Genomic DNA, 498,053 nt, shown 5'->3' on the forward strand with positions numbered 1-498,053 from the left:
ACAGATGTGAGCCACCATGCCTGGCCTGTCATGTTGTTTTATACATATACATGTTGATATGTATGTGCATTTGTCTTGTATATACATACTTTTTGCTCTGTGATATGTTTCATTCTAGCCTCTTTTTATTTCTCTCTTAGTGTAACTTTTAGTATTTAGGAAGTTTGTAATTTTGTTCTAAGAGTTTATCATTTTGGGATTATATTTTTAGAATCATAATGAATTCACAGCTTAATATGCAAATGACTGATTTATTTACAATACAGAGTCCTCCCATCTACAGTAATCACATATCTGTTTATTCGTGTCTTCTTTCAAGTCTTTCAGCAAAGTTTTATATTTTCTTTAAGCTCCTGATATGGACATTACTTAAAACAAGGCATTTGACAGTTAGCCAAGGACCTGCTAATGTCTGAAGTATGTAGACTCTATTATGAATCTACTTTTAAATTCTTAAATAAAATACAATGCATGATTCACATATTACCTGCTCACCAAAAGATCATCGTGCTCAGGAATGATTGGAGAACTCTCTAATGGTTGTCAGATTCCTATTCATTCCAGTAGACAAATACCTTTTGCAACCATAAATGCTCAATAGGAAGCTAAAAATACTGCTTTCATATTCACTTGGTGGGCATGTTTCATATTCTGACGGCTGCCTTTCTTTCTCAAAAATGACATACTAACAACACATGCTAAGTGTATTGAGATGTGAATGGAATATATAACATTTGTACTGAATTCATTATGTCTCCAGATGCTTTCGTTTAGAAGGAAAAGTACAAGTGTATTACTATTCATTTTAGACATGTATTTGGTATATTTATATTAAAAAGAGAAATTAACATAAATTAAGTAATCAAATCTAAAAGAGTGCCATTTGGTTGGAACCTCTGAAGAGCTTCCATTTTACCCATCATCCCCATTTTGCAGACATCAATTTCAGTATGACAACATAGTAACTAAACAAGAATGAATATTCTTTTTATATTTTCCACTATAAGAAATTTCACAGGATAATCACTTTAGAAATAAATGAAGACAAAATCTTATTTCAATTATACTTACAATGTCCCGACATTTGTGTGTATTTAGACTTACTTTAATAAAGTACATAATAAGATTTTTTACAAGAATGTAACCAACTCTGCATGCTCCTGTATCCTCCCTGCATAGATTTTTAAAAATTAAATATAGAGAATCAGAACCTATATGTATCTAACAATTAATCTTATATATGTAATCATTTTTTTCATGGGCTCAGATTTTATCAACAAAATACAAATTACATGTTTGATCAATAGTATGTGCATATTCACAAATGCCTGGTCCTCAAGAGAGTGTAAGGATATAAGATAATAATATAAAGATGATTTGCCCATCCTACATAAAATACTTAAAATGCTTTCAAAATTATGAAAGTTTACTTTAATCTTCAGTCATACTACATTTTCTATAATTTCTGGTTCATTGTTGTTTAATAGAAACACAATATGAGGCACAAAAGTAATTTTAATTTTTTAATATTCATTTTCAAAAGTTTAAAAGAAATATAAAAAATATTCCAATAACATACTTTTATTAATCCAATATATTAAAAATATTTTAACATTTAATAAATATTCAAAAATTATCACTGAGACTTTTTGTATCATATTTGTCATGCTTGCTCACTGAAATCTGGTGTGTATTTTACACATTCAACATATGTCAATTCAGACTAGCCCGTTTCTCTTACCAGTAGCCACATGTGGCTAGTGGGTACTATACTGGATAACTCTAGATGAGGCAGGTCATTATGCATTACACAGACTATGAATAAGTTCGGCAAATTATAAGATACAGAAGGTGCCAATATTTTCTCAAAAATAAACTGCACACAGTACGTCACCTTGTAGTAAGGTATACAGTTTTACTGAATATAAGTCAGCTTAGAAATCAGCAAAGTATATTCAAGCACAAACCACCAAAACAAAAATTGCCTGACATTTGGTGCCACCCTTAGAATCATACCTTCAGCCATAATTTAATTTGTCCACAAAGACATAGAAGTTATGGAAAGAAAAGTTATATTTGAAAATAATTCAAATTGTTCAAATATTAAAAGTTGTTTTTTAAAAGCCTGTTTCAAAAGTAAGCAGGGTTTGGCAAATTTTTTTTTTGTAAAGAGCCATATATTAAATATTTTAGGGTTTTTTTTTTGGCCATAGAATCTCCATCACAACCACTCAACTCTGCAGTAGGAGTGGGAAATAAGCCATTGACAATATGTAAACAAATACATGTACCTGTGTTCATATGAAACTTTATTTACAAAAAATAGATAATGGGGCCATAGTTTATCATCTCTGGTTTAGACTACCTTCCTTGCAATTAAAAGAGCTCAAACTTGTTGCATATTTATTGGAATCAGCAGGAAAAAATAATCTTAGTCCAGATGTTCAGAAGATGTTATCAGGAACCTATTTTCTCTCTACTTCTTGGCCATTTGCCTCTCCAGGTTGAATGCTGTTATGACACATGATCTCAGAAGGTGAGAGAAAAACTCTCTGTCCTCTAGCAACTATATCAGTTCTTGAAAGGAAATTGAGGCCTTGCTTAAGCCATTTTCCTATCCTTGGATCAATCAACATTCCAGGCCACTCACTGCTCAGCCCTGCTCACAGGCCCACCTCTATAAAAGAAGGAGGGGCATTTGATTGCTGGACTAGCTAGATGAGAGAGAAGCAATTAACAAAAGGCAAAAAAATCCACATAATTTATGAGAAAAAAGGAAAGTATAGGGCGGGGATAAATTACAGTGTTCACTATGATGGTTTTGTGTATCTTCAACCTTAGATTGAAGGTAATTGCTAAAGACAACATTGCTCAAAAGCCTAATATTTTGCAATGAAAGTCTTTAATAAATATACATATTATATTAATGATATATTAACGACAGATTGGAAGCACTCACCAATATCATCGTATCTCAGGACATTCTCGTTACTGACCCTTAACTCCAGTAGAAACAAAGGAATACTAAGAGGAACCAAGACTTTTTCATCTAAAAGCATCAGACACTCAAGTGAGATACAGGACAAACCCAGATTTTAGGTATAATAGCCTCCTGATAAGCAAAAGACTAATGTACAGAGTATAGCAACAGATACCCAGTGGTACATAATGGAGGAAAATCACCAGAGTGGAAATTTCTAACAGGTTGGTCAAGAAATAAGTCATATGATCTAGATCAAGGGAATGTATCCTGAATCGGGTCACTGGCAATTGCAAGAATGGAATTCTAGCCTTACAGCATTTGGGTTGCTATTGAGATTCTAAAACATGGTTTCAGATACCAGAGACAGAAAGAAGAATGAATATTGGGTTTCAGAATAAAAAGCACAATGGTGTCAAGTGCTGCTGAAGGTAATGCTAGCAAATAATACCTGGCTATCATTCTGGAGTTCCTTTTTTCTCTTCCATCCAAGGTTAAGATTTTCCTAAAGCATAAGACGAGGCTGTGCCTAAAATGAATGACTGATTCTTCAATGAGGGAAGAAAACACAGAAGCTAAAAACAAGGTAGAGTCTTAAGACTAGAGGATATTTTTAAAGATTGTAAATAAAGTTTCTACTCTTGGAAATAGTTGCCTTTTAATTTTTAATGATAATTTAAGTTCTACAGGCAATAAATAGAAATTTGATAGTGTTTTGAAGCTTACCTGTAAAAGTAATATTTAATTGTTTTCCATGACATATTTCTAGGTTTTATCCTGATACATAATAGAAATGGAAATATTTTCTATGGTCCAAGGCTGAGAAAACAAAGCTTCAATATCATAGAAAATAGTTTCCATTTCAACCATGTACTAACTAGGGCATCACCTGAATTGCTGTAATAAAGGGACCCCAAAATATAGTGGCTTAAATATGACAGGATGTGTTTTTTCTCTAAAGTAATCCAGAGTAGGGTGGTCTGGCCACCAAGTTTCTGCAAGTTTCCAGGCTGTCAGGAGAGCTCAGCCAACGTCAACATTCATTTCCATCACTAAGTCCAAGGAAACTGTCAATTGCCACCTGTTTTCAGTCTGTGAGAAGCAGAAAAGATGAAAGAAATTAAGAACAAGCAGTTTCTCAATAAGGAAGTCGCAAGGAAGAAGCATCACACATCTTGTCCAGTTATATCTCATGATGAGAGCTTTGTCATAGGACCTTCCCTAGCGGGGTAGCTACAGAGAGGTTGAAGTGGGTTGGGGTTCTATTAAATAAGAAGAAAGACTGGATGTTGGAGCTTGATTAGCAATATATGCTACCAATTATTCATGCCTTTAGCATGCATTTAATAAGTAGTTAATGGGGTCGATTACCACTCAAAACATTTAAAAATGATTTTAAAGAAATAGAATATAGCCCTTGCTCTTGAGAAACACGTGGTATAGTGAAGATGTCCATGGAAACAATTTTAGCAAAGTAACTGTATTTTTTTGGAGTATGTATATGAGGTTCTCTCAGAACGGAGGATAAAGCACTATTGTCCACATGGGAAACCCAAGAAAAGATTCCTTGTGGAAGTAGTGTAGTTGAACTGAATCTTTCAAAATGATTAAAAGTTTACTAGGTAAAGTAAGAAAGGGTGCTTTGATCAGCAAAGGCTAAACAGAACACTGGCTTTGGGGAGCGGGATAGATCTATTTCAGTGTGTGTGTGCGTGTGTGTGTGTGTGTGCACGTGCGTGCGTGTGCACACTCATGTACATGCGTGCACATGGATATGTGTTTGTGTTAAAGCAGAGAAGTCAAGTGGGGGGAATGATAAATGAGAGAATATGAGTCAAAAGGTATTCAAGGACAAGAGTATGAGTAGCCTCGTGAGGAATTTGGAGTGGATTATGAAGCCATTGCAGGATTTTTAAGCAACAGAGTGATGTGGTTCATTCACATTTCAGAAATTTCATTTTGGTTGAAGTTGTCTCTTACAATGGCTGCGAGGGAAGAAATATTCTTCATTTTGATGTAATTCAACAAATATTTATTGAACACTGTCTTTGTGCCAGCCCTATTTCCTCCTTGTTACCCTAGAAAAAGCCCATTTTCAGTGAAATCAAAAGACAGAGGAATTAAATTTGTTGTCTGAAGACATTTGTCTGAAGATAAATTCTCTCTTGGGACACCCTAGTCTTTAGAGGACAGAAAGGGTGGGAGAGAGTGGATCCTGAGTAAAATATAATCTTTCACTTATACTGGTCTCCAGTTTCAACCCCACTGAGTTATCATAGCAGACTCATCAGGTTCTTATGTAAACAAACAAATAAAAACAAAACAAAATCTTCCAGCAGGTATACCCCTCTAGGTTTCAGACATGACCTGAATTCCAAGGGTAAGCAAACTTGAGAGGGAATCAATAAAAGCATCATATCTTTTCAGGAAGTTGGTCTATCACCCACGAGAGTAGTTCTGAATTTCATGACTGGATATCATTTTATTTATTGTGGCTACAGAAGAAATGATAGTATCAGATGCTAGGAAATTACTACTATCAGTTACTTAAGAAGAGAACCAGCTCCACGGTTTTGCATAATCTGTCACCACTCTTTATGGGTGAAAAGAACTTGAATTGGAAATTTTGTCACTGTATAATTAGATCTGGCTAGATATATTCCAAACTATTTATTTCCATCTTTTGTGTAAAATCTTTATTCTACTTTCTAATGACTTCAGTCAACTCATTAAAAACTATTACAGTATGGAAGATATTAGCATACAAAAAAATGAAATAAACAAATTCTGGAAATATCCTTCAGAATATTTATTTTCACCACCAGATGGCATTATTTAGTTTTTTTAAGGTTAAAGAAAAACTAGCATAATACCGTCAGCAATAGTTTAATATGAATGAACTATCTTGTCTCAAACAAACAAAAAAAAATCATCAAAGAAATGAATTAATGTGTGTCCTTTGTTCCAGCGCCATCCATCTGTACATAATGTTGCTTCCCTTGAAATCAGTTGAAGATTAAATATGTATAAGGTACACACTAGGTGGTACTGAGATAGGAAAATAGGGCCACACGTGCCCATGTTTGGAAACAGATGGTTTGAAAGTGAATAAAGGTAATTAATAACAATGATTTCTTGCCTGCATGAAGCAGCTGTCCTCCTCAGAACTCAAGAGCTTCTTTCATCACTCATTTATCCTCCCAACACCTAGTCATAACATCAAAAATGGAATGGACGCATCTATTTGTTTTGTTTGGTTTTTGGAGTTGTTTTTTTTTTTTTTTAACCTCCATACAGTAATAACCCTTTCTTACACAACAGACCTACATCGTTAGATGGTTACAATCGCAACATATGTAAATACCTTGCAGGTTGTTCTAAATAATGGAACTAAAACTTTCATACCACAAATACATAAAATTGCTCGAGCTTGTGGGGAAGGAAGGTAGAATAACTCAGAAATATTGGTTATAGAAATTCAGACCCAAGAGTACTATTTTATGTGACAGATAGCTTTTTTAAATGTGGATTGAGATTGAGATGTGTTATTCATATAAGATTTGAACTAGAATATAAGATATCTGATTACTAAATTAGATAATATTTTTGTTTGATTTTTCCCCACTCAACTATACTACTTCCTTTCCAGAATCCCAAGTCTTGTGAATATTAAGGGACCTACAACCTTCTTTTCTAAGAAACATTAGAACTTGAAATCATAATTGCTTACACATTAATCTAAAGAGAGTTTGAATTTTTTAAACATCTATTTACTGATAAGTTGTTATCTGATAAGAGTATACCAGCTCGGGAGGCAATAATTTTTTTAAAGGTAAATTTAAATTGTCAGTACTTCAGAAGAAATTAACTTAAAACTTGTGTCCCATTATGTGCTAAAACAGTGTCTCAAAAAGTAGAAGCTACAAGTGTTAGGATCCTAACAGAAAAGAGTGGAGTAGGTCCCAAACTCCTTTTTAAAAAATGCTAGCTAGATCGTTTGATCTATAACCTTTTCTATTATCCAGTGGGCTGCTTCCAACTTTTCACTCCAGCCCCATTTTCTCCTTCTCCCAAACCTGCAAATGTCCCCAGCTGATGAGAACAGCCATCAATTACTGTGTGTTTTTTTCTCCTTTATTGAATAGAGATCATAGGATGCCTCAAAGGGAATAAAAACCTTCAGAATCAATGTCCAAGAGATACAGCCCTCTTCCCTTAGGCAAAGCCCTTGAAGTTATTACTAGTTCTGACAAACATTTAATCCATTATTTTGAAATGGTATTATGATTTCTTTTTCTGATTCTGTAGATCCCTGCAAGAGAAGCAGTATTTTTCCATAAATCACAGTATCTATTACTTCCCTTTAACTCTCTTCCCTTTAATAGTTGCCAATTCTGAATACACCTCTACAGCTTGTATGACATTATTGGGATGTGAATGACCTGCATCAAAGAAACCTGAAGAGACATTGGGATTTCTGGGTCATGAAATCAGTGCCAGTTTAACAAGTAATGTCAAAGAAACCCAAATCATCCCAAGGTCTGCATGAGATTTGGGCTATTTCTTTGGCTAACTGCTGGTCTAATGAATCTTTGGAATGACCCAGCAGTCCAGAACACTTTTGTAAGCTCTTACTAGTTCTGAGAGTGTCACGTTTGAATCCACAGTCATTATTTACTTTATATCTCTTGAATAGTTATAGGCTCTACTTCCCCCATACAATCCCAAATCTTTACCCCAGCCAACGCATGAAATTCTTTATCATTCAAAACCCTTTTACTAATGTTATACTACGTTGCAGACACTGTAGCCTATATATAAAACATAATAAAAAGAATAAAACAGATTCTCAAGCACTTAGATTCTAATGACTTTTGGGGAAATATCAGAGAGAATTGTCAGGCAAGAAAAGTGTCAAGTAACCTGGATATGAGAACGAGTTCTATAGAGCTCCAATCTATTCCTTTTTAAAGCTGTTTAATTTTCTACTTCAAATTCAGAGCCGATAGATGCTAAAGGAAACAGTGTGTTGTCAGATGAGTTCAAATTCCAAGATTTATACTTACTCTTGTGTGACTTGGGTAAGCTATTTTAATTCTCTCAGCTTTCCTTTTCTCATCAAGTGCATGAAGACAAATGATGACTACCTCGCCAGATGGCTAGGAGGATTAAATGAGATGGTATCTGGAAAACACTTAACAGTATGCTTGGCATTCTACCAAATGTCCACTAAGGACATTTTAGGGTTAGCATTTATTGATCAGCATTTTTCTAGACCAGGATCTTCGTCAGGTAATTGTTCATCTACTAGCTCACTATTTCTACACATCAGCTTGGAGGTAAACCTTATTATTCTCGTACCAAAAGGAGATTCAGAAAGGAGGCTTGTATAATGTTACACAGCTAGCAAGTTGTGGGGCTAGAGTCAAAATCGTGCCTTTTCATTTCAAGCTCAGGGTTTTTCCTTTATACATTTTCAAGGTATACAACATTGTCTTGGAAAAGACATTCCCCAGAGGACTTTCACGGGTGCTCAGAGTTATTTAGTCCAGTTCTGCAACCCAACAGGTCAAGGCTGTGCTGCTGAAGCGTGCCCTTGTCAGGTTTATGTAGGGAAGATAGAATAAAGCCTCTTCCCTTGAGGTGAAGCAGAGAGCATTTATGCTTTTCCCCACAGAGCATATGTTGCCACAGTCTGCAGAATAAGAAAGAAAGAATTGAGTTGATTGTTCTTTGTGCAGTAATGAGATGGGTGGATTCCCAAAGTTATTAGTACCCCAAATGTGATGGAGCGATCGGCATAGCCAGATACATAGAAGTGTTTCTCTATGCCTGCTCTTTAGAACAAACCCTCAAAGGAGACAAAAGCTTCAGCATGAAAGGCATGAGAGCAAGCAACAAATGCCAGAAGCCTATCAAAGGACTTGGAAACCTTGAAGATCAACTCTTAGCTCTGAACTAAGCTGTTCTCTGATCTAAAGCTGTTCTCTGAAATAAGGCCAGCATTCTACCTGAATTTGCCTTTAGAGATGAATCACATGATGAAAGGCAGATGTGTCCATGTATCATTAATGAACTCAGAATTTGGTACTTGTATTAGTAAATGTCTTGATTCAAAACAGTATTGGAAGCAGAATGTCTAATGGGTGAATTATCAGTTGGATTTATTTTAGCACTGTAAATTCACCATCCATCATTCATGTGCCAAGAGCTACCTGGTAACAGTTTTCATTCATCCACTTTAGTGGGTTGGAGAATACTAATTGCTCTATTTTGTTCTCACTTTTACTCAGCATCCTTTTTCTCAACTCTTATCTATCATTGATAAGATTTTTAATTTACTAGACAGAAAATTTGATTCTAAATTCACTGTAATACTTTGCACATACATTAGCAATATATAATATTCTTTGGAGCTGAACAAATAGTTAAATTTTAAAAATATTTTTACATGCCTAGTTTGAAATCAATGTCCTTAAATATTAACAATTAAATAGTGAGATGTTGTGCTGCTCTTCCGAATTTTAACTTTACTTTCAATTTTTTAAATAGAATTTGCGGCATTGCTGATTGGTTTGTGTGTTTGTGTGTACATGTATATAGCAGGGTTCATAAAGCATTAGATCCCCCAATATTTCTAGAAAAGAAAATTACGTCTTGAGTATATATTTGTTTACTCCCAACTCATTGTTTCTACAATGGTGTTCTCAACTACTCTTGACCCAGATTTTTTACCTCAGTTGCCTCCCTTGAATACTCCCACATCACACCGTACATATTTCACTTCAACCCTTTTTAAACTCAAAACTTGAACTGTCACAATTTTCCATTCCCAGTGCCATTTGGGAGTCATGGAGGAACGCCTTCTCTTGGCTTCTCATTTCTAAAGGTTCCAATGCCTTCCAAAGGTGCCACTTTGGCATACCTCCGTCATAAACATCTGTCAATTACCTTCATAATGACAATGCTACCTTCATTTGTAACTTCCAGAAACTTCTCCCACCTTTCTAGATAGCGTGGTACTGAACACACATATTTCTTCCCAACCTCCTTCATTTGTCATCATTCTAAGTAACAAAAAATGTATTTATGAATTCTGAGCCGCCTCAATATCATGCTATTCATGCCCCTCCTTTCATCAATGACACGCATCTACCTCTATCTCTGGATATTTACATTGCAGAGGGATCACATTATCTAAAAGCACTACACTACAACCAAGATATCAAGTTCACTGCACTTTTTCTTGACCACAGCCTCTTTCTCCTCACAACTGATAGAACTCCTCCCTCTCATGCTTTGCAGTCACTCAAACCTCTACACTTTACTCCACTCTTGATGCCCTTTTGGCTTTACTTGGTCCTTTCGTCTACTGAATTTGTGGGTTAACTTTTGTAGAGATTCTCTCTCTCTTACTTAAACTATCCAACAATATGCTAAGATCCACAAAGAGCAGAAAAATGTGGTATGTAATCCTTATTCATAAGCAGTTTACAGCTTAAGAGAGGAGTTAAAAAATTCATGTGTGGATGTTTCTACTTATTTGTTTTTCAAAGTAATGACAGTAACTTTTGCCTTAATTTCCCTCAGCGTTAACACAGTCTTCTTTCCAGTCATCTGGCTTCTTAACTATAAACTCCATCTTCACATTTGAAAATACTTATGCCTGAAGTATAGAGAACTAAAGAAAAATGACTTCAGTTTGCTCTCTTTTCTTAGAGAGATTTTATAAAATGTTCTTGCATCCATCTGGAAAGTACTTTTCCTTAATGATTTTGAATACTGTCTTTAAATTTTGTGGCAATTAAAATTAAGAACTGGTTAGCCACTTTTGATGGTTAATTTTATGTGCAAACTAGTTTAGGTAGTCGTGCCCAAATTTTTGGTCAAACACCAGTCTATACATTGACATGAAAATATATTTTAGGTATGATTAACATTTAAATTGGCGGACTTGGAGTAAAGTCTATCACTCTCCATAATGTGGGTTGGTCTCATCTAATCAGTTAAAGGCCATAAGAGAAAACACTGAGGTCTATCAAGGAAGGAGGAATTCTACCAGCAGACTGCCTTCAGACTGGAGCCACAACATCAATTCTTCCCTGGATTTCCAGCCTGCCATCCCGCCATGCAGATTTTAGAATTGCCAACCCCCATGATCATATGAGCCAGTTACTCAAAATAAAGCTCTTGAAATATTACATGTGTGTATATAAATATATCAAGATTATATACACATATCAAGATAATATATAGATATATAAAGATAATATATAGAGATATATATCTCAAGATGTTATAATATATAATATCAAGATAATATATAGACACATAGATCTTATTTGTTCTGGAGAAACTTAACTAATACACCACGTACTGTGTGAGCAGCTTATGATAAAATAATGTTCTTTGATACAGAAATCTTTCTTGTAATGAAATCATCAAGAAATTCTGCTACTTGTTTCACAAACCAAACAGCATAATTCTCATTATTAAAATTCTGTTAAAAACAGAAAAATCTAATTGTGGCATTAATAATCAAATATTTGGCAAAATTCAATGTGTTGGTTTCATTTAAATAAACTGAATTAACTGCTGATTCTCCTTGGGTAATGGGATTATCAAGATAATTACAGAATTTCAAATATGGCAGAAAGTGACTTACAAATAGCACACAAAAATTCACATCAATCTCTCACATATACATTAGTTCACCAGTGAATTATAAATATCTATTTTTTCAACAAATATTGTAGTTTCTGTTTTGAGTTTATGAGGCAAAAAGCACCAGAGCACCATTAGCACATAAAGTAGAGAAGATATTTTTCACTGCTTACTTAGTGCCAGTCACCTTCAGAATAAGGAAGACAAGGATTTGCTAGACTAAGGGAAAACATGGCTCTAACCCAATATGATTCATTTCTCAGGGTTGGAAGGACAAAGAAGACGTTGTGTCTTGGATGTCTTTTTGTTGTTGTTATTGTTATAGCACAATAGAAAACTAATCACAGCTAATACTAAAAAAAATCATGCTAGTAAAATGAACTGTAATTGGAAACAGAACAGATCTCATAGAAGATAGAAGGGCAAGAAATCAAGCCACAATAGGAGGAGACCTGGGAGGAACTTAATGAGTTCAAGTCTGCAGTGCCTGATTATTTTCATAATGAGGTGTTTATGAAATTAACAGAGACCTTTTGGGTCAAATAGCTGTTGTGTTTGAGAACGTGAACAAGATTGGACAGGTTTAAGAAGATTCAAAAGAACCTTCAGCTTCTGCTTCAAAAAGGAAAATGCAGTAATAACCTAGAAAATTATAAAGTCAAAAACTTAGCTGGAAAGAAGAGTGAGAGGAAATCAAGGCAAAAATGATTGGCAAGACCCTTATAAAATCAGGGCAATGGGTGATTATCTGCTTGTTTTCTTAAATAATAAACTTAAAATAATAGTTTAATTAATGACAAGGTATTGGTCCTGGTATACTTGAGCAGAGATACAGATTTTAGTCTCTTAAAAATTTACTTAAGATTCTGCATGATATTCTCCATCAATATTACAGGAAAATAAGTTTCTGCAGGACAGCTATAGTATCTGCTAATTTATCAAACATAATTGGAAAACGAGGTCTATTCTCCTTCTTTTCCTCAGTGAAATTTTTAGAGGAGTTAGGAAAAGAGGTGTTGAAATGTCTATAGAGAGATATTATGACACAATTACGTGTGCAGAATTGCTATTCAAACATCTTAAGTTTAAATCCTCATTCTGTTTCTTACAAGGAATGCGATCATGGGCAATTTGCAAAATCTCCCCAAGATTCACTTTTCTTATCTGCAAAATGGGAATAATAATAGTATCAACTAATGAAAAATTAATGGGATTATACAAGTAGAAGATTTGACAGAGTGACTGCTCAATTAATGATAGCACTAGGTAATTTAATATTAATCCACCTATTTCCCACTAAACTGTGAGTCCCTCAAGAGCAAGGATTACACATTGCTCTTCCATATGCCCACTGCATATGGAATAAGATGTCTAACAAACTACCGGCCTGGTATAAATTCAAGATTTCATATATAGTGCTCACATTTCATACTTAATATTTTGTATGAGGCAGATACTCCAAGTTAATAATAACAGGACACAAGAACAGTGTGTACTGGACATGAGACAGTCTGGGAGAGGCAGGAAGGGAAAGTATGTGCTGCAGGAGGCAGGAAGGGAAGGGATATGCCTGACTGGAGGGAAGAGCCGATCAGTTCTTCATTGACCAAGACAAGTAAGCGTCATACATCAAGGCAGGTAGGTTAATAAAATGACAACAGAAACATGAATGCAGGCATGAGTTTCATTCTCGACCCAAGCACCTTCTACCCTAGCCCCTTTTATAATTCCTATTGAAATCATAGATATTTTTAAGATGAAACTGCTACCTACTGATCGACCGAAACACTATGGTTGTATGTGGATTTTATGACTAAGAAAGATATATACTAGCTGGGGCCACATGTGTGATTTTATACTTAGAAGAACTGAAAGGAAAATCAGATAACCATCTAACAATTTCTTCAACAAATTCTGTGGAATGCTTATTATGCACTAGGTACTAAGGACACAAGTATACATGAAACTGCCTGCTTTCTATCTGTTTATTGGAAATATCTGTTAACAGGCAGATATGTAAACAAAAAAGTACAGCAATGTTAGAGAAGAACCATTGAAACACATGCAAAACTCTGTCAGTGCACTGAGAATGAAAGTCTTAAAATGAACTTGACAGAGGAAGTGCTGTCTGAGGGGGTCTGTGTCCAGGGCGTGTAGGCTATTCAAGACTAAAAGTATCAGCTACCAATCTGAGGCTACACAACACCAAGACTTAACACTGACTTGTGGCAGCTCCATGCTGTGACCTGGCATTTACAATCATTACAGCTTTTATGATAGCTATCTTACTCATGCTCACAGTTTTTTCACTTTCAGTTTTCAACTGTTAGGTAGTCGAGGTGGCTAGGAGTCTTCCCTTATTGTGTTATATGGGTTAATAAATGGTTGGAGTGTCTGAGGGAGCAGCTATCAGTTAAGTCATTAACGACTATATTAGTTCATTTTCACACTGCTGATAAAGACATACACAAGATTGGGCAACTTACTGAAGAAAGAGGTTTCATTGGACTTATAGTTCCATGTGGCTGGGGAAGCCTCACAATCATGGCAGAAGGCAAGGAGGAGCAAGTCACATCTCATGTGGATGGCAGCAGGCAAAAAGAGGAGCTTGTGCATGGAAACTCTTGTGTTTTTGTTTGTTTGTTCACTTGTTTGTTTTGAGATGGTGTCTCACTCTGTTGCCCAGGCTAAAGTGCAGTTGTGTGATCTCAGTTCTCTGCAACCTCTGACACCCAGGTTCAAGCAATTCCCCTGCCTCGGCCTCCTGAGTAGCTGGGATTACAGGTGTCTGCCACCATGCCTGGCTAATTTTTGTACTTTTAGTAGAGACAGGGTTTCACCATTTTGGCCAGGCTGTTCTTGAACTCCTGACCTTGTGATCCACCCGCCTCAGCTGGAAACTCCTGTTTTTAAGCCCATCAGATCCCATGAGACGCATTCACTAACACAAGAACAGCACAGGAAAGACCTGCCCCCATAATTCAATCACCTCCCACCGAGTTCCTCCCATGACACATGGGAATTGTGGGAATTACAATTTAAGATGAGATTTGGGTGGGGACACAGAGCCAAATTATATCATTCTGCCCCTGGCTCCACCAAATCTCATGTCCTCACATTTCAAAACCAATCATGCTTTCCCAACAGTCCCTCAAAGTCTTAACTCATTTAAGCATTAACCCAAAAGTGCACAGTCCAAAGTCTCATCTGAGACAAGGCAAGTTCCTTCCGCCTATGAGTCTGTAAAATCAAAAGCAAGCTAGTTACTTCGTAGATATAATGAGGCTACAGGTATTGGGTAAATGCAGCCATTCCATATGGGAGAAATTGGCCAAAACAAAATGGTTACAGGGCCCATGCAAGTCCAAAATCCAGCGGGGCAGTCAAATTTTAAAGCTCCATAATTATTTCCTTTGACTTGAAGTCTCACATCCAAGTCACACTGATGCAAGAGGTGGGCTCCCATGGTCTTGGGCAGCTCTGCCCCTGTGGCTTTTCAGGGTACAGCCTCCCTTTTGGCTGCTTTCATGGGATGGTGTTGAGTGTCTGTGGATTTCCCAGGTGAACAATGCAAGTTGTCAGTGGATCTACCATTCTGGGGTCTGAAGGACAGTGGCCCTCTTCTCACAGCTCCATTAGACAGTGCCCCAGTAGGGACTCTGTGTGGGTGCTCTGACCCCACATTTCCCTTCTGCACTGCCTGAGCAGAGGTTCTCCATGAAGGTCCAGCTCTTGCACCAAACTTCTCCCTGGGCGTCGAGGCATTTCCATTCATTTTCTGAAATCTAAGCAGAGGTTCCCAAAACCCAATTATTGACTTCTGTGCACTTGCTCAACACCATGTGGAAGCTGACAAGGCTTGGGGCTTGCACCCTCTGAAATCATGGCCTGAGCTCTACATTGGCCCCTTTCAGACACAGCTGGAGTGGCTAGGACACAGGGCACCAAGTCCCTGGGCTTCATACAGCACAGGGACCCTGGGCCCAGCCCATAAAACCATTTCCTCTTAGACCTCCAGGCCTGTGATGGGAGGGGATGCTGTGAAGACCTCTGACAGGCCCTGGAGACATTATCCCCATTGTGTTGGGGATTAACATTTGACTCCTCGTTACGTATGCGACTTTCTGCAGCAGGTTTGACTTTCTCCTCAGAAAATAGGTTTTTCTGTTTTACCTCATTGTGAAGCTGCAAATTTTCTGAACTTTTATGCTCTGCTTTCCATATAAAACTGAATGCCTTTAACAGCACCCAAGTCACATCTTGAATGCTTTGCTGCTTAGAAATTTCTTCCACCAGATGCCCTAAATCATCTCTCTCAAGTAGAAAAGTTCCACAAATCCTTAGTGCAGGAGCAAAATGCTGCAAACCTCTTTGCTAAAACATAACAAGAGTAACCTTTGCTCCAGTTCCCAACAATTACCTCATCTTCATCTGAGACCACCTAAGCCTGGACCTTATTGTCCATATCACTATCAGCCTTTTGATAAAAGCCATTCAACAAGTTTCTAGGAGGTTCCAAACTTTCCCATATTTTCTTGTCTTATTCTGATCCCTCCAAACTGTTCCAACCTCTGCCTGTTACCCAGTTCCAAAGTTGCTCCCACATTTTCTGGTATCTAATCATAAACATCCCACTCCTTGTACCAATTTACTGTATTAGTCCATTTTCACACTGCTGTTAAAGACATACCCAAGACTGCGCAATTTACTAAAGAAAGAAGTTTAATTGGACTTAGAGTTCCATATGGCTGGGGAAGCCTCACAATCATGACAGATGGCAAGGAGGAGCAAGTCACATCTTACATGGATGGCAGTAGGCAAAGGGAGGAGCTTAAGCATGGAAACTCCTGTTTTAAAACGCATTAGATCTCATAAGCCTCATTCACTAACATGAGAACAGTGCAGGAAAGACCCGCCCCCATAATTCAATCACCTACCACTGAGTTACTCCCATGACAGGTGGGAATTGTGGGAGTTACATGTCATGATGAGATTTGAGTGGGGACATAGAACTATACCATATCAACAACCTTGGGAGAATATCCAGGAATAGTTCATTGTGACTGATACTATGGTAAAAAATCCTTGCATTTTTCTTTGACTTGAATATTGGGAAGCAGTTATGCTTACAGAATCTATAGGTTAAAGAAAGCCCAGAGGACTGATTTACAATCATGATGAAATCAGACTACTGATTAGAATAAACTTGACTAGGTAAGTAAGGACAAATACTAGCAGACTTAGGCAGAAATTTCAAAATTAAGGAAAAGAATGTAGACTTAACTGTGTATTTAAAAATATGGTGGAAAATATATTAGAGCAATAGTATATAATAATTGTCCTATATGCTATGAATTGTTAAAAGATTTCTTGAACTTGGCCAAAAAACGATCATATTACTGAAAGAACTTGAACTAGAGAGTAATTAGTGGAATGCCATAAAAATGTGTCATAGCTCAATGCTCTTCAACTTCTCCTATCTTATTTCCCATAAACTAGTCACTTCAAATGTCCAACTCCAACCATAATGGAAATACTAAGCACACTCTTTTCAATTACTTTTATAAGTTTGTAGATGTTCTGTTCTGTTAATGCCCAGTAATTGTTAGGAAAACACAATGTCCCACTTAAACTAGTGTTTCTCCATCCATCTGTGGCAATGGCCCAATTTTTATTTCTAATCCAGCAAAGATCAGTGTATTTATAAAACATTATAGAAAAGAATTTCTAAGTAAATAAAATTACATAATTAGACATATAAAACCACAAGTCCGAATTGTTTATTGTTACATTCAACAGACATAAATTATTCTGTCAAATTGCGTCTAAGAGTTTCTAAATACTTTCAATGTCTTTACTTATCTCATCATTGATCAGTAACAGTCATGAGTCAACACAGATCCAAGAATTACACTTAGAGTAGCACTAACTTAGGTCCTGGTGTATACATATCTCTACTGGGGAAAAAATGTCTGGGGGAAAAGGCAGAAAAATATAATGAAATGATGTTAAAAGCCCAGGACCAGAAGTGAGAAGCCTTGTGCTCCCTCCATACCAGTTCTTTCACTAACTAAAACTCCCTAGTCCTGTGTTTTTTTGCCTGGGAAATTATGGATTAGTCTAGAAGATTTTAGCAGTCCTGTCTGACTATTAAATGCCATGTTTCTATGAAATGAAGTCTTCTGAAGAAAAAAAATCGGCTAGGTTTTTACCTTGGAGAAAAGAAAGTAGTAAAAATTGTTAATTACGTTGTTACTTTATTTGCATGAATGCAGTTCTTTCTCTTCTTCATGACCCACACAAAATCACATGTGGATATAGGCATAGTGATTTTGCCATCCGAAGGACCACCTTTAACCATCTACAAATAATTGGAAAGACTGCAGTAAACTTTAGACACATCTAAATCTTCTATTGACATCTCCCTAATAATTATAATTTTGGTGCTGGTGCCAGTTGTCATGTAAATGAAGTTTTATTATACTGAGAACCAGGATCACAAGTCCCACATCCATTAAGCTTAGAACAAAAGGGCATAGACTTCAATTTTACTGTCAGTTATTTATATACATAATGTTATTTTCTGTTTAAAGCAAGTGTTGCTCAGCTCTGGAATACTTTACCCGCAAAGGTTATGTACTTTCCTTTTTTGGAGATCATTAAAAAGAAGGCACTTTTTCCTTCCTGAAATGGCTTGGTAATGACTAATGTAAAAGCAGAACAGTGAACAAAAGAGACTCTAGCACTGTGACTTGTTGTATTGTTATGTAAGCCTTAACTTAAGAAAATATTAGCTGATAATAAGATTTAGCTTAATTCACCTGGAAATAAGGATATTTCTACTCTTCAGCTCCAGTGTCTTTATTTCAGACCCAGGTTAGCTTTTCAAGTTCTCTGTTTGTACCAGCAAGTGTGTCCTGGAAGTTTCTCTCTTGTGCTCCACTTCCATCCTGACTTTAGAGTACTTCTTCTTTAGGTACATTCTATCAGAAATTAGTTTTAAAAATATAGACAAAGGCATGAGAACAAGTAACTTTTTCTGGATCACTGAATATTCTGCCCAGTGGAGAAATTATTCCAGCCTGGCCTTTCTTAACAATGACACATCATGCCCATCAGGGTTCAGAGGTTAAAAACTGTCTACATGTGCTGACTCCAAAACCTTCTGAAAAGATGAACTCTTATTCCTCAGCTACAAATAGAAAACTGGAAAATTTTTGCCCAAATCGTCCATCTTAACTAAATGGTCCGTACTACCTAAAATATTCATCCTACCAAGTTCTAAACAGTAGAAGTAAAAAATTTGCCTTTACTTGCACCAAATGAAAATGTTGTATGGGAAAAGTTCTATATAAGGATTGAAGAAATTCACTGAGCCCAACAAGTCAGTTAATTTCATTTCAACACTCTATAGCCACTTGGAATTAGAGTTTCCAATTACTGACTCTGTACTTGAACACGTGGTGTATTGAGTTACTGCTATCTGACTTAGATGAAATGGTGTTCCAAAAGTTCATTCAATTCAATTCAACAGTATGTGTCCTAGCACCTATTAAGAGCAATCCACTTGTGTGGAGTAGTGTCAGTCACTACACCCCAGAAATTCCAATCTAGATGAGTAGGAAGGCACACATACATAGATTACTCTAACAAAGGTCAAACTTTGATTAACTGCCATGAAAGAGGCTCGAGACGCCTAAAGAGTCAAGGGAGAAATTGATTCAGTATGCAGGTTTCTTAGATGCTAGGGCCTCAAGAATGAGTAAAAATATTTTTAAAAATATAGTTTCTACTATAAAATAATACAACTTCACAGTGAAAAATAAAATAAAAAATAAAAGTCATATACAATCCCACCAGCTGAAAATAATTACTTTTAACACTTATGCTAACATTTTTATCTGTACATATGTCAACACAAATATTCTTTAAAGAAAATTTAATAGTCATCCGTGTTCAGAGGTGTACTCTCTGGTAATCTGCCTTTTCCCCTTAACAATACATAATGAACATTTTTCTATGTCATTAGCTATTCTTATGCAATAGGTATGGCTCATAAGTTTCATGTTTTCTTTTATTTCTTCTCTTGATTATGGCTGCTTAGAATTTGACATTAACAGGGTCCTGAGACCATGTTTTAGTTAAGTGAGAAGAAATCTATTTACCATGTTTCCACAGGTTCAGGTTAACGATGCCATGCTACAAATACCAACTATTGGCTGACTCGCTTCTATATCTCTATTAACACCAGATATTATTCTATCAAATAATTGCAAATAAATTTTAACCAATTCTATGTTTTGGGGCATTTAGGTTGTTTTCTATCCCTGCTACACATAACTCTATGATGAATCTCCTTATGCATATATACTTCCTCATTTGTATAATTACATTGTAATTAGATTAGATTTATAGCCTAGTTGGCTATCAAATTCTAGATTGAAGATCTATGTATCTCTATGTACATTGAAAATATTCCATTGCATTCTGTAATCTATTAGTTTAAATTTTGTTTCTCATTTTATTATGGGGTAAAAAAAAAATCTTTCTAGGATTGCTATGCTGAATTGGAATATATGCAAAATTCTAAACATTTTTTAAAAGTGTTGCTAAATTATGGTGCCAAAAAAATTATGCCCATTTAAAAACCTTGCAATTGTACATGAATGCACTAATTTCCTTGTTTCTTTTCCTATATGAACACTATGTTTTCTTTTTAAGTATCTGCTCACCAATTTGACCTGGAACATGATCAATTTTATCAGTATTTTAAGCAGTTCACAAGTGTAAGCAAGTGCAGGGAGTGAAGAAGTGCTCCAGGTGTCCCAGGCCCAGTGAGAAATCACAACAGTGAAAAGGACACTCTCTTAGGGCTCCTGGAAGACATGGGGCACAAAAAAATTTCTGCTATATACTATTATTAACGTTTCATCTATTACATCAGAAGTTACAAACTTCTCATAGAATATCTTTAAATCTCTCACTCTAGTTGTGGGCCTGTCCACTTGTCTTTCTAATTCTGTCAATTTTGGCTTTATATGAGACTATACAGTGAACAAAAAACAGTTATGATTATTATATCTTCGTGATGGACTGTCCATTGTATTATTTTGTAGTATCACTGTCTCTATTCATACCTTTTGCTTTAAATTATAGTTTCTTTAAATTGCTATACAACTTATTTATAAGTACTATAAAGCAGGAATTTAAAAAATTTAATCTAACCATCATTCTTTAACAGGTGAATTTAATCAATTTATGCTATTACAATTTCAGATGTATGTGGACTTATTTCTAACATCTTTATTTTGTGTTTTCTGTTAACTACCTCTACTTGTTTCTTTTCTTTTTAATCTCTTGCCTTTGGTTGATTTGCTAAAGTATTCTATATTTTCTACTTAAATCTGTGCTAGTTTTAAAATCTTAGATCTTCATCTTAACATGTATAATTAGCCATATATTATTCTAACAAAGGTATTATTCCACATTCTGATCATCCTCCCAACATAGCAGTCTTTAACATCACCACACCCTATCATATTATTTTGTTTAAAATAATAGTATATAGAATTTTTTTAACAGCAGGTTTTTTTAACTGTTACATAACTAAATTTACCAATACATTATCAGTTTCTATGTTTGCTGTTGTTTCTTGCATCCTTTGCCTTCATTCATGTTTCATCTTGCAAAGTTAACTGGAATCTATAGATCATAAACTCTTTATGACTTACAATGTCTAAAAATGTCTTACCTTCGCTGACATCATAAATTTATAGCTTAGTTGGCTATCAAATTTTAGACTGAAGATCTATGTATCTCTATGTACACTGAAAATATTCCATTGTATTCTGCAATCTATTAGTTTAAATTTTATTTCTCATTTTATTATGAAGTAAATATCCAGTGGCTTTAAACAGTATTTTTTAAATTTTTGACACTTTGCAGTTTGACTATGGCTTTCTAGGCATGGATGTATCATTATTTATTTTGTTACTCAGAGTTACTTTGATGTTAGGGCTCATTATTTTCTTCAGTTTGGGAAAATGTTTAGCAACAATCTCACTAAATATTGCTTCTTTGTCATTCTCTCAACTATTCTTTCTATCAATCCCCTCTCAACTGCCCATTCATTTTATTTATTTATTTATTTATTTATTTATGCTGTTTTCTGGGTCATTCCTTCCAATTTTTAATTTTTCTTATAGAGTTTATTCAGTCTATTGCAGCAGAGGACTGTGTTTCCAAAGATAAACACAGCACTGTCTCCCATCCCACGTGCTTTTTGCAATGAAACTTTACCAATCCCACCAGGGAGAGATTGAGTCTGTGTTCCTTCGCCATGAACCTAGGTCAGTCCTATATGCAGCTGACCAATAGACTGTGGCAGAGTGACACGGTGCCCATGCCGGTTCTTCAAGAGGCCTTGCATTTTTTGCTTTCATATTCTCCTCAGTAAACCAGCTACCGTGTTTTAACGAAGCATAAGCTAGATTACTGAATGATGAAACACAAGATAGAGAGAAAAAAGCAACGTGGTGAAAGCCTGAGACTTGTGAATGAAGGATTTCTGGGACCTTCTAGCACAGTCCAGGCACCGTCTGACAGTAGCTAAATAAGGCACCCCAGCCAATGTTCCTAATTGAGCACTCCCCCAAGGTCCCAAACTAGAATCATGAGAAGACTTGCTCTAAGCCACTAAATTTTGGGGTAGTCTCTTAAACTGTAATGAATAACTGAAGTAATTACATTGTTATTTCAATGACTATATATTTTTTTATTTCTAAGAAGTATGATCAATTATATTTAATATCTACCAGTTTCATTTTTGTCTGTGTTAATAAATAATTTGGTGTCTTTTAAAAGTGGAAAGCATGCCTCACTCATCTGTTTGAACACCCAAAGCATACTTAATTCAAATCTTTTTCATCTGGATTAATTTCTTGCTTTGATTCCTGATTTTGTTTGTGTCTCTTCTGACATTAGATTTCTTTATGACTTGGGCAGGAGCAGGGATTGAAATACATTGTGAGTAATAAGCTTTTTCTTTTCCTTTTTAAACCTCCTCTTCTATATCTCTCCCAGTCTACTGATTTTGCAGTTACCTCATGAGGAGGTATAATGTATATTAGAGGAAAAATTAACCTATATACTACTCTATTCCATTTCAAGAGACTGATAAGACTGACACTAAGAAGTGAGCCAAAGGGATGGAAATCTACACGACTTAGAATAAGAGGATAATTAACATATGAGAATGGTCTTTCAGGCAAAAGAACCCTCAGGTAAATGGGAGGAAGTTAGAGTCCACAGAGAAATTTTCCAGGCTTATTTGCCTGAATGCAAAACCTTTAGATTGACCCAAATCTTCAGAAAAGTCTACCACCATGAAAATGTCTTCCCTGTGTGGTTCAGGGAAAGGGGGCCAAGGTCTACATCTTGATTTGTGTAGAGCAGAAGTAAGAGGACCATTTGGTTAAGGAGGTGAAATGCAAATGAAATGAACTATTGAGAAAGTTAAAAACTTGTAACCAGAAAGGACCACAAGAATGTCAATCCCCAGGATTAAAAGTTATTTTAAAAGGACCTGGGGCTTCCCATGGAACAGGAGCTTGAACCAATTTTGTTGGAACCTCAAAGAAAAAATAATAGCCTTCCCTGAAATTTGAGTCACAGTTTAAGACTGTTTTCTGTCCTGGCAGAATAACAGAATCATCTGGGGGCCTGTTAATAAAAACTCCAAATACTCAGGCTGTACTTCAGAATAATTAATTCAGAACCTTTCGGGATAGTACCCAGGCATCATTAGTATTTCAACATTTCCCAGGTGATTCTAACGTACAACCAAAGCTGAGAACCACTGGTTTAAGTCACGGAAGTGTCTTTAAGGAAGTCTTCTAACTTTTGAACAAAGGGCACTGGAAGAGAAGCGAGTAAATCAGATGGAAGAAAAAAAAACACTGAATCAAAGATACGGAGAAGATGTTTCAACTTTGCAATAAAACTGAGTGTATGGAACATAGAGGAGCCCTTCAAATTTGACTAACATGAAGGCATCATTTTGCTGTGTAAAGTGATTTGAGAAAACAGTGGGGACAAAATTTGGACTACAAAGTTTCGAAATAGAAAAGAGGAAACAGAAGTAAATGTTGACTACTTTTTCAAGATATTCAAAAGGATGATGAGACCATGACATTGAAAAAGCACTGAAATAACTAGGAAGCACAGATGCCAAAAGGAGGCTTTTATAAATCAAAACCAAATTTGAATAGTGGGAACATTCTGACTATTCCTGACAGCACACTTTTTTTTATAGTCATAAGTGAGAGCTGGGCATCATGTTTATATAAGAATTAAAAACACTCCTTTGCTTTTCCCCACAGGAGGAAGAATAGAGAGCACATATTAATTACAGCACAAAATAGACGTAGCTGTAATTTAATCAACTCAATTATTATTTATAGGTGTCAGTGGTTTACTCTTCTGTTTAATCTACCACCCATTTGTATAGGTTTCATAATGTAGAATTCCAGAGAGTAATAACTTATTGAATTCAAGTAAGCAATTTATACCGATGTATGAATGACGTGAGTTTCTAGACCCCTTAGAGAGATTTGCCTTCTGAAATGTAGAAAGCATATTAATATAAATGAAGGTGTATTCGGCTATCTGAAAAAGAAATTTACAGCAGAAGACTTGCAGCAGAAGGCCTGCAGCCAAATCTGTGCTCCAGCTGGAAAGGAGTTTTTCTTTGAAGTCAGCTTCTGAAAACTGGCCCTAGTTATTTGCTGCCTCCACTTCTGAACCCCAGGTTACTTAAGAATGCCACTTCCCCCTTTATTGGGTCTCAGAATGATTCTCTTCCCAAAAGAGATGATGAGAGGAAAGCAGGAATGATAGTAGCTATTCTCATATGTGAATCAGTGGAACATACAACTAGATTCAGAATATCAATCAAGAAATTGTTCCAGGTGCTTTGCAAGAAAAATAAATTAAATATTATTTTTTAACTTTTATTTGAGGTTCAGGAGTACAAGTGCAGGTTTGTTGCACAGGTAAGCTCGTGACATGGGAATTTGTTATACAGATCCAAGTTCTAAGCCCAGTACCCAATAGTTACTTTTTCTGCTCCTCTTCCTTCTCCCAGCCTCCACCCTCAAGCAGGCTCCAGTGTTTGTTGTTCCCCTTTGTGTCCACAAGTTCTCATCATTTAGCTCCCACTTATAAGTTAGATCATGTGGTGTTTGGTTTTCTCTTCCTGCATTAGTTTGCTAAGGATAATGGCCTCCGGTTCCATCCATGTTCCCACAAATGACATGATCTTGTTTTTTTTTATGGCTGCATAGTATTCCATGGTGTATATGTACCACATTTTCTTTATTCAATCTGTCATTGATGAGCATTTAGGTTGATTCCATCTCTTTAATATTGTGAATAGTGCTGCAATGAACATTCATGTGCACATGTCTTTATGGTGGAATGATGGATATTCTTCTAGGTATATACCCAGTAATGGGATTGCTGGATCAAATAGCAGTTCTGTTCTTAGCTCTTTGAGGAATCGCCACAGTTTTCCATAATGGATCACTATTTTACACTCTCACCAACAGTGTGTAAGTGTCCCCTTTTCTCCACAACCTTGTCAGCATCTGTTATTTTTCCACTTTTTAGTAATAGCCATTTTGATTGCTGTGAGATGGCATCTCGTTCTGGTTTTGATTTGCATTTCTCTAACGATCAATTATATTGAGGTTTTTTTCATATGTTTGTTAGCTGAATGAGTGTCTTCTTTTAAAAAGTGTCTGCTCATATCCTTTGCCCACTTTTTAATGGGGTTGTGGGTTTTTTCTTGTAAATTTGTTTAAGTTCCTTATAAATACCGGGTATTAGACTTTTGTCAGCTGTGTAGTTTGCAAAAATTTTCTCCCATTCTGTAGGTCGTGTGTTTACTCTGTTGATGGTCTCTTTTGCTATGCAAAAGTTATTACATTTATTTATATCTCATTTGCCAATTTTTGCTTTTGTTCCAATTGCTTTTGGTGTCTTCATCATGAAATCTTTGTTCATTCTTATATCCACAATTATGGTATTGCCTAGGTTACCTTCCAGGGTTTTTATAGTTTTGGGTTTTACATTTAAGTCTTTAACCCACCTTGAGTTGATTTTTTTAATATAATGTAAGGAAGGAGTCCAATTTCAATCTTCTGCATATGGCTAGCCAGTTATCCCAGAACTATTTACTGAATAGGGATTATTTTCCCTGTTGCTTATTTTTGTCAGCTCTGTCGAAGATCGGTTGGCTGTAGATGTGCAGCCTTATTTCTAGCCTCTCTATTCTGTTCCATTTTTCTATGTCTGTTTTTGTACCAGTATCATTCTGTTTTAGTTACTGTAACCCTGTAGCATAATTTACAGTCAGATAACATGATGTCTCCAGTTTTGTTCATTTTGCTTAGGATTGCCTTGGTGATTCAGGCTCCTTTTTAGTTTCATATGAATTTTTAAATAGTTTTTTCTAGTTCTGTGAAGAATGTCATTGGTAGTTTGATAAGAATAACATTGAATCTGTAAATTGCTTGGGGCAGTATGGCCATTTTAATGATATTGATTCTTCCTATCCATGAGTATGGAATGTTTTTCTGCTTTTTTGTGTCACCTCTAATTTCTTTCAGCACTGTTTCACAACTCTCATTGTAGAGATCTTTCACCTCCCTGATTAGCTGTATTCCTAGGTATTTTATTCTTTTTTGTAGCAATTGTGAATGAAATTGCATTCCTGATTTGGCCCTCAGCTTGGCTGTTGTTGATGTACGGAAATACTAGTGATTTTCATACATTGGTTTTATATCCTGAAACTTGCTGAAGTTGTATATCAGCTGAAGGAGCTTTGGGGCCACAACTATGGGGTTTTCTAGATATAGAATCATTTTGTCTGCAAACAGGGATAATTGGACTTCCTCTCTTCCTATTTGGATGCTCTTTATTTCTTTCTCTTGTTTGATTGTCCCGGCAAGAACTTCCAATACTATGTTGAATAGGAGTGGTAAGGGAGGGCATCCTTGTCTTGTGTCAGTTTTCAAGGGGAATCCTTTCAGCTTTTTCCCACAAAACAATATTCTTACAAATCATGTGACATGCTTGTATATTATTATTTTCTTATCTCCAAACCGCCCTTCAGAACAATCTCTGCCATCCAGACCACCTGGATCCTGCCTACGCAGAGACTTTTCTGCTTTCCTCTTGAATGCACACATCTTTCTGGATAAAAGGAAAAAAGGTATCATTGGATTTTCAGTTTCTCACTGTTCCCTCTCTAGAGTTTTATGGAGAAAAATGAAAAGAGCCTTTGGAGAGAACAACTATTTCCACATATCCTGGAGAAAGGACACTCAGGATTTTCCAGAGGAAGTACTGAGATGTGCTCAGTGAATAGCTGCAGCAAGCCTTTGTCTAGGGGTTATGAGATTTCCTGGTCTACGAAGTCACATGTGAACTGTGAACAATCTCTCAGGATAGAAGTGTGGCAGAGACCTTTCAGTTACATAATTAATTAAGGGATCTTACTTGAAGATCAATTATCAAAAGTAAAGTAATTTGAGATTTGATGGGGCCACTCTTGAATAAAATTTAAATAGAATTTCAGAATAGAACTAATTCCACAATACCAGAGATCATGTTTTCATGATGCCAATGTGTCTCTAGACTCTAGAATGGCCTCTGTTTCTGATATTTACACTACTTTGCTGTCTTTGTTTTGTTATAATTCACCATTTATTGAATAATTTTCATATGTGGGGTACTTATACATAACTTGTCTTATTTAATCTCCACACATAACATTATAAGTGAATATTTTTGTCCCTGTCTACAGATGAGTAAATAGAAGAAGCTCATACGTATTGAGTGGTTTAGTAAAGGTCACAAAGCAAACTAGTAACAAAGCTAAAATTTTGATATCAGATTTATTTGGCTCTAATATTCACCTTTCATTATATAAATTATATTAATTCTGTATATGTTTAAAGGAGTTTCATAACTACATAAGATGGGACATTATAAATCCTCTGTTCCAGTAGAATTTCAATTCAGTGCTACACAAAGCAGCAAGCTTACTGGATAGGTTAAAGGAAAGCTGAAGTAAGTTACTGGTAAAATAGAGTTACATAGAGAATAAGCAACATTGTTTCTTAGCCATAAAGGTGTCCTTCTGGAGAGATAGAGCATGCCATTATTCTGGCTTGAGATTAACAGGTCAGCCCAGGTGCAGTGACTCACTCCTATAATCCCAGCACTTTGAGAGGCTGAGGCAGGTGGATTATCTGAGTTCAGGAGTTCGAGACCAGCCTTGCCAACACAGAGAAACCCCATCTCCACAAAAAAATACAAAATTAGCCAGGTATGGTGGCACATGCCTGTAATACCAGCTACTCGGGAGGCTGAGGCAAGAATAATGCTTAAATCTGTGAGGTGGAGGTTGCGGTGAGCCAAGATCTCACCATTGCACTTCAGTCTGGGCAACAAGAGCAAAACTCCATCTCTAAATAAATAAATATACAAAAAATTAGCCTGGCGTGGTGGGAGGCGCCTGTAATCCCAGCTATTCAGGAGGCTGAGACAGGAGAATCACTTGAACCCAGGAAGTGGAGGTTGCAGTGAGCCAAGATCCTGCCCTGGATTCCAGCCTGGGCAACAAGAGCGAAATTCCATCTCAAAAATACAAAGCAAACCAAAACAAAACACAGAGTAACAAGTCATACATAACACCCTAGCTTTGATTTAAGGAATAATTTTAGGAATGTTAGGCTGAATTTATGTGGTTGACATGGAGGCTCAACATAATAAGATTGATTTTACTGGCTGACATCAGAAATGGGGAAAAAATTCTGTTATTTTCATCTTGCTATCCTTGGGAGAAAGTGGTAGCAGTTTAAGATTTTGAAACGGTTGTAAGATGAGGAAAATAATAAATTGGAAAACTTAGTAGGGTAAGTGGATTGTGACCAAAAAAATTCCTCATTTTGCACAAATTACTAATGAATTCTATTTGTGTGGTTAGCACTGCCAGGTGCTGTGTTAGGTGGACAAGCACAATACTTCCTTTCCAAGAGCTTATAATATGATTAGGAAGCAAGGCATAAATACAACAAGATATAGTTTAGTGTCAAAGTAAAAGGTACTGATAATAAATCTATAAAATTCAGAGAAGAAATAAAGAAATGAGGACTAGAGTGCTCAGTCAGTCAACTAATGTGTTTATTAAATACCTCCTATGAGCCAAGCAATATAAGATAATCAACTCTAGGGCTAACCAGTAGAGGCCTTTTACACGTGAGAGGTTTGAGATAAACTTGAAAAGACTAAATATTTAGTTAGGCCAGTAAAAAAAAAAAAAAAAAAAAAAAGTGTGGTGGGGGGCGGGCACGGTGGCTCACACCTGTAATCCCAGCACTTTGGGAGGCCGAAACGGGTGGATCACGAGGTCAGGAAATCGAGACCATCCTGGTTAACATGGTGAAACCCTATCTCTACAAAAAATTAGCCAGGTGTGGTGGCTGGTGCCTGTAGTCCCAGCTACTCGGGAGGCTGAGGCAGGAGAATGGCGTGAATCTGGGAGGAGGAGCTTGCAGTGAGCTGAGATCGCGCCATTGCACTCTAGCCTGGGCAACACAGCGAGACTCCATCTCAAAAAAAAAAAAAAAAGGTTTAGGGGGGAAAGTGACTTTCTAAATGAGTGAAGATTTTAAAAGCAGCAAACTTATTACAGCTTTAAGCACTTTACATATATGAACTCATTTAATCATCGGAAGAATTCAATGACATAGGTACAATTAGCGTTCCCATTTTACAGATGAGGACCCTAGGCTCAAAAAGGTTAAGCAATTTACTTCCTAAGACACGTAAGTAGAAAGTGCTATAGCCAGCATTCAAATGCATAGAATAAAAGTTTTCGTTGCTTTTATTTACAGCCTCTTAGATTCCGTGTTAGGAAGGACCTGGCTGTACAAAGAACACAATGTTAGCATGCCTTAGTAGGTTTATCACCAGAAGTCTGGATAGCATTGAGCATTAGAGCTTGGTAGTTCTGATTAATTTTTAAGGTAGTGGTCCTCAAACTTCATGGTACAGCAGATCACCTGGAGGACTTCTTAAAACACTGGTAGTTGAACTCCATCGCAGACTTTTCAATTAATTAGGTGTGGCCTGGGTCCCAAAATTTGCATTTCCACAAAGTCCCCAGTGGTGCTGATGTTGCTGGCCTGAAGATCACACTTTGAGAACCACTAATTAAGAAAACAAGTTCCCAACCTTCCTCACAAATCTTATTCCTCGGGGCCTTTTGTCACTGAGCATAGAGGATCTGTATCAGACCTCTCTATTTCCACATCCCAGAAATGTCAAACAATAAACCTAGAATTGAAATCACTCTCTTCTCACTGAAAATATGCTCTTGTGTTTTTGCCCTCTTAAGCAATGGCACAAGTTAACTTCATACTTTTGAAGTATCCTTGACCTTCCTATCTACCAACATCATCAGGTTGATTTTCCTCTTAAATACTTCTTTCAACAAATATTTATTAAGCACTGCCATGAGTTTCATAAATATTTCAGGATGGATTTAGACCGAAAGATGTTGAATACTTCCAAATATCATGACCAGATAGCCTCCTCACTGTAGTAAGAGAGAACACCCCCTTGACAGTCTTAGCAATGTTGTACAAAACAAGGTATTTAGGGATTTGGAGGTCTAACTCAGGTAGCGTAAAAGGGCCCTTCGAAGTAGAAAATGGATTAAGATGCAGCAGGGGTCAGGACATAATAGCTTCATATTGGTCATCGGAGCAAGATGAGGGTTTTAATGAATAAATTGCTTTTGATAAGTGAGCTATTTGCCTAGTCAAGCAGAGTGTTATCTCAGATAAATTGATTTGCAGGAATCACCTGATGCAAAAAGTGCAAACTATTTATTGTTTACCGTCTTATCTTTCTTGGACAAATGTTTCATGGAAAAAAATACTAACTCACGTTGACACAAGTGGTCTCTGTTCTTAGTCCTGATAGCTATGTCATGCTGATGTAGGTGATCGCAGTTCTCAAAGACTCTGTGCCCTAGATTTAAGGAACTTACATTCCTGGGAGCAGGCCAATAGGGTTCCAAAAAAACTCTTCCTTGAATTAAAATTAACGTATTTGTAAGGTAGAAAGTGTCCACAAAAGAAGAAATATCTGAATCTTCTCATGGAAGTCTTCACAGTGGAGGTAGCACAGACTTTGAATAAATCGGGAATGAGGTCATTACAGTATGCAGAGGAAGAGGAATACAGAAAAGCCCCAGAGACGTGGGATATCATGGCATCATCTCTTCTTTACCCGCACTCATAAGCTTTGGGTCAGGCCCTCCTTTTTTTCCTAATTATTTTTAAAGTCTTTGAACTGATTCTGCTGTCCCTAGTCTTGTACATGGACATCCCAATTGACCCTGTGCTCTACAGCCTGCGATACATCTATCTGTAACCCCGGCACCTTCTCTTAAGCCCGTGGAGGGAACGATATGTCGTGTTCCTCTAGGGAGGGGACAAGATAGGGAAGCAAACATTCTGCTTCCTTCTCTGGCTGGGTGAGGTCCACAAGGGGCCTCCTTTGTTGCCCAATCTCTCATTATAAAAGTGTACATGACTGCTATTCCAGGATGGGATGGTGGTATTTTCCCTTTTTCTGACTAATGAACTCAAATGTACGGGATTCCAAAGAAGACCCAAACAGGTCTTTACTTAACGTTTCAGATGATAAAACACAGATTGTATAGAGTGGTGGAGTGAGGTTAGAACAGACTACAAGTGGCTTTGCATCCCTTATTTTACCTAACCCTCATTCTTGTAAATGATCCCTAAGGCTTCACTTCCTAGACTCCCAGCACGTTTCCACACGGATTTCCCTCCAGTGGCAGGGTCACCCCATAGACTCTTTCTTCATTCTCCCCGGTGCTATTCTCTTCTTGCATCCCCAGTGCTTGGAGATTTTAATCCTTTTCCTCTTCTCTTCTTGGATAGTAGATCTTCTCCCAGCAATTATCAAACCTTTGGCCTCTTTTGGGGTCTTGAAAAACTTTATGGTCTCCCACTTGTATGCTGAGGCTTGCTGGGTTAAGGTGTGAGTCAGTCACAGCTATTCTCTTCCCATCTGCTTCCAGTGCTGATTAAGGGGAGACAGGGAATTTCCAATTCTGAGAAGAGGAGAGAAAGGATATTGGGTCTGATTGTCCACTTTGTACTGCAGCTTAATTTTATTTTTCTGTTTTTCTTTAGTGATATCTTTTTTAAAAATTCAGGTATCTTCTCCCGCAAGAGTTAATTTCCAACCAATAATAGTTACCATATCTATATATGAAATTCTCATCCCCTCTTCTAGAGGAATGTTTAACTTTGCCTTTTAAAAAAAAAAAATATCTTTCTCTAACCAACATGAATCACATTATGTACCCTTCTTCCATTAACTTAGCTTTGGGTGGTGTCATATCCAATTACCCCTTCTCAACTCCTGGCCTCCTCCTCCTCAACTATAGTGAAAAAACACAAGGAGAGTCCTATGACATAGCTCACCACATAACCAATCTACTTAAAACCCTCCAAGTTTTCTCACTGCCCATGAAGAGAGCACATGCTCCTGTGAAGAGGCAGACACTACTTATCTCCAATCAATAGCTGCCATGAGAAAATGCAGATTAATTGTGGCAAATTTTTAAGAGAAGCCAAAAATCACGGAGTTTAAAGGCAATATCCCATTTTTAAACCTTGGATAAAATAAATGAAAATAAAGCAAAGCTGAAACAAAACAACTCATCACAAAAAAATGTATATATTCACTCTCTGTCCTAAAAGATCAAGTTCAAACCTCTTGTCAGGGCAAAGGCTCCTAATAAACTGGCCCCTGCCGCTTCCCCAGCCTCATGTCTCATTACTTCTCAGTAACTAATGAATGCAACAGCAATATTAAACTGTTACCAGGTTTTAGAGCTCCTGCCTCCTCTGCCTTTGAAAATGTCTTCTTTGCCTGAAGTCTATTTATAAATATTAACTACCTAGCACATTTCTATTCCTGTATCAATACCCTTTGGACACATAATCTCCTCTTACAAGTCTTCCTGGATCAACTTCCCAAAATCATTCTCAATGGCATATTACTTCTGTACCCAATACATATTTTTATTATTGTTGTTAGCTTCTATTTATTGAATGCCTATTTTGTGCCAAAAATGATAAAAACAAAGGTAGGAAAGAATGAAGTAGCTTATGTAAAAACACAGAGTTAGAGCACGAGCAAGAGCTCAGAGCTCTGTTAATTAAGTAATTAAGTTCTGTCTGTCTCCAAAGTCTACTATGCATCATCCACTACCACATTCTAGTGCCTATTTTTTACATGTATTATTGTTTAGATCAATTCTCTCATCGCTTCACTGAGATTAAGTGACAAGAATAATGTTTTATTCATCATTTTATCATTAGTACCTAGGATATAATATGCATTCAATAAACGTTTGTTGAACTGAGCAGAACTGTTTTAAATGCAGATCATATCAGTTTTTAGTATTACTCTAACTTTTTTATTGATTAATCCTTGATATTTATCTAAACTTAACTTCTTCATTTTGAATCATTAAAAAGAGGCTCAATGTGATGTTTTGAAAAGTTATTACCTTACAAAAGGTAGAATTTTAATTATTTTAATAATAATACACTTAATTCAAGTAACCATTTTCTGGGCATTGTTTAAGAAGCAGAATATTAGCTTGTCAGTACCCAAATTTCAAATTTTGAGTTAGCATAAAAAGGTCAAATTTGGAGAATGAATTTTAATTATTGATTTCAGGCAAACATACTTAACCTCTAGTTGACGTGTCCTCTCTGTATCCTGAAGAATTTTTACAGAATGGATCAAACTGTAATTGTGTCTTCCTGGATAAGGTGTTGATGACTCATATGTGTCTTATGTATGGCAAGATGATCTGGCTTACCCACAGTTGATAAGGCATATAGACATCTTTTCAGCAAGGAGGAGCCATTCATGCTCAACCTTTTAACTGTCTCCCCAAGTTGCTCACAAGAGCAAAATACATGGGCTAAGGAAAAGAGAGAAACTGACTTGACAAAAACCTTCAGCAAATGGGATCTATGAACATAATCTTACCTCATCAGGCTCAAATTCAGTATTTAATTACCTTTTCCCTTCCCCAGCATCCACAAGGAATCTAACATATTCTCATCTGTAAGGCTAGAACTCTCAGTGTGGGAGGAAAGAGGAATTGGGGAAAAGGGAGAATCTCACCCAACAGGTCATTCAGAATATCAGGAGGATATATGGAGTTTCTCCTTATGTGATTCTGATCAAGCAACCTCGTGATGGGCTGACTCCCAGCTTCCTTTTTGGACTGTTCCTGTCACAGGGAGAGGATTTATTCTAGCAGAGGATTTGGGTACAGAGTACTCATTGAGACATTCATTCTGAGATTGAATTGATATGGATGTGGATAGATTACTTCTAGGAGATTTAGTTTGATATATGATGAGAGTAACTGTCCTGAGATGCTAAAAATACTTCAGCCTTAACACTTTGTAAAAAGAGGTAAAGGTAATTATTCCAATTCAAAAATAATGCCCTTTATTTCTTTCCCTTGCCTGATTGCCCTGGCCAGAACTTCCAATGCTATGATGAACAGGAGTGGTGAGAGAGGGCATCCTTGTCTTGTGCTGGTTTCCCAGGGGAATGCTTCCAGCTTTTGCCCATTCACTATGATGTTGGCTGTGGGTTTATGACATGTGGTTCTAATTATTTTGAGGTATGTTCCTCCAATACCTAGTTTATTGAGAGTTTTTAACATGAAGCGATACCGAATTTTATGAAAAGCCATTTCTGCATCTATTGAAATAACCATGTGGTTTTTGTCTTTAGTTCTGTTTATGTGATGAATCATATTTGTTGATTTGCATATGTTGAACCAATCTTGCATCCCAGGGATGAAGCTTACTTGATCGTGATGGATAAGATTTTTGACATGCTGCTGGATTTAGTTTGTCAGTATATAGCTAAGGATTTTTGCATCAATGTTCATCAAGGGTATTGGCTTGAAGTTTTCTTTTTTTGTGGTATCTCTGCCAGGTTTTAATATCAGGATGATACTGGCCTCATAGAAGGAGTTGGAGAGGAGTCCCTCCTCCTCAATTTTTTGGAATAGTGTCTGCCGGAATGGTACCAGCTCTTTTTTGTACATCTGCTCAAATTCAGCTGTGAATCTGTCTGATCCTGGGCTTTTTTTGGTTGGTAGGCTATTTATTACTGCCTCAATTTCGGCACTTGTTATTGGTCTGTTCAGGGATTCCATTTCTTTTTTTTTCTTTTTTTATTATACTTTACGTTCTGGGGCACATGTGCAGAACATACAGATTAGTTATGTAGGTATACACGTGCCACGATGGTTTGCTGCAGGGATTCAATTTCTTCCTGGTTTAGTCTTGAAAGGGTGTATGTGTCAGGAATCTACCCATTTCTAGTAGATTTTCTCATTTATGTACATAGAGGTGTTTGTAATATTCTCTATTATTTGTATTTCTGTGGGGTCAGTGGTGATATCTTCCTTGTTATTTCTGATTGTGTTTATTTGAATCTTCTCTCTTTTCTTCTTTATTAATCTATCTAGCAATCTATTTTATTAATTTTTTCAAATAACCAGCTCCTGGATTCATTGATCTTTTGAATGATTTTTTTGTGACTCAGTCTCCCTCAGTTCAACTCTGATTTGGGGTATTTCTTGTCTTCTGCTACCTTTGGACTTCGTTTGTTCTTGGTGCTCCAGTTCTTTCAATTGTGACATTAGGTTGCTAACTTGAGATCTTTCTAACTTTTTGATGTAGGCCTTTAGTGCTATAAATTTCCCTCTTAACACTACCTTAGCTATGTTCCAGAGATTCTGGTATGTTGTATCTTTGTTCTCAATAGTTTCAAAGAACTTCTTGATTTCTACCTTAATTTTCATATTTATCCAAAAGTCATTCAGGAGCAGGTTATTCAATTTCCATGTAATTGTATGGTGTTGAGTGAATGTCTTAGTCTTGAGTTCTAATTTGATTACACTGTGGTCTGAGAGACTGTTTATTATTATTTCAGTTATTTTGCATTTGCTGAGGAGTCTTTTACTTCTCATTATGTGATCAATTTTAGAATAAGAGCCTGCAGCAATGAGCTACTGTTATGTTTTGGCTGTGTCCCCACGCAAATCTCATCTTGAATTGTAGTTGTGATAATCCCCATGTGTCATGGGAGGGACCTCGTGGGAGGTAATTGAATCATGGGGGTGGTTATCCTCATGCTGTTCTCATGACTGTGACTGAGTTCTGACAACATTGGATGGTTTTACAAGGAGTTTCCCCACTTCACTCACTCTTGTTCCTGCTGACATGTGAAGAAGGATGTGTTTGCTTCCCCTTCTGCCATGATTGTAAGTTTTCTGAGGCCCCCCCCAAGCCCTATAGGCTTGTGAGTAAATTAAACCTCTTTGCTTTGTAAATTACTGAGTCTCAGGAAGTTCTTTATACCAGCATGAGAATGGACTAATACAGAAGTACTTTCTGTTGTTTTCGGGTGGAGAGTTTTGTGAATGTCTATCAGGTCCATTTGATCTAGAGCTGAATTCAGGTCCTGAGTATCTTTGTTAATTTTCTGTCTTCACGATCTGTCAGTGGGACGTTAAAGTCTCCCACTATTATTGTGTAGGAGTCTAAGTCTCTTTGAAAGTCTCTAAGAACTTGCTTTTTGAATCTAGGTATTCCTGTGTTGGGTGTGTATATATTTCAGATAGGTTAGGTCTTCTTATTGAATTGAACACTTTACCATTGTGTAACGCCCTTCTTTGTTTTTTTGATCTTTGTTGGTTTAAAGTCTGTTTTGTCAGAAACTAGGATTGCAACCTCTGCTTTTTTCCATTTTCCATTTGCTTGGTAAATCTTCCTCCATCTCCTTATTTTGAGTCTATATGTGTCTTTGCATGTGAGATGGGTCTCTTGAAGACAGTGTAGCAATGGGTCTTGGTTCTTTATCCAGCTTGCCATTCTGTGTCTTTTAATTGAGGCATTTAGCCTATTTACATTTAAGGTTAATATTGATATTTGTAGATTATGATCTTACCAACACGATGTTAGTTGGTTATTTTGCAGACTTGCTTATGTGGTTGCTTTATAGTGTCACTGTTTTGTGTACTTAAGTGTGTTTTTGTAGTGGCTGGTCACGGTCTTTTCTTTCTATATTTAGTGCGTCCTTCAGGAGCTCTTATAAGGCTCATCTGGTGGTCACGAATTCCCTCAGCATTTGCTTGTCTGAAAAGGATCCAGAAAAATGGGATACATTGGAGGTGTTTTAAGTATAACTATTCTCTTAAAACATTACAGCCAAATGACTTCCTTCCTTTCCTTTATTTATATGGTCCACGTAAGGTAAGAGTTTGTCCCCCAGCTCAGCCATTTAATCATCCATATTGGTGAGAAGAACATATCACTCAGCCTTTTGTCTTCTTATGCCTTTTTGGGAGTTCATGAAATTTGCTAAGTGTGAGAAACTACTTTAAAGGCATATCTCCTCACTATTACTTACTCCTGGAGCTACTCATCTAGTATCTTTTTAGCACAGGAGCAGAGGGGCTAGAGATCCTGATAATACAATTATTTCACATCCCCTTATTCTCCTTCCCAATCATACAAGTGTTGCTAAGGTCCTTGATGTGACAGGTCAAACACTACCAGGGTTTGCTGCTGAGTCTAGCCTACCCTGACAGATCATTTCTTTGAACAAAGGAATATTTCTCCCAAGAGCACAATAGCATCCCTAAAGATTATATGACAGCTAAGAAGGCTTTGCCCGTTCACAGCACAAAGAAAAACAAAACAAAAATTATCTCTGGGATAGGAGCTAAGGAAATGGGTTTTGTCAAATCACACACAAATAATATTGATGAGTCTCAACACTGACACAACCAGAATGCCAAGTTAAAGGGTACAATAAATATTTAGAAAGGAAATACCATATGTGAATATGCTAGGTTTTGTTTGACTTTGAAAACTGTATTGCATTTCATTTGCTGGGATGAAAAATTTTTTACAGAAAGAGAAAATATGAAAATAATAAGATGCCAAGAAAGAACTCACCATGTTTCTAAATTTTTCTTTCCGTAAAGGCACACAGTGGAAGCAATGTATTCAAAATAACACAGGAGGCCTGCAACCTCAGGAATGTTGACTATTGATATCAAAGATTTGGAGGGCTTCTTTGAGAGTAGGCATCGGATAATCATGGGAAAGACGAAGCAAGAAAACAATCCACTCTGAGTGAAGGGAAGACCATACAAAGATTGAAATTGGGTCACCATGGAGAATTTCAGTTCTTACATGCAATTTAATGACAAAGTTATTGCTAGTCATTTTCTAAAAGTTAATCTCCATTACAATAACCTCATAATCAGCTTCAAAGATGCTAACAGACACATCCTATTATTTTGTCTCTATCAAGTTTCTAAAAGAACGTGGAGGGAATCCGCCAAGTTAAACAATATTTGTCACAACCAGTCACCTGGCGAATATGTAAATTTCAGTATTGGCTTAAAAGTTAAAACAGCAAGGATATAAGCTTTAACTATGTGTTCCTCCAGCAGAGTTCTGGGTACGCATTTGGGGCATAATAAGTAACAAAAAGGTAAATTAATATTATTCAATGTTTATTGAAATATTGATATGTATATATATAAATTTAAGTCTTTTAGAGGTAGAAGTTTTCCAAATTTGCCCCACTCGGTCTTTCATCAAATCTCTTTTCTTGAGTGTTTGCTCCATTCTTTTCTACATTGCATAATGCGTCTCTAAAATCTTTCAGGGTTTATTTCCTTTTCCATGAAAAAACATTTTGTTACATTAAATCGATTGAGAAAAGCAATGAGATTTCTTATAGCACATGAAGGTAGAGTCTATGGCCTAAGCATATGCAGTCTGTTTTTATTAGCACAATAATTTGATTATTTGGGATATAGGAATGACTAAAATTTGCATAATTCACACAAATAAGGCAAAGATAGTCAATCAGGATACACAAATTATTTTCCTAGAGTTCAATGTTTTAAAAAAAACAACCACAACAGCTAAATCAACAGCTAATGATCAGACGACAGGATAAACCATAAATATATCTATAAATATATGCTGGATATCACTACAGCTTTCAAGATGTGGTCTTCCTCTTTTTATTTTTTTTCTATCTTTTTGATGACATGCGAGGGTAGACCTACACAAACTTTCCTTCTAAAATATACATCACTTCCAGTATTTCAGTGTCCCCTGAATCTCAGACTCATTTTACAGGAGTAGCAATTTCATATGCTGTAGAAAATAAAGAATAGGAAAGGGGAACACAGGAAAAATGTGTAAGTCATAGAAATGTCTTATGATGTGTCAATAAATTAGTATGGAAACCCACTTGTTAATCCTATTCATCCCCCCAAAAATATTGCATAGGACCTATAATTAGGACCTATTATTATACACTGGTTTAATATATATTGGGCTCCTACTTACCAGAGATGGTGGGACATTTATTATAAAATGTCAAAGTTCAGAATTCTTCAGAAAGTACTTTCTACTTAAAATGCATTTGTCATTGAAGAAAAACATCTTACAAAGGAAGTTTAAAAGAGAACCCAGATGAATATTTTTTCAGATGGACCACAAATTAGTTCTGATTTCAACATGTTCTACAACTCCCCAGAGCTGAGAAGCTAAAGACAGTTCTACAATATCATATTCCAAAGGCATCACAAGGCTTTGCTACTAATGCAATAAAGTGGCTTTTGTCTTGGAAGCAAGCAACATCATGAATAACATTGTCATCAAGAAACAATGAGCCAATAAGCACCATTTTGTGTTGTAATGAAGCAGGCTTGCTTGATTGTGAATGCAGATTTGCCTACTTCACTTAAGTTGACATTTTGTACAGACTAGAAGAAATGTGTGGTATGAGATCAATAAAGAAATAACTACGCCGGGCGCGGTGGCTCAAGCCTGTAATCCCAGCACTTTGGGAGGCCGAGACGGGCGGATCACAAGGTCAGGAGATCGAGACCATCCTGGCTAACCCTGTGAAACCCCGTCTCTACTAAAAAATACAAAAAACTAGCCGGGCGAGGTGGCAGGCGCCTGTAGTCCCAGCTACTCCGGAGGCTGAGGCAGGAGAATGGCGTGAACCCGGGAGGCGGAGCTGAAATCCGGCCACTGCACTCCAGCCTGGGTGACAGAGCGAGACTCCGTCTCAAAAAAAAAAAAAAAAAAAAGAGAAAAAGAAATAACTAGAAGTAAAAGGCTCTTAATGATTGTAAATGAAGCTGAGAACAAAAACTTAGATCTCAATAACCTAGAGTTATGACTCTAGGGCTATGGTCTGTTAACATCTGCTTCTTGGGTAGGAATGTTTTTCTTTCAAAATAACACTGCTACATGAATCAACAGCTTCCAAAGGAACTATTTCATGCCATCCAACCTTAGGTCTCAGACCTGAGAAAGCTCATTGATCTTTGGTAAAGTCTCAGTTACATAAGTAGGAAGTTATTTTTAAAGCCATACCAGATGCTACAGTTCCTCCTCATTGCTCCCACATGGATGTGCACTGTTTACTCAGAACTGAGCCAAAAGCCCTGAAATAAGAAAGTTAAGTATGATTCCCTGACAAACCAAGAGAACAGAGTTGCACGCAATGGATCTGTAAATATTTCTTTTAGTTTTATTATTTGGCTGATGGCTTTTGAGCTGGCCACACTTGCATACACACATACACACACACACACACACACACACACACACACACACTCAGAGATTTTCCTTAGGAGGCTCATGGTTTTCCTTCTGCAACTGACAGGAGAATTTCTTCCTAATTTAAATCATTTTTGTAGCCTCCTAAGTGAGAACTAAAACATTTACAGATAAACTACAACCCTACCTCATCATTTTGCCAGGAGAAATGTAGACCAGTCCATGTTCTTCTGTCAGAAATAATCTTGGTAATATAAAAATGGTAATTAATTTAGTCAAATTGGAACTTATGTTAAAAGGAATTGTTATTATCATGCCTTATCCATGATTTGAAGAGTTTTTTATTATGTATTTTTTTTTTCTGTAACTTGGGATTCAAATTTGATCTCTAGTAAAAGAAGCTAAAGAAATGTTCAATTACCAGATCTCACTGAGAAGGTAAGACTCTGATTGTATTTGGAGTTGTCAAAGATAAAATGTCAAAACTACATAGCTTTGTCTTACATTTCTCCAGAGAATGTATTTATTTGCTATTGTATCCTTAGTATCAAGAACAGTAGCTAGACAGTATTCAATAAATGAGTGAATAAAGGATTCATCCTCAGATATCAAAACAATCCCAATTTTTTTTTTTTTTTTTTTTTTTTTGAGACGGAGTCTCACGCTGTTGCCCAGGCTAGAGTGCAGTGGCGCGATCTCGGCTCTCTGCAAGCTCCGCCTCCCGGGTTCCCGCCATTCTCCTGCCTCAGCCTCCTGAGTAGCTGGGACTACAGGCGCCCGCCACCGCGCCCGGCTAATTTTTTGTATTTTTAGTAGAGACGGGGTTTCACTGTGGTCTCGATCTCCTGACCTTGTGATCCGCCCGCCTCGGTCTCCCAAAGTGCTGGGATTACAGGCTTGAGCCACCGCACCCGGCCAACAATCCCAAGTTTTAAAGCCATAATTATTTATTTTTTATTTCCTAATAAGTCAGGTGGTGAGTATTGTTGCTTGTGTAAATCGTCGGTATTATCTCCCACTATACAGTTTTATGTTATCTCACCTCTTATTGCCTGGCATACACTTTATTATTAATAAACACTATCTAGTACTGTTATTTACCATTTCCATGTAGAACTACCAATATTATCATTTAGCATATTTTCATGTAGAATTACCATTGTATTTATAAATAAGGTTGAAGAACTCCTTTGCTTAAAATTTCCTGGAAATACCTGTACAATGCTTAGAACAAACATCAACCTCTTTGCCAAGGCTTAAGAAGCCATACACGATTAAGCTTTTTTGTTTGTTTGTTTGTTTTTGTATTTTGAACCTTATCACCTACCATTCTTGGTCTACATACTGAAGCACATTTTCACTTTAGGAATTCTGGCTTTCAATAAAGGCAAAGTAGCTTATATCAGACTAACTCTCCTGCTGATAACAATTAGAAAGTTGAGTGGGAAAAAAAACTACTATTCGAAGCCACTAAACAGTGACAAAATTGTCATAAACTAAAGAGGAATCAGTCTTTGGTAGAAGGAAACTCCACTGATGGAGATAAACACTTATATGTCTTTCCCTTGATACATACAGCTCAGGATAGCTAGAACTCAAACAATACATTATTACTGGAAAAATCAGATGAGAGATCTGGGGGCTGCCCGAGTGGCTGGATATTGAGAGGCAGAAATTCTGGAAAGGAGGGTGTTACAGAAAGGAAAACCCCAAAATCTATGTATAACCCCCATTCAAACTAAACTGCCGACATTAAGGGTGAGACTCGAAGGAGCTTGCAGGAAGGCAGCAGTAAACATTGACTTTAGTGGATGAACACTATAGGAGACTCAAGATTTGGGAATTAGAGTTATATCAAGTTTGGCTGGCTTATGAAGTACATCAGGATTTATATTAAAATCCCAGAAGAGGCTGGGTGTGGTGGCTCACGCCTGTAGTCCCAGCACTTTGGGAGGCCGAGGCAGGCAGATCACAAGGTTAGGAGATCGAGACCATCCGGACTAACACACAGTGAAACCCGTCTCTACTAAAATTACAAAAAATTAGCCAGGCGTGGTGGCACGCGGCTGTAGTCCCAGCTACTGGGGAGGTTTAGGCACAAAAATCGCCTGAACTCGGGAGGCAGAGGTTGCAGTGAGCCAAGATCATGCCACTGCTCTCCAGCCTGGGTGACAGGGTGAGACTCCATCTCAAAAAGAAAAAAGAAAAAAAATCCCAGAAGAACCACACTTTAGGATTAAAGACTACAACCCGAGACTAAGTGATTGAACAACTTAACTGCCTGACAGAAAAAAACAATTGAATCCAGAGTCTCTATTGTATCAATACAATATCCAGTATGTAATCAAAAATGACTAGACATATGAACAATTAGAGAAATATATGACCCACAGTCAAGAGAGAAAGAATAGTTAATATACTAAAACAAACCAGATCTTAGTATTAATAAACAACTTTAAGGTAACCCTAACAAAAAAGCAAGAGAATCTGAAGGAAAAGTTGAATATAATGAGATTAGGAAATTTCAGGACATATGTGAAAACTGTTAAAAAATGAACAAATAAGAAGTTTAAAACTGAAAAATTATATAACCAAAGTAAAAAATATATACATTGAATAAGATTCATACTGGATTGGATACAAGAAAACATTAGTAAACTTGAAGATATTCAAAATAAATTACACATACTGAAGCACAAAGGGAGGCATGACTGAAAAACAGTAATGAGCAGAGCCTCTCATGAACTTGGGAGAGCAGTATGCCAAGATGTATGCTGAGAGCAGTTGGTTAACCTCATGGCAGAAGGAAAGGACAAGGGTCCTCTGATTTTTAGGATGACAGCCCTTGTCTTCCTGAAAGCAACTAACTCTTCTGGCACTCACAACTAAAGCTTCTGTGTACTGGAACTCAAGTCTGTTATGGGCAGAACAGAGGCTGGCTAGACTTCATCTCAATTCCCACTCCTACTGACCCTTCTTTCAGTCCATAGTTCCATTGGCTTGACATCTGCTTCTGCTGCTATGACAGATATCTGGCTCAACTTGTTTTCATGCTACACTGAAATCCTAAACTTCACAGCCTCCTTCCTGAGCACTGAGCAGTTTCATTGGCATGGCCTGGCCTAGAAAATGATACAGTTGCAACCAGAAGGGTGACCACTTTTCAGAATCACAAATGGGGAATAAGACAATACCTTCTCTTTGCCCGCCATCCCTTCCTACTGCTTTCACTCTTAATACCACAGGTACTCTATAACTAGTATGGAGAAAGGAAATCTGTCTTGTTTTCTCTGTGATCTCTAACAAAATTACCAGGCCAAGAAATAATATGTTTATATCCTGTATCTCTTCTCCTCTCCTTTCTGCCATTAAGATTTATTCTGTGGCTTCATTGTCAAAGGCGGAAGGGGAAACTCCTCTATTCTACAAAAGAATGTTGCAAGTTTAACACCTAAGCTACTAAAAGCAAAAGGAGGATAGAGGACATTGGGAAATCCTATCTTAAGACAGTTGACTGGCTATTGTGTTACTTTATAATCTTATTTAGCAAGGAAGAATCTGACTGTATTGGTTCATTCTCAAGCTACTATTAATAGTAAAGACATACCCAAGTCTGGGTAATTTATAAAGGAAAGAGGTTTAATTGACCTGCACTTCTGCATGGCTGAGGAGGCCTCAGGAAACTTACAATCATGGTGGAAGAAGATGCAAACATGTCCTTCTTCACACGGCAGCAGGAAGCAGAAGTGCAGAGGGAAGCAGGGAAATCCCCTGATAAAACCATCAGCTCTCATGAGAACTCACTCACTGTCATGAGAACAGCATGGTGGGGCTGCCTCCATGATCTAATCACCTCCCATGAGGTCCCTCCCCCAACACATGGGAATTACAACTCAGATTACAATTCAAGATGAGATTTGGGTGGGGACATAGAGCCAGACCATATCACTATTATCTGCCTTTGTACTCCTTTTTCAGCAAATTCTGCTGTCTCTCTAGACAGAGGGACTGTCAAAGATTACTAGCACAAAGGTGGAGGGGGGTGGGAAGAATAAGGGGAAGTAAAATAATTCTTTTCTTTTCTTTTTTTTTTTTTTTTTTTTGAGGCAGAGTCTCGCTCTGTCGCCCAGGCTGGAGTGCAGTGGCCGGATCTCAGGTCACTGCAAGCTCCGCCTCCCGGGTTCCCGCCATTCTCCTGCCTCAGCCTCCCAAGTAGCTGGGACTACAGGCGCCGCCACCTCGCCCGGCTAGTTTTTTGTATTTTTAGTAGAGATGGGGTTTCACCATGTTAGCCAGGATGGTCTCGATCTCCTGACCTCGTGATCTGCCCGCCTCAATATTTTGTTTTATTTATGACTATGCAATATGAACAGAGCTGTAATTTTTTTGTTTTATTATATTACTATTATTATTATTATTATTAAGATGGAGTTTGACTCTGTCACCCAGGCTGGAGTGCAGTGGCACGATCTCGGCTCATTGCAAGCTCCGCTTCCCAGGTTCACGTCATTCTTCTGCCTCAGTCTCCCTAGTAGCTGAGACCACAGGCGTGTGCCACCATGCCTGGCTAATTTTTTTGTATTTTTAGTGGAGACGGGGTTTCACCATGTTGGCCAGGATGGTCTCGATCTCCTGACCTCGTGATTCACCCACCTTGGCCAGAATTGTAATTTATAAATCCATTTCAGGATAACTTTAATGGTCATATGAGTCTTGAAGTCCCTTGCATTTACAAAGCTCATTATCACAGGATGCTGTTACTGGGGAAGGGGACAGCTATGGTCATGAACCTTATGATATTGCTTTATAAAAGTGACTCCTCTTTTTCCCCAACTCTGAATCTCTGTCGCCATATCAAATGTAAGTTTCTCAGGATGAAATTGAGAGTAATTTTCAGCCCTGAAATTTCCTAGTAGATTCTTTTCTCCAACTTTAATTGTCACCTCCTGTGGACCATTATAAACTGTATCAGATTTCATTCATATCAAGCATTGAATTATGGATCAAATGATCACACTAAATTATGATTATTTTTAATTCCCAGGCATGTGTTTATTATTGAAGGAATTCTCACTCTTCTTTTCAAAACACATTCTCAAGTCAATCTAGTGATAAATTTACAAATTTATTTATGGTAATCAGAAAAGAAGATTTAGCATAATGATTGATGGCATACTCATTTAGAGACAGATGTTCAGGGGATTTAATTCAAACAAAGAAAGTTTTTAAACTTCTCCATTTTGACACACTCTCTCTCTCTGTCTACATATATATGTGAGTATGGGTGATATATATATCGCAGAACAATTCCCTCAGGAGCAATGAATTTCAGATGTGTTGTCTCTGCTGTTTTATTAATGACACTATCTGGTGGGCATCAATGAGTCACACAAGGGCTGCAACAGACTTCTGTCTTTTCTTAAATGTCTTGTTCTGGTTTCTATCAATATAGCAAGATAAAAAACAACTCATGCGCATAAACCTTAGGCTGATGTAGCAGCTGAGTTTTATGTGTGTAACTAGAATTCTAAATATTTAATGTATAGGGTTCTTTCTAATTTCAGAAGAAATATGAAGGCAGTGCTCCTGAAATCCTACATGCTAGTCTATCATTTAAATCCAAAAGTGAAGGATTATGGTTCAAATGACTTCAAGTTGGCATTTGATGGTTTAGAGGCAATGGAGCCATTTCAGAGAAACCCGCACATTTTCTAAAAAGAGAAGAAATTTTTAGCTGTGTATTTTATTTTCTGAATAGTAGCCATGATATTTCCCGTGATCAGAAAAGCATAACATAAAGCTGAACAGCACTGTGAAAAACAAAGTTATTCCTCAGAAACAAGGTATAATATCTATAATTGGAAAAAATAGAACTACAAAAAATATGGAAAATATTTTCTATAATAAAAATATTAATTTCATAATATTGTGAAAGCATCACTACTCTCTTCCTTAAGCTTCGTCTATGACAATGTGTAGTCTATATATTTGCCTTAATGGTAACAGAGTGTGAAAAATAAAATATTCACTGATCAAATACAGTAGGAATAGCTGTAAAAATTGTCTAGGTCAAAAAAGAAAAGCAGGATGAGTTCGAACCTCACCGAAATAACTGTCTCTAGATCTCTGTCTCTCTCTTTCTCCTTGGTTTTTTCACTGTTTCTACCTGGAAAACCAAAAGCCTCAGAGGTTACATGAAAAAATATTTTAAACCTCATTCAAATTATTTAATAAGAAAATCCATACCTCCTCAAGGTAACAGGGATGGGTCTATCAGGCATAAAAAGTGCTAGAAGATAACCAGCTTCCTCCTCCTAGAAAGATGATCACAGTACTGGGCCTGAGGGATCTTTGATTAATACATACAAAATGAAGATTTATTTAGGTAGCATCAAGACTATATATTCAGATAATACCAGGGTATTTGGGCAGGACAAGCAGTAACATTCCTGTGTTTTAAAAAAGGAAATACCTTTTACATCATTAGAAGCGTACATCTCACAAGCAGTTCAGGAACCAGTTTTTCCACATTTATCTTAAATCACATTTGAGGTACTGAATCCTACAAATAAGTATAATTAACATAAAAGGAACACATTTAATGACACTTTAAATAAAAAACAGCATTGAAATCTGAGGCTTAGCCAGTTACCTACTTAAAATTGACTAAACTGTTTCAAACGCTGTGTCTTTAAATTAATTTATGTTGAACACAGTGGGTACCAGAGTCAGTTCTGGTTACTATGACAACAGACACTGAAACTTTAAAGATCCAGCACCAGGCTCAATTCCCTGCAAAGAGGGTTATTTTACATTAAAATTACATACCACTGCAACAGTTTCAATGAAACATGTTAAACAGATATACACGCAAGTCATCTTTTAAAAAGACAATTTAATTAGTGTATATGAGACACAATGCTTATCATTTTAACTTAAATTTCCTCCTAGCTAGATTTAAAGAGTGAATTAGAATCTAAATTTCAGACAGCAAGCAACTAATTATCAAAATGCTACACTAGGGAAGAAGAAAAGATATCTAAACTAATCATGTAATAAATACACCATAGACTATCAGTCTACACTATTTGTTTTGCAAATCTATCCTTGGCTAGTGGGCCAGTTTCATAAGATGGAAACCTAACAGAACAACCACAACAATAGAAGAGGGAACATGCATTCATATGAACACATTGAATTTTTTAGATTAATAAAATGCATAATGATTTCTCTAAAGAGTTTTTTAATAGGCTGTAAAATTACTGGATTTGAAAATGATTGTGTTTTGTATTATTCCAATACAGTTTTTATGGGTCAAGGCTCATCAACTGTACCAAATAAATATACTGACTCATGTAACCCAAAAAACAGTCACCCTGTGTATGCAAACCGAGTGAAGGGAAACAAGATGTGAGGGACTGTCAATCAGTGCATGCCAAAGAGGAGAGAAAGATAGAGGCCTCCTGAAGTGGCGCTCCTCCCTGTCTCTCCTTCCATTCAAGCACGAAAGGCAAGAGAAATGCCTGCTTGGTTCTGACTGAATGCACATCATGATAGCCCAGTTTCCCAATCAGTCTTTAAAAACTCTCACGTGCACATGCTTTCAGAACAGGCCATTTTCCTGTTGTTTAGTCTGCTAAAGTGTGACATCAGTCTTGATCTGGTTCATCTTGAGATATTGATTAAAATCGGTGCCCTCTATTATGTCTCTGATATATGTCTCTGAATAAGGTTAACTTCATTCAAAATGGAGATATTTCCTTTTTGTATTCATCTCATAATTCTCAAATTAGATTCTCGAACCAAATTTCATTTTTACAAACCCTTGTTTGAAAGCAAAATGAGAGGTAGGGAAGACTAGAAAGGAAAGAACTATTTTCCTCTCCATAAGTAGGTCCCCAATACTAAAAATTTTCCTAACACACAAGAATTAAGTCTAAGAAAGATCTCAAGCATCTAAGGGATTTTATTCAGTTCGTTGACTACTTTCAACGTTTACAAGGATGCTTAAATATTCCACTTTCTTATCTCAATTTTGCTACTCCATAAAGACAAGAATTAAAAAGAAAGAAAACACTATTGGTCTCCAGAATATACGTGTCCTTGGAATATAGACTGAAGACAAAAATCAATGCGAATGTCCACATTTCAAATACATTTCAGAGATGGAAAATCAAACTATTTTAATATGTGAAATCCAATATTGCTTCTCCACTCTGAAATTATAGGACATCAATTATGTTGAAAACATGTTCATCATCAGAATAAATTACTCATGATGTTTCAGAAGAAGAAAAATTTTCTATTCAGAAAAAAAATGGCTCAAAAATCTTCATTCATGTTATGTAAGCTTTCATTTGTTTCTTTTCAAGTGGTTTGAAAATATAAAGAAGCTGCTAAAATCCAGTGGGTAGAGAACTATAAACAAGATACTAATTTGTATTTTTAAAACTGTGTGTTCATGTAATCTAAATGGAACAGTTTGTTCTATTAAAACCATCCTTCAGTTTGCAAGAGTCCTCTTTAGGTATTTATAGGCCTTGAGATAGGCTCCAACTGTTATAGTTTACAATGACTTTTCACACATTCCTGTTTAACTTATCAGCAACAACATTTATGGATGTGTTACATGGCATAAGAAATTATTTTTATTTAATTTGTATCTCTTAAAAATAATTCAGTGACCATATAGAGTAAATAATACACATCTGTTTAACATTACTAATTAAGCATTACAGTCTAATGTATATATAGCCTCCCTTTACCCAGTCAAATTTTTAAAAATATATTCAATAACCATCATGAGCAAGGCACTGTAAAAAAATATATATATATAGTCTCATAGAACAGATAAGACTCTCCCGATAAGGACCATGCAAATGATGCTGAGAGGAGGTAGTAAAAATGCTCTTTACCTGAATGGGTCAGGAAAAACTTTTTGGAAGAGGTAGGTTTGTTCTAAAGCTTGAATTTGCAGAGTTTAGGAGCCTATACAGATGGGAAAGGAAGGACTTTCCAAGAAGTAGGGCCAATACAAACAAAGACACAAAGGGAGGATGTGTATGCTCTTCCAAAGATCCTAAAAAGACCCGTTGGTGGATTGAAGCTCTATCCAAGAAAATTTGAAATTCCAGTCTAAAGAATGTGGAATTTGTTATTTAGGCAAGAAGATTTTGGAGCAATGAAATGGCAAGGGGTGAGGTGTTCAGTAAAATCCACGTGGCAGAAAAAAAAATGTAGATGGACTGGAGTGGCAAGCCATGAACTGAAGACACAGTGTAAAAGATTTAGTCCAAGTGAGGCTGAAAGGTCTGGACTAGGGCAATAGCAGGATAACTATGACAAAGAGAGTTTAGAAATATTGCAGAGTGCTGGGCACAGTGGCTCATGACTATAATCCCAGGACTTTGGGAGGCTGAGGTGGGAGGATCTCTTGAGCCCAAGTGGTTGAGACTGTGGTGAGCTACGATTGCATGCCACATTATTGCCCTCCAGCCTGGGGAAAAGAGAGAGACCCGGTTGAAAGGAAGGAAGGAAAAGAAATACTGCAGAGGTAGAATGAAGAGAATCTGGTAAAGGCCAGATTGAGGTCCCCATATTTAGCCATTAAGAGACTTGATGTGCTGAAGAATATGACTATATCAGAGTAGATACTATTAAATCACACTGCATTTTGGAATTGCAGAGCAAATAGTAATGTCTTCATTTCGTGCTAACTACCGTGATCTTCCTTTTGATTCTTTATACCCACTCCTCTGCTAACTAAGTGGGTAAAAAAATGAACTAAGTAGCCAATTGTTTAAAGCTTAATAAAATGCAATGAGTAAAATAATCCGTTTAGGTGGTGCTTAGTCTCTATAAGATAAAAATGTTCTTTTTCTTAGATAATCTCACCTTCCCTCTTCTTTGCTCTGCAAGTGGTGAATGGGTATATGAGTGAAGAGATATGGGGAACTTCTTATTGGACCTCATGGTGCTGAGGAACTATAAGGTCCTTATGCTATCTTTCATCCTCTGACCCTTGGGTGATGCCCTTGGCTATCTCATTCCTTGGGGTCCTGTGGACCTCCAGGACAGAAGCACAGGAACTTTGAAGTTTTTTTTTGTTTGTTTGTTTGTTTTGTTTTTGTTTTTAACGTTTTGATATTCTTGGCTCAAGTGATGCTCCTAGTATGGCTCCTGGCTATCCTGAGTGCACCTAAGCTTCTCCCACAGGCCTTTAGGAGGTCTGCCTTAAACGCCACTGAGCCCCAGCTCAGGCTGTCCATTCAGCAGCCCTTGCTGAGAAGCCACCTTTCCCCACTGCACAAAACCCCTCTGGAAAGCTTTCAAATTAGACTCTTTTCTACACCACAAGGAAAGCAAGAACAGGCTGGGAAAACTAACCACCAGGATCTGAGTGATGAATCATGCTGGAGACCATCAAATTTATTTGACTGTAAATGCAATCTAGATCAGTACAGGGCAGTCTGTTAGATGATGTGGGAAGCAGGTGTCCTCTGCTATCCCTATAGTATCCTCACTAATATACATGTCCCTCTCCAGACCAATTCCAAATAAGTGAAAATCTGAGCAGACATCTACATGTCTCTGCTCCCGGACCTTTTCTCTTACTCATCTCATAGCATTTAAAGGTGAGGAAGAGGCAGCTTTTCATTTATATCTTTTTTATCATAGTCTCCTTCCAGGTTCCATCTGAGCCCCATGAGAGGCAAAGGCTGAGACCTCCAGCTTGACTGTTAATATAGCTTATTGACGACATGGTGCAAGAAATTCTGTTGTTAATATGGCAACTGAGGGAACCAAAAAAAATTAGAAAATCCTTCCTCAAGACAATAGTCTGGCTTGTAAGAATATTAACTTGCTGTACAATCCTATGTTGCATACCAAAAGCTTAATATTACCTAAATATCTTAATTTCCCAGAGGCAGGGATGCCTCCGGTAAACTAGTTGAAAGACCTCTTATGAGGAAAAATACTGAAAAAGCACATTAATATGTTTCAAAATATTATCCATTTTACAAATGGATCTACACAATTAGCATTACATAGTTTTTCCAAAATGAATAATTATGGAGACTTCAAAAATGTTCACAATTAATATAATATATGCTACTCAAAAGTGGATGATCTTTTAAGACTAAACAACATTTATGTCTATTCAATACAAAAATTGAATAAGCACAATGATGCTGTATCTAACGCTAGGTGTGAGAGCAAGAATCGAGGGCTTGGTATTTCAGTCAACAGGTTAAATAATTTAGTAAATTTCAATAGTCAATGAATTGATTGACTCTCTGATATACAAACTGAAGTTACTAAAGCACAAGGAAAAGGTTAGAAATAGAAACATTTAACTTATGTTGATAACACTTGCCTCTGCACCAGTTACTGGTCTTAGATGTAGCCATCAACCAATGACAAATGAGAAACTTGTGGACAACACACCTCAACTTCACTAGCTCTCAGGTGCACCATCTACACGGCAGCTCAGTTTTCTAGTGAAAATGACTGCCAGTTTAGCCACAGTAGTGACTTGCTTGATCACAAACTCTTTTCCGACTTCCTTTTCTTTGCTGTCTAACTCGCCCACTCCCTAGCTGCTGTTTCTTGGGATGACCTGGAATAAACCACTTACTCTTGCATCTGTGTCTCGCAAAATGCTTCACAGGGAAACAAAATAAAGGCCAGAGCTCTTGACCATGGCTTGCCTTCTTTGTCTGCTTGAGAGGAATCTCTGAAGCCTGGGAGCCTAAATCATACAGTAATTCATGTCTGAAGTATTCTCATGTCTCCTTTTTTAATCCTTCAATTAAAACCAGAATGACATATTTCCCGTTAATAGGCCAGAGTGGGTGTTTTTTCCCCTGATGATCCCCTCTTCCAGTAGTGCAGCTGACGCAGAGATGTCTCAAGCCTCTTTGAGAAGGTTAGTGAGCTCTGACTCAGCCCTGTCCTCCCAGATTTATACTTGGAGCTAGCAGGTTCTTCAGCCCAAACCCGTTTTTACATAGAATAAAAAAGTCAGCTAAGTAACTTAAAATCTTCACTGTCTAAGAGTCAAAGGATTTTAAAAGTACCAAGTTCCCAGGAGTCATTTTTCCAAACTTCATGTTGTCTTCATATTTCTACAAAAAGAGTATCACCAAGTCTCTTTTTAATCAATAAAACACAAACACTCACTCAAAGTGTTTGTTTGAGTGTTCATTTAAACCGGAAATCACACGTCAAACTATGGATTTCAAATCCCAGCTACAATTTTTGCTGGCAATGACATCAAGCATAATACTTAACCCCCTAGGCCTTCATTTCTTCTTCCCCAAGTTAGAAATGATAAAATACTTAAATTTTACAGTGGCCTTTAAGAACAAATGAAATAATTTGTAAAGTCTAACACATAGTAAACGTTTATGTTAATTTCCTTTTAAAACATCTGGTAATACTTCCTTCATTCAATGAACATTTATTAAGTATCTGTTTGTTGCTAGACCCTGTGATGAATAAAACACAATCTTTCTCCTACCCTCCAAGAGCTTATGATCTATTGGGGAGAAAAATATGTGTTTTAAATTTAATAATTAAAACGTATATAATATATTATATTATGCTCAATATATTATTGCACACATATGTATTAAAGTGAATAATTATAATAAAAAATGAATACAACAGTAAAAGTGCTATCTAAAATTTCTAGGCCACAGTAGTGTTCAGATACTTGTGTCTACTTATCCTATATATAGCAGATTACATTTTATAACTTTGTAAATCTTAAGAACCATTCTCTTGTCATTACCAGAGTGTTAATGTTTGGATGGTTGATACTGAAGAAAATGAGAATGAAAGTGCTGTTCAAGCCCTGGGTCATGGTAAATGTGAGGAGAAAATTGTGTCCATGTAAGGCTTTGTAGTGGTCTAAGAGATATGAATTGCTTTTCACCTTATCATGTCACTTCACTAAAATTACCATCAGTGTCATAAACTGATATCAATTAGCTAAGTGCTTAGGGGTCTGGGAAGTTTAAGATTCTCCTGACAAAAATACCTAGTAACATGTTTTGTTGATCACTGCAGCAAAAAGCTCACCCTGCTTCCTGTCCTACACATTTCTAACATGTTTTGTTCTTGTCTAAGAGAGCATTTTGTGTATGTCTGTCATGTCCTTGACCCAGCTTACTCCAAACCTGTTAATTTCCGTAGCTGATCTTCACATACCATTCCTTACATGGGGAGTACACAGCACACACACACACCCTCCCAGACACCCTCAGGGACGAACAGGGTGCCATTGGCCTGGATCATTCACAAGAGGATGAGCCTGTTGATAAAGTGACTCAAGCTCTACCCGCAGATTTGGTGAGGTGTCTAATTAAGGCAAGCAGAGACATAGCTGACACTCACAACTCAACCATAAAGCATTTATCACCTTAATGCCTAGGTCTCAGACCTGATTTTTAAACTGTTCCTAATACCCTATGAGATCATCACCAATATTCTTACAGGAGTGATAAAAAGATGTCTCTCCACATGTGGAAGGCCAATCAAGGCTTCATCCTAACCTGGTCCTCTCATCCATGTAAAAGCAAGTGCTTAATTTTATAAGAACAATTTGTTTACAAGACATGCACTTCTCATAATTATTCTTACTTCTGGAACATTTTCAACCTCCTTAATCTTAATTCTTCAGATATCAGATATATCTTTTGTAAGGTCAAACATAACTTTATTTATGCTATTGAAAAAGCATTATATTTTCTTTTATGAAAAAATATCAATTCTGCAATTAAACCTCAAGCTGACCACTTTTATTTTTTAATTCTAGAAAAAGCTTTTTGTTTTCCCATAGGTTATTGAGGTACAGGTGGTATTTGGTTACATGAGTAAGTTCTTTAGTGGTGATTTGTGAGATTTTGGTGCATCCATTACTAGAGCAGTATACACTGCACCCAATTTTATCCCTTGTTTCCCTTCCACCCTTCCCGTAAGTCCTCAAAGTTAATTGTATCTTTCGTATGCCTTTGGGTTCTCATAGCTTAGCTCCCACATATCAGTGAGAACATACGATGTTTGGTTTTCCATTCCTGAGTTACTTCATTTAGAATAATAGTTGGCAGTCTTATCCAGGTCACTGTAAATGCCAATGATTCATTCCTTTTTATGGCTGAGTAGTATTCCATCATACCTATCTACCTATCTATGCATATCTCTGTATATCTATAGATAGATAGATAGATAGATAGATAGATAGATAGATAGATAGATATCACAGTTTCTTTATCCACTCATTGATTGATGGGCATTTGGGTTGGTTCCACAATTTTTCCATTGCAAATTGTGCTGCTATAAATATGCATGTGTAAGTATCTTTTATGTATAACGACTTCTTTTCCTCTGGGTAGATACCCAGTAGTGGGATTGCTGGATCAAATGGTAGATCTACTTTTAGTTCTTTAAGAAATCTCCACACTGCTCATAGTGGTTGTACTAGTTTACATTCCCACCAGCAGCGTAGAAGTGTTCCCTGCTCACTACATCCATGCCAACATCTACTGTTTTTTGCTTTTTTGATTGTGGTCATTCTTTCAGGAGTAAGGTGGTATTGCATTGCAGTTTTGCTTTGCATTTCCCTGATCATTAGAGATATTGTGCATTTTTCATATGTTTATTGGCCTATTGGCCATTTGTATATCTTTTTTGAGAAATGTCTATTCATGTCCTTAGCCCACTTTTTGATAGGATTGTTTGTTTTTTTCTTGCTCATTAAATTACCTGCTCCTGAAAGATCATTGGGTCAAAAATGAAATCAAGACGGAAATTAAAAAATTCTTTGAACTGAATGACAATAGTGACACAATCTATCAAAACCTCTGGGATATAGCAAAAGGTAGTGCTAAGAGGAAAGTTCATAGCCCTAAATGCCTACATCAAAAAGACTGAAAGGGAACAAACTGACAATCTAAGGTCACACCTCAAGGAACTAGAGAAACAAAAACAAATCAAACTCAAACCCTGCAGAAGAAAGGAAACAACCAAGATCAGGGCAGAACTAAATGCAATTGAAACAAAAAAATACAAAAGATAAATGAAACAAAAAGCTTGTTCTTTCAAAAGATAATAAAATTGATAGTCCATTAGCAAGATTAACCCAGAAAAGAAAGGAGAAAATGCAAATAAGAAATGAATCGAGACATATTACAACTGACACCACAGAAATACAAAAGATCATTCAAGGCTAGTATGAACATCTTATGTGCATAAACTAGAAAATCTCGAAGAGATGGATAAATTCCTGGAAAGATACAATTCTTCTAGCTTAAATCAGGAAAAATTAGGTATCCTCAACAGACCAATAACAAGCAGTGAGATTGAAATGATAATTAAAAAATTACCAGCAAAAAAATGTACAAGACCAGATGGATTCACAGCAGAATTCTACCAAACATTCAAAGAAGAATTGTTATCAATCCTATTGACATTATTCCACAAAAACAGAGAAAGTGGGAACCCTCCCTAATTTATTCTACGAAGCCAGCATCATCCTAATACCAAAACCGGGGAAGGACATATCCAAAAAAGAAAACTACAGACCGATATCCCTGATATCCTGTTGTTAAGGATGCTAAAATCCTTAACAAAATACTAGCTAACTGAATCCAATAACATATCGAAAGGATAATTGACCATGATCAAGTGGGTTTCATACCAAGGAGACAGGGCTGGTTTAATGTATGCCAGTCAACAAATGTGATATACCACATAAACAGAATTAAAAATAAAAATCACATGATCATATCAATACATGCAGAGAAAGCATTTGACAAAATCCAGCATCCTTTATGATTAAAACTCTGCAAAATCGGCATAAAAGGGACATATTGCAATGTAATAAAAGTCATCTACGGCAAACCCGCAACAAACATAATACTGAACAGGGAAAAGTTGAAAGCATTTCCTCTGAAAACTGGAACAAGACAAAGATGCCCACTCCTTTGCCCATGACATGATCATTTTCCTCACAAACCCTAAAGACTCCTCCAGAAAGCTCCTAGAACTGATGAAAGAATTCAGCAATTTTCTGCATGTGAAATTAATGTACACAAATCACTAGCTCTTCTATACACCAACAGTGACCAAGAGGAGAATCAAATCAAGTACTCAACCCCTTTTACATCTGCAATAAATAAATAAATAAATAAATAAATAAATAAATGACATACTTAGGAATATACCTAACCAAGGAGGTGAAAGACGTCTACAAGAAAAACTACAAAATGCTGCTGAAAGAAATAATAGATGACACAAATGGAAATACATCCCATTCTCATGAATGGGTAAAATCAATATTGTGAAAATGACCATACTGCCAAAAGCAATCTACAAAGTCAATGCAATTCCCATCAAAGTACCACCATCATTCTTCACAAAGTTAGAAAAAACAATTCTAAAATTCATATGGAACCAAGAAAGAGCCTGCATAGGCCAAGGAAGACTAAGCAAAAATAACAAATCTGGAGGCATCATATTACCTGATTTCAAGCTATACTATAAGGCCATAGTCACCAAAACAGCACGATATTGTTATAAAAATAGGCATGTAGACCAAAGGAACAGAATAGAGAACCCGGAAATAAACCCAAATACTTACAGCCAACTGATCTTTGACAAAGCAAACAAAAACATAAAGTGGAAGGTTGGGTGAGGTGGCTCACGCCTGTAATCCCAGCACTCTAGGAGGCCAGGGCAGGCAGATTACTTGAAGTCAGAAGTTCAAAACCAGCCTGGGCAGCAGGGTGAAGGTCCATCTCCACCAAAAAAAAAATACAAAAATTAGCTGAGGGTGGTGGCATGTGCCTTTAGTCCCAGCTACTCGGGAGGTTGAGGCAAGAGAATTGATTGAACCCAGAAGGCAGAGGTTGCAGTGAGCTGAGATCACCCCATTGCAATTCAGCCTGGGTGACAGAGGAAGACTCGTCTCAAAAATAAAACAAAACAACAACAAAAAAAACCCCACAACAACAACAACATAAAGTGGGGAAAGAACACCCTTTTCAACAAATGATTCTGGGATTATTGGCTAGCCACATGTAAGAGAATGAAACTAGATCCTCATCTCTCACCTTATACAACTCAAAATGGATTAATGACTTAAATCTAAGACCGGAAACTATAAAAATTCTAGAAGATGACATTGGAAAAACCCTTCTAGGCATTGGCTTAAGCAAGGATTTCCATGACCAAGAACCCCAAAGCAAATGCAATAAATTAAAGATAAATAGCTGGGACTTAATTAAACTAAAGAGCTTTTGCACAGCAAAAGGAACAGTCAGCAGAGTAAACAGACAACCCACAGAGTGGGAGAAAAATCTTCATAATCTATACATTTAATAAAGGACTAATATCCAGAATCTACAACAAACTCAAACGAATCAGGTAGAAAAAGCTTCTCTTTAATTATTTTGGGAGAAATTCTTTATGCTCATAAAAAGAAAAAACCTTAGGAATTACCTTTTCCAGTATAACTGACTCTTTTCTATCGTAAATTCAACCGGTCATTTATTGGCATGAAGAAATGTCAAAAGATCAGAAAGAGGTGGTAAGAGCCCAGGAACCAACACCACTGTTTTGAGTTGTATGTTGTTTTCGTTGTTGTTGTCATTTGGTGTAATTCACAAGGGAGTTAAGAAAACAAGCAGAGTCCTGAGCAAATAAGAGCCAGGAACTTACCATTTGGAGAACTTCCGGGATGTTCTCCATGGAATCATCTGTGATGCTTCTTCTCACATGTAATTTTCACAGGGTAGTGAAGGAGGGTGAGATACACAATGGATTATCCTAGTTCACTGGTATGGAGACAATGTGGAATACACCTGGAAAGCTGAGTCACATACACAGAGGAAACATGATTAACTGAATAATTGAGAGTTATTACTAACAACTCAATTGTAGATTGATAACCTGTGAGAGGCAGCACTGGAAAAAGAAGGCAGGTCATAGAGACTGAGGAAGAGGCTTTTTACTGGTTTTTTTGAAAAGTATATCCCCGTATCTACTATGACCCAATAGTGGTACCTGCATCGCTTAAACTTGAGAGCTACCTATGCAGTACCAGCCCTTCATTTTACAAATTAGAAAATGGAGGCTCAAAGATCTCTCCTAAGATCAACCCACTGTTTAATGACAGATCTTGATTCAAATGTAAATTTTCTGCCTCTTGTCTCGGTTCTCTTTTTACTCTGCCTTGGTTAAAATATATCCAGAATCTTAATAGTTTTATCATAATCAAGAATAATTACCCTTTCTTATTTAAGTACGTTATGTTTCAGGCACTATAAAAGGAGCTTTATCTAGAATATCCCATTTAATTTTGCAATGGTTTAAATGAGATAGATACTGTTCTATCTATATTGCATGAATAAAACAAAGCTTGATGATATTGAATTATGAGCAGCATAAAATCATATGACTAGTAAATGGTAAAACCACCATTTGGATCTATGCCTGTCTAAATTCCACTAGAAGTAAGGGGCAAGTCGTGAAGATTAACTGTGACCCAAAGATCGACACCTTTACTCTCTCTTCATCTCCATTACTATGGCCTTAGTTGAGGGTTTTATCCTTGCTTAGACTATTGCAATAGTTTTCTAACCAATCTATTTTCATTTCTTCCTTGCCAGTCCATCTTCTACACCTAAAACAGAATTATATTTTTAAAATCCATAATTCATTATCAAATTATCCTGTTATTTCTTAGTTCATATAGTTAAGAAACATCAGAGTAAGAACCAGAGACCCTGGACTTTCTTTTAGTTTACTTAGATCTAGGGTTCTTTTCCCTAAACCTCATTAATTAATAAAAATATAATAATTATTAACAACATAATCATGAAATATAATCACCCTTTATAACACATTAACCCTAAAGATAGTTCCTGAAATGTTATATAGTTATTAGAAGACGAAGTTATAAGTTTTTTCTGTTGTTGTTGTTGTTGTTGTTTTTGTAGAGATGGAGTCTTGCTCTGTCGCCCAGGCTGGAGTGCAGTGATGCGATCTCCGCCCACTGCAAGCTCAACCTCCCAGGTTCATGCTATTCTCCCACCTCAGCCTCCTGAGTAGCTGGGACTACAGGCGCCCGCCACCACGCCTGGCTAATTTTTTGTATTTTTAGTCGAGACAGGGTTTGACCGTGTTAGCCAGGATGGTCTCAGTCTCCTGACCTCTTGATCCGCCTGCCTGGGCCTCCCAAAGTGCTGGGATTACTGGCCTAAGCCACCGCGCCTGGCCGAAGTTATAAGTTTAATCTTATTACATGTGACATTAATCCACTGCAAATGCCTGGAGAAAAATCAGTGATTAATAGAAAATCCAAATAAGAACAGTACAATCGACAAGTTATGGGATAATCTCATTTATAAAAATGGACATATAAATATTAGCAACTTGGAATAAAAAAATACTTGTGACTAAACTAGGCTTATTCTACAAACGCAAGGATGGTTTAAATTAGAACACCTAGTATTGTAATTGAGCACATTAACAAATTAAAGAAGCAAAACCCTCTGGTTATCTGAATAGATGAAGAAAAAAAAGTTTTATTAAATTCAACACTTAAGATAAAAATTTTGAGCAAACTTGGACTGGAATAGGGTTAATGTCTTGGGGTTCAATCCTAGAAACCAGACTAAATAAATTAGTAGTGGCTAAAACACTAGGTAGCGGTCTGGAGGAAGTTACACAGTGAGCATTTTGTTCATGCTCTAAGTAGCCTGTAAAAGGCACTCTAACCTGGTAACAAAAGATTAAGAAGGAGGTGAACTTTTTTGGTATTTTCAAATCACCCACTACATTAAACAAATTAATAAATATTATTGTGTACCCCAGCCCAAGTTTTGTCACCCTGTGAATCTGTACCTTTTTTTTAAAGTTCTACTGCCCTTTATAAGGCAGTTTTAAACCTCCAATGCTTCAGTTTCATATGAATAAACCTGGGGCCACAAAAAAAAGAGGAGGAAAAGAAATGAGGAAAGCCAATTTATACACACACACACGCACGAGATCATACCAAATACTCCTAATGGGGCAGAGTTACACAAACTACTTTTTGTCACTGCTTACTCATTATTTCAACAGCAACAACAACTCAAATCATATAGTTTAATCTTTACTTTTGCCTTCTAACTAATAAATTCCAACATAAAGACCACATCAAAAACCTCAGAAATGTAGAAAGAAGAAAACACCCCACCTGTTTATAGTTACAGAATTATAAACCTAATTGCTAAAAAATACTTAGGAAATTATGTAGGGAACCATGACAAGATTGATTTAATCTGGGAGATGAAGCACTCATAGTAATTTCTTCATTTTGTTTATGACCAAATTGTTTACAGAGTCTTTGCCATGTTATATGATTATGGTGACAAGTAGTGGCAACGTCCTAGGTCTTTAAGAATTACACATTAACAGTGTTTGCCTTTAAGGGACAAGTGATTTGAGGCTATAATTGGAATGAATCATTAAAATGTTCTCTTTTCCCTTCAAGGAACAGTGAAATACAAATAGAATCAGCCCTGAATAATCCAAAACAAATGAAAGAAGTCATGACACAAATAGTCCAAAGGCAGGAGGAAAGAAAATAACTGGTACTTAGCTTTGGAATGTACTATATATGGTTCCCAGTGTGGACAATCGATTTTTGTGGCAGCCCTATTTATAGAGCACCTGTGGCCAAGCCCTTGGACGAGGAAGTATCTAAGTCAAAATGCAGAGACAAATCTCTAAATTTAAAACATTTTATTTGGGAGGCAAGAATTCCATTTTCGGACATGCACACAAACCAGGTGGTCTTCAGTATGTCTAAAGAAAAAAGAGGTTTGAGAGTTTTATTAGAAGAAGAAAGTTGGATGTTACATACTGTTTTGAAGGAAAGCTCATTGGCACTCAAGAAGCTTTGGGAACTGGCAAGCTCTGGTTGGTGAGTGACTGTAATAAATAAAACCAGCCTTAGAGTCACAGCAGGTCATTTCAGCAGCTACTAGGTAAGACTCGTCTTAGGGTTATGGAAGGCCGTTTCAGCAGCTAGATTTGGAGAAAATTTAATTCTTAGAGCAGGTGCTATGTGCCCTGAGTGCTTTTATTCCTTCTGGACCCTCAACTCTGATTTAGTTGGCTATGATAAGAATGACCCAATTTGTGTAATTAACTTTCACCGAGATAATACTGATGCCAGTTCAGGCAGAATTGTCTTAAGTAGAAAGGTATCCAACGTGCCATTTAAATTGTTTGGTATATTTTAAAAAGAACAACTAGATTATAGTTTTAAAGAACAATTAGATCATAGGCAGGGCAGAGGCAATAATTTATATATGTATTAATTGAGCTTACTTAAGCACACCAATAAAATATATCTGGCACCACTTTTAACGTTCCACCAAAAGTACTCAAAAAAAGTTGGGGGAGAATAAACTAAGCAAAGTAATCTCTCACATTAAGGAGGGTATTTCTCATATGAAAGGCACTGTGCTAAGCAACAACACTCTTATATGTAGACCCACCAATTACAGAGAGTCGGGCACTTTTGTAAGAAATTTATATGTATCCCTTCATTTAATCCTTGTGTAAATCCTATGAAACAGCTACTATTATCATGCCCATTTGGCAGGTGAGGAAACAGGGGCATAAAGGGATAGTTTTATTATTATTATTATTATACTTTAAGTTCTGGGGTACATATGCACAACCTGCAGGTTTGTTACATATGTATACATGTGCCACGTTGGTGGCTGCACCCATTAACTCGTCATTTACATTAGGTATATGTCCTATTGCTATCCCTCCTCCCTCCCCCAACCCCATGACAGGCCCCAGTGTGTGATGTTCCCCATCCTGTGTCCAAGTGTTCTCATTGTTCAATTCCCACCTATGAGTGAGAACATGCGGTATTTGGTTTTCTGTCCTTATGATAGTTTGCTGAGAATGATGGTGTCTAGATTCATCCATGTCCCTACAAAGGACATGAACTCATCCTTTTTTATGGCTGCATAGTATTCCATAGTATATATTGCCACATTTTCTTAATCCAGCCTATCATTGATGGATATTTGGGTTGGTTCCAAGTCTTTGCTATTGTGAATAGTGCCACAATAAACATACGTGTGCATGTGTCTTTATAGTAGCACGATTTATAATCCTTTGGGTATATACCCAGTAATGGGATCGCTGGGTCAAATTATATTTCTATTTCTAGATCCTTGAGGAATCGCCACACTGTCTTCCATAACGGTTGAACTACTTTAGCGTCCCACCAACAGTGTAAAAGCATTCCTATTTCTCCAAATCCTCTCCAGCACCTGTTGTTTCCTGACTTTTTAATGATCGCCATTCTAACTGGTGTGAAACGGTATCTCATTGTGGTTTTGATTTGCATTTCTCTGATGGCCAATGATGATGAGCATTTTTTCATGTGTCTGTTGGCTGCATAAATGTCTTCTTTTGAGAAGTGTCTGTTCATATCCTTTGCCCACTTTTTGATGAGGTTGTTTGATATTTTTTCTTGTAAATTTGTTTAAGTTCTTTGTAGATTCCTGATATTAGCCCTTTGTCAGATGAGTAGATTGTAAAAATTTTCTCCCATTCTGTAGGTTAACCACATAGTTGGAAGTAAAGCACTCCTCAGCAAACGTAAAAGAACAGAAATTATAACAAAGGGATAAGTTTACCTAAACAGTCAGAGCTGGGGAGTGACAGAGTAAAACTCTAGGCATTTCCCCATCTAGTGGGTTTTTTTAACCACTACCACTGTAATGACTCCTGATGTGAACAAGAGGCAAAGTGCCTGCATTTTATGTTCATTAGATGGTAGTTTGTTAGAAATAGTAATTTTGGGGAATAAGGGTCGACCTAACACTTTCTGACCACAGAGTAGATGCGCTTCTGGTTCCTTGAGCAAACATTGGCCCACACATCTCTGATACGTATTTTCACATATCTCTAGGAATATTTTGTCTCTTATGTGTGTCCCTTAGAAAGCAGGATGTTCAAAAAGAGAATTGTCATCACTCCCTAACAGGCTTCTGACCTGGAACAATACATTTTATTTAATGTATTTCTTAGGCCTACAAGAGGAAGTGGGTGGAGGGGGTGGAGAAACATAGAGCATAGAAGCCTACAATGTTTGTCCCCCTAGCAGGAACACCAAATTTTAACACCTATCTACATATAGAAAAGCGCCATCACAAAAATCATAAATCAGGTGAGCTATCATAGTACCTGGTTTTAACTTCATATTGCTGAAGCAGGCATTGAAGAGGGTAGTAGAGACAGTCTTGAATTGCCAACACCACCCCTTCCCCAACCCCCAGAAGCAGACATGCAGCATGGAGACGGGGTTGTGTTCTTGTGAGAGGGAACGTGCGTGAGTGCATGACTGGGGGACTTTACATTGAATACAGTGCTACCCTGTCATAGCAGAGAACAAAGCCAGCCTGGGCCCAACTAGCACCTGCCCATAGAGGGAACATTTGGACTAGATGAAGCCAGAGGGGAACTGTCCATCCCACCCATCTGAACTTGAGTTTCTTGGCAAGCCTTGCCACCACAAGTCAAAGTGCTCTGGAGTCCTGGGTAAACTTGAAAGGTAGTCTAGGACACAAGGTCTGCAATTCCTAGGCAACTTCTAGTGCAGCGGTGGGCTTAAAGCCAGTGGACCAGGATGGCACATGACTTAGAGAGGTACCAGCAGAGGGATTAAGGGGGTGCTTGAGGCCCCCTTTCCAGGCCTAGCTCATGGATGACATGTGTAGATATATCCTGGGCCAAAAGAGAAGCCATTGCCTTGAAGGGGAGGATCCAGTCCTGGCAGGATTCATCACTTGCTGACTAAAGACCCTTGGACCCTGAATAACCAGCAGCAATACCTAGATGGTACACTATGGGTCTTGGGCTTGGAGATGTGTTGGCTTCAGATATGACCCAGCACATTACCAGCTATAGTGGCTATGGTGAAAACCTTTTTCTGTTTGAGAAAAACAGAGGAAAAAGTAAAGGAAACTTTGTCTTGTAGCTTAAGTACCAGCTCATCCATAGTGTGGTAGAGCAACAAGCAGTCTTTTGGAGTCCCTGAGTGTAGGCCTAGGCTCTTGGACAGCATTTCTGGACCTGCCCTGAGCCAGAGGAGAGTCCATTGCCCTGAAAGATGAGTTCAAGGCCTGGTTGCATTTGCCAAAACCTGACTGAAGAGGTCTTTGGCTTTAAATGAACATCAGCAATAGTCTCGCAGAAACCCCCACAGGCCATTGGTGGTGGTGGCCACAGGGAGAGGCTCCACTGGCTATGGAAAGGGGAGGGAAGAGCAGGAAGGACTTTATATTGTGGTATGAGTGCAAGCTTACCTACAGTAGAATAAAACATCAGGTAAAATTCTAAGGGTTTTGACTCTGATCCCTGGCTCTCAGACAGCATCTCTGTGCCCACCAGGGGCCTAGGGAAATTCACCATCCTAAAGAGATAGACACAAATCTGGCTGGTTTTGCCACTTGCTGACCACAGAACCCTAGTGACGTGAGTGAGTATAGGTTGTAGCCAGGTTGTGGTGGTTACAACAGGCCTTGGGTGAGACCCCATTTTGTGCTGGTGCTTGCATCACCACACCTCTAGTTCCAGAATGCTCAGCACAGACAGAGAGACTCCATTCATTTGGGAGAAAGTAAGGGGAAAGAAAAAAAAGAATCTCTGCCTGGTAATCCAGAAAATTCTTCCAGATCTCCTCCAAGACTGCCAAGGCAGTCCTTTATGACTCTGCAAAAACCACAGTGTTATTGGGCTTGGGACCCAAGTCCCTTTGAATACATGGGAAGCCTCCCCAAGAAGGACAAGGACAAACACCCAACTGTGAAGACTACAATAAGTATGTAATTCTTCAAAACTCAGATGCCGATGGATATCTACAAGCATCAGGACCATTCAGGAAAATAGGAGCTTACCAAACACACTAAATTAGTCACCAGGGACCAATCAGGAAGAAACAGAGGCATGTGATCTTTCAGACATAACTCAAACTAGCTGCTTTGAAGAAATTCAATCTAACACAGATAAGAAATTCAAAATGCTACCATTTAAATTTAACAATAAGATTGAAATAAATAATTAAAAAGAATCAAGCAGATATTCTAGAGCTGAAAAATGCAATTGACATACTGAAGAATTCAGTAGAGTCTCTTAATAGCAGAATAGATCCAGCAGAAGAAAGAATTAGTTAGCTTAAAGATAGGCTATTTGCCTAAAAGAAAAAAAGAATGAAGAAGAATGATGCACCCCCACAAGATCTAGAAAATAAACTAAAAAGGGCAAATGTAAGAGTTATTGACCTTAAAAAGAAGGCAGAGAAAAAAAAAGGGGTAGAAAGTTTGTTCACAGTGATAACACAAATCTCCAAAGCTAGAAAAAGATATCATTTCCAAGTACAAGAAGATTATAGAACACCAAGCAGATTTAACCAGAAGTAGATTGTCTCAAGGCATTTAGTAATCAAACTCCCAAAGATCAAGGATTAAGAAAGAATCCGAAAAGCAGCAGAAGAAAAGAAACGAATAACAGATAATGGATCTCCAATACATCTGGCAGCAGACTTTTCAGTGGAAACCTCACAGCAGAGGAGAGAATGACATGATATATTTAAAGTGCTGAAGGAAAAAATCTTTTACCCTATAGTAGTATATTCAGTGAAAATATCAAGCATGAAGGAAAAATAAATAATTTCCCAGACCAAAGCTAAGGGTCATCAACACCAGAACTCTCCTACTAGAATGCTCCTCCTATCTTTAGCATTTCTAGTGGAGTTTTATTAGTTTTCTTTTTGTTTGTTTACACAAGCAGCGTTAAGTTGTTATCAGGTTAAAATAATGGGTTATCAAATAGTATTTGCAAGATGCATGGTAATCTCAAATAAAAAAAAAACACACAATGGATACACAAAAAATAAAAATCAATAAATTAAATCATACCACCAGAGACAATCACGTTCACTAAAAAGAAGACAGAAAGGAAAGAAAAAAGAAAGAAAAATCACAAAACAAACAAAAAGCAAATAACAAAATGGCAGGTGTGAACCCCTACTGATCAATAATAACATTGAATGGAAACACTACAATGAAACAACAGAGTAGTTGGATAGATTTAAAAAAAAAAATCAAAACCAATGATCTGTTGCCTACAAGAAACACACTTCACTTATAAAGATACATATAGACAGTAAATAAAAGGATGAACAACGATATCTTTCCCTTTATTTACTGTGTATATGTATCTTTATAAGTGAAGCGTAATGTGATATAATAAAAAACAAAAAAAAACCCAAAAGTCACTCTTTTTATTCCATTACATAATTCAACATAACAAAAATCAAAAAAGAGCAGGAGTATATAAGTATATACATATGTAAGTATATATATATATACATATATAAAAAGTATGTAAGTATATACATATATACATATATAAAGAGTATATAAGTATATACATGTATATATTTATGTATATATTTACTTATATCAGACAAAATAGATTTCAAGATAAAAGCTGTAAGAAGTGACAAAGAAGGTCACTATATAATTATAAAGAGGCCAATTCAGCAAGAGGATATGATGATTTAAAATATATATGCATCCAACACTGGAACACCCAGATTTATAAAGCAAATGTTTTAGAGGGTAAGAGCGAAATAGAACTCAATAAAATAATTGCTGGTGACTTCAACATCCTACTTTCAGCATGGGAAAAATCTCTCAGACAGAAAATCAACAAAGAAACATCAAATTTAATTTGCACTGCAGAACAAATAGATCTAATAGAAATTCACAGGACCTTTCATCCGATAGCTGCAGAATACACATTCCTTTTCTCAACACACAGATCATTCCCAAGGCTAGACTAAATGTTAGGTCACAAAACAAGTCTTAAAACATTTTTTTAAAAAAATTTAAAGCATATCAAGAATCTTCTCTGACCACAATGGAATAAAAGTAGATATCAATAACAAGAGAAATTTTGGAAACTACACAAACACATGGAAATTAAACAATGTGCTCCTAAATGACCTGTGGGTCAATGAAGAAATTAAAAAAGGAATTGAAAAATTCTTGAAACAAATGATAATGGAAACAACATACCAAAATTTATGGGATACAGCAATAGCAGTACTTAGAGAGAAATCTATAGCTACAAGTGCCTACATCAGAAAAGAAGAAAACCTTTGAATAAATAACCTAACCATGAATCTTAAAGAACTAGAAAAGCAAGAGCGAATCAAACTCAAATTAGTGAAAGAAAAGAAATAATAAAAAAGCATAGCAGAAATTAATGAATTTGAAATGTAAAAAAAAATACAAAAGATCAATGAAACAAAAAGATGGGTTTTTTGAAAAGATAAACAAAATTGACAAACCTTTTGCCAGACTGATAAAAAAGGAGAAGATCCCAATAAATGAAATCAGAATGACTCCTATGAGCAAATAAATGTCAATAAATTGGAAAATTTAGAGGAAATGGATAAATACTTGAAAATATAAAATCTACCACGGTTGACTCAAAGAAATCCACCACATAACCAGACCAATAGCAAGTGATGAGATTGAAGCTGTAATAAAAAGTCTCACAGTAAAGAAAAGCTTGGGATCCTATGGCTTCGCTGCTGAATTCTACCAAAAACTTAAAGAAGAACTAATACTAATCTTACTCAAACTACTCTGAAAAATAGAGGAGGAGAGAATACTTACAAACTCATTTTATGAGACCAGTATTACCCTGATACCAAAACCAGACAAAGAAACATGAAAAAAGAAAACTACATGCCAGTATCTCTTATGAACATTGATGCAAAACAAAAATCCTCAACAAAATACTAGCAAGCAGAATTCAACAACAAATTTAAAAGATCCTTCATTATGACCAAGTGGAAGTTATCCCAGGGATGCAAGGATGGTTCAATATATGTAAATCAATGAATGTGATATATCAACAGAATGAAAATAAAATCTATATGATCATTTTAATTGATGTGAAAAAGCATTTGACAAAATGTGGCATCCCTTCATGATAAAAACCCTTAAAAATTGGTATAGAAAGACCATACCTTAACATAATTTAAAAAACCATATATGACAGACCCACAGCTAGTATCAAACCAAATGGGGAAAAACTGAAAGCATTTCCTCTAAAACCTAGAACATGACAACGATGCCCATTTTCACCACTGTTATTCAATGTAATATTAGAAGTCCTAGCTACAGCAATCAGACAAGAGGAAGATATAAAGGAAATCCAAACTAGAAAAAAAGTAGTCAAATTATCCCTGTTTGCAGAGGATATAATCTTAGTTGGACAAACCTAAAGACACCACAAGAAAACTATTAGAACTGATCAACGAATTCAGTAATGTTGCAGAATACAAAATCAACATACAAGAATCAGTAGTATTTCTATATGCCAACAATGAACAAACTGAAAAAGTAATCAAAAAAGTAGTTTCATTTATAGTAGTGACAAATAAAATAAATATCTAGGAATTAACTTAATCAAAGAAGTGGAAATTTTCTACAATAACAACTATAAGACAGTGATGAAAGAAATTGAAGAGGACACCAATAAATAGAAAGAAATTCCATGTTCATGATTGGAAGATTCAATATTGTTAAAATGTCCATACTACCCAAAGCAATCTAAAGATTCAATGTGATCCCTATAAAAATATCAGTGACAGTCTTCAGATAATATGGAACCATAAAATACCCAGAATAGCCAAAGCCATCCTAAGAAAAAAGAACAAAATTGGGAGAATCATATTACTTGACTTCAAATTATACTACAGAGCTATAGTAATCAGAACAGCATGGTACTGGGATAAAAACAGACACATAGACCAATAGAACAGAATAGAGAATCCAAAAACAAATCCACTCATTTACAGTGAACTCATTTTCAACAAAGATGCCAAGAATATACACTGGGGAAACAACAGTCTCTTCAATAAATGGTGCTGGGAAAACTGGATATTCATATGCAGAAGAATGAAATGAGGCCCCTATCTCTCACCATATACAAAAATCAAATCAAAATGGATTGAAGACTTAAATCTAAAATCTCAAACTGTGGAACTTCTACAAGAAAATATTGGGAAAACTCTCCAGGACATTGGTATGGGCAAAGATTTCTTGAGTAATACCCTCTTAAGCACAGACGACCAAATCAAGAATGGACAAATAGGACCACATCAAGTTATAAAGCTTCTGCACAGCAAAGAAAACAATCAATAAAGTGAAGAGACAATCCACAGAATGGAAGAAAATATTTTCAAACTACCTATCTAACAAAAGATTAACAATCAGAATATGTAAGGAGCTCAAACAACTCTATAGGAAAAAAATGTAATAATCCAATTAAAAATGGGCAAAAGGGCTGGGTACGGTGGCTCATGCCTCTAATACCAGCACATTGGGAGGCCAAGACAGGTGGATCTCTTGAGGTCAGGAGTTTGAGAGCAGCCTGGCCAACATGGTGAAACCCTGTCTCTACTAAAAATACAAAATAGCAGTGTGTGGTGGCACGCACCTGTAATCCCAGCTACTCGGGAGGCTGAGGCAGGAGAATCACTTAAACCTGGGAGGTGGAGGTTGCAGTGAGCTGAGATCGAGCCACTACACTCCAACCTGGGCGACAGAGTAAGACAAGGAAAGAAAAACATGGGCAAAAGATTTGAATACACATTTTTCAAAAGAAGACACACAAATGGCAAACAGGCATATGAAAAGGTGCTCAGCATCACTCATCATCAGAGAAATGCAAATCAAAACTACAATGAGATATCATCTCACCCTTGTTATTAAAATGGCTTATATCCAAAAGACAAGCAATAACAAATGCTGGCAAACATGTGGAGAAAAGGAAACCCTTAGACACTGTTGGTGGAAATGCAAATTAGTACAACCACTATGGAGAACAGTTTAGAGGTTCCTCAAAAAACTAAAAATAGAGGTACCATATGATCCAGCAATCTCACTGCTGGATCCCACCAAAGAGAAAAAAAGAGACATCTGTAGTATGTTTATTGCAGCTCTGTTCACAATAGCCAAGATTGGCAAGCAGCCTAAGTGTCCATCAATAGGTGAATGGATAAAGAGAATGTGGTACTTATACACCATGGAATACCGTTCATCTACAAAAAAGAACAAGATTCAGTCACTTGCCACAACATAAATGGAAGTGGAGTTCATTATGTGAAGAGAAATAAGCCAGTCACAGAAAGACAAACATCATATATTCTCACTTATTTATGTCATCTAAAAATCAAAACAATTGAACTCATGGACACAGAGAGTGGAAGGACAGTTATCAGAGACTGGGAAGGGTAGTGGGAGGGTGAAGGGGAGGTGGAGATGGCTGATGGACAGGATAGTATTTGATAACACCACAGGATGACTACAGTCAATAACAATTTAATTGTACATTTCAAAATAATTAAAAGAGTATAATTGGATTATTTGTAACACAAAGGATAAATGCTTGAGGGGATGGATACCTTGTTTCACATGATGTGATTATTATGCATTGCACAACTGTATCAAAATATCTCATGTACCCCATAAATACATATACCTACTATGTACCCACAAAACATAAAAATACAAAATTTTTTAAAAAAGATAGATGAATGTGATTTCAATCCCTAAAGATATTGACGTCGGGATTCTATCCACAAGTTTTGTCCAGGCAAATAATAGAAGGTGCTTTAACATCTGTCGGTTATGAACACTTTCATCTACCAGTAACAGAAATTGCAACTGACAGAAATATAAACTAATTGGGATTATTTTTCCACCACTAAGACATTCAGAGTTTGTATGGTCTGGAACTGTTAGTGCTGCTTGGGGATGCTCTTAGGGATCCAGGCTTCTCCTTTCCTTGGGCCCTCCATCTCAAGGGTGTTGGTGTCTAGCAACCTTGTGACCTCATGATCTCAACATGGCCGCCAGTGTTTCATACCATGCTGTGTACCAGATAGAAAGAAGAAGGAAAGCAGTTTGTGCAAACTGCATCTAGCCCTTTTATCAGCAGACTTTAAATTCATCTTTTTAGCCACCTCTAGCCAAAAGGAGTATTTGAGTTTCCAGCTTCTGAGAGGTGAACAATGGAGATGGAGGTTGGAAATGTGGGTGGTGTAGGCCAACCAAATGTCTGCCACAGAAACGAAGATGTGACTTGGGATCTCCTGGTTGATGTGAAATCCATCCTTTCCCTCCACACTGAAGTCTGGGAAAGCAGGGAATAGGGATGGAATCTGTATTCTCCATATTCTTAGATACACAACTTTTCTTCCTCACTGCAACCCGGTATGACACTGGTCATAGAGAGAAATGTTCACCAAATATTTTTACTGTTTTCTTCAGCTCCATAGTGAACGTACACTTCTTTCTCCCTTTTCCTCCTCCCCCAACAACCTAAGAAGCTTCAGACTTGAAAATCCTTATTAAAAAGCATTATTAATATATTGATAAGTGCATGAGGAAAGTGTGAAAGAATACATACAAACACATATACAAGTATATACAGATGTATATAGATATATAATATGGCACCAATATTGGTGGGTGTTGCTGGGAGATGAGAGGAGTCCTTCACTCTGTGCATATACGTTACTATATCACTTGAATTTTTTATACAAGCATATATTACCTTTGTAACCTATAAAAGCAATGAAGATACAAGCAGACAATAAATTTCTCACTAGTTTTTCATGCTTCATGCAGAATTAACCCAGTTTAAATTAATCTTCCTGAAGGTCTTATTTTCTAACCAACTTTGTGGTTTATCCCTGAACCTTCACCAAGTTCTTCAGAAATTCTTTAGTCATGAGAAAGTTGGCACAACTTAATCCACTCACAAGTCAGATTATAGAATGCTAAAACATTCATATGCATTCCTCCCTTCTGGAAATTAAATTTAATAGGTTGCCCTCTGAAGAAGTGCCTATGTGTCCCAGAACATGCTGGCCTTTCACAAATTTTGCTTGTATTTTAACTGTCAGGTTACTACAGCTTCTGACTTGTAAAAAGTGATTTTAGTTTAACAGGCTTCAGTATAAAGCTGGTGTGTTCTGCAGGGAAATGTCCTAAATCCTGACCATCAAGCTGGACATATTTATTTTGATTGATAAGCCTGGTAATTTGTCCTAGAGCTTTTCATTTCAGTGAATTACATAATGGTATACTCACTAGCTTTTGTCTTCATGTGATAGAAACAACTGCAAATTTTGCCTAATTCTCTCTTCCTAGGGACATGGTGTGGCAGGCTCATGGAGTCAGACTGACGAATAGGTGAGGGCAGGGAAGGATAATGCCATTGAGCACAAAATTGAGTTGTGGTTTATGTATTCACCTGTAAATTTACAAGGGTCACAGGGATCATAACCAAAAAAAATGCCGTGGCTTTGTTCAGAAAGCTGTTCTCAAATTCATCAGGATCCTCTTTTTCTTTACTATTCATGAAAAGATGACTCTAAGGTTTCTTGCTTATATGCCTATTATGATGATGGATAAATATTTATTCATTGATAAGGTGAATACAGGAGAAAAGGAATGTTGATGAGAAAGGGAAGTATCTCTCCAACTTGCCAAGAAAAGAAGTTAAACAATTTCCATCTTATACATTCTTTTTTATTCTATATAGAGATAATATTTTCTTGTCCTTTTCACTACAATCTGTAGTCAATTTCTTGTATTTTTTGCCAAATATTTGATATTTTATGACAGCCATGTGAAATATGTGCACAGAAATATTGTAGTAATACATTTCCAGGCCTGGCATGGGGATTCACACCTGAAATTCCAGCACTTTGGGAGACTGAGGTGGAAGGATCGTTTGAGCCCAGGAATTCAAGATCAGCCTGGGCAAGATAGCAGGATTCTGTCGATAGAAAAAAATTTTAAAAATTGCTGGGGATGTGGTGGCCTGTAACCCCAGCTATTCAGGAGGCTGAGGTGGGAGGATTGCTTAGGCAATCCTCAAATGAGCCATGATAGTGCCACTGCACTCCAGCCTAGGTGACAGGGCAAGACCCTGTCTCAAAAAAAATAAATAAATAAATAAAATAAGATAAAATAAAATAAAATAAAAATAATATATTTCCAGTAATTTTAACTATCCTAAATATTTGAGAAATATAAATTAGCAAAAATGCTTTCTGAGTGCCCAAAATATACCTATGTTTCCTGAACAACACCTTTTTGTTCACTCAGAAGCTTTTACTCTGCCTTGGCACTGACTTCTAACAATCTTTGTCAGTAGTGATAATAATGATGATAAAGATGCTGATGATAGCTATATATCTTAGGTACTGTGATAGGAATGTTACATTATCTATAATAATCCTGGCAACCATTTTACCTATCCTAAGAGCTGACATTATTTACTCTCATTTTATAGATAAGAAACTGAGATTGAGAAGTTAAGTAATTCACCCAAGCTACTAGAGACAAAGTCAGGCTTCAACAGGGATATCTCTATTATACCACACTACCTTCCTGAACAAAACTATTTATGTTCCTCAGCGTGGCATCCTTGACCTTCTGCTTTTCGAATGTAACATTTACTCATAGGATGAGTCATCTCATCCAAATTTACGGATGCAACCACCATCTGGGAGCTAATGACTCCTAGAATTATCTTACAGTTCAGCTTTCTTTCCTGAGTTCTAGATCTATGTATCTTACTGCTTCTAGAACACCCCTATTTCAATATGCAACAGTTTCCTCAAAGTCAACATCTCCCAAATTAATGCTTTACCTTCTCTATCACCTCCTCGTATCTGTTCTTCCTCTTCTAGCTCTTACCTTACCAACGGGCAATATCATACACCTAATTGCTCAAGCTAAGAGATATCCTTGACAATTCCCTCTCCTTCTGCCCTCATATCCAAATGAAAATGGAATATTATTGATTCTACCTCCTTAATGGTTCTTGAACCCCCAAATCTGTTGTCTCGTCTCCTCCTCCATTACCAGTGCCTTATAACTTCTGATAATATTTTGCCTGGTTTATTGCAACAGACTCCAAGATTCTACTCCTAATGCCAGTCTGAATTCATTCTGTGCTTTATAAAAATTTGTTTAATTGCTCAGATAAATGTCTCCATCTTTTAAAACCTGAAAGTACTGTAGCACAAGTAAATTTTCGAACTTGGCTTTTCAAGTTGAATATAGTAAATATAATATAACTGAACAATTATTAAATGGCTGCAGGTTTTCATAAATGGAATTTTTACATTCTTTTCTTTTCTCTGTTATTTTTCACCATGTACATGTGGTCAAAGTAGTTTAATGTTTTATTTCTTACATTAGCAGGTCTCTTGTCTTACCTGCTTAAAAGCCTATGTTACCAACAGCTGCCAGAAAGATCTTTTTCTAAAATATAAATCTGATTCTCTCATGGTCTTGCTTAAAATTTTATGTGGCTCCTTACTGCCTCCAAGACGAAAATCTGAAATCTTTGATTGACATAAAAGGAGCAGTCTGAGGCTATTTTCTGGAAAGACAACTGCCCACCAGCCCTACATAATAGCCCCTGAGGACATTACTGGATGATGTTCAAAACAATGACCTAAAAATCATCCAATAAATGTTATTCACCGTATTGAACTTAAGAAGTAAAGAAGATTGCATTTAGATAGATTTGTTGCAGAAATGTTTTATATATGTGAGTGCGTAAATAAGTAAATGCCAGTAAGATAGAAAATTATGTCACTGCATTTTCAGATTTTTATGAGATGGAAACATTTGCATAAGAAATTAAAGGAATTATTAAAAATATGGGATTAGTATGGAGTGGCATGAGGGGTTGAATGTAAGTCATAAGTGAAATTAAACACTAACAGAGTTAGACCGTGCTTACATAATTCAGGAAAAATTGATAAAATTAAGAAACTGAAAATTCCCCAGTCATTCCCTAATCTAGAGGTCACAACTGTAGGCTGCAGGTCAGATTTTGCCACAAGGTAGGTTTTATCTCATCTACACATATTTTTTTTTAAACTTCCACAGTTTAATGTCCTCAGCTCTTTCTAAATTTCATCCACCCACTTGTGTCAGTTCCATGAACAGTTATTGGTCCACAAGATAACTCTAAAAATTGAGTATAAGCTTTTAGAAGCTTTTGTAGCAATTTAGCAATGTAATCACATGTCTATTGAATCCAAATGTAAGAAATTGAGTCATATTTCTTATGTCTTTGGTTTTTATTTTATTTTTCTTGGTAATTCATTTTTATTATATTTCCCAAAAGTATCAGTTCACACCAATTGGAATTTAAAAAAATTAAACTATGATAACATAGATAGTTTGAAATGTGTTGCTCTGGCTTACCCCAAACCCCACCATTCCCCATTATTATTTGAGGTCAATTTCACTCAAATGCTAGGCCCCTGATGGCTTTTGATTTGAGACTTCCTTGCTCATTCAATTAAATTCATCTTCAGATGAGGCTGGAGGGCAACAGTAGCTAGGGTAAGTATCTTGCCAAAGTCTCAAGGAACCTCACATCTCTACACACATTAACCCAGTAACACCTGCATAGTGACTTAAAATTTCAAAGCCCCTCAAAAGACCTGCAGCAAAACAAATGTCTAATTGAAATGTGTTTTCAGCACTTCATGGCTAGACTTAGACAAGCTATCATGTGCTACTTTCAGGCAGACAGTGACACCAGAATTCATGAAGGAGCAAAGAAGCCTAGAGAGGACTAGAAGCAAGTTCAAACAGTTGGGGGATGTTATGGCCAGTGAGTAGAAGTTCAGAAACATTCTAAACATTCTATCCCTTTCTTCCTTGATTTATACATCCTTCAAATCAATATGATCATCTGATACCAGGTGCCAAGCGCTTGGTTCCCTGTTACAGTTTTCTTTACAATTTCAGCTTACCGAAGCATATCATATCAGAGAATACCCTGATCTTCCAGAGCAATTACCTCACCAGTACCCAAGGCACATCCCTTACTTACCTAGAAGCAAAGCTGGGAGTAGAAACCTCCCCTAATGATTTCCAAGTCTTTCCGGCTGTGTTAAATACAAACTTAATCATTTGGTTTTTCTCCCTTATCTATCATCATCATAATTTTAAAAGGCCTCTCCTCCACTCACTGAATTTATCTCCAGCTTATTGCAAGTAATGAGAATTTGGAGTTGAGATTCACAATTGTCCATATGTTAGTTGGAAGAAGAAAATCGAGACTAAGAGAGAGCGGAAATGTAGCTGGAAAGCTAATACTTCAAGCTGAATCCCAAACTTAAACCCACAAATGTTTTGAAGATGGGTTATAAATTTTAATCACAGACAAACAGCGTTACAGAAAAGTTGGGTTCTTAATTTAAAATGAAGCCAAAAAGGGTGAGTTTTCAAACATGATACTTCTCAATATCCTAACACATAGGAGCCACATGAAAAATATTTATTTAGTGAATTAATTGATGATGCAATCAATGAAATTGCTGTAAGACTCCCTTGAAAAATCCCTCTTGAGGTTTTTTTTGTTTGTTTGTTTGTTTGTTTTCCTAAACTATCTTTTCCTTCTCAAGCCCAGACTTTGTAAGTGCCCACCCCACTTCTACCATACCAGACATTTGCTGTCAGTCCACCATCAGTTCCCAGAGTACCTGCAGTGGAGCACCATAGGTCTGCTGCATTGAGGGTAAATGGGACTCTGTTGTGGCTGGCAGGGAGCCCTGCCTGGGAGCTGACAATTACATGAAATTGACTGACAAGCTCTGCAAGCAGATACAGAGTTAATGAGCAAACATTACTCAACCTTGCAATGTAGAGAGGGGATATGGCTAGTTTAAAAATGACCAAACAGAGACTTTCCATATCTGGGTTTAAGTTATTTACGTTCTCCAAACAAAGGTCTGCCTCCAAAGAGACATTTTATATGAAAAGTTAATTTTATTTCCACCAATCACCATGACACCCACACCTTAAACTAATTCCAGACCAGACAAATTTAAGAGTTACATAAACTAAAAAATTGGTTGGATCAACCCTGGCAATCAAAAGGGTAGCAGATGTTGTGACCAGGCTGCCCTCATCCACTGCCAGAAAATTAAGTCATGATTCTAGACACATTGTAACATTTTCTACAACATCCTTAATGGAACCATTCTTAGCTTAATAACTAATACTGCAGAGTTACTCACAAAAAAGTTATTTTACAGAGAGAACGAAGAGTTCCAATACAGCCTACATATCCTGAAAGACCAGGAATTTTCTGCTGGACCCAAAGAATAAAACCACAGTGTATTCACAGCTACACGTGATTTCTACAATATCAATACACCTCTGCAGGTTGGTAACAAATAACCACAGGGAAGAAGGCAAAGCATTTGTTACCAGCTTCTATTAGATGGTTTTTTTTATTATTATTATTACAAAGTCACTGGTAAGTGGTGATAAAAGAAAAATTTCAGCTGAATTAAATTTAAAGGAGTTTAATTGAGCAATGAACCATTAGCGAATCCGGCAGCCCCCAGAATAAGAGCAGATTCACAGAGACCCAGGGGTGCCTTGTGCTCAGAAAAAAATTCTAGACAAAAAAGGTAAAGTGACGTGCAGGAATCAGAAGTGAAGTGCAGAAACAGTGAGATTGGTTACAACTTGGCATTTGCCTTATTTTGAAGGCAGTTTGAACATTCAGCAGTCTATGAGTTGTTGAAGTATGGCTGTTGGGATTGGCTAACATTCAGCTATTGTTACAGGTGCACACTACTAAGTTAGGTTTCCAATTTTGCCTGACTGTTAAGCTAGGTTACAGTTCATCCGCAAGGACTCAAATATAGAAGTATGGAGACCTTCTCAGGCCTATTTAGTTTGCTTTAACAGTGGTGAGATTTTTACTGAATAACATTGTTTGCAGACAGCATGGAATGTCTGATGAAGGCAGTAGGTAGACTCTCCATCGTCCTCACTTTATACAGAATTTAGAAAACTCACCTACACAAGATACTGCCCAGGGCACTGAGCAAAGTGATTCACATTCTCTGGCTTCCTCCCCTAACTCCTCCTGGATGAGGCCAGCCTCATCCATGGCTAGGAGTCTTCTACAAAGTGAGGTGAAGCTTTCGAGATTTCTCCTACAACGTAGTCGTAGATACCTAGAAATCTAAAATTTGTTATTTTGTGTATTGCATGTATATTTCAGAATAATCAGAGGTTTTAAGCCATGACCTACTATAAAAACCAGTAAACAGGAAATAAATAGCCTTCCTTATCAGTTATAACTCAGACTTCATAAATTACCAGATTCTTATCTATGAGTTGGTCTTAATGGCCTGAGATGAAGAAAAGACCCTGAGATTACTGGTCACCAAATTGGATATCAGCCACAAAAAGAGGGAGCTGGGATGCCAAAGATAAAACAACCTGCCTGCCTTGGGTTCACTGTGTCCCTAGTAAAGACAAATAGCCCGAATCCCAGTATCCAAGACCTGCTACCATGGATTCACCGGAACCCTGTGCACAAAAAACACTTCAAGTAAATGAATTCTTAATTACCAGCTAAGATTATAGTCCCAAACCATTGGGTTATCTTCTATCTTGGGGGACCCAGTGGAGCTTTGAGGCTTCTTATTGGCCCTCCAGGTACACAGTCAGGTCCAAGCTATATTACCTGGGTTCTAATAAGTTTCCCATTGCAAAAGAGGGAAGATCCCAAGCCAGGACAGTGTTGTACCATCTGACTGTACCTTGTAGGAAGGAAGAGGGAGAAAAGAGTTGAAAGAGATATTCAGAAACTTGAACAAAAGGGAGACCTGGAAAAGAGACAGCGTTTAACGTCTTGTCTCTTCCTCCCAATAAATGTCTTGCTTGACACGTTAGAATTCATACTCCTTGGAGTTGGTGGAGACAGAGGTGAGGGAACCTGGTGGAGAAGCTGTGAAAGAGTGGAGACTGGAACCTGGAGCTCACTATAAAGGTTAGTGTGTCACTACCGCTTTGAATTACATCTACATTATAGAAAACACATATAGAAACAGTAGACGGAACTCTGGTTTACTCTTCTCTCTGCTGGTCCACTTTTACAGATTTGAGAGCAAATATTCCACACTAGGCTTGCCATTGAGCAAAACTAGTGTATTTTCCTCAACAATGCCAGGGGACAGAGCAGAACTGGTTTAAAACAGACTATAAAGTGTATTGAATTAATTTGTTAATTAGTGAAGCATTTCCCAAATAACTCTAAGCACAATTTCTTCATCTGTAAAAGAGGGGTGGGTTGGAAAAGTTTCTAAGAGCACTTTTTCTTAACTTCCCAATTCATAATTCCCATAATTTATAAATTGCTAATTTATTTAATAATTTGCCTTTTGTAAGTATATGTAAAATAATTTTAATTTTTTGTTTTTTGAGACAGGGTCTCACTCCCATACCCCAGGCTGGAATACAGTGGCACAGTCTCCACTCACTGCAGCCTCAACTTCCCGGACTCAGATGATTCTCCCACCTCAATCTCCTGAATAGCTGGGAGCTCAGGCGTGCACCACCATGCCTGGTTAATTTTTTGTATTTAGTATTAATAGCCATTTTGTCTTTAATAGTCATTCCACAATTTATAAATTTTTAAGTTTCTCAAATGCGTAATTCTGCGATATCTTGCATCTAAACTTTAGTTTTAGGACTATAGAAAGATTTATGTGAAGAAAACTTTAGTTTTCCATTACTTTCCACATAAATCCTTCCAGGTAGTTCCTGCCTTATCTATCTCTTAACCCTAGTTTAGTTAATGTCTCTTCTATATTGGATCTTATTAGGAAAAGGTCTTCAATAAATGCAAAACTTTTAAAAATCATGATATGCTTTCAAACTTTCCAGTGAGTATTTGGATGATTATTTTACAGTCTAAAGCATGAGACATAGGCAGCTGGGGTGGCTCATGCCTGTAATCTCAGCACTTTAGGAGGCCGAGGCAGGCAAATTGCTTGAGCCCAGGAGATCCAGACCACCCTGGACAACATGGCAAAACCCAGTCTCTACTAAATACCAAAAAATAGCCAGGCATGGTGGCCCATGTCTGTGGTTCCAGCTACTCAGGAGGCTGAGGTGGGAGAATCACCTGAGCCCGGGAAGTCGAGGCTGCAATGAGCAGAGATAGCGCCACTGCACTCCAGCCTGGGCAATGGGAGTGATTTTGTAAAAAAAAAAAAAAAACTACAAAAATAAATAAAGTATGAAAAATAGTTATGAGGTCTAAAGAGGAAGACATTGCTTCATTGCTTTTGCCTATCAATTGCCTGATCTCTGGACAGCTATATGTAAGCTATTTGTAAAATCTTCCTAAATCTGCCCGTGTTTCATGATCCAGCTTTTAGGGTAACAAGAGGAGCAAGAAATTTTAACAAAATTGTTTCACCGCTGTTCTCTGAAAGGCTATTTGAAAGAACCAGGAACATAAAAAAAATATTGAGCATTGCTAATCTCACATTTTAGGCTGTGTCTACAAGGATTCTCATGCTATAAAATAAATAATATGTGGATGAGGACAAAGACCGTAGGGTAAGCAATAGCTACATAAGGACTCCCCCTCTCCTAAGGCAATAGCTGTCATGAGAACTCTATAATCATACAGCATAGTTACAGATTAACTGTGTAAAAACTCCAGGTGTGAGCTTAGCTCAAATACTGCTGACCTTTAACTTCAAACACTCTGCAGTGGCACATTCCCACCTACATACTTTCATAATCTTAATGTGACATGATCCCATTTTATGGATGGATACATAGAGAGATTGATAGATATTAAAAACTCTTAAAAATTACACCCTCAGCATGGTATATGTTCCACGAATTAAAATAATACTAAGAAGATTTTCAATTTTGTAGAAATTTTTGTTATGTAAGTATGATTAGAGGAGGAGGGTTTTTTTCATGTATTTTTTGCTCTGCTTTTACATCATTTGTAAATGCTATTGCTTTGGCCAACTTTGTTTTTATTTTCAGTCACTTGCTTCTTCTCCAGGTTTTGCTTAAATGTGGTGTCTGAGTTAGGAAGCTAAAAGCCTCAGAGTGTTGCTGTCCCCCACGTAGGGACCAGCAGGTGTTAAAAGGGAGCAGGTCTCTGTGATGCAACTGAATGCTAAATTCATTTGCGATGCAAATTTGATCAGATATAAGGTGAGAAAATCATTCTAGTCTTGTTCATAGCAGCAGCATAATTTCATATCATCACACTCACCCTATCGCCACTGGTAGCCTTTGATAACAAGGCACGGGCACTACAATTGTGCAAGGTTTTGGTGATAAGATATGATTATTGAACATAACACAAATTTTTATCTTTACGACCCAGATTTACTTTCATTAAAGGAGTACTTTCGTCAAATGTTGAAAAATTCAGTCACAACATTGGCTGGTTATTAAACAATTAGTGTGGCGATGTGAACAGAACATTGTCCTGAACTCTTTCCTTCTATTTATATTTAATTAATACTTATTGAATGCCTATCATGTACCAGTGACAATGTTAAACACTTAACATGCAGCCTTTTTAAAAAATTCTCACATCAGCCCTATGATGTCAGTAGTGTTATCATCTTATTTTACAGATGAGGAAACTGAGGTCCAAGGTTATACAACAACAAAGTTGTGGTGCCAGGATTCTGCCTCCCCGATTTAGTTTCTTGCTGTTCTAATCTGCTTCCCAGTATCTCCCACTGTTTCCCAAAGGAGAGTTTGGTGCAGTGTCCGGCACTGAGCTTTGGATGGGCCATTTTATCCCATTTTAGCTATAACTATAAAAGGATTTGTTCACCTCCATCTGTTCACATTTCTCATGACCTGAGAAAATTGGGATGTTTCAGATACAACAGTAAACTTGGGCTATTCCATCAAGAGCCCAGCAGTCTAAGTTAATCCTGCCAAGGAAAAATAGAAAGATTTTTGTGAAGCTTAATCTTCAGGGCCCTTTACTTTCGTGACCCTGAGAGGTCTTAGGGAGATGTTCATATGATGATTTGCAAATTTTCAAATTAAGTTATTTTAACTGCAAACAATTAAGACTATCATCCCTTTCCACTCCAACTTCCTCTCCATCATACTTCCTTATATGTGGTGACACGGAAGCAGCTATGGGCATTTTAAGATCCAGCTAAGGGAAAGTTGAGATGTAAATTCACTTAACATGGGTTTACTGTGGCTTCCAGTGACTTCTGTATATACATATGTTTGTGCTTTGCTAATGATTCTGGTGCAGGAATGGCTGCCACGAAGGACAGAATGACGGTTCATCTGCAGGAAGGTACAAGGCCAAAGGTTTTATTGTGCTTTAAGTATAAGAGTAGTGGAGAAATTAGGTTTGAAAATTTGGAGCCAGAAACTAGTCAATGGAAAAATTTGTAATTATCAGACATGTAGAACTGTAATAAGAAGAACTAATTTTCATCAATGACTAATCAAAGCTGAAGTGTTCTCCTGTCATAAACATACTCAATAATACAGCATGTACAATTATAAATGAACATTTTTATGGACTAGGGCAAAAAAAGAATTCATGAAAATCTCTGTATTTTTAAGGTGCAAACCTGAAGCAGTACTACAAAAAATACATATAACTGTATGTGAAGTGATATGTTTTTATACATTCCAATGTATTACGTCAAATCCTAGTATACATGATACACTCTCCTGATGAAAACCAGAGGTTCCAGATGAAATGACAAGAAAAAATGCTACTAATACAACAAAAACACCCTGAAGAGACAAGTGTTTCTATGACCAATTTCCTGCATATAATTTGTTCAATACATGTTGATATGGGAGGGGGGCAGGGAAGTGTTGGGTAGAGAAGGGTGGGTCCTTGGCTGGGGCTCCACCCCCAGGACTGTACCCACGGACTTAGGTGAGGACAGGCATTTCTGTCTTTGTGCCCAAATGTTGCATTTTCCAAGGCCACCCTGGCCTGCCGTGCCCCAATCCTGTGCCTATAAAACCCCTGAGATCCTAGCAGGCAGAGACACAAGCAGCTGGACGTAAAGAGGAACACACCAGTGAAAGAGCACACTGACAGGCACCGGCAGATGCCAGCAGGCCCCGACCAGCGGAATAATGCATAGTTTGGCTGGGGATGGTCAGAGGAGAACCCGGTTGCTGGGTGGCCTGACTCCAGGGGAAAGCCACCTTCCCACTCTATCCGGCTTCTGGCTTCCCTGTCCACCTCGCTGAGAGCTACTACCGCTCAATAAAAACCCTTGTACTCACTCTCCAAGCCCATGTGTGATCTGATTTTTCCGGTACGCTAAGGCAAGAACCCAGGATCTGTAAAGCCCTCTGTCCTTGCGATAAGGGAGAGGGTCTAATTGAGCTGACAAACACAAGCCTCCTACAGACGGTTAAACTCAAAAAGCACTCTGTAACACACACCCACTGGGGCCTCAGGAGCTGGAAACACCCAATCCCAGACAGGGTCAGGTCCCCACGACCTGCTCGTCTGCATGCACACCCCTAGAGGTTTGAGCAGCGGGGCACCGAAGAAGCCAGCCACACCCCCATCGCACACTCTGTGAAGGGGCTAAGGGAACTTTTCCCGTTTCAATGTTATGTGAGAGTAGTTTGATTATGTACTTATGTAGCCCATTACGTTGTATGTAATGAATTCTAAAATATGTTTTCCCCCTCTTTTGTGCTTTTTCGCTTCAAATTAGTTTTATTTTTTTCTCAGAATTATTGGGCATTCCAATATTCAAATCCATTAGAAATAAAGTCACCTGATAAAAGCCAAAAACATAAACCAAAAGAAAATATTTGTGATATTCACATTAGCTGTTGTTTTTCTAGTTTATTGAAATTTCTTTTATCATTCTAAATAAATATTTGTTTCTCAGATTTAATTTTCTATTTTTAATGTTATATTCTTTTTCTTTTAGAGGGTCCTGCCAAATTAAGTTTTAGGCCACACAAAACCTGGATCTGGCGCTGAATGAAACCAGCTCCAAAAACTACCTCCTACCGGAGCCTAAGAAAACAAAATTGGGGCTAAATGGCCTCCTTTTGGTTTTGTCTTCTATAAAGGGTGTATCAAAGTTATGATTCTTCTTTAATATCTTGGGGAGTTTTTAGTAAAATATTTCCTTCTGTTTTTATTTATAGCTTCTCTCTCTTTACCCCAAACGTCCCCATCATCTATTCAGACACATTGAACCAATTACAATATTGTACTCAAAATTGCTCCTCCCTTTGGCCAATTATTTAGTTTTGTGAATCTGATTCTCTCTTCTGTTAGGATGGAATATGGGTGATATTCAGCTAGTATGAACCATTATGATCATGCAGTTGATTAACTATGGAAACAATCTTAGCAGGTTGCAGATAGCTGCTGTCCTATCACCTTGTGTGGCTCCTCCCACCTCTCCAGTCAATCTGGCCCTGCTTTTTGTAAATGTATGCATTCTCCTAACCTCTGACCTCAAAACCTTTCTGGTAATGTTTTACTTAGCTAGTCAGCTTTTGCTTTACAAAATTTTGTATTGGCATTGCTGGAAGTTCTTATGGAATCTCTAGTCTTTTCTAGAAATCTGACTCACTTTATTTTCTTCTAGGTTAATTTTTTTTTTCTGCCTACATAACTAGCATATATTGTCCTTGCCCTCGTTCTTCACAATTTGTAATAAAGTACTTTTCCATTCCACCTGAGACTCAAAGTGTTCTTCCCCAAGATCTATATTATATGGCCATATTCTAATCTTACAATCATCTGTCTTCTGGAAAGACTATGGTTCTGATTTATAGAATTAACTAATTTGCTCAAGTCTCTTTGCTTTCTTTCCTGTATAGTTATCCTGAAACACATTTGCCAATTGGCTATCCACCAACATTTAAACTACCCCTGGCACAGCATTGTATTATTGCTGGGCAATATTTCCCATCCCCTTTTGCATCTCAGTGAGGCTGTATGATTACTTCTTGTCAATGCAGTGTCAACAGAAGTAGTAAGTATGACTTCTGGGACAAGTGGCATAAGAAGGAGGTACACCTTTTCCATGATCTTTTACCTCCTTTCACTAGCTGAGTCAGAAATCTCTGAGGTCCCTACTGAACTTTTACTGATGGTAGAGTCACCCCGTGGAAGGAGCCTTGCTCTCTGACCCATTACGTAGAGGAAAATCTCATGCCTACCTGAAATACCTGTAATGGATTGTTACAAGGAAGAAAAATAAATTTCTATTGTGTTAAGCACTGAAATGTAAGAATTTACTTGTAATAGCTACTAACTTTATCTAAATTCATTGTTGAGGCCTATTCTAAACTTTACCTTTTGTTTTAGCCAATATTTGGGCATGGTTTCATTAACAGTTGTGTGTCATGGATGCTGGACATAATTACCTCAACAGCCTTATGTCTAGTCCTAGACAATTTTCATCTCTTATTTTGAAACCTTTATTCTATTTTACCTTATTTCAAGCTGTATTTCCAATGTCAGATTGTTTTAAGGATAGAAGGACTTGACATTTGAAATATCTATGATCAATCAAGTCCTTTCTGCTTTCAATTTTTATTTCATCACCTGTTCCACTTATTCTTCAAGAGATGCCTGCCATAAATGATCCCATACCAGGAGAGTGATCTTTTACCATATTAAAACACCTTCAAACCACAGTAGCAACAACAGACTTAATTTTCATTAAGAGCCAAAGAGAGTCTCTCCCTTACCTTTAGTAATTTGAATATTTGGCAGTAACTCAGCTGTTTAGATATTCAGCATAGCCCTTTGTCTTCTGATGGTTATAAGAAGCTATAATTAATGCCCCAAAGGTATTAACACTACACTTGTCCCTTTCTGCAAACCAGTCCAATCCAGATATGTGAGACAGAAGAGGACTGCCTGAACAGGTTAATCACCAAAAAGGTTATCTTCACCTACATAACTCACAGAGCAAAGTGTAATACTGGCTTCATCTCTCAGGCGTGGCCATGTTCCAATACCTTACTCTTGGAAATCTGGTCTCACCATTTGATACCAAAATTGGTGTACAGGTGGTGCTAATGGAATTTTCCTACCAGCCAACTGTGCCTTTAAGGGAGAAAGGATTGAAGTGAGATCTTACAAGTTTTCATTATTATCCAGTGCTTGTGTCACATAGCTGCCCTTCCCTAATTCTCAGCCCTCCAGAAGGCACAATGGCTTCCATCAGGCAAAAGTGACACCACAACATTTATTATAGGAAGTAAGAGACATTCATCACTGGAATATTTTAGCAAATGAATCACAACAGACTGATGGCATAACTCACGTTCTAAGGCCAAGAACAAGAATTGCATAGTTTATTTTAAGACAGCAGAAGAGTAAAAAACAGATTGAAAAACATATGATACCCTCTCCAGCTCAAAGCTCTACAAACAGCAGTGGCATTTGCAAAGTTCTATGTGTCTTCTCAAATGTGGTTTCAGTTTTAACGTGTGTTGACATCTTTGTGTGCAGAATTAACTGGAGGAACAACAGTTTGTGCTTTTTTTTCCCTTTTTGCTACGAGGGTGAGAACAGGGAAAGAACCCAACGATCTGTGTTTACTTTGAGCAGCCATACAGTGTGCACGGACACTAAGATATGGTTTTCCTTCAATTCTTCCAAATTAGTATGATGAAAACATGCTTATCCCTTAAGCCACTGGATGAGTATAACGCAGAAGAGATGCAATCATGGAGTTGCCTTATATGCTCCTCTGAAGCAGAAGCAAGTGAAATAGACAAGACGACTGGAAAAACTTTGACTTTCTAAAACAAATAAACAGTAAATGAACTGATTGAGTGCAAAACTTCCCTGAACCACACAAAGAACTGGAGCTTCCCACTGTAACTTTAAAAAATAGTAGAGTGAAAAATTAAGGGGTTCCAACATGAAACAAATTTAGGAAGAAAGAGAAAGCAACAGCATGCCAAGAACTATACTGATTAGGAAGTAGGCAATTTAATTTCTTCAGGAGAGTAAATCTCCAACATGAATTAATTTGCTTCACGCTGAGTCCTGCTGGTTTTTCTTCTTCCCTCAATCACTGTTTATTTCACAAAATCAGCACTCACCTATCTTCTTTGATTATTTAATTTCAGGAGGATTTTCCTTTCACAAAGCAGTTAGCACAGCTAAACTCGGCTCTCCATGTAATGTGTAAACATATTACAATGCCCTCCCTAAGTGTGAGGATTATTTCTTTCCTCTTGGAGACAACATTGTTTCGATGCTCTACTTCCCCTCCAGTAAAATCTCTCAGTGACAATCCTGAATCTACTTCCCACTGTGTGCATCTTTCATTGACATTTACCAAATGCACAGGCTCTGATACAAAATCAGGAATGCAGTATCCAAACCATGACATAAACTCCTATTTTTAAAGGAGAGTTGGGTCATGGGCTATAGCTGATGGAACTAGTAAATAATGCACAAAATGGCATTTTAAAATGAAAACTGGTATGGATTCCTTCATTACTAACATCTCTGTGGATGCCTATGCTTTTCTGAGTTTTCATTGTATGCATAAGGGTCAGCATAAAAATGAAGGTTTATTCGGATTCAAGGCCACGACATTTTAAAAAATGAGGCTGGTATCTCAACGGATATCTCTGGGCAGAATATTTAAATAAAGATAATTTGAAATGTGGTACAAACATTTTGAAATAAACAACTAAAGATCCTCTAAAAACGGCCACACTGTTTTTCACTTTGCTTTAAGGACAAGCATGATGCATATAACCTTCTCCTTTTATCTTTCAGCTTCTTACTGCTTCTGATTAGTGACCTCAGTTGAGACTCATTGCTCATCGCAAAGACTGCTAATGGATTGTTTGAGCCTGAATGTGTTAAGATGGAATATTTCTTCTTCTCAGATTGAAGGCCAGTTTTTTTCCACCCCGAGTCCATTCTGCCCAGAGTTCTAGATGATGATGGTCAGGTTATTCAAGATAATGATTGTGTTTTCCAGATGATTTAAAATGAAGTTCAACTTTTATTATCTTCCCTATAATGATATTTGTAGTCTTTATGTTCAATAACAAGCTGTCAGGCTGCCTCAATTTAAGCCAAGGCATTTTCTTATCAAAACCCATCATAGAAAAAGATACAATCATGAAACCACAGATTCTTGTAGCTCTTCACAGTGAACTTTAACTACGAATAACCTCTTGGAGTATTAGCCTACTGCGATTACATTTATATTATTTGCTCACATGCTTTGTCACTTTGGAGCCTTGAAAGCCCTGCTCTTTGTTGCTAGGAGTTGGGTGGCTATGGCAACAGTGTGGGTCAGAGCCAGATGGAATGCCTAAAGCATAATCAGGTTTAGGCTCTTTTTTGATCTCCAAATGACTCCATGGCAGTCCTGAGCACGGAAGCCCCAAATCACTGCCTCTTCAGCTTGTTTCAAAAGATATGCCACATGGTTTCTCCTCACACATCAGCTTTCCCCATTAACAAGTGCTTAACTAGACACCAAGAGTTGTCTGAAAAAGAAAAAGCTGGATAACAAGGGGGATTATCACTATTTAACTGTGTTTTCATACTGTTATTAATTTAGTTCAGATCTAGAGCCATATGCTTCCCTTCATCATTCCACTGAACTCCTAGTGACTTTCATGGAAGTTCCACGCAAAGAGTGAGGGCGACATATGGTTCTAATAGTGGTTTGTTCATTCCTCTAGATTGATGGGTATTTTAAAGACATCATTGTATCATTGTGTTTAAGACACCCTTTCATTTCTTCAGAAGGCCGGATCTTCACTGATTTATAGGAGTCCTTACCACGCAGCCATACTTACTTTCCTTTTCTTTTAAAACTTGGCATAAAGAGAAAAAGGTTGGCATGCTCCTCTTATAAAAAGGAAAAATGTGACAAATTAAAGTTATAAATAATAAAAGGAATTTATCTATTATTCTAAAAATAATTTGTTTATTGGACCCCAAAAGTCCTAAGCAATGTATTCATCATTTTCATTGTGTCTTTCTTCCTCAAGAAATTCCCCCTCTTACCTACATCAAATCCAAACCCCGGGCCTTGTCATCCTCCACCTGGACCCCATCAATCCAGCCAGCATAATTTATTCCCCTATACAAACCTTTCCTCTGATCAGATCAGAAGAATTATCTCATTACCTCTGCCTTCCTAGTCTCACCCCTTGCAACTATTCCCTCACACAGATTATCTCTATTTCTGGGTCTTTGCTCCTGCCATGTCCTAAAATGCCTTTTCCGTCTTGAATACTCATGTCGGTTCAAATATTTATCAGGTACCCTCTAGGTACCTGGCCCCTGTGCTAGGTGCTAGTACCTAAGGACAGCATAACGAGAGCTCCACACTATCCACCAATGGTAATGGATTCATAAAAATTAACAATAGATGTTGTTTTTGAAGTCACTTCTTTACTACATGTCAGACTCATTTAGACACTATTCCTTATTTACTGCTCATAATAACTCTATGTTGTTATTATCATTCACAACTAACAGATGAAGGCACTCAGGCTCAGAGTGTAAAGGACTTGCCCAAGGTCAAAGAGCACAGTAGCAGCAAAATGAGACTGGAACCAAGGTCTGTCTTTCTTCAAAAATGATACCAATTACTCTGTTGTTGATGAGATATTTCAATCATGTAAATGTGTATTATTCCAGGCTAGAAGCCACTAAGGGAGACAGTGATCATCTCCATTTGGGAGGGTCAGGGAGGAGTTCCTAGGGACAAGGAAGAAGTTAACCTATAAATAAGGAGTTTGACAGTGAACATAGTAGAAAAAGGACATTTTAGGACAGAAGATAAATGATAAACTTAGAACTGAAAGCCATTTTTAGCTTCTTTTGATATCAGTCCTCTCCATTCTCCCATTTTCCTTTCTCAAAGTGCAAGTCAACATCCACCACTTCCATAATGCTGCTAATCTGCACATTAACCCTCGTTCATCTCTTTCTCTTCTAGACCCTGACGCCACTTGTTTTGCAGCAGCCCCGTACACCTTTATCAGATACTGTCTTGTGCTGCTCTCAGTTTTCTGGACCATATATACACGGAGGGCAAGGGTCACACCTTTGACCTATTTTGTATCTTCCAAAGCTGTGTCAGAAACATAGTAGATGATCCATGCATGCCACTTCTTGGTCATAACTCTTCACATCTGTATTTTGCTTTATCGTTTGTAAATTCTTTCATTTACGTAGTCTTCTTAGATCCTCAAGATAACCCAGTGAAGTGTGCTTGCTTGCTGTTTTTAGTCTCAATTTAACAGATTTAAGGAAATGGTAATTGAATAGGTAATTGCAAAACCCAGGGTCACCCAGGTGATAAATGATACATCCAGGAAAAGAATGTGTTCTCTCCCCCATGCAAACGATTGATAGGTGGATTGACTTCCATGTTTTAGCAGATGTATCAAGTTTCACATCTGCATTAACACTTCTCTAATCCTGTAATGTAATTCTGTCTTTTTATAGATATCAAACTGGTTTTATCTCAGAAAAGGGAACTGCAAAATACTTTACTTATGCTATTAAACCATTTTGATAGTTGAACCTTGAGCAAAAAACCAGATTTTGAAATTGTGTGTAAAGTAGCATGGTGGCTAGTCTCATTCACATGAGATTCCTGGAAGAACCAGATTAACAAGCTTCACACTGACTGTAAACAGCAGGTGGGTATTTCTCAGCCATCTGCTGACTTATCCAGTTGAGAGCCCTTGAGAAAGTCACTAACATGATCATGAATGGCATGAATGGTCCTGTGCATTAATCAAAGACTGCAGGGAAGGAGCCAAATTAGGCTCTCCCTACTGAAAGCAGGGTGCACTGTCAAAGCCCAGAGGGAGGGTACAACATAGGATAAAATGTCTCCTTTATTCAATGCAAAATTTGCTTTTCCTGAAGTGAAAATGACTCACAGCTAGTGGTCCTAAGACTAACCACTAGCTGTAGTGTGTGTTCACAAACACACTTCCTGAGTGAAGACAGAAGTCCTAAGAAAGACCTTTACAGGGCCTTCTTGGTAAAACACTGTTTTATACCACTAGAAGTGAAACCTGAAATTTCCTTGACATCTTTAACTAGTGAGTCAGCAGGTAAACATGTTATAAAGCATACCCTGAGTCTCAGAGGGCTTCTTGGATCTTCCATCTAGCCCTCTCTTCTGCCCCTGATCCAGAGGCAATTCTCCAACACTGACCACTGGGACAGAATTCAAAGGAGGTATATAAGTTCCACTCACCTGTGATTCTGTTTAGCAGTGTGCCTGCATTTAACACTTTCTGCTCCCATTCCCTTCCTTCTCTGTTCACATTATTCTTCACCTGCTGTTCTATCTAGCCAATATATCAGTTTTAGAGAAGGAATTTGTTGTGGGCATTCTTTTTTTTTTTTTTTTTTTTTTTTGAGACTGAGTCTCACACTGTCACCTGGACTGGAGTGCAGTGGTGAGATCTCGGTTCACTGCAACCTCCACCTCTCAGGTTCAAGCGATTCTTCTGCCTCAGCCTCCCGAGTAGCTGGGATTACAGGAGCCAGCCACCACACCCAGGTAATTTTTTGTATTTTTAGTAGAGACGGCGTTTCACTATGTTGACCAGGCTGGTCTCAAACTCCTGACCTTGTGATTCACCTGCTTCGGCCTCGGAAAGTGTTGGGATTACAGGCATGAGCCACAGTGCCCAGCCCAGGCCTTTTGTTTTAATCTCCCTACCCCCCCCCTCCAGAATCTTGGTGCACTACTTTACGTATAATATATGTTTATAATATTACATAAATAATATTACTAAAGGTAAGACTGTATTTAATTGAGGGAAAAGAAAAATAAAATTAATTAAAATTGGTTTTTAAAAGTATGAAAAATATCCAAACTCACTAGTAGACGACAAAAAAAGTAATCTCCTTTTACAGTAGACAAAAAAGTTATATACAACTTTTTCCCTATATACTTGGCAAAGACTTTTAAATTTCTTTTTTCTTTCTTTTTAAGTTTATTTTTTATTTTGTAATGTGACTTCTCAGTAGTACATGCAAGCGTACCATGACCCAGGACTGCAAAAGTCCCTTTATAAGTAAATTGCCAGAAGTTATTCAATCTTGATCAAATTCTTTTTTTTTTTTTTTTTTTTTTTTTTTGTATTTTTTAGTAGAGACGGGGTTTCACGGTGTTCGCCAGGATGGTCTCGATCTCCTGACTTCGTGATCCACCCGTCTCGGCCTCCCAAAGTGCTGGGATTACAGGCTCAATCTTGATCAAATTCTTAACGGCATGCTCTTCTTGGTTTCATGACCAGATACCTGCCCCAGAGATCTCACTTCTTATCCTCGACTTTGTCACAACAGCTTTCTAATTTTCATCTGTTCCAATCTCTTTTGATTCTGGTGGTGATTTATTCCTCTCCACTGGAGTTCTCAGCCATCTAGTCCATACAAACTGCACCAAAACACAAGAGTTCAGAGCCCCGCTTTGTAACATGGCCCGCTCCCCACTCATTCCAGTTTCCTGACCTCTACTGGCCATGACGGTCATCACAATGCCCTCCTCATTCCTAACTTTTAATAGACTTGAGACTGCCCGATTAATCTTGCACTAAGAAAAAGCTCACATAAAATGTTTTTGATTCTTGAAAAGTACCGGAACAATTATTTTTTCAACCAATGCAACTCAGGTGTGGGATATTTGGGGGGTGGGGGTGGCAGGGAGAGGAGGGGCGAAAATCCTCCTGTATCCGCAAATAAGTTATTGGCAGAAAGGCATTAACATGCCTTACAAAGACTTCAATTAGTTCTCAAAATACCTCTTTCTTACACTGCCTTCTCTGCAATTTTTTTCCATGAAGAATACTTTTGTTCTTCCTTGAAAGGCCACAGCAGCAAGAAATGAGATGAAAGCCACACACATAGTGTGCATCCATGTTACCTTGGAAATTATTGAATGTGCTCCTCCCCGATTTCCTTTCCTTTGAGTTTCAAGCTGTTATAAGTGTTACTTTCCATAGACTACTAAAGATCTCTTTCAAGTGGCCTGTCCATTTTCAAATCATCAAACCTATTTTTTAAAGATGACAGGAATATTTTGTCACAGCATTTAAAAATGCATATTGGTAGAACTATTACAGTAGCATGGATGGATGAGTTTTATAAATTGCATTCTGCAAGTCTCATTTTTATTTATATCAAATTGAAACTACAAATCCTAAATGTAAATGAAACTTCTGTAGTCTGAATGTTTGTGTCTTTCCAACACTCGTAAGTTGAAATTCTAACCCCCAACGTGATGGGCATTAGAAGGTAGGGATTTTATAAGGAATTACTGTCCTTATAAAAAGAGAGCCCAGAGAGATCCCTTGCCCCTTTCACCATGTGAGGACACAGTGAGAAGGCACCATCTGTGGACCAGAAAGCTCTCCCTCACCAGACAGTGAATCTGCAGGCACCTTCATTTTGGACATCTCAGGATCCAGAACAACGAGAAATGAATTTCTATTGTTTATAAGCCACCCCAGTCTGTGGTAATTTGTTATAGCAGCTCAAATGAACTAAGATAGAACCCTTAAAAACCCAACTATTACATTACATACTTGTTACAAATTGTTTCTCCATTGCCATCATATACAAAGACAGATTAATCTCTGAGTAAATTTCTGTAACCTTTCATTTTCCTATCCAATCACTGTTCACAATAATTATAAGCAAAGGGGATTACCTAAGGGCAGATAACCAGAGGAAAAACAGGCAATCAAAAAGAGTGTATAATCTTCATATTACATTGAATAATTTACTGTTAACAATATATTTTGTATTGTGTTTGTAGGTTAACATTTTTATCTGATAAAAAGTTAACCAATAATCCACTCTAAAATATATAGCTACAGGAAGTACATTTTAAATTAGTAAGATTTATTACTATTATTCACATTGATTTAGTATAGCTTAATGATTTTGGAGAAATAATCACTTTGTATTGTAAATTTTTTTGAAAATATTACACAAAAATGGTCTTTATAGCACAAAAATGAGGTTTCAAACTGGTTTTTGTTCATAAAGATGGCTCAGTTTTTATAAAAACAAGTTGGTGTATTGGTTGACCTGAACAAGATTTGGTTTTGATTCCCTTCACTATAGTTCTTAGGCATTTTTACCTTTGAGAGATCCAAGATGGTCTATGTATTTTCTAAGAAAATGAGGTTGGCAAATAAGTCACTAACTCAGTTTGCGCACTGCAAGTTGATAGAAACGTAACAGTTTCTATTTATCACCTAATTTTCTCTTTATTTCTCAGTAAAATGAAAAAGTGAGCAGATTCATTCAGCAAAAGATTAAAATACATTTCCAAGTAGACCTACAGGAAAATCTAATTCACAGAAAATACAACATTAGCCTCTTTAATTCTTAAAAGACTAGCCATAATTTCAAATAGTCAGTCCACTGATGTATACAAATTTTTGGCTCAGGATATATTACTCCACTCACATAATTGTGTGGCTTGGCTTTGGTTGGCTTACTTTCAATCGAAGCAGAAACATTAATATCCAGAAGTTAGTTGGAGAGAAACATATGCCAACTAGGTATGAGGCAGATCGTCAATAATCTTGTAACTTTCCACAATATAACCTCATCATTCTTTTATATTGACAGTTTTTGATTACAGAAATGAATTGAAATTTTTTTCTGAAGGCAGTTCATCTTGGTTCTGCATACTGAAAACCAGCAAGGTAATGTGGTGCAAAGTTACATGCCACTTCATGATTAAAGGAGTTCAATTCAAAATGTCCAAAGCAAACTTTTAATAGCACAAACAAAACAATATGTTCAAATGTCATAGAATTTGACAACTTTTCTCTCCACCGAGCCAAGATAACGGACTTTGAAGCCACAGAGACATGGCTCCATCATTTGCTAAGTGTGGGATCTTTGTGAAACTTACTTAACCTCCAGAACTTCGTTTCCTCGCTGGTAAAGTGGGGGTGAAGAGTTCACAGAATTACTGGCAACTTTAAAATGAGCTAAAGAGATGTGGGGAGGCCTGAACCATTGCATGGCATACATAGACGCCCAGTAAATGTCAGTTTCACTTTCCTCATCTCCAAAACACTTTAGTAACATGCCTTTAATTGTAATTTTGACCTTGCATTCTACATAAACCCCTAAGTCTGTGGTACTTTTACAATTTGGATACCAATATTTCCAATAAAGTTGACTGCTATCTCTTCCGTGTAATTTCCACAGCAACAGAAAGTCCCCCGACTTTAAAAGCATTTCTGTTTGCTCTGCTCATGCCTAAAGCTTCTTTGACCAAGAACAAAGGCATTTATTCTATAATTATAGATACACCAAAAACATAAATTCCCTGTAGAGAGATAACACCACGACTTAAATTCACACCAGCTTCTAGAGGACTGATAACAGAGAGTTTTCTTTGATTAATGGGGCAGAGCAGAGGCAAGCATGCAGGAGAAGTGCAATGTGGTAACCTGGGCCCGAAGAGAGTCCACAGAGGGAGGAAAATGATTTCAAAATAACGACAAAGTCAAAGACAATTTTCAACAACCACACAAGTTTTTTCTCCAGACCAGACCATGCAAAAGGAGACATGATTGATATCACAATGGCTTTTTCAGAAAACAACTTTTTCTCTGATAGTGGTAGAGAATCCAGTTTAAATTACAGGTGTACGTTACTGATCAGACCAAGGCATATATATGATTGGAGATGGTATCATTAGACGTATGTCCACAGTGGGATAGACTCTGCCCACGGGCGCTGCTGGTAGGTAGAGCGGTGTGTGTCTTTAACATTTACATGGTGTTATCATCACTTGATGTTTCCAGACCTGATTTCCCCATGGTTTGAGGAATAAGTAAACTATTGAGTGGAACTTAAAGAGAAGCCACAGATAGTATTAACTACCAAGGTTTTCAAACCAATCGGTGTTTCTAACCCCTTACCCTATGGAATGGGTAGGTGTTCCACTGGATGTTCTAAAATTATTCTGGACACACCAAGCAGTCGTCAACAACAACAACAACAAAGAAACAAAGTGAGGAAGAGGATTTTTTCTGTTTCCAGCCCAACATCAATGGCTCTTTGTCATGCTTCAGCCCAAGACACATAACCCACTGCTTTTGTCAGGTCCATAGCCGAGTGGGAAAATATCAGGTGATTTAAGCAAATTCTGAGAGCACCAAACTGTCAGACTTGAGTATTTATGGTCTTTGATTTCAAATTTACAAAGAACAAAGACCATGTATATATTCTGAACCAGCATCCTATGCATACACAAGGAATATTAAACAATAGCATTTTATTGTAGAAGGCATTTAAATGTCCTCTCTGACTGTCAGACTAAGCTACTTAAACTGTAATGCACATTTTGTCTTCATTATTAAGTCAGTGCCTTCTTGGTGGTAAAATATTCTTCCTCATACCTCTCTCCCTGAAGTTAATACAACCTTAGTAGTCCTGTAGTACGAGGTTAAATACAATTTCTTCTTAAAGCCTTTCTCTGGTTATTCTGAGCAACACTTAAAGTTTTTTTATAATTAAAGACAGTATGATGAGTTAGTACTTTACATTCTCATTTTTTTTTTCTTACGTTAGTCTCGATTTTAGAACCATTTTGTGTTAGTCTTGATTTTAGAACCATTTTTTTCAGCTGTGTTGTCAGTTCACATGGTGAGGACCATGCCTTATCATTCTGATACCAAGCCCATTTCCATTTATTCTTATCCCATGGTATATGATTTTTAAAATTCGTTTGATTAATCGAAACTTAGTTAGATTATTAAAATCCACACGTCACCCTTTGTTAGAGACACAATATTGTGTCCCCCCAAAATTCATATTTTGAATTTCTAACCCGCCAGTGGGACTGCATTCGGAGACAAGGCATGTGAGGAGCTAGGAAAAGTTAAATGAAGTTGTAAGGGTGAGACCCTTATCTGATAGGACTGATGTCCTTATAAATGGAAAAAACACTGGAGCGCTTCCTCTTCATTATATGTGAGAAGGTGGCCATCTGCAAGTCAGAAAGAAAACCTTCACCAGAAACAGACCCTGTTGATCCTTGATGTGGGAACTTTTAGTCTTCAGAACTGTCAGAAAATAAATCTCTGTTTTTTAAGCTACTTAGGCTCTAGTCTATGATATTTTGTTGTGGTAGCCCAAGCCTACTAATACATCACTAAAATCTTAAAAAAAAAAAAAAAAAAAAAAAAAAAAAGGCCTGATTCAAGGAAGCAATATGCAAATCCAATAAACATGTTTTCAATTTAGAGAACGAATTGTGTTCAAAGCCATAAGAAGTCAATTTTTTGTTTTAATAGTGCAAAGAATTAAAATGTGCACAATTCTAGTGGAAACTTTTGTGATGCACTTTTGGCAATGTAGTGGCAATCTTAGAAAAAGACCATAAAAAGAACTAAATAAATTCCTTATACATTTAGAATGAAAAACGAAGTCAAAATAAATATTTTAAAAACAAAACCACTAATCGTAAAGTAATAAAAATCACTACATAATAGTTACTTTGCTTAAAAGCAACTTTATAGTAAAGCTCCTGTAAGCAGTGCCTCTCAGATGCTGGCATTAATTAACAACAACAAAAAAAAAGTCTAAGATTGCACTGGAGCCCCAGCCTAACAGTTTTTGGTCACCAGTAGGGGGCAGCAAGGCACACCAGATCCCTCAGTGACACTTAAGGGAGGCTTGCCAGGTTAGCTAGGAAGTGTCTAGGAGACAAGACAGCATCAGACATGCAGAAAAAGATATCCATACATTAGGATGAGGCACTAGTAGGAGGAGATAGTGAGAATACACAGGTCAAAATTTCATTCACGCCAATGGAAAGCGTGGAGTGGAACTGAGATGTTTATGCTTCTAGAAATAGTATGTGCCAGCATCACTTAATTCTCCTACTAAATTTGCCAAAACCACCCATAATCTTTCGAATTCTTCTGTCCTGATTTCTCACAGTTAAAACTGAGTACTTTTTCTTTTCCTTCTATTCAATGCCTTTAAGCCTGCATGGAAAGTAGCTCCACAGCATCTTAAAGAGTACAGTGGCCTATAATAAAGGGTAGGTTGACAGGTTTTCTCCCAGGAAAAGAGAAGAAGAATTTTCAGTGTTCCATAACTGCAGAAAAATACTTTGGTCCAAAAGTAGACTAGTCTTGCCTATCAGAATGTGCCCAGAGAGCTAGGCACTGAAAGAAATTAAAGCTAGTTCTAAAAGATCTTGAGCAATAAGAAAATTGGAATTGTTTAATTGTTTATTTCCTTACTATATATTATATTGATATGCCTTTAGAGTTACTATACATTTGATAAATATAGAAAAAGTTGGTAACTATTTTGCTAATTAGTCAAAAATGTATGGGCTAATAGATTGATTTCCTCACTCCAGCCACAAAGTAAAGAACTTCCAGCCTTCCCAATTTACAGAGCAAACTTTAGATTGTTTCTGTGCAGAATGTTTTACAGAGAGCGATAACGAAAAGGAGCTCAGAACTTATTTTCTGCAGGAGGTATGTACCGCTCTGACTCAGACCTAAGTATGGAATAGAACACTCCTTGCTTTCTCCACTGAGCAAAGTCCAAATGTTGATGATGTTAGAAGAATCAACTTCTTCTAATGTAGGTGGGCACCATCCAATCTAATCTGTTAAGAATGAGAATTAGCAAAATGGCAGAGGAAGGGCAAATGTACTCTCTCTCCTTAAACTGGGGCATCCATTTTCTCCTGCCCTCAGACATCAGTGCTCCTGGGTTTTGGATCTTCAGACTCAAACTGGGACTTATACCATTGGCTCCCCTGGTTCTGAGGTCTCTGGTTTTGGACCAGACCTGTAACACTGACTTTCTTGGCCTCCAGCTTACAGACAAGACAGCAGATTCAGGAGCTTAGGCTCCATAGTTATGTGAGCCAATTCCTCACAATAAATCTTTTTCTGTTTGTCTATCTGTGTACCTATCCTAGTATTTGTTTCTCTGGAGACCCCTGAATAATACAAATATGCTACCTTTTCTGATTTCTGACCATCTTAAGTCTCAGGAACATGAGCAAACTCTTCTGTTGGGATTAAGAAAAAATATTTCCCTTCAAGACTTGATTTTAGCCTAGAGTGAAGTTTTATGACCAAGTTATTAACCCCTGAAAAATGGCATATATAATGGAAACACTGATAGACTCTTAATGGTAGCTGTGCTGGCAGGCACCTATATATCAGCCTTAATAGTGTCAAATTGTGAAACTAAAGTGATTGAAAACCTACTAACTTACACTTAAGGAATCCCTGCTTCAACAGGTTTTGATATCTCCCTCATTTGAATGATATTTCAGGCTGTTTTAAAGACTAGTATCCTGTACTTGTGAGAATGAAAGTTACAATATTACAGGATTTTGTGAACATCATAAACTTAGAACAGCATATTTATGCCTGAGTGGCTCAAGACTTGGTGCTTTTTTTTTTTCCTATATAGGCAACTTACCTACATAACAATCTTGAGTTATCCAGCCATAAATTCTATAGCCTGAAGTCTTTCTTCTTTACCTCCCATTTTTATACATTTTATTCATTTTTCTAGTGGCTCATTGAACAGCTGAAGGGGATAACAATGTAATTTCATGAACAGTGACCAAAAAGAGAAGAAAATATTCTTCGACTTGGGCAGATAAGTGGACTCTTCACATTGTAATATTACAGCTGGAACCCAGACTTTCACCGGCTTGATCTCATTACGTAACCTATTCCCTGCAACTGTCTTCTGTTATGGCTTCTTTATGCGACCTGACAGCCCATATACAGATGTAGCAGTAAGTACATGCTGCCAATGCTTAAACAAAAAAATCCCCTATCATCGAGTTCATCAGGATAAATGTATTGCCAGATACTTTCTTCCTCAGTTGATATTAACAGAGCATGGCAAATGTCATCTCTCTTTCCTCAAGGGGTTCTTCTGAAGCCCTCATTTAGCATTTGAAAACATTGAACATGGTTGGATAGACCCAGACGCATTCTCTAACAGAACTTATAGAAACATGGAGAATAGCTTCATCCTATCAAGTATTATATTATTTTAAGGTTATTTCTACATGAGGTAGAAAAATCAAAATACTTTTGCCCTGAACCAATTGTCATACATAGCACAACAAGAAAAACTAAATTAGTCATTACAGAAAATTTGGAAATCCCCTGCTTAAGAGCCTTGGGGACACGGGAAGCCATTTGTCACTGATTGTTGTGTTTTTCAAGAGCAATTAGAGCAAAATCATATAAACATCATAGATTGAGAAATATAATCCTGGTCCTTATTTCAGATGTATGGTTTAAAAATCACACACAACATATACAGAAAATAGCAATAGTACCAGGATGCAAGAAGTATGTTTGTGCAGCTCCATTACAAATACTATCCTAAACAGAATTGGCATGGATGGAGTTTTCCCATATCCTTTATAAGCTACTAGGAACAATGCAAGAATTTCAAGTAACCACCCAGCTTTCCATTTTCCATCACTGAAAAGCTTTACTCTTTGTATATAAACCTCTAGCTGTGGCTGACGGCTGTAAGCCCATTATATTTCAACTGTCATCTGGCAGCGGAGATTCAATCCATTGCTTCAGTCACAGTGGCCTGTCTTCTTTAGCTCTGGGAATTACACTAAAGTGCATGATTTAAATGTCTTCGCTGTCAAATTGTTGTTTAGTTAATCAAGATAGATTTTTAAAACTCATGGGAAAAACATGCCCTAAATAGTATTATTTGTTGTAGGAAAGTAAAGTATTTCAAAATCAACAGTTGCTCAGAGGTCTCAAATTAGTTTTATTCATAATGCTAGGGTTTCCTAAGTGTGAGGTAACAGAATAATAGTTACCAAATAAGCCAAATGCTTAATATGTAAAAGGCCTATTTCAAATATTTTGGTAGGAAAACATAGTGTTTTGAATAATTGGAAGTTTATCAACTCTTTGCCTGTTAGTTCATTGCCCTCTCAAGATCATTTCTCATTCATTTTGTACTACATGTGTTGGGCAAGTGCTCTGCACCAGACATTGTGCAAGGCAGTGGGAACAAGATAAATAAGACAGAGTCTTTGCCTTCTAGGAACTAGTAAAAGTAAGAGAACAGCCTTTGATTTATGACACTGTAAGTCATTATTTCTTTGTCACAAAAAGAAAACACAGCTACATGACGGTGGGGAACCAGGAAAAACATGGCAGCCAATTTTGTACAATCATGCCAGGTTTCTTTTAGGTTTCCCTATGCCCCACAGCATACACCCCCAGAGAATGCCTACAGTTGCTCTCAACCTTTTATTTACCCAGATATGCCTGAGGGGTGTGACATACTCCCATCAGTAATTGCAACTCATTTTGGCAGTAACTTTTAAGGCAGGGAAGTGTGCACAAGTGGGCAATGGGAAAGCATCAGAGGACTTAGAAAATTCTGTGTTTGGGAAAGACCCAGAGCTGGTTTATATTGTGCCCTTCATCTCCCTTAAGAACCACTAGGAGGTCTACCATGCAGAATCAAGCTGTGCAAGTGGGATGACTTTCCATGTGTGCCCTGTATAATTAAGAAAGGTGATTAAGAAGCAAACTATGAAGCATAAATACAAATCGATCCACTTACCCTCTCCACTCCAGGGAACCCATGCTTTCTATTTGAGAAGAGCAAATTTCCTCTTATCTCCTCATATGACTCTTTTACCTAAGTTTTTTGGCTCTAGCATTTTCCTGGGCTTTACTAAGAACAATGCAGACAATTTTCAGATTTGAGATTTGGGAATTCCACTTCTGGAAGCACTCCAGCAGAATATCTGACAAAGCCCAGACGTTTACATAAGCCAGATCTCTAGGGCTAGTGAGAGAATGAGACTCACCTAGACATAACTACAAAATGGAAGTTCGAATACAATTGAGTAGACATACAGATGAAGGACTGAAAAAAGTATAGAAGAAGGGGCTGAAGCTATCATAAGTTACTGCATTTAGTTATTAAATTCTCATCTTCCCATTGGGTTGTAGATACAAAAAGCAAGGAGAAAAAAGAAAGGAGAAATACGAGTGAATTAAAAGCTTCCACAAAGGATGTTGGTTAAAAGGGCATTAGGGCACATTCAGTCGTCTCACTGAGGTGCCCCGCTGCACCTTTGTGCAGCGTTCTTCCTTTCAAATACACTTTCTTTCTTCAAACCTATACTGTCGTCGGTAAATTCTTTTTACCAACCCACAAGTTGACAACTTTCAAATGCCAGGGCTCTGACGCCTCGCCTGGCATCTTGGTGGCCCATATGGGGACTTTACTGGGATTTCTTCCCTCAGTGGTCTGGATCTTTTTTTTTTTTTTTTTGAGACGGAGTCGGAATCTCGCTCTGTCGCCCAGGCTGGAGTGCGGTGGCGCGATCTCAGCTCACTGCAAGCTCCGCCTCCCGGGTTCACGCCATTCTCCTGCCTCAGCCTCCCGAATAGCTGGGACTACAGGCGCCCGCCACCACGCCCGGCTAATTTTTTGTGTTTTTAATAGAGACGGGGTTTCACCGTGTTAGTCAGGCTGGTCTCAAACGCCTGACCTCGTGATCTGCCCGCCTTGGCCTCCCACAGTGCTGGGATTACAGGCGTGGTGGTCTGGTTCTTTACTCGTGGGAATTGAAGGTCCCTGACTGAGGCCACTCTTTGGTGGGATCCTGAAACCCTGGAGAAGGGATACCTGTCTGTCGCTGGTCTTAGACGTGAGAGATTAGCCAGGGTTCTTTTCTATTTTCGGACTGCCAGTGAGCCAGCTTGAGTACTCTTTGGCAGTTGAGGGTTTCTGACAGAGGGCACTCCCCGGTGTTACCTGAAGGCCAAGACAAAAGAGCGAATTTGCTATTGCCTGGCAGGGTGTCAAGTCCACTTTCGCTCTAACGCTCTATAAACCATGCCTTGGAAACGAGCAGCAGTGATCTCAACTCTGCACAGACACACTCCACTGGTTGTGGACCCACTTTTGGATTCAATTTCATCACAGGCAACACATCCTAAGCTACGGTGAGTTGTCGTTTACATTAGGTTTGAGCTGACCGCTGATACCAGGTCCCACCTGATCTAGTCATCCAGGTAAGGGCAGCAGGCCCTCTGTCCATGATGGGACGCCCCTGAATAGAGTGCCCCAAAGGGAAAGGTGAGGTCCAAATTCCCCAGGGACTCCTCATGAATCTTGTAGTCCCTTACCTAAACCTAACATGGGTTCAATTCATTCCTGCTCACCCTTGGGTTGCGTTATGAAAAAAATGGTCCTATTTTGATTTACAGACTCTCAAAAAGAAGTGTATAATTTTGGCTTGTATTCAGAGCTCTCTTGTTGTTCTGGTCTTTTGGGCTTTATCCCAAAACCCAAAGTTATGTAAAAATTGTCATGTATGCTTCCAAGGAACTTCCTCTCTCCCCGATTCTGATGTCTTAGATGATCCTTCCTTTTACCTGTCACAGTCTCCTCAGCCTGCTCTCGCTTCACCTACACCCACTCCATCTGCTCCATCATCCCCCAATCAACCTCCCTGTCCAGATACTTTACCTCCCTCACATACTCACACAGGAGTCACATATGCCAGTAGTAGTACAGAGTTCTCAGAAAATCCCAAAAATGTTTTGCCTCTTCTCAAGGTGGCAAATGGGCATTTGGGAACAATTCGAGTTCATGTCCATTTTCCAATGTCTGATATTTTGCAAATTCAATCCAAACTGGGTTCTTTTGGCCAGGATCCCTCTAAGATCGTTCAAGAATTTCGGGCTTTAACTATTGGCTTTGATTTAATCTGGCAAGACATATTCATGGTATTAATTACTTGCTGTTCCCATGAAGAAAAATCATGCACATGGTCTTTAGCTTGAGCTTGGGCAGACAAAGCTCATGCTCGTAATCCCAACGATAATAGAGCCGGGGCAGAAGCCGTGCCCTACACAGAACCCAACTGGAAATACCAGGCTACCAATGCCTGCCCAGAGGCAGGAGCAGGCAAGATTATATGATAACTTGCTTGTTGAAAGAAGTGAAAAAGGCTGTAACAAAACCTGTTAACTTTTCTAAATTACGAGAAATCATCCAGGAGCCATCTGATAATCCTGCCCTTTTCCAACCTAGACTGGTGGAAGTCATGCACAAATATACAGATTTAGACCCTGAAAGCTCTGAAGGCCAATCCACTCTGGCCATACATTTTATAAGTCAGGTTTCCCCAGATATTAGACAAGAAAACCCCAAATTAGATCAAGGCCCACAAACTCCCTTTTCTACTTTATTAAATATGGCCTTTAAGGTTTTCCATAACCTAGAAGAAACACCAAAAATAAAAAAAGCTCAATGGGAGGAGGAAAAATGCCGTCGCCAGCTAATTGCATGGCAGCAGCATTGACACATTCTTTTTTGTTAGCTAGTAACCCCAAGGCTAGGCCCCATAATACTAACAGAAGGAAGGTCTGTCATCACTCCAGAAATCCAGGGTGCTGGAGTAGAGAATGTCCCAAACTTCCAGGTTACAAGATGCCCCAGGGACTCTGTCCTCATCACAAACAAGAGGATCATTTGAAGAGCAAGTGTCCCTCTCTCCCTCATGGCAGAGGGGGCGCCACTTCTTTCTGGGCTGTCACAGTCACAACTTTCTCAACCTACCCAACAAGGGGGTCCTGCAGAATGAGGACAAGGGTGAGGGCAAGGGCAAGGACAAGCACCTCTAACTCTATTCCTGGATTATGAGTAAGCCTCTAAAAGTCATCCTCTAGATGAGTGATGGGGCTTTGAAGTCATCTAGGCCCCATCTTTTCCATCCGTATAGATGAGCCTCAGGTAAATCTGATTGTGGCTTAACAAGAGATAATGTTCCTTACAGATACAGGGTTCAGCTTTAAATGTTTATTATGGCCCAATGTGCCAGTCCTCCATTTTCCTCACCGGTATTGATGGAAAACCCCAATGAGGCTTTTTCACACCACTGCTCCCTTGGGAAATGGATGGTTATTCCTTTACCCACTGTTTTTAGTCCTGCCAAGCTGTCCTGTTCCATTATTAGGTCATGACTTACTCACAAAATTACAAGCTAAATTACAGCTAAGGCTTCACCTTCTAGCCATATAAATTTTCTCTCTTTCTTTTTTCTTTAAGAAGGAGTCTCGCTCTGTCACCGAGGCTGGAGTGCAGAGGCACGATCTCGGCTCACTGCAGGCTCCACCACCCAGGTTCACGCCATTCTCCTGCCTCAGCCTTTGTATTTTCAGTAGAGATGGAGTTTCACCGTGTTAGCCAGGATGGTCTCAATCTCCCGACCTTGTGATCTGCCCGCCTCAGCCTCCCAAAGTGCTAGGATTACAGGCATGAGCCACCGCGCCCGGCTGCAGTATAAATTTTCAAACAAGCCAAATGGCTACACACACTTTTCCAAAGTAATCAAGACAGGACCAAAACTTTTACTGAGTGGTTTTCAAAAATCACTTGACTTCTCCCATTCCTTGAGCCTTTGTTCCTTGTCATTCTTCTTTTAAAATTCAGTCCCTGCCTTTTTAACACCCTCATTAAATTTATATCTTCCAGATTACAAAGATGCCACCTACAGAGGGCTATGCCACCTACGGAGGGCTATGCAATCCCAATGCCAACCTGCAACAGCAACTTCCACTTACATGGCCTCTTGAAGGAATCCGGTCTCCCCTCCATGAATAGGGTTTCAAGACCCTTCATTCGCTTTATGACAGAGAGCAAGAAAGGGAAAAACACAACCTGTCCCTTCAGTACCCACTTTCAGAAGGAAGTAGCCAGACAGACTCAATGCCCCTTTTCATTGTGGACGTTTTCTCTTGCTTGAGAACCTAATAGGCAGCAGGTAGACATGAGCATGGGGGACATAAAGGGTCAAAGATTTGACCAAAATATTTGTCAGGGGGAAAATGAGGAGGGCAAAAATCACCTGGTAAGCATTGAACAGTCCCTGGAGACAGAAACTCCTTCTCTGAGGAATTTAGAAGGGAGCAAAGACCACCTCACTGGCATCTGATTCCAGGCCTCTTTCAACTTTTCTAAGTAACTAACTTTTCTATACATCTCTGGAATGCCATTGTGAAACTCATTTTACAACCGTAAGCTCCCAGCTTAAGGTGCATAAATGCCCCTAAGGAAAAATCCACAGCGGCACCCGCAGTCCTCTCGCTGAGGTGCCCCCACTGCACTCTTCTGCAACCTTCTTCCTGTCTAATAAACTTTCCCTTTTCAAGCCTAATGATAATAATAGAAGGGCATTAAAGAGATGAATTTTGTTCCCTTCTCCTCTCCATTTTTCACTGTGGAGCTACATGGAGGGCTGACTGTTTCAGTCATTCTTAGTCTTTTTAGAGTTCCCATTATCTACACAATGACAGCCAACTAACCAGACTATTCAATGGAGGCCAGGGGCATAGCAGTCCAAGCCCTGAACACTATCTGCCTGCTCTGGTCACATCTCTGCCCCATGTCCATCTGCATCTAGCAAAGTCCAACTTCTGACACCATGTACCCCCCTCACCTCCCGTGCCCATGCTGCATTCTGCCTCCATGCTTTTGCTTTTGCTGTTCCATCTGATGGTAGCAGCACCTTTTTCATGTTCCTTGACCTGGATGGTTCTTACCTACCCATCAAGGCTAACTACGTGTCATCTTTTCTAGGAAGCACCCCTGTGTTTCCAGGCTGGTTTAAGGCTTCCTTCTTTATTTACCACAGCACCCCAGATACAACTGTGTTTTACCTCTTACCATATTTATATTAAAATTATCTGTTTGTGCATTTGTTTCTTCCTCTAGACTTTAAGCTCTTCAAGGCTAATAAGGTGAGTACAATGCCTAGGACGTAATAGACGTCAAATAAGTTTTGCTTGTTTACTAACTGGAAAAGCAAATATTGAGAGAAAATTTTGTTTTAATATCTGGGTAAAAGTTGTGGGTAAGTTCATGTTGAACATAATAATGATAGTCTATAGATTTACATTTCTAGACATCACAAAAGTACAAAACCAAATATCAAAACTGGATTCCCAAACTTGTACCCCTCACACCCATGTCTGGTGTCATAAGGAGGAGTGGCCTTGACTAGGGGTTGAGAGAAGCTCTGGAGACTGCTCCACTGACATCCCTGCTCCACCAATGCTAACTGAATAGCCCTGAGCAAGTTACTGAGCCACTTTTGCCTCAGTTCTTTATTAAAATGGGGGCAATAAGGTCAGGTATGGTGGCTTACGCCTATAATCTTAGCACTTTGGGAGGCCAAGGCAGGAGGATCACTTGAGATCAGAAGTTCGAGACCCACCTAGCCAACATGGTGAAACCTTGTCTCTACTAAAACTACAAAAATTAGCCAGGTGTGGTGGTGCACGTCTGTAATTCCAGGTACTCAGGAGTCTGAGGTGAGAGAATCACTTGAACCAGGAAGGCAGAGGTTGTAGTGAGCCAAGATTCACGCCACTGCACTCCAGCCTGGGTGACAGAGCAAGACTCTGCCTAAAAAAAAAATTAAAAATAAAAAATTAAAATTAAAATGGGGCAATAATTGAGATATTCTGGAGTTTAAACAAGACAATACATGTAAAATCCTCATTAAAGCTTACTAATATCACTATTGCTGCCTTTATTTTTTCTTACCACATTGTTTTCTCTGTGTTATTTTCATCCATTGTAGCAACCACCTATTGAGTATTAAAGCACACTGTATAAATGACTACTAACCCCCACAACCCTGTAATAGAGGTATTGTTAGCTGACACTTTATAGATGATGCCATTGGAGCTCAAAGAGATTAAGTATATTCCCCACAGTCACACCACTAATAATTGATGGAGCCAGAAAATAAACTCAAAGGTGGCCAGTTCCAATTCCAGTACTTTTTCACAACACCAAGATGCTTTCCAACTCCCTAGAAAAAATAAAATTGTACCTGTTTTATAAGCTCTATGTTCTCCTAGAATGTGGCTATATTATTTCAACACCTAGAAATTTCTCCAACCAAATCTAGAAAATTATCCTACCCAAATCAACACTTCTCTAACTTCCTAAAGCTTATAGCCATTAAGGAGGCAATAACATACTTAGCTCCACAATAAGAAATGAAAAAAAAAGAGCAACTATTCCTAAGAAGTAACACATGAGTGTTCATACTAAAACGTTAATGACAAATATGAAGTTCTTTCATGACAGCAACTTTAGTAGAAAGTATAAAAGGAAAATGGGAAATTTACAAAGTTACTTTACTGTTAAAGACATAAAAGTGAAAGGCATTTAAAAAATACCAAAAAAGTTGTTTTCATCTCCTTTTTTTTTTTTTTGGATTATTTCTAATGATTTGCTGAAAGCTGTGAAAGGAAGTATGCTCAACAGAACACATAGCCATTCATTCCAACTTCTGAATGTCTTATCAGGGGATTCACAATTCATGAAGCCCAACCTAGATTTCAGCCTAAGGGTCCCTGACTTGGGGTCAATTACAGATTTTGCATCAGATACCAATATGGGGAAAGGAAGGATTAAAAAATATAAAGGAGGCCAATTCAAGCTGTTTCCATAGTTCATAATCCTACCACATTTGTTACAGACTCTTTTTCTCCTAATTTTAAATGCCCCAGACTTTTCTACATGATCCTCAGGTTAAGAACTAATTACCTGAAACAAATAATATGTACTTCCCATAACCCTTAAAAATCGTGTCTTTATTATCTGAAATGCAGGATAAAATTTTCTCTAACCAAAGCTTTCTTGACCACATGTAATGTTCTGTTGAAGCTAAAGAAAGGGAGTATAGCATTGGACTTTGGGGATTCTATGAACATTGGTTGTCTTGAAAATGTGAGAGATGCCTGGGGGTTTCCTCTGTTACATATGATGTAGTCCATTTCCTCTCACCATGATATTTTCCCACTTCAGCCCCAGACTCAGACTGCACCTGCTACAGTACCACCATCCATTATGGATCCGTAACTCACTCTTCTGCACTTGTCCATTCACTATGAATTCTAAGATAAAGCTCTATTTATTCATTTATTTCATTGGACAACCCGGGCTCATATAACATTAGAAATTGCTGTGGGCCGGATGTGGTGGCTCACGCCTGTAATTTCACTTTGGGAGGCCAAGGCAGGCAGATAACTTGAGGTCAGGAGTTCGAGACCAGCCTGACCAAAATGGTGAAACCCCATCTCTACTAAAAATACAAAAATTAGCCAGGCATGGTGGCAGGCACTTGTAATCCCAGCTACTCAGGAGGCTGAATCAAGAGAATCGTTTGAATCCAGGAGGCGGAGGTTGCAGTGAGCTGAGATCCTGCCACTGCACTCTAGCCTGGGTGACAGTCCGTCTCAAAAAAAAAAAAAAAAAAAAAGACAGAAAGAAAGAAAAAGAAAAAAGAAATTGCTGTGAATGTCTTTCCATATGCTTTTCGAGATTTCAAAGCTAAATAGATTGAGAAACTTCTTATCCTTTAAGCTTGTCATGGTGCTTGTTTACTGATCACCATTGAGGGTTATAAAAAAGCCACTGATTCCAAAGACTTTTCACAGGGCATTGCTACCTGTCCTTAATTTGGCTACCAAGAACTGTGTATCAAATCACAGTAACTGCATGTCATGCAGTTGATAAAAGAATACTAATCATATGGTGACTCTGGTTGCAGAACAATTTTGCAATCTTGAAATCATAATAAATAGGGTTGTTCCACTTGTGTTAAGTATTTGTGACTTTGCTCTGAACCAAAAGAGAGATGGGCAAGAATGGCAGAAACAATGCAGCCATTTAGTAAGTGAAAAGGCATAAAAGCATGTGCTAGAATTTTGCATTTTGCTTGTGAAGAACATTTAGATAATGCACTTACAATGTCACAAAATAATGCCCCCAACATTTTTTAAATCACAGTTTAAAAAGCTGTAGTAGCCTGTCAATGAAAGAAGTAATGAGCAGATGTTTTCCTTATTTTCAAATATATTTAGAATTCTGAGGGAAAGTCATAAAGAGCATTTTTATTATGCACCTGTCATGATCAACATCTGGCAGCAGCTCTTGCCAATACATCAGTCTCATGACTTGGTATCTCCTTCTAGCTCACACAGAGACTGTAAATAAACCCTCAGTGCAAAGCACTCATTTCCTTTTTTGTTTTTTTCTTTCTTTTCTTTTTTGTTTTGATTTTTCAATAGTAAGAATGAAGCAGCACAACAAAACCCAGAAAAAGTATATTTGTGCCATGTATAGACTATATAGTATCTGTGCCTTCCAAAGAAGAAACACAAATGCAATTAGAGGTCATAGAATGAGAGGATTTAAATTATTTTTAAGAGAAAATGAGTTGTCTAGGATCTGCCAATCTTCCAGTCATTCATTAATTTAACAAGTATTTTTTACTAGCTACTAGAAGTACATAGTGTGATAGTACCTCTAGCCCCACAAATAAAATATGCACAATCCTTGCTTTCATACAAAACAGTGCATGCACTTAAAGAGCTGTTATAAAAGTCTGTAAATAAGAGGTCAAGACCTGCTGCTGATCTCATTTATGAGACTTTCACTTCCATAAACTGGGAGGAACATTTTCAGGTCCCAACACAGGAAATAAGGAAAAACTTTCTACTCATCACTCCACGGAAAGAGAGATAGATCAAATTCCCTTACAAAGAGCATAGTTATCATCTAATGTTTTTGTTAGTTTTGGAATTTGGATAAGTGAGTCATTGGCTGAAGATCAGAAGTTTGTTTTATGAGAGAAAAAAATATTTTGTTAGCACACTTGTTATACTGGATTTCCTTGCACAGCAGAGATTTTAAGTCACTTTTTCTTGATTATCCAAAATCTGATTTGAAATTTCAAGTAAGTAAAGAGACTAGAATCACTTTAACCAATCATGTTCCCACTTGGGGGAATTTACTTGTACACACCCGTGAATACACACACATACACACACACACACAATTTCTAAATAGCAATTCAGGATGTGTATTAGGACTTAATTTCAAGTGAAGAAGCTCAGTTTGAACTAACTTGGGCAGAAATGGAGACATCATTAACTCACAAAGGAGAGGACAATGGTAGCTGGAACAAGGGGCTCATATGCCATCTTTTGCTCTCTCGTCGCTGCTTCTTTCTATATGTTGTCTATCACTTTGTTTCTCTGAGGACAAGTTCCATACTGTTGAATACTTGAATACTGGCAGCTGGCTCTGGGTTCAGATCAACCTAGAGTTACCACCAGAAGGAAAAAATTCTATTTCACCATTCTTGATTCTCTCTCATCCCAACCTTAGTTTAAAACCTCCCCCAAACGGACAATTCATGTATTTGCCTCTGCCTTATTACTAAAGTCAGGGAGGAAGTGCCACCTAGGAATAAGGGAAGCTCCAATTTAGACCACGTGGTGATAGCTTTAGTGGGACTCAGAAGGGTGAGAGTAAGAGAGAGTTTTTCAAAGGTAGGAAGAGCTGGTCCTCCAAAGATAGAGATGTTACACAGACAAGATAATAAATGTCCTCAAATGTGGCTCTGATACCTTAAAATATTTAATGCTATTGTGTTGTTTTTATCAGAGCTTTATCATTTCTGTATACAATATATCTTCATTTGTCATTAATAAAGGAGTTCTGATTTTCTTTTACTCTGCTGTTTTAGCACAAAGTAGATTATTGAATTGTAATTGGAAATGGTGGAACCTCATCAGGGTTATTATTAGATTCTTTGCATTTTATAACATTTTATGTATGCTTATTTTGTCCTGAATGACAATATTAAAATACATTTCACATTGTTAGCTATCATAGTGATAGTTGTGTAATCACTAAAAAAAAGTGTGCTAATTAAAAACAACATATTAGAGATTTGGGGTATTTCTAGTACAGCCTATTTCTTTAAACATTTACAGTGAAACTAGATAAGAAAATGTGTTTCTAATAAATTTAGACAGACCTCTTCTTATCATGCAATTTCTTTCTGTATTGTTATAATCAAAACATCTTGCTCAAACTGCACTTACTACCATGATTTAGGGGAAAAAACTTATTTATAGATCATTTTAGCTTTCTAAGTGGCAATTCTTATTCAAATACAAATTTGAATTGACTCAAATGGGTGAAAATCAGTCCTATTATTTTCCTTTCTACAGTGCAGTTCACTCCTATTTTTTAATACCATGAAGTATTCATTCCCTATTTTCTTCACTTTTATTTCAAGTGGATTTATATACATAACTTCGAATTTCCCAGATCTATGATTTTTAATTTCATAAGGTCGAGATTAGGTTTTAAAATGTGAACCTTGTAGCATAAAAATCTACAAGTGGATCAGATAGCTGAATTAATTAAGATTGATTGGCTGATTCAACAATAAAAACAGAAGCCAGATAAAGTGTTGGTGGTTGGGCCAAGCAAATAAAAAATAACCAAATTACCTATTAGCTTGAATAAAACCCTCGAATTTTGAAAGACTGAAGACTTATGACACAACAAACTCCCAAGTAGGGCAAGAGCATCCATTAAAATGTACTACAATGTGTTCTTCTGGGGCTCAATAAGATATAATATGCCTGCTAGGAAGATCTGGCAGACATGCAATCGCAAATAATAAACTCAAACCTACTACACATTTTGTAGGGATTGTAGGACATTCCAGCATAACTACAGTGCTTGTGGGTCTCAGAATCACGTATACCAGAGTTTTCATGAAACCTTCATTAACTGTGCATACTACTGGTGGTCATGAGATACATGTGCATACTACTGGTGGTCATGAGATAATTTTACATGGCACACAAAGTATTTTTCTTTTAACATATCTACTTTAAACATTAAAATTGTGTATTAAAAATAACATGTCATGCCCATATTATAATTGATATTTTGTTAAGATTAAGATTGAAGTAGATATATAAGGTTAAAAAGGGATCAATTTGAAGAAAAATATTTGATAGTCATTCTACAAGTATTAAGCAGGTGGTCAGCACTGGTTTCTTTGAGAAGGTGAGATTTGAGCAGATTTGGAGAAGTTGAGAGAGAGCAAAGTAGATATCTGGGAAGAGTATTCCATGCAGAGGATAGAATTAGAGCAGAAGTCCCAGGCAGGAATGCCTGTTGTGTGGAAGGAACAATAAGGTGACCAGAGTAGCAGAGAAAGGAAAGAAAAAGGCCAGAGAGATTATGGGGAACCAGGTCATGTAGGGCCTTCTAAGTGGATGACCATACAACTCAACAAACAGTCTGCAACACTTATTAGAATAAGATAGGACACATTTAATAATCACACCAAAACAGCATGCATAAACCAGGGCTGTCCCTGAAAACTGGAACACAGAGTCACTCTATTTGTAGGACAATGTAGGGACTGTAGCTTTTACTCTGAGTAAAATGGAGAGTCATTGCAGATCTTTTAAAGGATCATCCTTGCTGCTATGATGAGAATAGACTATAGTAGAGCAGGTGTAAAAACAGACAGAAGGTGATAATACAGGTCACATGAGCAAGTGACCAAGTCTAGAAAGTACTGTTCTAACACATGTGACACTATTAATCCTCTCAATTCCGGATAATTCTGTCAGGCTCTGAGAATAGGTGATGCCAGGAGAAGTCTAAAGAATTTGTTCCACACCCAACAAATTGCTGCTCACCTTTTACAGCACTGGACCAGGTTATAGAAATATAAAATTTGAGACCATACACCTGAACTCAAGAAATTCTGCTGGGGGGGTCATTCAAGTGACAGTAACAAGCCTCCAAAGATTATGATCTGGCAATACCACCATGCTGGTGTAGTGATTCTCCTCCTGAAGTTAGGGGAGAAGGGAGAAGACATTCTGGGAAGACGCTACCAGTTTATCTATCTCAAAGTCATATCCCATTTCACTTCTGCCTTCTAAAGCTTCTGATAAACTGCCCAAAAGAGTGAGTCTAGTTTGAAAGCTTAAAAAAGCTTCCTAGGTGATTCTAATATTAACCTGTAGAATGATAACCACTCAACATAGTGACAGCAAATTGAATTATCAGATATTCTTTGTTTTATATTTATGTTTTTTATTTTGGACTTAAAAATCCATATGAGATTACACTTCACTGTGAGGCACTAAATATAGAAAAAATGGGAAGAGAGTAGGCAAAGAAAATTGGTTGAGTAAAATTTTCAATTGTGTAAGAAAATGTTGCCATACATATATATATAGAAAGATGTTATAGCCTAAAAGTGTCCACAAAATTCATGTGTTGATAACTTAAACCCCAGTGCAACAGTGTTGGGAGGCGAGGCCTAATGGGAATTGTTTAGGTCATGAGGGCAAAGTCTTCATGAATGGGTTAATTCTGCACCACCATCCCCTGGCACAGTGCCTAACAAAATAGGTGGTCGTAACGGGATTTGAACTGAGTCCTACTACCTCAGGGGACACTCCTCCTCTCCAACTTGTTCAGGTTCCTAAACCAGTAAGCCTCCATTATCTTCTCGCTCCATCTCTAAAGAGGGCGGAAGCAGCCCTCCAGGAGGATTCATTCACTCCCTCTCTCCTTGTTATTTATTTTCCTGTTGTATATATCACCTTTGTTGACAGTAGATTATTCTTTATTTTTTAGAAAAAGGGCTTGCAGGAGTGGGTTTGCTCTTTTGCCATGTAAGGAAACAGTCCCCTTTTACCTTCCTCCTTCTGTCATACGAGGATGCAGCAAGAAGGCTCTCACCAGATGCTAGTGCCTTGGTCTTAGACTTCCCGGTGTCTAGAACTGTGAGAAATACATTTTCATTCTTTATAAATGTCTTCATTTGTGGTATTCTGTTATAGCAGCAAAAAATGGGCTAAGACAAGAAACATAGATAGATAGGGATGTATAGATGTATTAGTCTACTGAGACTGCCTAACAAGATACCATAGATGGGGAGGCCTAAACAACAGACATTTATTTTCTCACAGTTCTGGAACCTAGAAGTCCTAAACCAAGGTACCATCGGGTTGGTTTCTGGTGGAAGGTTCTCCTTCTTGCTTACAGACATCTGACTTCTTGCTGTGTCCTCACACAGCCTCTTCTTTGTGCACAAGTGAAAAGAGAGAGAGCTGTCTGGTGTCTCTTTCTCTTCTTATAAGGTCACCAGTCCTATCAGATTAAGGCCCCACCCTCATGACCTCATTTAATTACTTTGATAAAGTTCCTATCTCTATATTCACATTGGGGGTTAGGACTCCAATATATAAATTTAGGGGAACAAAATTCTGTTTCTAAAAACATGTCTATACATCTACATATATATATATATATAAAATTTATGTTTATATCTATCTACCTTTCTATATAGATATTGAATTTACTGAATTGCTGGTACAGGTGATCCAGTAGTCAAATAAATGTTTTCAATTGTTAGGTCTAAGCTAATTGTTGCAGCTTTTCTGCTAGGCAGCAGGCCTGTCACTCTTAAGACAGAATTGATTTCACTTTGGCTGTATTTAATTAACCCAAACCCAGAAGAAATAAATCTTTTGTGTGTGTTTATCCAAGAGCTAATTTTGGGAAAAGAGCTCTGACTCAGAATGGCTGCCAAGTTATACACAGCTTGGGTGTACCTCGGAAGGGAGAGTCAAGCAAAATCCTTATCTGTCTCAGAAGCCTTACCAGTTCCAGACAAGCGTGTGATGTCTAACAGATCCACCAATAGTAATTCTTGAAAGTGTAAATGCACCTCTCCTTACCTTTCTCTAGCACACGGTGATAGTTTCAGTGGTCTCTGTCTTAGTCACCAAACCCTCTTCCTGATTAATGTGCTGGATGATGGTACAGCTCATCACCTTTTACCCAGTTTGGGTCTTAGCTCCCAGATTAATTAGTTTACCTTTTACTAGAATGAACTGAAGTTGCCACCTTTGCACTCTTACTTTAAATTGACATAAACCCTTTTTCATTTTACATGCTATACCTCTTTATTTCTTCCAAGTGAATCTTACAAATTGAGTATCATTTACATACTGGAAGGAAGAGTTTCAGTGTCTCTCTTTGTAGCTCTTCTGTCTCGTAGAAAACAACGATTTTAAAATGTGTTTATGATAAATCATCCTTTGAAATGAATTCAGAGAATTTTGGGGTTGAAAGGTGCATTAAATGTAGAGTATAAACTCTTCATTTTACAGATGCGGAAACTGTGGTCAGTAGATCCACGGTCCGCTCAGAATTATCCAGTTAATCAATGTCAGAGCAAAAACTGGAACTCAGGGAACTTAACACCAGGTCAAAACAATATTATACTAAGAAAAAGTTATACTTAAATTATTTAGGAGACAATTATTCACTTCTTGCATTAGAAATCTAGAGACTTATGTTCCATTCCCATTAATATATCACCCTGAGAAATCATATTTTTACACATTTCTTTATTTGTAAAGTGAAAGAAATAGTCTTCTCAGCCACCTAAAAGGTATATAAAGATTCACAGTACAAATATTGTGAACCAGTGGTAGTTACAAATGGTATTTTGCGATTTTTGTTGTTGTTGTTGGTATGCATCTCCCAAGAGAGACTCAGTGGACACAAACTTTATATTATATACTTTTAAAGTGGAATGCACCGTCAAACAAATAGAAAAGTCATTCAGACGAATAGCAATGCAAGACATACTAATAGATGATATCCTGGCCAAAAAAGTCAATTTATAAGTAAATGCTTAAAAATTGAGGTATCAGTGGATTTAAGTCTCCAATTCTGTGATCTGATTATTGTAAATGAGTAACATGAAAATAGTGATGATAATATGGAGATGGAAATAACAAATACTCATATGGTACAATATAACAGGTACCATTTCAAGCATTTTACACTTATTAGGCCCTCAGAAAAGTCATATGATACATGTATCAGATATCGTTATTGTCCTTTTTTTTAAATTTTTTCCATAAAAGTCTTGGGAGTGATAGAGGGCAAGTTGAATTTATGAGACCAATGAAAAAGAGAAAGGCTAAGAGGAGTAGCCTTAAAGAGGAAGCCTATCTTTGGTACATGTAAGAGTAGGGACTCTTGGCCACATGAGAACAAAACCCAGCTCAAACTGACTTAATCAAAATGGAAATTTGTTGGCTTATATAATACAAAACCTGGATCCAGGGGCTCAAATTATGTCTTCAGCACTTGGTCTCTCTCCATCTTATGGGTCTGTTTTTTTCTATGATAGTTTCATTCATGCCAGCTCTTCTAAGAGGTTTAAAGAGAGTCAACCACAGCTCCAGGCTTCGATTGTGTCACTTTAGCAATCCTACCAAAGACAGAATTTTTTTATTCCTATCATCAAAATACTATTATCATGTTGGAGTCTCACTGGAGCAAACTGGATCTCTTGCCAATCACTGTGGCCACGGAACTTGAATATAATTCAACAGAACTGGATCACATGCCTAAATCCTAATGCTAGCCCTCCTCCAAAGAAAAATCAGTTTCTGCTATGAATGAAGAGAGAATAACATTAACAAAACAAAAGCCAAAATTGCCCACCACAGCATAGAAAGTGGTGTATAAATAAGCAGAATTAGATAGAAATTATAAAATATGAGTGAGGGGAGATCAGGTCAAAATGTTAGGTTAGGAGGTGCAGAAAGTACGTAAGAGGAAAAAGTATGTAAGAGGAAAATTGCAGTATGGTATAAAGGGTGTTCTTGCCATGACACATGTTAAAAAGTCATAGTGAGGTTTAATAGAAACGTTATGACTTTTATCCTGAATTGGGCTTTGCACTGATTCCTGGCTCTGTGGAAAGTAAAACACTACATTCTATTGGCTTCTGCATTAAATAAGCTGATAGAATGTAGCCTGCACTCTCAATTCAACCCAACACAACTACCAAACTCTCTGTGAAATATCCTGTTAGGTAGTAACTGATTCATGAAAAAGACAGATTCATAACCAACTATAATTCAAAATAGAACGTGAGATAGCCAGGAACAGTGCTTCACACCTGTAATCCTGGAACTTTGAGAGGCTAAGGTGGGAAGATCACTTGAGTCCAGGACCTCGAGACCAGCCTAAGCTACATAATGGAACATTGTCTCTACATAAAAAATCATAAAATTAGCCAGGCATAGTAGTGCATACCTATAGTCCCACAGTTACTCTGCAGGCTAAGCTTGAGTCCAGGAGTTAGAGGCTGCAGTGAGCCATGTTCCCACCAATGCACTAAAGCCTGAGTGACAGAGCATGACCTTGTCTCTCTCTCTCTCTCTCTATATATATATATATATGTCATGTTAAGTACAGTAACAGAAACATTGATACAGTTCCAAGGTCATGGAGGAGGGATTTGGACAGGGGATTAAAGAGGAACAGAAAGTCACAGAGGAAGTCTTCATGGAAGAAGTGGCATCTGAACTAGGCTTTGATGGATGGGGATCATCTTGACAGGAGAGATTACGGGGACGGTGTTTATGGTAAAAGAACAAAGACAAAGAGGATAAAATTGGTGGATAGTGGCTTGAGAGTAAGATGCTTGAAAGAATTATAAAAGATGAGGCTGTAAATGTAGTTGGTGAATAGAGTATGGATGACAAGCTGGGAGTTTCAAATTCTTCGGGCAAAAGGGAACAATTGAAGAAGACCTTCAAGCCTCCGCAGAGGTCATGATCAGAGTTGTCCTACAGAAATAATATCTCGGCAGTAGTGTGAAAGATAGGTTGGAAGAAACAAGCAAGAAGCAAATAATCTCACTGGGAGTTTATGATAAAATTCTGAGTATGATAGAAATGGAACTAAATAAAGTAATAAAGGAAATAAATGAGAAACTGGAAGCAGGAAACAATTTGGTGATATAATTCCTAGCACTTGTCAATAATCGGTTGTGAGAATTGAAAGATAACATTCTTGGGACTGGGTACTTAGGAGAATGATTATGCCATTGATGAAGCAGAAGAGAGTCAGGTTCGTAGGAGGATGCCTGTTTTGTGTGTATTAGTGGAAAGAGATATGGCTAAAGGGTGAGTTAAGACCCCACTTACAGCACAGATGAAGTAAGTGGTGGATGATGGGAAATTACTGTGGGAGGAAGTTGAAAAAGATAACTTTCTGTGAGGTATGAATGTTGGGATACAATTTACAGAATATTTAGACTTTAAAAAATGTTGTTTATATTTTCTAGTTACTAACTGATATGGTTCGGCTGTGTCCCCACCCAAATCTCATCTTGAATTACAGCTCCCACAATTCCCAGGTGTTGTGGGAATGGCCCAGTGGGATGTAGTTGAATCATGGAGGCAGGCCTTCCCCATACTGTTCTTGTAACAATGAATCAGTCTCATGATATCTGATGGTTTTATAAAGGGGAGTTCCCCTGCACAAGTTCTCCTATCTTGTCTGCCACCATGTGAGGTATGACTTTCACCTTCTGCCATGATTGTGAGGCTTCCCCAGCCATGTGGAACTATAAGTCCATTAAACCACTTTCTTTTGTAAATTGCCCAGTCTTGGGTATGCCTTCATCAGCAGCATGAAAATGGACTAATACATAACTCTGTATTAGACTCAAACAAAATGAAAGTTCAAAAAATACCAACTAAATCTGATTTTATTTCCCTAACTGTATCTTATTATTATTTTGTTTTTATTTAACTCTTATTTTAAGTTCAGGGGTATGGGTGCAGGTTTGTTGTGTAGGTAAACTTGTGTCATGGGGGTTTGTTGTACAGATTATTTCATCGCCCAGGTATTAAGCCTAATACCCATTATTTGTTTTTCCCACATCTTCTTAATAGTCTTGGACCTTTGCAATTTAGAACTGCTGCTTTTTTCATGTTAAATAAGCCTAAGCTTTTAGAATCAATTTTTAAATCTGTACAAAGTTTAGTTCATTTTCTGTCATTTCTAGAAAACTGATTCTTGACTTGTGCCATCTCTTTCTTTTCTCTAAAGGCATTGGAGAAGTAAATATTTGGTGAACATGCCTTTATCATTTAATGCAAGTTCTGCAGTGTGGTTTTAAAACACTCTGCCATTTCTTTAATCCTAGAACTAGTCAGGGGAGAGGAAGAAGCTGGAAGTGATCACTAGAAATTGAACATCATTTTTTCCAAAAATGTCAAGCACCTATTTTGAGTGAGATTCTGACTAGACAGATAAAGAATGCAAAGAACCTGGCAGCGGCATTCTTAGGGATGATTTCAGTGTTTATAATGCCCTACTAATCTATTTCTTGTGGCCTCTATATTCTCAAATCAGGAATATTCCTTGAAGAACTCATCCCAGAGTTAACATGATAAACAGCAGGCACTGAGATGAGAATACATCAGGGAGCCTGAAATGACTCCAGGTTAACTATCAAAGCTAGGAATCCTCATTAAAGCTGTAACTTCCTTCCTCTAATTCAAGACGTTGGGGTATTAACTGAAGACTCAGTGGACATGCGCACAACAGCAAAGACAAATCAACCAAGAAAGGAACAAAGAGATCTGGGGCTAAGGGAAAAGATAGATAAAGGGCCAGAGAAAGATGAACATTGGCCTTAAAGATAAAGTAGTCACATTAAAGAAGAAGTAATTATTCCACACATAGCAGACTATGCTGATCATTGTCTCAATTTCCTCTTCTTTCTTTGTTATTGTTCATGAAACACTGATTTTTCCAGGTATCCACTCCTTCTCATATGACTGGCAGTTATATCTTAAGTTTACCAATGTCAAAAAAAATCCCATTATGTTCTTCACCGTAATTAGATTAAGATGAATATATGATACGATTCTAGTCAATTAGGTGAGGAGAAATCAGGTGAGTAGCTTCTGGGTGAAGTTTACTTGGTGTTAAGAAGAGGAGACAAAGGGTCATCTATAATCCCTCATATTCTTTTAGATGGTGTCTAGTCTGTATGTGATGGGCAGCATCATTTCACTACCATTAGGTGTTCCAGCCAAGGACAGAGTCAGATGGCAGAAAAGAAACTAGGGACACTTGTGTTCTTGAAGATTTCATTTAATTACTGAATCAACCAATCTTGAGGCCACCTGTTATGACGATTATAATTTACTTTAAAATACTTCAACATATACACTGTGATCTTATGTGTACTTAGCTTGGCATGAGCTGTCACCCAGAGGCCGTAGGCATTCTACTCAAAGATTCCCTGTCCAGGAGTGGTTAACGAACACAGGAGTAGCCTGCTGGCATGCTCATCAAGAAGTCAATACTCCAGAAGAGCTATTACAAGCACTTCTGTTACCTGAATCTTACTCAATAACCTACACTTTGCTAATTAGCATACTAAATGTCAGAAAAGGGCTTTTAGTGATAAAAATAGCAGACTGTTGACTAGTATGATGAATGTTAAAATCGGGCTCTCACTGGCAAAATTAAAGGTATCCAACTTGTGTGAATTAGCTAAAATTATTTTATGGTCACCCCTACTCTTGCATGAATAGAGAATAAGAACCTATCAGGTCAAAAACCTGTACTCCTTGGGATTTTGCCCCAGGCTAAACTCCTAAACATGCTAGTCTCTAGCCATGGGATCTAGAATTCTGATTGCCTGAGATCAGCTGTAAAGATGGCAGGATCCTGCTTCGAGAATCTTGGCAATTGCTTTCACCAGTTCACCAGTTATCTCTGCAATTCATGTTGTAGTTTGAGGACCATATGTTATACGAAAGGCTTTTTACTCAATCAAATGTGTAGTAGAAGAAAAAGCCATAGGATGCGAAATCATGAGATAAACTCTGAGACTCAACCCTGTGACAGCTTTGGATACATAATTCAACCTCTTTAAGGCTTGAGTGGCAGCCAAAGTAGCATAATAAAAAAAGCGTGGCCAGGCTCGGTGGCTCAACCTGCAATCCCAGCCCTTTGGGAGGCTGAGGTGGGCAGATCACGATGTCAGGAGATGGAGACCATTCTGACTAACACGGTGAAACCCCGTCTCTACTAAAAACACAAATATTAGCCGGGCGTGGTGGTGGGCGCCTGTAGTCCCAGCTACTCGAGAGGCTGAGGCAGGAGAATGGCGTGAACCCGGGAGGCAGGGCTTGCAGTGAGCCGAGATCGTGCCACTACACTCCAGCCTGGGTGACAGAATGAGACTTTGTCTCAAAAAACAAAACAAAACAAAACAAAACAAAACAAAAAAAACAGTGCTGGCTGTCAAGCCAGAGGGCCCAGGTTTAATCCTAGCTTTATCACTTACTAGCTGTGTGACCTCTCTATGCCTCAATTTTCTTATCTATAAAATGGGTTAATACCTACTTAGAGCATTGTTATGAGGATTAAATGAGATATGCCATGTTCAACTCTTAGCACAATACCTGGCATGATAAATACTAAATAAATATAGTCATTAGAATCTCCAAGATAAGAGGATCAGTCTAAACGGTCACTGCACCCCTCTGCTTTCTAAAATTGCCATTTTATTCTCAGAGAGAATACTCTCCAGAGAGAACGATAGTGGAGAAAAGTCTTCTAAATTCAGTGTCAATCCTTGTGTTAGGCCATTCGCTCCTTTATACAGTCATTCCCATTTGATGTCATTCACTTCTTTATTTATATAGTCAAGCATTTATTGAGTGCCCACTTTAAATGAAACACTGTGGATACACAGTAGGATATCTCTGAGAAACTCTCTGTCTTGTGGCGCAACAAGGAATACCCAATTTTCTCAAAAACTGAAATTTCTGTCCACCCCAGTCATCCACAACTATTACAATAGTTCTTTCTCAAAATACATCTTTGATAGAAATTTGTGTTCCATGTTATACAAATCCATGTTCCAATATTGAGCCCTTCACTCAACATGGAGATTAACTTGTGTCCCTTTGCCAGTGATGAGGGGACAATAGCTATGACCAATGAACATTTTTGCAGAGAATTTAAGGAACAGGGATGCTTAGCAATGGCAAAGGCTTTAGTGTTATTGTCCATAATCATGGTAGCTTGTGACCTAAAACAGCGTATCAGGGAGACCTCCAGTACTGAAGAAATAAAGTGCCAAAAAAGAGGATCTGGAACAAACAACTCCTTTAAAATTAGTAACTCTTTTCCCCTCACTTCTCCATAGGGGCTCCGTTTAAACTTTTCTCCTTAGCCAACAAAGCCAATATTTTTCCCTGTAATCATAAAACACTGCTAATAAATTGATCTCTTTTATCAAATGCATTATACTACATGTGAGAGCACAGTGAGTTTGGCAACCCCAACACAGTCCCCATGTGTTTGGAACCCGCTGTATTGTACACACTTGAAACACCATCTGTAGGCAGTCTTTTTCTCTCCAAGTTGTCAGGGTGAGCGGCAGGAGAGATTCATGCTCTGAGATGCATCGTTAACTGTCAGCGACTCTGCCAGTGCGAAGGAAACATCTGTATCAGCCAAACCTGGTGAAAATTAAACAGTTAACTGAGTTTTAAACACATATGCAAGTGAGAATACCAATGGGCAGAAAACAAAACCTATGTCTCGAAAACCCCGATTGATGTTTCTATATCTTAGCATTCACTGCAAGTGCTGGGGTCATTTGAGGGTAGTTTACATCTGTGGCTGCATTTCAGAGATGATTTTTAGTTCTTTAGATTGTTGGTGTCAAAGATCAGTGTGGGAGGAAACTAGAATCAGTGAGCCTTGTCCTTGTCTTGAACTTTCTTCACCTTTCTCCGTGGAGAGGAAACAACGAATTTTCTCAGTAGGGGCCGTATTTTGAAATCTTCCCTGGAAATAATCACTAAGGAAAAAAATGTTTATGGTAGGATGTTTCATGAATCACAAGTAAGTTCTTTTAAAACCAATCAAAATCTTTTACTTCTACAAAAATTAGAACAGGTTGTTCCTCTCAGTGTGGTTTCTGAATTTAGTTTGTTGGAAAGGAAGGTTGAAAAATTCTGAAGTGAAGTTATATACATATCCAGGACAAATTGAATACGTGGAATGGTAACTAGCCCAGTGAACCTTGGGGACATGATCTGTGTAAGTTTAACCATGATGCATGCTAGGGAAATGGGGTGAGGGAAGGGATTACAGGAAGGACTATGGCTCATGGCTCAAAGAGTGACCAATGCTCTAAACGATGATTGCCAAAGTACTAGAGTCTAGAAAGACCAGAATTAACACTAGAACAAATGGCATGAAGGACAGGAGTTTTAGGCTGTGGGTGACAATTCTGGTTAAAGAGGGAGATCTGGGCCAGTAACCATAGGTGCAAGAAGCCAGAGCTTTAAGATAATCAAGACATTTAGGCTTCAAATAAATAAGCTGGTGTTAGGGCTCTATTCCAGGTGGGTATATGCAGAGGAAACAGAACATCTAATAGGCTGAGCATATCACTTTGTGAGTTGAGAAGAAAGTTGCATATGATGATCAGGTAGACACTAAAGAGCTCGTGGCAGGTACCTCCAACTTATAGTAGCAAGATAAATTCTAAACCTCACTTGTGGGAAGCAGAAATATTCAAATATCTGTGTGTGTGTGTGTGTGTGTGTGTATAAATACACATACATGCACACATTCAGCTTAGCTGGTATTGAACCAAGAACTAAGTGGTTTGAAGCTATCTGCAGCCTTCAGTGAATGCTGAACAAGATATGGAAAGGCAAAAACTGGCATGTGGCAAAACTGTGTCCTGAATCTCTCCACATCCACAAGCATATTGCCCTTGGCCTAGGTTTTTATCTCCTCATTCTCAATATTTGACCATCATCCTACAAGTCAAAATGGATTCCATATTTTAATTTGAGAGTCCTGACTGCATCTGCACGACATCTACTAAGACTGTCCTTATAAGGTTCTCCATCATCCCAATCCCAGATATTAGCTCATAATTATATTAACCTCACCCTAAGCATGAATATACCCTAAGCATGAATAAAAGCACTGATTACAGTAACACGCAGCCACTGAACTAACGTAATTATCAGTAAATTGGAATACATTAGAGTGAGGTCTTGCTTTAAGATGTCATAATCAACATTTTCTTCTTAAGCAATTAGAAAAAATATAAAAATCTGGAGATAAAAACAATAGATTGAATAACATTTCCATGAGTCATGATATACCTCTAAAAATGTCCCATAATAATAAGATTCGAGCTCTAGAAATGTTCATCTATTTAGCAACTGTTGGATAAACATCTGGGATGAGGTCAATTCTCTGTAAGTATATCACTCCTGTGCCATGTGATGTGTTGATGATTTAATGCAAGCTTGTTTCACGCACAGCCCAACACAAATTCATAAGCTTTCTTAAAACAGTATGAGTTCTTTTGCTATCTTTTTTTTTTTTTTTTTAGCTCATCAGCTATCATTAGTGCTAGTGTATTTGATATGTGGCCCAAGATAATTCTTCTAATGTAGCCCAGGGAAGTCAGGGAAGATTGGACACCCCTGATAATGTGTTTAACAGGGTAGGTAGTAAGAAAAATACTTATTGATCTTAGCCTGTAGTTCTTTCACAAGTATTCATAAAAAGCAGAATATGGTGATCCTAAAACCTCATTCAAGAGAGACTATATTGATTATATACTCATGAGGAGAGAAGAAGGGAAGGAAGTTGTAAAAAAGGAAGCTATAGGAGAAAGGTTTCCTGGGTTTAGGGAAATAGCAGATATTGCACCCAGGGTAGCTGCCAGGACCTGAAAAATGATTTAGAATCTTCTGCATCCCCTCCCACTACTGCCACCCCTGCAAAACCTGAAAACTAGGCCGAGACTGACAATCTCAATCACAAATCGCATGTACAAGCAGAGGCAGCAAAAAGCCGAGCACCCACGGAGGCTTGGTTAGTGAAGGTCTCCTCATTGACCGATGGTGGGAAGCAAAAGTGGAGAATATCTTCTGTCTTCTTCTGGTCTGCTTCAAATCCTCTCACTTTAGCCTGCTCTGAAGGCAAAGGAGTTACATTCATTTCAGTGAATTAATTTCTAGCCAGCCCTGAAGAATGGGAGGTTTACAGTAACATATGGTTTTGAAAAATTAAGGATCGGCCGGGCGCGGTGGCTCAAGCCTGTAATCCCAGCATTTTGGGAGGCCGAGACGGGCGGATCATGAGGTCAGGAGATCGAGACCATCCTGGCTAACCCAGTGAAACCCCGTCTCTACTAAAAAATACAAAAAATTAGCCGGGCGAGGTGGCGGGCGCCTGTAGTCCCAGCTACGCGGGAGGCTGAGGCAGGAGAATGGCGTGAACCCGGGAGGCGGAGCTTGCAGTGAGCTGAGATCCGGCCACTGTACTCCAGCCTGGGTGACAGAGCGAGACTCCGTCTCAAAAAAATAAAATAAAATAAAATAAAAATTAAGGATCGTACCATTTTTTTCATCCCAGTTGTGAAAATTTATACCCACGCCCATGTTACAACCAAGAATATTGTTCAAATTTGTGTTTGTAAGAAGAAAGAAGGACACAACTACAGCTCCCTAATAGATCGTAGAAAAGAGTTTGGAGCAAAAGAAGAATTAGAAAATGTGGTGGAATGACTCCTTCATGGCGCCCTGGTAACTTTGCACATATCCACCCAAACCACACAGATGAAGGCATGAACCACAACCTGTACAAGTCTTGGCAGGAGGCATTGAGATCCTCCCAGAATATGGGAGGATGGGAGACTGGTGAGGTGCTACTTTGAGGAAATCTCCAACTCTCCTTTCTATGTCCTCTAGGAAACTGACGGTTTCTCTCATTGCCTTTGGGGTTTTAATGATACAGAAGGATTTTCATCCCTCACCTCTCAGGGTATAGAGGCAAACTGTAAAACTGCCCAGCTGCTCTCTAGAATCATCTGCCCAGCAATGGACATTGTTGCATTATCATTGCAGTCCCTGGACTCCTTTGATTTCAGTGTTGTCGTTTTTGGCCCATGGAAAAGGACCCAGTAGATAGCACTTTCAGTTTTCCTTTTGCTGTCTTCTTTTTGCTGTCTACATAAGTAATAAACTCTCTAAACCTAAAATGGAATAGTATATTTACCTGTCAAATCAGTCAGGTTGTGGCCTTGGCCTTGTATTGTCCTGTGAGCTTGTCGGGAGAAAAAAAGGTAGAAAGGACTTCCAATGTCTAGCAAAGAAGAAGAATGGAAAGCTCTGCATGAAAATTCATTGTTCTTCTTTCCAGACGTTGAGGTAAATGTAGTAAAGGAAATGGTCTTTGTTTTTAACTCCCACAGTGTCTACAAGCCCAAAATACATAAGCCACCTCTCTCTCAGCGAACATTATAATGTGTTACCTCAAGTCAGCTGATGCGGTACAATGCCCTAATAGAAGCACACTTAGTGTTCTGCCTATTTTAATTTTTTTAATTATTGGCATTTCTATTTTAATATTGAATGCAATGAGATAAAGGCAGATTTTATTAAAAGGAAAGTTGCTTTTGCTTTCTTATTTTTGTATTTCACTTGAAGTAATGAAGATTGAGATAATGACAAGAGAAGATGTTAAACCAGGGCAAAATAGAAGTTTATAAAACTGCGCTTTTTCCCTGCTGGCATAAACAGAGCCAACCCTCAAGAAAATGCCTTGGATTCATTTTTAGTATTCTCTCTACAGAAAACACTGAACCATGGAGTAGGCACAATAACAGTGAAGGGGTAGAAGTAAAATTACAAGCTATTAATATCTACTGAACTCTTACCACGTGGCAGACCTTGTGTTACATGCTTTTCCAAAATCAAAACAAACAAAATTAATTTAATCCTTATAGGATATCCTACCTTATAGGATAGTTATTAGCTAAGGCTCTCACCACATTTATTCATATCTATTTAGTTTTGCAGATGGCAAAGGCTTAAAGAAGAAAACTAGAAATTTGGAAAGAGAGACCCTAAAGTGTACACACACAAACACACACACACACACACACACTCACATATGTAAACATAAATTTTAGCATTTATCTCAAAGAATGAGAAGTGAGAGTGTTAATACATTTGAGAAAATACCTCAGATAACATTGTCAATTAAAGAACATGTTAGTTTGCTTCCATAAAATATATCTTTAAAAAGAAAAACTATATAACTATACATGCACTTCCTTTCCATAGGAAATGCTATTTTCTCTTGAGAAGCACAGTCCCCCTGCTTTCTTACATTGACTATGACCGAGAGTGGACTTGTTTTACACTTTTATTATTCCTTTAGAAACATTAAGCTGTTTATCACTCAGTAAGTGTTTGTAGCAAGTTCACATTAGCCTGTACTGAGAAGCTAGCCAAGAGTCAACCCCAACAGTAACGGATATACGTTATTACGAAGTAAATGGGAGCAAAAGGAAATGGGGCAGAAGAAAGCTTACACACATGATTTTTTTTTAGTCTGCCTCTGGCACCTAACCTCAATTAAATGCTCTGACATGGAGATAAGGGATAAAAATAGCACATCTGCTATTAAATTGTTAAGAAATGTATTTAGTTTTAAATCAAATGTCTTAGACAAAGAAGAATATTTATTCACTTATTCATTCACCAGCAAAGATTTATTGAGCCACAATTACACAACAAGCTCAGCCAAATCGAAAATCTAGGGACTACTCCTGAGCTAGGGTTACTGACAACAGTTCTAACAGCATAAAAACTAGCCTAAGAAATTAGAAAATTTCCCTAGAAAGCTGAACTCTTCACTCTTAAATCCAGTGAATGTTTAAGAAAACAACTGTGGCTCTAGAAGAAAAACTTCCCTTGTTAGTTTCTTAATGGAATTTCCACCATTTTCCATTTGTCATTAGGTGAAGGAAAGGCAACTTAACTTCATTACCGAGTCAGCTGTTTGAAACACTTAAGTATTCTTAAATAAGACAAAGGACACATGACAGAGAGAGATCATTTGTGTTCCAAAGGATGGCTAAGCATACTTTTGGTGATACTTCAGATTTCAGAAGTGAAGGGAATGTACAGTTCTAAAATTTATTAACAATAAAAGTTAAACAATAGAAGTCATTGTAGTCATTGTCTAGGTATCAGTCACTGTGGAAAAAGTGCTTTGCTTAATAGTTCTTAGTCTTGTAGAAACAGGTAAGGTATCTCCTTGGCTCTGCACAATATGGGCATAGCATATTTTTACTAGGAGTCTAGATTTATCTATTGCTTTATTGAGACTTTATAACAGCACGGCGAAGATGTATAAGACCAGAATTATCTTACACATGTGGCTAAAGAGATGCAGGCCCAAGAAGATGTCACCTACACATTTGGCAACAGAATCACTCAAATATAAATCATTATCAAATCAATCAACTAGAGCCGTGATTCTTGACCAAGGGTAATTTTGCTCCCAGGGGGGCATTTGGCAGTGTCTGCAGACACTTTTAATTATCACAACTGGCTTAGTACTTCTGATACCTTGTTGGTAAAGGTTACTGATGCTGCTGAATATTTTGCTATACACAGTACATTCCCCAACAACTGGCCCTGCTATGGTTTGGAAACTTTCAAAAGAAAAGAAAGACATGTTCCTGCCACCAAGGAGTTAATTGCCCTCACCTGTGCTATATATTATAGTGTACTCATGTAAGAAAAAAAGCTGAAACTGCCAGTAACATTCAATTAAAGGCAGTTTCTTGGCTGCTAGTTAGTAAGATGAGAATAATTATTAAAACCTCCAATGTAGCATGATTATATCACAAACTTTGAGGTTATTAAAGATTTGACTCAAGCTTGACACTTCTCTTTGTCTAATCTGGCTGCTGTAACAAAATACCTTACACTGGGTAAATTATAAGTAGTAGAAATTTGTTTTTCACAGTTCTGGAGGCTGGAAAGTCCAAGATCAAGGCAACAAGCAAATTCTGTGTCTAGTGAAGGCTCACGCTCTGCTTCATAGATGGTGCCTTGTTGCTGTGTTTCCACATGGCAGAAGAGGCCAACATTGTGTCCTCACATGGCAGAAGGAGCAGGAGGGGCAAGTAAGCTCCCTCAAGCTCTTTTATGAGGGTATTAATTCCATTCATAAGAGTGGAGCCCTCATGACCTCATCATCTCCCATACGCCTCTCCTCTCAGTAATGTTAAGAGAGGATTAAATTCTAACATATGAATGTTGGAAGCATACCAACATTCAGGCAATAGCCACTCATAATAAGATCCTTTTCTTTGTTTAAAATCTAGGGCCCTTTTTTCCCCTTGACAATATTGAGGAGAGGTGACATTTTGAATTGGACCTGGCAGATTTGAAAACACACACACACAAACCTGGAACTATTGTCATTTTTCAGCATACTGCTTACATACTATACTAGTGTCCTCCTTCTGACACCCCATTTTAGAATGTTATATACATTTTCGTTCTCTAACTTCAGCACTTTACAACTGAGGAGTAATGAGATAATTTGTATTCTTTCTTTTTTATTATTTGGAAGTAGAGGGGAAGATCATAATTCCATTTTACTTGTGATTTTGAAGATTCCCAAAGAATATGAAAACAGTTTCTTAAGGTTACTTAAGAAAACCATAAAAAAGAGGACTCTATTGTCCTTGGAATATTGGTATCCTCAACTTGGAGAGACTATACAATTCTTCGTGTTATTCCTTAGAAAGGAATTCACTACCATTTGAAAGGAACCCACCACATTTGAATGTTAAGCCAAGGATCAAATTTGTTTCTGAACTGCAATTAAGGATTAAATGTGAGGTATTGCCAGACATCATATTTTATTTTTGTTCTGGGTAAGCTATTTAATATAATCTTAAAGATTAAGAAAGATAAGAATCACGTTATGTGTACCAGAAACTGAAGATATACTAAGAAGAGATAAAATATTAATAACTTGTTACAGAAATATGATTGCTTTAATCATCTTTTCAGATACTAGCATATGCAAATTGCATACATACTTAACAAATATTTAAACAAATATTCAGCCAATATGAACCAATGTTTACTAAAAAGGATTATCATTCTTTGCTAAGTCTGTTAAATGATCCAGCTAACTAAATGAGTAATTTTTCAGGATATTTATATATGTGAAATCTAGTATATAACACATGCAGTACAGTACATTAATTCTCTAAAGTATCTCCATAGGTCAATGGAATAATAATAAACCCCAGTCATGCATTATAAAGATGGAATGCTGATGTGACTTTTCTGTTACTCTAAACTGTATGACTTTTACTCTGAAAATATTGAATGATTTACACTTCAAAGATAAATTATCAACACAGAGATTATGCTTCTCAGTGTTGGGAAATGTGAGATAACAATAAGCAACGGTCAGAAGACCATATTACTCTGACTGTATTATGTTATAGACATGAAAATAAACCTTAGGATTTAAAGAGAAATTCGAACAGCTTTATAGCAATTATACCTATGTCTCCTTTTTGTTCTAGCTTATTTGATTTTCACGAGACCCTGTTTACAAGACATTCTGAAAGCCTTTGCTGTAGAGTGCCTTTTGTTCCTTGATCTAGTAACATGAAAAGTGAATGATAGGGAGGGGGAGAAGAAATGCCATTTATTCAAGATATAAAAGGTCTTGCTCTAACAAATTACATAATTTATGATTTTTGAAACTAATTCCAGTATTAAACAAAACCTTTAGGGACTCATAGAAAAAGAAAATGCCTGGTTGCTTAACTTGTCAGCATTTATCACAAACCCAAGGTTCTGACGATAATGGCTGAAATGTTTTTAATTCTACAAAGGGAGAAAAAATAACTTAAACTTCCTCTAACATAGCCCCAAAAACATTAGTATGAAGCAAAGTGAAAAAAACAATACAAACACATCTTAATATCATGAAAATTAAGTAGATTTTAAAATCACAGCACATAATTGTATATATATTACATCATTTTAACATGCATTTTATGGTAATAATCACCAGTTAATCAACATTCCTTCCACAAACATTTATTGAACACCTATTATGTGCCAGACAAATTGCTAGCCTAGGAAAGCTTCCTGTGCCCTCCATGGCCTATCTCTAACCTAAAACTTTTCTTACCTTACAGGAACGATTAGCTCTCTTATCTGTTTTCTTCACTAGACATATTCCTTGCAGGTAGAATCACTGTCAGCAGAGTCCTTGCCAGGAACAACTTCCCAGTGAAGGAGACAATGGAAATTTGGACAACATTTTCAAAACCCCTAAGAGTAACAAAGTGTTAATAATAATTAAAACATTAAGATGAAGAAGACAAAGAAGGAGAAATATGAAGGGATTGCTAATTGCTGGTGTTCTGCATTTATTTTCTTATTTAATCCTCATCATAACCTTATGAGGTAGTAACAATTTGGACCCCGTTTTACAAGTTAGTAGGTCACAATGCAAAGGTGTTAGGTAACTTGATCAAAGTCATCCTAGAAATAGAATCGAGTGGTTAGAGAGAGGCAGAGGAGAGAGAACTGTGTTCCAGGCAGGAGAATGAAGGCGTGAGCCAATCACACATACCTTCCAACCATTTGGGTGGGCTGGACCAGCATTATTAGTTCAAGTAGAGTGTGATATGTTATGGCTCAGGATTGTCATTAATGCCATCTACATATGTGGTTATTGAGGATTTACCATGTAATTGAGACAGGACTGTGATCATTGCTTTATAAGAATTATTTCATTTTTTTCTCACCATACCCTGTGAGAGATTTATTATTTTTATGTGATTTTATGGATGAAAGAACTATTTTAGACAGGCTAAGTAACTTGCCCAAAGTGAGAAAGTTAATAATTCAAACGAGGTCTGGTCAATTCCAAAATCCATGATCTAAACCCATCTCTGTTACCTGACCACTTCAGAATGAGGCTGAAGACATAGGTAAGGCCAGAGTATGAGAAGCCTCACAGGCTAACCCCAAAAGTAGGAATTTTATTCTAAAATCTATTTGGAAGCACAAAGAAAATGTAGGCAGGGTAATAACACAGTTACACTTAGAATAATAATCATTTTAACAATGCTTTGAAGAAGGAGTTGAAGGGAACTGATATTAGAGACAGTAGACTAGTTAGGAGACTATTATAATAAATCTGGTAAAAATATTTGTAGTGCTAGTGACAGTGGGAATGGTTAGGAGGCAAAATGATGAGAAAAAGATAATAGGAAATGCCTAAATGATGACTACAATAAAGGAGAATTCCTCAGGTTACTCCTGTGTCTCTGGCTTGAGTAACTAGTTGGATGATCATGCTATTCACTTATGGGAAATACAGGAGACATAAAATTTGGAGATTGAATTTTGAGCATGTGAGAGGTGTCTGTGGTATGTTCATCACAAGGTTATTTGGATATGTATATTTGGATCTTAGAAACCAGGGGGTTGGGTTGTGGACATAGATTTAAGAGTCCTTGACTTATAGATAGTGATCAGATGCTTGAACATACATCATAAGGACAACAAAGAAGAAGATGGAGTAGAAAAGTTAAAGAATACCAAAGGAAGAGCAGCATGAAAATAGCCAAAGGAGGAAATGGTTTCAAGAAAGAGTAGTTGAAGTGTCAAATTCTACAGGATCGATTAAGTAGGATGAAGAAGGGAAGTATACAATCATTTGATAACTAGGGGGCTATCTGCGTGATGGAACTTGCCCCAAGCTCAGAGCTGTGGAAAGAAAAACTGGAGACATGGAATAAAACCTCTTCTTTTAAGAATCTCGGCTATAAAGGAAATGCTATAGAAGTAGGGGCAATGTAGGATAAAGAGAAGACATTTTATAAGATGACAGATCTGTAAATATATGTATGCACTACGGTAACTTAAAAACTCTCAATACAAAGAGCTTTAAGATGGGGAAGGAAGGTTGCTAATGCAGGGGGTTGGCAATCATGGGGTCCAGAGAAAAGGTGGAGAAATTATAAAGAGCTGAAGACCCTGCAAAGAAGAACTTTTAAATTAAATGTGGATGAGTCACACCATAGGAAACTTGATTGAACAAACACACTAGAAAAGAACATTTGTTCTTCATATTACAAACAGCTACTCTCCCAAAATGTACCAGAATCCATAAACTCAATAAAAATATGAATAACAATTAATAAAAATAGGCATAGGTTATGAATAGACAGTTCACAAGAAAAAAATATAGCTAGTTCTTAAACCAATATACAAAAAGATATATAACCTCACTCATAACAAGAGAAATGCAAATGACATATATACTGAGATATTGGTTTTCACACAACAGATTGGCCAAAATGCAAATGTTTGAAAATTTTGAAATCCTATGTTACTGTTAAAACCTTAAAGAAGCAAATTTTGCAATATAAAATATTACAAGTTTATTTACCCTTTGAACCAGCAATCCCACTTCTGGGGGTTTATCCTATCTTGAGCCCCAAAAGGGCTTGAGCTATCAGAATTATTTTATTTTATTTTATTTTCAGATTTTCAACTTCTTGGAGTCAAAAACCCATGGCATTTGAATCACTTCCTGTTTTTTAATAAGAAAATATTTATATCACATACAAAATAAAATATATACAAAGTTATTTATTGTATCATTGATTATAATAGCAAAATATTAGAATTATCTCTTGCCTTCAATATTGGACTGATTAGCTTATAGTATAAACTATGTTACAGTAAAATACTGCTGCACTGATACATCAATGTATGATATAGAAAGTATTCTAGAATAGAAAGTATTCTAGAATAGAGTGTTGAATTTAAGAATCACAACAATGAATATATTAGTCTTCATTTGTGAAAAAGGGAAAAGTAAGAATATACATTTGTATACATTTGTACCTAAAGAAATACAAGTAAGAAACTCAAGACAGATGCTCACTAACAGGAACAAGAAAGGAAAAGAGTTAATGAGAATGGAATTGGAAAGGAAACTTCTCAATATATATGTTTTATATCACTCTGATTTTTGAATAATATAACTGTGTTAGCTTTTAGAAAGGAGCATTGAAAGAAAAAGGAATGAAACTACTGCTTTTACTCTTAACCTTTTTCATTATCAAATCAGTGAACGCTGCAGAAAAGCTGTACTAAGTTATAATACTCTATTTGTCTCTATCAAATAGCAAGGATTCTTTATTATAAAATATCAAGGATATTTTATATATCTTTTATATATTTTTATATATTTTATAATATCCTTGATATTTTAAATGATATTGAAAATGATTTCTTAAAATAAATTATAATAAAGCCAATTCCCCCCCCACACACACACACATTTTCATGCACTTAATATCTATTGTGCTTTCTCGAGTAGGAGAGAAAGAGGAGCAGTTACAACTGCTTACTAGGAATTTGGAAGTGCCATACTTTCAGCCTCTATTGGCTATAGGGCAGTCCATAAGCTGAATGCACCTTGGGAATGTGACTGATACATGAATATTATGGTCACATTTATAGCAGAAGGGAACAAGTTTAGAAAATGTGCTCTAGTGTTCTCAAAAAGATGTTCAGTCTACAATTTCTAATTTGTTTATATTACACTGTATAAAATTTGAGAGACAAATCCTAGAAATTTCTGCTATAGAAACAGGAAGTACACGGGCTCACCAACACATTAACCCAAGAAGGACCTCAACTGTTCACATCCCTTTTGTTTGGGACATGAACTTAGACACAAAAGCCCAGGTCTTTGAAAACATATTTTACTTTTTAGTAAGAAGAAGGATATTTGCATTTGAAACTGTAAAGCACCACAAGCCAAGTAACTTTTTTTAGCCTCATGTCCAAATAAATTCTGAGGTAGAGAAAATCATTTTTGCACAGAAGTCATTTGTATATCAGTCCCAGACAACATAAGTGCTTTTGACTCTGTTGTGTATAACTCTCAGCTAGTGAAATTCCTGCAGTAGACATTTTCCTCTGGAAAGTGCAAAATAAATAAGCCAAACCTGCCTCAGTATATATCTGACGCCTTGATTTCATTCTAGGCAGTGGCCTTAATTTAGAGGTACAAATTAGTTGAGTTCTGTGTGTCCAAAAACTTAAAGAAAATAACCAATAAATAAGTGAGAATTTACCTCAAAATTGTAAACACTGTTCTACAGCACCAGTTCTGATACGGTTACTTAAATCTGTAAAATTAAAGATTTGGGATTAGATTAATTTTATAGCTCTCACTAGCTTAAACCTTCTATGATTCCCCTTCCTCCTGGCTGGGCTAGGAAACAAAACTGCATTTCTTCTGACCCTGGAAGGTCCTTACTTACGAGACCAACATCTCAAATCATGCTACTCATAACAGTAGACAGAAAATATGTGGCCTTAAGCTGTACTTCCTGCTAAGAAGGCTTTTCAGAAACATATTCCTGAACATAGGGGAGCCTTCCACAATGCAGAGCTTTGAGAATTGAGAATCTTATTTTTTATTTCTGGAATTCAGAAGCACTATCATTGTTTCACAGCCTAACTGAGCAAGGTAAGGCTTCATTTCACAATCCAAGTGGAGAAATACCATTAAGACAAGGAAAAATAATTCAGAGTATTCTAACAGTGTTCCTCTAAGGTGGTCTGCAACTTTTGCTCTTTCTTAATTGGATATTGAAAAATCTGAAAAAAACCACAGCTAGAAGAAAATAAGTTTTATCTTTTTGTTGACTTCAGGTGTTTCTCCCAGGAAAAGAGAGAAATTGTTGGCAGACAATAATGAAAACACAAGGACTTGTGCTGTGTGCTGAAAGAATTGCTCCTGAAATGATAAAGGTGAAATGCAGATAAGGACCATCAAGATGCAGCCTTTTTTTTTTTTTTTAATTATTTCAATTCCATTCTTATCCATCCCGGCTATGAAGCGACTGTCAACCCAAACATCTGGAAACTTGTTAAATAATGTACACTTAATTACTTTGGTGTCCTTTAGGTATCTAATGCATGCCATAGATGATTGCACTGTCATTTTAACACTGGGAAGTACAAAATAATAGGTCCATTTTCAAAAGACGTGGCCTTAACAGAACTAGTATTTTTACTTTTAGTATCCAAAGTACTGGAATAAAGGAAATTGCTAAATGTAACGTAAAGTGGAAATGCATATACATTTAGTCATTGCAAGCACTATGTCATATAAAACTTAGTTAAATGCTGCATTTTAGCAGATTAGCCTTTCCTACCTGAAATGGTGTCTTAGTTCCTTTGTGTGGCTATAACAGAATAACACCAATGAAGTAATTTATGAAGAACTAAAATCTGTCTCTCATAGTTCTGAAGGCTAGGAAGTCTAAGATCAAGGTGTCAGCATCTTGCATGGGCTTTCTTGCTGCATCCTCACAGGCAGAAAAGGCAGAAGGGCAAGAAAGGAAAAGTTCTATCCTCACATGGCAGAAAAGTAGATGAGAGCAAACCCACTCCCGTAAGCCCTTTTCCTAGTGGCATTAATTTATTCATGAGGAGTTTACCCTGAAGACCTAAACACTTTCCAGAATGTCCTACCTCTCAACACTGTATGTTGCATTGAAGATTAAGTTTCCAACACATGAAATTTGGAGGGAACACATTCAAATAATAGCAAATAGGAACTTTGTAGTGGTCATACTTTTAATAGAAAATGATGGAACTTCTTGAGGATCTCTGTGCTATGTAGTTCACTGGAAAAAAAATCAAATATTTCATCTAAGACACACATTTTATCACATTTTTAAACGCACTGTGGCTCACACTTTTAATCCCAGCACTTTGAGAAGCTGAGGCCGGAGGATCCCTTGAGCCCAGGAGTTTGAGACTGGCCTGGGCAAGATGGTGAGCACCTTTCTCTACAAAAACTTTAAAAATCAGCCAGGCATGGTGGCATACACCTCCAGTGCCAGGCTACTCAAAAGGCAGAGGCAGGAGGATCCCTTGAGCCCAGAAGTTCCAGGTGCAGTGACTTTGTCACACCACTGCACTCCCGCCTGTGTGACAAAGCAAGACCCCATCTCTTAAAAGAAATCCATCAAGGTGGAATGCATTTTGCACTAGGTAGTGAATTAGTTTAATCGGCAGTGCTTTCCTTTTTCTTATTTATCGGGACATAAAATAACGGTACATCTTTGAGATCATAAAGTGTGGTCTTGCATGGTAAGATGTTTTTGTTGTCTTCTATGGTAAGAGCCATTCATAAGACCACATTACTTATTTTAGGGAACGGGTCAAAAAGACAAAGAATTAAACTCAGTGTAGTTTTCTCCTAGTACTAAGGGATACTAATAGCAAAACTCACAGTTGAGATCACAATATTCCTTGTTAGTCTAAATAACAGCTTCCCAAAGATGTTCACATTCTAATGCCGAAGATCTGCGATTATGTTACCTTACATAGCAAAAGGGACTTTGCAAGTGTGATTAAGCTAAGGACCCTGAGATAGGAAGATTATCCTGAATTATCTGTGTGGGAACTATCAAATCACTGGGGTCCTTATAACAGGGAGGCAGGAAGATCAGAATTAGAGAGAAGAGATTTAAGAACGGAAGCAAAGGCTGGAGTAATACATTTTGAAGGTGGAGGAAGGGGCCATGAGCCAAGGAATGAAGGAGTCGTTTTAGAAGCTGGGAAAGGTAAGGAAAAAGATTCTCATCTAAAGCCTCCAAAAGGAACACATCTCTGCTGACATCTTGATTTTAGCTTATAAGACCTATTTCAAATTTCTGACCTCCAGAACTGTAAGATAGATAAATTTGTATTGTTTTGACCCACTAAGTTTGTAGTAATTTTTTACAGTAGCAATAGGAATCTAATACAACCCTTTATAGGAATATTTGTTGAATAATATAAAATACTTTTTACAGTCCTTCTGGTTAATGTCAAAATAATTGTGCATAATGGTAATTATATTCCTATGTTATGAAATGATGCAGAGAATCAAGAAAAATAAGATGCAATGATGGAAGAATAGAAAGATGGACACATATATATCTATAAATAAATATATACTGATGTAATTTATATATAATCAATATATATAATAAAGTAAAAATAGCAATATGCTAATTGTAGAATCTGAGCAATAGGTATATGTGTGTTCACTGTATATTATTTCTTTAAATTTGTCTATATTTTTTAAACATTTTATAATAAGGTATTGGGAAGCAGGGAGATGAATGTATACTTGACACTTTTAAAATAGAGATGCTGCCATTCTTGGAAAAAAAAAAAAAAACTTTTAGCCAGGTGACTCTCCAAAAGCATAAGCCTCTGTCATGGATATTTCTGTATAAATTAAGTTAAATCACAATTTTGTATTAGTCCTAATATTCAATCATAATGGTTTTTAGTATATAAAATAAAAAACTTTAATGAAAAACTGATTCTTTTTCTCCATTAACAATAATTTGATTGTATATTTCAAGGTAGTTAGAAGGGAATAATTCAAATGTTTCTGGCAGAAAGAAAAGACAAATATTTAAGGTAACAAATATCCCAATCATACTGATTTTATCTTTACAAATTATAAGAATGTATTAAATTATTACATGTACCCTGAAAAAATGTATGCCTATTGTGTATCTATAAAGAAATAATTTTTAAAGAATAATTTGATACTAAAGAATGAATTTTTAAGTGTAAAGAGAGATTCTAACAATGTATACTAAAGGATGTGCTTCCTGACATTCTTATGTTAGCAAAATAATTACAAAAGAACCTTCATATTTCCCAATCCTAGGAAAATATGCGAAGTAGAAATTTACTTTTGATACACTAACACTTTTTCCACCAGTACCCACTCTCTTGATTTTTCTCTTTCCAAAGGGATTTGCTGTACACTGGAGTTGGAAAATGAACATGCAATTTTTCCTCACACCAGGTTGTTCTTTACCAAGATAGTTTCATTTTAACAGGCTTCTCTTTAAAATTCTGGTGCTGTCAGTACTTACAGGGAATGAAGGAATAATGGCAGAAATCCAGGTCCTATGGCATGCCACAAAGCATCTCTGAATCTCCGAAACATGAATCCTGGTTTGCTTACAAAATCGATTTATAAGGTCAGCAGTAGAGCCTATATATGGCCTATAGCTCCTGCTACCTGGTTAATAAGTGAAACCACACAGAAAATGTAAAGTAGGCTATTGTTTTCTGACTATTTCCATGTCTATTTATTCCCACTTATGTTCACATTCCACAGCAATGCTTCAAAAAGTTTAGAAAAAGCAAAACACAATAGGAACAAAAAGGTATAAAACTTTCATCCCACCTTTAAATTCAATAGCTAATTTTAATTATCATCCTTACATCTCAATGGGTTAATTGTATTTCATTTTTTTCACAACCCTGCTACTGGTTTCATTATATTTATTATTCCCTTGAAATTGCCTATAACCCACAGTAGAGTATCTTCAGAAATTAGTCAATTAAACAAAGGCACAGACCATTAAGCAACTTAATTGTTTGTTCAATGGACTTTGCTAGTTTATTTTAGATTATCCTACTTTAAAACATCACTTAAATGTATGGCCAACATGTAACCTCCTTCTGCCTAATCTAAACTGAAAACCATACTCTCTTATTATACCTCTTCAACATCATCCTTGATTACTGGTGATAACAGTTTCCTCCTTTTTGGTTTTAAACTGAGCACTTCTTGAAAAGTCTCCCTTATATCTTCACTGTTTTTATCAGTAAAGTAAAGAATACTTTCTACTTTCTCTCTGGATCTCTTTCTTTTTTTAAATTCATTGAATCATATTCCTCAGTTGGGCCCCAAGTGCGACTCAGCAATTCTTTTATTTAACTCTAATTGATTCCCTATTGCACTTGCCACAGCAACTGTTTGAAAATGCATCTCAAGGCACTTAACTCACACCTGTCATGCTTAGTCTCAGTAAATAACTTTGCCATACACCTAAATTACAAAGAAGGCCAAAGCCTTCTGAAGCAAATTCGTATTCTGGTATTCATTTGTCATTCCAGATTTTCTCAGAAACATATTCTCTTTAATTCCTCTGTGATCTTAAGGAAGGGATATCATTCTATTCCAAGATGAATTTTTCCAGCACATAAGAAGTAAGATTGCTTCACCTGTAACATTTACTCTGCATAAACAAGCAAGTCTTCCCTTTATACCTCATAGCACACCAGAAACAAAGTCAAAATATTTAAACCTGACTTTACCGAAGGCTAGGGGATAACAAAAGGGAAAAATTCCAAAGAGGTATGTGTAATTGGAGAATCTGATTTGCAATATAGTTGATTCATCTTCAGTTTATGGCCCACTACGGGGTCCCATCTTCTTGGGTTCTTGGACTCTGCACAGAAACCAACAGCATTCAGGAGCATACATCTGAATATGTGCCCTCCTCATGAATAGACCAAGGCACTGTGCATTAGCCCATTCTCACGATTCTAATAAGACATACTCGAGACTAGGGAATTTATAGAGGAAAGAGGTTTAATTGATTTGCAGTTCAGCACGGCTGGGGAGGCCTCAGGAAACTTAAAATCATGGCAGAAAGGGAAGCAAGCAAGTCCTTCTTCACATGGCAGCAACAAGGAGAAGTGCCAAGGAAATGGGGGGAAAGCTCCCTATAAAACCATCAGATCTTGTGAGAACTCACTCACTATCATGAGAACAGCAGCCTGGGGGGAGCTGCCCCCATGATTCTATTACGTCCCACCAGGTTCTTCCCACCACACGTAGAAATTATTGGAACTACAATTCAAGGTGTGATTTGGGTGGGGACACAGCCAAACCATATCACAGTGGGATTCAGAGAGAAGTGATTCCTCTCTTACCTTCCCAGGGGTCAACTTCAGAGTTTTCTTTCTTCTCAGGTCTGACACCAGTAATGTCCACTCTACCATAACAGTCAATATGTGTTCTAGCCGCATGATTTTCTTTTTTTTTTTTTTTTTTTTGGCCTAAGTTTTATAAATACCTTTCTTATCCTGATTTATGTCTTTCATTCTTCCAGGACCGTATTTCCTCTGCTTCTTCTGTTAAAGGTCTACAGTTTCCTAATGTGTTAAGCACATTTTCAACTTTCCTTTTCTCCATGTGACCTTCCCAGGACCTTTCTATTCTCTAATTGCACTTATTTGTTCTTCTTCTAATGAAGGTGACTCTTGGTTTAGAAGATACTAGTTAGCTTGGTATTTGACTGCCCCTGTCATTAGATGGAACTCTTGGATAGTAAGTACTCTGTCTTTATGATAATGAGTAACATCAACAATTTGTAACTTACTACTAGAGTTTATAATTCTTGGACATCTACGTACCAGACAGTATGCTAAGCACTTACAATACATTATCTCATCTAATCTTTACCACAACCACAAGAAATAAGTTCTATTATTAGCACTGTTTTACAAATAAGAAAATAGAGGACTAGAAAGATTCACTAACATGCTCAAATTCTCAAAGATAGTAAGGATGGAGCCAGGCTTTGCACATAGTCATCTAATTATATTGCTCTTGCTCTTGTCCCCTTCATGAATCGTCACAGCAATTTGCACTTGCAAACACTCCCTAAATGTTGACTGGTATTGGAATTGCATTGGCCCATCTATCCTTGGCCCAAAACAAAGTAGGTTTTATCTTACAGGCATATTCCAAAAGAAAGAAAGGATGCTACTTTAAGAAGAAAGTACATTAAAAAGCCCACTGCAAATCCAAGACCCCAACCAATGCAATTTACAGGAAGAAACATGTTTTTGGTTCATTTGGAACATCAATATAAGGATTATTGACATTTTGGTTTAAAAGATTTTTTGAAAAAATTAATAAATAAAAACTTAGAAATCGCACAAGGTCATTTACGCTTGCATTATACACACTTACACACAAATAAGTTATGTTAACAAGTCTCCAATGGAACAGAATATGTTACCATAACATGTCACCATTTTATTTAACCTTATCAGTAAATCGTATTTTCCTTTTCAAGCTCTTAGGTTAATTCAGAGTGACATCTTGGAAATAAATAATCTCTTATGTGGTATTCTCGATGAATGTCTTAACATTTTGACCAATACAATGTAAACTTGAATTATTATAATAAAAACAAAGAATGATTTATCTTTCTGATGGACAATATGTGAAAAAAGAAAGCAGACCCAGGAAGGAGGAAGTTGCTAATGAAGCTCAAAATCATCTGTGAACATAAAGATCCTAGAACCAATTAAACTCTTTGTCTAAGTGAAAGTATTTTTCTTTTCTCAAATAATTAGAGAAGAGTATAGTATCAGAACAATAGCTCTCAGGTCTATCTGCTTGAATGGAGTTTATGAGACAAAAATATAAAAATAAATATTGACAAGAGGCAGAAAGAAGAGCATTTAGTTAGATGGGCAATTATAACTCTGTATCAAATGCTTTTTTTTTTAATCTCATTTTCCAACCATTTCCATATATTTGCTTCAGTTTTCCATTGAGTGCATTTTAAAACAAAATTGGAATTCTGAGAACTGCCATATTAACCGCTTCACAGAAAAAAAAAATATTGTTCTTATTGTTTATGGTAGATACAGATGAGAAGCATGGAGTGTTTGCAAGCGCAAATTGCTGTGAAGATTCATGAAGGGACAAGAGCAAGAGCAATAGAATTAGATGACAATGTGCAAAGTCTGGCTCCATCCTTACTATCCTTGAGAATTTGAGCATGTTAGTGAGCATTGCACCTTCTTCTACTCGACTTTATCTGCAGTGCCTGTTTGTGCGGATACAAAAATGTATATCGAATACAGAAATCCTAAACGCTGCTTTAGAATTCATATAGTTGGTATTTTATTAACTTTTTAAATCAATTTGTTCCTCTCTTTGATATTAGAAGCTCAGCACATCAATTTAAAAGAACTGTGTCCTGATGGATGGAGAGTTTGGATCTCAGCAGGATTCTCTTTCTACTAAAAGCAATGAAACTTAGGATGAGCTATTAGGATTGGGGGCTGAGGTGGGCAAAGGATGGGAGGCAAGTGTGAGGGATTGCCAGAGAAATATCCTGAAGGGTTCTTAAGCCTGCAGGAATTTGTGGGATAATTTCCATCCTTAAATGAGATCTTTAAAGATTCTCACGCTTTCTTGTTGCCAGCGGGGTCTTCTGTTGAAATAAGATAATTTCTGTATTTGCGTACCTCCAAAGAGTTAAGAGAAAAAATAGTCACATTGACACATTCCTTCTTAGATACCAAACAGAATGACAGTCTGTGGCAAGCTTTGCACATGCCAGGGACTCTGAATCCTCTCATCTATTCAGTTATGTGGATGGTATTTATATGCTTAAAACAAGTATCTGTATAAAACAATCACATAAGACACAATAAAGGTAACCCAGGTTTACTGGCAAAGTACCTAAGAAAGCATAATTTCTTTAAAAAATTCTGAGTCAGAAGTAATTTGTCAATTACATGAGGAATGGGATGCATAGGTCTAAAAATATTCCAAATCTTCCTAAAATGAACAGTGTCTATTTATTTCTGAGGAAACAACAAAGTGGAAGGGCCAAAAAAGCAGGGTGTGGGATGGTACTGATGCTAACTAGTTTCATGAAATAAAAAGCTTTAAGCTCATATTAGGCACTAAAATGGCTAAGCGCAGAGGCTCACGCCTGTAATCCTAGCACTTTGGGAGGCCAAGGCAGGTGGATTGCCTGAGGTCAGGAATTTGAGACCAGCCTGGCCAACATGGTGAAACCCCGTCTCTACTAAAAATACAAACATTAGCTGAGCACGGTGGCGCATGCCTGTAATCCCGCTACTCGGAAGGCTGAGGCACGAAAATCACTTGAACCCAGGAGGCAGAAGTTGCAGTGAGCAGAGATCTCACCACTGCACTGTAGCCTAGGTGACAGAGGGAAACTCAGTCTCAAAACAAGATAAGCTATATAAATTTTATATATCTATATAAAAAATACATATATATATCACACACACACAGGTTTCATTATCCAACCCTCCACACATGATACAATTCCCTTTAAAATGCATTTCTTGTTGAGTTTATTATCCAGATTTATATCCCCATGGGGTTTAATCTAGTTTATAAAACTAGAAAGTTTTATAAATGCTTGAAATATGGCTTATCTCACTGCAGTGACTTGAGTGCCAAAAGAAAAGAAGAAAGAACCAGACACTTCATTTTTCATGGAATATTGAAATAGAGATTATCTAGTAAATCCAGTTTTTCCCCCAGGAGTTTATGGAAAGTGATTCATATGTATCTGATAGTGATCTGACCATTCTTCATTGTGTGTGTGTGTGTCTGTGTGTTCGTGTGTGTCTGTGTTTGTTTACATGCACATATATTTGAAACAAAAATGCTACCCTGCTCTCAATATTCTGGGCCTCCTGGCAAACTGACCACAGTCCCTCCACCAGACATCACTCAGCAGGCCATGGAAAGCATGGTGACTTGCCAAATGAAGGGTAGCCGTCTATGACCATATTCTTGTTTCCCCTCTCCCCTGTTGTCTTTGGTGTCTTTTCATGCCATTCATTTGAAAATTCTGGGTTTATTCTTTCAGGAATTCTACAGATTTTAGCCATCTTCCTCTCCAACAGTGAACACCTGCTCACCTACTTTCTTGAAATGGAGAGAGTGCCTCCGAGTTGTCTCATAAGCCTGTCACCCTGACAACCTTTGGTGTTTTCCCTATTTCCTCCCAGTTATGTATACGTCCTCAGCTGCTGGATGTAGAGTGAGGCATGAGTCTTTCGTGACGTATGCATTTCAGTGTAGTTCTAGTTAGAATACACAAATTAGGGGAGATAAAAGAGAAGTTCTCAAAATTTTTGTCTGTGAATCCCTTTATTCTCTTAAAAATTATTGAGAACCACAGAGAGCCTTTGTTTATGTGAACAACATCTATTGATATCTATTGTATGAGAAAGCAAAACTGATAAATTTTTAAACATTTATTTAATTCACTTAAAATATCAATCATAAACTCAGTACATGGTCACTCTCATAATGTATTTATGGGAGAAAAACTACATTTTCTACAATGAAAGAAAGTTAGTGAGAAAAGTGTCATTATTTTACATTTTGGAAAATGTCTTTAATGCTTGACTTAATAGCCAGAATTTAAGTTTAATTCTGGCTTCTCCTACTGCTTCTGCAGTTAATCTCTTGTGATATCACATGTCATGTGGTCTCCGGAAAAGTCCATTGTACACTGTGAGAGAGTGATAAGAGCAAATAAATGTCTTGTTATAGTTTAACCTCACTGATTCTCGGGTCTTTCATAATTTCTGTGACATAATCCAGAAGGGGTCTTGGCATTACATTTTGAGGATCCCCGGATTACATTTTGAGAATCTCTGGAATAAAGAAAACTGAGAAAGGAACTGTCGAGAGTATAGTGCGGTGCCTCCTAAAGGCGCATAAGGAATGGAATCCCTTTGGAGTAAAAATACTTTCATGGATTCTCCAACGATTACTTAAATTATCTCTAATATAAGTATAAACTACAACTAGCTAGAAATCACATTGCATAAGCACTGGGACAAATATTAAACTGAATATAAGCTTATTAAACTGAATAAAGTTAAAAAGTATACATACACAAAATTATAAACCTAATGTCATTCAAATTCTTACCATTAGCTTAATGCAACAGATGATGTTTTGCTGAAACGAAATTGGTCCTTCTAACAAGAATATAATACTCACTGCTCTAGCAGCCAGGTTTGTCAACATGTATGTAATAATATGTGCCATGTGTAACACATCTTCTTTTCTTTCTCTGTCTCTCATTGAGATTTGGGTACATCAAATTGGATAAATCATAGTCCTTAGTTCAGGACACATTCTCATCATTGATCAATTCATGGGCCTCTTTTATTTAGTGTTCACTTATTTATTTATTAAGTTAATTAGGTTTTATGGTTTTTATGTTATAAACAACAGAAAATCCACTGCTCAAAATAAAACTGAGGACCCAACAATAATTTACATCTAATGATACGTGTCTCCCATTCCATTCCCTGGGCTTTTCCTATCCACAGAAATCATAATCCTAAATACTTTGTGTATCATGCTTTTTGTTTTTAAAAGATGTAGTTTTATATCATATACATAATTTCATGTATTTGTTTAACTACTTACATATTCCAAAAAAGTATATATTTTATTGCATTATCTTCATAGAAAAAGAAATACATATATATTTATTGTGTTATCTTCATAGAAAGAGATTTTATATATATATATATATGTGTGTATGTATAAATACGTCTTTCTTTGGAGGCCTGTTTTTTTTCGCTTAATATTTTATCGCTAAAATCCATCCATATAATGTTGCCACATGGTGCTGCACTTCACCCATTTTAACTACTGTATAATATTCTATAATATGGATATGCGGCAGTTAATTCATCCACTTTCTTGTGAGTGGGTACTGGATTGTTCACTATTATGAACAGTGCTGCTCTGAATATTCTCATTTACATTTCCTCTTGTACATGTGTAAAATAGGTTATTTCTTCTACCATTTTTCTCTATTCAAACTACAGCAAAACCTATAGCATACCTGATGTTACATGCCCTTCACTTGACTCAAACACATTATTTATGAATATGAATAGACAATCATAATGAATATTTATTATATGGCAGACAATATTCCAAGAGCTCTCCACATATCAACTCCTTTAATTTTCACACCAATCCTATATGATTGCTGCTATCATTTTTATTTCATATTGCACAGACAAAGAGCTGATAATTGAAGGTAGAATAAGTTGCAAGAGGTATTGCCAGGATTCAGATCCAGGCAGTCAGATTCCAAATCCAGGCAGTCAGGTTCCAGAGTCTGTACTCTAACTATAACCACCATTTATTTATTTTTGGTTCACAAAATGATGTGATGAACACAAGTGATGAAATCACACGGCAGTCTGTCCTCAATTAATGAGGGAATCATCCAGATTAATCAGACTATTTTTACATTAATTAATTTAAGTTACAATTGAAAGGAACATGCTTAAATTAATATACAGTTTTCTTGACACCTTACGAAGAGGTCTGTAGGTCACAGTTTGAGAAATAATGTTATCATGAAATGATTAGTTGGAATGTCTCTATAGTCTAGGACTTAAATCACATTTCAGGTAGAAAGTTAGCCAAGACTCTTAGGATTGTAAGTGGCAGAAATCCAATTGAAACTGTCATAACAATGAGATAAATTATTGGCTCACAGATTTGTGGAGATTACTGAGAAGAAATAAAAGAAGGAAGGGAGGAAAGGAGGAAGGAAGGGAGGGAGGGAAGGAGCGAGGAAGAAAGGAAGGAAGGAAGGAGGGAAGGAAGGAAGGAAGGAGGGAAGGAAGGAAGGAAGGAGCGAGGGAGGGAGAAAGAAAGGAAGGAAGGAGGGAAGGAAGGAAGGAGGGACGGAGGGAGGGAGGAGAAATAGAAAAATCCACAAAATCAGAGTTGGAGACTTCATCACATCTCTCTCAATAATGGATAGAACGACTAGAAAAAAATCAGCAAGAATATAGAAGAATTCAACAGCACTATCTATCAACAGGATCTAATAGACATTTATAAAACACTTCACACAACAATAGCAGACTACAAGCTCTTTTCAAGTACCCATGGAACAGATGCCAAGATAGGTTATATACTGGGCATAAAACAAACCTCAACAAATTTAAGAGAATTGAAACCATACAAGACATGTTCTCTGACCATGCTTGTGGATTAAAAGACTCAACATAGCAAAGAAGTTACTTATCCCCAAATTTACAGACTTAATCAATCCCTATCAAAATCCAAGCAAAATTTTTTAGAAGTCACAATTAGTAATAAAAAATACACAAATAATAGTCAAAATTAAATAGTAAACTATCTCAAAATTCAATAGTAAAAAAGTAAACAATCCAATTACAAAATAGGCAAAAGAAATGAAGAGACATTTCACTGAAGATGATATGCAAATGGCAAATAAGCACATGAAAAGGTGTTCAATATCTTTAGCCATTAGAAAAATGCAAATTAAAACCACAATGACTATCTTTACACACCCATCAGAATGTCTAAAATGAAAAATAGCGACAACACCAAATGCTGGCAAAAAAATACATGGAAACTGGATCACTCACACATTGCTAGGTGGAATGTAATGAAAAACAGTTTGTAAATTTCTTTTAAAAACTAAACATGCAAAACCATACAACCCAGCAATTGTGCCCTTTGGCATCTACCCCAGAGAAATGAAGACATATGTTCACACAAATTCCATGAATGTTTACAGCAGCTTTATTTGTAATAGTCAAACCCTGGAATCAACTCAGATGTCTTTCAACGGGTGAATGGTTAAACAAACTGTGGTATATCCATAGCATGGAATACTCAACAGTTAAAAAGAATAAACTATTAATACATACAGCAACTTGAATGAATCTCCAGATAACTATACTGAGTGTAAAGAGCTAGTCCCAAAATGCTACATACTGTATGGTTCTATTTACATAATATGAAGAATAGATTAGTGGTTAGCAAGGCTTAAGGAGAATGTGGGATGGGAGGAAAGTGGGTGTGCCTATAAATAAATACATGCAGAATCTCTGTGGTGATGGAAATATTCTGTATTTTCACTGCATCGAAGTCAATATTCTCATTATGATAGTATACTGTAGTTTTACAACATGTTGCCATCAGGGAAAGTGGGTAAGAGGTGCATTGGTACTGCTTTATTTCTTACAACTGTATGTAAACCAATATAATAAATAAATAATGAAAAGTTAAATTTTAAGACTGGGCGTGGTGGCTCACGCCTGTAATCCCAGCACTTTGGGAGGCTAAGGCAGAGGGATCACAAGGTCAGGAGTTCAAGACCAGCCCGGCCAATATGGTGAAACTCCGTCTCTACTAAAGATACAAAAATTAGCCAGACGTAGTGGCGGGCACCTGTAGTTCCAGCTTCTTGGGAGGCTGAGGCAGGAGAATTGCTGGAATCTGGGAGATGGAAGTTACCGTGAGCTGAGATTGGGCCACTGCACTCCAGCCTGAGCAACAGAGCAAGACTCCATCTCAAAAAAAAAAAAAAAAAAAAGATCACTAAGAGTTCTTGTTTGTATACATTATATCTGTTAATATTTATCATATTGGAAATTATTACAGAAAAAATTTGGGGTGCATTGGAACTATCTTATTTCTCACAACTATACGTGAACCAATATAATAAATAATAAAAAGTTTAATTAAAAAGTTTTAAGTTGACTCCACTAAGAGTTCTCATTTATATACATTATATCTATTAATATTTATCATATTGGAAGTTATTACAGAAAAATTTAAAACTTTCACCACATCTTTAAAATTAGCAATGATAAACCCATTACACGTTAACATACATTTCATGTTTTATGAAAAAAGTATTTTTTAGAACAAAAAATTTAGTAAGAAGAGTGGCATTGTTTCATATATTTGCGAATCTCTTTCACGTGGTTTAATAGAGATGGGTGGATTCTCCTATTTGCTTCTGTACTCAGTTTCTCAAGATATCTAGTTTTGGTAGAAGAATAAAAGAAAATGTGGTCTTACATGGATGTATAGTTGAAAAAGGGTAGGTTATTTTAATAGTCATTTTAGTTAACTGCTGATATTCTTTTTTGATACTGTACCAAAACTCAACAAGTAGCTTCCTAAAGATTTGTGACATTATGAGATCACAAATAACATCAATGAGTATTTTGTACTCTTTAGTTAAAATCAGTTGGTTCATCTTGCCTTTTTTTGAAACGGAGTCTCCCTCTGTCACCCAGGCTGGAGTGCAGTGGTGCAGTCTCACTGCAAGCTCTGCCTTTCACCCAAGAGTTACTTTGTAACATCGTGAATAGTAATTTGAAAAATATTTGTTCACCGAGTTATTTTATGCAAATCTTCCCATGTTGACACCTTCCATTATAGAATATTAAAAAAAAGTTTGTTAATATCATCACTGACTTTATAAAAGTTGTCTTTAAGCATTGGCAAATACAAGCTTTCCCAAATTATGTTTTTTGTTTCAAATTTGGTATTTATCATTGACAATAAATACTACTATTTTCCTTGAAATCACAGGCCCACATTGTTCATTAGCTAGAAAACATCTGCCAGATACCCAGTCTAAATAACTATTTTTTTCTGTCGGTAATTTTTTTTCAAGTAAAAATGGTGCAGCATAGAAAAGTGGCTATTTAAGCTTACAACTCAAATAATCACACAAGTGCTTTTCCTCAAGACAATAATTAGTTGTACTTCGTGTGCAGAAGAAGTGCTTCACGAATACTTCGCATTTTGTCACACAGAACATGAAAAAATGGTATTCACATGTCAAATGTAATAAAACTAGTTTAACTGCTACATCTATGATATCCATAAGTTAAAATGGCATTAATTTTTTAAATGCCAGTGTACAGCTATAAAAATGGCAATGATTACTAACACAGTTTGGTGCCACGACCTGATTCTTGTTAAGGCACCAGCAGTTTTACTCATCATTTCTTCTGTATCATCATTGAAATGGCAACACAGTGAAAGAGCAAGTAATGTCATAATATATTATTTGAAAGTTTTGACTTCACAGACACCCTGAAAGTATATGAGACCCCTAGGGCCCTAGGGATCACATTTTGACAGCCCACTGCTCTGTTATAACAAACCTTTTGCTTCTTTAGTTCCAATCTTGTTTACCATCTCCTAGAGCAGTAAGTAGCACATGGTAGGTGCCCAATAAATATTTGTTGAATAAAGTATGAATTAATGACCTGGGTGTGGTGATGTGCTTCTGTAGTCCTAGCTACTCAGGAAGCTAACGAGGGCAGATTGCTCGAGCCCAGAAGTTCAAGGCTGTAATGAGCTATGATAGTGCCACCGCACTCTAGCCTGGGTGACAGAGTGACAGAACCAGATCCCACCTCTAAAAAAAAAAAAAAAAAAAAGAAAAAATAATTTAGTCCCATGGACACTTGATTGAAATTTCTTTACCATTCCAGAAATGTACAAAGACAAATATTTCAAAAAAGAAAACAATAAGAATAGTTCTAGTTTGAGGTTTAGTATATAAAAGCAGATGCAAATAAAGAAGTAAACATATTATGGATATAAGACAGAGATATTCATAAGGCACCATAGAAACCATAGGTTCTTTCTTATCTCAAATGTCCATGGAAGTCCAAAGGGAAATGGCAGTAACCCTTTCATTAAGATGAATCAGATGATAAATTCATTATAAAAATATGGGCTTTATGATTACTTTAGAAAAGTCTGTTAAACTAGATTATTCTGAGAGAAAAAAGTGTCTAAAACAGTATCCTTTAGCATTATTACGCAAACATCTAATATACTTATTATGATTACTTTTATTTTTGTTACAGATTTAATGTGAGTAGATGACACTGTTCAATTTTATTCTTTACTAAACTGTACATATATATTTTTTCTAAAACATGCCACTTCTTCCCCTAAGACACAGAGAGAGTTATACAATGTAGTTATTTGAATAAAAAGCAAGATTCAAAACCTGCTTTTTTGAATAACACACATGCCATTCATAGGCAACAATAAATAGTAAATAGAATTTGGGGTTAAAAGAAACAAAATCAGGGTTGGGATCCTTGTTCTGCTCTTTTCAGATCTGTAAGTGCCTGGATGAGTTTAATTTATCTAATCCTGAGTTCCCTCTTGTATGAAAGGAAAAGAATAAAATTAATTTCATTTCATAGAATTTCTGTGAGTTTCCAGTGAAGTAAGGTATGCGAAAGTGGTTTACAAATTGTAATAAAAATTCAGTTGATAGTTATATTTATTACCATTTTCCAATTCAAATTAAGTTTGGTTACACCTAAAGTCCTCTTAAGGCATACTAATATTGGGAAAACAGTCTTAATTACAAATACTAAAAATAAAGGAAAATGCCTTTTATTTTTGAAAAAAAGAGTAGTGGAGATTTAGATAATCATTTTGTATCTCCAAACTAATGAGCTGTAAAAATCATGCATGTTCTAAGGCTCACAATAAAAACAGAAAAAAAAATTAAGATCTAAGATCAGAGATGAAGAAAGGATTAATTGCAACTTACGAACCACTCAAAAAACATCTTATTGGGCACTTAATGTCCTCGTTGAAGTAATATATTTTGTCCTACATTTAAAATATTTTTTGCACATAAATTATGTCTATCCCTCATGCAGTCAATTATCTCTCACAGCATGAGACCATTCCCAATACATGCACATGAGGGAAAAAATACACTATACTCTTTGTTTGCAAGTAAGAGGTACACTAGCATATTCTACCATCTCAACATACCTTTAATATCCCAGTGTTAAAAAAGGCTTTTCACAATTATAAACTAGCAATAGTGTATGAATGAGTCAGTAAAGAGTACTGATTCAATTACTTAAAATGATAAATCCATTGGGAAATGTCTTTATTTTCATTTTATTTTTCTCACAAATGCAGGGAGAGAAAAGCTATAGGATCATTTCTTGTCTTAGTCTGAGCACCCCTGTGGAGAAGATCCAAGCATGAAGCTTCCTTTGAAGTGAATGGAATCTCCACACTCAGATCAGCTCTGAGGGTATGTAGAGGAGAACAAGAAACTGGCCGCATGAAAACAGATATTAGCATTTAAATGAGGCTAGGCTTAAAAGAAAATTTATGCATCAAAAAATACTAAGATTTGAAAATGAAGAGACAATTTTTTCAATAATCCTAGGCCATGCCATCTTGCATTAGAATTAGATATTTCTTAGGTCTAACAAAGAAAGCAACAATAGAAAATGTTCAAAGAGCTTAAAGATTAGGTCAGAAATAGGAAACCTATATCATATTGAAATATCACAGATGCCAGGTATTCCTACTGTGGGAACACATAGAAGTCTGGCAACATCCATGGATTGTATGTACCCCAAATCCTGATCATTTATTCTGTATTTTATACTGGTGTGCTGAAAAAGTAAAGAAAAAATAAACAAAATAAAATAAAAATAATCATCACAAAACAATATTCCAGTTAAGAATTCAAGCATAAATCTTGCTGAAGAGGGTAAATTCAGCATAGAGAAGATAACCTTCTTTGAATGCAAAATGGATCTGCTATCTACAGAACCAAAATAGAAACACAGATCAGAGTTATTTCAGCAGTATCAATCATGTGTCAATCAAGAGCTAGTCTTTAAATAACATCACTGTTGTAGTCACTGTGCTAGGCTGAGTTTAAGTGATAGTTCCTGATTTTCAGGTTTACACATACAATATAAGGCAATATATGAGAGGCACCAATAATTTTATGAGAGAAGAGCATCATAGTAAAGTAAAGTGGTCTGGAAATGCTTCTTAAGTGATTCTCGCAGGATGGAGAGCACTTCACTCAGCAGGGTGTGGTGTTGATGTCCCTGATGTAGAGGGAGGTGCCCAAGCAGAAACCCAAAAAAAGGCAGAACAATGTCTCTGGAAGACAGGAAGCAGATCAGTTGGACTAGAACAAATGGTCCTGGCAGTGCCTGATGACCGATAAAGGAGGAAGGGAAGGCTGAGATCAGAATGTGGAGGGCTTTCCATGCCACATCTCTTGTGATTCTGAATCACACATTACAGACAACAGTGGTGATTAACAGGTCCAAGCCACTAGGTTACCTGTGATTCCTTCTTCAAGCACCCATGACAAATTGTCACCCAGTCTCTGCTTGAAGAAAGGCATATAACTGATGGCTATATTGTTCTGAAGCAAACTCCTTACTTTTCTTAAGTCCCTCATATTTTCTCCTTGCATACACCAGGAATTCATATAACATGAACTCTCAAATTTGGGTTTAAAGAATAACATACACTTGGTGCTGGGAGACTTCAGGGGAAGCAGATGGAAATAGCCAGGGGTGGTATCACAGAAAAAGAGGACATCAATGAGGTTTTGAATCATGAGTAGTATTTAAGTGCAGAGAGGAAAGGGAAGGTTTCTAGGCAAGGAGATTTTATGAGCTTGAAGCTTGAAGACAATAAAAAATATGGATTAAAGGATAAAAACCTACAAAGATCAGTCTATTAGCACGAAATTTTTGAGAATAGTGAATGTGAATACCCTTGAAAAATATTAAGAGTTTGGATTTCTTGATGGAGACAAAGGGTCCCCAACCACTGGGCTACAGAGTGGTACTGGTCTGTGGTCTGTTAAGAGCCAGGCCACTCAGCAGGAGGTAAGCAGCAGGCAACCAATGAAACTTCATCTGTATTTATAGTGCTCCTTGTCACTTGTCACTTGCATTACCGCCCTCTTCATCAGTCACATTACCGCCTGAGCTCCACCTCCTGTCAGATTAGCTGCAGCATTAGATTCTCATAGCAGTGTAAACCCTAATGTGAACTGTGCATTTGAGGGATCTAAGTTGCATGCTCCTTAAGAGAATCAAATGTCTGATGATCTGTCACTGTCGCCCATCACCCCTAGATGGGACTGTCAAGTTGCAGGAAAACAATCTCAGGGCCCCCACTACTTCTACATTTTGATGAGTTGTATAATTATTTCATTATATGTTACAATGCAATAATAATAGAAATAAATTGCATAATGTAATGTGCTTGAATCATCCCCAAACCATTCCCCCTTCCCTCACCTCCTGCTCTGTGGAAAAATGGTCTTCTATAAAACCAGTCCCTGATGCCAAAAAGGTCGGGGATCGCTGATGTAGGGAGTAAGTTGTTATAGTGGGTTCTTGAGTAAAACTCGAATTTAGGATGTGAGGAAAACATATTCTGAAAACAACATTTTAGGAAGACTAGACTAATGGTAGTGGACAAGGTAGACTAATTTGGAGAAAAACTGAAGGCGGAAAGACGAGTTAAGAGCCTTTTCAATTAGAAAAGTAATACGGATGAAATTAGCAACCTCTTTACAAAAACAATTTGGCATTACCTGGTAAAGTTGCACAAGCACATATGCTACGGCCCAGCAATTCCGTACCTTGGTACACTCCTAAAGAAACTCTTCATATATGCCCCAGAAAACATGTATCAGTAGAAACCTGGAAATACCCAAATATTCATTAAGAGTAGAATAAATAAATTGCAGTGTATGCACACAGACCAATGAAAATAAGTAACTACAGCTACACCAACATCTAAGAACCACCAAAACATGTTGACTGAAAAAAAAATTCACAAGAGAATTATATATATTAATTATGTTGTTAATTATCTGTGTGTGTACACATATATAAACTTCCTTGCAAATTGTATTGATTGCATGTTTTTGAATTTTAAAAACATAGAATGACTATATTTTGTTTAGGAATACAAACAAATGTGGAAACCCTATAGGGGAATGATAATAAAGTTCAGAATGTCATTTACCTCTGAGGAAAGGAGGAGTGCATGACTAAGAAGTGACAGGGTCTTTTGAAGTTCTAGCAATATTCCATTTCTTAAGCTGGAGGTTTTTATAAGAATTCACTTTTTGACTTATATACTATATTAAATATATTATATATGTTTAATACAATATAGTATTTTATATTATATTTAACATATACTATATTTAAAATGAATATACATAATATATACTATATATTTATCACATATATTTATATAATACAGGTACTTCTATATACTCTTTAGTAGTTGTGATATATTTCACCAGTTAAAATGTTTAAAACAAATAACAGGGACTTGACCTAGAAAGATAATTGTTGACAGGTAAGGGAATGCATGGGTGGTCAGATGCATGTTTCAATCATTTGGATAAGATTATTGCAAGAGTCAATTTTGTAGTGGCAATACTAGTGCAGAGGATAAACGCTCCAAATCAATTATGCTCTAAAACTATTACTTGGATTTGGAATGAAAGAGTAACCATTCTAATAATCTTTTCTTAGGCTTTTTGGCAAAGGGTGGTCAGGTAGATAGATAACAGGCACGAACTATTAAGTCATGCTAGTGTTTATTTGTCCACTCAGAAGTATAATGCAGTAAGTTTCTCAAAATATGAGCTGCAATGTGGTGGTCTTCCATCCTACTCCTCTGCCCCACTAATTCCATACCTGGTGTTGATTCCCTGACTACTTATAGAATTTCTCTTTCACTTTTCCAAAAATATTTACAGAAAATGAAGGCCTATGGTTTTTCTCGTCTCTCCTGCCCTCTGTTTTTACCTTCCTTTCTCCTCCAGTGTTGACTGTGCACAAACTAAATGTGAGTCCTGTATAAGCTACCGAGAGCCAAAGGTGAAGAGGCATGGGTCTTAGCTTTCATACTAGATGTAGTGGGTATACTACTTTTCCATTGTTGCTTTAACAAATAACATAACTAGCACCTTAGAACAATACAAACTTTGTAACTTAAGTTCGGTAGATCTGAACTCCAAAGTGTGTGTCTCCAGGCGAAAATCAAAATGTTGGTGAGCTGTCTTCTCTTCTGGAGGTTCTAGAGGTGCATCCATATCCTTTCTCACTTAGGTTGCTGGCAGACTTGTTTCTTCCAGTTGTAGAACTAAGGAAGCTGTTTCCTTTTTAGCTGTTGGCCTGGAGTTATTCTCAGTTTCTAAACCCACCTGCAATTCTTGGCTCGTGGTCCTCTTTATTTTCAAAGCCAGAAATAGTCTGGTCCACCTCATGTCTCATCTCTCCAACTTCTTTTCCATCTTTGAATCTCTTTGGCCAACTCTTCTGCCTTCTTTTTCTACTTTGAAGGACCCATGTGATTAGACTTGGCCCACCTGGATAATAGAGGATAATCTTTCCATTTCAAAGTCCTTAACCTTAATCACATCTGCAAACTCCCTTTCGTTTGGTGATGAAATGTAATGTATTTACAGGTTCCAAGGATTAGAACATGGACATCTTTGGAGGCCATTAATCTACTGCTACAATGGATTAAAAAAAAACGAAAATGGAAAATAAAAGCTTCATGCTTATTAATGTGCAGCCATGGAGCATTGATTAATGGAGCAACCATGCCAAGAATGAATGAAACCTGCCATTTGATTTAGTGTATTTCTCCAAGTTCTTTTTTCTGGAAAGAAAGTTGCAATAAGTGAGGGGCATAGCACAATAAGCATTCAACAAGACACATAGTAGGCATTCAACAAATAGAAGATCTCCTGTAACCGAAATGCCCTCACTAGTACCACCCTCCAGTGTTTTCCCTTTAATACTCACACAGTAATCCAATCTTCCACCTAGTTAGATTGATAGGAAGACCTGCCTTTTATCACGTTCCCCTTCCCAGGCAATTCACAAAGATCATGATATATTCCACAAGTTAGTTATGGTGTTCTTTCTTGCTTCTCCCTCTGCACTGCTACCCCAGGCTCTTCTGTAAGTCAGATCATGTCACCAACATTTCCCTACTGCCATGGCTGTTAACAAATAGCTCTTATATCTCTTCCCCAAGGACTGACCCACACCTTTCTTTGTGTTCTTCTAAGCTCAGCAAAGACCAGTATACAGGAATGAGAAAAAGAATACAATGCAGGTAGGGAAAGTAAACTTGGATGTTCATTATTGCTGTCCACAGTCATTCATCCATACCCCCACACAATGATTCCCCTACTGACCATCTCTCTTTTATCTCTGCTGCTGGGACCAACCTGGCTGCCAATGGCCAGAGTACACTTTCACCATTCCCTTCCTATAACTGCTTCAAATACAAAAGCATCCAATTTATCTGGTGTCCTTTCCTGGGGAGGCTGTGACCCTTATCTTTGAAGAGTAAAACTGTTGGTGAAAAATCTCCAGGCACAACAACCTCCGGCAACAGGCAACAGCATCATGGCTGGTGGGTCAGGCATTAAGAAAACGCCGGCATTTAAAAATAGTTGTTTCTTTTAGCCATCAATCTTTCTGAAACACAGAGCTCTAATCTCAAGGCATTTCCTTGCATTAATTTTTGTGTTATTTTTCTCATAGAATAATTGCATGCTAAAAGAAACTTGCAGTCCTCTAGACCAACACCTCAATGTATGATGAACCAACGGACACCCAGAGAGAAGTAATGTATATGTCACATAGCTTAATACCAATAAATGTACAATAATGAGAAGCAGGTATTCTGACTTCCTGTGGGCTAATTTGAAAAGCTTTTTTCTATTTGTGATAAAACCAAAAAATTTCAATACCCTTATGTGGTTTTCTGTTGCTGCTAAATATGACTGGAAAATCTATGTCATTCTTTATACATCTGGGGTTTTTTTCCTGTTGAAAACAAATCTCCAATGCTATCCCATTAAGAATCTAAAATAGAGACACAAATCTACTGCTGCAAAATAAAAAAGAATACAAATATGACAAGCAAGAAAGCTATTTGTGTAGTTTTATATTTGTGTAGCAAATATACTTCATTTTCAGTTTTCACGTTATTGAAAAGAAACAGATTATGACAAAGGAGGCAGATTATGCCCTTTGAAAATAAAATTCATCATTTTTTTCCAATAGTAAATGTATTACATGCTTATTTGGGAAAATCCAGAAAAGTATAATGCATTTCCTAAATTTGACAAAATTGAGACCACTCAAATAATTTAAAGGAATCTATCAATCCTTCCAATTTAATTTATATACATGAATACCTTTTTGTACATTTTTCACTTGAAAAATATGAGGGATTTCTTCCCTTTTATTAGGAAATTAAATTCATCCATCTGGTGAAAAACTAAATAAATTTCTTATAAAAAAAAATCAAAGCTTTTGGAACCTTGAGTGTCATAGACATTGATTTCCAGAAACTTCAAGTGATTCCATGATTATTCTAGCTTCCATCACCATCATACCAATTTCTTAGGCTGCTAGTAATCTCTTCATATCAGCCAGTAGAGAAAACAGTATTTACTTAGACTTTACTTGACCTTGTAATCTCTACTGTCCAGTCAAATAACATTAGCCTATTCAATTTCTCCAGTGTTTCCATTTTCTATCAACACATTTTCCCCTTGTATCTTCCTACTTCACCTCATTCCACCTTATCTCACCATACAAAACTGTGTATGGACAAAGTTTTTATGGTTTATATTATCTTATTTATATAAACTATCATGTATTCTCTTTGTATTAGGCTATTTTCATTCCACAAGCATACTGAATGTATTAACTACTTATGTGAAACTGCCAGCAGCATTTTAACACTCCTTTTTCAGAATCAAATATTTGGTTCTTTGTTAGTGCTGAATCTACATAAAATTGATGACCCTGGTTGTCCCTGTAATTATTTTGTTTCTAGACCTTGGACTTTATAGAAAGAATTAATTATAGCATGTATCTGTTTTTTAACTGCGAAATTGGATAATGGCTTAATAGCTAAAGGGGATTACTTGTGGGAATTTAAGACCTGTAAGATTCAATTTCCCCCATGTCTCTTTTCCTACAGTGATCTATGGCTTTGATTCCAGTCACAGATCCACCAAAATGAGGGTAGGTCATGGATATGTTGCTGTCTCTTTTTTGAGATGTCATGGATTTTCCTTGTGAACCAGCCTTGCTAGCACAGCCAGAAACCTGAGGTAGGTAGAGACGACATAACTTGGCATGGAGAACCTACCTTGTCAAATCAAATTAACTTTTTTAATTAAAAAAATTGTTTAACTGCATCTAATAGGTAGTTCATATTTAATAGTATATTAACAAAGAATAGTTTTATTTGCTAAGTGTTTATACTCTACAGATGGTTGCCCTGAATATACATAAAAACCACCTAGGGAATTAAATAAACACCTATCCTCAGGCCCCACCCCCAGAGATTTTTGTTTATTCAGTCTGAGGCCAGTCTGAGGCAGGGCTGAGGTGGCAGGATTTTTAAAGCTCCCCAGGTGATTCTAATATGTAGACAAGATTGAGAATCACTACGTCTAGCCAGTAGCACTGAAAAGTATTTTTCTCCTCTGAATAACAGCATTGTATGAAGTTAGAGGGGCCAATTTCTGGGGAACGTGGGATATATGAATCATAATTAGGCCCTCTAAGTGTCAACCACAGTCTGGGCAGGGAACACCTGTGGAGCAAGGAATTAAAAATGAATGATACCCTTTGTACCATAATGATAATACATTCTACTCTCTGCGAAGCTATTAAAATATTCCCCTTAAGATTTTTTTTTCAAATCTATTTTAAAGTGTCACAAGATAAAGTAATATGGGATATTCAAGAAGGCTTTGTATACTTAACCTGGCAGAGCTTTCTGCAAAATATTTTGTTGTTTTATTTATGTGTGCAGCATGCAGTGATAGAGGGGAGAATGCGAGTCGTCCTGAGAAAAGAAAGAAAGAGGTTTCACATTTGCATTACATCAAGGAAGTTCAACTTGGTCTAACTACCTCTTATTCCACTTTTCAAATCTTGAGATCTGTTTGATACATACATTTCATAAATGTTCACCTCATTTAAATGATAATTTATGTCCTCAGAATACCATTTCTAACTTTGTTCTTCTGCACACCCCTGGAGCTGATCAGAGTGTAGTGATCCCTTTGTTTTCAAAGGAAACTTTATGTTCACGCTCCCGCTGCAGAGGTTAGCAGAGTAAGACGAAAAAATAGTCCCATAGTGTTTCTGCCAGCTAATGAGGAAAATTTTTCCTCCTATATATATCATGATAGGTAATTGAATTAGTACTCCAGTAGGAAAGGGTTTGCTGTTTCATACTTCTATAGTCTTTTCTTAACACCATGAAATTAAAGACATGCCAGCATGCAGCTGCCTATTCCTGATCAATTTCAAATAAGCAATGTAGTATATTATTGCTTTTATGTGCCTTTATAGCACAAGCTGTGCAAGATAATTGACTCCATGACAGATGTCTATATTTCAGAGGAAAATTTATTTGTTAATGAAAAAACATGTATTACTTTAACATGGGGCTATTCATTATACGGCCCACAAGGTGCTTTTTGATGACTTCTTAATTGAAATTAATATTTTCTCTTGTCGTTCTGAATATGCATAAGCAAATTTGACTGTTTGATATAACCATTTTGAAGCTTATTCTGCTACTTCAACGTAACCTTCTGTACTCTTAGATCATGTTTGAAGTGCTGTGAAATGAGAAAGGGTGCATTTTTGAAAACTTTTCAAAGAAGCCTGTAGGCCTGAACAATTGCCAAGTTGTTCAGAGTAAGTTCTGTCCATCAGATCCATCTTTACATAAAATGACTATGAGAAAAGTCTAAAAATAAAGGGTACAGGAAATATTTTCTATGAATCCTCCTTTACTCTCTCACTTCTGCTTGAAATGTCGCTCTCTTTCAAGGCAAACACTAGTAGGAAGTAGAATCTGAAGTCTCTAACACTTGTGTGTGAGGTAAATTGGCTTGGAGAACTGGCAGTATTAGGTGGACAAGGCTGCTATGAAAGAAAACTGAAAAAAGAGGGAGGTTTACAAAGGAATGTCCATCTCCATCTACTTTGTAACACTGCCGGAGACCAATTCTCCTGTCTGTAAATCAACCTTCCCCTTCTTTTAGCTGTCAGAATTTCTCCAGGAAGAAACTAGACCCTTTATCTTCATCAGCTGACTGGTCACCTTTTGCAATAAGATCGTACCATTAACGTAAAATTAAAATAACTAATCAATACCAAGGGATTGCCATATTCAGAAAGGATGTAAGTTTAATAAGGTTCTTTCAAGGACTATTTTTCTTTTGATGAGAAGAAAAGGAGAAATTTCTACCCTTTTGAACTTTCAGTGGCCTAGCCTTTTGAGCATTAGGGGGAACAAGCAGAGGGGGGGAAAGAGATTTTTTAATTAAATTGGATGTAGTATTTTTGAAAGTAAAACTGGGACACTAAGGACTAGTTTTGTAATGACACAGAGTGCAGAGACAACCTCAGGTGGGGTGGAGCCCTGAGGAGAGTGAAAAGGGAGGCTTCTCCCTACCTAAGTGGAGGTGGTTGGCTCCACTGCCCAAGCTGGCCTGCACACAGGATGGAATGCCCTGAGGCTGTAAGTCTGAGGCTCTGAGGCGGGGTGCACTACTGGGTGTCTGACAGCACAGCTAAAATTGGCTGTGCCAACCAGGATCTTGAGGGTGTGAGAGGTTACCATCAGGTTACATTTAGAAGCGTTGTCCCAACTACCCTCCCATATTTTTTAAGGCAAAAATATAGTCACCACTAAACAAGAAAATCATCTTGGCACAACAGTGTACTGAATTGAACTAAGAAAGAAAAAGAAAGAAAGAAGGAAAGAAAGAAAGAAAGAAAGAAAGAAAGAAAGAAAGAAAGAAAGAAAGAAGGAAAGAAACCACAAAACACCATAGCCTAGAACTCTTGCCTCTCCACATTTTCTCTCTCTCTCTCACCACACACACACACGCACACACACAGAGAGAGAGAGAGAGAGAGAGAGAGAGAGAGAGAGAGAGAGGACATATTTGAGGGAGGGTCTCAAGTGCTTGCTTTCCTTAGTAACCCAGACCAGCAGGAAGACATAAAGTGACTTAGGAGATGTCTAAAGATGAAGAACAGCCCGGGGATCCATAAACAGACTCAGCTCCGTGTCTTCTCACACCTTGTCAGAATCAGTTTCCAGAACGAGGGTCATCCGCCTACCTTGGAATTTGGGTTGGGAAGTGAATGGAGTTCGTGGACGCATGCTCTAGGCCCTGACCAGTCTCGCCACTGCTCGCTAGGGATTCTGTAGGGATTTTCCAATCGGTCTACAGCGAGCATTGGTGGTTTCCCTATGAAGAAACTGATTTTCTTTCTGGGAATCCACCTAGAGCCTGAAGGCTTTACCTCGTTTCCCACAGCTCCTCTTCCACGTACCCCTTCGGTTCGCACATTCCTACCTTCTTCCCAGTCCACTGGCTTCTCCTTCTTTATTTTCCTCAGTGTCCCTTCTCCCAACCTCCCGGCTACGACACCAGGTTCTGAAGGGGAGGAGTTGTCTGGAAAGACCAGAGCTGGGTGCCGGGGATCTGGAGCAGCTCGGGACCCGCGCTGCAGGGAGCTGGGATGGGAGAGCGTGAGGGAGAGGAGGATGGGACTCTGGGAGAAAGAGAGGCGGCTGGGCTGGCGCTGGGGATGGAAGAGGCACGGTGAACGCACTCAGGCGGTTATCTGCAGATGGGGAGAGACCCTGGCAAATACCTGCCCTCAATTAAACGCGTATCAATTTGTGTGTGGGGTCAGTACTGCACATCATCAAGCCTCTTGGGTATAAAAGCTTCCTACAGGAACTCTCCAGCCCCGCCCCCACCACCCCACGCGCGGCTCCCTGCTTTCTCCTGCTTTGGGGTGAGGCTGGGGATGTGGATGGCTCCAGAGCTCCCTGCCCGCAGTTTAGGGGCGAAGTGATCGGTGTGTGAGCGCTGGGCACTCTGCAGGTTAAAAAGGTTTCGCAGAAAGGGATACCGATGGAGGCGGGAAGCCAGGCTAAGAAAGGGATACCCACCTCCCTCCTCCGGTCGGAGGTGCGAACTGGGAAGCACTGCGCAGACCTGAGCAAGGTGGCCTGAATCCAGGGGCCGGGCAAGGGGGTTGTGTGAATAGAAATCGCACATTTCCCACGCGTTCAGCCCCGGTGCTCTGCCGTCCCTTCCAGTTCCATGCACTCAGCCAGGTATCCAGGCTGGAGCAAGGGCTGGGGGTCAACGGGTCCTTCCTTCTCTCCGGAAACGTTCTCCTGGCCCGAGGCTGGGCGGAGGGAGAGTCGGACATTTTCCTCTGCCTGTCTCCGGGCAGCTGTCGTGGCCACCTCGCAGGGCTGCTTCTAGGGACACGAGACTCGGGAGGGTCAGAGACTTTCAGGCCGGGCCTTCACTCCCCTCCCCGGGGCACTTGGGCAAGAGTTACAGCTCTTGGCTACCTCTGGCCCGCACGTGAGTTCTGACACTCAGCACACGCGACCCTCGCAGGGAAACCCCGGGAAGCTGCGGGCAGTCGCTGGGGACTCGCTGGGGACTCGCTGGGGCTCCAGTTCCCAAGCCCCGCGGCCCCTCCGCCCAAAGAGGCAGGGCAGAGCAGAGGCAGCCGGCGTGGAGGAGGCGAGCGCGGGGCTGGCCCGGGAGTCGCCCCTGGGGAGGGACTGAGAGCTGCCCCTGGAGTCGAGGGCGAGCGGCAGACCCGGCTGGGCCTCGCGCGCGCCGAAGGGAGGGAGCCCCCGCCACCGCCGCTGCCGCCGCGTGCTCAGCCTGTCCCCGCCCAGGGAGCCGGAGCCTCCAACTAACTCCGCCCGCCGCTCCGCCGCCCGCAGGCTCCGGCTTCCGTCCCGGACAGAGCCCGTGGCCGCGCAGGTTGGTGTTGCTGCCGCTGCCGCCACTGCGAGGCGGGCAGGGCAAGGGTGAGGGTGGGGGTGCGAAAGGGGGCCCAGGCTCGGGATCCTGCTGCCACCAATTCCTGGTGCCCCAGGAGGTTGTTGCTTTTTCTCTCGGGCTGCCCGGGTCGGGGGTGGGGGGATGGGGCGGGGATCCAGCGCTGTGGCCAGGGAGGATTTTGGGGACTGAGCCATTCTCGCATTTCCCCAACCTCTCTCACCACACTTCACCATCATTATTAAGTCCCTGGTCAGTTTGTGAGGGGTCGTCCTCCCCTCCTGTCCTTCTCACCTCCGCACTTCTCCTTGTGCCCTCACCCTAGGGGGTACAATTTGTTCATTCGCCTTTTCTGCCCCCAACTTGGAGAACTCTCCGTGACGCCTAGAAAGCCTCCTTGGTCCTCTGCCCGCCCTTGAGTCTAGTTTGGGGAAGTAGAGGCCGCCGCGGAGTAGCAACCTGGGGTGTGGAGTGGGGGCGAGTGCCGGGAAGCAGTGGAAATTCCCTCCCCTCTTTCTTTCCCGTCCTGGCCCAGCTTTGCTCTCTTCCTGCCGTTTTACCAGCCTCGGAGTGTAATACGAGGGCGAAGCGCGATCGCCCAGGCAGAATGGGAAGTATCCACCACTTGGGATACTAGTTAAGTCTAGGTTCAGTCACCTTCCCAGCTGTGTGGCCTTGGGACCCGCCCCATCGGAACCTCTGTATTGTCATTTGCAAAATATGCGTCAGCTCTGCCCGCAGCTGAGGGTAGTTGTGGGGCTCCCTTGGGGTGACTTAGGGTATTACGTGATTTTGAGCACGGTCTCTTGTCTCGTGCAGCTGCCTGATGGCAGGTCCTGTGTTCTGATCGTCTGAGTTCGTGTCCTTTGGCTGAGATGTGATTATCTCTCTGGGAGATTTGGTCAGTAGCTTTGCGGGGCTGAAAGGCATGTGTTCCTGGAGCTGGTTATCAGGGTTCAGAGTTGAAATCGTCTCTTCCCCACCAATCCCTGTGTACCAAGCTATGGACCTTACATCCTGTGCCTTTGCGGTCATATAAATTTAAATAGAAGGAAGATCTTATTGGACTTTGTTTGCTTCAGATGTTTTACATTATTTACAATCTCTTTTCTATTCTAGGTGCAAACTTAAATTTACTGCTAATTCTAATAATCCAGGAAGGATGCCTTCATTTTGGCAAAATCAGACATTTAGCTCAAATAACATGTGACATATTGTTTGTAAATTTTCAGTTTATAATCACAGGCACAAAAAAGCATAGTTCTTGCCATTCTAGTTACTTTATGAAGCAAGTAAATGGCCTAAAAAAAAAAATCAGCTTTATAGGAAGTCAGAGCTGCAGTGAACTGTGTTTATACCACTGCACTCCAGCCTGGGTGACACAGCGAGACCCTGCCTCAAAAATAAATAATCAGTTTTAGAATTGATATTAAATGGTAAGCCCTGTCGTTCCTGCATTCCTGACTTGATAGGCATTTTCATGTGCGATGCACTCTGCTACATGCTTTAAAGATATAAAGATATAGAGTATGTTCCTTGTCCTAAAGGGCCTTCCAATGTAACTTAAAGACTATATCGTTTTATTTCATATTTTTATATGAACAGTCTTCTAATGACTATACATGGCAAGTAGAATGAGGTCAAGAATGCATTATCAAAGGCCCTTTAAGATCATCATTTGGCCGGGTGCGGTGGTTCACGTCTGTAATCCCAGCACATTGGGAGGCCCAGGCTGGCAAATCACAAGGTCAGAAGTTCGAGACCAGCCTGGCCGACATGGTGAAATCCCATCTCTACTAAAAATACAAAAAACTACCTGGGCATAGTGGTGGGCGCCTGTAATCCCAGCTACTTGGGAGGCTGAGGCAGGAGAATCGCTTGAACCTGGGAGGTGGAGGTTTCAGTGAGCTGAAATCACTACATGCACTCCAGCCCTGGTGACAGAGTGAGACTCTGTCTCAAAATATAAAAACACAAAAAATAATAAATAAATACATAAATAAATAATAATTTGGTGTGTTTACATAATAGATTGGAAGAAATAACAAGTTTGCTAAGACATTGCTTTTGAAAATAAAATGCCATGTGCTTCTACTTCATCAAGGTGCACTTGGAAATAAAATGAATTCTGTGTTTTTAGAATGAAAGCTTAGGAAAGCATTCTACACATGTATGATGTGCTAATCATATGTTAAAAGCTATAGACATTTTAATTCTAACTTCATTCAACACGTCAATAAAATTGTGGTGCCCACATACAGTTTTTTTCTCAACTCCTTCAGGAAGGAAATTATAATGCCTAGAAAAATATACAGATATTTAATGTAATATTTTTAATAAGCTGGAACTTGAACACTTAAAGGCCTGGTGGGTCCTGAAGTCTCTCTGGAAATTTGAGTTTAAAAGTTACAAGACTTGGTGAGACTAAGTGTGATGACTCATGCCTGTAATCCCAACACTTTGAGAGGCTGAGTCGGAAGTATTGCTTGAGTTCAGGAGTTTGAACCAGTAACATAGTGAGACCTTCTCTCTACAAAAAATATTAAAAGAAAAAAAAAAAGCCAGGTGTGGTAGTGCACGCCAGCAGTCCCAGCTACTCAAGAGGCTGAAGAGGGAGGATCTCTTGAACCTGGGAGGATAAGGCTGCAGTGAGCTGTGATCATGCCACCACACTCCAACTTGGGCCACAGACAGACACCCTGTCTCAAAAAACAAAACAAAACAAAACAAAACAAAACAAAACAAAAAAACAACCTCTTAGAATTTAGCTTCTTTTTAAAACTTTCTGTGTGTGTGTGTGTGTGTTTTGGGGCAAAGAATGAGCAAGAATTCCACCTGGAAAAGACTGACCAGAGATCTTGACTTTCTGCCTAGGTTGTACTTTTTGTGACTCAGTGACATCTCTGATTCTTTTTTCCCCCTAGGAAGAATTTATTTATCTGCTATGTGCAGAATTTATTAGGCTTTACATGCCGCGCTTTGATGGCTTTGGACTGTCACATTAAGGCATGGCAGGCTGGGGGACAGCCTGAGGGACATAACGTTAACTTTACACTTGGCCTTATTGCTTCATACCTTTGTTTTTCTATTTGTGAAATGAGATTAAAGATTCTTGTTACTGCCCTGGAAGCTGTGTCATTTGGTATAATAGCCACGAAAGCTTCTTGTGTGTATAAGTACTCTCTTTACCATTTGAATGTGAAAGCTAATTATTAAAACCATACAAATAGCTCAAAAGACGGGCTGTGAATAAAGTTGCTGTTGGTGTCATGTGCTCTCAGGTCTCCTGGCAGAAATTTAAGTCATCATGCATCCCTACAATTTACTGTAGTGTTGTGAAGAATAAGGCCTTCATCTTATCCAGGGTTGAATGGTTTAACTCTCCAAAATGGGAATAATGAAGTACTAACCTGAAAGGACTGTTGTCAGCATTAAATGAACTAACCCACATGTGGTTCTTAGCACATTGCCAGTATATAGCTATTGCACTACGACTCAAGTAGTTATTTTAGTTTCTCTAGGGTAGGGGGAGAGGGGGAAGGAATGGAATTTCGGTGGTCCACATTTTAAAAATAAATACATATATAAAAATATAAATACACTCTTCCCCAGTATTTTGAAGTAGCCTTTCCTCAGCTAACTTGTTTCATTCATTTATGCAACAAGTGTTTATTCAGCCCACACTATATGTTTGGCTTTTTCCTAGGCACTGACATCCAATAGTATACAAGACAGTTGTAGTCACTTTCTTATGACTTGAAGGCGTAGACAGGGATGCAGATCTATAAACAGAGACTTATAAATTTAGAAACAAAATTTAAAATAATTATAATGCCATGTGATTCATGTCATGATAAGGGCAGTGCAGAGAACCTCGGAAGATATGATGGGATGGCAGGGTCCTGGATAGGTGAATGTCACACAGTGCATCATTTCATCCTAATTGGGTTGGTGGTGGTGAAGGAAAACTTCCTAGTGGCACGAATACACGAAGACCTGAAGCATGAGTGGTAGTTAGCAGCTGAAGAAGTGGGAAGATTGAAAGAGACCAAAGGGAGCATGATGCCTTAGAATGGAAGTAAGGCAGAAAATGTAAAACAATACATAGGTTAAGAGCAGGAGGGAGACGCGTGGCAATCTGGAGAATCCAGACTGTCTAAAGGGAGAAGTAGATACTCAGTTTCAGCCAAGTATTGTCAGGTTGGGATGCAGGCCAAGTGTTACCAGATGCCTTGATTTCTAAAGAGGAGCTTAAAATTCATATTTTATAAATATGAAATCTCCCAAATATGAAATAGCCCAAATGTTTTAAAAACTGTTCTATGGGCCAAACCAGACAAATATGTAGTTGGAATTCAACGTAGGGCTCCCACTTTATGACCTCTACATGTAAGAACATGAGAGGAGTTTAATGTGACTAAAGGCATAAACCTTAAACGGACAAGCAAGGGAAGTGCTGGCTTTGTGGAACTTGCTAAGGAGGGGTGGCCTAATCCTAAGGACAGTGGGTGACATTGAAGACTGAAACAAGATGAGATTTGTGTTACAAGATGCAGTCTAGCTACTGTATAGAGAATGAGTGGGAGGAGGCAGTGGTGGAAGAAGGATAACCATTTGGAAGCTTACCATGCTCATAGGAAGAAGTGTGGCTAAAAGCAAGGTATTCAAGCAGGAGGGAGATGAGTGGACTTCAGAGATATGTATGATACCCCTATGTTGGGATTCAGTTCTCCATTAGTCACTCAGACTTTTGCATGTCTTATGAGCAAAGGCATTTCCTGCTTTCATCCCAGACTCTTTTCTCAAAGATATTTGTATAGTAGATAGTTTTAGAAGATAGAGGTATTCTTTCCCTCCGAAGCAAAGCGGAGGTAGGTTTTACTGTCCAGTTTAAAATATTCAAGACCCTAAGCTCAGGGTTCCCCTCTGACAATGCATTGAGTATCCGCTTCACATCACACGGGGGGAACCGAGTTTCAGGAGATTGGCACAACTATGCTGATACTACTGCTGCTGATATTTTTGTGAGTAGTATAGTCCTTTGTTTCTGACCCTAGAATTTTCTGTCTTCTTCCAGCATCGTCATGAAACTGTGGCACATTAATTTCGTTAGCCTGCAAGTAGGGTAAAAATCTCAGACCCTTAATTATTGAGAGCAATCTAGCCATATTGTCTGTTTACATTTAAGTATAAATTAATTAAAAATGGAATAAAATTTTAAAAACCCATTCCTCCATTGCACTAGCCACATTTCAAATGCTTAATAGCACATATGAAGCTAGTTGCTATGGTACTGGGCGGAGAAGATATCGAAAATTTCCATTGTTGCAGAAAGTTCTATTGGACATTGCTGGTTTAAAGCTACAAATTTTGTTTGTGTTGGTAGATGAGTAGGGACAGTAGAAGTTGTTGATTTTGACAGCATAAAAATGATGTTTGGCTTCATGTTAGATTCATAGGAGCCCCTTTAATACAAAGAAAATATTTCTGTTTGGATAACCTATACAGTACTTAGTTCAGGCCTCTTGGGCAAAAGAAGTGGAAAAGTATCTACACTGTCAATTTGGAGACTAGGCAGACTGGGAACATGTGGCAGCAGAAGTTCTACATATAAATGGCATTACTCAAATCATGTGTGACTGTGAGATTAGGATCTGTGCCCAAAGGAGCTTGAACTTCTGAACACTGTCTTGAGCTTCATCTGCTAACCATGCTTAACACAAAAGGACAAGAGTTGCATATTAACAGTGAGAGTTGATGGGTGCAGCTCACCAGCATGGCACAAGTATCCATATGTAACAAACCTGCACGTTGTGCACATGTACCCTAGAACTTAAAGTATAATAAAAACAAAACAAAACAAATGAACAGAAAAAACAGTGAGGGTCTGGAGCATAGCCAGTCCAGCAGCACCTAGGCAGTGACTGCTGCAACCCAGCTATGCTGGCATGTACTCACAGAAAGGATGGAGGACAGGAACAAGATTTCCAGATGGCTCTTGTTCAGGAGTTTAAAAGGACAGCTTCAAGAAAGGAGGGAACTGGACTCAAAAAATAGAAAACATAATACTTTAAAATACAACTTTAAATGATACCGCAGAATTAGGGGGAAATGCCAAGAAACAATCAAAGCAGCAGATCTGCTTCCCTCTCAGATAGGAGAAGCTCATTTTGTGGAGAGTGTGGACCACAAGTACTGGGAAGCAAATGCACAAAGAATGTGCCAACAGTTGCAGTAAAAAGGACAGTTTTTACCTGCATTGAGTGTACAGTTCACTGCTGCATGTACAACATAAGCAAAACAAAAACAGTGGTAGAAATAAATAAAAGTAAAGTCTGAGGCCCTTATGGAAGAATCATACTACTACCTGCTTTTTCCGTGGCTAAAAATGCCTTATCATAAATTTCATATATTGAGAATTTCACTTATTTATGCCAAAGTAAGTTTGTTTTAAAATAGTACTCATTTGCAGTGCAGTAAAATTTTACTTATATAAAGATTAATTCAAGCTTTTAAAAGTCTCAAGTTTAGAATATTTTAAAGATTGAATTTATTATTTTTAAGCACTTATATACATAGCACCCAGAACCTGCCAAGGTTGTTACCTTTTAGAACTCTTTTGGAGGGAACTTTTATGAAGATATTAATTTTGAATAACATGATCATTGTTGCATGTAATTGGAGGCTTCTATAGTGTTGAAAGAAAACTTTTTTAGGTTATATGTATACCTGTTATTTACATAATTCCATCAACAAAGCCTTATTTTCATAGACATTCCTTTCAAATTCAGTAAATTCTGGGAGAGTCAAAGTCATGTGCTATTAGGTTTTGTGTAAAGGTAGAGTCCCTTGCATAAAGCAGGCATTTGTTAACTAGTGAGATTTTTCTCCATTTAGTTTAAAACCATTACTCTGTTAAATGTCTTTTTCTTTTAATTGTGAATTTTGAAATCTTATTTCTGTAGGGGTAGAAAAGGCTGGTTGTCTCCCCCAAATCCCCCTTCCTCAGCCCCTCTAAATCTGGTAAAGTCACTTGTTCAGTGTGCTTTCATTCTTCCTTTCTCTTTTATTTGCCACAGTTCTTACCTGTGCTTCAGGCTAGTCTTGCCTTGTGCCTCCATTCTCTTCATATAAACAGCATGAAATTGGAAATACTTGTTGTCTATTGTATTTCTGAAGATCAGAATTTTCCCCAGTTTCATGCTGTCCTTTCTCAGGCAGGGTGTGGTAAGTCATCTTTTGAAAACTGTTTCCAGTAAAACTGGAGTATGCTGTTGAAACTGTCAGTGTGCCCTCTTCAGAAACAAAACCAGGAGACTTGCTGTTTACTGCATGAGTCACTGATGGGTTTCAATGAATGGAAGCAATATTAGATTTTTTTTTTTCGTGCTCATCAATGCTACATCTTATTTTAAAAGAAGTCTGAGCCGGGCGCGGTGGCTCAAGCCTGTAATCCCAGCACTTTGGGAGGCCGAGACGGGCGGATCACGAGGTCAGGAGATCGAGACCATCCTGGCTAACAAGGTGAAACCCCATCTCAACTAAAAAATACAAAAAATAACTAGCCGGGCGAGGTGGCGGGCGCCTGTAGTCCCAGCTACTCGGGAGGCTGAGGCAGGAGAATGGCGTGAACCCGGGAGGCGGAGCTTGCAGTGAGCTGAGATCCGGCCACTGCATCCCAGCCTGGGCGACAGAGCGAGACTCCCTCTCAAAAAAAAAAAAAAAAAAGTCTGAAATAAGGAAATAAAAGTAAACTAATAAACTCCTTCTTTCCCTGGGGAGAATTTAGAATTATATTGGTTCTCGTATTTTCGGAATAAAGCAGTAACAATGAGGCTTAAAAAAATTAGGCCTTGTCCTTTAACCCGTGATACCCTGTAGTGCTCAGAGCTTTCTAGTGGGTACGTTTTCTCAAGCTGCACATGAGTAACTTTAATCAGGAGCGAAGTGGTTCTTTCTATTATATGCCATTTCCTCTGTGGCCCCTGCCTCACTTAGCTATTACTGTATGCCTAATCGACCACAGTGAAATGTCTTTAAAACATTTTCCAGGGAACTAAGGACTTTTTGCAGAATTTTTATAATAGAAAATGCCAAGGAAAGTTTTAATGGTTTCTCTGCACAGATAAATGTTTCCAGAGCAGACTGATGATGAGTCAAGGAGCTGTTAATAGGATATGTAAATATAACCTTTCACCTAGTTACTGTCACTACCTAAGTCATAACTACCTGGTGTCAGTAAATTGTTTGAACTAGTTCTTGTCTAGTTCCCTAATTAAACAGACTCTCTTGGTCCCATTATTATCCAGTAGATAGTTAGCACTGTTACAGTTTGCATTGCCCTGGGTTCCTCCCCTCTCCTTCTGTTTTAATAATAGCTCTAAGTCCTATTACAGATTTTCACTAATATCGTTGCCTTCAGCTTTACCTCAGTATTAGTGGAAAAATTTTTTATCTGTGTATTTGACAGTGACGTCTAGCTCTTGGGTTTCACTTATTCAACAAATATTCATTCAGTGTCAGCCATGTACCTAGCACTATTCTTGACCCCAGAGATCCAATAATGAGCAAAAAATTCCTGGTCTGCATTATCATGGAGTGAAGAGTATAGGAGGAAGGCAATCACTAATAAAATATACACACGACAGCAACAACAAATAATTATGTATAATTACAAGCAGAGGTAAATGCTCTGAATAGAACAGTACAATTTTGTGGGCTTATATAATAGGAACCTGAGGAAGTGACACTTGATTGATATCTGAAGTGTGAGTAGGAGAATGTGAGATAGGGTAGGAAGAAAAGTGTTCCAGAAAGCAGAGAGAACTGCCATTTGTGCAGAGGCCCTTTACAGAAGGGAACAGAATGAAATCAAGTAACTGAGGAGGGTCAAGGGGAGAGAAGAGCTACTGAGGCTGGACCCCTTGGCTGGGGCCAGTCCACACAGGGTCTTGCTGGCCACGTGAAGAATTTGGTATTCCTCATAAGAACAATGGAGAGTGTTTTAGGTAGGAGCTGGGGACTTCATGTGATTTGTGTTTTGGTGAGATCATCTGTGGGGTTGTGAGTTGGATTGGGGTGTGAGTGTCAGTGGGGAGAAGTTGGATAGCTCTTGCGTGAATTTAATTTGACATGACAGTGTGTACCACTCTGGTGGTGGATACTGGGAAGCGGCAGTGAAGATGGATTGAAAGTGTTTTGGGGGGAATACCATTAATTGAACTCAGGAACAAGTTGGGATTTTCTTTTATTTGTTCAACAAATATTTAGTGACTCCCTACTTTATGCTAATCTCTGTGCCAGGCTCTAGAAATAAAACTCTGAACAGTATATAAAATGTCCTTGGACTCATGGAGCTTAATTATTAATGGGAGTGACAGATAATCATTAAGTGTAATATACATAATAAAAACATATATATAATAAATACATATATATATATATATATTATCAAGTACTAATAAGTCCTGTAAAGAAAAATTAGGCAAATAAGGGAATGGAGAATGATAGCAGAGGGTCCTCTTACATAGGATGGTCAACAAAACCTCTTGAAGAGGTAGCATTTGAGCAAAAACACAGATGAAGTCAGGGAGCTAACTACTAAGCAGAGGTAACAGGTATAAGATATTGAGGCTGGAACAAAGGAACTCTGCCTCTACACCTCCACCACCAAGGAATACCAAGATGACCAGTTTGTCCAGAAATACAGGGGGTGAGGGAAGAAAAGTGTCAAGAATGTCTTGCTGGTAGCTAAAACTTAAAGCGTCTATATGGGGTCATTATCTTCAGCCCTAATCAGTTTTTCAAAGTCCCTTACTATATCGATTACAATCCCAGGTTGCTCTGCCACTAAACTGATTTTAACACAGCTACTAGAACAGCTTCCTTTACCACAGCAAATCCTGCTCAAAAACTGTCAGTGGTAACTGTTTGTCTATCCTGTCAATGACAACCCCTTCATCAGCCCAGCTAAAAGTCCCCAATCTTACTTCAACCCCGCATGCTGTTACAACCCTTTCTGTACTTCTTATTCAGTTGAAGGCTTCCCTTTAACGTTTGTTTAGGCTTTCCACATAATTTATCCTTTTCTTTTTTGCCATTCTTTTTATTCATCATGAAGCCTGTTTTCTTTCTATTGGCCTATTTCCATCACTTCCTTCAAGAGTTACTTTTTCTACCTGTTTCTTCTGATTTATTCCAGCTTACCTGGATCACAGAACCCCTCGGCCTACTCAGTCTATGTGATGTTATTTTTGTCCTTCCTTGAGTCACTTGAAGAAGAACTACTTCTAAAGTGCCACCATTGTTCCAAGTTAAAATATTCATGATTGCATTCATTTTTCCTAGAAAAGATTTGGTACCAGTACTTGCTCTGCCATGTATACATGTGACGTTGGCCCAAACAGTCAACGTTCAGGTTCCTTGTCAATAAGATGAAGATACCGAGGCTCCCTTCTTTCATTCAGTGTAGTTGTGAAGAAAAAGTGAAGTACAACATGTACAAAGTGTTTTAAGCAAATGTATGACACTATTTTTAGTATTTTAGGTGGGTGTAGTCCATATCCTCATCTAAATTGCAGGTTCTTCACACCATTTCACACAGTGTAGAGTCATGTATGTGTGTGCTGCTGGAACTCTGAGGATTCTTAAGCTTCCAGCCACACTTTGCAATCTTGGGCCAACTTCATCTACAACCTGCATATTAGTTTCCTGGGGCTGCTGTAACAAAGTACCACAAACCAGGTGGCTTAAACCCCAGAAATGTATTGTATCAGAGTTCTAAGGCTAGAAGTCCAACATCAGTATATTGGCAGGATTGGTTCTTTCAGAAGGCTGTGAGAGAGAACCTGTCCCATTCCCTCTCTCGTGTTCTGATAACCTCAGATGTTCCTTGGCCTATACATGGTTCCTTGTGTCTTCACATCATCTTTCCTGTCTTCCTCTTTGTGTGTCTGTCTCTGTGTCTAAGTTTCTCCTTTTTATAAGGACGCAGTAATATTGGATTATGGTCTACCCCAATGACCTCATCTTAACTAGATCATCTGCAAAGACCCTATTTCCAAATCGTCACATTCACAGGTACTGGAAGTTAAGACTTGAACATCTTTTGTTTTTATGGGGACACAACTCAGCCCATATCGGCATGATACAATACACATACAAGAAAGGGTAACCACAAATGTGATGGATTTGTTCTGTGTTACTAAAATGGTAAATTAGGTGTGGAGCTAGTTTCCCATATGATACAAGGCAGCAGCCCATCACCTTTTTGGCACCAAGACTGGTTTCATGGAAGACAGTTTTTCCACAGACTGGGATGGAGAATGGTTTTGGGATGATTCAAGTGCATTATATTTATTGTGCACTTTATTGCTATTATTATTCCGTTGTAATATATAATGAAATAATTATACAACTCACCATAATGTAGAATCAGTGGGAACCCAGGCTTGCTTTCCTGCATCTTGACTGTCCCATCTGGGGGTGATGGGAAACAGTGACAGATCATCAGGCATTAGATTCTTATAAGGAGCTTGCAACCTAGATCCCTCTCACATACGGTTGATGTTAGGGTTCCTGCTTCTATGACACTCTAATGCCCCAGCTGATCTGACAGGAGGTGGAGCTCAGGTGATAATGTGAGCGATGGGGAGTGGCTGTAAATACAGATGAAGTTTGGCTTGCTTACCCACTGCTCACCTCTTTGCTGTGCAACCCTATTCCCAACAGACCAAGGCCAGTATCAGTTTGTTGCCAGGGGGCTGGGGACACCTGACATAAGGAAAAATAAATGAAATACTTGATAAACGTTGCATGTGAAATTCTGAACATTCACATAAACTTATTTTATAATTCAACAATTCCTGTCAATTTTAACTTGCTGTACTTTCATTAAATTGCTTCATTATTATTGCTGCATCAAGATTTTCACTAAAGGAAAAACAGCCATAGATTGTTTATTTCTGCTTATTATTTTTTGTAGGAAAAAATTAAGGAAAAAGACATATTAGATTTCATTGCTGTTGTAGAAATAAGTTTCCTCTTGGTGTCCTCTCATGTAGATGTTGGAAAACGAGGCTCACAGAGGTTAAAGTAGTTTGTCCAAGGTCATATAGGTTCTAAGTGCTGGGACCAGGATTTGAATCCACAGACTCTGGCTTGGGGGCCTGTGTCACTCTGGCAAGCTTGTCATGTGGGGATTAATAAGCTCATCCATGTAATGCACTTAGAATGGAGACCAGCACACAGCAAGCACTCAGTCCACTACTGTGATGACAATGACAAACTACTGCTAGTTCTATAATTACTATAATGGTGTTAACTACTGTTACTGCCATTAATATTATCCACTCTGATTCATACCTAATCATGTCTTTTAAATTTTTTTTTCTAAATTGTTTTAATTTTTAATTTTTATGGGTACCTAGTAGGTGTATATATTTATGGGGCATATGAGATATTTTGATACAGGCATACAATATGTAGTAATCACATCAGAGTAAAATGGGTATCCATTACTTCAGACACTTTTTGTGTGTTACAACCTAATTATACATTTTTAGTTATTTTAAAATGTATAATTATATTCTTATTGACTGTAGTCACCCTGTTGTGCTATCACATACTAGATCTTACTTATTCTTTCCATTTTTTATGCCCATTAACCATCCCCACTCTCCCTCCAACCTCTCCACTTCCCTTCCCAGTCTCTGGTAACCATCGTTCTACTATCTCCATGCGTTCAATTGTTTTTATTTTTAGTTCCCACAAATAAGTGAGAACATGCAAAGTTTGTCTTTCTGTGCCTGGCTTATTACACTGAACATAATGACCTCCAGTTACATTCATGTTGTTGCAAATGACAGAATCTCATTCTCTTTTATGGCTAAATAGTACTCCATTCTGTATATGTACCACATTTTCTCTGTCCATTGATCTGTTGATGGATACTTAGGTTGTTTCCAAATCTTGGCTATTGTGAACAGTGCTGTGGTAAACAAAGTGCAGATATCTCTTCAATATGCTGATTTCATTTCTTTTGGGTGTATACCTAGCAGTGAGACATATATATCCCAAAGAAAGGAAATTACTGAATCTTATGGTAGCTCTATGTTTAGTTTTTTGAGGAACCTCCAAACTGTTCTCCGTAGTGATTGAACTCATTTACATTCCCACCAACAGTGTTCAAAGGTTCCCTTTGTTCTACATCCTCACCAGCATTTGTTACTGCATGTCTTTTGGAGAAAAGCCATTTTAACTGGGGTGAGATGACATTGTAATTTTTATTTGCATTTATCTGATGATAAATGATGTTAAGTGCCTTTTCATATACCTATTTGCCATTTATATGTCTTTTGAGAATATGTCTATTCAGATCTTTTGCCCATTTTTTAACTGAATTATCAGATTTTTTTTTCCAGTAAAGTTGTTGGAGCTCCTTATGTATTCTGGTTACTAATCCTTTGTCAGATGGATAGTGTGCAAATGTTATCTCCCATTCTGTGGATTGTCTCTTCACTTTGTTCATTGTTTCCTTTGCTGTGCAGAAGCTTTTTGACTTGATGTGGTCCTATTTGTCCATTCTTGCTTTGGTGGCCTGTGTTTATGGGGTATTACTCAAGAAATCTTTGCTCATACCAATGTTCTGGAGAGTTTTCCCAATGTTTTCTTGTAGAAGTTTCGTAGTTTGAGGTCTTAGATTTACGTCTTTAATCCATTTTGATTTGATTTTTGTATATGGTAAGAGATACGGGTCTAGTTTCATTCTTCTCCATATGAGTATCCAGTTTTCCCAGCACCATTTATTGAAGAGACTGTCCTTTCCCCAATGTTTGTTCTGAGCAACTTTGTTGAAAATGAGTTCATTTAGATGTTTGAATTAGTTTTTGGGTTCTCTGTTCTGTTCCATCTGTCTATGTGTCTGTGTTTATGCCAGTACCATGCTGCTTTGGTTACTATAGCTGTGTGGTATAATTTGAAGTCAGTTAATGTGATTCCTCTGGTTTTGTTCTTTTTGCTCAGGATAGCTTTGGCTATTCTGGGTCTTTTGTGAATACGTATAAATCTCAGGATTTTTTTCCCACTTCTATGGAGAATTTCACTGGTATTTTGATAGGGATTGTATTGAATCTGTAGATTGCTTTGGGTGGTATAGACATTTTACCGATGCTGATTCTTCCAATCCATGACCATAGGATATCTTTCCATTTTATGTATGTGTGTGTCCTCTTCAATTTCTTTCATCAATGTTTTATAGTCTTCATTATAGAGATCTTTCACATCTTTGATTAATTCATAGGTAGTGAATTTTATTTGTGACTTTTGTTAATAGGATTTTAAAAAATTTCTTCTTCAGATTGTTTGGCTGTTGGTATATAGAAATGCTACTGATTTTTGTATGTTGGTCTTTTGTATGTTGATTTGTGTTCTGCAACTTTACTGATTTTGTTTATTAGTTCTATTACTTTTTGGGTGGAGTCTTTAGGTTTTTCCAAATACAAGGTCATATCATCTGCAAACAAGGATAATTTGACTTCTTTTTTTTCAATTTGGACGCCCTTTATTTCTGCCTCTTGTCTGATTGTTCTAGTTAGGACTTCCAGTATTATGTTGAATAACAATAGTGACAGTGGGCAACCTTGTCATAAAGATCTTAGAGGAAAGGCTTTCAGTTTTTTCCCATCCAGTAAGATGCTAGCTGTGGGTCTGTCACATATGGCTTTTATTATGTTGAAGTGTGTTCCTTCTAGACCCAGTTTTCTGTGAGTTTTTATCATGAAAATACGTTGAATTTTATCATATGCTTTTCCAGCATCAATTGTGATGATCATATGATTTCTGTCCTTCATTCTGTTGAGATGATATATTACATTGATTGATTTGTGTATGTTAAACCTTTTGTGCATCCCTAGAATAAATCCCACTTGGTCATGATGAATGATCTTTATAATGTGTTAATTGCATTCTATTTGCTATTGTTTTGTTGAGGATTTTTGTATCAATGTTCATCAGGGATACTGGCCTATAGTTTTCTTTTTTTAATGTATCTTTGGTTGTGGTATCAGGGTAATGTTGGCATCATATAATGAGTTCGAAACTGTGTTTTAATAATAATTAATAATTTCCCCCAAATACTCTCTGTAGTCTGTGAAAAATAGCTTTAATTGTGTCTGTAAGTTTTTCGTTTGTTTCTTTTAAGGTGATAAGAGCTGTATTGATCCCTGAAGGGGTTTATATTTGTTTTTAAACCTGCTGTTACAGCATGTTATATAATATTTTGTCCAGTGGCACCATTTGAATATTGCAGGTGTGTAGAGGAAAAAAAAGCCAGTTTTGGTTAAGCATTTTGGGAGTTATACACTCCTACTGGCCATTTTAGATTCTCTTCAGACAAGTTGAGAGAGGTCAGTATTGTAAATTTAAAACCTTTATTTTTCATTACAATATATACTCGATTCCAGAGCATGGAGTTTAAGGGTGGTTGGGAACTATGTCACCTAATAACCTTTTTGGTTTCCATTGCTAAACATTCTATAGTTCTGTTATAGTAATCATTTTGGTTGTCTTTTCTTTTTCTTTTTTTTTTTTTTTTTTTTGAGACGGAGTCTCGCGCTGTCGCCCAGGCTGGAGTGCAGTGGCCGGATCTCAACTCACTGCAAGCTCCGCCTCCCGGGTTCACGCCATTCTCCTGCCTCAGCCTCCCAAGTAGCTGGGACTACAGGCGCCCGCCACTTCGCCCGGCTATTTTTTGTATTTTTTAGTAGAGATGGGGTTTCACTGTGTTCGCCAGGATGGTCTCGATCTCCTGACCTCGTGATCCGCCCGTCTCGGCCTCCCAAAATGCTGGGATTACAGGCTTGAGCCACCGCGCCCGGCATGGTTGTCTTTTCAAAGTGAAAACAAACCCATTTGCCAAGGGGGAATGCAATTGAAGTTTATTGTTAGGGCTGCATTCTAAACAGGGGAAACATAGAAGATAGAAAGAAAGTAGTCTTAGTTTTGAAAATACAGCCCTCCTGGTATTCAAGCTACCAACTTTGCAGTGTTTACTAAGTAGTTTTTCATCTGTACAACAACCTTGGTGAAGATGTGTCTGGCTCCTTCGCCTAAATACTTTGTCTTCATGTCTGGTGGCTTGGTCTAGCATTTTCAACTACAGGATCACAAAGGAAGGAAACTGGGGGAGTGACCTTTCAAATTATTGAGAGGAGGAAATGGATGTTTACACTGTTGTTGGCTAGAATTTTGAAGCCTTTCAAAAATAAAGTTGCTCCGTATGTCCCAGATTTTATATAGAGAAGTCTAGTGCCAACTTGAAAATAATGTTTTGGAATAGTTTGTCACCCCAGCAGCTTGGATCCCCCTGCCACCCACCTGCCCCTAGAGGGGCTGTGGTATGCTAGAAGGGCTGTGACTGGGTTTAAAAGAAGAAATATTTCTGTTTTCTTGTCCTAGTAAACTGTAGACATCAGAATCATAATTGTTCCCATTTGTTGAGGTCGTTTTGTAGAGTGGAGAAGAAAACCAGCTTCCTTCTGTCGTTAGATATTTGCGTCGTCTTAACTCTGCCTCTTGACCTTGGGCAAATTACTGAACAACCCTCTGAGTGCCTAAGCTTTATCCTTTTTGAAACAGGGATGTATTGGTGTCACTTCATACAGTGTGGTGGTTGTAATTATTCTTTGAGATTGATGCACATAAAATGCATAGAAAATGCCTGGCAAAGGGTTAACTGCTTAATAAATGTTGGATATCATTATTATTATATGTTATATACTTTCTCTACAGTACCTCTAATGTTTTCTATAACCCTGCAGTGTAAGCCTTCATCCCTATTTTACAGAGGAGAAAATTGAGGCTCATCAAGGTAATTGTTTTGTTTTGCATGTGAGGGTGTTTGAATATGGCCTGTTTTGTGCTGTCTTCCTCATCCTGATTCTTGCCCTCTGTGGTTCCCCACCAACACCGAGCTTGTGAAGTAGAGCAAAAGGGGATTGCATTTTGTGTTTTCTCAAGCTTATGTGCTAGGATGCTTGTGCAATTCAAGAGATAGGCACATGGTTCTCAAATAAGTAAACTATACAGGTCCCTTTCAAAGGAAAACACCCTTACTTCCAGTTTGACTTCATTATATTTGTCATACAGAGTGTTACTTAAATATATTCAAAGTTGGAGTAAATGTCTTAGTTTATAGCACTTATACAGCTGTAAAATAAAACACATTTACAAATTAAATGCCAACAAAACTATAAAACAGTTACAATTTGAGAAATTACATTAATTTATGTGACAGATGTTGGTATTTTGCTGAAAGTAAACTTCTATTTTGGGTTCATCCATACTTAGGATAGATTTTATGTTCAAACTGTGTCTACCTTTTAATTTCATGATTTTAATGTATCACGAATTTTCAAATATCTGGGGTTTCATATGATTCAACCTATCAAAACAATGTATTTTTTTTTTTTTTTTTGAGACGGAGTCTCGCTGTGTCGCCCAGGCTGGAGTGCAGTGGCTGGATCTCAGCTCACTGCAAGCTCCGCCTCCCAGGTTTACGCCATTCTCCTGCCTCAGCCTCCTGAGTAGCTGGGACTACAGGCGCCCGCCACTACGCCCGGCTAGTTTTTGTATTTTTAGTAGAGACGTGGTTTCACCGTGTTAGCCAGGATGGTCTCGATCTCCTGACCTCGTGATCCGCCCGTCTTGGCCTCCCAAAGTGCTGGGATTACAGGCTTGAGCCACCGCGCCCGGCCAAAACAATGTATTTTGAAATAAATATGTCATGTACCTTGGTAGTAATCATATCAAGGTGTTGGCAGTTCAGAGTAATAGGACTTCAGGAATGCCAATTTTAATGGGTGTTACTTGACAAATGTGGAAAACTGTTTTACTTCCTTGGGAGTCAAGACATTGGCTCAATATTTAAGTGCAGACCTCATGCTAGACCGAGCCCTGAGCTTAGGAGGCCTAGAGTCAGACTTCCTGGGTTCACAGTGCTACAATGTTTTTGCATACAAATTCCTATGAAATTTACATTTTATTGTGATAAACTAAAATTACTGGGTATACAAGTATGAAGATACATAGTTGTTGCTTTGTATTGTATTTGATTGCCATTTACAGTGCAGTGACAACGTAGAAGAGTTCACAGTTCACCATATCCTGTATTAGGAGTTAGCATACCTTTTCTGTAAAGGGCCAGATGGTAAATATTTTAGGCTTTGTAGGCCACGTGTGATCTCTGTTGCAACTACTCAACCCTTTTATTATAGCACAAAAGCAACAATAGACAATACATAAAATTTTATTTAGGGAGATTGAAATTAAATTTCATATGATTTTTATGTGTCACAAAATATTGCTGTTTTTAAAATTTGCTTTCAACAATTAAAAAATGTAAACAAGGCCGGGCGCGGTGGCTCAAGCCTGTAATCCCAGCACTTTGGGAGGCCGAGACGGGCGGATCACGAGGTCAGGAGATCGAGACCATCCTGGCGAACACCGTGAAACCCCGTCTCTACTAAAAAATACAAAAAACTAGCCGGGCGAGGTGGCGGGCGCCTGTAGTCCCAGCTACTGGGGAGGCTGAGGCAGGAGAATGGCGTAAACCTGGGAGGCGGAGCTTGCAGTGAGCTGAGATCCGGCCACTGCACTCCAGCCCGGGCTACAGAGCGAGACTCCGTCTCAAAAAAAAAAAAAAAAAAAAAAAAAAAATGTAAACAAACATTCATTCTTAGCTTGCAGGCAGTGCAGGAACAGTGAGCCGGGCATTTGGCTTGTGGACCTAGTTATGGAGTCCTGGCCTAGACAACATTCAATACAGTAAAAAGGTTTCTCCTTTTTATTTTTAATTCATTAGTTAATTAACTTATTTACTTTTTATTAATTTTTATTTTAGGTTTGGGGTACATGTGAAGGTGTGTTACATAGGTAATCTCGTGTCACGGAGGTTTGTTGTACAGATTTTTTATCACCCAGTATTAAGCCCAGTACACAATAGTTATTGTTTCTCTTCCTCTCCCTCCTCCCACCTTCCTCACTCAAGTAGACCCCAGTGTCTGTTGTTTCATTCTTTGTGTTCATAGTTCTTATCATTTAGCCCCCACTTATAAGTGAGAATATGGGGTATTTGGTTTTCTGTTCCTGCGTTAGTTTGGTAAGGTTAAAACCTCCGGCTCCACCCATGTTCCTACAAAAGACATGATCTCATTCTGTTTTTGTGGCTGCGTAGTATTCCATGATGTATCTGACCACGTTTTCTTTATCCAGTCTGATTGATGAACAGTTAGGTTGATTCCATGTCTTTGCTATTGTGAATAGTGCTGCAGTGAACATCGATGTGCATGTGCCTTTATGAGAGAATGATCTATATTCCTCTGAGTATATACCCAGTAATTGGATTGCTGGATCAAATGGTAGTTCTGCTTTTAGCTCATTGAGGAATTGCCATACTGCTTCTGCTTTCCACAATGGTTGAACTAATTTACACTCCCACCAAAACTGTGTAAGTGTTCCCTTATTTTTATTTAGGCAGCAGTATAGTGTGGGGAGTAAGACAGCCACTCCAAAGTGAGACTACCTTGCCTTGGAATGTGACCTTTCCATGTCAGTTTTTTCATCTGGAAAATAGCAAAAAATTTAGTTTCTACCTAAAACAGTTGTGGGAGGATGGAATTAGAAAGCAGATAGAAAGCAGACGTGCAACAGTTAAAGCTATGTATGATATGGAGTAAGAAGTCTGTACATAAATATTGCTATTTCTTTAATTACTATTGAGATGGTACAGTTTTTCATGTACTTATTGAACATCTTAATTTTTTTATTCTTTTGTGACTTCTGTATTCGTATCTGTTATTTGTTCTTTACATATTGATAAGTGCAAACTATTTATAAAGATTATCAACCCATTGTCAGATATTTTGCAATTCATTTTGTCTCCTTGTTGGCCTTTTGGTTTTATACATGGTGGATTATTTTTTAACATACTTAATGTTTTAATTTTTGTGTAATTCAATTATTAAAGATAATTATTTCAGTTAGTGAAGATAAATTCAATATCTTCTCCTTTTTATTTCTTTTATTTCCCTCTATTCTTTTTATTTTTATAAAAATATTCTTGCTGCGAGGTCAGATAATAGTTACCTATAGTTTTTTTTCTAGTTGTATTGTAATTTCACATTTTAGGCTTAACTACTTAATTCTGGAATTTAATTTTGTATATGTTATGATATATTATCTATATATTTTTTCCATGGATTTTACAAATTGATTCAACATCATTAATTGAATAATTATTTCTTCCCTATTGATTTAAAATGCTACTTTTGTTGTACTTTAGATTTGGTTAAATGGAATATGGCCTGAAAAAAAATTTTAAAGCAAGGTTGTCAATATAACGCTATTCTTTGGTCTGCAGTGTGGGTACTTTGGTGTAATACGAATAATTTTGTGTTACTTTAAGAATTTCTGTCTATTTTTAGAACTTCATTTTTTAAATTTTATTTTATTTTATTTTAAGTTCTGAGATACATGTGCAGGACGTGCAGGTTTGTTGCATAGGTACATGTGTGCCATGGTGGTTTGCTGCAACTGTCAACCTATCACCTAGGTATTAAGCCCCACATGCATTAGCTATTTATCCTGATGCTCTTCCTCCCCACCACACCCCGAAAGGCTCCAGTGTGTGTTATTCCCCTCCCTGTGTCCATGCATTCTCATTGTTCAGCTCCCACTTATGAGTGAGAACATGTAGTGTTTGGTTTTCTGTTCCTGTGTTATTTGCTGAGGATAATGGCTTCCAGCTCCATCCATGTCCCTGCAAAGGGCATGATCTTATTCCTTTTTATGGCTACATGATAGTCCGTGGTATATATGTACCACATTTTCTTTATTCAGTCTATCATTGATAGGCATTTGGGTTGATTCCGTGTCTTTGCTATTGTGAATAGTGCTACAATAAACGTATGTGTGCATATATCTTTATGATAGAATGATTTTTATTCCTTTGGATATATATCCAGTAATGGGATTGCTGAGACAAATGGCATTTCTGGTTATAGATCCTTGAGGAATTATCAAACTGTCTTCCACAATGGTTGACCTAATTTACGTCCCCACTAACAGTGTAAAAGCATTCCTATTTCTCCACAGCCTTGCCAGCATCTGTTGTTTCTTGACTTTTTAATAATCACCATTCTGACTGCCGTGATACAGTATCTCATTGTGGTTTTGATTTGCATTTCTCTAATGATCGGTGATGTTGAGCTGTTTTCATGTTTCTTTGGCCACATAAATCTCTTTTTGAGAAGTGTCTGTTCATGTCTTGTGCCCACTTTTTGATGGGGTTGTGTTTTTTTGTTTTGTTTTGTTTTGTTTTTTTTCCCGTAAATTTCTTTAAGTTCCTCGTAGATTCTGGATATCAAGCTTTGTCAAGTGGATAGACTGGAAAACTGTTCTCTCATTCTGTAGATTATCTTTTCACTCTTGAGATAGTTTATTTTGCTTTGTAGAAGCTCTTTAATTTAATTAGGTTGCGTTTGTCAATTTTTTGCTTTTGTTGCAATTGCTTTTGATGTTTTTGTCATGAAATCTTTTCCCATGCCTATGTTCTGAATGGTATTGTCTAGATTTTCTTCTAGGGTTTTTATAGTTTTGGGTTTTACATTTAAGTCTTTAATCCATCTTGAGTTAATTTTTATATGAGGTGTGAGGAAGGAATCCAGTTTCAATTTTCTGCATATGGCTAGCTAGTTTTCCCAGAACCATTTATTAAATACGGAATACTTTCCCCATTGTTGTTTTTGTCAGATTTGTCTATTTTTAGAACTTCAAAAAATTGTGGTAAAGAAACAGATAAAATTACTCTCTTAACCATTTTAGAATGTACAGTTCGTTAGTATTAAGTATCTTCACATTGTTCTGTAAAATATCTCTGGAACCATTTTCATAGTACTATGATACTAGCCAACAATATGTATTTCACATTGTTGTGTAACTATAACTGCATTTATAGTTCTCAGAAAAATTTCATTTTCCCTTTGTATGTCACATATTTCTTATTAGGGTTATTTCTTCATATTTAGTGGTGTTTTGGGGGTTTTGTTTTTAAATTTTGTGAATGGGTGCTTCATCCCCCCTGCTTCCTTGTATTTTCTGATTTGTTTTAGGAAGTATGCAGAAAAGTTTTTTATTCTAATTGTTTTATAATTTCACATTTTTACTCCTAACTACTTAATACTGGAATTCAGGGCTATTTGTATTGTAGGGCAATTTTCTGAACTTGGGACTTTATCTTACATGAAATGGATCTTTTTCAAAATCACCATGTAGCATTAAAAGTGGGTAATATAAATATGGGAAAAGTGAAGCAACATTATGAATGGATATAATCTAGAGAGAAAGGGGAGTTTTTTTTAAGGAACTGAAGACTTCAAATCTCATTGTTACTCATTGAGCTCTACCTTGACTATGCTGTTTAAAATTGCAAACATTCACTTCTACTACTTGATTGTTTTGCCCTGCTCTCCTTTTCCCCCATAAACCTTGTTATTATCTAACATATAATTTACTCCCCCAGCCCTATTATCTGTTCCCACTAGAATTGAAGCTCCTTAGGCTAGGATTTTCACAACAGTTTCCTGGGACATACCAGGTGCTCTATAAATATTAGTTAAATGAATAAAACTTTCTAGTAAAATCAAGTATTTAAGTGGGAGTTTCTGGAACAAAAATGACCTAATTGTCTAAGAGAGGGATTCTACTAGAGAATTTAAAAATTAGCCCAAATGAGGCCCTTTCTTCCCAGAAGGAATCTGTAGGTAAAATTCACGTTAAGAAAACAGCCCTTCAGCTAAGAGGTAAGTGATTTATACTTGAACATGTGAGGAACAGGGAATGTCACCATTCATTCCCCAGCCTGTTTTCCTCTGTGGAAGTATTTTATTTTCCCCCAGAAATAGAGAGCATATTGGCTTAAGCCCTTTTTAATTTTCCCTACAAAGCAGAGGTCATTTAAGCTATTGTTCTCTATTTTTATGGATTATAAAAAGAGAGAAAGTTGGTTTGCTAGATTAGCGATTAACATGGGATGGTTCTATGTATTTTTGTTCTGTGATGCCGTAAATGAAAGGTCACCTGCCATATTTCGGTTTGCCCTTGAGAGACCTGCATCATTTCTTCTGCAGGCAGAATTGTGTTACTTGTGACTTACCACTTGAATGGCATTGTGCCGTCTTGAGGTTAGCCTGCTGGAGATCAAGTAAGCACCTCTTGGACCCCTAATAGATGGAACAAAAAATTAAAGGAGAAAACCCGCATCATAGAGAATTTAAAAGGAGGTGGGAGAGTTGCCTTTCTGCTCTCTCCCCACGTGTCTTTTTTTAAAGAGTTGATTTGTGTTCCCCTGTAATACTTGCATTTGCACTTCTGCATGCTCCTTGATTTTGCCCTATACTTGTATTTATATGTTTATATTTGTTCTGTCTTCCCTATTTGATGGTAACATTGTAAAAGGCAAACAATTTGTCTTTACTTTAAAATTCCCCAGAGCATTCTATATAGTATTTTAGACAAGGAGCATTCAATTAATGTTTACCTGACAAGTAAACAAGAGGGAAAATTAAGACTGCTGGAAGGAGATTGTAACATTACCAAAAATCATATTAAGGATTCAGATTAATCAAAACTGGCATTTGGTCTCCCTGGCATTTAGAATGAAATAAAAACTAGACCCCATATGATGGATAAAATGAATCATGGGACTGCTCAAGTAGTTACTATTATTGTTTTCCTTCCAAAACCTGGTCTGTGGCATTTTGTTCCAGAGGAAACTTGAAACCTGTGGTGATTAAATCTTACCAAATTAGAAACCTCTGAAATGAGTCATTCTTATTTTCATTCACTTCGTTTTTACATGGAAGATTGCATAGACAAACAACCAAGTGAAAGCAGCTTAGTTTTCTGGTGGGTTGGTGGTGACAGTTTTCTCGGTTTGTCGTTGTCATGGTTCCCATGGTAATATTTTATATGTAGATGCTGTACAGGTCAGGTTTCTCTTGTTTATGTTTTTGGAGGGAATACTTGGTGTACATTTGAATCAGGCAGTTCTTAATTCTCAGAGATCTACTGATAGTATGAATATAAGATCAGAGTAGAATAGAATTACCTGTTGTGGAAAACTCCTTGGATTTGCCTTCAGAAAAGCTGATGGGTTTCTCTCTGTGCCTCTAACTTGTCTTCTGCAAAGTGAAGGAATTGAGTGAGGTACTTTATAATGCAAAGTTTCTCAACCCTATTGGATCCAGTGTCTGCTTTTTTATAGCATATGTTTTGCAGTGCCCTCTTTATTACCAAGAATTGAAACTTATGTGTAATATAATCTGCCTAAATGTGCAATTCAAAAATATGCATATATATATTTCCTAACTTTAATATAAAAGAGCAATGCAGGAATAAGTAATTTATAATAAGATAACATGTATTTCCTTCAATATGTAAATGTTTAGTTATGATTATGCCATAAGACCTAATGAAGTGTTCAAAAGATTGAGCCTCTATGTAGAATAACAGTATGTGTGACAGCTACAAATGCAGATTGATGTCTTTTTATATTGACCACTCAAATAAAGTAGTCCCTTATCTGTGGTTTCATTTACTGTGATGGTTAACACATGTGTCAACTTGATTGAATTGAAGGATGCAAAGTATTCTTCCTGGGTGTTCCTGTGAGGGTGTTGCCAAAGGAGATTAACATTTGAGTCAGTGGACTGGGGAAGGCCGACCCACCCTTAATCTGGTTGCCAACGAATATAAATCAGCTGCCAACGAATATAAAGCAGGCAGAAAAGTGTGAAGAGGCGAGACTGGCCTAGCCTCCCAGCCTACATTTTTCTCCCATGCTGGATGCTTCCTGCCCTCAAACATCAGACTCCAAGTTCTTCAATTTTGAGACTTGGATTGGCTCTCCTTGCTCCTCAAGCTTACAGACGGCCTGTTGTGGGACCTCGTGATCATGTAAGTTAATGCTTAATAAACTCCCCTTTATATACACACACACACACACACACACACACACACATACACACACATATAAAAAATATAATAGGCTATATATATCCTTTTATATATGTATATGTGTATATATATCCTATTATACATATGTATATATATCCTATATCCATATGTATTCTATATACATATAATAGGATATGTGTGTGTATACCCTATTATACATATGTGTGTGTATATATATCCTATTAGTTCTGACCCTCTAGGGAATCCTAATATAGTTACCCTTGGTCAACTATGGCCCAAAAATATTAAATGGAAAGTTCCAGAAACAAACAATTTATAAGTTTTTAATTGTACACCATTCTGAATAATATGATGAAAATGTGTGCCCCCTGCTCCATCCAATCCAGGATGTGAATTATTTCTTTGTCCACTGTATCCACATTACATATGCTACCCACCTGTTAGACATCTGGGTTATCAAATTTTAAAAGAACATAGCATATATAGGATTCTGCACTATCCACAGTTTCAAGCATTTACTGGGAGTGTTGGAAAATATGTCCCGAGGATAAAGGAAGACTACTGTACCACAATTGACATTGTTGTTGGTGATGTGATTTTTCCAAAATGATGAGCAATTTTTGGCAAAATTCTAAATAAAAGTAAATATTGTGTTTCTTGATTCATGTAGTAACTTCATTTATAAACATAAGGGATTTTAAACCATGTAAAAAATACTTGTGTTTTATGTGAAATGGATTTGGGTCATAAGCTTAGCTCATCATAAAGACATTTATTACCTATGTGATTTGTAGGACATTTGAGAGTTTAGTAGGATGTGGTGCAGTACTTCATTAAGAAAAGGTCGTGCACATTGCATGATGTACCTCTGGACTGAACTGCCTACTCTTGCTGGCAGCTCTCCCCACACCAGCCCTGACAATCAGATTTCTGAATCTCACACTAGGAGGCAGTACTGCATCCCATGAAAAATCATTGCTCTAAGGCAGATTTCTCAACCTCAGCACTTTCCTTCCCTTCCTCCCCTCCCTCCCCTCCCCTCCTCTCCCCTCCCCACCCTTTCCCTCCCTCTCTCCCTCCTCTCCCCTCCCCACCCCTTCCCTCCCTCTCTCCCTCCTTCCTTCCTTCCCTCCCTCTCTCCCTCCCTCCCTCCCTCCCTCCCCCTTCCTTCCTTCCTTCCTTCCTTCCTTCCTTCCTTCCTTCCTTCCTTCCTTCCTTCCTTCCTTCCTTCCTTCTTTCCTTCCTTTTCTTTCTTTCTCATTTTGGGTCAGGTAATTCTTTGTTGTGGAGGGCTGTCCCGTGCATTGGAGGCTGCTTAGCAGCATCTCTGGCTTCTACCCCCTGGATGTCAGTGTACTCCTCGAGTTGTGATAACCAAAAATGACTCCAGACATTGCCAAATGTCTCCTGGAGGGTAAAATTGCCCCAGGTTTAGAAGCACTACTCTGAGATCTCTATCACCTCCAAAAATCTATCATGAGAATGATACAATATTCATTAATATGGATGAAAACATTGCATACAGTACTTATAGATATTGTTAAATTTTTTGTGCCAGATGAAGCCAGTAAGAAAAGCTTTAATAATTCCTCATTCTTGTGTGTGTGTGTGGTTTTTTTTTTGTTTTTTTTTTTTTTTTTTTTTTTTGTAATTTAACACTGGGACTTTATTATTACCTGGCTTTAGAAGGGTTGAAATTATGTGCAGTATAAGGTGATAAATTTTGTAATATGAAAGCATAGAGAACTAGAATTTCAAGAAAGACTATTCCAAGAAGATCCTTTGGCAAGTAAGAGTTCATTGAATTCCTTTCGGACAAGTTTGACATTCATGTTAAAGGTTACAAAATCAGAATTTTAGTTTTGTAAGAAATTCAGTGGGTACCATCTCATTTTACAAGTGAGTAAAAACCTAAATGCTAAAGTGCAGTTCACAGCTTAGTTGTGAATCAGGACTTTAATTCATGGTTTTGGTATCCCCTGTGCTGTTCCTTTTACCACATTACAGTGCTGCTCAGCCAGGCTATATTTATAAAATATTTTTAGCTTTCTGCAAGCTCTAAGTCTTGATAGGAAATAAAAAGCAAAATAACATTTCTCTTTAAGACCTTGATCTTTAGAATGCATGCCAGGAAAAATAAGTGAGAAGGTCAGCTATTATATACAGGGACTTGCATTCATAGATTAAGCCCAGAAATATTTTTAATACTAATATAATAACAACAATTTACATGGTGCTTCTTGTGGATTAGCTATATTCTTCTAAGAACTATACGTTTTTAAGGCTTATAACAACCTTACGAAAATAGATACTGTTATAATCATCTTCCTCATGTAAATGAGGCATCAGCAACTTATAAAACTTGCCCAAGGTTGTAAGGATAAGTGACTGGTCTGCGATCTGAAGACAGCCAGTCTGCAGTCCACATCCATGTTCTTGTTCACTACTTACTCCAGCCTGAAACATTGAACTGAATAAGAATGGATTGGTTTTGTATCCTTGCTTGTGAAACGGATATTCCTAGGAGCTCAACATTTGGAGAATTTCAAACCTGAACACTTTCGAACACATTATATTTTCTTCAAAGAGTAAATCATTCTTCACACTTCTCCAACATTGACACTAAAGGTGAATTTGCTCTTTATAGGATATAAGAGCTTCTTTCATCTTGTCCATATCTGAAGAACTTAAAGCAGGACTCTGGTATGAAGTTCATAGCAGGAACGAATCCGGATCTGAAATGAAAGGATTATTTAAAGTCATCTTCCTTGTTTGTTTCACCCTTTGTTTTTCCCCCAGAGGAAGGAGAGAAGGTTTTGAAATCCTTTATTGCAAAATGAGTTTGAAATAGATACAAATAATAAATATGACTGACAGCTATAGAGGAGAAGGAAAAAACTTGGCTCTTGTTTTAGAGAGAGACTTGAAAGAGAAACATCTATATTTATTGAGAAGTGAGAAGTAGACGCAAATCTTTCAAACAAAATATTTAAAAGTGAAAATCACGTCATAGGATTTAGAGGTATTCCCAAAGTCAATATTTGGTTTTTAAGTTCCAGGTAGTGGAAAAGTCAGAATTAGTTAAATTCCCAGAGTGCTATCTCCCTCCCTTTCTCTCCCTCTCTCTCTCTGTGTGTGTGTAATTTTATTTATTACTGGTGAAACTGCTACAGGCAACATGTTGGCTTTTTTCGTCAATCAGTTTTTTGGGTTTTTTTTTTTTTTGAGAAATTATGCTTTTGTGAAAAATCTGCCTTTTCAAAGTTTTCTTTCCTTCTATTTTACTCCCCATATTTTTGGTGTATCTGAGATGCTAATGGGCCTTCATTTTCAAGTTTTTATTTCCCTTTTGGCAGTACCACTTTTACACTTTGAAGATGGAAACTTGGCAGGAAAATTGTATGGCAGGGTGTATTTCTGTGTGGGGTTGCAAGGGCAGGAAAGAAAAAAAGCTCAAATAAAAGGTATTTTCTTTGAATATGATCTCAGCTGGTGTCGTGTATAATTACCCAGTTATTTCTCTTATTAAATAAATGTTTATATTTGTTGTCATGACCAAGCTCAGTTACATAGTTTGTGGGACCCAGTTCAAAATGAAAATGTGGGTGTATTGCCAGATTTAGCAAAAAAATAGAGATGCCCGGTTACATTTAAATTTCAAATAAATAACAAATAATTTCGATTATGTCCAAAATATCCTGGGACAAATACTATTCAATGTTCTATCACCACAATTTAGTTTAAATGACCATTGCTTAGATCTGTCTTCAATTTCAGTGAAAGCAAAGGTTAAAACTCATCTGAGTTGCAACAGAAGGTGTTGCCTAGAACCACTGATTTTTTCAGCATCAACACCAGTATTTGGAATCATCCCTTTATTTGCTCCCACCTGAAGTTTTCCCACCATGAGACAAGCTTCATAGTAAAACTAAGCCTGAAGGCCTGGGTGGGAGAAAATAATTTGCAGATTCCAAATTCCGTCTCAGTACAATTTGAGGAAAGAATATAAATGAAGACCAAAGATCTAGAAAGTAATTCTCGTTAAACTACCTCTCTGCCAGTTTGCACACTGGAATGTCCTTGGGTATCCCTTGGGATGTGCATTCAGCAGTATGAGGGCCACTCGACTAGGATGAAAAAGGGGAAGGTGAATAGAGCCCAGCGTCTGCCATCAGGGAGCATACCAGCTGGAGGGTGATAGCCTCAGGAAGACCTAATTGTAGAACACTTGGATGGTTTCCCTCTCCTCTTGGATCAAATTCAAAATTCCTCATGATCTACCCCCATCTTTCTCTCTATTCTTACCTGGTGCTCCTCTTCTCCCTGTGTAACCTCTAAGCTCCAATCATACCAACCTTTCTGTCCCTAGCACACCTAAGCTGCTTCTGCCTATGTGCTATTGGGTCAAGCTGTTTTGGTGGCCTAGAATGCACTTTTCAGTTTCCCCTCTTGCACCCACACACCTCAGGTTTCAGGTTTTCTTGGCAGCCTAAGCTTGGACAAATTTAGGTATCACTGTTTTAAGCTCTCATAGGACCCTGTCCTCCTCCTTGCACAGTACTTATTACAAAAGTCACTAACGTTTGGTATTCATTAGCTTAAACTCTGATTACTATTGTGTTTTTCACTTTCTGAGGACAGGTCCCATCTCTGTCTTATCTAACCAGACATTCCCAGCAGAGAATATAGTCTCTTCCATATAAAGGGTGAGCCATACATATTTGTAGAATTGAATTAAAAATGTATCAACGTATTTGTTGAATTGAATTGATGTGAAACATGACTTTGTGTCAGTCACTGGTGGGCGTTTACCATATATTATCTCACTTAATTCTCACAAAATCATTCAGGAATACATGCTTTTAGATAGGCAAACTTTGCTTTTTTTTTATTCAATTGATTAGGAATTTTTTATCAAAGCAAGTGCATAAATACCGGATGAATGGTCTTAAATGCCATGTTAAGGATTTGGAACTTCTTACTAAACACCAGTGATTCTCCATATTTTGGAAAGCAGAATCACCTGGAGGATTAAAAACAAAAACAAAAAGCAATGCCTGCATGTAATTGGTTTAGGATTCAGCAAGTCATTTTATAAAACTTCCCCAAACAGTTTTTTTTGTTTGTTTGTTTTTGTTTTTTTATACTTTAAGTTCTGGGATTCATGTGCAGAACATGCAGGTTTGTTACATAGGTATCCCAAGTAGTTTTAATGCACAGCACTGATCAGGACACTAAAAAGCAGTGTTGCTAGCCTAGCAGCATTAACACCACCCATGAACTTGTAGGAAATGCAGATATCTGTGCCCTATCCCGGTTTTACTTAATAAGAAAAAGGAGGGGGAGTCCCCAGCAATCTGTATTTTAGCAAGCCTTTCAAGTGAATCTCATACCCTTTAAAGTTTGAGAGCCTCTGTTATAAACAATTGGAAACTTGAAAAGCTTTATACTTTTGTGTTTTACAAAATAACTTTGGTAGATATGTGGGAGACTGAATAAATAAGGGACAAACCAGAGGGTAAGGCAACCTGTTAGAGCTGTTACCTTTAGAAGTATCATGTGGAGGTAAGAAGATGGCACTAAGAACTAGAGTGGTGGTTATAGGAAGGAAGGGAGGTGGTGGGATCAGGAGATGTTTCAAAAACAGAAATGGTGAAATATGGTGACTAATTGACTTGAAGAGGTTGAGGGAGAGAATGAGGTCAAAGAAAATGTAGTTTCTTTCTGAGTTAGTTAAGTGACATAATGAAACAAGGCAGAAATATGTTTAGAAAGTGTAAGTTGGGGGAAACCATAAAAGTATTGAATATAAGGTGTCTTCAAGCATCTAGTAAGAGATGTTTTTGCCTCGTTGGAAATTTGGTTTCTGGAACTTTGGAAACAAATGGGGAGTAAGGTGTGGTGTTGGGAGTCCTCACCATTGTATTTAAATTTTTAAAAATCATTCATTCAAGTGGTGTTGATGTACTAAATTATTTTTTTAACATGTTCGTTTTATTTCAAATTGAGCCAGAGATGTTGAACTTTACACAAACTATAATCTCTTACATTTGATCATTTATATGAAGTTATTTTTAGTAATTATTAGAATTTATGGAATATGTTAGCAGAATTATGGTAAAGCAAAATTTGCATTTTGTAAATTTACTGTTCCATTCTTGGGTCAAGTGCACAGTGAACACATTCATTTTCAGAGAAAGAACTGAGAGGACACAAGCAAGAATACAGTTCACATTTCAGCTGTTAAAGGAGGCAGTTTTGTGTCATGTAAGCTCACAGATCCTGGAGCCATACTGAGCTCTGTCCACATGTAGAAGGTGTGACTTTGAACAGGCATTACTTACACTCTCAGTACCTTCATTTCCTAATATGCAAAATGGAGAAATTAGTATTATTCATCTCAGGCTTTTTGTAGGCATTGAATGAGTTAAAACCTGTAAAAGTACTTTGAATAGTGCCTAGAATTTAATTCACAATCATTAATGTAAACTCTTATTAGTATCTTTTTTTATTCTCTACTTAGTCTTATTTTCCAAATTGTTGCTATTAACTTTTTCTGAGTTTTTAAATGTAGTTTCAGTTAGTTTTATGAACTGCTGAACATCATAGGGAATGATTATAAACTAGTGATTTCGAGAAATTAAATTTTGAACCATTCATGGAGAAAATGGAGAGAGGCATCAAAAATGTAGTATAATTTCTAAATAAATAGCAATTAAAAAGTACTTTCCAAGTTAGACACATGCCATTTTTTAGCTCAAAGTTGCGGGTCAGAAAGGTACTGGGCTCCAAATTCTTCACAGCTTTAAATCTTACTTCATTCATCATTCTGAGCATAGTCAGTAGCAAATCAATAATTTACTCTGTAAAGAAACAAGTAACTTACTACTCTTTTCATATGTGGTATAGAGGTCAAGAATATATCTTAAAAACTCTACACCAAAAATTATAAATAAGATAACTACCAAGCAAAGAGTGATTATAGTTAGTAATAATAATGATACATCCCAGCAGATATATTTGACCCCTGTAATGAGAAGGCAACACCTCTGGAAGCAGAAAAAAATCTTACTCTTCCATCTGAGATTTGTAAATTAAGGCTGTTCATTACTGCTGTCGAATTATAATGATCTGAGTTTCACTTAAAATCTCTTAATTTAGAAATCATTATGCTGGCGGAAAGGCCAAGGAGAAATGCTTCATCCTTAGCATTTTATTTATCCTCCTCAAAATAGTTTTACCATCCTTATTTTTCAATCTATTTCAAGTGGGGTTGGGAGCTGGCAGAAGAAGAATAGATGTAGTTCTTGGTATTTGCATCTCTAGGTCCCGCCAGACCCACACAGCTCTTCTGACTTGAGCATGTTCCAGCCATGTTCTAAATGTAGCTACCATTATCTTGTGCTGTCTAGAGTTCTCATGTTCTGGGACCTGAGACATATTTTCTGTACCTTTCACTAAGCCCAGGAAATCTATCCCAACTGTGGGGACAAAACTGCCTCCTTTAACAGCTAAAATGTGAATGTAAATTTCTATACCTTTCACTAAGTCCAGGAAATCTGTGCCCAACTATGGGGACAGATTTCCTGGGCTTAGTGAAAGGTACAGAAAATAGGCTACTGTATGGTCCAAATGCCTAAACTCAGCTTGAACAAGACCCCAGTCAGCTTCACTCCTGGAAGAGAACTATTATGCAGCTCTCAGCAAGGAAATGTATATTTGATACTTCCTAGGGGACCCGTAGTTCCTTACGAATCCCTTGGTGAGTGAATGGAAAATCCAACCAATTGTAGAGCATTTCAGAGAAAAACAATGTTGGCTATTTTCGGAAAATGTTGGTGGGTATTTCCAGTATTCATATCTCCCATCTATGGAACTGGAGTTCTCTAAACCAGAATAGTGAGTCTCTGCCTTGGGATTTATTAAATTATTCATGTATGATAGATATTTCCAGGTTGCTGCTATCATTATTGGCAGATTTGGCAAAATAGATCAATTTGCTTTTGATTTAAGAACTAAAATAGTATCATATCTGTGAAAAATCCTTTGCTATTCCTCACTGTAAAAATACTTGAGGAAAGTCCTATTTCAGTTCACACAGCTCCAATTTACTTCACTACAACTCACTGGAATCTAGTAACAGAAATCATCTTATATTTGATATCTGGGATGAGAAATGAACAGATCTGAAGTAATTTTCTTTTATAATTTAATCACAGCCTGATTTGAATTGTTTAACAAGGTATGATAATTTATATATTTAAAATAAACATTTATGATAAGAAACTGCCCACATACTTTATTTGAAGGGTAATTACCCTTCATATACTCCATAACTCACCAGCTTTGATGAAGGTGGCAGTGAGTTATTATGGTCTTTGTCAGAAAGACTTTAATGGCTTCATCATACCACTGGTGTCATAAAGTTATGGATTGTATGCAAGACATAAGTCTATTTATTTTTGATAGAAACTACATTTCTCTCCTCAACTGGTCAGTAATTCACCTTTAAGAATTTTTAAATGGTTGCTTTGTATCTCTAGATTATATTTCCACTCACAATAGAGATGAAATGCCTTACCTATTTTTATATAATTTTAAAAAGCACAAAGGATCCTCACAAATTAATTATTGTTAAGTATAGTGGAATCCTTTTTTGACACCACTGAGTAACAGATCATAACATCTGTATTATGGGCCAATGGTGCTACATCTGGATTTTGATGGTATGAAGTTAAATATTATGCTGGAGGAAGGTCATCCTTTTACCTGAGACATATTGCATTGTTCTTATTCCATTTGGCTGGAATTCTGCCTATTAAGTAACTATTATTTTATTAGCAAAGTTGTGAGTGTTGTGGTGGCATTATTAAAATACATATGTGTTATCCGGAAGTGGGAGATAGAATGTGTTCATTGTCAGGGGAACATGTCAGATGCAGTGATAGAAATTTGGTGGCTCAGTGCTCTGTTGGTTGACACTAATGGTCAGAGGCTGGGTGTGAAGAAACTGGAAGAGTATTTCTGGATGATATTACCAAAGAGTGATGGACTTTGATAGAGAAAAGTTAGCTAATGCTGACATTATTGGGAGTTACACCTTACATCATAGGTATCAGCAGTACTTTTGTTTTTTAACTTGGGTTTTAAAAGCATACAGTGAAAGAGAATGAAATAGATCCTTGGCTGTTAAAAATTCAGTATAGAGACTGAATTTGATGATAATTTATTTTTTAAAAATCAGAAGACATGTTTACTGGAAGTTGGAGTTTTAAAAGCAAAACTTATCTAGCAATTCGATTTCTGGATGTGCACCCAAAAGAATTGAATGCAGAGACTCGAATAGACATTTGTATGCCGATGTTTATTATAGCATTATTCAGAATAGACTAAAGGTGGAAACATCCTAAGTGGTTGTCAGCAGATGAATGGATAAACAAAATGTGGAATATGCATATGATATAATATCATTCAGCATTAAAAGGGAATAAAATTCTGACTCATGCTACAACATGGATGATCCTTGAAGACATTATGCTAGGTAAAATAAGCCAAACACAAAAGGACAAATGTGGTTTGATTCCACTTACTTGAAGTACCTAGAGTAGTCAGATTCAAGACAGAAGTTAGAATGCTAGTTGCAAGGGGCTGAGAGGAAGAGAGAATGTGGAATTACTATTTAATGGGTACAGAGGTTCAGTTTGGGAAGATAAAAAAGTTCTTGGAGATGGATAGTGGTAATGGTTGTGCAACAGTTTGACTGTAATTAATATGACTGAACTGTATACCTAAAAATGGTTTAAGTGGCTAATTCTATTTTATGTATACTTTCCCACAATAAAAAAACAAAACTTGCTAAAATGGCATTATAAAGGAACAAAATGCTTCCAGTTCTTTAGAGAAGAAACTAACAAGATAAATGTAAGGGTTAGGCAATTATTCGTATTCATAAATATTCAGTAGTTATCATTAAACTAAATTTTTGAAAAATACAATTTTCTTAACTTGTATGTGATCTGGGGAATGATTTGCCCATATTTTAAAAATATTTTATTTCAGTACTTGACATAATTCTTGGAACATGGAAGATGCTCAGTAAATATTTGCTGATTGTTATTTGTTCATTCAGGAAATTATAGTCATAGCTTCGTGTGCAAAATAATCAGCTTAACTGCACCTCTTAAAGTCTGCTTTCAGTGAACAGATAGAAAACACAGCATTTAAAATACAGATAATCAAAACATGTCCTGTCCAATACAGTAGATTATGGAAACGAATGTGTCCTAGCTATGCCACAAATTTTTGTTGTTGATATAAAAAACAATAACTTTATCTGAGAATGGGCAATTAGTTTAGCTGAAAGACTGCCTCTAGGATCGATAGTGCTATTATTCCCATTGTATAGATGCACAAAGAGGTTTAGAGATATACAGCAGAGCTTGTAGCCATCTTACTGCTTATTTCACAATGACAGTAGCTTTCACTAAGCCTGTGGTTTTTATGAGGATGATTTGACTATTATCCTGGAAATAGATCTAAGTGATAAGATGAGAAACCTGTCCTAATAGTGTGATATTAGGTTAGATAGAGCTTCTTCATATGGTATTAGGTTAGACAGAGGTCCTTTTGCCATGTAGAGAAGCGATGCCTCTCTCTTCATTTCTGTGGGCATAGAATCAATTTTAGCCTCTTACAGAAACACTATTTTCATTATTCTCAGCAGTGCTATTCTGGTTATCAGAAACAGCATCAGATATAAGAAGTCACATAATTTTATTTTTCTGAGCAATCATATTTCCCCCCATTGTTTTCTTGAATTATACTTGTTCATTATGAAAAATTGTCAACTGCAAAAAAACATAAGCACAAAGAAGACAGTATTTTTAATTACCCATTATTTTACTACCCAGAAATAAGCACTGATATCATTTGTTTGTGTTTCGGCCATTCTGCTGTTCATGCATATATGCACATATACAAACAGAGATACAAAACCGTAAGACATAAACTTAAGATAACTGAGCAATATTTTTCACTGAGCATTAGATAGTGAACATTTTCTCATGTCACTAAATGTTCTTTTACAGCTGCATCTAAGTAGCTGCATTGCATTTTATTTTATGCCTCTATCAGTCCTCTGTTACTGGGATCTTAGAAATTTGTTTTTGCTGTTATAAATGACACTCTGATGAAAATACTTTTAGATTAATTTTTTCCTATCCCTACTTTCTTAAAATAAATTCCTAGAAGTAAAATTAAGTAAAAGGGTGTGGATATTTTTGTGTTTGATAAATATATGCCAAATTGTTCTTTTAAAAAGCCATGTGACAGTTGATATTTCTGTGGCAGTCTGTATGAGAACACCCATTTCCCAACCTGAATATAATTTTCTTTCTTTTAACTGCCAATTTGAGAATACATTATAATTTGGATGGATAACTCAAACATTTTTTATATTATTTTTGAACATTTTTATATTATTTTTACTTCTACATGTACTCTGTTGATGTTTTCCTCTTTTATTTTTGTAAGACTTATTTATGTGTTAAAGCAAAACTTATCTAGCAATTCGATTTCTGGATATGTACTGAAAAGAATTGAATGCAGAGACTCGAATAGACATTTGTATGCTGATGTTTATTGTAGCATTATTCGTAATAGCCAAAAGGTGGAAACCACCTAAGTGGTCATCAGCAGATGAATGGATAAACAAAATGTGGAATATGCAAATGATGAAATATCATACCCAGTCGTATGTTATTTCTTTTGCAACTACTTTTTCTCCAGCAGATTCTCCTGTTTTCAACATTTTGCTCAGTGTTACTGAAGAAAAAATAAATAAAATTTAAAACCAAACCAAAAAACTTCTTTAGATAACTAACTTTACTTGGGGTTTGTTTCTGAATGCAAGATAGGCATACTGTAGTAAATTCCCTTCTTTCAACCCTGGCTTGAAATCCTGCCAATTAATTAGTTGTATTTAGTCTTACAATAGATAAAGCAGGTAGTTTCACATAGCTTGTTTCTAGGGTTTTATCTAGGACATCATAGGAGTTTCTTGAAGGGAAGTATAGCCATAGGGAACATTTTAATTTGGATCTGCTTCATTACTCCAAATATTGTTGAAACAACACCAGTTGTCAGCTCTACTGGGCAATATACAAACATTTAGAGAAGTTGTACCTATACTAATAAGGGTGAAAATAAAAAATGGACTATGGCTTAGATTTGTGTTCTTTACAGCAAAGTGTTTGAGCAACTCTTTGATCCTTTTCTTCACTAATGGAGATTAGAGCCATTTATTGTTTGGGGGTTGTAATTTGTGTTTAAATGTGGTATGTATGGAATTTAGAAAATTCACCCTAGACATATGAAGGTTAACATTAATGTGTGTGTATATGTGCGTTTGTGTATATGCTGGAGGGAATAGGAAGTGACAAAAGTAATCTAAAATCATAATGTTGAGAAAAATATTAAAGGTAAATGAAATCTGTATTGTCATAAACTGCTCTCCAATCCAGTACTGATAAACGACATGGGAAAAGACTGTGGAGGTTACTTTCAAAACAAACATTTACCATGTTCCCGGAAATGCATGTATTTGTATAAAAAGCAGATAGCAATCACATAAACCTTTTTCTTCTTTATCTATTTACCAAGCAATCGACTGTTAAGGTCTTTTTGGTTGCCTTTGGGCACTTTGTGTGCATTCTTTTGAGCTTTCAAAAACATAATGCATGGTAGCCCATTTGCCACTGACTGGCATTGTGAAGGGTTGGAATGGGGCAGTGTAATAACATGAAAGGCTGATGACAAAAGTAGTATTTGTAATTTGGAATCTATTTTCAGTACATTAGAAGTCTTCCCTATTTAAATGAACCCTGCAAACCATCATTTTATCAAGTGAAGAGTTTGTAACACATGATTACCGTTGGTTTTCTTACAAATCAGAATACAACTTCAGTTTTTGAGGCTCCTACCACAGTTATCATGGTGGTCTCTTACTGGCTGACACTTTGATTATGAGCAGGAAATGTGCTTTCTGCAGCCACACACACACACAAGGTGACACAGAAGTATTAGGTCATGCAGTAGCACCTAAGTTCAGAGTGCCTCCTAGTGGAGTCTAATGTTGATCAAGTACAATTGAAATAATTTTTTCGTTCCTCTAAAAATCTCCCCTTTGGCATCACGGTTGGTTACGAATCTTGGGCCTCATAGGAGGCACTAAAATAATGTTTTACTCATACTTTTTCCTTTCTCCCTTTAAAAATTATGTAAGATACCTTCTCTGAATGTGTGAATTTTTTATAGAACACCTAAGATTCTTTGCATTTAAAATTCCTTCCATATCAATTAAGTCCAAGGTGTCTCGGCTTTTCCATTTCTAATGTTTAAATCAAAGACTTCATGTAAATAGGCTGGGTGCAGTGGCTCATGCCTGTGACCCCTGCACTTTGGCAGGTTCGGAGGATCCCTTGAGCCCAGGAGTTTGGGAGCAGTCTGTGCAACATAGGGAGACCCCTGTCTCAAAAATATATATTAAAATATAGCTGAGCATGGTGGCACACACCTGTGGTCCCAGCTACTTGGGAGGCTGAGGTGGGAGGATTGCCTGAGCCTGGGAGGTAGAGGCTGCAGTGAGCCTGATCGCACCACTGCTCTCCAGCCTGGGTGACAGAGTGAGACGCTGTCTCAAAACAAAACAAGAACAACCAAAAACACTTGTCAGTGAAAATGTTTGAAATTTTGGAACTATTAGAATGTATTTAAATAAAACAGCTATTGCTTAAATGCAACATTTTAAGTACTAGTTTTGTTTCAAAGTTCAGACAAGCAGCAATGTAGAAATATCCCTGGTCTCACGAGGTCAGGAGATCGAGACCATCCTGGCTAACATGGTGAAATGCCGTCTCTACTAAAAATACAAAAAACTAGCCGGGCGAGGTGGCGGGCGCCTGTAGACCCAGCTACTCGGGAGGCTGAGGCAGGAGAATGGCGTGAACCTGGGAGGCGGAGCTTGCAGTGAGCTGAGATCCGGCCACTGCACTCTAGCCTGGGTGACAAAGCGAGACTCCGTCTCAAAAAAAAAAAAAAAAAAAAAAGAAAAAGAAATATCCCTGGTCATTTAAGAAACTGAGCCAGTAACAGATTTTAAAGCAATTTTGAAAATATTAAATGCTTAACGTAATTATATCAAGTATTTTATCCTAAGTTTACATACACAGTTAATTTATCAATTTGTAGTGATTACAGTAAGAGAAGATTACTTTTATACTTAGAATAAAAAAGTTTAAAATCTGCAATATGTGAAATATGTATTGAATATATTATGCTATATTTATCTGAGTATTTTTGGTTTAACAAATTAAACACATATTTTTTCTTTTTGAAAAATGTATTGACCATATTTATATAACTACTGATCTTTTTATTTGGTAAATTTAAGTAAAATTTATTACTTATTTAACACTTTTGAATTTATATTATACTTGAGGTGGTTTATTTATCCTTGGCCAGCTACCCCCTTGAGACTCTGGCTTTCTATTTTATAGAACTATTTGAATGATACTTTAAACATGAATACTTGTTACTGGTTATCTTCTGTTCCCCTTATCTTGGGAGTTCAGCATAATGCTGTACGGATCAGGATAACAGGGTCCCACTGAGGTGAAGGAGGGAGGCCGGGAATGGCCACAGTCTGGAGTGGAGGTATCATTTTGGCAGGTGGAAAGTTGTTTTCCTGAAAGGAATTGGCAGAAGTAGATTCTCACTGATTTAGATACGTTTTCCACCAACTGAAGGAAGGAATTATTAAAGTCAATGGTGAACAAAGCATTTTAAGCATTTTATAAGAAGTGACTAGATGAGGAAGATTTTTTCATTCCTTTTTTAATCAGCAAGAAGAAATTAGTATTATTGAATTAGCAGATTCTTCCTATTCTATATTAAGAAAGATTTAATTTTTGTACCAAGGAAGGTTAGGTGAAGAAAAAGATTTATTTTTTGTAGAAAACTGAAGATATTTTGATTCAATATGAAACAGTGATATTTATATTTTATGCTGATTCTACCACCAAAAAATTATTACATGTACAAATTAAATAGAGATTATTAGCTTAAAAAATATAGAACATTTACATGTGGCTATGAACATTCTGATGCTAATTTTTTTGTTTGATGACTATGTACTTTAAAATCTGGCATTGTCTTTCATGAGATTCTCAAGTCCTGCGTCCATTGTGTTGTTTACTTAGGTTATTTAGCTTTCTTCAAACTTAAACAAGCATTAGCTGATTGCTCCAAAGAGTAACAAAAGAAGATTCAGGAAAATGCTTGGGGCCAGGCGCCGGTGGCTCACACCTGTAATCCTAGCACTCTGGCACACTGAGGCGGGCAGATCACTTGTGCCCAGGAGTTGGAGACCAGCCTGGTCAAGATAGGGAAACCTCATCTCTACAAAAAATACAAAAATTAGCTAGGAGTTGGTGGTGTGCTCTGATAGTCCCAGCTACTTGTGGGGCTGAAGCAGGAGAATCACTTGAGCCTGGGAAGTTGAGGCCATAGTGAGTCATGATGGTACTACTGCACTCCAGCCAGGGTGACAAAGTGAGACAATGTCTAAAAAAAACAAAAAAAAAACAAAAAAAAAGAAAGAAAGGAAAAGAAAAGTGCTTGGAATGGGAGATAGTTATCCTGAGTTATCCTGCTCTGATACTTCTTGTTTCCTCTTTCTGCTGCTGTCTTCCACTGCACATCCTTAGGTAAAACTCAAAAATTATCATTGAGATTTTTGCAGGAACCAAATGAGACAGGAAGAAATGCTTTAAACTGCTGTCTAACCTCTAATACTGGTGATGCCATTTTTGGAGTACCACTAACAGTTTAAAAGTGCTTATCAGAGCAACTAATGCTGCTTTAATTTGTGTGCACAGATTGCTGTTAGTGTTGTTACTATCTGTTTTGTATCAGGCTAGCTAATTTCCTAGTTTATTAACTAAATGACTTTCTTAATGGCTACCCTTTTGACAAATGAAGAAATCTTGGCTGCTATGAGAGGGAAAACCAAAATTAAAAATTCACATGGAAAGGGATGAGGAACGTACATATTTGTGCTGCTGCCGTGTTGTTGGTATGAGAGAATATCTGGTGATTGACCTTGATCCCTGACTGAAAGTCACAAAAATATGTATAATTTGGTCTTCAGCCATAAAATAAATGGCAAGTCTCTTCAGTTAAAGCAGGGATTTACATTCCTTTGTTTTGGGTGCATAAAAGGGAATCTTTTCCAACCTTATTATCAGAGAGTTTAGTGCATTTTTTTCCTGAAATGTTTTACAATTTCCATTTTGTCAGACACGTTTTTTTGGGGTTCATAGTTTATTAACCATGAGTTATTTTGTTTAGTTTATACTTGAAGATTTAGAGGCCTGTCATATTTTGTTTAAAGGCTTCTAAATGATCCAAACAAATCTGAATACCCACCAGCCTCAGCAAAAACTCCTATGATCTGTTGACAGATTTTTGGATCTGGGCCCTTGGAAGAGGTACTGGACATTTGTATCAGGAGCTAATTTGAGATCTTTTGCAAACCGGTTTTTATTTGTTCAAGTTAATGAGGGCAACACCAGTAGAGCTGGACCCTCTGTAGCTAATAGTCTGAACTCCGCAGGCCCCTCATGAAGTCAGTCTCCAAAGGTCACCCGCAATCCTCCTTAGGAACCAGGCTTATTGGTGAATAGTCTAGGACTCACAGATTGATCTGTGCCTCTGCAACCAGGGAATCTGACATGGTACCAACATGTTTATTTATTTCCCAGATGTCATCCCAGAGTTTGGGCAATGAGATTGGATATTTGCAGTTCCGCACAGTGGAAATTCACCTTTTAAATAGGGCAAGAAATACTGATCCTCCTAGTGTCTGGTAGGAGTCATCTTTGCTCTTGCCAATTAGTTACAATTGTTTCACCTGTTTATTGTCATGTTTTTAAGCACCACAGTCAGCCAAATAAGATTTGAGAAAATTGTGAAAGAGAAAGCATTTCTTTCAATTCAGTCCTTTCATTCAACTCTCTTTGTACTTTGCCTCCTTCACTTTCTTTCTTTTGTTTGCTCATCACATTCAGAAGTTCACATTCCCTTATCTTACATGAGTGAAGCTATAAATTTTTGAAATAGTCATCTGCTATCTATATAACTATGAGCAAGCTACTTAACCTCTTTGTACCTTGGTTTTCTTATTTGTAAAATGGCAATAGATATTACCTGTGTCATAAAGTTGTTACATGGATTGAATGCATTAAGGTGTCTCTAACACTTAACTCAGTACCTGGTTGTACAAAGTGCTAAATGACCATTTATCTAATAATTGGTAATGGAACCTAATAATAGAATAATGATAGAGAGCTGTATGCTTCATTGTTGAGTTTCAAAATGCTAAACAAAAATGAGTTGTGAATTATTTTGAATGTGCAACAGCACAAGGGCTGGTGTTTTGCTTCTTCTGTGCAAACAGACTTAAAGAATATCTTTAAAATACCAAAGGACTGTTGGGTCATTCTTCAGAAGACTACTGGCAGAACAGAGATTGTCCTAGGAATCCCAGGAATAATAATGAGTCTCTTATTTTTATCGGAAAAGGAGACAACAACAGCCATATAGTATTGAACTGGTTGATTATTTTATGTATCTTCTGTAACTTGCATTTCTCTCATAATAGACATGGTGCTTTTAAAAATCCAATGTGAATGCTCTAAATCATATGACCATTATTAAATATTATTTTAAAATTAATATGTCATGGTGAGTGTATTTCTGAGCCATCGCATTCATAAACATTTAGAATATAACCTCATCCATTTTGCTTTGAGAATACCTTATGCAAAATGATTTTGAAGGACATTTTGTTTCCTAGTATGTGTTTTCAGCAGGTGGCTAATGGCTTTTGACCTGCTGTAGCAGGATACAGAACTGAATGTCAGGCAGAATATTTTTTAAAGCTGCATTTCCATTTTGCATAATGAAGCACAGTAATTTTTTGAGATTGTCTTGAATATTTTTCCAAATAATTATTGATAGAGATAAGTCAATGTGGTAGGAAAGAGAAGAGAAAATTGGCAATGTTCCAGCATTTAGGTTTTAAGAATATTTAAGTATAATCAGATTACTAAATACAAATATTTTTAAAAATAGCATCAGGTCAAATGTATTTACGTGTTAGAAGCCATGTAAAGTACACGGTGTTAGCCTTCCACCTTTCCTGTATGGTTAGGCCATTGTTACTACTACTACTACTACTAACACACTTCAACCCACTCACTTTTCTCTTTGGTAATTTCCATTTTCTCTTGAAATTCATACAGTATATTCCATGGCCTATTTTTATACAAACTTTAAGAATTATACATACTAAAAAATAATTTTCCAATTTTGTGTAAAAATAGACCATGGCATATACTATATATAATGACAGAGATTGCTTAGGGCCCCAGGATTAACAATTTCAGATCATTGCCAATGTTAGTTTCAAATTAAGTGTTGGCACAAGTTCTTTTTATAGAACCACAGTCTTTGTCATTATGTATCACATTGAATAACACTCAAGTTTGAACTCAGTGGAATTTTTGAGATAAAGATGTGCATGCAGCTAGATCAGTGCCCAAAGTACCTTGTCGTATGGGTGATGTGAGACAATGACAATGTAAAGAGTTCTGTTTCTCATACTGTACATATTACACCTGGCATTTTGCCACTGAACTATATGATGAGGGAGGAATATTGTTTGTGAGCTTTGCTTTTAAAGAATAATTTCTGAAGTTGAGTTCTAATTTTATTTATTCCCTTAGGTAATTACTGGTTTTCAGCTTGCAAAGGAGCTATATTATTGAATTTTTTTAATGGTTAAACTTGTATAGTAGATGTCTTTTCTTTAAATTTAGGCACTAAAAATTCTCCCACATCAAAGTAGCTTGTGATTTTCATTTGTGGCTAGATAGTTAATCATCTTTCAATAATGCTTTGAAGTTAACTTTACTTCTTTTTTTCTTCACCCAGCATGGCTTCATGAATAAAACTAACCACTGATAGATATAGTGTATTATTGTTCTTGCCTATGGCTCTTGCTAATAAAAATTCCAATTCTGGTTAGTTTGCTGGAATCGAATCAATGTAGTATAGGCATACATTTTTTTCTGTTATAAAGCCCTCTCACAGAAAATAGGTAGGAAGGAAACTCTGGTGGGTGAAGGGAAAAGAAGGTAATTCTGGATTTAAAATATTTTAGCTTTTCTGTCTGTTTCATGTTTTGTATATAACTTGTGTGACTTTTTACTTCTCACTGTCCTAGAATCCTTGAAATTAAAAATTTTATTGTTTAGGATGAAATTACTAAAAGTTCCTATAAATTAATGTATATGAATCTGCTGTTGTGTGGATGAAGTAACATAGCAATGTCAATCACTTCCTTTGAGAAAATGTGTATGTTTGTTTTTAGAAGCAGCTAGATAAGAAGCCATCAACTGAAGAATAGGGTAGGTGATGCAACCATTGCTAAAATAACCTGGAATTCTGACAGTTTCTAAAATTATGTCAGCTTGCTTACAAGATTACTTAATCACTAAATCACATCGGATTTGGCATTTTAACAAATAGGATGCTTTGCACTAACATCATCAGCACAGAAAAGAATGGTGCCTGGATGCCTGCTTCACAATGCAACGTGTGTATTTAGAAACCAGAGAACATGCCAGACTGAGTGATGATTGTACAAGACATTCCATACTCCATCCAGATGTACCAGGCTCAAGTGAAAAGACCCTTAAACTGTGGTTAGGGGGAGACAAAAAATGGAGCTTATTTTTGCAAATTTTCATGCATAACACATTGGGTGGGAACATGGTCTCCAGAGTTGGATACACCCAATCAGTTTTAACTATTTGAAGGCTGATCCCTTTGGGCAAGTAAGTTATGCTATTTCAGCAACATATTTCTTAACTATAGCATAGGTGTAGTAATGGTATCGAATTTATACTATTATTTTGAGAAAGAAGTACCAAAATGAAACTGGTAACGAACAAAAACTGCCAGTTCCAGAGCCTTAGAAATCTTTAGCATTTATAATATTTTGCATGTAAGGGAACTCACTGTTATACAGGCTCCTACATGACCTCAGGATCCATCTCGACATAGAACACCAGGAAGTCCCTGCTATTTCATAGAAGTTGGCATTGAACATGAAATGTATTTGTGCTCCCTGAGCTAATTCAACTCTACTCATCTTTTCTCTTCTTTCTCTTTTGTTGACAGCCTCCTTAATGAAAATATCAATTTGGGTACTTGGAAAGGTGAGGATGGAGAGATTGGTTATCCACAGCAATGTTTGGGGACTGTGTTGAATACTTTACAGAGATTTGTGTTAAGTAGGTGAATCCCAAATTTACATTTCCAGCCTTATCCTCTACCACAAGCTCCATTCATGCATTCATTAATTGCCTGGATCCTTCATTTCATTGTCTAATGGGTATCTAAACTTATTGTACTCACTATTCACTGTCCTCCAGTCACACTGGGCTTCCTTATGTTCCTTAAACATTCTAAGCTCATTTCTGTCTTGGGACCTTTGTTCTTGCTGCTTTCAATGCCTGGAAGCCTCTATCCTTCGATTTTTATGCATCATGCTCCTTCCCTTTATTCAGGTGTCATTTCTTCTGACACTGAGGTTTCTCTCTGCCAATGGTATCTCAATCATCCCCCCATCCAGTCAGTCTCTTATCCAATCACTCTGTGTTACGGTTCTTCAGAGCCCTTTTGCATGTATACAAAATTGTAATTTATTTCTTTAATTGTTCCTTGTTTTACCTCTCACTCTAAAATACAAGTTCTCTAAGAGCAGTGGCCTTACCTGGCTCTTAGACGTGCTCTCAGCAACCTTTAAAGGTGTCATTCTTTTTCCTTCATCTTATAGGTGACAAAAGTGAGGCCCAGGGAGGTTAAGTAGCTTGCTCAAGATCGCAGAGATTGGAAGTGGCAGAGCTGGGATTTAGGTCCCATGCTGTGCTCTAAAAAACTGTGCAACATTGCTTCCTTTTTCATAAATGAAGGTCAGGGACATTAATGGGAGGGAGGGGGCTATGCTGAGTTCTTGGAACTCCCTTCAAGTCTCTGGGCTGGCAGTTATTGTTTGAGTCCCTGGTCTGGACATAGACAGACAAGAGCTGGTCCTGATCACTTTCTACTCTAGCATCCTGGGCTTATCTTCTGTTCCCTTTTCCTTTTAGACTTAGTGCCCAAGACACGTGTAATTAATATTTTACAAGAATGCATTAAATCCCCTACTGCTTGGGAAAAACAATGAAACATCAGATTTTAAAGAAACTCCCAAAGGGCTAGAATCCAGTTTTGAACCCAGATGGAATTTTCCACATGGCTTGGAAAATATATAAGTATATATATTTTTATATACTTGCTGTTTTCTGAGCATTTCTTACTTGACAATGGTTACATACAGCTGTAGCTTTCTTTTTGTGAGCTTGCGTTAATAACATTGCTTTGGTTTTAACTTGCTTACTATAACAAGTTAGTATATTTAACATAGTCCTTATTGACTGGAGGATTCCACCTCACCTCACCATGTGATACTGAAACTGAGCTATGTATATTGTTTTAACTAGACATAGTATAAAATAAAACAGGTTTTCTTATAATTTATATCATTAAAACATATAAATTGTCTTTCAGCTTTTAGGAAAAAAAAAATCAGGGCATTCGATTCAAATAGGATAATTCACACCCCACAGATTATAGGGGAGTGATTACTGATTCTTTTTGTTGTAGGACATTTGGTATATCTGGCTGCAATTGACCTTTTAGAAGCTATTGACATCATTTGGGAACTGCCAGTAAACCTGCCTTAATCAGTTAAACAGAAGGAATCGTAGCACTGTGGAACTGACTGGTTGATTAGTTTAAATCCAGGCACAGTCCTGCCTGAATGCCCTTTGTGAAACCCTTGCACAAAAAAACTTGCTTCCTTCAGAAGCATTATAACCTACATCCTGCTGTCAGATCTTTTCGGCTCTGCTGGTCTTCTTAGGCTGCAGGCATCCTCCTTAACCCCGCTTATGCTTCCTTTCATTTCATGAAAACAATATCTATGGTTAGAGTCACAAAAATGCTCTACATTTCCCTCAAAGTTCCTTATTTGTATCCTAGGGAAAAGGTATTTTAAACTCCACTAATTGAGAGACGAAAATGGGAACTTATCTTAAAGTAGCTTCTTTAGAAAAAAAATATATTAGAACTTAATCCAGCTCTTCCTCTGGGACTTATAATCAAAATTAAAATCTTGAAATGTTGAAGGGAGTTTTTGGTATTAGAGTAAGCCATCATGTATAATTCCTTTGATTTTTAGATTCAAAACATTGAAGGCTTTATAATTTGTGTTTAGTTTGGGGAAAATATTAAAGTTAATCGACTCTTGGGTGAGTTCAGAGCTAGTATAAAGATGTAGTTCTGGACCTTTAAATGAAAGTGAAATTAAAATTCTTTAAGGATAAAGCTTTGCGTAGCTTCAGTCTATTACATAGACTGAGAAAAGGACCCATACAATGGGCACTCTGCTGGGATTGGTTGCAGAAGAGGGCAGATATTTATGCGGGAGAGGTCAAAGAATTGCCGTAGAACACTTTCACAGCATATGGCGTGTTGTATTGGAGCAGACCAACATGCTCATTTTAAATATTAAAAAAACTGAGGCCCCACTTAATTACTCAAACTCTTAAGGGCCCTACTTGGCCAATTTCTATTTCTACATCACCCCGTTACAGTACTGTTCCAGAATACAGATGAAGCCTCTCAAAGAAGGTGGTGCCATCCTATCATCTGTGGTTTTGCTTATTATTATTAATTATGATAACTACTGTTTATGGAGTGCTTGTGATGTGCCAGTACTTTATGCGTTATCTTTATCTTCATAACTACAGCATGAAGTGGTACTCTTGTTCTTCCCTTTTTGAAAATGAGGAAGTGATATTTAGGAAAGTCATGGAGGCTAGCCTCAGCAACATAGCGAGACCCCACCTCTACACACACAAAAAATTTAAAAATTGCTGGGTGTGGTGGTGCATGCCAGTAGTCCCAACTACTCGAGAGTCTAAAGTGGGAGGATTGCTTGATCCCAGGAGATTGAGACTGCACTGAGCTGTGATAGTACCATTGCACTCCAGCCTGGGCAACAGAGAGAGATTCTGTGTCCAAAAAAAAAAAAGACAGAAAGAAAAGAAAAGTAATGCATTCGACTTGAATCACCAAAGCAGTCAGAGGAGGATAAGATGCTTTGTCTTTGAGTAGGATAAGATGGTAGCTAGAGAAATGGGTAACAAGAGATGTTTCTCTCATCCCTCATAAGTTGCCTGGAGAATGTTAGGATGAGGTGAGTAATGATGCCATAGGACATGAGTAAGGAAGAAAAATTAAGGCCATTCCAGCCTTAATTCTTTAGACACAGTGGATTCACTATGAGGGAATGGGAGCACACATGCTCTCTGGCTGCAATGAGAAGCAGTAGAGGTCCAAGTAAGGAGCAGATTGCGGCATCAGGGATTCTAGAAGCCATGAGACACAGGAGGAACCACGGAATCATTTTGAGCCTCTGTTTTGTTTTTCATTTCTAAAAGTGAAATTTTGATTTCTACCTTTCCCTACCACACTGTGTTCTTTAAAAGATTGAAAAAATTGAATTTTAAGCACCATGGAAAAATAGGATATAATAAATTTTGTGTTTGTTTATTGAATAAGTATTTATTGAGGGAATGCCAAATGCAAGGCACAGTGCTATGTATAGAATAAGAGGTGAACATTGACTTTGTGTCTACCTTTCAGAAGATTAAAGAAAGTAGGAAATTAGGCAACTTGATAAATAACTATGCGAAAGTATGTTTTAAGTGCAGTTCTCAAGGTTAAGAACACTGACAATTCTGAGAGGGAATTGACTTCTAATGATGGGTCTTGAAGAGCTGATAGGGTTTGGATTGGTAGGGAGGAGAAACAGGAGAAGTATGAGGGTTGCAGCGGGGATGGGGAGATAGATGTGGAATTCCAGGGGGAAGAAACAGTAAGAGCACAGGCCTGGAGGAGGGAAAGTATGGGGACATATTTGTGCATCAGATTGTCTAATTAGTTGTTGCTTAAAGTATCAGGAGGTCTGTCTGGTAAAGATGGGCTTATGCTGAAACAGTGAAATGTGCACTTGATTTAGAGGCTCACAGGGGAGCCTTTTAGAGTTTTGGAGTTTGGTGGTCACCTGGTCAAGGCAATGTTTTATAAAGATGCATCAAGGACAAAGTGATGAATAGAATTATTAAAGGAGCGAGACACTGAAGTCACGGAAGCCAGAACATTATAAGATGCCTGATAAAGAAGACCTAAGCTAGAGGGGCAGTAGTGGGAATGGAACAGGAAGAGATGGATCAGGGAAAGTTGGCTGCTAACTGGATTTAAGGGTGATGGGGAGTCACAACGCTTTTGTCATTAGAAGTTCTTGGACTACTTTTTCATTAAGTCAGTATGAATTAGTTTTAATTAACATATTGAAATCCAAATGCTCATAATAAAGTCCCACATCCCACTGTCACTTTTCAGTCCTTGGAACATCTTAACTGGATTTAGAAAAAAAAATGTTCTATCGAGATCAGAGGAACCATGACTGTTGCTTGTCTGGACTAGGAGGAAGTTCAACCTAGATTATGAGGCTAAGCTGGGTCAGGATTAAGGGTGTTTTGCCTTATCCTCAGAAAAGTGACTTGAAGGAACTAGCAGAATGGCCACTGTAGCTGACAGTCAGGGCTTTAGAAATCCTGCCCAAATGTCCCCTCATAGGTGGGACTTTAACCCCCATTTGCTTCTGAATTGGCACTTGCCATGATGAATTCACTTAGTTTAAGAAATAAGTAAGTTTCAGGGTCTTGCTCAACTCTAAACATCAGTTTAAGGTGGTTAACTGGGAGAGAGATGAGATTTATAATACTTTTGAAAATTGATAGGGTTATTTCTTTAGGAAATACTGCTGGTTTGTTTGTTTCTTATGAAAAGGCATTTCCATTTTTTTTTGTTTGTTTTTGAGACGGAGTCTCTCTCTGTCGGCCAGGCTGCTGGAGTGCAGTGGTGTGCTTTCCGCCTCCTGGGTTTAAGTGATTCTCCTGCCTCAGCCTGCCGAGTAGGTGGGACTACAGTCATGTGCCACCACACCTGGCTAATTTTTGTATTTTTAGTAGAGACGAGGTTTCACCATATTGGCCAGGCTGGTCTTGAACTCTTGACCTCATGATCCGCCTGCCTCGGCCTTTCAACATGCTGTGATTACAGGCATGAATCACCATACTCAGCCCCTCATTTTCCTTCTAACTGTTCTTTTCTTTCAGTTAGAGAACTTACACTATCGTTTAGATGTCTTTGAAGTCTTAGGATCCTCTTGGGAAAGAAGTGTTTTTTTCTGAATAAAAGAAGGTATACTGTTATCCAGCAAGAACATGTCAGAGCTCGATGGGGCCAGTGTTGCTATTGGGTAGGTTTTGCCCCTGCTCCAGGTCTGCTTCTAACCTCTGGACCTCATACTTCTGTGGGTGTGTACTTCACAAGGTCTGTCTCTTGCTGTCCTTGAGAATCAAAAGAAGAGGTAATTTTTGTGGGAAGTTATCAATTCAAGAAACAGTTTATGATCTTCTCTAATAAGGTGGTGAGATCATGCTGACCAAAATATTTAGTGAAGTGGTGGGAGGAAATAGAACACTAGTACAAGACACCGTGACAGTTTTGTAGATTTAAGAGGAAAATAAAAACTAAATGAGGCCTGGAATTAGGGAATGGAGGTTGGAGAAATTAGGCCTCTTTTCTCTAATGCAAGCATCTCTAACAGGCCCCATAATCTGGCCACGTGGGATCGTTTTTCTCACTCACACTTGATTTTTGTTTCTGCTGGTGGTCTTCCATATTTCCTTCAGCCATTCATAATGTCAGAGACCTGTTGGTTTGGTCTTATTTTTGGATGTGCTCTTTTTAAAATGGTACCTTTTAAAAGTAAATCTAACAAACCAGCTTTACTGTTGGACTGTTCTGTATGATTGCTACATCTCTGGAAAAGTCAAAACAAGTGCTCCCTTTTTGTGTGTGTATTGCCTAGATAACCTTTATTTACTTTTTACACCCTAATTCTGTGTAGACAGGTGGGTCATCTCCTCCTAAGAGTTGTTTGAAACAACCTTGAAATAGTCTGGCTAGCCTGTTAGGACCTAGACCACTGAAGCTGTCATTGGCCTTCTGTGAGGGCAGGTAAGCCAGGATTGCAAGCTCAGAACGCAGTTCAATGAATTTCCATTGTTTGAATTACAATAGTAACTCATATTCATAGTTAAATAAAGACCTTTTAAAAGCATATAATATGAAAATTGGAAGACTCTCCTTCAAACCTAGTCTGCAATTGACACTGCTAGAAGCAACACTCCTGGCAATGGGGTGTGTGTCTTCTGGGCATTTTTCAGTGCATATTCAGATGAATACATGTATTTATTTTAAAATTTGAATATATGTGTGATACACACACACACAGAGTTTTGTACTGTTAATTTATAGTAAACTTTGCGGTTTTGCTTCTAACACTCAGGATCTCAAGAAGAACAAATGAAAGGATAGCAGTAATTCCATTTTGTTGGAAAGCTTTTTCACTTTACCTGAATTTAGAAAAATCTGAATTACTGTATGTTTTTGTGAGGGTTGACTTTGCTATTTTGCTTTCAGAATTTTTTCTAATCTGTATGGGAATGAAAAGCCCAACTTATCAATTAAGTTAAAATTTTCTACATATTCCAGATTGTAAATTGGTGCTATTGTAATCCATTTTACTGTTTTTGTACGCAGTATTATTGTTATACATTTGCACACTATTTACTTACAAGGGAAACATTAAAAGGTAGGCTTAGCTTCATCTAAATTGAAGTAGAGATAATAATAGTTTCTTTGAACTAGCTGAGATCTAAATATACAGTACAGAATGACAACCTTCATTTTTTTTTGTGATATGAATATCTTAAAATCTGGTAAGTTACTTGCTTATCTGTACAATTACAGTATTTGCAGTAGCAAAATTAGATGGCAGTATTGTTTAAAAACATGTCAATCTAATATTCATGGAGAAGAAAACAATAGCTTCCATAGTACAGATGATAAATTATATACTTATTAAAGTGTTGCATCTGATCAAATAAATGTGGTATTTCATTATAGACTTGGTTTGATGTTGAAACATTGTTATTTTAAGCAATTACTTTAAACTGGATATTTTAAAGAGAGGCTGTATTTCTCTGAATGTGGGTGACAGAGGCAGGGAAGGACAAATAGTTCAAAGAGAGATTTAAATTATGTGTAGTTTGGAGGATTGTTAGAAGTGGAAGTAATTCTGCCTGTGATGGAAGAGACTTAACCAGAAAACCGTGGCAGCAGTCAACAGATATCTTCTGATTTTGTCTGGGTGTCGTAATTAGGCATTTCGCTGGAGGTGTTTTCTGGATAAGTGATGTATTGGCAAGGATTTAGAAGATAAATAGAATGGGCAGCTGCCGCCTCATGGAGAAGTAAATAGAGAGTCAGTTTTCATTGTTAGCAGTAAGCTGACCTCCAGAGGCACAGATGTGAGCTTTCTTTTCAAAGGGAATGAAGTATTCACCATTAAGTATAAGGATGTTTGTAATGTGACAATGTTAATGCTAGTTAAATGAGAAAACCATATATGAATACTTAGACTGTTGCTACCTGGGAGCATTATTTATTGACCTGTGCCTTCGTCAGAGCTTCAGATGTGAGAGGAATGATGCTAACAGAATCGTGTAAAGATATTTGTCATTAAAAAGTCACATCGCAATTAATAGATTCAGAATTCATCGAGTCCTCTTGCTTTGTGTCACACCCGCTGCCTCTGTGACAACCTTCATTTCCTACTTAGCAAATCCAAGCCTGGTAGCTGGAACCCCAGGAAGTTGTTAAAGCAATTAAAGGCTTCTGTCTCCCAGCACATTGCTTGGTTACCATAGTATCCTCTGCCTCCAAGTCTCTCCTGATGATGTCAGTATGCATACAGGGGTTGTTCAGAGCATCTACGTGGGGATGATTCACCCCGCAATAAAGCCCCTCTGTCTCGTTGCTCGCTTTCCAGTGAGCAGATTTCAGACATCTGTAGCAATGGAAGGTAAGTGCCTTGTTTTGCATATTGAAGAATTACTAAATGTTTCTATTATTCTGTTTCTGGTTTCTTGCTTTCTAAGATATGCTACTGACTGAAATCACAGTGAATGGGAGCATTTCAGTCAATTACTTAGAACAGATTTGTAGTTTGTACTTAAAGTGTGTGTGTGTATGTGCGTAGGTGTGTGTGGGCAGGCACATGTGGGGTAGGCTTATAAAGAAAACTGAATGCACAGTATAATGTCTGCTACTGTCCCTGGTAAACAGCAATAGGTTTTTATTTCAAACTATTCGAAATATATAACTTCCTTAAAATATTTTGACAAGTGTCACAGGGCAAGTAGGGCTACTTTTTTAAAAGTGTGTAAGTATATTGTATTGGCATTTTAAACGATATTGGCAGTTTAAATGTATTAACATGTGAAATATCTAAGATGGTATGGGAAGATATTAGAAAGAAGAGCCATGTTAAGTTGAGAATTTGTATGTTATAGAAATTAAAACATGTAGGACAAAGATTTAGTTGGTGAAAGGGAGATGTATGGAGTTCAGAGTATAGTAATAATCACCATTCCATAGTTATGCCACACTTTTATTGCTTTTCAATATCTCACACAATTTGATTGTAAAAATAATGCTTATATTATTGTGATGAATGCAATTAGTGCTTCATGAAAGTTTTCTTTAAATACTTATCCATCCTTCTTAAAGATAATCCAGCTATGTTCAGCTTTACAGAAAGAATATAGTAGAACCACTTATAACATTCAGATAGAACAGTGATACATGAATATTTGCCTCGAGAAGTTAGTGCTGTTTCAGTTTTTCTCTGACAGTATGCCTTATCAACAAACAATAAATAATGAGACACACAACCAGTTCCTCTCTATCAGCCTCCTTCTGAATCTCTTCCTTCTGAGAGTTCTGCCCATAAGGTTAGTTTTGCATTTATTTCTTCTTCTTGATTCCCAAGGGATGATTCAGTAGTACATTCTGTGAAGAATGTAATACTTGGCCAGGCACGGTGGCTCACGCCTCTAATCCCAGCACTTGAAGAGGCTGAGGTGAGAGGATCGCTTGAGCCCAGGAGACCAGCCTGAGCAATAAAGCAAGCAAGACCTGTCTCTACCAAAAACAACAAACACACAAACAAACAAAACTGAATTTTAATGGAAGTGGTAGATAACAGCAGTTTCTAATTAATTAATAGATAGCTTTGCAGAGAAAAAAGAACAAGAGTGCAGTGGATGGGCTGGGACGGCTCCCATTACTTTATATAGTTGAATGTTTATTCTGTGTGGAAGGCAGCCAGATGGCTTTGCTGATAGGTAGGTAAATGGTTTAGACTGTCCGTCTCTAGAGAAATGTCTAAAATTTGCATTTGTTTCTTGTCTTTTTGAAGCCTTTTGAAATATACCCTGCTGTCTAACTTGCTTTATTTCTGCATGAGATGATTCACCTTTTTACAAAGAATCAGTGAGAAGTATAGTTGTGAGAGGGTGAAACGTTGCTTAAAAATTTAAATTTAATTGCTTGTAAGCAAAGGATATGTCTTATCTTAAATATCATAATGCTTAGTCTTTGAATTTCTTTCTGCCTTGAAAATAGGCTAAATGCTTTGACTGAATTTCTTCACTATTTTGAATACTTAATCTTGTTTGTGTTTGAAAATTTACTTGGTAATTACTATCAGAAAAAGTTTCTAAAAAGTAGGAAAAATTAAGTTACTCCCTAATTTAGATTATAATAGGTTAAATATTGAAGAAAGTAAGTCAATCTAAACTGCTTCCATACTGTTTAAAACCTTTTCATTAAAACACTCACCTAATATTTATGTTGGAAACAAGAATAATATATTCTAAGCTAAATTATATTAGGTTTTTGTTCTTTGCCATGTTAATGTGTGGGGTGACATAGTTTAATTTCTTCAATAACTCTTTGTAGTAATAATTTAAAAAATATTTCTGCAGTTTTGAACCCTTAAAATATCCATGAAAATACACTTTTGCTGACCTGATTGATATGAGCAGCACTATAAAGAGTGTATTATAAAGATTACAGTTTCCTTCATGCTTGAATCAGGAAGTAGTTCCAAGTAGTTTTAGGCTGTGATTTTTAAAATTGGTTTAGGAAAGTTTTTACTTTATTTTTATGCTCTAATAAGGATGTTTTAAATTTTACAGATACTTAAACTTGTTTTTGCTGAAATGTGGAAATGTCGGGTCTGTAGACTTTTCCAGCATGAGATGAATGAAATATAGCAGAAAAGGATCACCTTGGCTCTCACTAGAAAGATAAGAAGTTGCCGGGCGCGGTGGCTCAAGCCTGTAATCCCAGCACTTTGGGAGGCCGAGACGGGCGGATCACGAGGTCAGGAGATCGAGACCATCCTGGCTAACACGGTGAAACCCCGTCTCTACTAAAAAATACAGAAAACTAGCCGGGCGAAGTGGCGGGTGCCTGTAGTCCCAGCTACTCGGGAGGCTGAGGCAGGAGAATGGCGTGAACCCGAGAGGAGGAGCTTGCAGTGAGCTGAGATCCGGCCACTGTACTCCAGCCTGGGTGACAGAGCAAGACTCCGTCTCAAAAAAAAAAAAGAAAGATAAGAAGTTAAGGCTGGGCGTGGTGGCTCACGCCTGCATTCCCAGCACTTTGGGAGGCTGAGGCAGGCAGATCACCCTGAGGTTGGGAGTTCGAGACCAGCCTGACCAATATGGAGAAACCCTGTCTCTACTAAAAATACAAAATTAGCCAGGCGTGGTCGCGCGTGCCTGTAATCCCAGCTACTCAGGAGGCTGAGACAGGAGAATTGCTTGAACCCGGGAGGTGGAGGTTGCGGTGAGCCGAGATCGCGCCATTGCATTCCAGCCTGGGCAACAAGAGCAAAACTCCATCTCAAAAAAAGAAAAAAAAAGAAGTTAAATCAAACCAGTATCCAAAAGAATTAGAAAAACTTATATGGGGAACATGGATTTGGGAAAATAAACATTGTGTCCAGTGGTAGGAGAAGCTCAGGTTGTGAGGGACTCGTTAAGTGCTTTACTCGGTTTTCTGTGTTCACTCAGTGGCAGAGCCAGGGCTGATTGGAACTGGTGCCCACCCTTCTACAGGCCAGTTTTCATTTTCATGGCAGCATACTCTCTAGTTGCAGTTGAGTACTTTTTCCTAACCAACTTTTAAACTTATTTTCTCCCATTACAAGAGTGATGAAAGTAGCATAATCACTATTAGTTTTCTATTGTTGGCTATAACAAATTGCCACCAACTTGGTGGCTTTAAAAGTACGAATTTATTATCTTACAGTTCTCTTGGTTACAAGTCTGACACCGGTCTCAGTGCACTGAAACATCAAGGTGTCGGCAGGGCTACATCTACCTTCAGGAGGCTCTAGGGGAGAATTCATTTCCTTGTCTTTTCCAGCTTCTAGGGCTGTCTGCATTCCGTGGCTCCTGGCGACCTCCTTCCATCTTTACAGCTTGCAAGTACAGACTGAATCTTCACTTTGCCATCTCTCTGGTTCTCTGCAGCCAGGAAATTTATCCTCTTTAGAAGAGTCATGTCATTAGATTGGGCCCACTTGGATAATCCAGGAGAATCTCCCCATTTTAAGATCCTTAATCTTGAGCACATCTGCAAAGTCCTTTTGGCCATGTAAGTTAACATATTCACAGGCTCTGGGAATTAAGACATGAATATCTTCGGGGGCCATTATTCTACCCGCCATAGAAGGATAACAAAATGCATGGCTGACTTAATCAACATTAAATTCACACATGCGATATTTTTACTGAAAAATCATAAATTAAACCAATGATTGCCAATAGAGACTATGAAACTTTGACCTAATTCAGTGAATGTAATCATCCCCAAGGATATTAAAATGCCTCAAGATAATTAATGTGAGAAAATCAGATTAGAAAGAAATGTTTCACCAACTCAAATGTTCAAAACTCTTAGGTACAGATGGGAGCCTCATAAAGTGACACTATTCTCAGTTTAATATTTTTATTGAGAGGCTCACATCAGATGAAGTTAATTAAACCAAACTGATTTGGGACTGCAAAATTTCCATTAGTTAACTCCTATGTGAATCAGCCGGGGTTTCTTTAGAAACAGAAGGGTAATACCTGGGCCACTAGAGAGCCAAATGCGAGATCTAGTAACCCTGAGTTTTGAATAACACTGTCATTTATGGCTCTGGCATTAAGCCATATGAGTCACAAGACCTAGCAGATGAATCTAGCAGGTATACCTGATACAGTTTCCTAGGAAAGGTACAATATATTACATTAATCAATAACTTTAAACATGAGGGCAACAGCTGCAAAAATAGTTTCTTTTATTGTTCACATCCTGTGTTAATCATACATTTAAGCCAAATGATAGCACAAGGGTCCATCCACACGAAGCATAAGATAATTTATATCTAGTAGCTGTATTTTAACTTTTGCTAAACACTAGTGGTAAAGATGCAGAAGAGAAACTACTGTAATATGTTAGTTTTGGACAGAAAGCCTAAATTTACATTTTTCTGTGGTTCTCTGAAGAAAAGGAGATGGAAAGAAAACCAACTGTTTTCCTACTCATATTCTTTTTTATTTTTGGAATCATTTTCTGGAGAAAAACTAAATAGTACCTTAGGATCCTTGCTTAGACAATGGCTTGTGAAAAGCACATTTCTTTTCAGGAAGTAATTATTTTGACACTGATTCTTTTTGATACGACAGTGTAAGCAACCTTAGGATTCTATATGTAAAAAATCTGATTTTATGCCATTATGAGATTGATTTGTTAATCAAACTACCATCATTAAAGGAAAGATATTATTTGACAATGAAGTTAAAAATTAAAATCAGTTGACTATGTAATTTAATAAATAATGAAATAGCAATCTATCAAAAGTATCTCCATAAATAAAATATACATTTGGTTATTTATTTATGTACATAGTAAGCTCACTTCAATGTTTCGTTTCTTTTATCTATCAATAGTATATACTCATGCAAGTGCTCATGTAAATAAAAACAGAACCCAAATACCTTTAAACAATTGATTATTTTTAAAAAGTATACAGAATATTCCATTTACTATGTATTTGATCCTACTACAGTAAATTAGAGAAGAGATGAAATCTATTTTGCTTATTTGAAAAAAAAAATCTCACGTAGCTGTTGCCTTCTCTGTGATAGAAGAGAGACCGTTTAATCTTTAAATCATTTTGAACTGGCTCAGTTGCTTTACTAATCCTTTTACTTTGTTAAAAATTATCTTAAAAGTTTATCTTTGAGAGAAATCAGAGATAAAGGAACTAATCGAGATGAGAGTTTTGAGGTTTTGAATCGTACTTGGTCATTGGGCATGGATGAAATAGAAGCAGACCTCAAAATCAAAAACTTCGAAGATGTTGATTTCTCACCAACTACACTGAAAACCAGTACAGAGTTTTATTTCCAGGGGGAATTTTTTCCCAGTGATGGGAGTAAAGTCATGCAGCAAGTAAGCGATGGAACTAGGAAGTTATCCTACGTCGTAACTACTCCAAAGATGTTGTAGATCAGGGAACCATTGCAAGCTCTCATTTTTCTCACTGATCTTTCTCACTTAATCTCACTGATTCAGCTGTTTTTCTTTAATTTATTGTTGCTCTAATTTTACTTCCATCTTTAAATGAGGGTGAAACTTTCAGAAAGACATGCAATTATTGAAACTTTTTATGAAGAGAGTTCTTTTACTTTAATTTGTGGAATGCCCCATTTCTGCCAATGTCTGCTATGGAAATGAGATTCTATAACTGGAACAATTTTTCCATTAACTCCTCTCAAACAGTCTGCTTTGGAGTGAGGATTAATGGAAATAAAGGGTACTCTTTCTGCAGGCAAAATCTTGGGACCTGGGGCAAATAGGGAGAAAAAAGGTTAAGCAGCAATACCTTAAAGGGCATGAAGCCATAGGAACAGATGTTAGCCATCTTCTGTGGGGGATGACCCGCAGTGCACTGGGGACTAGCCGGGTTAAAAAGCTTAGAGAGGACTGTGCCTCATACCTGTTGCTTACTGTCTGTCGTAGATGATTTTACAAAAATTAAGGAGTCTGTGGTAGGGGTAGGAGACTGATTCCTGGATGTAGCCCCAGTAATGCTTAGAAATAGAACTATTCCAATGTGCTTTTCTTTTATGCCAAGGGTGCATGAGGGGGCGGCAACTGGAGATCATCAGGTCTCCTTTAATATTTATAAGCAAGGAAATGAGCTCACTAATGAAAAGATTTTAATATATTCAAACCTTCCAATAAGAAATTTATGCTGCAATTTAAGTTCAAAACTTCCCAAGAGTCTCAGCAGAGAAAATGACAGAGAAATATGATTTGCCAATTGTATTATTGGAGTACAAGCGTCAGGTGGCATTGTTTACCTTATTGCCAAAGGCCAGTTCTGTCTTCTTCCATCAGAATACAATCCAAGTAATTGCTATTGAATGCCCTCACGTGTGTGATGGTGCACTAAGTACAATTCTGAATTAATCAAAGGACAGTGTGACCTCAGATCTCAAGTAGTTTAAGCTGAAAGCATCTCTCTCTCTCTGTCTCTATATACATATATTTATATACACATATATTTATATACACATGTATTTATAGACATATTTATATATACATATATTTTTACACACATATATTTATATACACATATATTTATATACACATATATTTATAGACATATTTATATATACATATATTTATATATACATATATTTATATACACATATATTTATAGACATATTTATATATACATATATTTTTACACACATATATTTATATATACATATATTTATATACACATATATTTATAGACATATTTATATATACATATATTTTTACACACATATATTTATATATACATATATTTATATACACATATATTTATATATACATATATTTATATACACATATATTTATAGACATATTTATATATACATATATTTTTACACACATATATTTATATATACATATATTTATATACACATATATTTATAGACATATTTATATATACATATATTTTTACACACATATATTTATATATACATATATTTATATATACATATATACTTATATGTATATGGGGGATAACTTTCATATTACTTAATAATATTATTGTTTTATTTTCATGGTAAATTTTGCCAAGCAGCAGATTGCAGTTGGGATTTAATAAATTCATTTTATTTGCGTTCAGTGAAAGAGTATGTTTTTCTTAAAATTCGAAATTGCTGTATTTTGGCAGATCTGCAGTTATTCCATTAAGCTTTTTATCTCTGTCCTATGCTTTCCCAATCCCCGTCCCACTTGCCTGACTGTAAAACTCACATATCTTTCTTTTGTGTTCTTTTATGATAGAAAGTGTTTTCCCCTCTTTCTTATGCAAACCTGTGTGTGCAGCACACATGCACACACACACACCCCATACACACAGTTACTTTACAATGAGCTCTTTCAAACCTAGTCCTTCTCTTTACTTTTGTTCCTCTATCTTCCTTTAGTCTCCCTATAACTTGTATTTTAAACAACCAACTCCTATTTATTACACCCTCACTGAGTGTAAAACACCATGGTACACACTGGGGCCTCCCCATCATTTCCCCACTACAGATCCTTGCTTCTACAGTTAACAGTATTTCCTTCTGTTGGGGAGAAGGTAGGTAAAATAAAGGAGAGAGTGGGCAGAAGGAAAGGACATTGTTGGTTATAGAGCGAAGAAAGTAAAGATAGAAACCAGGGGAAAGGGAACTGAAACAGAGCACCGAGATTGTGTTGGGATTTTGGAATTGTGTTAGGGCAATAGGAGGAGGTAAAGCAGCAGCAGAATGTTTTTGAGTGTTTTATCAGGCATTTTATGGTGAATAAAATAGATTACTATATTTACACATTGAACTTTCTGCATTAAATTACTAGTTTATCCTTTTCAACTAGCTAGAATCCAAGTTTAAACACCCCTAAACCTTACTTACATTTATTTGACATCACTGTAGCTATTCCAGTATCCTGCCCATCCTCTGGCCCCCACTTCTCCATCTCTCTTGCTTAACTTTTAAAATGAAGTCCCTATGTAGAAATAACTTGTACTTCCTAAATGAAACCTAAAGAGGAAGTTGTTCTTATGCCCAAAATCAGTGTATATCTGACTTGATTGTTATCTAGAGTTACCTCCTAACATGTTAGCTCCATGAGGATTTTCTGATTAGGCTGAACCATTGTTGAAAGACTGGTTGTACAGAAGCAATAAGCTGGCATTTGTCCAAACTTAGTAAAGTGTTGAAAGTTGGAAGAGCAACTGATTTTTCTAGTCATTGTAATTTTCATTATAACAATCTCCTTTATAGAGTTGGTTTGCAGCCTATATATTTTTGTATCATAGCAGATATTGCACTGGCTATCAAGTCTAAAGTTTCAGTATTTGGGATTTTTTCATCTTTTCAATAATGTCAAAGAAATGTTGGGTTTAGAGGTTTTTAAACTTGGGATCTGGAAAAAAGAAAAAGATCATTCTTGATGAAAGGTTTCAGTGAGTCATCCAGAAATTTATACTTATGCCTCCTGACAGCCGGTAATTATTGGATTGCAGTTATTTTTCAGAGGTGTTTACTCTGAGTTGAGGTTTTATGTTATTGATGATCTGAATCATGAGTTTAACTCTCATGTTAATCCAATAGTTTAAGTCATCTGCCAGCCTGTGTAAAATTACTGTTTTACCACTGGACACACATTTTAATTCTTTGCCACAAGAGCAGTATTGGGCTCAGAGAATTAAGGCATTCTCTGCCTCAAGGAACTTACATTATAGGAGGAGAGAGAAGATGAGAACACGAGGACTATGATGCCACAGTGGTACAAATGCCCTGTTTCTTTGTTCCCCTTCATAGCAAAACTGCTCAAGTACAGTCTGGGCATGTTGTTTCCATTTCTTTTTCTCTTGGTAGCTCTTGAACCCACTTTTGAGAACCCTTCTGTCCTTCAAAGCCACTCACTTTAGGATCACGGGTGGCTTCAGGTCAAGAGAGTGGTCAGTGCTCTGTCCTCTTCTGACTTGACTTTTCAGCATCGTTTGGGACAGGTAGTTTTTCTGTACTCCAGAAAGTGCCACATTCATCTGGTTTTCCTTCACCCTAACTCACTGTTCTTCCCAGTCTCATTTGCTCATCATCTTCCTGACTCTAAAAGTTGGAGTATCCTAAAGTTTAGTCCTACTTTCTTCTCTATTAACACCCACTCTCTTCATGATCTTATTCTCTTATTAAAGTCTCATGGCCTTAAATTCCATCTGTATGCTGACAGTTTTCAAATTCATATTGCTGATTTGAACCTGTCTCATGAGCTCTAGACAATATATTTATGCTTGGGGTATCTAATAATCATCCTACAAATAATATGTCCCAAACTCCTGACCATTTCCCTCTACCAAACTTGCTCTTTCTGTTTCCTATCTCAGTTATCGCAGAAATCATCAATATTAACATGTTGGTATGTATTTGTCCAGGCTCCTATGGGGATGCATGTTTATTTCTTACTCTCACTCATGAGATCATACTGTGTATGCTGTTTTCTTCCTCTTTTTCCCTCATTTACTGTGAACATGTTTTATATACTCTTAAATATTATTTGAAACCTAGCTTTTAGTAGTTACTTAGTTGTACCACAATTTATTAACTAATCCCTTGTTCAACGTTAGATTGCTACCCTTGACTTACTATTATAATTAAAATTTAAAAATAAAAAGAAATACTTCATCACTCTAGTTTTGTACTATCTCAGTATGGTAGCCACTTGCTACATGTGGCTGTTAAGTAATTAAATATGGCTAGTCCCAATTAAAATATGCTCCAAATGTGAATACACACCAGATTTCAAAGATGTATTTGGAAAAAGAAGGTACAATATTTTATTAATAATTTTTATATTGATTACTTACTGAAATAATATTTTGGTTATATTAAGTTAAATGTGATATATTTTTTAAAGTGGTTTCATTTTTGCCTTTTTGCTTTTGAAAAAAGCAAAATTACTATCAGAAAATTAAAAATTAAATGTATGGTTCACATGATATTTTTATTAGATGGCACTATCGTTAGTTCTTGCTTAGATTTTTGTAACAGTCCTTTAACTTGTCTCCTGACTCCTGCGGTCTAATGTCAATAGAGTGGCCACAGTGATTCTTCCAAAACATGTATCCGATCATGTCTCTCCTCTTCTCAAAACGCTCCAGAGGCTTCTCATCTTATTTTTTAGTAAACCAAGTCCTCAGAAACCACACCTTGGAAAGCTGGTCTCTGTCTACCTTTTGACTTTATTTCTCCCTATCACAAGCCAAACATGTTTCTAGGTTGGGCCTTTTTAATTGCTCCTCCCCCTTCCTGGAGTGCAGTTCCTCCAGGTATCTGCAGGGCCTCTGCAGTCGCCTCTTTCAGGTCTTTTCTTCTTTGTAAAACCTTTACCGAAAACCTACCTCAACTTGTTTTTTCTAAAAAAGAAAAGATCTATTTACAATTATGGCCTTTCCCTGCCCGACTGCTCCCAATAACCCCTAACTCTTTTTCTTGCTTTTAAAAAAATAGTCTTAGCACTTATCAAATCTAACATAACATATCGTTTTCTTATTAATTACATTTATTTTCTGCTTTTCTCCACCAGAACATAAGTTGCATAAGGGCAGGAGGTTTTGCTTTATTCACTTGATTCAATGTAGCAACATAACAAAGAGTATAATGAATTATATTCTACTCCAAATTTAGTAAGTTAGCCTAGTAAATAACCTGTTACATAGAGAACACACAGTTCCTTTCAAAAACAATTGTGAGATGTGGCCTCTAGTCTTATGAAAATTAACAGTTGGAAAAAAATAAAAGGAAAAGGTAGCATACCAGCTATGTAACTGTCAAATGGTTAAACCTATTCTGCCCTTTACAGACCTTATCCCAGTGACTTCTTGGTGGCATATGACACTGTGGATCACCATTCCCAAGAAATGAGTAGGCGTGAGGAAGCCTCATGACCTATCAAGTGTCTTTGCTCAGGAGTTCCTTTGTCCAGTGTGCCCTTCCCTCTGCCTCATGTGTTCCAGAGAAAGCCTACTTCTCTCTCTGATAAGGAGGGTCTCCCCAAGCCCCAGCAAGATGACTTCTCCCCTCCTTTGTGCCACCAGTCATGCAAGGTCTTGTTATATGTATGTGTGGCCTTTTTTTACGTTCAGTTATGTGCTAGACTCAGATCCTTCAGGGCAGGTGTCATCTTTATTTACTTTAATGTTCCAAATCTCAATATGTAATAAGCACTTGATAAATGCTTCTTAAATGAATCAATTTCTTTTGTTATGAATGCACATTTAGAGTTTGGAAATCTTTTCATTATATTTGTGCACACATACCTCTTCTTAAACTTAAAAGCATAACAAACTTGAGATTGATATGAATCTCTGAATTTGCTCTTTAATTCTTGATGCCAAAATATTCGATGGTAGTGAGAGGGTGAAAGAGAATAACTGAGAATGGGAGGATACAAAATAGAAGGACAAAGGAGAGCTGTTTCTCTTTAATCTCTCCTTATATTCTTTGAAGCTTCCTTGCACTTTGCAGTCAAACAGATCCTGAAACCCTCCAGAGTGGAAGTGCAAACCTTATGTTATAACTGTGCTTGCACATTTTCTGTTCACAAAAATGGTGAGTTCTAGAATAAATTCATTTATGAGAATAATAGCAAACAGAAAAGCAAAATAGAACAACAATGAAACAACCTACCATTATTTTGGAGAAAATGAGCAGGGTGTCACTTGCTAGAAAAGTTTTGAAAGTGCTGGTATGATCATACGAACATATTCACAAATATACATATAATAATATAAATTTGCATTTATATATTTATATATATATTTATAAATTTGTAAATTTTCTCACCTTATTGAATTTTAGTGGGGTGACTCTTAGATATCCAAAATATTTGTGTATAATATTTTATTTTTCAGGTATTGCCTCTTCACTTTAATTCTTTCACAGACATTAGCATTGCCTTAAAAGAAACAATGTAAACCATTGCACTGCAGTAAAATAGAAATATTTTTGAGAGGACAGTCATACTTACCACAGATTTTGTTCTTAATCAACAGTGCTCATATTTTTGTTTTTTGGCCAGTACTATATATAGGGATTTCTCCTTTCATTTACGAAAGAAAGTACATGGTATGTCTCGTACTCTGAAAATGTGCAGTTCTGGCAGTTACCCTGGATGGTTATGCTATCATAATTAAAACACAGATGGAGCTCATTTCTTTCCCAAGTGTTTGATTGGCAGACACTCTGTGATCAACACTCCTCTCTGCTGAACACATCAGCACCATCTGCCTTCAGTCTGCCTAGAGAGGGTGGTCGCAGTAGAATTTCCCCGTCATCACTTGATACTTTAAATAGAGTATATTCCGTTAGCTGAAGCCATCAAATAATTTTTGAAAAAAAAGTATATTTTTATGACTGTTAGTTTGCAATTTAATGAAATGTTTATTAAGAAATGTGTTTTTTAAAAAATTCATGACTCCTTTTCTCCAATTAAAATATTTAGAACATAGCATAAAATCACCACATCTTGGAAAAGTTAAAGTTTCCAAATAAATAGAGCTGATGGGGCATTTTGTTTTTAGTGAGATTGTTAGAGATGATTTCAAATCAGGGTCCTGTGTGTTGAACCATTCATGCAAGAGCTACTTACAAATGGAAATACTTCAATATGCTGACTCTTAAGCCTAACATTAAAATAGTTTCAAGAGAATATGCTCATTTTAAAATTTTTATGACTGTTAGATTATGATAAATGGTACTTCTTGGATGTCACGATAAGAAATGGATAGAAATTTATGCTCACCCAATTTTAATGCGGATAAGTGAATGTGGGTTGATAATTATGTAGAAAAAGATACATTTAAGATATTGGAAGCACAGGAAAAATGTTATTTTTAAGAAGAAGAAAAAGATAATTATTTCATTGTCCTAGAAACATTTTGTAATATATGGTACTTGTACAAACATATAGTCTAGATTAGTGAGGAATAACATGTATTCTGTATATAATGAAATAATAATGAAAAACTGGTTTGAATTCTTCCTTCCCCATCCACATGGATAAGTAATTATAATTGACAAGATGAAAACATGCTATGTAGTACTTATGGGAAAAACGGAGTGAATTAAAGTTTATTCCGCAGAATGTTAGAACAAAGAATAAAGGAATTAAATTTACGAACATTCTGAAGAAGTCTGGAATACACTCATTGCTATGGTTCCCGTGGAAACCCACTCACAAGAAAGGGCAAGAGTGACTTGGACTTGGGTAAGAATTTGAGGATTGGATTGGTAAAGCTAATCACTTCACAGCTAGAGTGAGAAGATGAGTTTTGGAGGTGAGCCAACAGAAAAGAAGGAACACAGTGTGAATATATAGAAATTTATCATCTTCTATACCTTTCAAGATGAACCAACAGAAAAGAAGGAACACAGTGTGAATATATAAAAATTTATCGTCTTCTATACCTTTCAAGATGAAGCAACAGGAAAGAAGGAACACAGTGTGAATATATAGAAATTTATTATCTTCTAAACCTTTCAAGATGAACCAACAGAAAAGAAGGAACATAGTGTGAATATATAGAAATTTATCATCTTCTATACCTTTCAAGATCAACTAAGAGGAAAGAAGGAACACAGTGTGAATATATAGAAATTTATCATCTTCTAAACCTTTCAAGATGAGCCAACAGAAAAGAAGGAACACAGTGTGAATATATAGAAATTTATCATCTTCTATGCCTTTCAAGATGAACCAACTGGAAAGAAGGAACACAGTGTGAATACATAGAAATTTATTATCTTCTAAACCTTTCAAGATGAACCAACAGAAAAGAAGGAACATAGTGTGAATATATAGAAATGTATCATCTTCTATACCTTTCAAGATCAACTAAGAGGAAAGAAGGAACATAGTGTGAATATATAGAATTTTATCATCTTCTGTACCTTTAAAGATTAACCAACAGAAGTAAAGCAACATAATGTGAATATATAGAAATTTATCATCTTCTATACCTTTCAAGATAAACTCTGAATTAGATTTTCATTTTGTTTGCCTGTATAATCACCTCTATTCAAGCTTGGAATTTTTCAAGGTAAGGATTGGAGATGGGAAGGGAGAAAGAAGAGTTTTAACTTTATTTAAGAGACATTTTAGCTTATATAAAAGCCATTTATCCTGAGGAGCTTACTTGCTCATGAGAGAAAGAATGAGGATAATTTTGATATGAAGGATTGAAATAAGTGTTATGAAGAAAGTGGAAGTTCAGAGAAAGGAGAAGAGTCCCAATTCAGAGGTATGTCTACGAACACCTGAACACAGACTTTCTCAAGTCCTCTTTCTCCAACTGGTGCTGTCTTCCTTCCCAAACTATTTCTTTCTGGGCCAGTTTTATTTTGTGTTGACATTTTCTATATAGTTTACATTTACAAATACCCACTTCCACAAATACCCCTTATTATGATTATACATATAATATGACTCTCCAGAGAACTTTATTAAATGTCATTTGGTTAATAACCAACATTTATTGAGTACCTACTGTGTGTCAGACACTTTTCTAAGCACCTTTTCATTTTACTCTCACAGCAAACCTATGAAGAAAGTACATTATAATTACCTTATTTTGCAATGAAGAAACTGCCTAAAATGGCCCAGTTAATCCAGTAGAGAGATTGGGATTACTTGGACAGACTGACTCCAGATTACCATACAGTAGATCCCCATAGGTTCTTGGAAAAACTGTTACTTTAAGTGAAATAACATATAATGAAACCAATTTTACCATAAGCGAATTAAAGTTAAGTTTCTACTGCATATTTCTGGTCACAAAAACGATATCAAACTTCTAAATAAAAACCTAAAATGCTTCTCAGACTAAACATTGAAATAAGTGTGAGTTATACATACGTTTAAGGAAGACTAATACAAACAAGTAAGATAATTATTTACCCAATTTTGGGGGGATTCAGTCAGTGATGATAGTTGTAATGGTGATGGGTTAAATCCAGGGATAAATGTCTTCAAAAAGAAAATTGTCAGGCACAGCTCCTACTACCACACAGATCAAAGCCAAATAATAACCAATATGGCAGACTCTCTGAGCACTTTCATATTGCATCATTTATTGTTGTACATTTGTATGATTATCATCTACTTTACACATTTTTGTTTGACAATGATTTGTATTCATTTGCTCATTCATCTATTTATTTTCCAACTTGCTTATTCTAATTTAGAGTCACAGGTGGCCAACGCCTATCCTGGCATCTCAGGGTACAAGGCAGGAACCCACCCCGGACAGGATGGCATCCCACCGACAAGCGCACACACACACACGCACACTCCTGCTAATTCCAAGCGAGACCATTTAGCCAAACCAGTTTATCTAACATGCACAGCTTTGGAATGTGGGAGGAAACCAGAGTACCTGAGAAAACTCACATAGACATGAGGACAATGTTCAAACTCCACACAGACAGTGCCCTAGGCAGGAATTGATTTTTTTTTTTTGCTCCTCAACCTTACAATGAAATGAAGTTGAAAGAAACATTATTTGAGGTCCTGCTATACTCTGGTGTTATTAAAATAGACCCAGTTCCCAGAACTGCCCTAAATGTGAAGAGTAATGCCTCCCCAGGATTAAACCCGAGGAAGGGGCAGCAGGGAAAAATGAGAAGATATACCCTTAGAAAGAGCAATTAAATCAAATGGAGGAAAGAGGGATGAGAAGAGAAATTATCATTGGGAGATCCTGGGTGAGGAAGCCGACTTTGTAGAGCAGAGGCACCTGCCCTGGCACACACTCATCTTGACCCATACACGGACTCCTGCTAAATGTGCCCACCTGGATTCCTCCCCGCTTATCCCAGTCCGTGGCCCTCCCCCACCCTCTATGGCCAGTCTAAAGGACTGATGTGCAACCAAGAAACAAAGTGAGGACGAGCACTCCTTTAGTGGAAAAGAAGTTTTATTTCGTTTTTTTCCCCCAGTTGAAAGAGATTTCTGAGAAGCTGAGCTAGGTATTGAGTGGGATGTGGAAAACTAAATATCTGGCCTTCAACCATGATAGTAGAAAGTGCACTGGACTGAGGGAGCCTGAATCCCCTTGTCTTAGTCTGAGAGTTTAGCTAACACTTCAGAATTAGATTCCTCATGTTTGTATATTTTGTCACCAAAGCTGAGAGTTTGAATACTATCAAAAGTTGTTACAGAACAGAGTAAAATCACAATGTTTACTTAACAACACTGAGTTGAAATAGAGTCATAAGTTACTATAAAAATTTTGCTAAACTTTAGGGAAGAACTTTAAAAAAAATAAGTAAAAATTAATGGTAAACCCCTACTTTTAAAAAAATCAAAGCTTAAAAGTTTTTTCTCCTTAAAGTAGTTCAAGTATGTGACCATCACATATAACTTTGGTGTGGGAAATAATTAGACATGAAAGACTGAATAACTGGGTGATTCAGACTTTCCTACATCTGTGACTTGATTCCTGAAAGGAACACTGGAACAGATGTCAAACTACAATCAGAGTGAGCAATTAAAACCAAGTAACCTTAGAACATACTTAACTAGAAATGAGAGTTATGGATCTTCTTTTATTCTGTGGGTGTTTTCTTCTAAGAGTGGGCATTAAGAAAGAAACTGAAACATGACCTGGAATTAAGCTCTAAACTCCAGTAGTCCTGAGTTTATGTACTGTAAACACTTATAATCTATACTCATAAGTGAACTTTTCATAGTCCTGTTCTCATGTACACTTCATAGAGCAGAGTCTGAACTTGTTACATGCAAGTCACACAAAGGGAACTAACTGTGTCTCAAATAGACCCTGACCATGAAAAAGATACCAGTTCTGCCCTCTTCTTCGTTTAGGAGAAAAATACTTAAAGTTTCATTATGTAATCTTTTCTTTGTGTGTTTATTAAACATTAATTCAGCTTATTTATTATTGTTTTAAAGAAAAGCAGAAATGGAAACATGTAAGATGACGTTTGGTTTATTAAAGCCCTACAAAACTAGCAGATGGTTTAGGGAAGCAGCATTAAAGATGCTATTGATCCTTAATTCAAGACCTTGCTTAATGCTGCATCTGGAAGAAGACCTATTGCAAGAAAAAGACTGTTGAGTTCGAGACTATGTGATTCATAAATCTTTAAGAAAATAAGAGGCAAGTGTTCATGAGCATAGTATACGGAACTAAATTCCATGGCAAGGAGGGTTCTGAGAACATTTCTAAATCTGTAATATTTATTCATCTCACATTTTAATAAACCTATGAAGAATACAATGTTATGAAATCAGCCAAAACTTTATAGCTACATTGCTTTATCTTAGTCATTCTTTGTACAAATGGAAGGTGTAATATGTAATAGTCACTGGGATAGTCATTTTGTATTTAAACTTCCTTATACCAAATGCAGGATCTCCAAGTTTTTGTCTTTAAATATTTTCCCAACACTTGCAATTTATTTGATAGTGATTAAAAAGCTGAGTATAATTAATTGTTGCCATGTATAACTGTGATAGCTGGCATCTGGTTACTTTTCCTGTTACTCATATTACTCTGTTTTGCTATAACCACTCTATTTGTGAAAGTTTTTATGCTGCCTGCTCAATACATGCTAAATGTTGCTTTAAGTGAGAAAAATGAGATTTCAAAGCAATATTAAATACAGGTGACAGTGTTTCCTAATTAGTTTTACGGACATAGAAACAAATCACTTAAAAAATTCACAAGCTCTGGAAATGTAAATTTTCTAGAATAAGGACTCACTCTAAATAAACTTTTATATATTATAAACCACATAGTTAGCATATTATTGCCAGATCTAAAAACCTATCTGTAGATGCCAAATTACGCTTTAGAGACGCTGCAAGATTTTGAAATGGTCAGGAAGTGGGAAATAACCCACCGCTGACACAGGTATTGATGACAGACTTGTGCTGGCTTCCTAAGATCCAAGAAACTGAATAGCTAAGGAGAAAGCACCTTTCTTACCTGAGCACTGATGTTATGGTACCCTTGTAGGCTCCTGACCTGCAACATTTCAGCCTCTTGTGTAAGTTAACAGAAAAGGAAAAATCTAATTTAAGTCATTTTCAAATATACAAATTAAATGGCTAATATTTTTATTTTAAAAATAAAACGTTTTCTTTCAGAGCTTCAAAGAAAACTTTGATAATGGATCTCTCTAGATCCATCCAGGTAGTTTTAGATTCTGTAATACCTTTACTTCAACATTGCTGGCTTTCAATCTAAAACTAAAACATTGGTCTTTGGTGAGAAATTAAATATTGTCCAAATCAAATATATTCTTAATAGTCCAGGAGAATAAACTCAGAAGAGAAGCAAAGGTAATCTTAGAAGGAACCCAGTTGCTTACTGTTTGCGTATGTATAAGATCAAATATCAAATGCCAGATTTTAATGTCAACATGCGACGCTGGAAAGAACATTTAATGTGGAGTTGTGAGAAACGGACCTGGAGTTCAAGCTCCAGGAGTACAGGTTGTGCGAACTTGGCCAAGTCATGGAACCTCTTTGATCCTCAGTTTCAATATAGAGAATAAGAGTCATGAAAATACTACTACAATCCTGGACAACATAGTGAGATTCTATCTCTACAAAAATGAAAAACAGCCAGGTTTGGTGGCGTGTACCTCTAGTCTAGCTACTTGAGAGACTGAGACAGTAGGATTGCTTGAGCCCAGAAGTTAAAGGCTACAAGTGAGCTATGATTGTACCACTGCACTCCAGCCTGGCCAACAGATCGATACCCCATCTCTAAAAAAAAAAAAAGAAAAAGAAAAAGAAAAAGAAAATAATACTGCTTTCTAGAGTTAGAGTATTATGAGAAATAAATGAGATTGTTCATGAAACTGACTTGTGCTGTGTAAAACCTGGGTTTTATTTCTAACTCTACCATTTTCCAGCTTTGGATACATTACTTAACAAAATAAAGCCTTATTTTTCACAACTTTAAAATGAGGATAATAAGAATACGGTGTATGCAAACTGATTGTCAACAAAGTATGAGTTCAAATCTTAGTTACTATTACTAATTTTACTAAATCTTTACCAATGTATTTAATGTTATCTAGAGATTTAAAATGTTATAATACAATTTTATTTTTTGAACTTACTTAAAACTTCAGTATTTATTTTTATTTGAAAATTTGTTACTCCATATACTTTCTTATAAATAACTTTTAATCTATGAATTTATGTGGAATGAGACATTTTCTCCCTAAACAGATAGTGTTTGCTCTGTGTGTACTTTTTGAGCTTTATGATTCGAGGGACTTGAGTAGAAATGGATATCTAGGGTCCTTTCATTGTTTGTAATTTGCCATCGCTAATAACAATTTAAATAGAATTTGTTTTGTTGGTGGATTTGGTATAAAACAACCAAGGACCTTGTAAGACTTTGTAGACATAGGGTAGATTTTTTTAAATTTTGAGAGGAAAAAACATTCGAGGACACTAAAAGCTGCTGGTGCCCTATCTAGAGAAGGTATTTGAGAGGCACCAGAGATCCCCTACCTCTTACAATCCATTTAGAGAGTCAGCTGCAAACCTTTCCTCGGGTAATGGGATTAGCACTCTGTTGTAACTGCATTCCTTAAGGATACAAATTTGTTTCTGAATGTTGTAGCTAGTAATCTTATGCTCCTTGACAGGTCTTACAATGTAACTGCCACTCTTGGAATGGAAAATGTAGACCTCAGACCTCTCTCTGTCTGCTAGGTTAGGAAGTTCAAAGACTATAACAGGAAGTATTCAGTCTTGAGGAAGTACAAATTAGCTGCTCCCCATCTTTACTTTTCAATGATATTATTGAAGGAATGTGATGAGTCACCTAAATTTAGAATACATATAGATGCTTTTATAAGACAATTTTTCCCTGTAGTACCCTTAATTTTTAGTACTTTTAAAGAAAAGAATGCTAAGAAATATTTCCAGTTTAAGTATATTTGTTGATATTTAAAAACCTTCTGAACAAGTTAGTTTGTTTGGAATTAAGTATTAAAGGAATAAAAGTCAAGAACTGTTTGTGGTTCTTCTCTTTGCTATCCTCTTTCTGTGAGTCAGCTCTGTTTCCCTGGATGGACAATATACATTGAGCATTCCTAATCCGGAAATCTGAAATCTTCCAAAATGTTAAACTTTTTGAGTACTGACGGCTCAAAGGAGGAGCATTTCTGATTTCAGATTTTCAGATTAGTGATGGGCAACTAAATATAATGGAACATATTACGAAATCCAAAAAAAAATCCAAACCCTGAAACCCTTCTGATCCCAAGCATTTTGGATAAAGGATATTCAATCCATATACATATGCTGAGCCATTATGATCCTAGGAAAATAAAACAAGATAACATTTTAGTAAATTTTTTACACACCTTCCTGATATATTCTAATATTTTCTTCTATTTTAAATTTTATCCTCATAATACAAATGATTATTGAATATTATAAACAATATTCTTACTTTAAGAAAATGTCTATAAATTTGAAATATACCAAGTCTGTTTTCATGAAGCGTAATTTTTAATAGCTAGGATTCCAGTGGAATGTAAAATAAAAATTACAATATCTTTTGAGGCTTACTATGATTTTAGCATTAAAAAATCACTTTTGGACTTCACTGAGTAATTTACATAAAAACAAATGTTAATGTAGTGTAAAACTATCTGATATTTATTTTAATTTTTCCTTTTGAAACTATTCTCAATTGTTTCTTAAATGTTCCATTCATGGCCGTGCACAGTGGCTGATGCCTATCATCTCAGCACTTTGGGAGGCAGAGGCCAGCGGATTGCTTGAGCTCTGGAGTTCAAGACCAGACTGGGCAACATAGCGAGACCCCCTGTCTACTACAAATACAAAAGAAAAAAAATAGCCAAGTGTGGTGGTGTGCATCTGTGGTCCCAGCTTCTCAGGAGGCTGAGGTGGGAGGATTGATTGAGCTTAGAAGGTAGAGGTTGCAATGAGCCTGAGATCTTGCTGCTGCACTCCAGCCTAGGTGACAGGGTGAGACTCTGTCTCAAAAAAAAAAAAAAAAAGTTATATTCATGTCCTGTTCTTGGATATACTATATTGACTATACATTTACCTCATCTTGATGACTTCTGGTCCTAACTCTGAATATTGGCTGTGTCTGTGCGAAAAGGACCACGTGGTGTGCTCTAGGGAACACTAGCTACAGCATCAGAGCCCTTAACTGCTGTGCTCTGATTGGCCTAGTGTAGGTTACTTACCCTCTCTTGCTTCTCTAATCTATAAAATGGGGCTAATAATATACATCTAGGGCAGTAGTGAGGGTTACATGAAATTGCATTGCAACTAACAGTCTCTGGCATGTAGAAGGTGCCCAATAAAGTTTAGTTTCATAGATCATGGCAGATAGAAATGTAAATGTCAATGTAGGAGTGTTGGAACCGAACTGTCGATTCCCTCCTGGGCAGGGGTCGCCGCGAAGGATCACCGACATGAGATTCACAGCAGAGAGTTGTTTATTACTAGCGCGCTAGGGTCCCAAGCTCTAAGTTGGCCCTGGGACCCCGAGTGCTTGTTACAGGTTGTTTATATAGGCAAACACAAGTTCAAACACAGCTTAGGGCGCGAAATTCAAACAAAGCTTTAGGCGCGTGGTAATTGGGTCTGTCTATGGCCTGAGCAAGGTATCTTGTTCTGATTGGTTGGGGCGGGACTTTAGGAGGTTCTTTCCTGGAATTGCTGATTCCGGGAACATCGGGGACATTGAGTCAGGGTGGGACCCCATGAGGTTATCAGGGTGGGACCTCATGAGGTTATCAGGGTGGGACCCCATGAGGCTATTTCCCGGAATTGTCTTTCTGTTTGGGTTCTGGGAACATCGGGGGGCTATCCGTGGCCATCTGGGGTTTACGTTTCATGATGGCCAAGCTTTCTAAATTTTATGAGGCTTAGGAATTATGAGGCCTAGTTTCAGGAGATTTAGGATTAGAGCTAATGTAGCTGTGGCCTTGGTAAGAGTTGGTTGTTGGCTTGGTTTACTTTTTATTTTACAAAACAGATGAAACTATATAATCTCCAAAGTAGTAGAATACAGCTCTCAGCCTAGGCTGAAAATATATATGACTTAATCAATTGCATTTGCATAAGAAATTCCTACCTCAGGGTTTATTTTTCTTTTTTGAGACAGAGTCTTACTATATTCCCTAGGCTGGTCTCAAATTCTTGCACTAGAGCAATCCTCACCTCAGCCTCCCAGGTAGCTGGGACTACAGTCGTAGGGTTATTTTAAAGACTTAAAGATACATAACAATTCAAAGAGCTTAGCACTTGCTAAACACTCAGTAAATGGTCATTAACATAAAGATACAGCCTTCTCAGTAAATGATTATTAACATAAAGATGCAACCCTTGGGATAGAGGTTGGGTCCTCTAAATTTTGACTGAAAGTCATATGTACAAAACGTTTTCTGGGTACACCAATTTTAAATGGTTATAATAAAGTAGCTAAAGTTTGAAAATATGTTCATATAAATAACTACTTTTTTTTGGATATTTAGTATGTAGTCTTTAAATAAGAGAGCTGAAGATGAGCAAATGGGAGGTTTTTGTTTGTTTGTTTTTGTTTTTTGTTGTTGAGACGGAGTCTCTCTCTGTCGCCCAGACTGGAGTGCAGTGGCGCGATCTCAGCTCACTGCAAGCTCTGCCTCCTGGGTTCACGCCATTCTCCTGCCTCAGCCTCCCGAGTAGCTGGGACTACAGGCGCCCGCCACCACGCCCAGCTAATTTTTGGTATTTTTAGTAGAGACGGGTTTCACCGTGTTAGCCAGGATGGTCTGGATCTCCTGACCTCGTGATCCGCCCACCTCGTCCTCCCAAAGTGCTGGGATTACAGGCGTGAGCCATCTCATGCGGCCGCAAATGGGAGTTTTTTTGTGGTTAGAAAATTGTATTTGTGAGAAATAATTCTGCAAATACCTTTTATCAACTTTATACAAATTGTCTCTGTATATTATCTTAAAAAATCTCAGAATCTAGAAATAATACTTAGTTTATCTTTCTGGGCCTTTAGAATCATACCAGATTGATGGGTCAATATTATACAGATCTTGGAGTCTGAGAATTCTGCCGATACCTTTTATCAAATTTATACAAACTGCCTCTGTATATGACCTTTAAAAAATTTCAGAATCTAGAAAGAATACATAATTTATTTTCTGGGCCCTAGAGTCATACCAGGTAGGAGGGTCAATATTACACAGATCTAGCAACACGTAGATTTTTTTGCAGGGTCTACCTGCTCTAGGTAAATATTTCTGTCTGTACTGGGGCTTACGCGCAGCTGCCACGCACTGGTGTGACAACTGGTTGCAAGGCTGGCATTCATTCTGATTAATCACCAATGAATATTACCTAGAAATGTTTATATCTATACCTGCATCGCATCCCCATTTTCTCATTTAAGAGTAGCATAATTGTTTTTTTTCTTTGTCTTTCACTGCAGGAAGATTGAAGTCATTAAGGGGGATGGTTTCTACCCGTTGATTAGACTTTTCTACAGAACTATGGTATCTGCTAGATTGTGGCTTATTTCATCACTGCACTGAATCTCACTACTTTATACAGGGCAGGGCACCTCACCACTGAAATGTATCGTTGAGTGCCTTTATCATTGGTTATTGAGCTTTTTATAGGGATTTTCAATATAGAACTCATAACTGGTTGTTCATTCTTCTCAATGATTCTCCTCTTACTACACCCTCAGCTCAGTTCCTTTAATGAGAAGATATTCTAGGAAGTTGTGGGTATTAAGCTGGAGTGGTGGAGGTCTTTCAAGGAGGTTTGATATTAGAAATCAGATTCCCTTTCATAAGGAGCATTTAAATCATTTTAGCCAATAGCCAATTAACACCTTAACATGTGATTTAACACCATCAAATCCCCAAGTTGCCAAGAATGTGGCCCATGCCTATTTGCCCTGGTATGCTGTCTAGATTGCAGAATAATGTTTGTCTTCTATTAATGAAGAATTCTGTACTTGGCAAATTAAGCATGTTGGCAAATTAAGCATGTTGGCCTAAACAAGTCTCACAAATGTGATAGGAACATTAGACTTCTGACTGAATTTTGGATTGTTGTTGTTTTGTTTTGTTTTGTTTTGCTATCTGAGAATCTGAGTTGCAAGGTAGCTCAGAAACCACAAACCAGCTCTCTCAATTAATAGTCAGGATATGAAGTTTGTAGTAGTTACTAACCCAAAAACAGATAAGTTTTAATCTCTATTTCAGCTTTGTTCAGTGGGGATTTTGGTCACTTGGAGGCCATAAATTTGACAATCTTCAATAAAATCAAAGTCAAGTAGTTAGTTTTTGGCACAGCCTGGACTAGAACCTGGTTCTTTTGATTTCTAGTCTCACTTTCATTTTTTCCTAGTCATTTTATTATAACGTTCATGGAAACCGTTACATGAATACATTTTTATAACCTTGTAATCCATTATGTAGGCATGAAAAATTAAGACTTTTGACATTTTTATTATATGCAAAGAAAGTAAAAATTATCTTGTTAAAAATATCATCCTTATTATTCAACTTTGAAAACATAGAAAAAATGTGTGAAAGAGAAATGTAGCTTCATATGCATATCTTTTAAGTGTGACCCTTCATTATTGAGCCCCCCCTTTTTTTTTTTTTACAAAGTATGCCATCAGTTTTTTTAAGGACACATCTTTACATAGATTAAATCTTTGAGGAATTAGCTTGAATTATTTATAGGTAACTGCCAAAACATGCATATATCCATGTGTGTGAAATATAAATATGTTTATCAATAGCTGAGAGTAACTGTTTGTGTCATGATGTTAGGAATAATATAGCTATATTTCATGTAGTTTTTAAAGCCCGGTTGGTGTAGTTTGTATATTTCCCTGGCTAACATCGTTGGCACACAGTAAATTTCTAACAATGATGATTACTCTGTCTCCATACAGTATTCACTTTGACTAGAAAAAAATTTACTACTATGCTAATGTGGTACAATTTTTGAAGCATGTTAAGATGCTAAGTAAATGTTATGGCATTCTGTTACAGTATTATCATTTTTTATGGGAACTAATCTCTCTCTCTCTCTCTCTCTCTCTCTCTCTCTCTCTCTCTCTCTCTCCCCCTCCCCCCGCCGCCCCTCTGCCCCTGTCTCATACATGTACTACATCAGTCATTCATCTTTCCTATGCCACACTCATGTTTTCACCTTACTGACTTAGTAACTAGTGGTATCAAAGTTTTACCTTCCATTGAAATCCAGCCTTTAAGGATTGTCTCAGAGCCATTCCCTTCACTTCTACTGTGCAATGGTTCTTCAGAATCTGAAAATTCAGAAATGTCCAAATTATGATTACAAGTAGCCAAACTTTTAAGTGTGTCATGGTATTTGAGTCATACTTTGTATCTAAGCAGTGTCAATTATTTGGGGTCGCACAGTGATTCCTGTTTTAATGAAATGAATACTATAATATTATTGGAGCTAGCATCCTTTTAAGGCAGATTTGACATTGATCGTACCCATAACTGTGACAAAGCCAAGCTGGTCATTGTAGTTTCAGGGGGCATGCATGTCCACTTCCTCCCAATTAATATCCCTATTTTCTTTGATTCCTATATACAGTAGTTCCCCCTTATCCACAGAAGATACCAAGACACCCCACTAGATGCCTGGAACCATAATAGAGCTGACTCCTAAATATATTATGTTTTTCTCTACAAATACATACCTATGATAAAGTTTAATTTATAAATTGGGAATGTATAAGATTAGCAACAATAGCTAATAATAAAATAGAACAATTATAACAATATACTATAATAAAAGTTATGTGAATATGGCACCTCTCCCTAAGTATCTTATTGTGCTGTACTATGAGTAATTGAAACTCAGAAGGTGAAACCTCAGAAAAGCAGGGATTGCTGTACTGCCCGTTATTTTGCAATAATATATATAACTTTCCTGAAAGAACTAGTTGGAGAAATAAGTCCCAGGAAACGTATTCACATGAAATGTAATAAACCACACAACCTGTGCACAGAACCAATGCTGGATGAAATAAGAGAGCAGAACAGCTAAGTGACTAGGAGCACAGGCTTTGAAGCAGACAGTCCTGGTTTGAAATCTTTTCTTAGAGACTTTCTGTCACCTTGAACCAATTAAAATCAAGAGTGTTTGACTTCACTTAGACCAGTGTTTTCTTATCTGTAAAATGGAGATAATACTGTTCATGAACTGTATTATTAGAAAGATTAAAAGGAAAATGTTTAAAAATTGAGCAATTTGCCTGACATTTAGTCAATGCCTGTGAATCTCAATTAATATAAAAACAAAATAGCAATACATAGTACAACTGAAAAGAGAGAAAAAGTGAATAAATGAGAAACTGAGGACCCTAAGGGCAAATTTTGTGCACATCATATCTTTGCCAGTAGTTCTTCCTGTTTACCTTCTATTGGTTGGGGAAATTTAGAGGTCATGGCCGATAATGTTGTGTCAGTGCCTGAGCTCTGCTTTGTTATTTATAAATATTTTTGTTTATTTTTCTTGGATGATGCTATAAACAGTGATTCATCCTCCTTAAATGGAGTCTTTATTAATTGAAGATTCCTGGTTTCAAGGGTCTCTTTTTAGAAACAATAAGGATATACAGGAAACAGTTAAAATATAAAATTATTACATGAAGGTCATCAGGACTACAGAATAATGTGGAAGGGAAAGAACACGTTGCGGGGATCAGATTCCATGTAAATGACAGCTCCACTTTTCTATTTCGATGTGGACATTGACATAAAATGGCATAAAAGTATGTTTGACCCCAGGGCTCAATAAGCATAATCCTGAAACAGTTAATGTAAAAATAATCTTTTTGGCAGATCTTGTTTGTAAGTTTTTAATTTCTTAGAAAAAAAATCGGCATTTTAAAAAAGTATTTGGTCCATCCTCACAAATACTTGAAAGACAGCTAGAGACTTAGTTTCTTCACGTTCCAATACATGGATTCCAGAATTACCAAAGAGGACAATGTTGCATTCCTTACCCCTGTCCTCAGGCAGCCACATTTTCTGAGAAGAGATCCTACATTGGGCTATTTTTGATTTTCCAATAAGCTGTTATAGTGTAATGGCCAATACACAAACATTATGTGTTTGTGGAAGCAAAATGGAGAGATATTAGAATCTTATTCTTGTTTTAGTGGTAATCTTGATTTCATATAGAGGAGAATCAAAGGCATATATAATTGATTTAATTTTTTGGATTTTAAAATTTCAATCAAAGATGGGTTCAAAATGTGTTCTTTAATCCTCCATTGATATTTGGTCACATAAAAGGTTTTATGAATATGTTGGAACTTGCCTGAATTTAATGCCAGTTTACTGATAGTCATGTTTTTGTTTATTTTGTTTTGTGATTTTTTAAAAAAAGAAAAATCATACTATTGTTCCTCATTGTGTGTAATCTTTCCCCCTTCTTTTCAGAAAATTTAACTTGAGCTTGAGTACAGAACTCAACAGAGTTTATAATATTATAGTTCATAGGTAGCTTGTCCATGCCAGAGTTGTATATCGATTAATTTAACAAATATTTGTTTATGATCTTCTATATTTCAGGCACTGTGCTAGGTACTGGTGGTACAGAGAAGTCAACAAAACATATAAAAATCCCTCCTCTCGTAGAGTGTTCAGTCAGAAATTAAAGTGATAAGAAAAACAAGTCATATTGTAATGGGACTCAATACTTTAGAGCAATAGAAGGGGAGTTGGGATGCCAGGAGCTTGGGGAAGGGTTACACTTTTAAATAATGAGATCAAGGAAGATTCACTGAGAAAGTGACAGTTGAGCAAAGATCTGAAGGGCAGTAAGAGAGAAAGCCACATGGATACATTGGGTGAGCATGTTCTTGGCAGAGGAAACAGCAAGTGCAAAGATGCTGAAGTAGGAGCTTGCCTGTGAAAAGTAAAGGAGGCCATTGTGCTGTGAGAACTACCAGGAAGGGAAGGGTGGAGGGAAGAGATCCCTGGGATGGGATAAGGGTGGAAAGGTAGGTTCTGTAGGGCCTTTTGATTGCTGTGTGTTGAGAACAGATTGTAAGGTACCAATGGCAAATCAGGGGGATGAGTCAGGAGGCAGTTACAGTAACCTGGACACAAAGATGGTGTCTACCTACCTACTGTGCATTTAATGCTGCATATATTGTATGTAGAGACCAAGTACAAAGAGGTCCTTTCTGTTGATTTTTCAGTCTGAATTCTTTTCCCCTTGTGGTTCAAATCTTACATGGAAGGGAAGGAAAAGTAAATTACATGTTTCACAATTTTTAGTCATGTCTGGTAATAATAATAATAATATGAATCTTGCATGTATATAGCATTTCGTAGTTTTCAAGGCATTCTTACATATATTTTCATGCCTGACCCTCAAAATAGCCTACACTGAATGGGTAACAGCTCTGAGGTTTATAAGATGTACCCAGAGTCATGTATTGATCCCTTCTCTTTTCAAGATATTGACTTCAGTGAATCTATGCAAACTAAATAATAATCAATAACCATCTATTTGTGGAGGAAAGGTTTGGGGTATACTTAAAGTATACTTAGCCAAAGACTCATTAAGAGTATGTCTGACATTGGTGGTGGCTGGGTTGTAAGCTGTGAAAATTTAATTGTTATTGGTTCTTTAAAAACAGAAACACTTAAAAACAGGAACATTTTCTCCTCTTAAATTCACCTTTTCTCTTTGTAGGAGTCACATATCTAAAGATGAAATAGAAAAAAAGTGTACAAAAACTGGAAGAACCCCATAAGTGTGAGGGGAATTATAATACCAAAATATACTTAATTTTTGCTGAGCAGTAATACTAGATACAGGGTTGCCTTATACATGTCAAAACATTTCAGGCAAAACAGATTTCACTATGAAATTTAAATAATGAGGCTCATGATATTTTACTTTTAACCTACAAGACAGCATGGAATACAATGAACATATTCAAGTTATGTCAAAGAAAATAGCATAAATAAAATTTATGTATGATTTGATTTAAATTTAAAGTATCTTTTACATGTTTCAGGGAAAGGAGGGAGAGATTGCAGAAATTGCTATATATTATAGTAGTTGAGAAAGTAGGATGTGGTATTTTGTATTCAGAAATATATCATGTAACAGCTGTTGCAAAATTTGAATTAAAAAAACTTGAATGGGCAAATATACCTTTCTAGTCAAAGGGAATAATGTATCACTTGAATTGCATTCTTGAATTGCCATTTGTCTGGGAGATTGAATTTTTGAACATAGTAGCAGTAAAATGCAAAAAAGGCAGATAAATGTAGTGATGTTTGTGAAAAAATTTAAGTGCTCAGGATAGGAATTTGAACTTATGGTTCACACAAGAGCAATCCATTCTCTCTTACAAATATGATTGTTGAAAAGATTAATATTTTATGTTGAAAAATCTACTTATTTGAATGTTTCAATTATAATATTCCCTGCTAAAGATATATATATATATTTTCACTTTTCAGTTGAAATAACAGTGTGTGTAATATGCAACTGATGTTCTGGCTATCAGTCTGACGAACTCTTGCAATATGTAGACTATGTGGTAGGCATAGTCCTTTTGAAACATTCCTTTTTGTTTCTCAGTTTTGTTTGTAGAGGTGGGGTATCACTGTATTGCCCAGGCTAGTCTCGAACTCCTGGTCTGAAGCAATCCTCCTACCTTGCCCTCCCAAAATGCTGAGATTACAGATGTGAACCACTGAGTCCAGACGAAACATTGTTTTGAACTTCTCGGTAGGGAATGGTTTTGAGGTAGCTGAGGGATTGATGCCATGGGTGACATCTGAGACAGGAGTTTATGGTTCTCTGTTCCTCTCCTTTTTTTAGGTGAACTACTGTTTACATCCTTCTTATTTCCTCCCTCCTTTAAATAATCCATTCGACAATATTATCTAGTGCCACCTATATGCCATGGCATTATTCTAGGGGCTAGAAATACAGCTCTCTGCTCTCTTGAAACTTGTTTCTTGTGATGGACAATAAACAATGTAAACAAATGAAAATATTCATTATGCATGGACCAAGAAAGAATGAAGCCTGAAATGATAAGAGCTAGCTGTTTCTCTTCTCCTGCCCTTTTTCTTAAAGTAGCCCACAGATTCCTAATAGCTTTGCTGCATTCACCACTTTCCATCTGCCCAGAGTTGAAGTCAATGGCATGCTTTACCTCTTCTCCCTTCCTTAGGGATATGCCAAAGATAGTGAGATTGTCATTGTCTAATATGCCTCCCTTTTCTTACTTCCCATTAAGAATACAGTAATTATAATGTATTTCAGAGGCTTTCCTGAGCCTTACACCAGCCTCCTGCTTCATCATCTTAGTACCCCACAACATATTGTATTTGCTTCAGTTATAGGCCTTCTCACATTGCCTTGCAATACTTGTCTTCTGTCCCCTTCCAAAATGCCACAGCCCACCAGCCCTCAATAAAATCCAGGTAGGAATAAATAATTTCTATTCACCTTTGTTTTACCAGAGACTAACACAGTATCTAAAGCCAATTAGTTTCAATAACTGTGTTGTATTTTTTAACCAAATCAATAAGTTGTTTAAACTTACAGTTCATGCTTTCATAGTAACTTCAACCCACAAATATTTCCTCTCCTTTCTGATACCTAAATGATGAAATGGAAAAATAAAATCTGATATAAGGGATTAATTTAAGTAACTTAATGCATTCTTGTCAATTAAGTAAAATTTAAAAAGTACGTTAATCACTAGTTTCCCCTCTTTCACTATTTATATTTTTCTCAACCTAAGAGAGCAGGATGCTGAACCATACTTAGAATTAATCAGGAGAAACATGGGAAACATGCAGAAAAACAACATAATTATATGTGCACTTTTAAGCTGCAAAGTGAAATTAGGTAAGTCATTTGAAGATCTGTATGATTCATTATAATGCAATCAATTATGTGGCTCACTTTAAATTATAATGTAACTTTGAGGAAAATACCACAGCCTTAAAAAATATTTTATGTGGATGATGGCATGATACATGTGCAGAAACCAGTATAGATATTTATAATTTTTCACAGCAAAAGTTTTAAACATTTTAACATAGCATTTAAAGAGAAATTTACATTTCAAATATTTAGTTGCACATGGTTTTATTTGTTTGCTTATCTGTAATATGGAAAGAAATTTATTATAGTTCATTCTTTTAGCTTTAGAACTGTTGCCATTTTCCCTTTGTTAATTTTTAAAAATGTAAGTAAGTATCATCAATTTGTAGATTAGCAGTCATTGCCTCCAAATATCATGGCATTTTTTTCTCTAATTTTTGATAGAGTGTTTTAAGTCTGCATGTGATTTCATCTTTGTTAATAATACCAGTCTTAAAGAATGGCCATCATGTTCTTTGGACGTTGATTACTCCAGAAAAAGGCGGAAAATACAAACAACACCAATGCCCAAGTTTGTTTGTTGTGAAAATAACCACTCTTAAAGTCTATTTTTATACTGTTCTTTTAAAACATCAATTATTATACAGTAAAAGATAAATTCAACTGAATATGTGGGGAGAAGGGAAGGAAAGATTTGAAGATTATTTAATAATGTTTTAACTTTTATGTTCTTCATGTATGGCATAAAAACTTGTTTAAACTCCTGAGGTTTTAGTTGAGTGTTTTAAATAAATATTATTATTTAAGAAAAACATAGTATCATGTAACTGTACTCTCAACGTAGATGCCTTTTTTTGTTTTGTTTTTGCTTTACTGTGATTTCAGAGGGAATAGTTGTTTCATAATAAGTTTCTGTTCATGAGCAGTAAATAAAAATAAGAAGGAAACAGTGAGGAGAAGGCAGAGTTAGTTTCTCTTCATGTTCTAATCCATTAGTGACACATATATCATGAATGTCTAATTCTTCATTAAAATCTTGATTAAGATGGAAGAGTTTCTGGTTTTTCACCTTTAAATATTCTTTAATATGGAGAGTTGACAGTGATGGATTAACTAATATGTAATAAATACAGAATCAGAGATCTGGAAATAATCCTTGAGACATCACTTCCAATTCCCTGAATCTCGGGAGAAGTACACCTAAGTGTTGGAGTTCCTGGAAATCTTTAAAGAAAATTTCATTACTTTTTTATTGTGAGATATATCATACATACATACAGATGCATGTATAAAGCTTAGACAGCTTAAAGAATAGCTGCAAACTCCTGTACAGAACCACCACCCAGGTCAAGAAATAGAACATTACTAATATCCCAGGAGCCCTCTCCATGTAAAATTTCATTTACTTTCTATCAAAACAAGCTCTGGGTATTTTCAAAGTTTATATTCAAGGATTCCATGTAGAATCATTATTTCTTTTTCCCAAAATGTCAGGAATTTGTTACTGGAAAGAGTTAAACTCTATGGAAATTGTCTTTAAGCTAGAAGTATTTCTATTCCTGGTACTTTTGAAATGCATTTAGAGGCCGAAAGTGAATGTGTATCATTTAGATAATTGTGCCAGTTGGCCAGGCATGGTGGTATGTGACTGTAATCCCAGCTACTCAGGAGGCTGAGACATGAGAATCACGGGAGCCCAGGAGGTAGAGGTTGCAGTGAGCCGAGATCGCTTCACTGCACTCCAGCCTGGGTGACAGAGCAAGGCTCAGTCTCAAAAAGAGAATAAAATAAAATAAAAAATTGTGCCAGTTACATTTGAATAAGGTGTGTAGAGCATCCTTCTTTCTGTCTTTAAATCACAGAGGCTTCAAAGGAAGTGTTATACAGACTTGGATGAAAACTAAATCCAGCTATGTATTTAAAACATGTATCATAGCCAAAGAAATTTTATCCAGTGCAGTGAGTTAGAGTAGCCTAATATCAGAAAATCTGTCAAGGTCCTTTCCCACATTAAAAATAACTTTACAGATGAACATAAATGAAGAGTTACAAAAATATAGAGCACCCCTAAAAGTATTTATAAATTTTGTCATAATCAAAATCTCACCAAGACTTTTTCTTGAACTTGAAAATATAGATTCATTAATTTATTTTGAAAAAGAAGCTGGAGATAATAGTAAGCAACAAAATACTGACAAATAAGACAAAGGGAACATGAATATTCGGATGTCAAAAAGTACTTATTACCAAGTTAAAACCTGACAACAAAATGGATAGTTAGATCAGTGAAGATGCATAAACATCTGAAAAATATGCTTAAATTTATAGGTAAATAGCATGTGGCAAGTCTATCTAGATAGAATTTCATATGGCTGTACACAAAAATTGAGTAACTGTGAAAAATGAAAGGTTCTTCCTATTGCATATCATACAAAAAATGTATTTCAGATGGATCCAAACATTATTGACAAAAATGAATTAGAACCGTAATTGTGATTCTGTAAGTCCTAATCTCCAGATGGGAGAAGGACTTACAAAAGGAAAACACAAAGAACACAAAGAAAAAATATCAATAATTTAACTTTACAAAAATACAACCTACACACACACACACACACACACACACACGCACATATATATCCACATATGTGTAAATGCATAGGAAAGAGACTGAAGAATATTAATATGATTTGGCTGTGTCCCCACCCAAATTTCATCTTAAATTCCCACGTGTTGTGGGAGGGAACTGGTGGGAAGTAATTGAATTATGGGAGCAGGTCCTTCCTGTGTTGTTCTCATGATAGCAAATACGTCTCATGAGATCTGATGGTTTCATAAGGGGAAGTTTCCCTGCACAAGCTCTGTCTTTGCCTGCCACCATCTATGCAAGACGTGACTTGCTCTTCCTTGCTTTCCACCATGATCGTGAGGACTCCCCACCCATGTGGAACTTTAAGTCCATTATACCTCTTTCTTTTGTAAATTGCCCAGTCTTGGGTATGTCTTTAACACCAGCGTGAGAATAGACTAACACAAATATGTACAACATTGTTAAGAGAAGTTACCTTTATGTGGGGAATGGGTGTTGTATGAGTCTTTGACAGTTTACTCAAGTACTGCTGTTTAATTTGAAGCCTGAAACAACAACAGTGTAATGAGTTAATGTATCATTTATTGAACCAAAACAATTAGGAATGGGAGAAAAAGCAAAGAATTAATGAACAGTCTATATTGAATAGTTTTTATGAGCCATACTTTGAGAGAAACATAACTTCTCCATTTGATGTATACAACAGTGATAGGATTTGGTAAATTTGCCATAATCTAGAGACATTCTTATCCCACCATCAGGAACTATTCCAAGGGAAGAGGCAGAGGAGAAAAATGTGGTTCTAAGAAGCAAAGTTCTAACATGGCTCTAAGAAGCAAGTCAGCCCACTAGGTGAAAAGAAAGAGCTCTGCAGCTTGATCATTGGTACTGTTGTACAGTGTTCTAACCTAAAACCTAATTATGTTTTAAATAAACCACTAGAGCCTAAGGACTTGACCCATGAGTAAATGTACCACTAAATGTGACCTATATGGTAAAACACTTTAATGTTACTGGAATTGTGGTTTCTTACATTGACTATGTATATTTAGTGTAATGACTCTCTTTTTATTCCTCCCTGCAAAGTTACTCTTAAATTGAAACTACATCTTAAAACTGATGGTCCAAGAAAATATATAAAAAAAAAATGACAACTTCAACCCAGTCTCAGCTTACACAAAAACGAACACAAAATGGATCACAGAGTTGAATGTAAAAAATAAAACTATAAGGAAAAAATAGGAGAAAATTCTTTAGGACCTAGGGCCGGATAAAAAGTTCTTACACGTGACGCTGAATTCCATAAAAAGAAAAACTAATAACTTGGAGTTCATCAAAGCTAAAAACATCTTCTCTATAAGATCCCTTGTGAAGAGGATGTAAAGACAAGCTACAGAGTGGGAGAAAATATTTGCAAACCACAAATCTGAGAAAGACCTTATGCCTACGATATACAACAAGCTCTCAGAATTGAGCACAGTAAAAAGAAATCAATCCAAATAGAAAATGGGCAAAGGACATGAATAGACATTTCCCTGAGAAAGATCTACAGATGACACATAAGCCATCTATAGATGCTCAAGAACATCATTACCCATTAGGGAAATACAAATTAAAAGCGCAATGAGGAATCATTAACACTTATCACATGGGTTAAAATTTTAAAATAGTAATAACATAAAATGCTGACAAAGATACAGAGAAGTGGTTCACTCATACATTGCTAGTGGGAATCTAAAATGGTACAGCAATGTTGGAAAAAAGAGCAATTGCATTCTTGAACATTTATCCCAGAGAAATGAAAATTTATGTTCACACAAAATCCTGTATATACATGTTCATAGCAGCTCTATTTGTAGAAGCTAAAAACTAGAAACAACCAAAATGTCCTTCAAAAGATGAACAGTTAAACTGTAGTACATCTATACTATGTAAGGAGGCTCAGCAGTAAAAAGGAATGAACCATTGATACATGCAACAACTTGGATGGATCTCAAGGGATGATGCAGAGTGCAAAAAGCCAATCTCAGATTACCCACTATATGATTCTGTTTATATAACATTCTTGAAACAATAAGCTTTTTGAGATGGAGAACAGATTTCCTAATTGTGCTATTGTACTATGATCATTCAAGATGTTACCATAGAGGGAAACTGAATGAAGGGCATGTGGGATCTCTCTGTACTATTTCTTCCAACTACATGTGAGTCTACAATGATCTAAAACATGCCTGTAATTCCAGCCATTTGAGAGGCCGAGGCATGAGGATTGCTTGAGGCCAGGAGTTTGAGACCAGCTTGGGCAACATAGTGAGACCCCCATCTCTACAAAAAATTAAAAAATTAGCTGGGCATAGTGGCTCATGCCTATAGTCCAGCTACTGGGGAGTCTGTGGTCAGAGGATCTTTGAGCCCAGGAGTTCGAAGCTGCAGTGAGCTATGATCACACCACTGCATTCCAATCTGGACAACAGAGCAAGACTCTGTCTTTCTAAAAATATAATATTAATATATATAAAAACAAAAAATGAATGGGCTCTTAAACACAAGGGAAAAGTAACACAAAACTCAACGGTATGATTAAGTAACTTGTCCAGCGTTCCACAGCTTATGAGTAGCAGAGCTTAGATATGAACTCAGGACCTTTAAAATTTGTCTATGTTTCACAATCCATGCCACCTTTCTGGAATGCTCTACTCTTGAAGTAAACAGGAGTAGTTTTTACATACAAGACGTGGGAGCCATTTCTCCAGACTAGCAGATAAAATTGAGATCAGATTGTAGGTTGTAGTCAAATTCCTCTCAACCTGTGTTATCTAAACTATCTGGTAGTGCTTCTCAAACATCACAAGATCACCTGGGAATCTTGATAAAATACAGTTCCTCATTCAGTCTTGAGTGGGCCTAAGCCACTGCATTTTTACAATAAGCTCCCAGGTAATATGAAAGCTGCAGTCCGTGGGCCATGCATTGAGTGGCTGTTTGTAACTAAGGTGACTTTTAAAATGGTTTATAACAAACAGCGTTTCAGATGTGGTTAGGATGCTGCACTCCAGGGGCACATGAAAAGAGAGACAAAGAAAGCATTGTCAGGGTATAGTTTAAGTATGGGGATCTAGCCATAAGGGAAAACAGGATATGCTTTATTTAAATACCTAGATAAGTGAAGTGGAGACAATTGACAGGCATTTTGAGTGTGGAAAGAGAAAACAAGAGTCAAAGCATAATGTTAAAGTGATGCTGTGTGGGCAGTTGCTAGAATATCAGCTTTTGCTATAAATGTAATGTTCGCTTTCTACATTCATGTGTAAGGAAAATTACTGATAAGGTGGGAAGTTTATTTTTTCTACAGCCTAGACTGTCATAAAATATGATGGCTCCATTTTCATTCATTTAAATATTTGGGGATTCGATTTGTCCTGTTATCTAAACTAATTAAGGTCAGAACATCCAATACTTCCATTTATTCAGGGGTACAAATGTTTTCTTTTTGTGTTACCGAATAGCATGAAAACATTGTGTCTAAGAGTTTTAGATGCCCTATGTTCAAAGTCATTCTTTAATTATTAATGCTTTTATCAGGCCTTATGCAAGGTACCAGGTTTCCTGAAGTAACTAAGACTTGATATGGCTTTATGTTATGATGGGAAATTAATAAATGAGGATGAGAACTGGGGAAATGAAGTGTGAAATTATGTGGTATTTCAAAGTGTAAGCTTCCTTTGTGATCTATATTTTATCATATACTAGTTCACATTTGGTGGTGCATTTGCTCATGGGTCAACAAGCCCTTAGGCTGTAGTAGTTTCTTTAAAACATCAGGCCTGAAGTGTATACTAACTATACCACTAACCAAGCTTCCCAACTTGTGTTTCATGGGGTGTTGAATTGTGCTGAATTACTTCTTAGAACCAAGTTGATGCTTTTTTTTTTTCCTTTTCTTCCTCCCTTAAAATACTCTCTGATGGTGAAAATAACAATGAAATATACAGCTACCCTTGAGAAGTTCACATTCTTACTGGACACCTGCCTCCAGTCTTGCCCCCAACCTCCATTTCAGCCTCCACATCATTGCCAGAATGAGCCTGTAAAACACACATATGATCTTCTCACCTATAGGATAAAGATAAATCCCTAGGCATGGATCATGAGGTCCTTTGTTCATCAGCTCCTGCCCTTTGTTCTGGTCTTATTTCCCATCCCTCTGTGTGTTCTGGTTGTACTTAACTACTTGTAGTTTTAAAAACCCAACTTGCTGTCTCCTGCCTCAAGGTTGATCTAGAAGCGGTTTCCTCTATTTTGGATGCTTTTTCTCCACTGTTACCTGGTAAACATCTGGTGCTTAGCTCAGATACAGCTTTCTCTTTGAAGCTGCCTGTCTCAGTCAGACTGTTAGGTTTCAAGGAGTAGAAACTCACAAATAAAAAGTGTTTACACAAGTGAAAGAGCAGGCCACTTCATGGACATCCCAGAATAAGGCAGGATATAATACAAGGACTTTGGGTATGGAAGAGGACAGTCAAGAACGAAAGTTGGTCACGTGCTGTCTTATGGCATTGCTTGATCTCTATGTCTTTTCTTTCTGTGCCTGCTCCCTTCTCTTGATTTGCAAAGTGATGTTCTGGCTTCTCAATTCTTCTGTCACTTCAGCTTGCTAATAGCTTTGCTTTGGCTTACTCTAATGTCAAGTTGGCCCTGATTCCACATGAATTTTCAAATCAACTGACATCCCCTTTTCTTCTTTTCAAATTACCAGGGAGAGATATTTGGATGGTTAAGTCAAGTGCCCTATTAGCTATGGCTGAAGAGGGTGGTCATATCTTACATGGGTCACACCTTTCAAGGCTGGGAGAGTGTGGTTAGTGCTGCTGCTTTGATTCTACCACTTAGAAGTAGACCATCTTGTTTCTTTCTCCCAAGTCCCATTTTACGAAGCTCCTAAGCACTCATTTTTCCTTATCCTTCACTCAGAGGGTCTAAGGTACTCAGATTTCAGGACGCAGCATCTTGCCCTGTATTAAGAAACCCTTCTGCTGGATCACCTGAGGTCAGGAGTTCAAGACCAGCCTGGCCAACATGGTGAAACCCCGTCTCTACTAAAAATACAAAAACTAGCCAGGCATGGTGGCGCACACCTGTAGTCCCAGCTACTTGGGAGGCTGAGGCAGAAGAATCTCTTGAATCCGGGGGTTGGAGGTTGCAATGAGCTGAGATCATGCCACTGCACTCCAAGCCTGGGTGACAAGAGCGAAACTCCATCTCAAAAGGTTTTTGTGCCAAGTAAGAAGACAACTTCAGTTTTTTGAGTGGGCATGGTTTCATGGGGATCATTATAAAATATTTGCTTTGGTTGATGCAGTGAATGCAACTCTTTATTTGGGAAACAATTTTTTTAGTAAAATTTAAAAGAAAATTTGATATTTTAAATTCCTTGTGCTATGAAAATTTATCTACTTGAGTGAGCTAAAGATAGTAAAATTACATTTAGGTTAATATCATTCCGCTCTCTAAACTACTTCCTAAGACTATTCCAGTGAGAGTACTTCAGATGATAAGGGGCAAAATTTTCTAGGAAAACTTACTTAGGTGGAAATATCCTAAAGAAACTCAATTAAAACTGAAATCAGTCAGAGAATTATGAAGTTTTATCTTTAAATACATAATACATCCTACAAATTCTTCCATTGTGCCCTATTTTGAGAATTTATCTTATAAAACATTAGTTCTATTATAGCGAGAATAAGAACATGGTGAAAATATTATTGATTATTGCCAATGAAAAACTGGTTTTTGAGGATTCTGTTCCAAATAGGCTGCATGATCCTCCTGACAAAACTGTTCTTCATGCTGGGATTTGCAGAATATATAGAATGATCTTCTGTGGGTGTCAGAAGGAGGAAATGCCTACGGAAAAGAATTCTGTAAAATTTATTTGGATTACCAAATATCTTCTGTTTCTCTTTCTTCATGTCCTTCTCTTTCTCCCTTTTTTTTCTTTAAGCAGAAGTCATAGAACTTAATTGTTCTTTACTTTTCCCAGTTATAAGAAGAGAATATTGATACCTGTTTTGCTTTGTCCTTCTGATTATTTTGGGGAATCTTGTGAATATACCTTATAAACTGTTGCATTTTAAAAATACGAGATACTGTCGGTGCCTACTGTACACAGCAAAGGGAACAAAGATGACTAACACATGGCCCTTACATGAAAGGGTTAACCCTTCAGCAGATGGATGGATTCTTCCCTGGAGAACTGAAAAGCCTCACTGTGGAAAGGGGAACCCTACATATACTGACTTATGAGTGTCCCACAAAGAAAAGATCAACTTGATGCTCAGGCCTCCTCCAGAGCAGCACCAGACAGCTTGTTAGTGTCTCACTCTGAAATGCAAATACACAGTCACGAACCATCAGACTTTTTAGGGAGGTGTCTGGAGAAAGGGAGAATTTTGAAAAAGAGAGAGAGAGAAAAGAACTCAGCTGGAACAAACAGTGTAGGGAGGAACAGACAGTAGAACTGAAATTAGAAAATGGAGAGAGTTGATAGGTAAAGTAAAGGAAATCTGAAAACAAAGAGACAGTGGAAAAGAAATGCCAGGAAATTTTGAGGATCATTCAAGCACATCCAACATCTAAATATAGGAGTTTTAAAGAAGATGATAGGGAAAAATAGGGAACAGAAATTGTCAAAGAACATGTAACAATATTTATCAGAATCAGTATCTTAAGTCTTCAGATTAGAATGGCCTAGCAAGATGAATGAGAAAAGACCCATATGAGGGTACATCAATAAAAGTTCAGAACAAAAAGTCAAGGAGAAAACTTTAAAAACCTCCAGAAAATGGAGAGAGAAAGAGATTGAGATATCACAAATAAATTATAAAAAATCAAAATGGCATCTGAATTCTCAACAGGATTATATTGTTAAAGATAGTAAAATTATCTTTTTGTTTACCTTTTTACTATCTTGTTAAAGATAGTAAAATTACATGCAGGTTAGTATCATTCCGCTCTCTAAACTACTTCCTAAGACTATTCCAGTGAGAGTACTTCAGATGATAAGGGGCAAAATTTTCTAGGAAAACTTACTTAGGTGGAAATATCCTAAAGAAACTCAATTAAAACTGGAATCAGTCAGTTTTAACAATAGGATTATAAGTAAGAAGACAGAGGGACAATATCCTTAAAATTCTTAGAGGAAATGATTGTCATTATATAAACCCCTATCCATCCAAACACAATCGTGGATATAGCTAAAATAAAGATATTCTCAACATGGATCTGGAACCATGCTCCAGTTCCTGAACTCTGGTAAAAAGAAAAAGGGGGCCGGGCACGGTGGCTCCTGCCTGTAATCCCAGCACTTTGGGAGGTCAAGGCAGGTGGATCACGAGGTCAGGAGATCGAGGCCATCCTGGCTAACATGGTGAAACCCTGTCTCTACTAAAAATAAAAAAATTAGCCAGGCATGGTGGTGCACACCTGTAGTCCCAGCTACTTGGGAGGCTGAGGCAGGAGAATCGCTTGAACCCGGGAGGCAGAGGTTGCAGTGAGCTGAGATCACACCACTGCACTCTAGCCTGGGTGACAGAGCAAGACTCTGTCTCAATTAAAAAAAAAAAAAAAAAAAAAAAAAAAGACAGAAAAAGGTGCACAAGTAAAGGTAACAATCATGGGACACTACTTGGTTCAGTGGAGAACATTAGTTATGTAGTTTAACAACTTAAATATTAATTTAACCAAAAATTGTGATGTGAGTCTATTGGAATGCTGGTGGGATGCGATAGGAGAACTTAAATTCTCATCTTCCAAAGAAGTCAATAGATAATTAATGGAACTGTGAAATTGATAAATTAGAACATCAACATATTCAGGAAAATGAATGTCAGTACCAGAATACCCTGCTAAAAGAATAGAAAATAGTTGCATCTCAGGAGCAGGATTTGGAGTAGCTGGGCAAGGGAATGCTGTTTTCATTGTAGGTTTTTAGTAGTATTTGACTTTTAACGATGTGTGTATATTAATCTCATTTTAAAAATCATTTAAACATTTATTTTCTATTTCAAAACTTGATATGTATCCAAATTTGGTATGCACCATTTTCCCTAAACATTACTATGAGATTCTGAAGAACTGTGTCATGTATTTCTTTATATTATTCCTTGTTCCATTCATTCACTTAACATTTACTAAGTATGTCAATGTGTTGTTGTGTGCTAGGTGTGGGGATATAACAGTGGAATGTGCAGGATGAGGCTTGATGTTCGCTGGGTTAAAAAAAGACAAATGATCCGCCCGCCTCGGCTAACACGGTGAAACCCCGTCTCTACTAAAAATACAAAAAACTAGCCGGGCGCGGTGGCGGGCGCCTGTAGTCCCAGCTACTCGGGAGGCTGAGGCAGGAGAATGGCGTAAACCCGGGAGGCGGAGCTTGCAGTGAGCTGAGATGCGGCCACTGCACTCCAGCCTGGGTGACAGAGCAAGACTCCGTCTCAAAAAAAAAAAAAAAAAAAAGACAAATGAGCTTTCTTCTGAACTGAGCATGTTTTATAAGCCCTTAGGAAACATTGAGTAGAAGTAAGCATGGATGAAAGTATTGAAATTCATATTCTGTCTTCTCTGTAACTGATACAAACTTCTTCATAAACCCCCATCCTGCTGAGTAGTTGGAAAATAATTAAATTTGCTCCTTAGAGTTATCCGGCTCGTCTGCTTTAATATTCTTTTTTCTTGTAAATATTTGAGTAATTTCTAAATTTAAGTCTCTATAAGACGCTTGCCCTCTATCAGAGGTAAACTTGCCCTCTATCATTTTGTGTGAGTAGGGAGTTAGAAGAGCCTCCCTGTGAGCATCACTGATCACTGGCAGAGGGAAAAGGAGTGTGATGAATTACACACTGGCTTTTAAAACTTCAGCGTCGACACAGTTCACTTCTGTTCCTCCTTATTGGCTAAAGGAGGTCACATGGCCACTTGGTGGCCAGTACTTGACTTCCCCACCAAGCGCGGGTGGGTGGGTGAGTGCTGTGGTGCTTTAAGCTGCACAGTTGTGGGGAGCGGAGCCATGTCTTCTTTACAGCACATACAACGCCCTGCAAAAAATCAGGTATCTGGGAAATTCTGATGTGAAGAATCTAGAAGAAAGAAATGTAGAGGTAGAAAGAAGAGCAGGACTAACTACCGACTACCATTTGGTCTCAAATTCAAATTAATTAATTGGTGGGACAAATATGGGGCGACAGGAAACTCTCATTGGTAGGTTCTATTTTGGGAAGACAAAAAGCAGATTGGTTTATTGATTGAATCTGCTGGAACAGGAGGAAAGAGGGATTGGGGAAACCTAAAACTGACTGAGGAGAACTCTGCTCAGTAATCAGATGCACGATTAGTTTAGAAAATATTATTTTATGTGCATAAAAGTGGGATTGCTTTCCCTTAGAATTTTTCTATAATTTTATTACTATTGACTTTCTCCTTAGGAGAAAAATTTAAATACAAAAGATTCAGGAATGTGAGTAAATACTTAGGTTGTGTATATATGTATTTTGATTATATATTGGAACACATTGCGTAATTAAACTTAAATATTTTAATGGTATGTCATTTGCTATATCCTTGGAGGATAATTGGAACTCGATAAAGAATATCCCCTCTAGTGTGTTTTTATTTTACCTACAAAGGCAGCCTTAATGAGCCTTTGTCTCGTTACAATGTAATACTAATAGTGATTTAAATATAAAAATGAAAGGAAAAATTTATCATAAATTTTATTGTCTTTTAGGCAAATAATACTGCTTAACTCACTCATTTTTCTGATTCTAAAATCAGCATTTAATTAAGATAAAGCTTACTGATAAAAGATGTTGACCTTTTTGATAGCCAGCAAATTTTTGGCATTTTGTGAAAAGATAAGGAGACAATTACAAAGTTTAAGGAACAAGGAAAACAGGCCATTTTAACATATTAATTTGGCTAATTCAGAATGAAACAATTAATAGTATTGTTTTAATATCCTGAAATAACTGTAGCCTTGACTTCAAAAGAAATACAGCACGTTAGTGCTATGTTATTATTCATGGAGAAAGGACTTCCACCTTGTGTTTTTCTCCTTAGCCTTGTTTTAATTGATCAAATAATTTAAAGTGTGTTTTCTCATTATATTTGAATGCATTAATATTTATTAATATCATTGTTTCATCTCTGTCATTCAACTTATGTTTTCTATTTAACCATAGATGAAGATATTGTGGAACAAAATACAAATTCTACTATGCCAAAAAAGCAGTACTCTGTACAACATATTCTTATTTTCCTAGATGTATACCCAGCATAACCAATGTGGAAGCTGCTTTCCCCATTGGTATCTATCCCTGAATCAATGATGCAGTCATCTGCACCAGCTATTATGATGGTGGAAATGACTGGCCAGTCTAGCGTTGACCATTAATTTTGAATACATCCTTGAAAATCATATTGAAAAATAAAATGGTCAGCTTCTTTTAAGTATCTGATATACCTCTGAACTGATCATGGGGACTACTGATTATTTTAAAGCTTTATTTTGTCAATGGAATTTTACAAGTTTTGACAATGACCTCAATGTGTTTTTAAATAAGAATAAATATGATCTTTACTAAATGTGTACATTGTGTATCTTTATGAATAGTTTATTTAAAAGCATAATGCTCTGTTTTTTTTCCATTAGGTTTCTATTTTTTTCAAATCTTTAAAAACATAACCTTTCAAAAGGGATAACAGTTTTTGGTTGGGATTATTCGAAGTACATTTCTTTATCCAGAGTTTTACATAATGGTATGAGTTGGTCGTATCAGGATCAAAGAAGTTTTTTTTTTAATTTGTATGATTTCTTCACTATTTTAAGGAGAGACGTAATTTTATGATAATAGAAATTAATGGCCGGGCGCGGTGGCTCAAGCCTGTAATCCCAGCACTTTGGGAGGCCGAGACGGGCGAATCACGAGGTCAGGAGATCGAGACCATCCTGGTTAACACGGTGAAACCTCGTCTCTACTAAAAAAATACAAAAAACTAGCCCGGCGAGGTGGCGGGCGCCTGTAGTCCCAGCTACTCGGGAGACTGAGTCAGGAGAATGGCGTAAACCTGGGAGGCGGAGCTTGCAGTGAGCTGAGATCCGGCCACTGTACTCCAACCTGGGCGGCAGAGCGAGACTCCGTCTCAAAAAAAAAAAAAAAAAAAAAAAAAAAAAAAAAAAAAATAATATGGATCATAATGGGAAGCAAATTTAAAATATAAAATAAAATTTGTGCATATATGCTGACTTTTAAAACTCCACTTCAGAGGAACCACCTCCCAGCAAGATAATTCACATAAGCCCTTTAATTAGGAATAAATACTAAATTAGATAGAATTAAGTAAAAAATAGTAAACTTGATTACACATATAACATTTAGTATTCCTATAGCACTTAGTCATATAGTACATTTGATCTTTTAAAATGCTTTAGCAACAATAAGGTACATTTCTTGTCCGTATTCCTCTGAGGAAATAAGCAAGTATTACTAAGAATCTATTTGTGTAATTTAAATACTAAGCACCTAGTTAAGCACACCATTTTATATTTCATTTGTTCCAGAAACATCCAGCTACTTTTGGAATATAAATGTGCATAATTGACCTCCACTGCTGATTTCTTTGGGCAGTTGGTTCTGCAAGACTGCCTCTGTATAGTTTTCTTAAGTCATGCAACACAAACTTAAGGCTAAGATATATAGTACCTGTCAGTGCCAGTATCTAATAAATGTTTCCTAATAATCCTGACATAACGTTGATTATTTCCTTGGAATACAAATTGTCATTCCTGATTAGTGAAGCATATTTCAAATGATTTAGGTTGAGATTTTAGTTACATTTTTGCTAAATTATGGAGTTACCATTTTTGTTTTTATTTTTAGTGTTAGGAAGAGTATTTGAATTTGGGTTTTTAGCTCTGTTTTGTCCCTGACTCTTCAAAGATAATCTGAAGATGTTCTAGTACTCTGAAATAATAAAGATGAGATATAAATAGGTTCAGAATAAACAGTGTAAATTTAGAAAAATAAAATAAAGATTTTATATTTTATCCATTGAGAAAGCTAAATCTGAAACACTAATAACAACTTATGATCTCTCTGGTGCTTTACTCTTTTTAGAATTTGCTCAGATTATTTTTGTTTCTCACAGTAGCCATTTGGTAGAGCATTTATCAATACCATCTATTTAGACAGGGGGAACCACAGTTTAGAAATGTGAAGAGAATCCCTTCAGGACATAGAACTATCACTTCTGACTTTAAGTCTGCGCCCTCATTTTACACCAGTGGTTTTCATTCATTGGCTCAGACTCCACGGGGGAGGCAGAGTTAGGGTGAAACCCAGAGTCCACTGCTGGGAAATGAGCATTGTGGGATATGAAACAAATAACACTTCTCACACTTATGTGTACTATTGGTTTGAATTATGTGTGACATAAGGTACAAATTTATTTAAAAGCATTACTGATTCAGTAATGATTCAGCTTAGCCTTTATGTATTTTCCTAATAAATACCAGAAGTACAGCCTCTATCAAGTTGGTAGATCCTGCCTTGAATGCAGCCAAAGTTGCGTTTCAATCCCTGCCCCGCTACTTCTGGCAACATGATGGCCAACACGTTCCTTGACTTCTGTGCCTCTGTTTGCTCATCTGTAAAATGTAGATAATACTTAGACATAGCTTATACGATTTCATGAGCATTAAATGAAATTATACATGGAAAGTATTTAAAAGGCTGCCTGGCATATAGCAACTACTCAAAAACTATTAATATTGTTTTAATTATTAATAGTGTCATTATAATGTATAGTTCCATGAAATGTCCTCCTTTTAAAAAGGGATTTTTATACTTCAAAGATGGGAATGACTTCTCTATATTATACTGCCCGGGGGGGGCTCCTTATTTTGGTTTAAATTGGCAAATGTTGGGTATTTCACATTTTTCTGTGACTTAAAAACTCAACTTTTAGTTATGATATAACTCAAGCTTAGGGCATGTAGCCTCAACAATGGAGAGAGAAAGCCAATAAGATCAACTGGATGTGCTTGGGCCTCACTTCCTTGATACTCCTGGAAGTCCACCTGGGATGTGTCTCAGGCCTGGAGGATGACCTCATCTTTTTTCAGCTCTCCTCTTCCATTCCAGGGTGCATATTGCTAGTCACTGTGGGAAACCTTGTAAAAATCATTAAAAATTGGCAAAGAACAAGCCACTCTGTGAGCACCTTGTTAAAATAAACCACTTCTTCCTAAGCTCAAGACAGCAAGAAACAGTTTAATAGCAACGAGATAAACTCACCACCTGTTTGTGCAGCAGCATCAAAGGATTCTAACAAACATAAGAATGCTTTGATCATTTTCAGCCAGAAGAAAATTATGAAGCTCTTCATTGATAGTTCACGGGGAATTTGGGGACGCTGATCAAAGAGAGCTGTTAGTACTATAGACTAGAAATTAAAATATCTGCGTATAAGCTACTTCAGTACATTGTACTTCTTTCAGTGGTGAATTGCATATTTAAAAATTCAAATGGTTGTCTTACGATTAAGCTAAATTTTATTTTAGCCTCTGTGCCCTAAAATAAAAGACATTAAAATGTTGTTTGAGCAGTTTTGTTCTTTTGTTAATGACTTCCAAATTATCTAGTTGAGATGAATTGAGAGGGCAGTATGCAGTTTACACTTTGCAGAATCCCTCTAAGGGATTCTAAACCCAACTGAGCAGAATTATTCAAATGAGAGAATGTTTTGACATTCTTTGATGATCTTTAAGAAAAATTTCCATATGTTTTTCAATTCTATAATAGGGTTATATGATTATAGATTTCACTTTTTAGTACTGTAATAATACAGCTGAGTGGCTTGAAGAAAAGGATAGCAAAACTTTTGTAATAGGAAAGGGTGTGTTTATGGGCATTTTGTTGTACAAATTTGAACATTTGAAGTGGAAAACTTAAGAATCATTTGAAAATACGACTGTGCTATGGGAGAAAACACTTCTGTATGAATAGCACCAGAAACAGAAGATAAAGGTCACTGTTGTTTTTAAGTGAAAATCTAGACATTTCCTATAGACTTTTAAAGAAAGAGAATACTTATTTTGTAACTTCATGGTCTGGGTCTGAGCTGGTTTTCATGTGTAGTTAATACCTCCTGCCTCTGAAGTCATTGGAAAGCATTTAACAAAATATATATTAAAATGCTTCAGGAATAACTAGTATGCCTAAGGATGTGGAATCACAAACAGGAAAAAACGTCACAAACATCTCATTAAAAATGTGTTGATTGATAGCAAGAAAAGCAGAAGGAAAGGCAGATCCCCACCTTCAGACCCCATTCACTGAAGCCCGGTAAACTAAATATTTGCCCTTACATGCGGTTACCCTCCTTCCATTCTATGCCAACTTCCTCCTAAAAATAAAAGAAACTAGTAACACAAAGACCTACAAAAGAAGCACTACAAAGCATTAATGCGAAAGATCTTTCAATACCTAAATCAGTGGATCATTCTATGATTGACACTTTTTTTGAAAAAATCATCCAAGATTTGAAATGTAGTGAGGTCTTTGACATTACTTGCAAACTAGTTCCTGAAAAATTTTACCAAAGAGGAACAAAGTTCATTAATTTCTGAAATGGCATATTATGGACATAGTCTCTGAGTCTAGGTTCTGCTGACTGACTTGCTTCATGAGTTAAGGCAGAGCTCATGGAGGGTTGTCCACCAAATAGCTCTGCAAAACCAGCCCAAAGGTCTGTTCCCCTGACTCAACAACATTTCAAGGAGAAAGTAGGTGATAGCTGAAAAGGCGTTTTGTGCTCTTGTGAAACTAAACTTTATGTGACGTCCTGAGTTTATAAATAAATAAGGTACTTGGTGGGCAAGTGAGTAGGATACAAAGAAGTGGTCCACCTCTCTGGCATCATCTGTAATGGTTAATGCTTTCCTCTGCAGTTCACCCATCTCTTGAGCACTTGCCAGTTCAGTCTTTAGAGTAAAAAGATGTGTGGTGTTTGGAAGACAGGGATCTGTTTTATTTTACAGTAAAATATGCCAGCATTGAATTTGATACATGTGTTAGGAAGTAACATTTGTATTAGTCAAAGCTGAGAAATTTAATTAAGAATTATGTGTCTTGTTATTTTCCCCATGGAAGTATTTACAGGGCTGAGCGATTTGATGACTAATGGACATATTTAAAGGGCATCTGTTACTGATCATGGAAACAAAGAATAAAATAAAATAAATTTTTTTACTTTTGGCAAGTTCTTATTGCAGTAGGATCATATGCTGAATGGTACCCCTGAGATATTTTTTCAGCATGTATGTTCTAATAGGTACCCAGCCAATTTTGACTTGCAAGGGAAAGATACTTCAAATTGGCTGCATGTTAGAAGACATGAGTCCCCAAAAAATCTGTGTGCAGAAAATACCATTCAATTTGCTATGTTTTGCTAATGAAGAGAGCCTTAAAAAACAAACCATCAACAACAAAAAATACCCCAGCAACTTAGTACACCTAAGTGTGGTAAACCCTATGTTCCACCTAGGGTGAAGTTTACCTTCCTAGAGCAAGGGTGTCCCTCAGTGATCACAACACAGATGATTTTAAGGTGTTGGCTGGTAATGTTAATGAGAAAAGCCGGCCAGGTATGAAAAAATACAAAAGACAAAAAACAAATGGACAAATAACTGCACTTGAGAGCTGAGCAGCAGTTTAAACAACCACTACTAGCCTCAGAGACTGAGAACAGATAGGGAGCAGTGGGGACAGTGGCAGTCTGCGGATTGCTGGCCACGTCAAAAAGGGAGTCACTACTTGGCTCAGCTAATTGTTGCTGTGTGGAAATGTGAGTCCAGTGATGCCAGATTTTTATGGCTCTTCAAGAGAGTGGAAATCTGGGTTTTATGTGAAATCTTTCATTTTGAAATGTTTATACAGAGCTCAAATGTAGGGGAGGAGTTGGGAAAAAACCCTTGCAGGCCAAACAAAATCTTCTTTTGGATCAATTTGAATCATAAGCATAGGACTTCGATTTGTTACCTTCTGAATTAGCTAAATGAGTAATGTTTATAAAGTTGAAGAGGGAATGCTTCCTAGTATATGAAAGGAAAAAAGACTAGGTGCGTAGTTAAGAGCTTCAACCATGGCGTCAGATTGCCTGTGTTTATGTCCTGGCTGGGTACCATGGGCATGTTACCAATTCACTTTTTGTCTAGTTGCCACTTCAGTAAAATAGGAATGATAATGGAACAAATTTCATACAGTTGCTGTGAGGATTCAGAAGAGCTAGTTTATATAAACTGCTTAGTACAATGCCTGGAATATAGTAATTGCTCAATAAACATGAGCTATTATTATTTTGCAAGAAAATGGTATTCAAAGGATTTACCTATTTGTTATACCTGAAGAAAATATCCCCTATGAATGTGGAGGGTCCGTTTTGTGTTGAGGAGTATGGATTAAGAGCATGGATTCTGGAGTCAGCAGGCTAGGATTTGAATTCTTGCTGCTTTATCACGATATAACCAGAAGAAGTTAATTTTTCTGAGCTTTAGATTCCTCATCTATAAAACAGGATTAATAACCCACATTTCAAAGTCATAAGAATTCAGCAAGATAGTACATGCAAAGTCAGTGTTGGCATATAAGTCAGTAAGTGTTACCTGTTGTTATGATTATTCTGTTAGGATATTTTCCCCCATTATTTGGAAGTTCCATTTTTGCAAACACTTTTTTAACTTATTTATTTCTTATTATATGTATTTAAAGAAAATGGCATTGCATTTGATTTACAAGTTAAGCTTCATCTTAATGAGCCACATTATAACAGTGGTTCTCAACCAGGTGATTTTACCCTTCAGAAAACATTTGGCAATATCTGGAGACATTTTTGGTTGCCATAACTGAGGGGAATGCTACTGGCATCTAATGGGTGGAGGCCAAGGGTGCTGCTGAACACCCTGTAATACACAGGACAGCCCCCACAACAAAGAATGGTTCAGCCCAAAATGTTGATAGTGCTGAGTTTAAGAAACTCTGCATTGCAGCTATATAGCCACCATGACATTTAGTTTGCAATGTTCTTGCTAAGCAGAGGAAGAATTTTTCTTTTATCAAAACATTACCTAACTTTCAGATAGCAGTTAACGTGTAAATTGAAATCTATAGAACCATATTTAATAAAATATTTTTAAATGCATATATTCCTGTTTTCTTCTAGTTACAAAAGTAATACAAGCCAGTGAAAATTAAAAGACTACAAAAGCATACAAGTAGACAGTGAACTCCACCTTTTCCCCAACCATCTCCATAGAAAATCTCTGGAAATGCAACAGTTTAAGTTACATTACTTCAGACTTTTAAATACAGTCACATGCCTCATAACGATGCTTTAGTCAATGTCAGAACACATATGTGATGGTGGTCCCATAAGATTATAATAGAGCTGAAAAATTCCTATCACCTAGTAACACCGTAGTCATCATAATGTCAACGCATTACTCATGTGTTTGTGGTGATGCTGGTGTTAACAAACCTACTGCCCTGCCAGTCACATAAAAGTTTGGCACATACGATTATGTGCAGTACATAATACTTGATAATGATAATAAACGACTGTATGATTGGTTTATGCATTTACAATACTATACTTTTTAATCTTTATTTTAGAGTGCACTCCTTCTACTTAACAAAAAAAAAGTTAACTGTAAAACAGCCTGAGGCAGGGTTTTCAGGAGGCATTTCAAAAGGCATTGTTATCATAGGAGATGACTGTTCCGTGTGCTATTGCCCAGAAAGACCTTCTGGTGGGACAAGATGTGGAGGTGAAAAACTAATATTGATCATCCTGATCTTGTGTAGGCCTAGGCTAATGTGTGTGTGTGTGTGTGTGTGTGTGTGTGTGTGTGTGTGTGTGTCTTCACTTTTAACGAAAAAGCTTAAAAAGTTTAAAAAATATTTTTTTAAAAAGGCTTATAGAATAAAGATATAAAGAAAGAAAATATTCTATATAATTATACAACACATTTGCTTTTTAAGCTAAATTTTATTGCAAAAGAGTTAAAGTTAAACAATTTTTAAAAGTTTATAAAGTAAAAAGCTACACTACACTAAGATTAATCTATTATTGAAGAAAGATTTTTAAAATAAATTTAGTATAGCTTAAAGGAAACTGCATAAAATCTCCTGTACAGTGTTATAAAGTCTATAGTAGTGTACAGTAATGTCCTAGGCCTCTCACTCACCACTTACTCACTGACTCACCCAGAGCAACTTCCAGTCCTGAAGCTCCATTTATAAGTGCCGTATACAAATGTACCATTTCTTATACACCATATTTGTACTGTACCTTTTCTATGTTTAGATACACAGATACTTAGCATTGTGTTAGAGTTGTTTCCAGTAATCACTATAGTAACATGTTGTACAGGTTTGTAGCCTAGGAGCAATAGACTATATAGGGCCTAGGTGTGTCATAGGCTATACCATCTAGGTTTATGTAAGTACACTCAATGATGTTCACACAAGAATGAAATGGCCTAACATAACAATACATTTTTCGGGACGTAACCCCATTGTTAAGTGACACACGACTCTCTATATGTATGCTGTTCTATAATAAGCTGTTTAAAAATTTAAGTCTTTTTTCTTCCTGACCAGTTCAGTCCTAAAGCAACTATCTAGGGCAAAGCAGGGTAGATATTGAGGAAGGGTTGCCTGGCATGGGGCAATAGAGCCCATATTAGGTAGGGAGGCATCCATGTGATGGGGTTGGTGACCTGGCATGGAGTGTCAGAGCCCAAACAGGGTGAGGATGTGTGCACAGCCTGGTATAAGGTGTTCACAAAGGGCAGGTGAAATAAAGAGCACAAAGAGGAAGTTCTGGTGCAGGGCTTTGAGCCCAGGTGGGAAAAGGGGCAGAAAGCAAGGAAATGTTCAAAGGATGATAGGAATATGTCAAAGGCCAGCACTTAGGAAGGGCGAGGTAGGCGAATAGCTTGAGTCCAGGAGTTCGGGACCAGCCTGGGAAACATGGTGAAACCCTATCTCTACAAAAAAAAAACATTAGCCAGGTGTGGTGGTGCACACCTGTGGTCCCAGCTATTTGGGAGGCTGAGGTAGAAGGATCGCCTGAGCCCTGGAGGTGGAGGTTGCAGTGAGCTAAGATCATGCCACTACACTCCAGCCTGGGCAACAGAGCGCAAGACCCTGTCTCAAAATGATGATGATAATAATAATAATAATAATAAAATAACCTTCACCAAAGCATATTAATTATAAAGGGAAAAAATAGTTAACAGTATGGTGGAAACAGCTGGAAGACATCAACTTAATCAAATGGTCAAAGTTAATATTGTCAGTAATGAGACAAGTCACAATCATGGCCACTTAATAAAATGCTGTGGTAGGCAGCTTCCAAGCGATGGTCCTCCGTGGGTGGTCTTCTCCTTCAGTGGGTGGGGCTGACCTGTATAGCCGGCAGGGTGTTAGAGAAATGATGGTGTGTGGCTTCTGATGCTACATAATAAAAGACCGCTCCCTCTGGGGGAAGCCCAGTGCCATGTTGTGAAGACACTCAAGTAGCCTGACAGAGAGGCCACATACTGAGGACATGTTTTTTTCTGCCAACAACCAGCACTCACTTGCCAGCCATGTGAGCAAGCTACCTTGCAAGCAAATCTTCCAGTTCTAGTCAAGCCTTCAGATGACTGCAGTTCTGGTTCACATCTAAACCACAACCTCGTAAGAGAACCTCCCAGCTTAGCTTTTCCTGATGCACAGAAACTATGAAAGATAATGCTTATTGTTTTCACTTACTATGTTTTGGGGTAATTAGATATGCAGCAATGGACAATTAATACAGATGTAGTGAGAAGAACACACCATCATTTCTGTCATACTCCTGCCAAAGATGCATAACCTGAATCTGGTCCTAATGAAACATAAAATAAACACTAATTGAGAGGCATTCTGCAAAATAACTAGCCTGTAATCGTCCATAGAGGCAAGGTCATAAAAGCTAAAGACAGACTGAGAAACTGTCTGGAGTGAAGCAGACTGGAGACATGACAACTTTCCTTGGAACACCTGATTCTGAACTGGATGATTTTGCTAATAAAAGACATTATTGGGACAGTGGGCAAAGTTTGGAACCTGAGGATTAGATGTTAGTAATGTATTCACGTGAATTTTTTTATTTTGATGGTTTTATTGAGATTATGTAGCAGAATGTATTCGTTTTTAGGAAGTCACACTAAAGTGTTTAGGGATGATGGAGCACCAGGTCAGTAACTCTAAAATGATTATGGAAAAAAGTTATTTGTAGTATACTTGCAGCATTTCTATAATTTTCAGGTTCTTTAAAAATTTGTAAGCTATGCAAAAAAAATATGTTATAGGATATGCCTTTGGAGGCCAGATGTGGTGGCTCATGCCTGTAATCTCAGCACTTTAGGAGGCTGAGACAGACAGATCATGTGACCTCAGGAGTTCGAGACCAGCCTGGGAAACTTGGCAAAAACTTGTCTCTACAAAAAATACAAATATTGTCAGGGCATGATGGTGTATGTCTGTAGTCCCAGCTACTCGGGAGGCTGAGGCAGGAGGATTGCTTGAGTCTGGGAGGCAGAGGTTGGAGTGAGCCAAAATCGTGCCACTGCACTCCAGCCTGGGCTACAGAGTAAGACCCCGTCTCAAAAAATAAAAAAAATTTTAAAAAATGCCCTTGGCTTTAAAAATAGACACATAGTGTCTTTTTGTTTTGTTTTGTTTTTAAGGGATGCATAGTATTCTGGTTTTTATAACTCTAAGTTTTTTTTCCACAAATCTCCTATTGAAGGACATTTAAATTGCTTTCAGTTCTTTTGCCATTATAAACATCCAGGTCTCTGTTATTACGAACAATACTAATAAACATTTTTATAAACATAGTTGTGCCTTGTGCCTTGTTCAGTTTTTGCCTAAGAATTAATCCTCAGAAGTCAAATTGCTACGTGAATGGATATGCACCCTTTAGTCAGTTTAATCATAAGTCATTCAAGGAAACTGCATAAAATCTCCTTAAAAGAAAATGAAATTTACAGTTTGGTAGTCATTTTTGTTTGTTTTTCTCCAGCAGAAAGTAATTCCTATAAGAGTGGGAACTTTATCTGTCTTGATTATCGCCATCCCCAGCATTCAGAGTCTCAGGCATTCAATATATATTTGTTGCAGCAACAATAATAGGGAGCATTTATTATGTGTCCAGCACTGTTCTAAGGGTACTAATTTAGTTTTTCCTGGCAACAGCCCAATGAGGTAGATAATATGATTATGCCCATTTTGCAGATGAAGAAACTGAAGCTAGAGAGGTTAGGTACTTGTCTAGTTTCACACAGCTAATACATAGTGGACCCAGGAATCAGGCAGTTTTCCTTCAGTTTACAGTTACCCACTATGCTGTACTGGGTCTCTTATTAATGAATACACGAATGAATGGTCAAAATGGCCATCATATTTATTTGGCTCTTTGACCAGCAATAAATGCCAGCTATTTTTTTTTTTTTTTTTTTTTTTTTTTTATGAAAATTGGAAGGAATGGGCTGCCTACTTTGTAAGATCCATATTAGTTTTATGGTCCTCTGGACTAAGCTGTACTTAACTACTACTAATACTCCTCCCGGAATTGATACCCATATAGGTATAGGTTATAAATCATTCTTACCTGAAGATTTTATGAATATGTAAACAGAACATTTGCTTTGTATTACAAATAAAATAGTAAATCTGGGCCTGCAGCTTGAGTCTAGGAGGCAGAACTTTTATTACTTTATGAACATACTCTGTTCCCCAGCTGGGCTCCTTTGCTCCTGCCATTTCCCTGTACCTGTAATGCTCACTGTCGACCTCCCACAGTGGAAACTCCAACTGTCCTCCAAGGCTTGCTCGATAGCCACCCCTTCCACTGAATACTGCTTTACTCTTCTTTTTTCTTGCCCTCCTTTTGAAGATGTTTTCCTTCTTCAAAATTCTGAGTCTCTTTTTATAGTACTCATATAGAATACTACATTCTAAATATACCTTATGTTACTGTGTAAAGTTCTCATCTCCCTTAATAGACTATATTCTTTTTTAGTTTTATTCATTTTATAAAACTCCAGTATGTATTACAATCTTTTGTATAAAGTTCTGAAACTAAGGGTTTTTTTTTTTTTTTGACGAGTGAAGGAATTATCTCAGCAAAATATATTTAAAATTTTTAAATCTTAAGAATACTAATAAAATGTGATTATTATATGTTCTACATTATCCAGAATTATAAAAAAAAAAAGGGTGGACTTTTTTTTTTTTCATATGAGGATTTGTATTTTGTCTTTAGCTTGCAAGTCATCCAGAAACAAGAAGCATAATTAGCTTTCATTTTTATAAGACCTTTTGTTCTATTCATGGCTACAAATACTAACTTTGCTTCTACCCACAACTTTAATTCCCTTTTCTTTAAGTGGGTGGTTTAGGGACATCAAAGGTAATAAAATCAAAGAGATAAGTGGAATATTTTTTTCAAAGGCTAGTACTTAAGGGTGTGTTCCTGTTAGAGAATTTTAATACTTAATTTGTTTTCAAGTGTTTGTGTAATACCAAATCTCCTTGCCAACTGGAAGAGGGACTGTCCTTGAATCCTGTTCTGAATGAAATATTAAAATATAACCCCTTCTTCATATATATATATATATAAGTATATATATATTTAAAAAAAAGAACTTAAGGGAATGTGAAGTATTGTCATTTGATAGGATTATACTTTGTTGCTAGCAAAGGCAATAGCATAGCCTTCAGGCCAATTGTTTCTCTTCCTTCATAAGGAGTTCTTTCCTTTACCCACAGGATAAGGATAAAACTGAAGGTTTTTGTTTCTGAAAGCTCAAACAGCAAGCCAAAGAGAAAGTTCAAACAAATATTATCAGTCTTTTAAAAATGTCATTGCTTATGTAAATTAGCTGGTCTTTGCTGGTGAGCCTCAAGCATCCTTGAATTGGTTGGATGTTAAGTCAGGTTTTATTTATATTTGGTATATGGTATGTTTCTTCTATCTATAAAACACTGATCATGAAGAATCTCACTTCATTTAAGGTTAGTGCTTTTTTATTTGTTTTGGTTCTAGGTTTTTGTTTTGTTTCGTTTTGTTTTAGATTAGCTTCACTATCTTGTGATTTCCAGAGGCTGATGTATTACTGTGAAGCATTTCAATATGATTTTTCCTTATTTTTTCTTTTTACTGTTACACATCTTCCCATCGAATTCATTTGAGATTCTTGGAACCATGTTTATAGTTACTGATTAAAATAAAACTTTAATCTCTTTCTTTGGAAGTACAGTATTTTTATATTGTGAATTATACAGTTTTAATTTATGCCTTCAGACTAAAATTTGCAGGTTTGATACATAGTCTTAAATATATTCAGTCAAAATGTGAATATTTTCAAGTTTAGCCTAGTTGAGTCCTCTTATAACACATTGAGCTATAACACTGGTTCTTCAGGCCTCTCATTTGTGTTAATGTGATGTTCTTCATCGTAACCTTTGTCGATAAAATTCATCTGGGGGGCAGCTTAGAGTCTCCCTACTCTTTCTAATTATGTTGTAAAACTCCAGACTTTGGAAAGGATATCTTTTGGAAGGCATGCCTTCTAAGTACAAAATTATTATTTTGCATATGAGATGCAGGATTTTTAAATGGGCATTTACATCTCGTGTATCATGGTAGCTGTAGAGTTTTGGTTTGTTTTAAAATAATTCTGAGAACTTGGGCAATTCTGTGATGATCCTTGGGAGTTCTTGGTAGGAGGTATCTTTTCCTCTTGGATCTCTAGCTCTGTGATGCATGTATAAACATGCCTTTGTTCTCAAAGTCTTTTCCTATCTGATTACTGTGGTATCCAAGTGCTTTGTCTTTGCATCTCTTCGTTTTGTTTTGTTTTGTTTCCTTGTGCCTTAGCCGGTCATTTGTATGATGTTTACATTCAGCAAAGAGGTATTAAGAGCATTTTTGCTGAGAGAAAACAGTGATAGAGGAAGTAAGCAGAAATTCAGAGTGGGGTGGCTGTGAGGGATAAAGGGGGGAAGAAGTAGGAAAAGAAAACAGGAGTGGGTCCGAGGGAGGAAGAGCAAGCAAAGACAGAACACCGGCTCTACTCTGGGTTCGTGAAATCTTGGGGGCTGGCTGTGGGGGAGGGAGCTCAATAGACCAGCATTTTCCCCAGGCTTGGGCGCAAGCTTGTGAAACTACTAATCTATTAAAGAACCTCAACTGGGATTTGCTGAGGACAAATGCTGTAACGTGTTAGTCATCCATTATCTGCTTCTATTTTTGCAGGTTCTGAATGATGACTGACGCGGGTTTGGGTGATACCCCTCACAGTCCCTGTCATTCCGGAGTGATAAGGCATCCGCGCGTCTAGCCCCAGCGCCAGGGCACGCTAGCGGCGCTGGAGGGAGGAAAGCTTCCGCCTGCGGGCCGGACAAAAGTCCCGCCTGCCCACGGCTTTCTGCCCGCCGCTCGTGACCGAGACGCCTCGCTGCGGCCAGCTCGCTGCTCTCGCGGGCGGATGGTGTGTGGCCGCCGCAGGACGCCCGCCGCGCCCGGGCCATGAAGTAGCGGTTGCTGGCGGCGCCGCTGCCCCACCGCCGGCCCCAGCCCCGCGCTGCGCTGCCCGGTCCTCTCCCGGCGGGGCCGGAGCGGCGTGGACATGGCTGGCCGCGTCCCCAGCCTGCTAGTTCTCCTCCTTGTTTTTCCAAGCAGCTGTTTGGCTTTCCGAAGCCCACTTTCTGTCTTTAAGAGGTGGGTGTTCGTTGTTCGGGTGCTTTCTGTGCATGCTGTTGAGAAATGTAATCACTTTTATGAACCTGAGTGTTGGCAAAAAAGACGAGGTTGATGTTCTTTGCTGGAATGACTTGGAATTTTAGCACAGTAACTTCTTGTGAAGTCCCCCGTGCAGAAGAAGCCCACTGTATTGTAGCCAAGCAGTTCTGGCTTTCAAAACTCCAATTAGAAGTTGTGATTTCCAATACTAATCACTCCCTCTTGGGGAGGTATTTCAGGAACTACAATATAGTCGCTTAGACTTGAATACCTTCTTGTTTATAACAGCTTGAAGAATAAAATATAAAGATACATCAGTGTCGAGGAGAAGCAGATCATAGACTGTAATAGCTCACAAGGAAACACTGAGCTGTATACAAACGCCTTATAATTACCTTATTAAATATTTATGTACTTGTACATTTGTAATTCACATCGCAGTCTTTTATTTCTTCCTCCTAACAGCTCTGCCTCCTAGCAAGATTATGGTTGACTTTCTTGTTTCTAGCTAGTAATTCTGGACACCGAAAATAGTTACAAAAATTTTTACTGGGTTATGGTTAATATTTCTGCCATTTGAAAATTGGCATGCCTGTGATAATTTGTAATGTATTAATACTGTATCTTCATTAACTTGAAACAAATATATATTTTGACATACATATTTTTATATGACATAATTTTTAAATAAATTTTCAGTAAAAACATGTAAGTTTTTATTGAATGGAGTTTTAGATATAGCCTGGTTGATTGCATTGGTTATATTTTGTTTACAAATTAGGTATATATTGTTATTGGATTATAAAATGAAAATCTGAGTATGTTTAAGAAAATTATGTAGTCATCACATCTTTAGAGTTTTCATTGGGTTTAAATCAATCATCTTTAAGGTCACAGAATTCCTTTCTTTCGCTTTCTCGTGTTGAGTTTAGATCCCATTATGTTCAAAAATATTGAAATTGCCCTCTTTTTTAAGGTTTAAAGAAACTACCAGACCATTTTCCAATGAATGTCTTGGTACCACCAGACCGGTAATTCCTATTGATTCAACAGATTTTGCATTGGATATTCGCATGCCTGGGGTTATACCTAAACAGGTGAGAGGAATTCTTTCTTTCTTATTCACTTGTTCTGGATACAATCTGTAGTTAAAGTAAGGAAACTGCATTTACAGCTGTAGTAACTTCTTTAAACGTAGGCATTTGCTTTCAAGAATCCAGCTAAGGCTAGAATAATTGAGTATTATAAAGAGGGTTAAGTCTTTCAAGGTGAATCTTTCACTTAAATTTTGTTTTTAAAATTTTACTTATATTGTCATATGTGGTTTGAAATGGATTGTCGAAAATTTACATTTTGAGATTCTCTGTGGAGTAGTTAACCTCTGTAATGCAGCATGCAAGTATGCATTAAAATATGAAAAATTATTCTAATAAAGGAAAATGATATTGAGCAGCTGCATTGAGCTACTTTGTTTAAGTATCCTTTTATTGCAACCACAAGTAAAGAAATAAAAACGCTTTTACTGCTAAGAATTTGAAAAACAAAACATTCCACACTTTTAAAAGTTAAGAAAACTGTTCATACAGGTGGCTGATTGTGAGTTTTCTTTAGCCTGACTTGCTTGATATAAGAGATGTATTCTGAAATAATGGCAAAGCTCATATAAATCTGACTTATAGAGCATTTTGAGTAGAACTAGGTTGTTGCTAAGGCTTTCCCTCTTTTAGGTACACACAAGAAGCTCAAGCCCACTGCTGTCATGTGTGCAAGGTGTTTCATTAAGCATAAAAAGGCTACAATTAATTATGCTTTGCAGCCAGGCAGTGCAGGGATTTATGTGTGTCATTAAAAGATAGTCCTCTTCTTTTGAAGGGCTGCAGAGACAGGGAAAGACCTGGATGTTGTAGAGCTGCAGTGGCAGATGACTCATTGTTGCAGATAACATTCCATTTTTCTTTTCTTTTTTATTTTATTTTCAGTACTAGGAAAATAAAGGTATTTGTATTCTACTTATTGGGCAGAATTCCCTTTGCAATTGACATCCAAAAGCTCTAGAGAATACGCATGGGCCTTTTTTCGGGACTAAGAATTGGCATTCATTTATTTGAAGAACTGTGTATGATTGTCTATAAATAACCACCACTGTAAAAATGACTTTCACTCCCTCCTCATCCCCGAATGACCATGCAGATGACTTTTTCAGTTGTTACTGTGCTAGCTTTTAATTTCATAAGCTTTTTATTTAGTATTTAACCACAAGAAGTGTGATGAGATTGAGACTAGGAGAGAAGAACAACAGTTGCTCACTTATGAAGTGTGCCTCTTTTCTCACTTTTAAAAGTGGGTTTTCTCCCTATATTTGCTTGAACTGAATGTGTTTCTTTAAAAATATCCACTAATTGGGTTTTCAAGCACTCTTTTCCCACAAGAATATTATTTTATCAAATAGTCTTTTATTGTGGTTCATTATTATTGTTATTCTTTCTTCTCATTATTTAAGATTAATAACATTTAAATTACTTAATGGGCAATTGCGGTGGGGTCAGTAATCTCAGAAAGAGGTCTTAGAGGAATTGATTATAAAAGGACATAGAGGAGTTCCATTTTCATAAAGTAAAATGTGTTCATTCATTTTTATAATCTACAGTTATCAAAATAACTCCATGGGGAAAGAACATACATTGTTTAAATAATTGCTTTTTATTTTGCGCTGTCTGTATTCACCTTTGCCTCATGCAGTGCACATTTGCTGGTTGCCTTTCCAGACAAATAGCTGGTTGCCTCCTTGCTCCTTCTCTGAGACCATGTGATTCCCAAGAGCTTCCTACCCAGGCTCCAGAGATGGAACACATGGACCATGATTGATAATTGACTGTATCCCACCTCCCTTTCCACAATGATTGGTTCAAAAGAAAGTGTGTGATTTAGACTATTCAAATCTTAGGACTTTTGCTGATAATGTATTTTTCTGTTGCATGTAAGCAGTAGGCTTGTATGCTAGGGTCTGCTGAGTTCATGAGGGAGCCATGCCTAGAATAAAACTAACACCATAGAGGGCAATGCAGAGAGATTGAAAGAATGTAGATACTTGGTGACATCACTAATTACGCAGTGTTCAGTTACGTTAGCCTTTCTTGTTTCAATAAAGTTGAGTTGAGTTTTGTCTTACTTGCAACTGAAACTCCTGGGTAAGTGATTCAGTTGCTCTGCCTGACAGCTCAGAACTGCTTGTTGAGTATTTCTTCCATTTTTTCTCCATCACTCTATTGACCATGTGCCATGAGTATGTAACTTGGTTCAGCTGACATTCAGATCTTATACTTTGTAAACTCTTATGAGAAATGGTAGACCCTCCATTGAATATGCCCAGGAAGAGGTAGATACAGAACCTTCAGAACCTCTTTCCTTCTGAATTTGGTGTTCCACTGAGGAAGACCAAGAGCTCTGATGCCATAAGTACTTTTGAAGAAAGTATTATTTTCTTAAAATGAAGGTAAAACCAAAGTTTTACACAAGTCCTTAAGAAGACTAGAGGTGAAAAAGCAAGAAAGAATAATGAAAAAGTATTAGAGGGAAGAAACAAAAGGTAGAAGGGAAATAAGAAGAACTGACCAAAAAACAAAATGAAAAAAAGGTCCAAGAAAATAGAATCATCCAGAACAAAAATAAAAGGAAAAAAATTCAGGAATAACTAGACTATGAAGATAGAATGTTTAAAAATCCTGAAAGAAAAGAGGATGAAGGAAAATGTAAAAACAAGGAAAGACATTGAGTTAAATGGTAGAGGATTTTTTTTTTTTTGGATGGGAGACAATCAAGAAGAGCAACAAACTCTAAAAGAAAGAAGGAACAGAGAAACAAGAACTTGAGTTGGGAATTGAGAGACATCATGTTAATTAAAGAAATGTATTCATTCCACAAGATTTTTTTAAAATAAAGTACATCTTAAGTTTTGGCAATAATGAAAGCTACATCAGTATGTCTGATGTGTATCCTTTCTTTGGAAAACTTGAGATTGTTAGGTAGGCTTAGATAGAGAAACAAGCAGATGTAGAACAGAGGTGGAAATCACCTTAGACATAATACAGATAGTGCAACTAACTAATTTTACAGTTGGAATACAAGCCTAGATTAGTGTCTTATCAAGGATATCCAGTCATGTCAGGCCTCTGAGTTGCCAGTCTGCCATACCACAGGACTTTAAAGTGGCAATTAAACATTTCTCCTATTAAACTAGATCCAGTGAGTCCGGAAAAAGTGGTTTATTGTCTGTTGCAATATCAGTTTTATAATCAAATTGAGCTCATTCTGTCTCTTCTCTGACTTAAAAAATTTGAAAATAGTTTCCATCTTTTTGTAGAAATGGATAATCAGTGTTTAATCTCTGTTAATTGGTGTTTTTCCAGCCTTTGGGAAGATTAGAGAGAAGAGTAGACAGCTTTTAAATAGCCTATCATAGAGATAAAGTCAGGATCTGGTGTTCCGTGGCACTGGCTTCAAATCCAGCAGAGACGTGAAGTGGTGATATCTTGAGACTTCTCTTTTAGCACTGTTTCTTACTTTATTCCCTTTCTCACCCAGGACCCTCTGGACTTTTGCTGTCACCAACTCTCATATCAAAAAACAAAAGAATTTGATAAACTGCCAGTTCATGGTCATAATACGGTGATATCAATTTGACATGTTAACTATCCCTTGGGTGTTTGATTTTAAAATAAATAAAGGTAGAATTGCAATGATTTTCCATAAAGTTTATTGCCTAAATCTAACTCAAATCCAGTGGTTAGAACAGAGGTATTGGGGCCGGGCTGACAGCATCTGGCCTCAGCTCTTGCAGTCTCAACTCAGATTTGTTTCTTAACCAGCTAGTTCTGTTCCTTCTTCTGTAGAAAGGATAACAATAGTTTATTATCCTACACTACCAAGGTTGTTCTGAAGATTGAGTGACATGATGTTCAGTTGCCTTGCACATGGTAAGATCTCAGAAAATGTATACTAATATTATTATTATGTGTGTTCAGGGAAATGTGAATACACCTTGACATTAGAAAGAAATTGCTAACCCTTAGGCTTTCAGCAATGGCTTCATGGAGAAGCTAACACATTGCAGTAATTGTGAAGGAGACGAAAGTGAACCAAACGAAGAAAATAGAAAATACAAACCTAGGCAAGAGAAACCTTGGATAAAGGATAAAGTACGCAAAGAAGTAAATCTTTCAGTATCTTTAAGTATTGGTTGTTTTCATTAAAAATGGCCCTATCATAAGAAAATGAAAGGAACACTGAGAATGTATATGCTTTTCTCAGAAATTATTATACATCTTTATATTGCTTGGAGAAGTTATTAAAAGAAGTCTCATCGGTTTGAAATCTTTTGTTTTATATATATATGTGTGTGTATATATATATATGAAAGAAGATATTTAATTTTGTAAAATCATGTTTTTTTTTGCAAATTTGTTTGCGCTTGTAAGTTCTTAAGCTATATAAGACAATCAGAGGTAATATACAACTTAAATATAGAATTGTTCTTATTAAATTCAGAATGCCAATTAAATTAGACTTTGTATGTTACTTAGTTGTTCAGAAGCTTGGCTTTTGTCTAGTTTTGAGGCTACGATAACGTTAGGTTATTTTTAAATTCCATCATTGTGTTAAAAAGATGTGCGTATCCTCAGTCAGTGCTGAAAACTCAGAGTACAATTAGCAACGGGGCCTACTTGAGGGTGGAGGGTGGAAAGAGGGAGAGGATTAAAAAACTAACTACAGCCTACTATGCTTTTACCTGGGTGATGGAATAATCTGTACACCAAACCCCCATGACACACAATTTACCTGTATAGCAAACCTGCACATGTACTTCTGAACCTAAAATAAAAGTTACAAAAAAGAAAAAATTAGGACGGAATCCAGAAAAAAAAATGAGACTTTACTGGAATAGTTTTTAGTACTTTAGGGGTTGTGATTTCCTTATCTTCTCTCTGGTTATTAGTACATAATATTTGTATTCTTTTGAAATTAAAATTTCAAGCTTTCTCTTGGACATGAGAATAAAAAGAAGGGAGACACCCCACACCACCATTTTTCTGTTTCCTCTCATAGGCTAGCTTGACTTTCAGTTTAAACCTCACTGCAGAAGGGGAGAAAACCAATAGCTTTCGGGCACCAGCTGGTAGGATATCTCTTATACCTCTTTTGTAGTAAATGGATCCAAGCTCTTCACGAAGCAGCTGTGCGGTTGTTGGGAAGCACCTAAACAAGATCACCATCCAACTCCAGGAGCCCCACGGATTTCCTTATCACCTCTGTGTGGTCAGCAGCCATGGTCCAGCCTACCTTCCCTAGTGCTGTGATCTGTCCACCACTATAGGTCCCACCCTCATCCAATTAAATCTGTACAGTAGAAGAGACATAGCAAATGAGGGTTACTTTTTGAGCCAAATACATTTGATTGGGAAGAGCTACCTGGAAAGTCTTAAGAATTATGAGATCACATTGGGGCTTGATGGGAAAGGGTGCAGTGACCCGTAAGTGACATCTACCATGAATGTGAAAGATAAAAGTCACTCCGGTGGCCAGTCTCTAGAAAGAACAACCCTGGGTGAAGATTGATTGCATTAAGTCTTTGTCTTAAAATGAATATGAGTCGTGGCTTTTAGTGTTTCTTTTTCTATTTATTTTCTCCTTTCACGGAAAATAAAACTAGCATGGTGGTCTTCCTATCGAAGGAAGCATATTGAGAAACATCCTAGTTCTAGACTAGCATTTACTTTTTATTTAGAAAGACTTATGCAATGTGTGTAAAATTACAAGATTTATGAATAGAGCAACAAAATAAAATGAAATGCTGTATCTCCTCCCTCCCCAAATTGAGAAACTAATATTATCTCCATTTTGCCAAAGGGAAAGCTAATAGCAAAGAAAGTAGCATGATTATTAGAAAGGATGACCACAAAGCCCTTTTTTTGTTTATTTAACTGCCACACATTCATTCTTTTTTCCCTTTCTATTTTGGAAGCTCAGGACTGATGTCATTTAAAACAATACACATCAAAATCTTAGATTAGATATATTTGTATATTTACTTTGCTTTATTGGCATGCGTCAATTATATGAATTAAGTAGATTACAAAAATGCTAAATGGCTTTCGTAAATGACAAATTAAAGTCACATGTCATTCACTGTCAATTGTTTAAGTTTAAATTATGATGCCTCCTCTTTGTTTTTACTGAAACTTATTTAATGTCCACCTAGGGAAGATACGATTGAACTATTAACAATGATTTTTTCTGTGAGGATAATAGAAACATGCCACATATGTGGGTTCAGAACTGCAAGTATGATTATACCTTGACCATTTTTTTTCCTTTCTTTATAAAAAATGAGAAACAGAAAAGAGTATTTGTTTTCAATCAATTTTGAGTATGTTTGAATTAACACGATGCTTGAGAATATTTTAAAATTAGCTACAGTGTAAAAGACTCCTCATGATCACCTATTTTCTCAATAAGGTTCAGAGTCCTTTTGTTTTTTAATTTTATTTTTCTAGTAAATATTTTAAAGGAGAAGATATACTGAGTTTTCATTATGTAACACTACTAAATTGGGCACTTTACATACATTGTCTCATTAATTCCCATAAAAAGTCTGTGTTCAAGGCATTATTATCCCCACTTTTTATATTAAAAATCGAAACCAGAAGAGATTAATAACCTGTTCATAGCAAATAACCAGTAAATAGGAGAACAAGGATTTAAATATAGATTTACTTGAATCTGAAACCCATGGCTCATTTTATAATTCTGTGCTGCCAATCTGTTAATGATCTGTCTCCCACAGAATTTTACTATATGTGTTTTTATTTATGCAGGTATGTGTATATATATACACACACACATATATTTTATTCTACATATATTGTAAAATATAAGCTCTCTTTTATTAAACAAAATATACATTACTGGTTTCATCCTAAATTGTTATTATTATTATTTGAGGTAGGATCTCACTGTGTCACCCAGGCTGAATGCAATGATACAATCAAAGCTCACTGCTACCTCAACCTCCTGGGCTCAAAGGATCCTCCCATCTTAGCCTCCTGAGTAGCTGGACCTGCAGGCACACACCACCATACCCAGCTTAATTTTTTAATTTCTTTTAGAGATAGGGTTTTGCTGTGTTTCCCAGGCTGGTCTCAAACTCCTGAGCTCAAGTGATCCTCCTGCCTCGGTCTCCCAAAGTGCTGGGATTACAGGTATGGGCCACTGTGCACAGCCCATCCTCAATCCTGGAATAACTTTTTCTTATATCTTCTAATGCCTATGCAGAAAGACATGCTACTAATCTGAATACTGGTCTGAATGCCTAAGATATTCTTGGTCACTTGGCTGTTAAAAGTTACTGCAAAGACTCACTTTGCAATCAAGAATTTTTTTTTTTTTTGGTTATTCTTATCTAAATCTAAACTAGAGGTTAGCAGATTCTTTCTTAAAGAAGTATCATATAGTAAGTATTTTCAACTTGTGAGCCATATAGGTTCTGTTTTGACTGTTGTAGTTAGAAAGCAGCTATAGATACTATGTAAATGAATGGCTTGGCTTTGTTTCAATGGAAAACTGTGTTTACTAGAATAGGCAGCCAGCCCGCAGGCTGTAGTTTCCCAATCCCTGATAGAAACAAGTGCATATGCCATTTAGGCTAATAAATGAATTTAACCTTTGGCATCTCATGAACGGTGTCTTCTGACTTAGAGAACATAAAGAATAAAAATAGCAATGCAAAGTTAACAGTGCTTTGATCTTTGTTCCTTAGTTACCTATTCAGTTTTCATGAGTAAATGATTATAAACAAGAATTCTCTTATTTGGAATATTGTATTTCAGAGCTCTCCACCTTACTAGATGGCAATTCCTGTGTTATAATTTCTCTTGGCCAAATACACTAGAGTCTTTATTTATGGTTCTTTTCTCCCTCGTAGCCTGTAAACAATATGCTAGTAAATCCTGTTCATCTTATCTTCCAAATATATCCAAATTCCAGCCTTTTCTCACGACAACCATCTTTTCAACTCTAGCCCAAGCACCATCCTCTCTTACCTGGATTACTACAATATCCCTCCTAACTGACCCACCTTGTACCCGTGCACCCCTGCAATCTGTGGTCCACTCAGCAGCCACAAAGATTCTATTAAAACAGAAGTCAGAGCACATTACTCTTCTACTAATACCCTTGAAGAGTTTCCTGCACCACTCACATGTAAAGCCCAAGACTATATACCTCCTTCCAAAGCCCTGCATCTTTCCTGGCCTCCTTTCCCACTTTTGTGTCTCTCATCCCTCATTTCTGTGTTATAAATAGTGCCAAAGATAAACAAAGCTGGACATTCCTAAAGTGGTAGGGACAGATTTTAATCAACGATGGATTTGTACAGAAATAACTGGGCATTTTAAAGGGAGAATTAGGGAGTAGGAAAAAGTAGTAAGTGGGGGCTCAGTAGAGTTGGGGAAGTGAAACATTACAAAGGGTTAGTTGGCGTACACCCGATTGGGGCAGCTGTGTTTGCTAGCTGGAAATTATTGAAACTATGATTCCATCCCACCACAGAGACTGGAAGACAGAGGCTCTATTCTCAGGTATTGGCTGGAGCAAACAGTAGATTTTTTTGGCAGCCTTGAGTTTTATCAAGCAAGCACTTTAAGCGGAGCTAGAGTCATCTTAGGGATATGACATTGAGCTGTTAGAAACTGTTAGTGTTTGTTCAAGTCTTTATAAGCCAAGGTGAAGGCCTAGTCAAGAAGAGGGCTTGGAGGAGCCTGGCTGGGGTTTAGTCAAGGAGATAATATTTGTCAGTCATTATAGATACAAAACAAATCAAAACTCTGTCCAACCACTTGCTGGCTGCAAGACCTTAGGCAAGATACTAAACCATAATGTGCTTTAGTTTTCTCATCTGTAAAATTGGGATAATAATAGTTCCTATCTGATAGGATTGCAGTTAAGTAAATTAATATGTGTAAAGCCCAGTAAATGCTCAGTAAATTTAGTTATTAATATTTCTGTCCTGAACTACATTACAATGGATTAGTTAAGAAATGTTATCAAGTAGCTAATGCAAGGCCCTATATGATAAATACATTAGAATACTTGAAATAAAGAATTACCGAGGATCAACTTGCTAATAAAGAGAGTAATTGCAACAATATTTTAGTCAGGACTGCAAGCATAATTTTCTAGAGCTCATTATGGAAACGGGTTAGAATCTACATTTCTCTCTTGCTTTATTCAGAAAATATTTGTGGAGGCAGTAGGATTTGAAGAATGTAGTTCAAGAGGTAGGGAGAAAGACTTGGAAACAAAAGTTTAGAATTCCTGTAAAGCTACCATTCTAGAAATAGGACTATAAACAGATGTTTTCCGAACCTTTACCTTTATAATTTTTCTTTAAAAGAAACGAGTAATTATTAAAGGCACAATTTGCTAAGAAAGAGAAAAATTTATACACTATAGTCATAAGATACCATCACTGTCAAACATTTAAAATAAAAATTCAAAGTGGGCTACATGCAGTGGCTCACACCTGTAATCAACACTGTGGGAGACTGAGGCAGGAGGATTGCTTGAGGCCAGGAGTTTGAGATCAGCCTTGGCAACATGGAGAGACCCCCATCTCTACAAAAAATGTAAAACAATTAGCTGGGTGTGGTGGTGTGTGTCTGTAGTCCTAGCTACTCAGGAGGCTGTGACAGGAGGCTCACTTGAGCCCAGGGAGTTGAAGCTGCAGTGAACTATGATTGTGTCATTGCATTCCAGCCTATATGACAGAGTGAGACCCTTTCTCAAAAAAAAAAGAAAAAAATTCAGTGAAGTTGGTTAAAATCTCTATATATAGTTATAAAGGAATAATCCCTCTATAATTATTAATACATAAATATCCCTCTGTAGGATATTTGGTGTATCAAATAGATCTCAAAAGGCAAATACATAGTATTTGAATATTTCAGTCAATAGAATAATTTTATATATACAGTCATGTTCTTCATAATGATGTTTCAATCAAATGGACTGAAGATTATAATGAAGCTGAAAAAGTCCTGTCACCTAGTAATGTAGCTTTCATGACTTCATCATGCACATTTTTGTGGTGATGCTGGTGTTAACAAACCTGCTGTACTGCCAGTTATATAAAAGTATAGCACATACAATTCTGTTTAGTACATAATACTTGATAATGATGATGAACAACTATGTTACTGGCTTATGTATTTACTATACTATACTTTTTATCATTATTTCAGAGTGTACTACTTCTACTTCTTAAAAAAAAAAAAAGGTTTATTGTAAAAGAGCCTCCAGCAGGTCCTTCGGGAGATATTTCAGAAGAAGGCATTGTTGTAGGAGATGACAGCTCCATGCACGTTATTGCCCCTGAACACCTTCCAGGAGGACAGGATGTGGAGGTGGAAGATAGTGATATTAAATAATCTTGACCTGTGCAGACCTGAGCTAAAGTGTGTGTTTGTGTCTTAGTTTTTAACAAAAATGTTTAAAGTAAAAAAAAAAATAGAAAAATGCTTATAGAATAAAGACATAAAGAAAATATTTTAATACAATTATGCAATGTTTGTTTTTTAAGCTAAATTTTATATGAGTCAAAAAGCTTAAAAATTAGTAAGTTTATAAAGTAAAAAGTTACAGTAAGCTAAGGTTAATTTATTATTGAACAAAGAAAATTCTTTTTTTTTTTTTTTTTTTTGAGATGGAGTCTCGCTCTGTCGCCCAGGCTGGAGTGCAGTGGAGTGATCTTGGCTCGCTGCAAGCTCCGCCTACCAGGTTGAAGCCATTCTCCTGCCTCAGCCTCCCCAGTAGCTGGGATTACAGGTGCCCCGCCTGCCACCACGCCCTGCTAATTTTTTGTATTTTTTAGTAGAGACGGGGTTTCACCGTATTAGCCAGGATGATCTCAATCTCCTGACCTTGTGATCCGCCCACTTTGGCCTCCCAGAATGTTGGGATTACAGGCGTGAGCCACCATGCCCTGCCAGAAAATTCTTAAATAAATTTGTTGTAGCCTAATGTACAGTGTTTCTAAAGTCTACAGTAGTGTATAGTAATGTCCTAGGCCTTCACATTCTTTCACCGACTCACCCAGAGAAACTTCCAGTCCTTCAAGTTCCATTCATAGTAAGTACCTGAAATGGTTTGGATTTGTATCCCTGCCTAAGTCTCATGTCAAATTGTAATCCCCAGTGTTGAAGGAAGGCCTGGTAGGAGGTGATTTGATCATGGGGTCTTGGGGGCAGATTTCTCGCTTGCTGTTCTAGTGATAGTAAGTGAGTTCTCATGAAATTTAGTTGTTTAAAAGTGTGTAGCACCTCTCCCTTTGCTCTGTTCTCCTTCTCTGGTCATGTAAGATGTGCCTGCTCCCCTTTTGCCATCTGCCATGATTGTAAATTTCCTGAGGTCTCCCCAGCCATGCTTCCTGTGCAGCCTGCAGAACCGTAAGCCAATTAAACCTCTTTTCTTTATAAATTACCTAGTCTCAGATAGTTCTTTATAGCAGTGTGAGAGCAGTGTAATACAGTATCCTATATAAGTTTACCATTTTTATCTTATGTACCATATTTTTACTGTACCTTTTCTATGTTTAGATATGTCTATATATACAAATTTCATTGTGTTACAGTTGCTTCCAATATTTAGTGTAGTATCATGCTATACAGGCTTGTAGCCTAGAAGTAATAGGCCATACCATATAATCTAGGTGTGTAGTAGATTATATCATCCAGGTTTGTGTGAGTACAGTCTATGATGTTTGCACAATGACAAAATTGCCTGACACATTTCTCAGAACACATCCCCATTGTTAAGTGGCCTGTGACTGACTGGGTGCTGTGGCTCATATCTATAGTCCCAGCACTTTTGGAAGCTGAGGAAGATGGATCATTTGAGCCCATGAGTTTAAGACTAGCCTGGGCAACATAACAAAATTTCATCTCTACAAAAAATACAAAAATTAGCTGGGCATGGTGGTGTATGCCTGCATTCCCAGCTACTTGGGAGGCTCAGGTGGGAGGATCCCTTAAGCGTGGGAGGTGGAGGTTGCAGTGAGCAAAGATTGTGCCGCTGCACTCCAGCCTGGGCAACTGAGTGAGAATCTGTCTCAAGGCAAAAAAAAAAAAAAAAAAAACGGTGACATATGACTGCATTTAACACATAGTAAATATAATCTAACATATGCATGTAGATAAAATTTATATTTGGGGAAGAGAATATAAATTGTTTCCCAATATGTAGAGAATATTTATAAAAATTACATAGCAGAATATTAACAGATTTTAATTGACTATAATAATTAGAATTTTTATACTCAATGTCCACTCATAATTCAGTAAAACTAGAAATAGATCAAGAAATGATGTCATGGAGGACTTAGCTACTTAGAAATTAAGGACCATTTTTCTGCACAATCCCTGAAACAAGGAGAAGATCAAATCTGAAATTTTAAATTGTCTGGAGAGTAATTACTCTTTAGTGTATCCAGGAAGGAAAATACTGGATAATAAAACCCATGAGACCCAGCTAATGAAGTACTCAGAGAAAAAATAATAGCCTTAAATTCCTTTAAATGAAAAATAGAATAAAGTAAAATACAAACATAGTCAACTTAAGAAATGAAGATAAAAAAATCAATTAAAAAATGAATAATGATAACTAAAAATAATAAATAGGTTTAAAAATGGAAAACATCAACAAAATAAATTATTTCTTTGAAATGTCCTTTAAAATAAACTCATGGCAAGCCCAAGCATTTCTTAAATGCCAAAAATTATGCATTATTAGGAATTAGGATAAAAGGAATTTTTAGACACTGTTATGTGCAACTGTGTGTCAGTATATTTTATAATCTTGAGGAAATGGATGATTTTCTAGAAAAATAACTGATATTTACATAAAAAGATATTTAAAAACTTAACAGACCACTAACTGTAGAAGAGACTGGAAAATTGAAAAATAATTTTTATACATACACACACACACACACACACACACACACACACACACACTTCAAAAGATGAGAATTATTTAACCAAAAACACTGAGAAAAATTAAACACGCAAATGGCAGAAAAAGATTAAAATACCAGGTATATAAAGAGTTCCTATAGATTTTGGAGAAGACAAGCAGCCCGAAAGAAAAATAAATTAAGAATATGAATGTAACAGAATGACAAAAATTCAATTGTGTGAATAATCAGATAAATTAAGGGAAAAAAGTTACTGTATTTTTTTACCCATTAATTTTGCAAATATTCAAAAGAGCTATGATAAACAGAGCTTTTAAGGATGGGAAGACCCATAGGATGGGACCGTTTCATACATTGCTGGTGGGAGGGTGCACCGCTACAAGCTTTTTAGGAAAGTTATCTAGAGTTATCTTCTAAAGTAAAACTACTCATATCCTTAAAGGAGATCATTCTATAGAATTTTATGAAATAAATGAAGGTCTGAGTTAGAACTATATCTTTTGCCCTAGAAATATTGCCATTGTATATTAAGTGAGAAAAACAAACCTCAGAGTCATGTGCAAAAGTGTGATCCTATCTTTTTTTTTTTTTTTTTAATTTCAGAAGTTTTGGGGGAACATTTGGTGTTTCTTTGGTTACATGAATAAGTTTTTTAGTGGTGATTTCTGAGATTTACGTGTACCTATCACCTGAGCAGTGTACACTGTACCCAGTGTGTAGTCTTTTATCCCTCATCCCCTTCCCACCTTTTCCCCCAAAGTCCGTTGTATCGTTCTTATGCCTATGCATCCTCATAGCTTAACTCCCACTTATGAGTGAGAACATACATTGTTTGGTTTTCCATTCCCGAGTTACTTCACTAGGAATAAAGGTCTCTGGTTCCATCCAGGTTGCTGTGAATGCCATTATTTCATTCCTTTTTATGGCTGAGTAGTGTTCCATCGTGGAGTATATACCACATTTTCTTTATCCACTCATTGTTGGATGGGCAGTTGGGCTGGTTCCATATTTTTGCAGTTGTGAAGTGTGCAAGTATCTTTTTTGTATAATGACTTCATTCCCCTGGGTAGATACCCAGTAGTGGGATTGCTGGCTCAAATGGTAATCCTACTTTTAGTTCTTTAAGGAATCTCCACACTGTTTTCCATAGTGGTTGTACTAGTTTATATTTCCACCAAGCAGTGTAAAAGTGTTCCCTTTTTACCACATCCACACCAACATCTATTATTTTATAGATTTTTTTTATTGTGGCCATTCTTGCAGGAGAAAGGTGGTGTCACATTGTGGTATTGATTTGCATTTCCCTGATTATTAGGGATGTTGAGCATTTTTTCATGTTTGTCGTCCATTTGTATATCTTCTTTTGAGAATTGTCTAGTCATGTCTTTAGCCACTTTTTAATGGGATTGTTTTGTTTTGTTTTTCTTTCTGATTTGTTTGAGTTCCTTGTAGTTTCTGGAAATTAGTCCTTTGTCAAATGTATAGATTGTAAAGATTTTCTCCCATTCTGTGGGTTGTCCGTTTACTCTGCTGATTACTTCTTTTGCTGTGCAGAAGCCTTTTAGCTTAATTAAGTCCCACCTATTTATCTTTGTTTTTGTTGCAGTTGCTTTTGGGTTCTTAGTCATAAAGTCTTTGCCTAAGCCAGTGTCTAGAAGGGTTTTTTCGACGTTATCTTCTAGAATTTTTATGGTTTCAGGTCTTAGGTTTAAGTATTTGATCCATCTTGAGTTGATTTTTGTATAGGGTGAGAGATGAGGTTCCAGTTTTGATCTTCTACATGCACCTTGGCAATTATCCCAGTACCATTTGTTGAATAGGGTCTTTTCCCCACTTTATTTATTTATTTATTTATTTTTTGCTTTGTCGAAGATCAGTTGACTGTAAGTGTTTGGCTTTATTTCTGGGTTCTGATTTTGTTCCATTGGTCTATGTGCCTATGTTTATAGTGGTACCATGCTGTTTTGGTGAGTATGGCCTCATAGCGTAGTTTGAAGTCAGGTGATGTAGTGTCTCCAGATTTGTTCTTTTTGCATAGTCTTGTTTTGGCCATGCGGGCTCTTTTTTGGTTCCGTATGAGTTTTAGGATTGTTTTTTCTGGTTCTGTGAGCAATGATAGTGGTGTTCTGATGGGAATTGCATTGAATTTGTAAATTGACAATATGGTCATTTTCACAATATTGATTCTACCCATCCATGAGCATGGGCTGTGTTTTCATTTGTTTGTGTCATCTATGATTTCTTTTAGCAATGTTTTGTATTTTACTTCTAGACGTCTTTAACCTCCTTGGTTAAATATGTTCCTAAGCATTTTATTTTTTTTTCAGAGCTATTGTAAGTGGGGTTGAGTCCTTGATTTGATTCTCAGCTTGATCACTGTTGATGTATAGTAGAGCTACTGATTTGTGTACATTAATTTTGTATCCTGAAACTTTGCTGAATTAATTTACCAGGTCTGGGAACTTTTTGGATGAATCTTTAGGATTTTCTAGGTAAATGATCATTTCATCAGCAAACAGTGACAGTTTGACTTCCTGATTACCAATTTGAATGCCCTTGATTTTTTTTTTTTTTTTGAGACGGAGTCTCGCTCTGTCGCCTGGGCTAGAGTGCAGTGGCCGGATCTCAGCTCACTGCAAGCTCCACCTCCCGGGTTCACGCCATTCTCCTGCCTCAGACTCCCGAGTAGCTGGGACTACAGGCGCCCGCCACCTCGCCCGGCTAGTTTTTTGTATTTTTTAGTAGAGACGGGGTTTCACCATGTTAGCCCGGATGGTCTCGATCTCCTGACCTCGTGATCCGCCCATCTCAGCCTCCCAAAGTGCTAGGATTACAGGCTTGAGCCACCGCGCCCGGCCTTGTAGTTTTCTTTTCTTTTCTTTTCTTTTCTTTTCTTTTCTTTTCTTTTCTTTTCTTTTTTTCTGTTATTTCCTTTGCCAGTTTTGGTATTAAGGGGATACTGGCTTCATAGAATGATTTAGGGAGGACTTCCTCTTTATCTTTTGGAACAGTGTCAATAACATTGGTACCAGTTGTCTGAATGTCTGATAGAATTCAGCTGTGAATCCATCTGGTCCTGGACCTTTTTTTGTTGTTATTGGCAATTTTTTTCTTACAATTTCAATCTTGCTGCTTGTTATTGGTTGTTCAGAGTTTCTATTTTTTTCCTGGTTTAATCTAGGTTGTATGTTTCCAGAAATTTATCCATCTCCTCTAGGTTTTCTAGTTTATGTTCATAAAGATGTTCAGAGTAGCCTTGAATGATCTTTTGTATTTCTGTGGTGTCACTTGTCATATCTCCCATTTCGTTTCTAATTGTACTTACTTGGATCTTCTTCCTTCTTGGTTAATCTCGCTAGTGGTCTATCAACTTTATTTATCTGTTGAAAGAACTAGCTTTTTGTCTCATTTATCTTTTGTATGTTATTTTGGTTTCAGTTTCATTTAGTTCTGCTCTAGTCTTTGTTATTTCTTTTCTTCTGCTGGGTTTGGGTTTGTTCTTGTTTCTCTAGCTCCTTGAGGTGTGACCTTAGATTGTCTATTTGTGCTCTTTCAGATTTTTTGATGTAGGCATTTAATGCTGTGAACTTTCCTCTTAGCATTGCCTTTGCTGTATCCCAGAGGTTTTGATAGAATGTGTCACTATTATCGTTCAGTTCAAAGAATTTTTAAATTTCCATGTTGATTTTACTGTTGACCCAGTGATAATTCAGGAGCGAGTTATTTAATTTCCGTATACTTGCATGATTTGATGGTTCCTTTTGGAGTTTCCAATTTTATTCCACTGTGGTCTGAGAGAGTACTTGATATCATTTTGATTTTCTTAATTTGTTGAGATTTGTTTTGTTGTCTATCATATGATCTGTCTTGGAGAATGTTCCATGTGCTGATGAATAAAATGTATATTCTGTAGTTGTTGGATATAATGTTCTGAACATATCTGTTAAGTCCATTTGCTGTAGGGTATAGTTTAAGCTCATTGTTTCTTTGTTGAGTTTCTGTCTTGATGACCTGTCTAGTGCTGTCAGTGGAGTATTGAAATCCCCCACTATTATTGTGTTGCTGTCTATCTCATTTCTTAGATCTAGTAGTAATTGTTTTATAAACTTGAGAGCTCCAGTGTTAGGTGCATATATATCTAGTATTGTGATATTTTCCTGTTAGACTAGTCCTTTTATCATTTTATAATATCCCTCTTTGTCTTTTTTATCTGCTGTTGCTTTAAAGTTTGTTTTGTCTGATATAAGAATATATATTAGTTCTGCTCGTTTTTGGTGTCCATTTGGTTTTTGGTATGGATTATCTTTTTCCATCCCTTTACCTTAAGTTATGTGAGTCCTTATGTGTCAGGTCACTTGGTTGGTGAGTTGTATCCATTCTGCCATTCTGTATCTTTTAAGTGGAGCATTTAGGCTATTCACATTCAATGTTAGTATTGAGATATGATGTGTGATTCTATTCATCATGCTGTTTGTTGCCTGAATATCCTGTTTTTGTTTTTCTTCATTGTGTTATTGTTTTACAGGTCTTGTGAGATTTATGCTTTAAGGAGATTCTATTTTCACGTATTTTGAGGATTTGTTTCAAGATTTACAGTTCTTCTTAGCAGTTCTTGTAGTGCTAACTTGGTAGTGGCAAATTCTCTCAGCATTTATTTGTCTGAAAAAGACTGTATCTTTACTTCATTTGTGAAGACTAGTTTCTATGGATATAACATTTTTGGCTCAAAATTGTTTTGTTTAAGGAGGCTAAAGATAGGTCCCCAATCCCTTCTAGTTTGTAGAGTTTCTGCTGAGAAGTACACTGTTAATCTGATAGGTTTTCCTTTATAGGTTACCTGATGCTTTTGCCTCACAGCTCTTAAGATTCTTTCCTTCGTCTTGACTTTAGATAACCTGACGACTGTGTGCCTAGGTGATGATTTTTTTGCACTGAATTTTCCAGATGTTCTTTGAGCTTCTTGCGTTTGGATGTCTAGATCTCTAGCAAGGCTGGGGAAATTTTCCTCGATTATTCCTTAAATAAGTTTTTCGAACTTTTAGGTTTCTCTTCTTCCTCAGGAGCACCAATTATTCTTAGGTTTTGTCATTTAACATAATTCTTGGAGGCTTCATTCATTTTTAAAAATTCTTTTTTCTTTGTCTTTGTCAGGCTGGGTTAATTTGAAAACTTTGTCTTCACGTTTTGAAGTTCTTTCTGTTACTTGTTTGATTCTGTTGCTAAGACTTTCCAGTGCATTTTATGTTTTTCTGTGTCCTTGATTTCCAGAAGTTGTGATTTTTAAAAAATTTGTTAGCTATAAGGATAAATTGAGATTTTTCCATTCATATCCTGTATCATTTTTTAAGCTGGAATTTACCTTTCTCTGGTGCCTCCTTGATTGGCTTAATAAACGACCTGAACTCTTTTTCTGGCAATTCAGAGATTTTGTCTTGGTTTGAATCCATTGCTGGTGAGCTAGTGTGATCTTTCGGGGTTGTTAAATAAACCTGTTTTGTCATATTACCAGAATAGTTTTTCTGGTTCTTTCTCATTTGGGTGGACTATGTTGAGGGAAGATCTGGGGCTCAAGGCTGCTGTTCAGATTCTTTTGTCCCATGGAGGTGCTCCCTTGATGTGGTGCTCCCTCCTTTCCCCTAGGGATAGGGCTCCTGAGAGCCAAACTGCAGTGATTGTCATTTCTCTTCTGGATTTAGCTACCCAGCAGAGCTACCCGGCTCTAGGCTGGTATCGGCAAGTGTCTGCAAAGAGTCTTGTGGTGTGATCCATCTTCAGGCCTCTTAGCCCCGGATATCAGCACCTGTTCCAATGGAAGTAGCAGGGGAGTGAAGTAGACTCTGTGAGGGTCCTTGGTTGTATTTTTGTTAAGTGCACTGGTTTTGTGTTGGTTGGGCTCCAACCAGGACGTGGCACTTTCAAGAACGTACCATTTGGGGTACTGTAGGGAAGATACAAATTTGCCGAAGGGTCAGGCGGTGGGCAGGACCATAGAGTTCCCAATAGATTATGTCATTTGTCTTCCCCTGTCAGGGCAGGTAGAGAGAGACCATCATGTGGGGGCATTGTTAGGCCTGTCAGAGCTCAGATTCTTCTTGGGTAGGCTAGCTGTGGCTGCTGTTGGGGATAGGAGTGTGGTTCCTAGGCCAGTGGAGTTATGTTCCCAGGGGGATTATGGCTGCCTATGCTGCATCACACAAGTCACCAGGAAAGTAGGGCAAAGGTGGCAGTCACAGGCCTTGCCTAGCTCCCATGCAGCCTGCAGCGTGAAAGGCTGGTCTCGCTCCCACCACCGCTGCCCCCCAACAGCACAGAGTTTATTTCCAGGCAGCTGGTGAGCCAGACTGAGAACTTGCCCCAGGCTGCAAGCCTCCCAACTGAGAAAGCAAGCCAACTCACAGTGCCTAGGCTGTCCCAGGAAGGCTGCAGCGGCAATCCACCTCTTTCAAAGAGTCTGTGGGTTCTCTTGGTCTTTCTGGTATGTTCCTGCAGTAGTTCTTGGAACAGAAGTTCACAGTGTACGTGTCTGCATGCTGCTCTGTCTGTCCAAGTGGGAGCTGCAAGTTAATCTTGCCTCCTATCTGCCATTTTCCTCATTTCTGTGTGATCCTATATTAATAAAAATAAATAATAACAAAAATTCCAATATACATGTGTCTGTTTGGTTATATATTTTTAAACTAGTATGGAAGAAGTTGTAAAGAGTCACATCAGCCTGTAAACACTGGTTCCCTTGGAGAGGTAACAATGGAGGAGGATAACAGAAAATTTGGGGAATATATATCTAAGTTATTTTATCATTGAAAAGATCATTTATTATTTTATAGTTGTTAAAAATTAATAAAGAAATAGGCTAGTCGCGGTGGCTCATGCCTGTAATCCCAGCACTTTGGGAGGCCGAGGCGGGTGGATCATGAGGTCAGGAGTTCAAGACCAGCCTGGCCAAGATGGTGAAACCCCGTCTCTACTAAAAATATAAAAAAATTAGCCAGGCGTGGTGGCACGCGCCTGTAATCCCAGCTACTCCGGAGGCTGAGGCCGAGAATTGCTTAAACCTGGAGGGGTGGAGGTTGCAGTGAGCCGAGATCGCGCCACTGCACTCCAGCCTGGGCGACAGAGCGAGACTCCATCTCAAAAAAAAGAAAAGAAATAAACAATATCGCCAACCAAAAGGATACAGATAGATAGCATGTGTTTTGATGTAAGTCCCTATCTCTAGAGGGGTTTTCCAAACACAGCCTCTAACTGATAAATTTTTAATTCCTATTCCCCTGCTTTGCAACGGTGCTATTAAAAGAGACTGATTAATTAAATAATTTAAGAAATTTGGTACACGTTTGGAAACAAATAGATCCAGATTTGTAGAAGGTTATTCTTCTATTATAGTCAGTCTAAAGATATTTGTGGAAGGCAACCATGCATATCTTTTCCACATTAGCAAGAAAAGTGATTCTCTTTGCACGTATTAGCCACCAGAAAAATTCTCTTTGTTTCACTTATTTTCAGATTTATGTAGTCTGAATTAATATTTCAATAACCCTCTTCAAGAAAAGCATTTGGAACTATTCCACATGAATGTTGCATTCTTTAAGCAAAAGTGCAGAACATACTTTTTCAAGGCGTAGATTGCTTTTCATAATGTCTTCTCCTTAATCATGTATAAAGGGACAAATCTGATGTACATATTAGAGAAATAGCTCGGTCTTAGCAGGCAAAAGTCACCTCATTCAGCAAAGCTCACAGCAGTTTTAAAGAGGAGGGTATATAAAAATAGCAAGTACATATCTTTGTACAATGTGTCATACTCCCACCCTCAGCTAATCCAGTATTAAATGAAAACATTTGCCATGGCAACATCGATTTACAAAGGGCAAATGATGTTTCTGAGAGATTGGAGTATTTCCTTTTATAGATTTCAGAAGCACACACAGTTAACACTTTAGCAACCTTGTTTAATAACTAGATAGACAGATAGATAGATAGATAGATAGATACATAGATAGATAGATACATAGATACATAGATAGATAGATAACTGAAAAAGCTTTACTTGATTATTTTTAAGTATTGTAATTTGGAGATAAAATCCAAAACAAAACAACAAACTCCTAACAAAAACTGACATCAAAATAGATTCAAGCAGAAAAAAAATATCACTAGAACATTTTAGCCTTCATTTTTTATGGGAATAACAATTATTTCATGTGGTAAACTGTGCTAAATTAAATCTCTGAATGATCACTTTGCTGTGAAAATGAAAATTCTGTTTAGCTTACTATTTCTATAGTTGATGTTATCAGTTATAATATTTAGCCTCCTCATTTTGGACATGTTTAAAATATTTTATCTTTATGTATTTTTCATAAATACTAAGGCAGTATTCACAGATTATAGTTGTGGTTTCATCTGTTTAACTCAGATTATGAAGGCAGACACAGTAGATGTAAGCAATAAGATAGATTGGTAGCCTGAGTAAATGCAAGTATTGAAGAGGTGACCCTAGTGGGGTCAGACAAGTTTAGAAGTTAACAAATAGTCTCTATATTGTTTCTCTGCTTGTCATAACCACTCCATAATACAAAATGGAGAAAATTGTGCTCTGGGGTGAGGAAATTAAGTTCCTGCCCTAAATAGTTTATAGTCAAGAGTAAAAAATTTGTTCTACCCAATGTGAATTCTTTGACTCTGCCAGAGGTGAATACTGTTGTATCTTCTATCTGTCCTTGATTTAACCAGCACAGTAAGCTGGGGTCTAGAAGCTCATGGCTTCTGAGTGTAAGGGAACTTCTAGTCCTTCAGTCAATTATGGCAGGAGTCAGTTGAAATGAATAAGGTGTTTCATACAGTTACCACCCACAGCATTCACCAGTGAAGCAAACAAAAGCCAAATCTAGCACTGTTTTAATGTCTTCAGGTCTACTATTGTTTGAAGACTGCAAGTTCTTTGGAAGACCTTGTATCGTTTATTTTCTCACTTGCCTCTTTCTTGAACATGCACTCCCCACGATTCAAAAATACCAACTGTCAAGAAGTTCACAAATGTATAAATCTGAGATAGTTGCCTTGCGTTTTCAAAATAAGTCCTCCAGAAGATATTTATCATGATTAAGAATTTATAGAGAATAGAGATTTAGCCAACCTGTGATTTGCTGTCCTGTTTACGTTTATTATGAAGGAGAACATTAAGAATGATCTTATCTCTTCATTGTGGAAGTCAGTTCCAGAAATTATTGAGAATGAGCTTTTTCTGCAAGATAAGTTCAAACCTTCTAGCAAATCCCAGATATTATAATGTACATATGAGTATTAATAGAGTTAATTCAGGCATATATAATATTTTATAGTAATTTTGCAGAGTATTGAAATGTTAACAAGACTGAAATGATTTTCCACACCTTCTTTTTTTAAATATCAGTCTGCCAGACCATTTTTCTTCTTAGGCTTTTATGTTGCCGTTGTTCTTTACATTCCTTTTTCAGTATTTAAATATCAGTCACTATAATGTTACAGAATATGTATTCTTTTTCTGTGAACCTACCTGACTCTCTCACACTGATCTGATCTGAGCACCCTAAGTTGTATCACTCTTATAGAACCCTTCATTATATTGTCACTAATTATAGTGATTAATTTTTATGTTCTAAATATCTCGCACTAAAAGGTCTCTGAAACCAATGACTGTATCTTACTCATCTTTGTGCATATTTTTGGTCAGTGTATACGCAAACTTAGCAAACATCACAGTCTGTATTTACAAGAAGCCAGCTTCTGTCTGTCCTGTGGGAAAGATGTTGTTTGCACAGTATTCTGTATTGTGCCTTGCACATAGAAGGTACTCAGTGAGTATCTGTTCGTTAACCAATCTCCCTTGAATCTACACCTAGTTGTTTCTTCTGTTCTTCAGTACAGGTAGGAAAGTAAGTTGGATGATGACCCATGTGGTATCATAAAGATTGGCTATCTAGTTAGTGCTATATTCCCAGTGCCTTGCAGAGTGCCTGGTACTTAGTAGACATTAACCAATATTTGTTAGGGATTGATATTTAATGGTTATTGCTATGGCTTGGATATGGTTTGTCCCCACCAGAACTCATGTTAAAAGTTGATTCCCAATGTGGCACTGTTGGGAGATGGGGTCTAGTTAGAGATGTTTGGGCCATGGAGGCAGATCTCTCATGAATAGATTAATGCCCTCACATGAGAGTGAGTGAGAATGGATTAGTTTTCAGGAGAATGGGTTGTTAAAAAATTGTGCCTCCCTTCGTTTCTCTCTCTTGCCTCCTCTCTTACCATGTGATTTTTGTTCAAGCTTTTTCTCCATTCTGCTTTTATTCATGAGTTGAAGCAGCCTAAGGCCCTTACCAGATGCAGCTACCCAATCTTGATCTTTCCAGCCACCAGAATCATGAGCCAACCTCTTTTCTTTGTAAACTACTCAGCCTCAGGTATTCTGTTATAGCAACACAAAATGGATGAAGACAATTGTGTTCTTCAGTCAAAGCACAGAGCACTTTAGCAAGTAAAGCTTGTTTAGGCAGTTAGACTTCAAAGAAATTTATAGTGCAGTAAATATTTCATCTTCTTGGTTAACATGGTTGGAACTACATTTGACTGTTTACCTCTTTAATGTTCTGAATTCTAGGTGTCTACAATTACTTTAATTTTTTCTCTCAAAATGTCTTTAAATTTTTTCCTTTTTCCTCTCTGTTCCAGCTATACTGGTTTCTTTGACTTCCTTGTACTTACTACATTTCCTCTCAAGTCTGTGCCCATGTTGTCTTCTTGCTAAGTTTACTCTTCCCTCACTGTTTAACCTGGTAAATACCTTCCCATCTTTCAGATCTCAGCCTGGGCATCACTTTCTCAAAGAAGCTTTTCCTGACCACCTCCCATTCCCCCTATTCCTCCTGTTCCCCCATCCTCCACCTTTTAGAGTGCTATGGTAGCTCTCCTAGCACCCAATGCCTCTTTTTCAGGGTAACCTTCACAAATGCAGTTTCATATTTGTTAACATCATTATTCAATTCATGCCTCTATTTCTTCACCAGACTGCAGACTATGGAGGGCAGGAAGCACAGCAGGTTTTGCTCATCATTGTATCTCATCAGTCTATTCCAGTGTGTGGCAGTAGCCAACTCAATATGTATTTGAGTGATAAACAGACATATGGGGCATATGGGTGGATGAATGGACGAATTTCCACTGCTACTCTCCAATTATAGACAATCCAGATAGCAACACTTCCTGGTCTGTTCCAGCTCCATTGCTTCCCCCTGCCCATTGTATCCTTGCCCATTCTCAGTTCCATCAGTGTGTCTCCTAAAGGACTGCACCTGTAATTCCATGCCCCATACCCTACTCATTCAGCATGACTGACATCACGTTTAAACACATCTAAATTCTAATTTAAATCAAATTAATATTCTCTAAATTAGACAACATTATCAAATCAAATCTAAATTCTCCTTATCTCCCAAGGCCTTTTATTATCTGGTTTTATTCAGTCTATTCAATCTCCTTTATCAGAACTCCCTAAAATGTCACCTCTGTACCTAGTAGTCCAGTTACCAGACTGTCCCTGCCTCTACCACACTTACTCCCATCTCAGGGTTTGGTTCAGGCTGTATTTTGAGGTCTCCCAGATGTCTTCCTCTTAACTTTGTTTATCTGAATTCCTCCCTTCCTGTGTGAAAACTTAATGTCTCTTTTCTGAGTCTCTCTAATGCTGAGAGAAGTCTTGGTTACCTCCTTTTGTTTCATTTTTTTTTCTTTAAAATAATGCTTTTATTTAAAATACCTTTTTTACAAATATTAACATTTTATTGAATATGCTAAAATCACATGAACACTTGGCACCATTTGAAATGTAATCCTATCTATGGAATAGAATGCAAACATTAAATGTAAAGGGGAGACAGATTTAGGACTTTAGGAACATGTTTTAAAATAAAAGTTTTTAATAAATTTCAGTACTCCTTTTGTTTTTGAGGTTTCCACTTTATAATTTTTAAAATACTAGAACTGCCAAAGAGAAGTATAAAAACAGGGATGTATTTTATGTGCTGGATATTCGCCACTGGCCTCTCCAGATGTCCTTCCCACCCTTCTTCAGCCTGCTCCACGCTCCAGGAGGCTGACCTTTATGGACTACATTAATGGGCACCCTTGCTCTCTGGCTTTCAGTGGCTTTAGTCTGTGGGAGGAACTGGCAGAAGACTGGGCAGCAGGAGGAGACGGAGGTCAGGGTATTTATTTCCTTGGTTCCTTTTCTGCTGGGCAGCAGGTTGGCAGTAACTGGGTTTCTCTAGTGATACCATAGCTCCTATCATCTCTCATGGTTATGAGAGTTTCTAGTTTTGGTAACTCTTCCTCTTCTTGGCTCTTAGGTTTTTGGGTGGTAACAGTTTGCTGCTTGATAAATCCCTGGGGTGTTTTAACATTCCTGCATGCCTCCCTTAACCTAGCCATATTTGTCCTTGGTTCCTTGGTTAACATTCTTCTGAATTGCCCCCTTTATTTGTGTCTTCTCTTCTTTTAATGGACCATTGACTGATATCATTTAAGTATTAACTATAGCAAATTAATGCTTTCATTATAGAAGTGATGCAGTGTGATACACAGTCCCATTCACAAGATAATTACAAGATTTGCAAAATATATTAATTCTTTATGCTTTACAAGTGGTGAGGTCTGAACACAAGTGGGAAGTTATGGAATGAATATCATCTTTTTTCATTCCTATCTTGTGCCTCTGACTCTGCATGATCTTGTTAGGGGAAAAGGTCTGGCTAGGTGGCCCTCCTCCTTGGCCCCCTTATTGGGCCCGTCTAGGACCAAGCCAGCACTCTGGTCTCCCCCTTCTCAGAATTCCTACTAGTTTTTTAGTCCTTACAACAAGGCCTAACACTTTACCATTTCCTAATGGCAGACTTTGTCTCATCCATTAGATTCTAAAGTTTCTGAGAGAAAAGAGTATTTTTATGTCTATGTGTATGCCCCTGGAACAATGCATACATAGCATAAAAAGATCTTAAAGACCCTTTTCTCTCCTTTCCCTTGTGATGTATTTATGAAGAAATCAGGGTATTTGTTCTATAGAGTATCATACATTTTAGATTTTGCTGATTGCATCACTAGAGTATCATTTAACATGTTCCTGTGTTCTTTTTTCTTTTTTGTACTGGTGCATCTAGAAGCTAGATCAGATTTAGATTAGAGTTTGGTGCAAGAATATTTCATAGATGGTGGTATGTATTACCAGCAGAAGGTAATCTGATTGTCTCTCTTCTTGTAATGTTAATACTACCCATTATTGAGGAAATGTAAGGTTGATAATCCATTATAAAGTCTTGTCAGCTTTTTATCTATTGCTTTTGGTTGCCATGAATGATCATCATTGCCTTGGTTAATTAGAAGTTGCATATGATAAGTGTTCTAATTCTTTCATTCCTTCTGAATTTGTCAATGGAAATACATCTACACAAGGAAACTTTCCCTCATAAGCTATTTGATCACCTTTAAATACACTTTATATTGCTTACATCATTTTTGTTCTGTAATTGCTAGATATAAAACTTTTCTTATAACACCTACTAATGGTCATTGGACTATAAAAACCTAATTATATATTGATGATAATTTAGAATTGTTTAATTTAATTGTACTTATCATGATGTGTGGATTTGTGCATGTGTATGTGTAAGCCTGAGAAAAACGTAAGAAAATAAAGCTGATTTTAAAGCATTGTAATTTTGTTGTTGAATATTAGGAATTTTCCGAGGAAGTTTAGGGAAGAATACAATGTACTAAAATGTAGTATTTATGTTTCTAACGTAAAATTAACTTATGACAAGTAAAAACATATCTGGAAAATGGGCATTTGCAGTTTCTACAGCTATTTGGTTCGTATACTAATAACCCCATTAACTGTCTGACAAGTGTCCACTTGGAGTTTAGAAGACAACCTTTGTAGAGTTCTTCCTTTTCTTGAATTATTAATATTATCTTTGAATGGACATTGCAAAATTACAGTGGGATAAATTTAGTTTGATAGACTTAAAAAGTATAAATAAAATGCTGAAAGGAAAAAATGACTCAGTGTTCTAGAGCTATTTTTGTAGGATCAAATCCTTTATAAAATGTTTTTATTCATGAAACACAACAAAATTCAACAAACTCATTCAACTAACATTCACTGCATACCCAGTTCCTATGTCAGGTAGTCTTTGGGAATGCAATAAATCAAGGCTTCACGCCTTAAAACACAATACAATAGCACGACTAGCAAAAAAGGAGCTTTGTTGTAATTGCCTAATACTGAAATAGAAATGTTTATGACATGAAAAGGAAAATCCAAGAGTAGGCCAAAGAATGTTTTTATATTTGGTTTTATAGTTCCTCTTAAAAGTTCAAGGCTAAGGATGCAAATCTGTTGAAATGTTTCTTTTATGAGTTAGAAGTTTAAGGGGAATGAATAGGTCACAGAATCACTATGAGGGAGGTAGGAAGAAGCAGAATAACTTTGCCTTTGACCGTTATGGTTAAATATATGACTCCATCACTAAACATAAGTACCCCACGTCTGTTTCACTTCTCCTTTGAAAGGGAAAAAGTATAATTTTTCAGAAGGCACGATTTCTTCATGTTAACTTAGAATTTTAGAATTGAATTGGCTTTCCATCTCTTACTTCCATCAACATTATCAGGCTTGCTAAACTGGGAATTGGCATTTTATCATTCTGTCTTCTTATATCTTAGTAGCTAGTTATGAGACTCATTGGAACCTGCCTAGATGAGTATATTTAATGAATGGTAGATGAAAAGACAAGGATTTCAAAAATTCTGAAGAGGTCAATACATTGAAATGGGCCTGGTTACCTGAAAATTATCTACTGATGAATAAACTTAGAATGCTGTCAGGACCTATTGTTTGCCTATTTTGCAGACTTCTCCTGTTCTTTCTTACCTAAGAGAAATCCCCTTTTGTCCCATTACTGGCTTTCCCTTTCCTGATTAGACTAAGTCAATTCTGGTCATTCCTTTTCTCTTGCTAATGATTGCTTTAGAGTTGGGTATGTGGTATAATTCTGGCCATTTAGTTGTGAGGTGAAGTCTTTTGGAGCTGAAGTGCTTCTGGGAAAGTGTCATTCTTGAAAAGGACCTTAAGGAAGAGACTTTCCCTCCCCTAGCCTTTGGAAATTGCATTGGGCATTGTGACAATGTCATAGTCAAGCTACTGCAACCATCTTGTGATCAGGAAGGGAGGCGAATCCATGAAATAAAGGCAACATGCTGACTATGACAAAGCTGAAAGATGGAAAGAACCTGATTACTTGATGATGTTGTTTAGTTGCTGGATGAAATAATCATTCTTGCATTTGTTCTACTTCTGGACTTCTCATTATGTGAGAGACTACATCTCTATTGGTTTAAGTCATTTTGAATTGGTCTTCTGCAATTTGCAGCCAAATGCATTCTTAGTGATGATAAACATCTTCTTAGACCTCTTACATGTGACTGAGATATCATGTATTTAATTTAGTGTGATCTTTGTGATATGTCCTGGTGACTGTATGCACGCTAATTCCAAAAAAGAAAAGAGCTATTTCTGATAAACACTTTCATAGCCCCAACAGTGCATTGCCCTTTTGCTTTTTTAAAATCACTGTACCAATTTTAAGTGTCACCAGCAGTGAAATAAAATTTTAAGCATCTTTCAAGTTGAAAATTCTGCTAATAGTTGCCATGAGTACATACATTTATTTGAGCTTTACAAGATTATTTGCATATTTTACATCCTGTCTTCAATAGGAACCCTTTCAGGCAATGTTACACTGTGCTGATACCAGTCATCAATGTGTAACAAATAGTAAAAGTGCAAATAATACATGAACAAATTAATTTTCAAATTGTCCTTTGCTTATATATGTAGCAGAGTCTCACAGTTTATAGACTATTCTTCAAGTAGGCAAAAATAAATAAATATTTTACCTTAAAAAAATGATCTAATTTAGCTTATTACACCCGTGACCTCTGGGTATCAAGGGAAGAACACCTTCAAAGTATCAGTTAAAGGTATCTCACTTTCTTCTGGTTCAAGACAGTCATCTCAACTTTTTAGTAAGCTATACCTCCTCTTCCCTGTTTTATTTGTCAGTACAGTATTTGGTGGTCTTACATGAATGGCCTTGAGCAGTGGAAGACGTCTTAAATGAATGGGATTCGTTGCCTCTGTTTCCTTAATTGGTGTCAATTTCAATAACTGTGATTATGAAATTAACCTCCATTTGGCCAGAGGAATTTCTTTTACTTCTTCCTTTTATTTAGAAAGGTACTCCCCTATGTCATGCTTTCTCCGTTTCCCAGCTTAGCTTTAGCCCTGCCCACCTCCTTGGAGCCATAACAAAATGCTTGCTGGGGAACCAAATATGATTTATGTGGGAGAGGAATGTGAATACATTCAAAATACTAGTATTACAAATCTGTACATCCTGAAAACCCAAAACCTTGCACAGAACTGTAACATTGATAAATATGCTGAAGTCTGTTGGGTTGTTGCTAAAAGTCATCTACTTTAACATTGTAATTCTTATTTTTTCTTCTTACTCTTTCATGTGAAAAGTATCCACTTTTGTAGTATATCACTTCACTAGTCCCCAGTGCATCATAAGAAGTTAAAAGTACTGTGTGCCGAAAGGGTAAATTAGGTGTTCAGGTTCCTAGGTTTGTGTTGGTATTACTAGTCTATGGAACAGGAATGGTTTCCTGGGTTGGAACTCAACAAGCAGCCACTGAAATTCTCTACTTGGTGGCGTATTCTCTGCTGGAGTCTATATAATACCAATATTGCTTTAAATAATTTTCCGTACTTATTTTGAGTATTTGAGATTTTTGAATTAACCTATTGACTCATCCCTTTTTCTTTAGCTTTCTCAAGCTCTTTGGTTGTTTTGCTGTTTTTATTATTTGTTTTTCCCTTGATGTTTTGTCTTTCCTGTTTCTCAATCTGCCTTAGTCCCTGTGATCAACACCAAAGGAACTGGTGGGAAAACTTTGTTGTGACTGCTGTGTACCATTGCTGCAGGCATTTCTCGAATGGGGTCAGGGTAGATGACAGTACTAGAGATCCCGGGGGTAAATACCATGGACAGCAAGTGTGGCTAGAACTTCACATAGTCTTGGGAAAAGCTTGAACCACGAGAAGAGTACCCACAGGGTCTCAGTCCTTCTAGGGGGAGTCACAGAGAAAAACTGGGTTCTTTAAAATATTAGTAAGTTAGGGATATTCACACAAAGGTAGATGTCTAGATATTAATATTGTATTATAGACATGCCTATGAGAACACAGCTTACTTACGGATTTTGATTAGTCACATTGTCAACTACTCTCTCCTTGAAACATTCTCTTCCTTTGGCTTCCAAGGCATGTGGCTCCCCTGGTTTTTCTCTGAACTCCTTGGTCACTGTTACTTGGCCAGCCAGTTCACAGCTCTGTCATTTCTCTTTCCATTTTTCTCTCTACTCTCACTAAGCAGCCTTCTCTACACACATTGCCCAATTACTACCCAATTTTTATGTTTCCTAAATGTATATCTTTAGGCCAGGCCTCACCTCTGAACTCCAGATCTTGACCCAACTGCCCCTTTGACATTTACATGTGGATTTTTCAAAAGCTGCTCAAATCCAACATGTTCAGTGCCAAATACATTATCTTCTTCAAACCTGGTCATCTGTGTTTTATGTCTCAGTGAATGATACCACCAATACATTCAGTTATGCAAGCCAGAAATCCAGGAGTTATTCTCAACACTGTCTCCTTACCTTCCTTTGAAATCTACTCCCCAGTCATGTCTATTTTACCTTTAAAATGTCTCCAGAATCTGTCCTCTTTTCTCCTTCTCTACTGTCATCACCTAGTTTTAAGCTACTGTTTTTCTGAATAACTACATGCCATCTTCACTAGCCTTGTCTGGTTAATTTCCATGTCATTTTCCTTAAAAAATGAAAATGTCTGTGGCTTTCTGTGGCTGTCATGAAAAACAAAACAACCAAAATTCTTAAATGAACTACAGGCCCTGCATTGTGTGCCACATCTACATGCCTAGTCCAATTTAAAACACATTCCTCTGTGCGTACTGGCTTTTGTTTTTTCTGTCACACCAAGTTCTGTCCAATTACACGGCCTTTGAAAATACTATTTCTTATGCTGAAACATTGCCAACCCCCTTGACCTAAATTATTTCCTCTGAATTATTAGCTTTTGTAGCAACCTGTATTTCTTCTTTGTAGCACTTAAAACAGTAAAAATTTAACATTTATGTGTGACTATTTCTTTCCTAAACTAGTAGACTGTAAGTTCTATGAGGGCAGAGACCATGTATACTTTTGCTCACAGTTTTACAAGTGTAGAACAGTGTCTGGTTCCTGGGAATCGCTCATCATATATATTTGCTAAGTGAATGAATGGATGGGTAGAAGAATGACTTTCTGTGCAGCCACTGAAAGAGATTTAAAGGTAGGCAAGTATTAATGAGATGACTATGGCAAGATATATTAGAATTAGAATAGGCCCCGGGAGCGGGGGAAATACGGAAATTGAGAAGACCACTTTGTTTTCTGATGGTTCATTATAAATTTCAAGAGAGGCCGGGCGCGGTGGCTCACGCCTGTAATCCCAGCACTTTGGGAGGCCGAGACGGGCGGATCACGAGGTCAGGAGATCGAAACCATCCGGGCTAACACGGTGAAACCCCGTCTTTACTAAAAAAAAAAAGTACAAAAAACTAGCCGGGCGAGGTGGCAGGCGCCTGTAGTCCCAAGCTACTCGGGAGGCTGAGGCAGGAGAATGGCGTAAACCCCGGAGGCGGAGCTTGCAGTGAGCTGAGATCCGGCCACTGCCCTCCAGTCTGGGCGACAGAGCGAGACTCCGTCTCAAAAAATAAAATAAAATAAAATAAATTTCAAGAGAATAGAACACAACTTTGGCAGTAAAATATTGGACAGACCCATTCAAGTCTAGAGCTTCTCTCCTATGAAGCTATATTATCTCAGTATCAAATATAAGCCACTTAGCATAGAAATATGGTGTTTGGGGTGGTGATTGAGGAGTCTTTCCTGTTCTGAAGTGTCCACAAACAGATTTCATACGTACAGTTAGTTTCTAATCATTTGTGTTAAAGGAGAGGAATATCATTGTGAATAAATGTTGGCACCAGGTTCAGAAGATTGACTGATTCCATGTTCAGGGGAACCTGATGAAAAGCATGAACCACTAGCTTAAGGTTGGGAAAGGTGAGTAGTGGAAATGGTCAGCAATCCCTGTTCAGAATAGCACAGTTTCCTTCATGTTAACTCCCCAGTCCCCATCACAGGCAATCCAAGGAGGTTTCTACCGCTATCGCCACCCTGCTGTATGATAGGCAGTTAATGATAGTAGATTATTAGTATGTTCCTTTTTGTTTACTCATAAGTGAAAGTATGTGAAAGCTCTAAGACAGCTGTTCCCTCACCAAAATATTTTTCCCTCATCGTTTGCTCGTACATATTTGTAATTCCCATAGAAGAGCGCTTGCCAAGAGAGTCACTTCCATTTGAACTACTTGGCGTTGAGAATCTTCTCATCATCAGCCACAGTGTGATTATAGTTTAAAAATGCAAATGGGATTCTGGGATGAATCAACTGAAGGATAAAATTCATATGAAAAAGTGATGCTGTATAAAACCCTAATTAGGCAGCATCTATAATACAGCCTTAAACTGTGAGTTTATTGCCACCAAAATAAGTAGATATGTGCAAAATTCAGCAACCATTTCTAGAGCTCCCAGTATGTGTCAGATATTATTCTAAATGCCTAGAATGCTAGACATACACTGTTACAAGATTACATGCTAGGTTGGGAAAAATGTTGATAGGGGATGGAACTAGTATAGTGGTAAGGACAAAAGTGAAGCGTTTTGGAGAATCATTTGGGAACATTTTAACATACAATCTTCACTATGACTATGTCTTCCACAGCCTAAGAAATATAATAACATCTTTAAAAAATTAAATGGTAAGAAAAAGACAACAGGGAAAGGAAAACAAGGATAGACTACATATAATAGTGATAGTTTAAGGAATTTTATGTTATTAAGTGTTTTATGTTATTAATTCTGGCTTCAGAGAGATGGATTATTTAAACTTGAGTTTTTTGCTTCAGAAAATCTTTTATGCTTTGGGATAATTTTCCTTTGCTCTAGCATCCTTTTATGCTAGGATGAGGTGGACAGTACAAATACCACTGAGTTAGTGTGAGCCTACTATGCATGCATTAAAAACACTTTGGGAGACAACAATTTGATTCTGTTACATAGTTGGATCAATTAAAGTAAAACTTTGAAAAATAATTTTCCAATTGTTTTCTTTTTCTCATAATCGAAATCCTGGCCAAAGGGGCTTGATCACTTTCCATACATTTTCCTTGTTGGATAGACAGAACTACCAACAGTCTTGAGATTTCCATTAGTTTTTCCCAAAACGCAAGTTATTCAAACGCTAAATGAGTAATATGTGGAAATGTAGGACTTTAGGGGTCCTTATCATTTTGTCTGGGTTGGATTTAAAATGTACACAATCAGGGGTTGGTATAGAGACTATTGCCAACTTTCTGATCAGCTATTCTGAGGCACACAGTCACAGTTGCCACCACAAGATGGTTCCACTGGTTCTGGGTTTTGATTACTCCTATTGCATATATTTAAGGTGTACATCGTGCTGTTTTAATATTCATATTCATAGTGAAATTATTACTATAGTTAAGCAAATTAATCTCTCCATCATCTTTCATAGTTACTTTTACTTTTATTGTTTGGTGTTTTGGTTATTAAATAAGTGATGACTTAGAAAAGTTACCAGAGACCATACTATACACAATATAATATTTCTATGACTTATGGCCTATTTACGAGGAACAACCAATTTACAAATAGCCACAGAAATAAGCAAAAGGGCCATAACCAGATGAAACTGCCTTATGTTCTTATTTGTACACCTCTTTGTGTCATCACATTGAATAGTCTTTAAGAAAGGTATTCTGGGAGGATTCTGTACAATAAAAGGTTATTACCCAATCAGGATCAAATCATAGTATTCAACACTAGAATCTGAATGGTACCTTTGGTTTCCCCAAATAAAAATTACTGGTTTATGTGAACAATTTTCATATGTAATAATATACAGAGATTTTGTTTGTCTCATAATAATTTAAATAAGCAGTTGATTTTATTAACTTCCTTTTCCATAGAAACCACTACATCTCTGTCTTGCAAACGACTAAATCAAAATAAAGAATGCTATGAGAGAACTCTTGGTTAAAAATGGGTAGTAATAGGATGTTATAGGAGTGTTATAGTAATAAAGGCCTTTTTATTTCTAGCACACTATCTTCTTTTGTTAGAAAAATGTGCTTTTCTTGGATAGTTCCCAGTGGCATCAGTAAAGAAGCATCAGCAATATCATATCCCTCTTGATTCAGATTCGGCTGATGTGCCAAAACAGATAGCACTGGGCACCGTGGCTATGTAGATTCATATTATTTCTCCCTTTTTGTATATCTGAGCCTTATGTTAGCAGTTTGAATCTGTAGTATTTTACAGACAGTCCCCTGGCACCAAGCTCAGATACAATGTTCTTTCCACAGAGAAAAAAAGAGGATTCATGATGATGATAAATGGAAAATTGTGAAGGGTTGTGCTGGTAGTTTGGGTTGAATTATAGAAGCATCCTTACTAGGACAGTGTGTTCGTAGGAAAAGACTATTATAATGGGCAATAAGGTGCTGTCTTTGTCTCTTCAGAATGTGTTTCAGAGAAACATTGATCTGAATTATGTGTATATTTTCAAATAACTTTGCAGAAACAAAATAGTGACAAAATTAAATAGCTGTGGCTCTAATCTAGTTCATTGCAGTTTGACAACAAGCTTTTATGAAATGTTCTCAGGTGCTATTGAAAATTTAGAGTACTTGGACTAAAACTTCCTGTTAAATTTTATGTTACTTTGATTCCCTTATTTCTCCTATTAATCAAGTAAACAACTGAAATTGTGCCTAAGAACTGACAACATTTTTCTAGAGAGGTTTGAAAAATAACCTTTTAATAGCTATCTTTCCATAGTGGAAAGAGAAGTGCTTTAATAACCTGGGTACAAATTCCATTTCACCAATTTCTAGATTGTTTTTTAACTGCAAACAAATTACTTACCATCTGTAGCTTCATTTTTGCCATGTGTAAAATGGTGTCTGTAATACCTACCAAATAGTGTTATCATGGAAAATAACTATGATAGAAACTTCTAGTTGTGTATGATAGTTGTCTCCTGCAGAGGGTCTCCTTCCCACCTCCCCTCCCCTCCCCTCCCCTTTCCTCCTCTCCTCTCCTCTCCTCTCCTCTCCTCTCCTCTCCTCTCCTCGCCTCTCCTCTCCTTTCCTCTCCGCTCCCGTCCCTTTCCCCCACCTGTCTCTTTCTTCAACTGGCTTTAACAACTTAGGAAAGAAATAGCTGAAATCTGAACGGATTCTCAGTATTAGATAAGTTATAAGCCAAAAAATAGAAATTGCTAGATGAAAGACATTTTCAAATTATTCTCATTTTAAATTGGGCAGCTGATGGTAAAAAATAATAATTATAGTATGGATCTGTTGAATTATAAGTATAAATAACAGGTTCCTTTATTCTCTGTATTTTATGTAACCATCATTGTACTTAATTTTTTTAAATTGAGAACCAACTTGCTAAATTTGATATATCTATGTATGCCTGTAACTTCCCTATTCCATAAGCGATGAAATGACTTACAATAAAATCAAAGATAGAGTAAAATCAAAACCTGTTAGTCCAAATTAAAAAGAAGTTCTGTTTCCTTTTCATTTCATCATAACCTTTTGATCCTTTTTCATTGTAAATATATGCTTAGGTGCTTTAAATTTACTTTTGTATTTGCTTTTAAGTCATTATTTGTCACATTGCTTGGAATGATCTTGAATATATTAGTATAATGCATAGAGTGCCTATGTTCAGATCCCAGCTCCTGCACTTGTTGGTGTCCAAGATAAATAAGCCAACACCACTTAAAGTGGTAAGAATAGATTTTATTCAGTAGTAACTATTGCAGTAGGGAAGTGGGTCCAGTGTGAAGTGAACCTAACTTTGCCAAAACAAAAGGGAGGAGACCTTTTAGAAGCTGGGGTGTGCTGAGGGAAAGGCACTGAAGGATGTGAAAGAGAGCTGGTCCATGTGGCTGGGCCATCTGGGTTTGTTATTTGGGAGAAGAAGCAAACTCATTATGTCTTTATGACAGGAGGCAGTGGTGTCAATTAGAACAAGGTGCCTACTGGACTTGAGAGCTGTGCAGTTATCTCCCTGAATGTAAGAAGACGTTTTTAGGTGGTAGAAGATTTACATCTCAAAGGAACAGAGAAAGGATTTATAGTTGCAAGCTTTCTGAAGTAACTGCTCTAAGAGAGGGTTCAGAGGTTTATGCTTGTTACCAGGTTTTGGCTAGAACAAATAGTAAAATCTTCTGGAAGCATTGAACTTTCTTGGGTGGGCACCTTAAAGGGTGATGGGGTCACATGAGGGGTGCAGCTGTGAGCTGTTAGAAACTATGCTAATGTGTTTCTTCATGTCTCTTAATGTGTGTGTGTGCGTGTGTGTATGTATTGCGAGGAGAGGGTAGACAAAATCAGCACGTTTCCTTATTGGCAAAATAAAGTTGAATCTAAATTATAAAGACTTCTAAGAAATGAAACTATGCTGAAATGAGAAGAAAATGGCATATATAAAAGTAGTAACTAAGAATAAATCACATTTCAGTAATTTTTCAAGTTTTAAGATATTTGTTTGATGTGTACTTGAACCTCCTTGTTTTTTTAACACAGAAGTAGAAACATAGGTACAAAATTCACAATTTTTTGGTGCTAGTTATTAGGTTTAGAAATACCAAATGATTTCTGTCCATGTTAGTGAAATCTGATTATTCCAGCTCTGTGCAGTAATAATCGAGGAAGCATGACTTATTAAATGAGTGCAACCTATATTTGTATTGGGCATATTATTAACCATAGCACACAGTTAATTGTGTATGGATTTCCATTAAGGAAGTGGAATACATTGAATCTTATTCTCCTTAAACTGTAATTTTTATCACTAAAAATTCTTGATATTAACATATTTGATAGTGAAAAACTGACCATTTAGATGAGACCAATAACTAGAAAAGAAACAATAGCTTGAGTTAATGTTGGTTTCTTCAATGTATTACATAAAATAAAATTAAGGGAGAGCAACCAAAAATAATCAATTTTAAGATCAACTTTTATTCATTGTACTTCTCTAATATTTGAGGCATTTGTAAAATGATTCAGGAAATTAAATATTTAATTTTGCAAATGGCAAAGATGGTCAAAACTAACTTCTACCATTTTAAAAGCAAGTGCATTAAATTGTTCTACTCTTTTTATAAAAGCATCTAAAATTTTGCCTTTTAACTTAGACAGTATTAGAAATACCACTCATGATAATTGGTTTTATAAATAGAATCTAAAGTTGTTTAGGAAAGAGTCTTAGACAAACTTTTAGGGTATCTAAGTTCTGGACTTAGCCCTTCCACTAACCTGCCACTCAGCCCTCAGCAGGAAACCTACCCTCACTGAGTACTTTTTACAGTCATAGAAGCCACTTTTTAATAGTTATTGTTTCTTCCTTACTAGCAAGAGTTTAATTTGGATTTTTTTAATCTTTTTTTTTAATAGTCTGATACATACTTCTGCATGTCGATGCGATTACCAGTGGATGAGGAAGCCTTCGTGAGTAAGTATTAATTGGATTGGGGGAGTAGCAGTTGAATGAAGGGCAGTGATTTGAAATCAGTGAAAGGTTCTCTTTGAGGGTTATGAGCATATTAATCTTTTACTGTCAGTTTCTAAAATGCATTTATCATGCCTAATGCAGAAACAAACTAGAGAGAGCCTCTGAGAGGAAAGATTACAAACTGTATCTGGAGAGATTCGTGAGTAATAGTAGTTAAGGAGTTGCATGCAGATGTCGATGGCCGCCAATCCTGTGTGGTCCCATTTGTATAGTATTGGCTTTCTGTCTGTGGCAAGATGCTTAATTCCGCTCCACTCAACAGACAGCTTATTTACCTGCTGGTTCATGCTATAAATCGACTGCACTTAGAATCAACATTGGTGAATGTAAGATTTTACCTGTCAGACAGGTAGATGGATAGGGAGGGAAGGAAAGAGGGAGGGAGGGAGTAAGGGATGAGAAGGGAAAGGAGAGCCAGAAAAGAAAAGAAATGGAAGAAAGCACATTTATCTTGTTGTTTGTATTATAGAATAAGAGAACGCTTAAATGACAGATTCTTCCCCAACTGAACCTTTAAATCAGAGAGGAAAAGTGACAAAGCACCATCTGTTTCCATCTAGGTTGTTTCCATTTAAACATCCCTTATGACAGACATTTAACTGTTTAGGGAAGGGCTGTGATTGGCAAATTACTCATGTATTTGGCTTTTCTCTGCTTCATTTTAAAACATTTGAGATGTTGATTTTGGAGAGAAAGTGATGGTAGTAGTACTTTGGTCCCTTGAGACTAATCTTCAAGTGGGCTGTCTGAAATGGCCATTATGTGAATTGTGAAATGTGTACAGTAGCCTTGGGGCAGTCTGAGGATGAATTTTTATGAGGTGTTTCCCACAGGAATGGACATTATAGACCTGCAAAGCCAGAGCAATGTGCATTTTTTTATTCACATACGTTGGTGGCAATCACAACAGAAAATACAACCTTTAGTAACACTCTCAACAAAATTTGCTGCATAGCTAATTCCTAAGAACGAAAGACCATACAAAGTTGAACACTGATGAGGTTGTTTTGTATAATATTTGGACATTACCGAGAAAAAGTTAGGAAGCCAAGTGCTCCCATATCCTGAACTATCTTTAAAGACAAAAATAATTTAAGTTTCTAATTGTAGTGCTTTGAGTAACACTAAATATTATTTAGGACATAAATTCATAATTAAAATCCTAGCCATAAAGCTTTCCTTCATTTCATATTCACATACTTGGTGATCTAGGAGAACATAATATTCACTCACAAAAGGAATTTTACATGAATTTTTCTTTCCTAATTTATATTTTCTTTGTCCAACCCTGAAGGGGTTGTTTTGAGTCCTGTTTTCACACCAGGTATGAAGAAAAGGCCACCCTACACCCCTGTGTAAATATGGTAGTCTTGTGTTACAGCAGTATTACATGTCTCACATTAATAGGTTTGTTTCTGGAGATTGGTGGTAGTATATGATTTTTGAACCGGTGACTGTAAGGACTATAAGTATATATCCTGTGTGTTATTGCTCTCCTACTATAAATGTGTTTACATTCACATAATTTAAAATGAAAAAATACAAGTGAGTATATTCAGTCAAGTAAAATATTCACAGGAAACACATAAAGGTCTATATTAGAACCAGAGTGCTAAATGTTTTCATACTTTCTTAGGCACTTTTCTTCTAAGATTAAACTGTTCCAAGTTCTAAGGTCCTTAAAAGGTCTTCTAAGATTAATAACTATTTTCAGTATTTCTTCCTTTCTTTATTACTTGGAGGATTGCATGAATACTGAAACTTTTTGTTCCCTATTCACAATGGGTTGTTTCATCTTCTGTGTGAGTCCTTTAATGAACTATGCCCAGGTGGTTTGTGGTTACTGTTGTTTACATAATTCAGCAACCACAGAAGTTTAAGTCTAGACAAATTAGAACTGGAAAATGGAAAACTAGGGACAATTAGCAAATAATCATTTATATAAAAGAGTAAGTAAAGGAAATTCTGCATGTATTATCTCATTAATTCTTAGGACAATCCTGTATAGATAGTCTCATTTCATAGCTTGAGAAACAGAGACAGAAACATCTCTATCTGTGATTTAATCAGGTGCCAAGATACTAGTTTGTATGGCATTCTCATTTATGTAATGTCTAGACCATGACCATCATCACTACCTGCCGTTGTTTACTAAGGGCCTGCCAGACACTGAGATACTGAAAGCTAAACATATCTAAGCCAGTTTTCAGAAAAGGAAACAGAAAGTCAGAGAGGTTAAGGAATCTGCCCAAGCTTTTTACTAGCTGTGTATTAACCTAGTCGTACTTCAGATTTGGGTGTGGGGATAGTGATACAAAGGAAGAAATGAGCAAAGTTATCAGTTGCATAGGTGGAGCTGAAATATAGCAAGAGCAGCACCGTTCTTCCTTCCTCACATCAAATACAATTATTCTTTCATTCCTTTACCTTCACTCCCTACTGGATACACTCTGTCCAATTTTGCCAAAGGAAAAGTAAACCTCAAACCATCTTACAAAACAAATAACAAGTACACGTGGAGATTTAAAGATTTGTAGAAGGAAAGGGGCTTGGATATATAGTTATATGTTGGGAGAGTGACCGTACATAGCTTTTCCAGACTCCCAGAGTGAAAGTTTTGCCTAAAGGGTAACCTAGGCTTTTTCCATTCTAACGGATTCTGATGGCATCTGGTGACTAACAGAAGCTATAGCCTTTTTGTGAATTGTCCCAAATTCCTGATCTCAGGATGCCTTATCCTGAGATTAGACATGGTTGCAAATGAAGAGCTGTAAAAACGCATAATACTTTGTTCGTTCTTTTCTGTTTTAAATTATTTTTTATTTCTCATAGTCATTCTGTTTGTTTATTCTTTCCTTTAGACATTTAATGATTTTATACCTTCTGTTTTCATTATCTGTGCCTCTTTAAACTTTTGTATTCCAACAGGATATGGCACTGACTCAATAATTGCTTGCTGAATACATGAGTGAACACTAAAAAGGGATTTTGTTTGGCCATTTTCTGACTCAACATTTCAAATAGTAGATAATTTACCTTTTTACCTTGAATTATATTCTAATATAAGGAATCATTGTTTTGCTTGTGTTTATGAAAAGCCATTGTGCATTAATTCAGCAAACTTAAAATTCTGCTGCATGTGAGTTATTGGGTAATAGGGATATGAAGTATGTTGCGTGTTTAAGGAAGTCACAGGCTAGTAGAATTGTAGACAAGAATAAAAGTGTTAAAACATATAAAAAGGACTTTCTCCTTGAACTTTTCTAATTTCTGAAGAAAATTACAAAAATCAATACAATTTACATTGTTTATTAGAACTAGGACAGACTCTCTTGATGGTGTTAAAAGTCAAAATTGGATTTGAATAACTCACTTTTTGGCTTTATGTTTATATGCTAGTTATATAACCCATCTTAAACATACTTCTAAATTTTCAGCAAATACCATCACAGTCATCATGGAACTCATATGTATATATGCCTGTTATATTTACATATGAACATATAGCATGTATGATGTGTTTATATATCTGTATTTAACTATTGAATGTGAATTACAGTAGGTGTTTAGAGAAATGCAGTGATGAAGATAAAAATATGTTTTATATTTTGAACGAAATTATAGCTTTCCCTAGGGCATTGTTTTTGTTTGTTGTTTTAATAAGAAACCATAGAATTTGAATGGGTGAAAGTATAATAATATCTGCATTTGACCACTGAACTGTGGTGCTGTCTAAAAGGTGTTTTACAGACACTCGGAGGAATTGGCTCTGACAGCAGCCCACTCAGCCAAGAAATTTGACTGTCATCTTCATCCACTTGCTTTCCCTCACATGGATGACCTGTAAATAATTGTGTCTTTTCCTTAGTGAATGATGACAGGTCCCTATCTATCAAATTGCACTACACAAATGAGCTAGAAGCCATTGAATTTAGAAACAGATAAAATTAATCTAATGATTCATTGTTTTTCATTTTCTTGGGCTTTTCTCTTGAATGTAGAACAGTTTCTGTTGCAGAATTGCACAGTTAGATTTGAGTAGTTCCAAATATGACATTTCTTAAACAAAGCACATGATCAAATGATGTTCGGATACTTCAAGAACTGCATGAACAATTCAATTTTGATCATGCTTGTGGGTCACTAGATAGTCTGACATAAAGACCGAGGTCTGGGCAGAGTACATTGCTCGTATATCCATGTTTTATGGCTTTGGCAGCAGCAAATAGAGGGGAGTAGCTTATGCATATGTGTGTGTACATGTGTGTGAGTCCTCATCCCCATGCAATCATTCTGTTACCTTTCTGCTTCCAGTTAGTTGACTAAGTATCCTTTCTCTTCTGTCTTCAACTAGGACTTCTTTCCGACATAAATAATGAGTAATCTCTGTCTCACAGATGATCACTGAGTATTTTTCACCAATCACCCTGAAAAACGCTTAGTTTCTTAGTGAAAGCTACTTGGAAAGAGCTATGATGAAGAACACAAATAAGATATATATAGTAGAGGTCTTTGATGAGTAGATAAAGCCCATTTTTCTTGGTCATAATCATGTAGGAGAAGTTGTTGCTATATACCTTGTCTCAGACTCTCAGAGTATTTCTTAAATGTCTTCTATCCTTTGGTCACCCAAATACACATGGTTCCAAATTGACAACACCCAACATCTCCTCAGCTTTTCTCAAGTAATAAAAAAACAGTGAGAGATGAATAGGAACCATTTCTAATGTCTTCAATTAGGTACATCTAATGATCACCAGAAATTAATTGACATGTTGATATAGCTATTTTAATGCAGAAATGTTAAAATGCTACATTTCCCCCACCTACCACCTCCTCAGCAGGAACTACTTTAGTAGTCAACCCTTAAAAGATCACTATGAGTTGGTCTAGTCAGAGAAAATTTCATGATGAAGGTACGCAGGATTTCATCTGGACCTCTGAAGATGACCTATTTGAATATGCGAAGGGGTGAATATTTTAGTGGCCCACAGTATGAGCCCAAACACACTGGGCACAAGTATGAGAGACAGTATCATATAGTGACAAAAATAGCAAGCTCTGAGCCAGAACACTCCACATTCAGATCCCAGCCTCACAACTTTCTAGCTATACTACTAGGGGACAAATTACTTCGCCTCTCTTTCCTGAAGGCTCACCTATTTGGCAGGACAAAGAACCAGACTCATAGGGTCTTTGAGAAGCAAATGAGTGCCTGGCACCTGGAAAGCCCTCAGTAAATGTTAGTAGTTGTGATTATTAAGTGAGGGGGCTGCCTGATGAGAATGAGGAGAGGATGTAAAGGTTGCCATATTGGAAATGTAGTGAGCTAGAGGACTGGCACAGTGTTATGCATGGCCCTGAAAGGCTAGAAGAAGGGTATGGGCTTGATTCTGTAGGAAATTAATAGTGGACTATTATAGGAATGACATTACAAAAACAGGGCTTAGTGAAGCTTATGCTGTTTAATCTTGCATAAGCTTGGTTGATGAAGTCTATTTATTGATTCCTTGGTATATATCATAGAGTTTAACTTTAAAAGATATATCATTTAGAAATTTAGTTTTTTTGTGTGTGTTGAAATTTCTTTATTCAGAGGTGAGGATTGTTTTATTTGAAATTGATGTTCAATATATAGGCTTGCTCAGGTGTCTTATTTCTTAGATAATTTGGTGGCAGCAGCTTTAAGTCCTCATAAACCACCATAAGCATTCTTTTTTTTTTTTTTTTTTTTTTTTTGAGACAGAGTCTCGCTCTGTCGCCCAGGCTGGAGTGCAGTGGCCAGATCTCAGCTCACTGCAAGCTCCGCCTCCCGGGTTCGGGCCATTCTCCTGTCTCAGCCTCCTGAATAGCTGGGACTACAGGCGCCCGCCACCTCGCCCGGCTAGTTTTTTGTATTTTTTAGTAGAGACGGGGTTTCACCGTGTTAGCCAGGATGGTCTCGATCTCCTGACCTAGTGATCCGCCCGTCTCGGCCTCCCAAAGTGCTGGGATTACAGGCTTGAGCCACCGCGCCCGGCCAGCATTCTTTACCAATGGTGCATCATTGTCCATACTAGCAGTAGTTAATGACAATTTCACTATTAAGCTTTCTGGTTAAAAATGTTCAAGGAAAAGGTCTTTATTTTAGTACAGAATTACTTCATGGTTATGGGGAAAGCTTGCGGGAGATAATGTAATATGCCATTGTGGTGGGTTTTTAACATGCTGGAAAATAGACTATGGTGCTGTGAGCTTTACATTTGTCTGTACCTTTTTGGCTAAACTGCAAGATTATGAACCGTAAGGTTGATTGTATCCTAAACTCAATGTTGATAGTAAGATTTTAGGGCTTATGTTTTTTTTTAAATCATGACATATCTTTTTTATTATATATTCTTGAACCTCACACCTTCCCAATTCTCTCAATATTAAATATGGCTTGAAATCACAAACAGTCTTAGATTACTGACTCTTTATCATTGATAGGAACACAATTGCTAGAGAATTCCTATGCCTGCCTCAGATCTCAGCACTAAAATGATTTTGGGTGATACAGCTAAAATTACATAATATAATACAGAGTTTCAGTGGTCTCCTTGAATAAAGTAATTCTAAAATATCAACTAATTTTTATCTTTAGAAATTCTTTATGAATTTATTTTAAAAGAAACCTTTTACTGTTTGTCCTGTACATTTAAAGGAGCAGTACAATCCCAATTTAACTAAGATGAGTTGATAAACTCAGACTATGCTCACATAATAGAGTATATTCCATCACTATAAATGGGAACTATAGTCAGAATTACTGGTGATTCACTTGTGAAACCTTTAAATGATATACTTACCTGGGAATAAGTGCTGGAGATTTGACTGAGATGTTGATGGGGGAGGCAAGGAGGGACTGGTCTAGATTGACTGTAGGCACTTGTATTTTTACCAAGTTCCACAGGTTATAATTTAAAGCCCAGGCTAAAAATGGCTGCTTAAGAAAATTGTTTAATAACATGTAAAAATACCCATGGTATGCAAACTAAGCTATTTACAGTGTATAACATGATTACATTGGGAGGAAAAAAGAAAGTTAACAATGGTTATCCCTAATATATATATAGGCAACAATTCTAGATTGCCAAAGTTCTTCAGATCCAAACTTGCAAGTCAGTTCTTTTTTTTTTTTTTTAGTAGGTTAATTATCTGTGGTCTTATTTTTCCTCTACTGAATACTTTAGCTAAAAAGAATTGTTCCTGCCATTTCCAATGGTAATTTGGAGCTGGTTATATATACAAGAATATCTCCAATATTGCTGGTTTCTCTACTTGGTTATGTGTGTTCTTCAGAATCTTTCCATGTCCTAAGTCTGGCAGAAGAATCAAAATTTGACATGCAGACTTGGATATCCGCTTGGAAGGGAAAAATGGAGAACTAAATGACATTCTCCCCTAGGTCACGTTCTTAGAGAATTTCGTGGCCGTGATTATAGTCTGATGTTACTTAAAAGAGCCCATAAATCCCAAACAACCCCATGCAGTGTGGAGAAATTTTGCTTAGAACTCCGGAATTTAGACCTAGACATCTCTCTTTTCAACATGTCATCCACACACATAGTTTCAGGTCTTTCATTTCAGATGACATTATCCTTTGAGAAATCCTCCGACCTGTGTGCTTTCAGTGTCATCAGATTTCCTTTAATTACTGTGTGTGAGTCACTTTTTTGGAGTCTTAGTCCTTCAAAGATACTTCATTCCCAGGACTTACTCGCCTATAAAATGTTCCCTGATCTCATACATCAGGCAATCTGAACTGTTAGCTCCCATTGAGACTGAAGTACCATTTCCACTTAAGCAACTGTCATCGTAATATTGAGTTAGAAGAGTCAGTGGCACTTTTAATCTTATCGGATATAATATTCCTTTGCATTCTCTTGAGGCTGTGTTTTGCACTGTTTCTCACCATCCCAAGGCTGTCTTTGTTTATTCTGCCTGTCAGAATCGCACACTGAAATGCAGTTGTTTCCATTATTATCCTCTAGCTCTCTTCCCCTTGGATCCTTTATTTCTTTGGTGTATAATGGGTGAAAAAGAAAAGAGACATTTCTTTTTAAGATGTCATTCTACAGTATTTTTCCATATTCTATTTTGTGTTCTGTTGACATCTCCTGCATAGTCTTATGTGTGTCTCGTGCCCAGCAGACCTAGAATTCACTAGGGGTGGGGTCTTATTTTGCAAAGCCAGGCATAATCAGCAGGAATGTAGCAAACCCCTGAAATGAACCTGTCAGACTAATCTTTTCCCAGCCTGCCGCTCCCCACCACTGGCAGCAGCCCTTCAGTGAAATTGTCCAAGCGCTGCTTTATTTTAAGGCATCTACTGTTTATTTTAGATTTACATTTTGATTTGACATTCCTTTTGCTGGAGGTAGTTTTCATTTCAACTTGCAATGAATTGTACTTTGAGCTATAATTATATAAATATTTAGATATTTTACTTTTTCTTTAGGATATGATAAAAGATGGTTAGTTGCTTGTTTTTGCTGTGTACTTCTAATATACTTAGCATTTAAATTAGATCTGGAGTTTCTGGAGGAATATGTGAGTCAGTGAGAATATGTTTTTGTGAAAGGAAACTCTGAAGAATTTTCTTTTTCTACTACTTAAAGACAGAGTTGTTTCTCATTTTAGAAGCAAAAATTAAACACATACCTAGAGTTCAAAGTAGAGCAAATAAATAAGTGGTACTTAAAATGTATGTCAGAAAAAATGTATGTCAGAAGGAGAAAAAAATCAGAAAATGTTTAGAGAAGTTATACTTTGATTAATTAAGATTTGCCCCCTTTACAAAGGACAGTTAGAAGAGTCTCTTATATAAGCAAGGGCCCAGGCAAACTATTTTCTTTCTTTCCTCATGGAAAGCTAGAGATTATATGTTGTTGTTTTTATGATCTATCCCTTTATCAACAGCTCTCTTCCCTGCCCTTACCTGAATCTTTTGCTTATTAATATTTCATTTTTTAAAATTACTAATAGCTCCTTATTTTTCCAGAAATGTCTTTGCCTTGTTTCACAGCAGCATACACATTGCATTAGTATAAAAACGATACTGTTGGTGTCTCCTAAACAGACCCTGACAGCCCTGGGCTTTCTCCAAACTGTCTTGAGCCTTCTGTGTGATTCCTGCTACCCTTTCTGGTACTTTCATCCATCCTCACAGCCTCAGGGTTCAATTTTTTAATGCTTCCCAAATATGTAATTCTCTGACCTCTTTCTTGAACAAGAGTCACAGAATTCTGACTCTCTGCTGGATACTTCCACCTGAATTTTTAGCGGGTGCTTGAAACATTGTTTTGCATCCAACCATTTAATTCTTGGAATGAACTGCACTTGGCCATGTTGGCTTATTACCAAAATTCTAAGAATGATTCAGTCGTAGGAAATTTATCCACCCGTAATAAGATCTTCCGAGGGGAAGAAATCATGTAGTCATCTACACAGGTTCTGAAAAAGCAGAGGGGTCAGATAACCTCTCAAGGATTGGCAGAGGGAATATTTTTTTAAAAAGGTAGGAGGAGGAGGAGGAGGATACAATTAGACAACAGTTATAGATGTTCATAAAGTAATATAAGCAGTTTAATAAAAATGAATATAAGATTAAAAATTGTATCATATACCAAAATAAAATCAAGGTGAATAAAAGACCAGTACTCCTACCTCAGGACTTTTTCCATTTTCTTTCTGCCCCAGGAAAGATCCCTGGTAGGATTCTGGAAGGGAAGAAGGAAATCCTGTAGTGAACTTGACAGTGGTCTATAGATATAGAATCCTTCTTATTTCTTCTGTTTCTCTTGCTAACAAACTTCAGCTTCGTGACAATAGGGACTTTCTATGAATTGTGAATGGTTGTAACTTCCAAGTGATTCTTTCCTTCCAAAGCATCTTCTTTCATCTCTTAGGCTTACTATATTCTTTGGTAATAGAAAACCAAGCCTCAAGTTATAGCAAGTCCATTTTCCAGCCATTCTCTCTTCATTAATATTTTAAATGATGGTATAAAAACTTCAAGATTTAATTTTTAGGCTTCAAGTTCTTATTTTCATTGCAGTAAAAGAAAGGTTTATTTGTCTCCTCTGAAACTGGTAAGCCAAGATGGCATACAGTAGGTTTGGCACATAGCGCTATGTTTTCTATCAGACACACTTTGCCAGTCATGGTGCTATAGTTTGATGTAGAACTTTTTTGCTGTTGTTTTGTTTTATAAGTACTAATGTCTCACATACACCTTCTAGCAATAAGTTATGTTTTCTTAATTTTATCAAACAGACCAAAATAGCTGAAAGATGCATTTTTGCACACACCTGAGATTCAAGATCAGTTTGGAGCTATTTAATATTGTATGTGCAAAGGTGACTCATGAACTGCTACTGCATACTGGACAGCATTTTGATGAGAATGAAAAGGGATGAGCCAAACCCACACTAGGAAAGGGAGTTCATAGATAATAATATAATTTATTTTTAATTTTTTCTCTTTCGATTATGCATTTGTTTATTTTAATGTCTTTCAACAACTATTATTGGGAGAAAACGAGAAATGTCATTGTATAACTTCTGATATCTTTTAACAAGTATACCATGCTTATTCAGGACAGTAATTTTATGTCTTTTGTATTTTTGTAAAGATACTTTTTCTACTTTTCTTTTTCTTTCCTGGTAAATTGCTTCTTCATATATATCCCAGTGACTATAGTACTGTTGTTATTCTAAGATGGTCATAAATTTCTGTTATGAATTTTTGTGTTCATATTTTGACCACTCACTGTGGTTTCTGTTTCACTACAATGGTGTGCAGTGTTTTATGATATTCAGCAATCTACTGAAGTCTGAAAGGAAATATATTGTGAATACATAGGCTGCAGATTTCATTTAATACCCATATAATGCCCTCACTACTTTAAAAGAGGTCTTCCATTTAAAAAATATGTATGTGTGTGTGTGTGTGTGTATGTGGGTGTGATATTCAGCCTACTATTTTTCCTTTTTATTCTTCTAATCATATTATCAAGTCATGCTTATCTTTAATAAGATAATTTATACAAACAGGGCACTTGATCCCAAGAGCATCAAAACATCTTTGTTATACAGGTATTTGAACTGTTCAAATATATATTTTGTGACTTTGGTGCACAGAAGTGTAACTTATATTCACATACCTGTATTATTTTCTCATAACAGTTGACTTCAAGCCTCGAGCCAGCATGGATACTGTCCATCATATGTTACTTTTTGGATGCAATATGCCTTCATCCACTGGAAGTTACTGGTAAGGATAATGGCTTTACAGTATAGAAGGGTGTAGAAAATGTGTTTTACAGGTACAAAGTGTATCTGTGCAAGTATTTCACAACTGGTTAATAAATAGGCAGAACATTTTAAGAGAAAGAACTTTGTTCATTAGCATTACGTGGTTATCATGGTTTATCACAGTTATTTGGTCTGCTATGGAGCATATCTATCAGCCTTTGTCACTGACTTAATAAATATATGTCTCATGGACATAAAGATGGAAACAGTAGAAACTAGGACCCCAAAAGGGGCTGGGAGAGAAGGGAGCCAGAGCTGAAAAACTACCAATTGGATACTACGTTAACTATTTGAGTGATGGGTTCAATATGCCCAAACTCCAGCATTACACAATATACCATGTAACATGTTCCCCTTGAATCTAAAATAAAACATCTTAGATTAAATATATGTATATTATATTAATATAATACATTAAATATATGTATATTGTTATACAGTAGTATGTCCAGGTGCATAAGGCTTGTAAAGAAAGTCTGAAAATTTAGATTATTGATACTCTGACATTAATTTTTAATTAATGTTCTTTGGCATTCTTGAAGATCACCAAACTCTGAAAATAGCCACAGGTTTTAAGCTTCTTATTTTTCAAGTAGACCCAGAATCACTGTTACACGTTTAATAGTCCAGAATGACTGGTGTGCTTTGCTTTGCGTTGAGGAATCTGTTTTGAGGTCCTGTCCCTACATAATCATGTAGACTGATGAACTTTTCTGTACGCATCCTAATATTCATTAGCCTGATGCGAGTCAAGCAGCAACTGCTCTCTTGTCATTTTTATAATAACAATATAATGTGAATTTGGAACTGTTAAAAGCACAGGGCAATTAGTGGAAATCTCCATGGACCAAGTACCATCAAAGCATTTGTTAATAGGCTTAAGTTATTTGATGAAAGGAACATACCACATAGGAACCCAACTTACGTGACTGGGTTTATGTCAAAACGGAGTCAGCAAATCACAGTTAATACCCTTCAATATCAACATTCCCGTTTATGCTCTTCAGTAAATTTTTGTAAATAAAATTCTGGGATTAAAAGATTATTCTGTGACAGTTTTTCCTGAATCTTATTCAGTAAATCACATCCTTTGGTTTTTATGCTTTAAAACTATTTCTTCTGAAATTACCAATATTTACCTTTGAGTTAGACTCATTCAAAATAGCTAGAAGGATTTAAAGTCTGCTTTTGCTGCACCTTGGTTTAAGGGAATGAGGGAGAAAATAAAACGACACTTAAATGCTATTCCAATTCTAATTGTTAGGAAAAATTATCTAAAATGAGCCAAGCATAGCTCATTGTTCTCATGTTAAGGGAATACAACAAACATCTCATTTTGGCCCCTTTAAAATATTTATTAATATTCTTAAATAAACTATTTTGAAATTAAATATATAAGATATATTGACCAAAAATCTTCCACATTGGGGAATGAGAAGTTTCAAAGAAAAATATAAATGAAAGTGAAAACAGAAATTTTGAGTAGAGTAATTGTTACATATATTATTTTGCTAAAATTATTACTTGAAAGTCAACATAGTAGAATGAAAAAGCAGTGAACTAACTTGCTGGATTCCCTGGGTGGATTATTCAGCCCATCTGGAATGGAGTTCTTGTCTTCATTTCAGCAAAAGACTTATACTAGGCCATTTATAAAGCCTCTCTATGCTCTAAAATTCCATAATTCTATGAATATAAATTGCATGCAAATGATGAGTCTGATTGGAAAGGCAGTATTTCTAGGAGTTGGAAGTGTGTGCACTGCTTGACTCACCTCAAGCAAGCAGCTCACCGTGTTTTGCCAGTCAGTTGCATCATTGAGTAATTACAATTCTTAATAACACTATACCCATATCATTTTAAATGGATTTTAAAATATTTGCCTTGTATCCCATAGTCCCACTTAATCTGTAAGTTTGTTATAATTGAATTTATAATCATAAAACAAGGACAATTGGTACTGTTATTCAGCATCTTTTAACCAAGCCCAAAGTGTTTTAAGTCTAACATTTAAAAGTAGGATCTTTTCAATGAGTGAACTAGAAGACATACATTAAGTAAAACTGTTCTAATGACTCTGACTTCCACAATCAGACCTTTTTAATATATATTCTTTTACATATATATAAATATATTTGTATGTATATTTATATATAATATATATAAAATATATATTTTATATTCTTTTTTTTTTTTTTTTGAGACAGAGTCTCACTCAGTCACCCGGGTTCTAGTGCAGTGGTGCGATCTCAGCTAACTGCAACCTCCACCTCCTGGGTTCAAGCAATTCTCCTGCCTCAGCCTCCTCAGTAGTTGAGACTACAGGCACGTGCCACCATGCCCAGCTAATGTTTGTATTTAGTAGAGATGGGGTTTTGCCATGTTGGCCAGGCTGGTCTTGAGCCCCTGACCTCAAGTGATCCACCCACCTTGGCCTCCCAAAGTGATGGGATTATAGGTATGAGCCACCACGCCCAGCTATAGGACTTATATTCTTATTTAAAGATAGTATACATTATTTATCTTCCAATATTTGGCAAAATCTATACTTTAAAGAATTAGAGCTCACAGGATATTTCACAGCCAGAACTTTCAGTTGCTTCACAGAAACATCTTCCACTCCCCACCCCCAGCCTCACAGGCTCAGCCCTGAAGATAGTCGGTGGATATTTTCCAGCTGTTTAACATCTTATCCTGTCATCTGAATTATAGTACTCACAACAAATATCTATTAGTGTCAAAAGTCTTGCATTATTTTTCTAAAATTTTTGAGTCATGGAATTGATCACACTCATTTTATAGTTGCAAATCTATTCAATTATTGTAAGATATAGACAGCACTTAAATGAAGACTCCTGAACTTTCACATATATTTTGGGTATGATACCTATAACAGTTTTTGATGCTTAAAAATAACCAGAAGTCATTCACACTCTAGGGAAACTTATAAGGAAATACAAAGCTGTTTCAAGGAAAGAAGAAAAAACTATTTTAACATCAAAATGTCAAACTCGGATTTCCTCTTTTCTGTTTGTTAGCTAGGATTTCCTCCTGTTTTCACTTTCGTGTTCCATTTTCATTGTGAGCAGGTTGGCAAATAGGTGTCTTTAATATAGGAAACATGTTTCCCCTGAAATTATGAAGTTATAATTCACCCTCTGTCTTCAGGCAGCATTTTTAATATGAAGGCAAAGAGCTATTCTGATGATATTTCACTGTTGTGCTGCCCTCCTTTGCTCTTTGTAATTGCCTCTTTCTGCTGTTCATTAAAATATATTTACAGTTATATTAAGTTTACATGAAAATAGTAGACACAGCATGAAGCAGTTTTCATTATGTAGTCATTTTAATTTTAAAGTTTTTTTCATCTGCACACATTCTAGCCTTTTGTGACTCATTCCAAATTAGCAACTCACACTGGCAATGTGTCTAGTTAATTATATGCATGTGCATTTAAATTGCGTACATAGATTTGAACCTTTTAATATTCTGTAGGGTGGTCCCTTTATAGTTAGAGTGGGCCTAGTGCTCAATTCCAAATTAACATACCTCTAGAGGATGCAAATAAGGACCAGCTGATGGAAAAGAAGCAGCTCTGCTGACCCATGCAAAGAAGGCGATAGTACCTGTCGGATGTAACCCAGATGCCTTCTTCCCAGGCGTTTGGAGGCGGAAAACAGTTAACCCCATCTAGGGACCAAAAGAAAATAATAGCACCAAGATTAGAGCAAGCATATCAATAGCATGATTTGTTGCACTTTATTTGTGTTCTATAGACTTAATTCAAAGCATGACAATCATAAGTTCCCCAGATTTATTAGCTGAATATGAGCCTAAACTAAGCTCTAAGTGAGTAGATGCTCTTTTGAAGTTGTTAGTCAGTAATGAAATGAAGGTGCTGAAAACTGGGTAATTTAAATATAAAAATTTACTTGAATAGTAAATTTTGAGGATATCTTGGAAATTCAAATATTGTGTTCATCTAGTCTATGAATTACTTCATTCTGTTTTTACTCTTAATAATTTTTTTAAATAAATGTAAGCTACTTACAGTTTCAGTCTTTGAAAATCATATTTTGTTTATGCAAATTGTGTTGGCATTTGGGGTAATTCTGGAGTGCTCTCTTTTTTTAAATATGAGATTGTAGGCTAGTGCATTTTTTATTCTGCTGAGCACAGGATGTAGGGTTTAAAACAATTTGGAAGTGCAAACCCCACAATTTTGTGTTTAAAATATTGGATGATTAAAGCTAGTGGGCTTCTTAAGTATCTAGTCTTATACTTTGGTGTGATCTTCTATGCATAGCTAAAATTATTTTTAGTTCTTCTTATTAATATTTGATTTTAAAGCTAGTTCTAATGACACTTAGGACCAACTAATCTTAACGAACCAAAGATGGCTTCTACAGGTTGTTTGATGTTTTTTGATGAAAAAAAAGCCCAGCTGGTTAAATGAGGCTATTTCCAGCTGTTCTAACTGGGAATCATTCTCAAGCTAAAGCAGTAGTGCTTTACCATCTTATGAAGCTTTAGCTTAAATCCCTTTCAACTGTTTCTATTTATTAACCACCTGCTGTGTCTTTTTAAATGCCACTATCTCCACAGGGTTACAGCTGCTGATGAGGAGAAAAAAAAAAGGAAATAAAACATGTGTGTGTGTGTGTATATATATATATGTATATAGAAGCCTATATAAGAGACACCCTGCTTGGGTACTCATTTAAACGTCTATTTTTTAAAGGTGATGTTATTTTCCAAATAAGGCCACAGCTTTGTTGCCTCCCTCCCAGTGATAATGATTCTTTGGTTGAGAACAGCATTTGCATATGCTGTCTTTATGCTCCCATTCCATATCCTGGCCCCTGTCATCCATACACTATATACAGCAGGATTCACTGTGTCTTCTGCAATCCCCTTTTTGTTTTTTTCTGCCATAGGAAACTTCTAAAGTTAAATATGTGTAACATCCTTGTCAGTATAAATAAAAATAACAGAATCTCCCAAATCTACACTGTCTCTTGTTTTAAGCACTGTAAAATGTGGCATTGAGTGCAGTAGCAGTGTTTAGACATAAATTACTGATAGGCTAAAATTAATAGTATCCATTCTCTTTTTCCACTTTAATATTATAATAGATTCCTATCATATTGCATATTGGGATAGTATAATGGATCAATTTTTAAAACACAGTTGGTCTCTGGTTCTAACTTCTAGTCACCAATGATTATGTTCCTTAGCTAATAATATTAAGGTACTTGGATTAAAGGTGTTAACAGGAGTTCCTTAGCAATTGCCCAATTCTTAGTAGACTAGTGTCAACTTTAATAAAATAGAATGTTATAGTTGGAACCCTTTTGACTGTTTCTACAGAAACAAATGCATTTTTTCCTCACAAGACTAGTACTTTATGTTAAATAGAGTAGCAATATTATAATGCAGCATTGTATTTAGCACAGATCCAGAACTGTGAAATCAGAATATCTTGGTTTCAAATCTCAGCTCTGCTACTTGGTAGTGGTAATAAACATTGGTTAAATGATGTTAGCTGTATTGGTCTGTTTCCTCATCTGTAAAATTGGGCCACTAATCATTGGCAGCTTGATTGGGCCATCATGAAGGGTAGATGAGGTAATATAAGTAATGTGTTTCGTGTAGTGTCTGACATGTAGAAGGGATAGCTATTATTTTAATTCATTTATTAATAAAATATGTATTAATCATTCACTATGTGCCAAGCACTTTGTTGGGCATGGAGAATTTGGTATGAACAAAACAGACACACACTCTACTTTTATGGACTTACTGCCTGTCTAGCCTTATTGGAGCAAAGGAACAGTGGGTAGTTTCTGTGATGCTATTTATCAGGCTGGTATTTCTTAATCACCATTCTAATTTGCTTTTTCCTTATGTATCCTTCTAATGACTATGTTAGTGTCTATCCATTGCATTGAAATTCACATAGGATTGTCTGAATTTGGGAAAATATTCTATGGGTTTATAGAGCAGTTAATAGTACTTGAATATCTGACTCATACTGAATGCATTTTGAAAGGTAAGGACCATCCCCTCATGCAATTGATTTTGTGTTGTGTTTCTTTAAAAAACTTTCTAACTTTAGATCAATTTTCCTGGTTGTGGTTCTGTTAGATATGTAATGCATTAAAATTGGAATTTAAGGCTATACAGATTTAACTTGAGGGCATGACTGTTATTATTATTATTTTACTCAAAAGAAGAAATGAGTTATCAGTTCTGATCTTCCCTGAGTAACCTTGGCTTTTAAATAGCCTTTAACAGATACAACCAGAGAGTACTTTAACAGTCAGTCATGCTGTCTTTGGATAATTCAAAATGACAAGCTACCACTTTTCAGTGCTTGGCACAGTCAGAAAATATTCATACTATCTGAATGGCTTCCCCGTGGATTAGATGTGAAAAGGATTCTATATGAAAGGTCCAAGAATCCAGACTAGTTTTATTTTCAAATGTTAATTCTCATCATTTTTACTATGAATGCTAAGAAACCACAAGGGAGCTATGTGAACCTTTTCACAATTTAATCGACTTAGTCTAGAGGAGCCTTTAGGAGAAGCTGCTAGAATGATAAGAAAAAGAAACCTGGTTGATGAGGCCTGAAATTACAACAGCCATTGATCAAGAGTTACATTGCTTCCCAGCCTTAAGGCCCTCTTTACTAGTAAGAATAGTGCAAATCCCCTCTACTTCCATAGGTCCTTTTTTGGGAAGCCAAAATATACTCTACCATCTTTCTCTTTTTGGTCATTTTACATGGAGAAAATATGCCATTTTCATTTAAAATGGGAAATGGAAATGTTTACCACTATGATATGTTATCAGTTATAGAATTCAGTTCTCTCACCCTCTTGTTTTTCCTCTTAGTCCTCCCACTGAGTTTCAGGATTAGTTTCAATGCCCCGGTGTCCTCCAGTGAGTCATTCTTTACTCAGTCTTGAGTTTAATATATTTTTATTGTAAAACAGGGTTTTAAAAATTAAACCAATGTTTGCCTTGAAGCTCTTATTTACCAGACCTGATAAGAGAATAAAATATTAAATCATTGTCTCTTTGTGCATATGTCACGAACAATTTATTTCATCTCAAATTTGATTTTAGAATTGCATGCGCAAATTTCAACTTAGTTCAAGGATGACGGTAGTAATCAAAGCTTATCGCCACATAATATTCTCTGCCCATAATCAGTGTCAAGAATTGAGATAGAAGGGACTGTGGCAGCCAGAGCTTTGAGTCATGGTTTAGCTGTTTGACCTTTGGAAGTTACTTAAACTCTCTGAGCTTATTTAGCTTTAAATTACAGCCTGCTGGCAGTGTTGTTATATAAGCTGATTTGTTTAAAAAAACAAAACAAACAAACAAAAAAACAACTAGGCAAACAATAATTCAAATTTATTGGTGTTTATATTTTAAATTTTTAATCTAATTTTTAAAATAAAGTATTATAACATGAAGTTGAGAGTGCAATACAATTTAAGCTAATTCAGCTCTTTAAGTGTCTGTACATGGAAATTTGAAAACTCACCTAGAGGTAAGTTTCACCAGACATTTGTTTCATGACAGGACTTCAGCATGAAGATATTATCCTACATACTTGTACTCGACGTCCTCACAATCTGGGTGGAGAGAGAGAAGTAAGCTGACACTTAGGATGAGGAGTGCTGTAGTTAAGGAATGAAAGGTGGGTGGGGGTCGGAGAACACTTTCCTGAGGAGGAAGGCTTGAACTGAATCTTGAAGGAGAAAGTGAATACAAGTTTTTCAGGCAGAGAGCTGGGATGGGATATTTCAGGCAAAGAGAGCAATGGGAATAAGGAAGACTGGAAACCAGAAGCAACTTGACAGGACTAAAAAGGGGCTGTTGTCTGGAGATAGCATCTAGATCATGACAGGTCTTACGTGTTATGCTACAAGATTTGGATCTTATTTTGATTTCATTTTGGGAAGCACTTGAACGATTTTGAGCCAACAAATGACATAATCAAATGTGTAACTTAGAAAAAGTTACTAAACCAGTTTTCTCTGTTATATTTCAATCTGGTTCTTTCTAGTCATCCATTGAAAATCAACTTCCATATCAGAGGAAACAATTATCTTGTTTAACCTAAGACTGTCATCACATGGGTGTTAGGCATTTGTAATGTTTAAGATCTTTGTTGAAAGCTATGAAAATTGCCACCCAAATCTTTAAATCTTAGTAGCTCACAGCAGTGAGATACAAAGTTCATCACATTTGACAATATCATTTCTTTATTATAGCTGAGGCCAGGAAGGAAAATTTTGCTTTTGGGCATCATCCAACATCCTGAGCCTTTTAACACACTTGGCGTAAGGATGTCACAGACATTTCTTCCAAGGTACAATTCTTACATGATAATGATCTGTCATCATAAGTGTATTGTGTTTGACAGTGAACAGTAAGAAACCACTGGTTGATGTCTTTTATATTACACATTACACAATCTCTTTCTACAGCCTGGTTTATAGAAGCAAGATCATTTTGCTAAGCATAACCTTATCAAGACCTCCTGGTTCTGAGTTCCTCACCCCTTTTCAGACAGGCAACACAGTTGTCTGCACTCATTGCCTATCCTCCAACGTCATTTCTGGCTAGAAGCAGAAAACAGAGCAGAGTCCCTGCCTCTGAGTCTGAATGAACGTCTTACTAGTGGTTTTCATATGTGCAACATGGGTGCTTTCTGTGTTTCTGGCTTCAGTTTCTAACTTATTTAGGAATCTATCACAGTCTGCCTTTGTTTCCCATCCAGGTCAGGGGCAGTGTACATTTTTTTTTTTTTTTTTGTGAGCCAACCTCCATCCCAAGAAGCTGTATTTGTCCTTGTCCTTTACAGTCTTCAAGCTTTTCAGATCTGCCTACACGCCTGACTCACCTTTTTTGGTCCCAGTTTTCAAAACACAAATAAATAAAAGCAACACAAAAATGCAGCCTAACAATGTTTGGATTAAATCCAATTTAATAATAGAAAAAGCTAAGAGATATATTATAATGGGAAAAAAATGTGTGGCTTGGAGTCAGACATACTACCATCTATTAACATGGATCTACCAAACATCCGAGCTACCGCACTGAGTGCCTTATACACATCACCACAGCAGCCCTATCACAGAGGTTTCCATATAGGAACTGGGCCTTTGAGGGCTTATAAATACACCCAAGATACAGAGCTGCTAAGGGGTGGTTCTAGAATTGAACTCCAGATATGTCTTTCTGCCTGGGTGCTCTTTTCACCCTGCGACACTCTCTCTCAACAATGAATCTTCAGATAAAGTGAATGTTTTGTTAAATAATGCATTGCCCTAGAATAGTACTTTGAAGTTTATAAAGTCTCATTTGATTTACAGAATAACTCTGTGATGTAAGTTTAATTATCCCTGTTTTCCATGAGAGAAAACTAAAGCGTGGTGAGATTATGTAACTTTAAAAAAAGTTAAGTAACTTGCACAGTACAACTTATTAATGCATTCCAGTATTCATAAACTTGATCATGCATATATAAGATCAAGAATCCTTAAGAGAGGCTGGGTGCAGTAGCTCACACCTGTAATCCCGGTACTTTGAGAGGCCGAGGTGGGTGGATCATCTGAGATCGGGAGTTCAAGACTAGCCTGGCCAACATGGTGAAACCCCACCCATCTGTATTAAAAATACAAAAAATTAGCTTGGCGTGGTGGTGGGCACCTGTAATCCCAGCTACTCAGGAGGCTGAGGCAGGAGAATCACTTGAACCCAGGAGGTGGAGGTTGCAGTTAGCCAAGATCGTGCCATTGCACTCCAGCCTGGGCAACAAGAGGGAAAGTCTGTCTCAAAAAATAAAAAAGAAAATAAACAAATAACTCTTTAAGAGAGACACACTTGTATTGTTCACCCTACTGATGGTAGGCACTGTTTGTTGCTTTGGGCAGATTTGTTGACAACAGTGATCGCCAAAGGGGAAATGTGTATGACTTTTTTTTTAGTCCATGTTTCTGCGGCATTAACTTTGGTTTATACAGACCGTCTATGTAATGCTTGTTTTTCTACCTGATTACATAAAGTACATTCCATGTATGAACATATCAAGGAAAAATTATATATCTCCCTCACAGGATTGTTTCACATCAGGCAAAAAAATGTCTCCCCTTTTATGGCTTTTTATTCACACAGGAATAATTGTTTGCCCCACTCTTTATTAGGATCTTAAAGCTAATATCATACAATGATGATACATCGATGTACTTTGGTTTCAAATACGTTCCCCTGTCACCTCCCACCATGGGGAGCAATTTATGCATTTTACTTCTATTTAAATCTTCATTTATACTACTTTTTATTTTCTTCAGGTTTTGTGATGAAGGAACCTGTACAGATAAAGCCAATATTCTGTATGCCTGGGCAAGAAATGCTCCCCCTACCCGGCTCCCCAAAGGTATGTAAGAGGCCTCTTGGGTGGTCGTATGTTCAGCTGCCTAATTTCTGTTTCCAAAGTCCTTTTTATTATAATCCTTTCTAACCAGTGATGACAGTGTTCTGTATTGCTGCTTCACAGTAAAAGTGCTTGCATTACCTGCTTTGTATTGAAAATGTTTCATTTAGGTAGTTACTCTTTCTCTGCCTCTCTTTGGTAAGTAGTTTGCCCACACAACAGTTTAGATAAAATTAGAAAATAACCAAGGATAGATACCTCAAGCCACCTTTGACCTAAGGCACATTGGTTCTTGACAGCAGACACATTTCATGAGCCAAGAGAGCTAGGAATTAAATAAATTGCTGTTTCAGCAGAGATTTTTTTACAATCTTGGAACCTAGGTATTTAATATGGTGCCAGACCTCAGATGGCTTTCTGACTGCACCTCTAAATTGTACATAGCTTCCAACGTGTGAATGTATTACCAGATTCTGTTTTATTAACTGAATATTTCATAATATTAAAGGGTGTGTGTGGTTCTGTTACAGAATAGGTCTGTCCTGGTTCGTGGATGATCTTGTGGTACACATGCACCTCTCTTTCCTCCCTTACTCATTGCCAGCATCGTTAAATGATGTCTGATTTCTTGCACTTCAAATGAGCCTCAGAATTCTCTCCATATGAGGCAGCTGCAACCAAACAAGTTTGAAACTAACAGGGAGGTCTGTCATAGATTTGTTGACAGATTTGGATACATTACTAGAGGAGATCTGTAAAAAAGAGATTTGTAAAAAAAAAAAAAAAAAAAAAAAAAGTATACTTCTGCCGGTAAATATTTTCTCTGTGAATTTTTTAAAGCTCACTAGCAAGCTTTATTAACAGTAAGACTATTGGCGGGGCACAGTGGCTCAAGCCTGTAATCCTAGCACTTTGGGAGGCCGAGACGGGCGGATCACAAGGTCAGGAGATCGAGACCATCCTGGCTAACACAGTGAAACCCCGTCTCTACTAAAAATACAAAAAACTAGCCGGGGGAGGCGGCGGGCACCTGTAGTCCCAGCTACTCGGGAGGCTGAGGCAGGAGAATGGCATAAACCCGGGAGGCGGAGCTTGCAGTGAGCTGAGATCCGACCACTGCACTCCAGCCTGGGTGACAGAGCGAGACTCCGTCTCAAAAAAAAAAAAAACCAGTAAGACTATTAACAATATTCGAATTCCAAAAATTCACTGACATAATGGCCTTTAGTAATCTAGTTGGCAACTAGTTTCCTCAAAGCCATTTTTGTAGATACCTCTTTTCACAGCGGAAGACAAGTAATGCCACTTAAATGCTCCTAAGAAGTCTATTTCCTATATTCAATCATAAAATAAATATGAATATATACAAAGCAAAATGGGAGAATGGGTTTATGTATGTCTTTTAAATAATCAATAGAGACAGGATTTTGTTTTGTTTGTTGTGTTTCTTTCAAAATGAGTGAACTGTCCTCTTAAAGTGTGATTACTCTAGTTCTGAAGTGGGAACTATGAATAGAATTTCATCATAGTTTTGAGGAGATTATAATGACAGATTATATTAGAAATTCTCAGTCAATGTCTGGTTTATTTCAGTTTTCATATAATATAATTTTATATGTTATATGTTATTTTATTTCCCTCTGGATTTCATAGATCAGCAATTTGAGAGTAACTCCATTTTAGATGCTCATTTCTAATATATTAACTTTTTTGTAAATCTTTAGGTGTTGGATTCAGAGTTGGAGGAGAGACTGGAAGTAAATACTTTGTACTACAGGTACACTATGGGGATATTAGTGCTTTTAGAGGTAAGTTTTGAAATGTTGGAACTAAGCAAAACTTCCAGTACTATATTGCTTAAAATACATGCACAAACTATTATCTACATCTTAAAAAGAATTGCCCACACCCTCTGCCCACTAAGGAACAACAGCTTTTGTTTCCTTTAATTTGGAACTGTTGAAGGAATGAATTTTATTTTAGAAGTCATTTCTGTTAGGCACCTGTGCATGCTACTGTGTTTTCTTTTATGCTGACTTTATAGAACTCTCTTGCCTTCTAGTGTATTGTTTTATCAGCCTGCTCCTGCTCTTATTAGGAGTTCTGATCATTCCAAGCAACACTGTTGGAAAGCATAGGAAGGTACTGGTTGTTTATATTTATGTTGCTCTGAGCAAGCCACTGAAAGCCTATAGGTTCTGCAATACCAAAGAGGTTCTCAAACACTCAGGCTCATGTCGATTCCTTATCTATCCATACCTGGCACTTCATGAACTCACCCACTGTCCACTACTGTAAGGCACAGACCCCAGCCACCCTTTAGGTAATGCCGAATACTCCCCTAGACACATGTTACTCTACCTGTGATCTCTATGCACTTTATTTAAATGCCCCTTTCCTTATTATAGATCGTTGGTATGAGGAAGGGGCCTTGTTCCCAAGGCAACCAAGGTCAATGCTTGTTAATCCTGCTGCTGCATTTAGTCAAACTCCAACTGCATTCGGGTTCACATGGGACTGTAAATATTAAGTAGATTTCTCCTTGTCTTTATTGCTTTTCTACTATGTCTTGCTGACTTATATATATTCTCCTGAATTCTCTAATTTAACATTATGTTTCTAACTAACCTGATACATTTCCCTTTCCAAACACATTAGATATCTCTCCAGCAACTAAATTTGGAAGTAGATGACCATCTCTGCCTATGAAATACCTTTTAGGACCTTTGCTAAGAAAGCCCCATGGGGTAGAAAGGGCCATAGATTGTCCGCATTCAGAACGAGGACAGTAAATGCAGTCTCCCTGTGGAAAAGGGTGTTGAAAGAATGATTTTTATGTCATTGAAAACATTCTACAATCAAATATATTATGAAATAATACATTTATTAATATATTAATAAATATGTATATATAAATATATTATTTCATAATATATTCCGGCCTATGAACCTCAGTTAGAAATAAAACCTATTTTTAGATTAAAAATTTGTTTTGAATTATACACAAATAACTTTTCATTTTTTGGAATAGAACATAAACTGTTAACTCTCTGTAATACTGAGAGAAGGTTTTGCTGAAAACAAACAAATAAATAAGGTTTGTGTTTGGGGAACAAAGACAGAGATTATCTGCTCTAAAAATTGACCATGCTGATTTCAGTAGAACAGATGACTAAGACTGCTGACTTCCAAAGTATTGACAAGGCTTTAATTTCCTCAAAAAAGGCTAGCAGGCCTTCCCAGATCACCACAACTAAAGTAGCTCATCATACTGGCACATGTTCTCTCAAACCCTAATCTCTACCCTCTATAAAACCCTGGACTTAACTTTTCAATCTAATTCCCCTCAGTTTTGTAAGGATCCCTAACAGATACTGCACTGGTACTCCAGAGAAAACACATGATATATGCTTGTTTTTAAAAATATTTAATTTAACTTCTTATAAGGAGTTAATTTTGTTTTATAATTTATGTTTAATCTAGGGATAGTAAAAGTACTGATATTTTAATATGTAAACATCTAATTATTCTTTGCTGTAAGAGACAGATGAGAAACTTTAACTTCTCAATAGTAATTTTTTATTTTCTCTTAAGAACAGTTTTTCTAAAAGAAAAGATATATGAGGTAAAGAGATTACTAGTGCTATAATTCATGTAACTTATTGTAATATTATAAAAATGTAAGCAAAAACTTCACTCATGTAATTCATCCAGTAGATACTATCAGGTCCCTAAAGCTTTATTTAGAGTAGTAAATAAATATATGGGAAAATATCAAATTTCACTAAAATAATGAGATATCATTTTACATTTATTAATTGGGGGGGATGGATATTAAATTGTCCAGTGTTTAGATGAATCTGATGCAGTTTAGGAGGCTTTATAAATTTAGTATGATGTTTTGGATAGCATTTTTACCATTTCATGTAGGTTTAGTATATAGTATTAAAATCTTGTACTAGGCTTTTGTCCTAAAGAAAGATTTTTTTTTCTTAAAAATGCACCTCTATCTACCCAGTTATTCATGCACATGAAAAACTGGAAAGTTCACAAACGGCCCTCACTAGGACATTGGTTACATAAATGGTATAACAACAAAAATAGCCAACAATAAGATCAAATACAGACTATATAAAATTGATGTATGCTTACCAGGATTGTAAGGCCCAAGAAAAAAAGGAAATGGTTGATGAATAAGAAAGGCAGGATTGGATGATTTTTTTTCCTTTAAAATGTTATAACATTGTCTTTTTAATTACATGTTTAAATTCCACAAATAGAAGCATTTCGTTAACTCCTTCAATACATTCCAGTTAGTGTACTGCACTCCCACTCACACCTCATGCCAAAAAGAGTTAGTATGAATATCTATATGCCTGATTTACTATAGGAATGTCTTCTGCTTTTAGCAGCTTCTGTATTGTGATCTCATACTTATCTCCAGATGCACCTAGAAGTGGAAAATAATTATATCATTATATCTTCTAATTATCAAAAATGCATTAAATATATATGTTAAGTACATATATATACAAACAAACACACCATTATACACACATATATATAATCACAGCACTGCTTTTGGTGCGAATGTCAGGGAAGATTTGTATTTTCATGGTTTTAAAACTATTGGTGATATTTTAAAGTATATAAATTGTAAATCTGAAGCAGAGTAACACTACTAGGAAATTATTATAGTCTACTGAAAAGTGGGGAAATATTTGGCTTAAGGGTATGAATATTTTTCCACACAGGGAATGTTTTAGAGAATTGAGAAACTCAGGACCTTTCTTTAATAAAGCACCAGAAATGAAGGCAAAATATCTTCTAGAAGTTGTGGGAATGTGGGAGCGTATCAGAGAGAGCATAACCTGAAGCCATACCTGGGCATGTTTTAGATCAAGCTTGTCCAAGCTGCAAGCCACAGGACAGCTTTGAATGCAGCCCAACACAAATTCATAAACTTTCTTAAAATATTGTGAGATTTTTGGTTTTTTTTTTTTTTTTAAGCTCATCAGCTATTGTTAGTGTTAGTGTATTTTATGTGTGACCCAAGACAATTCTTCCAATGTGGCCCAAGAAAGCCAAAAGATTGGAGCATCCCTGTTTTAGACTGTGGTCTTCCTTAGTAGGAAAAGATTGGCTGTGATTTTAGAGTGAGTCTATGGGATTACATAAAATGTTTGCTTTACTATTTTTGTTTGTTTGGCGTTTTAGAAATTACACAGAATGTGAGGCTGTAAAATAATCCTTTAAAAGCAATCAACTATATTAAATGCCATATCAATCATAGTGTCAAGCCTATACTAGTGCTGGGTATACTAATCTTCCTGCCTGTAGGAGTTTAATGTATTTTAGTAGGTGAGACAAGCACAAAAGGAGTGTGTTCATAGGCAATAGTAATAATGCATACTGGATCTGAAGTCTGCAGAGAGACAGGAGCATACAAGTCTACCTGAAAGTGGAGAGGTATGAAGTCTGGAAAAGGCTTTCCAGAAGTTGGACCCAGAGCAGGGTATGGAAGGGTGATCAGGAGCTCCCAGGTCAGAGTAGGAGGGAAGACAGGTTCCAGACAAAGGTAAAAGCAGATGCAGAGATACGAGAGTGAAACAGCATCTTAGACACAAAGAACTTTGGGTCATCTGACATTACTGTAATGTGAAATGCATAGGGAAAAGTGGCAAGAAATTAGAAGAGAGGTGAAAGGTGGGGAGCAAGCCATAAAGATCCTTGCTAGGACTTGATTCCTAAAGCACTCAGAATGCTCTTCAGTCAAGCAGTAACCTGATTGGATTTTCATTTCCTAATGCTGCTCAGTCTTGGGCTTGAGTGCATGGAAAAGCTACTAGCCTTATGAAGAAAGTATGGGGCTGTAGGTGGCCAGAGTGAGCTAGGATTGCAGCTTAGGAAGGCCAGAATGATTTTTTAATGTATAGACTTTTAAATTTTCTAAAACTTAATATTCCATAGGAAATAGAATGTATTCTAATTGGAAATGAATGTCCCATGTAGGTGACAGTATGGTACCAAGTTTGGTGACCAAACTTTAAGTCCAGGCAGACTGGTAATGGCACATCCTAGTTTGATTACCCTCACTGAGCTTCTAAACCTCTCTTTGCTCTCCTTATCTGTAAAATGGTATCATAGTGGTATCATAAATGTACCATACCATTATATAAATAAAGGTACCTGGTTAAGTAGTCAATAAATGTTAGCTATTATCATTATAGTCCGCATGAAAGGATAAATTTCCCTAAATACAATCTTTTTTCTCGTTACCCATAATATGAAAAGGATGTGGTTACTTTTCAAAGATATTGTAGTTTCTCATTATTTTTAGACACAGAACTGTTTGAGTGTGTCACGTTGCCAGTAGAAGTTTCCTAGTTAAGCTGTGTTTCGTGTTCTCCACAGCAGTTTTTATTATTCATAGTTCAGCTATACAAAGATAAACTGGAAGACCAACTTCCTGCCCTTAAGGAAGTCAGAATAGTGAGAACTGGGGATTCCTCCAGGTTTCACTCTCCCTATTTTTTTTTTTTTTTTTTTTTGACCAGTTTTTTCAGCAAAGTCTTGTTCCGAAGCGAAAATTATCCTGAGATTGTTGCTGAATGCTGCCGCATTTCTTCTAGATGTTTTGGCCTAGGAGAATCTTAAGAAAACTCTCCTCTCATTTTCAGAATTTCTGGCATTAGCTTACTAGTCTCCACCAATAACTCATTTCTCAAATTGAAGATCCTGTGCACTAACCTATTGAAGTTGGAACTGATATTCTTAGAATGAAGGTCAGGGTCTCTTCCCAAATGTATAGCCATGATTGTCTTTGGATTGGCAAGATTTCCAAACTATACTCCACTTACTGTCATTAAGCTCTTGGGTGCATATGGGAAAGCTAGCAGATGTTATTAACAACAAACCACACACACACACACACACACACACTCTCTCTCTCTCTCTCTCTCTGTCTCTCTCTCTCTCTCTCTCTCTCTCTCTCTCTCTCTCTCTCTCTGTCTCTCTCTGGGCTTGTTTCCATGCCTTCCTCACAGCCCTGTATGTACACCTGCATTTTGTATATTGCTAAATGTTCCTGGAAGTATAGCCAAAAGTTTCACTTTCCTTAGAGTGGGTGTTTAATATTTACATTCTAAATTAAATGAATACAGCCTGGAGATCCTATTTTCAACTTTCCTTTATGTAAGCTCTAAGAAGTTTAGTCTCCCAACTTTGGGGATTATATTAGTAAAATCAGATCATAAAGTTCTAGTTAGAACCTTCAGAGGATGATTGTTTTCAATAGCCACATTTTCCAGAATGCTAAGGTGTTAACCCTTTAAGTACTATAATGGTAAAACATCTTGGATAGAAATCATTTTAGAATATATTATGTGTCTTTGCTGGTCACAGTGGCTCACGCCTGTAATCTCAGCACTTTGGGAGACCGAAGCAGGCAGATCACCGGAGGTCAGGAGTTCAAGACTAGCCTGGCCAACATGGTGAAACCCCGTCTCTACTAAAAGTATAAAAATTAGCCAGCTGTCGTGGTGTGTGCCTGTAATCCCAGCTACTAGAGAGACAGAGGCAGGAAAATCGCTTGAACCCGGGAGGCAGAGGTTGCAGTGAGCCATCACACGACTGCAGTCTAGCCTGGGTGATAGAGTAAGACTCCATCTCAAATAAATAAATAAATAAATAAATAAATAAATAAATAATAGAGTATTTATGTGTCTTAGGAAGTTAAATTAGATGGTATATGTTAAATACCTACAGCTGTGCCTGACACAGCAGATTGGCAATGAATGTTAGTTCTCCTTATCCCCTTCTCCCTTTTCTTCATAACTTTGAGATATCCTAGTGAATATTAACAATTGTGCTACGATTTCTTTCCAGTTTTTAGGAGTACGTAGAGTTTTTCTATGTAACTGGGCTTATTTCCATCTCCTATCTGCTCTTCTATATTTTCTGTAGCTCCCTTTGTTGTCAAGCTACCATTGCAACTCATTTCAATTCACATGATGCACTACATGGAGGAAAATATGAGTAAGAACAAAAGTCTGCCCTCATAGAGTTCCCTGTCCAGTAAGCATAAGTATACTTAAAACAATAACTGTAATAATGTGAGCCAGTCACTATTCACAATAGTAAAGACTTGGAATCAACCCAAATGTCCATCAGTGACAGACTGGATTAAGAAAATGTGGCACATATACACCATGGAATACTATGCAGCCATAAAAAAGGATGAGTTCGTGTCCTTTGTAGGGACACAGATGCAGCTGAAACCATCATTCTCAGCAAACTATTGCAAGAACAGAAAACTAAGCACTGCATGTTCTCACTCATAGGTGGGAATTGAACAGTGAGAGCACTTGGACTCTGGAAGGGGAACATCACACACCGGGGCCTATTATGGGGAGGGGGGAGGGGGGAGGGATGGCATTGGGAGTTATACCTGATGTAAATGACAAGTTGATGAGTGCTGACGAGTTGATAGGTGCAGCACACCAACATGGCACAAGTATACATATGTAACAAACCTGCACGTTGTGCACATGTACTGTAGAACTTAAAGTATAATTAAAAAAAAAAAGAAAAAAATAATAATAATGTGAGCCAGTACAAAGTAAGTGCCATGAGAGGGGATTGGAAAGCAGGCAAGATCACACCTAGTGTAGATGTTTCAAGTTACCAGATTGATATCATATAAGCACCCTTCTTCCTGTTCTAAATTTATGTGTTAGATATGGAATCTAGATGAGTTTCATATTATCAGTGAGCATAAATAGACTTTGGCTTGCAGCCCTTATGGGGAACTTTTTAAATAAAAACATGATCATCTGGAAAATGGGGATTAAAAAATAAAATAAAAACATGGGAACACTGCAGCCTGGACTTTGTGACCATCAGATTTGATTTTTCCTTGCCCTCTTGCATTATTCCATGCTGGCTGTGGTCCACTCGGGTGTGGTTTCTGTATAGCTTAGATCCAGACAGGTGGATGTTCCTGAACAAAGGGTGTGCATCTGTATTCACACAAATACACATATACACCCACAAAAGGTTCCTATTTAACTACAACTGAAAGAGTAGTAGAGTGAAGAGGCAGGAATGGTAATCATGGCAGGAGGAAGAGAAAACAGAGGACTCCAGAGGAATTCTGATTCCTCTGTGACTCCAGCTGTATCTCTACCTCTTAGAAGACTACTGCCAGGAAGCTATTAGGAAAAGCTTTGAAATTGTGAGCGCAGGAAAAATCCCTTGCTAATGCATTTTGAACAAGATGGAGCAGAGATCAGTGGCAAGGTAACTGTGCTTAAAATTATTTCATTCCACTATAAAGCGGGTTGTTCTGACTTCAGTGTAAGCATTACAGTGCTCCTGACTTCCTGATACCTAATTGGAGAGAGAGTGGGAAACTGGGTCAAAGATTGCTCCCTGTTGCTTTCCCTGTTGTCTTCTCTCAATCTGCGCAAGTAGCTTCATCCTACATGCTTTCCAGTGAAATACATTAATCCTGCTTTTACTCACTCTACTGCAAAGTGCACAATGCTATGGGCCAGATTATTTAAGCCTATGCATATTAAAGTATTTCGGATTACCTTCCATATTTAAGAATCTCCTTTGAAATTGCAAATATGGGAGGGAGGGTATGGTTACTGCTTCTCCAACCTCAGCTTACATAGACACCCCAAAGCCACTGGGTCTCTGCACTAGAAGGGAGACATAAATAGCACCATCCAAGCACTCATCCTGGCCTTCCCTGAATAGGACCCTGGCATGTACATCATCCATCAATCTGATTCCCCTTTCCAGAATAGACCTTAATGTTAGTTCTTTTCATGATCTTTCATTCCAGAACACATATCGTGTTTCCAAGTTCTCAGTTCCAGGGATAGCAGCCCTGCTGAAACAAGCCTCATCCCTGGTAGATCCAGAAATGTGTCAGAAATATGGTTCCAGGAAGGGTACACTTTTACCTCAGTTTTCCTTCTTTATACTCAAGGCTCTGGTACTCATGTCATCTGCCAACTCTCCTTTCTTCTCTCCCTAACTCCCATTTCCATTTTCTCTAGTGTGCCTTGATGGGGATAGGGACACAAACCTTTATCCAAATGCTTGGGGGCAGATGTGGTCTGGAATTAGGAGGTTTTAACATTTTTGAAAGGTATTAAACTGAATAAGTCATGTACTCTATCACCTTTGTGAATCTGGGGTACCATCCCTAATTAGATACACTAATGTTTCCATAACAAACGTTTAAATATTCACACAAAAAAGAATAAAACATAAATATCATCACATTCATTCAAGTCAGATTTTGCTGCCAAAACTTTATGAAAAAACTTTAGGCTTCCAAAGCTGTTTAGACTTCAGAATTGCAATAAATTCTGGTATTAAAACAAAGAAATTATTTCTTCATATTTGAGTTTTCAGTTAAAATACTAAAAGGGATTGGAGGACTCTGGATATATCTGCACATTTTCCCTTTAAAAGAATCTTCTCTTCTGAACTTTATTTTTCCTCTTTTGGAAAATATAGAAAATTATTAAAAAGAAAAGTTGAAAATCATTTGTAATACCCCTACTATTGGAAAAAAAAGATAAAACCCTCTTCAATCACACCTCCCTTTCTCACCTAACTCCTCCCCACCCCAACTCCAGGTAGCTATTGCTTATATCTGCCAACTTTTCATTAGCTTATCTCAGCATTTCCATATGTGGATGATAAACTAATGTATCAGATATGTGTATATGTACTTTTTTCTTTTTTTTGGACAAGAATTAGATCACATTTCCCACAGATCTGCATCTGTTGTTGTTGCTTTTCACTTAACAGTGTACCCTGGACATATTTCTAAGGCAGCACATGTAAATCTCTTCCATGATTTATAAAGGCTGCCTAGTATTCTTTTTTGTAGATATACTCTAATGTATGTATCTTATTGTCTATTAAAGATGCTGCGAGTTTTTTGCTATTATAAGCAATGTTAGAAATGTTTTAGGTAACCATGTATTGCTACTGCAGGGTAGATACCTAGAAATGAGATTTTGGGGTCATGGAGTGTTTAAACCCTAACAGATTCCACCAAATTGCTTTATAGTTTTTCCAATTTACAATCCACAGTGAATGAGCAAGTCCCATAACCTTGCCTGCACTAGATGTTTTCACACTTAAAAAATTTTCCTCAGTGTTTACTTAAACAAACAGACTCCTTATAATGTTTCATTTAAAAGATAAGAATTAACTGGAAGATCTTAGTATTATTAGAATTACCTCTAAAGTTATATAGTCTAGATCAGGATTTCTCAAAATCTAATCAGAGGACTGTCTGCACCAGACTGTCCTTGGGCTACTTTTTAAAATGAAAGTTCCTAGTTCAAACTAGGCCTACTGAATCAGATGCACAGAAGGTAGAGCATAGGCAGCCTGAGCTGGCTCAGATAGGCTCACAAGAGCCAATTGGTAATTTGCAGTGTTTTTGTAAGCTGATTGTTAAATATAGCGATCATTAAAAATAAAGGCAAGAAATACTCAGAAATCTTTATTTCCTAATTATTTTACTATATTTTACTATTATCTGTGCTCTTGAGGGTATTTGCACCTGTTGTATCTGTGTGGTAGAAATACTACAAAGTGTTATTTTACTGCTAATTTCTTCCTAAAGCAGTGATGTCATGTTGGTAGTTTGAAATTGACTGTGGTGGGAAAATTTACATTGAAATCAGCTGTGGTGGAAAAATTTACACCATGGAAATTCACAAATAGTGCAAGTCTAAGTTCTATCTATTATTTTGCTGGCTGTCTAGATCTGAGAAAATGATGGAGAGGATGTTGGCAATGTAGATTACTGTGAATGCCCCCCAAAATTTAGGACATACTCTTCCAGGATTTGCACACTATTATCCATTACACCAAAGATTTTGCTGACATCCTTAATGTGCAAGTGCAGTTCCAACATATGTCTTTGTTGTTTCACTAAACAAAAATATTAACAAGAATTCTTGTCTGAACTACTTCATGGCAATTACAACCATCAGTGGGCGATTACAACCATCTAAAAAGTAGAGCAAAAGTCAAGAAAAGAATTGTGTGAGAGTCAACTGCTTATACGAAGTTAATAATGAAAAGTATTGTATATTTTATTATTATTTATAAATTGTTTGCTGCACATTTTTGCCAGTAAAAACTGTAATAAACATATATACACACGAGTAGTGTGTATTATTTTTCACAGAGCTAGTGTATTACTAGAATATCACTGGGCCCAGGATTCTGAAATTTTAACAAGCTGCCTCATTGATTTTTATGCAAACTAAACTTTGACAACTGGCACTCAGATTTTCCTAGTAAGGATTAGAGTCACTCCTGCATTTTTTTTCCTATACAACAGGTATGTCAGGGCAATCTCCTGGGGCCTAGGACATGAGCAGAATAATTTGCATTTACCAAAATAAGTTCAATTAAATCTCAATTCTCTTAAGAAAAGGGGAGCTTTGAAAGAAGAAAATGCATTTAATTACTGTCTAGTTCTTCTAGCACTGTATTTCATTTAGAAATTCGAAGAGGAGTTTATTTTCTTAACTTTTTCACAAAATTTGGCATTTGGATTTTAAAATTCTTTAATAGAAGCTACTTACAATGCATATATGACATTCTTAGAGATTCCCCTCCCCATATACAGGGGCAAAAATGTTCCTTCTTCACACTTGATCTAGATATATATTTTTGAAGAATGGGCCAAAATAATTTATATTCCTTCATTTTTCTACATTTTTATTTTTAAGTGGGATATATGTGGTGACAGACACTAGAAAGGGAAAGGAAGAGGTCGATGAAACCAACTCTGAAAAGAGAAATGATTGGCAAGAAGGTAGCATTCAACCTGCACGAAACGCCATGGCCTTTTCAGTTAAGGAGAAGAGGTTGAAATGGGCTGAGAAGGCACTGTGGAACAGGAAAGCATGACTTTTTGTTTTCTTCTTCTGAAAAGGATGTTATGTGTCATGTACTAATTTGTTTATAAAGCACTTGTTTTTAAAATCAGAGACAGAGAACAGAGTTCAGGGTGACAGAATGAGAACAGTCTAACTAAAAGGGATCATCAGGCCTCACCCTTCCGTTTTACAGAAATGAAGATTGATGCTCAGAAAGGTTGCATGACTTGCCTAAGGTAGTCCAGTGCTATTTAAAACCAAAACAATTTAATTCGTATTGGATTTCTAGTTTGTGTATGTAACAAAGTTCATGCTCTAACTATATAAAACCAGTAATAGAGTCACTGTTTTTAAAAGTCTTTTGAGCCATAGTTATGAAGTGGAATGAACTGGTGCTCAGTAAAATTAATATTAATAAAGATCAGAGTGGTTTACTTCATCTCATTTATGCCTTTTCATTTTCATGTCTGAAGTAATCCATTTCCTTTATCATGTAGAGATATTTCTAAATCAGGCTGCTTGATAATCCCACTGATTTCAGAATTGTAATCGGATATTCTTCATGTTCTTCTCTAACCTTCATTATACACAAGCAGCTTGATGTGAGTCATGTGAATGATTTCAGGACTATTTAATACCTCCCAAATGATCTAAAGGAAGCCTATTATCCTGCAATACTTTTTTCTCTTGCCAGTCTCTTCACATAACTGTGAGCTCTCTGATTCTCTAGCTTGCTGCATTTCAACTTTGTTAATCATCTTTAGTATGGAAGACAAATGATCCTTAGTCATCTCATTGATTCCATGGGACACCTGTTTATTTTAATACCTAAATATGGCCATTATGTATCAGAAATTACATTTTCATTCATTTGGTTATGAGAAGATATGTAAAGCACTGCAGTTATACTTCTTTTTTAAAGAATATATTCAGAAGGTTTTTTATCCCTTAAAATATGGATTTTTTAAAAAGTAATTCAACATTGAACAATATAGTATTTAGCGTAAGTGATGTCTTTTTTGGGAAAAGAAAAGCTTTCCTACATGCAATTTAGCTTTTCAGATTTACATTTCGTTCTTCTAGTTTTTTGAGAAATCCTTATGCTTTATCTTTATTGATGCCTTTGCAACTCATGTTTTTTTAATCACTCATAATTATTAACTCATTTTTAAAAGCTGGTCAGAGCTACATAGTCATCATCTAATTAATTCCATTTGAATTAATGGCAAATAGCTTTAAATTTTTAACCCAATTAAATTAAGAGGAGAAATAAAAAAGTCACTTGCCCACTGGCACAGACTAAAATTAGGAGCTACATAATTCTGTTTCAGTGAAATTTAGTTCAGGGTGCTCACAACAGTAGCGGAGGTTGGTTTTTCACTGATCACTCCCACTCCCATAGGCTTCCTGCCTTTCACGTTGTTCCCCACTGCTCTCTTCATGGCCCTGACATGTTTGTTTAGTATGTTCTAGGAATTCTGGGAAAAGAAGGAAGTCATTAGAGAGAAGTGCTAGGACTTGCACATTCCATTTCCCGTTTAGTACTAATTCCTTTTATGTTAATTAACTGTTTTTACTTGTAAAACGGAAAGGATACCCTAAACAGATACATTACCTAAAAAAGTATTTGATGAAAACCATTCAAATATGTTTAATAATATTGATAGAATATTCTATTAGCAAAATAAAATCAAACATTCCCTAGACGCAGAAGAGAACCTTCTAGCCTTTCTATTTCTATTTCTCCCAATAGAAACGTTATTCTTTTCATCCAGTTTGTAAACCCTTCACCTGATCTCCATTTCTTCTCATTACATATTAATTATTCTTTTTTCATCTTTAAAAACTTTCAAAACTCTTTCTTCTTGTGGGACCATCTATCCTCCCTCACACTTTTTGAGTCTCATTTCTTTGCAAGTACGTCTTATCCTTGTTTCACAATTTAACTGCGACGTACCCCAAATAATAACTGAAAGTAAAGTAAAATCTGGTCAGTAGCCACAGACCCTTCTTATGCTGACGCTTTGTATTATAGTATAAAGTCTTGCAAAATTCTAAGGGAATGTTGAGAGATAATTCAGGTCACTGAAGGGTTTCAGTATTTTTTTCATTAACATAATAATCATACTTAGCATTTATATACTACTTTTCGATTTAGAAGTGCCTTATAAATGTTACTTTTTTAATCCTCATGCTACATTACTACATAAACATATTGAATGATGGAAAAATTAATACTAAATCAAATGTATGAGGTATAATGTTCAAAGTGTATTCCCTAATTAATACCAGGGACTACATGCATACATAATTATATGTAAATTAGATATTTTGGATTTATTTTTTCACCAAAGAACCAAAACGCAATACAGAATAGTATTTTAAGTAGATTAAGATGATTGGGTTGAAAATGTAGATACTGATTTTAGGTTGACCTTAAAAAATATATTTATGCCAATTAAATTATAGCTTTTGCAGAATATAAACTTTCTGTGTTCCCAACAAAATGGGTTAGTTTTCCTGCCAGGTTACCCTTCCTTGGTTTATCATGAGTCTTTAGAGGTTTAAGTAAAACAAAAGAGGGACTACACATTGTTGCACAAAATAGTTGAGAATTCCAATGGGAATGAAAGGAAACCTTTTATATATGTATATACACACACATATATATGAAAACACCCTCAAGACTATCAAAAATTTGTAATAATTTTATATGAGAAATAGTTTTCAGCTTTATATTTTAAATTGTATTTAAAAGGACTTTTAAAAATCAAAGCTCTTCAATCCCTTTTCATTACATGGTTTATTTTAACTAGTACTTTGTTTATGGTTTCTAGACTTTTGCAGCTACATTCTGGACTCGGGGAAAAACAGATAATAATTGGGACAATGCAAGAGGAAATTGAGATTATCATTTAAAGTGTGTGTGTGTGTGTGTGTGTATAATGCTATATATATTTTATAATCTATAATGCTATATATATATATAAATAAAACAGAGGTAAGAAAATGAAAAGTAGTTAGTAGGCCTTTTGACCAGAAGAAAGAGGAAATAAAAAAGTAAGTATTTCTTGGTAACCAAGTGTAATATTTAAAACTGCCCAACCAAAGCCCATGAAGCAAGTGAACAAGTTAGTTAAATGTGTCTTTTGGTTTTGGCCAAAAGACACCTCTTTCAGAAAGACAAATAAATGTTTAAATATGGTATGTACGTAAATATAAAGGTTTAAAATGTAATGCCTCAGGAAGGGGATGTGAGTGGAGGATTTTGGGGTGCTGGTTACATGGATGTGTTAGTTTTTTAAGTTTCCTGGATCTGTACTTTCTGATTTGTGCACTTTTCTCTGTATCAGAGTTCCATAAAGAGTTCTAAAGCCAATCAATAATTTTGAAACTTAGCACCATACCTCTAAAAAATAACTTTATTTATCGAGGATTGGTGGGTTTTATCTTTTAATTTGACTTTCTTGGAAGGATGCCTCTGGAGCAGGTTCATAATTGTGAGAGATGAAATAGTATAAATCATAACTTCACTGTAGACTCACATTTTCTGCATTCATAAGAGATGGAAACAGGAAAGTGCTTTTACATTAGTTGTGCCATAACATCCTCCACATACAGAGCTATTATAAAAGCGGTTGTAGTGCCTGCCTTCCTGCCTTCCATTCTGATCTCTTTTGGGAACAGCACAGTCCATCATTTGTGAAAGTCGTCATCTTGCAGGATGGGTAAATGCATTTTCTCTTCCTTGCCACAAGGCAAATGGAAACTAGTAATTTCTAGTCCCATAGCAGTGAATACAAAATCAAAAGAGGCTAACTCAATGCAGTGACAGTTTCAAAAGGAATTATTTTTGAAGATTTTTTTTCCCGTCGTGCTGGTTTATTTAGCACTGAAGCTTGTCTGCTAACCCAGCTTTCAGCAGCCTCCAGGAAAACCTCGGTGTAGCTGGTATAATGTATTAACAGTGCCCCTATTTCAGTTATATTTTTCTAAGCAGATACACATTTGCAATGACAGCTTAAAGTGTTTATGCTTTTGAATGGAGACTTTTTTATCTCGATGTATCTGTAACTGGGGAGTCCTGATGCTCAGGACTGGTAACTCAGATTTTGTTTTGAAGGAACTAATTAAAAACAATCTGGTACTCAGATTTTGTTTTAAAGGAACTAATTAAAAAAACTTTAATATATGAATTTTCTGGTTCATTTGGATGACCACCATTTTTTGAGTAGTGTTAACTGACTTTAGTACCTGCATTTCTTTTTTTTTTTTTTTTTAATTTATTTATTATTATTATACTTTAAGTTGTAGGGTACATGTGCATAACGTGCAGGTTTGTTACATATGTATACTTGTGCCTTGTTGGTGTGCTGCACCCATCAACTCGTCATTTACATCAGGTATAACTCCCAATGCAATCCCTCCCCCCTCCCCCCTCCCCCAAGTACCTGCATTTCTAATCCAGATAGTACAAAAAAAAAAAGGAGCTGTGTCTTAGCTTCATTAAAACTGGAGTTTCATTCATCACCTCTAATAGAGCCCAAAGTGAACACAAGATCTGGATCCGCTGTTCCCTCAGTTGGGTTCATTTTTTATTTGCCTCTCATACATATGTCCCATCCCTCTGCAGCAGAGTTTCAGTTGCACAGAAATGACCTTTTTTATATAACACAGCCCAACTGTATAGAAATATCTTTTTAAAAAAACAACATGGCCCAACTGACACAACTGACAGTGATCTGTTCCAATGCTAAGGAAACTGGCTGTGTTGGATCTATTAGGAGACCTCAGTCTTTATTCTCCTAAGGGATTTTCAAAGTAATTATAATTATATGAAATTTCCCTCAACTTTAGAAATTAATCCCCAAATAATCTCCTACTCCTACTTGATCACCTTGGGAGCCATGATTTAGTCTCAGCAAAACATCCTGTCCCAGTAATTTAATGTTACTAATTTAGAAAGAACCATAAGGTAAAGATCAAAACAGCTTAATAGTCAAATAGTTATTACAACATCTATGTATGTGTATTATTGCAAAGTCATTTGCATTTACTGATAATATAAAAATGATGCCCTTGATTCATTTTTGTTTGTAGTTTCAAGACAGAGAATGTAGAGAAGGTGGCCTTTAAATTAGTTCAGAACACTCTGGGAGGGTGGGAAGATATGATGCAGTTTAGAATTATTTGCTTCCAAATTTCCTAAAAAAAAATTTTTTTTTGAAACATTCTGTCACCCAGGCTGAAGTGCAGTGGTGTGGTCTTGGCTTACTGCAGCCTCGACCTCCCGGGCACAAGCAATCCTCACAAGTAGCTGGGGCTACAGTCACACGCCAGCACGCCTGGCTAATTTTTTTTTTTTTTTTTTTTTTTTTTTTGTAGAGATACAGTTTCACCATATTGTCCAGGCTGGTCTCAAACTCCTGGGGACAAGTGATTCACCTGCCTCGGTCTTCCAGAGTGCTGGGATTATGGGCATGAGCCATTGTGCCCCGCCTAATTTTTATTATTGAAGATGTTACTTCTTTTTGTTTCTCCTAAGACTTGGCAGTGGTTTCAGGCATACTTTTTAGTACCTCCTTAAAGAAAATCCATTATCCAAAAGGGTGGCTTGGAATAGTAGGAAATGAGTGTGCTCCTAACCTTTACCTTCATCTTCCTAGGAGAGTGTGGTGAATTGAAAATCACTCTACAAATGTCTTTCTGAAGGATGTTCCCAATTAGTAGGACATCATTTATAACAATACATTGGTTCCCTCAGGATCAGCGGTTAATCTCTCTTTATATTGAAGCAGGAAACAACCAGGACAAGATGAACTCATAAAGTATAGAGCACTATCTCTAGAGGAAAAATTAGGAGAGACCAACAGAACCATCTAAGATCATCTAAGAACATAAGATATAGTAGGTTATTATCATACATTATTCCACATACTTTACTACTTAGCTATGAATCCAAGCAGGAACTACAAGCTATTATGAGAAAAGCAAGCTAAATAGTTTGGGATGGATAACCTCATATCCCATGCATTCACCTCCCATTAAGAGAATTGAGCTTCCTACTTAAGTGTATGTCCTTAAGTACCACTGGTTACTTATCTATTCTTGCTTAATTCCTTTATCTTAGCTTCCAAGGTATTTGAACCTTGGAAATCTCTAAGAGATGGAACCCTTATTTTTTATTTTTGCCTTTTTTTCCTAGTAAATAGCATTCATTAAACATTAATATTAGAGAATTATATTTGACACTCAGATGTGTCACCAATTAGCTGAATTACCTTAAGAGGCAACACACTTAATCTCTGTGACCTCTTTTTCCTATCCATAAAGTGTAAGATTTGAACTCCATCATGTCTGGTTTTCTTTTCGGTTCTGAGATTCTATGAGTCTGCGTATCTGATAAAATACTTCAGTGTGGTTATACATCTCTGCCTGAGCAGAGGAAAGCAATTTCTCAAAGGCAAGCTCAGACCCTTGTGAAGTAGTCATTCAGTTTCATCTTCCTTAAAATTAGATTCTGAATGAATGCTATTTTGAAGTCTCATCCAGTATCTGGAAATACTCATTTCTTTCATTATCAGACTACTCTTTGGAAGTCTTACCACCCGACCACCAGCACTGCAATACTGTCCTATGTTGTGATGTGCCTCTAAGGCATTATCAGACATGGCTATTTTACATTTCTTTTTAAAAATTATTATTTCAACTTTTCCACTGTAAATATCTTCAACATTACAAAAGCTTCTTCTACATGCATATGACATTATAATGGAATATAATGACATAATGAAATATCCCTCTCAGTTTTACCTTATACCTATCTAGTGAATGAAGTTTCATCTCCATATCTTAAGACCCCTTACACTAAAATTATTTTTACTGCAAGAGAACAATCACTATGAAACATCTTTTTAACAGGGATGTCTTGGGGTTCAATTCTCTGTAAATACAGGACATTAGTAGCTAAAGGCCAAGTATTTACCTGTGTACCTTTGAGAGAGAGTTAACCTGGAGCCCAACCCAATGAAAGAAAGAATATTTACTTTGGAATAATAAAACTAAAATAAGAATAAATGAAACCACCTTAAAAGAACAGCTGTTAGGACTTTTGCATGATAATGTTGTATAGAATAAGTGAATGTACATTGAAAGAATAATTTCGATATCAACACAAAAATGATCTCACTATCTTTTCTGCAAACCTAGGATCCCGTTGAACTGACTTCAAGCCCAATACTCAGAAAAACAACCAGGTTGTCTTGGGTCTGGTCAAGGAGTGCATTGTTACTAAAAGTCATGGAAGGACCGGAAACATTATCAACTTCCTCACGGTCCCATGGCCTCTAATTTAAGAATTTCATTTTAGCCAGACCATGGTATTTATCTTACTAAAATTTCTTTGCTTCACTTATGATTTTATTCTGTATCTACCTAGTTCAGACCCTTCTGAGAACATGTTTTGCACAATATCTTCAACATACCAAATTTCAATTCTAATTTCTTTTTTTAAACTATTTTACCCTTTTAATGTTCCCATGTTTTTCCTGCTTTTTTCTGGTCCTGTGTTATTACTTGGAGAAATTTGATGTGCTTCAGTTTCTTTCATTAAAGAAATTTCACACTCAAAACTGTGAAAATACATTTCTTGAAAATAAAATATTCATGTGCTGATTTTTTTTTTGAAATCTACCAATGGAATAATAATAACTAAGCATTTAGTGAATTTTTCCTATGCTCTAAATAGAGTGCTAAGTTCTTTACTTAAGTTATCTCAATTGTAGACTACTTAGAGTTTCTTACTGGTATAAATATGGATCACTAGTGCTAATCTACTGAGTATTGAATACCTAGATTTTACTTCTCTTCAACAAAGGAACTCAGTGAGCACCTAGTTGAAAACTGATGATGGTCCTGTAAGACACTATCCTATAATCAAATAATTCTGTAAGATTGAAAAATACAAATGAATCCCATACCTTCTACCTGACAAATCTGGCATGTGGAAATGTGCAATATTAATACTGAAATATAAATTCAATATTTATGTTGAAATGTAAATCTGTAGTTCATATAGCTTATATAAACTATAAACTAAATATATGTAAAAAATACAGAAATATGTATAAATATATTTTGCTTCCTTTCTGCCTTTCCTTCAAATTCAATCCTCTTATTTGATTATTTTAGTTCTTTGACTCACGGCAGTTCCCATCTGTTTTTTAAGCAGCAGTATTCCATTTCTGTGGTCCTCGACTCTGAGTTAACTTTGCTATCAATTCTTCTCTCCTTTCTCCTTTTTACATTTATTCTAGTCACAAAATAAGTCTATCCAGCTGGCTTTTTCAGCCAGGATATATGATTTTGATATTCTGAGTTCATTTTCTGTACAGTTCTTAACTCTCTCAGTACTGATTGTTTTTTCATTTTATGTAGTAAAATATTAGCAGAAGCATCAATTTTTTATTGCAATAAACGTTTTAAGTGTCAAGTGCTTTTATGATGATGCAGTCAGAGACAGATTTTATATATAGCCTAGTGAATTGAAATGAATTAATTCTTAGGAGGTTTCATATCTTGTGGCCCAAGCACTGTATTACAACAGAAGGGCAAAGTCAGAGCACACTGCAAATCATCAGGGAAATATGCAAAACTAGCTGAAGTTTCTGAGTTCATAGAAGTAAGATCAGCATAGAGGTTATGGAAATAATAATGCATCACTGTGGCAAGGATCGTGTTGGAGGTCATAATCTTCACACCAAACACTGAGGCTGAAATATGCTGCTTGTCAAAACTGCCACCTGCTGTAGGAGCAGCTGTGGATCCACGACCCCTGCTGGCCTCCAGACCACCTTGTTTGAGGGCATTCAAGTTGCTCCCACTGGAACTTCTCACTGTGTATATGTGCAAGCATATGGGCTCTTTAGGTCAAACTGTGGAAATAAACTGAAGAAATTAAAAGTCTCTACAATAGTAAAATTCTATTTTGAAATAATGAATATATGAGTGTCAGTAGACTTCAACAATGCCTAAAGTATATGAAAACCTAACTTATGAACTACACTTTTTAAAAAATAAAAAAGTCTGTTGTTTGGTGCAGCATGGAGCAAACTATTTTAGTTCAGCAACTTTTCTGGGTTTTTCAACAATACAGATAATGCATAGAGAGTAGCAACAACTTTCTAGTATTTAGTATGTCTGCAGGAAAGTCAATATATTGGTCAATTTGATGAGTCAAGAAACACCATAGACTGCATGAAATGGTAGTTCTGTTTTTGCTGTTATGATACATTGGCAATTAAAGGAATTACTGGATATGAAAGTACTCAATAAATCATAAAGAACAATACAGATGAAACATAACTTGTGTTTTAAAATATTTGGTTATAATAATTTCAAACTGACTAGTTTGAAATCTGTTTTCTACATTTTCATATTTAAGATATGTGTTTCTATGTGTGTTTTCAGATAATCACAAGGACTGTTCTGGTGTGTCCTTACACCTCACACGTCTGCCGTAAGTACTTCCATTTTTCCTAGAGCAGCCGCAAATTTAAATCTTTGTGAACTTAGAGTGGGAAGTTCACTGTATTAATTATCTGTGGGTAAAAATTTACCTAAACTAACTGGCTTAAAACAACAAACATGTATTGTCTCATTTTCCTGTATGTCAGTAATTGGGCACACTTAGCTGGATCCTCAGGCATGTGGTCTCACACAGAGGCTGTAGTCAGAATCTTGACTGGGGCTTCAGTCAACTTAAGGCTTGACTGGGGAGGAGTCACTTCCAACATCACTCACATGATTGTCGGCAGGCTTCAGTTCTTTGCTGAGTGTTGGCTGGAGATCGCCCTCATATCCTTGCTAAGCGGGCTATAAACAGGGCAGCTCACAATATGGCAACTGGCCTCCATCATAGAAAGTAATCAAAAAAAGCAAGAGAGGGCGTGCATGCAAAATGGAAGCCTTTCAGTAACCTAATGTTTGAAATGACATACCATCACTTTTGCCATATTCTGTTTGTTAAAGATAAGTTACTAAGTAACTCAGGAATGGAAAACCAAACATTGTATGTTCTCACTCATAAGTGGGAGCTAAGCTATGAGGATGCAAAGGCATAAGAATGATGCAATGGACTTTGAAGACTCCCTCAGGGGGAAAGGGTGGGAAGGAGGTGAGGGATAAAAGGCTACAAATTGAGTTCAGTGTATACTGCTTAGATGATGGGTGCACCAAAATCTCAGAAATCACCACTAAAGAATTTAGGTAACCAAATACCACCGTTCCCCAAAAATCTATGGAAATAAAAAAAAATGTTAAAAATGTTTAAAAAGATAAGTTACTATACTTCTTTTAGCCCACATTAAAGGGGAGGGGATTAGACCAGGGCATGAATGTCACAGCTAGGAATCATGAGAGCTGATTAGTCAAGGTTCTCCAAAGAAACCTGAACCAATAGGATAGAGAGAAAGAGAAAGAGTTGTTGTAAGGGATTGGCTGACACTGTTGTGGGGACTGATTAAGTTCTAAATCCATTGGGCCAATTGGAAATTCAAGGAAGGGTTGATGTTGCATTCTTGAGTCCAAAGGCAATTCACAGGCAGAATCCTTTCCTTTTGAGGGGACCTTAGTCTTTTCTCTTCGGGCTTTCAATGGATTAGATGAAGCCCACCCACACTATGGAAAATAATCTGCTTTACTCAAAGTTTAATTTAAAGGTTAATCACATTTAAAAATCACCTACCCAGCAACACCTAGACTAGTGTTTGACCAAACAACCAGGCACCTGGCCAAGTCGACATGTAAAGTTAGCTATCACAGGAACCATTTAGAGCCTGCCTTCACATGAAAAATTACTTTTTAAGGAAAAAAAATTCTTCCTCATTTTCTATTTCATTTTGATTTTCACAAGCATCACATTTTATAAACCAGAGTATTGAGGTATATGGTGTTTTTCCAAAACAGTCATTTTGACTTTTTCAGGTAATTTAGAAAAATATTATTTTTTTCTGCAGACAGCCTTTAATTGCTGGCATGTACCTTATGATGTCTGTTGACACTGTTATCCCAGCAGGAGAAAAAGGTGAGTAATGATTTTTTAATATTTACCATTACCTCATTACCTAAACTGTATAAATGGATTTATGGTGTATTTTTTATAAACTTTAAAAATAATCAATATTTTTACGTCTTGGAAAAATAAACCAATACTTTATTGTCCTTGGATTTAAAATAGATTTTTGTATTATTCCAAGCCAGTGGTTTATTACTTTTCCATTCTTTGTTGAGATGCTAGGAATTGAGGCCCTTGGGGAGATGTGTGTTATATAAATTAAAGAATAAATCTTGAGTATTTAAAAGTAAATCATCCATTCTTGAGATGCAGAGGACACACTGCATAATGAGCAGTAACACAAACTTCTACATAGAAAGGTTTACAAATTAAACAACTAGCAAATCCAACACCAACTTAGTCTTTAAACTTGGATATAGTTGGCTTATTACTTTACTTGCAAAATGGGGATGATCATAGCTGATTCTCCCAAGTTTACTAGAAGCGATGAGAATAAGTATAATATTATTTATCAATATATGTTATGATCCTCTAATGAAAGTGCCATATGATATATTGTTCATTTGTTTTCACTGGGAATCTCTTAAAGTTAATGACCAGTATGGTCTCTTTGTTACTATTTTTCATCTATTATAAAATGAATATTTATTGAATAGTTACTGTGTTAGACTGTAAGGAAGGAACAGTATGAAATGTCCTCTTCTCAACAGGAACTGTCAATCTAGTGATCTTAGGTGTCTGCATTCAATTTTTCAAAAATTATTCCATTCCAAAAATAAAAACCAATTTTTAAGCTTTCTCAACTGGATAAATTTCAAGCTAAAGGTAACAAATTAAGCCTACGTTTTCACTAACAGAGTATTTTGATTTGGTTCTAGTCATTCTGTTTATGAATAAAATAAAAATATAAGGCAAGGGGTTCTGAATTCATGTGAGTAAAATGGCTGGCACAGAATAAGTGCTTAATATCTTGTGTGTTTAAGTCATAAGAAAACCTCAGTCCCTAGCATCTTGTGAATACCCTGTGCATACTTTTAGACAAGAATAATGTAATTTTCCAGTTGAATAGTGACTTTTGTCTGTGTTTTCATTTCCCACAGTGGTGAATTCTGACATTTCATGCCATTATAAAAATTATCCAATGCATGTCTTTGCCTATAGAGTTCACACTCACCATTTAGGTAAGAACTTTACATGTTAAATTATAAATATTTACCATTATGCTTCCTGGTGCCATAAATTAAAATGGGAATTGTGTTTGACCTTAAGTCTGTTTCAATGAAAGTGATTTCATATAAGACCTTGAAATATTTTATGCTGTTTTATCATATTGTTTTTACTAAGATACTCAGTATTTGCGGCTCTGAAAATACTCAGATTTCTACTTTAAAGTAGGAAAGTAAATATGCCTTTTGTTTTTCTAATACCTCATTATATTATATGATTAAAATTTGTGTTTATTACAGGTAAGGTAGTAAGTGGATACAGAGTAAGAAATGGACAGTGGACACTGATTGGACGACAGAGCCCTCAGCTGCCACAGGTGTGTAAAATCTAGTTTAATTTTGAGAGAAAAAAATATTAACCAGCAGAAAGTAATTTTTAAAAATTATTATGCAACTCTTATGACTTTCTCTAAAAATCTCTAAATCTGCCTTAACTGTATAACTGAGCTGTGTAATCTCTTTTTTGCAGTTTCCTATTTGGTGCTTTATTAGTTTTCTCAATATGGTCAAAGCATGTTGGTGGCCTTTTACATCCCATCATTTGTTCAGAGACAGAATTTCAGACAGCTCTTCTATTATCACATTTATTCTGATTTTTATGGGATGCATTTGCTAATAGTACTTATTTGTTTATTTCAAAGTTTGGTGCTCTTGTCATAAAGTATAAAGTGATTAATTAAAGGTGAACTCTTTTTATCTAGTGATTATTTGTGTGTGTGTGTGTGTGTCTGTCTGTTTCACTATCTGTCTTCGTCCTCTCTACCCAGAGTGTACCAAGCTTCACATTATTAAAGTATGTGGTTCTGTGATACATTGTATCAATAGAATTAAGGTCAAAACCCCTCTGATCAGTTGAATGGATGCTGAAAAAGCATTTGATAGCCGGGCACGGTGGCTCATGCCTGTAATCCCAACACTTTGGGAGGCCAAGGCTGGTGGATCATGAGGTCAGGAGATCGAGACCATCCTGACTAACACGGTGAAACCCTGTCTCTACTAAAAATACAAAAACTTAGCCTGGCATGGTGGCAGGCGCCTGTAGTCCCAGCTACTTGGGAGGCCGAGGCAGGAGAATGGTGTGAACCTGGGAAGTGGAGCTTGCAGTGAGCCAAGACTGCGCCACTGCACTCCAGCCTGGGCAACAGAGTGAGACTCCATCTCAAAAAAAAAAAAAAAGCATTTGATAAAATTCAACATCCCTTCATGATAAAACCCTCAAAAAAAAGGGTAAGGAACACAATCAAGCATGTAGTTCTGGATTTTATTGGTAATATTAATGATTCATTGTGTTTGTCTTTTTGGTAGGCTTTCTACCCTGTGGAGCACCCAGTTGATGTAAGTTTTGGTGACCTACTGGCTGCAAGATGTGTATTCACTGGTGAAGGAAGGACAGAAGCCACACACATTGGGTATGATTCTGCACATTCCACTATTTAAAGATATTTTATTGGGATAAGGCATGATTACAGGTTACAGCTATCTTTGTGAATAAATTGTACATTTTTTGTCCTGTCATGGACAATTACAACAAACTGTGGCATTTTATCATTTCAAAACTGATTGATTTGGATAAACCCCAGAACATATGCTCATTTTTTCATGCTTCTCTTTTTCTTACTTCCTCAAAACCTTCGGTATCATACCTCTAAATATTATAATTACCAAAGACTTCATATTTCTTCCTCAGGCTCATCTTAATAAAGAAAATATAATGATAATGACAATTTTTTCTTAAGTGCCTTTTTGCCCTGTGTTCACGGGGTCTACATTTGGTGATTCCCGTTAAATACTCAGAACCATGATGTTAAAACTCCTGTGAATTTAATTTCCAGTTGTTTAGTCTACTAAATAAGGATAATAATATGCAACACTTTATCAAAAAAGAATGTCGAGCCTTTTAAATGGTTTTTTAAATAGTGAGCCTCCTTGAAATAATTATATCCTATAACACTACGTAAAATTTTCAAAGTACTATGAACTCTTTAAAAAAAACTTACCTAAATGAAAAATGAAAGGTAGTTTCTTTTCATACTTTTTGATAGAAAAGAATCAAGGAGACTTCTTTTTATGTTAAACAAGGTTTTAAAATATTTACTGATGCCATCTGGAAGTTTTAAACCATTTATCTCTTAATCAAAGAGAAGTTACAGAAAGTAAGCATCTGAAAATATGCTTTAGATGCCCTCAAGATGATTATTGTGATAGCAACACTAACTGTTGGCTGTATGGAGAAAGGGAAAAGGTACTGAGGCAGATTTAAAAAAGAAAGCAGGAACATTTGCTATGGTGTAAAAGAATTTTTATGTCACTCTAAATGGCTTTTTTATATTAGTAAGCATAAACTTTAAGGCTAAGGATAAAACAAATAAAACTTTATCAATTTCTGTTACAGAAATAGTTTCCAACAGCTTTGGTTTTTGATAAATGTGCTAAATTTGGGAAAGAGACTTCAGGAAAGCAATAGTATTATTGAGTTATGGGAAATGTTGATGGTAAGAAAAGGACTGACAAAGGAGGCATAACTAGATTTGAAAGAAAGAGCATAAGAAGTCCCTTCTTAACAATCTTTAAATACATGAGGTAACATGATTCAGAGGGTATCCATCAGTTGTTCATTTTATGTCAGTGCAGAGCCATAGGTAGTTTACTTAAATGCTCCAGATTATGGTAGTAACCTTTGTAGTAAGTAAACAGATCAGTAAAAAATCCCTTTCAACACATCACTTGCATTGGTTACAAGTTTTAAGTGTGGAAAAAACAGAATTTTTTGCCTAGAGGTCTCTTTACAGTTTGTTGGGGGAGGTTTGTTACTTTGGCCAAATTCTATCCTTCTGAGTTCTGTCTGTGAGGTAATATCAGCCATAGAAATTAATGACTTGTTATAGTACTGGGATGGGAGGCCAAAGTGATCTCTGGAGACCTCTTTCAGTTCCATGAGTCTAGAATAATTCTTGTCTTTTTTAAAATGTGCATTTTGCTTTAAAATAATACCCTAAAATGACTACACTAATTTATCCTTTCATAAATCTCATGTGGACTAAAGGAAACACCATTTTGTAATAAAAATGAAATAGAAAGAAATTATAGGAAATTAACTTATTGGGTGAGCCCATATTCTGAATATTTAATTTCTACTACAGAAGCAATTTTTTTTACCAGTGGAATGACAAACAAGACAAATTTTAATACATTTAAGTATGAATAAAAGTTTTCATAATAATGGATAATCATCTCATAGCAGTTAATATACTTTTTGTTTTTAGACAAATAACAACAGCAATGTGTCTCTGTTTTGTAAAATAATAAGCACAACCTCCATAGACTACTACAGGATCACAGTTGAGAATATAACCAGTGAAATAAACTAGTAATTTATGATGTCGGTTAAATTAAATGATACTCTGTTAATCCATATATCTCCTCTGCCTCTTTTCTTTTCCCACCTACATCCAACCCACACATACAAATACACATTCCCACAGGACACAGATTTGAGCCCTGAGCCTGAAGCACACATAGGTATAAATCACACTTATCTAAGGATAGGCTGGGGCCAGTAGTTGCCTCCTCCATGTACTGGGAGAACTCTCAGCTTCAAGTTTTAAACCTTTCTGTTCTGTGGTTACATGGAAACTAGGTTTTACAGAATAACTGTTGACAGTAGCCTACTAGGAAAGTTTTCAGTTGAGTGGTTCTTCTACCAAAACCAATCTTAACTGTATTAAGCTAGAAATTGTAGAACTGGAGAAAACTTTGCTTGGGTAGAACAATCATGGGTAACTTATGAAAAGCACTGAAAAGTAGAGGCTGATTTTCCCATAATAGGGATTCTTCTTAAAATACCACCATGTAAAAATAGGAGATGGATTTAACCACCTGAGTGTCCATAAATGGATGAATGCATAAAGAAAATGTGTTTTACACATGCATGATGAAATACTATTTAGCCTTTACAAAAGGGGAAATCCTGTCATTTGTGACAAGGTGGATGAATCTGAAGGATGTATTAAGTGAAATAAGCCAGGCACAGATATATTAATACAAATACCACATGATCTCACTTATATGTGGAGTCTAAAAAAGTTGAACTCATAGAAATAGAGAATAGAATGATGGTTACTGAAGGGTGGGGAAGGAGGTAATAGGAATTGTTAGAGGACATAAAGTTTCAGATAGACAAGAGGAATAGATTTTGAGACCTACTGCACAGAAGAATGACTATAGTCAATATAAGGCACTATATATTTCAAAATAACTAAAAGAGGAAATGTCAAATGTTTCATGATTTAAAAAATGATAGGGCCGAGGGCAATGGCTCATGCCTGTAATCTCAGCACTTTGGGAGGCCAAGGCCGGTGGATCGCCTTAGGTCAGGAGTTCAAGAGCAGCTTGGCCAACATGGTGAAACCCCATCTCTACAAAATAATTAGCCGGGAATGATGGTGGATGCCCATAATCCCAGCTACTCAGGAGGCTGAGGCTGGAGAATTGCTTGAACCTGGAAGGCAGAGGTTGCAGTGAGCTAAGATTGTGCCATTGTGCTTCAGCCTGGGCTACAGAGCAAATAACAGGAGTGATGTGCCCTGTCTCCATCTCAAAATAAAAAAATAAAAAATAAATAAAAAAAGATAGGTAAGCAAAGTGATGGATTTGTTAATTAGTTTGATTTAATAGTACCACACTGTATCTATATATTAAAAAATCACATCATACTTTACATTACAAAATTATTTTTTATTTCAATAGTTTTTGGAGAATAGGTGGTTTTTTGTTACATGGATAAGTTCTTTAGGGATTTCTGCAATTTTGGTGCACCTATCAGCCAAGCAATGTAAACTGTACCCAATATGTAGTTTTTTAAATCCTTAACCCCCTTCCACTCTTTCCCCCTGAGTCCCCAAAGTCCATTATATCATTCTTATGCCTTTGCCTCCATATGACTTAGCTCACACTTGTAAGTGAGAAGATATGATTAAATGCTTACTATTATTTGTCAATCGAAAGTAATATTAATAATAAAAACTACTTTAAAAGTAGGTATATTTAATGAGATATATTAATAAATATACTTAATGATAAAATGTTTTATCCATATATTTATTTTTATATACTAAATATGAATAATATATCCTAAAGTTTCACCAAAGTATTACATATACTGACAACATAGTACTACTAATTGATCTATGAAGAAGCAATATTTTGTGCCTGACTGCATTACATATTTTATATTCAGGATGATACTTCTCTAAATTCATTTCAAATGTTTAGTCAAGTTTAAATAAAAACATAGAATTTAATTAAGTCAGCCAATTAAGCTCATTAAGTCAGCTAATCAGGCTAAAAGTTTACATGCTAAAATTTAATATTAATTACTGGGACTAGGTAGATAATATTTACCAATTTGGTCAGTTTTGTTGGTCATATTTTTCATTTGGAGTGGGTCATTTCATGAATATATGAATATTCATGGATACCAATATAGCACTTTAATCTGCATTTTTAAATATTATTACATGCAAAAATAAAGTTACATGATAAATAACTTCTTAATGTATACATTTAAAAGCACCATAAAACTTTTTAAGAAATGTTTAACAGTTTTGTAAAATGACTAAAGTTTTTATATTTCTTTCTAAAGTTAGTAATACCAGTTTTGCCTATTCTCAAGCCTAACATTTGTTGAATATAAAGGGGGTAGAGGTGAAGGAATTCTTGAGCTATTGGAGTGTTTGCGGTATAGACATGGAATACAATGATATTTGAAATTTTTTAAGTCATACATTTCAGATTACTTGGTACTTTATTAAATCTGTATTTACATATCTTTCTAATGTAATATATTTTTATAAAAGCTCTCATGGAACCTAGGTAAACAGATTAGACAGATGGATAAACAGATATGGATATAAATAGATAAATATGTTCAGAAGTCCCACAGGTCAACTGAGTACAAAAAATTGACCTGACTCATTATTCAGTAGTATAATATACTAGGGAAAACATGCTATGTCATATGAAGTTGTAAACATTTATTAAGCAAGATTATTCATTCTTCCTTCATTCAACACATATTTATTTATTTTTTCTTTTTTTTCTTTTTTTTATTATTATTATACTTTAAGTTCTAGGGTACATGTGCATAACGTGCAGGTTTGTTACATATGTATACTTGTGCCATGTTGGTGTGCTGCACCCATCAACTTGTCAGCACCCCTCAACTCGTCATTTACATCAGGTATAATTCCCAATGCAATCCCTCAATTTTCAGGTTCACACATTATGTCAGACCTAAAGCTATTTATATTAAGTATGTAAGTATAAAACAGGAAGTTATCACATAAGCACTTTATTATGCAAGAAGATGAAATAAATGCACTACTGTAATTTTGGAATATAAGTAATGCCAGCAGTCATCATTTTAAGTAATCACACTGGCATTGGGGAATGTTTAAAGGGCCATTCAGTGTACATAATCTCCCTTCCTACTTTCTCATGTTAATACATCACTGAGATTAGCAGAGTTGAATTGCATATGTTGATCTCGGTGGAAATTAAGGGTACATGTGTCAAAATACTCCCTTAGGAATACAGAAAGCAATTTGTCTTAAAATGAGATTTTTTGTTTTTGAATGAAAGGTGAATGATTGTAAAATAAAATAAGGAAACTGTGATGCTGATACTAAGGATGATTTGACTCCTAACATTTTTAGCATATGATAGTTTCTCTGTCACATAGGAGCTCAGAGTTACCTTGACTACAAATCTAATTATAGATGTAAAGGAATAAAGTATGACTCTTTTTGTTCAGCTCTTTTAATGAAATTTTCCTTGTGATAGCAAAGATTCCTAAATTATTTGATCAAATTCAATTTTGAGTCATAGAATTGGTGCCCCAAATGAACTGTATTGGTGAGCTGCTTAATAAGTCTCAGAAAATCATGTGTGTAAAGGTGTACACATTTATATGTGTATCAAATTAACACATAATATATGTGTAATTGAATTAGTGTATTGTGTGTATATATATATATGTGCATAGGTGTACACACATACATATATGTATACTTTTACACATATATGCATAATTTTTCTCAAAAGTTAATTCAGTACAGGGTAAGATAATTCATTTTTGAGGAAATAACTTGGAACATTCGCTTATATTTTTATTTTTTATTTTCTCAAATATACTATTTAAAATAATAAGGTGTAATCATACGTTGTAGAGGACAAAGAGTTACATTATTTAGAAAGTTACTCATTTTCCTTTATTTGCTATACTTAAGTACATGTGTTTTTCAAACATGTAACCTTGTACCTTGGTACACACTATTTCTAATATAGTAATTGCTGCCTTTGTCTCCAATATTAGTATAAAATTATTCTAAACTTATGCCACCTTTTAATTTCATATTCTTCTCCATAATGACTATCTACAATTTTCTTTTGTTTTTTAATTGTTACTTACTGCTTTTCGGTGATAACAACGAATTTAATTTAGTAAGAGTAACTTATTGTCCTGACTTACTCTGAGCCCACATTGCACAGTTTAATTCCTTGTTCTCAGATAATTACCTTTCACTTGTTTGAAATGAAATTTTTACTTTTAGTACAATTTCTTTTCAAATGTATATTAAAAACAAATCCTTCCAAATATACATGTAACACATTTAAAAGCACCAAAATTATCTTTGAGGAAATATATATTAACAAGATATTTTATATTAGTCATTTTGAAACTTTGCGATATTAGTTGCTTCTTAAATCTCTAATAGATTTTTCTGAAAGCTTAAACTATGTGTTTATCTGAATGGATGGACAGATGGAAGGATACAGATAGAACATACATAGCTATTTACCTGTCTATATACAGATAAGACATGTTATGAAACATTTCTAGCTACACATCTGTATGCATATATATGTATATTCATTTGAATAGCTTTATATAGCTTTATTATATGCACACTACTCTTTTGAAGAAATCCTTTTGATTGGTCATTCTTTAACAATACTAGCATTTTGTTTCTACCTATGTAAGAGCAAATCTTACAGTACAACTTTTCTTAAATTATGCCCTGGAACACACAGCAACATAAAGGAGCCTGGTCAGATTCCTTTAGGGAATAGAACTTACTGTATCCACCCCTCTACCCCTCCATACAGTCATGAGCACATTGTGTATTAAAGGATCAGGCAGTGCAACATTGTTTAACTTGTATAGACCAACATTTTCATTTGGTCATATGGTAAGTTTTTTGTTTGTTTGTTTGTTTGTTTTGTTTGCTTTTTTTTTTTTTTTTTTTTTTTAAGACGGAGTCTCAGTCTGTCACCCAGGCTGGAGCGCAGTGGCGTACAATCTCGGCTCACTCCAACCTCTGCCGCCCAGGTTCAAGCAATTCTCCTGCCTCAGCCTTCTGAGTAGCTGGGATTACAGGCGCCTGCCACTGCACCCAGCTAATTTTTGCTTTTTCAGTAGAGACGAGGTTTCACCATCTTGGCCAGGCTTGTCTTGAACTCCTGACCTCATGATCCACCCACCTCGGCCTCCCAAAGTGCTGGGATTACAGGCATGAGCCACCGTGCCCGGCCGGTCATATGGTAATTTTTTCTCAACTCATCTGTAAGCATTTCAGGGACCAAAGTTTTGTGGTAATAATTGTGGAAATATTACTCCAGAAGAAAATTAGGATGAGTAAAAAAAATTCTAGAATTCCCTAACTATTTTATAAAAACATATAATAGCTCACAGAACAAACAATTTCCATTTATGCAACAGAGAACACACTGGCCCAAGGGACCAACAATATTTAGACCAGCAGGGATAGTTACTTCATTCTGTGTAGGTTTTTAGTAAGGAAAAAAAACGAGGATACTGGTTGTCTTACATATGCTGTTGTGGGTGGGTATACCTTCTCCAGTGAAAACGTGGGTATTGACATTCCCAAAAAGAGAAAATGCGGAAGGACCCATCCATTGATGAGTTGCAAGTTTCATGAATTATTATATGAATTTAAAATGTTTTTCCTTTCATTAATTTGAGATGCTTAAATGATTATTTTGCTTTTCCTCTCTGCAAGATGATTAAAGGTTTTTAAAGCTAGAGCCACATCTTAAATTCCTTTTTCCTTTTTGCTCAGTTGATCTACACATACCTCCTTTTTTTTAATCAGGAAAGAGAAGGATAATATGGCGGGAGGCTCCGGTTTATTATTTTTGCAACAGCCATTCCTTTTATAGCACATACTGACCAACTCCAAGGCTGTTAAAATGTAATTCTTAGGAATGGTGTTTTGACACTATGAAGACGTACAGTAAACAGATGTTTGTTTGGGTTTGCACTTCACTATTTGCTTATATTTCACGGGAGAAGCAGTTACACTGACAGGTATCAGATTCAGAGATTGAGAAGCCAAATGATTTCTAAAGCATAAACAGAGCTTCCAATGGCAGAGGCTTATTCCTGTGGTCTCTCAAGGGCTCTACATTTTCAAAGCTTAGAAAAATCAAATCCCTTTGTAAAATATTTTTATTTTTTTCCTTCCCTTGCTGATGTCATACTGTTGCTATGGAGAGCAAGTGAGTGCCGCATGACATTGCTGGAAAAATAAACACTGATATATTTCTGTACGGCAAATAACCTACCTCATACCTTTTTTCATTAGTGTAGTCTTGCTAAAAATTGTCAATACTAATACTAAAATGGAAGTGTTCCTTTGCCCAAACAACTTTGCTATATAAAAGTCTTGTGAAGGTGTACTTAAATAGTTCCTTCCTAATAATACTAAAGAGAATGAAATATATAATAACCCATGTGAGGTGAGGAAGCAAAATACATGTTTTGTAAACTATTAGATTTTTTTTCTATCATTGGGAACTTTCTTCTTGGAAATGTCCACTGTTTTAAAATCTATTTTTAACATTGAGTCATTCAACTGTACAGCATTTCTTCCGTCACATCTCAGCCCTTAAAAAAGATGAGTGCTGATTTCATTTTGAGTCATTCCTGAGGCATTCTTTTCAACCCTGCTATAAAAGCCTAGCTGCCAAGTCAGACATCAGAGATACACTTTGAATGTCTTAGTGTGGACAATGATTCTAGATTTATCTGGCCATGAGGAAGGAGGCAATTAACCAAAAACAAGGTCCAGGACTTTTAGTGTTAAGGGGAAAAGCCATTTTTAAAGACTTATAATAAATAATATATGATAATTCTATTGAAGGTTACTGATTTTTACCATTGTTAAGGAAATAATAAAGATTTTCCATGGGAACAGTAACTTTTTTCAGTCTAGAATTTTAGCAAATAGGAGGGGGCTAAAGAATAAAAAGATTCAAGAGAGAAAAGGAAGTACCATATCCCTCATCTACTAAAATGCCATTTTCATCAGTGGTATTTAGTAGTGTTCATGGTGTGCCTGCAAACTGACACTCCATTGTTAAGTGGAAATATGCCTTTGACAATGTGCTTTTGATGTTGAAAACTGTGATGGGTTTTAATGAAAGCTATAAAATAAATGCACAGTATTTCTACCTTTGAATCCGTTGCTGGCAGATTTAATGGCTGCATTTTTCTTGCATTAAGCATGCATTTTATGTGAATGGTTGATTTGTTGTATCTATTTTTTTGCCTGCAGTGGCACATCTAGTGATGAAATGTGCAACTTATACATTATGTATTACATGGAAGCCAAGCATGCAGTTTCTTTCATGACCTGTACCCAGAATGTAGCTCCAGATACGTTCAGAACCATACCACCAGAGGCCAACATTCCAATTCCCGTGAAGTCTGATATGGTTATGATGCATGAACATCACAAAGGTAATAATTGATGTTTAATATAAAGTAATATATAATTTTGTATTTTATATTTTTGTATGTATCTTGTTTGACTATATTTAAAACCATCTTTATTCCCTTCTTCTATCTACCAGTCACATGTACACACCATTTCTTATTTTCTCATTTTTCTCTTTCATATCCTATCTCCCCTCCCTGACATGTCCCCATCAAAACAGTTAAAGAGGAAAATCTCAGCCAGGGATAAAACAGATTTGTTTTGGGACCAATCCCATAAATGTAGACCTTTCTTCATTTAATTCATGTTTTCTCATTTCCTCATCTAACTCCTTCCTTAACCAGTAATGACTTACACAATTTATGAATTTATGCACCATGTTCTAAAGATCACTACAGTTTGTCAGGGAAAATAGTTATCATCTCCAGCCATACTTTAAATTATCCATTTAATGGGCTTCTTCAGGCAAAGAACAATTATTGATTTGTGAAGCATTGCTAGTCTTGACTTTTTTTTTATCTAATTCTCAGAATTGTTCTTTAACATATATATATATATATTGTTCATCTGCAAAATGGTCATATTGACTGTCACTCTTTAACTGAAAATTGCAAAGTCTACTCCCTGTTTTGTTGCATGAAGTATGCTGAGACTTTGATTGAGTTTTGCAAGTTCAGTCTTAACATGCGAGAGCAGCTTCTTATTTCTTTCTAGTGGAAATTTTATGAGAGAAGTTAGCATAGCATTCTGGCCATTTATTAAGATTCTACTATATTTAGAGAATATGCCTTAAAGTGTTCTTAAATCTTCTTAAAACAGTACTAAATTTAATTTAAGAAAACAAATATGAGTCATTTTGTCAATGCATTTTGAAAATTCTGTATCATTTATATATTATTGAAAGGGTAGTTGACCTAGTTATTAAGTCAGATGTCTGGTAATTGGTAGGTTTTGCTGGGGGGTGGGGGGGTGGGGAGTTTATGAATTAGAGCATTTCTATCATATGAATTCTTAATACTTTAATAAGCACAAGACCCTGAATAGTATTTTTATGTTTATGGAGTATTTCCAATAAACTATTTTAAGTATGTAATACATACGATACATACTGCAAATTTATGCTCGGCGTCTTTGATCATTTACAGAAACAGAATATAAAGATAAGATTCCCTTACTACAGCAGCCAAAACGAGAAGAAGAAGAAGTGTTAGACCAGGGTATGTATGCTTATTTCTATAACTAGGCCTATAAAAGTATCAATTTCCAAGTAGGCAACCAAATTGTAAAGTTACTGAGATATTTTATGCCTCTCTGTATCTGCCTCAAACCCTATGTATTGCATAATGCCTACAATTTTTTTTATACAATGCATAATTCATGAGAAAATGGTCAATTATTGCACTTTAGCTCTGAAAGTAAAATTCATTCATATAGTTTAGTGTTGTTTCATTTTCTGTCTTTGTTTTACTTCATTTAATATTATAATTTTTATATATAGTAAAAGTGCAAGTATAATCATTAAAAACCATCAGCGAGCTGCTTTTGAAATCTAATAACCATTTAAATTATTGTATATTTTGTATGGTATGTTCATTAAGTAGATTTGAGGTTCAAGAAAAAAAGAAACTAAGAATTAAATCCACATCTTGCCTGTATAAGTCATTCTTCTCTGCCTTCATCAAGGTAGGAGGAATTATTGTCTTATACATCTATAGTTTTGTGTTAAGTTACCATCTGCAGAGTTAAAAAAGCATCATTCTTTCCCTGTTCTGTTTATTGAAAGTGGTAATGTTTGATGCTTGTATGTCATATACTGCATGTGCTAGTACTAAAAAATTACTTCCCTGAATCTTGCTTTTTGTCAGTTGTTTGGAAGATAGTGCTTTGGGTTAGGCATTGGAGTTTGTTATCCTATCAAGTTGTTTTTGGCCTAGGATACATGTTTTTAAACATTAGTTTCATGTTAATCCAAACCCACTTCTACTGACAACACAAACATACAAGAAATAGAAAGGATTTTTCTATTAGCAACATATAGAAGTTTCCTGTTTCTCATTGCTAGCTGCTATTGGAATTCTTCAAAATGTATTACATTAGGTCTAGTTCAAAAATATCACTCTTGTATGAATAGTTTTTACAAAATTAAACAATTGAGACTTTAGAAAGGGGAAAATGCACTCTGAAAGAAGCATAAGGTAAACTATGATCCTAAGGTTTGTAAATTATACAGCAGATGTTTCATAATATCTCATTCTAACAAAGTGGCCTTCAAAAAACTACAGCTTAGCTCAAAGCACTAAATGGCTGAGTAATTTAAAATAGCTAAATTTATCAATCCTGTTTATATATTTGTAAGTAAGCCAGTAATAGCAGCCTCAATATAGTAGTATTCAGAGTGTTTATTGTGAGTTCTACTGAAGTTTATTCAGACTTTCAATGAATTATTTTGACATTTCATATGCTATTTGAAATGTATGTCTTTAAAATAATTTTATTTGTCTTAGAATACATTTACAAATAACAACATAAATGAAACAATATGGAATGAGATACCACCATTTAGTAGATGCATCTTATAAAATGGTATGTTTCTATGGAAAATGCAGTTGGACTATGGTTTCCTTCTGAAGTTAGTCAAGTTGATCAAGGGAAACACTGGCACCTCTGAAAGGTTAGAAACCCAGAGGTTTTGTTAGTGAAGTGGCATTAAATGTTATATTTCATCTGTTCTTTCCAAATAGTAGGATTTAGGAGATATACGTCTACAAACCAGATTCTTTAAAATAATTTCATACCTTGACATTCATTCACCCTTTTGTGTTTTATAGCATATATATATATATATATATATATATATATATATATATATATAAAATATTCAGAGGTGAACATTATCTATATACTCAAATATACAAATATACCCAAACTCTTACTGGTCCCAGAGAATAATTCTATGCACACATAAGAAATTATTTTCTTGCAGTTTCTATTTTCTTCTGTTTGTGAATAAAAATGCTGCAACTAAAGGTATATAACTTGAGAAGGAAAAAAGCATTATTCTGATATTATCAATTTTCATATTGCAGAAAATAGGCTGTGTTATTCATATGTTGAAATTAGTGGGCCCATTAAAATGTCATCTCTAATGAAGGTAAAGACAGTAGCCTCACCAATGGCTAGCATAGTGTGTATGATCCTACTGGTCTGTGGGGACCACCAGCCTAGAACTAAAAGAGAAATACAGAAATGCACTAAATGCACATTTGTATACATAGTTCATTTGATGCACTAATGAGATCAGTCCATCTCCTTACAACACAAAGGGCAAATCTCATTGCTGAAAGAGTATTTCATTCTCCTTAGAGATATTTGTTTGCACAAATATCTATTGTATGCATTCTTTGTAAAGTCAACTTGACCAAGTAGTTAATAAGGGTGCTTTAATTATTCAAATAAATTATGCCATGTATGTTAATTTTTAAAGTAAGCCCTCAAACTTCACTTTTCACCTTATTTGGTATTCCGGCCACAACAATTAGTGTAGTATTTCTTCAGATTGTACAATTCTTTTAATATATTTTTAGCCCCAATAAGCAAAAGCCCAAATTATTGTGGTTGTGCTAGCCACAAGCTAACAGACACCATCTATGTTGATCCTACAGAAGATGTCAAACCCCCATGGAAAACAGAACAGTGTGGAATAGGAAGAAAAGACTTGAACCATCAGTGGATATGTACTCAAGGACAAGCTCTATACCCTTTAGTGGGTACAGATAGTTCTGTAGGTGATGTAGATAGTTCCACCTGGTTAATAATATATATAGTATATATATGTATGTGTGTGTGTATATATATAAAATAAATGCTATTTAAATTGTACTATATATGGTATAATATATATATATATTTACTTCCTATCTTAATACATTGGAAAGCAGGCAGAAAGATATGTCAAGATATGTAATAAATGTTATGTTAGAAAGAAGAAATGACCTTTACTAAGATAGAAAAAAAAGAAGGAGGGGAGAGATAGAAATAATCATATTCCATAGACTAAAAGAAAGAAATGTAGCTGTGCCACAAATAAACAGGAAGTGGGAGTTATTTCTCACGTGGAGGAAAAAAATTCAAAGAAAGTTAGTGATCTTTAAAGAAAGCCAGTGATCTTTAAAACACAGGTTTATTTAGTACTGTGTTTCTCCAGGAGAAATACAAATGTTTTCTTTGAAATTAATGTCTCAAAAATTGATAGATATTGTTTTGCCAGAATATTAATCTTGATTAGAAATTAACTAGAAATTAACTAGAAGTCTTGACATCTAAGTTGTGCAAATCCAGTCTGTGCTTAACCACAAACACAGTAACCTTTCACAATATCTTTGTCTACATCTGCTCTCCGTAGAACAAAATCTGGTGTAAAGCAAGTGTACCTCAGATTTTGTCTCAAAAGATGTAATTACAGTGACACCACAAAAGCATCATTATATGACAGTTTACTTATCATGTTGTCCTGGATCATGCAACAATAGGAAACAACATTTTAATGAGGCTTTGATTGAGTCTGTAGGGATTTCTTTAAATATAATGTTTATTTTGACTGATTTTTAAATATTCATTATAAAAGATAAGGAAATTATGTAAAGTATAAGCATACAATAAAAATCATCCATAGTCCCCAGAAATATGAGTGCATATAGGTATGTGAAATACATATTATGCATATATTTATATATTAAATATATACATATTATGCATATATTTATATACTAAATATATGCATATGTAATACACATTATTTTTTTTTGACAGTCTCGTTGATTTCATTTCTATTTATTTTTTATTTTTTTTGTGCTCTGCTGACTTTTTATATACATATATGTATACCTTAAGTTCTAGGGTACATGTGCACAACGTGCGGGTTTGTTACATAGGTATACATGTGCCATGTTGGTTTGCTGCACCCATCAACTTGTCATTTACATTAGGTATTTCTCCTAATGCTATCCTTCTCCCCCAGCCCCCACCCCCTGACAGGCTCTGGTGTGTGATGTTCCCCACCCTGTGTTCAAGTGTTCTCATCGTTCAATTCCCACCTATGAGTGAAAACATGCAGTGTTTGGATTTCTGTCCTTGTGATTGTTTGCTGAGAATGATGGTTTTCAATTGCATCCCTGTCCCCACAAAGGACATGAACTCATCCTTTTTTATGGCTGCATAATTTCCCATGGTGTATATGTGCCGCATTTTCTTAATCCAGTCTATCATTGATGGACATTTGAGTTGGTTCCAAGTCTTTGCTATTGTGAACAGTGCCACAATAAACATTTGTGGGCATGTGTCTTTATAGCAGCATGATTTATAATCCTTTGGATATATACCCAGTAATGGGATTGCTGGATCAAATTGTATTTCTAGTTCTAGATCCTTGAGGAATTGCCACACTGTCTTCCACAATGGATGAACTAATTTACACTCCCCACCAAAAGTGTAAAAGCGTTCCTATTTCTCCACATCCTCTCCAGCAACTATTGTTTCCTTTTTTATTAAAAAATTTTTTTTTTATTATTATACTTTAAGTTCTAGTGTACATGTGCACAATGTGCAGGTTTGTTACATATGTATACATGTGCCATGTTGGTGTGCTTTACCCACTAACTCGTCATTTACATTAGGTATATCTCCTAATGCTATCCCTCCCTACTGTCCCCTCCCCACAATAGGCCCTGGTGTGTGATGTTCCCCTTCCTGTGTCCAAGTGTTCTCATTGTTCAATTCCCACGTATGAGTGAGAACATGCGGTGTTTGGTTTTCTGTTTTTGTGATACTTTGCTGAGAATGGTGGTTTCCAGCTGCATCCATGTCCCTACAAAGGACACGAACTCATCCTTTTTTATGGCTGCATAGTATTCCATGGTGTATATGTGCCACATTTTCTTAATCTAGTCTGTTACTGATGGACATTTGGGTTGATTCCAAGTCTTTGCTATTGTGAATAGTGCTGCAATAAATGTAATGCACATTATTTTAATTATAATGTATACACAATTTCATAGTCCCTTTTAAAAAATATACCTTGAATATTTTCTCCAGTTGTAAAAATTATTGGCAAGAGTGATTTTTAATGGCTGCATAATACATGCATATTCCTGCCTATATCAATTTGAAAATAACCCATTTGCATATAAGTGAATTTATCTGCGAATGAGTTGATTATGTCTGCCTACAGGCAGAAAAACACAAATGGATATTTAAAACAAACTAAAATGTCACCGTCCTTCAAAGACATTGTGAGTGAAGAATTACCTATATATGTAATAAGTACAATAAACTATACAATAGACTCAATTAGGCAGTGCTTTTGCATGGAGGAAATGAATCCTAGGAGACTATAGAATGAGGAAGTTCACATTAATGTCTTTCAAAGCAGACACACACACACACACACACACACACACACACACACACCACACAGATATTCCTCATATATATTAAGGTTGGCACTTTTAGAAAACCCACACATTTTGTAAGTTCTCTTTATTTCTTATGTGTTATAATTTCTTATATATGTTCACTATACCAAAGCTATAAACATCCTGAACTTTCTATAACCATTGTTTAAGCAAAGAATATGGGCTTGAAACTAAGAAGCTTACTAGATGGAAGCAAAAGTCTACAAAATTACATTTAAGAGTTCTGAATTTGAGTGTCTCACTTCTTTAATATTTGAAGTTTAGATGTAGTGTTGAAACTTATGTCTGTTGTATTGGGAAGATTCATTGTCTTAAATTCCAGGCAGAATTGAAAGTCAAAATCTATAATAACAGTATGTCCTTGTTATTATGTATTATGCTCTGGACAACATTTCTTTGGCTGTAGAAACAGCCTTTAACATGTTTTATTCAGTTTGCTCCAAAATCTCTTCATTGTAGTCTTTGTGCCCTCATATAATCAATCTTTCTACTCAAAGGTCAACATGAGCTACTATATTCCCAAGGCAGAGAGAATATGACAAAAATATAATTTGTTGAGGGAAAATACTCCATGACCCCAGATAGTTAAAGGTCTTCAGACACCTTCTGTGAAACAGTAATTTCACAGTGGTTTTATGCTAACAAAAATGAATTACCATTGGCATGTTTTATCAAATAAGCAGAATCAAGGGAACAAGGTTGCCAGTTAAAAACACAATAGTCTACTGTCAAAGCCTGCTAAAGTTACAGTTGTAAGCATTTTATGGGAAGAGTTAAACAAAGGCTGGGTATGGTAGCTAAAATTTATATTTCATTGATTTGTTCAAAATAGGGCATTCCTTTGATCCTCCAATAAAACACAAATAATTTTAGTAACATCTTCTTAACTAATTCCAAGCACTCTCTATGCCACTTTGCTGTTTTAAAGAAGGTACAGTTTTTGTTTGTATTCCTATTTACTAAGAATTTATTGGTTTCTTATGATTTATGAGCACTTCACGTGTCTTTATTTATTGAACTCATCTATCAAACACAATTCTAAATACCCCCCAAGGCTCTGGGAAGCTGACTGAATGCTGTTTTGAATTGGTTTCCTAATAACAGAATAGGCAGATGTGAATGATCATTTATCACACAGTTAGGCTTTCAAATATAGATCTGTGTGCATGGTAGTTATGAAAACTATAATCTTCTATCTTCTCCTTTTTTATATTTGTGTCGTTTTCTTACAAAGGAAGAAAAGTTGATTTCTGATTGCTTTTCAAATGTGTCCTATAAGGGAAAGAAATAATAAAGTTCACTTCCTTTGTGATCCTTGAGCTGGTCACCATGGTCATGTGTTTTATTTCTCTAAGGCTAGAGAGTAAATGTTATGGGATAGTAGTAAGTAAACAATCAATAAACCAAATTGACTTTAACCCAAAGGGAAAATCAGTTAAGACTAAGTCATAAAACAAAATATTAAATTCTAAAAAGAGATGCTTTTATTTTTCCGTTCCTTATATCCCTCTCTTTAATCAGTTATGTTGCATGGCTCTAATCGTGTTAACTTGGTTACTTGGCATATTTTGTCAGTGGTTAAACTGCTGCTGAACATCCTATTTACTGTCCTTATATTATAGAAATCACAGAGCAATAAGCAGTAACGAGCTGGGTTTTTTAAGGTAATGAAGAACTAGTAATTTGTGTGGGAAATGGGAATTTATATTCTGGAAAGTTTTGAGAGGTACTTGATGATTTAAAAAAATAATAGCACCTGCCACATTAAGATTTTACAATTTCCAAAAAATTAGATATTTATTTTTTTCTATCCAGTAATCTTAAAGCATTTTTAAAAAAAAAACCTTCATAGGACAATTTTTCAATGTATATTTCATCTATTTTAGTTTTTCTCACCATATTCCTGAAAGTAAACCAAGGAAATTTCCATGCTGGGAGCAGGGAATAGTGAGTGGTCCCTGATAATAGAAAAATGTCCACTGATCCACAAAGTAGTGCAAGCACACAACTTACGAACTTTAAGTTTCATTGGTGGTGTTATTAGATTCCCATGTACTATGCTGCGTTCCTTTTCTCAACACATTAGCTGCTACTATACTTGTGTTTTCCATATACCAAACTCACTCAATTGAATTACTTAAAAGATCTAGATCATTGGGGTATTTTATAAGAATCAAAGGTTGAGGGAAGAAAATTTAAAAATGGGAAATTACTGCAGCCTAAAGTCATCAAGGAAATATTTTTATCTCTACTAATGAAAATGCAAGGGTTGACATTTTTAACAAATTATTATTCATCCAAGAATTGCTTATTGAGTATCTGCTAGGATAGGGAAAGTACTAATCTCTGGAACTATGATAATAAATAAGAAATGAGAAGGGCTTTTTTATATAAAACTACATTTGTATCTTGTAATTTCTCCCTTCCCAGAGATAATTTAAATATACAGAAAGTATTTTTAGAACATCTTAAAGAATTTGGTCATACATGTAAGGTACATTTTTTCAAATCAAAGAAAACTAGTCTTTTTTTTTTTTTGAGATGGAGTCTTGCACTGTTGCCCAGGCTGGAGTGCTGTGGCACTATCTCAGCTCACTGCAACCTCCAGCTCCCAGGTTCAAGCAATTCTCCTGTCTCAGCCTCCTGAGTAGCTGGGATTACAGGTGCCCGCCACCACTCCCGGCTAATTTTTGCGTTTTCAGTCGAGACGGGGTTTCACCTTGTTGGCCAGGCTGGTCTCGAACTCCTGACCTCAAAGTGATCTGCCCGTCTCGGCTTCCCAAAGTGCTGGGATTACAGGCATGAGCCACTGTGCCCAGCCAAAAACTAGTCATTTTTTAAGCTAGTTTTGTGCAAATCGCTATGGTATGTATGTATTGACCATTTTGCACGTTTCTTGTGTTACAATATGGACAAGATAGACCAGGATATGACAAAGAGAAACCCAGTTAAAGAGTAAACCTAGCACTTGAGCTCAGAAGATGGTTAATTTAAAAAGAAAAACAAGTATAGTAAGATTGATAAGTTTGAGGTGACTGTGTAGGAAAAAGTTTAATGACCAGTACAGAAAAGACAGGGGAACCTGAATCCAGTCTAGTGAGCAGTTTGGAGGGCAACTGTCAGTCAGACCATCTCCTTCAAATCCCCGTTCAATTTCCTACCAGCTGTGCAGGTTAGTATTGTACCTTTAGTTTCTTCATATAAAACAAGGACAATAATAACTAATAGAGATTAAATGTATTAAACAGTATAAAGCATACAGCAAAGTGAATGGATCATGCTAAGCTCTCAAGAAATTTTAGCTGCTATTATTATTTTCTATAGTTTATATAGTTCTTAATATGTTAACACTGTCAACAATTGGTAAGCAGCAAACATCTCCATTTTTCTAGGACTGTCCCAGTTTATGCCTAGTATAAATATTAGTAACACCCCTTTCCTCTTAAAAAATATTCTAGTTTGAGAAACAAATTATATGGTCACCTTAGCAGTGAGTCCCAGAACAGAAATAGAAAATAACACCTAGAATATACCAAAAGGATTATAAATCATTCTACTGTAAAGACACATGCACACGTATGTTTATTGCAGCACTATTCACAATAACAAAGACTTGGAACCAACCCAAACGCCCATCAGTGATAGATTGGATTAAGAAAATGTGGCACATATACACCATGGAATACTATGCAGCCATAAAAAAGGATGAGTGCAGGGACATGGATGAAGCTGGAAACCATCATTCTCAGCAAACTATCACAAGGACAGAAAACCAAACACTGCATGTTCTCACTCATAAGTGGGAGGTGAACAATGGGAACACATGGGCACAGGGAGGGGAACATCATACACCAGTGCTTATTGGCGGCTAGGGGGCTAGGGGAAGAATAGCATTCGGAGAAATACCTAATGTAGATGACGGGTTGATGGGTGCAGCAAACCACTATGGCATGTGTGTACCTATGTAACAAACCTGCATATTCTGCACATGCATCCCAGAAGTATAATTTTTTAAAAAATGCCACCAATCAAAGTTAGTCCAGTGGAAAAAGAAAGAAAGAAAAAAAGAATATACCACCCAGAAATATATAGCTGGACAGAGCTGCAGCAAAGGTAACTATGGGGATATAACCCAGGAATGTCCAAGGCGGGTGGGGTGCCATCAATCACACATCAGTTCCGTAGAGGTAGAGCCACTTTTAATACCATCCTAGACAGATTTTGTCATCCAGAGCAGAGATGGGGGTCCTTTCTGAGGAAGGAGAAGAGTCTTTCACTGTGACAATAAAAGGATAAGATTCCCAAATGAGTCCTGGTGGTAAGGAGGAAAAAGTTGATGTTGCAAATCAGCCTAGGTTGGACCTTGTGACTCACTGGTTAGAGAAAGAAGAGTACAGTTTTCTGAGCTGATTTACTCAAAAGAGTGTCATCACTAAGAGGGATCCTATAAAAAAGTTAAAATACGGTGAGAAGATAAAGAGCTCCATTTTAGACACTTTAAGTTCAAAATGCCTATGAGACAGACATCCAAGTGGGATTTTCCAGAAGACGGTTTTGTAACATCAGTTTGGTGTTAGGAGAGCTCCAGGCTTGGTAGTCATGTGCCTAGAGGTGGTAGGCTAAGTTTTGTAAGTGACTGAGATCACTTAGTAGGAAGAGGCTTTAGCCAGGGGAAAAATGTGTCAGGGACAGACTTTCCAAAACACCAGTCTTTTTTACATGATGGACAGAAAAAAGAGGAAGAACAGATGATAGGTGGAGAAGACCTGTAAAGAACAACATTATAAGGAAAGAGGTTCTGAAGGGAACTTTCAACAGGGCTACAGGCTCCCAACAGATCAAACTAAAGAGTCTATTAGCATTGGCAATTAGGATCCCTTACCTCTTGGAGAAGTCATACAGTGGTGAAATAGGAAGTGAAAAGAAATGCGTCCAATTTAGAGAGGGAAAAGGATGTAAGGAAGAATGAATCAGCAAGTAACCCTGCATCATCCAATATGGTAGACACTAGGTGAAAATATTTATGTTTTGAATATAAATTAATTCAAAGAAAAAAATTAAAAATTAAGTTTCTCAGGTACACTAGCCATTTACAAAGCACTCAGCCCCATGTGTCTGTCTGGCAGCTATTAGGTTGGACAGTGCAGACATAGATTACATCCATTATCACAGAAAGTTCTTTTGGACAGTGTTGGAGCTTGTAAATGGAGAAAGAAGATGGAAAAGCCTGAAGGGTATGTTATGTCAGAGGAGAGTCTCTTCCCCACCTCCGCAACAACTCAAGCCCTAAGTGAGTGTATGTGTAGCCTGTGAGTCAGATATGAGGTAAAGAAGTTGTATTTATTAATAGAAGAGAAAAGAGAGAAGACAGGAGAGGCTTTCGGAAGTGCTGGAGGAATGGCATTCAGAACAGTGGAGTAGAGAGACTTCTTTTTCCAAAAATATGCTAAAAGACGCAGAGAGAGTACAGATACAGCCTCCTTTGGCAAAGCCACGAACCAATTAGCTGTTGTAGCCACAGTGACTTATTAAGAAAATAGAGGGCTAGAAACCTAAAAGGGTTTTTTGTTTGTTTGTTTGTTTGTTTTGAGACTGAGTCTCGCTCTATCTCCCAGGCTAGAGTGCAGTGATGCTACCTCGGCTCACTGGAACCTCCACCTCTGGGGTTCAAGCAGTTCTCGTGCATCTGTCTCCTAAGTAGCTGGGATTGCAGGTGCCCGCCACCAACCTGGCTAATTTTTGTATTTTTAGTAGAGATGGAGTTTTACCACATAGGCCAGGCTGGTCTCAAACTCCTAACCTCAAGTAATTCGCCCGCCTTGGCCTCCCAAAGTGCTGGGATTACAGGCATGAGCCACCACGCCTGGGCCTAAAAGGGCTTTTTGTTTTCTGTTATGAAAATCCAGATGCTTGACTACGAAAAAGGAGCTGATTTTTAAAATATTAAGTAAACCACAGGTTGAAGCAGATACATGTTGCAATTAGTTTGTTTTTTCAGTTAGTAATTATAATAGCTATAATTTAGTGACACCTACTTTATGATATGCACTGGACTGGGTATTTTAATATTAACTGCCTTCTTTAAATCTACAAAATAATTTCTAAAGGTTGTTGTCACTGTATTTGTTAGGTTAAGTAGAATTTACTTAAAGGTACAAAGTAGAACTTACTTAGAGGCACAGAAATAGGATTTGATGTGTATTTGAATGGAGGAGTTGTCATACAGGGAAAGACCAGAGTGCTATAGGTGCACCCAGCAGAGACCCCTGAGTTGAATTGTCAAGGAAGGCTTTTTTGATGTGACACCTAAGATCTGAAAGTTGAGGAGCTAGTTTATTAGTGGGGAGGGAGTGGTCCAGGCAGAAGAAACAACATCTTCTTAGACTTGATATTCAAGGAAATGAAAAGCCAATATGAGTGGAACATAAACTGAAAAGAAAAAGGAAATGTTGAGAGATGACACAGGGGTCAGGACCACCAACTTGCTTTACTTATGTTCTACTCTGTTATATTCATTAGATGTATTTTCTAAAGAAACATCTTAATGTGACTAAGAAAATTGGTTGACATTTCAGGATTCTATATGATATCCAGTACACTAGAAGAGGAAAAAACTCTTTCCGATTTGCGCATAGGAATGTAAGAGATAGCCATCTAGTGGCCTGTCTCTCTCATGTAAGGAGATGTTTGTAGAGATTCTGCTCTGAAACTTTGTTCTGGCAAGGCCTGTGTAACTGTGTGCAGCCAAGCCTGTTACATTATTTTAACAATTTTTGCTTTCCTAACCCAGTGACAATTTAAAATGATAAATTCACATGAACTGGAATGCCCTACCTTTGATATTTTAATCACAGCTTTTAGATTCTCTCTTGCCAACCTGAATGACTGTGCATAGTTCTGAACCTGTCTTCCTCCATCAAGACTACCCGAAACACAGAGGTTGCAGTGAGCCATGATCACGCCACTGTACTCCAGCCTGAGTGAAAGACAGAGACCCTGTCTCAATAACAATAATAGCTTAAATGTATGGATTCAAGTTTTTATTTAATTTTAATTTTTTTTTTTTTTGAGACTGGGTCTGTCTCTGTCATTCAGGCTGGGGTACAGTGGCGTGATCATAGCTCACTGCAGCCTTGAACGCCTGAGCTCAAGCAGTCCTCCCACTTTTACCTCCCAAGTGGTGAGGACTATAACTGAATGCCACAAAACCCAGCTAATTTTTTTATTTCTTAAAGAGATGGGGTCTCACTCTGGTGCCCAGGCAGGTCTCGAACTCCTGGGCTCAAGTGATCCTCCTGCCTGGGCCTCCCAAAGTGCTGGGATTACAAATGTAAGCCTCCACTCCCAGCCTCAAGTTTTTAAATAATGGCTTATCTTTCCCTGAAATACTCTTGTATTTTATTTCCTAAATAAGACGTTTCATTGTATAAGCATATGAAACTATTTATATTTAATGTGTGGTACATGAGAATTTAGCAGTAATGTACTGTATTAATTTTTCTTCTGTGAGGCAGAAAGCCACTGCGCCCTAATAGATTTGGTTGACTTACAATTTGCTTTGTTCATTTTACTGAGATTGGCCCTATTACTTGGTAATTATTTTCTGACTGAAGATTTCACCTGGGATAAGCTGATTTCACTGGCAAGAACTGAAAACCTACTTTGAAACATTAAACCAAGGCTACTTATAAACATGACAGAATCTCTTAGCATCATTTTGAAAAGACTCCATCTCCCCTTGCACCATCTTCTTAATAATATATTCTTCAGTGAAATACATCATGGCTAAACCAGTTAGCATTTTCATTTCCTAATGGTCATGAAAAGAGATTTTATAAATGTTTTCTAATTGTGCTGTAAATGTAATTAAAATGTAAGCAACAGGACTCCATAGTCATAAGTAATTTCTTCATTAGCAGCACTTAGTATAGGATGAGGAAAAGGAAGAATTGGTGGTTGCCCTTGGGTTTGGTGTAGGAGAGTAGATTTGTGTTTTCATTGAGAATATGTTTACCATTCACACAGTTGATATAAATGTATTAGAAGTCATCGTGGGAATGATGAGGGTTAAAATACTTCATGAACTTTCTGTAGTCATATTTTGTATATGTGATAATATTTTATAAATAATTTGCTTTCATGGAATTGGCGTCTCATACCCAAGTTTACTCCTTAATACAGGAAGGCATAAAATACATTTTAGTGACGAATCACCCTAATGATATTAGTTTATTAAAATCTTTTCCTTTGTTTGAAGCTGATTTAAAAGTATTCTTTCCTCAAAAAATTATTTTTCTCACTTGCTCATTTTTTTGTTTAAGAGGAACAACTAGAGTTACTGACAGTAGCACTGCTAACAAAATAATAATAAAATTTAGGTTTCTCAATTGTCAAATGGATACACATTTACTTGTGTTTTACAGGAAATGTATATTTCCTGCTCGAGAAATGTATATTTCATTTCTTATGACTTACACTTTAATAAGTTTTTTAAGACAACTGCAAAGAGTTTCTTGTGCAGGTAGCTGTTATCTACTGTAGCTATTGATGATATTTTATTTTAGAAATCTGATGAGCTCTTAATTTCCATATCAATTAAACTATACTGTGCAAACCATTTATTGAAATGTGCCATGCAATTACATAAGCATTATTTTTTCCTACTAATATGTCAATAGATGTTATAACATAAAGAAATAGATGATTTTGAAATAAAGTAATTCACTGGTCTAGGAATTTTTCTTTTTTTTTCCCCTCCTATGCTTAAAAGTCTGAGTGCAAACTTCTCTCTTGTTTATTATGAGAAATGAGTAGATATTTTTTAAAGCACCAAATTTTGTAAATTTTGCAATCTTATCTACCTCCACGCCCTTATCTCTTCTCTTTTTTCCACAGGTGATTTCTATTCACTACTTTCCAAGCTGCTAGGAGAAAGGGAAGATGTTGTTCATGTGCACAAATATAATCCTACAGAAAAGGCAGAATCAGAGTCAGACCTGGTAGCCGAGATTGCAAATGTAGTCCAAAAAAAGGATGTTGGTCGGTCTGATGCCAGAGAGGGTGCAGAACATGAGAGGGGTAATGCTATTCTTGTCAGAGACAGAATTCACAAATTCCACAGACTAGTATCTACGTTGAGGCCACCAGAGAGCAGAGTTTCCTCATTACAGCAGCCCCTACCTGGTGAAGGCACCTGGGAACCAGAACACACAGGAGGTGCGTGTAGGGTTTCTTTTAAGCAATAAAGTGTGAAATGCTACACTCCACATTAGCAAAACCTGAAGGGAATAAGAATTAATGGGTGAAAAAATTCATCAATGAAAAGGACTTATTACCATTGGAAAAAATATTACTCAGATTTGGGCTATCAGATACCACCTTTGAAGATTTTGTTTTTGTTTTTGTTTTGGTCTATTACTGCATAAATTTAGTGTCTGTTCTATTGGTGAGCCAGAACTACAAGGACCAAAAAATATTTGGATATTTGGATCATTTGGGGAAATGCGGCATATGAAATTCAGGATAAAAATTCTTACAATTGACTATTTTTCATTTTGCTCAATGGAAATACATTGAAAATTCAAAACCTGATATGTAAAGTCCCAGTGTAAGAAATGCTCATATACTATCTCCTTGTAAGGTAATAAAATTCCTCTCAAAGGAATTTTACACTTTCAACATTCTCATCCAGTTGACTTGTAAAATATAACCATTTTATGATTTTGATTTTTTAAGTTTCATTATCGATTACAATCTTAATTGGAAAGTTGAGTATTTCTGAAGGGACCTCTGGTAAGTCCATAACTATCAGATTTATCTTTATTTTTATCCCAAATAGGCTTCCATAAGTAGAGGAGAATACCTTATTCCCTTCAGGTTTCCGTACCAGCAAGCTATGGATGCCTCATCTTTGTCTTTAATTGTGTTGTGGCCTCTGTGATATTGATTGTGCTTCATGTTACTTGCTAATGTGGAAAGCCAGATAATACAGCATGTGGAGATAATCTCAAAAAAGTAACGGATATGCGTGCATGGCAGCTGTCCATGTGTGGGTTGGAATGGCACAGGCTGCCAGCTTGATGTTTTCAAATTCAGCTTTGTAGGAAGCCATAAATTATTCAACACCCAGCTGATTTTTATTTATAATTGAAAAAAAATAGCATGCAGTGCCTTTTGCTCACATGAGAGTTTCAAAACATAGTCCATTGGTACTGGCGTAATGGTTTCTGTGAGATGTTAACTGGAACCTGGATTTTTAACTTTTTGTGTTTAAACAGGATCAGCCCTGCTGTAGCTCATTCTGGATCTGTCGAATAAAACTGTTTTCTCACGAGGTGGTCCCTGGACCTCCTTGCCTCAGAATCACCTAGGGTGTGTAAGAAAAATTTAGACCCCTGAATCCTATCAAAGAACAACTGAATCAGCATCTCTGAGTATGATGCCTAGAAATTTACAGTTTATCATGCCCCTATCCATTTCAAAACACACAGGAATGTCTGCTTGAACTTATATTTTAAGGACAGTGAATTGTAACCCAGACAACATGGAAATATAAAAGGGAAAAGAGCCTCTTTGGTGGGAATACAATTGTGTTCATGTGTGAAATGTGAGTTGCAGCATACTTTATTTGTTCCATGATTTGTCTTTGTTATTCTTGGATTTGAAATGGTATCTTGGTCATTTGTAGGCATCAAGAGTGTCAAGGTCACAGTCAGAATTTGACTTAAGATATCGCATTTCTGAAACTTACTCAGTTTTTCTACGAAATAAGCCCTTAAAATACCCAAGTGCATATACTTAGCAAATATCCTCATACTTTCCAAAGTGGTCAAATGGTAGTGCTCAAGAGAAAAATGCTTCTCTAGGATCTGTTTAGGGAAATTTCCTTCCTGTGAATGTCACTGAAGTGAATAACAATGAGTCATAGAAACATATAGCACAACTGCAAATTAAGAAAGGAACATGTATTTCCTTTCTAAAATGATTTGATGTAATTTCACTACTCTAATTATGAAAACTTTTAAAAAATAAAATGCAAAACAAAAACTCATAATTAGGTAAGCTATTTCTAAAAGGCTTTTTCTTAATTCTCTTTCACCATTTACTACAATGCAGTATAATATCTAACTTTAATTGATGCTGTTTCATTCCTTTGGGTAAGCCAGAGGAAAACCTATCCTCGGGAAGCTTCCATTTTGCAAAAAAATAAAGTAGGAAGTTATTAGCATATAGGGGCCCTAATAAAATTTATTAGCAATCTCATTAATGTCTAGTCCTCAGGGTATAGTCAAGGAGAAGAAATTTGATATATAATCTTCCATTGTTTCTTTCATACCCTTTCTTTACTCCAGGCAAAGCTGAGAATGAGCCTAATGGTCTGGAGGAATTAACTGTTTCCCTAAGTGCCTAATTTGCAATAAGGAATTATATTTGTTGCAAAGAAGAAAGTAATTTTTATATGAGATTATTATAAAAACAAAAATGTCAGGCTGGTCTGTTGCTTAATATTATAGCTCATATTTATTTCAGATATCTTTGACATCTGTTGTTAATTTTCAAATAAGAAGCCGAAGCCAGAAGTTAATCTATTTGAATGAGGTCACAGATCTAAATCTAAAACTTGGACTTTATTATTTCCAGTGTACATCTTCTAGTTTCTTACATTTCAATACAATTGTGCTCAAAGAGATGCTAATGTGCTTGCCCAGTTCAGATAAACTTCCCAGGAACACTGGACCCTCATTGCTTAGACGATGGAGATATTTCTATTCAGAACCCTGTTCTGATGGCCCCAGTTGTTGACACCAGCATAATCTAATACAATGGTGTTTTCTGTGGCAGTATTTTAGATTTCATCAGTTTATCTATATGCTGGAACTGTAATATGCTGATGAAGCCCATCCAGTTGACCTGAGGGTTCAAAGGTGAAATTAACAGATCAGCTCAAAAATCTGGTTGTGCCTATATGGCAGGCCTAGGAACACCTGAGGGTTTCAAAAACATACTGTTTTCTGAACCTTTAGTTTGATCAGGATTCCACTTGTTTTCCACCCTGGCATCTGCCTTTAAAACTGGGTTCTCCACTTCAGTATGGGCTGGATATCAGTGGTCACCAAGCTGCATGAAGAACACAATAGAATGATATCTGCTGACTTTGCACAGCTGAGAAAGTCCTTATCATTCCCCAGAACAAGATAGTTAAGTACTGTGTCTTATTGTATCTCTAGGACTAAAAATATCTGCAAATAGCATTTTTTTAGGTTTTATCTTCATGATTTTTGGTGAAGATGTGAAAACTCTAGACAATTGTGAAAACAGCATTAGCGACAGAAACTTCCTGGACAAGTTCAGATAGACTAGACCAGAGGTTTTCAAACTGTTGTTTGAAAGGACACCCATCAAGTAGGAGGTAATAATCACAGGCTTCCCAACACACACATGCGCACGCGTGTGCGCGTGCATACACACACACACACAATACAGCTTCCCCAAAAGCAGTTCTGTATTTGGCCAAAATCAAATTTAGAAACTGCTTCATGGAGACAGTATAATGTAGAATATTACAGGTCCAGGTACCCGACTGCATGGTGGCTTTGAATTCCAGCTATACAGTTTTCTATGTGGTCTCTAGGCAAGTATTTAAAAAAAAATCTGGGCTTTAGTTTTCTCGTCTATAAAATGAGGATTATAATAGTATACTCCTCACAGAGTTCAAGTGAAGGTCAAATAATATTATACATGCAAAGTGCTTTGAACAGTGTCAGCATGCAGAAAGCATTTAAAAATGTTATGATACATTAACAGTTGTGACTATTACTGCTACCATTACTGTCATGTTATGTTTGAGATTTTTAAAATGAAATACCAAAGTATAAATATTGATTACTTGATCTTAAGCAGCATTTATGAGACAGAGAATTTTCTTGCAGTATGCAGGAAAGCAGCAAAATTTGGCACTTTAAGCTGATAAGTTGAGAAAAAAGTGACTTGGCAGTGTTTTATCACAATGGGAGTTTGTGGCTCTTCAAACGTGTGATCACTTACATTGATCTATCTTGATGTTTGCATGTGATATATGACATACAGTGTGAAAATGCTAACCTCAATAAACTAAGATTCAGATGCACTTCTTTTTAAACTTGGTATAGTTTAGTTTCTATCATTAATAGTTTAGATAGAGATAGCATTAATAGAGTAGAAACAAAATCTTAGGTATCTTTATTCTATTTGCCCTCTGGAAACTAGACTCATTGAACATTTAAAAAGTAGAACTAGCTATTGAGTGGCAGATTTGATTGGACTACCACATATTGCATGTGGAAGCCTGATTCAGTATGTATTATAAACCTCTGCATGTGAGAAAATACACCTGCATTTGTGTGACAATTCTGATCAGATAAGAGGATTCAGAAGGTGTTCAATTATTCTTACGATACATTTAGTGTTTTCTTCATTTCTATGAACAACTTGTACTTAATTCCAGAGTCCATTCTTATATTTCAGTCATAGTCTTACTTCTAGGTTCAAGTCTTGCAGAATTTTCAGGGTAAAATAAACCATTCAGTTGGCTGAATTTTCATCTCTGGGGGGAGGAGAATGGTTAAAAAAAACCAAAAACCCATATACATAGCACTTACTTTGAGCCAAGCTTAGCGTTTTACATGCATTGATTCATTAGAGAGGAAGAAAGTGATGAAAGGTTAAGTCACATACCCAAAATGCCGCAGCTCAAGAAACCAAGATGCAAAGCCAGGCAGACTTGCTCCCAAGTCTTGCTTCTTAATCACTCTGTTATTCTGCATCTCTCTCACACACACACATATACACAAACACCCTAGATATACAAATAGGAAGATGATTTTTTTCCAGTCATCTAATTATCTCAGGCTACAATTGTAATAACTGTAGGTATTATAGGTATATCAATAGGTCATGCTTTCTCAGTCAGTATTCAGCCAATTTTACCAAGATTAAAATCTCAGTTGCAATTAAAGCAACTTGAAAAAGGAAAAGAATTTTGCTAATGTTTTTGAGCCCCTATTTATATGGTAAATCTCTTCCTCACTTCACTCCCATTAAATGAAACATTATAATTAATTCTTGTTTCCTTTCTTACTTTGGTATAAATATTTCTACAATAGTTTTAGTTAATTATAGTTATTGCTGGCACTTCTGATGTATAACAATCCCTGGCCAAAATAAGTCTTCCTTTTCTCAAAAGATGAAAATTTACAAGTACAGAAAAAGCAAGCACCATACTTTGTTTTTGTTGAAGTCTTCTAGTGATTTTTTTCAGTCCTATTTCTTAAATGTGAAGAGCCTTTTTACACTGAAATTAATTCATAGTTCTGAGTTTGAAATTATGTTTTTTTCTCAACTTTAGCTCTGTTAGTCTTTGTGTAACACAGATAAATGAATGCCCTTTCAAATACTTATTAATAATTTCATGTGAATACAACAGTGATCACTAATATTAATCTCTTTCTGGAAAAAGTGCAATCTATTAATCTTTTTCATGATTAATTGATGCAATTTTAAAGCTGTATTTAATTTTTTTCTAAAAGTAGTAACTTCTTTTTCTGAATATATGGCAGGATATGCAGCTGTACATTAACCTTTATTTATAATAAATGTAAGGATTCTTTATAGAATGATATATTTTATTTATCATTAAAAAGTGTTATATGTCACTGGAAAAAATATTTTAAGATTTCAAGATTTCTTTCAACTTTTTAATCATCTTTTAGAAACAAAAACAAATTTGTATTAAAGCTACTAGGATCAATAGCTAATGTGTATTTACCTTATTTTTCTAAAAGTATTGTTTCTAGTAATATGTTCTCAACTCCAGATTTTAAAAACAAGCAATCAAGCTTGAAATAATTCTATCATTTGCCATCTGAATTTAGAGCAACTGACAGAGTTGGGAGTGACTTGCCCAAGGTCATGGGTAAGAAATTTGTATTTAATTTTTAGGCTAACACTGTAAATCTGTAGCATTAACTAGTCATATATTGAATCATTTCTTAAATAATAACTAAGAGAAATCTGAACTAGAATTTTTAACTGCTCTATCATCAAAAGTGTTTAAGGTAGAACTCAAATATATTTCATCATATAATTTCTTTAATAAGGATTTGAAATTGTCCTTAATTGGGGATTAGAAACTATCCCTGAAATTGAGGCCTGTAGTCTGGCTCAAGGCTGAAGTTCTTTTCCTGTCAAATGAGACAGTTGTATGGAATAATTCAGATATGGTTCTAGCATTCTCTGATTCTCATGTCATGATGAGCAGGAATTGGAATAATAATCAGTATTAATTCCACCTACATACACACTAGTCCTAAATCACTGCCTTTATTCTTGATCATGTCATCATATAGGGAATAGCCTTTAACTACCGGATAATTAAAAATATGGGGACACTGGAAGCAAAAACATTAATTAACTTAGCTAATATTCACAGAAAAAAACATGAACTCAGTTTTTCTTTAACTATCCTAGAATTTCTGGTTAATAAAGAGACTCAGATCCTGAAAGTTCTGAACACTTGGCTAAGTAATGTAAGTGTGCAAAGACAGTTTAAAATAAAACTAACAATAATTAATATAAATTTTCTAAACATTCAGTACTAAAAGAACCAGGTTGCTCATGGTGTTAGACTTCATACATTTTTTTTACACATCATTTTTACTGTTTGGAAAATTCATTGAAGGTGTATATTTTCATAAATACGTTCTAGATATTTACATTAATTTTCCTTCTTGAACATTTCCAACCTACAAGGATTCTAATATGTGACAAATGAGTGTTTTTGTAATTGGTGAAGATAGGCTCAAAACAACCTATGCGTCCATATTTTTTTGCAGACTTCCAAGCACTTACCAGTTTAAGGGCATATGATAACTGAGATCATTCATAGCCAGATTAAAGTTCTTTAAACAGTATTTCCAATATTTTATGAAATTCATATTTGACCCCAAAATAATGCAATTTTTAGACGTTGCATATTTTCTGTCAGAATAGTAACTGCATCTTCATGAGCACTTAGCTCCCAGTACCTAGTTGGTAGACCACTGAATAGAAAGGTTCCAGAAGCCATTATATGTGTTTATTGTCTTTATTGATAGTAATTAGCCAATTAGCATTTTCATTGAGTACTCTCAAACTATCTTCAGCATTCTGCTATGGGTGAAAAGTTAGTACAGATAAATTATAAGGTTATAGGGGAATTTGAATGCTAGTTGATACCATAAACAAGCAGAAACTAAAACACAGACTTTAATGCATTTATCAGGCCATACAGTAAGTAGGCCAGGCCCTGTGTGACAGTTGGTGACAAAACCGTGAATAAGGGATGATCCTTGCCCTTAAAGAATTCTGTCTAGTTGTAGTGCTTCTGAGCTCTGAGAACGTGATGAAAGCAATTAACTATCTGCATTGTCATGAGCTTTGAGTTTCCTTTGGAACCCATCTAGAAGCTTCAGGAGTGGTGAATGAGTACAGAATTATGACAACTAAATGAGAAGAGAATGAAGGAAGTGCAGTCTGAGATTTAAGCAACTTTAAAATCATTTTAAAAATTTGACAGGGGAATGACTTATCCATCTGTTGATTTATCTAGTCATTTCTAAATGTAATGCCTCTACTCTGTTTCCAGAGTTCACTTTCAAATATACAGCATTAATCATGTCACCCCATATTTTAAATTTCCCATGGGCATACAACATCAGAGAGCCTAAGGACAGTTCCTCCCCACCCAGCACTGCCCCTGCCAGTGCCTGCTCACATCATTGAGAACTGGGAATCAACTCAGTCTGCCAGAGTCCAGACACATTGTCCAGGGATCTGAGGATTCACCCACCCCGTCTACCACCACTGGTGTCTGTGCACTCCTCCCAGGGGTCTAAGGATGGGTCTTTCAAGCCTGCCATCACCACTGCTGCCAGCACCCACCTGCATGAGCCACATGGGGCCTGAGGACTGGTCCTTCCAGCCCATTACCACCACTGCTGGTGTACATACCAATGGGGATCTGAGGATAGGTTCAGTGCTGATACTGCCTTCACTAATGCCATGCATGCCACCCCTGGGCCCAAGGACCTAACTGCCTACCCAGCCCACCACTGCCACTGCCAGAACCTGAGTAAGCTGCCTGGACCTGCTACCACTGATATCTGCATACACTACCTAGGGGCCTAAAGCCTGTCATGTTCAACTCACTGTTGCTGCCAGTGGGGCCCAAGGATCAACCCACCTTGTGTCCCTGTCCTCTGCAAAGGCTCACCTTAGATTCTACTAAAAACTGCAGCCTAAGCTGCTGAGGAACTCAGAGACACCACTGATGCTGATTATACCAAAGAAGTCATACAGATACTACTGTGTCCACTTAGAATTAAAACCAACCACCCTATTCAACCAACACTATAGTTCATCTATAAAGAAAAACATCTTTTCTTATGAAACCCAATCAATAAAATTGTAAGAAGCAGCTGTCATACCACATAAGAGGTATCAATGTAAGGACACAAGAAACATGAGAAGGAAATATACCTCTAATGGAACACAATAATTCTCCAGTAACACACTCAACAAAAAAGAAATCTATGAAATTCCTGAAACAGAATTCAACATAATGATATTAAAGAAGCTCAGTAAAATAGAAGACAACACAGATAAACAATACAAATAATTCAGAAAAACAGTTTATGGTCTGAATGAGAAATTTGACAAAGAGATATTATAAAAAAGAGTCAAACAGAAATCCTGGAACTGAAGAATTTAATCAAATGAAATAAAAAAATACAGTTGAGAGCTTCAACAATAGACTAGATCAAGCAGAAGGAAGGATTTCTGAATATGAAGACATCTTTTAAAATAACCCAGTAAGGCCAGGCATGGTGGCTCATGCCTGTAATCCCACAGTTTGGGAGGCTGAGGCTGGTAGATTGCTTGAGGCTAGCAGTTTGAGACTAGACTGGCCAACATGGTGAAACCCCATGTCTACTAAAAATACAAAAAAAAAAAAAAAAATAGCCAGACGGGGTGGTGTATGCCTATAATTCCAGCTACTCGGGAGACTGAGGCATAAGAATCACTTGAACCTAGGAGGAGGAGGTTGCAGTGAGCCAAGACAGCACCACTGCACTCCATCCTAGATGACAGAGTGAGACTGTCTCAAAAAAAAAAAAAAAAAAAAAAAAAAAAAAGATGTTAAGAAAAACTATTTAAAAAATTAGCCTACATAATATGATATATAGGACACGTAAACTGACCAAATATTGTAATTTTTATTGTTCTAGAAGGTGTCGAGATGGACAAAGGTATAGAAAACCTATTTAATGAAATAAAGTAACAGTTGAAAATTTCCCATTTTGGATGAGATATAGATATCCAGATACAGGAATCCCAGTGTTCCCCAAACAGCTTCAACATAAAGGGTCTTCTCCAAGACACATTATAGTAGAATTTTCAAAAGTTAAAAACAAGATTAAATTCTAAAAACATCAAGGGTAACGCATCAAGTCACAAATAAGGAAACCCCCTTCGGACTAACAGCAACTTTCTCAGCTTAAACCTTACAGATCAGGAGACAGTGTAAATTGATATATTCGAAATGTTAAAAGCAAAAAACAATTCATCCAATAATACTATTCCCAGCAAAGTTTTCCCAGACAAGCAAAACTTGAGGGAATTCATTAGCATTAGAACATCCCTACAAGAAATGTTTAAGGAAGTCCAGATTTTACCTCTATAAGCAAAAGAACAATAGCTACCATCACAAAAACACAAGAATGAAATTTAGTGGCAGAGCAAACACACAAATGAGAAAGGACTCAAGTGTTGCCACTGCAAAAAAACATCAAACCACAATGATAAACAATAAGAAAGGAAAAAAAAGGCTATACAAAACAATCAGAAAACAATTAATGAAATGACAAAGATAAATCCTCACCTACCAATAATAACCTTGAATGTAAATGGATTAAATTTCTCACTTAAAATATATAGACAGCCTTACTGAATAGAAATACATAACCCAACTATTTGCTGCTCATAAAAACTCACTTCACCTGTAAAGACACATAAAGACTGAAAGTGAAGGGATGGTAAAATATATTCCATGGAAATGAAAAACAAAAACAAGCACGAGTAACTATAGTTGTATCAGGTAAAATAGACTTTAAGAATGGTAAAAAACAACAACAATAATGAAGATGATCATTATATAATGACAAAGGGATCAATTCAGCAAGAGGATATACCAATTCTAAATATATATGCATATGCATCACTGGAGCACAGAGGTATATAAAGGAAATATTATTTGACCTAAAGGGTGAGATAGACTCCAACACAGTAATGGTTGGGGACCTCAACCATTGTCAGCATCGGACAGATCATGTAGACAGAAAATAAACATTGAATTGAAACTGCGCTTTAGACCAAATTGGCCTAACAGACATTTACAGAACAGTTTATCTAACAGCTGTAGAATGCGCATTCTTTTTAACAGCACATGTAACATTCTCCAGGATAGACCATGTGTTAGGCCATAAAACAAGTCTCAACAAAATTTTAAAAATAGAAATTATATCAAGTCTCTTCTTAGACCACAAAGGAAAAAACTAGAAGTCAATAACAAGAAGAACTTTGGAAGTTGTATAAATACATGGAAAGTAAACAACATGCTTATGACCAACTACTGGCTCAATGAAGAAATTAGGAAGGAAATAAAAAAAAAAATGAAACAAATGAAAATGGAAACACAAAGTACCAAAACCTATGGAATATAGCAAAAGCAGCGCAAAGAGGGAAGTTTATAGTGGTAAATGCCAACATCAAAAAGTAGAAGGATGTCCAACAAACAACTTAACAATGCACTTCAAAGAGCTAGGAAAGCAAGAACAAACCCAAAATTAGTAAAAGGAAAGAAATAGATCAGAGCAGAACTAAATGAAATAGAGACTAAAAAAATACAAAGGTCAATGAAAAAAAAAAAAGGTGGCGTTTTGAAAGATAAACAAAAATTAGCTAGACTAACCAAGAAAAAGAGGGAAGATTCAAATAAAATCAGAAATGAAAAAGATGACATAGCAACAAATACCACAGAAATATAAAGAATCATTAGAGATATAATGATTTCTGTATGCTAATACAGTTTTCAACAACTGTATGCTAATACATTAGAAAACCCAGAGGAAACGAATAAATTCCTGGATACATAAAACCCACCAAGCTTGAACTAGAAAGAAATAGAAAACCAAACACACCAATAACAGGTAATGAGATTGAATCAGTAATAAACAAACAAAAAAAAAATCTCCCATCAAAGAAAAGCCCAGGACCAGATGGTACTGCTGAATTATACCAAAATTATAAAGAACTAATAGCATTTTTTTCAAACTATTCCAAAATATGGAAGAAGAGGATATTCTTCCTAATTTATTCTATGAAAGCAGCATTATCTTGATATCAAAACCAGATAAGGATACAGTGAAAAAAGAAAAGAGCAAGCCAGTATCTCTGATGAACATAAATACAAAATCCTCAACATAGTACTATCAAACCAACTTCAGAAACACATCAGAGAGATAATACATCATGAGCAAGTGAAATTTATTGCTGGGATATTAGGATGGTTCAACATCAATAAATGTGATATAGCACATCAGCAGAATGAAGGACAAAAACCATATAATCATAACAATAGATGCAGAAAAAGCATTTGCTAAAATTCTATTTTTCTTCGGGACAAAAACTCTTAATAATTTATGCATAGAAGGAATATACTTCTATGTAATGAAGTCCCTATACAGCAAACCCACAGCTGACATCATACTGAATGGAGATAAGAGGAGAATCTTTTAAGAACTGGAATAAGACAAGGATGCCCACTTTGACCATTCTTATTCCACATAGTACTAGAAGTTCTAACCAGAGCAGTCAGGCAAGAAAAAGAAAGAAAAGGCACCCAAATCAGAAAAGAGGAAGTCAGGTTAGTCACTCTTTGCAGATGACATGATCTTATATAGAGAAAAACCTTAAGACTTCACCAAGAAAAGTCTTAGAACTTATAAAGTAATTCAGTAAAGTTTCAAGATACAAAATCTCAACATACGAAAATCAGTAGTATTTTTATACACCAATAATGAACTAGCTGAAAAATAAATCAAGAAAGCAGTCTTATTTACAATAGCTTAAAAAATACTGATGAATAAATTTAACCAAGGAGATGAAAGATCTCTGCAAGAAAAACTACAAAACACTGATGAAAGAAATTGAAGATGACACCAAAAAAATGGAAAGATTCCTGCTCATGGACTGAAAAAAAATATTGTTAAAATGACAATACTACCTGATATGGTTTGGCTGTGTTCCCACCCAAATCTCATCTTGAATTGTAGCTCCCACAATTCCCATGTGTCATGGGAGGGACCCAGTGGGACGTAATTGAACCATGGGGTCACTTTCTCCCATACTGTCGTCTCATAGTGAATAAGTCTCAGGAGATCTGATGGTTTTATAAGGGGAAACCCCTTTTGCTTGGCTTGCATTCTTTCTTGTCTGCCACCATGTAAGACATGCCTTTCATCTTTCACCATGATTATGAGGCCTCCCCAGCCACATGGAACTGTAAGTCTATTAAACCTCTTTTTCTTTATAAATTACCCAATCTCAGGTATGTCTTTATCAGCAGTGTGAAAACATTAATACAATCTACAGATTTAATGCAGTCATTATACCAATGACATTTTTCACAAAGGAAAGGAAGTCAGTCAAAGGGTAACTGTGCCCCCATGTTTACTGCAATACTATTTACAGTAGCCAAGATATGGAATCAACCTAAGACTATATCAACAGATGAATGGATAAAGAGAAGGTCGTGTGTGTACACAATGGAATACTATTCAGCCATAAAAGAATGGAATCCTGTCATTTGCAGCAACATATATGAAACTGGAGGTCATTATGTTAAGTGAAATAAGCTAAAAATAGACAAATACTATATTCTTATTCATATGTGGAAGCTTAAAAAGTTGATCTCATGGAGGTAGAGAATAGAATGATAGTTACCAGAGCCCGGGAAAGATTCAGGGGGATGGAGACAAGTTGGTTAATGGGTACTAACATGTAGAGATGAAACAGCTTTTAGTGTTTGATAGCCCAGTTGGGTAAATACAGTTAACAACAATATATTGTCTATTTCAAAATAGCTAGAAGAGAAGATATGAAATGTTTCCAACCCAAAGAAATGATAAGTGTTCAAGGTGATGTATATTCTAAATACCCTGATTTGATCATGCTTGTATCAAAATATCACATGTACCCTATAAATATGTACAATTATTTTGTACCAATAAAACCAATATTTCTAAACCTTCAGTGGCTCCCAATTGCCAGTAGCAGAAGTTTGCAGTTGTTCTCCCTTTTATGACAAGCAAGGGTGACAGATGATAGATACTGTTCATCTGAGCAGCTCCATTCACATCCACTTCTATGCCTAGGATTATTTGCAAATTCAGGCATACCAGCTGTCATTCTGCCCACCTTCTCTCCAAAAGGCATATCACAATACACATGAGTGACAATGACATTTTCATATGCTCTAAAATATTTCCAAAGCAAATTATTCCCTGACTCTGTGCTTTACTGCTGCTAATAAAGTACTTGTAATGTGCCTCAAAATTTTCAGTAGAGGTCAAGACACTACACACTATATGATCATTGTTAAATCCAGGCTCTTTATGTGGTATCAGTACATTTTCCAGTCTAAACCAGATCTCAGGGTCAGCTAATCCAGTCCCCAGCCCCCCATTCCACCCAGCATACACATGTATCCTTTCCTGATTATTTTAAAAAATCTTAAAACACATTTTGCAATTACAAACATCCTCACTTTTATTCTTTTTGACAAAAATATTATCTGCCCACTTCTACACTAGATGAATTCCACCTTACCTTTAAGTGCAAACACAAATGTTTGTTCCCATGGGAAACCTTTTAAGTAGACCTTAATCCTACCCTATCCCAGCCCTAGCCTTGGGAAGGATTCTGGGCCCTCTCCTATATTCCTGTACTACTTTGTGTCATAAGTATTGAGTTCCTGGGTTTTTAAAACATTTCATTCTGTCATATTCCTATCCTATTATAGCCCTATTTGTTTATTTACTAAGACCAAAAACCACGTTTTATTCCTTTGCATTCCCAGATTCTACCATAGTACCTTGCACAGAAAATACGCTTAGGAAATAGTTGTTGAAAATGCTTAAGCAAAAAAAAAAAAAAAAAAAAAAAAGGGAAAGAAAGAAGATGCTTCAGCAAAGGTTGAACTAATCTGGGCATCCTACTGTTCTATGTTTTGTTAATTTTTATTAAAGAAAAAATTAAAGTACAAAGTTTAAAATATTTTGGGTGAAAATGTACTTTTTCTTTTCTGTAGTTGACAGAATTATTTTGAAGTGCTTGTTTTCACAGAAGCATCCTCTCAAGTTTTCATAGCTGATCATATAAGCTTTGAGCTTCTCTTTCTCCCCCCAGTCTTTAATGTCTGCCTGTGAGGATTTCACTGCATGTTGCCATATCCTTCAGAGAATGGCAAGGAGGAATGAGACTGAAATTGCTGCTTTTCTTCTCAGAATCTTTGTTGAAGCATTTGGGAGGGAAAGAAATGTCAATGCTGATATAATAGCTTTCACAGTGATCTTCATAACTCTATATCCTCAATTAGTACAGATATATACATTGTCCCCCTTTATCCATGGGCATGTTTATAAAATGGATTAACACAAATGAGGTTGGCTGTGGTGGCTTACACCTATAATCCCCACGCTTTAGGAGGCTGAGGCAGGAGGATCACTTGAGCCCAGGAATTGGAGACCATCCTGGGCAACACAGTGAGATGCCGTCTCTGGAATAAATTGTTTTTTTCAATTAACTGGGCATAGTAGTGCACACCTATTGTCCCAGCTACTCAGGAGACCGAGGTGGGAGGATTGCTTGAGCTCAGAAGATTGAGGCTATAGTGAGCTGTGACCATGCCACTGCATTCCAGCCTGGGTGACAGAGTGAGACCCTGTCTCAAAACACCCACACATGCAAACCCAGATATTCTCTGAAGATAAATATATTCTGATCAGAAATAAGAATAATTTGGAAATCATTCATTCACAGAGTTTCTGTCATTTTTTTTCTTCTCTCATTTTAGGAAACCAAATACGGAAACAGTGAAAGAATCCTATTCTTATAGGGTCACTGAAGTTAGGAGAATGAGATTGATATCTTAGTTCTGTGTAACAAGGAATCATCAATGAATGGTTTGTTAGGGGGGCTATTTTATATTGAATATCCAGAATTTACTCAGGAGATGATGGATTAGATAGATAGATAGATAGATAGATAGATAGATAGACAGACAGATAGATAGATGAGGGAAAGGGACAGAGGAACACAGAGTGCCAGGCTTACTGCCCATTCTTCCTATTTGCTTTGTATTAAAATGTCATGTATGTTGTTGTATTTTCTAAAGAGAGTAAAGAAAGAATCTTGTTGAGAAGAAGGCCATCTCAAATTTACCCTTTAATGACTTGAGTTAGCTGGCTTTACAGGCATCTTGTCAAAAGGAAAAGAAAACAGTCCTAATCCAAGTTCCCAGTCACTTCATTTCATCACTCAGAAAGTTACTTGGAATGTGCATGTGGTATAATTTATGTAGAGCATGGCTTGATTGTCTTTTTTTATTTCTTTGCATCTAGTGATGTTATTGCATAAGCTTCTTGTAACTATTGTGAATCCTCATGAGGCAATTCGACCTTTCCTTTTTACACTAAATATGTGGATATATCTTTTAGATTTCCACATGGAAGAGGCACTGGATTGGCCTGGAGTATACTTGTTGCCAGGCCAGGTTTCTGGGGTGGCTCTAGACCCTAAGAATAACCTGGTGATTTTCCACAGAGGTGACCATGTCTGGGATGGAAAGTAAGTAATATTTTTTCTTCAATAAGCAAATGAAAATAAAAATAGTGTACATAATTTTTTCATTAAACTAAGAATAATGGTGAGAGAACTATAAAGGTTTTTCAGAATTTGATTTTATGGCAAAATGTATTTGTCCTTTTAACATCTGACTGTAGTAAGTAGCAGAAAGGAAGTCTTGTGTGCTTTAAAACAAAGTAGTTTCACAAAATAGTTTATGGAAAGAAGACAGTAACAATCTGTGATTCTACCCACTTACCATTTTGCTCCCTCCTGTTATCTATCTATAACATTAAAGATAGTTAAGTCAGTACCTTAGTGAAAATGTTCGAGACTTCAAGGAGAGTGCTCATGATAAGGGATCAACTAAGAAAGGTTGCTGGTTGACTATAATAACACCCTTTTGTTATTTTCATGTCCTGGGTGCAGAACTATGCCAAGACCTTTGTCCTGGACAGTGTGGTTGGGGCAGTTTGGCCAGTACATGTGAAGAAATAGTAACTTGGCCTTCAGGTTCTAATATAGACTAATTTTATTACTCAAATTTGCTCTTTTCGTGAGCATCAAAGACTTAAGAATAACTCTAGGACTGTCTATTACTCCTGCTTTATCCTCTGGATTTTCCTTTCCTACCTTCTTAGAGGGATTTTTAGTAAAAACGTCAAACAGTTATTGAGTGTGTCCTCTGAGTTACCATCATTATTCAGGTTTCACAGATGTAGAAACCAAAAGAAGTTAAGTACTGTGCCCAAATTAGCAAGTGGCAAAGCCAGGCTTCAGTTGCTTCCCATCTAACTCCAGAGTTGGCCTACTTAGCCACTTTACAATACTGCTTTTAATAGAATTGTAAGCATGTTCATGATTGTATTTTTAAAAGCTTGCCCCACAATTTAGCAGGTTATTTTAATTCTTATAAGGAATGAATATCCATTTATTCATTTATTTCAATACAAATTTACATAGGGAGATAAATTTTAAAATCTTTTATCAATTAAATCTAATGTATCTTCTCTTTTTATATGTATAACTATGGGGTGTCATTTGGAAAATTGAGGATCTACATGTATAGTTCAATTGGTCTTCTCCAGTTTCAGAGATGTTGATTAAATTTATGTTAAACCTGGTTCTGTCACATATTCATATGTCAAATTTTCTTTGTGCAGTTGAAGACGGAATTCAATCAACGTTTCAGAATAGATTGGTAGCTTTGTTACTGTTTAATTGTCCTTTCCAGTTGTCATACTTGAAAATGGAATCTGAAAAAGATCACTTCAGAGTTCAAAGTAAATAATCAAACTCAACATTCTCATTCATACATCTCTGTTACATCGTCTTAGTCATTATTGAACATCTAATGGTATTTTAACAAGTGCTTTTAAAAGCAAACTGTTACTATTCATGGTACTTATTCTTCATTTTAATGAATATTGCTACATTTTCTGCATGGATTTCTAGGCACATTTTACCAGAGGAGAAAATTACAGCATCATTTTCTCCCATTGATACTGTTTCTTCTGGCTAAAGCTAAACTGGACAAAGGCCAATTTTCCATTTTAATGTGACATTCATTTCCAAGTAAACAGCAGAGACTGGAATAGTTTAATAGAAAAAGGGATCTGTGAAGTCCAGTTTAGGGTGGGAGAGGAAATAAGACTACGAAACAGGAACCACCTAAGAGCATTTTCTGTGGCTTATCTGGCTGTGCTAGCATCTAGGTAACCAGGATCCTATGGAAATAGATTCTGGTTTCACTGGCAAAGCCCCGGAGTATTTGCCCTGATAAATGACCTCTATAAAGGGGTGCAGTTGAACATGCAAGATGTCTTCAGAGAAAACCGCTGATTTTACTCACTAAATCTCTGTTTCTTCTTTCTTCTTCATCTTTGTCTTTCAGATGTAAAACTATTTTTTCTCTCTCTTTCCTTCTCCCTTCCTGATATTGCCTGTTGCCCCTAGCAGATTTTGCAATCCATGGTTGTAAGGAAATTCTTTTCTGGCCCTCAGCTCTCTGAGTAGACTTAGAAGTAGATTACTCTGTTAGCTATTTTTTAGGAAAATACATTTGGATTTGTTCAAAGAACAAATTAAATTCAGGTTCTGTTCTTTGAATGTTAATGCATGGCCATCATTCCTAAGTCACATTCTATACATTGGATGAAGTACATAGTTTTGGGTTTTTTTGGCCTTCATTAAAAATCCAAGGATTATACAAAGAAAAAGTACCTTCCTGTGGAATTTATAATGTACAGGTGAGGGACAATACAAATTAAAAATTAGTTGGAAACTGCATTCTTCTTGTTACCACTGTTTGATAGTGACAAATCCTATATTAATTTTCGTTGAAATATTTCCCATTCTGATATTTCTGAGGTTCACAAAATTGTAGGTTCTATAAGACCAGGGCATATTCTAAATCAAATTGAAGCACATTATATCCCATAGTTCATAAGATGTGATCATTCTTTAAATATCAGACAGTACTTGGAGTTAATAATAATTCCTAATTAGTACTCAGTACCCAAAGCTCCTTTGATATCATTGTGTCAGCTGTCTTCATCAGTACTATTATTCTTCATTCCCACCTGGTTACCCTGATCAGCCCTTATTCTTTGACTTAACCACACTAAATATACATGGCAACCAAAATTATAATGATGATAAACCTCTGACCTCCTGAAAGATTATAGTCACTCCCTTTCTCAATTTGATTTCCATTTTTCTCCCTTACTTCAATATTGCTACTTTAACAAGCTTCTCTTCTAGCTGAAATAAGAAATGCCTATTGCCAGCAGGGTATAATGAAACTTTAAAGAGTCTCTTGTCTGCCCTGGTGTTAGGGCAGCATGGCAGCTAGAGCTCTTTAAAGTTTAAATGCTTCCCAGCAGGAGCTGGGTAGCTTTTGCCTCAGTAATAGCTGTTCCTGAGTTTCTGTCTTAAAATCACTACCGCACTCAAAGTGCTTCTTGGCCTTTCTTTCATGTATCTGAGCTATGGTTGGGGTGTACTATGCAGAACTCACATCGTATACCCACTTAACTTAACTATGGATCTTGCCCCTAACTTATAGATGTTAGAAGTTGTATTTCTTATTTCGTTTATCATTTGTTCACATGGAGTTGGAAGGGATCTTGGAAGTAGTATAACTTCAGATTCTTTCTGTTACAAATAAGAGAGAAAACTCAATATAAACTAACTTAGGAAAAGAGAAAATTAGTTCGCATAAGTGAAAACTTCAAGGAATATAGTAGCCCAGTTACATCATCAGGATCTATTTTACAGCTCATTTTTTCTGTAGGGTGGCTCCATTTCCAGTCCCTGATTCATTCTGTTGCTCCTCTCCATTTGCAGGTTCGATTCACATTATCATCCTAATGTCACAGAAGAGATAGTCTATATGCCTGATAAGTCAACATAAACTCACTAAAATTAGTCTTTGTGGCATTCCTTGGTCTGACCTAGATCATGTCTCATTGCACATTAAACCAATTATTTTGGGCACAGGAATAAAATTGAGTCTGTGGCTTAGCCTGAGTCTGTTCTACCCACGAAACGTGGGAGTAGAGTCAACATTATCTGAAGCAGTGGGCTGAGAGTGGAGCTCAAAATGTTGGGTCAAGTGAAAAAGGTGAGGTTTCGTTATCACAAAATGGAACAATAAATGCTGTACACCCAAAACAGCAAGTGTCCATCAGGGAGCTTATCTCCAGCCTCCCACCTAATGTACACATCTGTTTTACAGCAACTTCAACCATCATCCAGTGCTTGAGTTTTTTCAGTGCCAAGAAATTCCCTAGATATGAGACAGGCTTTCCAATTATGGGACCCATCTAGATGTTATAAAGTTCTTCATTATTTTACCTAAATCTGAGTCCCATAACTTCACCTTATAGTAATGCAGGATCAATTTATTACCATTTATCCATGTCAATTATTTGCATATTTGAAGAAAGCCTTATCTTTTGCAAACTGAATATTCTCCAAGCTCTCAACTAATATTCATGCTGACATGATTTATTTCATCTGAAGGAATTTTGGTTTCTCTCCCCTTTAAAGTGTTTTACCTAGAAGTGGTCACAATACCTCATGTATTATTTGATCAGTGTTACAATTAGTTCCCTTGATGTGTATTTTACATGTCTGTTAGTAGAAGAGAATTATATTCACTTTTTTTTAGCAGTTATATCACTGTGTCGCCTTATGTAGAATTTGTAATCTCAAAGATCTCCAAATATATGTCAAAAATTGTGCTGATATTTTTACTGGAAGTTTATGCTTATGCAGTGTTTTAAAAATATTGAATTCAGGGCTTTATCCCAATTATGTTCTACTTTATTACATTTAGCATTGTTTCAATTTACAGATATTATTTTAATCTTAATTATCCAGAGGATTTGTGTTAGGTCTCCCAGCTTTGTATTAGGTCTCATTGATAAGCATGCCTTTTATATCTTCATAGATGCTGTTTGTAAAATTTGAATAGCTGAATGATTGGTTTTGCAAGTTTTGTTTGTAGAGAACTCATAGTCTTCTAGGAATCTTCTTCCCTCCTCCCCCCAGATAGTTCACAAACCATCTCTTTATCAATACTTTATGTGATTTTGCCAAGATATATTGTTTTAGAAATCTGTCTGCTTCCTAACTTGTAGAAAAATCAGTTCAAGATTTGCTTCGCTAGTTTTCTGGAGCCTCAGTTAACATATCTGCCTGGGTTATGCTTCAACATCTGCAATTTCTTTCCTAACTTAGGGTTTAACTGGCACTGGAGAACAGAACTCAAAACTGTCTGTTACCTTAGTACCTTCATGTCTGAGGGAAAACTGTAAGGAGTTCTACAAAAAAGAATGTTTCCGTGTTCTATCGTTCTCATATCGCCATTTCACTTTACTGGAGCCTTTTTCTTCCAGTTTTATGCTATTTTCTCTAGTTCTTCTTGGTTATGTGACTATTCTTCCATCTCCTGTACAATACACATTGAATTTTATAACTGGTGGGAGATTTACCAATTCAGTCAAGTCAATCCTAGTAAGAGAAAATCACATTTTTTTGAAGATAGGAGACATGGATTTGAGTCTTGGTTACCATTTTCTGTGTTTGAGACTTGCATCAAGACGTTTGAACTCCTTGATTCTCAGTTGCTTGCCTAAAAAGTGAGGGCTTTAATAACTACCTCATAGTGCTAAGTAACAAAATGCACCTTGTTAAGTCACTTGTCCCCAGTGACCTTATTGACTGAATAGAATCCAGAGTCTGGATGTATGATACCGAGTTCTTTTTTCTTTTCATATCTATTCATGGTATCTATAGTTCTAGGCCCAAAATGGCACTAAATAGTCATACTGATTTTTTTTTTTGTCTGCCCATCTCTTTTCCTGCCTCACAGGGACTTTTTACAATGTGTCTATTTTCAGAAGTAAGTGTTTTTAATATAATATTAAGTTATATTCCATAGAGAGTCTCTGGCCTTTGTATATCTTTGCTTTTCAAACACTGAGGTTACATTTTCACTTATATTCTTGCGTGAAAACCTACAGTTATTTCTCTAGCTTCTTAATTTAGATAATTACATTATATTTCATATCTTCCTTCAGTTGCTATTATTTATTTTGAATTCCCTTAATTTTTATTGATGGCATAGAAGTTTATTTTCTCCTTACTCTAGCTCTTTTATGTGTGTGAATATAGCAAAGCATTTCTTTCCAGCCTTATCTAAATTGTTTGATTAGCTGCTAATGTGAAAAATCATTAATGGAGAATTCAAACTGCTAAAATAAAGAACTGATGAATTCCAGCCCATAGGTCACAGTTCAGTCTTTTCAACTGAGTGCTTTTCCAGAGAAGCAAAGAAAAATCAAAAGTGCTCCAGGCACTGTGTGAAATGTTCAGGATATTATTATATACTGTAAAAAGTTAAATGTGCTTGAAATAAAGACCTCTGCAGCAAATAATGTGGAGTAGCTGCTTTAGAACACTAAATAAGCAGTTTGCTATAGCAAGGGTGTATCCAGCTCTATAATCTGACAGCCATTTGTGAACTGTTCAGGGTTACCTTTCTTTGAATTACAAGAGTTTATAAACTACTTACTTAGCAAATTTAACATACGTGTTTGGAGGGGGACTGTGATTTTCTCATTTGAGAAAAGATGTCAATTTATTTTATTATTTGCCCTGTGTAACCATCAGGGACCAGCTGTTAGTTCTGTGAAGCTCCAGCCATCCCAAGTGAAAGGATTAGGACTGGTCAACCAATCATCTGAGTAAATGAATGTCCCTTGATGCTGCCAGTTTAAACATATAGACGTCTGTTAAAAGACATCACAGTGATTTTAAATGAAGTGATCGGGCCTATTATGTAGTGATTAATTCCTTTAAAGCTACATTCTACCTAAGAATTCTGGGTTTTTCTTATTTGTTATTTACATTACAGAAGTAAATTACTGCATTTAAATGAGCTATATATAAGCAGAGTGTTTTATCTTTGGATTTTGTTTTGTTATGTTTTGTTTGCTTTGTGTTTTTTTTACTTTGTTTTTGAGGGGTGGTAGTTAAATGAACAGATTCTCTAATCAGTAAATTCTAGAATTTGCGTTATCACTGATATTCTTAACAGTGGAAGTATAGTAATAATATGAATAATCATCATACAGCTATGGAAAACTAGCTAGTCTTAAGCAAACATAAAATGCCCTTTATACATATAGATGACATGAGTATAATTTGTGATAGCAAACGAAACCTAAAAAGACCCAGATAATTAGTTGTTACATTGTAATATGATGCTGGGAAAGGTATCTTGATATGTTGCAAGACGATTTTTTTTAAGGATCCAACTTTTAATTATAAATATCTGAACTTTGGGAGGTGAAGTTGGGAGAATTGCTTGAGCCCAGAAGTTCAAGATCAGCCTGCTCAATATAGGGAGAGCCCCCATCTCTACAAAAAATAAAAATAAATTAGCTGGGCATGGTGGTGTGCACCTGTGGTCCCAGCTACTCAGGAGGCTGAGATGGGAGAATCACATGAGTCTGGGAGGTTGAGGCTCCCATAAGCCATGATCATGCCACTGCATTCCAACGTGGGTGATAGAGTGAGACCCTGTCTCAGAAAAAAAAAAAAAAAATTACTCTGATTTACTTGCTCTGTCTTATTTTTTTTGTTCCTTATTTTTCTTCCCATTCCTTCATTTGCTATTTTGCTTCCCATTCCTTCATTTGCTATGTCAGAATTTTCTATTACAACACCAAAAAAGTGGATAATGAAATAAAATTAGATGATCCTCAAATTAGTTAATTTTACTATTTGCTGCCATCACTGGAAACTTGAAATTTCTATATGATGAATATAAATGCCCATACACAAACAGTGTTTGTGGCAGCACGATATCAATTACTTGATACCTTTTTTTCTACATTTGTGTGCAGTGCAGAACAATGCCATTGATAGAGGATGTTTTTCACTTACCTACTCATCAGCTGCAACATTTTCATTTGACCTGACTGGCACAAGGACTGTGGGTCTGTTACTTATATTTCTTCCTTAACGCAGCTTGTTTTCTTGGAAGCCAAGCCCAGCATTTCAGGTCTGTGACTCTGATCTTACATGGCTGTCAGTGAGTAATTTAACCTATAGTTTACACTTTGAAATATTTGAGTGGTCTAGAGAAATAATCAGAAGCTATAAGAAATGCTCTAAGTTGCAGAAGTTCAGTGTATGCTCCTGGAGAAGGAGGGAAACCTTTTTACTTTCTCCTCATCAATAAATTGTAGGAGTGCTGTTTCCTAAAATAATATGACCAGAGATTTAGGAATGATGATGAATATTTAAATGAATGAGAAGACAGATCAAAGGGGCATCTTACAGAAATACTGCATCCCATTCTTGGAGAAACTATGGGGGCAAGTAAATATATCAGGTTTCCCTAATGGTTTGTCATTCTGCAGAGAGGGGAAGATGTGGAATTATGTGTGCTGAGGTCTAATACAACGATATATAATAGGCACTTGGACTGCCACTGTTATTAGCTGTCGATGGTGAGGCAGAACTCACAATCTACATATCAAGTAGATAGCACTTGGCAAGAATTATGAATTGGAATTATGAATCGGTAACTTTCCATATTCCATAGATTGGGGCGGCATAGAAAGGTAATGTACTAGTATATTCCAAGGAAATAAACTAAGAGTAAATGAAAATATTATATATAGTTTTATTATATGTAGTGATGTTATATATAGTTTTGCAAAATGGAGAAACTGGGTAAAGTGCACACAGAACTTTTTTATTTCTTACAACTGAATATGCATTTACAATTATCTCAATCAAAATTTCCATTTAAAAAAAGAGGGGGAAAGGTTTTAACTCCTAATAGCAGACACCTAATTTTCACATTATTTAGATTGCCATTGTGCCTTTACAAAGCACAGAAATGTTTCTGAATAATGAGGAATGTGAGACTTAAACCTTTTAGTAGTTCCTTCTCATGCTGCTAATAAAGACATACTTGAGACTGGGTAATTTAGAAAGGAAAGAGGTTTAACTGACTCACAGTTCAGCATGACTGGTGAAGCCTCAGGAAACTTACAATCAGGCAGAAGGGGAAGCAAACACGTCCTTCACATGACGGCAAGAAGAAGTGCTGAGCAGAAGTGGTAAAAGGCCATTATAAAACCACCAAATCTCGTGAGAATCCACTGACTACCAGAAAACAGCAGCATGGGGTAACCACCCCCATGATTCAATTATTTTCCACCAGGTCCCTCCCAAATGGGAAAATTCAGTCAAAATGAAGAGGCTGCAGGCCCCATCCAAATCCAGAATCCAGAAAGGCAGTCAAATCTTAGAGCTCCAAAATGATACCCTTTGACTCCATGTCTCACATCCAGGTCACACAGATGCAAGAGGTTGCTCCCACAGCCTTGGGTAGCTCCGTCCCTGTGGCTGAGAGGTGTACATCCCCCCTCTCAGCTGCTTTCACAGTTGGCATTGAGTGTCTGTTGCATTTCCAGGTACATGGTGCAAGCTGTGGATGGATCTAACATTCCAAGGTCTGGAGAGTGGTGGCCCTCTTCTCACAGCTCCACTAGGCAGTGCACCAGTGGACACTCTGTGTGGGGGCTCTGACCCCACATTTCACTTTCACACTGCCCTAGCAGAGGTTCTCAATGAGGATTCCTCCCCTGCAGAAAACTTCTTCCTGGACCTCCAGGCATTTCCATACATCTTGTGAAATCTAGGCAGAGGTTCCCAAACCTCAATTCTTGACTTCTGTGCACCCACAGGCTCAACACCAAAGGGAAACTGCCAAGGCTTGGGGCTTGCACCCTCTGAAGCCAAGGCCCAAGCTATACGTTGGCCTATTTTAGCCACAGCTAGGACACAAGGCACCAAGTCCTGAGGCTGCACAGTGCAGCAAGGCCCTAGGCCTAGCCAAACCATTTTTTCCTTCTGGACCACTGGGTCTGTGATGGAAGGGGCTGCTGTGAAGACCTCTCACATGCCCTGGAGACATTTTCCCTGTTGTTTTGATGAGTAACTTTTGGCTTCTCATTACTTTTGCAAATTTCTGTAGCTGGCTTGAATTTCTCCTCAGAAAATGGGTTTTTCTTTTCTAGCACATCATCAGGCTGCAAATTTTCCAAACCTTTATGCTCTGCTTCCCTTTTAAACATACGTTCCAATTCAAACCATATCTTTGTGAATTAATAAAACTGAATGCTCTTACAAGCACTCAGGTCACACATTGAATGCTTTGCTGCTTAGACATTTCTTCCACCAGATACCCTAAATCATCTCTCTTAAGTTCAAAGTTCCACAAATCTCTAGGGCAGAGGCAAAATGCCAACTGTCTCTTTGCTAAAACATAGCAAGAGTGACATTTATTCCAGTTCCCAGCAAGCTTATTATCTCCATCTGAGACCATCCCAGCCTGGACTTCATTGTTCATATCACTATCAGCATTTTCGTCAAGCCATTCAACAAGACTCTAGAAAGTTACAAACTTTCCAACATCTTCCTGTCCTCTTCTGAGCCCTCCAAACTGTTCTAACTTCTGTTTATTACCCAGTTCCAAAGTTGCTTCCACATTTTTGTGTATCTTTATGGCAGCACCCCATTTCTGGTACCAATTTCCTGTATTAGTTCCTTCTCACACTGCTAATAAAGACATACCCAAGATTGGGTAATTTATAAAAGAGAGAAGTTTAATTGACTTACAGTTAAGCATGGCTGGAGAAACCTCAGGAAACTTACAATCAGGCAGATTGCTTCAGAAGGGGAAGCAAACATGTCCTTCACATGATGGCAAGAAAGAGAAGTCCCAAGCGAAAGGGGGGAAAGCTCCTTATAAAACTATCAGATCTCATGAGAACTCACTGACTATTATGAGAACGGCAGAAAGGGGGTAACCGCCCCATGATTCAATTACTTTCCACCAAGTCCCTTCCACAACAGGTGAGGATTATGGAAACTACAATTCAAGATAAGACTTGGGTGGGGACACAGCCAAACCGTATCAAACCTTAGAAAGAGATAATGAATGAAGAAACTTTAACCAATTACATATTAATGTGAAGGTTACAATATACTGAGTCTCAGATGTGCTGAACTTGTTAGCCATTATTATAGTCAAGTTGGAAAAATAAAAGATTATCAATGGTTGAATCCAGTACCTATGTTTTTCAGAGGAATAGTTATGATGTTATTAGTAAATAAATTCATATTGAAAATAGAGTTTCAGATATAGGATAAATTATTTGGTGTTTCATACTAGCAAGAGTGACTTCATATTTGCCCTTTACCATTTTCCCATGATTTAATAATACTATGAATATTCTTACATTGGTTCCTATCTAATAAAATTTCACATTTCAGTTTGATAATGACCCCATAAATTATGAAATATTTTTTGTTAATGATGCTACTTCCATTTCATAAATTTATTTGTTTTTTTTTTCTAGATACCACTGTATGGTTCTTAACTGCATATAATAGCATATATTACTTAAGTTTTAGATTTACAAAGCTGAATCAATATTTTGTGTTCAATTGAATGCATCAGTAATAAGAACTACTTCAGGGACTTATTGTTATCTTACAGGAAAACTATACCCAAAAGACTGTAACAGTCAAGTAGCTCAGATAATTGTGTGATGTATTTTTTTAATGGCCAAAGAATATAATTTAAGAATTTTTTCATTCTCCTATTTATGTAGAGTACTGGGACTCTACATAAGTTCCATAAAAATGGCAGCTGACTGATCAATGGATTCATGACAGATCCAAGCGGTCTGTTACCTTCCCAAATTGCAAATATATAATAGCAAATATTTAATGTTATTCAGATTCTTTTGCTTAAACAGTTGAACTACAAAATATTAATACTTTTTTCACAACCTTGCCTGATGCTAAAAGGAAATTCTGTTTTACAATAATATTCATAAGTTATTTATTGACTTGATATGTGTATTTATAAACACACACACACACGCACACAGACACATCCCTCAACTATGTACTGATCCAATCCTTTTTTGAGAAGATAACTTGGTTTTTTGGTGTGTCATGCATTTACTTTTCTATTACAGAAGCTTAGATTAGAAGAGCTTATCTTTGTCATTCATCCCTGTTGACATATAATTTCCCAAATAGAAAAGGAAATAAGTACCGTGTCTGTGATAATTGTGAATTTAAGGAATTATATTTCTAACAATTTAAATAGAAATATAATTTTGAAAGTATATATATGAATATATGTCCATAATGTTTTATAATAACCTAAAAGGTACTGAGATTAAAAGCAGAAATTGTCATATTTAAGTTTTTAAATTAATTATTACATAGTTGTTCCTTTTATAGTTGTAGAATAGCTGTTATTTGATAAGTTTTATGCCTTTAAGCATATTTTTGTCTCGAGGATAGATTTGGTTTTATAACTTTTAAATACTTCGAACATTCTCTTTTATATCTCTATAATATGTATTCGCATGTTGCACCTAAAGTATAACAAACATTTTGATCACTGCTCTTCCAGCTATTATCATTAATGACAAAGTTAAAATAAGTCATATTTTCTTTTGCAATTTGAAAGAAAATGTCTATTGAATGACTACATACTCTTTTGAAGAGCTTTTGAAATTTTTCAGGTACATTAAGAGTTCTTGATCAATGTTTCTCAAACCCCAGTGAGCATAGGAACCACCCAGGGGTCTTGTGAAAATGCAGATTCAGGTCCAGTAGTTCTGAAACTGCATTTCCCAGCAATGCCAATGCTTCAGTTCCACTGACCACCCTGAGTAGCACGGTTCTACAGGTTAATGGTGTATATTATAATCTAAATGACTGAAATGTGGTGGACAAAGAGTGAAGTCAAATACATTTGACTTCTTTTGATTTTGTATTTAGAATCTCAAGTGAATGGTCTGCATTTCTCAATTTCATAGGAGTTTATGATTGTTTCATTTCCTTTTTGCTGCATTTTGTTTAGCTCGTTTGACAGCAAGTTTGTTTACCAGCAAATAGGACTAGGACCAATTGAAGAAGACACTATTCTTGTCATAGATCCAAATAATGCTGCGGTACTCCAGTCCAGTGGAAAAAATCTGTGAGTTAAATGACTTATGTTGTTAAGACTTGTACTACATATATTGAGTATAGCATATATCATAGAGTCTTGAAATTTGAGTGTGTTGTATAGTTGCACTTAAGAAAGCAGAAAACTAACTGGGCCATCCCATCGTACATTTTCTAAATAGATGTTTCTAAATCTTGACTGAATATTAGAATCATCTGGGAAGCTCCAAAAAATTTAGATTCACTTGCCTGTTTGCCATTTGTATGTTTTCTTCTGAGAACTGTCTATTCAGGTCCTTGCCTATTTCATAATTGCTAAATGAGTATATTTGGAATGTTCTCACCTCAAAAAATGTTAAGTATTTGAGGTGATGGATACGTTCATTAGCTTGATTTAATCACTGCACATTGTATACATATGTCATAACATCACATTGTACCTCATAAATGTATACAATGAAAATTTGTCAATTTTTCATTTAAAAAATTAGATTTAGATTTTGTATAGAGTGGGGCTAATAATTTTAAGTTCCCAGGTGATTTTAATACGTAGTCAAGCTTGTTACATATTACATATGTAATATATATCTTGCATAGTTGATTAAGTGAGTTGCTGCTCAGCCAGATCTAATGATGCAAAAAAATTCTTCAGCAGAAAAATTCTTCAGGACAACCAAACTCATCAAGTAATCATCATTAAGAAAAAGAGCTTCTCTTTTTCCATCTCAAAGTGAATACTAAACAAATGTCATTTTTAGCATTCCTTATCATCCATATGTAATTTGGATTTGAAAACTGCTCATTATTTAGTCTTATTTTGAGATGGCACTTAAAAAAAGTTGGCTGATATTTATGGTTATTGAAAGAAGTGAGGGAGACACTTGCTTATAGATCTCCTGAACTATTGTAAACTGACAGCTTCAGTAACTATACCCTTCTCCATCTGCTTAAGCACAGGGAAAGCCAGCTTCTTTGCAAGGTGGGTAGCCACCCTTTTGAGTGCAACTGCTTGTGGAGATAATAATAATGCTGCTTAGAATTTTTTAATAGCATTCTCAAGATGGTGTGTCAGGGGTGAAATGTTTGAACCTATTTCATTGGTGCTCTATTCATTAACCAGAAGCACCCTCATTCCAGAAAGGAATTAAAGGGAAGGCAGAACAACTACTGCTAAATCAACTTAGCCATCGGTAGAGTATCTGTTTGAAAGCAAATCATAATCCTCACATTCAGTTGTCAAAACAGGGATCTAGTTCAGCTAATTAGTCAAAATCAGAGTGTTACAGTTATGGCTCATGAAAAAAAAAATCTGTGTTGTCAACACTACACTAAGATTAGAAGCTAACAGAGCTAGTGGATTGTCAGATATCACTTGACCAAACCACCTTAACGTATTGTCCGTGTGTCTCTTAGCTCAGTCCAAGTTCCTTACCCAGATTATTAAGATTGATTTGCCAGATTAACCTTCTCTAATGTTTGTCTGGCTCACTATTTCACTTTGCTTACATATTCACAGCCCATGTTGGCTGAAAGTTATGTGCTGTGGGTTTTACTGTCTTTAATAGGCACTCTTTAAAGCCTTTGAGTTATATTATCTAATAGTTTATATTAACACATTACATTTCCTTGCAACATCTTTTAACCTCAAACTATATCAATCCATTTATGTTTCTTAAGACAGTTTTATACATATTTGTAAGATGTTAATATTTATGACCTTAGAACCTGTTTTTAAACTAATATTGTTTTCTCTAATATACCATACTTTTTCATAAACATTTGTAATTTATATGTAGGCTTAATTTATAAATTTTAATACTATTAAATACTACTTAAGGTTTGTGACAAGGAAATCTTATTATAACAGTTTTTTTAACAATTCATTTTGGTCTTTTCTATACTAATGCAAGTATACATTTATCAATTTATAACTTTGTATTGTCTTTACAGAGAAATTAGAAAAATTTCTGTCACATATGCCTTGAGAGTAAATTAACACAAATATTTTTGTAATTAACACAAGTATTTTTATTTTGCAGGTTTTACTTGCCACATGGCTTGAGTATAGATAAAGATGGTAATTATTGGGTCACAGACGTGGCTCTCCATCAGGTAGTCGTCCTTTTGGTAATATTCAAATTAGAAGCTAACAGAATTATGCTTTTGAAATGCTCTGGAGTTCTATGGGTTTTTTTGTTTGTATGTTTGTTTTTTCTTCTGTGACCCAGTAAGTTATAGCAAGAAAATAGAGCAGCCATGTCTTAGTTCAGCATGTTATAACAAAGTACTATAGACTGGGTGGCTTATAAACAACAGAAATTTGTTTCTCACAGGTCTAGAGTCTGGAAGTCCCAAGAACAGGGTGCCAGCACGGTTGAGTTCTAGCGAGGGCCCTCTTCTGGATTATAGGTTGCTAATTTCTCATAGTATCCTTGCATGGTCAGAGAGAGAGAGTGACAGTAATCTCTGTTACCTCTTCTTATGGCACTAATCCCATTCATGAGAACTCTACATTTTTGTCCTGATTACCTCCCAAAGGTCCCACTTTGTGTTACCATCATATTGGGGGTTAGGATTTCAACATGTGAATTTGGATTTGAGACACAAGCATTCAGTCCATAACAATCCACATCTGAAATATTTCTTTTAGAACTCAATGCTAGGAAAAGCTAGTATATAAATGATGAAGTCACACTTGTCCCTTGGGCCAGATGTGAAGCTTCACTCAAATAACTACATGGGCCCTCCCAACCATTTTCTTAAGTGTCTGTATTTGTCTTTATTCCCTCTGTTCCTAACTGTTGTTGTTGTTGTTTGAGACAGGGTCTCACTCTGTCCCTTAGGCTGGAGTGCAGTGGCACGATTTCAGCTCACTACAGCCTCCACCTCCCAGGCTGAGGTGATCCTCCCACCTTAGCCTCCCAAGTAGCTGGGACCACAGTCACACACCAGCATACTCGGCTAATTTTTTAAAATTTTTTGTAGAGATGGGATTTTGCCATGTTGCCCAGGCTGGTCTTGAATTCCTGGACTCATGCAATCCACCCACCTCAGCCTTGCAAAGTGCTGTAATTACAGATGTGGCCATCGCGCCTGGCCCTAAGTCTTATTTCTATTTTTTCACTTATGTTTTTGGTTTTTTCTTAAACTGCCTTAATCTTCTATAAATTGAGGCTAGGCCTCTAGTAAATGTATATTTATATATAAAAAGTCAAATTTGTGTTATTTTTAAAAGAAGTTATATCAAGTGTAATACGCTTTTTATGAATAGGTGGCAAATAACTTGGAAAACATCATCTCAGTAAACATTTATTGCTCATGTATTACCTGGAATGCATTGTAGTATTAGCTAAGGAAAGACAAAAAGGAAACATCAGGGTGGACGGAACTGGGTATCCATGTACTGGTCTCCATTCACCACTAATTAACCGGGTGATCTTGAGCAAATCACTTAATCTTCATAGGCTTTATTATCAAATGAAGGAACCAGACCAGATGATTTCTAGGATCCCATTCAGTTGTAAAATGTATTAATATCTTATTTTAAATAAATCTCTGGGAGCTTCTACTCCAATTGCTTGTGAAAGTGGTCTTAGTCATGTGGGCATAAATCACTAATAACCATGAAAAGTAGGTAAGGCTTTTGTTCCTTTTTAAAAAGGTGTTCAAACTGGATCCAAACAATAAAGAAGGCCCTATATTAATCTTGGGAAGGAGCATGCAACCAGGCAGTGACCAGAATCACTTCTGTCAACCCACTGATGTGGCTGTGGATCCAGGCACTGGAGCCATTTATGTATCAGATGGTTACTGCAACAGCAGGATTGTGCAGTTTTCACCAAGTGGAGAGTTCATCACACAGTGGGGAGAAGGTACCCAATAAGACTCTTAATCTCTAATTGTAATTCTTAGCCAGCATCACTGGGAACTCAATACTGGCCACCACTCACATTCTTTAAGCTGTAATTGTCCCCTACAGGGTCATTGTAACCTGGGTCATTGTGTGCATCCAGTTAGCTTGACACACACACACACACACACACACACACACACACACACACACGTCTTACAAGGAAAATAATGCATGCACCAAAAAACTGTCCAAATAGGGAGAAAATCTGTAATGCATTTGTGGGTAAAAGACATTATAAAATAAACTTATAAACTGCTTTACCTTATCTTTCCCCTGGCTCCAGGCATTTAATGGTTTACTATCATGAATTTAGAAACATACTAGAGAGTCAAACTTTGGGTGATTTTTTAAGTTGTGTATCTAAGGCTTTTCTTTGTTCTGCAGAGTCTTCAGGGAGCAGTCCTCTGCCAGGCCAGTTCACCGTTCCTCACAGCTTGGCCCTTGTGCCTCATTTGGGCCAATTATGTGTGGCAGACCGGGAAAATGCTCGGATCCAGTGTTTTAAAACTGACACCAAAGAATTTGTGAGAGAGATTAAGCATTCATCATTTGGAAGAAATGTATTTGCAATTTCATATATACCAGGTATTTCATCTTAATATGTTTGTTGTCTTCTGTCCAACTGTACTCTATCCTTAAAAATTGTTTTATCTTAATGTGCTCTTTTTATAAATTTCCTTTCTTGTTGGAGGTTGAAGATACATTATATTTCACATCTTAAAAGTATCTTAAAACTGTTAGTGTGTTCTAACTCAGTTTTGATTAAAGTACCACTATTCATTGTACAGAAACAATGAAGAACTCAAAGGATTTAACACCGTTTGTAAGGGGTTAAAAATGTTCCCAAACATTGATTTTCATTTTCTCTTAATTATGATCATCTGCTCCAGTACTAAATAATTAACATTTGTCTTCACACATCAACAGATGGCATATATGTGATAAAATCAGTATTCAAAATACTCGTTTCACATTTTTAAAAACAGTAGTGACCAATTTTTTTAAAAGATAAAATATGTAAAAATAAGTGTGGCTTATGCCTCAATACGACGATAAATAATCAAAATCTTGAACTTTTTTCTCATTTTCATAACAGATTTTCTTGACTTTAAGAAAATCTGAAAAATAAGTCAGACTAATAAAATACATATAACATATTACAAAACAACTTACCATATTTTCTTTAAATAATGAACTACTGAAAATATATTTAATTTCTGAAATGTACATACAATTATTACAATATTTCTAAAATTGTAATTGACATAATTGTATATATTTGTAGAGTACAATGTGATATTTTGATGTATGTTTACAATGTGTAATGACTAAGGCTAATTAGCAAACCCATCACCTCACATACTCACCATATTTTTATGGTGAAAACATTGAAAATATACTCTTTTCACAATGGAGTGAAATGAGATCAATAACAGGAGGAATTTTTGAAAAATTCACAATTAAAGGGCACAATATATTTTAATAAAAATATTTATACCTGTATCAAAGTCGCATTGACTATTTATAGGTATTACTGCAATATTTATGTTTCTTTTAAGTTACATATGGCTACTGTCTGGACCAAGCAGCCCCCCAACTTATTTAGGACATAAAATCAAGGGACTCAGGTTATTGGATAGAGAGCAAATTTGGCTTCCTCAAGGAATAAAGAAAAACTAATAAGAGGTTCTCACAACTATGATTCCTTAGGTTGGTTTACCGCACATTTAAAGAAAAATTTGTCAGGACCATTTTCTTAATAAAGAGGGTGATCATGTTCATAATAAACAAAAATAAATTAAACATAAGAAGAAAATTATCAGTTGAGAAGGAATCTGGTTAAGAACAGAATCTAAGCAAAAGATAATTTTCTCTATAATTTTGCACAATAGTAATTGATGTTTATAGTTTTTTTATAGTACATCCTAGAAAAAACTATAACCCTTCAAGAATAATGAAAGTATCTTAAATGGTGGCTTAGCATTGTGTCTACTTTATTACGTTTTAATTCTTTGAAAATGTAGTGGTTCAATCATCTGAATTATTTATTAATGTAAACATCACCATTTTCATTGTTCTGAATAAATAGTATTGTGTTAGGAAATATAATTTTACTACAAAGTATATTCATGGTGTGAAAATTAAAAATATGGCCTTTTTAATTAAGGAAAAATATGTATTTGATAATCTGAAATATACATCTCATGTTTTCAAATTCCAGTTGTTTAAAATCAGATTGTTCTATATAGACTATAACTTCAGTTATTTTCTTTGATTTTCTCTTGGATTTTCCATGTAGCTATGGCAAATATTACTTATTTTTTAAAAGATCTGAGACTCCAAAATTATTGGCCTAAATAACCTGACTTTCCCCAATTCCTATTTAGGATGCCTGTAATAGCTATATATGCATATTATATCTATATATCAATATCTATGTATTCCTGATTTCTACTGACTTTCCAAGTGGAACACACATTTCAGTTCCTGATTTTCCTATTACAAGGAGGTTAGTCCACTAACCTGTTTACCACTGATCTGGTTACTCAGGAGGAGACACTATTTTATATTCTACTTTTGTTGCCAATTGTAGGGACCAGCTTGACCCTAAATTTATTGTTTGCCTACTACATGTGGATATATTAGAAGTCCATTCTTGCCCATATTTTAAAGAAAGGTTAACTGGATTTGCTGTGGCAGGCTTGCTCTTCGCAGTGAATGGGAAGCCTCATTTTGGGGACCAAGAACCTGTACAAGGATTTGTGATGAACTTTTCCAGTGGGGAAATTATAGACATCTTCAAGCCAGTGCGCAAGGTATTTACATATATTGTCTAGGTTTCAATTTTCTTGAGAAGAAAACTAAAATATAAATCTTGGCGTTCAATCTGCACTTGAATAGTTTTAGAAAAACCTTTGAGAAGATGTGGTAACTTTCTTAGCAAAGTTGATGGGAGTGTTCTATTTTATTTTTTATTTTATATTTTATTTAGAATAAATGTCCTTGTCTATTCCTAGATCAGTTTCTTCAGATGCAAATTAGCCTGTGTGCAGTTCTAAGGTTCTTAGTAGAAACTGCACCTGCATATGATGGCAGGTTTTTAAATTCACTATAGTAGAATACAAAAAATAAATCAGTCTCTTTCTGGTTTCATCCAAGTAGAGAAAACATCACATGTTAAGTGTACTCTTATAGTTCTCTTAGACCCAACAGAAATCTTGTTTGCTTTCTTTATTGCTATGACGGTACTAAGCAACAAGACTTGAAAATAGCACTTCCTGGAATTTATTCAAGTTCTAAAGATTTGGTTTAGTTAAGAAACTAAAAGCTACTTTTGGCTTCAAAAGTATTTTCCCACTGTTTATTCTAACATGCTTTTTATAAACACAGCAACTGTGTTCAGTGTGCCCATGGCCCTTCTGTCTTCTCAGTGTACTTTCTCTGCGGTATGATTGCCAGAGTGATCAGAATGTTCTCTACACTGTATGAATGTGCTTGGAGTATATCAAATTTAGAAAATTCAATCTGCTAAAATGCTGCAAATAAGTGTTATTCTTCAAAACATGTAAAGATTCATTGGTTTTAATTGGATCAAAATGCAACTATCATCAGCTACTGAACCAAGTTTATATCCTGACACTTATAATGTTATATTATTTCTAAGATACGAGATTTGCTAATTTAAAAAACTTTAAAATGCTTCAATATTATATTTTACTTTTAATTAAATTTTAATGTTTAATTTTTGTGGTTACACAGTACATGTTTATATTTATGGGGTACATGAGATATTTTAGCACAGGTATGCAATGTGTAATAATCACATCATAGAAAATTGGGTATCCATCCCCTCAAGCATTTATCCTTTGTGTTACAACAATCCAATTATACTCTTTCAGTTATTTTAAAAGGTACAATTAAATTATTATTGAATATAGTCCTATTGTTGTGCTATCAAATACTAGGTCTTATTCATTCTGATTTTAAAAAATCATTCTGATTAACCATCCCCACCTAACCCCCCGCCACACACACACACACACATACATTCTCTCTCACACACTCACACACTGCCCAGCACCCTTCCGGGCTCTGGTAACCATCCTTCTGTTCTATATATCTATGAGTTCGATTGTTTTTTTAGATCCCACAAATAATTGAGAACATGTGATGTTTGTCTTTCTGTGCCTGGCTTATTTCATTTATAATGATCTCCAGTTCCATCCATGTTATTGCAAATGACAGAGTCTTATTCTTTTTGTGGCTGAATAATACTCCATTGTGTATATGTACCACATTTTCTTTGTCCATTTATCTGTTGACAGACACTTAGGTTGCTTCCAAATCTTGGCTATTGTGAACAGCGCTGCAACAAATGTGGGAATGCAGATAGCTCTTTGATATACTGATTTGCTTTCTTTGGGCATATAACCAGCAATGGGATTGCTGGCTTATATGATAGCTCTACTTTTAGTTTTTTGAGGAACCTCCAAACTGTTCGATATAGTTTTACTAATTTACATTCCCACCAACAGTATACAATGGTTCCCTTTTCTCCACATCCTCATCAGCATTTGTTATTGCCTGACTTTTAGATGAAAGTCATTTTAACTGGAGTTAGATGATATCTCATTATAGTTTCGATTTGCATTTCTCTGATGATCAGTGATGTTGAGCGCTTTTCCATATGTCTGTTTGCCATTTGTATGTCTTCTTTTGAAAAATGTCTATTCAAATATTTTGCCCATTTTTTAAATTGGATTGTTAGATTTTTTTACTATAGAGTTGTTTGAGTTCCTTATATATTGTGGTTATTAATCCCTTGTTAGATGGGTAGTTTGCAATTTGTTTTTCTCATTCTGTGGGTTGTCTCTTCACATGGTTGATTGTTTCCTTTGCTGTGCAGACACTTTTTAACTTGATGTGATCTCATTTGTCTATTTTTGCGTTGGTTGCCTGTGCTTGTAGGGTATTACTCAAAAAAAAATTTGCCCAGACAAATGTCCTGGAGTGTTTCCCCAATGTTTTCTTGTGGTAATTACACACAGTTTGAGGTCTTAGATTTAACTCTTTAATCCATTTTGACTTGATTTTTGTATAAAGTGAGAGACAGGGATCAAGTATCATTCTTCTGCATGTGGATATCCAGTTTTCTCAGCACCATTTATTGAAGAGACTGTTCTTTCCCCAATGTATGTTCTTGGAAACTTTGTCAAAAATGAGTTCACTGTAGGTGGGTGGATTTTTTTTCTGGGTTCTCTATGTGATTCCATTGGTCTATGTGTCTGTTTTTGTGGCAGTACCATGCTGCTTTGGTTACATAGCTCTGTAGTATAATTTGAAGTCAGGTAATATGACTCCTCCAGTTTTGTTCTTTTTGCTCAGGTTAGCTTTGGCTATTCTGGGTCTTTTGTGATTTCATATAAATTTTAGAATTTTTTTCATTACTGTGAAGAATATTGATATTTGGATAGTGAGTGCATTGAATCTGCAGATTGCTTTGGGTATATGGACATTTTAACAATATTGATTCTTCCAATCCATGAACATGGAATATCTTCCCTTCTTGTGTGTGTCCTCTTCAGTATTTTTCATCAGCATTTTATGGTTTTCATTGTAGAGATCTTTCACTTATTTGGTTAGTTCCTAGGTATTTAATTTTATTTTTGGCCATTGTAAATAGGATTACATTTTCTATTTCTTTTTCAGATTGTTCACATTGGCATATAAAAATGCTGCTGATTTTTTATGTTAATTTTGTATCCTGCACCTTTACTGAATTTATCACTTCTAATAGTTTTTTTGGTGGAGTCTTTAGGGTTTTCCAAATATCATATCATATCATCTGCAAACAAGGATAATTTGACTCCTTCCTTTCCAATTTGATGTCCTTTATTTCTTTTTCTTGTCTGATTGCTCTAGCTAAGACTTCCAGTACTATGATGAGTAACAGTGGTGAAAGTAAAATGCTTCAATGTTTTATTCATAGAAATTTGTCTGTTAGAATACCGACAGCTAGTCTGGTGTTTATCAAATTTTATTTCAGAGATATGCATTTAATACTTACTCTGTGTCAGGCATTATGCTAGGTACTAAGGGTACAAAGGTGAATAAGGGTATAAGGGTGAAAGAGACACAGCCTTTTCTTCACTGGAGCTTTTAGCCATAGTAACAGGATCTGAATATAACCAAAAGGAATCTAAACTAAAGATTCCAGTATAAATTCCTTTCTTTAGGTTTCTATTTATATAAACAAATAAAATTTTTCTAGAAATATTTCACCAGAAAAGCAACAGGCAATGAAATCTCAAAGCATAGCAGCCCTGCAGAAAGAAATTCATTACACTGATAATATTTTATTTCCAGTTTTTCAGATCCTTATTGATTATCCAGTCTTCATTACTGTGCCCCTTTGAGCTAACTTCCTCCTGTCTGTTGATAAAGGAAGTGAGATGCTTAACTTTCTCTCAGTTCTTTGCTTTGTATTAGTGGAGTGTTTGCCTTGCTCGTTCTTTTAATGATAATGTACTGTGTCAACCAGGATATTAACTTTTAATTTAAATATGCATCTAGAAATCAAAACTAAGTGCTAAGCAAGAGGCTAAATGAGCCTTAACCTCATAAAAATCTGAGGAGTTTAAATCTCAATTAAAATTTCCAAAGCATTGTGACTTCATCAGATGTTAGGCAAAGAATGAGTCACAATATGTGGGTCAATTCAGCAAACTTGAAAAGACAGTCTCACTCCAAGATGAAGTTTGCTTTTCCTTTCAGTAAATAAGACTTGATATTGCACCAAAACATAGAAATATATTCTGTGTTGACACAGTAAACTGAAATCAGTTTATAAATCTCTCAGAATTTTCATTTAATTAGATTATTATCACAAAGATTAATTTTGGGTGAAGGAAATAATATGGTCTATTGACTCCTGTGTAAAAAGAGATCCCTCTTCACGTCAAAGGTCAAGTTTTACATAAGGAGGTTGTGCTTCTGTTTGTGCATATCCACTCCTTATCTCCTCTTACGTTTCAGTTCTCTATTACATTCTTTAGAGATGTTTATTACATTCTTTAGAGATGTTTCCATCTGAATGTAGGGACTCTGTTTTTATGTCTGTGCAGGGAAGCTTAGACAGTAGGACAATAGAGAAAATGGGTCTATCAGATGTTATCAAAAAGCTGTGAGAGAAAAATACACATTGTCAATCCCCAAGTCATTCCCCCTGTAATCAAAGGAAAGGTTTGTGGTCCCTCAATATCTGCTTTTATACACACTGTTCAGACAGGCATTTTTTGTCATCTTCTGTGTAGCAGCTCATATGGAAAAGGAAGAGAATGATCCCCAGCCTTCCATATCGAAAGAAAAATAAAGCGAGCCCAGATTTATGTTGTTTTTCCAACCTTCACAGTGATGATTAAAATGACAGTACTTGAGCTGAAAAGTTCACCTAAGTTAAATTACTTGTTCAGATTACATGGAGTAGCATACGTGGATCTCAAACCTAGGTCTTTCTGACTTTGAAATGTGCTTAACTTTTTCGTTCCTGAAGTGCACATTGGTATGCCAAGGGCTATATTAAGCCACAACATGAACATTGTGCAACTTAGAAGAACTGTTTTACTTAATATTAAGTAGATTTAAACTTACTATGTTAAAGTAAACATTGTTATGCTATGGAATAGAACACAACTTTCCTTAGGAGTTTTTAAAATAAAATACAAGATTTTGAAGGCAGTTTGCTCCAGGCTTTGTCACCAGATGCCTGGTGAAGATACTATCATGCTTTTCTCATGTCAATTTTATTTTGCTGGGGGTACTTTAAAAGAATAGTCTGCAAAGGCTAGATTAGAAGATCTTTAAATCTGTGTAGCTCTAAAAATACTAAAGCTTGGTCTTAAAATTTAACAACATAATTTTGTTTCAAATGACACAAAGCAGTAGAACAGTTCATTGAAAAGATTACAACTGAGTTCTTCTGATTGCATCTACTAAGCCCCTCCCTGAGTTCCTATAGTGGCCCCAAAGTACTGTATTTCTAGCAGAACCTTTGGCTCCGTGGATCAGTGGGACCAAGGTTCTGCTAGAAATACAGATTAGTGGCTCTCTCATTTGAGAGCCACTAATAAAGGTTTATTATTGTTGTTGCCTTGAATTTATGACATATTGTGATTTATGTAAAGCAAAGTTCTTAGCCAGCGAATAGTTTACACATTCCTTCCTCACCTTTATTTCCCAATCATTATATTTTTCCTATCAGAAAATATGAAGTATCCTACAACCATATGTTTTACAAAGAAACTTCTAAGAATATATTACAGTATAGAACAGGAGTGGCCTATCATTTGGTAGTCTTTTGCCATCCATTAACTGAACCTCCCAAAAAAGATGAACATTTAATGACAAGCCTGCAGGATTTCAGCAACGCAGCATTTTGATTTCTGACTCTGTTTTTCTCTACACATTTGTCACAGCTTATTTGAAAGTATGAAAAAAATGCGACTCCTTGGCACAGCTATCTCATTTTTCTTTTCAGTGTGATAAACTTGATGATTTCTAAAGTACAATAGTATCTCCAGAGCATGTATTCTTCTGCTCCACCTAAACTGAGCTAGGAACAGTAGTTTGTCTCATTAGTTCCCTTTGAACTCAGTACATCAGGTAGGCAGATGTTGGCTGATAAGCCCACAGTCTGGATACTCAGTAGTTATATTTTTGATAACTGTGTATCCAGGCAGGACTTCTGGCCTCAAAGGTGACAGATGTTATCTATATCCTGCCAACTGCCAGATCCAGGGCACCTTTGGAGGCTTCCAGAGACAGATGGAAATTAGCAGCACAACATTTTAAGCCTTCTCTTCCAAGAACTAGTTTGGTGACCCCTAAAAGAAAGTCACAAAAGGATCTCCCCTGTCTCTTGTGTCTTCATAATGGAGATGACAGTGATTTGAAATAGAGAAAGATATATTAAAATGCAGAACATCTGAAGTAGGGACAAAAGCCCAGGAAATACTTGGAGGTAACACTCAATTTGTTTCCTTTGCTGACTGAAAACATCACAAGCATAAGACTTCAAGAGTATAAAACCCTACATTGCTACATATCTCTTAGTATATATTTCAAAAAATTAAATGTCCCAAATCTCTGAAATGATTTTTCTTATCGATAATACACAAATAGTTTTTAAGGTAGCACATGATAGCTTGATGGGAATAATAAAAATTAATACCTAGACTTTACTTGTACAAATTTTAAAAAGTAAATTTGATAGTTATTAAAAGGTAGAAGAAACTTGAAGGCAAAAATCAATATAAGTAACTAGACATAATGTAACACCAAGTAAACAGTATTGTAAAAAATAATCTACCTGTAAATTTTAACACTTAAAAGACTTGAAAGTCAGTGGTGGGGGTTCCTTAGCATTTCTCAATGTTTAGAATTATGTCTGGAAGAGTCAGTACCCAAGGCATGAATGAATGAATGACTCCCTTCAGCCTTGAGTTGCTTCAATAGGAAATATTTTGCTTTGGTTTGAGCAGTATGTTTTGTTGTTGACTTTGCTTTGTTTTTCTGCCTTTTCATGAAGGATTCAAGTAAAGGCTCACCACTTTAATGTGTGGCTTCTTCTTTTGGCAGCACTTTGATATGCCTCATGATATTGTTGCATCTGAAGATGGGACCGTGTACATTGGAGATGCTCATACCAACACTGTGTGGAAGTTCACTTTGACTGAGAGTATGGTTTTCATAGTATTATTGTTCACATTTTCCCTCAGTTTGATTGCTTAAAAGCATGTGAAACAAAAACATTTGCATTTCCTTTTTACTGATGAGAGTAGGAATCAAGGTATAAAGCAGTTCTTAAAAGACCTATTTGGTGTCCATTAAGTGGAAAGAAACATGATTTTTTTTTTTTTTGCTGGCACTTATCCCCTTGTTTCCACAGGAAATTCTTGATGCCTGAAGTACTGTCTGTTACATTAAAAGTCAACGTTAATTCCAGCTTAGTTCCAGAAGGAGGGAGGGGGCTTTGGCAAAGCAGAGGGGTTGACTTCTTTCCATAAGGCATAATTCCCATATGGCCCTTTAGCTCTCAGTAGCTGCTGAGCATCTAGAGATACCAGCATCTGTATGAGACATATTATCCCAAAGAGGAAGCACTTTAAATTTTCTGCTTGGACTTCAGCTTTCCCAAATAACTGAATTGCTATATTTTCATGTAACTCAAAATGTTTTGTCTAAGTATAGATTTGCTGCATCAGGATCCCACTAACTAGTTTTAGAGTTTTCTATTTGCAATTTGGACGTCATTTTTAATCCCTAAAAAGTAGACTAACTTTTTACCCCTAATATCATGCTAAAACAAATAAATTTTTTAAATTGAAGTGTACCAAATGCTTGATAGGACACAAACTTCAATGTCCAGAAATACTTTTAAAACATGGCAGGGCCCAAATAGGAGAAGGTGAGAGTAAGGAAAATAATTGGGGATGATAAATTTGAGGTATCAGGAGCTGCAACAGGTAGTTTTAGATAAAGGACAAAAACAAGATATGTAAACTATGAAGAAAAATGTTAATTATAAAAGTAAAAATATAAATTATAAAAAGGCAGGAAAACAAATTACAGCAATGGAAAGTAAAACCAGGAGTCCAAACACATAATCAGATACCATACAGGGTTTGGATATCAATTAATTTGGTAACTTTTGTAGTCAGAACTATCCTTTGAGTAATGTTTGCAGTTGTGTAAGAAGAACCAAGTTAGGATTGAGTGAGCAGAGATGCCCATGGACTATGCCACTCCAGCAGTAGCTTCACATTTCCCTTGCAAATGTGGCTGTTTCACCACCTGAATTGTCAAAGAGGATCCAGAAGGCGTGGTCAGACAAGAAGGCAAAGATAGATGGAGAACCCCTAACTGCATGACTAAACTGAGGATTTTCAGAACAAAAACAAATGCACAAATACTTTTAAAGATGGAGAAGAATTCAGAAGAAAATCTAGCCAATATCTTAATTTTATGGATAGGAATGTGATTCCTGAACTCATTAAGATTTCAGTCTGAGGCCCAGCCATGATCCCCAGCCTTTTTGGCATTAAGGGACCAGTTTCATGGAAGACAGTTTTTCCACAGACCATGGGCAGAGGAATGGTTTCAGGATAAAACTATTCCACAAGGATCATGCAACCTAGATCCCTTGCATGCACAGTTCAACAAAGGGTTCAGGTTCCTATTGGAATCTAATGCCACCACTGATCTGACAGGAGGCAGAGCGCAGGTGCCACTCACCTCCTGCTATGCGTTCCAGTTCCTAACAGGCCACAGCCCAGGGTTTGGGGACACCTGCTTTATACCACCCTAGTGGTTTGAAAATCAGAAGATGCATGTCTGATTTACCTGCGGCAGGGACTGTTACAATACACATGGCCAGTCCCCACTCAAGATATACAGAAAGAAGAGGAATATTATGTGTATTTTAGAAAGTTCTCCCAAGTGACTTTGGTACATCTCCTGGTGGAAAAGCACAGCAATATGGCATTCAACTTCAAAACAGAGAAGCCCTCTGCATAGAGCAGAGTGCAATAAATCTGGAAAATAGTACATCTGGAACAGTAAGACTGCCACTGAGGATTAAATCGGTGTCTTATTTATTTGCATCCTTGTAGTTAACTGGTCAAATCCATTAACATCAACTAGAAGACTGGTAACCCAACATGGCAGAACTAGTAATCAGTCTAAGATATTGTACGCATGAAAGCAGAACTGCTTGGTCTTTCAGAAATAATACAATATTATGAACTCTACAAGAAAAAGCTCATTCTAAATATGAAGTCCTTAGAAATATTTTAGCTTTCCCTAGGAGATTTTATCCAGGATTCATGGACCACTTAATTAGTGGTTTGCATTGAACTCTTTTCTAATATAATAATGCATTTGATGAATTAAGGAAATATTTTCTACTGAGTAAAATTAATATCAAAGTTAAATTTTCAAATGTTCTTTTTGGAGATTCTGACTTTTTTCTCTCCTTGCTGTGCTGTTACAGAAGTGGAACATCGATCAGTTAAAAAGGCTGGCATTGAGGTCCAGGAAATCAAAGGTAGGTCAGATTCCTCTTATTACTATAAAACCAAAGTCTAGCTGTGTTGAATTCTTTTATGGCCCTTGACTGCAACTTAAAAAATTACCAGGCTAAAAATATAATCTGGTAAATTATCAATGACTTCTGCTATGTACTGAGCCTTTAAACCTGTATGTTGCCACTTCTCTTTTTTTGATAAATGGAGCAGTCATAATGAGTTCAAATTACTGATTTCAAGTGATGGAAAGTGATTGAGGATACAATAAATCTATAACTAGTGAGCCAGAGATATTCAGAGAAGAAAAGAAGTCAGCCACTTTGGGCAGTACATTAACCCCAAGCAGGTAGAAAAATGCCATTTGGCATATTGGAAAAACCTTTTCTTAATATGCTCTATTAATATAAAGGAATGACAAATATCTTTGGTGGGTCAGTGCTATAATAGTATGGAAAGATTAGCTGTTTCTTTAGCTTCTATCTTATTCAGCTCCCACGATTTACTGAGGGCCTTTTGTGTATAAAGCACTATCGTAGGTCTAAGGGAAATGAGACTGCACCTGACCTTATGGCCTTATAAGGAGAGAGGGGGAAAGTTACATACATATACACATATACAAATAAGCATATCACTGGTATATAATATCAAGACTAGGGAAATGGGATTTAGCTATTGGTAAGCAACCACTGGGTTCATATGGAGTCCCTGTCAACTTATTTTGTCTCTTTCCTAGGATCAGTTTATGTTTGTACATTCTAACATCTGCAGGGTTTTGACATGTCATTTCCAGTTAAGGACTCGCCATGAGTTTCTCATGCTACCTAATATTTAAGTAGCAAGGGGATTCCATTATTAGTTGCTTCACAAATGATTCACCTAGACATTCAGACACAACCCTAGGCTTGTTTTCTTTTCTCATCAAAGCAGCTGGAAAAGAAATGAAAAGCAGCAACAGCAAGGGGGAGTTTAAGGATTTTATGTAGACAGATAAGAAAATATAGCCAGCTCAAGGGGTAATATAATATTATAAAATAAATGGCAATTGTTTGGCATTTGTAGAGATCCTACCCAAGTGACACTATGAAGTGGCATTCATATCACACTCATATACTAAGGAAGGTTCCTGTCCCCCTAGTTATGTCTTTGCTATATATAGAATTGTTGGCAAGTTCTGTTTGTCCTAGAATAAAAATGTTGGGAAAGATCATACTGTTAATAGTAGCTATCACTTACAGAGCAGAAACAATGGGCTATACAGAAATTATTACATTTAATCCTTATGCCAACCTTGTAATAACTGCTATTATCCCCATTTTACATATGAGGAAATTGAGGATCAGAATTACTGTAAATATTAGACAGTAAATATTAGAATCAAGCATTAAACCAAAATCTGTTTGGTACCAAAGTCTGCACTCTTAACCACTATTGCTATACTGCTGAGGAGAGACTGATACCACCAGTTCATTCACTATAAATTCTTCCAAGAACTGCAAGTTGGGAATGGTTATAGTTTACTCTGAAACCTCTAGAATTTTAAAATAGTCTCAGATCATTTCTTTTTAAATAGATCTCACCAAAAAATTCTAGGTGGTACTGGTTGGCCTGCTGAGAACAGCTTAGCCATACTGACCTCACCTTAGCCGGTCAATGAAGGATGAATAATGCTGTCATATAGGCTATTTCCTCTCTCCCATGTGCACACCACTGAGTCCAATTGGTCAGAAACCTTCTGACTTTGTGGTCAAACCCAGCAGTTCAAACAGTAAATTTTACTGAAATGTCTTGCCTTGACAGTCCAGTTTTCATAGTTACCCAAACTCAGATGAAGTTGTCTCTTCTTCTTTGAACCCATGTGACTCTCATTAAACCTTTTTTTAAGATTATATTCTTATTACAAAGGGAATGTAAATCATGCTGGATTTCTAGATCTTATTTTTTTATCAATATCTCGAAGTTTAATTCAAACAACCCTTTATAAAAGAGAAGGGAAAACACAGTTTCAGACTTAATAGCCTTGTAGTTACATGTTAATTTTAAATCCCCAAATTTGAGTTGCCTTTGATAACACTTATCCCTACTATGAATAGTCATATAACTAATTACTATTAAAAAGGTTTCAGAACCAGTGTTCTAAGGAAGTTGTAAGGATAAGATAATTTGAGACGATAAAAAACTAATGAAAAGGATTTAAACTTTCTAATAAAGTTACTAGAGATAAAACAGGCATACCAATATCTCACCAAAGCATAGCCCTCACCCCCAGGCACCCCCCCCCAATATAAGATGATAATGGCCTTAAATCACTTTCAATAAAACTTTTAAAAAATCAAAAAACCTCTTTAGTGCAGTTAGCTTTTTAGGCCTTATGGTAATCAACACATTGTAAGGAAGCACATTACATTTAAGAAAAAAAGAATGATCTCATTGGTACTATATGCACTTTTCATGTCCTCTAACCAGTTACTTCCTAGTATGCCATTTGCCTTCAGGTCTTCAGTTCTGTCTGTGATGAACTGGGATACAATTGCTGTATTAAGAATGCCCTTCCCTTCCTGTCCCAGTTATTCCAATTCCAAGTGGTCTCTAGACTTCTCTTCTGTTAGGGGGAGACAGATTTGCACATACATATATATGTGCACTCACAAAGGAATGCAGCTAGCCTCCCTTTCTAAATGCATTGCTTTAAAGAAGAAGAAAAACTGTCATACATCAGCTTTTAGAAAATTTGTTTATTTCCAAATATCTATAGAGATGCTACAAGGGCTTGCACTCTTATACAATTTTAAGGCATGTTTATTCTACCCAGAATATACCTGGCACTTTGTATGACAAAATAATGGTCATTCTAGGTGCTTCCTATTTTCCAGAAACCTAGTGTTCTGGCTAATCTTAGAGCTTCTTCTCTCTTCATTCATCATGGATGCTCCAAATTATTGGGATTTTTAATAAAAGAATTTAGGATAAAGAGTGAAAGTGGCAGAATTTGGATTATTCTTCATGATTTCAGTGGAATTCTTAGACTCTTAAGTTATAACTATTGTTTTAGACATTATACCCTACATATAAATGCTCTTGTGAAGACTAGCAATATTGTTTATTTTCTTCAGAATGGAACATTTTAAATTTTTAGCCTCCTTTTTAAAAATACAGAGCATCTTTTAAATCTTAAATATATTTCAGCCAGTTCCAAAAGTTGGGATGTTTAAGTATTTTTAGTAGATAACACTCAAAATATCAGAAGTGATGTGAAAATCAAGAATTTCTAAACTGCTGTGTATGTATTATATCTTAGCACGTTCATTGCCTCCTTCTCATTACTTTCTATGAATGCTAAACTGATTCTTTTAGTCTTTCACCTGTATCATCCACAGTTCCTTCCATTTAATGTTGCCCAATTCTGGTTCTGCCTTATCCATGAAACTAGATATGACCTAGTATACCCATTGTATATTAGGTGCATATAAACTTACTAAATGACAGGCACTAACTACTCTGGTAATACCCACTTCAAACAGGAACAACTCCTTCTTCCAAAAGGAACAAGTTCTTAAATGCCAACCTACATCTTTGGCCTATGTTTTTTACTCCCATGATCTATTTATTGCAACTGTCTTCTTTAAATATAGAATAAGCTTAAATATAGAGCAATTTTGTATATCTTTCCTATAGTAAACAAAAAAAGACAAAACAATCAGTGGTCAGAAAGAATAGAAATCACACCTGTATTCCCCTCAGAAACTAGACATAGAAAAGTTATATTTGAACCATTTCTAGGTCTATGAACCAGCTCCTTTCCTTCCCTCCCTTTCAAGTTTCAAGAGTCACTTGAGTGGACAAAAGAAAACAAAGGATAATGTCCCTTTAGCCATAGTACAGGGAAGGAAAGGACTATGAGGTCATCTACAAAATGGTGATGATAATAATAGTGCCTACTCATAGGCTTGGTGTGATGATTAAAGGAAAACGATGCCTGATGATGGTGTAAGTACTCAATAGATGTCATTGAGACTGTAAAAGATGCTGGCTCAGAATGTTGAAGTGAAAAGTTGGAACCTACCATCTGTTTGTATTATAAATTATGTTGACAGTGTCTTAAATAATTTGAGAAACATTTATTCAGAGGAGTGTCCAGCAAGCTACTAAGCTGAGTCTATACCTACTAAACATTAACCAAAGATTTTCCTGATTGTGTTATCCCTACCATTTTGTCAAAATCTTCTTGAGGCTTTACAATGCATTCTGTATTGTAGGGCAGAAGGGCATACCAAGAAATTGAAATTTCGAAATGTATGACCTGTGAGTCTTCCTGCAAATGTGGTTCTAACTTTTAGTATGGGCAAGTTCTTACCAGCCTTTGTACACTAGAGTAGGGCAAGGATGTCTCAAAGCTCAACCTCATTTTCACGTCATTAGTTATTAAGATCACTGCAGCAGCTTATATATATAAAACTATATATATAGTTTCATTGTATCAATTTCTCAAACAGTACTTTAGGCTTGATACCTACCCAGTGCCTGCCAATGTTACAGAATACTTTTAGTTATTATAATAGTTGTTAGTTATTTTCATCAGTAACAAAAAGATATACAGTTCATCTGTCTGTACTCACATTTTGCTGAAAACAATATAAAAGAGCCTGAAAAGGACATAGTTCCTTTTTTCTTTTGTAATCCTAGCATTAATGTGTGCAGCATACATTTGAAGTATCAAAAATTAATTGAACATGAAAAATATTTTTAAACTAAATATACAAGGAAGCAAACACTTATTATATGCATTTTTTATGACAGACATTTACACCCAACAGTTTTATGAAGGAGGTCCTATTATTAAAATTTTATAGATGAAGTTACTATGGCCCAGATAATTTAAGTAACTTGCCCAAAGTTATATGGCTAGTATATAGGAGAATTGGGATTTGTACCCAGGTTTGTTTGATTTCAGTATGCACACCAATTCTTTCCCTTACACAGTACTGCCTTGTTAATTTTACCTTTGGAAAACTACAAAAGGATATATATTCTGTGGAATTATAGCTAAAGAGGGTATTAAAGGTAGAATAAAAGAAAACTAATTTGAAGGTGAAAAACGATTCAGTGGAAATAACTAATCACAATGCCTGCTGCCAGCTTGGTAGATTCAGGTATTAAAACATGAACCCCATGTACACTGGAGTCAACAAGTTCTTTGTGAACAGTTATTGATTTGAATGGGTAGGGGTGGGTAAGGGGGGTTTGAAATCTTTGAGTCAGTTGAATATTGTGAACTCTTCTTTCCCTGAAGAAGCCGAGGCAGTTGTTGAAACCAAAATGGAGAACAAACCCACCTCCTCAGAATTACAGAAGATGCAAGAGAAACAGAAACTGATCAAAGAGCCAGGCTCGGGAGTACCTGTTGTTCTCATTACAACCCTTCTGGTTATTCCGGTGGTTGTCCTGCTGGCCATTGCCATATTTATTCGGTGGAAAAAATCAAGGGCCTTTGGAGGCAAGTAAAATGAGCCCCGTGAACTTGGAACCTGCCTTTGAAAGAGTGTTTGGCCTAATTATCCTCAGGAGTTTGCTTGGGATTTTTTTCACTGTCTTTGTTTTTTTGTTTTTAATGCTCTCTACCATTTTTGACATTATTGTCTGTGTTCCAAATATTGCCCCTAGTTAATATTACAGTAAAAAATAGTATCTGGAGACTCTGAAATTTGGATATTTAGATTAAAATATAACCTTTAATGCTACCTTTTAGCAATTGGCTTAAGCCCAATTAATGTCTCCATATGAAATTGTAGGTAGTAGAGTCAGTATAAATTAGCTGAATGACCAGAGGAGGAGATACCTGCTGTTAAGAAGAGGCCCAGTCCTCAAAGTACCTGGGTCAGTTTTTCAGGTTGTGTTTTTCTCCCATTAGGCTGGATCTAGCTCCTAGCTACATGACCATGGGCAAGTTACTTAATCTCTCCAGACCAGTTTTCTCATAAAAAAGTGAGGATAAAATAGTTACCTTACAAGGTTGTACAAATATTAGATGAAACAATGTACATAAGCATTTATCAGGATACCTGGAACCTAAGAAGTACTCAATTAATACCACCAATGGTTATGATGAATAATCATTGGTAATGTAATAAAAGGCATAAGAAGTTATTAAAAAAACACTTGTCTTAAACCTTAGTTTTCAAGGAAAATTAATTATTTCTATAACAAACCATTTGATAGTTTTTGAATAGTCATAATTTAGACCATCAGCCTTCCATAACTGAACAAGGCAGAGTCTAATACCAGAGTTAGGATTTTATGAAATAATTATCACAATACAGGATCCAAGAGCTGAGTTTATTTTAGGACATCTAAATAAATAAACAAATAACCCAAATCATGCTTCTCACCTCTCAGTAGCAGTCCCTTGGCTGGGTCCCCAAGTCCTAGAGCAAGTCTGTAGTTGTGTGTGGGAAGAAATCCACGGACCAGGGAGACGGGGAGCATTTGATCAAGAAACAGCATCTGATCCTATTTCAGGTCAAGGCAGCCATGGCAGGGATTCAGTGCCCTTGGCAAAGCCCTGACACAGAAAAAGGCATGGAAACAGAAAACAGAAAATTCAACTTAATATGTTGTAAAAGGGAATTTTTCTTGGACTTTCTTTTGCTTTCCATCTGCCATTAATAAATATCTGCAAAAATATAGTTAACTCTTCCCAAAAAGGACTTCTATTGAGTCCATGTTACAGATCTGGAACTGTCATAAGTAGGGGCAAAGAGAAATAAACATAGTAATTGTCTTCATGGTGATATATACATGCTTCAAATGAGAAAGAATCCATATCTTGAGTACTGATATGGCCCCAGCACAAATAATAGTTCCTGATACTAGTGGTTTAATAAATTGTTGTTGAAAGAATGAATAAATAAATCAACTGAGCTCACAAAATAGATAACATATGAAAGAGACATGAAACAAAAAAATTATAGTAGAGGGTGGTAAGTGCAGTGATAAATACACAGCGTAGTAGGAACAGTGGGGCCTAGGGGCAGGTGGCAGGAATGGTGGTAACCAACCCAATCTGGCAGAAGCAGTGGCTAGGGAGTAAGGAAGGTTTGGTCTCTTCTGTTTGCTGTTAAGCACATTGACACAGCACTGTTACATGATGCTGACTACAGGAATGTGTTAGGAAGGCAGAAATCCAGGTCAAACCCTAGAAAATTGCCATTACTTGATCGGGTTTTATTTAGAAAAATTGAAGTTTCATATGTAGCAGTAGTAGTAGATCAGCTTCTCAGTTTTTTCCAAATTTGTCCTTGATAGATCTTATCCAGTTTAAGGTTATTAAAAACCCTAATAAAGGACCTTCCATTTATTCATCATTCCTTATTATGTATTGACTCCATATCAGACACTGTGCTAGGCACAGGGGGATACAAAACTAAGGAATATCCTTGCAGAACTTACAATCTAATTTGTTGGCTTTCTAACAGTCTTACCAGATTCTTCTTCCCTTCTTGCCTATTTCTTTCTGCATCACTGTCTTCCCCCTTTCGTCTAATCTGCCGCTATCTTTTTCCATGATGCTGCCTTCAGCCCTGGTTAAAGACCTAACAGGACAACCCCAGGCCTGATTTTCCTGACCATAGCCCCTTGAGGGAGTGATGAAGCCTGGGAAAGAGTGCAGGAGAGACACAGCGAGGGAAATAATGAAACCCATTGGGAGTTTCCATAAGGAAAAAGAGTCTATCCTTTATGGAGATAGGCAGTCCTATTGGGAACATGTAGGTCACCTACTATGCTTGGAGAATACTCAGCATGTCATGTCCTTTCCCTTCACTTATGTCTTACATAAAGAAGAAACGACATACATGGATCCAAAGCTTTCTCAAGCAAGACATATACTGTCAGTAGAAATAGTAAAGCTGAAGGCAATTATTCCTAAATTATAATAACCAAAGATTGAAAAATTTTACAAATTATTGGTAACAATTCTTTCCTCATTAAAAAAAAGCTGTGATTTATTGAGCATTTACTGTATATCTACAGGTACTGTTCTAAATGTGTCACATGCAATGTCTGATCTCAGCCTTACAGACAGGGATTCTCCTTGATCTTTCTTTTCTCAGAGGAGAAAACTGAAGCTCAGAGAAGTAATTTATCAAGATCACACAGCCAGTAAGAGACACAGGCAGAGTCAAACCCAGCTTGGGCCCTTTATGTATGTCTTGAAAATATACCGCCTTTCTTAAAAATTAGAATTGCATACAGACAAGAGCCAGGTCTTGCTTTATCATTCACAAGTTCCTGAATTTAAGTTGGAAGTTGAGTGCATGAGTTGAGGAAGATGACTGGGACTCATTTTGAAATGTGCTATCTTTTTTTAGCAGATTCTGAACACAAACTCGAGACAAGTTCAGGAAGAGTACTGGGAAGATTTAGAGGTATGCCATGACCTTTTAGAACCCTTTATGTTTGGTTCAAAGTCAACAAGCACATGTCTTTTAAAAAGCAAGGAGATATTTCATATTTTGTCTCTGAAGATAAAGCACCTTGTATACAGCTTAGCATCTCCCAGAGTAAATACAGAATGTACACCATAAACTAAACTGAAGTGCATGGGTCTGGCAGCAGATTTCCCAGTTTTATTTTTCCCATTCTGCATTATCTAATTCTCTTCCCCTGCCTTTTACCTGGCTTCATTTGTCTTCAGCAAATTTTCTGTCACTCCTGTTGGCATGTCAATGTTTGTCATAGTAAAGATGACCTTTTCTTAAAGTCATTGAACTGAAGAGCTGCTCCAGGGAGGCTAGTTCTGGGCAGAGAGCTGGAGAAAAGCAGGAGGTGAAATATGAAATATTCCCGCAGAAATACATAATACTCGGGAGCTTTTGTTTTTCTTCTTTCTTTTAATAGTAGCATCTATATGGCTCTGAAGGATAGGTCTCTTTGTCTGTTTTTCTATTTTTTAAAATAAATAAAATAATCTCCCCTTTCCCATCCCCACCTTCTGACTTTGTTTACCATTTAAGAATTTACAAGGAAACAGAATCACTGCTGCAAACTTAACCCAATTTGTTATTGTTTGGTTTTTTTCAGGAAAGGGAAGTGGAGGCTTAAACCTTGGAAATTTCTTTGCAAGCCGTAAGGGTTACAGTCGAAAAGGGTTTGACCGGCTTAGCACCGAGGGCAGTGACCAAGAGAAAGAGGAGGATGACGGAAGTGAATCAGAAGAGGAGTATTCAGCACCTCTGCCTGCACCCGCACCTTCCTCCTCCTGAAAACCAAGCTTTGATTTAGATTAAGTGAGATTTACCCAGAATGTCAGATTCCTTTCCCTTTAGCACGTTTAAAGTTCTGTGTATTTAATTGTAAACTGTACTAGTCTATGTGGGACTGTACACACTTTATTTACTTCGTTTTGGTTAAGTTGGCTTCTGTTTCTAGTTGAGGAGTTTCCTAAAAGTTCATAACAATGCCATTGTCTTTATATGAACATAGACTAGAGAAACAGTCCTCTTTTTCCATCATAGTACTAATCTAACTATGGAAGATTTGCCCATTTACACTTTGAGACTTTTTGGTGGATGTAAATAACCCCATTCTTTGCTTGAACACAGTATTTTCCCAATAGCACTTTCATTGCCAGTGTCTTTCTTTGGTGCCTTTCCTGTTCAGCATTCTCAGCCTGTGGCAGTAAAGAGAAACTTTGTGCTACATGACGACAAAGCTGCTAAATCTCCTATTTTTTTAAAATCACTAACATTATATTGCAATGAGGGAAATAAAAAAAGTCTCTATTTAAATTCTCTTTTAAATTTTCTTCTTCAGTTGGTGTGTTTCTGGGATGTCTTATTTTTAGATGGCTACACTGTTAGAACACTATTTTCAGAATCTGAATGTAATTTGTGTAATAAAGTGTTTTCAGAGCATTAGCTGTCAGAGTGTATTTTCCAGTTTTTGCATATTTGCAAAAATTTGCAAATATTTTACATGCAACTTTTATAATAATTACACAAACCCACAAAGATTAGAGAAACTTACTCAATGTCTTCCACCAAAATAAATGTGTGTATTGTACAAAATTTAGAAGATACTTTGTTAGGTAGCCAATATAAATTAAAAACCAGCCTGAGTTTACATACATTTGTAAAGTCAGGCTCTTCTAAAATCCAAAGAGGGTTTTTGCCTACATATCAATCAAAGGATAAATTAATAAAAGGTGGTCACAGAGGAAACCTGTATCTCAAATTACATATGCAAATGATCCATCAGTAGGGATCACTAATAATAGTTTTCCTTTTAAAAAATAATTTCAGGCCAGGTACAGTGGCTCAAGCCTATACTCCCAAGACTTTGGGAGGCCAAGCAGATGATCGTTTGAGCCTAGAAATTCAAGGCTGCAGTGGGCTATGATCAATCCACTCTACTGCAGCCCAGGCTGCAAAGTGAGGTCCTTTCGCTAAAATAAAATAAAATTCCCATGCATCCATAGGAATATATTCATCTTTTACAGTGACTGCAAATTAGTTTTAAAACATCTTTTTCATAATTCATCAATGCAAGTTAGTAAGAACCAGATAATTTTCCACTTTAAAATGACAGGAATCTAGAATTCTTTTTCAAAAATGCCAGCCTGTTTTTCAGGCATCATAGTAGTAGTTGGAATAATACAGATATAATTGACTAATCGTAAAGTACATGAGAGTACAGAAGGGAAATTGGGAAACAGTAAGTCTGCTAGGGCATTACAATCCTGTCCTAGCACTCCACTTTTATTCTGCCAACCTGGGTTAATTGAAGATGGTAGCCTGGAAAGTAATGAACATTGACTTCAGGCAATCTTTCCACTGATTATTCTTGGCTGAACTTCATTTATCGAGTCAGAGAAGGCACTGCCTGAGAAATGCCCCAGAGGAGTGAATCCTAGGCCTAGCCACAGTAGAATCACCTGGAGAATTTAAGAAAATATTTTTGGGCACTCGCTCTTTCCAGCGATCTTTATTTAGTTGTCTGACAATGGAATACAGGTATAGTTCATGTTTTTAAATTTGTTCAGGCGTTTCTAATGTGCGATCGCAGTTGAAAAACCATTGTCTTCAAGAATGGCTATTCTATCTTGCCAATTACAATAAGTGGGTAGCTATATTATCACATAAATTATAGTTTACAGATGTTTGGAGGGGGAGGACAGGATCTGAGTTGTTTTAATATGACTGTTAGCACCAAAATCTGAATGCCTTAATTGTTGGATGTGTTAAATTGGATAATTAAAATGGGCATAATTGACTTATTAAAAAAGCAAAGGGAAACATCTGTGCTTTCATTTTTTCTTCTATTAAAGTACCTAGAGAATATGATTTGGGAGAGTTAAAAGAATAGCTTGTCATTCACTGAGTTGGCCCTGAATTCTCATTTGCATAAAATCTTTTGTTCTAAGCTTTCTTCTTTAGTTTATTAAATCAGCATATTATTTTTCAAAATTACCATGCATCTTTTAACTCTCATCCAGATGTTATATAAAATCAAATATTTAGGAAGCTGAATGACAATTTAATCCATAGACTTTGTATTAGAGCTTGTTTCCCAGACTGTCACCTACATGTAGCTCAAAGTTGATGTAGCCTACAGCAATACTTCGCAAACTTTAATGTGGGCAAGAATCAACTGTGAGTACTTATTTCAGAAGTGCTGATTTGGTCCCATTCCCATAGTTTCTGATTCTAGGTGGGTCCTAGAAATCTACATTTTTAAGAAGCATTCCTTGTGATTTGAATTCAGGTGTTCCATAGTTCATCTCCAAGAAACATAGTGCTACAGAGAGTAGTTGAACTTTAAAACATTCTTAGGCACAGAAAGTAATATTCTCAAAGATGTGGTCTCTGTAGAGTGATGGTTAGGCCTAGAAGTCATCAACCCCAGTGCCTCAAACTCAATTCACAAAAAGACCTAGATGCAAATTATCCTCAGGGCCAGAACTTAGCAGCAGCGTCTTCCTTTAGTCCCCTGATGCTCTTTATTCCACCAGGGAAATAACTTAGGTGCATGAAAAGGCCACTAGTGGCCTCCCAAGAACTTCCTTTTTATTTTTGAATCACATCTAAAGGCTAGAATAAGCAAGTCTATTTGGAGTGTTTTTATAGTATAATGATTTAATTAAGAGAATATAATCATTGATGATGGTAAATACGATTCCTGTTCATAGCCTTAAAAATTTTGAAACACCAAAACACAAAGATGTCTATCACATATCCAAAGTACTGATATAAAAAAAGGACATGTGGCCGGGCGCGGTGGCTCACGCCTGTAATCCCAGCACTTTGGGAGGCCAAGGCGGGCGGATCACAAGGTCAGGAGATCGAGACCACGGTGAAACCCCGTCTCTACTAAAAATACAAAAAATTAGCCGGGCGCGGTGGCGGGCGCCTGTAGTCCCAGCTACTCAGGAGGCTGAGGCAGGAGAATGGCGTAAACCCAGGAGGCGGAGCTTGCAGTGAGCCGAGATCGCGCCACTGCACTCCAGCCTGGGCGACAGAACGAGACTCCGTCTCAAAAAACAAAAAACAAAAAAAAACAAAAAAAAAAAGGACATGCATTTTTCTGGGTCTGAAAATAGAGTATACACTGTACCATCATACAGAAAGGATTTACCAATGAAGACCTGATTTAAAAAAGCACTCTTATTCAGATATACCAAGATATAATATAAAATAGGAGCTTATAAAAAACAAGTATGACAATAGAACCCTTTTTGTTTTTGAACAAAAATGCATTTTATACAAACTCCCTTAAAATGAGTAAGTGATAAGAATGCTGTATTTGAGGACACCGTGCCAGTCCAGTGTTCACTTCCAGCCCTCGCTGTGGAAAGTGACAGCAGTCATGTTGATATTTGAGCAGATGAGAGCCAGTGTGGGCAAGCTGCTCAAGGGTATCAACAGGAACAATCCTGAGAAGCTGGCCACCCTGGAGTGCTCTGTGGAGATGCAGGTCAAAGAGAATGCCTATGATCTGGAAGCCAACCCAGCTGTCCTGAAGCTGTACCAGTCCAACCCAGCATTTTTTCAGACCACGATCACTGCCCAGATCCAGCTGAAGGCCCTCACCAACCTGCCACATACCAACTTCATGCTGTGCAAGTGCATGATTGGCCAGGCACATCAAGAAGAGTGGCCATCTGATGCATTTTGTACCTCAAGGACCTGGAGACCAGCCTCTTTCAGGCCTTCTGGCAAGCCTTAGATGAAAACATGGACCTCTTGGAAGGTATAACTGGCTTTGAAGACTCTGTCTGAATGATTATCTGCCCTGTCATGGGTATCACCAGCACATTGACCGCTGACTGCTGGCCGAGATGCCTGGGTATCTGTCGGACAGCCAACTGAAGGTGTGGATGAGAAAATACACCTGGAGTGCTGATGAGTCAGGGCAGATCTTCATCTGTAGCCAGGAAGAGAACATTAAGCCCAAGAACCTTGTGGAGAAGATAGACTTTGACAGTGTGTCCAGCATCATGGCCTCCTTCCAGTAACGGCAGGTGTTTAATAAATATTTGTTGACTTAAAAAAAAAAAAAGAATACTATATTATACTATATAATTCTTCATGCCTTCAAAATATACATATATTGTCTAGAAAACTGATGGGTAAGTTGAGTCCTTTCTGATGCTAGTTCTAGCCTTGTACTTATTTGCCTAATAATTTTACCATCTCAGCAGGAGATTTCTCATGATAAAAACTCCTGGTAGTTGTGATTATCTGATTTGCTTATTTGGTAATTAATCTGTCATCTATAATTGGAAGAGTGTCAAGCACGCATGTAGCTAGAACAACACAATTGCACTGGTTCTTACAACTCACTTATACTTCTAGATAAGGAGACAGCGCTATTTGATATAATGGCCCAGTCTTAGCCATTCTGTTAAGTTTGCAAAGAACACTGGGTTAAGGTCACAAAAGATCTGAAATTCTGAGTTCTAGATTTGATGATTTTACATACCATTGTCTTAGGCTTCTTTAGTAATCACAAATAAATTGAAACAGGTTTAAGAACTAAACATGTTCTTGTTATAAATTCTTGTTATTAAGAATTACTGATGATATAATAAATGAGGAAAATAATAATCAAGAATTAACAATTTATTAATAAAAACTATTATTATTGTTTGATTCATATAACTGAAAAGCCCAGACATGGCTAGATCCAGAGACTGAGATGAAACAAACAGGATTTGGCTTCCCTCTCAGTTTGGCTTTCTTCAATATAGGATTTACCTTCATTCAGACTCTCCACATATGTAGTAATGTCAGAGGATCCAGCCCGGGTCCCATGCCTGCCAAGGGCAAGCCAGGCACAGAGCAGTAAGGGGTGCATGAGTGAGCGAGTGTGGGGTCTGGCCACTGCACACAGCCAGGTATGCTGACTGTGACAAGGCAGGTAGCTCTCAGTGCTGGCACAGGTGCTGGCTCCCTGCAAGGCTGCAGCTGCACCAGGCACACCACAAGTGGCTTCCACTGTGGGCACCGGGGAATGCAGTGGTGCCCAGAAGCTTGGAGATGCCAGGAACTGCAGAGCCCCGAAAAGGGTGTCAATGACCTGCCTCGGGTGCTCCTAGGTCTGGGCTCCCTGAAGGGTCACAGCTCATCCCTCCTTCTCTCTTCTCTCCTTCTTGTCACCCACAACGTAGTGAGCAAGGGGCGTGTTTCAGCACTGTTTGTGTTACCACTCTTCAGTTCCACCACTAGACAGGTCATGAGTTCTTGTCTCATGTCCAGGAAGAATGAGGTATGTGGACAACTGGAGGGTGAGTAAGGTGAAGAGGTGCTTTATTGAGTAAGAGTACAGCTCTCAGGAGACCCAAAGTGGGTAACTCCTTTCTGCAGGCAGTTCATCCTAATGAGTTCAGCTCTCAGTGGAGAGGAGACCTGGAGTGGGTGAGCTCCTCTCTGCAGGGAGGTCATCCTGATATCTGCTCAGCTCTCAGCTGAGAGGAGACTCAGAGTGGGTAGCTCCTCTCTGCAGGCAGGTGCTCCCAATGTCTGCTCAACTCAGCTGAGAGGAGACCTACAGTGGGTAGTTCCTCTCTGCAGGAAGGTCATCCTGACGCCCTAGTATGGTTGAGTCCAAGGTTTTTATGGGTTTTAGAGGAGAGGAAATGCATGTTCATTGGTCCATGGGTGGCCATGGGCAAGTCAGATAAAGCACCGTAAGTTCTCACTGCGGTCCACAGAACTGGCACTCTGGGCCTCTGGCTTCATGCCATCCCGGGCCTGAAGGTGGAGCTTCACCAGGGACCTGCCCCTTTCTGCCCAGAAGCCTGTCTGTCTCCCTCCACCATCAACCTACTGTTCACCCAAACTGTTTGTGCCCAGGGCACCTGCAGGCTTGTGCCAAGTCACCCTCAGCAACCTCTCAGCCTCTCTCCTGTGCTCATTAGAACCCAAAGTCCAGAGGGGACCAGGGTGGCAGGGGCCTGGCATGTCAGCACTCCTCCTAGCATGCACACTCCCAGCCAGGTCATGACAGCACCTGAGCTTGGCCTCATCTTTGCTCCAAAATCACAGTGGGTGCCAGGAGCAGGGAAAGGCCAGGCAGTGAAAGCAGACATTTCTAAGCCTGTGGGAGTAAGAGGGGCTTCCTGGGTCCCCAACAGTGCAGAGATGTCTAGGTCCACAGCTGCGGCTGGGCTGTTACAGCCCCCTCCAACTTGGATGTGGGCGGGGCTTCTGCTTATTCCTGGCTCCTGCATTCCAGGAAGTATGCAGTCCTGGCTGCGCCTCCCCCAGGGCAGCGAGCATCATGGCAGCCTGCTCCTAGACTGGCCACAGCTGCCATCTGTAATAAAGGTGGCAGCCAGTAGTTCTAGGTTTAGATGCTACCAGTATTTACTCTGACACATATAGCTTCTCTTTCCAAAGAGTTCCAATACACTAACTGGCCTGATTTCGTTTGTGTCTATCTAGGTCAATTTTGTGTTACTATAAAATAATACCTGAGACTGGGTAATTTATAAAGGAAAGAGGTATATTTGTCTCATGGCTCAGCAGGCTATACAAGAAGCATGGAACTGGCATCTGCATTTGGTGAGGGACTCAGGCTGCTTCTGCTCATCGTGAAGGGTGAAGGAAAGCCAGCATATGCAGCGATCATATGGGGAATGAGGAAGCAAGACAGAGAGGATAAGGTGTCAGGCTTCTTTTAACAACAAGCTCTGGAGGTAGCTAATAGAGTGAGAACTCACCCCAAGAGAGGGCATTAATCTATTCATGAGGGATCTGCCCCCATGATCCAAACACTTTCTATTAGATCCCACTTCTGATCTTGGGGATCAAATTTCAATATGAAATTGGGTCAGAACAAACCATATCCAAACTACAGCAATGTGCCAACATCAGAACCAGTCACTGGGGCCAGGGAAAATGTGATGCTGGATTAGCCAAGCCTCCATGGAGCCAGGGATAGAGTCACATTCCACAGTAACTACACTGATGATTCAGAAAGATTGGTTTCCCCAAGAAAACATAGGATACTATTGCTAGTTGAATAAGAGCAGATTCTATGGAAGAAAAAAGTGGATATTCATTACTGTTATATTGGGCCTTAACACTTAATCCATAATATTTCTCAGATAATGGGGTTTAATATAATAGCTATTTGTATAATGTTTAAATTATTACATTAAAAAGAGATATTTTATGATTAAGTCTATACTAATGAATTTATGAAGATAGTCTCAAATTTCCACAAACAATATTGAATACAAGAAGAAATGTTAAACTTTGTTTTGTTAAAATAACGTTGAAAACCAAAAAATACATAAACGTCCAAAAGTAGAGATTTGAGGCTTAAAAACTATCTTTATACTATATCTACACCAAAAAAAGTTGATAGAAACATCCAGTCAATAAAAGAGACAAAGTGATCAAGAACCAAAATTTGATGTTCAGTGAATACTACTTACTGTGAAACAAACATGCAAGCAAATTAAGACGTTCTGTTGTCTCCACTTTTTATTTTGAAAATTTTAAAGCTACAGAATTATTGAAGACTTACAGTTAACACCCACGTATTCTTCACTTAAATTTATGGTGCTTAACATTTTGCCATATTTTCATTCTCTTTCTCATAGATACACACACATAAGTATAAATACACACACTAATTTATTTACTTTTGCTGAACCATTTGAAAATAAGTTGTATTATGTGCAATTTTTGTATACAGATTATACCTCAATAAGGCTATAAAAATGTTTAAATAAAGACAACAGGAGGAACTTGGGGTGGAAGCTGCATACATCGTAACTTTCACCCTAAATACTTCCATATGTATTGCCCAAGAACTAGGACATTCTCCTACATAACCACAAAACCATTACTACACTCAATAAATTTAACACATTCTTTATTATCAACTAATATGTAGCTCATATGCAAACCCTCAATGTCCCCACAAAGTCCTCTGGAGCTTTTGATTTTTCATCCAGGATCCAATTAAGATTCATACAATGCATCTGCTTATATCTGTTTTGTCTCCTTTCATCTAAAGTAATTCCTGTATCATTTCTTCCTTCCAAAACATGGACATTTTTGAAGAGTCCAGGCCAGTTGTCTAGCACAATGTATCCCTGTCTGGATTCATACTGCTGTTGCCTCATGATTGTGGTATTTCCTACTTTCCACCACTTCATATTGGAGGCACATAATGTCATTTTCCCCCCATTATTGATGATACCACATGCAGTCACTTCAGTAAGATTGTGTCCACCAAATCTCTTCATTGTATGTGTTCCACTTCCACTTTGTCTTTAGAAAGTAAAGTAATCTGAGAGAAAACACTCTGAGACCATACGAGTATCTTGTTCTCTAACAACATTTTACCCAATAGTTTTAGGTATTCAACCATTTTCTGAATCCATAATTTTGAGAGAGTTCTCAAATAATGATTTTTTAACACCATAATTTAATCTTTACTTATTAGCTGGCATTCTTCTGTAAATGACTGAGACTCTTACTCTCCCACCCTAAGAAAATTTGGCAGCATTCATTCAGGTGCATAAAATAATTTCCTCATTTTATTTGTAAGCAATATGATATGCACCCAAAATTCATGGTATAAATATGGTCAAATATCTTGTTTTCCTACTTAATTACTCAAGTCCTTACCTCTTTTATTGGCAAAAAGTCAATTATCACCTTTCATTGGTTGGCTCCCCCTCCTTCCCTCCTCTGCAATTGTCAAGCAACAAAAACAACAACAAAACCAAGAAAACAAAAACAAAACCTATGTCCCTTTAAAAGGCATGGATAGAATCAGCAGTAGATTTCCAGATGCAGCAAGGGCATATTCAAGTGTAAGACAACCATGCTGCAATTACTTCTCGCTGCCTCATGATGTCACTGATGAAGATTATCTATTAATATACCAGTCCTAAAAAAACATGCTCCCCTGCTAGCTGCCCTAATTCAGACCACCCTCCCTGAGTGCTGTACGTGGTTTCTAAGGGCCAATCTTTTTAGTGCTAGGTTCTTTTAGTTGATACACAGGCCCAGGAGTCCTGGGTCAGGGCTGATTCTCACATCTGTGCTTCATGGACACAAAACCACCACCTGTTTTTCCTTCATATAATCCATACTAGGGGTCAGGAGCTTCTGCTCTTAAACCTCAAAACCCAGAGTTACATCAGTCCTTCTTTACTAGAGATGGGCTGGCCATTTGTGTTCTGTATCCCTTTCCCAGAGATACTCTGGTGAGTCTCAAGTACTCAACCCTACCTAGCCAGAGGCACTTCCTTCCATGATTCAAAGGTGATTTCTGACACCTGTTTGTCATTTAGCAAACATTGCTGAAAGTCTCACAAACAAAAAAACTAAGTTCTTAGAACACAGTGGTAAAGGGCAATACCGTGCCTCTATTGAGATTTATCTTCTAATGGCTTTTTTTTTTTTTTTTCTAAAGAGGAACAAAACTAAAATGTAGTCCCTGGCTGGGCATTTCAGTCATACATTAATAGATTTTTTTTTTAATGAGGCCCAAAGGAAAGAATTAACTAATCTAGTTACACTAATCCCAAAGCCTCTTTTGGTTAATTTAGTTTCTGGCACTTTGAATTTTCAGAGTTTATTTTCTCTTGTGTTATATTTCCCAGAAGTCATAGAATTCTTAGAAATCGTTTGGAGTTCCAAATTTCTAGAGTCTTGTTCTGAGACTTGTTTGGCCTCCATTTGAAAGAAAGCTTCCGCACAGCAAAAGAAACTACCATCAGAGTGAACAGGCAACCTACAGAATGGGAGAAAATTTTTGTAATCTACTCATCTGACAAAGGGCTAATATCCAGAATCTACAAAGAACTCAAACAAATTTACAAGAAAAAAACAAGCAACCCCATCAAAAAGTGGGCAAAGCATATGAACAGACACTTCTCAAAAGAAGACATTTATGCAGCCAATAGACACATGAAAAAATGCTCATCATTACTGGCCATCAGAGAAATGCAAATCAAAACCACAATGAGATACCATCTCACACCAGTTAGAATGGCGATCATTAAAAAGTCAGAAAACAACAGGTGCTGCAGAGGATGTGGAGAAATAGGGACACTTTTACACTGTTGATGGGACTGTAAAGTAGTTCAACCATTGTGGAAGATAGTGTGACGATTCCTCAAGGATCTAGAACTAGAAATACTATTTGACCCAGCCATCCCATTACTGGGTATATACCCAAAGGATTATAAATCATGCTGCTATAAGGACACATGCACACATATGTTTACTGCGGCACTATTCACAATAGCAAAGACTTGGAATCAACCCAAATGTCCATCAATGCTAGACTGGATTAAGAAAATGTGGCATTGGATTAAGAAAATGTGGCAAATATTCCATACCATGGAATATTATGCAGCCATGAAAAAGGATGAGTTCATGTCCTTTGTAGGGACATGGATGAAGCTGGAAACCATCATTCTCAGCAAACTATCCCAAGGACAAAAAAACAAGCACTGCATGTTCTCATTCATAGGTGGGAATTGAACAATGAGAACACTTGGACACAGGAAGGGGAACATCACACACCAGGGCCTGTCATGAGGTTGGGGGAGGGCGGAGGGATAGCATTAGGAGATATACCTAATGCAAATGACGAGTTAATGGGTGCAGCACACGAATATGGCGCATGTATAAATATGTAACAAACCTGCACGTTGTGCACATGTACCTAGAACTTAAAGTATAATAATAATAAAAAAAAGGAGCTCCTTCCTTAAAAACAAAACCACAATTCTTACATCTGTGATAAAATATGGTACCCAGGTAACCCAATAAAAAATAAATAAATTGAAAGGTGAAGGATTCATTCAACAGACATCAATTAAGTTTATCTGCAAAATACAAAAATGTAAAAAGCACAGACCCCCTAAATGGTCTGTAATCTAGTAAGGTAGCTAAAATAAGCCTATAACTAATTAGATTTTAAGGCATAAGAAGAACACATGCAAAATGCTATCAAATTATTATTGAAGAGCATAAAGGCTTCATAAAAATGATAGTATTTGAGTAAGTCAAGGAGGGTTATCAGAAAATGCTTGTTATAGTAGGGGATTAACAACAGGGCTATATTCCTTAGCACTCAGGATAGTTTAGGGGAGCAGTAGTGGATGGGCTGGAAAGCCAGGCTGATAAAACTAGAAATGTTTCAAAACCATGAGAAGGAATTGGAATGTAACTGCATTTTACATACTTCATTTTATCATACATGTTAATATACTGAGAGCTGCTAGCAAAAGTTAAAAAGTGTTTTCTTTATTGAACAGAACAAAGAAAAGAACAAATTATACTTGAAATAAAATCTGAAGTTAGTCTGAATTCCTAGGAAATGGAGTATTGTTCTATATAAATATTGGATAAAAGCTCTTTATCAGACATATGATTTGCAAATACGTTTTCTTAGTATGTGGGCTACCTTTTCATTATCTCAGCCTTGTCTTTCAAAGGGAAATTTTTAATTTTGTATTTAATTTTAATCTCTCCCTCTCTTTCTTTGTGTGCTTGTGTGTGTTTGTCTCTCTCTCTTTCTCTGTATCTCCAGCCCATGGCTCTGTTTTCCTCAGTGTTGGCTTTATTATCTAGAATGTTATTTCTATGTGACATAAAAATGTCTCTAGCTGATGTCTGTAAAAATTTAAAGAGAGAGACTCCCCATGCACCCCATATCTATATCAATCCCCGAAAGGATTCAGAAACACAAGAACACTAGTATTTTCTGTCTCAGAAATGACAACAGATATGCAACAACTTACCCATTAGTCCTTGCAGTTCACTGTTTCAAGACAGGAACATTTTTGTTGAAGCCTTTAATACAGTTTCCATCACGTGCATCATGTGGTCATTTCTGAGCTAATCCATAGCAAAGAATGGCCCATGGTTCCACCCATGGAGAAGTGCTAGCCACTTAAAATTTGGATAGGAAAAAAGAAAATGGTTGCTGAGTAGGCAACAAACAATCCACTACAGGGCGGCCACAGTTCATGTTTAGAAAATAACATTTGTTTATTGATGCATATCTGCTAAGCTCCCTGACCTCAAGTATCTCACAATCTAAAGGGAAAATAAAGCATAAATTCACTTCATTAAGTTCAGTGATGGATGTAAAGTCAGACATTTGGCAAAGTTCAGAGTGAGGAATCATATAAGGTATATGTTAAAGTTCAAGAAAACAGAAAAAAATTTAAACAAAAGTTGTAGGTAGAAGTTGGTAGTGGAGAACTTTCTTTGCATAGTTATTTAGTAGAAAATTAGGTTTTTAAATCACCCCACCACCTATCTAAAAATCAAATATCGTATAATTTTCTCATTATGTCATTGATGCTCTTCCAGTAAGAATTTAATTCCAGAGTAATAAGAATCCAATAAAGCTTTCAAAAAACAAAGATTCCAAGTGAGAAGTGAAAGTATGTCCTGAAAAAAAGACTGCATAGTATTGCATGGTCTCAAAGTTACTGGGCTAAAAGCAGCCTGAATTCCATACCATAGTGCATAAAATATTTTAGTGTCACTTTCATATTTGTATAGGTAAATATTTAGACATTTTATGACGTTATTTTCTCAAAATGCCTAGAACATACTTTTCATTATTTAGATAGATTAGACTAGATATGTGGATTATAAATACATAAATAGATAATCAATTGACAATTGATTAATAAACAGACTGACAGTCATAGAAAGAAGGAGTGGAAGAGATGGTGAGGGAAGGAGAGATGAGGGAGATATCCACATACATAGATTTCTCATGAAGGGTTCTTCAGGGTAGTTATTACCATTGCAGTGAATGACTGACATCTGGTGGTAAACTTAGTAAAAAATTTGTGTGGATTTGTGCACTCAAAAATAGGTGTTATTTAGTGGATGATGGCTGTCTTCAAGTAGAATAATTTAAAATACTGAGAGTCTTTCAGTTTTTATGTTTATATTATGGCAAGCATTCAAATATTTTAAAATATCTGGAACTCAGGTGTCACACAGATACTGACAGTATCTGTATCCTCTTCACCGAAAGAGTCATTATTAACACACCAAAAAGAAAATAATTTAAGTGTGCTGGGTTTGCATATTAAAAACAGGAGGAATATTTTTAAAACCCAGTGACTGTCAAAAAGGTTAAATGGTGATGTATTACTGTATAATATTCTGTCTAATTAGCTTCTTGGCTAAATTTATGTTGACTAAGTTGGTTGCATTGTCTCTTAATTAATAAACCAGTCATCTAGGCAACGAATATTCATTCACTGCCTACCCTGTGATGAGCTCTATGTAACGTATTGTACAGAATTATAAGTAAAACATGGTTCTTGTCCTTAAAAAAAAATTAGAGCCTTATTGAAAAGAAATGACTAGCAAATAAGAATGAATTAGAGAACCATTTATAACAGCATACACTATACAGTACAAAGAATAATTAATTTGAACAGAAAAATGAAAATTATGAAGATCGGAATTGTTAGGTGATACAGTTTGGATTTGTGTCCCCATCTAAATCTCATGTCAAATTATAATCCCCAATGCTGAAAGTGGGGCCTCATGGGAGGTGATTGGATCACGGGAGAGGTTCCTTCATGAATGGTTTAGCACCATCCCCTTGGTGCTGTTCTTGTGATAGAGTTCTTGTGAGATCTGCTTGTTAAAAAGTGTGCAGCACCTCGCCCCCCACCCACTCTCTCTCTTGCTCCTCCTCCCACCATGTAAGATTCCTGCTCCCCCTTTGCCTTCTGCCATGAGTAAAAGCTTCCTGAGGCCTCCCCAACAGCAGAAGCCACTATGCTTCCTGTACAGCCTGCAGAACTGTGAACCAAATAAATCTCTTTTCTTTCTAAATTGTCCAATCTTGGATATTTCTTTATGTCAATGCAAGCACACACCAATATATCAGGTAAGATTTACTGAGGTAGATAGGATTGGAACTGAGCTTCTAAAAACAAGAAAGATAGGAAGTGGAATGGTAAAAAAGATATGGTAGAAACTTCAGGTGATGGCGGTAAGTAAAGAACAGAGGCATAAATGAACACGAACTTAGTAAACCCATGGAACAGTGCTCCGATAAAGGGAATAGATATTTTGAGAAATAGTGTTCCACTATTTGACAGGCCCAGAGTAGAGTAAACTTTGTGATATCAGGTTTTGTTTGTGTTTGTTTGTTCATGTGATAAGAAATAGGGATAGTTACATGTTTTCTTCAAATGGGTAGTGACACAATAAAAATATTAAGGAAGTGAACTGGTAGTGGACAGAAGGCTCCATTGGAAAAGTGACTGAAAATAAACTGGAGTCAGGAAGGCTACTGAATAAAATTTTAAGGTAAAGTAACCTTGGAGGCTGGCAGTGGGAACTGAATGGAAAGAATGGTGTCTTGGTCTGTTTAGCGTCGCTGTAACAGAATATCTGAGACTGCACAATTTATAAAGAAAAAAGGTTTATTTAGGTCATGGTTCTTCAGGCCGGAAAGTTCAAGGGGATGATCTTGGCTTCTGGTGAGGGCTTTTGTGCTGCATCATAACTAAAAAGAATGTTTAGTGACAAAATGTTACTTGGTCCTAGGGACCTACGTTTCGGTTGTTTGTTTTGTTAAAAGAAAACCTTCAGAAAAAGTAAATTTAATAGAATTTAACTGGGAAAAGGATGACTGGCAAATTGGGTACCTCTCAGAACCAGAATAGGTTCAGAGTGATTCCAGGGCTGCCACATTGTCTGAATGTTTGCCTTATTTGAACCTGGTTTGAACAGTTAGCTGCCTATGGATGACTAAAGTTCAGCTGCTGTGATTGGCTGGGACTTGGCTACTTTTTACAAGAGTAGGTTACAGTTGGTTTATACATCAAGTTAGGTTAGAGTTCATGATGCACAGAGAAACTTTCAGGGAAAATCTAAAATATGCATGAGCAGATTTTGGCCAAACTTAATTTAACAATTCCTCCCTTTTAGTAAATCTCTCAATTTTAAGAGATTGATCAAAACTTTAAGCATTGACATCACTCTTTGTCAACATTGTAGATGGACTTATTTGGTCTCAAATTCTACTGGGAAATAGCAGAACAGTAGGTTTTGTAAGGTGGGAACGATGAAACAGAACAATAGAAATACAAGTTGGTTGACATAAAGTTACTTCAGCTCACTTTTTTGTAAGGGTTGGAGCAGAGGGGACTTCCTTATTGTACTGGAATATCCCGTATTCAAGAGAAGAAAACTGATCTGTTTTGGGATCTATCTCTTTCCTTAAATTTTCAGTTTAATTATGTGGCACTTAGCACGAGTGACTTCATTTTGGTTTAGTCTGGTCTCTTGGGACTTAGTGCAGGAACTCAGTACAAAATAATGGCCTGCTATAATTTTGTTTAATAATTTGCCCCTTTTGGTCAATTTCTCACTAAGGTAAAAGGGTGACCAAAACTTAGGGCATCACTAATACTCTCAGTTACCATCATTTTGGGTTTTCAGTCTCAGCACATTATCAGTAGGTGATGGTGTCCTCGTGATCATAATTTTTTTGAGTTTTAATTGTTCCAGTCTGATAGACCATTGGATGACCTACATATGGTTACATGCAAATATTTAAAACTTTTAAGAGAATACAGCAGACCAGTGAGACTACTATTAAGACTATCAGAAGGATAGTATCAAGAGTTGGGAGTATGTTCCTTAGCCAGGGTCTCCATGAAGCAAACCAACTAAAGTCAAATAAATCAAAGAATGGGCCAGATGAAGAGTCTACTTGTTTTAACCAAGCAGCCTGTTTGTTAATTCCCTGTGACTGAGTCTATAATATCTAATATATTCATCCATGTGTGCAAAAAGAAGTGTCAGCAACTGTACAGATTCCTTTATGTTTAGCCAGTAGGTAATTTAGAGCAATCCTATTATCTAGAACAACTTTAGCAAGATAAATTTTAAAAGTCTGTTGTGCAATTATAGTCTTCTCAGTAGAATCTGCTACAGAGTCTATATGTGGGATAAATTTTTAATCCTTGCCTCATTTATATTTACTCCGAACCATAGATTAAAGAAACTTAACAAAGTATGCCCATTCAGAAGGGTATAAGCCTTCTGGTGATATTCTCTTTAAATTAAGATGTAGGCTAACAAGAGCAGACCAATGTTTTGTTTCTGAATGATTATGAAGCAAGAAATGAACCACTAAAATTCCAAGCCCAGGCCAGGCATGGTGGCTCATGCCTGTAATCTCAGCACTTTGGGAGGCAAGGCAGGAGGATCACTTGAGTCAAGGAGTTTGAGATCAGCGTGGGCAACAAAGGGAGACACCATCTCTAGAAAAAATATTTAAAAATTCAGGCATAGTGGTGCACAACTGTAGTCCCAGCTAACTGGAGGCTGATGCAAAAAGATTGCTTGAACCTGGGAGGTAAAGGCTGCGGTGAGATCATGCCCTGCACCCCAGCCTGGGTAGAACAAGACCACATCTCAAAAAATAAAAATAAAAAATAAAATTCCTAGCCCACTTTGTCCCTTTGTCTTCCATATATCAAGGCATGTGTTTGCCCATGTATAAGATTCACTGTAAAATGCACCACAAATAAAAGTATACCCCATGGGTGAACACAAAGCCCCTTTTCTGGTTTTATTTTCAGTGATACATTACCTGGAATGGTGAAGTTAGCTGTTTCTCAAAAGAGTCTGGGGTGGAGTTATTACAGGCTACAAAAGCATAAAAGTCCCTGGCACATAAGTCAATTTGCAGTAAACTCCATTTGAGCTTTTGGTGAAGTCTTTCTTGTGATATGCTCATTGGTTCTGGTTCTTGCATCTCATTATTGAGTTAAAACAGTAACTGAGAACAAGTGGGCTAGAAATCTTACCACTAGTACAATTTGAACAAGTTATGTTGGGATGTTGCCAAAGTTACCCAATGGGTTAACCAAAGGATCCCTTAGGTTATGTAAAGATCTGAGTTTGGCACGGCAAATTCAATACCCCATCAAGTTGCCCACAAAAGCTATTGACTTTGAAATTCTACTTACAGCATTATTCTGCCAAATGAAAGAGGTAGGCATAAGGAAAACAAAACAAAGCACAACAAAACAAAAAACAATTAATTAAAGTAAGAGTTTCATGATGACAGGGAAGTCTTGATCTATGATCTTGGAAAAGCTGTCCACATCTAGGATGCCATCTGCATCCTGGGAGAAACTTATCTTGTTATGTTTATGTTAAGGTCTCCAATGGGTATATAGTTTCAAGAGTCTGGAGGGGTCTGTTTGAGTTACAAAATGTGGACCCAAGGTTTAAGGTTCCAAAGTTTTGCTGCAATGTGGGTCGCAAGGGCAGTCTTTCCCTGATGTCATTTCCAGAAGATATAGACTCTCTGGATTCTGGATTGAAAAGGGTTTGATTGTCTGCAGTCAGTGGATTATGAAAACTTCCTCTACCCATGAAAATACACTTGGATATAAAGCATTGAAGTCTTGAACATTTAGTCATGTCAGAGTTCAGGAGCAGGACACACATGATGTGCTATGTTTAGGGTCATAGACATTCCAGTCACTATTCCATAAAAAGTCAGCCTAATTTTAATACATTTTCCGCTGGAAATGGATCTGATCATCACTAATTTGCAATACCTTGACCAAGGCAATCCAGTAGATTCATTTAGCTTTGCCAAATGCTATTGTATTTGTAATATATTTAAATGTTTTACATCTTGCCTGAAGTGAGTGGCTGTATCACAGGAAACTTCTCCAAGAATGCCCCATAAAGAAAACAAATTTTCTCATAATGTTTTAGCTACTGTTGTAACATCAGCCTTCCTGAAGAGGAAAGCTTCTATACAACCAGAAAATGAGCACTGAAAATAGCAATTGAACGAAATCCTCCTATAAATGTTCAAATGGCTCATTGGGTAGCAGAAATGTACCTGAAGTTTGACTGTCTTCGCAGGACTGTGGGTTTGAGAAACCAAACATTGGTCATAAATCATTTTAGAAATTTTAGGACAGTCACGACACCAATATTTTTTTCATAATTTCGGGCCATTTTATCTCTTCTATGAAGAGTCATAGAGTGCAGAGCTTTTAATAATGGAAGCTTTAAAGAGCTAGCAAGGACCAGATGTTCATACAGGCTATCCATGAGGCTACATTTAACATTGGACTTACATCCTCTTAAGTACAAATTTTATTTCTCCAATTCAGGTGTATAGCACTGTTTATTAAATGAGTTATTATAGGTAATCTGACTTGGATCATGGAATTCATTCAACTGGCATATCTTAACAAATTCAGTTCTGGATGACTTAGCATGAAAATCTACCAAATAATTTTCTTGGTATTCAATTAATTATTGTCCTTCTTGGGTTAACAGTTTTATAAGCTAGTCTCTTCACTAGAGTTCTGGGAATTCTTACCCATTTCAATAGCATGGACTGGGTAAGAATTCCCAGAAACCTGTACTTGTCAATGTCCTTTCCATTCTTTCCATTAACCTCCTTGAAGATACAACACATTAAGATTTTTTTTTTTTTTTTTTTTTTTTTTTTTTTTTTGAGACGGAGTCTGGCTCTGTCACCCAGGCTGGAGTGCAGTGGCGCGATCTCGGCTCACTGCAAGCTCCGCCTCCCGGGTTTACACCATTCTCCTGTCTCAGCCTCCCGAGTAGCTGGGACTACAGGCGCCCGCCACCTCGCCCGGCTAGTTTTTTGTATTTTTTAGTAGAGACGGGGTTTCACCGTGTTAGCCAGGATGGTCTCGATCTCCTGACCTCGTGATCCGCCCGTCTCGGCCTCCCAAAGTGCTGGGATTACAGGCTTGAGCCACCGCGCCCGGCCCACATTAGGATTATACTTGCTTACAAAGAGGTTTCAGAAAAAGCATCAGCATTAAGCATGTAACTGTGGTCAATAAAGGCTTAAAATGATCATGGTTAAAGACACAATCTGTGGTTAAAGAAAATTCGACTATTTTTGTGACCTACAGTAATTTAACATAATAACCGTAATTATGACTGATAGCACATACAAAGACATATCAGAATTTCAGAAATTTAATATAATACTGGAACACATTAATAACATATTTAGACAAATATAACTCAAAAGATTAGGTATCATTTTTTATCTGACAATGCTTCTCATATAATTTAACGTATCAAATAAGCCTGTTTATTTTCTCTTTCATATGCTTCAAGGGCCCTCTGGAACATCCCAAAGTCAGTTTTAAGTCAAAAATAATTAATTTTAATTTTGAAATTTGATTTTAGAAAGCCTATCAAATATGTCAAAAGTTCAAAACACTTGATCAAAATAGGATTACAAGTCACTGTAAAATAATAGTTATTCATCTTGCCAAGATGATAATTAAAAGATTTTAAAAATGAAAAACCATTATTCTTTGAGATAGGAGACTCCATTTTCCAAATAATCAAAAAACCTAATAAAGACAGCATGAGACACAAAAAATCTGTTCCTTTCTCCTCTCTGCCCTATATTATTATTATTATTACTATTTTTTTTACTCGAAGGGTAAACAAAAAATGTTACTCTTTCTTATTAATAATACACAAAAATATTGTTTAAAAGAGGAAACCAAATTTTAGTTTTGTATTAGTGTACTCTTGATATTAAGGCTAATTAATCCATTTAATCTTAGTTTAACCACACAAGATTTTCTTTTACTCTTTTTCTTTCTTTTTTAAGAAAGTATTTATATACACTCAATTTTGTGTATATCATTTCTTTCTTTGTTCCTCCATTTTGAAACAATCTTTAAATAACCTCTAAACTAGATAAAATCACTTTTTTTAACAAAAATTACATTTTCATGTCTTCCTTATTACCATTATCCACCAAAAAATATGGTGTTTTTTGTACACTTTGCATACAGAATTGTTTCACTTATTATTACTAGTTTTAATTACATATATTAATTAAAATTTTAGCTCTTAGTAACTTCAATTTCCAGTGAAAAACCTAGGTTGTAAGCAGTTTTGAATTGTCTTATTTCATTTTAGTAGTTATGGATGAAAATCATTTTATAGCTTTTAGAAATCTATTTCCTCAATTTTTTATATTTATTAACAGATCCAAATATATTTAGCTTCTTTGTATTATACAAAAACAAGATGTTGAAGTGCATAAACTTAAACTTATGATTAATAATAAATGTTTCTGTATTTTAATTTAGAAATGACTCAGATTTATTATGAGGACTTAACTTTAAGGTTTTAAACTGCTGAAAAAGATTTTTGAAACTATGACAAATGTATTTACACATTTTTGTGCTGGTTATGTTCACCTAGTTTACTCATTCTTAACAATTATGCTTGAATGTCTCATTAAACAAAGCTAGACATTGAAAGAGTTCAGAAAATATCACTTGAAAATATATTGCTTTAGTATATTATTGTTACCAATATGTAATCAGTGAGGCTTTATGAATTCTTCTTATCTGTCTAAAGACAGATTTTCTGTTTTTTTTTGTTTTGTTTTGTTTTGTTTTTGGAGACGGAGTCTCACTCTGTCACCCAGGCTGGAGTGCAGTGGCACAATCTCAGCTCACTGCAACCTCTGTCTCCAGGGTTCAAGCAATTCTCCTGCCTCAGCCTCCCGAGTAGCTGGGACTACAGGCACCCGCTACCACACCTTGGTAATTTTTGTATTTTTCATAGAGATGGGGTTTCACCATGCTCTCCAGGGTGGTCTTGAACTCCTGAGCTCAGGCAATCCACCTGGCTTGGCCTCCCAAAGTGCTAGGATTACAGGCACGAGCCTCCGTGCCCAGCCTAAAGAAAGGAACTCAAGAACATTTTCCTAAAGACGTTATCCACAGGAACTCAGTTGTCAATCATCTTCTCCCTTGGGAATTCCAGCAACCAGGAAAGATCAACTTTTATTGCTGGAGAGGAGACGTCATCACACCCAGATGAACTTTGTCACAAACAATCACCCATCCTTTTTTTAAGGCCCCATTCACCTTTCCCCCAAACAACTTTCTACTTGTGGCCTAAATTTGCCCGAAGCAAAGGAGGGTGTAAGGCAAAGGACCAGTAAAGACACTGGAAAAGCACCTTAAACAGAGTAAAGCTTTATTATATAAATTTAAACCAATGCCTTTTCCATTGTGAGAGTTTCTAGTGACTCAGTCTCTCTTCCCAGTGAAAGAAGGAGATACTCTTACAAATGGAGATTTCCTTTATTGATGTAAATTTATTTTATAGGAGGGTTTCAAAATAGCCAGCTAACTGACACAAAGTTATTTTGGAAATCGAATTAGTTTAATAGGTGGTCTTACTGAGTTCAAGGTAGAACACATTACCGAATAGAACAAAAAAAAAAAAAAAGCATTCTCTATGCCTGGACTAAACATGGCATAGAGAAAAAGAAGTAAGCCTACTTTACCTGATGTACCACCTTTTTATATTTTATGCAGTTCTCTTTTCACCTTCAGGGAGTAAGAGTAACTTGTCAGAGACATCTGAATGAGAGCTACACCATCTTGAATAGGAGCTGGGTAAAATGAAGCTGAGACCTACTAGGCTGCATTCCCAGGAGATTAAGTCATTCTTAGACACAAGATGAGATAGGAGGAGGTCGGCACGAGATACAGGTCATGAACACTTTGTTGATAAAACAGGTTGCAGTAAAGAAGCTGGCTAAAACCCACCAAAACCAAGATGGTGATGAGAGTGATCTCTGGTTGTCCTCACTGCTACACTCCCACCAGTACCATGACAGTTTACAAATGTCATGGCAATGTCAGAAAGTTACCCTATATGGCCAAAAAAAGGGAGGAATCTACAGCTCCCGAAATTGCCCACCCCTTTCCTGGAAAACTCATGAATAATCCACCCCTTGAAAATGTGATGAATAATCAGCACATTTCCATGCTGCTGATAAAGACATACCTGAGACTGGGCAATTTACAAAAGAAGGAAGTTTAATGGACTTATAGTTCCACATGGCTGGGGAAGCCTCACAATCATGGTGGAAGGCAAGGAGGAGCAAGTCACATCTTACATAGATGGCAGCAGGCAAATAGAGGGCTTGTGCAGGGAAACTCCCTCTTATAAAACATCAGATCTCATGAGACTCACCCACCATCACAAGAACACCATGGAAAATGCCTGCTCCCATGATTCAATCACCTCTCACCAGGTCTCTTCCACAACACGTGGGAATTCAAGATGAGATTTGGGTGGGGACACAGCTGAACCATATCACACATAATTTAAAAAATCATAAAAATAGGCAACCAGCAGTCCATACTGCTGCTCTGTCCATGGAGTAGCCATTCTTTATTCCTTTGCTTTTATAATAAATTTGCTTTCACTTTGCATTGTGGACTCACTCTGAATTCTTTCTTATTTGAGATCCAAGAACCTTTTCTTGAGGTCCCAATCAGGACCCCTTTCCAGTAACATAACTAAGCCAAAAGGTTATCAGACACAACTTTCCTTATCAATGAAGCACTTAAGCTTTTTATTTGCTTTTTTTGTAAAGTCTCTTCTAAAAGAGGCAAGAGAAACTTTGAAATCTTCTTAGAAGCCTCTGCATATCAATAGATATCCCTGAGTAAGCCTAATTCAGGAGGCTTCATTTTTAAATGCATTTCTTAAAATGTAGTGTTGTTCACGTGGAATGTTCTACCATAATTTTAAATTATCTTTAGTACGATTTTGTCATTTTTGTAAGTATTTGCTGTTTTGGGGGTCTAATATTTATACAGTCCATGTAAAGCTAAGTGCAGCCAGAAAGATGGAGTACTCAGTTATTCAGAAATTAAGAATCCCATTTTCACAGAATCTTGGCTTTGGTTCTAAGATCACCTTGATAACTTTGCCAATAACCTTTTCCTACTTCGGTGTAAAAAAAACAAAACAAAACAAAACAAAACAAAAAAAAACATAAAATCCCTGTGAATTTCTGAAAGCTGAAGTTCATCCCTCCTGCAGTAATTGTCATTTAATGCCAATTTCTGTCTGACCCAGTCAGACATCTGAAGTTTCTAACTGGATACAATCTAGTAAGTTATTGGATCTAATTTGATCATGGACCTAGTTGAGTTTCCGTCACAACTTGCAAACTCAGTCCAGGTCAAACATTTGCTCAAAGTGAGATAGCTTAAAACACAAATCCATGGAGATTTGGAACGAAAGAGAAAACTTACCCACAATCTTCAGCGGTTGTGTGAGAGTAATGGATGCAATGGGTCCAGAAGTTAGCTCATTTGGTCACTTGAAATTCCTGGCGGTCACTGGAAATTCTACTTTGAATCCCACTTCTGATACAACCTGTTAAAAGAAAAATCTTAGACAAATCAAATGTAATAGTTTAATCGAGCAAAGAACAATTTGCAAATCAGGCAGCTCCCAGAACTGGAATAGGTTCAGAATGACTCCAGGGTCACATATTGTATGATTCCATTTATATGAAAGGGCCAATAGATGCAATGTCTATAGAGACAGAAAATATACTGGTGTTTCTTAGGGCCGAAGTGGACGGTGAGGGGCTACTAATGGGTATGGGATTTCTTTTTGAGATGAGAAAATGTCCTAAAATTAGATTGTGGTAATTCTTGCATAACTCTGTGAATACTGCAAACCATTGACTTTTCACTTTAGATGAGTTAATTTTATGGAATATGAATTACACCTCAATAAAACATTTTGTAAAAACAAAACAAAACTGTGCGATCACCTTCAGGTAAATAATTGTCTGTCTCAAAGGTCTGAAAACTCCCTGCCACAGTGAGGCCATATGGAAATGAATTCATGGCTTCCACAATTGAGTCATGGCTCCTTCAAATAGTGAATTATTCCTACTACTATGAAGGGTCTCACTAAGGTAATTTCCTAGTTTCATATTTGTGAAAACACACTGCATATATTCTGCTTCGGTCAGCTCTACCACCTTCCTGAAGGTGTCCCTCAACACTGACTTCTCTGCTTAGCGAGAGGCCCACAGACATGGGAAAGCTTTTGTTGTGTGTGGAAGTCTGTCCATGCATAACTTCCCTGCCTGGTGCTGCTCCTTGCCAAGGATAACCCAGCTCCAACCCTTAACTTTCTCAGATCAGGGAGCCGCAGCCTTTGAGATTAAAAACCTAAAGAAAGGACAGGAGACCTCCCAGAGGGAAAGATGTGAATCTAGCCATAGAAACAGCTAAATTATGAGTGGGCAGAGATGAGAAAACATCCTATTTTCTGCTGCTTTGCTGTTTTAAATGCTCATTGTATTCCCCAGTTACACACATAATCTAGCTTCAAAATATAAAAGTGAAATAGGTTCAGAATGACTCCAGGGTCACATATTGTATGATTCCATTTATATGAAAGGGCCAATAGATGCAATGTTTATACAGACAGAAACTGGGGAATACAGAATATAACAGATACTAACCATTTCTCATCGCTTCCATTGGTATTGATGCCATCATCATCTCTTACCTGAATTATTAGCAACAGCCTCCTAAATAGTACTCCATTGCTTTTATCAGTCTATTCCCTTCCCAGCTGCTAGAGTGATTTCCTTAAAACATGAAGCCATGAAGCAGATCATGTCACTATCCTCAAGTGCTTCCAGATAGTTCCCATTTTACTCAGACTGAAAACAGAGCCCATACAATGACCTTTGAGGCTTGAAACAATTTATTCTATCCCCTTTCCTCTCTGATTCCTATCATACTCCCTCTTACTCCATTCTAAGTTTCCTGGGCCCCATGCTTTTCCTCAAAAATACCAGACCCAGAAACACTTCAGCATCTTTAAACTTGCCGTTTCTTCCTCCTGAAATGTTCTTCCCCCAGGTATACACATGGCTCCTCCCTTCATTTTCTTCAGAACTTTCACACAACACCCTCTTCTGTAAGTTAGTTTTCTGCTCCCCATTGTGCTCCTGAATTCATTAATGCTTTTCTTTGGTAGCTGTAATTTATTCATTTCACCGCTATCATTACTCTATCATATGAATATATGACAAGTTATCTAGTCCGTTGTTGCTTATCTAGGTTGTTGCCGAAGTTTTGCTAGTACAAAAAAACCTGCTATAAACATTCTTGAAAATAACTTCTTGTGCAAAATTCCTGGAGTAGAGATAGATTTGTGCATCTTTGATTTTACTATATAATGCGAAATTGTTTTTTAAATAGTGCTATCAATTTACACACTTGTCAGTATTGTATGATTGTATTGTCTGCTCTACATCCTTTTGAATATTTTTATTATTGCCAACCTAGTAGATTTTAAATAATCTCTAATTTATTTTATTCCTGTTTTGGGGCTACTAATGAGATTGGGCATTTAAAAATACTATTATTGTCTGTATGCCAACAGGGAATAAATGACAAATCAATATAATCAAAGGGACTAAATACAAAGATGTGCATGGAGCATACGAGAAACCAGGGCTGTCAGTCATAGACCTGTTTTCACCTCCAGGCCTAAAAGGCTGAGTGGATGGAGAAATTACTGGAAAACCCAGAATAGAGTCTTGCAGAGCAGATATTTTTATTTGAAAGAAACAGGCAGAAGGAGTAAGGAAACAAGGAGAAGAACTATCTCAATTTCATTCTCCTCCTGCCTGACCTTCCGCCAAAACATCAACAGGAGTCTGGCCAAACCCAGCTGGAAGTCAGAGGGTACTGGAACCCTTCTGATGTATTCCACAGAGGGCAGGATCCTGGCGCAGAATTCAGAATAAAGTAGGTGATACTGTTTAGTTGTGTCCTCACCCAAATCTCATCTTGAATTGTAGTTCCTATAATCTCCACATGTCGTAGGAGGGACCCAGTGGGAGATAATTAAATCATGGGAATGTTTATCCCCATGCTGTTGTTCTCTTGATAGTGGGTAAGTTCTCACAAGATCTAATGGTTTTGTAAGGGGCTTTTCCCCCTTTTCCTCACTTCTCCTTCCTGCCATCATGTCAAGAAGGACATGTTTGCTCCCCTTCCGCCATGATTGTAAGTTTCCTGAGGCCTCCCAAGCCATGTAGAACTGTGAGTCAATTAAACTTCTTTCCTTTATAAATTACCCAGTCTCAGGTAGGTATATAGAGGCAAAAATAATATAATAATAATAAATTTTAAAAATGAAACAACAGATAAATGCATGAGCAATTTGGCTTTTCTATGAGGTACCTAGTCAACAATTTTGACCATTTTAATATTAGCTTATTTATATTTATAGGAATTCTTTATGTGAACAATTATTTCTATGACAAATAAGGTCAATTTTTTTCTAATCCTAATGACTTCTCCTTTTTCTTGCCTTAATATGCTGAATAGAGCCTCCAGTACCAAAACAGTTATAAGTTGTCATTATCTTTAAAAAATGTTTTCAATGTCTCCATTGTGTACTATAGTTTTTTTAAAATTTCCAATGAATAGTGATGTTCAGCAAATACTTTTCTCCTTTACTAGATTAGGGGTCCACAAACTACTAACCCACAAGCCAAATCCAGCACCACTATCTATTTTTGTAAATAAAATTTTATTGGCAAATAGACTCATTTGTTGAGTATACGGCTGCTTTCATCCCCAAATGGCAGAAGTTTGTATTTCCAAGATTGTATATCCCAAAAAGCAGAAAATATTTACTACCTAGCTAGTTCTTTGCAGAAAACTTTTCCAAGGAGATAATTGTATAATTCTCCTTTGTTAATAGTTCATATAGTTTTACTAGTTATTCTCAGTTTACCCACCCCAAATTAATTCTCTGTCCTTTTCTGCTCTGTTCCCTAGGAGGCTCATTTTTTTTTTGCTGCCTGCGTTTCCAAGCCCCCTTGCTCTGGCTTCCCATGATAGCTGACTAATGAGGAAATAGCAGGAGATGGGAGGGTGGTATGCCATTTGTCACGGGTTTGACAGTAATTTTCACAGTTACAACTTGTTATGGTTTGGGGATGGTTAGACTCTCTGCCATAATTCCATCTCTCACTTGGTATTTTCTCCTTCAGGTGTAGAGGTTTCTGGCTATTGCTAGTTACCATCCTTTGTTCATTCCCTTTGAACAGTTCCTTAAATTCTCTTCAGTTATAACCATTTGTGTACTTCATCTCTCTCTTGCCAGGTCTCTTTTAAAATGTAGTCATTAATTATGTATATAACTTTTCTAACATTAAGTCAATCTGGCATGTTGGGAATTGGCTCAATTTGGTTATAATGCATATTGTTCTGTGTGCATCTTCGTATTTGTGTTCCTGAGAGAATAACCTGTTATTTTCCTTCCTCATTCTGTCATATCCATATTTTGATATCAAGTTTACACCACCCTCATGAGTTAAGAAATGTTCCATTTCTATACTATGAATAATTTGCATAAAGTTAAAATTACATACTTTTTAAAATTTTTTTTTAATTTTTTTATTTTTTTTATTATTATTATACTTTAAGTTCTAAGGTACATGTGCATAACGTGCAGGTGTGTTACATATGTATACTTGTGCCATGTTGCTGTGCTGCACCCATCAACTCGTTAGCACCCATCAACTCGTCATTTACATCAGGTATAACTCCCAAAGCAATCCCTCCCCCCTCCCCCCTCCCCGTGATAGGCCCCAGTGTGTGATGCTCCCCTTCCTGTGTCCAAGTGATCTCACTGTTCAGTTCCCACCTATGAGTGAGAACATGCGGTGTTTGGTTTTCTGTTCTTGTGATAGTTTGCTAAGAATGATGGTTTCCAGCTGCATCCATGTCCCTACAAAGGACACAAACTCATCCTTTTTGATGGCTGCATAGTATTCCATGGTGTATAGGTGCCACATTTTCTTAATCCAGTCTGTCACTGATGGACATTTGGGTTGATTCCAAGTCTTTGCTATTGTGAATAGTGCCGCAATAAACATACGTGTGCATGTGTCTTTATAGCAGCATGATTTATAATCCTTTGGGTATATACCCAGTAATGGGATAGCTGGGTCATATGGTACATCTAGTTCTAGATCCTTGAGGAATCGCCATACTGTTTTCCATAATGGTTGGACTAGTTTACAATCCCACCAACAGTGTAAAAGTGTTCCTATTTCTGCACATCCTCTCCAGCACCTGTTGTTTCCTGACTTTTTAATGATTGCCATTCTAACTGGTGTGAGATGGTATCTCATTGTGGTTTTGATTTGCATTTCTCTGATGGCCAGTAATGATGAGCATTTTTTCATGTGTCTGTTGGCTGTATGAATGTCTTCTTTTGAGAAATATCTGTTCATATCCTTTGCCCACTTTTTGATGGGGCTGTTTGTTTTTTTCTTGTAAATTTGTTTGAGTTCTTTGTAGGTTCTGGATATTAGCCCTTTGTCAGATGAGTAGATTGCAAAAATTTTCTCCCATTCTGTAGGTTGCCTGTTCACTCTGATGGTAGTTTCTTTTGCTGTGCAGAAGCTCTTTAGTTTAATGAGATCCCATTTGTCAATTTTGGCTTTTGCTGCCGTTGCTTTTGGTGTTTTAGACATGAAGTCTTTGCCCATGCCTATGTCCTGAATGGTACTACCTAGGTTTTCCTCTAGGGTTTTTATGGTATTAGGTCTAACATTTAAGTCTCTAATCCATCTTGAATTAATTTTCGTATAAGGAGTAAGGAAACGATCCAGTTTCAGCTTTCTACTTATGGCTAGCCAATTTTCCCAGCACCATTTATTAAATAGGGAATCCTTTCCCCATTTCTTGTTTCTCTCAGGTTTGTCAAAGATCAGATGGCTGTAGATGTGTGGTATTATTTCTGAGGACTCTGTTCTGTTCCATTGGTCTATATCTCTGTTTTGGTACCAGTACCATGCTGTTTTGGTTACTGTAGCCTTGTAGTAGAGTTTGAAGTCAGGTAGCGTGATGCCTCCAGCTTTGTTCTTTTGACTTAGGATTGTCTTGGAGATGCGGGCTCTTTTTTGGTTCCATATGAACTTTAAAGCAGTTTTTTCCAATTCTGTGAAGAAACTCGTTGGTAGCTTGATGGGGATGGCATTGAATGTATAAATAACCTTGGGCAGTATGGCCATTTTCACGATATTGATTCTTCCTATCCATGAGCATGGTATGTTCTTCCATTTGTTTGTGTCCTCTTTTATTTCACTGAGCAGTGGTTTGTAGTTCTCCTTGAAGAGGTCCTTTACATCCCTTGTAAGTTGGATTCCTAGGTATTTTACTCTCTTTGAAGCAATTGTGAATGGAAGTTCATTCCTGATTTGGCTCTCTGTTTGTCTGTTACTGGTGTATAAGAATGCTTGTGATTTTTGCACATTAATTTTGTATCCTGAGACTTTGCTGAAGTTGTTTATCAGCTTAAGGAGATTTTGGGCTGAGAAGATGGGATTTTCTAAATATACAATCATGTCATCTGCAAAGAGGGACAATTTGACTTCTTCTTTTCCTAACTGAATACCCTTGATTTCTTTCTCTTGCCTGATTGCCCTAGCCAGAACTTCCAACACTATGTTGAATAGGAGTGGTGAGAGAGGGCATCCCTGTCTTGTGCCAGTTTTCAAAGGGAATTTTTCCAGTTTTTGCCCATTCAGTATGATATTGGCTGTGGGTTTGTCATAAATAGCTCTTATTATTTTGAGGTACGTTCCATCAATACCGAATTTATTGAGCGTTTTTAACATGAAGGGCTGTTGAATTTTGTCAAAAGCCTTTTCTGTATCTATTGAGATAATCAGATGGTTCTTGTCTTTGGTTCTGTTTATATGCTGGATTATGTTTATTGATTTGCGAATGTTGAACCAGCCTTGCATCCCTGGGATGAAGCCCACTTGATCATGGTGGATAAGCTTTTTGATGTGCTGCTGAATCTGGTTTGCCAGTATTTTATTGAGGATTTTTGCATCAATGTTCATCAAGGATATTGGTCTAAAATTCTCTTTATTTGTTGTGTCTCTGCCAGGCTTTGGTATCAGGATGATGTTAGCTTCATAAAATGAGTTAGGGAGAATTCCCTCTTTTTCTATTGATTGGAATAGTTTCAGAAGGAATGGTACCAACTCCTCCTTGTACCTCTGGTAGAATTCAGCTGTGAATCCATCTGGTCCTGGACTTTTTTTGGTTGGTAGGCTATTAATTATTGCCTCAATTTCAGAGCCTGCTATTGGTCTATTCAGGGATTCAACTTCTTCCTGGTTTAGTCGTGGAAGAGTGTAAGTGTCCAGGAAATTATCCATTTCTTCTAGATTTTCTAGTTTATTTGCGTAGAGGTGTTTATAGTATTCTCTGATGGTAGTTTGTATTTCTGTGGGGTCGGTGGTGATATCCCCTTTATCATTTTTAATTGCGTCTATTTGATTCTTCTCTCTTTTCTTCTTTATTAGTCTTGCTAGCGGTCTGTCAATTTTGTTGATCTTTTCAAAAAACCAACTCCTGGATTCATTGATTTTTTGGAGGGTTTTTTGTGTTTCTATCTCCTTCAGTTCTGCTCTGATCTTAATTATTTCTTGCCTTCTGCTAGCTTTTGAATGCGTTTGCTCTTGCTTCTCTAGTTCTTTTAATTGTGATGTTAGAGTGTCAATTTTAGATCTTTCCTGCTTTCTCTTGTGTGCATTTAGTGCTATAAATTTCCCTCTACACACTGCTTTAAATGTGTCCCAGAGATTCTGGTATGTTGTATCTTTGTTCTCATTGGTTTCAAAGAACATGTTTATTTCTACCTTCATTTCATTATGTACCCAGTAGTCATTCAGGAGCAGGTTGTTCAGTTTCCATGTAGTTGAGCGGTTTTGATTGAGTTTCTTAGTCCTGAGTTCTAGTTTGATTGCACTGTGGTCTGAGAGACAGTTTGTTATAATTTCTGTTCTTGTACATTTGCTGAGGAGTGCTTTACTTCCAATTATGTGGTCTATTTTGGAATAAGTGCAATGTGGTGCTGAGAAGAATGTATATTCTGTTGATTTGGGGTGGAGAGGTCTATAGATGTCTATTAGGTCTGCTTGCTGCAGAGATGAGTTCAATTCCTGGATATCCTTGTTAACTTTCTGTCTCGTTGATCTGTCTAATGTTGACAGTGGAGTGTTGAAGTCTCCCATTATTATTGTATGGGAGTCTAAGTCTCTTTGTAAGTCTCTAAGGACTTGCTTTATGAATCTGCGTGCTCCTGTATTGGGTGCATATATATTTAGGATAGTTAGCTCTTCCTGTTGAATTGATCCTTTTACCATTATGTAATGGCCTTCTTTGTCTCTTTTGATCTTTGATGGTTTAAAGTCTGTTTTATCAGAGACTAGTATTGCAACCCCCGCTTTTTTTTGTTCTCCATTTGCTTGGTAAATCTTCCTCCATCCCTTTATTTTGAGCCTATGTATGTCTCTGCATGTGAGATGGGTCTCCTGAGTACAGCAGACTGATGGATCTTGACTCTTTATCCAGTTTGCCAGTCTGTGTCTTTTAATTGGAGCATTTAGTCCATTTACATTTAAAGTTAATATTGTTATGTGTGAACTTGATCCTGCCATTATGATATTAACTGGTTATTTTGCTCATTAGTTGATGCAGTTTCTTCCTAGCCTAAATGGTCTTTACATTTTGGCATGTTTTTGCAATGGCTGGTACCGGTTGTTCCTTTCCATGTTTAGTGTTTCCTTCAGGGTCTCCTGTAAGGCAGGCCTAGTGGTGACAAAATCTCTAAGCATTTGCTTATCTGTAAATGATTTTATTTCTCCTTCACTTATGAAACTTAGTTTGGCTGGATATGAAATTCTGGGTTTAAAATTCTTTTCTTTAAGAATGTTGAATATTGGCCCCCACTCTCTTCTGGCTTGGAGAGTTTCTGCCGAGAGATCTGCTGTTAGTCTGATGGGCTTCCCTTTGTGGGTAACCCGACCTTTCTCTCTGGCTGCCCTTAAGATTTTTTCCTTCATTTCAACTTTGGTGAATCTGGCAATTATGTGTCTTGGAGTTGCTCTTCTCGAGGAGTATCTTTGTGGCGTTCTCTGTATTTCCTGGATTTGAATGTTGGCCTGCCCTACTAGGTTGGGGAAGTTCTCCTGGATGATATCCTGAAGAGTGTTTTCCAACTTGGTTCCATTTTCCCCCCCACTTTCAGGTACCCCAATTAGACGTAGATTTGGTCTTTTTACATAATCCCATACTTCTTGCAGGCTTTGTTCATTTCTTTTTCTTCTTTTTTCTTTTGGTTTCTCTTCTCGCTTCATTTCATTCATTTGATCCTCAATCGCTGATACTCTTTCTTCCAGTTGATCGAGTCAGTTACTGAAGCTTGTGCATTTGTCACGTATTTCTCGTGTCATGGTTTTCATCTCTTTCATTTGGTTTATGACCTTCTCTGCATTAATTACTCTAGCCATCAATTCTTCCACTTTTTTTTCAAGATTTTTACTTTCTTTGCGCTGGGTATGTAATTCCTCCTTTAGCTCTGAGAAGTTTGATGGACTGAAGCCTTCTTCTCTCATCTCATCAAAGTCATTCTCCATCAAGCTTTGATCCATTGCTGGCGATGAGCTGCGCTCCTTTGCCGGGGGAGATGCACTCTTATTTTTTGAATTTCCAGCTTTTCTGCCCTGCTTTTTCCCCATCTTTGTGGTTTTATCTGCCTCTGGTCTTTGATGATGATGGTGATGTACTGATGGGGTTTTGGTGTAGGTGTCCTTCCTGTTTGATAGCTTTCCTTCTAACAGTCAGGACCCTCAGCTGTAGGTCTGTTGGAGATTGCTTGAGGTCCACTCCAGACCCTGTTTGCCTGGGTGTCAGCAGCAGAGGCTGCAGAAGATAGAATATTGCTGAACAGCGAGTGTACCTGTCTGATTCTTGCTTTGGAGGCTTCCTCTCAGGGGTGTCCTCCACCCTGTGAGGTGTGGGGTCAGACTGCCCCTAGTGGGGGATGTCTCCCAGTTAGGCTACTCAGGGGTCAGGGACCCACTTGAGCAGGCAGTCTGTCCCTTCTCAGATCTCAACCTCCGTGTTGGGAGATCCACTGCACTCTTCAAAGCTGTCAGACAGAGTTGTTTGCGTCTGCAGAGGTTTCTGCTGCTTTTGTTGTTTACTGCGCCCTGTCCCCAGAGGTGGAGTCTACAGAGACAGGCAGGTTTCCTTGAGCTGCTGTGAGCTCCACCCAGTTCGAGCTTCCCAGCGGCTTTGTTTACCTACTTAAGTCTCAGCAATGGCGGGCACCCCTCCCCCAGCCTCGCTGCTGCCTTGCCGCAAGATCGCAGACTGCTGTGCTAGCAATGAGGGAGGCTCCGTGGGCGTGGGACCCTCCCGGCCAGGTGTGGGATATAATCTCCTGGTGTGCCTGTTTGCTTAAAGCACAGTATTGGGGTGGGAGTTACCCGATTTTCCAGGTGTTGTGTGTCTCAGTTCCCCTGGCTAGGAAAAGGGATTCCCTTTCCCCTTGCGCTTCCCAGGTGAGGCGATGCCTCGCCCTGCTTCAGCTCTCGCTGGTCGGGCTGCAGCAGCTGACCAGCACCGATTGTCTGGCACTCCCTAGTGAGATGAACCCAGTACGTCAGTTGAAAATGCAGAAATCACCGGTCTTCTGTGTCACTCGTGCTGGGAGTTGGAGACTGAAGCTGTTCCTATTCTGCCATCTTGCTCCGCCCCCCTAAAATTACATACTTCTTAAATCTTGTTATAAATGTTTGGTAAAATCATCCGACATTATTTCTTCTTAAACCTCTTTGGTAAGTGAAATTTTTCTAAAGTTTATCTATTTTATTAAGGTTTCATGAAGGTTTATTAGAATAAAGTTGTATTATCCTCTATCTTATAAGTATCTGCATTATGTGTGGTTATAACACCTTTTGCACCACAATACTGCTTATTTATAAATTCTCTAGGATTTTCCCTTATTTTTATTTTTATTAGTTTTGCGAGTTTTGTGTCAATTCATTTGTTTCTTTAAAAACCAACTTTTGGCTCTAGTTCACCTCATCATTGTATGTTTCTTTTCTTTTCTTTTTCTTTTTTGAGACGGAGTATCACTTTGTCACCTATGCTGGAGTGCAGTGGCATGATCTTGGCTCCTCTGCCAAGTGGCAACCTCTGCCTCCCAGGCGTGCCATCACGCCCAGCTAATTTTTTGTATTTTTAGTAGAGATGGGATTTTGCCATGTTGGCCAGGCTGGTCTTGAACTCCTGATCTCAGGTGATCTGTATGTTTCGGCCTCCCAAAGTGCTGGGATTACAGGTGTGAGCCACCGTGCCTGGCCTGTATGTTTATTTTCTTAGTCTATTAATTTCTATTATCTTTATGATTTCAAATCTTCTTTCTTTTGACTTATTCACTTGTTCTTTTTGTACCACATTAAATTGGATGCTTTGCTCATTACTATTGACCTTTATTTTTAACCAATATAAGCACAAAATACATAAATTTTTCTCTGAGCAGTTTTAGTTGCATCCCACAAAAATTTTTAAGCAGTTTTATTGAGATATAATTCACATGCTATACCATTCACCCACTCACAGTTCAGTGGTTTGGGGTACTTAAATTATTAATTTTTTAAAATTGTGGTAAAAATATACATACCATAAAATTTACCATTTTGACCATTTAAAGTATATAATTCTGTGACATAATTGCATTCACAATATTATGCAAACATCACCAGCATCTACTTTCAAAACTTTTTTGCTACTTCAAAGAGTAACTTCGTAACCTTTAAGCATTAAAGATTAACTCCCACTTCCCTTTCCCTCTGCCCCTGATTATTGCTAATCTACTTTCTGTCTGTAAAAATTTGCCTACTATAGATATTTTATATAAGTGAAATCATATATCTTTTTATTTATTATTCACTTAGCATAATATCTCCAAGCCTCATCCATGTTGTATTATGTATCACAACTTCATTCGTTTCTAAAAATGGCTGCATAATCTTTCATTGTATGTATATGCTACATTTTCTTAATCCATTCATCTATTGATGGATCCTTGAATTGTTTCCACCTTATGGCTATTGTGAATAATGATGCAATAAATATTGGCATATAAATATCTGTTTGAGTACCTACTTTCAATTCCTTTGGATACACGTCTAAGAGTGGAACTACAGGATCATACGGCAATTCTGTTTAACTTTTTGAGGAACTGGCAAAGTGTTTTCCATAGCTGCCACACCATTTTAAATTCCTATCAGTCATGAGTGTTTCCAGTTTCTCCACATCCTGTAACAGCCCGATGGGTTCATCTTGCCCACTGCCTAGAAAACCCAACGTACTGAGGACAGTAGGTATTGGAGCAAAGAAAGAATTTAACTATTGTAGGGCCAAACAGATGGAAGAATGTAGATAATTCTCAAATCTGCCCCTGCTGAGAATTCAGAGGCTAGGGGGCTAGGATTTTTTTTTTTTTTTTTTTTTTTTTTTTTTTTGAGGTGGAGTCTCACTCTATCGCCCAGGCTGGAGTGCAGTGGCACAATCTTGACTCACTGCAACCTCCACCTCCCAGATTCAAGCAATTCTTCTGCCTGAGCCTCCTGAGTAGCTGGGACTAAAGGTGCATGCCACCACGCCCGGCTAATTTTTGTATTTTTAGTGGAGATGGAGTTTCGCCATATTGGCCAGGCTGGTTTTGAACTCCTGACCTCATGATCTGCCTGCCTCGGCCTCCCAAAGCGCTGAGATTACAGGCATGAGCCACCATACCCGGCCGAGGCTAGGGTTTTTGAGGGTGCTTTGGCAAGTAGGGGGCTGAGGAACTCAGACCATTAGTTGGGTGGGAAAGAAACCACAGGGTTATTGAGACAGGGCTGTGTTTGTGCAGCTGAGTCAGTTCTCAGGAGACAGCCTCAGGACTAGGTGGTGTCTCTTGGTCTGCCAAAATGCTAAATCTGAAAAATACCTGAAAGACTAGTTATTTAGGTTTCACAATAGTGATGTTATCTATGTGAGTAGTTGGGGAAGTTATAAATCTTGCAACCTCTGGTTAAGTGACTCTGGGGCAGTAAGCAACTTATAGCAAAGCAATGGCAGGTCATTACTTATGCTTATTCTTTAGCAAAGTTCAAGCTCCTACCATAATTCTAACCTTGTCTTATGAATGCTGTTCAATCTCTGAACAAGGAAGGGATTCATTTTTCCTTGCCTCAAAGTATAACTAATAAACTAATTCCTCTCATGGTTATCTTGGCCTCTGTGCTAGAATAAGCAAAAACCAATTTAACCTGTGAGAATAGAAGTGAAACAGAGTCACGTAGTTTTCTCTCATCACTTACAATTCTATAAAGGTGGTTTCAATCCTAGGCAACACTTGTCATATTTCTTTCTTTTTTTTATTTTTTTTGTAGGATATAGCCATTCTAGTAGGTGTGAAGTGGTATCTTAGAGTGGTTTTGATTTGCATTTCCCTGATGACTAATGATGTTGAACATCTTTTCATGTGATTATTGACCATTTGTGCATCTTTTTTGGGGGGAATATCTAATAAAGGGCTTTGCCCATTTTAAACTTGAGTTTTTTTGTTTGAGTTTTTTTGTGTGTATTGAGTCATAGTTCTTTATATATTCAGGATATTATACCTTTTTCACATTATATATTTTTAAAAAACATTACCCGTCTTGTAGCTACCTTGGGTAAAATTAGGAGTTTTTGTTTGTTTGTTTTGTTTTGTTTGAGACAGGGTCTCACTCTGTTGCCCAAGCTGAAATGCAGTGGCAGGATCACGACTCACTGCAGCCTCAGCCTCCTGGGCTCAGGTGATTCTCTCATCTCAGCCTCTGGGTAGCTGTGACCATAGTCTCATGCCACCATGCCCAGGTAATTTTTTGTCTTTTTTGTAGAGAAAGTGGTTCGCCACATTGCTTAGGCTGGTCTCGAATTCTGGGCTCAAGTAATCTGCCTGTCTTGGCCTCTAAAAGTGCCAAGATTACAGGAATGAGCCATTGTGCCTGACCAAAATTTGTGATTTTTAACATATTTGTGATCAGTAGAGATTGACAGAAGACTGATTCTAAGTTATATTCTTAAAGCCTAGGCAGATTTGCCACTGATTTGCTTCAAGCTGTGAGCAAGTCACATAAACCATCCCTATGATTATTTTATTACTGTTTATTCATCACATAAAATTGAAAAATGAATAATATATGTATATATTTATAAGGATGAAATTCTAAATGGACATATAAAAAATGCAGAATAAAATACTGCCCAGAAACCTGGAGGGTGTAAGTTATATATTACTATGGCAATCAAAAAACATGATTTTGGAGGGAGGGAACCATTCCATTTAGTATTTTTCCCTCCACCATTATATGAAAGTGTTACTGAAGAAGTGAAGAGAATCCAGACTCCCTACTCTTTAGCCTTTTCTGCATTCTCCATTTTAACGCCTGGGGCCTCGTCTCTTGGAACTAATAGAAGCTTAGAGGAGATGTAGGGGAGAAGAAGTTGACATGTGATCTCCTCCAGCTTCCAATCACGCCAAATAATTGGCTCTCCTCTGTCTGCTTCTGACTTCTAAACCCTTCAAAGTTTAGACAATGAGGTGGTCAGATCAGGGAAATCCCCTGGGCCTAATATTCTTTAACAAACAAACAAAATGTGCTTGGGGAAACAAAGGAAGAAACATTAATGGGGGTAGCAAGTAAGGGAAGGGGTGAGGAGGACACTGACCAATTAGAAGTAGAAGAATCATCTGACCCGGGCCTCAAGCTCTGGTTAAGCTACCAATTTAAATACTTATTAATTTAATGGCACTTAACCGATCTTTGCTTGCTTAATATTAACATTGCACAAAGCTAGCATTTCTCCCTCAATAATAAGTGCATTTGTATAAAACAAATGTTTGAAACTACTTTTTTTAAATGCACATTTTGTTTTTTTATTAATTATAATGATTAGAAACTCTAAACTGGAAGTGACTCAGTCATTTTTAGACATTTGAGCAAAATGTTCTGTTACAGCTTTCTGAACAGTCAAAAAAAAAAGCAGAATGGAATACACGCTTTTTACGGCTTAAGATAGGGATCCCAATAAATGTCTGCGCAAAAGTCTACAAGTAAAATCTTCAGATTAGATGTAGGTGAAGAAATGTATTCATAAGAATTACTGGTAACTATTTCATTATTCTACTAGAATATAAGTTCTAGGAGGACAGGGATTTTTATTTGTAATTGATATAACCTCAGTGCCAGTACCTGGAACATAGTAAGCATTTAATGTATATCTTCTTTGAATGTATAAATGAATTGTATAGTTTTAAAATGTAATGTTTTCTTTTATAAATCTTAGTGAGTTATTCTTTTTAATGGTAATATAATAAAATTTTATACTTGAAATGGTAATAGTATTTTAATAATAGCTTTTTAAACAAGGAAATTATTCTCATTCAAAATAGAATCTTCCTTTATAATTCGGCGTCTCCATTTCCTTCTATATAATGCCTTGAACAGTACCACAAGGTGGCATACAAAACCTCATCAACACATTTCTAGATTTTTTTAGTCAAAATTTTGTTAGATACTTACAGAAAAATTTCCTTAAATCCAGGCAAGAGGGATCCCATTCTGGACCCTTTTCTTGAAAACTAGGTTGTATCTTCCTGTAGCTCATGCTACCCTGCTAGGTAAGACCTCAGGGCCCTGAGACGTACTCTTGTTCACCTGGAGAACCTCTTTCAGCTCCTTCCTGGTCTACAGAGATGGAAGAACAATTGAGAGAGCTCATTCTAAAAGGCCTGGGCTGGTCAAGGGGCACCTCTACAGAAGCTGGGGTCACTTATCCTTGGGAAGGAACAGGATAGAGACAGAAACCAGTTCTCCCTCAGTTGCCATTCACTAGTGTGGGGCGCTAAGGAGTCCAAGAATCCTAGGAATCTTAGGTGTATTTGCTGAGGTAGGAAAAGTTTCTGAGCTTGATTTAAACCTCCTAAATATTTAAGTATACAGTATGTGAACCTCCATTTTTACTCTTGACAGGGCACTGCAAACATAAACATTAGAGATAAAGACTGTATGTATAAAAATCTCGGCGGGGCACAGTGGTTCACACCTGTAATCCCAGCACTTTGGGAGGCCGAGACAGGCTGATCACCTGAGGTCAGGAGTTGGAGACCAGCCGGGCCAACGTGGCGAAACCCCGTCTCTACTAAAAATACCAAAATAATTAGCCAGGCGTGGTGGCAGGCGCCTGTAATCCCAGCTGAGGCAAAAGAATCGCTTGCACCTGAGAGGCAGAGGTTGCAGTGAGCTGAGAACACGCCATTGCACTTCAGCCTGGGTGACAAGAGTGGAACTCCATCTCAAAAAACAAAAAACAAGAACAACAACAACAACAACAAATCTCTGGGTGTTTTCTCTGTATATTTGTTTATGTAAAAATTGTATTTGGAATCTCTGCATTAGAATTCCGAGATTTCAGTAATAAAATCAGCAATTTCTTTGAATGGCATATATTGGCTATTTATCAGGGAGTAAAACAAACTTTGATAATAAATTGCCTGTAACAGAATTTGTAAAAGAAAAATAAAAAGATGAGTGTGACAGCTATTAAAGCTATCAGCTAATATTCTGCTTCTCCTTCCAGGAATATGGTAGGGCTGTACTTACCTGTCTTTGGTATTAGGGTGGCTGTATGGCTAATTTATCTTTGCCAATCTGTGGTTTAGACTCTAACAGCTTTACAAGACATAATTCATCTATCATAAAGCTCACTTTTAAAAAGCTCATAAAAATATTCAGGAGTGACATAAATAAATATCAACAATGGTCTGGATGTAATGCTGTTAGGATAAATAGTAATTGAGATAACTGTAAAGTTGTTTCTATGGCTATTTCTGATATAAACTGCTGTTGAATCCAGAATTATTTCATAACTTTTCTTTCTGTATTTCCCAGCTTTGAGGTGAAACTGATTAATAAAAATTATAAATATTCACAGCATACCTTGTGATATTTTAATGTATGTATACATTGTGAAGTAATTATAATCAGGCTATTTAACATATCCATCACCTCACATAATTAACTTTTGTGTGGGTTGTGTGGTGGGAACACATAAGATCTACTCTCTTATCAAATTTCAAATGTACAATGAAGTATTATTAACTATGGCCACCATGCTGTACATTAGCTCTCTAGAATTTATTCATCCTGACAGAAACTTTGTACTATTTGACTAATACCTCCCCATTCCCCTCACTCCTAACCCCGGCAACCACCATTCTACTCTCTGCTTCCGAGTTCAACATTTTTAGATTTTACATATAAGACTGAAAAAATATTCCTTTGTATGCATACATACCACATTTTCTTTATCCATTCCTCCATTAGTGGACATTTAGGTTGATCCATATCACAGCTATTGTGAACAATGATGCAATGACCATGGAAGTGTAGATATCCCTTCAAGATACCTATTTCAGTTCCTTTGAAGGAAATTCTGGGTCATATGGTAGATTTTTAATTTTTTGAGGAGCCTCCATACTGTATTTTATAATGGCTATACCATTGTGCCCTCCCACCAAAAATGTACACGGGTTCCCTTGTCTTTAAATCCTCACCAGAGATTGCTATCTTTTTGATAATAGCCATTCTAACAGGTGTAAAACGATACGTCATTTTGGTTTTAAACTGTATTTTTCTGATTATTAGTCATGTTGAACATTTTTTCATGCACCTGTTGGCCATTTCTATGTCATGTATATTCAAGCCCTTTGCCCATTTTTAAACCTGGTTATTTGTTTTCTTGCCATTGAACAGAGTTCCTTAAAAATTTTGGATATTAACCCCTTAACAGATGCAGGATTTGCAAATATTTTCACCCACTCCATATTGTTTTCATTGCTGTGCAGAAGCTTTTAGTTTGATGCAATCTTTGTCTATTTTTACTCTCGTTGCCTGTGTTCATTTTGAGATCATGTACAAAAATAATTGTCAAGACTATTGTTAAGAAGTATTTCCTGTGTTTTCTTCTAATTGTTTCACAGTTTCAGGTTCTAGATTTAAGGCTTTAATCCATTTCGAGCTGATTTTTGTATATGGTGTGAGGAATAGGTTGAATTTCATTCTTTTGGATGTGGATATCCAGTTTTAATATCACTATTTATGGAAGAAAGTGTGTTTTTCCCATTGTGTGTCCTTGCAAACTTTGTCAAAGATATACTATAAATCATAGATTTCTTGACTCTCTATTCTGTTCCATTGGTCTATATGCTTCTTTTTATGCCAGTATTTTGAAGTCAAGTACTATAACGCCTCCAGCTTTGTTGTTTATTTATTTATTTATTTATTTATTTTTACTTTAAGTTCTGGGATACATGTGCACAATGTGCAGGTTTGTTACATAGGAATACACGTGCCATGATGGTTTGCTGCACCTATCAACCCATCACCTACGTTTTAAGCCCCGCATGCATTAGCTATTTGTCCTGATATTCTCCCTTCCCTCACCAGCCACCCTTCCGACAGGCCCTGGTGTGTGTTGTTCCCCTCCTCGTATCCATGTGTTCTCACTGTTCAACTGCCACTTATGAGTGAGAACATGTGGTGTTTGGTTTTCTGTTTGTGTTAGTTTGCTGAGGATGATGGCTTCCAGCTTCATTCATGTCCCCGCAAAGGACATCATCTCATTCCTTTTTATGGCTGCATAGTACTCTGTGGTGTATATGTACCACATTTTCTTTATCCAGTATATCACTGATGGGTATCTGGGTTGGTTCCATGTGTTTGCTATTGTGAATAGTGCTGCAATATGTGTGCATGTATCTTTATAACAGAATGATTTATATTCCTTTGGGTATATACCCAGTAATAGGATTGCTGGGTCAAATGGTATTTCTGGTTCTAGGTCCTTGAGGAATTGCCACACTGTCTTCCACAAAGGTTGAACTAATTTACCTTCCCACCAACAGTGTAAAAGCGTTCCTATTTCTCCACATCCTCTCCAGCACCTGTTGTTTCCTGACTTTTTAATAATTGCCATTCTGACTGGCGTGAGACGGTATCTCATCGTGGTTTTGATTTGCATTTCTCTAATGACCAGTGATGTTGAGCTTTTATTCATATATTTTTGGGCCACATCAATGTCTTCTTTTGGGAAGTGTCTGTTCATATCTTTTGCCCACTTTTTGATGGGTTGTCTTTTTCATGTAAATTTCTTTGAGTTCCTTGTAAATTCTGGATATTAGACCTTTGTTGGATGGGAAGATTGCAAAATGGATGAAGATTTTCACCCATTCTGTAGGCTGCCTGTTCACTCTGATGATAGTTTCTTTTGCTGTGCAGAGGGTCTTCAGTTTAATTAGATCCCATCAGATCCTATTTGTCAATTTTAGTTTTTGTTGTAATTAATTACTTTTGGTAATTTCATCATAAAATCTTAGCCCATGCCTATGTCCTGAATGGTATTGCCTAGGTTTTCTTCTAGGGTTTTTATGGTTTTGGGTTTCACATTTAAGTCTTAGATCCATCCTGAGTTAATTTTTGTATAAGGTGTAAGGGCCAGCCAGTTTTCCCAGCACCATTTACTAAATACGGACTCTTTCCCCATTGCTTGTTTTTGTTTGGTTTCTTGAAAATCAGATGGTTGTAGATGTGTGGCTTTATTTCTGAGGTCTCTATTCTGTTCCATTGGTCTACACGTCTGTTTTGGTACCAGTATCATGCTGTTTTGGTTACTGTAGCCTTTTAGTGTAGTTAGAAGTCAGGTAGTGTGATGTCTCTAGCTTTATTCTTTTTGCTTAGGATTGTCTTGGCTATACGGGTGCCTTTTTGGTTCTATATAAATTTTAAAGTAGTTTCTTTTTTCTAATTTTGTGAAGAATGTCAATGGTAGTTTGATGGGAATAGCATTGAATCTGTAAATTACTTTGGGCAGTATGGCCATTTTCATGATATTGATTCTTCGTATCCATGAGGATGGAATGTTTTTTCCATTTGTTTGTGTCCTCTCTTATTTGCTTGAACAGTGTTTTGTAGTTCTCCTTGCAAAGGTCCTTCATGTCTGATACGGTTTTGTGTTGTGTCTCCAGCCAAATCTCATCTTGTAGCTCTCATAATTCACACATGCTGGGGGAGGGAGCTGGTGGGTGATGACTGAATTATGGTGGTGAGTCTCTCCTGTGCTGTTCTTGTGGTACTGAATGGGTCTCACAAGATCTGATGTGTTTTAAAATGGGAGTTGCCCTGCACAAGCTCTTTTTGCCTGCTGCCATCCACATAAGATGTGACTTGCTCCTCCTTGCCTTCCACCAAGATTGTGAGGCCTGCCCAGCTATGTGGAACTGTAAGTCCAGTAAACCTCCTTCTTTTGTGAATTGCCCAGTCTGGAGTATGTCTTTATCAAGCAGTGTGAAAATGGACTAATGAAGCAAATTGGTACCAGTAGAGTGAGGCATTGCTGAAAAGATACCTGAAAATATGGAAGCAACATTGGAACTGGGTGATAGACAGAGGCTGGAGCAGTTTGGAGGGCTCAGAAGAAGATAGGAATATGTGGGAAAGTATGGAACTTCCTAGAGACTTCTGAATGGCTTTGACAAAAATGCTGATAGTGATATGAACAATAAGGTCCAGGCTGAGGTGGTCTCAGATGGAGATGAAGAACTCGTTGGGAACTGGAGCAAAGGTGGCTCTTGTTATGTTTCAGCAAAGCGACTGGTGGCATTTTTGCCCCTGCCCAGGAGATTTGTGGAACTTGAAACAGGAGGCAGATGATTTAGGATCTGGCAGAAGAAATTTCCAAGCAACAAAACATTCAAGAGGTGACTTGGGTGCTGTTAAAAGGATTCAGTTTTAAAAGGGAAACAGAGCATAAAAGTCTGGAAAATTTGCAGCCAGACAATGCAATAGAAAAGAAAATCACATTTTCTGAGGCAAAATTCAAGCTGGCTGAAGAAATCTGTGTAAGTAATGAGGAGCTGAATGTTAATTCCCAAGACAACAGGGAAAATGTCTTCAGGGCATTTCAGAGGTCTTCACAGCAGCCCCTCCCATCACAGGCCCAGATGCCTAGGGGGAAAGGATGGTTTTGTGGGCCTGGCCCAGGACGCCCCTGCTCTGTGCAGCCTAGGGACTCAGAACACTGTGTTCTAGCTGCTCCAGCCATGGATGAAAGGGGCCAGGGTACAGCTCAGGCTGTTGATTCAGAGGGTGGAAGTCCCAATTCTTGGCAGCTTCTATGTGGTATTGGATCTGTAAGTGCACAAATGTCAAGAATTGAGGTTTGGGAACCTCCACCTAGATTTCAGAAGATGTATGAAAACGCCTGGATGCCCAGGAAGAAGTTTGCTGCAGGGGTGGGGCCCTCATGGAGAACCTCTGCTAGGGCAGTGCAGAAGGGAAATGTGGGGTCGGAGATGCCATGCAGAGTCCCTACTGTGGGAGTGCCTAGTGGAGTGGTGAGAAGAGGGCCACTATCCTCCAGACCCCAGAATGGTAGATCCATGGAGAGCTTACACTATGTGCCTGAAAAAGCCAAAGACATTAAATGCCAGCCTGTGAAACTGGGAGAGAGGCTATACCCTGCAAAGTCACAGGGGTGGACCTGCCCAAGAATATGGGAACCTACCTATGGCATCAGCATGACCCGGATGTGAGACATGGAGTCAAAGGAGATCAGTATGGAGATTTAACTGCCCTGTTGGATACTGGACTTGCATGGGGCCTGTAACTCCTTTGTTTTGGCCAATTTCTCCCATTTGGAGAGGCTGTATTTATTCAATGCCTGTAACCCCATTGTATCTAGCAAGTAACTAACTTGCTTTTGATTTTACAGGCTCACAGGTGGAGGGACTTGCCTTGTCTCAGATGAGACTTCGGACTGTGGACATTTCGGTTAATGCCAAAATGAGTTGAGACTTTGGGCAACTGTTGGGAAGGCATGATTGGTTCTGAAATGTGGAGATATGAGATATGAGAAGGACCAGGGGCAGAATGATATGGTCTGGTTCTGTGTCCCTGCCCAAATGTCATCTTGTATCTCCCATAATTCCCACATATTGTGGGAGGGACACAGTGGGAGATGATTGAATTATGGGGCGGGTCTCTCCCATGCTGTTCTCATGATAGTGAATGGGTCACATGAGATCCGATGGTTTTAAAAATGGGACATATCCTGCACAAGCTCTCTTTTTGCCTGCTGCCATCCATGTAAGATGTGACTTGCTCCTCCTTGCCTTCCACCATGATTGTGAGACCTCCCCACCCACATGGAACCATAAGTCCAATAAACCTCTTTCTTTTGTTAATTGCCCAGTCTTGGGTATGTCTTTGTCAGCAGTGTGAAAAGAGACTAATACGACAACCCCTGTTAGCTGTATTCCTAGATATTTTATTCTTTTTGTAGCAATTGTGAATGAGAGTTCACTCACAGTATGGCTCTCTGCTTGTGTATTGTTAGTGTATAGGAATGTTTGTGCACACTGATTTTGTATCGTGACACTTTGCTGAATTATCAGATGAAATGAGGGGTTTTACTACATATCGGATCATCTTCTCTGCAAAGGGAGACAATCCGACTTTCTCTCTTCCTATTTGAATATGCTTTCTTTCTTTCTCTTGCTTGACTGCCCTGGTCAGAAGTTCCAAAACTATATTGAATAGGAATGGTGAGAGAGCATCCTTGTCTTGTATTGGTCTTCAAAGCCCTGTGCCGGTCTTCAAAGGGAATGCTTCCAGCTTATGCCTGTTCAGTATGATGTTGGCTGTGGGTTTGACATGAATAGCTCTTATTATTTTGAGATATGTTCTATCAATACCTGATTTATAGAGAGTTTTTAACATGAAGCGATGTTGAATTTTATCAAAGGCCTTTTGTGTATCTATTGAGATAATCATGTGGTTTTTGTCATTGGATCTGCTTATGTGATGGATTATGTTTATTGATGTATGTATGTTGAACCAGCCTTGCATGCCAAGGATGAAGTCAACATGATCGTGGTGGATAACCTTTTGATGTGCTGCTGGATATGGTTTGCCAGTATTTTATTGAGGATTTTTGCATGGATGCTCATCAGGGATTTTGGCCTGAAGTTTTCTTTTTTTTTGTAGTGTCTCTGCCAGGTTTTGGTATCAGGATGATGCTGGCCTCGTAAAATGAGTTAGGAAAAGAGACCCTCCTTTTCAATTGTTTGGAATAGCTTCAGAAGCAACGGTACCAGCTCCTCTTTGCACCTCTGTTAGAATCTGGTTGTAAATCTGTTTGGTCCTGGGCTTTGTTTGGTTGGTAAGCTATTTATTACTGCCTCAATTTTGGAACTTGGTATTGGTCCATTCAGGTATTTGACTTCTTCCTGCGTTAGTCTTGGGAGGGTGTATGCATCCAGGAATTAATCCATTTCTTCTAGATTTTCTAGTTTATTTGCACAGGGGTGTTCATAGTATATTTTATGGTAGTTTGTATTTCTGTGGGGTCAGTGATGACATCCCATTTATCATTTCTTATTGTGTCTGTTTGATTGTTCTCTTCTTCTTTACTAGTCCAGCTAGTGTTCTATTTTGCTAATTTTTCAAAAAGTGAATCCAGGAACTGGATTCATTTTTGAAGAGTTTGTTTCTCTGTCTCCTTCGGTTCTACTCTGATCTTAGTTATTTCTAGTCTTCTGTTAGTTTTTGGATTTGTTTGCTCTTGCTTCTCTAGGTCTTTTGTGATGTTATGGGGTTGATATGAGATCTTTCTAGCTTTCTGATGTGGGCATTTAGTGCTATAAATTTCCCTCTTAATACTGCTTTAGCTACGGCTCAGTGATTCTAGTACATTGCCTCTTTGTTCTCATTGGTTTCAAAGAACTTCTTGATTTGTGCCTTAATTTCATTATTTACCCAGGAGTCATTCAGGAGCAGGTTGTCCAATTTCTATGTGGTTTTGTTGTTTTCAGTGAGTTTCTTAATCCTGAGTTCCAATTTAATTGCATTGTGGTCTGAGAGACTATTATTATTTCAGTTTTTTTGCATTTGCTGAGGAGTGTTTTACTTCCAAATATGTGGTCAATTTTAGAGTAAGTGCCATGTGGCACTGAGGAGAACGTATATTTAGTTGTTTGGGGGTGAAGAGTTCTGTAGAAATACATTAGGTCCACTTGATCCAGAGCTAAGATCAAGTCCTGAATATCCTTGTTAATTTTCTGTCTCGTTGGTCAAATATTGACATGCGGTGTTAATGTCTCACACTATTATTGTGTGGGATTCTAAATCTCTTTGTAGGTCTCTAAGAACTTATTTTATGAATCTGGGTGCTCCTATATTGGATGTATATATACATATTTAGGATAGTTAGCTCTTCTTGTTGAATTGATTCCTTTACTATTATGTAATGCTCCTCATCTTTTAAAATCTCTGTTGGTTTGAAGTCTGTTTTGTCAGAGACTAGGATTGCAACCCCTGCTATTTTGCTTTCCATTTGCTTGGTAAGCTTTCCTCCATCCCTTTATTTTGAGCCTATGTGTGTCTTTGCATGTGAGATGGATCTCTTGAATGCAGCACACCGATGGGTCTTGACTCTATCCAATTTGCCAGTCTGTGTCTTTCAATTGGGGCATTTTGCCCATTTACATTTAAGGTTAATTTTTTTTTTTTTTTTTTTTTGAGACGGAGTCTCGCTCAGTCTCCCAGGCTGGAGTGCGGTGGCACAATCTTGGCTCACTGCAAGCTCCGCCTCCCAGGTTCACACCATTCTCCTGCCTCAGCCTCCCAAGTAGCTGGGACTCCAGGTGCCCGCCGCCACGCCTGGCTAATTTTTTGCATTTTTAGTAGAGATGGGGTTTCACTGTGTTAGCCAGGGTGGTCTCAATCTCCTGACCTCGTGATCCGCCCACCTGAGCCTCCCAAAGTGCTGGAATTACAGGCGTGAGCCACCGTGCCCAGCCGAGGTTAATATTGTTATGTGTGAATTGGATCCTGTCATCATGATACTAGCTGGTTATTTTACACACTGGTTGACGCAGTTTCTTCATCGTGTCATTGGTCTTTATATTTTGTGTGTTTTTGCAGTGGCTGGTACTGGTTTTTCCTTTCTATATTGAGGGCTTCCTTCAAGGAGCTCTTGCAAGGCAGGTTTGGTGGTGATGAATTCCCTCAGCATTTGCTTCTCTGAAATGATTGTATTTTCACTTTGCTTATGAAGCTTAGTTTGGACAGATACGAAATTCTGGGCTGAAAATTCTTTTTTTTAAAGAATGTTGAATATTGGTTCCCACTGTCTTCTGGCTTGTTGAATTTCTGCTGAGAGATCTGTCTGCTATTAGTCTGAAGGGCTTCCCTTTGTAAGTGACCTCACCTTTCTCTCTGGTTGCCATTAGCATTTTTTCCTACATTTCAACGTTGGGAATCTAATGATCATGTGTCTTGGGGTGATCTTCTTGTGGAGTATCATAGCGGGGTTCTCTGTATTTCCTAAATTTGAATGTTGGCCTGTCTTGTTAGGTTGGGGAAGTTCTCCTTAAGTGTGTTTTCCAACTTGGTTCCACTCTCCTCATCTCTTTCAGGTACTCCAATCAGTTGTAGGTTCAGTCTTTTTACATAGCCCCATACTTCTCAGAGGTTTTGTTGGTTCTTTTTCATTCTTTTTCCTCTAATCTTGTCTGTCTGCCTTATTTCAGCAAGATAGTCTTCAATCTCTAATATTCTTTTTTCTGCTTGAATGACTTGGATATTGATATTGTGCATGCTTCACAAAGTTCTCGTGCTGTGTTTTTCAGCTCCATCAGATCATTTATATTCCTCTTTAAACTGGTTATGCTAGTTAGCATCTCCTGCAGCCTTTTATCAAGGTTCTTAGCTTCTTTGCATTGGGTTAGAACATGAGCCTTTACCTCAGCAAAGTTTGTTCTTGCCCACCTTCTGAAGTCTACTTCTGTTAATTCATCCATCTCATCCTCCATCCAGTACTGCACCCTTGCTGGAGAGGTGTTGCAATTACTTGGAAAATAGGCACTCTGGTCTTTTGGGTTTTCAGCATTTTTTTTTTCATTGATTCTTTCTCATCTTCACGGATTTGTCTGGTTTCTGTCTTTGAGGCTGCTGACCCCTGGATGAGGTTTTTGTGGGGACTTTTGTTGTTGATGTTGTTGTTGCTGTTTTTGTTGTTTTTCCTTTCAGCAGTCAGATTCCTTTTCTGTAGGCCTGCTGTGGTTTGCTGGTGGCTCACTTCAGGCCTTAGTCATCTGTTTTGCTTCCGTGCCTGGAGATGTCACTCAAGGAAGCTGGAGAACAGCAAAGATGGGTGCCTGCTCCTTCTTCTGGGATCTCAGACCTTGAGGGTCACTGACCTGATGCCAATAGGAATGCTCCTGGATAGGGTGTCTGACAGCCCCTGTTGGGGTGGTCTCACCCAGTTGGGTGGCATGGGAAGCAGGACCCATTTAACAAAGCAATTTCGCTGTTCCTAATGGAGGGGGTGTGCTGTGCTGAGGGAATACCCAGTCGTGTGGGCTGCCTGGATTTCTCAAAGCTAGCAGGAGGAAAGACTAAGTCTGTTGGTCTACGGAGATTATGGCCACCCCTTCCACTAGGGGCCCACAGAGGTCAGAGTTCTGTCCGTGAGCCCTGGGCTGGAGTTGTTGGAGTTCCTGCAGGGAGGTCCTGCCCAGGGAGGAGGGATGTATCAGGGTCTGGCCTGAAGAGGTAATCTGGCAGTGGTCTCCCAGAACTGGTGTCCTGGGCTGTGGGGATACCTCTTGGGTCCAGCCATCCAGTCTCCCTGGCTCCAGCAAGGTAAGTGCAGCCTGGAGCTATAGTGATGGCTGCTGCCCTTCCCCACAAGGAGCTTAGTGTGTTAGGTAGCTAGCAGCCACAGTGTTGGCTGCCACCCCTCCCCCAAGGAGCTCAGATGGCTTAGACCACAGACAGTCACTGCAGTGGCAATAGCTGCCCCTCCCCTCAGGAACTCAGCAGGCAGATTCTAGCTGAGTGGTTGTTGAGCATCTGCATGGCTCTGTCATTGGAACCCAAGGCCCCAGTGGTGTTGTACAGTTCCGTGGAAAAAAGGATGGTTCGCCAGGCTTGGTAGCATGCTCACTCACTGCCTTCCTTGGCTGGGGATGAGGGCTCCCCGGTCCCGTGTGGCTCTGAGGTGGGCTGCCATACTACACAGCTCTTCCTTCATCTCCATGGGTCATGCCAGCTACCTAGTCAGTCCTGATGACAGAACCTGGATACCTCATTTGCCACTGCAGGATTCGGATGCTATTTTGGTTCTTTTCAATTGATGCCTCCAATTGCTGTTGCTTCTAGTCGGCCATCCTGGCCTCACTAATCCCAGCTACGTTCTTTTTGCTTAAGACTGATTTGACTATTCATTCTCTTGTGGTCCCACTCAAGTTTTAGAATTGCTTTTTCTATTTCTGTGAAAAATGCTGTTGAAATTTTGACAGGGATTGCACTGAATTTGTCAAGCACTTTGTGGTATCTGAACTTTTAAATATTCTTCCAATCCATGAACATGGGATACTTTTTCATTTGCACATTCTTCAATTTCTTTATTCAATGTTTTATAGATTTCAGTATACAGAACTTTCACCTCCAAAGTATTTTTTGCATTATTGTAAATAGGATTTCCTTGATTTCTTTTTCAGATGGTTGTTAGTGCAGAGAAACAATAATGATTTTTGTACATTGAGTTTGTATCCTGTAACTGTATTAAATTTATTAGTTCAAACAGCTTTTGGTGGGTCTTTAGGATTTTCTATATATGGGATCATGCCATCTGCAAACAAATAATTTTACTTCCTCCATTCTGATTTGGATGCCTTTTTCTTTTTCTTGAGTAATTGCTCTAGCTAAGACTTCTAATACAGTTGTTTCTTGGCATCTGCAGGAGATTGGCTTCAGGACCCCTCAAGGATAACAAAAATCTGTGGATGTTCAAGTCTCTTATATAAAATGGCACAGAACTTGCAAATACCTATGCATATCCTCCTGTATAGTTTAATTTTTAGATTACTTGTAATAACTAATACAATGTAAATCTTAAATAGGTTTTTTTTTGTATTTTTTATTGTATATTATTGTTTAAATATTTTTCATCTATGATTGGTTGAGTCCATGGATGCAAAACCTGCAGATATGGAGAAACAATGGTACTATATTGAATAGTAGTGGTGAGGGTGGGCACCATTGTCTTCCTCCTGATCTTACAGTAAAAGTTTTCAGATTTTCACCACTGAGTATGATGTTAGCTTTGGCTTATCATACATGACCTTTATTATGTTGAGGTACATTCTTTCTATACCTAATTTGTTGAAAGATGTTATGATGAAAAAATATTTTTGTCAAATGCTCTTTCTGCATTGAGTGAGGTGATCATAAAACTTTATCCTTCAATTCTATTCATGTGGTGTATCACATTTATTAATTTGTGTATATTGAGACACGTGTATCTTTGCACATCAGGGATAACTTTCATTTGTTCATGGTGTATAATCCTTTTAATGTATTATTGGAATCAATTTGCTAGTATTTTGTTGTGAATACGTGCATCTATGTTGATCAGGAATATTGGCCCACAATTTTCTTTCCTTGTAGTTTCCTTATCCAGCTTTGGTATCAGGATAACAGTAGTTTTGCACAATGAGTATGGAAATGTTTCTTACTTTTCAATTTTTTGGAAGAGTTTGAGAAGGATTGGTGTTAATTCTTCATTAAATGTTTGGTGGAATTCCCCAATGGAGTCATCAGGTTTTGGTCTTTTCTTTGCTGGAAGGGTTCTTGATTACTGACACAATCTCTTTACTTGTTATATGGCTCTGTTCAGACTGTTTCTTCATGATTCAATCTTGGTAGTTTGTATATTCCCAGGAATTTATCAATTTCTTCTAGGTTATCCAATTTGTTGGCATATAATTGCTCACAGTTGAGTCTTATGCTCCTTTCTATTTTGCTGATATCAGTGATCATATTTATTCTTACACTTATAATTTTAAATCTTTTCTCTTTTTTCTTAGTCTCACTAAGGGCTTATCAATTTAGTTTATCTTTTCTAAACACTAACTCTTCATTTCATTGACATTTACTATTTTTCTACTCTCTATTATGCTTATCTCTGCTCTGTCATTCATCTCCTTTTTTTTCTGCTTTGTGCTTAAGTTCTTTTTCTAGTCCTTGAGGTGTAGAGTCAGGTTATTTCTTTAAAAAGAATGCTATAACCTACTCTCTTAGAACTGCTTTTGCTCTATAAGGTCTGGTTATTTTGTTTCCCTCTTGTCTCAAGATATTTTTACATTTCAGTATTGAGTTCTTTTTTGACCCATTGGTTGTTCAGGAGTTATGCTGTTGAATTTCTACATACTTGCACGTTCTTCAGTTTTCCCCATTTTGGATTTCTAGTTTCATACCACTTGAGTCAAAAAAGATACTTGACATACTTTTAATATCTTCCTAAATTCATTAACACTTGCTTTGTGGCTTAACATGACCTACCCTGGAGACCGTCCTGTATGCACTTGAAAGGAATGTGTATTCTGCTACTAATGAATAGGAATGTTCTGCATATACTGTTAGGTCCAATTGGTCTATAGTGCTGTTCAAGTCTGCTATTTCCATGTTGATTTTCTGCCTGCATGATCTATCCATTAGTGAAAGGAGGGCATTAAAGTCTCCAACTATTATTGTATTGCTATTTCTTCATTAATTCTGTTACTATTTGCTTTATATATTTAGGTGTTCCAATGTTGGGTGTATATATATATTTACAATTCTAGTATCTTCCTGATGAATTGACCCCTTTACCATTATATAATAACCTTGTCTTTTGTGAAAGCTTTGGACTTAAAATCTATTTTGTGTGATGTAAGTGTAGCCACTGTGCTCTCTTTTGAGTACCATTTGCATGGAATATCTTTTTCCATCCTGTCACTTTTAGTCTATGTGAATCCTTAATCTGAAGTCCCCTCTAGTCACCACATAGTTAGAGCTTGTTGTTCTTAATCCATTTAGTCACTCTTTTGATGGAAGAATTTAATGCATTTAAAGTAATTACTGATAGTTATGGATGTAGTACAGCTATTTTGTTCATTGTTTTCACTGTTTTGTAGGTCCTTTTCCCTCTCTTCCTCTTTCTGTCTTCCTTTGTGATATAACAATGTCTTGTGGCAGTATACTGTGACTCCTTTCTCTTTATCTTTTGTGTATCCACTACAGGTTTTTTTCTTTGTGGTTACCATGATGCTCATCTAAAATATCTTATAGTTACATAAGTCTATGTTAAGCTGAAAACAACTTAATTCTGATTACATACAAAAACTTTACACTTTTTAAATTTCTTCTTTCCCCATGTTTTGTTATTAATATCTTAATGTCATTAGATAACATGTATCCATTAACACATTACTGTAGCTAGTTTAAGAAATATTTTTGTCTTTTAACTTTGATACTAGAAGTAAAAGCAATTTACATACCACCATTACAGTATTCTGAATTTGACTATGTTCTTACCTTTACATTAAGTTTAATACTTTAATATGTTTTCATATTGTTAACTAGCATCTTTTATTTCAACTTGAAGAATTCCCATTAGAATTTTCTGTGAGACAGGTCTAGTGTGTCAAATTCCCACACCGCTTTTTTTCTCGGCAAGTTTTTGTCTCTTCTACATTTATGAAGAACAGCCTTGTTTGGTATAGGACTTTTGGTTGAGTTTCTTTGGCTAAATATATCATTCCACTCTCCTGGTTTGCAAGGTATCTGCTGATAGTTTTATGAAGGTTCTTTTGCATGTAATAAGTTACTTTTCTGTTGCTGCTTTAAAAGTTTGAGAACTTGAAACTTTTCAAGTTCAATGTTTCAGGGGAGATTTCTTTATACTTCATCTATGTGGGGTTCCTTGGGATTCCTAGATATGGATGTTCATTTCAGTCTCCAGATTTGGGAAGTTTTCTGTCTTTATGTCTTTAATAAGCTTTCTTCCTTTTTCTCTGTTTCTGCTTCTTCTAGAATTCCCATAATGCACATTTTTGTTTATTTGATGGCGTCTCAAAGGCCCATAAGCTTTCTTCACTTTTGTTTCCTCTAACAAGGCAATTTCAAAGGCTCTTTGAGCTTGTTGATTCTTTATTTTGCTTGATCAAGTATGCTCTTCAAGTTCTTTATGGAATTTGTCAGTGCAGTTACTGTCTTTTTGAGCTCTAAAGTTTAATTTTAAATATGCTTTCTCTCTTAACTTCTCAATTTCTTTATGTAAATTTCCTGATTTTGGTTGGTTGTCTGTGCCCTCTTGTAGCTCATTGGGCTTGTTTTAGATAATTGTTTTGAATTCTTTCTCGGGCAGTTTTTAGATGGCCATTTCTTTATGGTCATTTACTGGTGCTTTTTGTTGTTGTTCTTTTGGTAGCATCCTGTTTCCCTGATTATTCATGATTCTTACAGTCTGTGTTGGCATCTGCACATTAAAAAAAGTAGGCACCTCTTCCAGTCTTCATAGACTGGCTCTGGCAGAGAAAGTCCTTCACCAGTCTGCCAGTCCAGAGGTTCATGGTGGGCAATCTAGTGGGGTCCTTATGGGGGGCTGGCCTGATACCTGGGTCCTCAGGGGCCAGCCTGCCTCTGGAGTCTACTGGGGAAGACCTGGACCCTGAGCCACAGGGACTGGCCTGGAGCCTGGAACTGTGGATGCCTACCTGAAGTACATTTTAAAGTGTACATTTCAGTAGATTTTAGTATATTCAAAGTTATGAAATCATCACTACTAAGTTTAGAACACTGTTGTCACCACAAAAAGAAACCCCATACCAATTAGTACTGTGTAGCTATGTTTCTCC

General features: G+C 36.8%; 1 protein-coding gene and 1 pseudogene across 18 annotated transcripts; both read left to right on the top strand.

Moving 5' to 3' along the window:
- The first annotated feature begins 165,359 nt into the window (after window positions 1-165,359).
- PAM (peptidylglycine alpha-amidating monooxygenase) lies at window positions 165,360-443,870 on the top strand. Of its 18 annotated transcripts, none has more exons than XM_005557444.4 (26): window positions 165,360-165,403; window positions 276,720-277,184; window positions 278,182-278,302; window positions 316,014-316,071; window positions 327,339-327,426; window positions 337,841-337,926; window positions 339,648-339,731; window positions 360,324-360,372; window positions 361,871-361,938; window positions 363,030-363,110; window positions 363,396-363,472; window positions 364,461-364,564; window positions 373,793-373,977; window positions 375,100-375,171; window positions 389,320-389,640; window positions 405,276-405,405; window positions 417,881-417,997; window positions 420,006-420,078; window positions 421,628-421,838; window positions 422,264-422,464; window positions 424,580-424,695; window positions 431,516-431,615; window positions 433,929-433,982; window positions 439,250-439,453; window positions 442,326-442,382; window positions 443,038-443,870. In XM_005557444.4, exons 2-26 carry the CDS (start codon window positions 277,093-277,095, stop codon window positions 443,217-443,219), a joined length of 2,931 nt encoding a protein of 976 aa, XP_005557501.3. In that variant the 5' UTR covers window positions 165,360-165,403; window positions 276,720-277,092; the 3' UTR covers window positions 443,220-443,870. The 18 variants fall into 18 exon arrangements, with proteins under 18 accessions (XP_005557501.3, XP_005557502.3, XP_015307215.3 ...); XM_005557445.4 differs by having other exon boundaries at window positions 442,329-442,382; XM_015451729.3 differs by having other exon boundaries at window positions 439,253-439,453.
- Window positions 443,871-446,598: 2,728 nt separating this feature from the next.
- Window positions 446,599-447,513, top strand: LOC102127290 (eukaryotic translation initiation factor 3 subunit K pseudogene; annotated as a pseudogene).
- Window positions 447,514-498,053: the final 50,540 nt, after the last annotated feature.

Source organism: Macaca fascicularis, chromosome 6, assembly GCF_037993035.2.
Source record: "Macaca fascicularis isolate 582-1 chromosome 6, T2T-MFA8v1.1".
In the NCBI taxonomy this organism is placed as follows: domain Eukaryota; kingdom Metazoa; phylum Chordata; class Mammalia; order Primates; family Cercopithecidae; genus Macaca; species Macaca fascicularis.

Coding starts and splice junctions, on each gene's coding strand:
- PAM (XM_005557444.4), top strand. CDS start 277,093: ATGGCTGGCCGCGTCCCCAGCCTGCTAGTTCTCCTCCTTGTTTTTCCA. Junction 363,111..363,395: donor AGTTCACACTCACCATTTAG/GTAAGAACTTTA, acceptor TGTTTATTACAG/GTAAGGTAGTAAGTGGATAC. Junction 364,565..373,792: donor ACAGAAGCCACACACATTGG/GTATGATTCTGC, acceptor TTTTGCCTGCAG/TGGCACATCTAGTGATGAAA.